Below are 431247 nucleotides of genomic sequence, written 5' to 3'. Positions count from 1 at the left end.
GTCCCCGTGCCTCAGCTTCAGCCCTGCACTTCCCTTCCTCCTCTATCATCCAGCAGTCCAGCCCGTACTTCACCCACCCCACCATACGCTACCACCACCACCAGGACCCGCTCAAGGAGTTTGTGCAGTTTGTGTGCACCGATGGCACAGGACAGCCCAGCGCACAGGTAAGTGCTGTGTGGGCTCCGTAAAGAGAGGTGACGGGATGGGAAAGTAGAAGAGAGGACGGTTTGAAGAGAGTCTGTTTTTTGTAGAATTTCATTTTAGAAAAATGAAAGAAAGCGAAAAGTCAGCTTTACCACCAGAATGACTCCTCCATCATGTCATGTCTTCTTTGTTGTATATACAGATGTAAAGAAGTCTAGAGACTAGACTAGAGCCGTTTTATAATGTGAAGCAATTACCCCGGGAAAAAGAACATGGTGTTCAGAGGAGGCCGCCAGATGTGCTAAAAAAACACACAGTAGGAGATAAATAAGGAAAGAATGAGCCAAACCACATTACCCTTCCTCTACAGTCTGACATGCAATTTATTGTTATTTGCTATAAATGGAGGAAGATTAAGTGATTTAAAAACAAGTAATCAAAAAGGTTTTTTGTATGTGTGTGTTTATATATAGATATATAGATATATATATATAAAGACTTCATGTGAGGATTTTTGTATCTGTTGATGAAAAAGTCTGAACTTGATGCTTCTTTATGACCTGCAGAGGCAAAGCAGAGCGTAACAAACTTCATTTGCAAACCGGTAGATGTCAGACAGGTCAACTTCTAAAAAAAAAAAGCTTTTGTTTACATTGTCCAAGGCAAAGACTCACAGTGAAAGCAGGACCATATTTATCTTTCACACGTAAAGGGCAAGATCAGTAAAGATCAGACTGTTTTGTTGTCAGGGGGGCGCAAAAAAAATCGTCACGACCCAAAAAGTTCCTCCCAGGGGCTTTAAGGTAACACACTGTAACAGCGAGTCACAAAGAATAATAACTTTTAAAAAAAACCACATCACGTCTCAAACGAAGCTGCTGTGCATAGTGAACCGTTTTGGATGGAGGCGGACACTGCAGGAGTCTACTGGGGCAATTAATGAAGGGCAGAGATGAACCTTTTTCTCTGAGGTATCGTTCGGCTATATTTCTGAAACTTCCGTGAAGGAAGCTGCTCCCATGACAACCCCGACAACTTTCCCCTCCCTCGCTCAACCTGAAAGCTTCAAACACTTAAGTGTGGGCACAATATGTAGCTGACTGTCAACTGGCTGTGTAGGGATATCTCAGCGGGATTTTAACACACGAGTGTGGGTAGCACTGTAAACCTCTACTGGAAACTTGGCCTTGTGAGCACCTTTGAAACCACGTATTTAGTCCCTTTTCATGTCCTTTTAACCTTTTTTTTTTTCTCCTCATTTCTTAACACAGAACACAGCTGCATTTGTGAAAATCTTCAGTCGCTTTGAACATACTGTACACTGACACACACATGCACACACACACACACACACACACACACACACCGTTTTCTCATGTCGGATGTTTTCCTTCTTTTTTTAAATATTTCATCACACTATGAAAACATTTCTTATGCACAACCCCATTTGTCTTCCTCCCTAGTGTGTTGTCCATTTTCATCACTTTTACAACGTTTTATTTCCCTCATTTTCTGATTTATTTCATTTAGTTTTTTGTTGTGTGTTGCTGCTCTCTCTTGGTCTCGTGTGTGCTGTCTTTTGTGTCTGAGCTTGTCTGAATGTACTTCAGACTTGTTGTTTTGATACTGTTGGCATCTGTCTATATTTAAGTGTCTGACCCCTACATGCGACTGTGAGTGTGTGTGTGTGTGTGTGTGTGTGTGTGAGAAACCCTGTGCACTGTATATTCTTGGGGTGTGTCCTGCTCACCCTGTCTGTATGGTCCGTCTGCAGCCTAATGGAGGTGGCCAGAGCAAAATGCCGGGCTCCTTCCTGCTGCCCCCCGCCACCCCCCAGTGGCACGCCCTGTGCCCCTCCCCATGCCCGACTCTAAAATCATCAGCACGCCCACTGACGGCGGACTCAGCTCACCCGCATCTCCGTGTAAGTCACCCCCACTCCCACTCCCCTCCACAAAACCCAATCACGGCCCCGGTCTCCCAAAAGACTTTAACAGAGGCTAATCCGAACAAAACTTCACTTCCAATAGTTTGGTTAGCGTTTAGACGGCAGCTAGTCTGTTTTCTCTTCAACGCAAACCTAATCAGGTTTGCTAGCTAGACGAGAAGTAGCCGTCGTAGAAGCCCCACTTTTTATATGCAGTGCACTTTTGTTACATCGCAAGATAAAGAAGCACAGGTCCGGGGCTTCTATCATGGCTGCTGCTGTTGTTTTCCTTAGTTAATAGATTTTCTACCTTTAGTTAACACTCAGCAGCCCCAGGAGATTCACCCCTGTTATTCATCACCATATGGACTGTACTGTACTGTACATTACCAGTAAGATCCAATTCTGTCAAGGCATAAGCCACGCCTTTGCCAAACCAGAGATCTCCCTTCATTTTCCTCCGAGTCTCCTGCTCTGAACTTCAACCTTCTTCTCTCTCTTTTTAAGTCTTTGCAAACCTCCTCGGCCTCTTCGCTGCACCTTTTTCTCTTTCCTCTCTTTTTCTTTCTCTCTGGTGTTCAGTGTCCTGCAAGCACCACAAGGGGCAGTGTAGTCTCTCTCCCTCCCTTTTGAAGTGTTCTGTAGTTGGGTGGGGGGGAGAGCAGAGCAGAGCAGGGCCCTGTGCACGTTGCCTCTGTAGCAAGCAAGCCTTTGATCATCGCAGACTTTGCATGTCTGTCTGCAGCGGCGGCGATACAATCTCCCCCTTCTCTCATTTCTTTTTTGCCTTATTCTTTTCTTTACTGATATATTCACATATCCTCTTTTTCTTTGTTTCTTTTTTCCCCCTTTATTTTCTTCTTTGTTCTTTTTAAAGGGAACAAAATTAGGGCAGTTGGCGTGGACTCCAAAAAAACATCATGCCCCACTTTACCCACCCAATCCCCTCGTCACTTTCACACAAATCTCACAACAATTAAAAATTGAGAACAACAAAAAACATGAAAATCACAGTACATCAGGAAAAACCCAATCTCTCTAAACATGAATGATAGAAAATCTAATCAGAAATGTCTAATTAGTGCTATCTGGGGGAGCAGGAGAGAGGAGTGCGGTGAGTGAGGCTTAGTCCAACCCAGACAGGTGCAGTGTGAGAGTCGGGCCACGGGAGAGGCACAACCAGAGGGGGCACCGGACGGAGCAACGGGGGCACTTTCTCCTCCTTTTTATTTTGACTTTTTCTCCTCTTCCTGTCCTTTCAACCCTTCCTCCCCTTCCCCCTTCCAACGCTCTCAGATTAACGTGTCACTTTATGATTATTTATTTATATGAACATCTATATAAATAAATAAATATACTATTTTCCGTCTCTTTTCTCATTCCAGTGACTGTTATCACTGTATTTTTTTTTTTACCTCCTCTAATTTTGTCTCTGATTTTTAAGATATCTTAATTACAGTCATAAACACACGCACACACACACACACACATACACACACACACACACCCATGCATATGGTACACTCTCACTCTCACTCATGCATCAGTTTCCAGCCCTGTCACTTTCACCCCCACACATTCCCATGATCCTCCCAACCTCAGTCAAATCATGCACAGCAAAAAAAAAAGTATTCCTCAGCCGCCATGTTGGAGTCCAGTGAGCACAACTGCCCTAAATTTGATCCTGTGACATTGCAGACTGATGTCACATTGTGTGAGAGATGCTCCTTTTAACCTGTTGAGCATAGATGGAGCATTTGTTACCACTGTGGATTTAAATACTTCCTTCATTGGTCACCACTGTTATAAAGCCCTCGGAGATTCCACAGTGGTTTTCTATGATTACGATGGCTTAAAACTGATGCCAGGGGCTGCTGAGGAGAGTCTGTGACTAACAGTGCAGCCATATTTCGGGAGAAGTGGCTTCTGAGTGTAAGCGCTTATCCTCACAAGACTCTACATCCCCCTTGTTAACCACAGATTTAGGAGTCAAGTGAAGGAAAACAACAATGAGCTGCCCACAAAAACAGGAAACAATGAATCAATGTGGCTGTTAGGGCATCAGTATCCCTGACCCTTACTTTCTTCAACCAGTTACCCATTTGACAGTGATTTGTAGTTTTAGCCTTAGCAGCTTAGTTTTTATTTTAAACCTTAGAGATAATGCTAATAAGAGCATTAGACTCTAGTATGAGCTGGGTGTGTATGTGTGTGTGTAAAAGCATGTACACACTTGTCTCTCTCTGTTTGTAGCATACTCCACGCCAGGCTCCACAGCTCCCAACCGGTTTGTCGGCATCGGAACACGGGACAACTTTCTGAATATCCCCCAGCAGACTCAGGTACCCCGCCAACCTCCCTCATTTACTTCACATCCAGCCATCCACCTCTCCCTCCTCCCCTCCCCCCCCCTCCTCCTCCTCCTCCTCTGTTTTTATGTCATCTTCTTCCTTGTCCCCCATCAACCCGCTGTAAGTATGACAGAGCTCTGTTACAACAGGCATCTTCAGGCTTAACGGGACGAGCATGTCATTCAGAGTGAAGGCCGTGATACAGAGGCAGTACTTAGACAATGGACTCAGTGCATTGCGTGATTCAACCCATGGTTCCAGTGTTGATCCACACTTTGAATATTTGGACACTCTGTAGGTTGAAGTGACATCCGTACTCATTCATAACAGTTTTCTGTATAATTTAGCTGAATCTGTCCTTTCTTTTGGCAAAACAATCCGGACTCTTTAAAAGCTTTGAAACGCATCGCACAGTCTTCATCAGTGAATCTGAATTATTGTTTGATGGAGATGAACCAGGCAACACGAATGCTTGACAGCAAATTTAAACAGAAGGCGGTTACAAGAGCGTGTCCATTTAAACCGGCTGAACTCCATCCTTAAAAGAACACCGTGTGACATGGTGAAATAACCCTGGATAAACCGAGCCAGTGGACTTTGTGTTGGGATTGTTTTGATAAATGATTACTGGTTCGAGTCTAAACTTTGAGCCCTAATACGTTGTTAATCGAGTTAAATCCAGTTTCAAAGCGTCTTATATTGAAAATCCTTTGTGAAAATGTTGAGCTCTTGTGAATTGAAATTGTTCTTTTCCACTCCTCTAATGCGGCCATCTTTGAAATCCTTTATAAGAAATAAAATAAAGGACCAGATGGAGTAAATATGTCATCAATTGTTTGCAACTTGCCCACCTACACTGACAAGAAGTGTTGCCCATGTATCAAGGCCTTGTGTTTCGGTATTGGTTTACAGTGTCTGTACCGCAGTAGTTTCCCCACAGTGAATGTTAGCAGTGCCAGTTAGTTTCAGCTCCAGCAGTGTTGATTTATCTCTGCTCAGACCCACAGTGTGCATTAGTGCAGCGTGTGAGGCCAGTAGTGAACTACATTGTGGTTTCAGCTTTGGCTGCGCTCCGCCACTGGGCTTCAGTGTCTTGGGCCTCCTCCATCACCAACACAACTTTTCTCATTAGGGGCTAACCGCACCTGCCTGCAGCCAACTCCGCTCTCCTGTCCTCCCCACACATGGAAACAATTTGCATTCCTCCTCAGCACTGCTCTGCTCGGCTGCCTTGCTCCCCCCCCCCCCCCCCCCCCCCCCCCTTCCCCAACCTTCCCTCCCCTAATGCATCAGCAGCCTGCCCTCCCTCTCTTTTCTCTCTCCTTGCCCATCCTGCTCCCTCTAGTATTTTCGAGCTCCCCACCTGCACCACTCGTCCACAGATGTAGCCCTGGCACTGAGGGATATGCACACGCAGGCACATACACTTTAACTGCCAAAACTCTCACCCCTAGTTTTCTCTTCTATAAAACCAGAGTTTTTACAACGGTTTAAAAAAAACAACAACAAAAAAAACCTTTGTACTGCTTTTGCTTATGAGGCATTATAAAACAATGTCCTCTTTGAACTTTCTGCTGGGTTTATGGAACACACAGCACAACCTCGGCACTGGTTTCAACCATTCCCAGTTAGCTGAGCCTAGTAGGTCAGTAACAGCCCAAGCCAGAGTGAGTAACCGAGGTCTCTGCCTGTCCTGCTGTTCTCTGGCATATGGAGAGGTTCAGACGATGGCCTTGCCAGCCCGCCTCCCCGCCTGCTAGCCAACTAGCCAAGACAGAGGAGAGTCTTCCCGCTGTTCTCAGGACTCGGCCTGAGAAAAGCTGGTCTGAGGAGCTCTCTGGTGGTGGGACTCCAGCTTTGCAGGAAAAGAGAGAGAGAGAGAGAGAGAAGGCTATAGCGGGACGAGTATGAAAAAGTAGGAGGGACGGGGAGAAAACGGAGGGAAAAAAGAGAGAGAGGGAGTTAGTCGAAGCTCACTGCACTCCACAGTCACGTCCCGGCTGTCTGGTTGCCCGCAGCAACCAGACATGATGTCATAGGCAGTTGAACTTGGACTTGAAGGGGGGTTAGAGAGAGGGGGTCACTTTCCACTGCCAAGGATTACTCTGGGAGAACCAGAGAGAGAGAGAGAGGAGAGGAGAAGCCAAGGGGAGGAGGAGTTATCCTCAAACGCTGAGGGATCATGGGTAGGAAGGCGGGAGGCAGAGTTTGTTGAAGCTCGATGGAGGTTGAGGAGGGTTAAAACTCTCTCTTGGCTTGCGAGAATGGGGAACAACACAGAGTTAGCTGTTATAGGTGGGGTGATTCGCAGTTCTTCCGGGCCAAGGCCTGAGGAATGTCAAAGGCAGCCAGAACAGCCCAGCTTGTGCCAAAGCCTCCACTCTGCCCTCTTATCAAACCCAGAAACTGGATCCCCAGAGTAGCTGCCCTCAATAGCTTTACAGTGTAGCCTGAGACCACTCGGGCCCACAGAGCAGAGACGCATTAGGAGGATCGCTTTACCTGTAAACTGGCAGCACATGACAGAGCGGTTATACTCTCGTGTTTGCTCACTGGAAAGCTTAGCTTATGCTGTTTACAACTCCAAAAGTACACCATGCTTTTGACTTGAAACACCAGTCAGCTTTTTTTTTAAACACAGCAAGTAGTGAAGTTGAGGTAGTGACTTGTTCACGCTCCTCGGGACAGTAAAGTTCAGCAAGTGCTACGAGTTAGGGATAGAAGGAGGAGGGGGCCACCTAGTGGAGGAAGGATTAACTTCATAAGTAGTTCCCATCACCACCCAGAAAACAAAGTGACTTTTAAAACCTTAACGCCTCATTAGTGCTCGCGTAGGCCTTTGGTGTTGAGCAGCTCTGTTTTAAGTGATGTTCTCTGAGGTCCGGCGGTATGATGAAAGTATTCAGTTATTTGCAAGAAAAAGGAAAAAGGATTTGCTTTTTCTTGTCTGATAAATCACTTTGGGACCGCACAGAGATATCTTATAATCCTTCGAAAGGGTCCTGACCGATAGGTTGGAAACTGCTGATTTACCCGCTGTGTAAGATTCTGTTCTGTGTTTATACTTTATATTGTTTATACTCTGTTATGTGCCCCTTGTCTTCCATCCCTGTATTCATACTAATCCTTTGTGTGTGTGTGTGTGTGTGTGTGTGTGTGTGTGTGTGTGTGTGTGTGTGTGTGTGTGTGTGCGCCTGTTGGTAGCTCATGTTTTTTCCCCTCACGTTTTGAGATTTTTGATGTACAAAGTGCTCCTGAGAAGGACGAGAATGAAGATTTAATTCAAACACTGTTTAAATCTGCAGATTTTAATTATTATTATTTTTATTTAAAAACAACAACATTTTCTTCTTCTTCTTCCACAGTCCTGGTTCCTCTGACAAGGCCTCTCTGAATCAAGAGCTAAAAATGTGTGATGGAAATTGGAAAATGTAAAAAAAAACAAAAAACACACCAACGTTGATCAAGAACAGACTGCTGACACTAAAAGATCTTTCTCTCTCGCCAACACTATTCAAAGTTGTACTACAGAAACCCCCCACCCCAACCCCAAACCACCCCAAGAGGACTCCCAATCCAACCAGATTCTAACAGGAACGTCGGTCCCCCTTTATGCAGGAGGCTTCAATGAGACTAAGTGGACAGATTCAGAATGGAAGGAGAAGGAGGAGGAGGAACTGTCTCAAACACCACGAAATGTCAGAATGGAAACACAATATGGAAAACTGACAAATGACCAATTATACATTTGTTCTTTTTTTAATGATTTTTTTTTTTTTCATTTTGTCTCCACAATGAAACTCCATGCATTGGCTCAGAGATCCAAACAAAAAAAAGAAAGTAGTGGTAAGACGGTGAAGGCGGATGTGCAAGTTGAAAGATAGTCACCCAAATAGCACACCTTCATATCTGTGTGTTTATCTGCTCACCTCCCCTCCGGGTGCATATTCCCACCTGACCCCCCACCCCACCACCACACCAGGGTCCAGACGCTAACCACAGCCTCGTACCTGTGTGTCGCCACGCTCTGCCGCTTCACTCACTCAGCCCTGATCCTTCTTTTTTTTTTTTTTTTTTCTCCTTTCTTTTCATTTCTGATTGGCCAATCCTGGTGACACCATCAGATGGTGGTCACACATATGCACTAAGTGGCTGGTCTTTGTTTACCTGTCAAAGAATCAGGGCGTCCTGCTGTGGGAGAAGTGATAGCCATGAGGCGAGTGTAAGCGAGTGAACACACGACAGACAGTCATAACACTAACTCCACATGTGCTCTTTCGTCCCCTCACCTATGCACTATTAATTTTGAATAAGGGATGAACAGTGTTGCACACCGATGGTCAGATGAGCGAGCAGAGAAGTGAGTGGAGGCTGGCTGCCACTGCAGGGATGGGGCTGTGCTAACATTCAAGTCTGACTCACACACAAACACACATGCTTGCATGCAGCCTGTACATACAGACTTCATCTTTCAGAATAGTCTGTAATACAACCAGCACATAATATCATCCTGTTATTAACAGTAGACGCAGGGTTTAATTTACAGTAATGCACACACACCATCTGCTTCAAATATTAGCTTTTCAGTTTGTTTGTAGGTGTTTTTGACATTTCTTCTTTTTTGTGCTGGATTTGGTTTTGGTTTAGTGTCACTTGGATTGTTTTAACCTTCTCTCGCATGTCATAACACTTTTTGCTTCAGTTTTTCAGTCGTCTGTTAAGTATCAGGCTTAAAACAGAGTTCACCCAAAGAGTAACAGCCGTTTCTCAAATCTCTCACTCATGGACAGCACAGTAACAACAGCTTATCACATGCAACCCTTGCATTGCTTTACCCTGTGTCCCTTCGTCCCCTCACAGGAAAACCCAGAGGACGACAAACACACGTATACACGCGCACAAACGCACATTAGAAAATGCACACTTGTACCACCTGACACTCAATGATAAAGGGAAGCCTTTACATTTGGTTCTCCAAACTGCCTTTGTTAATGGTTTTTCATTCACTTAAGATTCTTTTTTTTTTTTAAATTGAGATTTTTTTTTCTATGTAAATGTTAACATTTAAAATTGATATTGTTTTTTCATCATGACACAATCCAACAAAAGCCGACCTCACAAAATAACTGGACTGCCTAGCTGTTGGTTCTGTTTTGCAGGGATAGTAAACAGGTCTGAGGCCCTGTTCTCAGCCTCTCTAGTAACATTAGCTCTATGTACTAAAACCATATATCAAGTTTATAACAATATATGAAAGTGCCTCTGTATTCCCTTCATGCAATTAGTAATAAATGACTTCAGGTTCTCTTCCCACATATAAGCTAAAGCTACAGCAAATGGTAGCGTTGGTGCATGTGGAAACCATTGGCCTAGGACAGATCTTTATAGAGGACTGCAAACCTTTTTTTGTAAAGACAGAGAGAGAGATCTTATACATATATATTTATGATATATGCTCCTTTTTAACTTTTACTACATGAGCTGGTTGGCAGTCTAGTTATTTTCTGAACTCTCACCTCCCTTTTCACCCCCTCCACAACCCGTTTCAGTAACATCCCCTTACTGTTCCCAGTAAGGATCAAAACGACACACACACCATCGCCGTCTGCAGCACCGCATTAAGATACCTAGATAAACATGTCAAAAAAATCGACAGTAGGTTTGAAGAAAAAAAGTGTTTGTTTTTTGATGGAAAGTATTATTATTAAAAATATGTGTCGATTGAGCCACGTGCAATGCATTGGGTAGATCATTGTGTTTGTCTGTTAGAGATTTTTAAGAAAGCTACGAGAAAAGAGAAAAAAAAAGTATTTGTTTCAAGTCTGTAAGCTCCAGGACTCTAAACCAGAGAGCCATGAAAAATCCTAGTCTTTGTAAGTTGGGGGTATTTGTTTTTATTTCCTTTGTCTCTTTTTTAATGTTTTATGTGTAATCAGTTGTTTATAAAAATGTGGGAGGGCTGAAGGATAAAAAAAAAAATCTTCACAACTTGAGGGAAAAACGATTCTCTTCTCATCAGATGAAAAGTGGTGCTTTTACACTCTAAAGTACATTCATACCTATTGTAAATGAATGGTAATGAACAAAATTAACAGACCTTTAAGGAAACAGCATTATTCCTCTCTCTATTTGTATTCTTCTTCTATTTGTATTGAGTGGGGGGAGAGGTTCTTATCCTTAAGGTTGTGACACAAAAGGCATTTCGGTTCAACCTTTAGAAGAAAAGAGAAAAAAAAACCCAGAACAAACCTATAAGTTAACCCATGCACTGCCTGAAACTCACCAGCAGAAAACGCAACAACCCTCCCAGTTGAACTCATACTGTATGTGTCATAAGTTCCTCCCTGTTCTGCGAGAGATGCTTCACATGCAGAACTCTTTTCTTCACATCGTCCCCCTGATATGTTTCCAATCAAATTCAGCAGGTTGTGTTGAGACCCACACGCAATGGAAAGAGTATCAGGTTTACACCTTGTGTCTCCTGCACGTACAACAGAAAAAAAGGGGGAATATTTGCTAAAAAAATAAAAATAAAAAATTCAGCAGAAATCTGAAGTCTGAACCTTAAATGAAACAGGCAGCAAGGTGAGCCTCTCCCCTGTTCCACCCCCTCCTCTGTAAATGACTCTTATAGTGCTTGTGCTGTAGTGTATAGTTTCCCAGCAGTTAAAGGTTGTCCCTTAAAAGTGCCTTTTGTTCACAGACTCCATTTTGTAAACCAGATCGCCCCCCTTTTTTTCCAAAACTGCTCGAGGCAGCAGGTTGTCCCCGAGTGCTGCACGGAGGCAAAAAAAAAAAAAAAAAAAAAAAACAGTCGTCATTTCAGCGCTGGGGGACAACTTTTTTCCCTCTGCCTTCGAAATGAAACCTTTCCATTGTACCTCCCCTTTATCCTCTCTTCCTTTTCAAAGCTCTATATATATATACATACATATATATATAGTACAAAAGGAAACTGGTGTGAATTAGTTCTTTACTTTTTATCTATAAATGATGATGAAAAAAAAACATTTTGAAAAGGCAAAAAAACTTGTTCTCGTTCAGCTCTTGCTTTTTTCTTCCCCTCTGTCTCCACTGTCAGTTTTCTCTTAGACACTGGAGTAGTCTGTAACTGTGTGTCCGTCACTCTCTGTCTCTCTCTCTCTCTCTCCCTCTCTCTCTCTCTCCTGCCCTCTCCGCTGTTGGGAGGGCGATAAAAAAAATTGCCGAAAAAACTTTTTGTCTGAGCAGAATGCAGTTAGCTCACATGTTATTCTTGTCTGTATGCTTCACATTGTATTACCATACCCATCTTCTTCAGCTTTTTCCATTGAACAGCTAATGTAAGTGAACAAATTACGCTGACGGGCTTTTGGGGGTGTCTTTTGGGTGGGTTTGGAAGGGACGACAGGGGTTTGGAAGAGGTTTACTGAGAAGATTCAACGGGGTCCTGAGGGCTGGATGGACTGCTTTGAGATGTTGGAAAGGTGCTGCTTTAATTAGCATAAGAGTTTGCTCTTTTGTTTCAGCTATTTATTTTTGGCTTTGTTTTATTCCCCTCTTTTGTTTCTTTTGAATTAGGATTTCTTTTTGCTATCAGGGTATGCTGTTGTTGAGTCGCTCTTTGAGGGCACTTTAGACTGTACATGAAAGCTTCAAGCACCTTATAACCGGACTTGTCCTGCACGAGGCTGGAAGAGGGTTTTTTTTTTTTTTTTTTGCATTTCCAGGACATATCCCACAATCTTTTAGAATGAAGTATTATTGTTCATTGTGGGTTTCACACAGTGAAAACCCTCAGCAGTATTAGCCATTTACAACACACCAACCAGTTAGATTAAAGCCAGCATGAACCTGATCTCTCTCACGTGAGGATTCAGGAGAGTCCCTCCATGTTACTCCTCTGGCCACCTCATGCTGGACCGCTCCGCGTTCTTGTTCTGTTGTTTATTTTGTTCTTTATCTTCTTAAACGTGTATGGTTATCGATGTAATAGGCAGCACCCTAGGCCCCCTGACTCCCAGCTCTTGTACGCCCTCAGTGCAGCACCACTTCTTTGTCAGAACACCCCCAGAGCTCTAGGTGAAATGCATGTGTTAATTACAGTTTCTTTTCCATAAGAAGAAAAACACAGTTTGAGAAGAGCAGAACCTGATTGAATAAAAAGGATGTTCTTGACTGTACCATCTCGCTGTGCCTTGTCTTTCTTTGTATGAGCCGGTGACTACCTGAACAATGCACTGTAATAATCTAAACTTAGAAAGAAACCTATTTATTAAAGCAACAGTGTCCATACATTTTAATAACTGCAAAGTGTTCAGTATGAACCTGAGTTCAATCATGTGTAGCCTATAGCTGAGGAGGATGTTGCTTTTGTTCCCCTGACTTTTAATCACTTTAAATATGCTCAGTACTTCAGCTCATGGCCAAAAACAAATTATCTTTGCGACTAACATTACATTCCTAGCATCGTCAGCTTCACCTCATATTTACTGATTAGGAAACGTGTGCATGCTAACATGCTAAGCTAAGGTTGTGTACATGAACATTTGCAACTTCTTTACATACGCATACAATTATTTTCATATTGAACATTTTAGCACACTTTAGCATAATGCAGACTCTTCCCTCCATGCTACGTACTGTAAAGGGATTCTTAAACACAGTCTTATAAAGTTCATAAAGCAGTAAACCACAAACAGTTTGAAGCAGGTTTGTGTTTAATTAGAGGAACACTTTGTAATGTGGAGGGGTGAAAAAAACATCAGCAACGCATTTTACATTCAATTGAAGGCAAATTGAAATGTGACAATGACTTAAACATCCCTGCCCTAGTTTGTAAGATTCAGTCTGTTAAAGGAGTCTATAGGCTACTCGAGATTTAGAATGAAACTATACAAGAGTTTTTATACAAGTGTTTCCTGAGGTGACGTTGATCACAAGTTTAACCCTTGATTGTCTTGCAGTTAACTCAATAGATTACACCGTTGGGTGTGAGGAAGCCAGAGCACGAGGTAAACTCCTGCTGTGCGTCTCATACACTTTACCGTCTCGTGGCGTAGCACGACATACCCTGACTGAACAACAACAGTGATGCAGCAATATCACTCAGCCGTAACCATGAGCAACCGCAAAGGCAAAGTGCATCACACAACTTCAACCTTTCACTTTATTTGTGCCTGAAGGGCGATTGATTTCGCAGGACAGAAAAATACATTTAAAGAGCTAACATGGTCAAATGTAAGAGCGCTGAATGCAGCAGCATTCGATAAACAACAGGGAGCTTTGACTGTGGAGCTGAGCAGCCTTCTTAAAAATAAAGTGCTGAGTCAACATGAACAAGAGTGACTGTTCATATCAAACAGTCACTCTTGCTAATGTATGTAAGTGTTTTACAATACTGAATTTCCCTCTGGATCAATAAAGTATCTATCTATCTATCTATCTATCTATCTATCTATCTATCTATCTATCTATCTATCTATCTATCTATCTATCTATCTATCTATCTATCTATCTATCTATCTATCTATCTACAATCAACAGCAGTATCATGCAGTCACTCACCCCAATATTCACACAGATAGATAGATAGATAGATAGATAGATAGATAGATAGATAGATAGATAGATAGATAGATAGATAGATAGATAGATAGATAGATAGATAGACAGATAGATAGATAGATAGATAGATAGATAGATTAGGCACCAAAATAACAGTATTTGGTTAAGAATGTCTCAAAGGCACAATATGGTGAGTTTAGGCTAAAATAGGCTCTTTCTCACCAGAAAACAACAAATAAGCAAGATACCTGAATATATAATATAATGTGGCTGCATTTCTTTTAGTTCAATGGATCCACTCCAGCTTAGTCCATCTGAACATCTTCCTGTTCTGCTGTCTGAAGAAATAACGAACATTAACAGTCAGTCTCAGAATTCACGCTGCATGAAAAATGAAATGAAGATAAGATACTCCTTTATTCATCTCATGATCAGGATATGTCCTTTGATTCCTACATTAAACAAATTTCAAGGACAGCTTATTTTCACCTTCGTAATATCTCTAAGATCAGGCAGATCCTGTCACAAAATGATGCTGAAAAATTAGTTCATGCATTTGTTACCTCCAGGTTGGATTACTGTAATTCTATTTTAGCAGGGTGCTATGGTAAATCTCTAAAGACCCTCCAACTCGTCCAAAACGCTTCAGCTCGTGTTCTTACTAGAACGAGGAAAAGGGACCACATTACTCCTGTATTGGCTTCTCTCCATTGGCTCCCTATAAAATCTAGAATAGAATTTAAAATCCTTCTGCTCACCTACAAAGCTCTAAACGGTCAGGCACCATCCTATCTTAAAGAGTTAATTGTACCGTACTATCCGACAAGAACATTACGTTCCCAGAATGCAGGCCTGCTTGTGGTGCCTATAGTCTCTAAAAGTACTATGGGAGGTAGAGCCTTTAGTTATCAGGCACCGCTCCTTTGGAATCGTCTACCAGTCGGGGTCCGGGAGGCAGACACACTAGGTACTTTTAAGAATAGACTTAAAACTTTTCTTTTTGATAAATCTTATAGTTAGGGCTGGCTTAGGACCAGCTCATAGTTATGCTGCTATAGGCTTAGACTACCGGGGGAACTGGCACCAGGATCTCTTATCTCTCTCTCCCTCTTTCTCTCCCAGCTTTCATATCTTATAGTAATAAGATATGTCTTTGTATTCTAACCTCTCCTTTTGAGCTCTCTTAGGTTCCTTGAGCTCTCTTAGGTTCCTTGGGACTGTTGGTGAGGATGGCCTGCCCAAACAACCCCCCCCCCCTCCCCCTGAGGATGGCCTGCCCAGACCCCCCCCCCCCCCCCCCCCAACCTATCCCATCCTATTCTTCTTTCTGCATCTTGTCCCATCTCCCCCATCCCATTTTCAAGCCCAGCACAGTTTAGCAGATGGCTGTTCCGTCATGAGCCCGGGTCTGCTGAAGATTTCTGCCTGTTAAAAGGAAGTTTTTTCTTGCCACGCTATGACGGATTCAGCTGGGCTCTTGTAATATAGCCATAAGTAAGGTCCTTTACCTGCTTTTTGTAAACATAACAATGAGCATGGTCTTGTTACCTGCTCTTTTGTTAATGTTAACAGACAAACAGTAAGGTCCTTTACCTGCTTTTGTAAAGTGTCTTGAGATAACGCCTGTTATGAATTGACGCTATATAAATAAAGATTGATTGATTGATTGATCTCACAGCAGAGGAATTTACAGTGTTACAGCAGCAAAGCAGGATAGCCAACTGAAGATAAAGCACAAACTAATGTAAACATGTACATCAAAGTAGTTAAAAGCATCATGTACCTGTGGGTTGTTATGTGTCAGTGGTGCAGGCTCAGTTTCCTGCACAGGATTGTTCTCTTCACAATCAGACTTGTTGTCTTCTTCTCCTTGTGAAGATGTAAACTGGGGTCCATCCATCTCTGAGTGTGGTGGTGTAGGTGATGCACCCTGTGAGTTTGGAGATTTCACAGTAAGATGCTTTGGGGACTCACTCGACAACATGACTTGAGATTGTGGAGGAGACACTTACCTCAGGTGGGGCATCTAAGGGGGGACTTGTTTCTTGGACTGGATGGCTTAAGGGAGGATTGTACGGAAGAGCAGCAGGTGAAGGGCTCGGTGTGGGTTCACGAGGCTGGGGCACTTGAAGTGGAGGAACTGTGGACAATTAAAAACAAAAGGTGATGTTATGCTTTGTTCAACTACTCAGACAGTACATCGTCTAAATAGCCATATTGGTGATGTATTCCATCGAGAGAGGTTTCAAATAATTTTCCCTCTTCTTCAGCAGGCTACATGAGGGCAGCAAAAAGCTGTATAAATGGTGGAACTGTTGTATCGGGTTGCATGAGAGAACACAGGTGCCGATAATGTTATGGCTGGTTGAAGCTTGAAAAGTTTCATTTTAAAAAATGTGTCAACGTCTTTTTAGTAAAAGGTTCAGACTTCAGAGCTATTAAACACAACTTGGACTGATGTGTTGCATTGAAGTGTCACTAGACTTCTGAATGTAAAATACAGACTTTTTTTGTACATATACAGTACGTCATTGCAGCAGCAGACCCTTGTTCCCTAAGGGTGAGGTTAAAGCACCTTTTTTTTTTATGTAAACACAATGTAAATACAGACAACATCACAGACAGCTGACTCATGTGTGTCACTCTCAGTAGAAGACAATCAGAGAGATATTTACAGAGGAGATACTGGATTTCTGCTATATTTAGGCTATGAGTAAAATGTTACACATTCTTCCTTTAAAGCGAGCGACTTTATACAGATTTTATCACAATTGTATCTTTACTGAAGATGAGCATGCATGTCCTTGCCTTTTCTGTTTTCCATTTGACAATCCTAAACAATCTTTAAATGAATGAAAAAATAAAATAAAATTGCGCAGGGCAGGGATGGAGCACTAAAGGAAGCAGAGCTGTAAATGACGACGGATGACTCCAAATGTTCTGCATCTGCAACAATGTTGCTACATCCGGTCATCCTTCCGGCGAAATAAAGCACCAACAACACATCAATATATATTCTTTTTTCTGCTAAGAGACTACCGTTTTACATTTTATAAACAACTCAAGCCTCTCACTGCTTCTGACTTTTGATTTGTATGTGTATATAAACACCATTTTACTTATTTTTCTGTATAACCGAGCTGGTGTTTCATTCGGAGTGCTTCTTCTGTGTTAATGGTAAAACATAAGGAAGTCTTTAAATAAATAAAAAAACAATCGAGCTTATTAAAAACCGGTACCATGTCAGAAAAGATTTATTACGGAAACCAATAACAATTTATTATTTATTTTTATAAGCAGTGTAATGAAATTAAATGTTTACAAATAAAAAAAATTGAATTTTAATGGTTATTTAGGATTTTCTTTTTTATTGAACATTTTTTTTAGAGAAATGCTTTATTTTGAAGGAGCTAGTGGCGAAAGACCGAGGGCCAACATTCTGGTGACGCATTTCCGGCTCGAATTTTTTTTGTAAACACAAGAAGCCCAGTTTAACCGGACACAAACAGGCAGGTTTTAACGGTCGTGTTTCGTGTTATGACCTGTTTGACCTGCAGCTGTGCCTCGGTCGTTTATCCGTCCAGCGATAGACGACACTGCTGCTTTAACAAAAACATGTTTTTAATTGTGTTTTTTATTACATATGTAAACTCTTGACAAACTCAGCTGAAAACTCGTTCAGGTTCACACTCGCCAGTTTATTAGCTTCACTTTAGCTGAGTGTGCGTTCATCCTCCTCCTCACTAAAGTCGAGCCTCTCATGGTGGTCTCTGATAAATGGGGAACTGCCTGTTTTCACAAGGGCCGGATGACCTGTCGCTGCTGAACGAGTCTGAGGGGGGCAGTCTACCCGGGGAGACCCCTGATCCAGACCAGGTGAGCTACAGGGGCTCAGCTAAATGCACCCTGAGGACTCAAGAGTCCCCTTTTTTTTTTTTTTTTTTTTAACATTCTTTTAATCCAGATCCTTCAGTCAGTGAGTGTTTTACACATTGTTAACACTTAAATGAATTCAAATTTTCATCAGTTCTGTAAAAATGTAATCGTTCTTAATTGCAACATACAGTATTTATTACAGCTGTATAGGAAATCTAACACTGGCACATAAGCTTTGGTAGACTAGTTAGTCACTCTGTGCTGTACGTGCAAAAACATAGAATAAACTGTTATCATCCTGTAGACGTCAAATAAACTAATCTTCAATTATTATAATAGGTTATTTTGATACACTATATCAAAACTCTCCACAGCTCTCTTTGTTAAATGCTTTACAGAGAATCGTCATTAATCCACCATAAGCAAAGCTCTTTGCAACATTTTGCAAATACCAGTAGGAAGGATAAACTCTCCTTTTAAACAGGCAGGACCAGACTCAGGTTAAAAAGCCTCTGGGACTGTGCTGGACCTGCAGAACGAACACAACGACTACCCAATCCTAAAAGCATGTGCATTTACATCATCCATAACTACGCGTCTTATGAACATTATCCGATTTCATAACTCTGTCTGATGTGGTCAAAACAAGTTCTAATCAAACCAAAGTGAAATCAGGTATTTGATGGGCACACCTGTAATCCTCTGCCTCACGTTTCCTCCATCTTGTTTCAGGAGCGCACCCTGTCCGCTCCAGTGTACCATCCAAACCCAGGTCAGAGTCGTCTGGCTTGCCAGCTTACGGAGGAGGAACAGATTCGTATTGCTCAGCGTATCGGTCTTATCCAGCACCTCCCGAGAGGTGTCTACAACCTGAGCTCCGACCCATCAGACAAGAAAGTCAAAGAGTGAGTCAAAAACTCATCCAACTTATTTTCTTTATCTTTATTAGGAATGGGCATGTTGTTTATGTCAGTGGTTTTCAACTTGTGGTTTGGGACCCAGAAGTGGGTCTCTGAGCTATTTTCAGTGGGTCGTGAATGTGTACCTGGAAAAACACAAAATATATATTGTTAAGTGTGCAATAAATTATAATCAACAAATCTGTAAAAGAAAGAAATCTGTGAAGCGCTTTTTGAGCATGTTTTTTTTTGTTTCTTGCTTCTGCCACATTTTTTTTACTGACTATCATCCAAACTGCACAATTTTTTAATAAATGAATCTGACTTGGGTCGAGGTATCACGGAGGAGTTGGTGGTGGGTCACGAGACTCGACGAGTGGAGAACTGCTGATTTAGAGGGCTGCAGGTCTGAGGGCGGTGTCACACTGGGGACCCGTATCCAAGTATGCTTGATCCTAAAGGATCGTGAATTGGACCAGTGCTCGAGTCTTCTTGGAGAGGTGGTCTCGGGCACAATTCATGATTCCCCGAGTATGGTTTGAGTTTTCACCATGAAGTGGAACGCTATATTACATAATTCTAAACGGCTCCTGACGCTTCAAAATCCCTCGTTTACACTGTTTCTGCACGCTTCATGTGGAAGAAGGAAGAGGGTCGCTGTTGGCGTCTCAAACATAACAGAAATTCACATTTCTTAGTCCGCTAGTTGTTGTTGCCATGGTTGCTTCTTAATTTCTCTGCTTCTGGTTCCAACGACATAAAGCTTTTTGGAATAAATGAACAGTGTGCCCAAAAAGAAAAGGACAACAGTGAGTTATAAAACCATCTCGTACTAAAAAATAAAGGAACGCTGATTCTCTCCCCTCAAGGTGTGTGATCTGCATGATGGACTTTGAGTATGATGATCCCATACGGTTCCTGCCCTGCCTTCACATTTACCACGTGGATTGCATCGACCCCTGGCTGATGCGCTCTTTCACCTGCCCTTCCTGTATGGAGCCAGTGGACGCTGCCCTGCTGTCCTCTTATGAAACCAGCTAAGCAGCCTCATGATAGCAGCTCCTGCCTACAAGTAAACTGTCCTCGCTGATCAAACTGGTGGCCAAGGCGAGTGGCAGTGTGCTGACGTAGGAGGGTCTTCAGGAGGCAGTAAGATGTTGAAAGCGGCGCCCTATAGGGTTAGGTGTGATTTGCACCTATTTCTGCTTTGTGAACTCTCGGCCTTCAACTCTAGGATGACGTGCCAAATCAAGATAGAAGGATATTGAAAGCTATATATGTAGCAAAATATTACTGCAAAGCGATGTCACGTTTCTATGACAGAATGTCTGTTTAGATTTTTTTTTTAAATACTCATCCCATCAGAGTCATCAATGGAATTTACTCTCCCCCTTCAGACGTAATGTGCAATATGTTAATTCAATGGAGATCATGCAGAATTTAATTTTTTTGCATCCTTGTCAGAAAGTTGGTCTGACCATGAAGAAAAGGTAACTCATGAACCGAAGGCCTTAACCGTCTAAAACAAGTGACTCTTTACTGATGTGATACAACAAGCGAGAGTGAATGAAGCTGGTTCTTTAAACAAAGATTTGCTCTGTCGTTCATGAGGATCACTTGTCTACAGAATCTTGAGATAGAGTGGTGTTATTTAATTCAGTGGAGATATTTGAAGTTCAATCAATGTGATGAAGTGTGTTCCTTTTGAAGCTGCTTTTATTGAGCTGGATCTGTTTTTGTCTTTTGTTTTGTTTTTTTTGCCTTTTCACAAAATGTGGATGCTGTTTGAGGTTTTTAAAAGCAGAGCGTCCTTTAACTATTGTTTATTGTCAGTTACATTTACAAAGACAAGCTATGCTGTGCAATCCCTCTGTATAAGCACCTTGGGATAAACTCCTCTGGCTCTCAGTAGCTCGGGGTTTTTATAGATGAATGTGAATTATAATATTTGTATGTGTGTGATTTTTTTGTTTTCCTTTTTTGGGGGTTGGGGAAACTTCTTGGAGATGTTAGACGGTTACGGCATGTTGAATGAATCAGTCACTTGTAACCCTTGTTGTTGTGCTGGCGTCTTACAGCGAAAGCTCCAAACACAACGCTTTTATTTGATGTTTGATGCTAATGGAAGCGTCGGCAGCAGAAAGCCTCGTATCTTGAATGTGTTTCAGCTTTTCTAACATTTGTAGAAGAAGACGAGACTCGGGCTGCGGTGCCTTTCTAAGGATGGACTTCATCAGTTCCTGTGAAGGACAATCATTTCTGATGTTTTTCTTTCAGTGGTCCTCTCGAGGGAGACAGATACCGGCACTGTATTGATATATGTCACTATTCAAATTAGGCCAATCCAGATGAGGCCAGATGTGTCTCTCTGGCTGCTGTTAACCATCACGTTCATTAAAAAAAACTGTTCTACGAAAATTCATGAAACCACAATAAAAGTAGAAACACATATTTACACAAGTTCTCCTGTCTTTCTCTTTGGTTGTTCTGTCTTAATCATAATCCATCTTACATTTTATAAATAAAGGCTATTGTGAAGGGATTCCAGGTAACGACATGAACAAAGTGTGTTTATTTGAACCGCTGAACCTCAAAGTCGTTTCCTTTAATCGACATGTAAATATAGTGAATGAAGACGCTTCAAACGCTTCACACTTCCAAAGGGAAAAAAAGAAAGAAAACGACTGTATAGTCATCAACATCAGATTTGATCATATTTGTCTCATATGCTGAGGCATAGCTTGTCAACAGGAGAGGCAGTCAACTGCTTGGGGCCCCAGACCAGAAGGGGCCCCCAAAGCAGTAGCTGAATATGTGCACGTTTTGCTAAGACAGTCAGTATAGGAAAGCTCCCTAAGGTGGCCCCATCTGACCGCACTCACTCTCATTGTTCTACTGAATGCTGGTTGGAGTGCCCACCAATGTGTTTCTGCTGAGGGCCCCAACAGATTCAAGAATCACCACTGCTAATCCGTCATGTGATGAATACAATCATGTAGTCTGGGTTTGTCTTATGAAGGAGGGTCAAAAATGATGATCTAGAAAATGTGTTTTCAATTTTGTGCAAGTGTGTGTGTGTGTGTGTGTGTGTGTGTGTGTTGGTGGGGGGGGTCAAACCAGGAAACATGAGTCGACCACAGGCCAGATGGACAGCTGGGACAAGGTTTATGTGCCAAAACATCAGCGCAAATGTCATCCAGCTGGACACTGAGCATCAGCTGTGTCCTGCCACTTCACGAGTAAACAGCCTGCATGACACCGATACTTCACAAAAGAACCATTTCAAAATCAAGATTTTCATAAAAAGATGATTTATTTACAGCACACACACAACAGCAATACTCCAAACGCACACTAGATAACAGGAAGACAAAGTTGAACAATCTTTACAAAGCTTCAATTCATACACAATATCAAGAGGTTCTCAGCACAATTAGAAAAATAGACGCAGTAATATCTTATTTACAGACTGGAAATCTTCCTAGATTTGAACCAGGTCTGGGTTTTCAGTAGTTTTACAGTACTAAAGCAAATAGTTTGTCAAACCTAACAGAAACGGGTCCATTTATAGCATTTCTACTTATTGTTTCTAAAATGCATAGATGCCCATAGTGACTGTGGCCAGAGCCACAAAAAGTCCCAGGAGCATGGTGAGCAGTGGGCTGGTTTTGATCAAAGTGTTTGAGATCTGCAGTGTGTTCACCGCTGTGGATTTAGTTTGATATTTCTGCTGAGTGTTTTCTGAGACATTCACCATCTTCTGTAAATCATCGAAGACCTGTGAACCAACAAGGAGAACATCAGTCAAAGAATGTCAGACGAAATGTCCGTCTCACACGTGTATCTGTATCTGTGTGTCTGTCTGTGTACGCTTCATCTCTCTGTACCTGAATGTTAAGCTCAAAAGCTCGGACGGCCTCCTCCAGCACACCGTTTCTCTCCTCCTTCGTCAGCCCCACACTGTTCATCCTGCTGCGGTACAGCTGTTTGAAGAGGTTCGGACTGGACACGCCAGGGAAGGCAAAGAAGGACAGACCGTCACTGGTCTTCAGCCCCAGAGACTTCTGGGCGATCCGACCAAGGACCTGCCCTCCAGAGAGGTCGCCAAGGTATCGGGTGTAAGCATGGGCAATCAGAAATTCTGGGTTTTCTCTTCCAAGCTGCAGAAAAGAAGAAGAGAGAGTGTTATTCCAGTCCCAAACCGCAGAGAGAAGTGTGTGTGTTATAAATGTTTGACACATATAAACATACCTGTCTGATTCTGTGGCAGTATCTTTTAGTGGCTGCGGGGACCACAACTTTCTCTCTCCAGTTTTGGCCATAGAAAAACTCCAGGTCTTTGGCAAGGGTCTTCAGTCTGGCCAGCTCGGTGGGGAAGTAAATGGGTGCAACCCCAGGGTGGTTTGAGTTCCTGTCCAGTTCTTCCTCCAAGGCCTGGTAGACCTCGTACAGCGAGCACAAGAGGAGCTGAAGAGGAGACGAGGCGGTTAGGATGCACACAACAGCTGCAGCCAATATCCAAACAATACTACTGTTGGAGAGATAGAAAACGGCATGTCTTTGTTACCTTGAACTGTGGCAGGGTGACCTTTCCTCTCTGAAAGCTTAGCATCAGCTCTGTGTTTTCTGCCCTTTCATGACTGTCCTTTGTCACCTGTTTGATTTGTTCGGACAGATCACTGCAAAAAAACAAAAAAAAAACAAAAAAACCCCATCATCATAAAGATCTTCACAACTAAAACAGGGGCGTTTAAACCATGAAGAACAATCAATGGACATAAAAGAACAGTAGGCATCATGTAAATACCATGTCATATTCTGAACCTATGGATGTTTATCTTTTGTAGGCCACTGAAAAAACTGTACGTTAGCACATACTGTACCAGAAACCTTCTTTTGGATGCTGATACAGATACTTATACATATATAAAAAAGATACTTATCTTTACAACTCTATTTACAACTTTGTAAGTGAAGCATTTTCAATGAAATTTGAGCAGAATCATGGAAACGTTTAGGACAACTGAAAGGACATAATGAGCTGAAGTCGAAGACCTTCTTCACCAACTGAGCTTAACAAGTGTCCCGATGTGTGAGCATCTATGGCGTTGAAATGTGAGCGCATTTGAAAGAAAGATTTGGAAATACAATAAATCACAGCTTCTGATTCTCACCTGTCGCTCATCTGCACTGGTGATATCTTCTTGTCTGTCTCCATCGTAGCACTAAAAAAACATTTAGAAAAATACGTTTTCTTAGGAAAAGAAATCCATCTTTAAAAACATGACCACAAACAGACTTAAAGTATTTAGGAATAATGTAACAAAGTGGTGTTATCATTTAAAATGTAAATAAACATAATACAGTTTTACTTACCAGTAAGGAAAAGGATCTTGCAGGCTTGTTAGTTTGGTTTTTATCCGCAGTGATTCCCTGTTCAGCTCTGGATGTGCAGTGCAGTGTATCTGTGTACCAGCAGTCCTCTGCTCCTTTTATACAGGCCTCCACTGTCTCCTCCCCTCCAGCTGCATGGAGACAGGAACCTAACATGACCTCAGATAAACATGATACGGCAACTTCACGTGGGCCTGAGAGTTAACATGATTCAGCAGCTTTGAGAGAAGTTTGACTGAAGTGGGGAGGAGGCAATGGGACTTCCTGGAAGTTTTAGTCACGTCCTGGGAAAGCAGAAGGAGGAGGGCCGATCGCTAAACGTGACAAGGCAGCTTTGAAATTCCAGAGTAGAGCCAGACGAGAGGGGGAGTCATGACTGCAGAGTTTATGAAGCCTGAGAGGGGGGAAGTGTTTGAACAGTGAGTGACTAATGGTTCAGAAAAACAACCACATGATTGTGAAAAGACAATACACCAGCATATTTGAGTTCATCAGACACATAAACAAGTTTGACCAAGTGGCTGGACTGATAAGTCTGCAAACATTTACATGAGAAGTCAAGGTTGCAGCAACAAGAGGAAATGAGGTAAAATCAGAGCACATAAAGCTAAATTACACACTGTGACAGTAAAATAAAGCTTTGTCAGATCAGGCGATGAGTTTAGTCTGATCGTTTAGAATTCATTACCAGAGAACTGAACCTGGAAAGGAGATCTGAAAAGAAGAAGTGTCAAGATCTGATCACCAGGACTGAGTTCACTCAGAGACTTTTCATTTCCCCCTGAGCTGCCAGTAGATTTTCTTGGACAATATATTAACCTTGTAGCTGTTTTCCACATGCACTCCTAAAAATGTCTTGAACATTTTGGGACAATCTGCTCTTGAGATCTCTCTGACTTGCACTTGTATCGCTCACAGCTGGAAGAGCAACAGAAATCCAAGTCTGCAGACAAAGCGACAGTGTTGGACACTATAATGACAGTTTTTGGCCTTTTTGTTAATGCGAATGTCAAGGGCAGTATTCACAGTATTAATGAATGGCAAAGCACATTATGTTGACTGGTGAAACGGCAGGGGCTGCGCGGGACTCCTTAGGCAAGACAAAAGTATGACATGGAAGAGGAGGACAAAGCACCAGTCTGCTATACAACGCTATCATTAGAATATTTGCCTTAATATTAATGCTAAGTGCAGTTTGTCAGAATCCCAATATCAATGGCAAATGGAAACCATAATGCAGTGCCTGTGATATAAACAGGTTACCTAATGACGTGCACAGAGATCGTACTGTTTGCATGCATACAATCTACAGTATGGTCGTGCAGGGTATTAACATCCCCACCTCTTTCAGTCGCTCGAGGTGAATTCTTCGATTATGTCCTGTTGTGCTCAATTGGACTTTTTGCAGAAAAAATACTGGGAAGCTGGCAGAAAAACTCAGGATAAAGTTGGAGTGAATAATGTGGCTGAATGAAGATCATCACCTGAAACCCCCAGGCCCTGAAACACTTGAGGAGTTTTCCAGGAGTTTTGAGCAAGTGTAAAAATAGGGAATGTTGCACCACGGACATTTATACTGTCGCACACAATGCAACAGGAAGTAAACACATGTTCGATATGTGAGCCGGTACCGGCATTTAGAGTTGCTCATGACTTGTTCAGTTATTGTCATTTGGCTGCTTTTCATATTAAAGTGTGCAAACAAATGGAACATTGTTCTTATTTATAACTGAACAAGTCATGAGCAACTCTAAATGCCGGTACCGGCTCACATATCGAACATGTGTTTACTTTCTGTTGCATCATGTGCGACAGTATAAATGTCTGTGGTGCAACATTCCCTAAAAAACACTACAAGTAACCTTTCACCAGATCTAAGATGAGTGACACTGTATGTTGTTGAGCAGAAAAGACAGTCAGTAACACCTATCCTGCCTATGTCCGCATAGTAAAAATGTCTCAGGAGAGAACAGTACCAAGTCCAGTAATTATGATCCAATCCTGAACGTCTGTAATTCTTCAATCGACTTCGACTTGTTCTTAGTCAGTGAAACACCTCCATCAGACTCAAATGCAAAGTAGCAAGGGTCAAACTCTTCCTTAGCCGAGTAGATCTTGCTCGACAACAGGAACTCTGATCACTCAAGTGGGCTTTGTGTGTGCCATGTGTTACTCAAAGACAAAGCAGCCTCAAATGGTTCTGCTGGTAAATACTTCAAATATTTCTTTAACATCTTAAGCACTCACTTTGACCCTCACAAAAACAGAAGTTACAGTTATCATTAGGCTAAAGCTTTACATTGCGAGGTGCGAAAACACAATCATCTTAAACTTAAAAATCTTCTGTCCCCTCTGATCAACACGTTTAGGTCAATTAGGTCTAGTTTTTCCGTATTTCACAAGAACAACTTACTCCTTTAGATCCTCCAAGGTCTTTATCTGGGAAGACGCATGCCGGCAGTTAAAACGTGTCGCCAGAAATGCAAGAAAATTCAGTGTAGGACTGTTTCTCTTTTTCTGAGAAATGTGAACTGTCGCTGATATGCCACTAGTACTTCTTCGTATGCTCTGAGCACAGCAGCTTTACCCAACTGATAGCTACCCTACCGCTATCACCAACGCTTAAGACTGGGAAAGCCTCCTGTGCCTTTCCACTGCGCTCACAGAACTATAGGGTTCATTCGACATCAGACCGAATTCTTGCGTCTAAAAAACACAAAGAAAATGTTGTGGTTCCTTTCATTAAACCTCTGCAAGACTGACTTTTCATCCTTAGGTGGATCAGCCTGGAGCTTTTCTTTACTTATGAACTCCAACTTGTGCTTTCCAAACTGGTGTTTAAGCTGAACATGAGCTGGTTCAACCTCCTGCAGACTAGCCTTGTCTTAACTTCTCTTACCACAGAGCATTCACTTGTTCTGTTGTCTTTGTAGCAACAGACACATGGATTAAATGAAGAATTATTTGGCCTCTAACATTAGAAAATAAATATACCAGCTCAAAAGCCCTGTGCTGATTGGCTGTCTTCACTGACTTTTTTAACAACTCATTGGAGACATGCTACATGCCAGCCTGCTTCAAGTCCTCCACCATCATCCCTGTCCCCCAAAAAACTTCAGACCTTCCACCCTGACCTCTGTGGTGAGGAAGTCTTTTGACGCCTTGTGATCTCCCACCTCAAAGACATCCCAGACCCTCCCCTGGACCACCTGCAGTTCCCCTACAGAGCCAACAGGTCTGTAGACAATGCTGTCAACCTGGCCCTCCATTTAATCTCTAAGCATAGACCTATGCCAGGATCTTGTTTGTGGATCCTCCGGTTTAAACTCAATTTGATGCCAGATCAGCAGGACAACCTCTCTTAGCTGAATGTGCTTGACTCCACCTGCAGGTGGATCACAGACTTCCTGTCTGACAGGAGACAGCACGTGAAGCTGGGGAAACATGTCGGACAGCAAGACCATCAGCACTGGCTCCCCTCAAGCCTGACATTTGAACCCTAACCCCTATCACCATTGATGACTACTCTGTGAAGTCTTTCAGCTTCCTGGGGGACCATCCTCACCAAGGACCTCTAGTGGGAGCTGATCATCAGGAATAGGAAAGGATAGCAGAGGATCCTTTGGCAGCTGAAAAAATACATCCCGTCAAAGACCATGATAGTTCCATCACTGTCTGGTACGCTGCAGCAACAGCAAAGGACAAAGGCAGGCTGCTGTATGTCATCTTCTCTGCAGAGAAGCTAAATAGCTGCAATCTTCTCGACCTGTACACCTCCTACAGCAGAGTGACTCAAGCAGTGCTAAACGTGAGTAAGCAGCTTTTCCATGCAGATTCTCATCCAGCCACACAGTCAGAGAACCTTATGTGAAGGCAAAGTTTAACACTTGCAAACATTAACACCCGCTGAAATTAAAACTTTCTGTCTACACTGCACACTGTGAGGACATTTATTGTGGAAGATACATTCACTGTTAACAATGCACATGTTCCTCCAGGACTGCACAGCTCCTGCACCTTTGGTACATTTTTTATTTTTGTATATTCTGTGGAATAATTTTAAACTGCTTATTATATTTGATCTTATTCTACTTCAGTTGTCAGCATGTGCACTTCTCTCTCATATAGCTTCTTACTATTTTTGCATTAGTCCTTTGCTAAGTTAAGTTCTGTGTATGAGTAAATTGACTTGGCAGTAAAAACTGAACCTGACTTCTTGTACCACTGTTTCACCACTGTGAATTAAATGAAAGGTCTTGTGTGTTGAACAGTAATCTGCTGAGACAGCTACAGCATGACATAACACACAATAGTTTCTCGGTCATCCATTAATTAAGTTGACTCTCACTCCTCCAGTCTAACATGACTCAGCAGTGTGACTCCAGCAGCGCTAAACGTGAGTAAGCAGCTTTTCCTTGACACTGTTCGTGTCCGTGGCCAGAAATGACTCAATACGTTTAGCCGAGCTTGTACTACATGTTCTGAGCTTTATCTAAATTGTTGCTTGTTCTTCGGTCCATCGACACACCGAGCGGTTCTTTGAGGAAACTGAGCGAGCGCTTTATCCTCAGTACCGTCAACCTTCTCAGTTACCGGGAAATGTCGGCTCCACACTTTGTGACATTGTACACACTTTGCACGATGGCGAAATAACCTACAGTACATTTATCGGTCAGAGCTAACTTGTTAATCCTGTCCTCAGTGCCCTGCCCTTTATCTGTCTGTTTTTGACTTAAACAGGAAGAACAATGGGGAAGCCTCATGCTGTATTTGATCAAAGTCAACTATTCAATATTAACTTAACTTTGTGTTTGTTTTTAACGACGAAGCCTGACTGCACTGTAAATATGTATTACAGTTCTGTGTTTGCAAAACCCTCACACCTGTGTCAGCAATAGCTCATTCTACCATAGGCCATTAGCTAGACATATCTTTGGATTTGCAGTATTCCCTCCCCTTTTGTCTGATAAAAATACTAGCAAAACATTAAATTAGAGCCAGATATGACTCATCCCTAATTAATTCTGGAGTAGGCAGATCACTCCCCGGTAATTTAGTAATTCTCCTTTCCATTAACAACTTTGTGTTACACTTTTTCACCTTGCATCATCTGAATCTCCGTGTCTAGAATAATACTGAGGCAGGAACTGAGAGGACGCAGCCAGAGGGAGAAGAAAAGGTCCTACAAAGACTTGATCATGGACGTGGAGGAGCTGGAGGAACCAGAAGATGTTACGGCATGTAGAACCAAGACACTTCACATGGTGGGCTCTGGGTCTACACTGGTAGTTGAGCAGGTGCATGGAGAGTAAAAGGCTTTAAGGGAGAGCTGAAAAAGCTCCTGCAACACTTTTATTTGCAAAGGGACCATTTACTATATTAAACATTAATGTTGCCATTTGATGTATTGCACCAGAGCCAGTTTACATCTGCAGTCCCTCGGGAGCTCATTTACTTTACTAAGACTGGTCATCCTGACCCTGATGAAGGCCACAAGCTGAAACGAGTCGGTCTAACAAAGTTCATCAAGTTGATGTCCATACCACAAGTCTCGCTGGAGCTTTCTGACTCCTTCCTGTGCTGGTTGTTTTTAAGAAGCTCTGTCATCTGCAACTAGGTTTATTGGTCATCATCTGAGGTGTGAGATAAAGTCTGTGTAATGTTAACTCTGACATGGTATATTGCTATCGACTGTATATTGTGCTGTGTTATTATATGGACTTTAAACTGTTCAGGTTTGTCACTCTCTGTGTCAGCTTTTTCCAGTTTATGAAAGTATGTGTGTCAAATGAACATGTTCAGGCTTTGCAGTTTAGTACACACTGTTCAAAACCCAGTTTGCAGTGCATGTATACAGTCAATTATTAACTTAAAAACAACACTTAAACTAGGGCTGGACGATAAGGCCTAAAAATAAAACCTCAGATTTTCTCACACCAAGCTGGATTTATGACTGTAATCAATTCTATTTCTACTTCTTATTTAAAAATAGGACATGTTGCTGTTAATGTGAAGTATGTTAGCCCAAGAAGAGCTGTGGCGGAAGTTCATTTTTAAAAGTTGTCCTAAACCACAAATATGATGAACTGACTAAATATATTTAATGCTCAGTCCTAACTGAACTGAAGAATCACTCGCACCATTGTTGCTTTTTGGGTATTAATTCTTCGTTGTGGTTTCTTATTATTGACATCTTTACAGGAACCCAAAAGCTTGCTGATTGAGAAAAGGCAACACTTCGGTAAGTTGTTTTTAACGTTTATGTACAGTATGTGATATACTCTGGATCTGTGTTTTTTCACTTGTATTGTTTATTTAGAAGAAATGACATATTTCAGGTGGAGATGAGGTTCAACTTCGTAGAGCGGAGTCCTCCGGCCTCCTACCTTCCTCCCCTGTCTGTGTGTCACAAGACGGTTGGGGATTAAGAAGTGTAGAGGTGAGAGAACAGATGGTAACACATGATTGATGTTATGAAAGTTGTTTGAATTGTTTCAGCGTTTGATTAAGACCCTGCCCTTTCCAGGATATGCAAGACAATTTGTTGTACTCGTGTTGCACAGCAGAGGGCAGCATTGACCAGGTAACTATACAATGGTTTTTTTTATCTTGTGTATTTATCTTATGTTTATTGATAATTCACCATCCATGTTTGTGATGTTCAACCTCTCTCTATCCCAGAAAATTCAAAGCTCCTTTGAGTTCTGGGTATGCCCAGATAACCAGCACAATGTGGCAGACTGTCATCTTACCACTACCAGCCTTCCTGCAACTCCAGTAACTCACATGCCCTCCCCAGTCGTACCTCTACTGGGATCTATAGTAAAGCCCATGATACCAAGCCCAATGATTGACACCTGCTGTCCCATAACATCCATGTGCAGTCCCACTGGTTCAGCCTGGGACTCTCTCAGATCCACAAGCTGGAGTCCTGGAAGCACTGACCATGATCCTGTCAGTGCTGCAGCTCACCTGCATCTGCTGGGGGAATCCTTGTCCCTTATTGGACAACATCTTCAGGAGACAACTGTGAGTAGACTCAGTGTAGGAGAAATTAAGTGAAAAAATACGGATCTGGCTACGTTCTTTGGCTGTGTTTACATCTGTTGACTTGTAGCCTTAAGGGCGCCCCCTTGTGACACCAAGGGAGCACGCTCATGTCTTCACATTTGTGCATCAGGAGGAAATTGAGACAGAAATAGATTCATTTAAAAAGAAAATATTTGAAATGTTCAAAGGTTTTTTGGGGGGGTCCAAATGACCATAAATTAAAAAGTAAGTGTTTACGTTTTCATTACATGTTGTGTATAAGAGAAAATAACATAATCCTTTATTCATCTCACAGCCGCAAAGCAGGATAGCAGAAGAAAATCACACAGTGCAAAAATTAAAATAGATAAAAATACAAGAGTGTAGAAAAAAACATGCATCAGAAACAATAAAGAGCTGGTAAAATATGCATCCAAGTATCTAGTAATGAAGGAAGTAAATCTTCATTACTATAAAGCTTTTTGTCCCACCACAATGTAAAGAATGAACAACACTACCTGGACAATGTGAACACGAACATGAGGCTCTCCTTTGATTGATGCGCACCCTCTGTCCAAAGACTAAACAGGATCAATGTCAGGTCCTGTTCAGGCTCAGGGGTACAAATCTATGCACGATTTTGATGCACCACAAGGTGATAATTGCAATTTGTCGTGCGTCTGCAGAAAAGCGTGAGTATGTCGTGTAGCTTGTCCCTGCTCCTGGACTCTCTGCTGTGTGCCCTGGTTCCTCTGATCTCCCTCACCTCACAAATACCCGAGCTGAGGATCTGCACGCAGCACACACTGGTGAGAGACGCAGCAACATCCTTTACATGAGTGATTCAATTGTTCCAACAGAAAGTTGTGTGTTACCAACTGTTTTATTCCTCTTCTAAGGCCTCCACTCTGGAAAATATTAACTATTTGATGCCCGGGCTGTGAGTGATGACAATGGACACACAAACAGGTTTCAGCTCTTTTTGATCAAATGAAAGATACCAAATGTTAGTTCACATTTAAAGAGGAAGTACGAGATCTCTGTAGTTCTTTATACACGTTTAATTGCACATGAGAGATCATTTAATTTGGATCACAAAGAGTGAAGTTAACTTCAGTTGGTCAGGGCACGTTGTTCAAGTGAGTGTTCAGTTTAAAAGAAGAGGAGGCCCTGCCTGACGGGACATCAAAAGGACTCAAGTCTCTGATCTTGTATTTGTACTCTGATATCAAATAGGAGGTGAAAGACCTGCGTAGGCTTTAAATAATGTCGCCGTGTGTTTGACAGCATAAAGCCTACAGTCACAGAAGACACTTCTTAATGTCTGTGAATACTTGTTGTTTAAATGCATGTGTGCAAGTTTGATGACATCGGCAGAAACCAGGATTCATGTATGAGTTTGTGACGTTTTGCTCTCCGTTAATAAGATATAAGTTTACGTAACCCATGCACTTGTCCCACTTATTGTATACTTAGGAAATGACCTACCAACTGACCACAGGTTAGCACTTAAGTCATGAATCAGTCTTGTTATGTCGAGATAATTACATAATGTACGGTCTATTCTGTGTCTGTAATTGCTCTACAGTCACTGGCTCTAAAGGATCGAAGCTTGATGCTTCAAGGGTTTCATAAACAATGTAAGCTAAATCTCAAATATGGTTATCTATAAGTCTGACAACACAACCAGACTACTGCTTCTCTTTCTTACACTGTGAACTTGTCATGGCTGTCTGTAACATGCGATCTGGCCTGATTAAGGACGACTACAGCAGTGAAAATGCTTACACATATATTAGGTGACTTATCAAACCCTGACAGACGGCTCATTGGAGCGTTGTCCATGAGTTTTGACACTTCAAGGGTGTGGCGGATTAAACTTCGTGTCGAATGATTCACATGTGCCCCAGGTCACGCCTCCTCCACCCCACAGAGGAATGCTAAGCAGCAACCTGCAGACAACAAAACTCGTTGTGCATGCAAAAACCCATCCGAGAGTGTGTTCGTATGTGCATGTCCTTAAAAAGTGGGAGTGGTGAGACCAGGTAGCTCAGTGAGGGAGACTCCGATCCTGTCTGTCCTGCGTAGGCAGCTTTTAACGCTGTCAACTGGGTGTCGACATGTCATGAAGTTGTCTGGGTGAGAGACCGAATTTAGTCCCAGCTGAACAAAGGGAGCACACAGAGGCGACGATTAGAGGACCTCTAACATTTGAGTAAGTATAAGTACGTTTTAAATCTTCTATATATATATCTAATCATATCGATGGTGTTTACGGTACTAAGTATCAGAATATTCACGTATGATTGAAACTGCTAGTCATATGTAATTATTAAGTGTACTGGACATATTTCTAATGTTGTTTGGAAGTCCACCTCAGTGTTTATTACCGGCCACGTCTCGCTCTCAGCAAAACATTACTGAGTCAAAAAGACAAAACAACAGGTGACTGTCAGCTTATTTCATACTTGACTTAAATACTTAAGTTGTGTAATTATACGTTTGAGTTTCACTTTATTGCAGGTTTCCTGAAGTAATGCTCTGTTGTGTGTTAGCATTAAGTGCATTGTGTTCATATGTGTGCCTTTTGAGGTGGATGTGTTTCGTGCACGCCAGTCCAAATATAAAAGTCGAGGTAGAATGTCGTTGGGCAGGACTGACGAGGTGTGGCGTATCGGGAACAATGTGAAAAAGCGGATGAAGTGAGAAAACAAGGAGATAAAAGAAAACGTTACAGCCTGCAGGTGCAGCTGTCGTCACTTCTTGTTGGTTTATGAAGTGAAATGCTAGAATAAAACAAGGGGATTCATGGAAACTAAACAGGATCATTGTTATCAAACGGTTGTACTCAAACCACCACACTGTTTGCTTTCAGTTTGTTGATGTAACTTCCTACTCAACCGAACCTTTAATATTTGATATTCACTTCCATCCCTCTGTTCCCGTCTTTGCAGCTATGAGTGAAAACTTGAGAGGGAGCGTCTACGGCTCCTCGACCCCGGAGTTGAGATTACTTCTTGTGGGAAACATCGGATGTGGAAAGACGTCATCAGCAGACACCATCCTGGGCCAGCTGTCTCCCATCTCTCCCACTGCCTCCAGGACCTGCCAGCTGAGGCAGGGCGCGTCCGAGGGCCGGAGTGTGACCCTGGTGGAGGCGCCGAGATGGTACTGGTCGGGAGGCAAGATGGAGGACAGTGTCAGGGAGGAGACGGAGCGAGGGATGACACTGGTGGCACCTGGTGCACATGCTATTTTGCTTCTGGTGCCTGTTAGCCAGTTCACCGAGGTTGGTTTCAGCGTCAGTCGTCATGGACATCTTATTGGGTTAAAAAAATGATGAGAATGTACTTCCTGTGTGTTACTTTATACATTAAATTTTTGTATAGCACACTAAAGCAATATTGGTTCTAATCTTTATAATTATAGCTTAGGAATTAAAGTAGCAATATTTCTCCCCTTCTCCTTTCCCAGATGGAGGGTCGTGTGCCTGCGGAGCTGCAGGAGTCGTTTGGGAAGGAGGCGATGGATCACACCCTGGTCCTGCTGACCTGTGGGGACTACCTGATGGGAAGGTCAGCAGAGGTACGACAGTTTAATCATCTGCCTCTGATACGTTTCATTTATTCTTAATTACTCATTTTAAACTCCTTGTGATCACTTTGGTGCCGTGCACTTTATGGAGAAGCTTTTGAAAATGGAAAAACCGTCTTTGGTCAGCGTCACAGTCTTATCATTTTGATTTATTTTTTTGTCCTGCCTGTTCTTTGCACTGCATGGCCGGTAACTGACCTGACTGACTTTGCCAGTCAACAATCTTATTTAAATCATAATCTTTAACAGGCGGTCTTATTTTTGTGTACAACTTTTGAAATATGAAACTTAACGTATTCGATTTTTCCTACTTTATACTGTGTCCAAAAAGCTGCTGTTTGTAGAACAGGGAAATGGCAAAGCATTATAAAGCTCCTTTTTTTTGTGTGCTCAGGAATACTTGCAGAAAGAACACCCAGGCCTGAGGCAGATCATCGAGAGCTGCGGGGGGAGGTACCATGTGATCAATAATCGCCAGCTACAGGACAGACAGCAGGTCTCTGAGCTGCTGGAGAAGGTGAGAAATTCATGCATTGAAGTGCTCACCGTTATATTGAAATCCTTGAAGTGGTAAAGAATTTTTAAAAAAAAAGCTTGAGCTCTTTGTTTTGTTTGAGGAGTTTGCTCGGCATGCATGTTGATGTTTCTCCCTGCAACGCCCTGTTTCACAATCATATAATTACACACAGAAGTAATGTGGGTCAGTTTGAATCTGACTGATCGTAACTTTTAATTGTCAGGATGGAAATGCATTCCACCACTACGATTGACTGAGGGGATTATAAATGCCAGCATGGTTTGTATTCTAATTAAGTTTTCTGTGTCTCCTTTTATGAAACAGGTAGAAAATATGGTGCAGAGAAATGGAGTGTATCGCATGAAATCCGTCGAGGAGAGAGAGCTGGAGAAACGGGTGAACGACAGAAAGAGAGAACTCATGGAGAGCTACAGAGCTCAGAAGGAGAAGAGACAGATCGACACGCTAACCAGTTTATCACACAGAGACACACAGAGGTCTTTGGACAGAGCAGAGGAGAACAGCACCTTTTTGGAAAACAGGAGAAGAGAAGAGAGGGAGGAGATAGATGCAAGAGTGAATGTGAGGCAAGTGTCCAATGGGCTTCGTTCAGCTCCGACACCAGAGCCACAGTCGGACTCAGAGCCACAGTATGAGAGGGTGCTGAAGAGGACGCCCAGCTTCAAACTCAATTCAGGTATTTTATTTCACCCTCACAGTATTCTACAGCACAACACTGTCTTGTTAAAGCAATCAAACAAGTGTAAGCAGAAGGTGAACTGTGTTGTATTTGCCATCTGTCTCCTGTAGAGGGAGCCATACTCTCACAATTATCCGAAGGTGACACATCTCCAAAAGTTGTCACTACTTGTAAGTCATATTCTTTAACTGTCTTTTTATTTGATGCTTTAAACTGCCTCACTTCCTCTGTGTACATACTTTAAACTTTGATTTCTCCTGATTGTTTCCAGTGCACTACAGAATCAACAGCTCTGAAGAGAGGTCACCTGAGGTGTCTCCCACCTCCGCCCCTGATTCTCCTGTCTTCACCTCTACTCCCTCCTCGCCAACCTTCACCTCCTCCTCCTCCTCCTCCTCCTCATCGTCTCCTGAGTTACGTCTGGTACTGCTCGGGCGATCTGGAGCAGGCAAGAGTGCAGCTGGAAACAACATACTCGGGCGGGAAGAGTTTGAGTCCCGCCCGGAAAGCTTCACAGCGATCACTCAGGAGTGTGAGAAAAAGAGAGCCGTTGTTGAAGGAAGACGGGTGAGTTAGGAAAATGCTTTTTTTTAAAAATTGCATTTACAAACATCTGCACATTTCAAATTCTTGACATGCTCTTCTTACATAATGCTATAAAAAAATACGATGTGGCAGATGCCCCGCTGATCAGCCTGTTAAATTGCCGCATGTGTCTCCTCTCTCACCTGCAGTTGGCCGTGGTGGACACCCCGGATTGGTTCAATTCCGAGCGAACTCCGAAGGAGGTGCGAGCACAGATCTCGTCCTGCGTTACTTTGTCCAGTCCCGGTCCTCACGCCTTCCTCATGTGCGTTCCTTTAGACCAGCCTGCAAAGACTGAGCTGCAGGCTCTCACTACCCTTGAGTCTGTGTTTGGCCCTGAGGCAGTCGAGAGACACACTGTGGTCCTCTTCACTTATGCAGATCGACTAAGGGAGAGCGGGAAGCTGGGACATGACAGTGTTGAAGAATACATTGCCAGTCAGCGAAAGGATCTGTTAAAGCTGGTGGAGAAATGCGGGGACAGATTTCATGTGATGGAATCTAAAGGAGGTTGGAGGGTGAGCAAGAATGTGGCGGAGCTGCTGGAGAAGGTGGAGCAGACGGTGAAGGAAGCCGGGGGACAGTGTTACTCTTGTCCTGCTTTTCAGGAGGCAGAGAACAAAGTGTGGAAGAGACAAGTGGAGATAGCAAGGGAGAGGAGGGGGTCGAGACATGAGGAAGAAACGGGAGAAAATGTTGGCCAGCTCAGCTCTGAGGGGCGGGTACTTTATTCCTATATGCAGCCTGTGGCCGAGGCAGAAGAGGAAGTGAGAGAGGATGAGATTGAGGAAACTAGGGATGAGGCGGAGAGGAGTGTAAGCACCATGAACATTGAGAGCCTTCCTCCTGTTGAGCTTTCCAACATATCGCCATCACTTTTCGGTTCCATTATGGAGAAACTTAGGTCCAGGGCAGAGACTTTACCCAAGCTGCTGTCAGACAGCTCTGTGTGGGTTGGTGAAGGAGCGAAGAAGGTGAAAGGCAGTCCAGTGTGGGGGACAGTGGGCAGCAAAGCACAAAACGCCAAAAAGATGGTAGTTGATAGTTCTGTGTGGGGAAAGGTCGGAGCTAGTGCTGGACATGTGTCAAAGCTAGTGGGAGATAGAGTTCCCAAGGTCGTGGTGGATAGTTCTGCATGGGTGGGATCCGGAGCAAAATCAGCAGCAGCCAGCCCAGTGTGGGGAAAAGTTGGTTCTGGGACCAAATCAGGGGCCAAACTAGTGGCTGACAGCTCCATGCGTCTCGGAGCGGGGATCGGAGCCGGCGCAAAGAATTTGGCAAAGAGTCCCATGTGGGGAAAAGTAGGATCTGGAGCCAAAAGTGGTGCTAAACTGATGGCTAGCGGCTCGGTGAAAGTCGGCTCTGGCATCAGTGCCGGTGCAAAGAAGGTGGCACAGAGTCCAGTGTGGGGGAAGGTTGGGTCTGGGGCCAAAGCAGGGGTCAAAATGGTGGCTGACAGCTCAGCGTGGGAGAAGATCGGGAACACTGCTAAACAGGTGCCCAAGGTAGTCATAGCGGGTGCTTTGCTCGGTCTGGTTCTCGGTGTGCTTTTAGGAGGGGTGATTGGCGGAGCTATCGGAGCAGCAGCAGGATCTGCGGCAACCGAGGTTGGCAGACGAAAATTCAGTCAAAAAGATGCACTTGAGAATGCGGATGGAGCAGCGACAAATTTGGAGAGAACGGTTAACAACAGCGTGGACTCGCTGGTCAGACAAGGAGAAAAAGTGCTAAAAACTGAATAAACTCCTGACTGTGCATAAAACATGTAAACAAATGCAAACATATTTTATCTTGTTTTGAATTTAATCATCAGAATGTATAATTCCAATGAGGATCTTGAAAACACAAATGCTTTTTAAAGGGTTAATTTGCCTCAGGATTATTTCCAACTTCAAATATCTGCATAAATCGACTTCCAGCAGAACGACAAAAGTAACCAGCAGCATATTTTATGCTTTTCTGAAATATTCTCAGCAAAATGCTAAAACTCTGTCAGACAATAGTTGTTGATAATTTTGTAAACTGTTTAACTTCACGGGATCTTTTCCTGATCAACACCAAGTTTGTTTAGAGATAAGCAAACGATAAAGTTGTATAAATGGATTTAACTGTCATCTATTGTCAGTGTTTCATTAAAAGAAAAAATCCTAAGAAGCACCGTGTCATTGTTTGTCTTCACAAATCTTTGAACTGTGCCAAACGAAGAAGAAGTCTCAACATGACGCCAATATAGTAAAGGTTTTAAGGTAGAGTAGAATTTCTGAAATTGCTGTGCACCAAGTCCACTGACATGGCAACAAAATGAATCCAACACCTGTGAATCTGCAGGAATGTCAGAGTAACAAAAAAAACTATGTTTAACTTAGTACCCTGACAGCATACTTCAATCTGTTGACTAAAAAAAGATACCTCTTCATACTTTATTCATACGTTGCATATCCAGCAGGAGAAATGCTATTCATTTAGTTTTGGCTGATGTGAGAACAAAGCAGGATATTCACCTCGAGCCAATAGGAGCGAGGCAGCGTTTTTTATACTGTGACTGCTGCACGCTGCATCGAACCTATATGTGACCACTACGATCTCTGTGCACGTAATTAAACAACTGCATCATATTTTCTGTTCCTCAGTGTTGTTCACCGCTCTTCTGTTGAGATTGTGATTCTGTGGATCTATAAATAACATTAATATAAAGTCTGACAGGGATAGCCTCCTGCTGTAAGGAGGATATGTGAAATCACCTTTAGTTCAGTGACCACAGCCACGTATTCTGACTGTTTCAAAGGTTGACAGGTGCTGCTCTCTCCGGTGCTCACTGCGTAAAATCCCTTATATTGGAAAATGTTTTGCCTAATTGTAGTTTGAACTAAATTTAAAGTTCTAAACTACAGCTGCTGTTTTACCTGAGTGCATGTGGCTGTGACTCTGAGGGGGCACTGCGGAGGGGGAGACGCAGGGACATTATCTTTGAGTCCCAGGCTGACCAGCTTCCCCCTGCATGGCCTCCTGTATCACAAGAAGGAGACGAGCTTTACACCCCAGATATCTCAAGGAGGTCTCACTTTCCTGACCTGGATGATGCACGCTTACAGGATGTGTTCTCTGTGTCATTCGTGACATTTTAGGGTTTATTTTTTAACAAAAATGTAAGGTTTTGTGCAACATCATGAAGGGTCATTGCTGGGAAACCTTTACAAAGCTGTTTTCAAACATGCACTCCTGACATATCTAGAACATTTCAGGAGAACTTCCCGAGTTGCTTATTCACACGTTTCCCTCACAGTCTGAAATGTTCCCTGCTGGATTGAGGATCAAGACGTATAAGAAAGACACTCTGAAAATCCAACATGGCAGACGAAGCGAAAACAGTCGAGCACAATTATGAGGAGTTTTTAAATGAAAACAGCAAAAGCTAAAGTTAGTGTTAGAGCAACAAGAATGAATGTTAATAAAATATTTGTATGTTTCATGACAATGTGGATTCAATGTCAAAGGTTATTGCATTAAAAACTGGGAAACGATGACATTGCTTGGATTGTAACAATGTTGGTTGCTTATTGAAATGAATGTCGCTGAAGTCAAAGCTCCTTTTTGTTTATTTAGCTGTTTGACTGTTGGATGCTTTACCTCTTGGTACCTTTAACATTTATACTCTAATCTAATCCATCTACTGTACTTCTCTTGTCCATTTGAGGACCTTTGATTCTGCTAATCCCAACAAACTGACAGGATAGTTTGACAATGCAGCATGAATCAAGCATTGCTCTTTACAGTGGTTAGTTGCCACATAAATCTCTTTAGGTCAAGTCAAGGAAATATCAAAAAGGCTGGGTAGCGTATTTGACCTGGTTTGTCTGAAGAAGGTCGAGGACTGAAGCGTTGTCAGTGTTAGTTTGCGAGTTAGACGGTGTCCTCCTTCGCACCTGTCTCACGTTATAGAGGCGCAACAGTGTCTAACAAGCTGACGTAACGTCCTGATGTCAGGTAGCCATCCTGCTGCTCTTGCTCTGCACTGAACAGCAGAACCAAGTTAATGGTGGAACAATTCGTCCAAAGCGCTCAGGAGGTGATTGAACCCAGATAAAAGGAGCTTGACGAGTGTTGATATTTGACATTTGTCGTGAGGCAGCTTGTGTAAGAGCAGGATCCTGAACTCACCTCCATGGAATGTAGTCTTTTTAATTGCACTTCTGTTTTCCTGCTTTGACATGTCTGCTGATATAATTTGTTTTCTGCTTTCTCCTGTGACGCATCCGACTTTGACACCAGCAAGAATATCTCATCTACAAATAATTTAATATTTATTAACCCTTTCAACACAATAAATCACCTGAGTTGATGCAAATAACAGGCAAAACAGTTTGAGAATAGTTCAGTGCTCAGTGCTGTTATCGTGTCAGTGGTTTGATAGTGAGGCAGAGAAGGGACAGAAAAGTCTGGCACAGTTGTGAAAGCTCTTCTTCCTGTGGTGTGGTCCTGTACCCGGGTGCACCAAGGGTTCCCAGAGCGTCCTCGTGCCTGAACTCTTTTTCTGTCCCCCCCCACCGTTCCCTTTCATTGGTGCAGCAGACGCCACCCCACACATACACCTTCACCCCTCCCCTCTTTTTTTAGCCGTCAATGAGAAAGCTCTAACCGTACACGTTTCCTGGACACCCAATAGAGCCTCGCACACAGCCAGAGGTGCAACAGCAGCACCAGTGCACAGCTGCAACATACCCCCAACATCTCACTCATATACCCCCCCCCTCCCCCCTCCCATACTGAACCCCATCTCTAACCGCTTCCCACATCCGCCCTGACCTTCCTCACAACCGCACATCTACAACTGTTACTGTTACATAAATCTTATGTTGTTGGTTTTTTTTTACCACATCCACTCGCATAGACACATATGGTATGGACCGACACAAGAAGCCCAGTTTGGTTTGCTTGTGGTTTACACACACGCCTTTTTTAATGTCGCTCTCTACGGTGGCCCTGAGAGCTCAATCTGATGTTTCAAAACCTAATACCAAAAAGCTGCAACAACAAACTGTTTCTAGGAGACACTAAAGACACTTCTGGCACGCATGTCATTACCATAGTTTGTGACTAATAAAGTGGTTGATCCAGCACCAGCAAGTTTTTGAAAATGAGTAGAATTGTAAATATTTAGTTGGAAAAAGAAAATCCTTTGTGTTCAAGCTGGTCAGATTGAACACAAATTGTGCCAGTATTTTGTCTATTTGTTCAAAAATGTTTTGAAGTTGCCTTCTGTTAAGCTCTCAGGACCTTCAAAACATTTGGGAAGACATTATTCTTATTTTTAACTCATAAATGTAGCAGTCTTTGTTACTTCTTTAAAAATACAGAGTACTGGCACCTTTACCGGAAAATATTAATGCTAACAAATATGCATGACAAATAAAATCTAGTCATGTGATTTATGTTATTCCAATATGCATAATGACTACTTCAGATACTTATAAACGCTCGTACTTTTGAAAAACACAAGATGTTATTCTAAACTTTGGTGCTGAGATCAGTTTCTTCCGCCGCCGAAAACAGATCCGATCAAAACTCCTTAGAAAACCTGCTGCTCAGTAAAACCATGAAGTCAAAGTATTTTCTTTTTGTTCCAGGGCTAAAGATGTCACAGTAAAGGCAGCCAACAGTTTGCTTTATGTTACATCACCATTTATTAATGCTTTCTTACGCCTTCTTGGCCCAAAGTTCAGTATTACCCTTCGTTCTGGTTTGAAACATATAAAACAAACTAACTCTGGCTTTGGTTCAAACATTATGACGTGCAGTGAGAAGTCCCTTTTCTTGGTCTTTGAGCAGTTCACATTTGAAGTGTTTTACCAGCTTCCCTATCTCCATCAACAATTCAATGTTCTTCTGCACAGAACAATATGAGGGGTCATGAATGTTCCTTAAACATTTGACAAACTTGGCAAAACATTTGGAATATGTTGAGAAATCATGCTGACACAGAGCAGCGTGTGGAGAGCAAGAAGAGGATGTCAAATAAGGAACAGCAAACTTAAACACACTTTATTTCTGTCTGTTACGTGTGTCACAATGTCAGGGCGGGACCACCGGCGCTGCTTCTCTGACCATCAGAACGGCAGGAACAGAAAAACGTTCAAGCTTGCATAAATGTAAATGCATTAACATCATTTCTCCGCAGGTGAAATAGTTTGTGTCACTGTTCGTCTCTTCGCTCAGGTGAAGCAGGCTTTTCATTATTATGTGTATTTGAAAGCTGCATTATGAGACTAAAGAAATCTTTTTACGAGTCTGCAGACAGAGGGGCGGTTACAAAACACATCTTCTTACATAAATCCAGCCTGAAAAAATCTTCTTCGATTTTTAGGAACTGATTTTGTTTTCTTTATAATGGATCCTTATGATCATTCCTAGACTTAAATTACTTTTTTTCCTGAAACACAACAAAGTCTGCAAAAACCAGAAAGCACAAATATTGCCAAAATGCCCTCACTCAATTATTCACACGAAAAGGGATTTATTGGTGAAACCCTGTGTGGCTGAAAACAGAATCACCGGCTCATCCGTCAGTGACTGTAGCCGACAGTGTGACCTGAAAACTCCCAGCTACAGTACACCTCTCTGTCCGCTGTCTTACGGTGTCACCGCTCATCATTTGTCGACGCCACCATCCTTATCTGACCCTTAACTTTTCCCAGAATGCCGTTGGTCACCAAAGAGGTCTTTACCCTACAGTTTTCCTCACTGTCTGTGTCACCATAGCAACTGGATGTAGCTGGGGAGTTAGCCAGAGCGATGACTGAGTCTGTCGAGTCTCTGTCTCTGTGCACGGTCGCCAAGGCGGGGTGGTCGGAGGATGGCGGCTGAGGAGGAGTGTGGCTCTGAAAGAGAGGGTTCTGTTTGCTCCTGTCTGACCCTGCCGTCGTGCTTTCATCCTCCTCCTCCTCCTCCTCCTCCTCGGCTGAGTCCTTGCTCTTGTCCTCGGCCTGATCGTTGAGCAGAGTGACCAAGAAGTTGATGTACTTGACAGCTAGACGTAGGATTTCGTTCTTGCTGAGCTTTTTGTCGTGCGGGTGTGTAGGAATGAGTTTTCTCAGCTCGGAGAAAGCTCCGTTCACGTTCTGCTGCCGCCATCGCTCACGGCTGTTGGTGAAGACGCGGCGAGCAAGTTTCTGAGGGGGGCCTGGAAGAGACACATTAACAGATTAAGACTCACGGTGGAAGTGTCAGAGTGTATGTGAGGAGGCATCAGTATACATTTCAGTCTGTTTTATAAACAGTTCAAAACTGACGGCAGAACCTTTTTAAAAAAATTATACTTGTCTTGCCGTATTAGCATACAACGTTGGCGATGTTGGCGCTTAAGTTTGTACTGGTTCATGCACTGAAAGGTAATACTGCTACTGGTAATGAAACAGTAGTGCATCAATGTAAAGTCCCACTTTCTGCACCTGTTTCATATTTTATAAAAACTTTTAAGTTTCTGAAATTATTAGAAAGGTTTTTAAAAAAGCCTGCAAATCCAAGTGAGATGTAGCTGGACAGACAAGAAAACAGAAAAAATAAAAAGAGTCTGGATGGTAGCTGCCATGCATTAGCTTTTACTGTCTGAAGATCCATTTATACGACCTACATGTATCTAGGCCACGTTTTTCAGCCTTTATGTCTCCTTTAAGAACTACAGGGGGTCGGGTTAGGGCTCAAACCCACAGACAGTCTAAAGGTGTTTGAAAGTGGAGACACAGACGAGCTCATTGTTGCTGTCGTTTTTCAATAGAAATAAAAAAGGCAGGACAGTTCTTGTGTCCTTTACATATTAACACCTATTCCATAAACTGTAGGCACCAACTTCAATCTTTGCTGACATTAACTTTGACTGGATGGATATCTGATTCTGTATTCGTTCACGCAGAAACTCACATTCACTGATTTCCATCTCAAAGTGTGACGAGGGTCTCCTTTTGATCCTGCTGCTGCTGATGACCCCATAGTTTCCTGCTGGGTGACCCAGGTAAGAACTGTAGATAAAAAAATGTGTGAATATGTGAGATTTCTGCAGCAGCACTCACAACCAACAAGGGTCTGAATCCCCGATTAACTTAACACGTTAGGTTCAGTCCAGCGTCTTTCCCCTTGAACAGAGTACGAATCTTTAAGAGTGAATGGAGAAGTAAAGAGGACGATGGAGGCCTCTAACTGAGCTGTGATTGTGTTGGTGGCTGTAACTGAGTGTGCATGCAGAGTTTGAGCCTGGTCTCATTAAGTCCTCTTACACACTCGTTCTGCGTCAGGGAGGCGAACGAGATCAATGCTTCCTGCTACAAACAGAGCAAAGGGAAGCAAGGACAGAATGTTGTTCCCAAACCTCCATGACAGATGGTCAAACATAGACGTATTCCCTGTGAAAAAAGTCTTACTTTAACCCATGCTTGTTTATTACAGAAAGAAGCAGTGTAGACTTGTTGAAGTAGAGAACAGATGCACAGTGGGAGAGCTTTGAATATTCTGTCAATCAAGGCCGTTCTTCTTGCAGTTAAGAGGTGCTAATCCCGTCTTTCAAGCTTTCATCAGTTTGGGGACTAAATTAAGCCGCTCTGAAATCGGGCTGCATCGTTTCAGAAGTCATATCATCACATTGTTTGATGCTTAACACACCCATAAAACATCTCATGATGCAACTCTTACTCATAAACAAATATCCTTATGAGGAAATGTATGGTGAAAATGGTGAGGTGGCTTTCTAACAGCACACATCCTGCTGTCAGTTTTCTCATACTTGTGCAGTGTAGCCACAATTAATCACACAGGGAAGTCGTGAAATCCCACCAGTTGAGGTTTCCTATGAAACACAGACTCGCCATTTTTTCGCAACGAAGTGGCAGCATCATATGCCAGGAGAGGGTTTTGTGGTATTTTATTGTTAAGAGACCCACATCTGTTTGCAAGACGGGATAATGTCGGGCTAGTGTGGCGTTTATTGGTCATTCATTTTTTCAACGATTCCGTCTTGTAAATATTCATCCAGTTTTTTTAACTGGTCAAGAAGCAGATTGAACAAACATAATCATTCATACGAGGGTCTGATTTGAAGTTCAGTGTGACATGAGATATTTATATATATATATATATATATTTATATATATATATATATATATATAACAGCATATGCATCATGACCAAAAAATAATAAAAAACACATTTTTGGCCAGTGTTTATTATTGCTTGTGTAGTAGCAACTTACTTAATTTAAAATACCTGCGACCAAAGTTAGACCTGTCTGTAACTTTTACTCATCAAGACCAATTATTTTACAGAGAAAGACAAAAGAATCTTCCTTCTGCATAAACTAAGCACCTTTAAAGGCCTTTTAAAAAGATCTAACTTTAATCCCAGAAGAGGAACATCATTACATCACATTATACAACTTGCAACAAGAACACACACACACACACACACACACACACACACACACACACACACACACACACACAGGTCATTCCCAGACTTTGATGCGACCTGGAGTGTGTCCAAGAAAAAAAGATTCCCAAATGATTGTCCATCATGTTTGAATAAAAAGACAATGATCACATGCAAACTCACATTCAAACAAACAAAGAGCAAATGTTCAAGCACGCACGCACAAACAGGATCTTCAGACATGGACTAAAAAGAGATATCATAGTGAGAAGCTGCATGTAAAATAACAGCCCAAGCAGTTTGGGGTTCAGTGGTCATCTTGGCAGCGTCAGGGAAGTGAACTGACAACTCTCCAACAAACTGTCCTATATTCCAAACTCTGCTTCATACCAGGTCTTGGACCAGCAAAATTTCAGCTCACAAGCCAAGTCCTAACAAACGGACCCACTGCTATCCCCATTTTTCTGTATGTCCAGCACATGTTGAAAAATGGACAATAAAGATGACTTTGACTGAGGTAGAGGTCTCTGCATTCCATTAAATCAACACTTGGGCCTTCATGTCAAAAGTTTACAGATGGTTTCATCATTAAGGACACATTAACGTTAGCCTGCTAGCTCATACTGCACTTTGTTTAATGAAACACACCCCTTCAATATTCCACAATTACAATCGGGTACCCTCCTCTGATGAGCCTCCAATGTTTCTGTTTATTATTGTTGTGAAGTTGTTATTATGTAAATGTTTTGTTTTAGGTTTCTAAAAATGTGTTTAATGGTATTTTGTTCGTATTGTGCATGCAGAAGAAGACAATGATTGTTTTTTTTGTATTCTGTTATTTTTCGTGAGGTCAAAGATTTATTCAAATGTAGCACTCTAAGGACACTTTGTTCAATCCACACTCATGAAGTTAGTATTTTTGTACCGAATAAGTCCAATCTGACCTGGTGAAGAAGGAGTGTGCGGACAGGTACTGCTGAGGCATCAGGGGCCCCGGGGAAAGAGCTGAAGGGACTCCAGTGCCCACAGATGATCCAGAGGCTCCCGGGCTGGTCACAGGCACGTAGGTCAGCTGACTGCGGCGAATGTCCCCATGGGGCCCGTGCAGCAGGTTGGGGATTGGGTGGAGGGCGGTCAAAGGGGTATTTGGAAGCGGGTGAGGAGGCTTGCTGTGACCCAGGCTGATGACTGGAATATGTGGAGGAAGAGAAGAGGATGAAGAGAGGGAGGTGGTGGACGTTGGAGGAGGAAGAGGGCACAGGGAGGTCTTGGCTGGTGCAGGGAGGAGGGGAGGCGGGGACGAAAGAGTGGGAGACCTGTTGGCAGAAGCAGCAGGTGTTGTGGCGTTCCTTGGCTCTACTCGCTTCTCCTCCACCTCCTCCAGCTCCATCACGACAGACTCCGGTGCAGCAGGAGGCTCGGTGCTGCGGCTGTTTCTTGTGGCAGCAGAAACTTCAGCGTGTCCGTTGCGTGTCTCGTTGGCGAGGCCGGGGCTGCTAATCTCCTCTGGGGATGCTGAAGTCTTGTTGTGAAGGACTGGACTGCTCTGCTCCACGGAGGCACAGGATGGGGAGGAGATGCAGGAAGGTGAGGGGGAGCGAGGAAGGGTGGGGGGTGAAGCAGGTGGGCAGCTGGGGTTCAGCTTCTCCATCATGATGATAGTGCTTCTCCCGTTCCTCTCCGTGTTGAGTATTTTGTGTTGTAATGTTTGAGTTCGATTAAATCACCAAGTCCAACAGGACAGAGGGAGCCAACAGATCAAATGTTTCTTTTCTGTTTGTTGTCGTGTGGCCTCTCGGTGCAGTACGCAGCTGTGGGGGTTGTTGCAGTCTGATCTGGAGAGGATTTTTCTTACTGTACATCCTGAGCGGCAGACTCAAAGTTCTGAACGAGTCTCCAGTGGCTGCTCTGATTGAGACTCGATCTGTTTGTGTGTATTTGGAGGATGTGAGTCAAAATCCTTTCAAGCATTCGTAACGTGTCAGCGCTGAAGATTAGATTCATATCAAAGAGTCTGTTGAACAAAGAAGAAGAACAAATGAACTTTTGTTTATGTGTTAAAGACAACAAAGTTAGAGTTGTCAAGTTTTCATGTAACCTAACACAAATAGTTTCTAATGGAAGAATCCTATTACCATGACTAAACCAATCTCATCGTTCTTCACTTTACATGTTTAATAAGATACTCCCAGTGCTTCTGATGCCTGATTTTAAAGACCTTTAAGGCAGCAGGGGTTCTAAAGGCCTTTAAAATAATGATATATAAATGTTCAGTCTCCTCTCTGGTTGTCTGATTTGCCATGGAGACAGTATCAGTATTAAATTCAGCATGTTTTTAAAACAATCCAGAAAAACTCCTTCAACAAATTTTTACTAAAAAATCTAAATGTCTGAACACAAAACAAGTTTTAAATTGACTGGAATAAAGATGATGAGATGAACTCAATTAGTGTTCAGTAACAATTCTTGTCAACGTTACTTTTCATCCATTACTTAACTTGTATTTTTTTTTTTTTGTCAACAAAGTGTTTTATTTTAATTCCTGGTGATATAAGGATGCAAACCAGAGACCATCTGACTGTTAGTCAGCGGCAGGATTCACCACTCTATGTTTAGCACTTGTATATTTAAATTTCGGTGAAATTTATAATAAAGTCAAAATGACTCATAATCTCAAAATGTTTGAAGTTTGGAAAACTTTTAAGATGCCATAAATAGAAAACATTGAGATGACTTTTTTTAACTATCACATTAGATTGTTAGGATTGATTTTTACTGTTGACCCTGAAGCTGCATTTTATAATCTGGATAAGATTTGAAAGAAGTGATCCAGCTCTGAAGTGACGTTGACATGTTGGACATGGAGCTGCTCCTCCAGAGGGGGACGTTGGTTTTACTTTGCAGGGCTGACGACTTGTGATTTCTCATGTTTTGCAATCGCATCAAGTGTTCCTGTTTTGTTTGTTTCTGGTGATCATGACTTTATTTTGGACAGTTTCCTCTTTCACAGTAAAGTGGAGAGGACAGTCATGGGCATTGTGTTAAAGCTTTTTCTGACGTAGTCTTATATTAACTTTCACCTAAAGACACTCAGCTAAAACACGGTTTTAAATAAGTATTTAAAATGTTTCCTGGTAAATGACTGAGCACTGCAGGGTCTTTTTTTAAAAATCAGCTGAACCTTTGAGAGACATTTTGCAGTGACAGTTGAGAAAAGGAGGCATAATGACTGCACACACACAGTTTGTGTTGTTGTGAAGGTGATGCAGCATTAAGCTCTTCCTTTTTCTGTTGCAGCAGTAACATGCACACTTCTTCAGAATGAGCTATCTTAATGTTTGAAAATAAATATATTTGAAAGCTCTGATTAAAAACTTTGTTAATATTCAATTCAAACATTGATAATTGAAACATCAGCTTTGTAGGCCAGGTATGCTCACACACATAGTCTAACGTGAAATATCAGCAATAAACACAACATAAAGAAAGACTAATATGGACAAAAGTAAATAAGACAGCAGTTTTATTTTTTATTTCAGTGATTATTATCTTTGATTATTTCAGTCGCGTCTGATAAGTGAATTGTAGATTCAGTGATGTTTTATTTTAATGCCCTATATTTTGTGCATTCGGAAATTAAAATAGACAGAAGCTCTAGGGAGGGATTTGCAAATCAGCATCTGCTACATACACTATGAAACTTGCACTGGATGGCTGTTTCAGTTTCTCTCATATACTATAAATAAAACCCTTATCATTGAATACAGTTTGCAAAAATGTCAGTTAAAGCAATAAATGCTCCCACATACAACTACCTGATATAAAACGATGGCATTTCTACCTCTTTTTTTTTACAGCTAAATATAATTTAAACCTCTTTTAAACTAAATCTTTTCTCCAAATGAACATGACGTTTAGGACTGGATCACATTTCTATTCAGATAAAAAAAAAAGTGTAATTCAGTAACAATTGTTTTTAAATGAATGTATTTTAAACTCTGCAGACAAACAAAAAAAGGAATAAAACATCTACTCACTGACTGTCTGTGATGCAGACATCCATCAGAGTTCAAGTGGTCTGTGAACGCAACACATGTTGTATGTCTTCAGTGTTTGACTCCTGCTCCTCTCGCTCCTCCTCAGGTCGATCACGCCTCTGCAGCCTGTCAGCGTCACTCCGCCAGTCTTTCAATTTCTCACTTCAGAACTGGAGACGAACAGTCTGACAAGGCTGCTCACACTCACGTCACACTCTAAGAATAAATATTCCAAGTTCATTTATTAGATTCTTTTGTGAAGTTGCTCCTGTATGTGAACAAAGCGTGGAGATGGATGGTGAGGGTCTCTGCTGTCCCCCACGTCCTTATGTCATGATCACTTCTCTCTCTCTCTCTCTCTCTCTCTCTCTCTCTCTCTCTCTCTCTCTCTCTCTCTCGCTCATCGACTATCCTGTCAGTCTGTCCTTCCTTCTTTCACTTCTTACGCCAAGAAGACACAATGCTCCAGCCGGCTGCCAGTCTGAGGACTCCTCTGGTACTGGCAAATGTTAGGTGGGAGAGAGAGGAGGGGGGCGAGAGAGAAAGAGAGAGAGAGAGGGAACCATGTTGCAAGGAGAGTTTTCCGCTCCCTGCTGGACAAGAGGATGTGCTCGTACAATATGGCTGCTGCTGATAAGAGCCTCAAAGCTGCCTGTGGCCTGCAGATAAGGAACCTCCACCATCACCACCCCTCCTCCCCCCCTCTACCACCAATACCTACACACACACACACACACACACACACACACACACACACACACTCTCACCATTTTCATTACATGCACAAGTTTACGTCTACGTGCATTTGTGCACACGCACACACACACACACACACACACACACACACACACACACACACACACACACACACACACAGGTCTCCCAGACTTTGATGCGACCTGGAGTGTGTCCAAGAAAGAAAAATCCCCAAATGATTGTCCATCATGTTTGAATAAAAAGACAATGATCACATGCAAACTCACATTCAAACAAACAAAGAGCAAATGTTCAAACACATGTCAAAATATGTCATGTGCAATAACTTTAGATGTGCAAAGAAAATGTTTTCATGTGACTTATAGTGTTCATGTAACACTTCAAACCTGAATACAAATATTTATTTAGACTTTTTTTACTTTATAAAACCATGTCCACATAACCAACTATTGGTTATGTAGGTTCATTCTCTGATAGGCCCACTGCCCAACGGAACAGAGATTGCTTAATATGTAAATTATGTCATCTGAAACTACTGGATTGGTAGTGTTGTGGAACCAACGATTGGTTTTGTGGGCATGACGTGAACGTTATTGTTTTAGGAGATGCACAAAGTGAAATAACATGATAGACCTTCACTTCTACTCAGTCTTGTGTATTTAGACTTTTCTTCTAGAAAATATTTGAAATCCTGAAGGAAAAATGGATTATAAAAACATACAGTACTTATTCTCTTTTGATACTAAATAATTAAGTTTTTTGTTCTGAAAAAATGAGTTTAATCTCTTTATTTCTCCCTCTATTTATATTTATATCAGAAGTTTACCTCTCGTCTTCTTCTCTGAATCAATATCAATCAATATAAAGCTTTATTGCAGACACAGGTCTATATCATACATATAGCTACACATACAGCATGTTGTGTACGATATGTTATGTGGCACTAATGCAAGAAAAATATCAACAAAGCTTTTTAACTTTTTCAGTGTTTACCACTTTACATAATGAAGCCTTTTATGTATATACCAAATGATAATGTGTGTGTGTGTGTGTGTGTGTGTGTGTGTGTGTGTGTCTGTGTGTAAATGCTAAATCACTTGTATCATTGGTTGTACATCATGTGCAGTACACTGTCTAGGTTTTGATTGATTTTGTCTTTTGATTGCTATTTGGTTTGTCTGCTCTGTTTTACAATATTTCACTTTTATGAATATAAGAAAACAAAAACTGCTTCATAATCTCTGGCTCAGTTCAAGCCAAGTACTGCTGTTAGTTTTCTACTATATCACATATATGCGCATGGAGGACTCATTATTCCTGGGATAGAGTATGGTGGTTTATGACATTAGAGCACACCTGCGTCACTTATGACCGACATACGAGTCATTATGTGGGTAACCTTCCTCTCTGACTGCTCCCTTACTTCCTTCCTATATCTATCTCTCTCTTAGTCCCTTCTTCCCCAAGCCTCCCTCTTTCTCTCTCCGCCTCTCTCTTCTCCTCGACCTCGGGGTCAACACCTCTTTTGCCCTCGCTCGCTCGTTTCCTTCTTAGACAGACTGAAACACAAACATTAAAAAGGTTTTACAGTAACGTGACCTTCGGGGTCCTGGGAAAGAAAACACTTTACTGAGCGACAAATCTGTCGTCAATTTCATCATCATTGTTACCTTTTTCATTGTAGCCATGGATACCGTCGTCATCATCTGATGGGACAAGTGCACTGGGATGTGAATATGCTGAAACAACAATGAGAGTGCAGACAGTGTCACGTAGTGGTGTCTCACGCTGCTTTGCGTTGTGCAGCTGTGGTTCAGGTTGGTTGCTCTTTGTGAGTGAGAATAACGTGCAGTGGCAGCGCTGTGCCTGCAGATGCTGCTTGAATTTGCCTGAAACATATAAAAAGCCACACAAGGGACACAGACAAGCCTTCAGGGATTCACTTTGTCTCTGCTTTATTAGCTCCTGTGGAAAGTTGTGCTATTTCAAGTTGTGGGTTTTCACTCTGTGTAGGGTGTCAGACATTCACTGAATGGTGTATTCAAAAGTTGATCCAGTTGCCTTTGAAACAAGCTTCCACTGATATATTAGCTCCGATTTATTCGTTAGTGTGCCTCTGTTCCTGTCAATGAAATAGTTTTAGACCTGTTCAGAGGTAGTTCATACTAAACCAGTGGTTCTCAACTCGTCTCGTGACCCACCACTGATTCCTCCGTGATATTGGGACCCAACTTTAGGATATTTTTCGACCAATCAGATTTATTGACTGAAATATTTGGCAGTTTGTCCCTTAGTGGATAAAAAAAAGTGACAAAAGCAAGAAACTGAACAAAACAAACATGTTCAAAAAAATACCTCACAGACTTTTCTGTTTCAAATATTTTCTCTTTAACTGCTGGAATATGTTTCAAGAGATGCCAGTAGAGTCGAGGATATGAACACAGCAAAGCTTCCAAACTGTAGCTGAAAGGTTTGTAAATGCAGATTTATTTGTAAGCCTTTGAGTTGCTTTAACTTCATGGTCATGGTTGCATAGTAGTTTGCCAAATATTAGTCAGACGAAACTCTAACCAATCAAGGTGCTTTCCCCATTTGACTGTGAAAACCACGAGTCAAAAGTCAAAGGTTTCTGCGTAGCTCCGTTTAAAGAGGAAAGAGGCAGAAGAAGAACAAATCGTTGACTCTCTCTAAGGTCCCGTGTGAACAGTCAAACTGTAAATGGCGAATAATAATAGAAACAAACGATAACAGACGGCTTCCGCTTTTCCCTTAAGTGAGGAAGAAATCAAGAGACGATTGTTTTAATCTGAGAGCCGTTCTGTCACACCCTCCTCCTGCTATCTCAAAATACCCATGTGTTTGCATTAATAGCTGTGTGTGTGTGTGTGTGTGTGTGTAACAATCAGGGTCAGTCTATCTGAAACATACCACTATCAGAATGTAGATATACGTAAGAGAAGGCTGTAATGTTCTCTCTCTTTGTGTGTGTGTGTGTGTGTGTGTGCGTGCGTGCGTGTGTGTGTGTGTGTGTGTGTGTGTCTGTGTGTAAAGTAAAAGAGAGAGTTTGTGTGTCCGTCAGTGTGCACCTGCATCAGTCCTCTCACAGCTTCAGTAATCATGTGTGGGTGGTGAGAGCACAGAGGGAACCTTGTGGCCTATTTGTGACCTTGAGAAAATACAAGTTGTAAAATTAAAGACCAGAAACGAACATTAATGTGACATTATCAGATATTAAAGATGGTTGCAGTTCAGTCCTCTGTTTTAAATCTCCAATTAAGCTTAAAATGTAATTGAAAGTCAGTTAAGCACATAATGGTTGTAAATGTATGACGTTAGTTAGCCCTTCTTACTGTTTTAGGTGACCGCAGACAGACGTTGCAATTGTCAACAAAATCATTTAAAAAGTGGAAACAACAATGTTCATATCCTGTTGATCTTGGCGCCCTATGTGGACAACGTAGTATCTCTAATCTTGTTCATGACGTGGTGCTGCTCGTACTGTCTCACCCTCCTCTCTTCACTGTCAAATGTTTCTGCAGCGTGCTGACAATCATCTGATCATTTTGAAATTGTTGATTTTATAAATGAAGGTCTTGTCTCCTTTCATTGATCATAAAGAGGCATCACTTTGAATTTCAGACTCGTTTCTGAAGCCACAATGAAAACCAAGAGACCCTCCGGGGCTCTTCAGCAGCGAAGGGGCCAACCTTCCTTCTTCTGTGCTCGAGAGTTTGGGACGCTCCTCACACACCAACAGGGAATCATTGCTGTATCTGTATCTTTGTTCACACTTAAAGATGGATGAGAATTTAAAAATATATATATGGTAATAAGTTTTTAGTTTGTAAATCATTTTTGCTCTCCAGAATATGGCAGAAATATTTTACACATAAGCCACGTAGAAAAGAATAATGCAGTTTTTGTCGAATTATTCAAAAATGTTTCTCATACAAACAGAATACAGTGTGATCTCTGAGTCATACAGTAACAGTCTTGTGAACACTGAGGTTATTCACACACACACACACACACACACACACGCATATCCCCATGAAAACACACACACACTCCCCAAAGTGGGCTCCATGGCCAAATTTCCTCCGTGTCATGTAAACACTATTGTGTGCCGGGCGATAGGGATCACTGGAACCTAATTGTTTGAGGCAATAATCTCAATGCAACGCACAGAGAAAGTGACAAACAATGCTGCGAGCACTGGCCGGGACAGACGCTCTCTCTCTCTCTCTCCTCCTCTCGGTCTCTCTTTCGACAGATGTCGACTGTTTATTTTTCCTGATTGTCCTGGATCCCTGCCATCTAACTACAGAACACAACAAGTGTTTTACTTAATGTCGGAGATGTCGGGCAGGGAGTTGTGTTTACGCTGCAAACCTGTAAAGTAATCCGACCCAGTTGGATTATTTTAAGATCCACGTCATCAGCACACATCAGGTGTTTGATTTAGCGAGCTGTGCTCAAAAAACATGAAAAACCTCACTGAAACAAAGTGAACGCATTCTGATGTGTCAACATTTTGAACCAGAGGCTTGAAGAATAAAACATCTGATTCTTAAACTATAAATATTATTCAGGAACAACCTGTGTCAATGTACAAACGTTTAAAAAGGTAAGCCAGATTTTCTTTGTCTGACTCTTTATGGGCAATTAATATCCATTTTATTCATTTGCATTTATGCAGCACATTTCATCACAGGTTAAGTCATTCTTTTGAGGTCAAAAACATCGGAATATAACAATAAGTGTTTCCAAAATCATGAATAAGATACAGAAATCAATAAAATAAAGTAATACACACCACATATAGAGATCGTCAAACACCAAAAGCATGAAAGACAATCATATAAAAACCTAGACAAACATACATTAACCAGCCAAGTTACTGTAATAATCAGTTGATAATAATTATAATTAATGTCTCTGTATCAGAAATACGGCCTCGTCTTCTGGAGTTTAGACATCTTCAAACACGTGACCTCGGACCGTTTGTTGGGTTTGTTATGCTAGCTGCAGCTAACAGCCTGAAGGCGCTAAAGCCTCAAGAAATGTGGAGATGATACCGAGGTCCGATATTGATAAATGCTTTTTTACTTTCAGTCTTGTAGTTTCGTTAGCTAGTGCTGATTTGAGAGACTTCACTTAAGGCAGATTTTTCACACTTTTTCACATCTTATAAACACCTGTAAACACGCTTTGAAGTGTAAGATCGACTGAGTTCTCTCGTTCTCAGGTGTATCCCTTTCATCTGCAGAAGATCAAACATGGCTCTTTTAGCTCCACCTTCTTACTTCCGCTCAGCTTCAAAGCTCCAACGAAATTATCTTGAGCAACGAGATTTGAAAAAAGACCTTGTAAATAGCAAGGTGCCTTTTTTTTTTTTTTTTTAAAGAAACGTTTTTCTGTATAAAGTTCATGGTGATCCTGATTACTGTAACGACACCTCATACAGTGTCAGCCACATGTCCATGGTCACACATTGCTCCGTTCCCAGGATGCACCTGGTCAGGGGCGAACGGCGGACGTTGGGGACAGCTGTTTCCCGTGCACACTTCCTGGTTTGGCGAGCAGAGCAGTAGGGTGGGGGGGAGTAGAGAGTTTTAATAGAGACCGAGGGGTTGGTTAAGTAAAAGGAGTGGATTTAAAACATTTTCCAAACAGGAAGCCACAGGTGTTAAATTACCAAAGCAAAAAAAAAAAAAAAAAAGTGAAGAAATAAGAAATCAAGAAGTGCACTGAGTGGAAGAGAGTGATGGAAGAGATGACAACGAACAGAAGGAAAAGGAGAGAATGATTAAGGAAAGCAGGGGAGGAGAAAGGAGGGGAGGAGAAAGGGATTCTTTATTGTCTCTGGTCTCAGAATAGACTCACTCAGATGAGAGGGAAACAGCAGCCGCTGGGTTCGTCAGGGAAAGGGTTCAATCAATAGTTTCCTTGATTGCACTCCCACTGTAGATTTCACGTCGACAGCTGAACATGAGCCAGCAGACAAACACACAAACATGTTTTCATGAATAGTTTAAGTCACAAATGTGAGGTTTAAAGCCCTAAATATAATCTATTCTTTTCTTCACATCCATTTGTCTACATTTGTCTGACAATTTCAGCAGTACTGGGAAAAAATGAGAAGTGAGCCAAAAGTGAATAGTCTCGTAAGCCTCACTGGAGAATACTCGCCTGAAACATTAACAACCAACGCAATCATGCCGTGCAGAATTCCACGAGCACTTGGTGACTCTTCAGACAGAACCAACCTCATTCACTTCAACCTTTTGCCAACACATTTCTAAATATTTACACAAAAGATGCAACCTCAGGTGTTGAAAAATAAAGACAATGTTGAAGTGCTAAAAACTGCTTGTCACTGGCGCCAATAGACCTGAGCGTCACATACACACCACACATAAAAATGTCTGTTTTGACAGCAGAAATAAAAATGGTAGCAGCCTGGCTTTTAGCTATATTGTCCTCAGAGGCTCACACTGTACAGGGGAGCTTTATGAAAATAGCTCAGGTGTGTCAGGAGGTCCCCTTCAGCTCCAGCCTTTTCCCCTGTCGTGAGGTTGAGTGAAAGTTTGGCTTCCAAAACAGAACTTAAGAAACCAATGGGTGACATCACCAAGCCAGAATCCATTATTATTTACAGTCTATGGATGAGCTCCAATAACAGGCTGTGTGTGCCAAAGCAAGTCAGCTCAAGTTCTTTTTCTTGTCATTTTAAAAGTATGCAGAGTAAAAACTGAGAGGAAATTGTGCTCCTCCAGATCCTGTGATGCTACTGTACACAAGACAACAAAGAATTAAACATCAAGAATTAAGAGGTAGGAATATGATGTTAAATACAATGACAGGAAGGTGGCTATAAAACAAATATTTAAACTAGTAACAACAATTCAAATTGACGTGTAGGTAACATGCCAAGGTTTAAGTGACAGAGGAAGCACCAATCATCATCAACTTCTAAAGTGCAGCCAGTATTTACAGTATACATAGTATATATTAATGATACATTACACGTACAAGTCAGCCTCTGTGTGTTATGGAGGCTGGCGGCTTTGAGGAAGAAGCTATTACACAATCTGGTAGTGAGTGCCCGGATAATTCTTTACTTTTCTCCAGACGGCATGAGAATAAAACGTGTGTGTGAGCAACAGTCCTGTTGTCTCTGCTGAGGCAGTGAAAGGGTTAAAAGTCCTTGATGGCTATCAGAGAGGTTCCTGTGTGTGTGACAGTTTCATTGATGACTTTTTCTCATTGTGATTATGTGGATGGATGAGTGTATTAGCAACTATATCTAAGCACAATTTTAACCAATGTGTTTGTGTGTTGATTCATTTACATCTATCTTTGTGAGGACCAGTGATTTTTAACAGAGTCCATGCTTTATAGATTCAGACTTAGTGTTAGAATTAGGTTTGTGTTAGGTTTGTTCATTTCATTATAATAGCACAATTTCAATGTGGGATAAGAGATTTGGAGTTTTTTCAGTCAGGGTTTTAAGAAGTGTGTGTATACTTTTATTTCCACCTTTTTGGGGACCATTATCAATATGTAAATGACATTATGAGGACACTTAAGCATCATGAAGACTTTTTGACCACCTTCCGCTTCTTAAAGGGACTGTTTTGTTCTTTTTTTCTAAAGGTTTTTTATTATTTTATTTGGGGCTTTTTATGCCTTTATCTGACAGATAGGACAGTGGACAGAGTCAGAAATGGGGGCGAGAGAGAGGGAAAAGTGGCATGCGGGAAAGGAGCCTCAGCTTAGACCCAAACCCCCATCCCACTCAGAAAACTAGCCCCCCTTTAAAGGTTAAGACCTGGTGTTAATGTTTACAATTAGGTTTAGGTAAGGGTTTTAAATTTACTTGTGATAAGGAATATAAAAATGTTCAGCAGCAAAAGAAGGCATTTTGCCAATCCGGGTCCTCACAAGAATAGGAAGACAAACACAAAAGTGTGTCTCTGTGTCTGAGTGCCCTGAGGTCACGATGACACTGCATGGAACAACAGCGTATTGTGTCTTCCTCTCTCATATTTCTCATCATCAGCACTGCTGTGCTCCAAATTCCACCGGTGTGTTAACAGTGTGGCGGACGGACTCGGTCCCCATCCTGCAATAATAGGAAAAACTGCCGTACTTTTCCATTTTCTCACCTACTTTTCAGTGCTAATTCATAATATCTGGGTTTCTGTTTGGAGAGGCCTCACTTGTTTTTGTTTTGGTTAAAGCTGCAAAAACGTTGTTCTTTTATCTCAAATGTTTTTGGTGTATGTTTGTTTCATGTTGTCCAGATGGGTGTAACGCATATGTTACATCACAACCACCTCTTCGGATTTTTCTGCATATTATGAAAAACCCTGACCAGACATGTCACTAGGAGTCATAATATTCAATGTATCCTGTTTTTCTTCCCATTGCCAGTAAAAACAACAACAACAACATTTGTTTAAATTCTTAGTAAGATACAGTTTTTGAAACATTGGTGTATAAAGACAAATATAGTTGGCCCTTTCAGAATGAGTACATGTTGACGCGTTCAGTATGTCATACACAGTGTGTTGTTGTGGCTGCCTCACCACTAGATGGAGACAAAGGCTAAGAGTTTTAAGGTGAAGACACTAAGACTTGTGCAACGTCCAGGCCTCTTGCGTTATAATTTGAAATAATGCTTTTCTCCTCTTTTCTATCTCAAAGTCTGGCATGAGAGTCCTAAAGTTTATGTCTGTTTATTTTTCACAATTGAATCCAGAAGCCGCCTCCCCTTACATCCAAAATAAATTCTAACAATGCTTTGTAATTAAGTCAAATCTTGTATTTTTCTAAAGGTTGCCGCCTATGTTTATAAAGTTAACACTGTGACAATGACATTTTCTCATTTTATGTCTGGAGGAAACAATGACTCATTTTTCTCAGCAAATGTTTACCTCCCTTAGAGAAATAACAAGGAACTGCTGTTTACTTTTCTTGTGGTCTTAATTTGAGATTTTTTAGATTCAACAAAAACAAAATAATTGCTCCTGTGATTTTTGCAAAATTGATGAACGGATAAAACGTTACTTGAAACATGATCTGTTTTTATAACAAATGCACATCATTAGCTTTGTGTTTATCTTATACACGCTGACATGTTAGTTTCCATTTTTTTAAACCTTTTGTTTTGAATTGTTCAGTTTTATTGTAAGTATACATTTCTCCTTTTGTCCACGTAACACTTGGTAATGCAAACTCAAAACCACACCAACGCACACACACACACTCACACTCACACACACACACACACACACACACACACACACACACACTCACACTTGTTCTTTGCTGGTGGGCCGCCGCTGCTCACTCAGTATGTGGGTGGTCGGGACCAGGTGGAGGAGAGAGAGATTAACACCAGGCCTGCCTCAAGGAGAGAGAGAGAGAGAGAGAGAGAGAGAGAGAGAGAGAGAGAGAGAGAGAGAGAGAGAGAGAGAGAGAGAGAGAGAGAGAAACTAGAAGATGGAAGAGAGATATACATCTGTCCACCAGATGTGCTGTCCAGCAGTTGAAGGAGGGTTTTGAAATACAATGAAGAAAATGAAAAGGATTTTGGTCACAGAGCTCAGTGACAACTGAGCTCTGTGACTGAAATAACACCCAGCCTCCCTCTCCTTTTTCCTCTATTACTCACTCGACTTTTTTTGTGTCTGTGTGTTTGCTCTGGTTGTCTGTCATTTGGTTACACATGCACACACACACACACACACACACACACACACACACAGACACACACACACACTCCTTATTCCGTTCCCACAGGAACCTCTGCAGGCTGCTATTACACGGAAAGCGTGATGACCACCTGTCTAAACATGTCCAGTTACTGTGTGTTTTAGGTGTTGATGTGAGGTAAGAGACAGGTGGACAAAGAAACGAAAAAATGTTATTCACATTTTAGTGTTACACTTGTTTAAAATAAAGTTTGCCACTTTTAGTGTACTAAAGTTTTTAACCTGCAGATGCTACAAATCTGCAAAACATCCGCAAAACATTTTATTCTAAATATAATATAACCAAGTGTCAATAGTATGCTACCATGCATTTTACTGCTCATGATTGCTGCAACATGTTTTTGTGCTGAGTCGTGACAATTGAAATCCCTTTCAGCACCAATAAAAACTCCAATAAAGTAACAATACACAAAAGTGTGCCAGAATAGGGGGTTTTTTCCGATCAAAAATAGTTTCCTAGATCAATAAAGAAAGGTCTTAATTGAGGAAATGTTGTATTTCATATTTTAAATGTCATCGTAAGAGTTCTTCTTTTAGACTAACATCAGAATATCTTAAACCACAGCCCTGAAAAAGGCCCTGAATGCATTTAGTCGACGTTGGAGGAGCTGCTGTCTCGAATAACGGGCAGGAATTATCAACGACACTGACGCCCTCAGATATTTAAAGTAAATGTACAACAGGCAGCTGTACTGCCTCAACACACATGGACTTATTGTCTTAGCATCAAATGTATACACACAACACACACACACACACACACACACACACACACACAAACACACAGATCATGAGTTAAAGACCATTCAATGAGCCACAATTCAAATAAAGGCATAAATAGAGCTTATTTATCTTTATTGTCTCCCATTTGGAAACAATTGTATTTTGGAATTGTGAGGTAACACAGTTGGCTCACCAACCCGCCACCAAAATACAGTCCACATACAGAATCGATACAGAGCTCAAAGTGTTGAACAATGAAGCTTGGGGGTGAGGTCACATGTACGGAGGCCGTAGTCCTCCAGGCAGGCAGCTCGGGTTCCTACCTGAGGCTTGTCCCTCCTGATTTCCTACTCTGGCTACTGTGCTATCCTGCCCTCATGTGTTTAAATTGTATAAAGCTTAAACACATTCATAATAAGGGACAAACATTTACTTTAGAATCTTTTTCTTTCAGTCCCATCTGATTCCATGTAGCTTGTCTGTGCACCTTGTGTAAGTGTGTGTGTGTGTGTGTGTGTGTGTGTGTGTGTGTGTGTGTGTGTGTGTGTGTGTGTCTGTGTGTGTGTGTGAGAGAGAGTAAGTGCAACATGTGTATGTGTATGTGTGTGGTTCACAGCTGTTTACAAAGCTAACAGTGGGTGAGCCTTGTTCAACAAGCCCCACCTCTGCAGTTCAGGCATCCAGCGCCTATAAAGTCTGGATAAAAGCTGAGGCCAAATTAATAAAGCTTAACAGGATAAAGATGTGGCTTGTTATACAGCATGCCATTAAATGATTAAAAAAAAACTATCTCTAGTTACAAGTTACTGGATGTAGAGTTTCATCTAAGTCACGCTGTTGGATGTTTACATTTCATCCTTTCCGTACCTGATCCTTTATGGTTCTCTGTGCGGCTGAGTCGACCTCAAACCTCGCTCTTATAATGAGATATTTAGTTTAACCAGTCGACTGTGAAGGCAGAAACACACATGGAGAACTATAAACGAAGGCCTCTATCCACATTCACGCCAGTTAAGCTCTGACGGCGAGGTGTGTTATACCTGGAACTGTTAAAAGTTATTTACGTTGATGCCCTGGTTATTGGGTGCTATCAGGTTTTATCCCTCTTGGCACTTTTCAAGTTGTTTTTCTTTGTGAGCAAACAGTGAAAAGAGTCTCTCTTACACAACTTATAGAGCAGTAAATGTTGAGAAATAAAGTCCCTGAATTCCTTTAAAAACTCTCTGATTTCTCGTTTAATTACTTGAATTCTAAATATAGGAAAGCTTGTGAATATAAAAGTGTGTGTGGGCCGGTGTGAGTGTGGCTGAAACATGGAGAGAAAAAGGTCCCACAGGGATCTTTTTTTGATAACATTACACACAAAAGGCAGTATTTCTCTCCGAAAAAGCCTCATTTTCACTTTTAATCTACAGTAGCTTTACGCTCTTGTGTGGCTTCATCCCTTTAAGAAAACTAAGCCAATCATAGGTTTCTGAGCGGGTTTAAGAAAGTCAGTGTCATCCCTGAAAAATCAAAACATTAACATTTGCTAACAAATCTGGATGAGGCTGACAAAGAGTAGAGAAGTCAAACTGCTGAAATAACTGTGACATTGGGTATGTCTGGGATCACAGGATGAACAGTGGAGCTGCAATCGTGAAGAGATTCTGATGCACACAGAGCTTGACAGACTTGACTTGACAGCCCCGCTGTAGATATGGATGTATGTCTAAATCAAAGCATGTGAAATGAAGCTGTCTATCATCTTTTGGCGTGTGCTGAAGCTGACTCACACACAATAACAAGCCACCCACCAAAAACAGAGAAGCTCGTAGTTCAATGATCGGAAATCTGCTGCAGATCTGGCAACCATATGCTGGGAGGTATTCAGCCTTCATGTCTTTCAACTCTTCTTTATAAACGAGTCTGCTGTTGTTTTAGAAGTGAATCCTTGCAGTGTGTGCTGTGTGACGAGAGGGCTCTGCTTCTCGAGGCCGTCTGCTGTGTGAGTGAACTTTAGTCAGATCAAGAAGAGGCGTTGCTTCTTTCACTTCTTTCTGTTACAGGTTGTCAATACTTGGAAGATGCGTTGCAGACGCTTTCCATATTGTTGCTCACTGTTCAGTCATTAATCCTATTCTGGCTTTTCGATGGATCAAAGATTCCTTTGAAGATACAGAAATTAGTGACTTTATAATCCATGCTGTTATTTTGTTACAGAAGGATGACACGAGCAACAGTCAGCTGGGTAGGTGTGTAGTGGTGAGGCTAATTTGAAAAAAAAAAAAAAAAAAAACTCGGACATGATATGAACTGTCTGGACCTTGGTCATTTTTTTAGACAACAAAAATTGTTAACATCAATCTATAAAGCACTAGATGGCTTTTACTTTGAAAATACTTCTACAAAAATGCTTCAAAGTCACGGCCCTCCCTGCGCTGCTTCTGTGTTTCTCGCTGTGCTTCATAGTTTAGACAGCTGCCTTAAAAACACACACCGTGATCTGCAGATCATTCTTTTCTAAGTAAAATGTATATGTGAGCTGTCTGCGGGTAGTTTAGTTTGGGTTACATTTAAAGTCATGAATTTATGTAACCTTGGTTACAGACTTAGTTCCCAGTGCTGCTTTGTCTAACAAAACTTTCGATCACTCTGGTAACAGCCAAAGGGTTGAGTGTAACGCGGCTTTATTTAAAAAATGACCCCCCATACAGTGTGTGCTGCCTTCAAGTGAAAACACTGAACATAGTCTACATTCATAAAAATAATCTGTTCCATGTGAGCTGGGCTGACTGAACAACATCACGGCCTGGTTGTGACGGTGAGGTAATGAAGATCTGATTTGCTCGAGCAGCAGGAGCCGTTAACAGCTTGCAACACCAGCATGACGCACACGGGCAAAATGAACGGAGAGAGCCAAGGCAGCGAGCGGAGAAGACAAAAGTTCACAGGCTCAGATATACAGGGTGGTGCGTGGAGAGTCCGCTGGGCTGGGCAGCTTAGAAAACTGCTAAAACATCCAACTTTTCCTGTTGGTGGTTAGATGAGCATTCTTCTAACAGTAAAAAAAAAAGCTGCTTTTGATGCTGACTTCATCTCTGTCTACTTCTCTGCCCCTGTTCCTTTTACCTTTACTTCTACATAGGCACTAACTGGACCCTAATTCATCTCTGGCAGGCTCTGAAAACATGGCAATAGTGCAGAAATCTGCTTGTTCCAATAAAACACCAGAACTCTTTGCAGCTGTTTGTTTTCGCTGACTCATGTCTAACACTTTTGTGTGCTAAGAACCCGTTTGAAACAATCAGTCAGAGTTTAATGGCAGTGGTTGATGTGAACAAATTTGGAATGAAGCTAAAATAAAGATCCAGAAATACTCATGAGTTATCAAGCCAGAGCTCATTAACGATTCCTCCGACTCTTTCATCTCTGGCTTGGGTCTGCAGCACCTGTCAGCTTCACCTTTTTACGAGCACTGGAGGCAGGAGTGGATACAGAGCAGCATGGGGGCATAGTTGAGGGAGGGAAAGTATGGAAAAGGGAGGAGGAGAGGAAAGAGGGATATTTGTGATATTTATGGGCTGCAGGGCGGCACACAGTGCAGCTCACAGTAGAGCGTTGTAGGGAGCACATTTTACAACAGACCTCACTTTCCCTCTCATCCAGTAGAGCAGGGCGAGGATGTTTAGCTTCAAGTAATCAACCATCAAATTGAATTGTTAGTCTACAACATCATCACAGTCTGACGACTGCTTTGGATGCTCTAATTGAAGTCAATACGACAAAACAGAAATACAGTGTGAGGAAGCAAGGTAACTAGAAAAGTCAAAAAGCTGGCATGTGCCGAGTTGACACACACACACACACACACACACACACACACACACACACACACACACTGGAAGATATTCACTCTTCTTATAGATTTCAAGGGAGCCTTCCCCTCATCAGAGTACGACATGATGGGCTTCTTTACAATCTCTGGTACTCGTATCAATCATAATAATGTGCTATGTTGAAATAGGAGAGAAACAAACCTAATAAACAGTTTTTCACAGGAATACGTAAATTCTTCATTTTGCAGAGAGAAGCCTGTTCAGCCTGGTTCAAAGTCCTCCCCTGCCTCTCCCTTCTAGATAATGAGGGGAAATCTGTTTATGTGCTGATGACCTCTCCCTTCAGCGCAATAATAAAAAACAGCTATCAATCAAATAAATCAATCATTCAATTATATCAGCTCAATAATAAACAAGCGCTATCAATCATTCATTTATTTGTGCCAGTTCAAAACAAATGTCACTGACAAAAGAGCAGATCTAGACAAAATCCAACATTAACCCACCTTTAGGAGAGCAGGTAACTTTGCCTTCCCCTACTGTACTTTACAACTACAAACGCACAAAGAGAGCAACGTAACTGTTGGCTCAATTTATCCATGACCTCCTCACAACAACAACAACAGTGTTATATAAATAATAATCATAAAGAAATTATAACCCAGTAAAAAGGGGGACACCTGAAAGTAGGAGCCAAAGTACATGATAGCGTTATCCGGCCCTCTGAAACGATTTTAGATGGCTGAATATGTCAACGTTTACCAGTGACGGAAAACAGAGATGGATCGTAACTGGCTTCATCCTCAATGAGCACAAACAGGAAACTAAAAAAAACAAAAACAAACATACAACATGTTGTCACTTTGTCACAGGTGAGGTCTGCTACAACATTCACTGAAACAAGGACTGATCTCATAAATTTAAGACAGCTGAGCAGACAAGGTTTATCTAATCAGTGTGTACTGTATATCAACATGTCACCACCCCAGAGATAGTTGACGACAGACACACACGACACAAATAGACACACACGACACAAACAAACAGTTTCATGTTAACTAATAAAAATGTCTCTTTTGCAGTATCACCAATGTGCCTGTTTTTGTAAGTTTGTTTTGATGATGTGTTCTGTGTGGGACAGCATTCAATGAACCCTTCTTAAATAAAATCAAAACGCTTTTTAATGTTTCTCTCCATAAATGGACATCCTCCAATAGTTCTCGTACGAGGTCGATCCAGTCACTCATAATGCTATGTACAAAGCAATTTTAAGCTGTAACTAAGGTCATAACCCGTTTTTCTGAATATTCAGTAAACTTCCAAATAAATTTCCAAATGTCATCAATGACCCATTTCTGCTTGGCATTCTAAGAACTTGCCATCAGCACTTTCACTTCTCACTTGTTGTATGCAGGTCACAATAGGATGAAATAATATCCTCTATCCAAATCAATGTTTACAATTATTTTAATCCTTTTGCCAAATTTTTGAAATATCAAACATCAAAAAACATCAAAGATCTATGAATTGACCTTTCAATCATCCAGTGTTGTTATATCTCATACAAACAAAGCCCATTTCTTGTTGATGCAGAATATGTCTGTCTGATGATCCGGGAAAACAAGCTATGATGTTGAAATCATGGAGTGATTGTGATGTTAATGTTCAAACCATGTTTTTTCTTCAACTGTTGTAAATAAAAGAATCCACTCAAATAGTATTTTGTCCACCTTGTATTGATCATGTCAAAGTTCTTTTATCAGTGTTGAGTCTGTGACTCCTCCCTCAATCACTCCCTGCACTAAATAACCTAATATAATCCCCCAGTTGACACTGTCAGATGATCGAGGAGTAGAAAGCTGCACAGTTTCTTTGGCATTGCCGTCACTGAATGTGCAGACATGGGCAACAAACCTTCAAGTCATTACGAAGCAGTAGGGGATGAGACCACTGTCTTTACATCTGGGGACTTTGTGTACAGGATCCCTGCTCTTTTCTACGACAGAGACAGAAATAGCCTGATGGCCTTTGCAGAGAAGCGGAAGACTTCAAATGACGCCAGCGCAGTAGCTCTGGTCATGAAAACAGGAACATTGATCAAGGATGAAACAACCCATGGAGTGACAGTTAAGGTAATTAAATATACATGTCAGCTAAAGCTTTATCAGTAGATGACCTGCAGAGATATCACAGTCTTATTCTTGCTGCTTGCTTATGTTGTATTCGATTTTGACTGATATCTGTTTCAGTGGTCAGAGCTCCAACTGGTGAAGGAGGCCCATATTAAAGGACACCGTCCCATGAACCCCTGTCCTCTGTACGACAAAACCAGCAAAACACTTTTCCTCTTCTTCATCTGTGTCAAAAACCCATTCTCAGAGTGCTGGCAGATAACGTTCAACTCCAACCAAGCTCGACTCTGCTACATAACAACCAAAGACGCTGGACAAAGTTGGAGTGGAGTGACTGATCTGACGGACAAACTGGATGAAATCAAAAGCTGGGCCACATTTGCTGTTGGACCTGGTCACGGTATTCAAACAGAGAGCGGTAGATTGATTGTCCCAGTTTATGGGTATGCGTCCTGCTCCCCCTCATGCTGCTGTTTTATAAAATTTTATTGTTGTACCCCCTATGCGCTTTATCTGCACAGTGATGATCAGGGCAAAACATGGCAATTTAGTAGCAGGATTCAAAAGGTATCACTTGAGTGTGAGATGGCAGAGGTGTCTGATGACACAGGCCTCAAGTCCATTTACTGCAATGCCCGCAGTAAGGGAGGCCACCGAGTGGAAGCTCTTGATAAGAATAATGGGGCGGGCTTTGTCACCCTTCCACCTACTGACAAGCTTGTGGAGACAGGTGGAGGCTGTCAGGGGAGTGTGGTGTCATTTCCTGCTCAAAGTGAAGGAGCTCATGCAGATAGAGATCAAAGCCAGAACCCAAACAAGTGGCTTCTCTTCAGCCACCCGAGCAGTAAGTCCACACGCACTGATTTAGCGGTGTATTTGAATAAATCTCCACAGGATCCCAAAGCATGGAGTAAACCCTGGATCATTAACAAGGGACCCAGTGCTTACTCAGACCTGGCTTACATTGATGACGGCTGGTTTGCTTGTCTGATGGAGCGAGGGGAGAAGAGCGAGATTGAACAGATAGCCTGCAAGCTTTTCAGCTACCAGGAAGTCGAGCAGGGCATTGGAGAGTGACAGATTATTGCTTTTTCATGGAGCACCATGACACATTTCTTAATGGCAAAAGAAATGATGTCACAAGTGTGTAATTAAATTTAACAACTGTAATTGATTTGAAACAGTTTAGACATTTAAAATCTGAAATGAAAATGATGCTGCACACAGTTTGTATTGTAAGAAATCTTTATGAAAGAAACAAATCAGATAATAAGATGTTATATCTTTCTGAAAAACTTGAATCCATGTGTACACCTGCGTTCATGCATGATCTACTTTTATGATTTGTTCTTGTGTTTGACATTGCCTCTGTGTTAGAACGTGTTTGTTCACATAACTTTTCTGTATAATGGAAAGTATACTTACAGAACAGCAGAAGGAAAACCCACACCTTGTTTTCAACAATCATACAAAAGTGACTTTGAATAAATTGTGAAAAAAAAGACATTTAGTTGTTGTTGTTTTTTGTCAAAAAGGAAGTGTTACTTAAATATGTAAAATAACAGGATTATGGGTTCTATGGTCAGGAAAAGTGGGTATTCCAGTGGAGAAGTCACATAATGGTGGAAAATAAACTCGATGTGATAAATGATTAATGCTTTTAAACAGTCCTTGAGTCCATTGATATTGGAAGTGACCCAGAGTTGAAAATAAAACTTTTTATGATTGTGATCCAGCTTTGAAGTGGACATTTATTAACCTCACAAACAAAGAGAAGGAAATTAAGATCAATGCCCTTCATACCTTTATCAGTCAGCCACTTCTACAGAACCTGTGACGTTCAGATTGTAATAAAATCCCCTCCCTCCTTCACAAACTCAGTCTTATAAAAACCCCAGACAACAATCTGTGATCATTGTTGAGATACACTCTGCAGCTCCTTCTTTCTTTTTCATTCATCATTTGCACCAACCATGGAAGGTGGTGCTTTAAGGGACTTACCACCTCAGGAGCAAACCGCCTTTGAATGAGATTCCCAGTTGACACTGTCAGATGATCGAGGAGTGGAAAGCTGCACAGTTTCTTTGGCATTGCCGTCAATGAATGTGCAGACATGGGCAACAAACCTTCAAGTCATTACGAAGCAGTAGGGGATGAGACCACTGTCTTTATATCTGGGGACTTTGTGTACAGGATCCCTGCTCTTTTCTACGACAAGGACAAAAATATCCTGATGGCCTTTGCAGAGAAGCGGACAAGTTTAAAAGATACCAGCGCAGTAGCTCTGGTCATGAAAACAGGAACAGTGATCAAGGACGAACCAACCCATGGAGTGACAGTTAAGGTAATTAAATATACATGTCAGCTAAAGCTTTATCAGTAGATGACCTGCAGAGATATCACAGTCTTATTCTTGCTGCTTGCTTATGTTGTATTCGATTTTGACTGATATCTGTTTTAGTGGTCAGAGCTCCAACTGGTGAAGGAGGCCCATATTAAAGGACACCGTCCCATGAACCCCTGTCCTCTGTACGACAAAACCAGCAAAACACTTTTCCTCTTCTTCATCTGTGTTGAAGGCATCTTCTCAGAGTGGACGCAGAAAGCATTCAACTGCAACAAAACTCGACTCTGCTACATAACAACCAAAGACGCTGGACAAAGTTGGAGTGGAGTGACTGATCTGACGGACAAAATTAGAGGCTGGGCTACATTTGCTGTTGGTCCAGGTCATGGTATTCAAACACAGAGTGGTAAATTGATAGTCCCACTTTATGCGTACTGTATCCCATGGCGCCCTCCAAAGGGGCTCGCCCTGTACAGCGATGATCACGGTAAGAACTGGAAGTTTAGTGAAATGCTGCAGAATGAGTCGCTTGAATGTGAAATGGCGGAGTATTTGGATGAAGAAGGAAACAGCATCATCTACTGTAATGCACGGAGTAAGTGCAGACATCGAGAGGAAGCTGTCAGTCGTGATGGGGGGTTGACTTTTAAACCAAGCAATGGGATGAAGCTTGTGGAGACAGGTGGAGGCTGTCAGGGGAGCGTGGTGTCCTTTCCTGCTCAAAGTGGGGACAGCCAGGGTCAGAGTGCAAACAAGTGGCTTCTCTTCAGCCACCCGAGCAGTACGTCCACACGCACTGATTTAGCGGTGTATTTGAATAAATCTCCACAGGATCCCAAAGCATGGAGTAAACCCTGGATCATTAACAAGGGACCCAGTGCTTACTCAGACCTGGCTTACATTGATGACGGCTGGTTTGCTTGTCTGATGGAGCGAGGGGAGAAGAGCGAGATTGAACAGATAGCCTGCAAGCTTTTCAGCTACCAGGAAGTCGAGCAGGGCATTGGAGAGTGACAGATTATTGCTTTTTCATGGAGCACCATGACACATTTCTTAATGGCAAAAACATAATGTCACAAGTGTGTAACTAAATTTAACAACTGTAATTGATTTGAAACAGTTTAGACATTTAAAATCTGAAATTAAAATGATGCTGCACACAGTTTGTATCGTACAAAGGTACATCTACAGTAATATGGATATTGGAAGTGACCCAGAGTTGAAAATAAAACTTTTTATGATTGTGATCCAGCTTTGAAGTGGACATTTATTAACCTCACAAACACAGAGAAGGAAATGTAAGATCAATGCCCTTCATACCTTTATCAGTCAGCCACTTCTACAGAACCTGTGATGTTCAGATTGTAATAAAATCCCCTCCCTCCTTCACAAACTCAGTCTTATAAAAACCCCAGACAACAATCTGTGATCATTGTTGAGATACACTCTGCAGCTCCTTCTTTCTTTTTCATTCATCATTTACACCAACCATGGAAGGTGGTGCTTTAAGGGATTTACCACCTCAGGAGCAAACCGTCTTTGAATGAGATTTCCAGTTGACACTGTCAGATGATCGAGGAGTAGAAAGCTGCACAGTTTCTTTGGCATTGCCGTCACTGAATGTGCAGACATGGGCAACAAACCTTCAAGTCATTACGAACCAGTAGGGGATGAGACCACTGTCTTTACATCTGGGGACGATAAGTACAGGATCCCTGCTCTTTTCTACGACAAGGACAAAAATATCCTGATGGCCTTTGCAGAGAAGCGGACAAGTTTTTGTGATACCAGCGCAGTAGCTCTGGTCATGAAAACAGGAACAGTGATCAAGGACGAACCAACCCATGGAGTGACAGTTAAGGTAATTAAATATACATGTCAGCTAAAGCTTTATCAGTAGATGACCTGCAGAGATATCACAGTCTTATTCTTGCTGCTTGCTTATGTTGTATTCGATTTTGACTGATATCTGTTTTAGTGGTCAGAGCTCCAACTGGTGAAGGAGGCCCATATTAAAGGACACCGTCCCATGAACCCCTGTCCTCTGTACGACAAAACCAGCAAAACACTTTTCCTCTTCTTCATCTGTGTTGAAGGCATCTTCTCAGAGTGGACGCAGAAAGCATTCAACTGCAACAAAACTCGACTCTGCTACATAACAACCAAAGACGCTGGACAAAGTTGGAGTGGAGTGACTGATCTGACGGACAAAATTAGAGGCTGGGCTGCATTTGCTGTTGGTCCAGGTCATGGTATTCAAACACAGAGTGGTAAATTGATAGTCCCACTTTATGCGTACTGTATCCCATGGCGCCCTCCAAAGGGGCTCGCCCTGTACAGCGATGATCACGGTAAGAACTGGAAGTTTAGTGAAATGCTGCAGAATGAGTCGCTTGAATGTGAAATGGCGGAGTATTTGGATGAAGAAGGAAACAGCATCATCTACTGTAATGCACGGAGTAAGTGCAGACATCGAGAGGAAGCTGTCAGTCGTGATGGGGGGTTGACTTTTAAGCCAAGCAATGGGATGAAGCTTGTGGAGACAGGTGGAGGCTGTCAGGGGAGCGTGGTGTCCTTTCCTGCTCAAAGTGGGGACAGCCAGGGTCAGAGTGCAAACAAGTGGCTTCTCTTCAGCCACCCGAGCAGTAAGTCCACACGCACTGATTTAGCGGTGTATTTGAATAAATCTCCACAGGATCCCAAAGCATGGAGTAAACCCTGGATCATTAACAAGGGACCCAGTGCTTATTCAGACCTGGCTTACATTGATGACGGCTGGTTTGCTTGTCTGATGGAGCGAGGGGAGAAGAGCGAGATTGAACAGATAGCCTGCAAGCTTTTCAGCTACCAGGAAGTCGAGCAGGGCATTGGAGAGTGACAGATTATTGCTTTTTCATGGAGCACCATGACACATTTCTTAATGGCAAAAACATAATGTCACAAGTGTGTAATTAAATTTAACAACTGTAATTGATTTGAAACAGTTTAGACATTTAAAATCTGAAATTAAAATGATGCTGCACACAGTTTGTATCGTAAGAAATCTTTATGAAAGACACAAATCAGATGATAAGATGTTATATCTTTCTGGAAAACATAAATCCAACATGTTCGTGCATGATCTACTTTTATGATTTGTTCTTGTGTTTGACATTGCCTCTGTGTTAGAACGTGTTTGTTCACACAACTTTTCTGTATAATGGAAAGTATACTTACAGAACAGCAGAAGGAAAACCCACACCTTGTTTTCAACAATCATACAAAAGTGACTTTGAATAAATTGTGAAAAAAAAAGTCATTAGTTGTTGTTTTTTTCTCTAAGTGAAAGTGTTACTTAAATCTGTAAAATAACAGGATTATGGGTTCTATGGTCAGGAAAAGTGCTGTTTCAGTGTAGAAGTTGGATAATGGTGGAAAAGAAAAATGATAAATGATTAATGCTTTCATATAGTTAATGGTTAATTTCTTACCAAGTAAATCTATAATAACGATATTGGAACTGACCCAGATTTCTTTAGTATCCACAAAAAGCGAAATGTAAGCTCAACGCCCTTTTTTGAGTTTCAGTCAGCCACTTCTACAGAACCTGTGACGTTCAGATTGTAATAAAATCCCCTCCCTCCTTCACAAACTCAGTCTTATAAAAACCCCAGAGAATAATCTGTGGTCATTGTTGAGATACACTCTGCAGCTCCTTCTTTCTTTTTCATTCATCATTTACACCAACCATGGAAGGTGGTGCTTTAAGGGACTTACCACCTCAGGAGCAAACCGTCTTTGAAAAAGAGTCTTGGGTTTACAGGATCCCAGCTCTTTTCTACGAGAGAGAAAGTAAAACTCTTCTAGTCTTTGCAGAGCAGAGGAGGACTTTAGACGACAGCAGCACCGTAAATCTCGTCATGGCAACGGGGAAAGTGAAGATGGAGGGCACCGCCAAGCCGAAAGCAACTGAGGTATCAATCTAAGGTGTTTGTTTTCTGGCAACAAATCGTGTTCATGTCTATTTGTATTGTTTAATTCACTCATCTCTTGTCTAGTGGTCAGAGCTGAAACCAGTGAAGGAGGCCCATATTAAAGGACACCGTCCCATGAACCCCTGCCCGCTCTATGACAAAACCAGCAAAACACTTTTCCTCTTCTTCATCTGTGTTGAAGGCACCGTCTCAGAACAATGGCAGATACGACATTACACTAACAAAGCTCGTCTCTGCTACATCACAAGCAAGAATCTTGGACAAAGTTGGAGTGGAGTGACTGATCTGACGGACAAACTGGACGACATCAAGAACTGGGCCACATTTGCGGTTGGTCCAGGTCACGGTCTTCAAACAGAGAGCGATACATTGATTGTCCCACTTTATGCATATGTTTCTGAATGTAGCTCATGCTGTCTATGCTGTCTATGCTGTTGCAAATGTTGTAAAGTCAATCCACATGGGCTCGCCCTGTACAGTGATGATCACGGTGAGAACTGGCAATTTAGCAGCAGGATTGAAAAGGTATCACTTGAGTGTGAGATGGCAGAGGTGTCTGATGACACAGGCCTCAAGTTCATTTACTGCAATGCCCGCAGTAAGGGAGGCAACCGAGTGGAAGCTCTTGATAAGAATAATGGGGCGGGTTTTGTCACCCCTCTGCCTACTGACAAGCTTGTGGAGACAGATGGAGGCTGTCAGGGGAGCGTGGTGTCCTTTCCTGCTCAAAGTGGGGACAGCCAGGGTCAGAGTGCAAACAAGTGGCTTCTCTTCAGCCACCCGAGCAGTAAGTCCAAACGCTCTGATTTAGCGGTGTATTTGAATAAATCTCCACAGGATCCCAAAGCATGGAGTAAACCCTGGATCATTAACAAGGGACCCAGTGCTTACTCAGACCTGGCTTACATTGATGACGGCTGGTTTGCTTGTCTGATGGAGCGAGGGGAGAAGATAGCCTGCAAGCTTTTCAGCTACCAGGAAGTCGAGCAGGGCATTGGAGAGTGACAGATTATTGCTTTTTCATGGAGCACCATGACACATTTCTTTATGGCAAAAAAAATGATGTCACAAGTGTGTAATTAAATTTAACAACTGTAATTGATTTGAAACAGTTTAGACATTTAAAAACTGAAATTAAAATGATGCTGCACACAGTTTGTATCGTAAGAAATCTTTATGAAAGAAACAAATCAGATGATAAGATGTTATATCTTTCTGAAAAACATAAATCCAACATGTTCGTGCATGATCTACTTTTCTGATTTGTTCTTGTGTTTGACATTGCCTCTGTGTTAGAACGTGTTTGTTCACATAACTTTTTGTATAATGGAAAGTATACTTACAGAACAGCAGAAGGAAAACCCACACCTTGTTTTCAACAATCATACAAAAGTGACTTTGAATAAATTGTGAAAAAAAAGACATTTAGTTGTTGTTTTTTGTCAAAAAGGAAGTGTTGCTTAAATATGTAAAATAACAGGATTATGGGTTCTATGGTCAGGAAAAGTGGGTATTCCAGTGGAGAAGTCACATAATGGTGGAAAATAAACTCGATGTGATAAATGATTAATGCTTTCAAACAGTCCTTGAGTCCATTGATATTGGAAGTGACCCAGAGATGAAAATAAAACTTTTTATGATTGTGATCCAGCTTTGAAGTGGACATTTATTAACCTCACAAACAAAGAGAAGGAAATTAAGATCAATGCCCTTCATACCTTTATCAGTCAGCCACTTCTACAGACTGTAATAACATCCCCTCCCTCCTTCACAAACTCAGTCTTATAAAAACCCCAGACAACAATCTGTGATCATTGTTGAGATACACTCTGCAGCTCCTTCTTTCTTTTTCATTCATCATTTGCACCAACCATGGAAGGTGGTGCTTTAAGGGACTTACCACCTCAGGAGCAAACCGTCTTTGAATGAGATTCCCAGTTGACACTGTCAGATGATCGAGGAGTAGAAAGCTGCACAGTTTCTTTGGCATTGCCGTCAATGAATGTGCAGACATGGGCAACAAACCTTCAAGTCATTACGAAGCAGTAGGGGATGAGACCACTGTCTTTATATCTGGGGACTTTGTGTACAGGATCCCTGCTCTTTTCTACGACAAGGACAAAAATATCCTGATGGCCTTTGCAGAGAAGCGGACAAGTTTAAAAGATACCAGCGGGGTAGCTCTGGTCATGAAAACAGGAACAGTGATCAAGGATGAAACAACCCATGGAGTGACAGTTAAGGTAATTAAATATACATGTCAGCTAAAGCTTTATCAGTAGATGACCTGCAGAGATATCACAGTCTTATTCTTGCTGCTTGCTTATGTTGTATTCGATTTTGACTGATATCTGTTTTAGTGGTCAGAGCTCCAACTGGTGAAGGAGGCCCATATTAAAGGACACCGTCCCATGAACCCCTGTCCTCTGTACGACAAAACCAGCAAAACACTTTTCCTCTTCTTCATCTGTGTTGAAGGCATCTTCTCAGAGTGGACGCAGAAAGCATTCAACTGCAACAAAACTCGACTCTGCTACATAACAACCAAAGACGCTGGACAAAGTTGGAGTGGAGTGACTGATCTGACGGACAAAATTAGAGGCTGGGCTGCATTTGCTGTTGGTCCAGGTCATGGTATTCAAACACAGAGTGGTAAATTGATAGTCCCACTTTATGCGTACTGTATCCCATGGCGCCCTCCAAAGGGGCTCGCCCTGTACAGCGATGATCACGGTAAGAACTGGAAGTTTAGTGAAATGCTGCAGAATGAGTCGCTTGAATGTGAAATGGCGGAGTATTTGGATGAAGAAGGAAACAGCATCATCTACTGTAATGCACGGAGTAAGTGCAGACATCGAGAGGAAGCTGTCAGTCGTGATGGGGGGTTGACTTTTAAGCCAAGCAATGGGATGAAGCTTGTGGAGACAGGTGGAGGCTGTCAGGGGAGCGTGGTGTCCTTTCCTGCTCAAAGTGGGGACAGCCAGGGTCAGAGTGCAAACAAGTGGCTTCTCTTCAGCCACCCGAGCAGTACGTCCACACGCACTGATTTAGCGGTGTATTTGAATAAATCTCCACAGGATCCCAAAGCATGGAGTAAACCCTGGATCATTAACAAGGGACCCAGTGCTTATTCAGACCTGGCTTACATTGATGACGGCTGGTTTGCTTGTCTGATGGAGCGAGGGGAGAAGAGCGAGATTGAACAGATAGCCTGCAAGCTTTTCAGCTACCAGGAAGTCGAGCAGGGCATTGGAGAGTGACAGATTATTGCTTTTTCATGGAGCACCATGACACATTTCTTAATGGCAAAAACATAATGTCACAAGTGTGTAATTAAATTTAACAACTGTAATTGATTTGAAACAGTTTAGACATTTAAAATCTGAAATTAAAATGATGCTGCACACAGTTTGTATCGTAAGAAATCTTTATGAAAGACACAAATCAGATGATAAGATGTTATATCTTTCTGGAAAACATAAATCCAACATGTTCGTGCATGATCTACTTTTATGATTTGTTCTTGTGTTTGACATTGCCTCTGTGTTAGAACGTGTTTGTTCACACAACTTTTCTGTATAATGGAAAGTATACTTACAGAACAGCAGAAGGAAAGCCCACACCTTGTTTTCAACAATCATACAAAAGTGACTTTGAATAAATTGTGAAAAAAAAAGTCATTAGTTGTTGTTTTTTTCTCTAAGTGAAAGTGTTACTTAAATCTGTAAAATAACAGGATTATGGGTTCTATGGTCAGGAAAAGTGCTGTTTCAGTGTAGAAGTTGGATAATGGTGGAAAAGAAAAATGATAAATGATTAATGCTTTCATATAGTTAATGGTTAATTTCTTACCAAGTAAATCTATAATAACGATATTGGAACTGACCCAGATTTCTTTAGTATCCACAAAAAGGGAAATGTAAGCTCAACGCCCTTTTTTGAGTTTCAGTCAGCCACTTCTACAGAACCTGTGACGTTCAGACTGTAATAAAATCCCCTCCCTCCTTCACAAACTCAGTCTTATAAAAACCCCAGAGAATAATCTGTGGTCATTGTTGAGATACACTCTGCAGCTCCTTCTTTCTTTTTCATTCATCATTTACACCAACCATGGAAGGTGGTGCTTTAAGGGACTTACCACCTCAGGAGCAAACCGTCTTTGAAAAAGAGTCTTGGGTTTACAGGATCCCAGCTCTTTTCTACGAGAGAGAAAGTAAAACTCTTCTAGTCTTTGCAGAGCAGAGGAGGACTTTAGACGACAGCAGCACCGTAAATCTCGTCATGGCAATGGGGAAAGTGAAGATGGAGGGCACCGCCAAGCCGAAAGCAACTGAGGTATCAATCTAAGGTGTTTGTTTTCTGGCAACAAATCGTGTTCATGTCTATTTGTATTGTTTAATTCACTCATCTCTTGTCTAGTGGTCAGAGCTGAAACCAGTGAAGGAGGCCCATATTAAAGGACACCGTCCCATGAACCCCTGCCCGCTCTATGACAAAACAAGCAAAATACTTTTCCTCTTCTTCATCTGTGTTGAAGGCACCGTCTCAGAACAATGGCAGATACGACATTACACTAACAAAGCTCGTCTCTGCTACATCACAAGCAAGAATCTTGGACAAAGTTGGAGTGGAGTGACTGATCTGACGGACAAACTGGACGACATCAAGAACTGGGCCACATTTGCGGTTGGTCCAGGTCACGGTCTTCAAACAGAGAGCGATACATTGATTGTCCCACTTTATGCATATGTTTCTGAATGTAGCTCATGCTGTCTATGCTGTCTATGCTGTTGCAAATGTTGTAAAGTCAATCCACATGGGCTCGCCCTGTACAGTGATGATCACGGTGAGAACTGGCAATTTAGCAGCAGGATTGAAAAGGTATCACTTGAGTGTGAGATGGCAGAGGTGTCTGATGACACAGGCCTCAAGTTCATTTACTGCAATGCCCGCAGTAAGGGAGGCAACCGAGTGGAAGCTCTTGATAAGAATAATGGGGCGGGTTTTGTCACCCCTCTGTCTACTGACAAGCTTGTGGAGACAGGTGGAGGCTGTCAGGGGAGCGTGGTGTCCTTTCCTGCTCAAAGTGGGGACAGCCAGGGTCAGAGTGCAAACAAGTGGCTTCTCTTCAGCCACCCGAGCAGTAAGTCCAAACGCTCTGATTTAGCGGTGTATTTGAATAAATCTCCACAGGATCCCAAAGCATGGAGTAAACCCTGGATCATTAACAAGGGACCCAGTGCTTACTCAGACCTGGCTTACATTGATGACGGCTGGTTTGCTTGTCTGATGGAGCGAGGGGAGAAGAGTGAGATTGAACAGATAGCCTGCAAGCTTTTCAGCTACCAGGAAGTCGAGCAGGGCATTGGAGAGTGACAGATTATTATTAAAACCTTAAAAACATCCAAGGAAACCAGCTCCCGAAGATTTAAAGTATCTTTCAATCTATTCCAAGAAGATGGAGCAGCACCTTCTATCTATCTATCTATCTATCTATCTATCTATCTATCTATCTATCTATCTATCTATCTATCTATCTATCTATCTATCTATCTATCTATCTATCTATCTATCTATCGATCCATCCATCCATCTCACTGCTCATAACAATGATTAAAGTCTTTGCCTGCTAAATTGCCGCTGCACAAAAAAGATTGATTAAAATGAACTGATTGACTGCTTTAATCTGAATGCATGTTATACTTATTTTACAAGGGTATTTTGTTAGTTAAACTTGAATCTGTTCTGCCAGTAAATCTTTTTTTTGTGTAAACCCTCAAGTCGAAGATTATCTGCTCGTCTGACCAAGATGCATTAAAGTTTTGATGATATGATTTACATTTCTGATGTGTTATTCAAACGATGCTGTGTCTACTCAGTACAATAATTTTTTTTAAGTCCTTAATGGTCAACTTAAGGTCACCTGTAAATATGCTGAATGGTCACTTTCAAATCCTCAAAGTTACAAAAGTTAGATGGGCTGTGGTTTAATCGTCCAATGAACAAAAAAAAAGATGAACCAGCAACTCTCTAAACCTCTGAGAAATCCAGCCCACTAAACCCTTGACCTGTCTAATAAAATCTCTCAACTGTGTCGAACCTTCTATTTATGACCACAGAAAATAGAGCGATGCGTTTAAGATTTTTGTACAGACACTAAAATGTGTTGAAGTAATGTGCTTTGTCCTCCTTGTACCCTCAAATAAACAAGTTATCCTGAATCTGACTCTGTAATCAACCAAATCTCAACGTTGTGCTCTCAGAGAGGACCAGTGGAGTGAGAGCAGAGCTTTCATTTTCACTGCGTCCAAACATCTGATGAACGATGCACTGCAGGTGAAGCATGAATGAATCTGAAGCCATTCTGACAACGTAGGGTAACATCAACACTCTTACTGAACCTACTCCACACTACACTGTCATGTGGCCAGACATCTGACTGTAGAAGGGCCACAATATACTATAATGAAATATTGGTATTAAGCAGACATCTCCCACATCTTAGTAACATTATGCACAGTGGCAAACGAGACAAAATAACAAAACAACATGTGACCTGTTTGAAGATCATTTGGTGTCTTTGTTGAATCAACAGCCTCCACATCAACTCCAATATGATTGACGTTCATTATATAGAGTCCTTCCCATGAGTCATTTGTATCCCTGAGTTCTGTCTTTGATTGGTGTTGTCAGCAGACAGATATACATCATGCAGTTAGAGGCTGAAAGAAGCCAAAGAATGAAAAAACTATCTGAGTTTAAGGACGGGCTCTGCTGATGTCATAGTTTGATTTTCAAGAATGAAAAAAACAATTGGACAAATAAAATGTAGGCACAACGTGTACAGGATTATGAATCAATCTTTAAGCAATTTAGACTTGTATTAAGTAAATTCATAACAACAGTCCTCTCTAGATTAGAGTCACGATGTTAGCATTCTGTATAAAGAATTTAGCTCATAGCACCACTATCCGGACAATATTGGCATATTTCTGCAGTTCTCTCAATTTCTGCCTTTGCTGTATTTTTCTTATTAACTCTGATTAAATTCAAACTCTTTTTCATCAAACACACATCCTCACGTCCTGAAAGAGAGCTGGGGACTTATGAAGAATTGCTTATGGTGGTTGTTTGGATATAAACTTTATGGTGGAAATAAACTGGAATATTACCTTCTCCATATGTCGGACAATTGTTCTCTGCCTCAAGGAATTTTTGTTTCCAAATGCTGCACTCGCTTTGTTTGCCTTTTTCAATGAGAGCTTGATTATACCAGTAAAAGAAGAACAAATAGACTCAAAGGTAAATGAACGCTCTTCATGAGTCTAAATGAGGTCATTAAAATGTGCTGACCTCATTTAGATCATGTAACGACATTTACTTGGGCCTTTTTTAACCATCACTTGTTTTGTCTTCAACGATTGGAAATTGATCTCAGTGAGTTATAGGGTCTGATGGGGCCGATGGCAAAAATGGGGCCCCTCAAACCAGCATTATGTCATTAATAATCTGACACCTACACATAAAAATTGCAAAATGTGAATTTAGTTTTTTAATTTTCAAAATTAACGTGAGTATTAGTTTGAAAATATTAACATTAGATAGAGTTGATATGGTTATAATAAAATTATTAAGAACATTCAAAGCATGTGAGTCTTTGCAGCACAATGAGAGGGAGGACAGTCAGATGGGGCCTCCTCAGAACGAACTTTTAACATTTTGAGCCATTACTGTGGTTTTTTAATTTGCCAGCCCTCAGGGGCCCCCTACTGGCCTATAGGGCCCCAAGCAGTTCCCTGCCTTGTCTGCTGACAAGCAGCACTTCTGATTAATCTCCATGCCATTGTACTACTTCTCCAAGCTCATATAAACGATGAGCTCATGCAAGTCTTAAACTTAGATGTTTTTCTATGTACACACTCGAGCATCATTTTCTGTTACAAAGGTCACACTGCTGCATGACTCCAGGCTCCAGCTTGCCTACTGGACCACACCACATCAAGACCTCAGATTTGTTTGTGAAAAAAGGATTTTGTTACTGCATTAAAGTGCAATGTGTTCCCTGAGGGGTTGTTATTTATCCAGCTGTTACAGACAGAAGACAACTCTCCATGAGCTGCATCACACCAGCAGATTCATCCTGGGAGACATTTCCTCCACATGTGGGTTCTCCTCAAATAAGTTTCCTTTGTTCTGAGCAAGCCTTCAATGTCAAATTAACTGTAAAGTTGTTTTCAAACATGCATCCTTAAAAATGTTGAGAACGTTTCAGGACCGCCTGCCCCTATTAACCCGCTGTCAGCCCCTCGTACTCGCTCGCTCTTGAATATTTCCTGCTAACCCCCTTATAGCTCTCACCAGCTTTATGTCGACATTTTATTAGGGAGTAAAGGAAGTCTGACTGAAGTCAAGGTGAAAAAAATCTGTGGTAAAAAATTCACAGATGAGGTTCACCCGAAAAATTTGGAGACATTTTCTTAAATTTTGTGTTTACAAACGTCTGACTCAAAAAAAAAAAAAAAAACCCTAATCTTTAACATTGTTTAAAAATCTCACTAGTTTTTAATTTAAATTGAAACTATTAGACTGAAAAACATAAAGCACTAATACATATTGGATATTAACCTAAAGTTTAGTCTCTCCAATGGGTTTTAAGTGTGTTGGACAGGACAACACTCCACTATCGAACTGTTTTTCATTTTTTCATTTCATTTTCATTTATTTATTTAGTGTACAATATACATTAACCTCAAAAAGGAGAGATGCATTGTACCAGGTTGTAGCACTTGTGCTAATTTCCAATCAGCAATTTACCTTAATGCCAGTGTCTATATTTCTATTGTTTAAGTGCTTACACACTTATCATTCACACTCTCAAAAACACAGATTCAAAAAAGTAACATAAACAAATGAACTGCATAGATTTTTCGTTCATCCATTCACTCATCGTGGATTCAAATTGCAAAAATCCTACATGCTCAGCTTTTTTCATTTGTGAAGATTTAACTCTGTTAGTTATAAAATGTTGAAAATAAACTTCAATGCAACACACAGAAAAAGGTAAATTGGTGTAAATTGGGTATGTTTCAGCATTTTACCTCTCATCTTATGAGTCATGTTTTTTTTTTTTAAATTAATGCATTTTCTAAACCGAAGCCTGACATCTGACTAAAGCCATCATCGAGCTTTATATTTGAACTTGAAATACGTGAAACCATTGATGAAGCCTGAAAAAAACCCAAACATGATGTGGGCCTGTTTTAATGAAGCATGCAGGATCCTCTGTCAAACATTATGTAGAGGAAATCACACACACACACACACACACACACACACACACACACACACACACACACACACACACACACACACACACACACACACACACACACACACAAATCAATTACCAGAGGACACATGAGGCACGCCCTGAATCTGAATTTACTTGTTGACGTCAGCGATGACAAAAGTGAAATAATGTAGATAAGTATTTTTTTTATTTTTATAAATATATTTTTGTTTTTTAAGTAAATCAGCAGCATGTTTGCATCTATGATCTACCTTTAGAGTTATTATCGCGTCGCTATAACACTTTTTGATCGTTTCAGGCCTTAACACAAATTACATTTTTACATAATTTTTACAACTATAGGCTACTTGGTTATTGTTGATTAAATGTATCAGTTTTGAGAATTTATATTAAGAACATTAAATATATGTAATTGTAGTGCGCACAAGGGTTTGAATGAGTGGCTCAGTTCGCTGAAGTCTCGTCTTAATATTCGTTGAAACAAAAACAGTGTGGAAAATAGACTAAAACATAAAATGACAATGTTATGTTAAGCTATAATCTTGGCTACTTATACTGTTCATGTATATGCCTATTAATTAATTCTAATAACACTGACAGAGACTCTGTAAAATCCATCCCTTTCATTTTTATTTCAAACATACACTTACTTAATCTTACAGTAGACTATGTACATTATAGATTATCAAAAAAAGAAGAAAAGAAATGGATCCTTTAAACACAAATTAATTTTTAGGCCCGTTTGGAGCTCAGGCCATCGTTATTTTTATTTTATTTTTTTCATTTTAATATTTCATTATTTTTTAGGCCTTCACGTTTATTTTCCAGCTGAGCTGAGAAAACAGGACAGGCGAGAATTATTACATTGAATACGATGACATTTTTATGACCCCAACAGGGAATCTGAACAAATGAGAAACGGGGTAGTTGGGCATTAATCCACGCAGTGTCACAGGAGGCATGAACGAGGAGTTTGGAGCTAAAGATGGCGCAGCGGCGCAGCGTCCCGACCGCATCTGTTCAAATGTCCCACATGATGGGAAGTCTTTGGAGAGGAGCGAGGAGAGCGCGGGGATTATGCTGCTCACAGGTGGGATGCTGGGCGCGGTGTGGAGGCTCAAACGACCACTTATACCCAGGTCCTGGTAAAAATCAGCACCCTGGAGACAAGAATGAATCATGTGAGCTGAAGGAAACGCAGGCATCACGCTGCGCTCCTGCGCCGCGGAGTCCTTTGACGCTCCCAAATAAAAGTGCTGCCTCTTGAAGCGCTTCCTCCGCCGGAGAAAACTCCCGTTTTCAAACATATCCGCCGACATGGGGTCCAGAGTCCAATAATTCCCTTTGCCAGGGTTCCCAGGCTCGCGGGGCATTTTGACAAAGCAGTCATTCAAAGACAAGTTGTGGCGGATGGAGTTTTGCCACGCGGGGAACTTTTCCCGATAATACGCAAAGCGCTGGCTGATAAAATCACAGATCTCACTCAGGGTGAGTCTCCTCTTCGGGCTCTGGAGGATGGCCATGGTGATGAGAGCGATGTACGAGTACGGAGGTTTCACCGAGGCGGTTCTGCTGCCGGGCCCGTCCAGTAACCGGACAGCAACGTCTCCACCCTCCCGGTCTGAAGAAACACTGGATGAAGTGCGCTGCTCCAAGTCTGCATTGTTCTTCCTAAACTCGGAGAAATCTCGGTTCTTCTTTTTCTCCGCATCGAAGTCCGTCTGTCCCTCAACGTCAACGTCCATGAGCTCTCGTACCAGGGTCATAGTTCAGGGTCCGATCCCCCAGCAGGCGGTAATCTCGCCCGTCAGGGACACTACAGGCGCAGACTCCCTTCTCGTCTTTCATTCACAAAAAAGACCTGCGCATCTGAACGCATCCGTGACTCTTCAGTCTTCCAGCCTAAACTTTCTCCACCTCCTCCTCCTCCTGGAACAGTCTGTCTCCATCAAAACAGAAACCTGAAGAACTGAGCTCCAAATGAAAGGCTCCATTGTTTCATAGCAGATATTCAAATGGTTCCATGATTTAGCTCAGGATTGTTGTTGTTGTTGTTGTTATTTGCATGTTTTTATCAATATGGTATGCAAACGGAGATGCTTTTACTACAGATCGTTTACAAACCCAGGGTTTTCTTTTGTTTGTTTTGAACTTGATTTATGTTTCTATTCAAAATGCGTTATTGCATTCTCTTCATGAAATACATCTGGAGTCTATTCAGCATTTTTCATCTAAGACGTTATTTATGACTGTTCAAAAAAAGTATCCAGATTCTGTATGTTGGTATAAAAAGCAACACAAGTGTTTAAATTTACCTCGTCCTCAATTCAAAATGTACCGATAAGATCTAATAAGTCTGATCTTTTTTTTTTTTTTTTTATGTGGAGTCACTTTAAACTTCTAATACTACAAGTTGTAGGTGTTAAAAACAGGATCAAAAAGGAGAAGGTTAACTTAGTCGAGTAAATAAATCTTGATCTAAGAAGTGAGTTAAAAGTTAGATTTTTACTCGTTTGATGTGGTGGAAAATAAGTATAAAGCAGCAAATCATTAAAAAATAAAAAAACAATCAATCAAAGGAACAAGTGCCACTAAAATGTATTAAAGTAAAGTAACTCTTTCAACCCAGAACTATTTAAATGTTTAAATGACCAACACAGGCGAAGGCTTTTTTCTAGATTGAAAAATGACTGATTTAAAATTGAAGTAAGCTCTTCCACTTTATTGAGCTGGTTTCTATCTTTAATGTTCTTGGCTCAGTCAGCGCTCATTTCCTTCGCCGCTCCTCATTGCCAGATGGTTTGCAAAATGGCGAGAGAGGTAAGTCTCTCTCTCTCTCTCTCTCGCTGCCTGTTTCAAATAAGAGGAAGACGTAATCCGTTCTGAAATAATAGCTGCACTGTATCAATACGTGGGAGGCCACCCAGTTGGCGCACGGGCCTGTACTGCAGGGTGGGCTGAGGAAACTGTGGGAAGTCTCATTAATGAACCATTCGTGTCCTCTACCTCTCTGAACAGTTTAATGTGATTCGTCTATGGCTCCGAAACTATTACATTATTTTATAGGAATTGCATTTAAAGTCGTGGCTCTATATGAAGTGGAGGCCTTATTTACGCACATTAAAAAACAACTAGGAACCAAACTGGATGATTTATACAGAATTTAATACAAACCCATGAAAAACTCACGTAAATTATGTATTTTCTTCTCACGAAAAAACAGCCATGCTTGAGAGATTAGTGAACCATTTCAACCAACAAAAAAACAACAACAAAGACAAATAAACAATAAATAACTTCGTTAAACTTTTGAAACTTAATGTTTATCTACTGAATTCAGCAGACAGTCACGCTGTCGAGGTCAAGAGAAATCAATTGTTCCACGCAGCAGTGAACGCAGCGCCATGCTCAGGGTCGATTTTTGGTCCTGGATGAAAATGATTTGGCACTGCAGAGCATTATAAACAAGCAACAGTGAAGATATCTGATGAATAATGAATAAACTGTCCCCAGAGTGCTGTGGATCTGTCCAGTATGCCATACCTTCGGGAAGGACTTTCAGCTCTGCTTCTAATACGTATCACACACCAGCGGAGCTACACACAGCCGGGCCAGGTGGCACTGACAGGATCAGTGCAGTAAAGATGGAAGTATAAATCCTCCACCCCTATTTTTATGTGTTTTCAAGAGTTCTTTTTTGACATGTTTGTTTTTCCCCTGATGTATGAGAGCAGCGACGTGCCAAAGGGAAAGCTGCTGCTCTGAAACACTGTCTGCAGCCCAAAGAGGATTTGAACACTTCTTGTAGGCAGATGTGAAAAGCTGCTTCTGCTACAGCTCCACAGCTGTTTTCACAAATTTAGTCATGAACATTTCTAGATCATTTCAGAAATCGTTTGTTCACACACGCACCTCTGCAGGAGACTGTCCTTGTCAGATGGGATTGGGGCGGTGTGTCTCAGGACGCAGAACTTAAGATAAAAAGAAGTGGATGACGCTGCAGAGTCGGCTACATGACGCTGTAATGAAAAGTCCTGAATTTATATCATTACTTAACATGGAGCATACAAAGGGAAACCTAATGAGGCAGTGTCATTACATGCACACAGATTATCTGGTCTTGTGCATACAGTCTGCGGTTGCTATGCAGATATCTCACCACACCCTCTCACTCACTTGCGGAGAATTAGTCTAAATATTTCGGGCTGCGTTCTCACATAAGCTCGCCTGACTTCACGGGAAAACTTACTAAAGGAGCTGGCCCAGAGAATTCTTTAAAATGTGGCTGTTTGGCATTTACACAAGCAGCTCACCCTGAAAAACTTCAGGAGGTTTTAAGGGAACGTTGTGCACGTGTGACTGAGGCTCATGTTTGTTGTTGCAGAGGACTCCCAGTGAGTGTCGTCTTGTGTCTGTGTGTTTGTGTGTTTGTGTGGAGAGCTGACATAAAAACCTCTGCTCCTTGCATGTTCCCTAGGCAGCGTGTTTCCGCTGAGCTGAGGTCAGCTTCACAAAGTTTCCACACTTGGGGCAGCAGGAGTTCGAGTTGCTCTCCTTCCTGGGGATATGCCAGCAGTTGACACAGCGCACTCTGTACTTCTTATACCTGTAGACGTCCAGAAAGGAAAATTAAGTCTTGATTCTCCTCCTTTTGTTTTGAAGATTCAGGTGCATATTTAAAAATGACATTTAGGATCTCAGATTTAAGATCACGGTGATATTAATTCAGTGTGGCATCATTATTGGTGATATCTCTGCAGGCTAAGATCTAAATACTGTAAATATACTGTGTGTATATATATGTAAATAAAATACATAATTTTAACTAATAACTTATTTTAACTTTGGTAGACGTAACATTTAATGATATCTACCAACAAATGACAACTCATCACGTTGTCGTTCTAACCTGAGATTTGTTTTAACAAAAGACTGTAAATATATTTCCACAGAAAACGTCTGGTTTTGAATGTCTGAGATAAAAGTTAAAGGTTTAGTGATCAGCTCTTTTATGCAGCTTCATGTTTTTGTTTTTAAAATCTAAATCGACATTCAGCAGTGATGGTGTCAGCTACCTTATTCCACAAGCATTACAGAGCGGGGTCCCGTCCTCTGCGTCCCTCCACATGGGGGTCTTCCTGGTGCAGCATGAGGCACACACTTTACTCTCTGGTACAACACAAACATGTCAGTATTAAAAGACAAGGAACTGGGATGCAACTAAAAAAGATTTGGGGAAAAGAGTAAACAACTTTTCAGTAATAAAATGAATAAAATAGTGAGACCTTCAATAGTCATGTACTTATGTTTATTTCTTGTGTCATTACCTGATTTAAAAGCCTTATAAAATGTCAATAAATCACTAACTTTAAGAACAGCAAGAGAAATGAGAGTAGAAAGATACAATAATTTCTTAAATATACACTTTTAGATAAAGCTCTGGAAAGCTTTAGAGACAACACCAAACATATATTTAGATGTGGTTCTTTAATTGTTTGTGAACATTTTCATTTCACGGTATAAAACATTTCTCTCGACTTCCAAATAAAATATGATGATTGAGGTATTTTGTTTTATAGTCTTTCTTTATATTTTTAAACAACAGAATCCTTTAGTTTATGACGACAGAAGAGTTGAGAAATAAGATGGAATAAGAGGAAGACTTCCTGCATCTTTGCATGTTCTCCATCAATCTGTCACATGGCTGCTGGGTGCAGCCTGGTTTGATCGACGTCTTCCTCCTCATCTCTTAAAGTAGATCGAGGCAGACCTGTGTTGAACTCAAACAGACGCTGCGAGAGAACGGCTTCCAAAACATGTCGAGGTGCTGATAAAAGAAACATTTTTTTCCAGAGCTGTGTGTCTACGTTTCTTGTGTTGAATGAATCAGTAAATCATGAACAGAAAAAGGCTGGATATCTGGGGTAGCGTCCCATGTTAAAGTTTGAGCTGTCAGGTCTCTAAATGTTCAGAGACAAAAAAACATTCTCATCTTTCTTTCAGACTCAATACACATTTTGTGAATGTTTGCTCATCCAAAAAATACACGAGGAGTCAAATCTCTGCTGTACAGCTGACAGAACAAATATCACACGCTGTCATTTAACATCTGTCTGAAAGACCCGTTATCCTCCCAGGGTGTAAATGCAACAGTTTCCCTAAATTCTAAAATCAATGTGTTGATATGGTGCTGCCCTCTAGTGGAGACAAAAGGCATTTTACGCATATGCTTCACACAACACTATTTTTGAGCATGTTTTTGACTCCCTAGGATTATTGCAGAAATGTATTTGATTTCTAAGAAGTTTCCAAAACTTTAATGGTTGTGTTTTTGCTGAATGCGTTAATTCTTGTTGTTGTCTGAAATGAAAGACAGGAAATAGTGTCTGTTGTAGGCAAGCGTCTTTTTATATCTCTCTGAAACCTATGTTGTTGTTGATTTTACTCAGGGCGTTTTGCAGTTTATGAAGTTGAGTTTTAGTTTATGAGGTAACCTCTGAGTATCTGTTTGAATTCACTTCAATGAATAACTCCAACTTTGACTTGCCCCCCGGGGACAAGTAAAGTTTTTTGAATTGAATTGATCTGAATGTTACTCACTGGGAGAACTGGTTGTTGGGTCGTTCTCCTCGTCTGAGCTGCTGGTTTTCAGGGATTTCGAGGCTGTCCGGGTCCTCAGCCGGGGTTTTCTTACACTCTTGCAGAGCTCCTTGCTGTGGTGGGTACACAAAGAAGCAGAAACCAAAAGCATGCTGTGAATTTGGCTTTATTGAACTTGAAAGGTTAATCTCCTTCTTTTAAAAATCTAAAGCAAATACCTGTACTTTGAAGTAATGAGGAGCCGACACTGTTTTTTATTGTCGTCTAGCTCCGTGTCCATCCTGAACGTCACGCCCTGGAAGTCTGGGTCTTGGAGATCAGCACTCCGGCTGGGATGACGCTGTTTTCTGGGAGTCTTAGTTCTCCACTGCTGCGTAGATGGAAGAGAAATGTTCTTCTCTTGCACTGGCCCTGATTCCAGTTCAGATGTAGCAGCATGTGCAGGGTTAATATCTCCATTATAGTTTAAGGAGTTAAATTGTGCAACTGGAGGGGATTTTTCCTCCACAGGACCATCAAGACATTCTGGTTCGGTTGCTATAATTTTATCATTTTGGTTTGAGAGTGAGTGAAAATGTTCTGCAGTAACTGATGCTGGTCGTGATGAAGAGCTCAGCGCGGTGTCAGTCTTGAGTTGTGGAGTAAAAATAAAGTTTGCATTGTGATCCAGGGAAGGAGTTGCCTTTGACAGAGCTGTACTTGTCTCTTCTTTTGAGTTAAAAGGCAGCAAGACAGAAACATTTCCAGGGTCCCGTTCAGAAGAGAGACAATCCTTACACTTCTGGTTCCACATCAATTGTCTTACACTGAACTTGTCCCACTTTGCGTCTCTGCATCGTGGTTGAGAAGACGCTGTTGCATGTCCCTCCACCTGCTCTGTCCTGAAAGTGTCTGTTTTTTCAGCAGTCTGTGACTGAGCACAGCAGCTCATCTGGGAGTCGTTCACACAGTCCTGTGGTTTACATCTATCAGCTCCTCCGCTGCACACTCCTGTCACATCTTTCCCCGGACTGACACCTGCTTGGATTCTACGACTCTCAAAGAGACATGTATTGTGATCCGTTTCGTCAGCTATTGAAGTTGATGCATTGTCTAAAGAATCGCCCACTTTTACAACAGATGACACAGACCTTAGGTCTGACTCGACCACATCATGGGGATTCAGAAGCCTCTCACACTGTAGGTTGATCAGACTCAGGACTTTCCAGGGGCTGTTGCTTTCAGGTCGTGGCTCATCCAAAACCTTAACCCTGCTGCTGCTAAGGCCTTCCTCTTTTACTTTTTGTACCTGATTGAAAGGTGACAAGCAGGTCAAACTGTGCTGGCAGGAACTATTGGAGGTGCTAAACGACCGTGCATCCTCTTCTTCTCTTCTAGCAATGACATTACCTAGTCTAGTAGTGTTGTTTAGCCTTGTGGAAGTTGAATGTGTGTCCATGAAACCGTTGTGGACCGGGGAACCTAGTTTGGAAACCTCTTGGAAAAGGTAGAGGAGTGCTGAGTGGGAGGGGTCATGATCCACTGTGCTTTGTTTCCCCTGGATGAAGGCAGCTTGTGTCGTTGGCCCTGTGCTCATGTTGAGAAAGAATCTACATCAAAGATAAACAAGAGCAGCATTTAGGCACATGTTTCTTACCTGGGGGTCATGGCACCCTCAACAGGTGCACTACCAGGGTATACAGAATCATAAAGCGTAAATACTGCTACATTAAATTATGTTCAGTTTAAGACATCTCTCTTAACTAGTATGATATTTGGTAAAGAAAGGCAAATGCATATTTTTCAATTTAAAAATTGTCCAATTTGAAAAAACTATTCAATTGCAACTTTTACAGCTAAAAGAAATGCAGCCTGTGACGGGTCCTAAAGGTTAGGCTACTTGTGAAATACTAAATAACTAGAACACATAAACTTGGGGTATCATTATGTTTAACAAATGTGTGTACGAATTGTGGACAACAAGGTAATTTTAATTAATTAAAAACATGACCTAAAGAAAAGTTGTCATTAGGCCCCAGTTTAAAATCCCGCAGAAGCCATGATAAATCATTGTTTTGATATTTTAAAGCCACGTTATGGTTGTAGTTTCATTTTCTTTGATAGCTGTTATGACACATCAACACGTACAGGTGAATCATTAATGTGCACCATGTTTAACTTACCAGGAGAAATGTAACAAAGAGTCGAAACCTGAATGGACTTCAAATGTGTTCTGGAACACAAATGTTGCAGTTTCGTTCGAGAACGTGCAACTTTTTTTGGCGGTTTTCTTGAGTTTGAGGGTCGCGAGCGCATCAAGTATGAAAGTGTTAAAGCTGTAGTTTATAGGAATAAGAACATCCTTAAAGTGTATTTTTCTTACATTTATCCTGTCATATCGTACGATTTGATTTCACTGAAGGTTAAATGTTTTTAGGTGAGACAAAATACAGAAAGATATGTTTCTATATTAACTTCATTTATTTATTCATTGTTTGGATCTGTGCACATAATCCACATACCACATATAGCATCCATGTATGTAAATCTGACAGAATTAGCTCAATTTAATCTTTAGCCTCATAGCAGCGATGGAAAGCCGTGTTTAAGAAACCTGTTTGACTCCATGTGTGATCTCGGCCTGGACACTGAAGCAGAGTTTGTTACCATGATGTGTAGGTCTACTTGATCGCCATATTAACGATCTTTTTATCACTGATCTTGTATTTCGATCTTTTAAATGGGATTACAACTCATCCTGTGGCTGCAGTATAGCATCAACTTTACCATGAATTATCTTTTTTTTTTAATGTTTGACCTGTCATGGCCCCCCAAAGCTACCAAGTGGACCTGCACATCTGGGTCTGCAAAGATCAGTTCTTAATATGCTTCACATAAATATGAAATCCATCATGTGGAGCTCAAACACACAGTTAACTTAACCACGCTGTGCACTACAGCTGATGCTCACCTTAGATCTCCAGATCGATCATCAACAACATGGCTAAGTGTGCCAACCTCAATGGGAACTCAAATGTGACCGGGTCGAGCTGGCTGTCACGCCCCCCGCATGTTCCCGGTGCGCCGGTGTTCTTGGTTTGCTAGATTGGGGGATGAAAGTCATGACCAGATCAAAGTTCCGGCTTCATTCAGGAGGTTTTTGAAATACGTTTTTTGGTGGAGAAACATAACTCCTACGTCTCCAAATGGAGAACTTTTTTTAATCTCAAATAAAACTATCTTAGACACGTTTTTAGTTTTGACAGAACAATATAATGGAGGCATATTGCATTGCCCTTCAATAAAACGTTTGCAGAGAAAAAAAAAAGGAATAGTTAAAAAACGAAGTAACTTTTAAAATTGATTTTATTGCACAACTTTAAATAACTTTTCCATTTCTATGACATAATACACAATTGACATAAATGTGTGCGTAACTTGGACGAGTACAGTAGACATAAGTACAGAGTAGGTGTTGGTAAAGTCATCACATGGTAACATTAAGCCCACCAGCTTCATAATGAACTCCTCTCCACATGATCCGGGTTAAAGCACACCTGAAGCAAATCAACTCATCATGCCCAAATCACTCCTATCAGATATTTAACAGATATCACCTGAACATGTTTTGAAATGTTTATGTCATTCTAAAATATGATTCTTTAGCTTCTAGTGTATTGTTTTTCAAATGCACTTCATTATAATATAGGGCTGCTTCTTCTGTGTCTGGCTTCACTTCATGGCTTTTAGAGAACTTTAGTCCGCTGGTACATATACAGTAGATCAGCCATCACAACAACTACAAGAGAAATCGGTACAAAAGTAAATTATATGCCTCCTGTATCTGGCAAGTGAATCAGGGTGACAATAATGGACCGTCAGAGATGGATTAAGAACACCAGTCTGTGATAATTGTGCGTATATGAGCTTTAAGAAGGAATGTTCCGATGAACGGGAAAAACAAGATCAGCTTTGTTGTCCTGCGACTTCTCACACAAACGGCACGTCTTTAAAATTGTCTGGAATTTTAACAAGAGCAGCTTGTGACTTTGAATATTGTCAGTGCTGGCCGGAGACCTCTCCACAGAAATAAACACACCGTCAGTTATGCCACCAGGCGTTTCTCTGGAAGTAACCCAGACTCGTGTAGTGTCTGGCTCTGCAGGCAGGACCCGTCATTTGTTAACTGTGGAATTTGTCAGTTTGCTCGGCGTCTTGGAAGTTGCTACGGACTCCGCTATCCTCGCCGTGCATCTCTTCATCGTCGCCCCTTTACTCAACCAGCAAGCATGGTGTCAAGCTCACTGTCCTCCCCCTCTCTGTTTTTTGGCCTCTTCTCAGTGAGGTTTGGGAACATGCCCATCCACGTAGAAGTTCCTGGTGACTTTAGGCATGGTGAGCTCCATGCCCTCCAGCTCTCGCGTGAGAACGATCTGACAACCCAGCCGGGAGTTCTCCTGAAGCATGGGTGCCATGTCCAGCATGTCATCCTCCCTAGAGCACCGACATTTCCATCAACAATTACAGTGGCCTCCAGGCAGCTTTATCACATTAACATTGAGGTTCAAACATTGTGGTTATGGAAAACATCACAGTAGCAGACGTACCTCTCGTCAGGTTCTGGCAGTTTGTCAAAATGGGCGTCGCTCACATACACCTGACATGTTGAGCAGGCCAGTGATGCCTCACAGGCTCCTAAATAAAATCAAACAGCAGATGAACAAAAAGACCATTTCCTTTAAACAATGCCTCCATTAAATCATCGCGACACCTCCTTAATGCTCACCTTCCAGACCAATGTCATGCTTGTGAGCCAGATACAGGACGTTATCTCCCACTTTGGCCTTCACTGGAATCCTCTTGCCAGACCGATCTATATACACGACATTCACCCTAAACAGCAGTCAATCGAGAGTCATTCAGCTTTGTTAACAACCAAAGATTAGAATTTATCTGTCATGGTTTAAAACAGTACAGTAATATTGTGTTCTGTGTTAAGGAAATGCTTGATGTGGGATGAAAGTAACCTGCTGCTAGCATTTAAAAAACCTCAGAATTTATTTTTTGACCGCTTTCTTGGCCACACATCATTAATACCACTGCTGCATTCAGGTGCTGCTCGGGTGGTCCAAGCTTCCGAGTTGGGAAGTCGTTCTTCCAACTTCATTGTGTTCACATGATTTCAGTTCGGTTGAAAGTTATATTTGGGCAAAAAGTTCATGTGCAATACATGAATCAATAAAAACAAACTATGTTAACATTATTAAAACACATTTGATGATGTCAAGTTGGGAAGTTTAATTCTTTACCAAGTTCCAAATTAGAAACTCGTTTTTCCGACACCACTTGAACGCACCATACTTCTTGACAGATTGAAAGGCATATTAAAGCATTCGCCCTTTTCCAGTGCATGCTGGATAATCTATCCAATTGAGTATTGCACATTATGAATGCTGTTGTCTCTGTGACGGAGGAGCACATGAAGGGTATACCACGACGGAGCTTTCTTCAAGCAAGCTGGCTCTACAAAGCTGGAAGATGCAGTTAGACGTATCAAATATCACAACGCTGGTTATGAACTTTCTGCAGAGCGCCGGCTGTGTGCGCGCTCACATTAAAGGGGCGGGCGGGGGGGGGGGGGATTTAGCATTGTTTCTAATGATGATGACCACACGCAGAATACATCTCTTTAACAAAATGCTGCTGCTAGGCTGTTGACTAAATCATCTGGACGGTCTCATGTTACACCTATCCTTATGTCTGTACACTAGCTCTGTTTCTGTTTTGTTATTGTGATTCGACGTGTGCATAGTCAAGCTCCGGCTCATGTCAGCAGGTCCCTGAGGTCATCTGACCCGGGTCTGCTGGTTGTTCCTCACACAAACAGAAAAGGGAGACGGCCTTTGAGGTTTTGACACCTATATATTACTATATTTAGGAACCTTGTTCCCCCAGAACTTAGAGCCTTGGCCTCTGTGGAGACTTTGAAAACGCAGCTAGAGACCCACCTGTTCAATGAATTTTGATTTGATTTTATGTAACTTGTGTTACCTGTGTTCAATCCTTTAATGTGAAGCCCTTTGAGACGTCTGTCTTTGAAAGGTGCTGTACAAATAAACTTTACTAACAATAAGATAAGACCTGATGTAAGCAGTTTAATAAAGAACTGTAATTAGGTCGAATCGCCTTCAACACCATTCAACTGCAACAGAACCGGATTACCTTCTAATCTTGCTTCGTGGTACGCCCTACTGTGAAACGAATAGAACTTTTAATTCGTAAACACAGTATGCACAATATGTAGGGTGCTCATCTAGACTAGTAACATTTGTTTGTATTAACTTCAGCAATGACACAGCCCATGTTCAGCATGAGTGTTTGTGCAAAGAAAAGGGCAATGTCAGCATGACTGGGCATAAATTTAAACCATCTTTCCCTTAAGTTTAAACTTGGACAGTGTATCTCGATTGAAGAGCCAGATGTAGTTTGTGTAAGAGCTTCTAATAAGTAAATGTGTTACATGTGAATAAACCAATGAGGACACTAAAAACTCACACATCCTCCGGGTCTTCTGCGTTGGAGTTCCCATCCTGACTGTGGTGAAGACCTTAAAGAAAATGCAACAAACGTCAGCTCCTCCAGTCTCGTTATGCAAGTCTTTTAAAAGTTGCTCAAAGTTTCTCAGGACCATTGGAACCAGGAATGTCTTTGGACTGACTGTTACACAAGTGTTATTGAGTCAACTTCAGACTCTAATATGTCCTCTGACTTATTGCATGCCAAGCAAAGCTGGCATCAACAAAACTTAAACACGAGTAAAATAAAACGTGCACGTGCATCCACTTAATCTGAAGTATTGTAAACAAATATTTTACAGGAGCATTTTTACACAGCGACAGAGGCTAAAAGTGTTAGCAGGCTGCACTCCTCACCTATACTCGTCTGTAAGTGTCGATTTATTGTCTTGAAGTTGTCAAAGGAACCCCGTCTTTGAAAGTTAGCCACGCTGCCCACGCAGCCTCTTAACCTGTAGATAGGACAGGTGCTACAGTCCGGTATGACTCGAGAAAGTCTCAAAGTCAGCCCCATGCTCGACCGGACCGCAGCGGAGGCAGCCATCGTTCTGTTGTCGTCACGTGGACAAAACTGGCTAATAGCAAAATACAGTCAGTAGGATGACGTCACTGCTGTGATGCGTCGCTCTGACAGCAGAGGGCGCTGCTGACTTATAATACCGCTCAAACACGTAACATCATAGATATATAAAAACACATCTAGATAGATAGATAGATAGATAGATAGATAGATAGATAGATAGATAGATAGATAGATACTTTATTGATCCCGAGGGAAATTCAAGTTCAATCTATGCTTAACATGACTGCATATTTGCTCGAGTAAATATTCATAACGTCCCTTTTAGTGAAAGTTGACGTAAAACATCGAAAGTAAACTCCGTTAAAAGCCCCTTTTTAAAATGTGTTTTTACTGAAGTTCACAAGTTCTGGCCACAAATGTAGTTTAAGAAATAAAAGTCAAGTATTCATTCTGCAGACGTAAAAACTGTCAGTATTATTAATGTTTTAACATTGAAATTATACTTTAATTTCATAGCTTGTGGAAGGTGAGCTTATTGATCGACTTTTCTTACAAGTATCCCAGTTCTGGATGTACTATCTTGATTTTTCCAGTAACTAATATTTAAAAAAACGTCACCTAAAATAATAAAACTGAAACATTCAAATATGTGATCTTAATAAATGAAGTCACATCCCACCATTAGGTTTTTTGTTTTTCATTTTAAACCCAAACCTTTTTTTTTTTTTTTTATGTCTGTGCTGGAAATAATAAACCTTACCACAAATTATTTTAAATTCATTTATTGGCTAATTTTCCACCTTTCTGTTTCCTGTAGTCCATTTATTAGGAAATCACCTATAGGTATAACATACATCAAATTCCCAGTCCATAACTTGTGCATAAATAATAAATATTAAAAACTCTTTCAAGAATGTACACAAATAACTTGAAGCTTGACTAAATTATTGTCACACTTTGGGAAAACTTACTAAATCAATTCGATTTGACCCTTACGTCTCTGGCTGGGACATCAAGGTGTGCACACAGTATAAAGCTCATATTTCCACTAAGCCTCTTGTTTTATACTCTTCTCTTACATCTGTAAATACATGTTCTGCCGTTTTCTTTGCGTGCTGTAGAGGAGCACTAATCATGGAGAAAGATATCTGATGCAAGCTGAAAGGGAGAAAAGTGAGAGCAGCGGTGTGTGAGGAAGGAGAAGTGATGTCATGACTGGAGGCAAGTGAGTGCTCAGGTGCTCTATTCTGTCGTGACATCTGCTTTGAGAGACATGTAGTTATCCTTACAGAAAAACCCCTGATATATTAAACATATAATCCCTTTACAGAGTCATAAAACTGCAACATGAGTAGCATTGTGTTGATAATGAAATGTGATTTATAGTCTGTAGTGACTGATGAGGTCGTCTATGTTTTCAGAGTCTTTCTTATCTTTTCCTCAGTGACTCATAATGATCTGTTCTTTGGGGGACGCCCGCTCATAAAGTGGGTTTAAAGATATCCACCTGGCTCCGTCAGAGCTTCACGTCATACGAACATCTCTAAAATAAGAAAAGTGGCTCTACTTTTCTATAGTGTGTGCTGGGAGTCCACTTCACTGGTATATAGATCATTACACTTTATATACTCCATATAGTCCACATAATGAAACACAATTACACACTCATGTATGGACACTCTCACACACACCTGCACAGGGTGAGTGTCCAGGGACAGTTTACCTGCAGCTCTGTGAAGTCTACGTCATAAATCAGTGGGTCCTGGAGTGCAGGTCCTGCAGGTGCGTGTGTGCAGGTGTGTGTACGCAGAGGTGTGGTGGGTGGAGGTTGTTGCGCTTGACTTGACTATTAAGTGGCCCCTAGCTGTTCCTTTCCCCCTCACTTCTTGCTGACTATGCAGTGCAACAACTTACAGACACACGCACACACATGGTCAACAAACGCTATACGTACCAGCACCGCTTAAGCCACCCATTTGAATCCCCCAAAGGTTACCGTGTATGTACACATTTTATGTTCTCAAGGACATAAAGCATAAAAAATTGTCCCAGCATTCATTTGGTCGCCATACATCCATTCCAAACAGAGCTCTTCCTCTTGTTTTTTCTTTAAAATGTTAAAACAAGAATGTATCACGAAATAAAATAGTTGTCATTTCTTTGAGATTTTAGACCTTTTTGTTCGCGCTTCCACACCTGTAAAATAACAGACGTATAACGCCCACCAGGATTTTACACATTTGATGCAAAAGTGCAGATGTCATGATTTTACTTTTCAGCTCAACCTTTGCAAAAGACAGGAAACTGTGAACTTTGCTGAAGTTCATAGAGCAGCAATCCTTTAAAAAGAGTAAACATGTATTACAATAACTTGTAGATTATTAAGGACAGTTTATATTGAGTTGTCGGCTATTTCCCATAACAGATAAGGAACCCAAAATGTTTCAATTTCTTTAGGAGCCCTGAGTGTTTTGAAAAAAGTTACCATTAGAAACGTGGAAAACAGGAAAATTTAGATGTTCCTTTAAGAATAATTTTTCATCTTGTTCTATATGATATTTATTCATTGACCACAAATCCAAAGTAAAAATAACAAGACATGTTTCCGACTAAGATTAACTGTCCGAACCAACACATTTCTTTATGTTTGTTGTACTGCAAAAGCAGAAATACATCAACGAGCCCCTGTTGCATTTTCTTTATTTTCCATGGAAAATATACACAAGAAGAAACACATTCAGGACACAAATCGGCATGTAGCTTGCTGAGTGCTTCATACTAAGGTATCAGTGTCAGATAGAATTGGGCAATATAGCATACTGGTGTTGAGTTTATGTTGCTTGTTTAGACTTTAAGTAAAATAAAGCTCAAAACAAATCTCTGATTCAAGCTCTCTCAAAACTAAGCTCTCTTGGGTTTTTTTGAAAAGCTGGGAAAATCAGTGCAAACATCATCTTTGTCATGCTTACTCATTGTCTAAATGTAGCTCCCCCATGTTATAGTTTCTTAGTCTTTACTGTAACTACATCATCGGTCAGCTTTTTCTGTTGATTTCCCTTGAATCACATCTGTCCTTCTGGGAAAAGTCGTCTCAGAGTGAAGCAGATGTTGGACGACTGCTGTGAAGGGACTGAGGAGTTCATGCAGCAACACTTCCTTCAGATTGTCATCAACAGATGCAGCCAAGCGCTCACATTTGCAAACATTAACCTCACATTTTGTTGAGGTTGTATCTTATCTTCATCTTACTGTTAGAAACTAGTGTTTGTGCATGTTCTTCTGTGCATGTGCATACCTGCAGTCGTGCATTTGAGCAGCATTGTGCAAGCCGCCTCATGACTCCCTCCCCTCAGATGACTCACACAGACTTCAGAGAGAAACTAATTAGAAACAGGTTAAAGAAAAAAAAAAAAAGGTGCCCCTATAACCTTTCATGCTCTACCAGTGTGGGAATGCATGTTTCTAAGTCAGACACAAGGGAAACTTGCCATCAGTGTGAGTAAACACAGCCGCCTGGGAGCTGGCAATGCTTCAGCGTCTTAGTCAAACTCTTGTGATGTTTATGCGTCTGGGACACTTTCTCTCTCATGTGTCATACATCAAATGTAGGATCGTTGAAGGAGTCACCCGGGGATTGAGTTGGTGTTTGGTTGTTTGTAATTAATGACCTTTTTCACTCACAACACTAAAACATGTACTGTGGCCAGCAGTTATAGTATTTATTTTAGGCTAAAGTCTGGTTGTGGTTTCGTGGTCTCAGTGTTTCTGAGTGACGACGGTCCAGCCTGCGCTGTCCGCTAACTGGTGACCTTTGACCACAGATAGAGAAAGGCTGCAGGAGGAGGTCAAAGGATCAGGGGGGCATCAGGGGGCAACGAATTATGTCAATACATGCAAACACATCTAGAAATCACGGCTCTTTTCTAATGATGTCTTATTTGTTTTCTTAATAAATATAATGCACTTCAACTTATACACAAGGTCCTGATTTGAAAAGAGATATATACGCTGGTGAAGTGTACCGCTTAGTCTTTCTCTGAAGAGATAAAACATACAGGAGAACAAACGTTCATTTAGTTCTTATTATCCTTCCTGTTCTGCAGCTTCTAAAGGTCGTTATTTTAAAATTATAATGTGTGATTATTCATTAGTTAAACTCAATCAAGAAAGACATTGGTACAGAATGGAGACAATTTTGGGGTTGTTTTGCAAATAGAATAAGAAGGGAGGAAAAAAGACTGTTGTTTCTTACTGTAAATATCTCCTTAAAACAAGTTTAGAAATCTCTCATCAACCTAATATCACCACAGTCCCTTCTTTCTTACAGAAGATTTAAACTCACCTAAAAATGTTTATTATTTGGTTGCTCAAACAGAAAACCGATTTCACAAAACTGATTTGTTGCTCTGTCGCATACTTTTAAAAACAAGACAGTCTTTGTTGGTTTTGCATAAAATAATCATCTGTTTTTGTATTAAAGTTAATAAAGTAACGTCTCACCCCTTGAACAGTGGTTTATGGAGGTGTTGGTAGTTTTTATTTTTTTTATTTACCAATATTTGATGACTAACATCCATGTGGTTAGAAAGTGTAACAGGAAGTGGCTACAGAGACAAAATTTAGGGCTACTTTTTCCTTTTGTTGTTTTTTTTTCCTTTTTCATTTGGAAGTTCTCTAACATCACAAACCCTAATAATTAAAAAATACGACTCACCAGGACAGCGTTTTATGCCAAATCCCCGTCTTTCTCTGTAAAAGCTCCACAGTGACACATGAGTCTGTCAGTGAACCACTGGTCTCCAGGGAAACGTCAGAACTTGGAGCATTACCCTGTTGGAGTACACTGTTGTCATGGCAACAGAGTGATTGATAGTCTCCATGGGGAAGGACAGAGCTGCTGCAGCCCCCCCCCCCCCCCCCCCCCCCCCCCTCTGTTGTGCTGACAGCAGGTAAAAGATCACTTTTACTGGGATGAAGAGGGCGAGTGTGTTCGCTCACAGCTGCACAAAACGAAAAGTCAGAAAGGACACTGCATTTTTTTTTTTTAATCAATCCAAAGAAAATGTGCAAATGTTTTTGTCTGCATGTCCAGATGTTAATGAGGGCTGGATTTCCTACTCTTTGTGTGTGTGTGTGTGTGTGTGTGTGTGTGTGTGTGTGTGTGTGTGTGTGTGTGTGTGTGTGTGTGTTGTTACTGAATTACTGCTGAAAAAGCGACAGTAATTGACCCTCCATGATCTAGACGTGGCCTCAGTAAAACATTTAGTCCATAACACTGTAAAATGTGTCTCTGGGGACGGAGAGGTGTTAACTCCATGACAAACTGGACACTGTTTCTCTCCACAGGATCCCAGTACCACTTTTCATTGCGGCTGTAAATTGTCTGTATTTCAGCAGTGTATTTCCAAATGAATGACGGCTCCATAGAAAAGTTCTTTGTGTGGTCACAGTGGATTGGCTTTACATGCAGGGGTCATTTCATTTACTTTAAAATAATTAACATGCTGCAGATGTACAAACTCTGCCGTATACTCAGTTTTTTTTTCTTAATGGAGGATCACACTTTCTGTTCATGTTGAATTCATGAACTTAAAACAAACACAGTTGTTTGTCCTATTTGTTAAACTGAACATTTGGTGCTTCAATAATATGAATTGCTTTTTTATCAAGTTTCTATTTTAAAACACAGGTCCCGGTCTTGAATAGTTTCTCTTTTTCGTCAGATAAAAATGTCTGCCCCAAGCTACAAAAACATTTCTGAAAAGACTCGTACTCCAAAAATGTCAGAAGTAAACCAGCGTTCACCCTTTAAAGTGTTATTCTTCCTTGATAGAAAAGACGATGCAGTTCGCAAGCCTACAAAACAAACCTCTAAGAGCACCAACACGCATCAATCATGTTATTATGCTCCTCACTCTCTGATAATACTATCACATTTTTCAGCTGCATCTGAAGTATCCATTTAACTTCCAAGAAAAGCACAAATCAGACACATTGGTCTCAGCTATTCTTTCTGCTTTTCCTGGCTAACTGTTCTCACGTCTCTCATTTCCAACCACACGTTCTCCCTTTCCACTCCTGTATCTTACATCAACCCTCATCCCTCATACGCTTTGTCACCAAAACAACTTTTTTTTTGTTAAGAATCAGACAGACATGTCTGTAGAATAGCTAGTCTAAACATTGTTATCAGTTATCAAAGGACCCAACATCCCAGCACAGGAAACCGACTTTGAGTGTGTGGCTCTTCTGTTCTTTTATTGTTGCATGACTTGACAGCTGCGTGACAGTGCTTGCGTTAAAGGGTACATAGTTATAGCATACCAATGTGTACCTTTGTGACAGATGTTTTGAAGTCACTAATTTGGAGTCTTCTTCGAAGGAAACAGTCATCAGAGGAACATTCATAATCCACAGGGGCAGCAATAGCTTAGTCCATTGTGGGCTGCTGAGTTGCCAGTACAAGACCCAGTATTGCAATTGGTCTGGTCCCTGGGATGTAGGTTGATTCCCAGAGTACTGCTAGGGTGCCCTTGCAAGGCAGGTGCTGGTGCGTCAGTCCCTGTGCAGCTCCCTCACTATGAATATCAAATGTGTCACTTTGAATCTTTGCTGGGGAAATGATAACAGGCTGTTTCTGCAGCCTGCGTTTAAATGTTCATGCCTGGCATCTACCCCAAAGGCGGGGGTTATGACAATAAGAGATAATCAATCTTATAACCGTCTTGTTTGCTTTAAAAATAGAAAAGCATTTTTTTTTGCCTGTTTAATTAACATCTAATATATACACAACCAAGCTTTAATGATGGCTGCACAATCATCCAGCAAGAAGGGACATTTCTCCTGCTAAAGTGTCATTTAAAAAAAAAAAAAAAAAAAGGAACACTCTCGAAAAAGAGTTTTTTTCCTGGTTAAATAATAATAAAAAAGACATTTTGTGCATCTCCATTTTATTGGGGAGAACACATTAGTTGCATCTACCCTGTGGCTGAGGGGACAAACTAATCAGATGTTTCTCTGATGGTCTCATTGAGTTTTGTGAAGAGGCCTCAGTATTAATGTCAGTCTGCTTCATTACCAGCTAAAAACCACTCAAAGGAGCTTAAATGTCATCTGGGGGAGAAAATAAATTCATAAAAATAAAAGAAAGAAAGAAGGGCTTGGGTGATTTTACAACAAAGTTTACAGGTCTGCAGGTAGCGCAGCATTAAAGTCTTCAACACTCAACTGGCAACTGAAAGACATTAAATACACATCCTGAGGACCTGCTTTGCAGTGGTTTGGAGAATCTCAACAGATGTGAAACTATTTGCAGCTCTGCATACAAACAGCTCTGGCTTAAGTTGTTTTGCAGTCTTGAAATGAATCTGGGCCGACAGAGCACAAACGAGCTGCGGTGGATTTTGTCCACCACGTTTTTCGATTGAATCTGGTTTTCTCTCTCATGTTGATGTTTGTACTGAAAGCTTAGTTACGGTTTAAGACATGTGAGAAGATTATCTTTAAGAGAGATGTGGTGGTTTAAGATTTAAGCAACGCTGAAGCAAACTTCAACAAAGCCTTCTTTCTTTTAACATCTCAAGTTTTTGTTTTTTTGCAGCAGGCTGGAGGAGGATTATGACAGGAAGGATTTATGAGAAAAAGGATCGCAAAGCATGCAAAGGAGAAAGAGAGAAGACTATACTGGGTCAAACTAAACTAAGGAAAAGTCATCAAGTTCAAATTGGCTTCAAAATCTCATTAGATTCTGCTTTTAGACGAGACGGGCCTACATACAGGCACACATCTGGGTTCCTTAACGCTGAACCTGTTTCAGTGATAGAAATTCTTCAAGCAGAACTCTTGCTTTATCTCTGAGTAAAGGCCATATTGCACCCCTTCCTAAGCGTGTCCACACACACACATTCACACTTCTACAAAAGGACAGGGAGGTGATGATAAAAGTCTGGCAACTGGCGGTTGAACGGTCTGGTGTATCTGCACTGGGCAGCAGTTCCTGTCACTGCACAATGTGAGTTATTACTCTGGGGTTTCCTGAAGACAAGGTCACAGAAGCACTCAATGTATAAATACACTGTACGTACACAAAACCAGGAGGGGATTTGACTCATGTGTTTTTAATCTCCTCTTTATCTCAATATAGTGAATTCAAACAGACATACTGTAAATAAAGCTGTCGCGAGGGATCCCATCAAAACCAGACAGCAGACACTTCAGGAGGTGACGTGGTGTGAACAGGTGTGGCAGACGCTACTGTACAACAGATCCACAATGCAGGTAGTCATACGCATTCCAAGACATGAACACACAGAGCCGCGCGGATCGCATCTAAACAGACACTCATACCCAGACAGACGGGGAAATGAGCATACAGTACACATCACACACACAAACACATGTGGGGTCCTATAATTATCCTCGTATCTTTACCTCATGCTTTCTCTCAAGTCTAGAAGGTAACACCTGGTCACATTACTTCATAAAGACTAAAATAAATCTGCACAAATGAGCAAACAAGCAGTCAGACTCTTAGTCAAGCCATGTCAGTTTATTTTTAGATTTTGTTAAGAAAAATTAAATAAGATTATCAATTTTAAAACTAAACGCTAAAAATGTTATAAAATTTAAGAAATTAGAAAAACAGAGAAATAAAGGAGGCGTGTCCTCGCAGGAAATTAAGCCACAAAGAGTGTCTGCCAAATCTGTGGTTGCTCAGTCATTTCACCAAAACCCATTAAGAGTAATCTTGTCTTTTTTTAAGTAACTGCATAGATGGGGGTCTATGCTGTAAAAGGGGAGGGAGTACACAACACATTCCTCTGATGGAAGATATACAACTGTGGCGAGTTCAATAGTGTCCGACCAAAATGTGGAAAATCCCTGCATGGAAATTCATTACAAATTATTCAGTCATTCCTCGAGGCGTTTCCTCACACAAAGAATTAATGTTTCTTAATAGAGTTAGCGATTGGTTCATGAAATGTAATAAAGAGTTATTAGAAACATCTTCACTATTTTTCATTTTATTATACTACATTTGTTTTTAATTTTTTTATAAAAGAAAAATGTTTTTTTTTTCTTTAGCCTAGAGCACAAGTTATCTATTCATGCCACATCATTCCCATATTTCTTATTTTGGTTGGCACATTTTAATTTGTCCTGCTTAAAAAACACAACATGGGTTGCAGTAATAGGTTAACAGGTTAATAGGTTAACAGGTTGTAGTAACCTGACATGTGTTTTAGTGCATGTTACATCTGTGAAGCAACTGCAAAGACTAGCTTACTGTTTCAGCTATATACTGTGCTACATAATGTTGTTGGGTTTAGGAAACTACACACTTTAGCTGGCTAGCTAACAGTAGCATTGCTTGCTAGATGGGTAAAGTGCGTAGTTTGTAGAGCTTCCCTCGTATATGTACTTGGCAATAAATCTGATTCTGAGCTTAGCTTTATACAGTATCTCCAGCTTCAAAGGCATGCCAGTTCTTTTAATGTTATTGATGCGCTAACTTAAATTCTTGACTTTGAATTGTTCAGTTAAATAGGTTCATAGGCTACTGGCCAATAATGGACTGTTAGTTGCAGGCTTTAGATGTTTGTAAGCTAAAGTTACTGGCGGAGAGTTTAAAGGACAGACGTTCGGTCCAGCAGCGTGGCGTCTTGGATCATATTTCTTTCTTGTTGGCACTCTGCCACCTTAAACTCTCCTTCTGGATCTTTCCTGTGTTGCAAATACCAAATGTCAGAGGCCTACATGGCGGTAGGCTGTCAATCAAAGTCATGTTGCCCCTTATGTAGAGACGCAAGCAGATGATTTTTTTTTTTTGTACAGCTCTTTTCTGCTGATGTAGCTTCTTCCCCTCACAGAAAGATGAAGAGTTGATATGTTTAGTGTCTACTCAAGTGTTCATCTTAGCCATCTGTTTGCAGTATGAAGGCACGCTTGATGACAAACCACAATACCAGACATGCAAGCAGAAGCAACAGGCAGATAAAAAAAAAAGTGTGCTTTCACCAAGTTTTGCTCTGTGCACTCAAACAACAGCTATAATAAAACGTTCATGTGTTTATAAATGGGCTTTTTCTGTAATTCTTAATAATGATTCATAAGAAACCACAGTGGAGGAGGATATGCCAGTTACTAAGACTTCACTCCTTCATGATTTTGACTCCCACCATGCCAATAATGGCTCTTGTTTTCTTCCCAACTCCCATTTCCAACATGTGTTTCATGTTGCTATGTTGAAAGGCGTTTGCTGGAAAACCCCTTGTAAGGACTCGCCATAAACAAGCTAGGTTCAAACACTTGCATCTTTTTCAATCTTCTCTCTCAGTCTTTTTTTTTCTCCCTTAGTTAATGAATGAAGTGTGGCTCATTGCCCATCTCTCTCAGACCCATCTTTAGGTCTGTTAAAAACAGATACCATCTACGAGTCCCGGAGCATCATCCTTCACTGTTATCAACAAAGGCCTCTTCAGACCTCCTTCATCGACATCTACAGGGGTCTTTCTGTCCTCCCACACCCCCACACTGGCCATAAAATGGGTGAGTATGTGTCACCTCCACCCTCTTTGTCCTTATCTATCCCTGCAGGTTTCAATTGACTATCTGCTGATCTATCTCATCTTAAAGTCAAACACGCAGAGACTTTAAAACAGGAAGGCATTTTCAGGGCCCATTAATGCTTTCATGATATTCAGTTGGAGGGTGAATGGAAATGGAGGATTTACTATATTGTGTTATTGTTCTGGCAAGTGCCTGTGTGAATGTTTTCGGGGGTGTTCAGTTCAGCGGGTTCTGTCTGTGTGAGGTAAATCACTCCGTTCCCGGGTATACAGAGCACAGCAGGCCGCACCCACAAACCACACTCTCCTCTGGCTGGCTTACAGTCTTACCAGGGTGCAGGGCCAGTTGGAGTCCATACATCTTGCCTTCTTATGTTTTCTCTAGAACTCATTGTTTCTCCCTGACATGTGCTTTGGCAAGGCCCTCCCTGTAAAAAAAAAAAAAAAAAAGAGTGAAGTCCCAATCCCCCCCAAAAAAGGGAGGAAAGGAAGGCAAAATGAGGAAGAGCGGAGCATTAATAAAGTGAAAAATTGAAAGAGAGAAAGAAAAAAGGGGGCCTCTATGACGCCTCACACCCGCCAACTCCAAACCCACAAAGAATGAGATTGGAGGAAAGAGTCATGAAGACAGGGAGAGGAGGCGAGTGAGGAAAGAGGGGCTTACGAAAATGACTGTGGATGAACGCAATCTTTAATAAAGAGAGAGCCTTTGGTTTCTGCTGTGGCTTGTAATGGCTCCAGTTGTCTCGAATGAAGACTGAACAACACAGTTTGTTTATCCAGAGAAGTGAGTCTTGCAAGCTTCACAGCTTGTATCATCATCATCAGTGATGACAGTGTGTGTTCTTAATGGACATTTATTGCTCTGCTTTTCTCTTTGCAAGAATCTGTTGTCAACCGCACAGAGTCAGAGCAATTCAAACTTGTCTTTTATATCTTCTTGAAATGTACTAAACCTGAAAAATGCAACAACACAGTTGTGTAAGAGGGTAGGTGCCTAGCATAGTGTAAATAAATATCGATAAGGTCTTGTTATCGTTTCCCATTGGTTTGTGAAGGGGGCACTTATAGCCCGTCAGTGGCATTCATCATATTGGAAATGTTGTATCCACTGAACTTTTTTTTTTTTTTTTTTAATAATTCCATTCAGAAGATTTATAACAGAGAGTCAGAGTTGTTATTTGACTAATGTTAGACTCAGAGTCTGGAAACTTAACCTACCTGTAACCACAGCCTCAGGAACTCAGGAACTGGAAGAATTTTGGAAATGCCTCTCTCCCTCCCTCTCCCTCTCCCTCTCTCTCTCTCTCTCTCTCTCTCTCTCTCTCTCTCTCTCTCTCCTCCCTCCCTCCATCTCTCTCTCTCTCCCTCCCTTCTTCTCTCACTCTCTCTCTCTCCCTCCCTCCTTCTCTCTCTCGTTCTCTCCCTCCCTCCTTCTCCCTCTCTCTTTGTCTAATTTTTCACATATGCTAAAAACTAAATTCCATGTCATTGAAGCTGCACTAAGCAGAATTGGATTACTTAAAGTGGTGCACGTGTAAACAGAGGCCCTTGTTTAATGTCACTACAGTCAAAGGTCATTAATGACCAGTGTCACTACCCACACACACTTTGTCTTCAGAATGTGCTCACTCTGTAGGAGTGCAAAGAAACTTTGGAGGAGTTGATATTGAGAACGAGGCTTTTCCTGGCTCTAAATCAGAAGCTGTCTGCGCTCAGCACAGCACTGCTGGATTTAAGCTTTTTCAGAGTCTCTTTTGGCGCTGAAGGTGTCTGGTTGTGTCGATTTTTTGCTTCTTGCATGTTAGTTGATGGTGTTTTATTATGTTTACACAGTAGTTTATTCAAACCAATGCATTATGTCTAAAGCCTGGCCCACACAAGATTTAAAAATCTTAACAGATGTTGAAAATGTGACAGACCCCACACATGATGACAAATACAGTAACGATAGATTTAATGGTTTTAGTCTGATACAGTGTGGAAAGCCACCCACACACGTTTAGGTGAACTTCAAGACTCCCGATTCTCAAAAGTGGAAGTCGCAAATTTAAATTAAACACTGTGGATGATAGGCGGGAATATAAAGATTTATAAAGATATAATATACAGATAAAAAAAAAGAACTATGTATGAAGTCCTGGAGATAACGTGAACATATACTCAACATGCTCATCCAGAAAAACAGCTGCAATGTGACAAAAATGTATTTCTCTATATGGCAATGTTTCGAACACACTATAATAAATGTAAATAAATAAATATTGGAGCCTGGCAGTATAGGAGCTGTCTTTCTCTTTGTTTTCAGTGTGCTTGTAGGTCTCCCAGTCAACTTGCTAACCATCGTTTGGCTATGGTTTTGTTACACATGACAATCTTTACTTTGTTTAATCAGAAGGTGTCAAAAATTGGCTTGACTTTCTTGTAGTGTATAACCAGATTATTGGTTTTGCAGCATTTTGTGATAAAGAAAATATGATCATTACGCTCTGGTCTTTATTTTTTGAAATAATATTTTACCTGAAACACTGCCTTACACTACTTGTAGTCAGTCACCAAATTGACCGTGTTGCACAGTGGGTGTGCAGATGTTCACCACATTTGCATCGTTAAGCACAGAAGTCATCCAAATGAATCCATCATTAAAAAAAGTCCCCAGACACCAATTCCTCCAATTACCCACTACTCAAGCTAAGATGTGGGACAGCCTTCCTCTTGATTGGAAATCTGCTTAAAGTTTAAGTTTTGTAGTTAATTTGACTGCTTTAGGAGCAGTTAGCTGTAGAGATCATAGCCACATAAACCAAAACCACAAAAGAACCCAACCAGCGTTAATGAAGCACAGATGAGGAGATGGGCTCATTAAACACACGCAGTATTACCCTACAGTAATGCTTGAACAACCAAAACATTTACAGTACACTGCAGAGAGTGTCACAGTGTTAGTTTGGACTCTTAAAAGTTACCTTTGTGTCTGTGAAAGATTTAACATTTAAAACTTTTTGAAGTTTGTTTTCCCCTGACATTGCAAGACTAGCTTTACTTATTTGCTACTATTTACATTTATAGTGTGGCATTCAAATTGAGCAAATGATGAAATACATCTTCCACCACTGCTTCTTCTTTTTGCCTTGTCTGTAAAATATTAGGGCTCGCCTCAAGTAAATTCAAATCATGCCTATCTGGAAGACAACATGCTGTCATGTGTTTCTGCAGAAATTAGATTTGTATGCAGAGATGGTTTGTAGTCAGAAAACACAGGCTATAAATGAGGTGGTCCCTGTTTCTTAATCAGAACGTAATCTTCGTCAGTGCTGCTGTCCTCCCTCCCAGTTACCCGTTTTATTTCATCCCCCAGCCTCTTATCATGACGAGCTGTCATCGGCCCTGAGGTAACCAGCATGAGTGAGGTCATCAGAACATCTGAGACAGCAAAAACAGTCCATGCAGGTGATTCCCAACACAGAAAGAAGATAGATGTACAAAACAGAAAACCTCTAAACGCTCAGGTTCTCCGGCCTCGAATTGATCACCATTTCCTTCATAAATCACAAGAAAAGTTTCTGAAGATTGTAAACCACCAAAAGTTTGTATCCTGAAAAACTTGTGCAGTTGGGAACCGAGGTGTAACTGTCACATCCCCGGGTTAAGTGTTCTGTTCATTTCTGTTTCCCTCATGTATCATGGCCTGTTTTGTGTTTTACTTTGTTACTTACCCTGTGTCTCGTTTCAGGTCTGTTGGCTGCATGCACTTCCCCCAGTGTTTCCCGGTCTGCTGATTACCTGATGTGTCTCACCTGTGTCTTGTTAACTCCACCTCCTGTTCAGTATTTAACGTCTGCCTTCCCCTCACTCGGTGCCAGTTCGTCTTGTCTCTTCGTCACAGCATTTCCATTCTTCTGTTTGGCCTTCTGATCTGACCCAATGTGTTTTTGACCTCAAATTTCTGCCTGCTGTTTTTGTACTTCTGCCTGGACTGATTGACTACCGTGTACCAAACCCTGCCTGCAAATAAACGGCTTGTAAAACTGCCTGAGTCTCATCTGGTCGTGATAGTAACAAAGTATATGACGGAACAAAGACGTGGGACATGTCCTTCAAAAGAAAATAGCAACTTTTTATCCGGACATACATCTTGAACCCTCTGAACGCAGCTCCCACATTTCGGTCCTGACCCACCAGCAGAAAAAAACAGTGCTCTACAGTATCATATGAAGTAAAAAAAAAAAAAGATAAAAGACCGTCATACTAAATTACAAATACAAATTAGTTCAACTAAATCAAGTAATATATTTGTTTCTTAAATCTATTTTTCCTGGAGTGGATGCCAAAAAAGCCTTTAAGTAATAAATTAAAGGGATAGCATTGTCGGTACAGAAGGACTTCCCTTTGGGACTAGGTTTCTATCCACACCACAGCTCTGTATTCTTCCACACAGCAGCGTACAGCTGTAAAGGTCAGCAGAAGATCAGAAAACACATTATTACAGAAGCAACAAATTACTGCTCAGTGTAGACAAGAGGAAACTTTATTGTACCAGAGACACAAAAGAACTTCTTCCTGACACTGAATGTTGCCATTACATGAAGGTGAGGAGTTGCAGAAATGGGTATAATATGTATGGATATTACATATGATACTAATCCACACAGTTAAATGTGGAAGATTCATTGGGTTTAAAGTGATCAACAAGTGGGAAAGGGAAATCTGGACTCATGAGAGAGACTTTTTGGAGCTTGAATCTACTTCCAAAGGAGAGTGCTGACAATGATAATGGTCTCTTGAAAACACAGCTGTCTGATTTGGACAAAGTGTACAGGCAGTAGCATCTGCAACGGTGGTGAATGTGCTGCTAATCATGGCTATCTCTCTGTGAAAAAATCTAAATAATTGACAATTTTCACATTTGGGGACTCGTGTTTTTCTTTTTTAGATGTATTTTTTTCCTTTGATTGGATGGTGTAAAGTGTCAGAGAGCTAAGAGAGAGAGAGAGTTGGGAATGACAAGCAGGAAAGGAGCCACAGGTTGGATTCGAACCAGGAACTATAGCCTGTGTACACTAACTGTTAGGCTACTGGCGCCCAGACTTTATTGAGACAAGCAAACACACCAGACAAACATAAAGTCACAATAAGTGGGAAAACACCATAGATTCTGTCTTTGTTGATCGGCTATGTTTGTGAACTTCCCACATATATTAATATCTTTCCTCCATAAACGTGACCTAATCCCAACCACAGTGTGCTTAGATTCCCAGAACACCATAGAACAACAGAACGACTGAGGTGCTATTATTTTTAAAGCTCAGAGGACACGATTACTCAGAAGGCAAAGAAAGACTGATTAGAAGCAGCCTTACACACTCAGAGGTGTTAAAAAAAGGGCTTCTTTTAGGGTGTTTGTAATCACCGGGGACAATTCTCATCCTTCTCTTGTGATAGAAAACACATCTCCTCATCTCCACTGTTGTATCCTGGGAGAGTTTTTTCACTGCCGCAGAGAACATCTGGAGCCAGTCACTCCACCGCTGGCTGCTGAGAGCGATGCTAATGGAACATGTGAATGTGTTACAGGAGATCTGCCTCAAACAGCTGCTATTGGCTCAATTACATATTTGGCTGGAGAGCAGCAACGTGCTAACTCTTCACGCATTCTCCTTGAATTGTGTAAATTGACGTTAATACGGCCCTTAAGAGCCGGGGCAGAGGGCCACAGAGGACTACAAGGGTTCACGTTTAAAAAAGAAAAAAATGTTAGATTCAGATGAGGGCTTGAACAGGAGTGGGTGGGGCACTAAAGAGGGAATGAGGTACATTTAAAGAATGAAAACAAGCACTCAGGAATTACCATTAAGAGCCTGAGGTCAAAGGTGAGAGATACTGTTGCTGAACTTTGTTTCCTGTGAAACCTCTGCTTTTGAGAGACCATGATTCTACCTGTCTGTCAGGCCTGGGGCAGTGTTACAACCATACACACACACACGCACGCACTCACTCAAAAAGAAAATAAAGGCATGCCATAACACGTGAAAATATACATCCTTGAAAATGGGTCAATGCTATCCCAGAAAACACCACGGCCACCTTTAAATTTCCTGTAGAGATGTGAAAGGTCAGGCACACGGAAGTGTTTATCAACCAGTGAAGCGCCATCAGGCAAATCACATGAGCAATTAAGGAGCGGTGTGTCGAGAACTAAAATAAACCAGTGGCCCCGATTGGAAAAATATACAAACATGGCCTGGAGATGTAATCGGCTTTGTTCCCCTAATCGCTCCCCCATGTCCTGCAGGAATGTATGCTTAGAAAGAGAAATGGCTCAAAGTGAAATGGAGCATTGCCCTGTAAATGACTAATGTGTGATTTGAATGTGGCAGTGTCACAACAATCACTTAAGGAAGTGTTAAACGGAGACAGAGATGTGATGACAGTAGCTAGTTGCTACAGTGCTCATTTTTTCTGGGTAGCATAGATGCCCTAAACAGAGATGTCCAGAATGAGCATAAAATTGTCAGCTGTCCTGGAGGAAACAGAATTTGGGCGAATGCCTGGAGAGAGATGTCCATCTGTCCTCTGTTTCCATTAGTCTCATCCATTTATTACCAACCAGTACACGAAGCACCAATCATGGGAAAGTGAGAACCATCATCTTTTCCCCTCTTATTTGAAATGACCATGACTGAGCAATCAGACTCAGACCATGTGTACTTTCATGTGTTTCTGACTGCATGAATAGAGGCTGAAGAGATTTGAAACATTTTCCAGTTTCCTCTCCCTGCTGACGGAATCATTTCCCGTCTGAATTCCTTTTATCTCTGCAAAAGACATTGACAACATAATAGAAAACGATTCTGGAGTACAATGTTGCATGTTATTGAGCCATGCATGGACAAATGACAAAAGGATAGCTTTAAACAAACTGCTTTGTATGATGCCACGTCACAAAGGATGTTTCATGTAAAATAGTTTGATTGTTTCAAAGGGCCATGCTCTTTTCGAAAAAGCCTGCTGAGGCATAGAGAGAAGTGAGATGCCATAATCCTCCTCTCTCAAAGGATCTATTTTAATTCATAAAAAGTGACGTGATTTAAAGGCAATATATTTTACTCCTCAGCAGGTACAGAAAAGAAATAAAGTATCGTCACAGTTCAGTTCAATTTGTAGACTTAAAGCCATCAAAGTCTGTGAGCTGGGTCAGAGGCTGAGTCTGGCAAAGCCATAAAACTGGTGGCACACACATGCACAGACATGCACACACGTCAAACAAGAGTTCACGCTTATACCCCTCAGAGATGTCTTTGTCGGAGCAGGAAGTCTGCTGTCTGCTCTCGTCATCGTCAGACAGCTCAAAAGAATAGATTGACTCCACAGCAGGACCTCTTTTGGGTTCTTCGAGGAGGGGCAGTGGAGCTCACTAATGTGCGGTGCATCCAGAATGTGTCAAGCAGGGACCCAAAACTGGTTAAAAAAAACTATTTAGAACCCACATCGTTTAAAATCCTTTATATTGTATCTTAAGGCTGAGTTTTTTTTTATGGTTTTCATTGGTATTTTCTTTCTTATAAATGTGGTTTGTGTCTGTTTCTATTGTTTTATTGTAAATACATTGTGGAGGCAGCTTTGTGTGCAACACTTTGAGTCCAAGACAAATTTTCCCCAGAGGAAAATAAAGTGTACCATGCTGTCTCGAAGTCGCTCTTCTAGACCAGACCCTTCAGTCCACCAAATGTTAAAGACTCCTCCCCCGGCGATGGGGAGCAGAGAACACAGCAAACTGTGTAAACTCGACCTCCATCCTGTCATGAACCGGCGTAGACGTGGAAGATTCAGGTAACATGAGCTGGACCAACTTCTACCATCTGGAAACACAAGAGTTCAGCAGGCTCCTTAGCTGAGGAGAGCTGAGGCAAAGGCACAAAGTTACAGTCGACAACCATCATCATGGACATTATGGCCATTGGATGGTTGCAGACCAATAACAAAGCCCAGGGACTTGTGGGACCAGCGATGATGGGAGTACAAGCAGATACTGCAGGAAACTCGAAGGAACCCAATGTGCTTGTTAGTGACAGGCTAAGTGTTTTAATATACTCAAGTGTTTACAATACTGTGACCTGATGGCCTCTTCTCGCTACATGAGGATATGATTAATATGATGACAGGTGTTCCTAGAAAAGACATCCCAGATAGTCACTAACTACAGGAGTCGAGGGCCCATCCATCCATCTGTGTCTGGTAGCAAGTCACACATCAGCAGCAATATGGATAACAGCAAAAGGATGAACAAAAAGAATCAACTTTTCCTTCGATTAAACTGCATTAAAAAGGTGGCATTTGTAACAAGTCTGAATTATTGCTTTGTAAGGTCTGCATAAAAAAGGAAAAAACTTTTCAATACGTTTGTAATAGTTTAGACCGTCCATCCTTGATGAAACCTGAGGAGAATCTTGATCATTTGTGTCACGTCATTTTAAAAGTTTGGCGTTAATTCATGCTGTATTGTTGCTTTGTACGATGTACAAACGCTTCATTTAATTTTAACCTGAAAAAACCGTTAAAGAAAGTTAAACCCTGCAGACCCTGTCATTTCTGCACACTTGCCAACTTTCGTGTGCATTTGTGATGCTTGTCAGATCTGCTTTTTGGGAAGCTTGGATTGTGGGGGAGAAGCAGAATTCAAGGAGAAAAGGTTAAGAGACAGAGGGAGTGAGGCCTGAGCAAGAACAGAAATGCCGATTCGTGGACAACACAGGAAAGAAAGACCCCCTGAGTAGTCGGCTCCAGAGTTCACACATGAAAGCTGAGCATTAAAACACTTCTGTCCTCCTCTTCTAAAGCTGGCAGTCAGAACATGTAAACACAGAGAACCAATTGATTTACAGTCATGTACTTTGGTCTCAGTTTAAGTGACTGTACTGTGTCTGTTGAGAGGTAATTAAACACAAGGTTAAAAGAGCCTCTGCAGCTGATGCAGTTTGTTGGATTCCTTTACAAATCACCGCACTGTTTCAAGAGCTTTTATGTCTTCCTGTCTGCTGATGTGCAGCAATTCACCTCTGAGCTCTATATGCAGCGAGAGGCAGGAGAGAGGCAGGTCACAGAGGAACGATGGTTTATGTTATAGAAGAAGAAGAGACACTGGATGACAGTGGGAGGATTTTTTTTCCTCACTAGTCTAAACAAGTTTGAAAGATGATTGCATTTGCTCTTTAGGCACTGACATATTCCTGGCTCAACTGAGAGAGGAACTCAGCTCTTCTCAGTATTTGCATTAAGTTTGTTTTATGTGTGATGTGGGAGAGAAGCAATGTGCAACTGGCGAATGTTTGAGTCTGCATTTTGGTGTTTTCCGTTTTATCTCCGTCCAGCTTTCTTCACTTTCTTTGATTCCTGTCGTTTCCTCCAGCGTTCATTTCAAACAGCTCTTGGCTTCGTTCCGTTCTCATGGGGTAAAGGGAAAAGTCCCAGAAGACAAATCCCAGGGGAAATGTCAGAGGCATATCAGGAAGCTTGTGAAATCCATCGCCACTCATTTCTTGTTGAGCTTCTCTGCCTCTATTAGTCTCTTACTCCTGACATTTAACATGGAGGACCCTGCAAACAGAAGCCGAGCACAGCGCCTACATTGTTAATGAACAGTAAAATGGTTTACAGCAGCTAGCAAAGACACTAGCTGCCCTCTCAGCAAACCTCCTGCAGGTTATTACCGGGCCCATAGGGTCTCATTTGGGAGCAGTGAGCTGCCCAGTCACTCGTATAACCGTGCTTCCGTAAACAACACGGCCTATCAGTCACTGGGAAGACTAAAATACCCTCCCTCCTGAAAAGCACCCAAACAAAACACAAACAAAACTTGTAGCTGACCTGTTGATCTCTGAAGTCCCACAGTGCTGATTGCTACTGACACACAAGTATGTCCAGCCAAAACAGAAAAAAACACATTATTCCCAGTCTTTTAAATTCCACTGAACTAGTCTCAAAGTGACATAAAGATGTTTTTTTTTCTATTCACACAAACAGACAAGATTAACTCGCTGAGGTGTCAATGCAATAAAGAAAACTGAACAATTTAACCATTGTTTTATTCACACTCAAATTAATTGGCTTTAGCAATTTTGAAAACTTTGTTAACTTGAATAAAATTGATAAATTCTATTGCTAATAGTTGAATAAATCAACGTAACAGAAATGCACCAGTAGCAACAAAAGTAATCTCACAAACTGAACCTGCACAGCTTACTGTAATATCATTTACCAAAAGTCAATATTCCTCCACTAATCACTTAGCAACAATGGCAATAAAATAAATCTTTTATTATTCTTAAACCTTCAGGAGAAGCAGACTCCTCGGTAGAGAGACATCAGAACGGTTCTTGCTTTCATCAGACATTTCAAAAAAGGTTCATCGAGGATATTTTGAGGAAATGTGATTCCCAAGATCCAGTGCTCGTGTTGCAGTCCCTCTGCTGAGTTGACTTGACAACTTTGATGGCAACTGTACAGAGCTGGAAAACAGGCACTGTAAAGTGGATTTGTCTGGACGTAAACTGCAGTGTAACCGGACCCCTTAAGCGATGCAGGGTCCCAGTCAAATGAAAACTGTTTAGCGGTCAAGAGTCATTGGGACGCAGTCGAAAACATGAGAAAGTGACAGATTTTTAACAGAGGGACGTTTGAATGGAAACTTTTTGACTCTGGAGATTTCTGCTGTCCCCTCTGTCTGTCGTCTGGTTCTATTTCTGATCTCTAAAAGTATGAGGGCAAAGGGAGGGGGGGTCCCCTTAAAGTAAAAACATGGAAGAATTTACTTGACTCCCCAGTGCACGTGTGAGTTTGTGTATGTGTGCGTGCCTGTGCATGTAAGTGCGATGGCCAATGTGATTATGTTCCTGCTGCAATCGCTCAAGGTGAAAGGGGAAAAACCCTGGACCTCACTTTTAGAACAACTTTTCAAATAAAATTAAAATTCTCTTCGACTGTCTCTCACTTTCCATCATGGGGCAAATGAACTGCAGAGGCCAGCTGGTTTGTATCCCCATACAGTCTGCTGATGTACTCATGATACCCCATTTACTACTCTAAACCTGCTTAAAACTTGCAACAATACACATTGAAACAGGACCCAGCTGCTGGTGTGCTCGTGACCTGACGTCTAATTGCTTGCAATGGAACAAGCAGCTTGGAAATGTGGTTTCTGGAGGAGGGGAGGTGGTGGTGGTGTTGGCGGGGTAGGGTTAAGGGCTAGAGAGGCGGGTGACTGACACAAAGACACGAAGACTCGAAAACCAAGGAAGACATTAAGTTTCTGCATTTGAATTCTCTGAACCACACGTAATTGGTTGCAGAGCTTGAATGACATCACAGTGCTGACTTTTCCTAATGAGATTTTGCTGAAAGATCCTGAGTGTTGTTCAAAACTAAAACGGCATTTGAAAGATCATAGACGGGACTTTGCACAATGAACAATACAGAAGTGTATCGCAAGAGTCTAAACTATGATTACATTTTTAAGCGAGAACTTTTCCCGTCACTGCTTATCTTAATCTGTTGTCAGCTCAGTCATCTTCTGTAATACAGACGTGTAAGATGTCACAGATATTTCAGGCACAGAACGACGATAAAACATCACGTAGTAAAACCGAACGAGTCTACTTCAATGGGAGAGCAGCCAAAATGATTAATGGATGACAACAGATATCAGATGGCAGATTGCCAGATACATTAACATCTCAGCTCAGATCCAAGACACATGTTTAGTTTGTCACTAAATCCCTGTTCTTTACTCCTGGCGGTGCGAAGAAATGCTTTGAAAGTACTTTTATGTGAGCTTGTTGTACGTAACACGTCGAGGATGGGGGTATCAGGACTGAACAGAGAATGAACTCTGCTACGAGCATATTGCAGCTTTCTGTCCATCTTTTTTACTGAAGTAGTCGTGTTTTTTACAACAACACAAAACTTCTGAAAAATTCCAGAAATATTTGGGGTGAGCTGAATGTGTGAACGAAAACAGACAAATTTTTACTCCTCAACTTTATGCAGTCTTTTTCCTATATCACCACCCCTCGTGAAATGTTCCCTTGAAGAGTCCTTTTTATGTCATGTCCTGCCTCTTTAGACGTAAAGTATCCCACTGTGAGGTGCATTTATGAACAGGCATCTTCGGAGTATTTCCGGAGCTGGCTGTACTGACGTTTTATACACATTTTCAGGAGTGCTTGTGTGAAAAAGGCTTACATCGTATGCAATTTTCTTATCTTAGCATAACACTGTCCACTTGAGGCTGGCTCCAAAAACAAACTTGGTGTGAATGACTTTGGTTATTTGTACACGCTGTACGGGCATGAAGCTTCTTTATAATTAACACATCTGTCTGACACTCAACAAGCCCAAAAGTAATCAGTACCCCCAATTGGGCCACGCCACTCAAAAAGGTCTGGGGGCGTCATAATATTAGCTTGTCAGCGCTAAATTGTTACAACTCAACAGATAGACATCACGTACCAACATCAGTGTACGGCCATGTTCATCAGCAGGGCCAAATTAAACAGATACTGATGTTCAACCAATGATGATACATCAATACATGCCTGATCTTTATGTAGTGTTTGAGCTGGTTGAAGTGTCATTATTTGTCTTTCAGCTTACCAACAGATGATAACAGCTTAAACAGGAAGCTATGAGGTAAAGTAAAACTCCACTAGCTTATACTGTATCTCTGCTCCTGATAACAACTGATAATGGCAATTTAATGGGCTGATAACAACCAGATCTGCTGCACAGCTGTGAGAGTGGGATAAATCTTTCAATAAAACTCTTTCCAGGAGGGATAATTATTTATTATACTAAAGTGCTGAACTCTTTCATTGTGTGCATGTCATGTGTTTATACTGGCAGCAGCTAACTTTGAATCACTAATAAAAAGATCAACAAAGCTTCCATTCTGTCTCTTGTTTTACTTTGAAAGGATTGGGGGAGCTAATTGTTCATAAAACAGTGGAATGCTACAAACAATAAACAGTAAGAAAGGTAAAAAAAATTTAATTGTGGAAACTTTATTTGAGATCATTTCCAGTCACGTCACGCTAAGCGAACCGTTGATTAATTGAACTGGTTCTTTTCCCTTTTTCCTTTAATAAAACACCTTCTGAATAGAAACATACAAGAGTCACTGAGGGAAAAGTGAATGAAGGTCAAACATGAGAAATGAAAAGAACGACTGGAAAGAAAAGTTAAGGTCAAAAAGGAAACGTTTTTAAAAAAAAATGTGCTACAGGTCTAAACTTGCCTTGTGCTCCTTTTTCTCACTCTCACCTTATCAGTGTCTGGCTGCACGATTTTACGAATGATTTCAGCACAGAGGAAGAGGCCAAACCTGGGAGATCTGGCATTCATTTACATTCTTACTGGTTTTGGGCTTCTCATGCTCCCCGTTTTTTTTTTTGTTAGAACAGAGAGCAAGATGGAATTTCAAGAGCCCAAAAAATACAGAGCAGGAATCGTTGAAGCAACAAAATCCCCGAGTGAGCATCCCACAGGGATCTGTATGGCTGCCGTGCGGTTGTAGTGTCTTTGTCCGCCCATCTCCTCTGATTACCATCATGTCTCTCGAGGGGGGCCGCGAGGGCAGAACTCGTGTGTGTTCATGTGTGTTTCAGAAAATATGTCTGGTAGATAAAACCACTGCAGTTAAGCTATAATGTGGGGTAACATGTTAGAACTTAAATATGAATGTATAAACCTAATTACACTCCATTTGGAAAAGTTGCGGGTAAAATTATGAACTAGTGACTGGTTAAAGGCAGGGTTGCTAATTTTCGAGAACTAGCATGATTTTGAAAGAAGCATCCTCTCCGTTCTCCGTATTCACTCACCCCCTCCCCTCTAAAGCCACGCCCCTCACTTACATACACGAGCGCCATTGGTCTAAAATCGATTTCAGCTCATGCTTTGAGTGTGGGCTAATGCATGCATGGGGTAGAGAGGCTTGGTTGGTTTTAAAACGCATACCGAGGGCGAACATTGGTCAAAGTTTTTACGCGTTTCCAACTGCTACAGATGACAGCTTTTTTTAATATATTTCTTAGAGCTCAAGAGTTCAGTGAGATTCATGAGTCAGGACCTCAAGAGATTTTAAACAAAATCCTAAAACGTGTATCTGGAGAAAATGACCTCTCCTGCCTTTAGAGTAAAATGTTAAAGTAAGGTGCCATGGCTTAGTGGTTGTGCTGCGTGCCCTGTATATGGAGGCTCTCGTCATTCTCACAGCAGCCTTGGGTTCAATTCCAATCTTCGCCTTTTGCTGTATGTCGTCCCCCATTTTCTCCTCCCAACATTTCCTGTCCCTCTTCAACCTTACTAAAGTTAACTAAGACGTGTGTATACATGTGTGAAAGTATGTGCATATGCAAACCCTAACTGACAAACACTCAGGCGCATGTGAAAAAACGCCCTGCGGGACCCAGGCTCGGTTGGCGTTGTGTGTTAATTCTGGCATGGCAGGAATGAACACATCATCCTGTAACAGCCCTTTGGAGCCGAGAGCGGTGTCAATATCACGCTCTAAACCAGGAGACTTCACAAATCTGGATCTCATTAGGCCTGTAGTGTGCCAGTGCTGGAGCGAGCACATCCACACTGCAACAAAGCTCCAGCACCGAGGCACAACCGCGCCAAGAGAAACAGCCCGTTCACCAAAAGAGTGCTCGCTGACCTGAATGATCCTTACAGTAGGAGATGAAGAGCTCCACTTGGAATCACAGACGGGTTCTGATATCTGCACACAAAGGCATGTAACTTGAAAAAAACCTGTTTACATGCACGAACACCCACAAAGGTCGCTGTGTGTGTGTGTCTGTGTCGGAGGTGCTATCTGCAGTTATCAGTGTAATTGGAGCAATAAGGGGTCATTTCCTACGAGAATGGAGCTAAATTGTGATGACTCATTGCTCATTGAGGTTGCTGCATCTCCCAACAACCTCAACTGCTGTCAGAAGAAGACCAGATCGCCTTCCCCCGCAACCCCTCCTCACTCCCTTTTCTCCAGAATTTTCCTCTGAACTTGTTCCTCGTCTCATCCCGCCCTTCACGAAGCCACTGTGCCCTGCGAGCACTTCAAAAGAAACCTCATTAATCGCCCCCGAGTGGACCCCAAACCACAGCAAGAAGTCGGCCGAAAAAATCCAAACAAACATTACGCTGATGAGTGGGTTTGTCTGTCTTAGGTCATGCAACGCAGCCCGGAGAGCCGGTCGAGTGATCGGATACTGGAAAGTAAACAACTCCCTTCACTGAGGTTTGAAGTAAAACGGAGAGCGGAGGATAAAGGTTGAGATACGAGGAATAATCTGCTGCGGCTGTTTGACAGAAAATAAGGACTAAAAGATATGCAGTTGCAAGCGGCTAGGAATGTTTTCTTATCGTCACTGAGCTGGTCTGGCTGGTCGGATTTTGGGGGACTTATCAGTGGTGTAGGCCGCGAGAACTGAGTGGTGATAGATTGCAGTTTAGGCAGGGTAGTGATAGCCTTACAGACACAGCAGCCTGGAGAGTTTAGGTGATGAGGAAGAGCGTTAGAGAGAACTTGGCCGGCTTTGAGTTGGTGTTTTAGAACCAAATATGCCGCTCTCATATCTTTCCTACGAACAATAAAAACAGTATGAATTCATTCGAAGTAAAAGTTGAAGGCATGAAATAACGTCAGGGATATTTTAAAGTTTGCACAGAGGAAGTCCAGGTCAAGTCAGGTTCTAATGTACGTCAAAGGTCAACTTCAAACACTGGAAGTGAACTGTGCTGTATGAGTTAGCTTGTTTCCTGTATGAAACCCAGGAGATCAGTTTTTACTGATACTAGTAAGTCTGGAAGAGCATGTTAGCTGGAAATCCATCGTCAATCAATGGCAGCTTCATGGCCCTTCTTGGAACTTGTTTGCTTTTCCTCACCTCTTTGTGTTTTCGGATCCAGAACCCCCACAAAGGGATCTATGTGTCTTTTTTTAAATTTTTCACCCAAAAAGTCTCCAAAACTGCCTGAAAACTATCCTCTCCTATATACTGCACCTAACGCTTTATATTCTATTGAACACCCCTTCAATAATTACCATTAAGCACTCAGTGCACCTGTGAAGTTATGCAGGGACTTAATGTCTCTCCACACATGATGATAAATATGCAGTGAAATATGGACTGAGATAACAATCAGCTTTAACAGCTCTGTCCGCGAATTAAATCCATGATTACTCCCCCTGTTAGAATCATATATATAAATATAAATAGCTCCTGTTGTTCACATAACTGAACCATCGAGCTTTAGATTTATACCGCGGAGGAGCTGCTGAGCTGAAAAATGTTCCACTCAACGCTGTGTGTGTGTGGATAAAAAGACAAGGAACAGGAGAGATTGACGATCCAGGTAGAGTGTCTCCAGCAGAACAGTACGGAGAGTGTAGCGTAAAGAGACAACATGGGACGAACAAATCAGGGAGAGAGTGATAACCAGTGACAGGAAAACAAACAGAGACAAGCCAGAGTAAAGCACAAATGATCAAGACGAGGAGATGAAAGAGGACCATGTTTCCTTCCTGTGCACAGTCCTGTGTGTCTGGTAGACTACTCATCCTCAGTGTGAGCAGCCTGTATCTCTCTCGGGCTTTGATGTGCCTTCACCCAGACAGGATATTACACTTTAATGATCTCCTGATAGGACTCCCCTCCTGCTCACAGCAGAGGAGAGGGCAGGGAGGGTGGCTGATGTGTTGTTTAGACACACTGACAGGAAGAGAGGAAGAGATAGTTCACCGGTCAACTTCAAGTCCTTTAGCACCCATCAAACAAACACACACACACACACACACACACACACACACACACACACACACACACAAGCCTGCATAACAAGCTGTTTGACAGGAGGCTAAAGACCAGCCTCAATTCTATTTCTTTAAGAGCAGACTTTAGCCAAAGGAGCGCTAATAGAACAGTTTATTCAAGCTTCCAAGTAAGAGAGCAAAGTCGACTTTTGTGACGGGAGAAGTTCTTGTTTTTATTCCAGCCGACAGCTGATCTCATTTCAAATGTTGTCGAGGTAAAAAGCCCCCGAGCACATGAATGTGTTTGCTCAGGGTGTCGTGAGTGTTGGATCCGTTGATTCTCTGATGAGTGTGAGCACGTCAGCAGAAACACTTAACTGACACTATCAACATGAAAGCAGGCACTTCACCCTGTCAGACATGAACACAAACTCTGGATGAAGCCCACGTGAGACGGACAGAGTCTGAGGAAAAGATAGAGGAGGTGACAGGGAAAGTGAGGAGGAGAGAAAGACAGAGAGAGAGAGAGAGAGAGAGAGAGAGAGAGAGAGAGAGAGACGGGTGTGCTTGTGTATTATCAGAACGGAGACACACATAAACACAAAGCACACTTTAACTAAACCAGTAAAATCCCAAAACAAACAGGTTAATTTGACAGACAGATCTGTTTAAATAGTCCGATACAGTACTGGTATGTATCAGAGGAGCTGCCGGATGAAGAGCAGGATTTCAAACTGTCAGCACACTTTAGGCCAGGAAAGGTACGCGACTAATGGAGGCATAAAAAAAACACTGGGGTCGTTACTATACCAGAATTTGATATGATACGAGAAATGACGCCGATACTACAATAAATTGTGGCAACAAAAGTACAAGTTCCAGGGACTAAACTTTGAGTAATTCCATGTTTTTATGCTCAAATCAAGCGTGTAAAATCATGCATACTGCTGAAATTGCACAAAGACATTGGCCCTATTCTATAGGAAGACGTAGCTAAAGGATTTGTGCAACTTGCCGAAGACATTGCTGTATCTCTTCCACTCCTGGTAACGTTTGGATTCAAATGTGAGTGAAGATCTAAAGTATTGGATTTGTTCAAATGTTTTAAAACGTAGCATTGAGAAAAAGTATCAAAGTTCGTGCTGACAGAGTCTGAACACTTTTGCAAAAGGGATCAGGGAAAAATGAGTTTTGTGTCCTAGTATGTCCAACAGCATTGAAGCACAATCTTCAAAATGAAAAATGCACGTGCATCATAGTAAGCACTGTCTTTGAAACATACAAAGAAAAGGATTTGAGGTATTTTCTCCTCATATCTGCCTCGCTTTGTTTTGTCCTGATAAAGTCTCTGCAGCCTGCAGGGGAGCTTTGCAGGTGAGCTGCTGGAGCGTGTCAAAGCCTGCTGCGCTCTGGGAACTGGGTTATTACATTACAAACAGAAAACCAGATACACTGTGAGATTCTCTGCACTTCTCTGGCAACATAAGAAAGGCATAAAAGAAAGAAGGTGATAGTGGGATAGTGGGAATAAAAAAATAAAAAATCTGAATTCTTAAGAATCGAGCAACACAAAAGCTTAGTGTTCTCGCTTCAGTTGGAGTTTGGGGAAATCTCACTGGACCGTGTCTTTTCAAAACTGGTTCTTCCAGCAAAACGTTTTAGTCCCTTTTTTTTAACCTTTCAGCAGGCTTGAAAATGATCTTTGTTCAGAAAAACAGAAACTTTAGCAGCAATGTATAATTCTATGTGCACTTTGTGTTGGTCACAACCTGTTTGCAGTTTTAAAAATGTCTTCTGATGCTGAAAGCAACTTCTGTGATCTTTCAGAAACAGAATCAGGTTTTCTGAGAGAGAGAGAGAGAGAGAGAGAGAGAGAGAGAGAGAGAGAGAGAGGGAGTGGGTGAGTGGGAGAGTTGTAGGTTGAGACCATGCCCCCTTTCAGCTGCTGCTTGTTTCAGTCTGACTTCACTCCCTCGGCTGTGTCACTTTGACTGTGAGTCACTGAGCGCTCATGTTTGGATTCCCCTCACTGAGAAGCAGATGAAGAGCGGGATAAGGGCAACGCAACAACAATTTCCAAGGTACGTTTCTGAGTTATTTCCTGTGTGTGATGCAAATTTGAGATAGATAATGTCATTATCATGAAGGGATTTGTTTCTACAGAACAGAAAAAGGAACCTAATCAATACTTTCAAAATTCTCAGATGCGTGTGATTATATTGAATCTTTGCTGAGATGATAAATCTATGAACTACTTTATGACTTACTCCTTAAGGGGGAGAAACTGCTGAAGCTGCTGTTTTTAAAACAAAATACAGGACACAGGGCTGGAAGATTAAATGTAAAAAAAAAAAAAAAGTCATAAAATTCTATTCTTGTATTTTTGGTTTTTAAAGAAGTCATAAAGTACAGAATACATCCTGCCATTCTCCTGAACAGCAATGTGTACTCTTGTTATTATAACACATCACTTTGATCATATTTCATGATAAATAGTTGACACTGAAACACAGCTGGTCATTTATCATCTTCATTCTGATGTATCCAGGGCAAAGTAACTACTATCAGCTGACCAACTTGGACAAACTATGTTTATTCCTTTTTTAGATATTCTTGGCAAAAGGTTGAATGTTTTAAAGTCTTTTGAACGTTTGGTAAATGTTAACATATGACTCAAGAGGCGAGGAAAACGATCCCTCACACGACAGAGACTCAGAGGAATGCGACCCTAATCACCCCGTCGATTTTCTTTTCTCAACATCAGTTTAAGCTCAAACACTTGAACCACAGGCTTCAGTGGGTTTCTGCTAAACCTTGACCATGCTGTGTGAGTTTTTTCACATGAGTGGGTCACAAAAACACCTGGACTGCACTTTCATAAAACAGCTGCATGTGTGCCAAAATGAAGTGCAGGTGTTGTGATTGTTCTTGTCTAACAAGCTCCTAATGAGTGACGCGCGCTGTAAACACCACTGTGCAGACTGAACGTTCGTTTGACGTTAATGTGATCTCTCTGGGTTTCATGTGTATCGTATTCTATAAACAGCAATAATAACTTGCATCAACATCATGAGGTCATAACTGGGGTTTGAGCTGAATGTCATCATATTTTAAAGCTAAATGTCACAGGAATGTTTGCATTAAACTCAGTGATAAACTTTACTGTATGTCAGGCAAAGAGCTTTTTAGTTACAGTGTTTACACCACCAGTCTACTCTCTGCTGATGTTTTAATGTAAATCATGAATTTTGCATTTTTTGATGGGGTGTAATACCAAAACTATATTTGACATACGCTTTTAAAATGAGCATGTGGTCCCTTACTTAATTTACATTGAGAATGATTTCTCTTAAGATCTTTTACAGTTTCGGCTTCTTGTGATTTTGCATCCTTTCTGTCCATCATTGTTCATGCTTTCTTATGTCTTTCTGCAGCTGCATCTGGAGCCTCTAAACCAGGAAAAGCAGAGCTCAACATCACCACCTTCTGGTCAAAAAGACAAAAAGAGCACCTGAGTCTGTTGGATTACACAGTTTCAACTCTGTGTGATTTCTCTATTTGCCAAAGCTTTTTTTTGTACCCCTTTTTTTCTTCTTCTTGGAATTCTTCACAGCGCCCTCTGCCAAAGGCATGTCAGCAAAAATGACTTTATAGCTGCTGACTGCAGGCAGAATAGAGGAAGAGCAACATAAAGCATGGAGACTTCAACTTCTGCTCACGCACGGACTCCCTCCTTGTCGCCCATCTTCCCTACTTCCCCCTCTCCCTCCTCTCATGGCTACCTGCAGTTCTTCTGGGAGTACCAGGACAACTCTGTCCTTGTGGAGCATTACAACTACACAGGCAAGCTGCAGAAAGACCGCTACCAAGAGGGGCTCAAACCTGAGGGCATCGCCTTCCTGGTGGTGTGTCTCCTCATCGTCCTGGAGAACGCCGTGGTTCTCATAGCAATCTGGAGGAACAAAAAGTTCCACCTGCCCATGTACTACCTGCTGGGAAACCTGACTCTGTCTGACCTGCTGGCCGGGATTACATACATGGCCAACATCATCATGTCAGGACCTAATACTCTGAAACTGACTCCATTGCTATGGTTCCTCAGGGAGGGAGGGGTCTTCATCACTCTGGCTGCCTCTATAATAAGTCTGCTGGCAATTGCAATTGAACGGCATGTTACTATGGTGACCATGAGGCCATACCATGGGGCAAAGCGTGGGCGAATGTGGGCACTGATTGGTGCGAGTTGGGCGGTGTCAGGATTTCTTGGTGTTCTCCCAATTTTGGGGTGGAACTGCATGCACAAGCTGGACCAGTGTTCAACCGTCCTCCCTCTCTACTCCAAGAGCTACATCCTGTTCTGCGTTTCGGTCTTCATCGCAGTGCTACTCGCCATTGTGATCCTTTACGCCAGAGTGTTTCGCATCGTCCGCACCAACACACAGCGCCAGCGGCTCGGCCTGTCCAGCAGCATGAGAAAAGGCTTGGCGAGGAAGTCGCAGAAATACTTCGCCCTCCTCAAGACCGTCACCATCGTGTTGGGCGTCTTCATCACCTGTTGGCTGCCGCTCTTCTTCCTCCTCCTCTTGGATTTTTTCTGCTCCACCCACGGTTGTTACCTTCTCTTCAAGGCAGATTACTTTCTCGGAGTAGCCATGGTCAACTCTCTCCTCAACCCCATCATTTATACTCTGACCAGCAAGGACATGAGGAGAGCCATCCTCAGACTGCTCTGTCGGCCATGTTTGATGACCAGCGATGGACAGGTGAAGAAAATTGGGATGCCTTTCCTGGAGTGCAGTTTTAGCAAAACCGAGGTGGCGTCACAGAAATTAGAGGGGGGCCCAGAGACGACCATTTCTTCAGGGAACAATGTCACGACCCCATCTCCTATTAAGGCCCTTTACCCCAAACTCTTCAAGTCACAAGGACTTTGACTGACTGAGTCAATAAGTGCACAAATGGGTTTCCCACTGATCAGAGGACATGTAGCAGCAGGCTGTTTGGTGATCTCAAAGGTGTAGTGGAGCCAGAAACGGAGGTCTCACCTGGAGAGGTCAGGAGTGGTGCAGCTAGCAACAAAACCGTGTGAAAGTTTTTCTTTTTGACATGGCCACAAAACTAAAGGATGCCACTCAAATGTGAACAAGCGACTGACTTTTCAAAGACTTGGGTGATGACTCTTTTAAGTAATTTGCACTGAAATATCCCAATATATACAGCAGCATCCTGGAACTTTTTTGTTTTTTTATCGTGGCCATGTATTGTGTTTTAAGTCATGGAAGAAACTTCTGTAAAGTCAAAAGAGACTCTGAACACTTGTGTCCACTTAAAGATGAAAATGTGTGGTTGCCTTTGCCTTGATTGCAGTTTCATGTGGAAGTACCTTAAACGCAGCACAAACACATTTAAAGTGTAATCAGTTGTTCTTCACACACCTGGATTTCGCTGGTTCGAAGGTCCCCTGTGTGCTGGATTTGTTTGAATTAAATAGTGCAGAGCAGCCCTGCACATATATGAATGTGTGACGCATGCACATACAGGCACATGAAAGGGAAGAACTGTTCTCAAAAACAGCGCTCAGGCAAGAATGCTGTGGTATAGATGTGGGAGGCAGAGCGAAGGCTTGATGCCCCTGCTGTTTAGAAATGACTGATGGTTAGGCCATCCGATGCAGAGTGAAAAAAAATGTCAGTGCACGGGTGTGGTTTCTTTTTTTAAATACATATCGGGCTGGCATCTGCAAGATAAATGCCACAGCAGCAAAACAACAAGTCATAATATATTTAATAAACCAACGCTTGTGACTTAAACGACTTTCCTTTTATTGTTGAAAAGGCTGGCGGTTAAAATTCAAATCATCTGCAATTACATCACAATCGCAAGTATAGGCCCAACACATTAAGTCTTCATAGTTTAATATTTCAACGCCACAGGTCGAACATTTTACCATTCATCATTTTCCAGCTGACATGAGGACGTGAATGTGCTCCATCAGGCTCACTCGATATTTCACCTTTTCATAGCAGTCTTTTAACTGTTTAATAATTCTGTGTATTTTTTTCTATCTTTTTGTATTTCCGAAGGATTTTTTTTATATCATCTGTATTATAAATTATAGCTTTTTGTATCGATGGAATTGTAAAATAAAATGTTTAATTTCTTTTCATAAAAGAAATAAATGATTCCTAAATGATACACAGTCGTTTTCTCGGTTTATTTTCATCGTCTGCATTTTCTTATAGTGGTTTTACAGAAGCGTGTCTGGGTGTGTTTCTTCTTGCCGAGGTTGTACAAGAAATACTACAGCTTTGGAAGAAGCACCACAGGAAGTCAGCCCCCTTGTTTCACATCTGGTAATGCCATTGGCCTAGATACAGTCGTCTTCTACAAGCCCTGCATGCAGGACGTTTCCAGCACCACACAATGAACCTTTTGTTGAAACATGAACTCTTTCTTTCTCTCCTATTCTGTCAAACCTGCGGGTAAGATGGACCCTCGTCTCGCTCGGACCTGCTTGCCACACCCGTCATCACGGCTAAAGAAATATACATACACATCTGGCTTCAATGCTGAGCTGTAACCTCTGCAGAGAACTTGAACTTAACAGGCTGTTAATTCAACAAAAGAGTGCATATTTTCCTACTTCCTTTAGGACTGAAAAACACATTGCAGTGCCACTAGCTGGCACAGGACTAATGTGTGACTTTAATCAGATATTTTATACGCCAATATTGTTATTCAGTATTGTTCATATAAATGCTTACAGTAGATGATATGAAACCTCAGTTTCTGGAGAATTTTCAAGAAGTGAAAAAAAAAATCACTTGCTTGAATTTGGCAGGACTAGCAAAATATTTCTATTTAAGTGAATAGGGAAACTTTTTACACCTCTGAGAGGAAGTTGATGCACAAAGCAGCAACACATTTGTTAGCTTCCTGGAAAGTGAAGTATAATAGATATAGGAAGTGTGCCACACGATATAGTTGTTTCAGTTTTACTTTTACCCTCAGTGACCCAAAGACACAACATATCCACAGTAATGGTACAGAGATACCTTTGATATGATTTGTATGGAAGCAGGTGTTTCTCCAGATGTTGGTTGCATCCAACTCTACTCCAGCACTCAAAGGTCATAAGATCAGGGAAATGTCCTTGACCCTGACTTCCTTCCTGCTGCTGTTTTTTTTTCTTCTTCTTTTTTTTTTACAACAAAGTACATGTATAGAGGTTGTAAGTCATCTGTCATGCCATGCCCAGCAAGGACAGTCAGGCTTGTAACACAGATGTTAACGTGGCTCCGTACTACAGCACAACAAAGGTAGCGTTCTGAGCAGTGGGATGTACATCATAATGATAAATCATAAGTGATTCTATCAGGCAGTCTGGAGCTGGCGGAGAATGAAGCTTTTAGGAGTGTTCATTTTGTTGCCCCGAGGCCAACCTCGCCCAATTCTTCTGCCTGGAACTGCACACATGGGCAGAGTCACTGCTCATGTCACAGTATAAGTGGTGGGTGATGATTCAACGCTTGTCATATCTGATTTTTCATGGCTGTTTGTGCTTCATCAGACATCTCGTTGATCCCGAGGGAGCCAAGATGTCATTTTTGTAGAGTTAATATTTGAATCAGATGTGAAATTTGGATTTGAATTAAAGGAAGTGGAGGGCCGGTGGGCAGGCAGCCCAGGCGGCTGGTGTTCAAATCCAACTTGTGGCTCTTTTCCTACGTCGTTCCTTACTCTCTCTGTGCCTGATTCAATCCTGACTCTGTCCATTCTCCTATCTCTACAATAAATACCAAAAAATGCCAAAAATTAATCTTTTAAATTTGTTGTTCTCTACGACTCAAACTATGGCAAATGCTTTTTTTTAAGATAGTGAGTAAAAGAGAGGGGGAAGCATTTGTGCCGCCGGTGTAACAGTCCAATAGTTTGCTTCAGGCGCCCTCTTGTGGACATTTACTATTATAACGTGACTGTGACCTAAAATGCGATTTTTTTTTGTCTCCCCCCAAAAAACCCCTTGCGTCAACACCTTCCGAGAGAAATCGTTTTTTCTCTCGAGCTGCGACAGAAGGCTGACTGTAGCCTGCTTAATGTAATGTAGAAGATTTTCACAATTAAAGGCATTTTTTTCAGGAGGGGCGGGAGGAGAGATTTGACAAGCAAGACCTGCAAGGCAAACCAAACTGGAGCCTTTTTTTGCAGGATTTGGAGTGACATGTTTCTTAAGCCCTGTGTCATTCTAAACACAATTTAGCTCTTCATCTATTTTATATTTTTTTGTACCCTATGTTTTCTCCTTTGCGGTCCTATTTTGTATTTAAGCTCTTTTGCAAAATGTGTTGTCTGAACATCTCCATGTCTTTATGTATGTTTTCTCTGCAGAACCTGCTCCAATGTAGTTGCCCTTAGAGAGATTAAGAAAGTCACTTTAATTAAATTAAATGATTGTATATATTAGTTAGGCTACTATAACTGTGTGTGTCTTGAGTGTTTACTTTAAAACACATTTTCCATAGCATTTACGTAGCTCACTCCAGAGGCTTGTCTTGCAACTTCAGCTCATAAAAAAAGTAAAGTGGACACATTTGACATTATTATTATTATTATTATTATGATTATTATGATTATGATTATTATTATTATTATTATTATTATTATTATTATTATTATTATTATTATAGCACGTTTGTAGTCTCTTCATCCTTTGGATCAGATTTGATTGACGTTAGCGCTTCAGTTTTTGGCACCACGCCAACAATCGCTTGCTTTCCTCCACTCTGAAGACCCACTCTTTCACAATAAAAGCCTGCTCCGGGAACACGTCTTTCACCGCCGTTCAGAGTCAACGGCGACGGGCTCGTGTCTGTGGCGCGTGGACTCTTATTGTGAAAGCGAATAGAGGCCGGCACAATGCTTAGTCACGGTGAGTTACAGCTTTGCCCCCCCCTCCTCCTTCCTATGTGGCGCACAGCTCGGCAACACCGAGATGGACGAATTGAACTAGACTACGTGAGTGTGTTTTATTGCAGATGTACTCTCTGATTTAATCATAAGGAATAACTATGATGTGAGCAGATTAAAACAAAAAACCGGAGCATGGTAGCTGTAGGAGTGTGTTTATGTCGCGCTTTGTTCGCGTTTGTGTCCTCGGTTCTGCTCGCAGTGGTTACGCTGCTGTCTATTATTAGGAGACTATGTTGCTGTCAGCTCTGTTTCCGAAACGTTTTAACTTGTTGTTTTTCTGTTAGTCTCCTGATACATATATAACACAGCCTTTAACATCTGCTTCACTAGTGTTACCCTCATGTTGTGAGCGTGCATGCATGTGTGTGCACGCGCTGTAGATAATTGTTGATCAAAACAAGAGGAGAAATGATGAACATTTAAGTGATCGGAGCCGAAGTGGAAACAATGTGCTTTGTGTGTGTGTGTGTGTGTGTGTGTGTGTGTGTGTGTGTGTGTGTGACAGAAAGCTGTTAATGTTGAGGAGATGGCGCGGAAATCTAATTCCATCTGGGTTTATGTAAGGGACTGGCTTCACTTCTGGGTCATGTTTTGGTACAGCCAGTTCCAGTGTTTGCTCGGTGAAGAGTTCAGGATGACTCACTGAGAGAGAGATCCAGGGCCAGAACGCACCGATGGAGCAAGTTCAACTCCACTATTTGTTTTGTTGCTCACATTTTCACTCGGCATTGTTGAAAGTTTGAATCCCTGCGGAATGCCAGCCAGCTACTGCAGTACTGAAATGTGGTTGTCAAGCGGATGAGGTGCAGGGTCCATCAGGGGGGGTCTTGGAAGATCCTGCAGAGGAGTTCTTAAATCCTATAATCCTCACTGGGCCAGAGGATGCATGTTTGCTTCATCATAGAGGTATCACCATTCAGGAGGTACCACTGCATGCCTTTACTCCTTATGATCATTCACTTTAGAGTTTTACAAAGGATTATTAGCAGATTCTTTTTTCTCTGCTGTAAAATACAGGATGCTAAAATCTCTAATGTGCAAGGATGCAATTTATTTCAACAAAAGGAAACTGGCTTAAAAGTAAAAATCCCTTCATTAACATCTCCTTAATTGTGAGAATTTGTCATTTTGAAGTCAGTTTAAGATCCCGAGAAAGACATCCGAAGAGGTTCATGTATAGACTTCCCAACATTTCAGTATTGTTCGATTTAATAGAGAAAACAATCTTTAGATGTCTCGACAGGTAAACGTTGCTCTCAGTCACGGATGCAGTTGATTGGTCGATGTAATCTTATGAAATCCGTTTTAGAGTCAGATGGGATCCTCGACATGCAGCTACATTTCCTAGAGAAGAACATCTCGATTTTTAATTGTTGGTGTGGAGGAAACATAAAGCACAAACTCTCAGCATGCCAACGTTTGACCTATCAGATGCAGCCCTGGATATACAGACCAGCTATCCGTCAGCTACCCTCAGAAGATGGTATCAAGTTTGGCTTCTACAAGTGTATGTAGCGTGAAGGCTTTGAGAGGAGAGAAGAACCAGGATAATGTGATTGACCGATGTGGTGTAATTAGCAAATGTGCAAACTGAAATGATTTGGTATTATGGTGAAGATACTTGTTACAGACTGTAATCCTGCAACAGCGCCGTGATGAGCTTCTGCCTTCCTAACGCCGTTACGTACTTCCACTCTGCAGTCCGAGCAGCATCATGTTGGCGTCCCGGTGTTTGAATTCACTGAAAGGGATCGTGAGAGTCGTACGACGCGAGCTCCACATACACGCACACTCAGGCATGCGCGCACACACAGGGCTGCTCTCCTCAGCAGCTCTGATGTCACTCATCAGAGGTGCCATGACTTTGCCCTCATCATTTCACAATCGAGCTGCCTGTATGTTACTCGAGCTGTTTTTACTCACACGCTCACCAAAATGTCCAGAAAATTTCACTAAACTCTTCCTGAGTGTGTCTCAGAGTCGTAGTGTGGAGTAAGTTGTAGTTTTCCTCTTCAGTTTGCCCCGCTCTTAATCCCAATTTGCAACTTCCTATCATCCATGACAAAGACAAACAGGCCATCACTGTATCAGGAAATGAATAAAACAATCAACTTTCTGTTGTCCAGATTATTTTCAGTGCTTTGACAGCGTCTGCTAAAAGTCTTGTTTGCTCTTCTTTGCATTCAAACGGGGGGGAACTCCTTCTGAAGTGTCTCTGAGTGACTCCGCCGCGCCTGTCATACCTGAAGCTGTTCCTGCAGTCAGTTTGAAACACGACTGACCCGAGCTGTGCGGCAGCTGCAGGGGACGAGTGTGCGCTGCCTCTCCCGATTGAGCAACATGTTCTCCTGTGAAACTATTTTACCCAGAATCCTGGAGAGAAAAGCGCAGCAGTAAACCAGACGTGACTGCGTGTTTCATATTACAGCGGGATTAACTGCTGGCTGACGGCCTTGGTGAGGAGCTGTGGCTGGTCACCTCTGACGTGTCGATAAAATAACACTCAGACATAATAAAGACTTGGTTAGCTTTAATTCGCTGATTTAAAACTGAGGTCAACACTTCCAACATGTGGAGCAGGGAGGTCATGTAATCTGGCATGTGTGCCGCGTCCTCTTATCTCGCCTTCCAGGTAATCATTTGTGCGTGCACGCAGCCTTTGGGTGTCGAGTTATGTAAGTCTGTTAAGTGTTGCTGAGTAACTCTTCCACCCTGAAGAACCACAGATGGACAACTAGCTCCTACTGACTGCTCTCAGTACTGCAGCTCGCTCACAAAGCAGCACTTCATGTGTAAACAAAGAAATCACCATAACCAGACAGACTCATTATAATACATATTTTTCATATATATATATATATATATATATATATATATATATATATATATATCGTCATTTAAAACAACACAGAGAGTACTCCTTATCATATCTCTCTAGATAGCCGTTTCCTGCTGGGTTTGTCAGCGGCTGCAGGGGAACTCCTCATGTCCGAGTTTTATCTCCCTGTGTTTTATTTAAATAGCGTGTGTACAAGACGTTCCCTCTGCCCCGGCCTTCGTCTTGGGCCTGGAGGTCACATGACCCGTCGTCGGCCAAGTTCCAGTGATACCATCATCCTTCAAAACATGCCAAACGTCCCCCAGTGCTCCTCGCGAAAGAGTGTTTGATATTTGGGATGCCGCTTGTTTTCAAAGTCATACAACCGTTTTTATTTCAATGATCGATGCCGTCGCAAAAATTCCCAACAAGGAATAATTCCGATTTGCCTGTTTTGTTCTTTCTTTCTTTTTTTAAACACTTATTAAAGCAAAACATTTCTTATATTGGGATCCTCTAACTTGTATTGTTGTTGCCGTGGTAACTAAATTCTCTATTTCCCCTCGTCTCTTTCTTTTCACTGTGCACTTAAACTGTTCTTTTGGCGTGTCGGACACCTGTGACTCAAAGTCGCACAGTCATTGTGAAAGTTGGAAAGCCTTGACCTGATGACCTGCAGCAGGAAGCGTGCGCTCGGGGCGTGGAGGGCGTGATGATGATGGCGGGGTGAACACGGCGTACCGTTGGGCTGATAAGCTTTTATTGCGCAGGTTTAAAGAAGTGGACGTGAGACAGAGCGTTTGGTCAGCGGCGGCAGGATTTGTGACGTGTGCGTCACGACTTGTTTTTAGTGGAGTCGTCACAAACACCAGATTTTAAACTTTGACACTCAAACTGTTCAAACAATATTGACACCTGTTGCATAACCAAGCTAACAGGAAGTCCTTGGCACACAATCTTGGGTCATTTCTTTGTTCTGATTTACCCCAAAATTTGTCGCAATCTCCTGCAAACTTAATTACACAAATAGGTTGAAATGTTGCCAAAATATTTGTGCAATCCAGACGGCGCCAACTCCTCTTCTCTCAGTATTTATAAGAGACTGAAACTTAGCTTTTGCACCTTTTATGAGAGTTCACATGAACTTGTAAAAACGTCTCTCTCTCTCTCTCTCTCTCTCTCTCTCTCTCCCTCTCTCTCTCTCTCTCTCTCTCTCTCTCTCTCTCTCTCTCTCTGTTGTTGCAGCTTTGGGTCAAAACATGACTGAAGATCTGCATTTGGTTTAAAAGGCTTTGATGTACTTTATCAGTGAATCATTAAACAAGTATAGATGTGTGTGTGTGTTATGGAATAGTATTGTGGAATGAAGAAATTCAACAACTTTAGTTTTAATGTTTGTTCTCTCTCTCTCTCTCTCTCTCTCTCTCTCTCTCTCTCTCTCTCTCTCTCTCTCTCCCCAGTTGTCAGCTGACCTGAGAGCTTCCTGGTAAACACAGCGGTGCAAACAAATTCCTTAACTGGGCAACCTTGAGGAAGGCGTCTCAGAGGGAAGCAACACCCCTCGCCCCCCCCCCCTCTCCATTCCTCAGAGCTCCGTGTTACACTCATGACACTTGTGGCACTTGACCCTGTTTTGTTTTGTTTTTTAATTTTTCCTTCCTTTTAGATGCGACCATCTTTTTTCTTTTTCACTGCCTCACCAATCCAATCCAAACTCTGCTGCTCTCAGCAGAAGTGCAGCTTTTCCTGAAAGCATCACGGATGAATCTGGCAAGTTTTTAGGCTTATCGTCAAACGTGTTTTGACTCTGTGGATATCTGATGGATTGCTTCATTTAAAACCTTTTTTTTTCCCCATTTGAAAAACAAAAAAAACAAATTCCACAAAGATCCCGAGACAAGAGACCGTTTTCTTCGTCTGAAAAGCACACTTCTGTTGACGGCACTAACATCGTAAAAAAACGCTGCTTGAAGTGTTGTTCTTGTAAAATTGTTAAACCCCGCTTTTTTTTCCTGAAACCTTTCCTATGTTAAGCCTTTGACAACTCCAGACTTTGGAAATCAGGCGTTTTGATTATGTTGGAAGTGAAAAATGACAACGTGGAACCAGCCAAGACTGCCTGCTCGAGTCGACTTTCTCTAGCGATGCCGTAATGAGCAACATGGCTGGACAAAAGCACTGAACAGAGCGAGGAAATCCTCACGTCCACGTAGAGGTGAACTCAAACCACGCACGCAAAAAAAAAAACCCATTCTCTTACTTTCACCCGTGCCTGCGTCTGGTGCAAGGATGCCCCGTACCGCCGCCCGCTGTTCTTGAGGAGGAGAGTGAGAAAGGAGGAGAACGGGAAGGAAATGACAGAGTGCCTAACAGAATGCAAAGCGCTGGTGACTCCGTCCACGCGCAACGGCCACCGTGTCTTCAGCTACACGTTAGAGAGTCACACGGCGGCCGCGTTCGCCATCATGAACGAGCTGCGCCTGGAGCGTCAGCTGTGCGACGTCACGCTGCGTGTGCGCTACAAAGACTTGGAGGCGGTCGACTTCGTGGCTCACAAGGTGGTGCTGGCGTCCTCGTCCCCCGTCTTCAGGGCCATGTTCACCAACGGCCTGAAGGAGTGCGGCATGGAGCTGGTGTCCATCGAGGGGATCCATCCCAGGGTGAGTCACACGTCGTCTTGAAGATGTTTGAATGTTTTTCTAACACAGGAGACACCATGATCACGATCACAGGGTTTTAAATATACCACGACACATTTCTCCTCACAGCTTGGTTTGAATCCTCACAGTGGTTCGGTGTCGTATGTTTTTTCGGCTTGTTGAACAAACACAGCGTTTCCCACAAATAGATGATACCTGGGCAGGCCGCCCAAGTATGTTTCCAACCTGTTTTTTTGTTGAATTTGTCATTTATTCATAAAACTGCTGCGTGCAAAAGAGAGTGAAGGAGAGCTGCAGGGTGTGACCTCACGGCTCTGTGCAACATCTCAGCAGAGAGAGAGAGAGAGAGAGCGAGCGAGCGATGAGGTCATCTGTCTGTACATCCGTCTTGTAAATGCACCGCTGTTGTTTTGAGCTTTGTGCAGTGACATGCGCACATTACCAGGTCAAAAAAAAAAAGAAAATGTAAAAAATAAATGAATTAACTTTTGAACGGTTTTGCAATTTCACTAGATAGATAGATAGAGAGATAGATAGATAGATAGATAGATAGATAGATAGATAGAGAGATAGATACATACTTTATTGATCCCGAGGGAAATTCAAGCAAAACACTAAACGTTTAGAAGCCGCACCTCTAATCCCGCCTTCTATCTTGTGATTGGTTGTCCTGTTTCAGTTGGACCATACAATTTTAAAAATGTTATAGTGTTCTTTTGTGACTTTTTCTACCTCAGTAAAATGACATCAGAAATATACCAAAACAGGTTATTTGTGAGAAATAGAGTTGATTTGAATATCAAGTTCCACACATCATATACTGTATGGTATGGTGAAGATTCATGTTGTACACACTTGGGTTGAACCTAATTGATCATTTGCTGTATATAAATATGGACGTCGTGTCTCCATCTCCTGCTGTTGTACAAAACTGAAGTTCAAACGCCGAGCTCGGGTCAACGACCTCGGACGCTGCCGATGTGACTCAGAAGGAATCGGGCTGCTGGAGCTGCAGAATGGACACGCCGCCCCTTCCACAAATCAAAGTGCAGATTTAGTGTGCTGACAAAACGGTCAGCAGCGTCCACAGCAGAGAAGGATCACAGGCACTCTCCGTTACAGAAGGTTCAATGACCTCCGTGCTACCGTCCGTTACGTTACCTCTCTGTAAACCACGATGACAGAAACCATCATTGAGAACAACTTATTGTGTTTAACAATAAAGCGTCTGTCTGTTAATATGGAGGGGGCGGGGCTTATGAGCCAGTCATCGGGGGGAGCTCTAAATCTTTTGGTTTAGTTTCTCTCCTTTATCTGCGCTGTCCGTTCTTTATCAGTCTTTATCAGTATCTGAGTGAAACGTGGCTGTGGATGCTGATATCAGTGTTTTTATGATGGACAATAAAATCTCCTCTGTGGTTTTTATTTGAACTGTCACCATTGGAATAGTGATGTAATGCTTCGGGATAACCGTTACAGTTACAAGCTATATTCTGATGTCATCCCGAGGACAGTAGATAACTTATTAATAAATATATTATAGAATTCAATAAGAATAAATGTCATCAGTAAATAGAGAAATAACTAAATTGTAGCTGTGGATTTTCTCTTGTGTTACCCAAACGGACAGCAGTGAAGATCGGAGCTTCTGATTACAGTTATTATGTAATAAACTGAAGAAACAACAGGGAAGAGATTATTATGTTACACCTACAGGCTGCTAATAAATGCCCCATGCTGCTTAATAAATGTGTCACAGTCATCGTGTTGAATAAACACTGCGTGGCTCTTATTAAACACCTCGTTCCATCAGACGTGTTTAAACAACGTTTGGCTTCTGATAAGAACATGGACGGGTTTATGAAATGTAGGCAGGTCTCATTTAAAGCCCAGGGAACAGGGACATACTACTGTAGCCTTCTATTGGGAGGGGGGGGGGCCTTTCTGCTCTGGTCACGACTGCTCAGTGAAACCACTTTTGACATGGACTCGGGAAATGTTATGTAACAACGTTCTCTGCTGCCGTCCCATATGTTCGGCTCTTTGGCTGACAAACTTCCACGAGCAGCCGGACAACAGACAGCTCTGCTATGTGCTCAGGATGCACGCTTTTTTTTTTCTTTTTCTTTTTTTTTTTCCACTGTGAAAAAAAAAGTAATGTTTTCACCATACAAATGAAACGTGAGCATTGAAACGTGAGCCTCTGGTTAACATATGTCATATTAAAGGGACACTTACGTTCATCACCGCGTGACACTCTGGAGACAGATGATGCTTGTTGATGTAATCCATGTAGCGCCCTCTGCTGGAAAGAGAACTGCTAGCGTGATTCAAAGAAAGTCAATCAAAGAGGTTTTTGACTGGTGAATAAATCGGGTAATATCGGCGCTTTAATGCAGTAAAAGTAGCCGATGCTAGTAGTCACTTGATCTGTTAATATCGGACGATGTTATCAACCAGCCGATTAATCGGTCGGGCTCTAATGATCAGGCTGTTATGAAAGATTTTTATAACAATAGTTACAATTATGGACGACTCGTCCTCTCTTTTCTCTTCCATAACTTTTTCTACTGTGTTCTTTCCTCTTCGTAACCCCCCTCTCCCCTCGCTCACTCAGGTCATGGACCGACTGATCGAGTTCGCCTACACGGCCAGCATTTCAGTGGGAGAGAAGTGTGTGATCCACGTGATGAACGGCGCCGTCATGTACCAGATAGACAGCGTTGTCAAGGCCTGCTGTGATTTTCTCGTCACGCAGCTCGACCCCAGCAACGCCATCGGCATCGCCAACTTCGCCGAGCAGATCAGTTGCACAGAGCTGCACCAGAAGGCCCGCGAGTACATCTACATGAACTTCAGCCAGGTGAGGATTACGCTAATCGATCTTGTTTTGGTTTGGTCTTTTTTTTTTTTTTTTTTTTTAACGCTTTGATGTGAAACGGCAGAGAAACTCGTGTGAGGTATCGAAGACAGAGTGTGGTCAGTGTTTTGCAAATTGTATAATCAGTTTTAAAAATATTCACACGCAGGAGACGGAGCTGCTCTAAGTGCTGTGATATGGTTACTGAGAAGTTATTGAGTTATCTCTGAATATTAACACAACTATTTAGTGGCTGTTCTAGCTGTGAGACATGACACAGAGACACCTAAAAAAAAGACATGAATTCATTTCAAGATGGTGAATGAGTTTTAATCGTGACTAACTCCTTCATGCTATTTTGTCCCTGCTGCGTCTTTGAACGTCTCATTGCGCGGTTAGCTCGTCCAAAGTAATAACCACCTGATGACATCACGCGTTTCACTTTGTTACCGCTCTTTTCCATTTAGTCAGCACGTTTCTTTTTTCTGTTTTTAAGTTAATGTCGTAACCTTCCATCTACTAGAAGGCCCTTACTTCATTTCAAAATAAAAGCAGGGTAGAGTTCAAACCTTAAGTAAAGTATTATACGCTTTTTACAGTGTAATTCAAAATAAAAGCATGCTAAATGCTAAATAATGGACTTTTTAAGCATCTAAAATGTGTTTAATCCTAATAAGCTGTTTAAATTTTGTGATTCCTTGAGATTAAGATTGTTTGACAGTTATTCAGTTTTCTCATATAAACTCCTGAAAATGTCATGAAGACGTCCGAGGGCCGCCCCTGAATCTTTTTCACAGTATGAACTTTTCTCTGTCTGGACGGGAGAGAGGGAGACCGACTCTATAATGAGAGTGCTCAGCTTTCAGTCAGTGTTACATGTAATAATAATAATCATGATAATACATTTTTTATTTGTAGAGCATTTAACATTTGTAAAGCTAAAGGTGCTGCAGTGTTTCAAAGAATAATCAGAGACATTCACAATATGAACGAGTGAGAGGAAGAGAACATACGAGCGAGCAGGAAACCGTCTGAGTCTGCATTCTGCACGTTTCTGCTCGCCATCACCTCCACCCACACGGGTGGATTCTTCTGAATATTTCCTGCTGCGTTCTCACGTGCAGCTCGCCAACATGACAGAGACGTTTTTTTAGCGGTCTGGCGGGAAAAAAAGTCAGGTTGTGAAGTTTGTCTGTTTGCGTTCACACGTGCAGCTCAGCCCAAATATTTCTTTGTGAAAACAGCACAACAGTGATTTAGAATCGTGTTTACGATTCATAATTCAAGATTTTATTTATGTATCTGCATTGATCACAACGTTATAAAAAGAATGAGCAGGAAGTCGTGGTGCAGAGCGTGTTTCATGCTGTGAGTAGACACTGTTTCACTCGTTCCTTTGTGGTTCCTGCTGGTTGACTTTTTTTTTTTCCGCTTCGGGCTTTCTTACGACATGCTTCAGTGATGAACGCCGCTCATGAGTCATGATAAGAGTTTACATGTGGTCTGAGCTTTCCTCACTGAAAACGAGTTTTAGCTGCACTAAAAGAAATGAACTAATGTTAAATGATCATCATCCCTGCTGAGTGTGTAGTGGCTATTTGTTTGGGGGGGAAAAATCCTACTTAACTTATATCAAACCAAATCAAATATCCACAGAAATTTTTTGACCTTTTTTTTTTGGAGAACCAGAGAAAGACGGGGAGACGGCCAGACCCGCGTCCGACCCCGAGCTCTCCTCCCTGGGCCTCCCTCTCGCCCTCTCCCCCTCTTCACTCCTGGAAGAGTACCGTAGATTGAAATTTTTTGACTTTTTTTTGGAGAACCAGAGGGGGAGATAATTCAGATTACATAATTTACATAAGCAAAACTACATTTCTGTTGGGCATGGTGGATCAGATCTGATGGAGTATTTCTTCAAAAGAAAGAAAGCTAACAAAAGAAGAGAATCATGGATCCTGCTGCTTTTCTTACGCTGGTAAAAAAAAACAAAAAAAAACATCCTAGGCCCACCCAGGTGCATGCTGGTCCTCTAACTGCTCTTACATATAAACCCACAGGTGCCCACAGTGTTACTAATCATGCAAAACTAATTTAACGAAGCAAAGAACTAACAACAGGGAACATTTTATACCAAATTCTAAATAAAGAAAATGTGTTGAATAATTAAATAAACAACAACAAACAAATATTAGAAAACTAAATACCAAACTCACTTCTGATAAATCAGTCGCTCCTACAAGCTGATTAGGTGGAAAACAAACTTTGACACCTCAGGGAGTCACAGATGTGTCACCCATCAGCTGCTCAGTCATTTCTAAACGTAGTCACGAGCCATCGGTTCATTTGGAGTCTGTAGACGTTTTGTAGTTTTCGACTCGAAGATGAACGTGCCTCCGTGAAGTGAGTTGAAATGAGACGAGACAGCAGAGGCACAAAGTCAGATGTGTCTCCTCGGTGTTCTCAGTATTTCATATTCACCGTGACTCATTTCATTTACTCCACCCTGCAGTGTGAAACGTCCTTCAGCTACTTTTTAACGACAGTATTGTTAATGTTTGATTAAAATCACCTCACAGCTGTTGTCTTGGCACTGACGTGATGATGATTCACTGATTGATCAAAAGTAAGAAGAAAAACGGTCTGTGTGCTGCTGTTTTTGTGTGAGGAGGTTCTGTTTTATTTTGAGCTTCTGTGACTGTAAACTGGATGTAATGAGACCCAGTTTTCACACCTACAACCTTCTCTGTGGGTCTGACAGATAGGACAGACTTTATTTGTCAAGATTAGATTAGACGGGTTGCAAATTAGCTGCAGCTAGAAACCTACATGCATGTCATCTACTTTGTATTTTAGATATTAAGTCATTACAAGTTTATTACATGTGAAAAAATCTAATCTAAACTGTGTTAATAGTAAAAAGAAATTCTGCTTCCAGCTCACTCCAAACATAAAATGTGTAACACAAAAGTGCATCAAATGTGAGTGAAAACAAAAACCTAACATGTCGCACAAAGTATAAGATAATCCTTTATTCACCTCACTAACAGAGACATTTACAGTGTGAATGGGTTTTAAGAAATCTAGATTATGGACAAGTTCTTCATGTTAAATGGACTTGAGCTTTTCTCGTCGTCTGACTACTCAAAGTGCTTTCAAAGCTGCAGGTCACATCTCCACATTCACACCTTTTAATACACTGAAGGCAGCCGGCGGTAATGTGTTCATACCAACGCCGGGTTTTCTAAGTCGCACTCTCTGCGACTCTCTATTTTAATTTGGGGCTTTTTTTAGGACAGTGGACAGATTAGGAAACCAGGAGAGAGTAGAAATGACATGTGTGAAAGAAGCCACAGGTCGGACTTGAACCCTCCATGTGTTTTTACTCATCGATACAGCGTTAGGCACATGGATTTTAAAACGGTGTTTCCTCCGTGCTCCTCTCTGTAGGTGGCGACTCAGGAGGAGTTCTTCAACCTGTCGCACTGCCAGCTGGTCACTCTGATCAGCCGCGACGAGCTCAACGTACGCTGTGAGTCGGAGGTCTTCCAGGCATGCGTGGCCTGGGTGCGCTATGACCCGGAGAACCGGCGACCGTACGTCCAGGCCTTACTTCAGGCTGTCCGCTGCCATTCCCTCACACCCAACTTCCTGCAGGCCCAGCTCCAGTCCCTGGACTGGGACCCCGAGTGTAAAGACTACCTGGCCCAGATCTTCCAGGACCTCACCCTCCACAAACCCACCAAAGTCATTTCCTGCCGAACGCCCAAGGTGCCACAGCTCATCTACACGGCGGGCGGTTATTTCCGCCAGTCTCTCAGCTACCTGGAGGCGTACAATCCCTGCACAGGAGCCTGGCTGAGGCTGGCTGACCTGCAGGTTCCCCGCAGCGGCCTGGCAGCCAGTGTGATCAGCGGGCTTTTCTACGCCGTCGGAGGGAGAAACAACGCGCCTGATGGCAACATGGACTCAAACTCGCTGGACTGCTACAACCCCATGAACAACTGCTGGCTGCCATGTGCACCCATGAGCGTTCCCAGGAACCGAATCGGAGTGGGTGTCATTGACGGCATGATTTACGCTGTTGGCGGCTCACATGGATGCATCCATCACAACAGTGTTGAAAGGTGAGCAGGGGGAGGTTTGAATGAAGGACTCTTAATCTTAAACTATTTCCTTGAAGCCAATCCATTGAACCTGATTTACTCAGCAACAGGAAGTCCTTCTCTGAATGTGGTGCAGGTTTGTTTTGATTGAAGTCATTTTAAGTCTGAATGAATTGAGATTTATTTGTCTGTCAATACGTCTTTTGTTTCTGGGCTTTGGGAGAGAGTGTGCTCGGTGATAAATAAGCAGCGGGATATGTGACTAAAGTCCAGCTCAGAATATTTATATACAGACTTATGTTCTGGTCTGTTTACTTCATTTAGTCAATGAATCACCCGAGAACAGGAATCAGGTAACTTCCTGGAAACTAAAAGGTTTTGTTCCACTTCCTCGTATTTATTTTTGGTACACAGAAAAGCTTCAACACTGAAGATTTGATTGTTTGTGTTGAATCAGTAAATCAAGCAATCATTGTTTTCTGTTCTCTGTGGCTCTGGTTTCACAACCTTTCTTACTCAACAAGTGGACAATCTTGTATTAGTTTTTACAGGTCAGAGAGTACGCAAACATGAAGTACATTTAAATAAATTTAAGAAGGATGACATTCAGCCAATCAACAAGTCCCACCACATGTGTTTCTGTAGCCGTGAAGGCACGAGTCACACCTTCCAGACGAGGGGTCCTGACACGACCTTTAACCCATGACAGGTCATCTGAACTACAACACATTATGTAAATGATCAGGATTGACCCCAACTCTGACTTTGGTCCTCTGATGACGCAGACAGAAGCTCAGACAAAAGGGCAAATATTAACCAGGCACTGTGAAAAAGGGAACACACCTAATCAGTGTGAAGTAATGACTCAGAGATGTGACTGATCGGTGTAGAACTGTCACACGCCGCAGATTTTAGAAAGGTGACCCAAATAGAAAGAATTCACTTCCCCGTAACAGGATCTGTGATGTGCTGGTTCATCCCAGCAAACAAAGACATGTTAGTGGACGAGATGCTAGACAAGAGTTCTGTTAAAGACCACGACTTCTTCTAACTTTGTTATCTGAACATCAAGGGATGAATATGATGATAGTGGGGATTTTACTTCTTCTCATTAAAACCTTAAATTTAGATTTTAGAGAAGTGGTGAAAAAGATCCTAAACATATAAAATAATTAATCTTTTATTGTTCGTGTCTCTGCAGGTATGATCCAGAAAAGGACCAGTGGCAGTTGGTCGCCCCTATGTTGACACGCCGTATCGGTGTGGGCGTGGCCGTCATCAACCGGCTGCTTTACGCTGTCGGGGGTTTCGACGGCGCCAACCGGCTCAGCTCCTGTGAGTGTTACAACCCGGAGAAGGATGAATGGAAGACCATGGCCCCCATGAACACTGTGCGCTCTGGAGCAGGTAAGAAAGAGTGGAAGGTCTTTTTTTTTTTTTTTTTTTTCCTTCCTCACAAAAATCTTGTTCAATTGGAATTTTCGGAACATTTAGCGTTTCAATCTGTGAGTCCAGAAAGATGGGATCAAAGAGATGCACCGACTGTGAAACGCAAGTGTTTTAAAAAAACAGCTTAACTGATTCTGCTTCTCATGTTTTCGTCATCGCTTTTTGTCATTCTTGGTGTCAGTATTTCAAAATGATCTGTGAGATTAGCCGTATTTAAATAGTTATTCATATTGTTATTCTTTTGAAATGTCACCGGAACAAGTTTTACAAACTGCATGCAGCTGATCTTTCCCTGAGACGGAGTGAGACTGCCACACATTTAATTTCACATTCAACCAAATGTGTTGCATGAATTAAACAGGTTCCACACAGCAGGTAAATATTGACTACTGCCATCAGTGCCACGTTGTTAGCTGATTGGCTGTGAATCGGGCCGACTGCGGCTCATGCTGATGTTCAGTGCATCCTTTAAGACGAGACAAAGTTTTACAGCTGCCTTAACTGGCCCTTTAATTAAAACTATTGAGATTAATACAGGATTTAAATGGTTAAGATGCACGCTCGATAACGAGAACGTTAATGTCAAGAATCTGGTCACAAGTTGTGTCCTGAGGAACGCCGCAAAGTCATTCAATAACTCAGTTAATCGATCTGAACAGACCCTCATTTCTCAAGCAAAAGGTGTTAATAGTTCACAAAGGATGTTAAGTTCAATACAAATGATGTTTGGACGGTTTCAAATGTCAATGATTGATAACCAAAGCACTTTGTTGCCATAACAACGGCTTAACAAAGCTTTAAATATGGTTTACACTTCATCTTTAATTATTCTGTTGAGTATCATCTGGAGCAGTGGTTCGATATTCTTCAATCAAACAGATTGATTAAATGAAACCTCAGACGGTACACAGTGTGAGACTTCTCATCACATCTTCACGACCCGCTAAAAACAGCTCAAAGACCGACTTTAGGGTCCTGACCCACCAGAGAACCACTTATCTGGAGCGTAACACGACTGCTTACTGCACAAACACTCCTTCACTCACTCAGTGCTTGTTTACGTGTTTGCAGGATTTTCTGCCGTGCGCTCACAGTGAAGTAGACTAAGACTTGAGTAAACGTATGTTTGATCTCGTGTAGGTGTGTGCTCACTGGGAAACCACATCTTTGTGATGGGCGGATACGACGGGACCAACCAGCTGAACACAGTGGAGCGCTATGACGTGGAGACGGATACGTGGAGCTCTGCTGCCTCCATGAGGCACAGACGCAGTGCTCTGGGAGTCACTGCATTACATGGACGCATCTATGTGCTGGGTGAGTGGCAGGGACGCGACAGCAGCAAGCTAAAGGGATGCGTTGTTGTTGTTCGTACCTACAATGAGACACATATTCTATTTAATTCTTTAGTGCAGTACAGACTTATAAATCTGAGTGAGAAAATCTTCTCTAAGAGTTTTTGTTCAGTGAAATTATGGAGGTAAAGATTCGCTCTTCATTCATGAAAGCTTGTATCCAACATTGATCCTTGTATAGCAGATCACTCTAAATCAGGGGTTCTCAGAAAATGTTAGAGCATGGACCCCTTTCAGGTGAGAGATTTTTCCAAGGACCCCCTCGTTATTGGAACATTGATAAGCTTATATTAATACTATGCAATGATCTATTGGTACTAAACTAAAGTAGGCGGGAATATTGGACAAAATAGCAGATTTTATTGTTGTCAGAGGTCCCAGTTTGTAGATAGACTTTTTCAATGTCACGGCACACATTTACAATTGTTCTGTAAATTATTCCACAGACCCCCAAGCTACAGTTTACAGACCCACTTTAAGAATCACTGCTCTAAATCATGCAGTGGTTCAACAGAAACGCACAACTGAACAACTGTCGATCCTCTCCAGCTGTAGGAGGAGTGGCTAAGTTTACAGCTACAGACTACAGCGTGCTGTACAGTCGCCTGACTCCAGTAATGTTGTTGCACACAACCACCAGCTTCTATTATGAAAGCTACAAACACAATGAGAGGGACCAGAGAAAAGACGAAGCTGTTCACTGAACTTATACACAATTATTGTGTCTTTCCTGTGGGACACTTTGTGCACCCTGTGACTGCTCAGATTCATTGGCTGTGAATTGATCTTAACACAGTGATGATAGATTTCCCCATTGTTCCACAGATTACATGCAAGTTGAACCTTTGGGGATCATCACAGATTAACTCGTGATCAGTACAGCGCTACCATCGAGGATGACCGTTGTTTTGCTATCTTTGTTTATAATCCTTCATGAGAGTCAAAAGGCTCCGGTGCTAAATGTGTGTCATCCTCTTTTATCAAACACAAATATATTAATTGGACACAATGATGTGCTTGCAGGAGGTTATGATGGCACCACTTTCCTGGACAGTGTGGAGTGCTACGACCCAGAGAACGACACCTGGTCCGAGGTCACTCACATGACTTCGGGGCGAAGCGGCGTGGGCGTAGCCGTCACCATGGAGCCGTGCCAGAAAGAACCGCCATCGTGTCCGAGTGCTGAAAGGGAAAACGAAGCCGCCTCACCGGCTTATCAGTCCTTAAACTCCACCTTCAACTCTCACCACAGTCAGCGGCACAGCGGCTCCTTCGGCAACGGCTCATGAGGCTCATCATACACACACACACACACACGAGCACTCAGAACTCCACTCTGTCCTTCGAAATTTAAATTAAAGAGCCTCACGACATGATTAGAGACAGAGGTGACCGCTCATGATGCCTCAGTGATTCTAGGGTTCACATTTAAAGCGAATGAGAAAACACTTGATTTGAAAGACGCTGTGATGATTTTCACAAAAAAAATTGAAAAGAAATTTAAAAGGTGCACATTAGCCTTTTTAAATCTCATGTGACACCAGAATCTAAAGTCCAGTTTTCAAGGCATGACTCAGTTCATTTGTATCTAGTGAGTATGTTTGGTCAAAATTGAAAAGACCTCAGTCTGTGAGATTGAAGTCCACAGTTGGAGCATCACCTCCCAGGTTAAAGCCAGGGGAGGAAAGGGCTGCAGACTAAAGAAAAAAAGGGGCCATTTACTGGCTCTAAGAGTCATCAAGGGCTCTTTACACTCGCAGAACAAAACCATGAAAAAGTCGAATCTGAGTGGAGGAAAAATGGATCTACTACGGTTGTCAGCATAGGCCGTAGATTTCAAAGTGCCATTACAATGCCTGTGAGCATTACCGTCAGCAGTATATTGACCTGAGGGGCTCTGGAAGAGCAGCACAAGCAGCCAGTGTGGGGCCAAGAGACTTGGAAAACCAGACAGCCATGAGTTGAAGCTTCAAGATGATATTGGGCCTCATGCAAGAACATTCAGTGAAAACATTCTTTATAAACGTCAGACTGATCAAACTCCACAGATGTGTTTTTGAAGTTCGGGTTCCACCTGTGCACGAGCAGGTTGCATTATTTTGAAATTCAGAGACACAGTTATCCCCATAAAACAGGTCACTTTCTAATTCCAACAAGTTGCTTCAACAGCTTTGTTGACTTTTTGCTCTTGGCAGTATTTTGATTCAATCCTACGTCAAGTTAAGATCAAATCTATTCACACTGTATGACCTGTTCTTGCATGAGGCTCAAAGTGTTGGTTCAGGAGAATCAGGAGCTTAAAGTAACTGCGTAGTAACAAATGTGTTCTTTACTAATATTCACTGGTAGGTTCATGAGATGTTTTGATTTTTGGTAAAGGTGTTGGCCAGGTATTGAGTGTTGGCTCTTAAGCAGCGAACAGGAAGTCTGGTCTTGTGTGATGGCTGTGTTGGGGCGCCAAGTGAACGACAAACCGGTCTCGACCATGTTTAGAGGAAAGCAAATACTGTAGCATTTAAATAACCTCACTGAAAGTGTTTGACAAAAAAACACTCATTACTCACACAACCTGCAGCCCCCTACCTACAGCTGACTGTTTTTGGTTACTCTCCTCCACCAGACCTCAGAAACAGAAGTGACCATGTTTGTGCATTAGTGTTCAGATAGATTGTATGCTAATGACAACAAGCTCGCTTAAAGAAGAGTATTTGAAACAGCAATTTAAGCTACAATGGTTTTTAAGTGATGTTTTTGTACATTGATATTCTAAGAAGTCTTGTACAGAATTTCAGAGCTCACTTTTTTATTTATTTTTTTGGATCCGTTTGGTTTTTCTCTTCTCCCTGAACTGACATCAGCTTTGTATTGGATTGGACTCTGGTGTTGTGTTTTTGATTAGCATGCATTGTGACTAAGTAGGAATGCTTGTTAATGCTCATTTTGGATGTTTGTAAAAAAAAAAAACAACAAAAAAAACCTAAACAAAGTGTTTCACTTTGAAAGGGACTGGCCTTTTTTTTGTCCATGGGTAGTTGGAATGAAATTTAGAATATTTAAGATCTGCTTTGTACATTTCTTTTCCCAGCAAAAACTCCCTGTACAATAATACATAAAGTAAAATATATGTTTATTTTGCTGTTGGAGTCATTTAATGTTTTGTTTCGATCTGATCTGTGGAGTTTTTTCAAATAATAATTACAGCCTATAACCCCATGGATATGTTTTCTTCAGTAAAGCCTCGCTGTGATCCAGAAACTTCTGCCACTAGATGGAGCTGTAGCTCCTTCATACCATACTGAACAAAACCTCAACCACTTTTACTGTAGTGTGGATTATCATAATGTAATTATTTTTTTCCTTCAGTAAGAACAAATCTCAGATGACCGTGTTATTTATTGAATAATAATAATTATTATGACTGGTCAATTAATGTAATAATTGACTGTAATAATACCAGTCGTCAGTCTTCCTATTCCTTCATTTTCCTTGATAAACTGGGCAACTGGATGAGAGACCATTATTATGAATCAAAGAAGAAAGCTTTCCTAATGGATCAACATTCAATCTTTTCTTTCAGTAAGAAAAAAAAAAATATTTCAGGTGGGTACGTTACTATTTTAAAATGAATGTCATAAATCATTGTCTCTTGTGTATTTAGATGGCAACTTGCACATGACCTTACAGTAAATATAGGACCGTCCACTCATTAGATAAGCACTGAGATTTGAGATAAACAGGTGCTGACAGGAATGTCGATGTGACACTGCGATACACTACATGCACAATCTCTTATCTTTGAATCGGAGTCTTTGTCTTGTCTTTTAAGATAAGTCTCTACTTAGCCTGTGAAAATTCAGTGTTTGCAGCAGCAAATAGCGAGACAGAAGATCCGATAAAGTTCGATAAAAAATAAATTATAAATAAAATAATTAGAGCTCTTAAAAAATGGAAAGTGTAATTAGAAAGTTTACCAAATTAAAGTAAACTTAAGATTGATGTAACATCGAAAAAACATCAAGAGCAGTCTCTATTAATACAGTATAAATGTTATATTTAGTATGTAAATATCTGTATAAACTAAGCTTAAATAACATAAACGGTCCATTGTATTCACTCAAACTTTCTAAAAACACAGATTTTTTTTTAACTCTTTAATGAAAAAAATTAAATCAATCACCTAACATCCTTCCAGAGTTTGGGTAGTGAATGCTTGGATGTACTAAAGCAGGCCCTGGCAGCCTAAAGTGGATGATGTGTCAGGTAAGCGCTCATGTGAGCTTGACTGACTCAAACATGATGGGTTTATTTTCAAAAATCTTGTCCGGATGTCTCGTGCTGTTTCCTGTCACCTTGACACCGGTGTGCTCGTGAGCAGCGATGAGAAAAGGCTCGTGAGTCCCTGCGCGCGGCCACCACTGGATCCTGTGCGGACGCAGGTAAGAAACACTCAACTTGTTAAAGCTGAATACACAGATTTATTATCATACAGTTCAGTGCATGCTGATACTTTAGTGAAAAAACCGAAACTTGTTTTAAAGATATAAAAAGTTGTTTTGAACATTGAGACGCTACAGGTTTGACACGCCTTTTCAGGAGGTGTTTATGTCTCATTTCTCAAATACAAGGTAAAGTGTTTTAAAAGACGATGACATTAAAAAAAAAGCTATCTACCTTGACTTGCATTATTATTATGATGTATTTTTAAGCATTAGGCTTACTTGTTTTTTTTTTGTTTCTTAACATTTTACAATTAACTTGACCAAGTCGGCCAGTTGATTTGGATAGTTGTGCTATTTAAGGAGGTGTTGCATAATTTCATCAAATAGCCCAGGGTACCTGATACTAGGGAGCTAAAATGTCTATAAATTTGAACTCTTTCCTGAATGAGTCATCTTCTATTGTCACCCGTTGTTGTCAAACTAGTCTATCCACTTTGGATCCACCTCCAGTCCAGGACTTGATTGTTCATTTAGTCAAGGCCAGAAACTCCTCTGACAAGTCAGCGTTCACATGTTGTAAGCAGATACTCCTCTGTATTTCCAGTGAGGACATCAATTGCATTTTTGTGTAATTTAACTGAAACCTTTGACATCCTGGTTTCACTTCTGTCTTTCAGCAGCGTGGAGCAATAGCCAGGATGATCCCAGTAGGCGAATTGAGAAATTTCGGCATAGAGCAGAACGCAAAGTATCGGGTCCTGAAGCCTTGGTGGGATGTTTTCTCCGAGTACCTGTGCGTTGCAATGCTCATGATTGGAGTCTTCGGGTGCACTTTGCAGGTGAGGCAGCTACAAACCAGCCAATCTTTTATCATAACATTTACTATTCAGTAATAACCTGAGCTGTCTGAGGGTGATTAAAAGTTGAACTGTATGTATCTATTGTGGTTCCCTCTCGGACTAACAGCACATAGCTCATTAGCAGACCTCTGCTCTGCAACATCCCGCTCACCCTAACTGAACTAACCTGCTTCTCCAGACCCACTGAGTGTGGAGTCAGAGCATTGACTTTCTGCTTTATGTGTCTCTCACCACATGAGTTTAATTACTGAGTTACATTGAAATACCACAAAAACAAAGCAAAGGAATTAATATGTAATCTGTTATACAGAATATATAAACTCTGTTACACATTCACTTTTTTTTACTAACACGTCAGAGTGTCGAGACTGTGAAAAACGTTTCTGTGTTGATTTGGTGAAGAGCAAAATCAGAATTGTGTCATAAAACTTGCAGAACAAATGTGAAGTTCATGGATGTTTTTATTTCCTTTGTAAACAAATCCCATTAAAAGACCAAAACCAGCAATGAAAACATAGTTTAAAAGGTACCTTCCTGCTTACCAGAGAAACACATTTTCATTAATGCTGAGAAATGTTCTCTATAAATGTCTGTTTAATATGAGTTAATATATTTTGCTATAGTGTGATTGAATGGAAAGTAACCAAAGACAGTGAACATATGAGCCACCATTTAAAAAAAACTTTTTATCATTTAGGGTTTTTTAAGTTGGTGATTTCCCCCTTTTTTAATGAAAATGCATTCCTTAGTCTGTCATTAACGAATCTATAAAAGACAGCACATTGTAATGCTAAAATAAAAAAATTACTTAAATTGACTAGAATTGTTTTAAGTTACCTCGGTAACAAATTTAAAATTGAAAATACACTGAGTAACCTCAGTTTTATTTAAGGTTACCCACATAAAATACATACAAGGGCTGATACAATTGAAGTATCGTGTCCTGGTTTTTGACAATATCTAAACATACATTTGAAAATACATTATTTCTATTTTTCCTCCTTCATTTCAATAGCTCACACAAGACAAGATCGCCTGCCTGCCCAGCCACTTCACCAGCCCAACACCTGACGCCATTGACTGCAGCCACATCCGGACCTACAGGGAGAATGAGACGTCGCAGCACGCGCTGGTCAAACCTTCGAAACCCATTATGACGGAGGTGTTTGGGCGCAAGAACAACCTGGACATCCACCAATACGTGTTTGTCAACCACCACTGCTACGAAAGGTTCGTCCACTGGTTCGCTAAGTTCTTCCCGTACCTCGTTGTGATCCACACTTTGATCTTCATGGTTGCAAGTAGCTTCTGGTTCAAGTTCCCCGGGACTTCTTCGAAAATTGAGCTCTTCGTTACCATTCTGGGAAAGTGCTTTGATTCACCCTGGACCACGAGGGCTCTGAGCGAGGTTTCCGAGGAAAGAGGAGAGGAGAAACTGGTTAGCTGGAGGAGGAACACCATGTCAAAAGATGCCACGGAACGACGACCAGAGGAAGAGGAAACTAGAGTGCTTCTTCGCTCCTCGTCGGTTAAGTCTAATCCCGACAAGAAAACACCGGAGCCTCAATCGGCTCCCTCACTCTTAGATAAAAAGGAAGGCGAGCAGGCCAAAGCTCTCTTTGAAAAAGTGAAGAAGTTCAGGACTCATGTAGAGGAAGCAGACATCTTGCGTGTCATGTACATGCTTCAGACATCACTGAAAGTCTTCAAGTTCCTTTTAATCATAATCTACACCTCAGTGCTCGTGCCGAACATTGAAATAGTGGTCCGGTGTTATGTTCCCCCTGACCTGACTGGTTTCGATATCTACTGCTGTAACCACAACAAAGCCCATCTTTTCTCCAAGCTCGCCTACTGCTACATCTGCTTTGTGGGAGTGTATGGAATCCTCTGCATCTACACCCTCTATTGGCTGTTTCATCGACCACTGAATGAGTACTCCTTTGACCAGGTCAGACTGGAGACGGGCATTAATGACATACCAGATGTAAAGAATGACTTTGCGTTCCTCTTGCACCTCGTGGACCAATATGACGCTCTTTACTCCAAAAGGTTTGCTGTATTTCTTTCCGAGGTCAGCGAAAGTCATCTACATCAGCTCAACCTCAACTATGAGTGGACTGCCAAAAAGCTACGTAACCGTCTAGCCAAGAACGCCAGTAACCGGTTAGAGCTTCACTTGCTAATGTTGCCAGGACTTCCTGACACAGTCTTTGAGATTCCCGAAATGGAGTCGCTCAAACTGGAGCAAGTAAAAAATGTCACCATCCCAGCGAGTGTGGCAAAGCTTGAACAACTGAAGGAGTTATCACTGATCTACTGCCCTACGAAGCTCCAGCTGCCTGCCCTTAACCACCTCAAGGAACATTTAAAGGTCCTGCGTCTAGCTTTTGAAAATCTAGAAGAGGTGCCTATGTGGATGTACACCCTGCATAGCCTGGAAGAGTTAGATCTAAATGGACCTTTAACAAATGAGTTGTCCAAAAGCGCCTCTCTGGACTCCCTTCGAGAGCTTAGAGCCCTTAGAATCCTCACCCTCCACTCCAACCTCGCCAAGATCCCAACCAGCATTGTGGATGTTGCATTGCAGCTGCAACGATTAAGCATCTACAATGATGGTGTGAAGCTCCAGGCTTTCAGCACCCTGAAGAAGCTGAACAACATAGTGTTTTTGGAGTTAGTGGGCTGCGGGTTGGAGCGCATCCCAAGTGCTGTCTTCAGCCTGACCAACCTGCAGGAGTTGGATCTGAAGGAAAACAAACTTACCACTGTGGAGGAGATCCTGAGCTTACAGCACTGTGCGCGTCTAGTGACTCTCCGACTATGGCACAACAAAATCACCTACATCCCCGACCACATCGGTAAGCTTCACTCCCTGGAGACTCTGGATGTTAGCTGGAACAAGCTAAGAAAGCTTCCCTCTCGGATGTTTCATTGCACTACACTCAGGCACCTGGACGTCTCCCACAACCAGCTCACCTCTCTTCCTCCAGAGATCGGCATCCTTCAGGGTCTCCAGTTCTTCTCTGCTGCTTTCAACTCATTAGAGACCCTGCCAGAAGAGCTGTTCTCCTGCAAAAGGCTAAAGACACTGGCCCTCGAAAACAACTGCCTGGCCAACCTTAGCTCCAGAGTGTCCAACCTGGCTCAGCTTGTCCGACTGGAGATTAAAGGGAACCGTCTGGAGTCGCTTCCTAATGAGATCAGTGACTGTGCCCTGCTGACTGTCAGTGGACTGATAGTGGATGATGGCCTTCTGGATCTGCTGCCTTCAGCTGTACGAAGCAGGCTGATTAATAGCTGAGTTTGCAGAGCTCAAAGTGACTCATCTTTTTCTCAGCATGGAGGTGGATGGTGGTTTTATTACAATGAGAGATAATAGTATTTTCAGAGAAGTAAACTATTCCACTGGCTGGAGGTATACTGTATATATGTAAAACAGGTCAGAAAGTGGAAACCTTAACTGACTCAACAAAAAGACAACAAAACTGAAAATGTATTGACAAAATCAGTTCTGAAATATGTGTTACAATCCAATATGGGTTTTTTTTTTTTTTAAATGTTTTTTATGCATTCTCTTAAAAATACTTTTTTAAATAAATGTTCTTACACTTACAGATGATGCAGTAAAAATGTAAAAACACGCATCCTGATTGGATATTTTTTTTAGGATTAGAATTACGTTGAACATTAGAATCATGCAGTGTAAACGAGAAAAGTGTGGAATTGTTTGGTGCCACCGTTTCATGGTTTGTTGATTCATTTGTGACTTCTTAAAAGATAATTCCTAACGGCCCTGCATCCTGTTGGACTGGTTTATAGAGCAAGCAGGAGTGTTTCACACAGCGTGGAGGCTCATGTTGCTCCCTTGCAGACAATCAACAAGTGGAGGGAGAGGACGCTTTTCAGTCACAGAATAAAAGCCATTCATCTCTTTGTTTATCAGTCAAAGTGAAAGCAGATGGTAATCAAACTTGAAATCAGCTAAAAAGTCAAGCTAGCATCTTATTCAACTAGAAACAATATCATTTATAGAGAGAAGGGAGATGAAAGATGCCATTTGGATGAGTCAAACATTGAGTGTGTAGATATTTGAGGCAGTGTCTGCATCGTTGTCTTGACATACATTCTGTCCGCACAGTAATGAAGTGTTGGCTAATTCACTTTTGCACCGATGGTTGATTTATTTTAACCTCAGTTATTTAAAGTATTAATAATACAAGAAGGGGACAACAGGATGTGAGATCCAAAGAGCTGAAACAACTATAGTTTGAGTGGTAAGACATAAAATAATCTATTAAGTGATGGTGTTTTGAGCACTCTTTTTTTCCCTCGTACAGATAGATTTATGGTGCCTTGTAAACAGAATTAAGATAGAAGTTAAACAAATTTGAGCTGTTCACGTTACATTTTAGTAATGGTACACTGCAAAATATTTACATTTTAATCAAAAGTCCCTTTTTTTCCCATAACAGCAAAAACAAGTTGTTTCTCTCCCCTCTTCTTCTCCCCTGATGATCTCTCTGTATAACTATGGCAAACTTTAACGCTGCAGGTAGAGTCCACCTTTCTACTTGAACTACAGCGCTGTCATGTCCTGGCTTGCATTGCTGCTGGTTATTGGCATTCCTCAGTATCTGTACTGGAGGCAGCAGTCGCTCAGTCCGTAGGGACTTGGGTTGGAAACCAGAGGATCGCACGGACCAAATCGGGAAATTGGTTTTGTAGCTGGAGAGGTGCCAGTCCACTTACTGAGCACTGCCGAGGTGCCCTTGAGCACTCACTTAACCCCAAAACTGGTCTGGAGCTGCTCGCTGTGGGCAGCCCCCTCACTCTGAGACCTCTCCATTAATGCATGTCACTAGGATCCTGCTGGTGCATGAGTGTGTATTTCGGCCCATGTGTGTGTTCATGTCCATTAAACACTGTAAACAGTGTAATTTTCCCTTGCAGGATTAATAACGTATAAATTATTATTATGTGGAGCATATACTAATCGTACACCTCGAGCCTGTCAGATACCATGTCTTATACTTTTATCAACTAACATGATTATCAACAAAGACTATTTATGATCATTTTATGAAAAGACAAAGAAGCTGCTGCACAGAAGTATCGTACGCCTCTTGTCAGAATGCTTTGAGATGGCAGCCGAGCTAATCAGCAGCTGTAACCAAAACAGTTCTGAAAGCATCTTTGTAACTGAGGTTTGGCTGAAAATAACATGTTGGACCTCGAAGGGTTGTTTGAAGTTGTACATTCTGATGTCTACAGTCGGCTACTGTATATTTGAGTATGACATACTGACACTTTAGTGTGCCTGTTGTCTGAGTACTACTATGAGTAGCATTACTTTGTTTTGGAAAATACGTTTTGGAAACAGCTCAAAGAACAGAATTTGGTGTCGAGTTTTTAATGTCAAAGTTCAAACAACATCGAGTGTGATTTTATTGTTTGATTACCAAGTTTGCAACTTGGCATGGCATTTTACAGCCGTTTTTACAAACGCATCCCTTAAAATTTTTGAGAACATTTCAGGCCGATAGATCTGGTTTACTTTTGTCCCTCACAGCTAGAAACACTGTCGGAGGGAGGGAGGGAATTTTATTAGGCGTTCACACAGTTCCTCCCTGCTCATCCTAGTGCATATAGGCCTCACTCACACACCTGAACATACTATTTACCCTTCTCTCAGTGTTGTCCATGGTATCTAAGATACTGCCTTATCCCCGTTTGTGATGGTGTCATCGCCCATTTTCTTTCTCTCTTCAACTACAGACAGAAGTGTAGACGCTGTTTACGAGGGAATAAGCTGATAGGCCGAGCCTACTTGTTTTTCTTGTTCACTCCCACTCCTTTTTCCTTGAAACTTGTCACTGTGACCGCAATCCCACCCTGCAGAACAAACGAACAACACCTCTGTTTATAGAAGTATCATATAGGCACATCCAGCTACACACCCACTGTGAAGACACTTAGCACTTCCTAGTGGCCGGACGCACAACTGCATCCGCTGCATTTGTTAGTAGCCTACCGTGAAAACAACTCAGTTCGTGTGATACAGCTGAGAGGGAGTAAAATCTTTTGTACAAGTATTTGTAGACGTGTGTCTTCATTGCACAAGATAAAGGAGGACAGACTACTAAACTGTAGGAGTCTTTCTTGGTGGCTGACTTGCAGGGACCATATGGGTGGGGATGTAAAAATGACTCAGTTTTCTCCTGACTAACAAAGGCTAAGAAACTTCTTGGGGGAGGTATTTAACCTTGAGCTGCTCCTGTTGAGGCGTCCACTGCACACAAGTCAAACATTGTGGTTTGACGTTGCAGGTGTCTGTGTTTGGGATTCGTGTATGTAAATCTGAAACAGGATGCTGACAACAACATTCAACTGCAGACTGAAACGGCTATACTATATTAGTTAAAAAAAAATTTAAAAAAAGTTGCAGTACAACACTTTGACAAGTATTGAGTTGTGTAAATATACAGTATAGTAAATGTACATTTTCCAGGGTAATACATTTTTTATATCACTGTCCCAACTTGTTTGTAATGTGTTGTCCCATGGGCCTATCATTTCTGTAAAAACAATTTCTCAGTTTCAACATTTGACATGATTTCTTGGTGCTATTTTTAAATAAACATCAACAACCCTTTGTTAAATGTTTAATATTTGACAGGATTTCCTGGTTGTGTTTAATTGAAAACAGCGATCACAGAATCATCACATTGCTTTGTAACAGTTTCTGTCAAACAAAGTAACCAGTCGCTCAAACTGGCAAACATGCTTTGTCAGAAGCATCAGGAAGTGAGTGAGAGTTTAGGTCATGTTTTCAGCTGTGGTTGTATTAATGCAGAAGCATGTAAACAACAGGCAGACAAGGTCAGTGAGTGAGATCATGAGGCTGTGCACAGCGATCCCGCCTCTGTCTCAGTTTGAACTCTATCTCCTTTCTCGTCTGCTGGAGTTGGCCCGTAGCACACAAGCAAACAAGATATCCATTGTACTGTAAGAGCCGTGAGCACAAACACCAGCAAACTGTGCCACTGTTACCTGCAAGCCTGAACAAAACAGGGCCCTCATTCATGTTGATCTGTGTGCCCTCTTCTCGGGGACATTCACAGCACAGAGCCTTCCAGTGTGGTGTTATTATAAATGCCCTTCATGAGTCACCTTGGGGAAGTTCTGAATCTTGAGGATGCCTGCAGCAGAACAAAGTACAGAAAGAGCTTCTTTTTATTCTTCCTTTTTAATACATCAGATCGGTTTTAATGACGAGGAAAATGCTTTTAGTGTGGTTTAAGAAAGGCCATGCTTTCAAACCAGATAATCAGAAAGTGATTTTATTTCTTCTCTGTTTGTTTGTTGACTCCTCACTGCTGAAGAAGTTGTTGTAGAAACATGACATTTGTAAACACAAGTTAAACAAAGTGTCCCAACCTTTCTACTTCCCGTTCCCTCGACATGAAACAATGTGTCGTCTGCATATTAGTCCACGAGGCACTTTTGTGTTTAGATTCATCAGTGGTCATTAATATTTGAATCATTTGTATTAATGAGAGAAACGTGTCCAGTGTTTCATGAGAATGACATAAAGATTGAAAGATAAGTCAGAAATGAGAAAATAAGATCTAAATTCGGTTTCAAAGTTTTCTCCAACCTGCCTGGAATTATTTTTTACTGTGGAATAAAAAATCACAAAACGTTTAATTTGACTTTACACTTGCCCAATGATTTATCTTTCAACTTTTCGAATTAAAATCAATGGCTTTAAAAAATGCTGTCTGATATCACATGTAAATGCAAGTGTAAACTAGAGAACGCAAGTTAATTTTTCTTAAATTTATTTTAAATGCTTTTTATTCCTTTATTACAGAGACAGCACAGTTTATAGTCGGAAATCAGAGAGTGGGATACGACACGGGGCAAAGGAGCCACAGGTCGGATTCAAACCCAGGCTGCCCGCTTTGAGGTGTCGATTCTGTAAATAAGGTGCGCAAACTAACCGCCAGGCTACAGGCGCCAAGGAGAATACAACTTGATTGGTCACTGGCTTTCAGAGACCGAGAAGTCAGTTCACAGACATTACAGCAGCTCCATATGTTCTACCTGAAATAAATAAAAACTACAACTCCCAAAAATGTCCAAGTTCAACACTTTATTTTGTGTTTTCTTCTTCAAATAATAAAGTGAATAATGTCACTTTAGATTTTATTTATATAAATAACATTTCAACAAATCACAATAAATGTGGCTATTTACAAGGTCACAACAATCTTCAGTCCTATTTCAACAATAAATAAGTCAAAGTCTAAGTACATCTAGTTAAGAGAAACACAACTATGAAAAGCAATCAGGGGGCACCATATCAAGTATTGTAAAACTTTAAAAAACACATACAATGTATCAACTGTTACAATTCTTACACAATAGAAATAATGCAATAATTAGAAAACACCGGGGGAACTATCTAAAAATGTGCACTCCCAATTTAAAGGGACAACAGAGATTATATATATATATATATATAAACATAAGGTGCCAGAATCGCACTGTGCAAAAGAGGAGGCTACTGTATGTAGCCACCAATCCACTGAAAATAAGCTGCCAAGACAATATGTCCTGTCTCACATATTAATGCTGAGCCACTACCAACAACAAAAAAGAATCCTTTACACAGCAATGAATTCAAGTCACCAGGTTTGAAGCAACAAACAAAGTCAGGCGAGGGCTGAGCCACGAGGCAGCCAGACTAACTATGAATGTGAGCGAAGAGCAAGTCAATCATGTCAGGCACACGTGAAGCTCGGGCCACATCTATGGCTGTTTGACCGCTGATATTGGCGTGCTTCAGGTCCGACCGTGGCGCCAAGAACTCCACAACATCACGGTGACCCTCCCGGATGGCGATGTGTATGGGCAAGGCTCCACTCTGGTCCGAGATGTTTACAGAGGCACCGTAATCCACCAGAACCTGCAGAGTGTCCACAAAGCCTGTGCGGGCTGCGTCGTGGACGGGCGCTATCCCGTGTTTGTCCTGGATGTTCGGGTCTGCTCCTTTTTCCAGCAGCAGGCTGGCGATCTTGGAGTTCCCCATCATCATCACCTGAAGGAAATATACGAGAAGAAGAAAGTACAAGCTGTGTAAAAAATGTTACAAAATATGCATCAAAAATAGTTTAAAAAAAAAAGAGGTTGTTACAGTTATTATAGTATGAACACTATCATGCACACAGTGGATATGAGGATGGACGTGTTGCACAAGTGGTCCCATAAATAATTACTGAAATGCTAAATTAATAAATAAATAATTTATAAATCAGGTGGCGACCACGTCTTCTGGCATTGTTATTATATTGACATTTTTAGACGCTTTTTTTAGAGACTGTGACTCCCCTGTCTTTACAGAAGGGCCAAAATACTGAATATTACACAATATACAATTAATGAAAGAAAATATTAGAGTGCACAATTACTGTTTATTAAAAATGGTCTCAAAGGAAAATCAAAGGAAACTGGATTTGGTTCCTTTTTTTTTTCATTAAAACATTTTAAAACAGACATGTTTCTGTACCACTGTCATGTTTCCAGACATCCTTACATGAACATCAACACACAGAGGAACGACTTTGATTCTCTAAAGCGTCAGTTTAATGTGTCCTACAGTGAATCATGAAGTCCTCACCTGCAGCGCAGTCCTGCCAAACTCATTGAGAGTATCAGGATGCACCCTGCTCTCCTCCAGGATCCTCTGCACCTCACTGCTGTTTCCTTTAGCTGCCGCAGCCGTCAGAGCTCTGCCGGCGTCCATCTGACTCAGGACCATGATAGTCTCTCTCTGTGTGTTCAGCCTGGTCAGGAGGAGATGTACAACAACAGTGACACTTAAACACAACCGCTGGTCCTCTCGTGCTGGTAACGACTCTGTAATAAACATTAATGAAGCCATAAACACAGGAAGGCTGATACAGCTAACTACTACTGCTGCATCCGGCTAACGTAAGATTTAAGTTCCCCAAAGACGCCATGATATCCGCCGTCTAGCGTCATGTTTGAACAGAAACTACACGTTTAAAACACTTTGTTTTTTTTCCTGACAGACAGGCATCTCACGTCAACCGTATCTTACAGTTAGCTTTCAAGCTAGCTGCTATCACTAAAAAAATACACTGTGTTGTAAAGTAGCTTTTACCTTTGTTTGCTTCCTTTAGATCCGTAACGTCTCCGCGAGGTTGTTTGCTCGCTGTTTACCAGAGACCAGTAAATTTCAAATAAAATCCAAACAATGACGGTTTATAAACATTAGTAAATACATTTGCGCGCTGAGATCTGCACAGCAGCTTCTCCGATCTACAATTTACAAACATTGGAGGACGGCGTGAGCTGACCAATCACAGCCCGCCTGCGGGGTGGTTTTTCTTCCATATAAGGAAAAGGAGGCGGCGTTATTCCTCGGTTACTACGCTATCACTGTGGCAACAGTAGCAGCCGACCAATCAGAGCACGCAGCGAAGAAAGCGGGCGATTCGTATACGTTGAAGTCTTCAAAAAGCAGTTCATTCAACATTTCTGACCTTTGGATGTAGTTCTCTCCAGAGACAAGTGAGGAGTGAAAAAAGGCGGGTGTAAGTTTTTTTATTTTGAGCGGAATTTCGCGACCGTGATTACACAATGCATGACAAGAGAACATCTGCCCATATATGGCGTTACAAACTCTTGAGAAAAAGAAAGCAGGTGGCTTCTAATACAGAGGATACAGTGACAAACAGTTTCTAAATCAATCATTTCAATTGAGCAAATACATAATTTGCAGTGGTCCCACTATAGAAACGTTAAAATTAAATTGCACACATGTTTCATAAAGTAAAATCATTGACATTAAATAGAGCAGGTGAAATATTAAGACATTCTTTCAGTCAAGGTAAAGCGATCATCGATGGCCCTCCTGCAGTCCTGGTAGTTAGGAATATAAAGCAATCCCATAGGCTTTATACATTGGTCCTCAGTTGGTAATCTATTTACATATAAAGAAAACAAATATAAGAGGAAAGGAAAAAATAAACTTCAGGGGTTTACTATATCCATGTACATTCAGAACAGCATGTCTCATTACATTGAAGGTTAATGCCGAGTTAATAATTTACCTCCACTCTGTGTAATGTACCGGACCCAGGGTAAAGCCTGGTAACCACTTTTTTCAATAATCTTCATATATCGCACCTGGTAAAAGTGAATGAGTGAGTAAGAGAAACAGCATGTTGAGGCATGAAACCAAATTGTGCATCGTCAATTAAATTAAAGTCTAGCTGGCCAGTCTGAGCACACAACATGACCCGACTTGGCTATCAAATGTGCACGCCCTATGCAAAACATTAGGGGACGGTTAAGCTATAAAAGTGCAGTATTATGACAACAAGATACAACATGTACAGATACTTTCAAAGTAGCTATTACTGGCTGTATTTCTGGGTTGTTTGACATTATAGCAGAACATAACATAACCTCATTTACTTGAACACACACACTCACAAAACGTACCTGTATTCCTGAGACTGTGAAGTATGGGATTTCAAATTTGACTGTGATGGGAGGTTTGCCCTCCAGCTCATTGTTCTCCACACTGGGAAGACCAAAATGAGCTCTCATAAGAAACTCTTTACCTCCCTGGACAGACAGATATTTTGATAGACAAGAGTTAGCACAGAGCTAAATGTACAACATATGCAATACAATACAGCAGTTCCACCGTAAATTCTACTTTTATAAAAAACGCTGCATTATCAGGTTTGTGGACATGATCAGAGAGGTAATAATTGTCCTATATATTTATTATTGAAGTCATGGTGGGTGGTGATGTGCTGGAGTGCATTCAATATATATATGTTCCTGATATTTCACCAACTCCATTAACATAAACGAGGGGAGCAAAATATAAGGAACACTATTGAATTGAATGCACTCTAGTACACCACTATGACCTCGATAAGAAAAATACAAAGTCAAATTTTCAGCTTTCTGACCACGTGAACAAAAACTGAAAATGTAGACACTTTGTGAAATTTAATGAATTGCATTAAACTTCATCATTGGTCATAATGCTGTTGTGTATTTCTTACAGGAAAAGACTTGATGGACCACACCACCAGGTTCTTCTCAGGAACATATTTGGCGTTGCCTGTGCTGGTTTTGAACTTTGGTGAGTCGGCATCACTTGGGACAGGGACCCTCACTTCCACATTATTTGCCACAGACTGTTTTTTAAATTGTCCTTTGGCCTAGAAAAAAAAGAAAAAGAAAGTCGGTGTTATAAGACATCTTATGAAAGCTTTCAAAAGGTTTCACTGTTGCTCAAAGGGTCCCAGAGCAGAAACATGTCCTGCAGTTTGTAGTGTCACTGTGATTCATGAGCTCCATCTCATGTGCTTTCATGCTTTTACACTTATTTTTGGCTTATAATCTCACATCTCCTGTCATATAAAATATCAATAACAAGACATTCCTTTTCTGCATAAAAAAACGATTTACCTTCACCATGATTTCCACTCTGCTGTGAGAGAATTTCTCTATGACTGATTCGATCCATATCAACGGCTTCACCTGTAGAAGACGGAAAACATTTCAATCAGTCATTATTGAATGGATCGGGGAGTCAGCAACAAATTCATCTTGATTGATTATTTCTGCAAATACAAATAAACGTGTCATGAACAAACAATGAATATGGTCAAACACGTTTTTAACTCAATAAATCATGTGTATTATAAATTACATTGTATTGAAATCATTCCTAGTGTTTGTACTCATCATGCAATAAAGTGGTCTCTGTCACATGTTCATACTAACATGTGTATTGATGCGGTAGGACATGAGCTCAGACTCTCCGTCAGGAGGAATGAAGGAGATCGTTCGATCGCTGTCAAAGCGAGAGAGACGGACACACTGGTGGAACTTAACATCCTCCATCACCACTGTCTTTCCTTTGTCACCTAAACATAGTGCAACACAATCCATAGTACTCATTTAAATATAACCAAAGCAGAAAGATAAGCTCCACGCACATACAGTAAGACAACTGGAGGAACAGATGGGTGGTGAGAGATAGAGTCTGCATAGAAACGTACGTCCAGTAAGAGCAAAAAGCACTCGATCGTTGAGGCCGAGCCGCAGCTCAGGCATCCCGGAGAGCATGGTCTTCAGCTTGATGCTGCCCACAATGTCACTGCTCATCACGCTGCCATTAGCATTCACCTGAACACAACACAGTAGAGAATTCAATTCTATAATTACTATCTGATCATGTCATTGTAATATAACAGATATTGTCATCAAAGCCTTAATACATCTAATTCTAATCTGACACTTCTGCACAAAGACCTATTAACAGAGGCTCATTCTCTTCGACTATAAAACAGGTACATCACTCATACTAATGAGACTAAACAAACCTATATGCTTACACTTACAGCTCCTGTGACAGGTGTTCAGCTTGTGTTGATTTTGACAGTCAAATGAGAATCTTTGAGGTGGAAAATGTTCAAGAGTGTTCGTTCAGCGTGCAGCAGCACTTTGTCAAAGGCTTACCCTGCAGCAGTGTTTTATAGGGGTTAAAATAACCATAAAGTAATAATCGTTTTTTTTTTATGATCGTCTTGTTTGCTATTTGTTATTATACAGAGGCATCACTGTTAAATTCAGTCTGTTTTATAGTAATTTCTGCATACTGGAGATTATTCATGCAGTCTTTGTGAGATTCTGAATTAGTTATCATTATAACTTTAACTCTGTTACAAGTAAATAAAGTAATATACAGTTAATGAAACTTAAAAATGATTAACTGAGGGACTGAAAGGAACAATCTAATAATTTCTTAATCTAATTAAAAAATACAAACAGCACTTTGTGACTTTACTGCTCGAGTTCTTAAAAGATATTTTAGAGTAGCTCTGACAATTGTGCGTTAATTATATGAAACATCAGCCCTGAATCTTATCTTACCAGCACATTGATGGACTCGATGACATCTATGAAGACCTCGTTCTTCTTGTATCTGATCCCCTCTGACCTCCAGGAGACGGCGTTGGTGACAGTGGTTGGCACCTTGGACTTTGCCACCTCGAGCTTGGCCCCTTCCTGAGTGATGTATCTGCAAGAAATGAGACAAGAGACGGCCCACAGTGATTACACTCAACATTTCTACACTCTGCATGGCCATATGTCTTTAGAGCCTCACTCTTGTAGGATCTTGCTGTCTGTAGTCTGAGGAAAGCCGAAGTCCATCAGCTCATCAAGCAGCTCATACACGACCACAAAGTTATCCTGAATGCTCTCCTCCTCCAGCTCTTTGAAGTACTCTGTGAACACCTGACAGGGGAAGAGACACTTTCTTTATTTTCACTTTCTTCGGCTGAAATCCTCTTCTGGTTCTTATTATACAGTGGAGTTAATCAATGGAAATGTCATAACAGTATGTACGACAAACATTTAAGTCATTAGTTACACATGCACGTGTGTGTGACTCACCTCCACTATTTTGTACAGAAAGGAGTAGACGAGAGAGGCGTTGGAGTTTTTGTTTGTAGTGGCCACCACTGTGCAGGCGTCAAGTCAAGGAGTATTTTACAGCCGTATATATAATCGATAATCTGGGAGGTGATGAATGAAATAAAACACAGTTTCATGTCTCTCAGCGAGTAACACATGCCTGCCACATGTCGGGTAAGGATACAGTACAGGTTGCTGTGTTTGATCCACATGAAGTGGACACTGCCGTGGGACAGCACGGGGCAGAGGAGGCCTTCTTCTTCATGTATCATCAACAGAGGCATGAAGTGGTCGATCTCTGCCATGTCCACATCGCCTTTGTAGTTACGACAAATCAACACCTGATTGAAGAGAATCACAGCCCGTGTTTAAAAGACAACTGTATGTTAAAGTTGGTAACGGGTATGTTTCACCTACTAGCAGTATGCCAAAGAGACAAGAATCATCTCACCTGACAGCTACATCACTGTAAGGGCCTCATTCATACTAACTAAAAAAAAATAAAACTACATAGAAATGATCCATCTTGGTGCATTGGTCGTTTGTAGTTCATTGATTAAATGTATTTAAGTGCTGTATCTGCATCCACATTTAAGTGTTTAAGAGTGACGGTCCTTGCCAGTTGCAAACCCTTTACACTTGAACATCAGTTGGCTGTTCCATTATTATTTGGTATGTATTTCTGTATTGATTGGACATTTGTATTAGTCCACAATGGCCGTGTTGACAGGGATTAGCCTATCAACTAATAAAGTGGAACACTGTACATGATGCATCTGTCCTGTCACATCGATTTAATGCTGACAGGCTAGAAAGACAAAGTCTGCATACCAGAAGCAGCTCCAATTAAAATTTAATGGGAATTATCACCACATCTTACCTCACATGTCTTTGGATGTTTTTTGTCCAGCACCCACTTTTTGGATGTGCGTGCTGTTTGTTATTTTTACTGATTAGTTTTTTCCAACTGATGTTTCAGAGAAGAGTTTTTTATACAGCATAGAGGTCACCTGTCTCTAAAATAGACCAGCAACAGGCTGTTTGTAGGATTTGTTCCAATGACATTTCAAGGGGAGGGACTTCTAACAACAAATTAAAGACACCCACTCATTGCAGGTCAAACCAGACATGATTAATTATGAAGAAGTAATGAAAAAATAATAATAATTTGCAGTTGGCTAACTTGTTAACTGTTTAAAAATAATCATTGGACAATTGGTGCAGCTCTAACTTTATTTGTTGTCTTTAAACAGGAAAAGACAAACACAAAGCAGCTCCAACCTGCTCAAGATGCAAAAACCTGAGCCCAAAAACAGCAGCAAGAGAGCAGCAGCCAGCTGAAGATCAGTCCTGACAAAACATCGCGAGTGATTCTGTTCCCACTTCATTCATGTCACCTAAAACACCGTGTCAGGTTACAAGGTGCATGGTAGGAGAGGAAAGAGGGCTGGAGCCATGACGTGTACAAAAAAGGGGCGGAGACACAGAGCCATGAATGGAGGCTACAGCCAGGTAAATAGGTGCTGCAGCACTACTGGTCTTTTTCAATTAATATAATATGATTATTTTCTAGTGCTTTATTTCAGAGTACGCACAATAACTTGAAACAGAAATACAAATTGAGACATGCAAATGTAGCAAAGATGCATAGGCCTATAGTCTAATCACAATATGACACAAATAGGCTACAACAAAATACTGAATAGGATAACAAATCGATTTAATAAAAAAGAAAATAAAAATAAAAAAAGCGAAAAAACTAAATGATATATTAACAAATGTCTGGGGTTGAATTAAGTTAAATATGTACAAACGACGTAATAAATAAATACAGGCCAACTCTTAAAGTAAATCAATGACACGTAAGTTCTTAGAAATTCTTAGAAATGTACATCTGTGTAAAAAAAAAAAAAAAAAAAGTTCCCTCAAATGATTTAAGGCTGAAGAAGCTGTCACTGACTGACATGTATCCCGGAAGTAAAAAGAAAGTCCCAATGAGTGAGTGTGTATCAAGCTGTTCATTAACTTTTAACCACTCAAACGCTATTAATGATTAAATAGGTACGACTGAAGTTAAAAACCTAAACAATGACAAACAAGCCTTTATGTAGCATGTTATCACTTGTGTCCCTTGAAATAAATAAATGTAAATGAGTGTGTGCATTTATCTGCAGCATTAATCTTACCTTCCCCTTCAGGTCCAACACAAACACAGCGGAGGCAGACATCGTGTTTTAACTCACGAGAAGCTCAACATGCGAGTCAACAAGTCTCACAAACTCAGCTCAAAGTCCGGTCCAAGTCTTCAGCTGCCTTATTTTCCTCTCTCCATCCAAACTGGACACATTAATCAGCCCGAGGTGATCATGGATTCCACCGTGTCTGTTTCCTGGAGGGGCCGTGACGTCATGGCAGGTAGGTAAAATATTCACCGTCTCACCTGGGCTCAAAGTGGAGGAGAAGACTGTGTGTGATGCTCAGTGTGTCCGCTAGAGGGCGCCACGTGCACACAAATCAGAGCAAGGACATAAACATCACGTTATTATGTTTGACTGATGTCTTTCTTTGTTCTAGAGTATTTATAAAGCCCTGTCAGTCACACTAGAAATGTCTTAGAGCTCAACAGGGAGGGTACAAATGATTCATCATATAATAGTCCTTGTCTAATTTTAGATGTAAATACGTCAAGCAATGAACTTTCTCTCCCTGCCTTTGTTCAATTTAAAAACACACTTTTGTACACAGAAAGGCCAAAAAGCAAAGTTCCTTATCACTTCTTTAACTCATCTTATTTAAATCTGTACCAAGATAAAATGATTTTTTTCCCTTTTCTGTATTTTAAGATGTATGCATGTTTAAAGATGTATCGAAATATAAACCCTGTAGAAAATGTAAGGTTGAAAACTTGTTTCTCATCACCCACACACTTGAATAGAGACACAAAAACCCCCTTGAAAGGCAGTAATGTCCATTAAAAAAATCTGTTTTCTTTAGGGGAAGTACAATGTCAACTTTCTCTATAATTCACACAGCTATTCTAGGCTATACTGAAGGGGTAATTTTGTTTTCAACCACATGCAGTGTGATTTAGTGCAGGATTTTAAAATTGAAACACTGATGGTTTCATACGTTTGGCTCTTTTCAATGAGAGTTGTGTATTTGTCTGCAGAGCTGGTTACCTGCCTCTGCAGCTGCATGTCACTTTTGTAGCTTTACAAAAGTAATAATGTCAGCAGTGTTTAGTACGCCTCCCTCTGTCATTTTCTCTCTTGACACAAATAAAATGTCATCGCAATCTCTAAAGTCAGCCCTGTTTAATAATGAAAAGAAAAGATATGCCGTAACTAAATTAAATCTATGTTCAAGACAAAAACAGATCATCACAAGACTCCTCCTCACTGCAGTGCTTTTATAAAGCAGCTCGATCCTACATGAAATATGTCAACTGTTTGTTTGTTTTTGTGAATCCTGTCCGAGACCTCGATGAAATCGAGACTGAGACTAATCTGCACAGTTGCAAACGTCTGAGCGACACAACAGTGTGTGGCCTTGACTTATGCCATCATCGTCTCAGTATCTGAAGAAAAGGTTTGTACAAAGAACACACAAAGAAAAGATTATGTTGCAACAAAGTTGACTACTTTACAAAGATGGGACCACCACTAATGTATGATACAACTTCATATCAATCTGTAGGCTATACTAGAGACTTTTAATATGTTACATTTTCTAAATGAGCAAAGGACAGGAAGAATCATCCCAAACAGAGAAACATTTATATATTCAAGACTTCAATCAACGGGCCTGAAAGCAATATGGTCTGCAGCAATGGTTGATGGGAAAATGGGTTAGTGATCAACGTTCCACCCCTGTGACACGAGACAGCCAAAGCTGCTCCATCCAAATGCTGTATGGTGACATTAAAATATTTAGATTGATCAAGAAAAAACTCTTTTATAGTACTTGTTTCCCTCTCACATGACATAAAATAGAATACTATACTACGATAGGTGAGAAGGTGTGGTTTGGTTTTATCACATATATTTTCCTTCATTTCATCTCCTGAATGACGGCTGAGCCGTCACGCTGTGGGTTAATAAGTTATAAAAACTCTGGAAGCATGCAACTCTCACGTTCCTCTCCGTCTCTTTTCTTCTTGCGTCACAGATTCAATTAGTTACAAAGATGATCTGTTAAATTGTGTACAATGTTTTCTCTCTGTGACAGCGTGTGGCCTTGAGGTCTGGCCTCAAGGCTAAAGAAACATTTGTCGATCACATGCTTAGGGAGCTTCTTAAGCCATAAACTTCGCTCTACAAGATTTCAATGTATTACCCCCCCCCCCCCACCCCCTTGGCCTCTGTGTGGTATTATGCCCCAGATCTCAGCCTCGCTTTGTACTTCCTGTACTCCTGTCGCACCCTTTTTTTTATCAGCCGTGTGACAGAGAGCAACAAGCTTCTGACAAGAGTGTGTGTGTGTGTGTGTGTGTGTGTGTGTGTGTGTGTGTGTGTGTGTGTGTGTGTGTGTGTGTGTGTGTGTGTGTGTGTGTGTGTGTGTGTGTGTGTGTGTGTGTGTGTGTGTGTGTGTGTGTGTGTGTGTGTGTGTGCGCGCACACGTGTGTGTGTGTGTGTGTGTGTGTGAGAGAGGGCCAGATGTAGATCAGACTTTTTTTCAATAACACTCCTTTTGTCCATATTGGTTCGGCTCTTCTTATCTGGACTCTGTTTATTTAATGATACATCATAGCTATAAATGAGAGAATCCTTTAACATGCCCACCTCTACCCAGGATATGAGTTATTGTGAGCATATCATAAAACATTGTTGGCGTCATGTGTTGTGAAAAAGACTCTTCATTTGTGTGAACATTTCCACAATACCGGACATTTGTCCCACTTTTCAGTTACTTTGCATTAGTCCTGTCAGATTTAGTGTCTATAAATATTTAGGTTTAAAAAGTCGACCTCACAGCCAAACGTAATCTGAAACATCAGGAGGAGTATTTTTTTCTTCTGAATGTAAACATCATCTTTGTTCCCTTCAAGTCTCCCTCTCTGGTCCATGTGATCTGGATTATACAGGAGCCCCCTATACTGTAGTGGCTGGGATCCAACACGAACATATGGGAACACTTCAGCAGTCAGACCAAATGAAAACAAAACTGACTTCTCTTTTCCTCACTGACGCGGCTCGACTTTGCATCGTATTTGACCTACTTTATAAATTAACAGACGGATGCTTCCCTTTTAACTGTAAACACATAGATTACATTGTTATCTTCAACATTCAACCCTTTAGACATGAGCAATAATCAGCGATCGATTAGGAGAACTGAAACATTGGTAATGACATGTAAGCATAAAACTCAGACTAACAAGTAGCAAAAAATAATAATAATTCACACAAGCCAACTAAAATTTTAGGGAGTGATTGTAGAAGGTATTTACTATTTTTCAAACTATGGACAAACATATCAGCCTTTTGATTGAATCCCTAAACAGCAGTGATAAATAGTTCCAACAGGATGACCATAGGGAGAAAGAAGTACAGCCTGAGGGTGCAGTGAACTAGCTCTTGCATACACAAAGCAGAACGTCGCCAGATCAGGCAAAACCCTCTTTGAAGTGTAACAACACGTAGCACCCAACTACATTTCACAGAAGTCGCTAATCTTAAAGTCAGCCAGTCAACACTCCAGTTTGAAAGTTTCACGGTAGGATACAGGATTTATAATGTTAAAATGGGGTTAACATTTGTGCGTTCTGTCAAAACTGTACAGTATATCCGCCACTTTTTGATTTTTTTTGTGTGCAGTTTCTGTCTGGCTGTCGTGCTCTGGTTGCAATTTTTTGTGGATTTGATATAAGTCTTGATGGTAAATGCTAAATATTTTCAGTGATCATAAACAAAACCACACACACATGAACTGAGTACGTCTTGAGCAAATTGCGCGTTCTCTTCTGCCACCGCTGTGCCAGGTGAGCCTCAGTCACCTGGAACAAGAGATTCCCCCCTGCCACGAATGGCATGCACCTCGTGTTTTAAAACGGTATTATTCAGGTCATCACTCAGGTATGTGATGACAAAGATTCTGAAGTTAAACGTTTGCAGGTCAGCCCACGAGATGGTCACATAATGAGAAAGAATTTGCATGCTTCTGTTTTAATCATGATTAACCTGCCCCAACTCCTGATTTAAGCAGGACTTTCTTGTAGACCAGCAAAGAGTTAGTGCCGCTATGGAACTGTTATTTTCAGGTCGAGTGACAGTCGGCAACCGACACAACGTAAAGTCAGGGTTAAAGTTTTGGGTGGAATTTCCCAAATCTATCAGTGTAATCAGTAAAACCGTAAATGTGAAGGTGTCATGAGAACGAAAGCTTTAAAGCGTATTGTGTGTCATCCTCAGGGTTTGAGCAGCAACATGTAGGCTCAGAGATACTTGTGAAACTTCTTGTGAATGTTTCACCATTGCGGCTTTGGGAGCTAGTCTTGTAACTTATACAGGAAACCCAACAGAGTTACTCATGACTTTCACCTCCTTTCACTGATACCTCAAAGCCAGCTTCAGTTTTCTGTTTATTGCAATAAAGAGCATCATTCAGTACAGTGTAAAGTATCAGTTGCATCCTCCTGCTGACTCCTGCAGCTATGGATGCTGTGTTTGGCCTGCAGGTTGTCACGTCGACGCCAAACAGCATAGTGTTGCTATCAGTTGGCGGTTTGTTTGGTAACCTGACAGGGGAATATCTTTCACCCTCCCCCTTCACCCCCCGCTGTCAATTTTTTGAAGACACTCCCCTTTGCTTAGTGGTGTGACATTAAACTCCACCCATTTCTTAACAGCTGGCCAATAGGAGGACAATGTCCGTATGTAAATAATGAGGCGAGGAGAGGCTATGGATGACAGGAAGCATAGCAGAGGACAAGTGTCACCTGTCACTTAACCTCAGGTGTATCTCTGCTGATTGCCTCATGGGTGTAGCATTCAATGATACTCAGGCTCGTTAGCTTAACTTTCAATGGCAAACAATCAAAGACAATGCTGCGAGTGATGCACTTAGATGCAACGACTCCCAGTATTGGTTGAAGAATGATTATGTTAATAATGTCTAAAAGAGCAAACATAAAAATGATGTGCAATTCATGACCTGCTTTGTCCTTGGTCAGATGTGATGCTGTTGGGTGTGGAGTCTTGTACTCAGGAATGTGGATCTCCGATCCTGACAGACAACATTCCAGTTTCCCAGTGAAAATACATTGAGGGCAGTGCAGCGTGTTCCTGCAGGGCCCGCCGCAGACGTCAAAGCGAGCCTTCACACACATCCACACAAAAATGATCTTATAGATTTTTCTAAGGCTAGCATTTAAAAGTGATGATTTTTAAAACCCACTGTGTGTCGTTAAAGATTTGTGCTTTAGAAAAAGTTCAAAAGTTAACTGTCTTGGTCTGATCCTAACAAGTTCATTGCAGTAATCTCTGATGATAGCTTCCATTTTGAAACCCTAGACAGTTAAAGACATGAACGTGGGCTCAATGATTATGTAGGAAGAGTTTTGAAGCCAACCACAAATGTCGAAATTACAACATCCACCTGACTGTCAATCCATCGAGAAACAGGCAAAGAGCTGGAGCTGAGGCCAGTCATCTGTCACTTAACTCTTAGACAACAAATCCAAAACAGATGAGTAGTAAAAACATTTCATCCCCTTTAAAGTTTACTGATAAAGAAAGTAGCTTTTTAAACAGGTTGTAAACATGTAAAAATAGCATTTTAACATAGAACCTTACAGGGGAAACATTTTGCTTTTGCAACCAGCCTCTAGTAGACATTCAAGCCGACATGAATATTTTATATCCCCTGTTTTACTAATATCAAACAACCCCTGTTTGTAATGATTGTTTGTAATTTTATTCTTCATTTTGAGCGATATTAAGTGACCTTTTTTTTTCTCCTGTAAACTGCAATTTGATCAATCTCTTCCTAGTTTTTGTTCAAGCTTCCTGATGCTTCCTTTGAGTCCTCCCCCCTCTGCACTGTGCTTCACTGTGGCAGACAGAGCACAGCCAGGGCTTTTATTGTACAGAGACGAGCGCTATTACCATGAATTATGGAGGAGGTTTATTAAATTAGTGAGCGGATGTTTGCTGGTCGTTCGCTTTTATAGGCGTGTCAGGTTTAACGTTCATTCTCATATCGTTTGATACTTCTCTCTGCACTGAATTTGTTTGATTTTATAATATGATAGAGTTGATTTTAATCGTATATTATGAAAATGGAGGCGTAAAGGGAAATTATTATGACATACTTTACAATACAGTACAGCTTCTTCTTCGGCTGTGTCTTGTAACGAATGCAGGAGGGCAGACGTTCATAAAGTTTAATTTGATTTGATTAAAAGCCTCGAGACTGTATGACAGGAGTCACATGTCAAATGTTCTGGCTTTGTAACAGGAACACCAGATTCCTCATCATGGGAAAACAGATCCGCTCTTACATCAAGCACTCATCCAGCCTGCCTGCATTTTGGTGTTGTTGAGATGGATGCCATGGCAGCGTTTCCTGGCAACATGAACAGGTGTCATGGACATTCATTTTGCCAACAGTAATGAGCTTAGTCATTGGATGGCTCTGTGAAACAGTTTGTGCTTAAGCCCTGATGAAACATAATCATTCAAGGTTTCACTTCTCTACTCTGACTGTACGGCTTTGTCACAGTCCAACTTGAAATAAAAAGAGAAAAAGGTAAAGATTCTTTCTTTTATTAAAAAAAACGAACAATAAAACCAAAAACAAAACAAGGCAATGAGCATTGACAAGCAAGCTGCTGTGCATCAATCTTTGTCGTTACATACATTTTGCTTTGAAACACCGTAATATGTGCCGTAATGTCACAGTGGAAACATGAAGTCAAACTAACAATAAATAATATGACTGATTACTGAAACAAGAGTGTAAGGTACAAATTAAACTTGTAAAAAGTCAACCACTATCCTGCAGTACTTAAATAAAAACTGAGCAGGCGTCCAAAAGATTTGATTGAATATGAGATAAATAACGTGTAGATTGGACAGAAGGACCAAAAGTAATTCACCGTGAACATTTTTTATAAGTTTACCAAGAAGACAATAGTGACAAATTATCTGTCAAATATTTCCATAATAAATAAAAGAATCTTTTACATATTTACAATAATTCAAACGTCACTTTACAAATGTAAAAAGGCAACACAAGACTGAACAAAAGAGTGTTTTACAAAGTATTTACAGGAACTATTTACAGTGTTTTATAAGTCATCATCTACAACCACATATCTTCACTTCACTTTCTTTGTTAAAAAAAAAATAAAAAAATTCTTCATTTCGGTTGACTTCAGAAAACTCAGCAGCGTTTTTTTCACGTATAATGTAAACCATCGGTGGCTCTCTACACTCTTAACATGTTACGTGTTTAAAGGTAAAAGCACTGATTTAAATTGAGACGGACAATGACAGACAATAGTAAAGACATGCCATTGATAATGGGAGCCAACAAAACGTGCAACTCTGTACCATGAAGACAAAGAAAATCACAATTACACAGGCGTGTGCAACAATGGAATAATTACTGAGAAGCTGATTCGAAGTGTGTTGGGTCAATAAGGCATTTTGTCTGACAGACTTCACCACATTGTTAGAGTTTGGTCTGAAGGCACACCGGAGTCTAAAGACATAAAGACAGGCATTTCAAGTTTAACTCGCACAATGTTTGACTTGTGTTAAATGTATATAAGTCATGAACATACTGAGACTGTGTGTTGGTTGTTCAATTCTCAAACATCTGATTTTTCTGTTAAGTATCAGGATGTTTAGATTTTCTAGATAGTTTCAAAAAGAGTCATAGCTCCAGGATTAGGGACATCGTCTTCAGAGACTATGCATTGGTTCTTCATTTAAAACCAGCTCAGAGCAAAACCGAAAAGCTTCCAGCAGTAACTTTGTCAAGTTTGTTTTCTTTTCTTTTTGTGTGTGTGTGCAGTTCTTTCTTCAGAGGTGGACGGCACAGTGCTGAGGTCAGAAACATAAGCCACAAGATGAGGTCACCAAGCGGAGGGGACGAGCTGTGAAGCAGCAGTAGCAGCAGTAGAAGAAGAAGAAGTAATGGCCTTTTGTTGCTTCAAGTTATGGAAAGAAAAATCCCTTCGAAACAAATCTAGGGTCTTCTTTTTCTTTGAGTTATGCCACATCCATGTCATCCATGCTCAGCATTTGCCTCTGCAAGAAAAACAACAACAACAAAAAAACATTAAATAAGCATCGATTGTGAAATCATTTCACTGAAATAACATACCTGTCCATATAATTTAAGATGCTGTATTTAACTATAAGCAAAAAGACTTGGTGTCTAATTGGACATACCTGAGGATAGACATATCCCTCCGAGCTGTTCCGGCATATGTGGAGCTCGTCCTCTGTGGTTTTCTGGTACACCGGATTGTCAAAGTGAATAGTGTTGGTGTTCTTCAGACGCCAGTGTCTTAAAAGCAGCACTGCTCCAAAGACCAGCAGGGCCAGCACCGCTGCAAAACAAAGATGAGCTCAAGGTCATTGATTTAAGAATCACTGAGAATGTTTTTAGATTAAATATCCCTTTTTGGGTTGCATGTGTTCACAAGTGATGCCATGAACTCCTGAATGTCAAACTTACCGATTGGCAAAACAATGTAGAGAGCAACAGGGTGGGATGAAGGAGCTTCTTCGGGCAAGGCCACAACTTTCTTACCTGTGAGAGAAGAGGAAACATTTTATTTCTTTATATGATTCCTAATTTTGAATGAATATCTAAATCTTAGTCTTTAAAATGATTATAAGCTACGCTACAGTATGTAGACAGTTAGCTTTGACCTGCAAGTGGTGGAAAGTCTGAGACGTCGCCAAGCCAAGAAATGACTCAACTTATAACCTCTGTGGAACCTCAACTTTGAATTCTAAATAATTGAGAATATATTTTATGTGCTTTTGAGGTGCTGGAAGACAGAGCTTGTTGCATTTGTGCAGATAGTATTTCATCAAACGCAGATTTTAAAGAGCAGTTAACAGAAATTAATTTCCATACCTTGAGGAGCTTTGGCCGGTTGCTGTGTGCTCTGTGTATTTTGGCTGGATGGGGCACTCTCAGGTGTTTTGTCAGCTCTTGTGGTACTTGTGGTAGCTGATGTAGTCGGGAGAGACTGAATGGGCTTTGTTGGATCTTTGGGTGGCAGCGTTGCAGCAGGAGGGGCAACTGAGGCTGCAGAGATGGAAAATATAAACATCACTGCATGTTCTGAGGTTGGGTATATATTTACAGTGTGTGCTGTAGTTCCATGTACAGGGGACACTCACATGCCACAGCCACACATTTCTTCATGTCAGGTCCCATGGTCATGCTGTCAGGACAGGCGCAGGTGAATTTGGGAGAGCGCTGGTTAATCACCGGGGCAGGGAGGCAGAGAAACTCACAACCTCCATTAATACTGTTTCTCTCTCTGCACCAGTTTTTACCTGCAAGAGAGAAAGGTATACAAGAGCATTAGAAATCACTATATGGCCTTGAAAAATGAAAAAGAGCTCTAAGAATAAGGAGTGTTTGTGTACCCATTGGCTGCTTGAGGTTATGGTACAGCACGATGTCCTCTGGCTGGAGCAGGTCCATGGCCAGCTTGGTGATGTCATTTCCTGTCAGGCGGTTGGCACTATAAACAGCACTGTTGCTCATGTCCGTCCAAAACACTTTCTCCTGTTTAAAAGAGAAATGCCACCTGATTAACTACAGTCTCCTATTCCATTAAATTGCAAAAGTTTCCGAAAACACCAGTGGATTAATTATAAAGACTGATTAGGACTTAGCCCAACGGATCCAAATTTATGGAAAATAAAGTGCAGACTCAGCTCTTAAAACTTCTAAACCATTTCAGCTGGATAATTCGTTCAAGGCATGAACTAGAATTGGCTGGTCTGAGTGGGATCATATTTGTAACTATGTGAATGGACAAAGTTCAATGCAACTATCCATTAAATGGCAAGTTTGATGACAAACACTTTTAACCCTATATTATTTATTTTATTATTTATTTTGTATACATTGACTTCCTCACTAACCTCGAACACAGTCAGAGAGAGGGGATGGGTGAGCGTTTCCTCGCTGTAAATGAGGGTGTGTCGAGTCCCTCCATTGACATCAACACTGGACAAGGTGTGCAGCTTGGAGTCCACCCAGTACAGACGCTGGTTGACCATATCTGTCGAGGGGAGAAAAAAAAACATAGAGATTTAGTTATTTGGCCGACTTAAAAAAAATGAGCGTGACCATAACAAAGTTTGAATGGAAGTTTTTGCTTTCCATCATATTATTGATGACTGTTTACCAAGAGTGATGCCGTTGGGCCACACTATGTTGTCGTCGACCAAGGTGACGCGATCTGCTCCATTCAATCCACTCTTCTCTATCCTGGCCTGCTCACCCCAGTCTGTCCAATACATAAAGCTAAAGACAACAGAAAATCAGGAAACTATGAGCAAAAGACTTCTATTAAAAAAGAGAAGTTAATTTTGATATATTTAAATATCTCAAAACTGGTTTGAAACTCTGCTCACTTTTTTACGGGGTCGACTGTGATGGCTCTTGGCTTGTCCAGGTTTTCTGTGATCAAGGTCTTCCTCTTGTTGCCGTCTGTCGTTGCCACAGAGATAGTCCTTAAAATGCTGTCAGTCCAGTAAATGTTGCCATGGATCCAATCCACCGCAATGCCTTCTGGCGATTCAATCTCACTGCCAATTACTACAGTGTGGTAAGAGGAATTACCGGCAACGTCTAAATTGGTGCTGTTGAGAGGCAGAAAAGGATTTGAGGATTTGATGTTAGACATAAGTAAGTTGCTTTATCTGGAATCCATTTTACATTGTAGTTTTATTGTACGTGGCTCGACTGGGAACTTGGCAAATGTGCTTGAGTCATTGATAGATGCTTTCTGCTGCAGTTTGAGTTAAATGGAAATATCTTGTGAAAACCCATCCAAAGAAAAAGAGATCCAGAAAGTTTTAGGGTCTCTCTCTAACCTGTAGATTTTCTTCAGGGACAGGTCAGACCAGAAGACTATCTTGTTCGGCATGTCCATGTCCAGAGCCACCGCATTCTTCAACTGGGGGATCAGACGGACATACTCGGTTCGGTCCACCGTCATCTTCCTCACCTCGTGTCTATTGGTGAAGATGAGTGTGGGCACAGTGCCTGGATGACGAAGGAAAACATAAAAAGAAAACATTTTTATACAGTCACACAAATCTTTTGGGTATGTCATTGGTCAGTTTTCAGTTTTTCTTTTTAAATTATACCTGATTCCGCCTTGCACGTCTTGCTTAAAGGGTCAATCTTGTAGCCCACCTCACAATCACACTTGTAGGAGCCAGGGAGGTTGATGCAAATCTGACTGCAAGTATCTGGCTGAGCACATTCATCAATGTCTGCAGGTGGAGGACAAGAGTGGGTTTAAAAGCCAGCAGAACATTTCTCACAAAGTCAAGGATTGTTAAAAATATGTAACGATGCCCCAGAGTTGATCTCAGCCTACCCTTTGAAAAGTGACACAATTGACATTTTTTTAGACTTGCTCCTCTCACCTTCACAGGTTTTTTGGTCCGTCTTCAGGCTGTATCCAGGATTGCACGAGCAGTTGAAACCAACCTTCAGATCGTCACAGATTTGGGAGCAGCCGCCTTTTTGGATCAAACACTCGTTGTTGCCTATGGAGACGAAGATAAACAGACCCTTCAGAACACATCCACAGCTCCATATATTTTCCTCGTGGTCGCTCAAATCGACAATGAACTCACTCTTTCAAACCACTAACTATCTGGGCCAGGCTTAGCTAACTGCCCTTGTCATATTTTCCTGGCTGGGATGTGGTTCTGAGTAGACATGGAGCTAAGTGTATACCCAAACTCTGACACTCTTCTTTGTCGGATTTTTTTGCCAGCTTATTGGCTGGTGAAATAACACTTAACTTACCACACTCTTTGACAGGTTCATCAGACCAGTCCATGCAGTCTCTGTGTGTGTCGCACACCTTCTCCATGCTGATACACTCCCCACTTTTACACTTGAAGTGGGTGGGGCCTTCACATACATTATCTGCAGAAAAGAACAGTATTAAATTGTGACCCAGTGGTTTAAAACTGGTTCAATAAGACTTTTTACATTAGCATTAGACTCAGAAAGAAAACATGCATTTTCATCATGGATGGAGTATCGGTAATGTAATCCTTTGGTTTTGAAGAACATAATCTATCTTTACATTGGGACTGCAACCCCAACTTAAACTTCAATCACTCAGTAACATCCAAAGAGGTAGAGCTGAGGGGGGCTTTAGCCTCCTGACAAACAGCTGCAACACGCTCACCTGTCAGTCAAATCAACTACGACCCTAATTAAGCACAACTGTTAGTCTTTAAAAATATCACAATGAAAGCGTTTCTATTTTTAAAATCACCCTTCTCATACAGTTTCAGTGTATAAAGAAATGAGCTCTGAAAACCAAACCATTTTCAAAGCACAGTGTGAACATAATTCTGCTGTAAAAAAGGGGATTTTAACGTGAGATTCTCTGGTATTTGCAAAAAGCCTCAAGTGGACAGTCTAGGAACTGCACTCCTATGTGCTTTTGTATTGGCTTCATTTTTCAACAGTGGAGGTTTTTGCTTGATTTAAAACTGTTAAATTGTGAAAAGAATGCATTTCTTTGTGTTACCTATGTGGCAACCAGTCTCATCACTGAGGTCGATGCAGTCGTGCTGTCTGTCGCACTGCAGGCTGCCATGGATACATGTGCCATCATTACACTGGAACTGATCTGGAGCACAAGTGGGTTTACCTAAAATGAAAAGACAAATTGATTACAATGTGAAGAGAGGAGAAAAATGTTAGTGGGGATAAGATGACATATAGGGAGGAGAAATATTTCCTGCAAATGTTTTACAGTGTGCTCTACCATCTATCTTTTGTGAAGAGATGATTTATCTCTGTAAAATCTCTTTTTTCAGAAGAGGAAATAAATTAAATAAAACAAACTGGGAATTATAAAGATTCCAAGAATGGCAACTCACTGCAGTTGACCTCATCCGATCGATCCACACAGTCCATGCCTCCATCACACCTCCAGCTGCTGTGGATGCAAGCCCCACTCGCACACTGAAACTCATGGACACCGCAGGTGGCTGCCGTCTTCACAGGCGACCGTCCCTCACAGTTCTCTGGCCACTCGTCAGACCCATCAGCACAGTCCTCGTCTCCATCACACCGCCACAGGGACGGCACACAAACAGAGTTGTGACACTGGAAGGAGCGAGAGCTGCAGGTGGGTTTAGGGCAGGAAGCCTCATCTGAGTCATCTGAACAGTCCTTGTCACCGTCGCAAACAAAGCTGGGGGAAATGCACTGGCCATTGGCACATTGAAATTCGCCAGCTTTGCATTGTTTGGCCGCTGTGAAGAGACAGAAGTAAAATAGAGGAGTTAATTAGATTATCTAGTTAGCTTAATGGATCTAATGTCAATTTAAACAACATTAAAATAATGTATTGTTAAAACACCATGACAGATGCTACCTTGACATTAGGATTGTTCATCGTTTGTTTCTTTGTTGTCTTGGACTTTTTTCAATCAATAACCTGAGTTCGATTTTTTTGGTGTGTTTTCATGTTTGAGATGTTCAGGTATGATGTGTAGGAATTCCTTCAAAAACTTACTGCAGTTTGTCTCGTCGGCCTCGTTCTTACAGTCGGCCTTGCCGTCACAGTGCCAGCCGCCTGGTATGCACTGATTCAGAGGAGCTCCACAGTTGAACTCTGACTGCAGACATGTTTTATTTGCTGAGGACGGAAACAGAAAGTGTGAAAGAAGTTTATTAACCATGAACAGATATGACTTGTGATTACAGTCAGAGTACAATGTCAAACTGAAAAATCATTAACTAAAGTAAACCACTGTTTTAAATTAATTCTTTAGCAGTAACGTTTGAGACTACTGATGATGATTTAAACAGGTAAAACATTCGAGCACTAAAAAAGCTCATTTTCAGATTTCGTTCTTATTTTAGTTGTACTCCAGATTCATCAAAAATATGGTAATTTAATCATAATGAAAAAGATGAATTCTGATAGTAACAGATGACTATTTTCCTTTATTCTTAAAGCACCTGTGAGGTTATTTTTGAATTGTCAGATCAACAGCCACATGTGGATGACGTGCTTCCTTTTATCTCTTTGCTGATTCTTACATGTGTTCGTAGCGTTTTCACTAAAAATGTCATCTTGTTAATTTTAACAGTCAAACATGGAAAAAAACAAAAAAACAATTTTAGCATCTTTCTTTTAGTCATCTGACACCTACCCGACGACAGCCCCTTTAACCCTTAAATATAACTGTATAGATCTTATCACTGAAGATCCTGTTTGCTTTTGTAGGTCATAAAGAGGTGTCAATATTAAATTCAGTCAGTTTCATAACCAGCAAAAAAAACAACCTTCACAGCAGCTTTAAGCTAAACTACAGCTCTTACAAACTATATGTGTTGTTGCTGTTATTGTTGACTGGTAGAGAAAATAATTCACTGTTGCAATCAGATGGATTGGGGTTGTACTTGAATGTGATCAAATAGCTCACCACAGGTTGCAGGCAGCTCGTCGGTTCCATCACCACAATCATCAGTGTCATCACAAATCCACCTGGTGGTAATGCACCTCCCGTTTCCACACTTAAACTGCGTGGAGCTGCATGTGAAGACTGCGTCTGTGAATGGTGAAATAAGAACAGAGTTCAGCATGACACAAGGACAGAATAGTGCTTGATCTCATTGGACACTTTTAAGAGGGTGTTAAATGACATGGGGGCAGAAACATCTTGACAAATGTTTGCTGTTTAAATGTGCTATTTGTTAATATCTTATGATTATGTCTTTTTATTCTATTATTGGTTGTTTGTCAGAAACACTGTTAATATTTCTGCGTCCTGTGCCGAGACAGTGAGCTGTTTTTTCTTCTCGGTAAAATAGATTGTTAGATAGATGTTACTTTTAATAATCTGAATTTACGGCTCAGTTTACCCCTTGTTGCTCATGAGTGTAAAAACGTGAGCTCGTGTCAACACAAACGCTGATATCATTGTGAGGTTAATATTTAACTGAAAATTACACAAAGGGTAAAGTGACGACTGAAGGACACTACTGTTCTGATAAGTGACAGCATAAAAGTCACACCTCTTCCCCACCAAATGAAGATAACAACACTGTGTGGCTTCCTGATTTCCTCGTGTTATAACAAGATAATGAGAATAATGTTTGAGTATTTGGACAGAGAAGGCCCGACCTGTAATTCATCACAAAATAAATAGTTTACTCTGTCTTACTTCACCATGGCAAACACATGTTGTCATACCTACAAAACCACATATACGTCAATAAAGCCTTCGCTTCTTGTCACTGATTAAATGAATTTATTATAGTAAGAAAGATGAAATTACCTTTTAATCAATATGTGGATGAAAATATGTAAAAAGAAGGAAAGCACAGAAGTAAAAAGGTTTGTTAGATTTTAGCTGATTGTAGGTGATTTTGTTCCACTTCTTTAAATGTTTTAGTCCGTACTTTAAATCTGCATTTTAGATTTCCCTTAAAGCTCCTGTGAGGAACTTGAAGTTTAGGTTGATTTAAGTGCCCACCTGTCGACAAAAAGTGACTCTAATCTCTTTGCGGATTTTGTGCTGTAGTGTGTGTAGATGTTGTCTTGATCTCATCCTGCCTTCTTGCATTTTTTAAATAGTAATATTTATCACACATCAAGACTGCTTGTCATGCAAAAATATAAAGAAAAAAATGCTGTTTCTTCAGTGTATCATGATGGTCATGTTTGCTTTTGTTGATCATATGAAGCCATCAATGTTCATTTCTGTTTCCCCCACCCCACTAAAACTCCTCACAGGAGCTTTAAGGTGCAAACTCAGGTGTAGTAAGCATTAATGTTAGCAGTATGCAAGGAACGCAGGTTTGACCTACACACAGAGACACCTCTCATTCCCGTGACACATTTCAGAGACGAAACAGGACTCACGCTCATCTTTCAGTCATGAAAGTGCCAACAGCTTTACTGCTTGACCCTCCTATATTTTAGGCTCCGAGGTCAGAACCCTCAGACGATCACACTTCAGTGAACGCCGCCTGTCACCATCACACACGTGTTAGACCAACGCAGGCCTATTCACAGTCAAGTGTGTAGTATGTGTATGCGTGCATGTGTGTGAGTCCTCATGCATCACCTCTGCCATTCCTGTCCCTCCTGTGACCTGCAGGCCGGTAACATGACAGACTATCCCTTTAAGACAATAGCAAGGGAGGAGTTGAACAATCACACCACCAGCAGCTGATTGGCCCCAGAGAGGCATTCCTCATAACAGTATCACTACAGAGACCAACAGACCAAGGCGGCGACTCGAACACTAGGAAGTCTGTCAACGTGAGTGTGTCTTGTATGGGAAATGCCGGCTTAAAAAAACACAGAACAGGTCTGACTCATTATGAAATTAGGAGACAATGCTTTCTCAAGACTCGGCTCGCATCCAAAAAGTCACCTCCCTGCGACTCTGAAAATGTGCCAACAAGAAACAGAAGTGAGAGAGCTGTCTTCTTCATTCTTGGGAACTTTCAGGGTGTCATTTATTAAACTTTGGCTGATCTTGCCCTTCCTGTGCACCCCTCGTATGCTTTCAGGGAAACAAAAATGGCATACACAACCACTAACACAAAGTGGAGGCCAGGCATGCAGCCAGCATGGATTCCAGGAACAGAGTTTCCAAAGCTGACTCCAGCTGTTCCTTAAAACGTGTGGTCATAGATTTACAGTAAGATTCACTGTCGCTCCCGCTCCTTCTTTCCCTTCTAAGGAGCAGCTCAATCCTTCCATATGAGGAAGAAAAGGGAGCCAAAGTAGGTCAAAAGCAAGCACTTCCTGACCTCCCGACTTCCAGTGTTTTCATTTTCCACTGCTAATCTTCCCTGCAGCCTCACCATGTGGGTCACAAGCTTCCCAAGAATACCCTCAGCAAGAGGAGGTCCCATCTCATTCTTTACATTAAGTCTCCTCTTTGGTGGAAAGTTCAGGTTTAGTCTGGAGAGTAGGCGACATTTGTAATTTACTGTTCTTCACCTGAGCTTTATATGTTAAGTGTTCTTGATTCAACTCAGTAATTTGAACAACTTCCCATATACAGAGGGAAGTCCAAGCTTTATTAGCCCTGGGTTAAACTATGACTCTCGTGCCTTTAATATAAGTCATCTTCATTCTATCCACATATTTCCTGTCACTCGTTCGATCCAATAAAGGCCAAAAAAAACAATTAGCCTATCCTGTTCTTTCAAGCTCTGTCAGGCATCTTGAAACAAAGTTTGAAACCTGCTTTTTTCTGCGTCTGCCTTATGAGAGGAAACAACTCGACAGCTACAGCTCGACCACAAACCTCAGGTGCAAAGCCGTGTTTGAACGCTATCTCCAGGGCCTCTGATGCTTGTGTAGTTACACTGACTTGTGCAGGTGCTATTTATAACCACTGTGCAAACCTTACAACCAGGAAACTGGCGGGCCATAACACAAACATGGAGAGTATAGACGAACATACACTACACTCCAATCAGCCTTCAAACAATTTCATCCTGAACAAACGTGTTCGACAGCAGAAAATGTGAAATGAATGGCGTCTGTCATCGCTCCGCAGAGCAAGACAACAATCCTCCTTTGTGACGACATGTGACTATGACTGTGCATTCCTGTCTTTTTATGGCGTATAAATGCAGTACACACACATACCAAAAACCTTCAGAAAGAGGTGCATTCATTGACTCAAACGTCCACCCAGCAGTTAATGAATAACCAGGATACATGTGCATCAGGAAGACAAGCAGTCGGCTTTCAATCTTTGTGTGCATTGGTTAAGAAGACTTCACTGGTGTTATACATTAATACTGCTGTGGAAACATGGCCAAATCTTTGATTCCCACATGCCAAAAATCTCTCTGACCTTCTTAGAGTACAATTTAGAGCCTTGACAGCTCGTCCATGAAATGAGGTCAGCATCTGCAGACAAATCAAACTGCTGTACATTTCTGCTGCAGCTTTCTCTTGCTGGTGATATTATACCTCTGCAGTGTCATACTGGCTACACAGTCAGACTTCATTGAAAGCTACAGTATGTAATGTGAGGGGCCCCAGACCAATTACAGCAGGCTGCAGAAGTATTTCTAAATGATAGATAGAAGAAACTCCACAGTGATGCCCCTGTGAGTCACTGCAGTAAAAGTGTAATCTCATATATAAAGTCGGTAAGACATTGGTGGCTTTCCCCCTCCTGCTCCTCTTTATTCAGAGTCCTTCGATGCCTCATTTCAGGAGTATTTTAAACACAGAATGAATGCATTAAACTAACCAAGGCCAGACCTCTAAACAAAGACAATTTCCCCCATAACACACAGAAGAAGATGTGATGACTGGAAGTGAGAGCATTACACAGGGAGAAAAAAGTGTCAACCTTGAAAAGCAGCAGAGTAAAGATTATACAAGGGATTACCGGAACAATTGCATACAGGCACTGAAGCCTTATTCTTAACACATTGTTGGCATTAAAGGGCATTAAGGTCAATGTTCACCAATCCTGTTGGCTGTATTTCATTAAACAGTACAATTAAAAAGTATGTAAGCTTTAAAAAAAAAAACACAGATCTTCAGTCACATTTTAACCCACAGCTGCTGTAAGAGAAAGAGAAAGCAGCCTTGGTTCATTCAAATTTGAAGGTTGGCAAATACTGACGTTCATCTTGTCCCTTTGGCGTATCGAAAAGTTGCAAAACTTTTATTTATGTCCCTGACAAACAGACAGGAAGCAAAGAAGTTGATAGCAGGAAGAGAACGCCCTTCAAATAGACTTTGGCTATCAATCAATAGTTTTGATTAATTTGATTAAATATTTGGACATAATATCAGCTGAGTATTCAGACAGTGCATTTCAATTAAGACGATTATATTCCACGAGCATGCACTTCTAAATTGTGGTTGAATGTAAACAGAGTAGTGCACACCTTACACTACTACCTCACACTGCACAAGCCAACAATACAAGGTCATAAAATATGCTTGTGTTTATATGATCTGTTCTCCTTTACTTAATCCAATAGAGCATGCTGTGATTACTGTCAACTCTAACACGTGATTAAAATGACTTTATAACAGTAGTGTAGGCCATAGGGACGTTTTAAAACAGAAATATCCTCTGTGATGACGTGCTACACACTGCATGTGTGTGGTATAACAAGTAAAAGTTCATGACAAGGAAGTCACTTCCCGTATCCCATTAGCTGCAGGGAGGGATGATGATAATAAAAGACGGATGGAGTAGTAACCGCACCCTTCCTCGTTGATAACCGTCTGTTTCCCCTTAGTCCCGCCTCCTGAAAACTAAAACCTGCAGCACTGACGAACCTGATTGGCCACTCGCTTACACTACGAAAGAACCAATAAGAGCGCGGTCCGTATTCCATTCATTTATTCCATTATTGTAAACCCCACTACGTAGTCATCGATATTGCTTCATAATCGACTGGTTGCTATATTGTTATTTGATATGAATATTAAAGTGGAGGAAAACAAACTCAATGTTTAAGATCAGATGCTTAATGACTGTCCTGGTTTCACGCCGGTCGTGCTCACTGCAAGACCACATGAAAAGATTTTGAACTGCGACTTTTATACAACCAGAAATGTAACTTCAATTTAAGGTTGAGACGGAAACGATGTTTTTTGTTTTTTTGTTTTTTTGTTTTTTTTGCAATGCGCTTGATATTCTAGCCACAGCCGCATTAAGTCAGTCTCTCAAACTTCAACATTCAGGAGTATTCTTGTAAGACTCTCTCCGGGAAATCGTTCGTTTCTTACCTGCTTGAGATGCAAAATGAATCAGCATCAGTAGACAGGACCATGCGGACAGTCCGATGAGTCCTCTCCTCCACATCCCAAACATGTCCTGAGCTCTGTATTTCTCCGTCAGCTAAAGAAAAGTCACACCGATAAAGAGTCTGTGCGTAAAAGGTCTCTGTGTCAGGTGGAGAGAGGGCACTGAAGCTGTGCGTAAAAGGCGAGGGCCAGCAAAATATTATGAGGTCTGAGTCTCATCTGACGAGTTTGTATGAAGCTGACAGGAGGGAGGTGCCAGAGCAGTGGTGTGATGTTTGAAACTCGACGTGAACATCGTCGGGGGGCGGAGCCACAGGGTTGCTACATCACCGAGAGAGTTTGTCGTCCTTCCATCATCTCTCCATCCCCCATCTCCTCCTTTCAAAGTGTTTCTGCTTTCCTGTGTGCGTGTGTGTGTGTGTGTGTGTGTGTGTGTGTGGAAAGCAGTAAAGCTAAAAGACAGAACCACCAAACAAGGCAGTTCACATCTTATCATACTTTATTGATGTCTATATGAGGAACCAGCTTCACTATTGATACAGTATACAAACTGTAATTTAACCTGCCTGTTCTCGTCTTCACAGTTTCACATTTGACGGCAACGAAAAGAAAAAAAAGATGAAACTAAACATGTGCATGTGCTCACCCAGTCCTCTGCCACATTTGTGGGTGGAATTCACTGCAACTTTATTTTCCCACAATTGCGATACTAAAACATATTCAACATTTTCTGTCTCACGCTCTTGTGTAATGTTGAAATCTACATTTGTTTATACAATGAAAAGACAAAGTAAAAAGAATAATGTGATCATCCTAGTTTTGATCTTTTATCCTGGTGGCAGAAAGACAACTACAGTATATCCAATGAATTCTTTTATCAGAAAATGACGTCATTATGATTTTTATTACCATTAGAACAGCTATGAGTGCTTCTAGTTCATAAAGAAGAGAACAGATACAAGAACAGTTTACTAAGTCTATGAGTGATTCTCAGGGACTTTAGGTTTATTAATGTAAATATTATTTATCTTTTTACATCTTTTTTACCTCTTTTTACCTTGTTTTATTTTATTTACCTTTTTCTTATCTACATTGCACCGTGGGGAGGGGGGAAACGTAATTTCGATTTCACTGTATGTCTGACATATTTTGGAATTGACAAATAAAGAACCTTGAACCTTGAACCTTGAACCCTTGACTCATTTTAACATGAAATCTTTTTTAAAGCTCCTGTGGGGAGTTTCTGTTGGTTTAGATTCCCTGTTAACCGTGCTGAAACTCTGAACTCTTTGCTGATCATGTCCTGTACAGGTGTGCTCACAGCTACGTTGCTCGCTGTGAATTTTCACTGCAGAAAATGTAAAAAAAAAAAGGCTGTTTGACACGCTACCCGGCGTCAGTGGTTGTAGGCATTAAAAAGAACTATTTAATAAATGTCAATCTCGTCGCTGTGTCTCGCTTGCTTTTGTAGATCCTATAGAGGTATCAGGATACATTTCAGTCTCATTCAACACCAGACAAAAACTCCTCACAGGAGCTTTAAGTCGCCTATAATTCCTATAAGATTATTGAATAGTATCCTTCAGGTAAATGGGTACAACATCAACAGACTGTTTTGATTAGTATAAAGCTCAATGAGAAGCTAATACGAGGTCCCTATGAATAACAGTTCAGTAACATTTTTGAGCGCTCTCAACTTCATTTTTGTGATTGTGTTGAAACTAAAATGGATTTTAATAGATTTGAAGCTGAACATTGAACAAGCCATGGATCTTTTAACAGTGAGTAGAGTTAAAAGTAAGCGATGAAAATGTGGAAAAATAAGTTTGAGTGCAGATATTGAGAGTGAGAGTCAAACTCCTTAGAAAACAGGACTTTACAACACAGTTGATGAAACGACATATTAAGAAAAAGGTCCCAGTGTTCTCCACAAAACTAACGTCGGCAAAGTAGATTTTGGCATCTAAGCTAAACTGGAGTATTCAAAAGTTAGAGTAAAATAGTAGGTCAATGTCTGTTCACAGCCACTGCATCTGTTCCTCCCCAAAAGCAAACAGCACATTTGCAAGGCAAATGATCCTCATAAGAAATCATGCAAAATGTGTCTTAGTGAAATGTAAACCTGCACTGGGATATTAGTAGTAAGGCAGATGCTCTTTTGTCTGAAATGTTAATATTTCCTCAGGTAATAAGGACTCTGCATCGCTTTTATTTAACTCCTACAGTTTATACGTCAAGGCTGAACCTCAAGAAATTGAATACGTTTCCTAACCATCCCCAGCAATCGTCAGAGTGATTTATTTCCATGAAAGGAAATAACTACGAGGTGAATCAGACAGAAAGTTGTTTCCATGAGGTGACCGTGTGTGTGTGTGTGTGTGTGTGTGTGTGTGTGTGTGAGTGTGTGTGGGAGGGGGGCCTGCCGTACTCCTGGTAAGAAGCAGGGATTGAGCTGTGGGAGGTATTCCTGGAATGTCGAAATAGCGGCTGGATTACATATTCTGCTACACCCACTTATCAGTACACGCTGTTTACACCCACCCACAGAGAGGCACCCTGAAAGTGCACGTGTGTACACGTGTGTGTGTGTGGTAGAGTTAAAGAAGGCATTGTCTTCAAAGACTTTGAAAGAGAACTATAGCAAATCTGTCAGATGTCAATCATTCATATGCTCTATAAAAGCACATATATTACAGTGCAGTTTCTTTTTCCAACTCATCTGTTGTGACGGTATTTGGAGTTGTGCATACAAATAGCATGATTACGGGTGCGGCTGATTTGACTGACAGAGGTCATTGTAGCTGTTTGCTAAGAGGCGTAAGGCCCACCTACACTCCAACTCTTTGTCTTGTACTGATCCAAAGTAAGGAAGAGATAGCTTTTCCAATATATTGACCGGCATCATCTGGCTTCAAAATGCTTCTTCAGAAACCAAGGGCTGATGTCCCTCAGACTACGTCCATGTTTTATACAGTCTATGGTATTACTCTTAAAATGTATCATAGGTCAGAGCCTCCGAGATGTCCCAGTAAACCTTGACAGGTTGACAGTGAACCAGTAAAAACTACACCAGGACCCTGAAACTGAAGCCGCTAAATGGAATTCAGCCAGTATAGATTTTGTGCTTTTCTGACTATAACTTGTGAAGCTGTGTATGAGAGTTGAGCTATTTATTTCCAATCTTATTTCATCAGATTTGACTTTTGCTAAATGTGACAATCGTCCCTGCCCGGACTGCTTGTGGTCCCCCCCCCCCCCCCCTTGCATTTGGAGGCTTGGCAGAGTCCAGGTCCCAACTGGTCTGGCTCACCTGGGCTGTTGAGCTGGCAAAGCAGGACAGGTCAGTGTCTCCCCCCCCCCCCCCCCCATGATCCTCTGGTTGGGTCACTTTGTTAGGGCCTTTCTTGAAACATTTGGCACCTTCATATGCAGTTCACTCACCCGCGTTCTCACATAATAACTGATTGTTCACATTGCTGTTGTTTTTGTAAATAACTTTCTAATGTAAATTGTATCACACTGATTGTTTCCATCTCAGATATCCTTAACTTGAAGGAGCTCAACAGTGTCTGTTGTACAAAAAACACTGACATGGAACAGCACGATCGCTCGATATGACGTATGAATTCATGTTCATCTTGAACAGTGAATGTATGTACAGTATGGAGTAAACTTCCACAGCAGCTTATCATTTCAAAGTTTTATCGTGCACACAATATCAACACTTGGAGAGAATATTCTGGACACTGATATGATACTGACTGCGTTTGTGTACACTAGGTCATGTCCAGTGTTTCAGGGACAACATACAAGATACTGTTAATCTAAACACACACACACACACACACACACACACACACACACACACACACACAGGGTTACCTCATGGAAACAGCTTTCTGTCTGATTCACCTCGTAGTTATTCCCTTTCATGGAAATAAATCACTCTGACGATTGTTTGGGATGGTTAGGAAACATATTCTTATGAGACTGACAGATGGACAGTTCATCACTTCAGCACAGCAGAAACAGAAACAACACATACTATCTGAGAGGTTGTATTTGCAGTTTTCATTTAGTTTTTTTGGTCTTAAAATAAAAATAAGGTCAAAAACTAAACACGCCTTTCTAAAAACAATGTTTCTGCAGTCGTCTTTAAATACAATGTAAAGCCCAAAAAACTTGTGTGCAGATTTATTTCTGAGACACAAACAAAATATAACTAAGGCCGTCTTTGTGAATAAGAATTTGTTCACAAAGACCTGCCTGGTTAAATAAAGGTTCAAAAAAATCTGTTTATGAACTGTAGAAGATATGGATCCATAATGGATGCTGGATGTCTTTTAACAATCAGGTTTAGTAAACTCCCCTTCAACAGATGTGAGTGGTTGAGGTGCTGTGTAACTGAAGACACCCGGAGGTTCCCAGAAATCAGGAAACAGTCTCTCCCTCCCCCTCTCTCCTACATATGGAGCAAACACGTTTGGTTTCATTAAAACCGAAAGTAAAGACGGTCGCGATGTGACTGTATTTGCTGAATGAATATTAAAATATGTAACGCAGTGTTAAAAGGCTGCATCAATCAAGTTATCATTTGTTGCAGCAAGAAAGGCAGAGGATCATCAGGCAAAGAGGAGGAAAGGTGAGAACTGTAATACGCTAAGAGAATGAGAAACAGTGAAGGAGCCGACAGAAAAAACATAAAAAATAGAGATGTAAATGTAGCTTAGGCTGGAAAACTAAAGGATATGCAATGAATCAGAATATTTCAAGGCCATGTTCAGTCACAGTATGAATTATCCATCAATAATATTATTTGGGTGGATTAAGTAATAATGTAACTAAACATGGCATTACAGTTAAAGTAATCATGACTCAGTAGTATACTTGGACTTTTGATTATAAAAAATTCAACAGAGGATGAGACAGATCAGGACCCAGTTACATACAAAGGCCAGAGTCATTCTCTCTCTCTCTCTCTCCACAACCTATACCAAACACTTAATATACAGGTACAGAGCTAAATTCTAAATAAATATATGTTTGCATGTTATTAGGTAGATCATTTATACTTGGTCATTTTATAAGTAGCTCCCCTGCTCTACACAGACCCCACTGTCCCAGTTCTGTTTTCAGCCCAACACACTCCAGGTTTCTTATAGTGAGCAAACACTGTACATACATTCAACATCTTTCACTGCCAACCAGCATGTAACGTAAACACACGTGTGGGTTTACTTCCTCTGAAAGACTTTCTGTATTTATTTTTTTTTTTATGTGACCTTACTGAGAAGTGTGACGAGCTGGGTGTTGGTTGTTTATGTTGTGTTACGATGGAGGCTGGTGGAGGTGGGATAAGGTCAAGTTGGACCCAAGTGATATTTCAGACGCATCATCTGGCTACAGTCATTTTCACGTTTTGTATCTTAAAATGTTTTAGTTTTCAGGTTTAATTAGTTATTATTAGAGGCTTTTAATAAAGCTTTTTATTCCTCATGGGGCGACATGAGACCTGTATGAGACCTCCTCTTAGTGGTCAAACAGAGGAACTACACCTGGTCGCTTCAACAGTAGAGGTGTAAGCTATTACAGAGTTTACACATGTAAAAACTCAAAATATGAAAAACAGATTTCATGAAATGACCAGCTTAAAATCTTATTCAGTAACATCCCGAAACAAGAACATTCAGAAGATATCTGAAGATATAAAATACATTACAAGGGATCAAGGGAAGTACCTTTTATTGTCAAAGTAGATCTATGAATCATTTTATTTTAAAGGATGCTGGAAAAAATTAAAACTATCTGATGATGGTTTCTAAAAGCTTAAGGGGACATTTTTAAGCAACCTCTTGTTCCTCCTAAGTCTTTGATGAAATATATTTAACTTACTGAAAGGGTCACATCGTTGTATTTTAGAAGCAGAAGCTACACACACCACACATCAGTTGTTACTAGTATATTAGTCAAGACCACACTCACAGAGACCAGAGTGCCCCAAGACCGAGACAAGTCCAAGACATTTAGGAATCAAGACTAAGTCAAGACCAAGTCCAAGACAGGTTGAGACAAAACCAAGACCATAGGTTTCACAGAAAGATCCTCATCTTGTGTTCAACGGACGTGTCACTCACTTAGACTGTAACACCGGGAAGGTCGCCGCCGTAACCGGGGACAAAACTCGAATTACAAATGAATTGAAGTTATTCAAGTCCAGAGCCTGAGACTGAGTAAAAATGCCTTTTCATTCCCTTCAAAAAGTGGTCTTTAGTGTTTAGTTGTTAGAAAAAGTTGACTTTTGAAATCCTGTCAACCAGTTATTTGATTTCATCACCACACCACACCGACATCGTTCACTTTCACTGTTATTTATTGTTGTTTTGACGTTCCAGCGACAGTTACACAACACAACACGGACACATCCTGATATCTCAGCAGGGAAAATGTTGAAGCTTTGGTTGTTTTCTACCAGAATCCAAAAAAGTGCAGTAAACTGAACGCGCGAGCTGTACACACGTGCATTGACATTATATTCTTACAAAAAAAAACAACAACAACCTCTATACAGTATATCCAACACCATATGGCCATGAGGCGTTCACAAGCAGAGAGGAGCCACGGTCCCTCCGGTCCTTTGTCTTAAAATCAAAGAACAGAAAAAGTGCCAAAGTAGGTCAAATAATCCTAAAATCACCACGCAACAAGTGAAGGAGAAGCAGTTCAAGTTACAGTACTCATCGATGATTTATGACCTCATTATAATTCAGTAAGTCTACAATCAACAGGTATCGCTGCTTGTACTGGAAGTGTGTAAGGGAAGCAGCAACGGCAGCACGGTGGAGTCGGTTGTTTTTATGTTGAAAGATATTTACAGTGTTGGAGAGCAACCTCGACTCAACTCCATTAAACCTCAGTCAAACTAATGTGGAGAGTGGCTGCAGAGATTCTGAGAAGTCCGGAGACGTCTTCGCCCACAGCAGGCGGAGAGGTCCAACTCAAACAAAGAGCCACAGTCGCATTTATGTAATGTACACACACACACACACACACACACACACACACGCACGGTAATCACAGCAGCTCTGAAGAACACTTTGCTGCAGGGAGGAGCAGAGGGGAGCCAACGGTTTCGTTTACATGTTTTCGAGGAGGGATAAAAGGTAAGATGAGGTGAAAACAGAGGTCGGTTTTAAAACATTTTATATTTACATTTAATGTTGTTGACTGAACTCTACTCGTTCCTGCAAGTTCTCACTCCTCAGGTTAGACGAGGACCGTTTTTGATGACAATTTGTCCATAAAATGGAAACGTTTAGTGCTAATTGATTGGACTTGTGCAGCTCTTCTGACCACTCACATGTCACATTCACACACTGATGTGCTCGTCTGTCCATCATCACGTGCACTGACACGCCACCGATGAGCGCCGAGGGACGTGAACATCGCACTTCAACCTAACAGTCTGAGTAGAGCCGTAACGTGTGTTTAGTGTGTAATTTGATCCTCTTCTTAAAGAATTCTTCAGACTGAGCCTCAGCTAACAAACATTCACACTTAAATGCAGCGATGCACACACTCTTGAGTGTGAAATAAAATCAAGTTATTCCATGTTCCTGTATGGCAAAACCCCTATACTCTGTTTTTCCAGCCCTGTGAACACCTGACTGAGGGTGGATGGAGTTGATGGTGGAGTGTTTTTCTTCTGCTGTAGATTGTGGTGCTTCATGCTCCTTTATCTCCCACCAAACAGCAACGTTCAGGACTCTTCATCTGTGGCACTGGGGGAGCGCTCCTGGACAAAAGAAAACAAATTTTTTTAATCTGCAGTTTGACCAAAATACACCTGATAACACTTTGGTACCTGGTTGACGGCGCTGTGGTAAATGATTCAGTTTTATTTAGACAATAAAACGTGTTTGAGCAGGCAGGTAGAAGGACTGCTCAATGAATCGTAGCGTATAAGAGAGAAAAAAGAAACGAAACGAGACTTTCCATCTCCAGCCTTTGTTTTCTAACATGTTAGTCACTTTTGGCGAGACCTTCTCCCCTGCAGCGTCGTAACTCCTCCCACAGGTCGAGTGGAAGTTGTGTAATTACATTGAGAATTAAGTAGCTGAGTCAAGCTGCTTTAAAGCGTTAACAGTCTTGGTGAATTGTCCTGAGTCGTTTAGAACACCAAGTGGTCGCTATGACAACAGACAAAACTTAATCATTCTTCCTGCCAGCTTCCTGGTAAAATATCTGTGTGGAGTCAGGACGGACCTATGTGTCAGCAGGAAGTACACCAGATTATATTTCCTTAAATATGTGGTGGATGTGCGGATGCTACATAAAAAGCCAAAAACAGTCGTCTTGATGGCAGGCTGTCGCTATGCCAACCCTCTTGGATTACTGCAGCCTCTCTTTTTTACTTAACGGCTCGGCTCCTCCTCCTCCGCCTTCCTTTCTGACAGAAAACTTCCAACTGTGAGGGACAGGTGTGAATGAGACCCTTTCAGGGATTGATGTTTGTGAAGAGCTACAGAGTGATGCACCTCTTCCTGCTCGTCCTCCGAGTCATCGTCACTAACAACAGGCTTGGCTCTGGTGCGTCCCATTCGTCTGCTGCGTCCCTTCCCACGATCCCCACCTTTGTCCTTCCTTCCCAGACGGATCTTCACTTTCACTGAGCGAGCTGGACACAAACACACACACACACACACACACACACACACACACACACACACACACACACACATGAACACACACTTCGCCTTTATGGTATCATAAAAACTGTAGTATTTTAATTTGAGTGTAACCAAACCATGTTTCTGAGGGACAACTGTCTCACAAGTAAGGTTGTCATGACATCCAGAGTTTTATGCTTACATGTGATCGTAGTAAAAAAATCGAATGATACTGATACTTGTCTCGATTCTATGGCAACAAAAATACATTGGCTTGTTTTTAATGGCCAAAGATGACAATCAACCTTCTTCACACTGTCTCAACTAATTGAGTCAGAAATATAAAGTAAGAGGAAGTGAGACACGTTTTACCTTGTAGTACTTTCAGATGTCATTTTAAAAACAGACACTGATATTAACACATGATCGTCTCCTGCCTTCATCCGGACATGCTCACATTCAGACTCTGATCCTTCATCCAGGTCCTCCTCCTCTTCCTCGCTGTCCTCTCCCTCGCTCTCCTCCTCCTTCTCGATCTTTTGCCTCAAACTGGTGAACACTGACTGCAGGACGATGGAGTCTTCATATATCTGCTCACAGGAGAGAGAGACACAGTAGAGAACCACTGTGCACATCAAATGTGGTGTGCGCACAGGAAAACGCTGACACACAAAGAGAGACAACAACAAACAGTTGTTGTCTGAAAAACTCAGACAAGTTTCCTGCCAGGTGTGATGGAGTTGGCAGATCGGCTTATCATGAACAAGATGCATCATGTCTCCAGTGATGAAAACCTTGTGTTCACTGTGTTCATGAAGTCATGCGCGACATTCGACATGCACTGAGTCAGACTAAAATACTGTACTCTATTATTCTTTAAATAAGCACACTTAGAAGTTTGACATTTAGCTCACCACAAAACAAGCACCACCACCATCATCCACTGCACGTCTGTTAGCTCTTTTAAAGACAGAGGCGGTCATTTCCTTCAGATACACTTTAGAAGATTTTGGCTGAATTTGTTCTTAGGTCCTGATAGAAATTAATAACTCAAGTGCTCTGAAAAAGGAACAAAGAAAATCTGTCACCTGTAGCAGTTACACGCCTGTAAAAGCTTCGACCGATGTCTGCCCATCTGGTGAACCAATCAGATCCCTGCTCCTTCTCTACCCTCTATGTGCACAAGCCCACAGTCAAAGTGCGTCACCGAGGACTAAGTTTCAAATGTTTGTTGTCGGCTCTTGTGAGAAATAAAACAGTCACCTTTTTTTAAACGTATTATGATAGAGTTAAGAGTTTATTTACCTCTGAATGAGATGAAGTCGTTTCTACACAATGCAAACAACGAGCTGAGGTCGGCTTTTGGAGAAACGGCGCTCGTGCATGTGAGTGAGGGGAGTGGCTTAATGTATTCTGTGTCCGGGGTCTGCAGATGGAAATGAGAAGCGTCTTTTCTGTATGAGATGAATGTTATTGGAGAACATGGTCCCTGACAACTAAACTAATACACTAAACTAGAGGGAGCATGGAGGGGAGGGGCTGGGTGTAGATGGAGCACTGAGGGAATGCTGCTAGTTTTTGAATATTACCAACCCTGCCTCTCTGCTCTGTTTATCAGAGAATAAGTTTCTTACTTTTATATTCTGTTGATTTTTTTTTTTACTCTGATTAGATTGTCTTGAGAAAGATTTTTAATCTAAATTAGTCGTTTCTTTTTTTCCTTGTTAAATAAAGAAAAAAAAAAGGGAATAAAAATCAGCTTTTTCTGCGTCACCACCATCATCTCGAGGATAGATGATGGGATCTGTGCTCCACACTCAGTCTCACCAGTGACCCCTCCAGGTTGAAGGTCTGAGCGTTTTGGAAGAGCAGCATGACGTCTCTCTCCAGGTCGCCCAGACTGCGGTAGCGATGACCTCGAATCCTCTCCTAAAGTGAAGACACATCACGTTTCAGACTAAGTCACATGTCCTGCGTCTCTCTCTCTCTCACACTGCACCGGGCTGTCCTCCGCTGCTGCCGCAGTGACCGGCTCACCTTGATCTTCCTGAAGTCCACCGGCTTGCGGATCAACTCGTAGTACTCAGGCAGCTCTTTTCGAGACGGCAGCTGGATGAACACCTCGCTGAGCTGACGCCCGCTGGTGCTGCAGGAAATGACATCACCAGAATGAGACATCAGATTCAGTCGTCTGAAAGCTTCCTATCAAAAACCGAATTCATCATAGGGGATTGAGGGTGTCAACAATTCTGATACTACGACACTTTTCCTCAGCATCCAAAGTACTGAAGACATCCTGTCGTGACAAAGAGAACCACAGCTTTATCAGATGTTGATCTGCGCCTGTTCACATCGGCAGCAAGCACCAACTCCATGTTTCTGTTTATTTCACACAGTAGACAAAAGACAGCATTTAAAACCATAAATATAGCATAAACAATGTTAATTAGGCATATGTCCAGTGGAAAATAAACACTTTCTATATTGAATAGCAGCATGAAGAAATGTCTTCAAGCTTCTAATAAATAACTACTATAGAAGAATAGATGATTGGTCTGTAGATGTCTATGTCTGTTTCTATCCAGAAAACCAAATTGTTGGACACATGTCACAGCGGACGTCTGAGTTAGTGAGACTCCTGTCCTTTCTGAGAAGTTTGGTCGGATCAAAAGTTTGCAGACAGTTTTGTGTTACTTCAGAAAACGTGTGAAGAAGTTGTGAAGAGTGCTCGAACCTGACCTCTCGTTTGACCTTTAGCTGAGCGGGAAGGCACAGTAAGATGCTCGACATCAGAAACATATGCTGGGAGTGATTCATTGAACATACTGGAAACAAGTGCAACAACTGCATGTGATGGAGTGTTGAAATGTGGCCACAGATTGACCTCCTGATCTGATCTGATGCTACCTGTCTTTATACTTGATGACGGCGTCCACGATCTTCCTCATCTTCTTTGTGAGGGCGGGCGGGTTGGGAGAAAGTTTCTCAGCAGGCGGTCGTCCTCTTTTTCTCAGCCTTTTTCCATCGTCATCTTTGTCTCCCCGCCCTCGTCCCCCGAGGGAAGAGGAGGGACCAGGAAGGTCCAGGTCGCGGTCCCGCTTCCTCTTACGGGTCGTCTTTTTATGACGCACCTCTTCCTCCACCTCATCCAGCGTGCCCTCCTCTATCGCCTGCAGTGACGCAGATGAATGTGACACCAACAACAATCACAGAGAAACCCTTCAACCTGTCAACACTTAGAAGTTTCTCACCTTGAGCCACTGCTTCTCCGTCAGAGAATCGCTGTAGTCCACTTCTTTTCGCTGCCTGGATCCTCGTCCAAACATTTTCTCCTCCTCCTCCTCGCAGGTTAAACGTTCCACCTCAGCGTCGTCCTTCATGATCCAGGTGGGCAGCTCATCCTCCTCCATCAGTCGAGGTTTTCGCCGAGGGTTTCTGGCGTCCTCGCGACGCCGGTCCAGGTCCATTCGCTAAGGGAAGAGGGAGGAGAAAAAAAATGGGGGGGAAGTGGCCAATACATTGAGAGAGGTTGTTGCTTAAGTTCGAGAAGTTAGTGAGGAAATCACTGACCATGAACTGGTCAAACTCCTCCTCACTCCTTGCAATCATCTGGTTGACCGTCTCGTCATCGGGCACCTCGTCCTCTTCCTGAATACAGCAGACATTGGCAATCAGAGCATAAGACAGCACACTCTTGAAAGTTGTGTGTAGCAGGTGCACGCACACACATTAATGCGGAGACAGACTTCCTGACCCCAGACCTCGTCTTGCTCCTCGTGCTCCAGGATGGCTTGCAAGAAGGCCCTGCGCTCGTGGCTGGAGGATTTTTGGTCAAACATGCCGGCCTGGATGACCTTCTGGTCCACATTCAGTTTGTACTTAGCGGCGGCCAAGATCTTCTCCTCGACACTGTTGACGGTGCACAGACGCAGCACGCGCACCTCGTTCTGTTGACCGATACGGTGGGCTCGATCCTGAGCCTGAAGGTCCTGGAGCGGAGAAGCCAAAAGAGAACTAGTCTACACTGCAGGTTTCATGGGAGTCTGAGAGGAAAGCCGGGGTTGGTTCCTCGTTGTAAACAGATGACCAATAACATATGACAGTGTTTGTGAAGGACTTTACCCACAGAGGAATCTGTCCAACAAGTTGCAAATAAAAACACCAAATTCCATGAAATAAATAACTCCCAACGAGACTTAAGAACAGACAGGGAGGCTTGTTCTTTTATTCACCAAGAAGAAACTCCGGCTTTGAAAAAAAGGAGTGAAAAGGCCACAAGCTGCTGCACTAACATAGTTATTTCATGTTCAATCCTCATGTTTCAGCTGTGCTTTGTGCCACCTCTGCTTTTCTTTGTCAAACTAAAACCCATCGACTCCTGCTCGTTTTCTCCTGAACTCTTGATCATGAATTTGAGCTTTCTGGGTGTCTGTGTGAATTGTTGTTAGTACATCAGTAAGTGTCTGCCAAACATGTGTAGCATCTTTAATAAAGGAAAATAAACCTGATGAGGGTTCCAGTCAGAGTCAAAAATGACCACAGTGTCTGCAGACTGCAGGTTGAGTCCCAGGCCACCAGCTCTTGTGCTCAGGAGGAAGATGAAGTATTCAGACTCTGGGTCATTAAAGGTCTTCAGTAACATTCCTCTGTCCTCAGCCTTCGTAGTGCCTGACATGTGAGGGATGGAAGGAAAACAAATAAATAAACAGTGAATATGAAGGAAACGTGCGTATGAACTCTTGAATGAGAAAACTCTCCGACCATCCAGACGCAGATACTTGAAGCTGCGATAGGCAAAGTAATCCTCCATGATGGTCATGAGTGTGGTCATCTGACAGAACAGCAGCACTTTGTGGTTCGTGACTCTCAGCTTCGGCAGGATTCGATCCAACACCTCAAACTTCCCCGATGCCCGATACAGGTCGGGGCTGACAGAAAGGCAGGAGGATCGATTACAGGGGTTGATGTGTGTGTGTGTGTGTGTGTGTGTGTGTGATGTAAGGTGAAGCACTCACCCTTGGACTATCCCACCAGAGAATCCTAAATGTTCAGAGAAAGATTCCTGCAAGAACAGACAAAAGTGCTGCCTCACACTTTCTATTCAGTTTGTTTGGAGGAATTTCAAGTTTCTTTAAGTTTCATCAAAATGTCAACTTCCATAATTAGTTAAGGGAGTAACTCTTCAGCCTAATGACTGACTAACTTTAAGGACTCCTCTATAATACCTCTATCTGTTGGAACATGTAAGGGTGGTTGCAGATCTTCCTCAGCTGCATGATGGTGTTCATCAGCGTCTTGGTGCCTCCTTTACCCTGAAACGCACAGAAGAGGAGGAGGGGGAGTTTTCTTTCATCGCATTATTCCCTCATGCCCAAACGCTTAGAAGTGTTAATACTGGTACCTTCTTGTCCTTCTCTGATCCATCGGTGAGCAGGACTCCTTTGGCCTGCATGTGCCTGTACAGCACCCTCTGAAGAGACGACATGTCGCACTTGATCACATATTCCACCTGAAGGAGAGAAGAGACAGACAGAAGGAGTCAAAGCAGGAGATATACAAAGAACACTCTTTCAGATCAATCTATTTATAATCTATCATTTATTTTAAATAGACAGCATTAACTTTATCTGCAATACAAGTATTGCAAACATATTTTTGGGGATTTTGTAGATTATCTAGATTAAGATGAAGTAAGCGTTGTTTTGTGGTTTTATTGTGAAATTGATGTTCAGTGGAATCTATCAGCAGATGACAGTGAGGACGAACTTAAATGACAGTTATTTGTTGAGCAATGGCTCCCATGACAGCACAGATGTGTGTGTGTGTGTGTGTGTGTGTGTGTGTGTGTGTGCAGAGCCAGCTCATCCTAACCTCTACACAAGAACCTTCAGGCGTCAGAGTAGCATGCAGTCCAACCTCGCTGTTCAGACTGAGGTGGCAATGCAAAAGATCTGACTAGTATTTGATTTAAGACGATTAGATATCATGTGACTTGTGTTGTTCAAAATGTCATTAAAACTCTGACCTGAGTCCCATATGAGCGAAAAAACCACAGTCTGAAATCGTTAGCATTTGTGAAAAGGGTTTGTGTGTGTGTGTGTGTGTGTGTGTGTGTGCGTGTGTGTGTGTGTGTGTGTGTGTGTGTAGGAATAAGCCATGCCTTCTCTGGAAGCTGTGCCTCCACTTCCTTCTTCAGTCTTCGCAGCAGGAAGGGGCGGAGCACTTTATGGAGACGACGGATAATCAAAATAGTCTCCTCTTCATTTAGGTCAACCTGGAGAGGAGAAAAGTGGTTTATTGTCTCTAATTCAAGAAAGAAAGAGAAATACTACAACTGTGACCTCCTCTCGACCTTCTCTCCCGTCATGGCAAACGGAGCGTTGAACCACTGCTCGAAGGTGCTGCAGCTCTTGAAGATGGTGGGCAGGAGGAAGTTGAGCAGCGCCCAGAGCTCGGGCAGTTTGTTCTGCAGCGGCGTCCCTGTCAGCAGGACTCTCCGTGGGGCCAGGTAGTGCGTGTTCAGGACCTGGGTCAGCTTACAGTGGTGGTTCTTCATGCGGTGACCCTCGTCCACGATCATGTACTTCCAGCGGATCTGAAGAAGAGAGGAAGGAGTGAATGCACGTGCCAACAAAGAAAAAAAAAAAAACCCAATAAGAGTGGATGTCTTGACCAGTTTGTCTTCATGAAACATGCTGGCTCAGTCCCAAGCCGAAGCCTCGAACCAGCAAATGGAGAAACACTTGTTTTAAACAATACCCACCTTTGTGCACAGTCAGGAAGCCTTTAAGACTATTTGAGTGTATAGCAGCATGACGAGTGACGGCCACAGAAGACAGTGGGTGACGTGGGGGTGTCAGTGTGAGGCAGCAACTAGGAGAGAGGACTGAGATGCAGCACAGCGGGAGGAGGCGGTCAGATTGGCCAGCTCAAAAACGGTCAGAGGAATTTTGGGGGGAAGTGGGAGCTGATTAAAAAACAATGCAGTGAAAACTTCGAAAATACAAAAAAATTTTTTTACAAAATGGAAATGTATAGAGAGACACAAGTGACTTTAAAGCACACACACACACACACACATGAGGCGTGACTGTGTGTGTCCCTCTGCTTGTGTTTAGTTTGGACATCTCATCTCACCTTGGCCAGCACTTGTTTATCCTTGATGATGTACTCGTAAGTGGTGAGCAGAACGTTAAACTTTCCGCTGCGCAGTTGGGGGACGAAGGCTCTTCTGGCTGCAGGAGAACCCTGAAAGTAAAATATTTACATAAAAAATATAACAAAAAAAAAAAATCTTTAAAAAAAAGTAAGCGTGCTTTAATAGTGCTAATATTTAACATGCTCAGGATTGGGATGCTATGGTTGCCATGGTTGCAGCTCACCTTGTAGGACACTTTGACGACTGTGGGCGCCCACTTGTCGAACTCGTACACCCAGTTAGAAAGAGTTCTGTCATATGGAGAAAGCGCAGCTGTAATATTTACTCTAGGTGCTTTCTGAAATGTCCTCCGGGTAGAGAACTTTTAAACGTGAATATCTGAGTCAAAAGCAGTTTTCACACATGCACAAAAATTCCTGAAATTTTCAAGGTGAGTGGATGTGTAGGAGAAGTGTTCAGGAAAAATCTGACAATTGACTGTGATCAAAGGGGGGGAAGTGATGTTTGTATTCCAGCTATGATCCTCAAGAACACAATAAAGCTTCTCGAAACTCTTTTCTGCTCGACAGTATGTTCATTTCCACTGAAAAAAAAAAAGTGTGCTTTAATATCTTTTTATACGTCAAAATAACATAGCATTGATACAAAGGAAATGTCATTGTGCTGTTACTGTCTGGAAGTGCTGCAGCGTCTTTTCGAAGCCATGACGTTCCTCAGCACGTTCACAGTGTGAGGGACATTCATGAATAAGCAGCTTTGGGAGATTTCAGGGATGAGCTGTTTTTGATTTTTTCTTCAGGTTTTGCATGTGTCACATTAGCTCGTGTGGATAAGCTTACGAGAGCGGTACGATGATGAGGTAGGGTCCATTGAGACGTTTGAGCTCCATGAGGTACGTGATGAGGGCGATCGTCTGGATGGTTTTTCCCAAACCCATCTCATCGGCCAGGATCCCATTCAGATTATTATTGTAGAGGGAAACCAGCCACTCCAGACCTTTAATCTGAGCGTACAGACAGGGAGACAGCCAGCTCAATGACAACACTCTCAACAGAACGCAGAATCCAGGGTTACTGACCGGACTGGATTTGTTCACCTGATACTGCTTGAGTTGTCCATTTACTAACAAACTGGACTGTTTCTCCACCTTCTCTGTGACAGCGTGAGCCACCGCGTAATAAGACTGCAGGCCTCGAGCAAACGCTGCACCCATGTATTCATCATCCACATCCTGTTTAGCATTTCTACAGAAGCAAGAAAAAAAAAACATATTAATGTAAAAAAAACAGCAGGAAGAGTTTGGTACTCCATCCCTGTACTCACTCGATAATATGTTGGACGTCCACCTCTGACACGTCCTCACAGTCAGGGTCCGTTATCTTCTTCTTGTCATCCACCAGAGCAGTGGACGGCTGAGGCTCCTCCTCTTCCTCCTGTAACTCAGCTGGTCAGTGATTGGATCGGTCAATATGAAACTCAAAACACGTCTATCAAACAAACCCACCTCCTCCTCTTCCTCCTCCTCACTGTCTTCACTGTCCGAGCGTGGAGCCACCTCGTAACTGGACGGCATAAATAGAAAAGACATTTACAAACGGACCCGCTGTCTGAACGTTTCAGCTACAAACACAGCACATTGAAAACTGATACAAAAAAAGACTTTCATCTGATGTACGTCACAGAAAATGAAGCTGAGCTGTGCTTTGGAGTTAAACTGAGGGCGCACGCACACGAGGCAACCTGTTCAGTGCCTCAGCACGTTTTACCACCCAAAGTCCAGTTTGTCTGACGAGTGGGAGCGCTCAAGCACGGTACACTTCCCTGGCCCTTCGAAAAGCTGTGCCTCAGGACGGTACGGTTCATGCACGAGCACGAGCACGAGCTCGAGCACGCGGGGACACAATGTTGACAGCCTTCAGGAGGGTGATAAGCATGTCTCATACGTCACGCATGTGTTGTTTTACGATGCTATGCACGAGAGGTAACTGTGCTCAGGCCTCAGACTGTCCTGGAGCAGTGTGAGTGCGCCCTTCACTTCAGCAAGGTAACATCATCAAACATAGATCTTAACAATAACAGGAAAAAGGTTTACTTTAGCATTTTTGCATCTGCCATTTTCTACGTTAAAATAATCATATTCTTCTCTTCTTATTTCAGAATCATTTTTCCTTCGTGAGCCACAACTGTCAAAACTCATTCTTACCAAAACCAGCCCAACAGACTCACCCATTGGGTGGCCAAAAAACCCAAGTCATCCTCACCCTGGGTTCATCTCCAGCCATGTGTCCAGCTGTCCAGCTTTAGGAGCATCTACTCCTGTCAGGATGTTCCCACTGTCCACATGGATGACCTTCACTGGCAGGTCGCTCATCTGACTCGTCTCATCCAGAGGCTGCAGGAGAGGAAGACCGTTATCGAGACCTCAGCTCATCTGCCTCATCAACGTTTAGTATAGTAAATGGGACTAACATGGTGCAGACTTACTTTCTTTCTTTCTACTTACTTTCTCTTTTTTTCTTTCTCTCTCTTTCTTTCTACTTACTTACTTACTTACTTTCTTTCTTTCTTACTTACTTACTTTCTCTTTTTTTCTTTCTCTCTCTTTCTTTCTACTTACTTACTTACTTTCTCTCTTTCTTTCTTTCTTTTTTTCTTTCTCTCTCTTTCTTTCTACTTACTTACTTTCTTTCTCTCTTTCTTTCTTTCTTTCTTTCTTTCTTTCTTTCTTTCTTTCTACTTACTTACTTTCTCTTTCTTTCTTACTTTCTCTCTTTCTTTTTTTCTCTCTAGAAATTAGATCTGTTTATGTGGTTTTGTGCTGGAAGAATAAAAGCTGAAGATGTTGCCTAGTTACAGTGAAAAGCAAATCACAAACTAAAGAACAATGTGCAGATTGTCATTTTTCTAATTTTATAAAAAGAACAACATCAACCCTGAGAGTGTGTGGAGAATAATATATGTGTTACTTATAAGAATGTGTCAAGAGAGCACTGAAAGCATGAACACACAAATAACATATTCACTGTGAACCCAACATGTTTAAATATATCTTCTGAACAAGGTGACAAGCTGCTTACACTTCCTCTTCTGTACTGGAATAGATTCTCTCTCTTCTGTTTATTTATTATTTATTTATTTATTTTCTCAAGAGTTGCTTCATTCGTGTCGTTAACTTCTTTCCAAACAGACATGATTTCTACGTAGAATTTTGAATTAATAGAGAAAAATAAAACTACAACCAAGAAGTAGAAAAGAAAGCAGCAATTTCTCTTTTCTGTTTAAAGTCTACAACATGTTTCTGTTTCCTGCTTCTCTTCAGCTGTCGTGACTGCTCACCTCTCCGTCTGGACCCAACGCAGGAGTCTGATTTTCTGCATTCTCCAGCTGCAACGAAAGAAGAAGTTGACTGATCCCAACAGAGATCATGAACGAGAGTCATTTATTAACAGGAACGAAGATCCAAGTGCTGAAGCTCTTAGAATGAGTGACCGAAAATCTGTTTTCTCCTTCGTAACACAATGTTGATCCCTCTTTTGTCTTTCCATACCTTCTTCTTTCTCTTCTTCTTCTTCTTTTTCTCCTTGAGCGCCTGTGCAGCTTTGTGAGCTCTGACCAGCTCGGTGAGGTTGGCGACGTACTCGTCAGTTTGCTGCAGCAGGTAGGCCAGACGCTTGTCCTTCTTCTGGTCGATCAGTTTACGATAGCCCTCCTCATCCTCCGCCTGGGAGGACACACACACACACACACACACACACACAAAGTGTTGTTTAAGGCTGTTAATAATGTGTGCAGTGTGTGGCTGTGCTCTGCTGCTGGGATGTTCTTGTTACCATGAGCCTCCTCATCCTCTCCTTCTCTATACGCTCATTCTCCTTCTTCTGCTCGCGCTCAGTGTTGGCGTGGTACGTGGCCACAGCTTTGGTCAGTTTCTGCATTTTGCCCGTGATGGAGCGGTGATACTCTTTGAAGTCTTTGGCGTGCTGAAGGATGCTGTTGAGGTACTCCTAAGAGAGAGGAGCGAGTCTGTGTGAAGGACAGAGTAGGAAAAAAACCACACACACACATTTCTTCTTCTCAGGGAACATCACAGTTGTCTTCTACCTGATGTTTCTGTCTGCGTTTGCGCTCCTGCTCAATCTTCTGCTGTTTCTCCAGCTTCTCGGTGATGCGGGCCTCTCGCAGAGACTGCCGCTTGCTTCGCTTGTAGGCCTTGGCATCAAGTGCCGTCTCCAAGGCTGTGTCCCGACGCATACACACCACCACTTCTTGACGCAGCTGTTGACGGCCACAGCAGAGAAAAACACACTTTTACACCACCACTTAAAAAACCTTGCATCGGATGTTATGATCAGACTTGATGCTGACAGGATAACGAGAAGCTTGATGTTGTCATGACGACCTGTCTCTGGAAGTTAAGCAGTCGCAGGGCTTTGAGCTCTATGGTTGCTTTGGTACGTAAATCACCAGCCAGTGAGCCGGGCAGGTTCTCCAGCTCTGCAATGCGATGAGTGATACGAGCCTGTAACCTGATGGAGCAAAGGCAGCGCTGCATAAATGTATGTGGCACGTGAGTCCACCACACATTTCCATACAGAGATAATAAAGTGCATCATATCGTGTTAAGCTTCATAAGGTTTGATTGATTAAAAACTGTGCATCATCAAAGAGTCCCACCTGTACTCCCTCTCCTGCAGGATCTCCACTGGGTCGAGGCCGCACGGCTTCTGGATGGGGGTAATGCGGTTCTGCTTGGCGTGGTAAGGCATCATGGGAGTAGGCTGGGCCTGTTGTCCGGGAGACTGGGTCTGCGGAGGCATGACTGGGGAGGCAGCAGGGGGGACCGATGGAGGGGCAGGAGAGGGCCGGCCAGTGGGCTGAGGGGGAATGAGCTTTTGGGGTGCGTTAGAGGGGGCTGCTGCGTTCACCATGGGGCCTGAGAGGACGGAAGGAAATAATATACTGTTACATGTGGCATTAAAATACACTGGTTGTTTTAACAGCGTGTATATTGGCTAGTCTGAGCAGGTAGTTAACATTCATTAAGTGTCTAAATAAGTTATAACAGAGAGGTATACTGAACACAACACCAGGGCTCTGATGTCTGAGAAGTCCAACTGACGTACGCGTCTTTGAGTTTTTCTACTAATTTGATTTGTCTGCTATAAAAATATAATTTCTGCAGAGAAAAGGGTCCATAACCACTGATTAAAGATGGCCAGGTAGAATAGCAGTTTTGTCGTGTCCCAGTCCTCCATGCAGGTGGCTGAACTGAGGCTCCTTTCTCACTCTCTCTCTCTCTCCCAGATTGCCTACTCTACCCACGCTCTGATCATTTAAAGGCATAAGAAGTGGATTCTGAATGGTGAGCCCCTCCTAAAGGGTGACACTGTGTTAAAGCAGTACCACAAACCTTCAGGCCAGGACTTGGGAGGTCCATTTGGGTTCAGTCCCTGCATCCCAGTTGGAGTACCAGATGGGCCGGGAGGAGGCATGTTGGGACCCATCATCCCTGGAGATAAAACATATATGTGCAGTTACACTTTAGTCTGACAGCAACATTTATGACACAGTCCTTTAACTCGGTCTACCCTCAGGACCCTCAGCTCCTTAACGAGAAACTGGGAGCCAAACTCCTGATATTTCTCAACCAATCAGATGTACGTGATGAAAAGTTGTGTGGTTTGGAGCTCAGACGGCACAAAACATTTGAAAAGCGCCTCATCGAGTCTTTGACACAATCTTTTTGCGAGGCACATATTCACTACCCACTGGAAACTGCTCCCCGACCCACCAGCTGAGAACCACTGATCTATGCTACAAAGACTTAAAGATGGATACAGATCAGATGTCAGTGATCCATCAGACTGTAGGTTACTGCTTGTTGATGAAGATGTTGTCCATGAATGCTAACCATGAGCTCGACCGTAGGCTGAGCCCATTGGTCCAGGTCCAGGTCCTGCTGGTCCACCAACCGACCCGCCTCCAGCTCCTAGGCCCAGGCTGGGCATCGGCTGCTGCTGCATCCCAGGCATCGGCCTTTTCCCCTGGACAGCCATCTGGAGGTGGTCCGGCAGGGGCTGACCTCGGGCCAGCATCTTATAAGCCATGATCTGGGCTCTGAGTTGGTGAAGCTGGTTCTGGTTAAAGGGAGTGGGGCCACCAGGACCTCCAGGGCCTGTAGGACCCACAGGTTCAAGCCCAGATCCAAGGCTGGGGACACTTGAGCCAAGACTGGGTCCAGGACTGGGGCCTGGACCAGAGCCTCCTGGGGGGCCGGGCCGGTTATTAGGACCCAGAGTGTGTTGATCTCCACTGGGGCCGTCTAATGGGGCCGAGGCAGAGCCAGGACCACCAGAGGAGGAGGAAGAGGAGGATGAAGGCATGAGAGGTCCAGAGGGAGGACCATTTGAAGGGACGGGGCTGGAGTGGTCAGAGCCACCGAGAGGAGAGTGGTAACCTGGAGGAAGCAGACAGAAAGACAGAGTCTGGATTTTTGATTTATCATCCATCTGTGAGATGTGAAACAATAAAAATACAAATGTTTGGATTTGGAGGAAGTTAGTCAGTCAACTTCCTCCAATCTTAAATGAGTTATGAAGATAAGTATGAATAACTTTATTAGACAGATGCATTTCTCAAGTGTTGCGGGAGCTTTTTGACTTCTTCAATGTTTTCACTCTTCATGTCCCTTTGTAGTTTGTGAAGTTGCGCCAGATAATCCTGCTCTGCTTCATATGAAATGAGAAGTAACAAGCTTCAGGAGCGGCTGGCCAGCCCTTTCCTGTCTTTAAACTTAGCTAACTAATTGAAGGCTGTTGCGTCATATATACCGTAAAGATTTGCCTTAACAAATCCTCAAACACAAGCTTGAAGCCTCTCCAAATAAACGAGTAATTCCTTAATTCAAATCCCACATATCTGTTACATCACAGTACTCTGATCCACAATGCCAAACCTGTCTGACTGACTGGGACCATGTATTTCATGTCTCTCTCTTCGTCACAGCCAGCTGCATGCAGAGGTTAAAGAAACACGTTTTAAGTTTCATAATGATTAATAACAGAGTAGCTCACATGTTGCAACAACAGGGACACTCCCCATGAACCCGTCAGGTCCAAACGATCACACCGCAACAGATGTGTCACACTCAAAAAAGACTGGCCTTGCACAATCCTTGAAAGCATGAGATTGCCTCAGATATGTCCCTGTGACACGCCTACCTTGGGAGTGTTGGTCTAGTGGACTTGGTGGGGGGCCCATACCACTGTGCCCGCCCTGTCTCATGGACAGTCCCTTCATCTGACTGAAGCGGCTCTCCTCACTCAGGCTCTTCTCGTGCATGCTCTCCATGGGCTGGGAAGGAAATCCAACAGAGGTTAAATATGTTCCTCTGAGGGAAACTGACGAGCTAGTAACAGCTTCAAATAAAAGAGAAAAATCAGTTATGGTGAAAAACACTGAACAAAACAGAGTGTCGTATAAAATGTTGTAAAACAATTAAAGTAACAGACCACTGTTAAACAGTGAGTCTGGATTGTTTTAAGGTGTCTACCTGTAAAAAGGCTTGTTTTTAAAGTGCTTGCTCATTGGTGGATCAATGATGGGTCTCTGTAAATAATACTGGAAAAACATATCCAGACCTGCTCTTTCAGTAAATGAGCATGAGATAATTTGTGTTGTCATTTGGCACTCTACCAATAAACATGGACTGATGTGAGAGATGTGTAATAATTCTGATGTAGGCGAAAGGAAGCCCGGGACTATTGTGGAGCCACATTGGAAACGTTACTCTGCTCACCTCGACACAGACTTCATACAGAAATAAAGATGAGAAACGGTGGAAGTTCATTCATTTCATGTCAGGTGAGCTTTTATTAGCACGGTGAACATACATTTAGATTTCCAAAGCTGGGATGAAAATAAAACAGAAAATGCACTATTTTCACAAACTAGACATGTAAACCCTGACACAGTCTGGTTTAATAAATTACTGTTAAATTAACATTTTTCAAGCTGCACAGCAAAGTCTATGGAAAATCATCTTTCTATATTTAGGTGGCGTTTAAATTCATCTGCGTAACTGATCCTAAAACATGTTGCATGTACATTTAAAAGAAACGGATGACCCTGAAGAAATGCATAAATAAAAAATATTGATGGTGTTTCACAAAGACACAAGCAGGTTTTGTTGTTTGCACGTTCTTACTTTGTGCAGTGGGTGCATGCTCTCCTGGCCATAACCAGAGGGTCCAGGCTGAGAGTGTCCAGAGGAAGGAGGACCAGGGCCAGGGCTAGGGCCCATCATACCGTGAGAGGAGCCCGGGGAGGGCCCAGGGCTGGGGCCAAGCATGGTCCCAGGGGAGGGACCAGGACCAGGGGAAGTACCTGGGCGAGGGGTGCCTCCCATGGGGGGATCTGGCGTGGACATTGCCCTGGATCTCCCACTCCTGGCTGAACACCAGGGACCTGATGGAGAGTAGAGAAACGACAGAGTGTGGGAGGATGTGGAAGAGGAGGAAATGTCAGAAATTTGGCAATGCAATGTGCAAAGACGAATTAGTAATAACAAAACACACTGAGTAGTTGGATTAGACAATATTTAATGGTTAAAAATGTTACAGCGTGTACCTGCACATTTGGCTCCAACTTTGCTTTTCTTATCATTTATGTCTGCCCATAATCTTTGCAGGGCAGGACTACATTTTGTCTAACGCCCCAAGATAAGGAGTCCTCCTGCAGCGCCAGATCCCCCGTTAGGTGCATATGCTTTAACAGCTGCTGCTCTACCACTGCACTTGCACGGAGCGATACAGTCAATTATGTACATGAGCCAATGCCTCTGAGAATCTCCTCTGTCAGACCACGAAAGGGTGTCTCGTTAAACATAAAAAAGGGGGAATGGCGGACTGTGCTTGTGAGACTGACCTACCCGCATCATCAGGACAGGCGCCTTCTGCGTGGATTTCTGCGCTCCCGAGTCTTTATTAGAGGGAGAGGAAAGAAAACACAGCAGTCGTCGCAATTAGTCTACTCACCCTCTTTTTGAAATCTGCCTTCAAGCGTTGATTTGTTTCACCGACGTGGCTCGAGCGCCCCCTCCACCGCTTCTATGACCGAATGTCTAGTCACGGCCGAGCAGCAGCGCGCATGCGCGAGCGGCGACATCAGCGCTCGAGTCTCACAGTGCGCAAAGTCTGATTTGTACAATTATTCTTTATGTATTATACTTTTAACAGGAATATAACAATTCTTATCATAACCCTCAAGATATAAATGTACAGAGTCAGCAAGTTTTCATCATTTATAATTAGTTTCATAATAATTATAACTTTTAAATTCTTCTAACTTGTGAACCTTTTTTCTCTCCAAATGAATGTATGGTTAATTTAAAATGTATACCAATTTTACACCAAAACGAATAAGGGGATAGAGACGAATATTGGCAGTCATACTTATTTAAACACAAAGTAGTTCTGGATCTGATTAAATTAAAGAACCGTTTTCATTTTTTATGGAGGCATATTTAAAGATTTCTCATATTTTCAACACAGACTTCAATGCATTTTTACCTAAAGTGAGATTGAAGCCCTTTTGAAGAATTCCAGGAAGTTACATTTCTTAACATCAGTAACTTTTAAACAGACTGAAGTTTGACAAATAAATCCACAGCATGCAGTCTGTTACTGTATTGAGCATCCAATCGATGCCTTTGGATCACTCCCTAACTTCTGCACTTCTTTTCTGACCAATAGGAAGCATTGGAGTACCACGAGCAGCCTTTCAGTCCAAGCAGCGAGAAATGCTCACAACCATACACGGGACCACAGTGAATGAAGAATGAAGAATAGTCTCCATGAAATGACCTGCAAAATAAACTGCTGTTGACAAATGTTACCGACATGCATTCATCTGACACTTTGAGACCCAACATTAAAGGTATAAAAGAAAAGAGAGATGCATATCTATAAAGAGTGAGAACACTGTTAAATGTGATTCCAGTGTTGTGAAGTTTAATCAGGACAATAAACAGCAGTGCAACTCTCAGTAGTAGCTTCTTTGTAAAAAAAAAAAGAAAAAAGAAAAGACATTGCAACAGAGGCTTGAAGATGTAGGCCAAAACCCGATTTAGCTGCAGCTGATCTTGACAACTGAAGGAAAAACCTGAACCTTAGAACCAAGTCTGTTCTAATCCATCCACATGACTTTATTAGTTTGCTCCATGAGAAAATCCACATTTTCTAAACATACATACACATCCATCTCTGACTGAAGGGGTAATTTCTGTTCACCATAAACATTCAGCTCAGGTAGCCCTTTATGAGAACTGTAACAGCAGTTTTCTGTGAGTGTTCCTATACTCTTAATGATCAATAAAGGAGAGCCTAAGCATGTGGGAGATTAACGCTCCAGTCAGCTGTATGAAATCTGAGTCAGACTGCAACAGAAGAATGACTTCACGTCATCGAGATTAAACGTGGAAGGATTTGAAACCTGTGTGAAGCATGACAGCCTTTTTGAACACCGTAAAAATACTCAATAAGGACAAAACAAAATTAACCACATCACATCATTTTGCTCAGACACAAACACACTTTCTTCAACCTGATAAATACACAAAGAATGAAAAATAAACAGGAGATTTACAGCAGGAGTTTGGTCTACAATACTAGACAATCAGACACCCCCCCCCCCCATCTCTCGTCTGACCAGTGAGCTAATTAAATATCTTAAATTCTCTACTTCATACCGTCAGTGTGTCCAGTTTCCACCGGGACAAAAATCAAACGCGCTTTATTTAACAGAGTCCTCGACTTTGAGGCTTTTCTGGAGTCTGATCAAGTGAATTAAAAGTTCTCCTACCATCCATTTGTAAATAATGCCTTAGCCCAGTAAAATAGTGCTCAAACCAGAACCTCCTAATGCCTGTTAGCTTATTATACCTGCCTAAAACAAAGGTGATAACAGAAGCCACACAGTTTTCATTTCCGTTGAAGGCGAAGCCTCGCAGCTGCACAAGCAACAGAATCCAGTCCTTCCCTTTAAAAGGAAACAAGTCTTTTTGTGCCCCCTACAGGTGAGAGCTGAGAAAGCGTCCTCCTTACAGGAAGACAAACTCGTCACTGTTTCTTCTGTTGTTACTCCTGTTGCCCTGTTTGCCCCCCGGGGGCAGAATGTGGGCTGAGGGTCCACTGGGATTGCTGCTGTGACCCTCAAGTCCATAATCCTGACCCTTGCCCTCCACGAAGGTAAAGATGGGGTACTTCTCCTTGGATGAAGACAGGGCCTGATGAGGGGAAGAAGACGTAAACCCTGGTTAGGAGGTTATGGTCCTGGAACTCTTTATGTATGATATATATACATACATAAATAAAACAAGTTCATTATTCAATCAAAATCATCCAGTCTTTCTACATCTGAGAGCCAAATTAAACCAGAGCCCTAACCAATCATTACTTTCATTATCAGCTGTTCATTACTTTCACTGTAAGTCAACACCTTTAAATACCTGGTTGTATTTTCAATTCATAGTCTAAAGTTATTTCGTTCATAACACATGAAAGTAACAAAAGAATCAACTCACGGATGTCACAGTTCACTTCATCTTTTAGTTTGTGTTTAAAAAAAAGTCATCCCTTGTAAATAGACTTGAGTTTGTCAAGTGCTTTTCAAAGTGATTTTAAAGGGGACATATTATGAAAAATCCACTTTTACATTGTTTTTGAACATATATTTGGGTAACCTTAGTGTCTATTGATCCACAAAGTTTGAAATAAATCCATTCAGTCCTTTGTTTGTGGTCTGCTTACCACGCAGAGAAAAATGCTTCGTTTCAAAGTTTGTGACATCACAAGTGGAAACCTTCTCCTACCCTGGTATCTCCACCCATGGACTCCACCTCCAGCCTAGAGTAAAATATTTATTTTCTTCACTTTTTTCCTCAAGGTCTGCCATTTTTATTCTCTCTATAGAGGAGTGATGTCTACCTGGAAAACTCAGTTTGATTGCATTTAAAGAGACATGCACACCAAAACAGAGTGTTCAGAGAGAGCTGGTTTCTACAGGGTCACAAAACACCTCAGCTGCTTGATTCATGTTATATGGATCAGGTTTCATTTAGATTGTTTGGAGAGGTGAAAAAGGGCTATAATTTATCCTCTTTAAACCGCAGGTCACACCTTACAGAGGCTGCTGTAAAGAGTCCGTCAGTAGATTAACTAATATCATTCATACACATTCACAGACCCCCGACAAAGCAGCGGGAGAAACTTGGGGTTAAATGTCTTGCCCAAGGACACATCCACATGTGGCTGCAGAAGCTGGGGATCGAACCCTCGACCTTTCAGATGAGAGACGACGGCCCCTTGTTATGCACAGAGGTTTTTTTAGTGACATTGTGTATTTGTGTGCTGTGTGGGGGATAGAGAGAGAGAGAGTATCCAAACATCCTGTATTGACCGATCTCCTCTGAGTTCAACCTCACTGAACTTTGATAAGTAGAATCACAAGGTGCTGTAAAGTTCAGCCAGTTTTAGAGAGGGTTTGACCTCTCGTTCAGAAAATATAGTTAGTTTATGCTCTTACTTCAGAGCTACACAGAATATTATGTCTATATTATAATATGATACTCTTACCTCACTGCAGTGAGTTAAAGGAACACAGGAGCTTTCACTCTTTGGTCAGAGTCGATACTGTACATTGCGCATTTCTTGATTGAATATGGAAGTCACTCAGACTGGGATAATTAAAGGTCACATACTATCCTCGGTCTTCTGAAATGTTATGATGTCTTCATAAATCAATGGCTTTCTATTTGAAAGAGTCAGAGGGGTGTGAAACACTCACCACACTGACAGCAGAACACAGGGACTCAAAGTCCTTCTGGTTCTTGGCATAAAAGCCGATGGTGCAGCTGGGGTCCATGCGGTTGAAGGGCATCTTTTTAGGAGAGCTACAGTGGAAGGACTAGACGGGGACACAAGAAGATAGAGATCACACGCTTAGGATCAATAAAATGTTCATGACAGGACATGTCGTCTTAAAGCCTCTTCACAGTTACAAAAACATTGAAAATCATGTGTGAGTGCAACGGGAGAGAAATGAATCCATCAGGCTTGAGTGAGAGCCAGAAGGAGCGTAGAACCAACCTCCAGTGAGAAGTTGACTTGAGAGACATCGACAACAGGCTGGCAGTAATGAGGGTCCAGATAGAGCAGCTGCTCGTCTGTCAGACACACGGGAAGAGTCAGGAGAGAGCAGCACATATAGAACAGCACATATAGAACAGTATATATAGAACAGCACATATAGAACAGTATATATAGAACAGCACATATAGAACAGTATATATAGAACAGCACATATAGAACAGAATATATAGAACAGCACATATAGAACAGTATATATAGAACAGCACATATACAGTAGAACAGTATAGTGTTTCAATGTGCCAGAGAGATGACCAGCTCATCATACATTTAATGTTTATAAATTTTATTTTTTTTCTTCAGAATTATACTATTGTTTTTGTTTGTAATAATTTATTTTTGTTTTTAATTTCATTTTTTTATTTTCAATATTTTATTATGTTACATGTTCAGAATAAATGAACAAAACAAAAACAATAGTCTGCAGTCTTGTGACCTGTTTGGCGGATTGTAAAAGGCCTCATATGCCTGATTTAGGGACATTTGAGTCTTTTACTTGCAATCATTGAGCCACTTTTATGAGGACTAAAAGCTCCATATGAACTCTGCTTCAGGCTGCAGTTTTAACACAACTATACCGAGCCCAGAGCATCACATTCCTGATCACGTTTACCTACATAAAGTTTTATTTTTGATTTCTGTATCACGCCACATGCTCCTTCTTTTGATAATATTTATATTTTTTACCTTGGAATCCCATGAAGTAGAGTGAATGCTTCGGCTTGCCTCCGATGATTCCAATGCAACACTCCAGCTTGAGGATGTTCTGGAGGTGACAGCGAAAAGTTTTCAGCACGAGCTCAGAGATTTGAGACACAATGAGAGTTTGGCTCGACTAGTTCAGAAAACATCCGTTATTATCAGACCTTCACACATTCAATGTAGGACGGATTGAGGGCCTCCCCTCCCAGCCGTACAGGCACGAGTATGATGACAGACTTCCAGGCCTGGCTGGACGAATCAGGAGGGGTCTGGGTCAGTGACAGGTCGCAGAGTCGCACCACATCCTCTTTGTACACTGCAGAAACAAGAGGGGGAAAATACTTTGAAATGCATGCTGTGGAGACTTCTCCAGGACAGATATCAGCTTCAAAATATATAAATAATAATTACTTTATTGATAGAACACCTTTAAACAGATGTTTACAAAGTGCTTTGAGAGACAAAGTCAGCAAAGTCAGACTTAATAGGATACACAACGATAAGCACCAGTAATACAATAAGACCGGTTAAGAAAGACAGTTAAGACCATGACACAAGTTTAGTAAAGAAGAAGACGACGATGATGTGTGGTGTGTACTCTCACCTGTGCAATCCTGAGCCACATAAACTGCCAGGTTGTGGACTGCAGATGTTTTTGCTACCGCTTTTCTAAAAAAGAGATTTATTCAGAATTTCAGCCATGTGGTAACCATGTTAATCATTGAAGAAAACAACATCGTGTAATGCCCTCACCGCAGGATGTGAGCCACTATAGAGGGTCCGTACCAGTCACCAGCTTTCTTCCCTGAACTTTTACCGATCTCCACCAGCTGGTGAACCCCAAACGGTGCTGGGGGCTGATCCCCGAACAAGGTGAGCATTCTGTGGTGGATGGGCTCCGCCTGCCTGTCCTTCACACACTCAGGTCTTTTCTTCTGGCTGCAGTTGGGCACTTGATCACTTGGTAGGGTCTTCTCAGGGGTGTTGGATCCTCGCGGGGAGCCAAAGGAGGGGATGGGAACCCCTCCAGCCCGGGCTGGAGAGCGAGGTCTGAGCACCTCAAAGTCCACATCGGTTAGATGTTGAGCATCCGGCCAAGCCCAATCTTTACACAAAACACAAAGAGGGTTTCAGAAGAGGAAAGCTTCTTGAACTTCTTTAATTTTTAGAAATAAAAAAAAACCCAAAGCAGACATTTTTTGATTCAGCAGAAGAATGAAGCTAAGAAGCATACAAAGACAGTCTGAGATTAAAGGGTTCCAACATTACACTGAATAAGTAGAAAGTGTTGAATTAAAAAAAAAATAACATGAAGAGATGAAAAGAAGAAAATACTTGTGAATCAGAATAAATAATAAAAAACTTTCCGGAGAATACGGAGGGTTAAAGAAGATTAAACAAACCTCTGGGCATCAAATGGACCAGGAGCCCCTGTGCCAGCAGCATCTGCCCGCTGCGCAGCATACAGCCCCAGCCACAGTCTGTGGTCCAGGACGAGCCCTCCAGCTGAGGGAACTCCCTCCTGTAGGTGAGCCAGATCCTGGATACAAACGCCAAACGGAACCGCTCCACCTCGTCTGAGAGGAGGAGAAAGGGTGGAAGGAGAGACAGGAAGTGTCAGTGAGCCAACACCAAAGAGGAAAAAGGTGGTTTGTGGTCTTCCGCTGATGTAAAGCCAACAAGCTTTCACTTTAAAAAAGGTTAAAGCCACTGTGGTCAAACAAAAGAGAAATCATTGAAACATCTGGAGTTTGCATTTCTCATTGATTTGACTTCCTCATACGTTTCGATTCCAGGTTCAGCTCCACGTGTGAATGCACACATGTGAGAACACAAAATGAGTTGGTTCATTTTCGAGGTGAAGTCAGGGTGAGCTGATGTTCGAGCGCAGAAACAATTCACCAAAGATGAGCGAGCTGGTGGTTATTATGTTTCTATCCTGCAGCTTGCACAAATCCTCGACAGTCCAGAATGTGTCAGTGCAGGTCGTGAAGGTTCCTCATCATGTTTGCCAGGATGTTCTTTTTCGCTCTTTTGTTGATGTTGCGATGTGGAACTCCACAATGCATTGATATAAAAGGTTAAAATTATAGCTCTCTGAGACCCCCCCCCCCACACCCACACACACACACACACACACACACACACACCTTCTGACACTATATGTGAACAAGCTAGTGAGGAAGATTCCAGTGACAGTCTGTTTTTACTGAACAATTTCAGGAGTGCACATGTGACAGAAAGACATGAGTGACATGGTCATCTATAATATACATATATAAAATAATAAAGATGGTTAAGCTGAAGGTTGAAACGTTTGTATTTAGAGCTCACCTTCACTGTTGAGCAGATAGGAGTGTCCCAGCACAGTGACAGGTGAGATTTTGTTGAAGGAGGTTTTAGACTTGACAGTCCAACCTACGGGACGAGGAGCAGAGACGTGTAAGATAATGAAACACTGAGACGTGCCCACGCACTCCTCTTTCAGACCACACACGCACCATATTTGACGTTGTTCCACGCTGACATCAGTTTGGCTTTCAGTTTGTCCATCTCATCAGGTTCTCCGCTCGCCTCTCTGCTCGGATCCTGAGTCTGCAGCAGCCGGAGCCCGAAGCTGCCCTGCCGCTCCAGGGGCGGCTGCTGCTGCTGCTGCTGCTGCCGCCGGCTCTCTGCCAGCTCATCCTGCATCACTCCCCCCACGTACTGAGCTGCACTTGGGGAGATGGAGTTCATGTCTCTAAGTCCTCAAGCCTGGACTCTGCTGATCCTCACTGCGACACAGAACTAGGAGAAGAAGAATAAAAGGCAAGTGAATCAGGGGACGAGGTAAATATCTGACACAAGTTTACATTACTCAACCGAATATTTGATCAAAAGGAAGTTTGTCATCTTACAGAGTTTGAACTTTGTCTTTTTCTGCATCTTTACGTCATAAGTGTAACAGTTCTACTTCTCCCTTTAGCTTCACACCCTGAATGGACTGGTAAGTGGACTGGAGCTTGTAGCGCTGTGTCAGTCTTCTGACAACTCAAAGCACTTTTAGCTGGGGATCGAACCCCAGACCTTTCAGCTGAGAGACGATTATCTGAACCATCAGTCAGTCCTTTAGGAGGGACGTTACCTCTTAATCCTGTTAAATGTTGTACACGAGTTACTCCTCATCTGAATGAAGGCTTTGTTAGAGGCCAGTTTGAGCTCTTCATAGTCAAAGCCAAAGTGACTTTAATGACTGTGGGTGAGTGGCTGCTTTACTTAACTGGGGTGGTTACAGAACAATGTTACAGATTAACTTTTTCAGATCCTGGTTTCTTGGCTGTGTGGCTTTAGGAGACGTGACTTAAAGTGCTGATGTCAAAGCTCACATCAACAGTCGAACGTCACGCTCAACCACATGCTGATTGAGACTAACACGGTCCACAGAAGAGCTTATCAAAGAATCACACAGACGATCAAAACCAAGTCTATCTCTTCTGTGTGAGGAACCCTGTAATTATGAGCGTCAAGGAGGATTTGTCACCTTGGAATTACTGTAACAGTTTGGACATGTTTGTTTCTGTCTTTTGTCCTCATTTCGTTGGTCTAACAGTGACACTTGAAGCTGCTCTCTTACAATATTTGAGTTCTATACACCCGATGGTAAGATGCTACAGTATATCAAAGTGTCAGCATAATCAATGCTGTGTATATATATTATTTAAACAGATCACCTCTCGATCTGGGACTATGTGTTTTCAGATTTTAAACTATTTTCTGAGTTCAAAGAGATCAAACTATTTTGCAATTTAACTAAGGAATTTCCTGCAAATGTTCCTGGTCACTTGCCATGCTAATTAAAAGCGTCTGAAAAAAAGCTTCTTATGAGACCTATAAGTAAGGATTACTTGTCAAACTAAAATTTTCAAGGCTGTGAATAAAGTTTCAGTTCATTAAAAAAAAATCACATGATTTAAAAAAAATCAGGTGCACACTTCCTTAAAATAAAAACAATAAATAAACTCTGAGAGCAACCTTGACTCATGCAGAAAACACAAAAGGAAAGTACTGACACAGACTTCCTCAGGCTCAGCTGAAACTGAGCACTGACATCAGTAGTTTCTGTAGGGAACAGAAACACTGAGTGGAGTCACTCATTACAAACATGGGAACATTTCTGAGAAAGAAAAAAAAAAAAAACATCATGTGATCGGCATTTGACAACCAGCATGTCGGCCTTTCTCATTACTGTGAAAGTCATCTGATTCTGGCTGTCATCATTCATCATTGTAGATAAAGAAGTTCAACCACTAATGCAATTCATCAGTCACGACACTTAAAAGATATCTGATGGGTTTTTTTTAAATGGGAGATTTGTGATTTGGCTTTAAGGCACACACACTCACAGTGCTTCCCATGTAGTAATCAAAGCGTAATAATAATAATAATGATAATGATAATATTAATAAAAGCACTCAGTGTATGCTTTCTTCAAACACAACATCAAGTGTCTCCCCCTCCCTTCACCCGTTTAAAGCTGAGCTAAACTTTCCAGCTAATAACCAAACATGCACAAACAAACTCATTTCACTTGTCCGTACTGTACCTTGTATCCGGTTGAATCATTTCAGCGTGTTTTAAAGCAGTCTGCCCGAAAACATTCAGTGTGTCTGCGTGCTAAGGCTAGCTAACGTTAGCATTGTTATAAAGCTAACCCAATGTTAGCTTCCTTGCTTTCAAATACTTTCAAATACAAATCTATCAGTGCGATAAGAGTCCCTCGACTCAACTAAAAAAAAAACGGGGTTATTTTTCCATACACGCGGTTCCGGAGATAATCCAGTACATAGCTGGTTGTTAAACGCCCCTGTGTCCAGACAGACGCCGCTTTAGCATCTCCCCTTTGACAGCAGAGGACAGTTACTTCCTGTTGTCCTTTCTCAACTCACCGCATTGGTCGAAATGTTAAGGGCGAGAACGCTGATTGGATAATACTCCTGACTGCTCCACTGTAATACCGGTTATCAGCGGTGCGCTGTCTACTCCAGAGTTATGTAATCGGTTACCAAGGCTACACATTGTAAGTGTAAAATAAATAAATAAATACTTTTTCCGGAGTGTGACAGACAGCTGCAATTCATTGACGAATTGCAGAATTGTTTTGAAAGTCAAATAAATAGATGACCCCCCCCCCCCCCCCCCCTTAACCACACAAAGGATGTTTTATTCCATTAATGTAAACATACATGTGTAGTAGTGTGTTCAAAAAGGGTAAACGACTATATACAATAAAGATGGATGCAGTGTTAAAATGACAGATTATGAGAATAAAGGAGTGAGAGGCTTTGGAACAAATCTCAGAATTTAATTCCACATACTGCACTTCGGGTGTCTGCATTTGAATTACATCAATCACAAACAAAAATGCCCCATGGTACAAATAAAATACACTTTTAGTGAACAGAGAAGTGTGGAATGTTTTTATACTTGGATTAAGTGTTCGTTTGTATAATCAGTTTTTTTTATATAGTACATTTTCTTTTTTTTTTTTTCAAAGTAACTTACAAAGAATACCAGCAAATAAAAAGAAAATCCTTATTAAATAAAGTGCATATATACTACTCTCTCTGTCAACCACAAAAAGAGAAAAGAAAGATTAAACATTAAACACAGGTATAGACACCATAGATTGAGAAAAGGCCTGAAAGTGGGCACGATAGCTGTAGAAGATAACATTACAGTCAGTTTAATGTCTCAGGAGCCGACCTGATTACTGGTTTCTTACATAAAGATACAAAAGAACTCCTTCCTAGCAGTACACTATTTAAGACAGGATATTAAAAATGTTCCTCCCTATTCCAGAAGATATACAGTAGTTAACAGTCAGGTGAAGACCACAACATCAGAGGAGGCGTTAACTCACATTTCAAGTGTTCATTTCATAAATACTGCAAATATTGTGTCAGGAAACATAAATGCATATTATGGCTAATATTTGTTTCGATGTTCCTTGCTCCATTAAATAAACTCCAACATGTCTTGAACGTTTCATAGTAACACGTTTAACAGTGAGTGTTTCGAACCACTGGAGGGCAGTATAGTACACAGCAGAAAATTAAACGGCAGTTGTTTGAAAGGACAACCTGGGACTTAAAAATCATTGCAACACCCTCAAACAGTTTAAGATTTGAGGATTGTACTCAGAATACTTGTTAAAAAAGAGAACTAAATCAAATTGCATTAAATATGCATACACAAGTGTCCTTTATGTGAACGATCACTTGTGTGAAGATTTTTACAGCCAATTCAGCAAAAAAACAACAACAACTTTCTGCTAGTATTTAGTCATCTCCAGCAAACTGTGACTACTTACAGCACAACTGTGCAATAAGAATGTAGAAAAATAATATTTTGAAAGTTGTTGTGCAGACCGGGCCAATTTTAAGACATCAATTTCGAAGTAGCTGTTAGTCTGCAGTGTTTCTGAATGTATGCCTTGGCGTGAAGTTGCTGTTGTCAGTGAAATCAGAGTACATTATTAGAGCTAAACGGATGGAGGTCATTTAAATGTAATTGCCGTCAGACGAGACGCATTTTACAAATCATCAAAGATGGATCCAATTGTTTCCTGCACACGTCTTGAAATCCACTCATGTTTCATGTGAACATTTAACCTTTTACAGCACTTGTGCTGACATCCTCGATTCAAATATTTGTATCCGTTTGTCACAAAGCAAAATGAGAGCATTGCATTTGTCAAACTTGCTTGTAGGACCTAACTGCACAATCGTTGTGATGACTCTGTTTTAGACTTGTCACGGTCTAATTATTCCTAACCACTTCAGCTATAGAGCCCTTTAACATCATACATTTGCTACATCCACGACTGCCTGCTTCGACTCCAAACAACACATAGACTCATTGTAAATGTGCTTATCATTATTTTATATGCACTATTTCCACATAAGTACCCCAACATTGCGTCTGTGTGGTTTGTTAATAAAGAGCTTGTATTAACCCCAGCAGCCGTGCCTGGCTCCTGGTTGCTCATTTACTTCCAGTTTGGTTTCTGTCATGACCCTCGCTGTGTCGACTGTGTGGAGTGGAATTACTCCAAACACCCTCACACACTTTTAAACTCACTAACTCACTCACAAACATACTCACGTCCCAATCCTGACCACATGGGTTTGGATTTAAATGCATGAAAATCAACTGCTGACATGGCTGCAAGTTGTGAAAATGTGTTTGTGCATGTGTAAGTGTGTGTGTGTGTGTGTAGGCTACAGTTGGAGGCAGAGGGAGAAAAGGACTGCGGTAGCCCTCCTGCAAAGGGGAGATAAGCACTGAGTCTGAGCTCTGTCAGCCCTGTAGCCTTTAAGAACCACCAGAAATAGACCCACGGTAGGTTCACACACACGCACACAAACAGAATCCCTGCAACAGGCAGAGCTGGACAGTGTTTGACGTGACATCCACTGTTTTGTCCGACTGTGCACATTAGCTCAGTAAACTGCTGCATGAAGAAATGAGCTGCTGCTTGTTTTGTTTTTTTTACCCGCTGTCTCCAATAAAATCACTCATTTATGTTGTTAGATGCTATTTTTTTTTCATTTTGACTGCGCCTCAGTCCATCAGTCTCATCGTCCTGTTTAATTGAACAGTTAAAGACAACAGGGCTGGTTGAAGGACAGTAGAGTGACTGGATTTGGTATTCACAGTATTCAGCATGTTTTGATCGGTAAAGCACTTTTTGACCTTCTTGTACCTATAATACATGTACAGTACTTAACCATATGACATGCATTCACATATACCCACACACATATACATCTGATAAAGTGTTCCACAATACATTAAGAGTCTTCTTATTAAATACTTTCTATAGAAAATCAACAGATAATGCACCTTTACAGTAGATCATTTTACTATTGGTTTTAAGTTAGAATCAGTCAATGATTGAAATCAATAAATAACATTTTATATACACTATCACTGGAATGTACATTGTTTTTAAGTGCTTGACTTCTGTTGCATTGTTCTTCAAAAAAGGCATCTTTTTTTCTTTTTCTTATTTTTTTACTGAAGTTGGATTTGGGGGTTATATTTTGGGTGGGCCGCTACCTGTTGTAGCCTTCTCAAGTGGCATGCCAGCAGGACTTTGTGTCACCACAGCAGTCCCAACAACCGATCGACCCGCTGCGGGAGTGTCAGACCTTCCCGCTGCGCCTCCCTGCTTCTCCTCCGCCGCTTTACTCTGCTGCTCTTTGCTCTTGGCGCCCTCCTGGGAGCCCAGCTTGATGGGCCCGAGGACGTTTTTGGCCACAGTGGTCAGCTGGCTGACGAAGCTTGTCTTGTCGCCAGGGGAGACGGGCCGCGACTTACAGAGGGAGGGTCCGCAGAGTGAAGGGGTGACAGAAGTCGGGGAAGGAGAGGGTGAGGGCGAATGCTCCTCCACCACCTCAAGGCGACATTTGTCCTCCCAGTCAAGGGTGCCCCGGTAGCAGTTGACCGGTCCGAGCCCCTGCCTCACCTTGCCCAGCGAGAGCGGTTGTCCGTGTGGGGGGACGACAGGGGCAAGAATGCGAGTAGGGAGTTTTGGGCTTTTTGGGCTAATGTCCTGAGTCCTCAAGTCGCTGCTCTCCGCTCCTGCTTTTCTCAAGCTATCCCCCATACCTGATGGTTTAAAGGTTTTGTTCATACTCTGAGGACTTGCTGTCACTGGAGCGTTCATGCTGATGGATTTATCCAGACTCTTACTGTAAGCAGCACCAGGTAAACCGGGCCTCAGGTTCTTGTTGTTTCCTTCCTGCTTCAGCTCAGTTCTCCCCCCATGCTGCTCCTGGGATGTTTTACTGTTAGATAACACACTTTTGGCTGCCCTGAAGTCTTGCTGTCTTGAAGTAAAGTCTGCTGGACTCTTTTCAGGCTCCCTCTGACCAGCTATGCTTCCTGTTGTTTTGGTAGCGGTGCTCGGAGTCGTAGCCTTAGTGGTTTCCATACTTCCTCTGGAGCTTGGTCCAGCCTGTGAACTCGAGTGCGGCTCGGTTGTGTGAGGTTTTCTTGTTAAGGATGATGGGGACACTGTAGCTCCAACCCGACCCAGTCTCTCCAGAACTGACCCGTTATCATAGTCCCTCTCTTTCTCCCTCTCTCTTCCTCTTTCCCTCTCTTCCCTCTCCCTCCCGGCCAGCAGTGTCTCCCTGCTGAGCGGGGACTCTTGTCTTCCTAGTCTCCTCACAGGCTTCAGGACTCCAGTCTCAGGCGTGGAAGAGGATGCAGACGAGGGCAGGGGTGGAGGATAAGGCAAGTTCTCTCCGTCTGTCTCCAGCAGGCTCTGGAGGCCGAGCTCGCAGAGGAATGCATCCTTACGGTACTCAGAGTGCTGCACTTCCAGGCTGTGCTTCCTCAGCGGACCCCCCAGCCCGCCGGTAGAGCTCGACTGGGTCAGTGGCGAACCAAGCTTCTCTGCTGACTGCACCCGTTTGAGGAGAGGTGATCGGGGGGGCTCGGCGCTCTTAGGTCTGGGTCTGACTACGGGTGGCGAGGAGTGGAGCTTGACAGGGAAGGACTGGGTGGTGTTGGAGCTCCCCACAGTGTGGCCTGGTAAGGGTGGCGGAGAAGACTGGGTAGGCGAGGGTGTGTGGGCGAGCGGGGAGAGAGGGATGTTACCAGCAGACTTACAGCGGGCGGAGCGGTACTGGCGGTGGAGCTTAGGGGAAAGGCCGTGCAGGGAGCTGGGCCTCATGTGCTGAGAGGGAGCGGGGGAGTTGGGAGTGCTGGAGGCTGGAGAGCTGCTCTGAGAGGAACCTGAAGAAAAAACAGAAAAGATCAATTAAGATATAGTAAGTCCCTGAGGAACAGACACACTTTAGATTTCAAGTTAGGAGATTTTAGCCTTTGAGGGGCCTTAAACTGCGTTTAATTTGGATAACTTCTGTTTTTCTTTTTGCTACTCAGAGACATTTATCCATGTGAACTCATGTACTGTACGGTATTGTTGTCCTACCCAGGTACGAGGGCTCAGGGGTGGAGCGGTAGCCCTGAGTCGGGGAGCGGGCAGACAAGCTGTGAGTTGGCGAGCCAGGAAGGCTCTCGCTGGAGGACAGAGAGCGATTCAGTGAAGACAGACTGCGGCTGGTGTGCAGCAAGTTGGACTGCTTTGTGATCTTACGGAACAAGGAGTTACGCTTCTTACTGCAGGACAGAAAGAGGAACGTCATAGATTAGCTTTTTTTAAATAAATGAATCTGTCAATACACTTTAAATAGACCATAAAAACAGTGTACCATTTTTGAATTTTATTTGAAGTTTAGTTCAGTTATAATGGTGGACTACACTCCTCTTGGCTGGAATATGCAGCTACGATTAAATCAATTCCCCACATACAGTAAAAGGGTCATTTTGACTCAGTGCTGTGCAGCAGTCTACATTCTTTAATATAAACTTTTACATCATTAAAGCAGATGAGTATTTCCTCCTGCTGTACCTCTCCTGGGTGTCCTTGCCCATAGTCCTCTTGTTTCGTCGGGCCATCTTACACTTGTAGCTGGCTTTGCGTGCAGGACCCACTTTGATGGAGGTGTTCTCAAAAGGAGTGGTCGTCACCGTCACCTTGTTTCCACTCTGCAAAGACCAAAGACAGGTGACGATTTGTGATCGCTGAAACACTCGTTGAATGCATTATTATAAAACTAGTTTACATTTAAAATGATCAAAAACACAATCCGCAAATTACATTAAACTTTGAAGCACTTTGTAAGGCACAGAAATAGCCTGATCTTAAAATGTACGACTTATAAATAAACTACTGAGGGACTTCTCCCTGACGAAAATAGAAGAAAAAGACAGAAATAAGATCTTTACAAAGCAGCATTCTACCTTTAAGATGAGCTCCACCACTTCAGTGTGGACCAGGCCGTGGACAGGCTCTCCGTTTACGTGGGTGATGAGGTCACCGGCGCACAGACCAGCTTCCTGGGCGGGGCCTCCGTCCTCCACATGCTGCAAATCCACACAAAAACATTCCAGTTCAGAAAAAAGGGGGACAATGACAACACCCGACATGAGTGACAACAATCAGTCCTGACATGAGCCCAAGCATTAGAGAGCTTCTCACATAGATACTTTATTGATCCTGAGGAAAAACAATCAGATAAGAGAAAACATTACTGATACTGTGTGGAATTTGCACGAATCCAAAGTGCATCAACTTATTAAATGCTTTAAAGGCTCTACCATCCAGATGTAGACCAGGACTGTGGAGGGGATCTGAAAGACCAGAGGGGTAGAGGGAGGCTGGCCGTGCTAGTGCTGCTAATGTTCACCAATTTCACGTTGTTGATCCGACGTGTTAAACAAATGGGGCTCAGTTTTGTCTGTTTTCTGAACTTTAGGCTAGTTGACTTGTCAGAATTTAAGTCTGTGTTTTATTTACAGGGTAATTAGTCACGAGGAAAATCCTTTTTCTTTTCAGCTTTAGATTTGGCAGGAATCCTCTTATGCTGAACCTTGCTTAACGGTAACAACACTTACAAACACTTTGACTTATTCTTCTTTTCCAGAGGTTTTAACAACACATGAACATGACAAGTTTCTTACCCAAACTATGTGATGCACGCTGTAGATATCACTGTCCCCAATGTAGACCCTGATGGCCCTGAGAGTGAAGCCGTACTTCTTTCCAGAGCGATGGATGGTAATGGGAGAGCGCAGGACGCTGACTGCCGGGAAGAAGTCTCTGCTGGGTGAGGAGTCCCGGGACGACGGGTTGGAAGAGAAGGAGTGCGGGGACATGGGACTTGCGAGGGGGGAGAAGCCGCCATGCTGTTCCACTGGAGGCAGACAAAGAGGAAGAGGGGACAAAATGAGTCGTCTCCGTTTGGAAACAATAACTTTGGATCAGTTTGGATCTGTTGTTTCCTTCTTACCTGATGGTATGATGACAGACAAGGCCGTGGCAGACGCTGACTTGATGACCTTGTTTCCAGCCCTTGAGTTGCGTTTCTCTCCCTCACCAGACAGATGCTGATGTCTCGCCCTGCGGAGGACCAGGTCGTTTGTGGCCCGAGGCCCAAGAGGGTCGTACAGAGGAGTCATCACGTCACGACCAGCCGCTGCAGGACTGGGAGATAATGTAGCGATGGCCGTGGTAACTCCAGGTGTCTCTCCGTGTCGGGGGGATTTGTCTGCGAGGATGTAGAGTCAGGTGGAAATTATAGATTAGAAAATAGCAACGTTAAGCATTTCCCAGCTGCCCACTGACTCAGCAGAAGCCATGTAATGAGGTACTAAGGCTGCTATTTCACCTCCTCCTCTCCAATTCACCTGCTCCGTCGCTTTGTTTTTGTCTTTATCACTTCCTACTGATTTTTTATTTTTTTTGCCTTATTTCTTCTCCTTCCTTGGAACATTCAGCTACATCAAAGACCTCCCCGTGCTAACACACCTGCTCCGTTGATCTCCTTCAGACTGTTTCTCTGCTCCAGGAGGCTCGGCGATGGGACGCTGGTTCCATCCAGCGAGGTTCCTCTGACCTTGATGGGCACCTGGCGGGACAGGAAGTCCGGCTCTCCGTCCAGGGGTGAGGCGAAACGATGCGTCTCCATCAGTGCTGAGAAGCGTCTGCGGGCTCCGAGAGGTGGGCTGGCGTCCCCCTCCATGTAGAGGGACTCTGAACAGGACAGACGTTTCCTACACAGAAGTGGAAACAACGATTTAGACCAAAGTGTCTCCAGTGCAAGAATTCATAAACAAGTCTGGTGTTATACTAGTGTCTCAATGAGGCTGTACTTACTTTAACATGATGGCACTTGTTTGACATTAGTTTATCTTGCATGCTGCAAACTTCTGCACAAGCTTAATGTATGAGGGTTAAACATTGTACAGCTCAGGGAATGTCTTCAACTTTTAACTACTTTCCAAAGTTTGCAGAGGAGGAATCTGTGCCAGGTTTGGACTCAAAGTGAGTGTGAAGTCTTGCATGAAGTTATTTTTATGCAAAAAGTGTCAAAAAAAAATGGTGTCAGTGAGATAGAAAGCTGCTATTCAAACACACTAGGGGTATATGACAGGTGCTGCACGATTCTGACAAAGAGAACGTACACACAGGGAGCTCGAAACCTGAACAGCCTCAATATTTTCTTATGCAAGTTTGCAGAGCATTCATCTCACCGACTTAAATAACTACTGCTAACTTCATGATCTACTTCACTCACATCTCGGGGGATCCCGTCCTCCAGCTCTTGTCTCTCATGCTGAAGCTGCCCAGGCTCTCTCTCTTGGTCACCTTGTCCTCCCTCGGGCCCTTGTGCTCCCGGCGGGACACTGAGGTCGTAGCTTTTTGCTCCAGCTGAGAAAGATGCTCCATGCTGCTGTAGACCTGCAGGGGAACAGTCGGATCAATAATCACTGAGTGAGTGAGCGTTTAGGAACCACTCCGAGGAAATGCAGCTGTAACAGCGATCTCACGGTGTTAATAGTTCAAACTGACTGTATTTATATTTTCTGTGTTCCAGGCTTCAATACATTAGTGACCGTCATTTAATTAGTTCTGTGTATCTTATATTATTTGAAATGTTCTTTGTGATCTACATGAGAATAATTATGAAGCAAAATAGCATGTATTTACAATAAATGAATCAAATAAATTAACACTGCAGTAACAAGGAGCTTTGAAACAAAGACTGATCGTGATTTAGAGATTTATTAGATGTCGAGAAAGAGGGGAGGCCAAGACAGACTTGGAGAAGATGAGTGCAGAGCGAAGCGAAGAAAAACCAGACAAACATGACAAGAAAACTGCTGTCATGGGTTGCTGCTCTATGCTGCACGTACGAGTCTGAATGAACAACAACAAAGTGGAACAGAGAGCTCAATACTGACATTGTATAAGAGATGTCTTAACGTGGAAGATACACACCAAGCGGTGAGATCACATGTGGCTCCTGTTCTCTAAATAGACCAGGGTTAACTCAGACCCTCAATATGAGCTGTACTGAATGTCATCCCAGAGGAGGGAGAGGCGGGCTTCACCCTGGACTGCTCGTCAGTCAGTCGGAGGGCTGACATATCGAGACAGACAGCCAGCCACACAATCACACCTACGGGCAATTCAGAGTCAATAATCAACCTATGGAGCATGTCTTTGGTCTGTGGGAGGAAGTCAGGGTACCCGGAGAGAAGCCACGCATGCACAGGGACAACATGCAGACGCCACACAGAGAAGCTCCAGCTATTATTATTATTATTGTTGTTATTATTATTATTATGTGCTCTCTCTCTTTGGCTCGAGGCAGCTTTAATAATATGGATGAAGGTCTGTTGTGGTTTAAAGTGTTATTACTCTTAATACTTCTGGTCAAAAAGCATTATAACAACCTTACTGTTACTGTAACTGTAGGCTCCTCATTAAGTGTGTGTGTGTGTGTGTGTGTGTGTGTGTGTGTGTGTGTGTGTGTGTGTGTGTGTTCAGCACTCTCTGTACACCTGCACAGCTTGAGACACTGAACAGCCCTCAACTGTAGTTTCAAATGCGTCTCAAATTATATTAAAATGAGGCACTCCATGAGGCACTTGAGATCGTCTCGAGAGCTCCTTCATGACTTCACAACCCAGACACAAGAGGGTGGACCAGGAGAAATACAGAGGGGAGGCAGATGGAGAGACAAAGCATGAGAGAGAGAGAGAGTGAGAAAGAGAGAGAGAGAGAGTCACATGAGGGAAAAAAACAAGTGTGAGCTGAGAAAAATCACACCCGAGAGGAATAGTGTGACAGGAAAAAACAGAGAGACCGAGAGAGAGAGAGAGAGAGAGAGAGAGAGAGAGAAGGAAACACAGATCAGAAACAAACAGATTTGTGGAAAGAGTGAATGTGGGGGGAAAAGGAGAAGAGATTGTCTGGGTAGGGCAAAACAGAACATAGAGAAACACAGGGAATAAAAGAGCACGGCGAGGCCTCCACATTAAGGATACATGAGCCCCTGATTGTCTTAAAATAGAAAGTGAAGACAAAGGGAATAAGGGGGAATGGTGTAAAAGTAAGAGCAACGCAGTTATACTCTCTGAACCACCGACATGTGCAGCCTCCTTTTACTGCTGCTGCATGAACTGCATGACCTTATCTCCCCATCTAAGACTTGTCATTCTACCTTATCGGATCGTGTCATGAAAAGTGCCAAGTGTGTCCCTGTGAAACAAAAATAACAGACTGGCACAGGGAGAGAGAGAGAGAGAGAGAGAGAGAGAGAGAGAGAGAGAGAGAGAGAGAGAGACAAAGTCAGACCTTGCTGAAGCGAGGAGAGCAGGAAGAGAACTGTCTGATCTCTACAGGCTCGTCGTCATTGGTGTCATCCTCGTCGTACGTATTGATGTGGTGATAACGATCCGAGCGCGCTGAAGGGAGCGAGAGAAATATATGAGCTGTCACCTTAACATAAAGTCTGCATTTCTCACAGGAACGCTGTCAGAGAATTATTGTACAACCCCATAAAGCTAATATTGATGTGACTGCTTCACTTAACAGGCCCATGAATCCAGAGGAACGTACTGTCGAAGTAGCTGGTGTCCTCCTCTGACTCCAGGTGAGGGACGAACTCGGCTTTCTGTCTCAGCAAACTGTTCCAGTCCAGCTCGGTGAAGAACGAGTGCTGCTTCACCTCGAACGCTCCACCTGGAAACAAAAACAAACAATCCTTAATCACCATTTTTAAAAAAGAGCATGGACGGGCAGCAGCTGATTGAGTCAATGTTTCAACATTTACATTTCACTATATGATGACCGGCATGTGTGTGGTCCGTCTCTGAAGTGGGAGCCACAGAAAGTGATCGATCTTAGTCTTAAATTTCAGCTCATCAGCCGGACTTCCTGTCCCGCTTCTGGTGTGAGTGCTTTGAATCTCTAAGCAGATCTCTGAAATCAAGGAAATGAGAAAGTGAGTACCTGTGCCCAGCCTCCCGAGCGGGTTGGTCTGCAGCAGGGCAGAGATGAGGTCCAGAGAATCTGCAGGCAGGGCGTCGTCCCCTTCTGGCCAGACTATATCATCTAGAAGAGACAAGCAAAGAAGAAGAAGAATTACTCTCTTGATCCCTGAAGGGGAAATTCTGTTTTTACACCCACACAGGCTGATATATACAGTACACATGCACAAACAGGATCATATGGACACGCTCTAATGGAGAGATGTCAGAGTGAGGGAGCGGCCCCTGGCCGGCACTCCTGAGCTGGTTGGGGGGAGGGGGGGGGCTAAGCTGTTCCTGCAAGAATTACATGCAATGTTTATGTGTGGAAATATGGACATGTGGGGACGGTTTAACTGACTTTCATTCAATGGACAACGTTTGCAGTGTAAATGAGTTAATCCAGGAGCAGCAGCTCAGTGGCGTATGGTCTTTGCTGATGATCCTTTGTGGTTGTCCTCAAATGACTACATTAACTCTGAACTGTTAAAGAGCTGAATTAAAAACACAGCCGACAGCTTTTTATGTTGATTGTTAAAAATGTGTTTTATGACGTTAAAAACTTTAGTAATGGTTTTTTTTTTCTTACCTGTGATGACCTGTCCAAACAGCTCCTCAGGAGTGTCTCCAAAGAAAGGCACACAGCCCACCAGGAACTCGTACAGGATGATGCCCATGGCCCACCAGTCCACAGGCTTTCCATAACCCTGCCGGAGAATCACCTCTGGAGCGATGTACTCTGGAGTACCACACACCTGAGTCACAAAAAAGATCAACGTTTATTTTTCCACTTACCACCAGCGGCACCAGTCCATGCAGATCATTCATGAGAGATTTATTCTGTTGTGAATTCACGTTTAGGGAGCTGTGAAAGTTGTGGAAGTTTTTCTTCATCCTCGTGTATACTTGGAGTCGGTGTGTGTGCTTGGCCATGATGATGTTGGGAAGTGTGAGCACGGTGCGCACATGGTCAGAGGTAGGTCACTGTTTTATCACTACGCTGATACATGAAAGTGTGTCAGTTCAGTCATAAATTAGTTTGGTCCTAAAGATGAAGGCTAATGCTAACGCTAAAATGATAAGTTATCATCCTCGCTGGAAGGGAAGCTCCGTCGTCCCTTGTTCATGATGCACTGCTCTTTTGTTGTAGACACACAGCTCATAGATTTCCATGAGTTTTTTTGAGGTAGATAACAGTTCTATTAAAGTGTAAAGTTTTGCTTTTTTTTTTTACATACAATTTTTTTTACTTACAATATTTTTTTTCTCTTAATTATGGCATGAAAAGCTGAAATGTCGGTAACACACAGTTTGTTTGTAAATATTTGTTTTGTATCGTTCCCACAGTTGCATTTATTAAACAATATTGTTGTTTGTATTGTTTTTGATGAGTTTAATTAAGTCAACTTCAGTAGTAATTATATTCCAGCAGGGCCAGAAGGTAGATGCTTGTCGCAGACCCACAACACAAACAACTCATAGATTTGTGTACGTCTGTCCGTTGCCATGGTGACGGAGAGTAAAGAAGCTGAACCATAACACTCTTTCCTGATTCTTCTTTCACTGGCAGAACAAAACACAGATGTACACCGGTTTCATTGACAGCATGTTGATTTTTAGGCAAGCTGAGATTGTGCTCAATGTTTGTTTTAAAATGAAAGAAGACGAGTCAACTATGACGGACTGAACAGAGTTGGTTCTAAAAGACGTGAAATAAAGTCAACACATGTGGCGGAGTCTGATTCCACGTTCACACTTTACGTTTGAAGTCACTGATGAACAGCTGAACGTTTCATTCTACCAGTTTCACTCTCACACACACACACACACACACACACACACACACACACACACACGTCATATGTCAACACATGTTTGTGTTCGTCCCTCATGCTGTCTCATGACAGAGGCCTCATCACTGAGTGGATTAGAAACACTCCCCTAATGAAAGGCAAACCTGCAGACAGAGTTCATTATGAGCAGACAGACAAACAGCCATGACTGATTAGAACTCTGACCATAAACAATGACTATAATTGCAAAATGGGATTGGGAAGGAGATGGAGAGCATTAATGATTCACAAATTCAGACTACACAGGAAGCGTTGTAATTCGGCGTCTATACTCGGAGATGATTGATTTTGCCGGTTGACTTGGCAGGTTGACACGCCCGGCTGGAGGCTGTGAATGTCAGTCGCCTGCTCATCCACCAAACCATACCATAACAACACTGCTGCTGATTAACTGTATCAGCCTGTAGTCGTTTTTATAACATAAACAGGTACTGCACCTGCTTATCCAGAAACTCTCGGGCGTCTTTCTCGATGTGTCCCTCGTACAGGTTGGTGGTGAGGCTCATTAGACCCATCTTTGACAGGCCGAAGTCTGTCAGCTTGATGTGTCCCATGGAGGTGATCAGCAGACTGTTGGAGGACAGAAAAGAGGCGTTCAACACTTTGACTTTTGTGCTGGCGTATTTACAACAGTTTGTTTGTTCGTCATAGTAACGGGTTGTGATTGGTGGGCGATCACATGAGGGAAAGAGTTACATAATACATCAAGACGAGAGTCGAGATGGACACTATTCATTTTCAGACGGCTTTTTTTCGCTAAAGCGCTGCACCTAAACTCGACCGCCATCACGTCTTCTCACACTCATTTTACTTCTGCAACGGTGTAATAATGGTGTCCCAGTCTGTGAGGTTTTTTCAGTGTTGGGCACGGCACCATGATACTGTAACTCCACACAGTCAGACATGCACACGCACACACACACACAGCGCTGCACTGCACTCCCCGCTGGCTCAGTCGAAACCATCTCCACTGAAACGATCTCGCCTCTATAACACTTCTGCTAACTCTGAAGACACTACAAAGGGGGATCTCTACATCCCCTTATTACGCCTTTTAGATGGAAGGTGAAACGTCACAGTGGTGTAAATATCACAGCTTTAAACAGCTGTCTGTATCGCGCTAAGGCTCCTAGTTCTCATCCCTGAATTATTTGGCTTTAGTTTCGTTACTCTGCTAGAATGAGACTGTCCTCAGACTTAGTGCTGATTAAATCCTACAGACCTACAAACAAATCATTTAACCAGTTCTACGTGAGCTGGTCACATGACTTGGGTCTTTTAAAATCGAGTGAGGTGAAATGAAAAGCTGTCCAGAGGTCTCATGAATCAAAACTGGACTTTCTGTTTGGACAACCTGCTTGTTATAAGCACACAATTCAAAAGCCAGGATCTGTGATGGTATAGGGGTATGTTAGAGGACAGAGGACGGTTTACCTGCACCTTAATGAAGACACTGTGAATGCTGAGACATACGAATTTAAGGCTTGTCGAGCAACATCAGCTGCCAAGTAGAAAACTTCCTTTTCAGGGAAGACCAAGCTTATTTCAGCAAGACAATACCAAACCACAGTCTGCTCGTATTACAACAGCCTGGATCTGTGCTAATCATGCTAACGGCTCATTGGAGGAACAATTAAGACGATGTTATTTACAGCTGTTTACAGCTGCCTTTAACTAAACTATTTCAATAAAGGTTTTAATCTTTCACTCTGTACTGTAAATTTTATTTCATTTTATATTTTTCTTCTATTAATTATTTTTAAATTATTATTTTTTAGAAAATATTATGTTTGAATAATTTCTGTGATTTTTAACTTTTCTTTTCTTTCCTCTGTCATGATGCTTTTTGAATTGCCTTGTTGTTGAAATGTGCTATGTAAATAAACTTGCCTTGCTTTATTTATTTATTATTCCTGTAGTCTTGTCTTGTCACCTGTTTCACATCTTCAAGGTGTTTAACCCCGTCCAGTTTCCTTCGAATTCACTGATTGTGTTTGTTTGAAGAAAATGGATGAGAGCAGCTTAAACACTCACTTGTCTGGTTTGAGATCTCTGTGGACGATGCCGTAGTTGTGCAGGTACTCCAGGGCTAAAACAGTCTCAGCAAAGTACATCCGTGCCAGCTCAAGAGGTAGAGCCCCGATGTTCTTCAACAAAGTGGCACAGTCGCCGCCTGGGAACACGGAAACAGCACAAGTTACTCAGACGAAGGGGGTAGATTATCTGTATCAAAGATACACACTTGAAGTTCAAAGTTTCCTTGAACCCCCCCTCAAATGGACATATGTGTAAGGGGAAAAACATTGGATTTTATCGCTCATTCAGGACGCTGCAATCAGAAAAAGGTCCCACAGCAGACAAAGTGAAATAATATAGTTTGATCTCAAAGGTGAGGAGGGAAATGCGGTGAACAAAATTGTCATTTTGCCCGAGCTGCAATTACTGCATCTGTGGTCTGCATTGTTGTGTTAGCAGGCTAATGTTAGCACACTTTGGTTAACTCATAGCTTCATATTGCACATAAACTGACAATGACTGTATTTGTATGTGCAGTATTTGTGTGTACAATGTTGCACCTTCTTCCTTTAACTGACTGGTTTAATTGTGCTTTTAAGAATTTCTATAAAACTTTTATTGACATGTTTCTGAAATCGATCACATTCATCATTCTCTTTGAAAGCCAGCTTGAGTCTCAGCTCTGTCCTCTGATGATCCCGTCAGAATAAGAGAGAGAGACGAGCCGGGCTGGAGCTGCACCTACTAACCTTTTCTGACTTTCATGGTCAAGAATCAATTTGATAAGGACATAAGAATCTATCTGCCCCCTGTGGAAATGTGAGTGACTTCTACTGAAGTACAAAACTTGAACTTAAAGGTCACAATCCCTGAAATCAAATCTGTTTTTTAAAAGGTCACCCTGACGCAAAAGGTGTCACAATTTGGTGAAGATCATTTCCTAGAAGCTTAATAAGTGCTTTGTCACTGAATAAGATCCAGAGAGAAGAGGCTAGAAGTGTTTTCGTTTCATCACAAACCAAATAGAAACCTGATCTGACGCCTGGCAGAGAAGAGAAGGGCAAGCAGAACAGGAAGAGATGAAGTCACCCGTTCAAAGATCTTTTTAATTTGAGAACATCCTCAGTTTCATAAAAGTCTGCCAGCAAACAAAGAGCCAAAAGAAAACAGACTCTGACCCTCTTACCCTCAACATATTCCATGACCATGCACAGATGTCTCCGCGATTCAAAGGAGCAGAACATGGAGACCACAAACGGGTTCTCTGCGAAGGTGAGGATGTCCCTCTCGACGAAAGCCTGCTGGATCTGATTCCTCAGGATCAGATTCTGCTTGTTGATCTTCTTCATGGCAAAACGCTGACGTGTCTCCCTGTGGCGTACCAGGTACACCGCGCTGGAGAGAATACGAGAACACCAGACAGAAGAGCTGAGAGTGAAAAACTGAAGAGACAGCCAGGATGAGGAGCGGATGGGATGATTAAAAACCTCTCTTAATTGTTCTATATGTAAAGCTCCAATATATTATCTCTTTTACAGACACATTTCATGGAGTAATTCTGCATATTTCACCTGATCCACATGAGCCAGGTTTAGCAAACTAAAAATTTAAAGCGGCATTATTATTAATTTGTTTGTTTTCTAACCATGTCGACCCATGTGCCGTACAAGAGAAAGCAAAAAGGTACCACTCCTCCACTAGGGGGCGCAAACATCTAACAAACCAGTTTCCACACAGGAGCTTTAATATGCAGCTGTATGCGCACTAATTTTTAAAGGATATTTGAAAAATAATTATGACTAAATTCATCCTTTTTACTTTTTCACTGTTACACCTATAGGCTCAATAATTAATAATAATAACAATAAAAATAGTTCAGCGTGTTGTAAATGTTTTAATCGACTCATTATCAAGTATTATTCTATCAACAGGCTAACCTTAAGAACTTAAATACACAATAGACAGAAAATCTGCTAAAAGGTTTTCATATTTTCGCGGTTTTATGACTAATTCTGTGTTTTACTTGCTATTGTTTTCTGCTGATTAGTGATCAGTTTCTTTCATTCGTGTCTCTGCAGCAGTAAAAGCCTAAACATGATAAAGGAAGTGTTAATCTACGACTTCCACTACCCTGCTACATCTTTTATTGACTTTCTTTTTATCAATTCTTTATGTGTCGCTGTTTGTGAATATTTAATGAAAAGCACTTATGAAGCGCCTTTCTAGGCTTCAGACCACTCAAAGCACTTCACGCTGCACACCATTCACTCCCTTCTCACACACAAACTGATCCATTGATTGCTCTTTAGGTTTCTTATTCTTCCACACGTGGAGTCGAACATTCACAAACCATCGCCACAAGACAGAAGACAGAAGACTGGGGAGTGAGGTGGGGTTCAATGTCTCGCCCAAGGACACTTTAACATGCGGACAGAAGAGCCGGGGATCAAGCTGCTAATCCTCTGATTGGTGGACGATCTGATCTCTCAATGATCAAAAGCAGCTTCACGGCGCAAAGTATACATTTTTATTGTTTTCTTTGAATACCTGGCTACTCTAAATCATTGAAAACAGTGGATCAAGGTGAGGGCAAGGTTTTGTTTTGTTTGAAACTCTCTGGATTATCTTAACTGGATTTGATTTGTTGTATACTGTATGAGGGATCACTGAAGTTTCAGTCCATTGCTTACCCATAAGCCCCGTTACTGATCAGTTTGATGTTCTGAAAATCTTCCTCGCTCGGTGGCTTCATGGCTCTCGTTTTTCCCTGCAGGCAAATTTAACATTTTAAAAACTACAAAAGAAGTCATGGTCGCATTGATGAGTTATACACGTCTGTATGTTTTCTTCTGCGATGTGTCTTTGTTTATTCGTTCCTCACCTCTGCTGAGTCATCAGTCTCAGGCGTATGTGGACCCTCGCTGTCGTAGCTGTCGAGGCTCACGATTTCTGTTGAGAAACACTTTCATTAACAAAGAGAACCTCGAGTCCAAATGCAAAGAGACGTTGTTCAACCTGTAATGGCAGACCTCCCACGCTGCTACGAAAAGCTATTCAACTTTTTCTCAGCTGAAGGGCTGAAGAGCGTCAGATCACAAGAAAACAAAATGGAATTAAAATAGCTTCTTCCCATTAATTTTTTTGTCTCCTGCAGAGCTCCCTCCCTCTCACTTTGTACCAGCAGCTAACACTCACACTCTTGTGACAGCTGCTTGAAGACACTGATTATACAACAGTTTTGTTAAAGCAGGGGATTTAAATGAATGGTTATTATCTTCACAAAGCATCTTGACAGCGCCAACTGATTTTAACTTGGTGCTACATAAACGCTGACAGTTGTATATTATATTCTGCTGCTTCCTGTTTGATGATGAAAACCACTGATCTTGTCTCTATAAGGAACCGAGAAACATGAGGAAGTGTGAATGCACCTACAGCAGGGACATCATGGGCAAACCCAGCGATATGTTGTTAGGAGTCATTTTGAATCATTTGATCCATCAGCTAATGAGCAGCTCATGATGGATTGGACTGGGAGCAGATGAGCAGATGTGAATTAGAGCTGGAAGTTTGGGGGCAGTCTTTGAGCAATGATGATTCATTTAAGGCAGTGACAGCGCTGCACCCACCAGCTAATGATGCCACCACTTTATTTTTTACAGTCTATGCTTTAAACTCTATATCTCCTATTTCCTACTATGGAGATATTCCAGCAAAGCAGCTCTATACCTTAAAGTAAGACACTTTTTCCCCACATTTTGACACACTGGCACCATTAAAAGTGGGCCCAATTAGCCATGTTGCTGTGTAATGTTTCCATTTAGAGCAGACAGCTACAAGGCTTAGCTCGATGCAGTTTTGATTAGCTTAGCTTAGCTTAGCTCAGGCTAGGGAAATACCAAATGTACTGTGGCTGTGTGTTTTAACAAAATGCTAGGATCTTGAAAGCTAACAGATGATTGTTTATTTATTGATCCAACAAAAAAGAAGCGACTAATAAAATGCAGCTACCATGCTAGCCCTCAGCTCTCAGTTTTTATACTAAGCTAATCACCTCCTGCTCCAGCAAGGCTCTCGAGTGGTATCAATGGTCTGACCTGATTCTCTGGACGCTAACTTTATTATTATGAGCTATCCCTTACAGTCTGTTTGTTTGTTTTGTTTGCTACGTTTTAGCTCTGTCTGTTTGAAACACCACACAAGTGGTTATTCTTTAGTTCAGATTTATTATTTAAGTTTTCTTTGTTGACAGGGAACCCCGACTATGTTGAACAGAAAGCCTTCCAGCACGTCTCGTACCCTCCAGTGGGTCTCTGGTCAGCCCCAGCTGGCTGATGATGTATCTGGGGATGTCTTCCTTCATCAGCTGTCCTTCCTTTGCGTGGTCCTCCGCCGCCTCCAGCAGATGATAAAACTCCTCAGGGTTGAACTCCTGCCATCGAAGGCAGAAACAAAAAAAATGAAGCATCACAGAAAGCTTTTAAATAAATACAGCTTAAACTGCTGGGACTAAAAAAAGAACCGATTCAACCTTCAGCAGGTCTGAGGTAGAGCACGTCTGCTCGAGGCGTCACGGGTTAATAAATCCTTCAAACTGAAGCTTCTTGGTGGGCGACTCTTGTTTTGCTTCTCTTTATCTGTTCAGGTTTTTTGGATCCAGCACCGGCTGAGAGATGTGTGTGTCTTGTTGGACTTTTCATTAAAACGATTTAGAAACATACTTGTGCTAATTAAAAACATACAGGCTTTTAAATGGTCATTATGAAGTGCTTCTTAGTACCTTACTCTACATAATCACAGTCTATAGCATATAGCGCAGTCAATAAGAATTTCACATCAGTGCCTCCTTATTGCTGCTTCTTGAGAGTAAGTTAGGAAGTTGTTGAGCATTATGCTCTTAATATGATTTGCTTAGAATGACCCTTAAAAGGTAGAAATAAACTCCTATTTGCATGCTGCACGTCTCATCAGCATGCAGACAGAGCCGTGTCCTTGGCTTGTTGATGGGGACAATAAATGAGACACTTCACCTCCGCCACAAACGATATGTTTATGTACAGTATGTTAGGTGTTTATGTTTTATTCCTTTCAGCCACAATACTGATATCAGAATGTTTTAATCAAAAGTGCTTCACTGTGACACAAATAGAAAGATCGAGGTGATTCCAATTGCATCCGACTTCTTCTCACATTATTTGAATTTAACTTCAACCTTCTGCAAATGTATGAGCGAGCACAGCTGTGGGGATGTCAGACAAACACAATCAGTGTTAAAACACCTCCAAACTTTAAATTGCTTTCTTGGATATTTTTTTTTCTTTTTCTTTTTTTTCACTGAAGCAGCTTTTTGTGTTGTCTTCTGGGATTCTCTTTCATTCCTGTTGCTGGAATAACATTTTGATTAGAAGCTGAGCCCGGGGCAGCCAGGATCATTTCCTTTCTCTCCTGCTCTCTCTCATATCTTCTCCCCTCAATCCAGAGAGAAAAAAGAAAAAGAGCGAGCACGGGCATGGGGAATTAACCTGCGTCTCTGAGAGCTTGCTCTGCTCCAGGATAATATTCCTGCAGCTAACAGCAGACTGACTGTGTGACATTTTCACCAAATCAGACCGCACCAACGACTTGAATGCTAAACGAACTCTTTCACCGTGGACAACATTTGATCCGTGCGCGTCTTCTCCTGTCTTACCCGAGGGCCAGGAAGATCTTAAGTCCCCACCACATCCTGCCTGACCCTATCGACCTTTTCTGACGGTTGTCTTGGCAACGGAAAGATGAGCCGGGAGGGTAGGAGGCGTGACCAAGACAATGACGAACATGTGAGGCCATCAATCAGTGAGTTGATATCAAGGAATAGCTAATCCAGTGAGTACAGAGAGCTTGTTACAAGATTCAAATAAGGTTTTTCTCCGAAACAAAAAGTACCTTTGGTTAGAGGCTCAAACAACAACTAAGAACATTCACAGCCATTAGACAAACACCAAATCATACCTGAATTTCCACAAATTAATTAAAGCACATTTTAAGTCGTATTACTAAGTAATCTGAAGTGAGTTATTTATTGTACGTAAATCAAGGACACGGCTCTGTCTCTATACTGATTGAGCTGCTGAAGAGAGGTCGAAATTGAAATAAAAAGTAAGTTGAAATAAAAAACCCTGCAGACAAAAATGTGCAGAGACGAGCGTGCTAGATTCACGCAAGAATATCTCAAATATTGAAGGTGAATTAGATGAGGAGCATTAGATTAGATTAGATTAGATTACAGGAGCAGTCATTTGTTAGCGTGAGATTACAGAGTAAATATCCAACACGAGGACAAGAAAGGATGCCACTCTAGTACTGCTACAACATTTTACATTTCAAAGTTACCTCATTGACTGACAATCTGTTTAGATTCATCGCTTTCATCCCTCCCTGTGACATGTTGAATTGATATGTCCCTGTTTTGACATTTTCTGAAGTTTTGTCCACTTATACTGCATTAAGGTTTGTTGGCTGAAAAGGCACTCAGACAATAAACATGTCCTTTATAATAAAGTCAGGGACTTGTTCAAAAAGGGAACAATAAATGGTCAAAGCTATAGGAAAAGTGTGATTTGTAGTCCAGAAATGCAGGATCCTGTATCTCACACGCTCAGTGGCTCGTTACATCCTCTCTGACTTCTAAACAAGCAGCAGAGAGCTGAATTTAAAATCTGACCCAGGTTTATTAAATGCAAAGTCAAAGTAATAAAAAACTAAACTCCATATATCTTTCAGCAAAGCTTACAGCACTGACATACATAGAAAAATCTGTTTCATCACTTCAGACTGAATGCACAGCAGACAGTCTGCCCCAGTTCTGCTCTTCCTTTCATGCCTTTTCAGTGGGAAGGAGTCAACCCTCCATCTCCATGTGGGAGGACAGGAGTGTTTACCAGCAGTTGAAATAAAAATAAATAATAATCTTTGCATGTATGAATGATCTTGTCACTTGGTAAACTGAATTTGCATTTGATAAACCTGCATCTATATTTAAATTAAAAAAAAACAAAAAAAACCAGACTGTGGAACTCACCAAACACTCGAGGAGCCTGGCTGGACGAGATATAATGATGAAGAGTTTTTTGACCAGCTCGATGACGAAGGTGACCTCTGAACTCTCCGAGCGCTCATAAGCCTGATGGAGAGGAAGAGACAGATGCATAAAAAGACACATAAGGGTTGAGGCAAACACACATCATTTTATATTCCTCTTCACGACTCACATCATTCAGCAGCTTCTCCAGGTTGTCCTGTAGTTCACAGAAGTAGACGCTGGTGATGAGGCCCTCCTGTGATTTGGTCAGGCAGTCCCTGGACAGCTCAGCTACCTGGTGGTGGATGAAGCTGAGGACCCCGTCGGCCAGAGGCAGCACGCTCTCCGGGGAGTAGTTGTGGATGAACTCTGCCAGCCTCTCTTCCATCTGAGCTGTGGCCTAAACATGAAGATGAGTCGCTGGTTAATGTTTACAAACTATCCAATAGGGTGGTTAAAGAGTCCAAAACTTTGAGGAATGCTTTTACCTTAATATCAATTATATGTGTAGGGTTTTTTTTTAATAAATGCAAAAGAAGTTAGGAAATCAGAAATCATAATGCAGCCGCTGCTTTACGTGTCCTAGGATCGCTCCGGTCATGCGCTCGTCGCCTGACATAAATATCATCACCCCCTCCTCGGTGGAGAATTTGCCTGAGTACGACCTGTTTCATTCACACAGTTGGCTCACCCTAACTTTAAGCGGCTTGCAAGAAAAAATGTTTTTATGAACTAGAGTAGAAGAATGTGTCTGTTTGCATTCACACATGCAGCCCACTCTGAAAAAAGGGGGACATTTTCAGGAGGTGTGAAAAGCTTGAACTAAAACCTGATTCATTTTACCTCGACTTATCTCTACCCCTTTATTCCTCCCATAAAAATTGTTATATTCCTCTTTGTATAACAACAGACAACTATTCGGGGGCAAAATGCAATGTGGCACAAGCTAGCAGCTAACAATGCTAGCTGATGTTGAAGAACAGCTGGTTTTAGGAGGTTTTGACAGAAACACCTTTCTGCTGCACACAAGAAAAAACGTCTTGGTCTGGTAAGTCTGGAGGACAATAATGGTTAGTTTGTGGACAAGACAGCTGAACAATGACCTAAAGCTAAACCATGTCAAGCTGTGCACCCTGTTTTCTGTACAATGAGACATGACAAGTGACCCGTTTCACATTGTTATTTCATTTGTTGTTATTGTTAATAAAGACCTGTTTAAAGTGCTTTAAGTGCCACACTGGACCCCCGATATGTAACATGTAAGAAGTGGTCGATTAGAAGATGAGTAAGAACAAAAGGTCGTGTGAATAATGCTGACAACATTTGCTACCGCTGGAGTCACCTGCGTGTGCAAGACGTAATTCATAAAGCAGGTGAAATGATAAGCTTACATAAAGTAGCTATTCCAGGTATGTAACTGCTGATTATTCTTGCTAGAATGACAGTGAAGTGAAAGTAATGTTCAGCCTTCGTGTACAATCAGCAGAAGCGTGAGGTAAAGTGTGGTCGCTCTGCTTCACACACACATTACTGTAAAAGACGCTGCTGGTCGAGTTGTGTGTGTTTGTAAGTGCAGGCGACCATCCTCCATCGTGACATACATTTCCTGACCTCCGCTGCCTGTCTCATAGAAACAGTTGTCTCTCTCCAACACTTAGTCATGCAGCCATGCGTCAGGATATAACCCGAGCAGACAGGTTGAAGAGGTTCACGTACAGTTGGTTCAGTCTGGAGTGTGATGTTTGATTGGACTGATTTTGTCGACTCTAACGTCTCGGATGAGGCCGACCTCCAGGAGTTGTTTTGACGTGCTGCATTATAAATAGCTTAAAGCCCTCTGACTGAGAGCTCTCTTTATGTTGAAGGTCACAAGAGAGTGTTAAGCCTCCGTTTAAAGTAACAAGGTCAGAGAAGCAGAGAGACAAAAGCTGAGTACAACAGAGGGCTGCATGAGGGAATCTCAGAGTAGACTTAAAACAAAGAGCCGAAGATTCACCCTGTGTTACATAAATGTAGTATACATACTGCACATATATTATATACTGTATATACAGGGCCGTGTCCGGGAGCTTATGCAGTAGCAGCCTGAAGGATTATCAAGGATTTATCCTTTCTAACTTCAACAATCATATCTACCTCATAACAAATGACAATGGAAACATCTGCATTTATTTTAGCTTGTGTTCAAAACTCACAATTTATAGTACTTCAAAAATACATAATTCTGCCCACTGTCTTGCTTACAAAAATACAATGGCGATTTTTTGGTTACGCAAAGTGGACAGTTAGTTAATATGGCACGTAAGACAGTGTGCAATACTTTCCTAGGCACCTGTCTCATGAAACAGATGTGCAAAGTATTTATTTTGAATTTAAAATACAAAAAAAAAAAGAAACTCAAAGTGGGCTTTTGCCCCCCCAAAAAACAAAAAAAACCCAGAACAGGCTTTAACACAAATCCCGCCTCTGAAAAGGCAAACAGCCAACCATAGTTAAGGATTTTTTTGGTGGCATCTGGGGTGGCCAATCTGATCAGGTCCAATGTCACCCCTTTGGACACGCCCCTGTATATATATGTAAAGGAATACTGTATATAATCACAAGCACAGCAGATTCTCACATCCTTGAGATTTAAATTGTTTGGTATAATTTAAAAGCAATGATCTCCGGGGCGGCCTGTCCTGAAACTCTCTAGAAACGTTGAGGAGCGCATGTAAGAAAACAGCTAGACTTTCAGTCCTTGTGGAAAAATACACTGCATGCATACTACCAGCCGTGTTTGGCTCCAGGCATTAGACATTTTCCAGATCACAGCACAGCAGTGTTTGCATCTCTCTGATCTTAACCTTGCTTGTATACTAAATAAATACTCTCCTTGCATTAGATTCCTTTAGCGTTATATGCCTGGAGTGCTTCTCTCTATAACATCCTCACAAACATGAGGAGATACTCCCCTTGTAGCTTAACAGATTTCACTTTAGATTAAGAGTGCAGAAAGCTGCAAACTACAAACCCAAGACCTTCTGAAAGGCTTCAATAGCAAAGAAAATTTCAAGGATGATGATGGGGAAGATAGTTCTGATTTGTCCTTTAGGGATACATCCCTTTGTGTTTGAAATCCAGCTGAAACTCGCTCCATGTTCAACTAAAGCAACCTGAAGGAAATCATGCAGTCACAGTTTTAGGATGTTTCTCAATTAAAGAGTCTTTGTACTCCACAGGTCCTGATGAGCCGAAGAACTTTGGAGTATTGTCGTTTTAAATATCTGGCATGTGATACGTGCCGAGAAGAGTGTTTGGAGCGTCGTGTGATTCAGGGAGGCTTTGGGGGTGGCCTCTGATTGCGTGAACTGTTTGTGTGCGTAATTCAGGTGTGTCAGGATGCACAGTGTGTCAGGAGCAGAAGTTGTGTACTTGTTTGTGTAAGGCTGACCTTGGGGAATCGCTCCTTGTAGACATGGTTCATCATCACTATTTCATTGTCATAGCAGGAAGGAGAGCGCCCCGGGCTGCAGGGAGACAAACACAGAGAGCAGGAGTCTGATATACGGCACACACTGAGAATATCAAAGCAGGCACGACTGAGCAGGAAAAAAAAAAAACACAGCGGGTGAGATAGAAACAATTCTGTATTTTTGATTTAAATGGAAAAAATATTCAAATGCTTCCTGACTAGTCCATCCTGATAGTACATGACGTTAATCATCCAATCAGAAATTCTGTACACACTGCTTAGTTTCTCTAATGGATCCCGTGTCCTCCTGCACGTCATGCACCCTCTTTAACTACAAGCATCAGACGAGTCTGCACGGAGTGATACACGGAGAGTGTGAACACATTGACAGATGTGAGGGAAAAGGTAACGCTGGCAGAAGAGAAGCGACAAAACAAAGTGTTATTTCTCTTGCAGAAACTCTACCGGCTCTGACACGCACGAGAAAAAGACATTTCATAAGAAAATATCTTGTGGGTGAGCACACTGACGCTGAACAGAAGATGTGGACACTGATAATGAGGCACGTCAAGGCATGCAATAAAGGTACACTGAAGCCACAAGATGGGATTTTATCTAGGACTGCTGAGAAGATGAATATGAAAACTGAATACTGATTTGGGGGGGGGGGGGGCAGCTGTAATAGGTGTGGTTGGCGTAGAGAGACTTCTCTTAATAGAGAAACTGCTGCACTCAGGAGAGGTTTAAAGCCCTGCAGGACACACTGGTAATGACAATGCACAGGTGGAGGGTTCATTTGTTCAGGTACTTGTCCGAGGCTTTGAAAAACAGGTGCTTTTTATGTGTACTGCAATGTAAAATGAAGGTTAATACCCATAGCAAAGAATCAGAACTTGTTCAGTTACATGTGATGCACAACATATAGGAATGGGTATATTAGGCATTAAGCTGTATATGGCTTCAGTACCAACTACAAGGATCGGTTCTTTTTTTTTAGTTTTGGTCACCTGATGGGAAGTTCTGACAAAAATCTAGACGACGTTGTTCTCAGATTTTAAATGTAGCTCCTGCTAAACAGAAATGTTTTATGGAGGTCATAAATATTTAAACTATAATCCTGTATTAACTTGTTTCATGACTTTTACTTTAGATACTGGGAGGAAATGTAGCTTCTATCTTTGTGTACTTTGTTATAAGGTTTCATATTGGAGTAGTATTTTACACTGCATGCTATTGAACCTTTAACCTAACTGAATACTTCCTTAATTAGCATATATAGTATTTAAATATCATCAGCCTATTAACACAAAACACACTTGACATGGCCGCATGCTTAGCATCACCAATAAGCACATAAGCTAGCCTGTTTGCTGACCCATAAAAATTCCTTGATAGCCCTGCCTGCTCACGTTTTTTACGTTGTAACCTGGAAAGGTTAGTTCATGGCTGTGCTGTGTGTGCAGCCAAACTCTGAAACACGACTGAAATTCAGAAAAGTCCTTTTCTCCGCACTGGTTTACAAACATCGCACACTTAGAAATATGTAGTTTCTTCAAAAATAAGTAAAAATCCACCTGAAATCTTACAGCGTCTCCACAGCTTAACTTCCCTGCCACACGTGTGTGTCATTGTTCCTTTTTAATCTAGAAGGGCAGCTTATGAACAACAACAACAAGTTGATGCAATCCTTTGAAGTCATCAAAAAAAGTCACTAATTCTACAAAATACATGATGACAGTCAAACAATGAATCATGAATGTTTCATATTTGTAGAGAAACGTCAAATGAAAAGTCGACTTTCATTGAAATGTTTTTACATTTTTAAGTTTTTGGTTTTTTTCTGCCTGCTAGAAGAAGAAAGCAGCATCGTGTAATTCCTCGCATGGCTTGTGAGAAATGTAACGCTTGTCATTTCAAACGTTGAAATGTTGAGGCGTAGTTCGGAAGGAGGAGTTCTCATACCTGAGGCTTCGAGAGCGAGGGCGGACGTGCGGCGAGCGTCGGCCCCCGTCATCGTCCGTGATGCTCTCGGTGCTGCCGAAGTGCTTGGACAGAAAGTGCAGCTCGTCCATGGTGGGCTGGAAGGGCAGCTGGTGCAGTCGCTCCTGGGATGAGCTGGAGGACTGGAGTGAAGGAAGAAAAAGAAATTAAATTGCAAGAAAGCGTTAATCGATGTGATGGCAAGAAGAGAGGAGAAGAGAGCACAAGGTGTACTATGATGTGCGTGGGAGGAAAGAGCTGAAACAAAGAAGCAACTAACCTAAAAGAACAAGAAAGGAAAAGAGAGAGAAGCAGAAACAGGAAAAATATCCAGAAGGAGTTGGTTTGTAGGAGGGCAAAGAGAATAACATGCATTAAAAAACTAGAGTTAAAAGTCTGCAGGGAACCAAAAAAAGGGACTCCACGCTAAAGTTGACTGCTGCGTCAAGAGTCTGCTGCCCGAGGGGGGTTAATGGCAGCACTATTCCATCTTAAACAAAAGACTTCAGCGCAGGAGGGAGAAACCGGACGGGATCGATGGGGAGTCTTAATGAACACATCTTCTTATGGGACACCAAGGGTTGGCTCTGGCCACACAACTATCTGAACTACAATGAAAAAATCCATAAGAACCTGTATTCACTGATCTACGAGCGAGATGAAAAAAAATACAAAAAAAACAAACAATGAATGAGGTTTTGAATGTGGCATAAGTCCAGTCAATAGAATCAATTAGAGACGTTCCCTGGAGATACAGAGGGCTGTTAGATATCACAGATGGATGTCGTAGATGACAGTGTGTGATGTCTGCGTCTCTCCTTTCATGCACACACCAGGTGAACTTCAATTCACACAATAATGTGCAGAACTCCTTCATATGCATCCTCGTCCCTCCCACTGTCGAGTCATGACAGAGAAACCAAAGAAAGGAAGAAGCTTGGAGGAATCCAGGGGATTTCTTTTCAAAGTAAATGAAAGTTTTTTTCCCTCTTCAGCATCATTTGAAGTCGGGTTCTCAGCTTGTGGCACAGCTGGATCAGCATTAACAGCTCTGGAGTCGGCATTACCACGACTGTTAGTTTATTTCACTGAGACATTCACTAGAATGGATTGTTTCACTTTTAATTTAAGTTTCAAGATGTGGATCAATTATCTCCTTATGAGTGTGTGTGTGTGTGTGTGTGTGTGTGTGTGCGTGTGTGTGCGTGTACTTATTAACTAAAGTCATGAGAACACGCTCACTTGATGATTTGTACGATGTTTTTCTAAAATAAAAAAATAAGGTTTTGAGGATCATTTGAGGATTTTGTCCCTTCAAAAAATGAACATTGATGTTCATTTGACTTTTTGGGGCTTCAATGAAATGAAAGTTGTGAATCACTGCTTTAGAACAAAGTTTCCTTCTGGTACACAGGCGCTCATGATGTAAATACACCAAGAGACAGTTTGTTTATTTTCATAAAGATGACTCTTATTCTGGGTACACCATCAACTATCAGACAGATGAAAGGCTGATCATGAATACAAACAAAAAGCTTTTTAGATGAAAGAATAAAGCTGTTTAAGAGACCTTCAGTTCATAAAATATGGATCTAGGAGAAATAATACATGTGGCTTTATTTATCCTGAGAAAGTGCTTCAGCTGATTTCTTGAAGTAGTGTCATCAGCTAAATGAACATTATAATTGTTTATTATAAAATAACATGTGCACTGATTTCCCTCCTTTACAAAGCCTGCTTTTACCCTTCGTACTTTCTCCTTCATAACTTCCACTTCTAACTGTTTACTACATAAATCAACCGTGTCAAAGTGTTTCATATAAACCTTTTCATAAAGAAAAACCCTCCTCTGCACACGCACACACACACACACACACACACCTCCTTTCATCTGCGCTGTTCAGTATGCAAGGGTCCCGCTGTAACTAATCAAGCGAGTAATGGTCCATGTAAGAACCAGCGAAGCACTGAAACCTGTCATGCGGAGGGATGGAGGGAGGAGGAGGAGGGAGAAACCGTCTTCAACCTCATCAACCAGTAAAAAGAGATCAATGAGTGGCTTGCTGTGTACGTCGCTCTATATGCTGCTGAGAGGAGAGGCAGTCAATGAATGAAATGATGTGTGGAAGAGCAGCAGAGAAGCAGAGGAAGCGACTGTGTTCAACATGGGCCGGAGATGAACGGGGAGTGGATTATGAGTCAACACCTGACTGTCATGCACATTAAGGTTCATTTCTCAAATGGACTTTTTACCCAATGGGCCTTGGCAGCATTCATCTCTTATGCCTTCAATATCCTTTGAAGGCATAACACATATCCTGTTCAGACAACAGTGAACGGTGTTGACGTCACTTCCACCTACACTCGCTGTTGTTTCTCCTGCTTGTCCCTCTCATCCTCCCATGCTACTCTCCATTGATGGAGAAATAGTTACGGTAAATCTGTGCAGCCCGAAGGCAGAAAAACAAATTGGTTGCATTGCATTTGAATTATCCTCGCTCCATTTTTGTCAGAAAGGCCAAGTCATCAGCTGCAGATAAATCAGGTCGATCATATCTTAGCAACTGATTAGTTATTTTTAGCTGTAGTTTGACATGCAATGCATGTTGCTGAAACCCAGCAGTGAAATCCTTTTAAATAGTCGTCTGAGACCCGCAGCTGCCAAGTCAGAGAACACATGGGGCTTGTGTGCGCGTGTGTGTGTGTGTGTGTGTGTGTGTGTGTGTGTGTGTGTGTGTGTGTGTGTGTGTGTGTGTGTGTGTGTGTGTCTGTTTGCGTATGCACAGCGTTTATCTGAAAGCGTGCAGCGTAATCATTTCAAAGCAGAACGTGGAGAAAAAAGTGGAACATGCAACTTTAGAGTGAATTAAAAAGTAGAACAGCACACTGATTTTTATGCATGGAAATATATGCAAATGAATTCTTTTGGTGATATGCATATTCATGCTGAGGATATAAAATCCACCTCATCAATTAACCAATGGATGAGAAATCTTATAAAAAAGTTTTGTGTCTTCATTTCATGACTTGCAGCTCAAAGAAGCAGCAGATTCCAGACGTTAGTGTCATTTACTTTTCTCCTGTTCCTCCTGTTGAAAGTGAAAGAAAATGAAAAAGTGCAGCGTTTGATCCTCACGAGCTTTCACTTGTCGTGCTGTGAAGAGGAGAAACATGAGGGGATTTCTTTGTGGAAGCAGCCTAACCGTCAGAAACTTCACATTTCACTTCAGAGGAACTTTTCAGGAGGCTGCTGCGACACTGTGCTGCTTTCCTGTTTGACAGCCACACGGTTTGAGTTTCAAGGACACACAAAGTCAGCTCTATTCCACACACTGTACAAGAGTGCGCTGTAGGGACATTCGAAGTAAAGGCAGACATGACTGAAAAACATATCACACTTCTGACTGAGGCTTTCAAAATGTCCAATACTAAGAAACTTTATCAACACCACGTTTTTTAAAGCAAAGCACAGAACCTGATCGGTACTGGAACTCCTCCTGACAAATACGTCAATGACTGAAATCATATTGTGGTGAATTATCAAAGGCATTTCTGATTCCTGTTTGGGTCAAGAAACATCGATTGGTTTGATACTGAGTCAAATAACTTCCACGAATAAGTAAGCAGATCCAAATAAACTGTTACATTCAGTCAGTTAGCCACGTTCATTTAGTCACAATGCCACGCAGACTACATCTTTTTATTAAGAGTTGAGAGTGAGGAACGACGTGTGGGAAAGGAGCCACAGGTTGGATTCAAACCCACAGCCACAGCCTCTGTACATGGCATCAGAACTGCTATACTACCAGCGCCTCCTGCCAATTACATTTAAAGTTCAACAGCAGTCACTGATCGGACGATACTTCGATACAAGTTCAACGTAGTTACCCTCACAGATGATCACGATCAGTGTGAGTGATTACGATCGGATCAACCTGAGTGATGACTGTGTTTGATTTCAAAAAGACAATAGGAGAGAGTAAAAGACAAGATTTGAAAAATGTTGAGAAATCAATGTGAAATTAATCGAGAGCTGAGAAGTGTTGAAATGTGTCTTTGTTCTTACTGTTGAACTGGGTGTGTTGGTGCCATATCCTGAGGAAGGCAGAGAAGCCAAGGACCACCGACGACCATCGGCCCTGTGGAAAAGAGAAAAGGTGCAGACATAAGTTACAATCAAAACAAACAACGACTTCCTACAGCTAGAGCTCCAACACCAGCTTCTATTTCAGTCCCTCCACATTTGATGGCAATACTAAAAAAAAAAAATCCTCCACCTTCACTTCCTTTCAATTTATCCTATTACACTTTCCCTCCTTTCTCGTCCCTCAGGCCTTCCCTGAGTCTGACACTTCCTCCGAGAGAGGGATGAGGGACAGGCGTTTGGACAAAGTGCCGCCACCTGCCCTCATCCATCTCAGCCCAGTGAAACCTCTGGGTCACACGGACAGCCGGAGGCAGCAGGTCGGGACGACGACAGGGCGACAGAGTCATGCAGTTTGATTCTGCAGGTTTGCATGTGTGAGTGGGTGTGTTCCCTGAAACGGTGACACCCTGTGTGTGACTGGAAGAGCAAAAAATAATCGCATGAACAACTTCCAATTCACACTGCTCTCTCAGCTTTGTATGTGTGATTTATTGTGTGAATAAAGGAAGGAGAGGAACCTGCGAGAGGAGGCGAAGGAGAAGTGGGCGGGGCCACTTGGTGAGAAGTTGCGCGGGCTGTCCAACGGACTGTTTCCTAAACACACACATGGACACAACACAAGAGAAAAACACACACTGAGGTTTAGCGCTGGTCAGTATGCACTGTTAGCATTCACTACATTATGTCTTTTAACGCGTAACTATGACGACGCAGAACAGAGAGCTCTCATGTCACCAGCTGCAACTTCACTGCATATTTCTGTCTTTAAAAATAGGGTTTCATTTTCTCGTTTCTTCAAGTGAATTCATCTTCCTCTGGATTGTGTACACGTTGAACTTCTAAACCACCAATCTTTGACATACAGTATCCTGCTCCAAACAGATGCTGACCACGGCAATGTTCATGTTAATTGTCCTTCTGACACAAACTGGACTCCTGCTGAGAATTCTTACAATAGAAGTGGGAGGAACGGTTTGCAAACAATTTGCTCCTAATAATAGTGTGCACACCATCCTTCTCTCGTGAAGACACGGCACAAACACATACACATGCTGTGAATGAAACTTCCAAGTTTGTTTTCCATCTTATTTTTTCAAAATATTTTTTTCTTCGAATTCTTTAAATGAACCACCGCAGAAAATCACGTCCCATCTAAATAATGAAAGAACTGGATATAAGACGACCAACACACTGTTTCCTCACTCTGTCAGCACCTGTTTTCTGTCTCACCTTGTTTATGGATTGTGGGGTCGGACTTCGGGGTCGGACGTCATGTTGTCGCTGCTTGATTTCTTTTTCAGTCAAGCACGATCTTGCTTTGTTACAGTAGGTGTTTAGAACAGTTAAATACTGACCTATGTGTCCTGGCAGTGGGGAGTGCGGCCGTGGCAGGGTGGGAGACGTACTGGTCAGGATGAGGCTTTTCCGGTTACTGGTTCTGCAACTGGATCACACAAAGAACAGAGAGAAGGTCGATATCTGTCTTCATTAAACGTAAGTCTTCATCGATATCAGACATGATGGCGGCCCCTCCCACACCGCAGAGTGACCCTGAGCTTAATGAATATCCCGTGTCTCACTTGTCACCCTGACTTAATGTATAGCCTTCAGTACAGTACAGCATGTGCTCTTGTAAATGTGTGTGTGTGTGTGTTTCCTCATGAGTACAGTATGTAGTTGTCTGTGTGTGTGTGTGTGTGTGTGTGTACATGTGACAAGCCATAATGCAAGACTTTATAGACATCCGCCCATCCACAAGGGAGAGAGACGGAGCAACAAAGATTTTTAATTTCCTCCAGGTCGAGCCCCACGACGGCTGCTGCCATGGAATATAAAAAGCGGGAGTGATGAGACGACGGAGGGATGGAGAGACTGTCGGAGAGGAAGAAAGGGCCCAGGGAGGACAGGTACAGAGCATGATTGAGAACAGAAATGATTGAACCATAAAGGCTTCACGCGCCGGAGGTGTCATTGAAAGATCACACACACACACACACACACACACACACATACACACATACACACACACACGGACTTATTGTCTTACATAACAGCTTGTAAAGAGGGCGGGAGGTTTTTTCAGGTGTTATTTTCATGTGTTGGTTTTGGGTTTGTTTGTTTTTTTCTCATGCTCGTGGGCCTTTCCGTGCTTGTCTGCGTGCTTCACTGGGGGAGACTGTCAGAGCAGATTTCACAGAGAAGAACCACATCTGACAAACAGAACAAGTTTGCTCTCTGTTGCGTCAGCGGCGACGCTGCTCTACGTCTGCAACAGGAACTGCTGTAAATCAGAGATGTGCTGATTAAACACTGAAAGAGACACATGTTTAGTGTTTGATGCATTACCCCTGATCTATAGTCTGTGTCCCCTTCCCCTTATCCTCCTTTTCAGAAGCTTCTCCTTCAGCTTTTTGATGAGAGACATCAAACCTGGGGCAGGGTTTTGATTGGTGGCAGGCAGAGCACCTCTGTGGGCGGCAGCTTGTGCTCAACCTTGCAGAACAGAGGAAGATCATATTGAAATATTTAAGAGAAATGCATTAGCTTTGTAGGCAGGGCGGGAAGTGGCTTAGCACGGTCCTTCGCTGCAGCACTCACAAGATGAGAAGAGAGGAGAAAGAAGGGTGAGCGAGGAAAGAGAATCCGAGGCAGGACGTGAAAACAGTCAATTCATCTGATTCTCTCGGTGTGTCGAGCTTCTCGTCTCTTCATTATTACCTCCACGCTCCAAACCTGCCTGCAATCGTCTCTGCTTTCACTCTCTCCTTAACCCTCTCAATCCTTCGTCTCTGCTCTTCCTCAATCACAGGCTGAATCACTCGAGCTTCGCTCCTGCACATATTCTCTGCGTTTGATTCATGATTCATCACATCTTCGGGAGCCAGACTCTGCCCAGTGAAGTCGTCGTATGGCATTGATTCACTCTTTTTTTTTTTTTTTTTTTTTTAAGTGGAGCGTCTCATGCATCAACTCTGACATTACCAGAAAAAGGATTCAACCTGACGTGCCGTCTTTTCTGTTTACATTTACATTACTGTCTTTAGATTACTCATCTGTTTCTTCTTCATTTCTTCCAGTATGTTCTCAATATCCTGCTCCATTCCTACTCTGCTTTCTCCTCTTTTCAAACTACTGACAAATCTCTCACTGATAAATAACTGAAACCCAGGAAGTCAGGGAAAACTAATTCTCCCCTGTAACGCTCCTTTTGAGGGTTTATTGAGTCGACTGAACTATTAAAGACGGCAACAAAATGAAAACCCAACAGGCCAAAGCAATCTAATCTTCCCATGAAGCCAGAAGTCTCTTGCAGCCGCTGTTCTTTATAACATTGTTATCTCAAATGAAGGCTCCAAAAGGGCATCTTGCCCCAAGCACTTCTACTGTAAAAAGAAAAAAAAAAAAGAAGAAAGTTAAAGAGGAGTGCTGCTTTTCAGTCGCTCCTCCAGCAGCCACTCACATATTTATCCCCAGAAAAAAGGTCACGTTAGAGTTCTGCTACATGTATCCCCGCGAGCTCTGACGGACGCGTTTGACAGAAGAAGCAGGGAGGCGTAACAAGACGAAAACCTCCATCTGTGAAAGCTCACACTTTCTATATCCGTGTTTTCTGTTATTTATGGACGATCAGCGGGATGGGAGAAAAGACCACGGAAATAATTCAACACACTGCAGGGTCGACAGTGTAGAGCGCAGAGGGTGAGGGTCGTCTCGTCAGCTAAACATGAACATCCTCACTCTGCAGATGAAATACTTGAAGTTCTGTTTTAAGATGGATGGATGGATGGATGGATGGATGGATGGATGGATGGATGGATGGATGGATGGATGGATGGATGGATGGATGGATGGATGGATGGATGGATGGATGGATGGATGGATGGATGGATGGATGGATGGATGGATGGATGGATGGATGGATAGATACTTTATTGATCCCGAGGGAAATTCAAGAATGAAAGAATTAATTTATTCAAATTTTTCTTCTCATATGGTTCTATGTTGGGTTTTATTTCGGGTCTCTTTTAACAGAAACGACCTCCATCTGACCACAGAGAGCCACAGCTGGTTGGTTTATTTGTTGGATTTAGAAATACAGCAGGGTAGGGTTAGGGTTAAGTTCAGTACAGAAGTCTCCTTCTGCTCTGAAACATTCCCCACTGCTTCTTCTTTCGATCATTAAAAAGGAAGGGACGCCTTCTTCGGGGGCCGTTCATTTGAACTTGTCATGTTTCCCGTCTCCCTCTGAACTCCGGGCCTCATAATGAGCAGGAGTAACAGTGTTCGCAGTCAGGAGAGGTGACAGGATCGGATCCAGGAGGCTGTTACAGAGTTATGACCAACATGCTGTGGATCCTCTTAACTGAGAGAGGAGGGATAACGAAGGTTTAAATGTGCTGAGAGTGTGTGTGTGTGTGTGTGTGTGTGTGTGTGTGTGTGTGTGTGTGTGTGTGTGTGTGTGTGTGTGTGTGTGTGTATGTGTGTGTGTGTGTGTGTGTGTGTGGTAATGTGACTTTAAATCACTCTGTCATGGTTATGGTGGAGCAGCCGGGCTCATCTTGCCTCAGCCTGGATAAGGAGGTCTGTGTGTGTGTGTGTGTGCGTGTGTGTAGCTCAGTTAGCATACTGCATATTAGCATGCTAAAGTCATAAATTCAAAGCTGTCTCTGTGTTGTAGTTTAGTACAGCCAAACAATCCAGCACGACATCATCCACCCACATCCTCCTTCTGACAGATACCATTTGGATTCATGCAGTCATCCACGTTCACATGAATTTTAAATAGAAAACTCTGCTGAAAATGAGCCACTTTCTTTTCAGGATTCAGATTAAACTGGGCCAATCAAATTGTCTCTGATCTTAAGGAATTGACTAAGAAGAAGAAATATGAAGAGAAACCAGATAGAGGGAGCGGAGGACGGCAGGGGTAATGAACGTCGCCATAGCAACACATCTCGAGTCGCGCTCAAAGGAGGCAGCGACGTCTCTGGCTGTTTTTTTCTGCTTAATTCGCCACGGCACACACTGAGAAACAGACGAGTTCTTAAGCGAATAAAATCCTGGAGAATCCGATCGAATCGCCTCTGAAGCGAAATCCAAAACTATGACCTCACCCCTGCAGCCAGACGCCACCCTGTGATTCAGTGTCGGCTGATACGGCTGAGCCGCGGACTGTTTGTGTTGCTGCATGCGAGTGCCATGTTCATAATCCATCATGCAGGCTCATTGTGTGTGTGACAGCGGAGTAACTGCGAGGTGTGGGCCGCTGTCGGTCAAACACAGTGTGATTCATCGGGGTCAGCGGAGCATGCTGATGTGGAGTGGGTCTCTGTCCGTGGACTCTGGAGCTGAGAGCGAGAACACAACTTCTATTATGTGAGAGAAAGAGAAGTGTGTGTGTGTGTGTGTGTGTGTGTGTGTGTGTGTGTGTGTGTGTGTGTGTGTGTGTGTGTGTGTGTGTGTGTTTGTTGTGGTGCCACCATGTGCGGCTGAGTCAGTCGAAGTGCGTAGAGAAAATAAATGTTTACTGTTTACTATGCAGGATCCAGCAGCAGAGCGTTTAATAAGCCTTAAAACAACCTCCAAGCGCAAACTGAATTAAAGCATGCAACTCGACTTTGCACATGTTCTGTTCTAACAAGGTGGTGATGATGAAGACGTTTCTATGGATCACTAAGCATGAACAGTTTATAACTCAGAGCCTCCACTTCTTGAAACTACGAGCGTGACGGCAGAGAGAAGTCTGTATCGGTCCTGGCAGCAACATGAGGAATCATTCTGAACGTTGAAACGTGTGCAGAGAGAACACGGCACTTTCAATGAAAACATCGCAAATTGAGTTCAGCAACAACACGAGACAAATCTTCAGCGTGAGATTTAATTCAACATTACGGTAGAAGCTAAAACTCAAAGTTTCTCTTTGCTGTTTTATATCAAACCATATCTGTGTTTTTCACACGTCCACTCCTCACTGAATCAAAGAACTTTTTTTTCCCACCAAAATTGGAAGCAACCTACCTGAGAGAAGCTCAGATTCACCTGATCGCATTAAAATCAACACGAACGCAGATCCATCCATCTATCTATCTATCACATGCAAAATGTCGCAGTGGAGGACGTGTACAGTGTAGTTTTGCAGGTGTGTGTAGAATAAAATAATCTTTGTTAACAGAAAAAAAACTAAAGTCCAGTGAGTGAACTTAAATTCTGATTTAGCCTCAAAAGCTTTAACATTCATCTTATTTTGAACGAGCTGGACTGGATGAAAATGAAAACCTAAATATTAGTGAACCCAAAGATATCCTGACAGTGACAAACGGCTGCGTGGTGAAAATGTTAAAATACAAACAGACAATGTCAAAGGTAACCACGTGTGAAAGCTCTAACGCCAAAACACAGACACAGACACACGACGCCTCAGCAATCATAAAATCCAACCCCGTCATTGGCTGCAGCGCTCTTGGTCAGTGTGCCGTTGGGGGGGGGGTCAAAGGTTAAATCTGCGGTAATGACTTGTACTGAAGCTTTGACGAGCAATTATCCCCCTGCAGGCCCTCAGCGGGCACAGGGCCATTAGTTTCTCACACACAGCCTCGTGAAGCAAAACACAAACAAACACGCTGCCTGAAACGCTTCCTGACTGTCCACACTCATTACAGCGACAACACTATCACAACTTACACTCCTAAGACACCAGTTATTAAACACTATGTATTTATTGCTTGACTGAACTCTTTTTGGCCAAGCAGCATTCTCTGGTGCTGACAAATGAAGCTGATACAGACGGGGAAAAAACACTGCACTTCCTGCAGACCATGACATTTTTACAGCCTGCTACAAATCACACTTTTGGTCTGAAAAAACGGTTGCACCATAGACTTTAAATATTAATGGATGAAGCCTTATTTTAGTGACATCACCCATCTGTTACTGCAGGGGACTTTGATTGCTGCCACCATGCTGGAAATACTGTCCCAGGCAATCATTCAGTCAAGCTATTGACGGACTAAGAGCTGGAGCTGAGGTCTCTTTACAATCCGTTGTCAACGCTGTGTCGTAGATATCAAACGTCCAATTGTGAAACTTATCCTTCATAAAATCATAAAATCTTAACGGACGAGTTATCAAACCATACAGTGTGTGCTGATCAAGACGAGCGCTTTTTGAACCAGGCTGTAATAAACAACGACTGTGTGTGACTTCCTGTGTTTCTGCAGGCAGCCTCTAGTGGACACTTGGCAAACTGCAGGACTTTGCACTTCTCCATATGTTTCAACAGAGGAGGTTGCCACTATGTTTGTACACACTGACTTCAGTCATGAGTTTTTCATTATGACACATTGGCATAGTAAGAGGCATAGCTGGTCTGACTAACAGGTGAGCACATTGCGGCTCTATGACAGAAAGCGTTTACTCCTTCCTGTTTTAATACGACAAAATGGAGGTTGATATTTCCAGAACGGTGACTGCCATCTCTCCACTTCAGAAAACCACCGAGAGACGTCATTCAAACTTCTTGATGCTTGTCTTTGCGTCGCTGCATCGCAACAATCTGGGAATGAATAAATCATTATCTTATCTTATCTCATTGATGCTCTTGTAGGATTTCGTTGCTCATGTAATAAAGTAATTAATCACATTTCTGTTTGTTTCATAAGCAGCTGAAGACTCGTGAGGGAGGAGTCATACAGGAGCTTCAAATACAAAAACATTTAGCTAGTGTGTAATCATTACTATACTTGTTATTCCGCATCTCATCGTTTTATTATTCTCATTCTTATTCAGGAAGAATTGTGTTATTTCTCTCTTTTTTATTATTTCACAAATCACTTCTTATGTGTGTCTTTTCTTCTGTCGCCAGCTCGGTCCACAAACAAAAGAAGCCTCTGGCAGGTTTTAACTTTAGCAGGATAGGATTCAGGAGAAACAGGCGATTACTGATAAGAACACGACAGCGCTGACCGTTAAACATTTACACAAAACAGCTGCACATTATGCAAAATCAATTAAAGGAACGTGCTCAGACACTGAGGGCCTGATGGCACATGATGAGAGGACGTTTAGCTGTCTGTCGCAGGATGCTATTAACACGGACAACACACGAGTGTGCCTTTCTCTCTGTGCATGTCTGTGTGTTTGATCATCTCTGTTAATGCACATGTGAGATGTGTGCGAGCACTTATGCATGCTTAATTTGTCTAACCAGGTAGATTATTAACTGTGTGTGTGTGTGTGTGTGTGTGTGTGTGTCTGTCAGTCAGAAGTGTCATCTTCTGCCCTAAGTGCTGACTCACAGGGCACAGAGGACACCAGACCTTCCTGGTTGTTACACCATCGATCCATCCAGGCTAACTTCCTGTTAGGTGACATCTCTCTCTCTCTCTCTCTCTCTCTCTCTCTCTCTCTCTCTCTCTCTCTCTCTGTCCCTGTCTCTCTCTCTCTCTCTCTCTTCTGTCTCCCCTTCTCTCTCTTAATCTCTCTAAATCCAATTCACTTGGCTTTAATGGTGTGACATTACATAAAATAACACAATGCACAAACTTATCATATACATTGGTAATAATAATAATAATAAAGGTATTATGATATATAATACCTGTTGATGAATACACACACCACACACAAACTCCTCTAGCTGTACCACCTGCACTCTTCTATACTCTCCTGACACTTCAGCAGTCATGCAGAATGATTGGGATCTGCGTCTCGTTTGGGGGGGGAGTTAATCATTAAAAAAGTTAGCAAAATATTCCTCTCAATGCTTTTGTACTTGGGGCAGCTAGTGAGTGAATGAGTTTCTGTTTCCACAGAGCACACAGTCTCTCTCTCTCTCTCTCTCTCTCTCTCTCTCTCTGTCCCTGTCTCTCTCTCTCTCTCTCTCTTCTGTCTCCCCTTCTCTCTCTCGAAATATTCCTCTCAATGCTTTTGTACTTGGGGCAGCTAGTGAGTGAATGAGTTTCTGTTTCCACAGAGCACACAGTCTCTCTCTCTCTCTCTCTCTCTCTCTCTCTCTCTCTCTCTCTCTCTCTGTCCCTGTCTCTCTCTCTCTCTCTCTCTTCTGTCTCCCCTTCTCTCTCTCGAAATATTCCTCTCAATGCTTTTGTACTTGGGGCAGCTAGTGAGTGAATGAGTTTCTGTTTCCACAGAGCACACAGTCTCTCTCTCTCTCTCTCTCTCTCTCTCTCTCTCTCTCTCTCTCTCTCTCTCTCTCTCTCTCTCTCTCTCTCTCTCTCTCTCTCTCTCTCTCTCTCTCTCTCTCTCTCTCTCTCTCTCTCTCTCTCTCTCTCTCTCTCTCTCTCTCTCTCTCTCTCTCTCTCTCTCTCTCTCTCTCTCTCTCTCTCTCTCTCTCTCTCTCTCTCTCTCTCTCTCTCTCTCTCTCTCTCTCTCTCTCTCTCTCTCTCTCTCTCTCTCTGGACCTTTTCAAGGTGAGTGCTGCATGTTTACAACTGCTGGAAATGAGATGGTAATGGACAGGATGATAACGCTAACCCTAACAATGCTCTTTGGACAAACAGACTGGCCCCCAGTTAGATCGTCCTGTTACACAACATCCGCTGTTTTCAGCACATTCACAAGGATCCAAATGGATCCCTCAAGTCTGGAAAATGTCCAAATCGAACCTCGTCTGCAGATTTATGGAGCATTAGGCCTCCAGATGGAGATTGAGGGGATGAGTGAGTGATGCTGACAGGAAGAAGGTAAACGCAAACAGGTGGTGAAGAAATGAGAAAAAAGGCGGATTTAAAACCTGAAACAGGTACTTAATTGGCTCTTCATGTTCATAAGCATACAGAGAAACTCAAATAGATCCCCATGTAACAGAGACAAAAAAAAAAGGGATGTGACCTAAACAGTGAAATCCAGAGCTTTAAAGTGGCATTACAAAAATAAAGTCAAAGAATGAGGGTAAAAAGTGAACGGCAGAGAAATGAGGTCAGAGAAAAAAAAAGATGAAACACTGACTGAGTCATACCTCAGAAAAATAGCTTCTCTTTTGGCAGTTCATTCTGTGACTAATTCTCAGTGTTAAAATAGGTCTTTGTGCCAGTTCAATAAACAGGAACAGTTTTATTGTCATCCCTGTAGCTTGCAAGTTAGCTCGTGTTGTTTAATAAATAAAACGCTGGCTGGTGACAAAGCAGCTGAACTACACTGAATTATAAACTTGTCGGCTGGCAGACGGTACTCATCGCTTGCTAAACATGCTGACTTCCTGATTTCATATCGTAGTGGACTGATCTCGTGGCTGGATGCTCAACAACCGAGGTGTTACTGAAGCTGTTTCTCTAAATCCACTTAAAGAGAAGCCGTGCTGAAATCGACAGCCCAACAAGTTCAATCACAACCGCGCCGCCTCCTCCACAACTATCAGCCTGGGTGATTTACTCCAAGACCTGGAAGACGTTGTGTGACACCACTAATTCATCAACAGATCAACATTTTGGGGAATACGCTTGTTGCACTTAGGAAACATTTGAGCTAAAAAAAATTTTTTTTAAAAACGTGACCTCCCGTTCATCTAAGACAAAGGTGGCACGTTGAATTGTTTGGTAAACATCAACGGAAAAGTAAAGACACAGCAGGGTTGACGGGTTTTACGGAGGAATTTTGTGACGAGCATCAGGGAGGGCTGAGTTTTTGTTTTAGTGATGACGAAGGTGATAAGATGACTCGTTGATATCGACACGAAGAGACGACGTCAGGCTGATTTTTCAACGATGACGGAACAAGAATAACTATTCGCCTTTTTCGTTGTTTGTGCTAAGCTAAGCTAACTGTCTGCTAGCTTAGGTTTCCTTTGCTTATTTACTTAGTAAACAAAGGTTAAAGCTGTATTAGCTCAAAGCAACAAAGTGTAAAAGCTTAATGTTGACTGAGGTTATCGATTTTTTGATACGATTAGCATGTGTAACACTCTACAATCTGTTATCATGCTGGTATGGCATTGGGACAAAAAAAACAACTATTTCATAAGTCAGGTGCAGAGAAGAGGAAAGGCTCCAACAAACACCGGCACACTGCCTAAATTACACACATGTTGGAAGGGGGCAGGTTTTATCTTAGCATTTTGGTAAATTAAAACTATAAATTACTGAAATTGGCTGCCGAGGACGTCCACATTTGTTGAACATATTTTTGATTTTTACGAGCATTAGGCTGAGGTTCAGCATGCTGGCACTCTGATAACTCCTAACGTTGACATATTACTGAGAAGGAAGAGACTGGACCCTGATTTTAGATCATTTTGTCACTTTTGTGTAAGTCCAGTCGGGACTACACTTAATAAAAAGATACTAAATGCATATTGGATCTGAGGATGATGACAAAAATATGAACAGATGACTCTCCCCTGATCAGAAAACAAACAAATGTGAGCGTTGAACCAGTTACTGTCTGAAAATATGTGAGATCATTCAAAATGTAAAAAACCAAAGCGTCCCTGGTCTGAATCAAACCACAGCCGAGGCACAGCACACAAAGAGAAACCCATCAGTCGACAATAAACATCCAGACACCTATTTTAGTCACGTCACTTCTCTCCAGTCTGACGTGTTGTCAGATGTCCTCTGAAGGTGTGAAAGAGGATCCTCAGGCAGAGTGACGCGGTAGGAAGTTGTGGCTGTGTGAAGACGACCTATCTGGATCTTTCTGCCTGTGTCATTATCTCTGACTCATCTGCTGATTTCCTGTTTGTCTGTGTCCGTTTCTTGTGTTTGTCTTCAGGTGCCTTTCTCCTCCCTCTGCGCACGCTGTACGTGGAGACCCGAGAAGTGCTCTTCATCATGGCCATCATGACATTACACTTTGTTCCAGACATGACCTTATTCACTGCAAATGATCCGTGGCCGTCCCCTCGAAGAATAAAACACTTCCCTCAGGCTGCAGCGCTCATTAGCATGAGTGGAGAGCCTCGCAGCATGGCTAATAGACATTCAAAATGATTGAATCTGATTATGGATAATTCATATGGATTCACAAGCGAGTCGCAGTCTTTATCTCGCCGAAGAAAGCAAGAATAGACACGGCAGTATGTTGTTTAACTCACTGTAATTTCTGGTGTAATACTGTGAGAGTTTAAATTAAGACACTTGGTTTTAACAGGCTTAAACTAATGTTTGAACTGTACATAAACAGCATTGAATTCTATTCTATTTATTCTGTTTTTAAGAGTTCAATACGAGGCCCAATATTACAAAGTACAGACCATCAGAGGATATACTAAAAAAAGAAATCTGCATTAGAAAGAAAGAAGGATTTATTATTGATTATGGGTTAAGAAACAAGGTCAGATTTGTACAACATTGTTTGGATTGTTTTAAAATGGGCATCTCAAAGTTTTGCCAACTGCACAAACAATTACTTTGAATTATCATCCTCCCATCTGGGGTGGATTGGTTCAATCAAATGGGAAATGGACTTGAGCTTGCATCGTGTTTTTTCTAGTCTCCTGACTATTTAAAGCACTTTTACACCTCATGTCACACTGACACATCCACGCCCTTTCACACCGTGATGTAAAGTAGCCATCAGAAGTAAACGCCATTCACAAACTTTCTGGGAATAGATGTCTTTCCCAACAACATATACAGACATGTGGCTGCAGGAGCTGGGGGCCGAACCCACAGCTGCTGATGGGCTGTGCTGCTAAAACCTTTTTACATTTTAATCTGGTACATTTCCTTTAGATAGTGCTTTAAAGCTCGACATGTTCCACTTCAGTCCTTAAATATGAAAAAGATTTACATTCAGACATGAAGGAATATTCCAGGATATGTACCAGCTTAAAGATACAACGTACAGAAGATGTTGTTAGTGAAGACAGAAAGAATAAATAAATCATATTCTTTGTTGTGTTTGAACACATGATGCCAAAACTAGTTATGTTGACTTGGACATGTTGTTTGTTTCTTGAATAAATTCAGTTTATTGTCACATAGAAAAGAACAAGCAACAGGGGAATCTTCAGTCGGTGGATTTTCAGCATGTGCGCTTTCAAAAATGAAAATGAGTCATGTCTCTGCAAACTGCTGCCAGTTACTGTTGAGTCGGACGTTAATCATACCTGATAAATGTCCTCAAGGCTGAGCTCAATGCTCATCGTTTGGAAGTCAAATGCAAAGCAGTATTTTTAATCAAAGGTCATCACTGAAGAGTTTTTTAATACAAGTACTGGAGAGGCTGGCTTCAACAGAACTCTGAGTGAGATGACAAGAAACAGCCTGAGCGAACATGTGAGCCGACACAAAGAAGGAATCGTCGTCATACCCTGAACTCCATTTGCATTTTAAGCTGTTTTCGAGGCGGCTTTGAATAAATTCATTTACCTGACTTTAACCTGGACTTACTGCTGTTTCTAACGAGCTCACAGTCTTCTTCAGTGGATGAAGTTTTGCTCATTAAATCAACTGAATCTGTTTTCTAGTTCCGTCTCTTTTAATGAGCGACCTCAACATGTTATCAAACTGTGAGGATGGTCACACTCTGCCCGGTGTTGTTCTTGAACTCCTTTATTACACTTCTAAATTATTCGATATCCAAAAAAGGAATAAATTCCTCACCCTCGAATCAGTAGCATGACGTGGAAGGACACGGAGGTTGTCACAATGTTCATTAATAAGATACTTTGATTCCAGCTGTTTTAAAACAATTCTCCTTTTTTTTCTTTTTTTTTACATTCGATCGTATCGAAAAGGATCAAAGCAGAACTTCAGTGATATGTTCAACCCAAAGTCTCTCACAGGCAGAGATTAGAGGAGGTGACAGGGTGCTGTGTTTTCACTCCGTCCTGACCCGTGGACTGTCGGCTGTGAGCGCCATACCCCCGCACAATGATTGACCCGCAATGAGTCACCGACACAGCAGCATGATGAGACGGACACAGAGGCCGGACAGCACCATATACTTCAACTGGAGGGTTTTTAAAGGGTCTCCCCACAGATTTTGGGGGACAACTAAAAACACAAACAAAGTTTACAGAAATGTTGCCATGTATTGCATTTTACATAATGTACAAGAGTCAGCTCGCCATTGTGGCAATTACAAACAGTTACAAGGAATTCCTCAACAGTGGATGTCTAAGGCTTTGATGGGTTTTTTACGTGACATCGAGAGAGCTATCGATATCGTTTGATTCTTACTGGCATCGCATCGAAGTTCAGACAACTCTGCAGAGACTTTTCGGCTCATCCCACGACATGAAGAGTTTGACATCAGCTGCACACATCCAAAACCCTCTCAGCCTCCGACCTCCACGCGCGGCCTGAATGACGCAGATTTACATTCATCTGCAACATCAACGGGTTCATTTCAGAGGTCTGAATTGAATTCAGACGCAGTTCATGTTTGCCAGGTTCTGTGTGTGTGTGCGTTATCATGTCACTGCAGTATCAAAGATGAAGCGCAAACAGTCTGCGTGTTTTGGTTAAGGCCAGCCTGAACAGCAGCCAGTAACAGATGGCGCCGTCATGGTACAAACAACAGGAGAAGAGCATGAGAAGGATTTTTTTTTTCCATACTCTCTTTCATGGGACAGCTTCTTTGTTAAAAAAAAAACACACACACACACACACACACTTGCCGAGCGATGCAAACGGAACCAAAAATGTGCATGCTTTATGCTTCTGGTGCTGCAAAAAGGAAGATAAGCCCGTACCTGTTTTTAACCTCTGCTTTTCTGAACACGCAGAAACTATTTATTTATTTTTAACTTGTAATGGGCCTAACACAGCTGACTGCATGCTTCACTCTAACTACTGTTCATTTGTTGATGCCAAAGTAGATAATTGTACCTACTCATGAGCTGTGAGGTGCATCGTCTTATGAAGCTCTGAAGCTTAAAATAACCTCAAACCATCTGTCCCACAGACGACATGAAAAACAGAGCTGATGGGAGGTGTGTATTAAAAGAAAACAAAGCTACACAAATCAAATAACAATGCGTTCTGTGTTTGAGTGGGATGAGACGCCCAGTTTGTTGTCCATGAGTGGGATCATCTGCACATAGCAGCGTACACTGTGTACACTGTGGGAATATGCATGAGTGGGATGACACTGTATGTGCTGTGTGAGAGGGAGATAAACATGCACCCTCATGTTCCTGGCAGGAACCAAAAAACACACTAAGACCCTTCCTTTCTTGTTTGTCATCTGGCTTCAGTCCCTTCACTGCCTCTCCTGCGTCTCCCTTTCCCTTTCATGATCCAAAACGAGACAACAAAGCGACTTCACCTTCGAGTGGAGAGAGGTAGAAGGAAGTGAGGAGCGTACCGTCATGGGCTCGGTTAACCTCTGTGGGCTTTTCTTAAATGTAGGCTGAGACACTACCTCAGGCTGCTGCCTTTCATCCTGCCCTGATCATGTCTTCCTGAAGCTCTGCTGCTCTCTCTCTCTCTCTCTCTCTCTCTCTCTCTCTCTCTCTCTCTCTCTCCGTGTCTCCTGCCTCATCGTCTCATTCTTACTCGCACTCTGTAACTGCCCTCCTTCAGCTCAATCTGTTTGGGAGTGGGCACAAAGCATTATCTCTCTTAATTGCCACAGCAAGCCAAGAAAACACAACATGCAAACAAATGTGCTAATAACGCACGCACAAACACACACACACACACACACACACACACACACGCACAAACACACACACACACACACGCACACACACACGCACGCACGCACTGAACAGCAGAAGGAGGGACTGAGAAGCAGAGAGCAAAGATAATTAAAAAGTAGAAGGAAAGAATCACCAGGGATAAATAATTAGATGATATAAATAGCTGAAAATCAGGGCGAGGAATTATTTGAAAATACACTCCAGTGATGATACAACATTAGAGTTTCAGCAACAACACAAACAAACAAACTTTCTAAGATAACTAACTTTGATTTTTATTTATTACTATTTCTAGAATAATATAGAAACAAAAGTTCTCCTAAAAGTTAAAGGAGAAATCAGTAACTCTGACACCTAGTGTTGAAAATGGGTACTGCAGTGAAACTTTAAGACATTGGAGAGCGCTGTCTCCCCCCGCCCCTTTCTACCCAGAGTCGAGCAGCACGCAGGTTGTCAAGTTGCGGACACTGAAGCTTCAGTGTTTAGCTCTGCATCGGTCTGTAAACCTTTTTTGCGTCGTAACCTCTCTCCGTCACTCAAAAACATCTCCAATATTGATCCTAGTTTTACAGAAACTGTTCTGCATCCGCTTCCATCACTGCAGCACCTGCTGTTTTCCTATTCCTCTGGCAAAGTGAGGGGTGACGAGCAAATCAGCCATGTGGGGGTGCCTTTAAAGAAACAACCCATTCAGACTGCACAGGAACAGAAACTTAGAAAGATGACATGATGCTGCTGTTTCCTTAATGTGTGACGATGTAGTGAGGTCACTTGATGCTTAAATTCAGTGATTATCTTCTACAATGGACCTTTAAATGTGCCAGCTTGTTTAGTATGCCAGTTTAAAACTAAAGCAGTCGGATTTGGTGATCTACATGAAGGTTTAAATGTTCTGTCAGTTTTAAAAGATGGAGAACAATTCGGTGACTTTGTAGGCTGTAGTTTGAGGTATTATTGAACTGTACTGTATTGTACTCTACTTAATTTCAACACTTCAATAACTTTTGAAAACGGTTTGAACTCTTCATGTGTAGAAAGAACAGAACAGTAAGGTCGCACTATAGTCACTTCAGTTTAATTTTGAGGCATGATAGTCAAAGATATGCAACTAACAAGAACTTTTACATTTCCAAAAAAGCAGGCACAAAGAAAGCTAACCAACGTAGCCGAAACAACTGAGAATGACTTTTATCTAAAACATAAAATCATTTTCTGGTTTTAGCCTCTTAAAGCTCCTGTGAGGAACTTACAGTTTATGTTGATTTTGGCGCCCTCTGTGGACAAAATGTTTTTTTTTTGTCCTTTACACATGAAAGTAGTGATTTCTGATACACAAATATCACCTCCTGATTTCTTATAACAGTCGAATGGCTCCCTCGCTGTGAATCCAAACAGAAGGTTGTTTCAGCAGTGGGTTTACCCTGTATCAGCATTCAATGGCATTTTAAACAACAATCTGGAAATAATCAGCCTTTCACTTATGGTTTTAATGGCTTTTGTAAGTCATATAGAGGCATCAGTATTCATTTCAGTACGTTTCATGACCAGCTCAAAACTCCAAACAGAAGCTTTAAATAACACGTTTTCTGAGACATCGTGATCTGCTGATGTTCTGATAGCTCTTTATTTTATCATAAAACACAGAAAATAAGTGTAACATCAGTTCCACCAACAATCACAAAGTATAAACCTCTAGTATGACAATATGCTACACAAACATACAGAGTGCTAAACAGCAGACACATGTGCAAGCCCAAACACACCCTGAAAACAAACATTATAATGCTCACACACACACACACACACACACACACACACACACACACACATATCCTCTCTAATGAAAACATACACACACTGCATGTCGGCTAACAGTCAGAGCAGAGGAGGCTTTAGTCTTGTTCATATACAGGATATCCTGCTGTTCATTCCCTGCACAGTGGGGGCAACAGAGGCGACTCAGACTAATCCTCCTGTGATCAGACGAGATGAAGACAGCTAAATGAAGCACAGCAGGACAGGAGAGGAGAGGAGACGAGACGAGAGGAGATGACAGGAGACGAGAGGAGAGGACAGGAGACGAGAGGAGAGGACAGGAGAGGAAAGGAGAGGAGAGGACAGGAGAGGAGAGGAGAGGAGACGAGACGAGAGGAGACGAGAGGAGATGACAGGAGAGGAAAGGAGAGGAGAGGAGAGGAGAGGAGAGGAGACGAGAGGAGATGACAGGAGACGAGAGGAGAGGACAGGAGAGGAAAGGAGAGGAAAGGAGAGGACAGGAGAGGAGAGGAGAGGACAGGAGAGGAGAGGAGAGGACAGGAGAGGAGAGGAGAGGAGAGGAGAGGAGAGGACAGGAGAGGAGAGGAGAGGACAGGAGAGGAAAGGAGAGGAAAGGAGAGGACAGGAGAGGAGAGGAGAGGACAGGACAGGAGAGGAGAGGACAAGAGAGGAGAGGACAGGAGAGGAGAGGACAGGAGAGGAGAGGAAGAGATGGTGAACAGACCGGTTAAGTTAGAGACAGGTAGAGAAAGGGTAAATAAAAAAAGAAGGAGGTGACGAAGAGGACGGAGGAAGAAGAAGGACCTGAGCCAGCCAGACAGCACTCCAGAACTGCCCACTGTTGGCTCCCCGCTACATAAGCACTCCCTGGACACTGACAATAATGCTTTCACTTCATAATGCTATCTCTGGCTCCCAGGCTGCTGGCCAAGCGCACACATACCTGCCTCTGTGTGTGTGTGTGTGTGTGTGTGTGTGTGTGTGTGTGTGTGTGTGTGTGTAAGAGAGAAAGCGAGTATATAAACGTGTGTGTAACAGAGTGAGATGTCAGCAGCCATAATCTAAGGCAGACTAAATCCTTGGGCACATCCTTGTGCACAACGACAATAATGCTCCACGCAGATATGAATAAATACAAATCCAGCAAGGCTATGGTTTTTATAGCATGCACACATACTTAGAGCAACACACACACACACACACACACACACACAGGTGAATTATCAATCCTTCATGTACTTTAAAAGCCCTACAGGCATGCACTTCAGACGTGAAAATATACTATGCACACAACCACATCACATGACATATACACACATGGAATTAAAACATCAACCACACAGAAACACACACACACACACACACACACACACACACACACACACACACACACACACACACACACACACACACACACACACACACACACACACACACACACACACACACACACACACACACACACACACACACACACACACACACACACACACACACACACACACCATATTGCTGGAGCTAAATGGAGACAGAGAGACAACTGTGAGACAGCATGAGAGCTGGCAGGGAGGAGGGAAACATCATGGAAAAAACATAACCACCTCCTCCGGTGAATCAACGCACACACACTAAAAACAGCGAGGGCACCACACAAAGACTGCACAGAGACAGATTGTTGCCATTTACCTTTTAGTGCGTCGAAACATGTTGCTAGTAGCAAAGGCTGTGTTGGCAGATGAACATGAGAGCAGCTGAGCCTTCAGACATGCACACACCAGAATAAACACACACTTAACAACACACGCGCGCGCGTGCAGTCAAGAGGCAGCGATTACACTCCACGCCGGCATGTCAGCCTCCTCTGGCCAGTTAAACACAGACGCACACTCACCGACGCCTGGCTGCGATACTGTGCACGTGAGCATGCAAGAGAGAGAGATGAGACAGATTTGAAAGATGTTTCAGAGACTAAGAGAACAAGAGAGAGAGAGAGAGAGAGAGAGGGAGAGAGAGAGGAGGGAGAGGAGGGAGGAGGAGCAGAGGGAACAGGCTGTCGAGCATCCCGCTCAGAAGGAGAGAGAGAGAGAGAGGACTGTGAGGCTGCTCTCTCTCAAGGGTATCATGCCAGGCCAGGAAGTGTAGAGCCACATAGCAAGGGGGAGGGGGGTTAGAGAGAGAGAGAGAGAGAGAGAGAGAGAGAGAGAAGAAAGAAAATAAAGGTTAAAAAAAACAGGTACGTGGTGTATGAATGAGAGAGAAAGAAGCAGCGTGTAGGAGAAAGTGAACAAGGACGCAAATCAGAGAGAGAGGGTGAAGGCCAATCAGAGGAGAGCGAGCAGTGGACTGGAGACTAATGTGAATGACAAGACAGAGGAAAGGAGAGACACAGAGGGAGAGAAGGGCACCGAGTGTGTCTGTACATGCCAGTGTGACTTAATCCCTGTTACAGCTTTCTCATGAAAAAAGATAAAATTCATCAAAACCATAAACAGACCTTTCCTATATGAGCACCAATGTTGTCCAAAACAGTGATATTGTACTTTTTTTATAGTCAAAAAATTATGGTCCATTTGCTTGTCCTTTTGAAGACAATAAATAATCACCCATCTCAGGTTACTTTACATACATCTAAAGGCATTGCAGTTTCAAGGGAATATATCAAGGATTTTTTTCTTCCACATATTTGGTGTTCAAGGACAGAAGGACAATGTATGTAGGATTAACTCCAAATAATCCTTGTTTATCATAATGAAGGATCAGGTCTCCCAGGGCAACGGTGTGGCTGATTTATCCGTTTCTCACAGTCTTTGTAATCACAGTGAAGTCCTTTCAAACACATTAAGCAACCCCACTGTTGTACTGGGCCACATTTCCTTCTGATGACCGCAGCCACTGTATTTATTTATTTTTCACAGATTTTTTTGATTTTTTTTACCATCGATGTGAACCAGAGAACTAAATGTGTTTTAATACCCGGCTGAAAACAGTCCCAATATAAATGCACTATTCATTTCCATGTGAGTAGTATTAAAAAAATAAAAGTGCAGATTCCATGAAGTAAAAACATTACTCGGTCATTGTAATTGTTCTGTATTTTTTTAATTATTTACATGTACAGTAGTGATGCACATTCATGCGCAGACAGGAAAATGTGACAGATGGCCTCGTGCACGCTCAGATTTACGTCACCCTCACCACTTAAAAGCACATCAAGGCACACTCGCAAACAGTAGTATTGTTCTGTTTCATATGCCACATGAGCTCTGGCATCCTCTTTTTTCCCTACATATCACAGGAGCTGCTCTGCAATGTCCAGCCAAGAGAGATGTCCTTCCTCAATGCGTGTCTGCATGTGCGCTTGCATGTGTGTGCGCCCTCCTTCCTTCCCTTTGAAACAAATCCACCAAATGTTAAGGCTGACGTTGGGTGACAGTTGCACAGTAGTGCTGAGGGGAGTAATTCAATAATGGATGCCGTCTCTAATGTGGGAGTCTGGATGGATAAAATATACATGGGAGAGAGGAGACAGGGGGAGGAGGAGCTGGCAGGGAGGGGGGAGGGTGGTGATATCACTGAAACACAGTAGGGGGTCACAGACAGGGATGGGCGGCAGCATGATATCATATGAAGGACATGGCGTGTATTTGTGTGAGTAATGTGGGAGTTTATTCTCAGCCAGAAGGATCTTTAGTTTGTAACCTTGTTGTCCCTCACATTTCTTCCCAAGTCGCTGCGCGTAAGACTCTAACTGAACGCAGAGGACGATGCGTGTAGAAACCCAACAGCAGTTTGTGGCCGCATGGACCCTATCGACACCTAACCTTCAATTTATATGTAACAAGCAGGTGGGTGGAGTTAAGGCGGGCCTTGTGACAGCTTCAAAGCAGCCGCCTGTCACTCAACTCAACCACGCCCCTCGTTATGCTAATGTCTGAATAACGCCTTCCATTATACAAACACACCCCGTAGAGTGTTTAACAAGAAAGAAACTTATCAGCTAAAAACAGTAAACATGTTTACTTCTGTCTTTGGGCATCTTAATATTGGTGCTACGCCAGCCTCAAGTGGACACTCCAGGAACTGCTTTTTTTTCTCTTTTTTGCATTCCCACATTGGCTCCATTTTCCAACACTGGGGGTTTGTTCGTTTGTTGGGTGCAGGGAGAGCCGAGTGTGAGCGTGCAGCTCCGGTGTCTCCTTGATATCATGCCGTGACATCTGCCACCCGCCACCCGGTCAGAGGTCAGGTACAAAGCACACTCGTTGACAGCGGTCAGGGACACACATGCACACTGCATGCTAAGATCACACACACACACACACACACACACACACACACACACACACACACACACACACACACACACACACACACACACACACACACACACACACACACACACACACACACACACACACACACACACTTATATTTACACATGGATACAGACACAGATGCATATTAAAAACAGTGAGCAAGTTTCATCAGGCTGTCGCTGGCATTTAGCAACTCTGTCGACTGAAGTGCATGCAGAATATTAAAGAGACACGCGCAGTAACAAGGCTCAGAGTCTGCTCTGAGTTCAACCCACAATCGGTCCAAAGAGATTGTGGAGTCCTTAAATTTCAGGGATATTTCAAGTATTTCAACATTCAAAATGATGACAGTGAAGTGTCCGCATTTTGTCGAAAATGACAACCAACAGCCCAAACTCAAAGACGTTTTCAGACAGCGTTCGGAGCTGAGCTGAGCTGAGACGCTCGTCTTAAATTGTGCCTGATTTGTGAAGTGTTTTCAGCAAAAGAAGCAGCCAGCTCAGGCTCTCCAAATCAAACTTTAAGAGCGGATGTGGAACAATTTCTCTCTGTAAGACAGAGGACAGACGAAGAGAGCAGCAAAAGACACACTGCCCGAACAAGTTGTTCAAGCTAATAAATGTTTGATAGATTCAAACCCGTAGTTACGCCACCATAACACTGAGAAAGGGGGCGCTAATGTTCCTCTCATTCATTAAAGAGAAGAAGAAACAGGCAATGAAGAGCCAATCATCTGGCAGGGTCAGGGATACGGGTGGGCGGGCTTTCAGACGCGTGGAGTAGAATGGAAACACATCCGAAATGAGGGAAAGAGACGGTGAAGAAAACGCTGAGTCATGTGCTCTGTAAACTGTGACGAGTACTTCTATATACAATACAGCTAACACGGGCAACCCGACCAACATTTCCACCCATTTGAAACATCATCACACCTCTCAGTAAGCACCGGGTCAGTGAGTGTCATGAGTGTTTCCAGCTCTGTGAACTGTGACTGTAAATGTTCTTCTCTAATAATACAAAATAATACAATACAATACAATACAAAATGATGAAACCACATTCTCTTTAACTTTCACTCAGGAGCAAAAATCTGCTTTTAATGATCGATATCGACAACATTTTCAGTCATATCGCCGAGCCCGACCTCAGCGTAAAAAGACGAGTTTTTCAGTCACATAAAAGGTACAAAGAGTCCAGTTCCATTTCAGCACCATGGACAGAGACTCGTACAGTTCTTTATCTACTATCATTCTCGGCTCCATGCTTCACGTTTCTTCCCATAATCGTTATAATTGCTCAGTTTGACAGCGTTAAGATGCCTGAAGGTAAGAATTAGGATGTTTAAGTGCGTCCTGTCAAACCTTTCAAAATCGTTTCATTCAAATCTCTTCTAAGTGGCGCAGAAAACGACTCCAGAGGGTTTTTATCATTCGACGCTACATGTGGAGAGTCCGACTAAATGTCTCGGTGTCATCCCGTTGGTGAAGCTGCCTAATAATGTTAATCCCCGCTCCTGATGATGAAATGTGGAGAAATATCTTTTAAACATTTCATTGAAGAGCCCAATCAGAGCGTCCATGGCAGGAAGTGTCACTACCTTTTACTTTCTGCCTGTGATTCTCTTTTTTCCTCTAAAAAGGCATCGCTTTAAAAACAGTTACTGGACATCAGTGAAGTCAACTGAAACATTAAAGATGTATATTAGATAAGTGGGCCAGTAGCTCAGTTTGAGGGACTCGGCTCGGGAACCAGAGGGTCACGTGAATCAAACACTGACTGCTCTGTACATTTGATGGCTTAACTCCACATCATGTAGCGCTCTACCCTTCCCTCTCTAAACCTCCCGTCTCTCCTCAGAAGCCTGAGGGGCACCGAGGTCACAGCACGGCTCTCCTGCTGCTGAACTCTCATTGCACGGCTCACTGGTGCAACAGATTGACGCGCTGAGAGTGAAAGGGCTCCCACAAAGCTGGAACATGCTGCAACCTAAAGACAAGGCGCCCGCAGCAAAAGTACTGCTACTTGACCGTGACTTCCTCTAACAAAGCTGGAGAGACTCCAACTTAGAAAAAAGAAAAAAAAAAAAAGGCCCCTCCTTTCTGGTGTGTTTGTGTTTGTGTTTGTGTGTGTGTGTGTGTGTGTGTGTGTGTGCGTGTGTGTGTGTGTGTGTGTGTTTGTTTAACATGAAACAGTCTGGTTTGAATTGAGCAGAAATACCATGTAGAGAAGGAGTTCAATTCATTCGAAATCGCAGCACCAAATAAAGAAAAACACAGCGAGTAGAGTCTCCTGAAATCCAGAGAGTGGTGTGCAAACAATCACTCAGCATATCTAGAAGGACAGATGTGAACTTACTTGCTACTTTTCCGGGGCAGAGGTAGATCCTTCTGGGGGCAAAAGAAGAGAAAAAGAGGGAAGCTTGATTAGACAACTTGAACACATGAAGCAGTCTGTGACAGCAGGACTCAGCGAGACAGTGGAAAACATCTCGTACAGTAAATGCGTTCTAGTAAAATCTTTCTCAAATGGTGGGTCAGGAGCCCAAAGTGGGTCGCAGAGCAGTTTCCACTGGGTCGCTGTTGTCATGTTGATGTTCTGTTACACGTTTGGCACCGTCGGAGGTCCAAACAGCACAGTTTTACGTTGAAGAAATATGATTGGTTGAAAAATATCAGATACTTTGAGTCCTGGTTTTTCATGGAGGTGTTGGTGGTGGTTCCCGAGACCTGACTAATTAAGAACCACTGATCTCTATTCAACGCCACCATCAAAGGCTTCTTTAAAGTCAAAGTGAGGCACAGATGACAGCCATTAAAAGGAACGTTACAGAGAACAGGAAATGAACAATGATAATCTCTCTGTCAACAACTTATAACAATAACTTATCTTCTTGAATTTTTTTAATAAGGTGTTGTCAGGCTTCTCTAGGAAGCACATTTTTCTCTCAGCCAGGAGAACATTTAAAATGTGACGTATTTATGAAACCCTCCCTGTGTCTGTGTGTACGCGGCTTAAATACATCTCTTTACATGTGCTCGGAGAATGCATGAAGAAATGACAGGAGAAAGTCTTAAAGTGACAGGATCTAAACTTCTGACCCGTTGTTTGATGTTAAAAAAAAAAAAAATTCACCTGTCAGTCACCGTCCCACACTCAGCTGTTACACATATTAAGAATCACAGCGTAGAAATAATCCATGTGTGCGCTGATGCTCTCATTTTGGGTTGTTTTTTTTTTTCCTTTTTGAAGTGGATCGGTGCATCTCCATTTGCAGCCGTCGTTGTTTCTCTCCGTTTACCTTTTGTTGTTCAAACTAGTTTGAAAGCTGATCCCTGCTAAGTGCTCGGAGACGTCAGAGCTACAGGAATCACCAGGTTGAGTGAAGCTAAAGTCAATTATTTAAAAAAAAATGTTGCTGCTATATTTATGAAACTGGGACACAACAACAAGGACTCTGATGTGAATACGATCTACTAGAACCATTCTGTGTGGTGCCGGTTCCCAATCTGTTCCAAATTCAATCTGCTCAGGTGAGATCATGTGTCAGTCAATTTCTATTGTCAGCAACATCCAGCTATCTTTCCACATCCCAGTGGCTCCACTAAAAAGACATTATCACCAGCATCTTTTCACTGTGGAGAGGCTTAATGACACAGGGCCATGACAAAAAGACGAAAGGAATCCAAGCGACACAACACGCAGCGCCTGAAGATGAAACAAAGTCACATGGAGGAAATAAGTAATCTGTTTTTTTCATCCCGTTAGGCGAGAGCAGAACTAAAATATCCACACACTTTCACACACAGTCTATCGCTTTGTCTTTGTATAAGTAAACAAAGAGTGCAGAACACAAACAGAGGCAGGCTGACGTAACGTGACTTGACAGCTGCAGCTCTCGTCTCAAAACAAGCTCACAATCCAAACTCAGCCGATTTATGTTCCAGCACTGCCAGACGCTAATACTCTGACTTAATAAGACACTATGGGAAGACAATGAGTGCTATAAAACTCGTTCTGTGCTGCAGACACATTGTGTGTATAATTATCCCTCTTGGCTTAGCTGACTGGAAACATAGGGATAGAGCTAGCATGGACACAAACTGAGATGTAAATAAAGACCATTTATTTGTATGTTTTTGTTTTAGATAAAGCCTCTATGCTGATAATGTTTATTATTAACCAAACACATCTTTGCAGCTTCTCTGTAAGTAACCTCAGAACCTTTGCTCAATCAAAGACTTAACTTTTTTATATCTATGAACAGATTCAACCTGTCATGTCATTTCCAAATAAATTGCAGAAATCCAATCCTTGTTTTACCTTGTTTGACATACAATGTACAGTATAACTTTGATCCACAGAATCAGGATTACCCTGATCAGAGAGCTGGAGTCAGACGAAAATGTAACAAACAAAACTTTTTTAGCAGGTTGTTTAAGGTGGAATTTTTTTAATATCTTTGCTTGAAAATAGTGTACCCCTTTCAACTCATAATCAGATACATCTTGTTCCTTTAAAAGCTTAATGTGCAACTCTTGAATCCAGCAGATGTCGCCCTTGAGCACCAGCATGAACCTAAAACAACTCGAGCTGCATTGTTGTGCTAGCAGGCTAACGGTAGCGCTTGTAGCTTGATACTGCATGTACATTTACACAAAAGGACCATGATCTAAAAACGCCTAGGTGACATTCAAAGAAGCCGTGAGTTCAGCATGTTATCCCTCTTTTCTCTGCTCCCTCACTTAAACAGCTCTTATACACAGAGGGAGGAGCCGGCCGGTCCATGTAAACACAGTGTAGTCACGGCTCAGAGAAAATCACAGACAGCGGGACTCGAGTGTCACACTGACTGTGGACAGTCGTGACTCAGAGTGATTTTCAGAGGCTATTCTGGATTTCTGCTTATGTGTAAGATGTCGCACACTTCGCCTTTCAAATGTTTCACCAAATAGCATCCAAATCAAACATTTTATATTTAAGTGACTGTGAGGAGCTTTCAGTTTGAGAGGATTTTTAATGCCCCAGTCGACAACATTTTTATTTATTTTTTAACTCTGGTGTCTCCCTTTAAAGCACCGATCCTTTAAAGTCTGGATCTAGATCAGGGCGAGTCAATCTTTCAATCTTTCTTTGAGAAACAGAATAAAAATTGAACGTGAGCTGGATTGTGTGATGGTAGAAAAAATGGATGACCAAATCTCAATCCTTCTGACCTTTATAGAACTGCACAGCTTCATTTCAAACCTCTGACCTGAAGGAAGGAAACGGATAGCAACTAAGTGTATTTCCCAAACTATTCCATTAACATGGAGAATTAAAACACACTTCATGCTGATGGACTGGAAGCCTTTCCCACCCAGTTCAAGGAAACTGATCACTTGATTTTTTTCAATGGGACTGACATCACCCATCATAGTGAGCTCTTTCATGGATAACTAATAAGTTACATCATCAAGAGGAAGTGAGGTTGGCCAGGGTGAGTCAGAAAGCGCCCCGCAGGAGACTCGTATATACGTGAGTGTGTGTGTGTGTGTGTGTGTGTGTGTGTCTGTGTGTGTGTGTGTGTGTGTGTGTGTGTGTGTGTGTGTGTGGGGTAATAGGGGTAGCTAATGGATAAAACCCCAACACCTGCTCCCTCTCACCATCTCAGTCCATCAACAGCTTCTGTTTGTGTTGTTGCCATGTTACCGAATCCAGACGATCTCAGAACTATATCCCCCCGAAATGTTCGATAGCCATGACGACACGTGAACGTTTCAGAAACATCCAGCTTGCTTCGACATAGACATCGAGTTATACAGCATGGGATGGAAATAACAGAAATAAAGTTCTGTTATGTCGCTGAATAACTATGAGGCTGAATTTTTGAATTTCAAAGTATTTCAACGAGTGCCCTGTAAAGGGTTAACTAGAAACGGTCCAGAGACGTTTTACAGGTGGTTGTTTTATCAGGGACGAGAAAGCAACAGGAGGAAGTTAAAAAGAAACAGTTTAAGGAAATGTTACATTCAAATAAAGTCGGCATACATTGTAAAGTTGTGTTAATGTCATGGAAGAATGTCAGCTCACACTTTGAGGGATTCATTTACAATAAGTCAGAGCTTTCTGTATGTCAGCTCTCATATATATATATGGCAGCTCAATGGCAGTCCGACGCTCACTGCACACAAGATGAAGATTTTTCAGTGATAATTAGGGTTGTGGTCTTGTCTCAGTATTTGAGCAAACAAACAAACACACACACACACACACACACACACACACACACACACAACCACACACTCTCAAACACACACAACTTCATACAAGCTTAAAAAAACATCTTTGGAAATGAGTAAAAAAAGTGTGAAATTACCTACCGCTCACAGAAACACACACGAGCAAGAACCCTCACAAATCATTCACACATGAATTATCAGATGATTTCGTTTTGTTTCCAGCAGAGACTCTGTTGTGAGAATGATCTGAATGGATTCTGCATTTAAAGGATGAATCTGTGTTAAAGAAGTGGTTTGAAAGAAATAATAATAATAATAATAATAAATTATCCACAGACATGGTGGAGTAAAAACATGCTCACTATCTCACACTAGCTGTCTGCAAAAAACACTCTGGTTAACACATTTAATCGATTTAACACAAAACATGAAATGCTAATTTAGCACACTCTCGTCAGTGCTGTAGAGTTAGTGAAAAAAAAACTGTTTAAAAAATGATTACAAATTAAGACGGCTTCCTCTGTCCGACTGTAAAAACGGGAATCACATGTTTTTTCCATGTTTTTTTTTAAATTTTTGGTTTATATTTACCCAAGGACAAACAGAAGGCCAACTGGAAAGCAAAGAAAAGAAAAATGTTAATATGCTGCTGCTTTGGGCAGAGTCATGAGGCTTCTGTTCTGTTGCTGCTGCCAAAGCTGACAGCAGATTGTGAGGCAAATGTCACACCGTGCATTCTTCACTTTCATAGTTTTCCTTGAAAGCTTGCACTGGTCACTACTCTGAAGTCTCAAATGATAGAGGGTCCTGCTGAAAAGGCTCAACTCTCATGACCTATATTTCTCTCTGAATGTGTCCTCTTACCAAGACGACTTCTGTCTGTTTTGGATTTCAGGCTGAACTCAAGCTTTGTACTTCAGAGGCGCCCTGCATCACATTGAAGTCCAGTAAAAAAAGAGTTCAAGTACTTGAAGCTATTCCCAAATATACAGTGTTCTGTCCTAGATCAGCTTCTTTGATGTACACTTTGCTCTCGGGGTACAAAACCTCCCCTCTCTGAATAAAACTGACATGAGAAGGACGGTGTGAGGGAGAACAAAGCAGTGGGCATGGCAGTGAGTGACAGGACTTGGCACAGAGAGATGGATCTTCTGCAGTGATCACACTCTTATCCCCTGTGCTTAGCATATTGGAAACGGGCTCACTGCCCAGAACAAAATATTGGACAAATTCTCCTCGAGTGTGTCCGTGGACATGTGTGGACGCGCGTGTGTGTGTGTGTGTGTGTGTGTGTGTTGTAGTCCCTAACTTCTAACATGTCGATCTGGGAAAGACACGTCACGTGACCTGTTTGTCTGCTTGGGGTGACGGGATCGTCCTGACTTGAGATGATAGGACTCGTCACAATGACACACGGTGGCTTAAAGCCAAATAAAATGCGACCATGGATCGATGCAGTTGGTCGAGTTGTATCAAGAGTTTGTGACTTGGATTTGTGTGCTGTTTCCAAATGCAAAAACGTGGCAAGCTGCAGCACAGTCCTCCAATAGTCTCTCATAGATTTGAATGATTTGAATAGCAAAGTAAAGTTTATAACTGAAAGCGAGGAGTGGGTGTGTTTAGAGGGTCTTTACTGCACGTCTCACGCTCTCCTTTCAGGTTTGTCTTGTCCGTGCAATAAAAAGCAAGAATGGGAGGAAAACGGAAGTGTCTGAAAATGAAGGGTTTAAAACTTTATTTTAGCTCTTATGTTCACTGCATGAGAACAGGTTGACAACAATGTAATCTTAATGAGACACAAAATTTCCATACACATACACACACACACACACACATACGCATACACACACATGAACACACTACTCTCCTCGTCTGTCTGTGATGTGAAAGCAGATCCAGGCAGTAAAGGGGTCTAGATGTTGTAATAGCCACTTAAATGGGGTCTACAGTAGCCCACAGCTGCTGTCTGCCTCAGGTCTATGCTGCCCCCCTCCCCCTCTCCCTCCCGCCCCTTCCTTTCAGCCCGTCCTGCTGCTGGTGGTTGGTCTTCCTCCCTGAGGGCGCACAGGGCTGTTAGGCCACCATTAGTCCTGCTAATGGGCCTGACAACTGTGCCACATCCTCAGCATTTAGACCTCCTCCGTCTGAGATATTATGGATATCGACCACTTCAATGGAAAGGGAGAGGCGGGCGGGGGGTGGGAGTCGATTTCATATGTACATATAGGCATGAGTGTGATGCACACGCACACGGACAAACACACTCAAGATTCTTAGTGCAGCCACAGTACAGTCAACTGAATGAACACAGTTGACTGTACATTAATGGCACTCAGCGTCCGACTTAAATCGAAAGTCGGATTCTACTTTCCAGTTAGTGTGTCTTTCCGTGTTTGTGTCTATGTGTGTGTGTTTCAACATTATAAACCTTCATGAGCTCATCTAATGGCCTCCTGCCCCACTCATAAGCCCCAGCTCTCAATGTTTGCTGAAAGAGTTGATATCCATGTCGAAGTTTTAGCTTCTATTAACTCCTGAGAAAATATATCGAAGGACGACAGAGTTTAGACTCAGCCAAAGGTTTCAATGGTACTCACTGAATCTCAGCACACGACTACTCCCGAGCTGGATTTTATTCAAATTCAATTTTACTTTAAGAAAATCTCATGTCCCAAAACCTTTCACTTCTGTGATGCCGACACCGATGTTCAAAATAACAATTTTAGTTTGCTTCATGACTCCTTTTGGTGTAAGACTCCCACAATGCAGACACTTTCTCTCATTTTTCACAATGAAAACAAGTCAGAGTTTGTTCAACAGGTAACTTCATCTGTCCAATAAAAAACCTCTTCACTAAATCAGTAGTTATATGTACTACATGCCAGCAGCACACTGGTTTAGCACAAAAAAAGAAAAACGTAAAAATCGTTTTTTCGTTCATGGCACTTTATTTGCTGACGAACCGATGCATCAGTGCGCGCCTCTTAATAATACAAAACCATCATGATTATAAAAAAAGAAAAACTGCCTGGACAAACTCTTGTATCGCTTCCTCCAGGCTGACTTCATCACACGCAGTTATGAATGACATCTTTCAATTTTGTGTCTGCCAGGCTGACAACAGGAGAGCAGCACCTGTAGGAGTGGATAGTCTACGAAGCCTGGCAGTGTTTCTGGGACGTTCTACCAACAGAACAACATTTGTGCAGGAAATCATCCAATTTCCCTCGTCTGTATTTTTTAAATGATGGGCAATCATCTGGAGCAGAATATGTTGGCACAATGTGCAGAAGAGTACTTTTACTGTAAATTAATTCACAGGGAAGCAGAGAGGGGCTGGCAGACAATGGCCCTGCCTGCCTCAGTTGATTAATTTCACGCAAAGCGCCCACCGCTCGGAGGAAAGCCTCGAAGGAAGCTATAACCACGGCCTTCCTGTGTTTGTTGAGATATGGGTTAAGAGAGGAGCATGCATAATGCAAATGCTATAAAATAATCTCAGTCTATAAGCAGGCCAGACCCAACTACTTGTTTTAAATGTATGGGCATGCTATTATTTAGATTTAAAACAAAACAAGTCTGCCATGTGAACTACATTTACTCCCCTGTGTTCACAAGTTATTATCACACTTTACTGTTAAAGGAGTTTATCTCGACTCAGGGTGCATCGGCTCAAAGACGTGTTTTTGTTGGAACAGCGTCAAAGATTTGTCATGTATTACTAAGTTGTTGTTTCATTATTAAGCTTCTCTCTTGGTTTCCAGCAGTGTTGGTGTATATGTGCTGCTGATATTTGCTGATTCAGTAACATGTACATACTGCCACTTGTTTGTGCCAGGTCACCAAGTCGTGTTGCCTTTTCCATGTAATGACTCCAGGTATTTCTTTAAGGCCTGAACATTTCACATGTTACTATTAAGAGAGCCTTTTCACACTATAGATGATGGGACAGAAGTTTTTTTTTTTTTTTGTTGGTCTTTCAAAGTGCACATTAAATTTATACCAAGTTCAAACTGTGAGCATTTGCCATATTGATGTGCTGTATCCTACATCTGTGTGGACAAAGAACCATCGTATACAGTGATATGTGGCCCGTGCTACAGGAAAAAGGTTGAGTAACTTCTGAAAAAGGGGTCAAAAGAGTTCTCACCTGCAGCCTCCGTCTTCGGATGATGCCAGAATCATCCATGGCGCGTGGCAGGTTCACACTTGTCAGAGGGTCTCGTGGCTTCTGTGGTTTCCAGGTGACGGGGCTCTACTCTCGCGAGCCACAGCGGCTCATTAATTCACCAGCAGTCCCAAAAAAAAAAGTCATTTACGGTCGAAGAAAACAGCGAACACCTGCTACTTTCACTTAGTCGCGTTACAACTAAAAGAACACCATAAAGGACAAAAAGTACAAAAAGAAAAGTGTCACTTTGGTGGTCTTCACACCTGCAGATATCCCCCTGCCCTGCACACTTCTCTGACTGGGATGCTCGTGACGGGACCTGCTGAACAAGCGCGAGGCTGCTCGGTGGGACCAGCATGCACAGCGTGAACTCAAGTCCAGCAGAGACACGCAGAAAACAGACTCAGAACAGCCGAGACTGCCGGATCGATGGCTGCCTGTCACAACCACAGATTTTTTCTCATAAGCCACTTAACGATGTAAACATCTTCACCCCTACACAAATAATCACATCTCGTGATCAAAGATATTTCTTATTCAAACAAATTCAAATTGGCTGATTACAGCAGGAGCAGGCAGCTATAAACAAGCGAGCCAATCTCATCGTATAAAATGCTTCTTCTATCGCAATGGTCCCTTTTCTCGATCCACACTGAACATCGCTGTAGCAATCCTCTACATGTTACAGTATGGTGCACATTCAAACACAGCCTATATGTGCAGGGGTGAAACCAATGCACGCAGGGACTTCATTGCATCCGTATTGCACACATCACTACACAGCTGTGTTGGATTTAAATGACACAAAACACGCTGTCAGGGCTTAAATGCATTTTTTTTTTAAAAGGCAGATGCGAGATCAATAATCATCTGAAGCGAATCTATAGGTTACTTCCCTCACACATACACACACACATACACACACTCTCACTCACAACATACACACACGTCGGTAGTAAAAGCAGCTAGCTAACTTCACGTTTTCGTCCTCTGGTTGGCAGATTTGTCCTTTGTTTTAAACGCTCCCACAGGTAGACGACGTGTTCACTCTCTCCTCCTTTGGTGTAACATCGCTTTTCTTGTGAAAATGGATCTGTGGTTGCTGCACGGGCTTCGCTCCATCCTCAGCTCTTCTTACCACCCACTTCCTACTACCAAATGACGTTTAACCCTTCACACACCACAGCCATTTATTTTCCCTTCTGCATTTATAAGCTATTGAAAGTGGGTTTTTCAGCAGCAGTAGAGTACGAAAACACGTGTTTGTCTATAGGTTCATTAAATTGAACCATGGTGCAATACATGATGTTTAATTGACGAAATGTAAAGCAATCAACAAAATTGATCAATTATTAAAGCTCTTGTGTTTTAAGTTTTAACAGGCTATGAAAGAGACTGAGATAAATCCTGATGCATTTATATGACCTACACAAGCAAACAAGATATACAACATATACAAGATTTATTCTACAGATTGTTTTTTACTGACACCGCTTCTAGCTACCAAACAAAGAGATTGACTTCATATAGAAAAACAGATTTTTTTTTTACATTTTTCATGGCAGATACACAGTGGCTGTTTTTTTATCTGTTAAACAAGAGCAAAAAAACCACCAAAAGCCAGTCCTGCTCTCACACATTAAAACAAACTCCTGAAAAACTCAGATGGAGCTGTATGTGTGAATGTTAACACCTGGATTTTTCACTCTTTTCTTTTTCTTACTTTTTTTCTTCAGAAAGTCCAAGTGAGCTGATGTGAGAAAACAGCAGAAGGTGTTGACATTTATCCTGCAACCAGTTCTCCATGCACGCAATTAAACCGCTTCATTATGAATATTCTTGTTATAGCATCGTAGACTCAGATGTTGCTTCGTTCGCCAATTCCACATCGTGTTTACATCGGTTCTTACTTCTGGAGACAAACCCACCTGGCAGGAAAAACCTCCAGCTGCGAGGTGCATATATGATAACGGCTTAGCTCATACTGTGTATAGTAACACATCAGCAAACAGATTAGAGGAACAGTTTTGTCCACAGGGGGCGCCAAAATCAACAGAGACAAAGATTTCCTCATTGGAGCTTCAAATAAAAAATATGACATTTTCATGACACAAGTTTTAGCCAACTGCAATATAAACTGTGGAATCTCTCCTATTTATAACATCTTTAAGCATTAATGATCTTATATATTCATTATGTAAAAACACCTAAGAATTTTTTTTGTCCATATGGCTAACTGCAATCTGATACAATGACTGAATAGTCATGAATTGAAATTCACAGACCCCTCAAAGTTTGACAAGTCCTGTGTACTTGGCACCCTGGCTGCGGTAGTATGATCCATTTCCTTTGCACAATGTTTGCACAGAAAGTTATTTAGTTACTTCACAGTTAGAGTGCTGGATGGAGATGTGTTTGTGCTGCTTTCTGCATGTGTGCCTGACGTCTGACTGGATTAACCGTGCTCAGAGCCCGCCATCGCGCTCTCCCTGCTATTCCAATAAATAACAGCATCAAGCGTCATGCATTATTCAACAATCACACCTGTCACACATGGGATTCACTGCAACATAACATTTCACAGCTCCTCGCCCTTCAATGCCTCGCATCCCTGAGCCAAATGTTAATGAATGAATGCTGGCAAAGGACCAAATTCCCACCATGGTAATCTTCAAGAGAAAGACTTACAGACAAACTGAATCTGCAGATCTAATTTTAACAGAAGGTGAAGCACTCTGGCCCCAATGAGTCCGCCAACAGATGTAGATGTATAGGGTCAATAAAATGAACGCTGTCCCTGATCAATATGAAAGGAAAGACATCACTAAGCTGAACTAATCACTGACTCAACCGAATCATCAAAGGCCAAAGTCTATCAGCGGGTTCAATGAAGTCTCACTGTTAAACATTCTCACTAAAAAGACAGACATGAGAGGAATGCTGGTCAGAGGTGGCTGGGGGGTCGGATCGATGTGGTGAGAGAAACACAAACACACACGAGGAGGAGCAGCTGGTCCGGCTCCAGCTCCAGGATGAAGGGAGACAAGAGGGAGACTTAGTGGCTTTTAGCATTGTGGCCTTAATGTTCTTCATCTCTCTGAGCAGACAGAGCTGGCAGGCTTTAGTCCCTCCCTTCTCCTGGAAATTTACTGCTGACAGATCCCTCTGGATTAGGCCTCAGCTCCCCACCACCACCACTTCAGGGCTCTCACTCTCCACAGCACATATGTACATGAGGAACTCCCTCACCTAATGGTGGAGCAGCACCATATGTTCAAAGAGGACTAATGTGGTTTAAATGCTGAACTGATTTTTTTTTTCCATTAACAGCAGATTACATTTTTAAATGAATCAATTAATCTCTTTATGGTCAAACACTGTGAATATGAGCCAATCATATTTTCTCAAAGCCTGATGTAAGGTCCACAAATATCCTGTTTGTCACACAGCTTGAATTTCCCTCGGGATCAATAAAGTATCTATCTATCTATCTATCTATCTATCTATCTATCTATCTATCTATCTATCTATCTATCTATCTATCTATCTATCTATCTATCAGGCTGTATAAAACATGGACATAGTCTCAGAGGTGTCACCCATCGGTTTATGAAGAGTCCTTTTGAAGTCGATTCAATGACGGTTGTCTTGTTAGAAATGATTACTCTGCTTTAGAGCAATCTAGTTCCACTGAGTCAGATATTTTAATGAACAATTTTAGGTGTGACTTTGACTCAAGGTTTATAAAGATGTTTCAAATGACTTCAGTGGGGTTTAGTTCATGTGTTAACTTCAATCAGGGACATTGTACAAAAAAAACCTATTAGTCTCAGAAAAGAAGAGATGTACCAGATTTAGCACACTAGCTCATTTCCATCTGTTGAAACTGGGCAGGTGATGTCAAGAGTAAAGTACAAATCAACCAGTCATGTGTGCAAGTTTAGCACTTCCACAAAGGTGAGTAACTCACAAGAAACAGATTATCAACAATGATCCCCCAAAAAAGAACAACAGTTGCAAAGGTATCCTAAAGTTTAGGGTCTAGTTTGAGTAAACCTCTAAAAGAAAATGAATCCTACATGTCCCTAAATGCAACTCAATGGCTTCACTCATTCATGAGGATAAAAATAAAGCCGTATGGCAGAACTGAGATACTGTTACTCCTTGTGTCTGCGTGATTGGACATTTTTTAATTGTTGTTAGTCGTCCCTCCTCTTACACTGTCAATCACTGGGACATGTTTGACAGATTGCATGTGGCTGGTCTTCTCGAAGACAGTCTACGTCTCCCACACGGCCACTGTGACATCTTCTGTCCAATGAGAACCTTTTTTCTAAATCAGCCAGCCCTGACTTGATGATGATGTGTCACAACAGATACACATCAGCTACGGACAGCGGTGCATTCATGTTTGTCGACAGGCCAAACGTCTGCCAACACTCATGTTTAACTGAACATGTAAGAGAGAGGACACCGGCTTTATCTGTCATTACCTTTTATTCCTGTTTTCACTCTGTGGCACCTTTGAGATTTGCAAAGTGCATTAAAAATAAAACATGTTATCTGAAATGATGGATGCCATTATAAACCACCCATTCTTGAAACAATTCAATATTAAATTTTTGATTTAGTATTAAAAAGTGTGTTTTAGTTAAGGAAATGACTCAAATACAGCCCTCGTTTGAAATGTTTAAAACGCCCTGTGCTGTTGTTTACAAAGCTCCTCCCTGCCTAATGTGTGCCAGGGAGAATATTAACAGAAACATGGTTGATATTGTAGATATTAAACATATCGCTATTGACCTTGTTATATAATATCAAGACCGCCCACTATAGAAAGCACTGGAATAAACTGGCAACACGACTACATGTGCTTTGGTGTCAGAAGGTGAAAAACGATGTTTCATAGAGTGACCCAGAAACCAGCATGTCTGCTTTCCTTTGCACAATTAGCCTGTGCTGCTTTTCTTATGAATATTAAATTATGAATGAAGGCCCATGAATTTTACATCTTTTTTTTTTGTTCATTAGATGCTGTGAGATTTGGAGAGGCAGTGGTGTAGAAACCCTAACAAGCATTGTTTTAACATGACAGTGAAAGACTTTTGTCATATTTCATCGTGCAAAAGCTTTTAAAGAATGATGTCATCCCTTTCTCAACGGATGCCCTCGAGGGAGGTCAGACGGGGTCAGCTCTCTGCTGCCAAAAACCTTGGCAGGGCTGAGATTTGGGATATGCTTGCCGCTTGTGTGAATCCCATTTCCCATCCTGGTAAGCCTGTCTCATAAGAGCCACGTCAGCTCACATCTCTTCATAGACTGCAAGGACCTCCCCCTGTATTCACATCTGCTGTGTGTGCGTATATGTGTGTGTGTGTCTGCGCTTGTTCAGGTGAAAAAAAAAAAAAAACAGTCAGCATTCCTCGCTTATTGTTGTAAGTGAAAGTTTTCCCATAGTGATGAATCACTTCAACCACTGCAGGTGCATTTAAGATGAACAAGGAAAACCAAAACATTTAAAACAGTCCAGTCTTACTGCTGGTAACAGATCATAACTTTGACAACCTGATGTTTAATTCATTTAGATTTCTAGATTACAGTTGTTGATTTCATTTGTGATTATTTTGAGTAGATGCTTACAGTGTTTGAATCTGATTTGATCCGATTTTCAATGTTTAGGATGAAACTTTTAATATGTGTGGCAGCCTAAACTGAAACAATCAGTGTTTACACTGATTGATAATTGTTATTTATATTTAATGCAGGTCTCAGTCATAGAGCAGAAATAATCCAAATATAATTCATTAATATTAGAACAGACAGTGTTTGTCTTCATCAATCACTCTGACTCCTCACAATCACACAGCAGTCTTATTCAATGCTTCTGTAATATTCAAAAATACAAATACATGGACAGTAAACGTAAAAAAAAACAATGGTTATCTAGCCTGTGGTAACCATGGACACAAACAAATTTGCAGAGTGCAGGAGAAAGTTTGAGTTGCTTGGGAACAGTCCAGTCCAGTTTCAGTAAAGTTGCAGAGATAGTAAACCATGTGGAGCAACGAACAACAAATCTAATGTTGAAGATTAACTTCTATTTTCAACTTGTTGAACTTTGTATAAAAGCATTATCACGCTCAAAGTAGTGATGTAGTTCTGAATGTTTAAATGACTGAATCACAGCCAGGCTGTTACTCTGTACGTCACTCCCTCTCACGTCTTTAGTTTTGTGATGTACATTTTGAATGTATCTTTTACTGTATTATTGAACTAAAATGTGCTCGTGTTAACACAGACTTTTGATTCCCCTCAGTGTTGTTTAGGCTGCAGATTGTTTGTAAATGTTGCAGACTTTATGTCTAAGAAGATGTTTGAGCCGAAGGGGAAACTGACACAGGGGATATATACACATTTACAAGGTGTAACAATAACACCTTTACATTTCTCCTCACAGTACCTTTAAAAGACTTGTAATTTCAATTTTACGTCCTATAATGTTTAGATATAATGGGTACTTTACTCAGCGAAATGAAGGAGCAGGGAATAAACAACACGGACAAATTAAAATGTAATTCCTTCCAAATGCCCTAAAGGGCCAAAAGCTACAAATGTCTGTTATATTAGCTGGGGTCCCACGCTGCATTTTAAAACCAGCCCTCATAATGACTTCAATAAAGCATAACACAGGATGTTCCCTCACTAAACGACTATATTAAGATATTCAATGCATACCAGCAACCGCTTACCCTTTGACGCAGTAACTTACGCAGTCATTCGACAGAAGCTCGTTGATGTGAGCAGCGTGGGTTTCTGGAGCCTCTGTTATTGCCTCTGTTGCGTTGATTAATCCTACACTGTGTCATCTGTATTAAAGTTGCTAATTAGCATTAATGCTAACATGCGTTGACTTTGAAGCTGTGATGAAAGGAGGTCGTGTGTATTGATTACTTGGACAATCTGTGTGTTTTAATCACAGACTGGGTATTATTGACATTTCTTCGTACTTCTTTAAGTGATCAAACTGAGACGTCAATTTAACAATCACTAAACTCTTTTGTTTGTCTAACTTCATTGTACTGCAGTATTGACGGGTTTCTCTAAGGCAACATTACCTCATCTTTTTATTTTGTTAAACTTTCGATCTATTTGGTCAAGAGCTTCTCATCTTTTGTCCCCCGACTCTCCACTTGAATCCTCTTTGATCCTCAAACAAAACATCTCCCCTTACTGTCACCCTCAGTGACCCTCTTCCATCACCTCTTACTGTCCCGCATATCTGATTTCATAAACCCCTACACCTCCTCTCTCCTCCTGTCAGCTCCCAACTTCTCCTTATTTCTTTGCCTGTGTGTGTGTGTGTGTGCGCGCGTGTGTGTAAAAGTGGGTCACAGACTACAGCTGCGCTGAAAGCAGTGTCTGGGAAGAGGAGCTTCTCTAAATAAAACAGCATATGATCAGCAGTCTTGAGAGCGCCTCATCACACATATATCAACTGGAAAAGATGGAGGGAAGAGGGGATGGAGTTCAGGAAGGAAACATGACGTACATCCATCTTGAAGGGAATAAGTGGGTCTCTGGCCTTGTCGTCTCTTTAAAGATAGAAGGAATCTCCGCTCATAAGTTATATATATTCTATATATTATACATTAAGGCTTTTAACAACGAGCAAATGCTTCTATAACAGTACTCACATGATGGACAGACACGTGGAGTTTTCCAATACTATCTGAGCTGTGGTGTTTATGAAACTAGTAAATCTGTTGTGTGGTTTCTAGTCTGCCACCAGCATTTGGTTTATGTTGATGATTTTGTTGCTATAGCAACACCTGCTGGTTGAGCCACATAGAGATAAACTGAAAGTCACATCCAAGGATCCCTCAGCATCTTATTGGATTGATGTTATCGGCCCAAACATATACTGACAATTATCTTTTCACTAATCCTCACTCCCCTCTTTTCTTTTCTTTTTGCCCTCTGTTTATATTATTGATTATTTCCTGCTCTCTGTTTGGGCTTTAATTAACTTGCTCACACATTAGCCCATTTAAGGCTTGATTATAACCACACCAAGTGACTATAATTGTCTAACTGTTGGATGCTCTTGAACTTTCTCTTCTTTGCATCATGCAGCTTATCGTAACAAGATCAATTACCGTGTGGCGCCTTCCGATCCGGACTCTCCATGGGGTGAAACTTTTTCGAGCATGACGGGTAATCTAACTAATGTGACAGCAGGTCAGTAGGCCTACTGTAGCAAATCAGGTTACCTTGTTGATGTATTAAAGTTACACAAGCGTCATGGATAAAAATGACTGTAACGTTTGAGAAAGTGATCACTTTTCCATTCGGTCGAGCCAACCGACTTTCCATGTGCAGTTCTTGTTACGTTATATACTGAGCTGTTTTGTGCTGAATCAGGGACAACTCATTACCTTTACTGTATTGCATTGTGCTTATATCTCTCTGGACCTTGTGAACATGAATGCCATCGTTAACAACAAATTTAAGCCTACTCATTGCACAGAGTACAAGCATCACATAAAGGCTTCCTTCAATTAAAGATTGTTTGAGTCTCGTGAGGTTTCCTGTTCTAAATCCACTCTGATCCTGTATTTTATCATGCCTATAAAGCCCTCTATTTCACCCTTGCTCAGAACAGGCTGTTTCTGTGTCTGTAGCTTTAAATGCAAATTTGACCCCGCCCCTCTGAAAGGATTACAACGCCTTTCCATTGATTCCGTGGGCTTTCTCACTCCATGCCATGTTGTTAACAATGAGAAGGCAGACTCTCGAGGGCAGAACAAACACCTAGCTGCGAGAGTCTCCCTCAACTAGGGGGAGGGGTTACTGCCCTTTGTGATGTCATGAAGGGAAAATCTCCAAACTGCCTGTTTGAACACACCTTTTCTGAAAAGTGGAGCAGGCAAAAGACCGAGAGGATGGACTTATCTCATAGTTGGGGGTCTGTAGGCGGACTAGAGACACATAGTGTTAGAAAATATTGTTCAGTAACGTGTATGTTGCATAATATGTTATCTTAAAACACGTACGATTTTTTTTGTGCCAAAGAAAATACAAAAGTCATACAAGCACAAACAGGCAGATGCACAGAAAATATATGATGCTTAGTATTAGTGGTTAAAACTGAGTGACACCTTTAGAGTGGAGCTGCACGGCCAGATACTTTTATCTAGATTTACTTAGCATGACATGACATCATCTGAAGCTCATTTCAGTACTGATGAAAAAGGGTGTTAAAGAGACCAATAGCCTCGTGGTTATAGCTATGGCCCCTGAGCAGAAGCCTTGTCAGAGTGACCCTGGGTTACAATCCAAATCTCGGTCCTTTGCTGCATGTCGTCCCCCGCTCTCTTCTCCCAACATTCTCTGTCTCTCCTCAGCTGTCAAATCTAATAAAGTCAAAAAAGCCCAAAAATAGAATAAAAAAAGAAGAAGTTTGAAATCACTGTTACACTCATGTGCAGAGATTATAGATGTTTCTGCAAATATAGAGCAGTTTTTATTTTGAGGTAACAGGGACACCATGTGGAAAGGATCTGCTATTCCAAGCTAAATGAGCATGCACATGTTGAGCAGGTCCAAAGAAAAATACCAGGGCAGGCGAGGGGGCTCGACAAAGATAATTCAATCAGAGGGTCAGGTACAACAAAGGGTCAGTTCACACCGCTGATCCCAGTTAGCAAGCAGCTTAAAACCAGAATACTGCTCCATTTAGACCTGAAGCTTTGACATCTTGACTCAAAGCAGAGACAAACTGAAGGCCATGTATACAATGATTATGAAACTGATGACTTTAGAGTTAATTGCTGAATGATCTTTAAATTTGTACAAGGGGAACCTTCCAGTAAAGATTTACTGACGAGGCCGGCATGAAATGTCAAGCGGAAATTTCTGCAATTTAATGAAGAAATCCTCAAAGGTCACTTACGCAGATGATGACATTTACAAAATGCATTTTGCAGTCTGATACGTTTAATAAGATGCTGCAGATTGCCATTGATTTACTGTTGAGGACATAATGACCTACATGTTTGTATGTTTTTGTTAGTATTTTATTGTTCACAGAAAAGTGAATGGAGAATCAGTCTTGGTTTCTGTAATTGGGTTTCGACTGTCAAAGGACAAAAAAAGGTTTGAATCCAAACAGAGACTCCCTCAGTCGACGGGGACACCGCTCTTCCAAATAGTTGTCGGAGGGCTAAAGGTTGGAGAGGGAGCAGTCCACTTCAAAAAAACACGTCTGAAACATGTTGGAACCTGTGAGAAAGACATGACAGGCTGAAGAAAGAGCTGCCCTGTCCATGTGAACACAGAGCCTGGAGCCAACAGAACATTTGACTTCACTATTTATTTATTTTTAAAGGCTATGTTTCGAAGAATAGAGGCAAAATTCACAGAGAGAAAGAGTGGAGACTGACATGCAGGGAAGGATCCACAAGTCGGATTTGAACCCGGTCCGTCCTCTTGGAGCACCAAAGCCCAAGTGTCAGTGTCCCACTAGGATATCAGCTCCCTGACTTCACCTATTTAGAAAGTCTTCAGTCTGTATTATAATTACATACTGGAGGGACTATTGTATCTGATACTGTTAATAGTCACAATGTTTCATATTATGCCTTGAAATACACCTGGGCTCCACATCAAGGTACAGTCTTTGGCTTTAAATCATTTTCATGGTCATTAAAGTCTCTCAGGTTGGAAAATCAGGAATTCTGGATAAATCCAGAAGAATCTGGAATCATCTTCTTGAACAAATAATCCTCGGAAGGATAAATGGATTCATGATGCACTTCTATCACAAACACTGTTTGTTCAATCTAAAGAGTCAATAAACTGATTTGTGCTCACACGTTACAAAGTAAAGGTCAGACTAGAAGAAGAAAATAGTGTCATTTAAATATATTCCTCTAATAATTATTTTATTTCATACATAGTTGAAGCATGTCGTAGTGAAGGGGGTGACATCAGGCTCATTCATAACAGCTTTCTGTGTCAGTAGTGGAAAAAGTGCAATCCAATTAAAGGGGAGCCATTGGAAAAACTGGGACTACGTGTCCCAACCTGAGGGATTAAAGACGTGCTGACCCCGTGTGAGCGCGGTCACGGTGAGCTGTCCTTAGTGCTGAAATGAGTGGAAAGTTACAGCTCATGGAAGGACAAGGTGCTGCTTCTGAGGATAGAGGAAAACTAGATATGTATTATTATATTATAAGCATCATTTTAAAATATTCTTTTTTTTTTTAAATGTGTACTTGACACATTAATGGTTACAGCTAAAATAATAAAGGATTAAAACTTCAATTTCTGTCAATTTGGCTATCCCGCCCACTTATTTTTGAGAAAAGTATTTTTCTGTTAAAGGTTGCCAACTGAAGTAAAATGACTAAATATAACCCATCACATTGTTTTTAATTTCTGAAAAGAAGAAAGGAATAAAAAAAAAAGTCTCTATTGAGGAAGTTTAACATTTCTGATGTATTAATGTTACACAGTCTTATTTTAATCAGAGAACATGGGACTCAAAGTACAGAGATCTTTAATAAAAACAAAGACAGAGATCATTTTAAAAGAGAGAGAGAGAGAGAGCGAGAGAGAGCGAGAGAGAGAGCTGTTATATCTGAAGTTTTACCGTTTCTCTTAAAAAGATGCAAAGTTATGTTGATGTCTTTCACAGACAGACAGAGAGCAGAGTTGAAGCTCTCTGCACTACATGAACACTTTAGCCACATGTGCAGTTCACAATTCACAATGAGGAAAATGCTAATTAATAAACAGAGTCATAAAGCAGAGATGTGAAGAAACTCTCACCATTTTGTATTTTTGTCTCATAACCAGCTCAAATGTGATGAACCATCATAAAGTCAGTGCTAATTCTTTCAGCTTCAGTCTTTGTTCATATCAACAATGTCATCAAACAGTCAGCTATCTAGCTCTTTCTCCCCTTATTATTTATTGCTGTTTGAATCTAATTTAAACACCAGAAACGTTACAGAACCTTCAGGTGAAGTTTTGTTGTGTAACTGTTTTGCATTGTTTTTTTTGTTTTTTTTTTAATCGGACGAACCTCGACTTGCCCCGATCAGACTTTGATTAATCTTTTTAGTCTGTGTAGTCTTACATCATCTAAAGGGGGCAGATCAGGCTATACACACTGTTATTGTGGCACACTTTAGGAATCAACTGAATCAATGGAATATCAAACTGATAAATCGTAATCTGTTTAACCGGTTGACACCTTGGTCCTTTCTCTAATTCTGACATTTCCCATTATTTAATAGAAATGTTGTTACTCAGAGCAGAGCTTCCTTCTCACCTATAAAGGGTATGAAGGGGAACATTTGCAGCACTCATTCAGGAAGTTTACCTCAACAGGTTATTTACTCTGCATGTGGAAATGACCTCTTACCTTGAGGTGTCATGTCTGGTTATACTTTGTGTAATTTCTATGTAACACACTGGAGTTGTTGATTGTTTGTAAGTTTGTGTCCCAGAAACATCTCCATTGATTCATTATGAAGACGATTTAATCTAATAGAATTAAAGATCACAACCTTAGTCCTCCTTCAACACTGGCTAACTATTTTTAGTCCCATTGACGCAGTAGGAGCAGGGGCTCTTTAGAAGGATTAGGTAAGGAGCGTGGGAAGGATATAAATGGGTGGAAAGGATCAGGACAGGGCTCAGACTGGACACAACACAATAAGACCTGCATCCTGAGGGTTAAGACAGGGCGATCCAGACACCTTCTGCAGAGGCTGCAGCAGAAACCCAGGGCAGACAGTCACAGACACACCAGAGTGTGGATTTAAACTCCAGACGAAGAAACATCCACGACAATGAATTCTGTGGCTGAAACCGTGACCAACGCCGCTGCCTTCGACAGAGACACTCTCACCAGAAGAGCCATGAGGGCAGCACCCAGAGGAGCATCATCGCATTTCGTGGGGAGCTCCATTGTGATCCTGTCCTCGTTTGCTGTCTCCACTCTAGCTATGAACTGTGGGAAGAAAATCCAAGAGTCCAGACACAAACCCAACACGAACTAGAGACGGTGGGAAAATGGAAATGCCCATGATCTTTTTTTTTTTAGTAAGTCTTTGTCGAGATAGGCAAGTCGATGAAGTATTCATTTTTCTAATAATGTAACGGACACCTCGCTTAGTAAGCTGCGTTTGGAGAAAAAAATGTGACGCGTTTCCCAAGTTCAACTTTTGAAGAGGAGGTAACACCTGCAGCGAGTCAAAAGACGAAGATGGGACGCAAGTCAACAACACTGCGTCCATCTCTGAGAGGACGATGATTTAACAACCATCTATGACGGACCTCACATGCTCGGTCTGGGCTTTAAAGAAAGGGGCACAGTATGCAGTAATACCATCAAACTGTCTCTTCTCTTTACTTCAAACTGTGAGAGGGTCGTTTTTACTCTGACCGAGAGGAGGCATGGAGATACTGTGGACGTTTTAGTTCAAAGTTTTTTCTGCTAGTTTTTCTCTTCCACGATGTGTACTGACCTTCATATTTTGAGAGCTGACTGAAATGTTTGTATAAAAGGCTTTAAGGATATTACTCTGTGTAAACTAATACATGACTACAGTGATTTTAACCAGACGTATGAAAAGATGTAATTTACAAGCTTTGTTGAGTAGTTTGTGCTCGTCTGTCAGCATAATTTCATGCTCAGTTTAGGATCCTTAACAGCTGAAATAAACTGAGAAATTCATTTTTTTTTTTAAAAAGAAAAGGACAAAAAGTGTATTTTGTTGTGTGGCCACCAGAGGGCAGCATTGGCATTAAGGATGGCAACACAGACAAAGCCTGTTTTCTTCTTCGTTTAACAAAAGCTCTTAGGAAGCAAATCACGAGGTTTACTACATTTTTTTATGAAAAATAAAAACTGGTGAAAACAGGACAAGTAAGGAAAGATCTTCAGTCTCTGTCAATGCAGATTCAAACATCACATGTGAGTAATGTTTCCTTCAGGTCCATCCTTAAGTGTAATGAAGACTCGACTGCTCTTGAACTTTTTGAACGTGTTACCAGTTCCTGTACATGCAAACGTCCTCTAACATGCCGTCTTCAGAGAGTGTCGAGGTTCTTCAGCCTCCGCTCGGTGAAGAAGCGGTGTGTCTGGGGGGGCGGGTTTTGGGCGTCACCTCCGGCTGATGCACTGAAGTAGGACAACATTGACTTGTTGTTCTTTCGCTGTGCTGCTTTCTCCCCGTCTTCTTCGTCATCATCCCTGAGGACAGATTTTTAAGAAAACCAAACAGTTTCTTTTTGTGTACTGGGATTAGCGCTGCTCTCTAAAAGTCAAAGGATTTTCACAGATATTAAACAGGAACTGTTAAAAGGGAGGAGGGGGGGGGGTGTGTGCTTAAATGAGCTTAAATCCCATTAAAAAACCTTTTTTTCACAACGAGATGGGAAACATTTCAAAGCTCTTAAAAAAAAAACTAAAAAAAAATATTTGTTGATAAATGCCAAACTTTCATTTATGGTACATCAAGTTTTAAAGGAAGAATGTGCCACTTTTTGATCCTTTGATCATTAAACCAAAAGAAACTGCTGTTTGACGACACCTCTGCTGTTCTGAAGCCCCCGCTCTCTGCACACCTCTAAACCTCTACATAATTAATAATTATAATAATTGTCCTTTCCCCGCGCTGCATTTGCCTGTGGCCTACAATGTTCAGTCAGAAGGATCGTGCTAATGCTCTGCTTTGGTTCGCTCCGAGCTTGGCACTGAATGACCGTGACCGAAAGAGACTAATCTGACATCTGAATAAGCATCTTCTTTTCTCTAGTCCTTGACTAAAACACGAGGCCGTCCTGTCTATGGCAACATGATGTGAACACGGCTAGGACAGTGATACAGCCAGCAGGACACAGAGACATTTACTCAGGATAAACTCGACTTCTGTTGCATTGATGTCGCACAGTCTGCCTTCAATGCTGGTTTCAGTTTGTTTCTAACTCAATCAATCTCTGTTTAAGTCTAATCGCTCTTTACCAGTGGACTGCCACACCACTGCTGTCCATCAGGGTTTTAGCTGTGCTCCAACTGAACCGGACAAACTGAGGGTAACCGAACACGGGGTCCAGGTACTTGAGCAGCCATGCTTTCGTCTTCGGATCTAAAAACAAACAAAAAAAAAACAAGACGGAAGAAAACAGTCTCAGTTTATCTTGATGAAAAGATGATGATTAAGATGGTTATGAAAAGGTTTACGAATGTTGGTTATACCGTTGGGATATCCTGATCCGTAGTCTGTATCCACGTCTCCCAGGTCCTCGGGGAAGTGCCAGCCTTTTACGGCACGATCCCTCGCCACCTGAACATTTGAAATATCGACAGGAAACGACTGATATTAATCACAGGTCAATCAGTGGACACTGAGCTCAGTCGAGACATCAGCTCTATAAAGGCTCAGAAGACAAGATCAGTTATCCACTCAGCTTGTATTGACTTAAGAAAACAGTCAGACTAAAGAAATTTAATACACAGAAAAAATGTACTGACTGTCGAGAAAGCCTCTTTTTTTTTTTTTTTTTTACAAAGACAGTACTAGATGATCGCCTGTCCAACACGAGCATGAACGGAGCTGAATTTGTAGTTTAAAAACTATTCTCTATGTTTGCCACTTCATTTCTTTTAAAGCTTTAATCATTTAACGTTTACTGTGCTGAAATGCCCAGAAGCTAAACATAAAATTAACGTCTCCTCTCCAGCCTCCAGGATGAAAGACACAGACCTGTCTCGATTGCACAAATACGTTGGTAACACTTTGGTGCTGAAATGTTGCATCGGTGCAAATTGGACGTTTCAGACGTTTGCAATTTGAGACAAGAAATGAGTCAACATTGGAAGCCGAGCAGCTGTAATTGTGTCGTCTATGGTAATAAAAAAATAAAAAAAATGTGCCAGTGCAAACGCCGAAAAGATGTTATCTTGAGAATTCTTAGTACTCTGTTGCGAGTGCGGTTCATCTCAGATTAGTTACACAAGCTTCAATAGTGAGAACAGGATGTGGATCTGACCGGCTCTAACTTTGTAAACAAACAATAAATTAAAGGATAACTAATCTGTTTAGATGTCATCGTGTCAAAGTAGATCAGCCAGGGGACTTGACGCAACTGTACAGCCTTCTGCTTGTACGGGCGAACACTCTCATAATCAATAAGGTCAGTGACATAAGACAGCGACAGGTCGTCACTAACCTTGGCACAGATGCTGGCTGCACTGACGACAGGGAAGAGCGAGTCAGCCTTTGGCCTCACAGTCACCTCAATACCTGGGAACAGCTTTGACAGTTTCTCTTCATACTTCTCTGCTGGACCGACCGTGTCTACAAAAACCTGCAGAAAAAAACAAACAGAGGAACTCATTCTGTAATCAGAGACAACATTCATTGCATTGTGTGTGTATGCATTGTGGGCCTAGACAATAAACATTTAAGAGCCATACCTCTGTGAGCTGCACTCCGTTGTCCAGCGCATACTGTATTAATCCGATTGCTGTGTCATGTGACAGGGCGTTCAGGTTGTATTTTGTCCTGAAAAAAGTGGACGTTTTACTCAGGATTAAAATATAAAAATCACTGATAATGAACGTGCATTTCATGTGGATGATACTGTATGTGCCGCAAACCTTTGTAGCATGCTGGTAGAGATGGTGTTTGGTGAGAGGATCTGCAGAGCCCAGCCGACAAAATTGTTGGCTCCGTCTATTTTCTCAAACAGATTCTCTCTTTCTTCCTCCGTCAGAGTCTTTGAATCTGATGACGAAGCAGAAAAGTTCAGCCGAATTATTTCAACTCGGAGAGTTTAGATGGACTCGTTCATTTACAATTATGGAAGCCAGCTCTGATGTCACCTGCACAATGCTTGTTATCAGCAGATGGCATCATGGGAAACTCTGAAATCCCCATGTTCTCCTTCTCTTGGAGTGTTATGGTACACAGCAGTGCAGAATGCATCAACCTGAACCTTTTTTTTCCCCCTCCATGCTGCACAGCTCCTCGTATGGGCTCTTGTGATATCACGCCGCAGGTCTTCCACTATCAAGACCCTTCAGATGATCAAAGCACGACTGCTCCTTACCCTATCAAAAAGAGCGTGTCACTCTGCTGTTCATCTCCCAGTTACTGCTCGCAAATTTAAAACCCTGCTGCTCGCTTACAACACAGTAAACAAAAGCATCTCCTCCTCACCTAACCTCTATGATCCCGGTCTACACTTCCTTCGGCCCACTACGCTGTGCCAACGAGAGGCGCCTGATCCAACTTTCACAACAGGGTCCTAAACTGCAGCTAACTCGACTCTTGTCCTCTGTCGCCCCCCGGTGGTGGAACAAACTTTCAAACTCCATTAAATCTGCAGAGTCCCTTTGCACCTTTAAGAAAAAGCTAAAGACCCAGCTCTTGATGAACAGCTACGGCGACGCACTCAATGATATTTATGATGAAGATGGTTCTGTTTGATAAATACGAGGACAAATTTAGGATTGTTTGAATGCTGGTTTAAACTGTGTCGATGTTGAGCTTTGCCTCTGTGCAGCGCCCGTCATCACCTGTGTGACCATCGCACTTACTGCGACACTCCTCCTTCAGATTTTTGTTTAAATATTTTAAATAATGTTGTAAAGAACTTTTTGTATTTTCCAAAAAAGTAGTAAGGCTTTGTTGATCAGAATCAGAAGGTACACAAAAACCTTTAATAAAAAGGAAATCAAATATTTTTGTTCTTTTTTTTAATCTGTTTTTCATTAATTGTTTTTCTCAGGATCAACTCTGTAACGTGGTTAATTTTTCCCGTAAAAGCTTTCTGCATTTCGTTCAGGTTATTAAATGGTTACACAACAGTCTGTTTCATGGAGAGAGAAAAAAACTAGGAAAGGTTCATTTTCATAGAAAACAGAAAATGTGGAAAATAGTCAATGCTGTTTTTACTGAACATTTTCTATTTTAGAAATATTGCAGCCCTCGCCAACATGAATAAGAAAAATAACAAAATATACTGTTTGAATGAGGCCTCAGGGAAACAATCTTTTGATTCTTTGATTAAAGTCGAGGGGCTGCAAAATAATCCCCTCAAGGGAGCGCACTTTGGACCCCCCCCCCCCCCCCCCCCCCCCCCCCCATCACAATAAAATTGTGTAATAAACTGATTTTTTTTTTTTTTTTAAAGCATTTACCTGCCACTTTCAAGTCCTTCAGCTCTCCCTTTTTGGAAACAGGACAGAAACATATTCCATACACCATGGGCCCTGAGTAAACAAAGAAAACATGAAGCACAAAGTCAGAACAGCAATGACACATTACCACTCAAACAGTAACTGACAGGACATGTCAATGAGGAATGACAGCAATAGTAAACATAAGCATGCAGTCTTGCTCCCTCCTTCAGGTTTCATACCCAGCACAGGTCCTCTGCCTGCCTCGTCGATGCCCAGACAGCAGTCCTCAGTCCGGCACACATCAGGGACCTGCGAGACCAGCCTGCAGCTCACCGAGTTGTTCGCGTCAAATGTGCTTAAATCCATGATGGACACTGAGAAGACAACAAACACACACACACACACACATTCATCATGCAAAACTACCCCGACAGCCCCTAAAAGAAAGCCTGTCACATTAAGCACGTGTTAGAATACCCGGATGTGCTCTGTTTCAGCATGGTGCAGTAATATAAACATTTGTAAAAGAAAATAAAAGAAGCTTGGACGTACCTTCTTCTGATGCTGTAGAGGAAATATATGCAACTCCCGTGTTGTGTTTCTGTGTGCAGCAGATTTGGCGCCCTTTGAATGACGTCATGGCGTCTTCTTCGTTGTATATTAATAACATGCTCAATAGCGCCACCAGCTCGTCTGGCGGGAGGACTGCAGATTTACTGCTTTTTCCTGTTCACACTTTAAATCTGTCATTTTATTATTATGATCTGTATATCTGTACACGGAGCAGGCTACTTACACTACTCTTCCGAAAGTACACTTTAACTTCTTTATAAACGTCTGAATGAATATTGGAGTAATATATTCAAGGTTCTCCTCTCAAATGTGGTAGAAATGAAGTTTTGGAAACATGTTAAAAACTAACTTGCCTTATTTGAAACCTTTTGTGACTAGTGGTAAACAAACGACTAACAATTCTTTTTTTTAACAGCTTGAATATTTATTTTCCGCATGGTGTTTTATCATTATTATTATTATTATTATTATTATTATTATTATTATTTTGAGATTAATTAAAGTGTCTATGTGTCAAATAGTCCTACCTGCAAAGCTGAAAAGTGTTTGAAACACGATACAATGAATACATAAAAAAGTGCATTAAACTTCTTGATTCAAAGACAAATAACAAGCCACATGCATTAAGCGATATTCTCTGTAATGTTATTTAGTTGAAACTTGTATAAAGAAAATGCTTTGAAAAGTTGATTTACTCGTTTCCTTACTATTTCCGTTGTGTTTATACCCAAATAGGACTTTTATTGGTTATGATTTTCTTGTGCAACCCCCTCGATCTAAATTTCTCAAAACAAAGTGTAGTTCTGAGTTCTGTAGTTTTGAGAATGAACAGCTAAGTTTAGACTGTTTCGCGATTAGCTTCCCCGTCTTTTCATCTAAAATACTAACATCAGCGCTCACTTTTTATTTCATTATTTGCCTGTACAAAGAACTTGACATTTTGATTTTGGATGCCCTCTGAATGTATTTCACACAGCAACTGAGTGTGTAGGCAGGGAGGGAGCCTCAGGTGGAGAGGAGAGAGAGCAGAGTGGAAGGAAAGCCATGTACAAAAGTCCAAGTGTATGCTGGTTACTGAGCTGAAATTGGCCTTGCCTCTGGCTCTTTACACCCACCCCATCCCTCGCTTTCTGTCCCTATGCCTTGCTGAATGGCTCTCTTTGTCTTTCCCAGTAACACGCAGTCCCCAGCCGATTAAATGTGGGGAATTAGTAGTCAATTTTAGCCTGCCACACACACAAACACACTAAACAGCTTATGGCTGGTGGGGCGCTGATTGTGTTGTTATTACAGTTCACACGTCAGCAGCACCTTTTCAATTTATTTTTTTCACCCCTTAGCTGCTAACTGCTTCTTGTGCTATCTCTCAAACCATCACTGCTGCATGAATAACTCTCTCAGACTTTTTTTTTTTTATAAATAAATTGATTTAATAGATGACAACAATAATATTTCAACATTGCTTTCTTGTATGGAAGCAAAATACTCAAGTGAATGTATAGCAAACACTTTACAAAACTATCCAGAATTATACAAAATGGAAGAAGCAAAAGTGTGACACACAATGCATTATTACTGACATAAAAATAATACGATAAGAGGGTCAGTATAAAATGATAAAGTATGCATCACTTCATAAAGCCGAAGCCTGTGGTAATGACCATTATTCACATTGCAGAGGAGAGGAGGAAGAGGGCAGTTTGGGCACATTATAGGAATAAACAGTAACATGCTTTTGGCCTACATGCAGTGCAGATCGGTGGTACATGTGATTCTAATCCTTAAGTAGGACCCAAAGCTGGCCAATTATCTGGAAAGATTTCGTAGAGACTTAGTACTTATAGATTTTAACTCAGTTATGGATAAATCAGATGTGAATCAGCAAAAGGCACTTAAAAGGCATAAGAGTGGAGGTTCGCTGCTATAAAGTTTGGATATCGTCAGCATTGTTTTATCAGGCATCCAAAGTCGTTTTTCTGCTTGGCTATCGGCACAAAATGAAAAGAATTGAGGTAAATGTCCAAAACTCTGGATAAGATGCATCATATAGAGCTCTCTTTCCCTCTCGTTTTCCTATTTTTTCCCCTTAAATGCTTTTTTCTTCAGTTCAGTGAAGTCAACGTAAAGGACAGAAATACAGAATGTGCTATCTACAAAGAAAAAAAAGGTTGCAATCATCCTTTTCTGGCCACCAATGAAAGAAAAAAAGGGATCAGGGATCATCGAAACATGCTTTTCCCAAAGCAGTGGTGCAGATGTATTAGTGTAATATCAATCAATAAAGTTACACCCTAGGATATCAACAACAACAATAAACTTACTACTCATATAAAATAAAACAAGAACATCAAAAACTTCTGCTTTAGTTTGGTTAATACAATTTGATTATGTCAGTCGAAGCCCATCGTTTCTGGGTCAAATCAGAGTCACTCATCAATGCAACATTTGTTCACTCAGCTACAATCTTGTATACACACTTTCTGTACAACCTGACTTACAAATTCATGATGGCACACGTTTGTTAGGGTTTGTTTAATTTCTGATTGGCTGTTCCACACTTTATGTTCAGTGAGTATGTGGCTGTTTCTTTTCAAACTTCATAAGGCCTCATGGTTGCGTCTTGCAATGTATTGGCTAAAAAAGTAAAAACCTCTACTATAATATCAATATGGCACGGCGCACACACACTCTCTCACACACACACACACACACACACTCACTCACACATACATGCTCACATTTTTGCGCACACACTCACACTCACACACAGATCCACACACACACTTCCCATATTTCCCTCTGCTTGGCTGCTCTCCCTCAGGGTCTTGTGAGTGTGGTGTAAACAGGCTGCTCCCAGTGTGTGGGGCTGTGGGAGGGGGCCACGCTGGAGGGGTCTCCTATGGTGGTGTACAGAGACCTCTGTGTAGGGCCCATGTAGGAGAAGGCTGAGTACAGCCCTGGGGCCTGACTGGAGTGGGCATAGTATGCCCCGGGGGCCTGGTGCTCTCCGTACTCAAACTGAGCCCTGGAGGCCAGCGAGGGGAAAGCGGAGCCGTAATGAGGGAGGCTGAGCGGGGTGTAGGTGACGTGGGTGCCGGAGGACGGGGAGGAAGATGCCTCGACGTAGTGGCTCCCGGACGCGGACTCACTCTTGATCTGGGCCTTGGTGGGGTCCGATGAAGACGGGGAGGCCTGAGGCTGCTGCTGCTGCTGCTTGGTGAGCCAGGCGGAGTGGCCACTCGCAGCAGCCAGAGCATAGGCGTAAGAAGAGGCCGAGGATCCTGCTGCAGAGGCCCCACTGGCGCTCTGTGGGTGGCCGTTTGGAGGGAGGTACTGGTCGAACTCGTTGACGTCAAACGGCTCGATGTTGGACATCACCTCGTGACTGATCTCACCGATGTCCATGGTGCCAAAGTCGATGTGAGGTTTAGCACTTGATGAAGACGGGCCACCGGCGGCCCCGTCAGCTCCCAACCCCAGGGCTCCCCTGGACCCTCCTGATCCTCCAGCCGCCCCTGCTGCCCCCTCCCTCTTGGCATCTGACAGTTTCCCAGACTGGAGTTCTGTCTTGGGGGTGGTTGGGGGCGTTGGTGGGCTGTGACCCTGACCTAGAGGGAATCAGAAAAGAAACAACATTGTAAAGTACACTTGGACCCCAGGTACAACAACGCGTTTTGTCTTATTACGGTGTTTGTAAAATAAACTATATGCATAAAGAAGCCACTTGGCTTATACCTGCAGGATGGTGGTGGTGATGATGGTGGTGGTGCAGGTCACTCAGGGGAGACCCAGCTCCACCATTGTGTTCCAGGTGCAGGGTCTTGTAATGGGACTGGGAGTGGCTGGCCTCCCCCTCTCCCTGGCTGTCTGACTCATTGGTAGACGCTAGTTTGCCATTCTTGCGTCTCCGGGGCTGGTACTTGTACTCCGGATAGTCCTTCTTGTGCTGCTTTCTCAGCCTCTCTGCCTCCTCGATGAATGGCCTCTTGTCGTTCTCGTTCAGCAGCCTAGGGGGAGAAAAACAAGGAGCGACTTTTAGACTTACAAGCCTTCTGAGTAAATGTAAAAGTGTTTTCTCAGAAAACGCTTTAAACACCATGCGTAATGGATAAAAAGCAGGAAAAGGGAATGTCCCAGCGGTTAGACAGGTACAAATCCATGGTTTAAGATACATTTTACAAAAGGCCTAATATAATAAACATATCAACATAAAATATATTTCACTTTTAAGACTCTTTTGTTGGAAATAACAAATGTGAGCTCATATATTGCATTTGAGTTCACAATCACCCCACTTATCCTTAACGAACAGCTTAAACAGGAAATGTGCCACTGTATAGCCACACTGTTCTTTGTCACAACCCTCAAACAAACCTCCACAGTTTGCCCAGGGTCTTGCTGAGCTCCGCGTTGTGCAGGTGGGGGTACTGGTCGGCCAGTTTTCTCCTCGCCGCTTGCGCCCACACCATGAAGGCGTTCATTGGCCTCTTTACGTGGGGCTTGGCTTTATTTCCGTTGTTTACGCGCACAGGCATCGGCACAAGTGTCCAGTCATACCCGTCCAGCACTTGACTGACCGCCTCTCTGATGCCGATAGGGAAGCGATCTTCCTCTTCTTCTGATTTGGCTTCAGATCGGCCGTCGTCCCCGCTGACATCCCCGACGCACAGCCCGGTCAGCTGCTGTGGTGGCCCGGTCAGAGGTGAGCCCTGGCCGGGTGGCACTCCTGGTTGAATGGGTGACAGTGAATGGCCATCGTCTGACCCTCCGGGACTCAGCTCCGCCTCGGACAGGCTGTGCTCCTCGCCGGACATCTTTTTTATTTTATTTTTTTAAATTTTAAGCTAATGTCAAGTGAACCCTCAAATTCAAATTATGTTCAGACAGAACTCCACTTCGGAATTAAATGGATTTAGTTGAATAAGATGTCTGGCTTCTTCAACGATCCCACTTAATGCTGACTCTCCGGCAAAGCCATCGCCTGCTGCTGCGTAAAAGCGGCCAAATACCGTGCGCCGCTGGATGGAAATCCGCTTCAGGAAAGACAGTTACACCTAAAATTCACAAAATGTAAGATAGAAACCATTAAGTAGGCAAACTTTTAAAATTCACAAATGGTTATAAAAGAATCCGGGTTCCTTTCAGAAAAACGCCTCGGTTTAGTTAAAGCTAAACAGGTAAGGAGATTTAGCGGATTAAATGTGACCATAGGCCGAATGGCCTATACCGAATCTCGAGACATACAACCATATTCATATAAATAATTAATAACTATATAGACTATATTCAGGAACAGTCGATTCTGTGGATAGAATATTCTCCTTATATCCAAATTCATGTTTAACTTCTTTCCAAATATAACCTACGACAAATAATCTGGTACAAGAATACCGAAATAAAACATTCCAGTTTAATGTTAGCTACATTTATTATTGAAAAAAATTACATAACTTACCAGTTTAGCTGTCCAGTGGTTCGACATGGGAGTGTGTGTGGCTGACTGTAGAGCCGATGAATGGCTGCTCTGTGTGAACAGCGGAGCTTAAAGAGCGCCTTGTGAGAAGGACTGGTAGAAAAAAAAAAGTGATTGAAAGTGGAAAACATTCCCAAAGAGGCAGAATTCCAGCACACAGCCAGCCCCGCCCACCAGGCACCAGGCCACGACCCGATTGGACCGCTAATTATCCTGCTGCTCTGTGATTGGACGGAAACAATCCACTGTTAATGCCCGTCTATCCGTCAGTGCAACATTTCCAGAGAAGAGATGAGGTGAGATTTTACATCGGAGTGGCTTAAATGACTCTACAGTGCGTTCATTTAGAGGCAGGAGAAGGCCAGCTTTGTGTGACGCGTTGACATCTTATATCAAACAAATAAACAATCAACAGGAGAGGGTTTGCGTCCTGTGGTCACGTCCCTCCTCTGAAAAAAGAAAATCACCTTTGATTTGTGAAGTTCAGCTCTGATTAAACCGGAATTAGTATAGTAGTAGATGCAGATATAAAGTCGAGCTTGTAAATGTTAAAAACGTCTAAGAAAATAATATAGTAAACCATAAAGACTGCGCTTACAGGGCATGGGTAAAAGATCGGCCTGTTTCTCTATTTATCAATGAATTCATAATAAATCTAGAATCCATGTTCCTCTTTATTATAAACATTTGTTCAAATGAAACACAATTTGATACAAAAAAAATCCCAGTTAACATTACAAGCATGGCGATCAATATTTCATTTCACTTAAAAAACAGAACAGAAACCAGAGTGATACCTGAACATATCAGGCAACTTTTGGCAAATAGCAGCCTCCACTGTTTCACCTTGATGACAAATATCACCTATAAACAAACAATAATGTCGGCATCTTTTCGGTTTAAGATGAAAGAAGAAGCTTTAAAACCGAACAAATATCTGTTTGAGAATCAAAAAGTTCTTCCATGTTTTTATGGGATATCTTTCCTGGAAGACCATTGTGGGGGGTGAGCAGAACTTAAATAAGCTACACACACACACACACACACACACACACACACACACACACACACACACACACACACACACACACACACACACACACACACACACACACTCACAAAAGATACCCATCAACTTAAGACTCTACAAACAAAGTCAGTGTCTTTCTTTGTGTAAGTTCTGCGTTTCATGTCAAAATGGTTAAAACATTTTTTTTTACAAAGTTTATTTGTTCCTGGAAACATAACCAGCCTCACTTCAAGTTTCAATCACGCCCACAATTATGTCACACAGGCAAAAATGGCTAATGCGTGACAGGAACCCCTTATAATTGCATGATTTTAAATAACAGAATGTTTTGGTTTCATTGAGGGAAAGTGCGAAACAACGCGAGGTTTGACCCACCCTGATGCGCTCACAACATCCAGTAAATACGCGCTACATCCGTTTGACTTTACAGGACGTATCATCGGATCTTAAAGTAAGTTACGAATCAGAGTTAAATGTTTTAACAGAATTAATTTTGGTTATGTTTAATCCTCTATCCAAGCTGATTAAATAGCACCAATTAAACCTGCAGTTCTGGCACATAAAGCCTGTAAAGAGGTTAAAGAGTGAAAAATAGGCCTCAAGTAACAGATTCCTTTAAACACACACAAGTAATGATTCCTTAAATAAATTACATATGTGATAAAAACAACACTCACTAATTTTTTTTCCACTTGTAAATCTTTTGAAAACAAGATTTTATCCTCGAAGAACTTGCCTTTTACACTATAGTGCTTTTGTTGAGGCTGTTAGAGGAAGGCCTGATGGGAAGAAAGAGAATCGACTTGGGCAGAATCTGATGCACCATGCAGGACACACACACACACACACACACACACACACACACACGCACACCAAAATGAATGCAACAATAACCCCTGTGTGTCCGTTGCCTCTCATGTTGAGCTCGCTCCCTCTCTCTCTCCTCTCTCTTTGCTCTCTTTGTCTCGCGCTCAGGTGAATTGTAGCCATGTGATCAAACGCCCAAGCCTCTATCCATTAACCCTCGTAAATGAAAAAAATGGGGAACAAAAAGCAGTTTTGTTGCTGCAAACATGGAAAAAATTGATAACAGAGAGCGATGTGTGCGTCTTTCTCCCCTTATGTCCGAGCAAAGACACCAGTGGCGCACACATAGAAAACACTCTGCAGCAGACGGGACACACGGATATCTCTCTGTTTAATATAGATAGCCAACTTTTCTATCTGTGTATTCTCTCTGCAGCACCTGGATGTGAGATAAGGGTAGGGGGGATATGAAGAGGGGAGATGGGTGGATGGTGGGGAGGTGGGAGGAGGAGGGGGGGGCACCTCCATGCTGCACCCCAACGACCTTCAACATCAGTGGGATCCTGCATGAGGCCTCCGAGGCTAAAAGTGAGTGTTTATGTCTGTGTTGGATGATATTAAGAGGGGTTGTTGCTGCTGTTTTTTCCTTTTACTTTTCGTTCCACAGTGAAGTGTTGGCGATGTGTGTGCGTGTGTGTGTTTGTGTGTGTGTAGAGCAGAGGGCTGCTGGAGGAAGCTGCGGTTTTACGCACAGTGTTTAGTTAGTGCAGCTGGGGGTGCATGGTCCCCCGGGGAGTTTGTATTTTACAGTATCAGGCGGTTAGCCATAGGAAGGTGTTGTTGACATATAATCAGAGAGCGGCGTTAATGACAGCTTAACAAACTAGAAAAAACAACATTAAAAAAGAACAATAAAAAATGACATTGTATTTTGACGTTTGTTCAATATTAATTTGACCTCTACCAAGTTAAATTGGGCTACTGGATTTGTGTTGCTGCGTTTTAATTAATCATACCGTCTCTATATGGCAACGAATTCATGTTTTACCAAACATCACTTCGTTTGGATGCAATCCTTTCTGTCCTGTCGCCTCACTATAATAATGCCGGAGGCTTAAAAAAAAAAAGAAAAAAAAAAAGAATTCACTTTGAAAACTATTGTTGTGGTTGTTCCTTTAGGGCTAATAGTGATGTTGTTTTGTTGGCCATTATATTGGCTTTGTTTTGAAATTTATTGACAGCCTTTAAAACCAACAAACAAGTTTTTTGAGTATTACGACACGATGAAATCAATATTTAGACTCCGGTTACAATTTATTGGACAAAAACATCATAATCAAAGTCGTAAATTGCGTGTTCTTTTTTTAAAGAATGAAGTCTTTTGTAAAAACGCTGAAGGATTTTTTTTTTTTTTTTTTTTTTTTAACGCGGATCCGTCCTTTAAAACACGTAAATCACGACTGTAACCTTATGAGCTTTAACTAAACGTGTGTATATTATGGAAAACGTATTATGTAGATAGCGATGTTTTTAATCATTTAAATAACCAAACAGGTCTAAAAAGCGCCGTGGCCTTTAGATACGTTTCCCAAAGATATATTCAACCTCTCCTTAATTATAGCTATTTCAATGTTGTTTTTCACATTCAATTATTTCCATGTGAACGAACGAGTTGTGTCCTCAGTGACAGACTTTTGCTTTTCTCTAATTGATAGATAAGTTTTGCATTTGTTTGTCAAAAATAATCAGACTGATTATAAAATAAATAAATACATAAACCTTGTTAGATATTTGAAAACTGCCTATTTGATATGTGAAGTGAAAAACAGTCGAATCTTTGAAGATGTTCATTTGGATAAATGTGTTTTTTTTCTTCTTGATTATATCATCAAAAAATGCCTGTAGGTCATTTGATCTTCAGCTGAGAAATGAAGCTTTGCTGCCTTTAAGATTTACATTTCAAACGATGAATGAAATAATCCACAAGTTTCTCTGAATATTTTTGATGCTCATGTTTGGAATATTGCTAAACTGTAAAACGTAAACTCTCCAGTACTAAAATTAGCCTTAATTAAACAAGAAGCCAAAACTGCTTCTATAGGAACTTGAAATGATTGAAGACTATTTAAAACCTTTAGAGTTCTATCTCCAGAACACTGAGCGTAAAATCTGGATTTGAAATGAGATTTTGACAATTGGACAGGTGTTTTTCTACTTATCAAAGAGTTGTGACTTTGTTAATTAAAGTTGTGGCTTGTAATACAGACACCATGTTACATATCGTATCCTGGTGTTCAGTAACTAAAGTTCATAGTTTCTCCTTCATTTGATGGTTCACAAGAAAAGGAGCAAACTGTGGATCTTTCACCTGTTCCCCCCTAAACCCACACAAGAAAAAACACCTGTTCAGTGCGTTAACCTGATTCTTAGTGTCTCTCTATGTGACTGAATCGAACACTGAGGAAACAAAACTAACCATGCATTTTCAGAAATGTTCTATGTCCTGAGTGAGACATTCACAGGCCTCCGGGGAAAGCTGTATCTTGTTAGAAAATAGAGCTCACATGGTTATCCCCGTCCCTGTGCTAACCTGCCATGTGACTGCAGTAATGGGCCTCTCCATAGCTGTACAGACCGCTGGGTCACAAGAGACGGTTTCCTGCAGCTCCTGCGGGAGAGAGCGGGGAGAGGATGGGAGGACCTGGTCTCATGATCGGCAGTTAGGTCAAAAGAGGGGTCAAAGAGTCAGCCTTCAGGTGTACACTTTAGTCATGGCCCATACTTTATTTTTCTCCACGTGGGATCAGGGTGAAATTGAGTTAGGGAGGTGAAGTTATTTCTGATTTTGTGTCAGATGTTTTTCAGACAGAAAAGTGGAGCGATCACAGAGAGGAAAGAAAACGTTCTCTTGCTTTGGCCTTTAAGCTTGAATAACTCCCAGGGGAAATTCCTGAAATTGGAAGACGAATGGAGAGGAAAAGGCCAGAGTGAGAGAAAAACAGAGAGATGCAGATAATGTGAGAGGGATGCAGATAAGAGAAGCATGCACAGCGGTCAAATATTCACATGCTGGGTCACATTCTGCATTAAAGTCATGTATAATTGGTGGAAAGCATTCATTCCCATGTCAATGGGCACATTGGGCCTGAAATGAATGGCGTCATTTGTTCCCAATGATGACGAACTCCACAAAAGGATCTAAAATTATAATTCAGAAATTTTGTATCAAGCATGTTTTCTTCTTTTGGAGTTCCAGATTTCTTATCTTTTTCTTGCCAAAATGCCCTTTTCAGAATCAAAAAGGCTGTTAAAGATGAATTCTTCGACACTTCTCTCATGCTTCTCATGTCTAGGTTTATGAAAAACACCCTACTTAATTCATGAAGGCCATTTCCTCTCAGGGTCTGAGCGTAAAACAGTTGAGGTCAGAGCTTTTTGCCCGGGGAATTCCAGCTCTGACGCTGGACTATCAATAAAAGTGAACCTCATGTGACTCTAATATTTTGACTCAGACTTTCAGTAATGTTACCACTCATTAAGAAGAAGTTCTCCTCCAGCTGATGCTTGAAAACTAGAGCTGTGATTTACACCCAGCGCTTGAAAAAGGACTCTGTGTCTTTAGGAAAGTTAGCTGTGCCACAGTGTAGATGTAGTTTTTTACAATTCAAACATTTCTAAGGCGTAAGGACTCAATATTCAATATTCAATATTCATTTTAAGTACTTTAAACTCTGCTTGTAAAGGTTTTATCAGAAGCAATGCATAATTGTTTGAGACGACGACAAGTGTTCTGGCTTCCCTTGACTCTTAAACGTCCACTTTTCTTGAGCTCAAATGATAATGCTTTGTTTGCAGCGTTTTAATTAAAAACACATTTACATCAAAAGTGGGTTTTAAGTAGTTGTTCAAAAAGGAACAATTCATTGTCAGAAAACCTCATTGAAATCCACTCATATGATGAAAATATGTGAAGATGGACAAGTTGTGGCTATTTTTTAAGATTTAGCAGAGCAGAAACCTCTGTATCAAATCATCATCGTCTGATGGGAAATCTGATTGACAACCAACACAAACACACCAGAGGGCATGGGACATTAAGTAAAAACATAAATTCACAACAAAAAGGGGAAAACCAAATTGATTCACTCATAACTGAAATTGTTGATGCATTGTACTTCAGTAAATGAATTCACTTTCCTTCCCCCACTCGTCTAGTAGTTCAACAATGCCTGATTCATATCTGGGTTGGAGCACTTGCAAAATTAATTCACAAGGCAGGTTCTCCAATCTGCAGAAATTAATTAATATATAGTGTCAGTCAAGTGAAGTCATAAAATCAAAGGGTCAGGATAAGTTTAATGTAAACCAAAATAAAGGACATCATTCTGATCTAAAGACAGTAAGGAGCTCCACCTCACATAGAGGTCTGTCTGCTACTCTTCCTCTGAAGAAACAAACCTTTAGTTAAGTTGTTCTCCGATGTCAGCTTTTCTCCAAAGTGTCTGACAATTGGACAGTTGTTTTTTTTTTTTTTCTATGTGTGATGAAGATGTTTAAAGTGTTTCTCAATTTGTGATAAATTCCTCCCAACAACGCAGAATGATGTTGTATGCTTGATTATGAAGATTGTAGCCGTTACTTAACAAGTGCAGAAGTCCTTTGTTCAGTGTTTGACATAATCTACGTTAAAGGGATACTTCACCCATTTGCATGAAGCTTTGTATCATTAGAAACATGGTAGTAGTGTTGAATGGTCGTGAATCCAGCCCTCATTTTGCCCTGAGACGAGAAAAATGTGTTTTTCTTTGCTTGAAAGTTTTCTTCATGTGATGCAAAAAGCGTCATATTGCATCACATGAAGAAAACTTCCAGGCAAAGAAAAACGTATTTTTCTCGATGATACACAGCTTCATGATGATAAATGGGTGAAGTATCCCTTTAAGCTCCGACAAAACAGGATCAGATACAATACGTTCAGATAGGACAGGAATAAATAAGATACGACAATATACCATACCATAACATAAGCTACGAGATATATGATAAAACAAGATAAAATAAATTACGATACCATAAGCCACGATAAAAATATAAGACAACATAACATCAGACCCTCTGCACCCCCTTTGGTTAGACTGAACTCTTGATTTCAGGACGCAGGTACAGAATACACAGGATGAGGACTAACAGAGGCATTACACGCTTTGTTCCCCGCAGCATTGAGCTGCTGAATAAGTTCTTATCATACAGGATGAACTCAGCACTCTGAACTTTACTTGACTTGCAGAAATCCCTCATTTGATCATGTGATGCTTTACTGTGTCTTTACAGTTTAATAAGCCTGAACTTTGGAGAAACATTTACAGGGATATATTTTTTTCTTTGTGTCTCATTCTGCCTCTGTTGATGTTTTGTTTTTCACTGTCTTGTAAACCCATACAACACTGGACACTGCTTTTAGTGCATGAAAAAAACCATGAACTATCAACTATGTTTATATTTTCAATTACATTCGAATATTCTGAAAACATGGATCGTTGCAACTTCTAACAAGTAATATTGTCAACTGATGCTAAGAGCTTAAAGTTGTACTTCTATTTTGAATTCCCACACACACAAAGTGTTGAGTTATTCACCCCAAAGGCTGCAGGTGTTTTCTGTGCTCATCTCTGCATTTATCCATCAGGCCAACTCTGTCAGTGTTGATGATGCAGTGACACGCCATGCATGAGGATGAATAAAAAATGATTCTGCTATCTGACCTCTGCCACTCCCTCTTTCTCCCATTTTCACTCGGTAAATCAGTGCAGCTGCACCACCCTTAAATGGGTCCTCGTCTTTTTTCTCGGGGAGTGTATGTAAGCAGCCATGAATCCTCTCTTTGTGCTCTTGGTCTGCACAGTTTCCCCCCTCTATAGTTTCTTGCCTTCTCCGTCTCTTTTATTTGGGGGAGAGGGGGGCTTCGGTTGCGACGGCGGCAGCACTGGTGAGGTGGTGGCAGTGATAGCAATGGTGGTGGAGGCAGAAGGAGGTTGGGAGGGGAGAGGGGGGGGTGGGTAACTTGTTGGACCACATTCCTGTGCAGCTGTGGAGGCTGGTGCAGGCTGGGGAGGGGAGTGGTGGAGGGGAGAGCAGGATCATCATTGCATTGCAGGGGCATCATGAATGGCCTATTGTTGGGAGGTTTGCTGTGTCCGCATCTCTCCTCCAGAGCTCCAGCTCCAAATGGAGGAAGAGAAAACACACAGATAAAGTCAGACATTTAAGAAAGGACTTGTATTTCTGATGAAGACGAGAGATCAGAATCACACGGAGAGAAAACGTAACGCAGGGAACATGTGTGTGAGAAGGCCTGAGAAAAACACAGGCTTGATATTTGTGACTCAGATGCAGGAGGATGTGGAGAGTCAGAGGGTGATGGTGATGAAGATGGGGATGATGGTGACATACACAATGGTGGTATTCATTTTATGACTCTCTGACGGTTTTTTGCCCCTCAGTCATACATGCCAGCACGCTGTTTAGTCATGCATTGGCTGTTAGCTACACTTTAGATTCTTCTCTGCAGCGATATAAAGATAAAATCAGCTGTTGTAAATGTTCCCTCCAAACATGTTTTAGAATATGAGTCAACTAACACCTGATATAATTCAACCAAGTCAAACGGGAACTCCTTTATCTATTCTGATGGGAAATGTGTTGTCATATTTGTCGAACTGTAATAATTGCAGAATCTCATTCTCACAAAGTTTGGACGCAAAAAATGTGAATATTTAAAAAACAAAATTAAAACCACATATCTAATTGAAAAGACAACATATCAAATTATGAAACTGGAAAATGTCATTGTTTAAAATATCTTTCAAAAAAGTTGACAGAGTGGCAAAAAAAGACTTAAAAACGCCCGATTGATCGCCTCACATCTAATAAAGTTAACTAGCAGCAGGTTAGTCACATTTTTAGATATGAAGACATTTTTTGGAAAGATGTTTCTGAGTTTAAACATTTGATATGTTGGCATTATTGTTTTCTTTTTAAAAATGGGGTTTCAGTGTTTGTCAATTCATCATATGCTGTTTTTATTTACATTTTACACAATGTCCCTACTACCTGAGAAATCCGGTGATATATATTTAATAAGAGTTGGTAGTTATTCTTAATGTCTTTAAAGGATTGTTTGTTTCTCTTCATGTGCTTCATTCATTCATTGCAACAATAAAACAGACAGAAAATTAAAACAAAGAAGGTTTTAGGATCGAGCCTTGGTGAACTCCCAGATCTTCAGTCATCGCTCGCCTGAGCAATTAACCAAGAGTGTTAATTTAAAGACCTGTAACAAAACACCTAACCTTCTGTTATTTTAAGTACAAATTAATCTGCTGATCATTTTTTGACTCATTGGACAAACGTGAAGCTGAAACGACAGACTGTTTGTAATTGTCTTTGTTGTTTAATTTCATAGTTCATGAATTTCAACAACTGATAGATAACAGGAGCAGGAATCACCTCCTAACTCACACGCTTGTTATTCTGGATCTCTCTGAGAAGTCTCTGCTACAAAACTATACGATTTATGCTGAACCTATTATTGAAGTGTTTTTATTTTATTACATTAACTTTTGTTGTTGTTTTGTTTTTAGGGGAGCGGGGGTGATTTTTCTCTGTCTTTGTCCACTTTCATTGGTCCTTGTCCTTTTCTATCTCCTGTGCATTCAAATGTTTGTTATTATATTTGCCTTACCCCAAATAAAGATATATTGATACCAAGAAATTGTGTGTCCTGAATATAAAACAACGTCAAAGTTTTACAATAGCATAACATTAACATTTTACAAGAGTCAACAAGTCGAACTGATACAGGTTTTTTGCGAGCGGAAACCGGGCACAGAGAGAAAGTAGCGCAGACGTCCCCATCATGAGTTCTCCTCTGAACATTTAATTAGTCTGTGTGAAGGAAAGAGAAAAGAGGGAGAGAGAGCCCGAGGCTGCAGAGGAAAAGATGTTTACATGAAAGAGTCTGTTGTTGTCAGAGCAGAGAGAGAGAGAGAGAGAGAGAGAGAGAGAGAGAGAGAGAGAGATAAAAGGCAGCAGGACAGAAAGATGGATGGGATATTAAGGAGCAGAGAGAGAAACATTGAGATTTATGACTTTCTTTCAACCACATTCATTTTATATTTTCATCAGTTATTAGTTTTTGGGGCACCAGATAAACATGAGAAACCCAAGTTTACCATGTGCTACCATTGTAAATGCACACGTCACATGTACATCTTGTGAAAGGCAGAGTAATAGAAGAATCAACACAAACATGCAGCTGAGAGGAGCACAGATAGGTGTGCATACTCACAAACCCTCAGATCAGACAGACGTGTGAGCAGATAGACAGACGGACAAGTGGAGTGCATAATCTGAATCAAACCCTGCATAATGCATTCGACTGTGTGGCTGGCTCATGTTGGTCAGATTTAAAACACCCTGAGTTTTCTAACTGGCAAGCTAGACTTGAACTTCATTTGAGATTTGAATTTTGTTCTTCAGGTTTTGAAAACCACCTGGTCTTAGATCGACTGTTTGGTAATTATTTCACACACACACACACACACACACACACACACACACACACAGTGACAGTGGAGGCCTGTTTCAAGACTCAACTAAGGTCAAAATACCAAACTTATCTTTTGTATGGAAAACAAAAACCTCGCTATGACCACGGATGCTGCTCTCAGTTTAAAACTATACTGCAAATAGTCATTTAGGTTAGCTTAGCATAAATATAATAATAGCTTTATTTGTATGGCTCTTTTAAAAAGCAGGGGTTTACAAAGTGTTTTTACATGTGCAGAAGCATGCATAACATGCAACACATAAGAACTCAACAAAGACAAACACAACCACAGAGCAAGGAGAGACCCAAGAAAACCCCAACAATAAAAGAATCCAAACAAAGACTCAACCAACATCAGAACCCAAAACTCAAAAAACTCATGCAACATAAATAAGTCAATGAAATCATCCACAGAGAAGCATCTAAAGCTCCATTTTAAGATGCTTTAACTCATTGTCTAATTAGAGATAAAAAATATAGCCTATATTTAGTGGGCTAAAACAATCACTTGATGTGATCTGAGATATTTAATATATTCATAACCTTAAAACATTTTTTTATTTTGGCTAATCGGTCACTGATGACTGGAGTAGATCCTGAAGCATGTGCTAATTCTAAGATAGACTTTGAATTATAAATTCAGAATAGTTTTGGATTGAAAATCAATTCTGAATCGAATCGTGGCCTGGAGAATGGAAACCGAGTGGTGAGACACCTGAAGATTCCCAGCCCTACTTGCATATTAAGCTGTTTTAGTGAATAATCGGAGAAAAGAAGAAGAACATACTCACTGCTTGTTTGGATGTCATGTGAGTGTCTTTAGATCGAGGTCATTCGGTGTCATTTATGTGCAATATGAATGAGTTAGCCTAATTGTGCTAATATTAGCCTGCTAACACAACAATGCAGGACACAGGTGATTACAGCTCGAGCAAAAGACAATTTTGTCTGAAAGTTGCTCTTAATGGCGCTTCATTATTGTACATTTTAATTGATAAGGAGAGGGGATTGGAGGTGTGTCACTGGAGGAGAGCGGAGGCATCAGAACAGCGAGATGTCACCAAACAGCGGTTTGTTTTGGTTTAACGCTGGTGCTCAAGGGCAACATCTACTGGATCAAAAAGCTGCATATTCTTCCTTTATGAAATAAGTGTTTTCTAATATATCTTTATTATGTCAAATGACAGTGTAATTGTTAGTGTTGTATTTTCTCAACATCATAAAGCTGGACGTTTTTATTTCACAATGTTGCAATGAAATGCAGGACTTCATTTTATAAATCCAAATTTGTCTGAATCAAATCAAAACTTGTTTTTGAAATCGAACCAAAAATGCTGCTGAAGGCAGCCCGTGACAGAGTTGCAGAACTGACCTAAATAAAAAAAGGTCAGACAGACTGAAGAATCAGACAGAAGCATCCAGAAGATGTTTGCCCTGTGGTGCTTCCCAGCCTGCTTCAGTCAGGCTGAGCCGAGCTGTGGTTGAGCAGCTAACAATGCCCCTCTGTCCCCGCTGTGAGCTGCTTCACGGCTCCACAACACACAACAGCTCATTATGCAGCCAGAGATCCCCCGGCCACAGCTCCCAGCGTCTAAATACTGTCCCCTGCCGAGCACACACACTGTCACCAGCACTCTGGTTGCACAGCCCGAGGCCGCAAACAGCCAGTGGGGTCAGAAAGGGCACCCAGATGTACAGGGTGTCACACACATGAAAGCACATGCACACACTCACACACTTAACCTACATGGGGATGAACACACACCACCTTATTAGGCCTGATCCTAGTCGACTATTAGCAGCTTTAACAGAAGTCACAGAGGTCACCCAGCTGCTCTCCCTCACCGGCGCTGATGACAGGGGGGTGTGACGGTGCGGTTAATTAACCAGCATCAGAAACGAGAGCGAGACGAGATGACAGCAGGAGCAGAGAGAGAGATAGCACAGAGGGGAAATTGACGGCTAGAAAGGACGGGAGAAGATCAGTGGATCTGATTAGTGGAGAAGAAGGTGAGTGAGGGCTCATCATCATCAGACCAATAAGTTGTCACCATGCTCAGTCTTGTGAGGACTGTGAAGATGTTTAACGGTAATAAAAAAGCAGCAGGGGGAATTAGAGGATGACATCACCATTATTATCAATCATGTTAATGAGGAACAGTGGTTCAGAGGTCCTTTCTGTGTGAGGGCTTGGCCCTCAGGTGTTCTTGTTTGCTTCAGATCATGGGCTGTATAAAACGTGGACGTAATGTCAGTGACATCACCCATTGGTTTCTGGAGAGGCGAATCTTTGAAACGCTCTCTTCACTTTCAATCAATCTAACAACAAGCAGAGAGGTTTAAGTTTCAAACAACTACAACACGCCATCTGTTGGTAAACTCAAACACACCTTATTATGCAAACTTACCCATGACTCTTATTCTTAGTAATACCAAACAAATTAGTTGTAAAATATATTCATCCCTCGAGCCGTTTATACAAATAAAGAATTGAGCTAATGTGAACTGAAATAAAACTGTTTTTTTTTTTAACAAAGCTGTTAACATGTTTGTTTGTTTTTTTTTATTTGCACAAAACGTGCATTTTAATATGGGTGGTAACAGGGCTTCCTGAACTTTTGCAGCCAAAGTGGACACTCGAGAAACTGCAGTTTTGGGCTTTCTGCATTGGCTTCACATCTTTAATTTCTATGCTATAAATGATTTTATTTCAGTCAAATTTATTTCCAGCCCTTTATCACGTTGCTAAATAAGACATTACAGTGTCAAGATTTGTTACAAGACAGATTTAAAAGCACAAATATCCAAAGTTCTTTGTCTTTTTTAAGGTTTATTTTGGGCCTTTTTGCCTTTACTGTAGTGATCGGTCAGTGGATTAGAGAGTAGGAAATCAGGCAGAAAGAGAAAATGGGGAATGACAGGCTGAAAAGGAGCCACAGGTTGGATTGGAACCAAGGCCGCCCATTTGGAGGACTATAGCTGTATATATTGATCAATCTATCTTATTATGCAAACCAACATTTGTTTCTACACTGAATTAAAATTTCAGTGGACAGCAGCACTGTGAAGTGTACAAAGCGGCTCAATGCAATGTCACCGTTGAACCACATGAGGGCGCTTGTTCAACAGCCAGAAACACTTGGTGCTCTGCACTAGATGTTCGTTCCTGTTATCGCCTATCACTGTGTCAGAGTGATCTACAATAAATGTATGTTTTTGTTTATTTTTATCCATCTTCTCTCTCTGGGACGATTACATTTTTTTTTTTTTTTTTACTTGGGCCATTAACAGGGAAATTATTTATTTTTGGATCTTTCTTTAATGCTTTTATTCAGAGAGGGACAGTGGAGGAAGTCAGAAACCAGGGCAAGAGAAAAATAGCGCGGAATGACGCCACAGGTCAGAGATGAACCTGCACACGGGGCATCAAACTAACAGCGAGGGCAACTGGTGGCTTCCGTGGTGGATTAACCGGTTTAGGAGCTCCTGGGGGGGGGGCATGCTGCATCCAAGTTTTTTAACGGGACAACTCAGCATAGTGTCCAGAGATCACCTTCCAGACATTTTAGATAATCTTCTAATAAACCAACACGTCAAGTTATAAAAACGAGAACTAATGACAACTTTGGACAGATTGTTTATTTCCGTTTTTGTTGCAGGTCAAACTTTTGTGTCACCCCTTTATTCGTGTGCCAGAGATTTAAATGCAGGAATAATAAATACTTATTACTGAAAAAGGACAGAAGTGTTCTATACTATTGAATTATTTCTGTTTGATTGGTCTTTTGCAGATAAAGTTTAACAGGTTTACTTGAATAAATCCATCCCTCTTTAGGCTGCAATAGACTTTGTCTGTTTGTAATGATAATGAGGCTATCACTGGATCAGTCTCTCAACAAGTGTGTGCTGTTTTAATGAGAGATAGCACAAAGACTTACCTTCTTGTTCAGCCCTGAATGTTTTATTTGTATTCAACTGAACAACGTTCACGAAGTGACTGCCTGACAAATGGTTTAGAGGTTTGTTGTAAAATAGAAAGCAGTTCAGCACTTCTTCAGCTGTTTTGGATTAACTTTTACTTTTTTTTTTTTTTTTTTTTTTTAAACATTAATTAGACTTTATTTCTGGTGTTTAATAAATGGGCTGTCTCTGTTTCCTGTTCCTGTGACTCTGTCTGCATGCTCTTCTTTTATAGCTGTTAAATGTCCTGCGGCCGGAAGTGTGTTATTTTGATGTCACACACACAACAGATATAACTCATGCCATACATCGCCTGAAAGCTACGACTGGTAAAATTATGACCATGTAAATCATTTCGAGATACAATCACCACAGCAGCCACAATCTAAGCTTCTGTTAGCCCACTGGCAATGACACACAATGTAGCCTACTGGTTTGATTTAAGATTTACTATGGGCTACTGGTCATTGTAATCCAACAAAAACTGATTCGGCAACGGTCCCCATGATCCAATCCAGGAAAAGAATTGATGAAAACACAAAACATCCATGAAGATGCAATGACTGATTTAAATTTGCCACTCTGTTTCCCACTGTAAATTTTCTTCTTCATAGTTGTTGTTTAATGTTGGTTGGCAAACCAGTTTAGAGGTGCATTGCTGCTACCAACTGGACTGGAATGTGGCACAGGAGATTAAACAGTTTAAAAAAGTAGAATAATTAATTCTGATAGTAGAAGTATTTTACTTACTTCTTTGTCTGCCCTTTTCTCAAATAGTCTTGACAATGAAACGTTTTGAGATCCAAAGGAGGCTTCAAGCCTCTACGTAGACAGGTAGTACCTTTCTTGGATTTCTACATATTTTGTTTATTATAACTAATCCTCCTGACTGGATTTTAAAGGTTGACCGTCATCTTCATCTTTTTTTACCAATAACAGGAGAAACGCTTCCGGCCTCTTAACAATAAGTTAATGTATTTCAACCAAAACGATTAAAACATGTTGTATTTATTCAATTAGAAACTGAACACATTTTTTTAAGTTTGTGTTTTCCAACACTTTGGACAACAAGTGGTGAGATTCAAACCGGCCAATCACAAGCAGTATAGCGTATTATCACTGAATCTTAGCGTTACCACTAGCCTGTTTATTAATATTTTCTCCATTTATTGAAAGGGTTTTATGGAATTCAAGTGTTTTAAGTTTTTTTTTATGAGTTTTATATACATATGTAAGATTTCAAAGTGAAGTACATTCATATATTTCAGTTAATTCATTCATTTAAATTCAAGTTTAAAATACTGTTACATTTCGTGAGTTTAATTATCCTTGCCTTTGATTGGCTAAGGATGGGTCATGTGATGTGTAAGGAGGAAGTGTTTGTGTTGTCAACAAGGACCCACCTATAATTGTGCATAAGTGGATACAAAAATCATACTTAGTGCAGTCTCAGTTGATAAATTAACACAGATAGGTTTGATGATATATTAGAAAAAAGAGATGCAGTGTTAGCTGGATGTGACCTTTTTGTTTGACTTGTGTCATCAGGCTGGGACGTTTCCTGAGAATATCAGTTTCACTAGAACAATGGGAGGAAATCTAATAATGAACCCTCTGAGTTCGACTCCTATAGATTGCATCTTGCACATCAAATACCATGTCCTCAAGACCTTACATGCCATGCATGGCATAAAGACAGGTAAATATTTTTAAATTTTAACTTTCAATATCAAATTTACCTTTACATCCTCAAAGAAATAAACTCAAATTATCTAGACGTTGCCACTCTGTCATTTTTTAAGAGAAAAAATGTAGGCAGGAATAAATCATTTTCCTGATTCTCTTATGTTAGTCATTAAAGTAGATGTGATTAGTGGATATATAGGTTCCTGTGTTTGCACACGCAAGCTTAATATCAATGTTTACAATGATAAAATGGTATTTAACAACTTTATCTAAGTGTAGTTATCATTTCACTCAGCTCATATGTCGAGCCCTATCATGTATTTTGGTTGTTTTGTTTTTGAATAAACTAAAAATAAACTAAAAATATAAAATCAAATTCCCCCTCAGCACAGGGAGAGAAAAAAGTCCTGTCACTGTCCCTGCCTTCAAGGGAGGTCATGACAGACACAAGTGGAGAACCACAGGTGTACTGTAGCATGTTAGGATACAACAAAATAAACATACAGCCATGGTTAACAATGGCGGTATTTCTCTGTACATGCTTTGCCCAGCTAGTAATCCAGACATGCTTAAAAGAGAGAAAACAAAAGCATACATGCTTAGTCAAATGTCCAGGCACATTAGATTATTGTGATCTTGTCCAATAAGAAACAAATGGTAGGAACACCAGGTGGTTAAACCATTGAGAAAACATAATCGGGACTCAAATAAGACCATGACAGCGTTAACATGTTTATTTATTGAGTTCTTTATTTATACAAAACAACAAACTGTTCGTATTCACTGATAAAAGAAGAATAAAGTGCTTGTTCATAATCCGTGTATATACATATATATGTCAGACTATTTTATGTTAAATATTTTTATTTATGGGCCACTAGTAGCTTTGTGGTAAGTGCGTGCACCCCACGTATGGAGGCTTTAGTACTCCAAGTGGGCGACCCCGCCTAAATCTGACTGTTGGCTCCTTCCCCGCATGTCATTCCTCACACTCGCTCTCTCTCTGATTTCTGTCTCTATCCACTATCCTAGCTAAAATAAAGGCATAAAAAGCCTCAAAATAAACCTTTAAGAATATGTTTTTAGTTTATTATTTAATATGAAAAGTAACACAAATCAGGCAAGGAAGACAGATGATTAAATACAGAAATAATTTATTTTTACACAGAAAGAATGAGTTTAAGTTGAGCATTTGGTCATGTTTCCTTTATAATAAATAGACGTATTTTCTCTTAACCGTTACCTGTATATGATGCATAATCATTTTAAAATCAAAACAAAGCATATTTACAAAAACTGAATGAAACTCAAGAACAAAAAGCTTGAATTAACATAGGATCACATTGTCATAGTAAATAACACAATAGAACAAGATACCTCTTTGCAAGATACCTTGTGATTTACGAGAAAAAATGGTCGCCATTTAGAAGATGATGAGCTGTGCGTTGTCAGGTTGCAGATGTTACAAGTGGGTATGCACCATTTTTCAAATCTGAGCAAGGAATGGATATACGAGCTGTAGTCCTGCAGAAACATCCTTCTTTCCCACAAGATTTACAGTTCGAATTGTGTCCTCCATCTTTGGGTTTTACGTTAGCTCAATACTTTGGTTGGATGCACACTGACAAAGAGAGGAAACAAATGGAAGGGCAACCATTACCATTGATTAAACTCCTGACTCTCTGCTGATGTATAAAGGGAGGGTAGGCTGTAGTCTGTCAAGGCTGATCTGATTCTCTGAGTCCAGAACACAAAGCATCTCCACCGTCTGTTCCTTCACAAACGTCTCTTTAAAACCCAAGTGAATGTCCTCTCTCATCTTTACCTCTCTGTCACTTCTTACAATCATACTGCTGGCCTCGTCTTTTATGTCCCCCTCGTCCTCGTCATCCCCACAGCACAGCGCTACCTCATTCTCGTAGCAGAAAGCGCTCGGGGAGTGAGGTCCCAGTAGGTGGCGTGCTGCCCTCGGGGCGAATGGTGATGGAGACTGGGAATAACTTGAACTGGAGGATGATGACTCCCCCCCTCTACCTTTCATCTGGCTCAGTTCCCTGGCACTGCAGTGAGGTGTAGATGGCACTTCGTAGGTCTTATGAAAGCGTGAATAGTCCACATGGTAGCGATCGCCCTTCTCAAAGACCACAGGCTCAAAGCGGTGACCCCACAGGATTTCCTTGGCCAAGTACGAGCTACGGGCCTGAGTGGTCATAGCTGTAGCCTCCACCATCCCCTCCAGGATGACCACAATTTCAAATTCCTCCTTCTGCAGGTCTTTGCGACTCAAGTTATATAGAGGACTGTTCTTGTTGATCTCGTGAACCACTACCAGCGGTGACACCAGAAACAGTCGATCCAGCCCATCGTCATAGCCTACGTCAATGTCTGTTTGCTCCATAGGGAGGTACTCGCCCTCTGCTGTCACATGTGGCTTAATGAGCTGAGCACGAACATGAGCTTCAACAATGTGGCTCTTGCGCATGTTCCCCAGGCGCCACATCAGGCAGAGCTTACCGTCTCGAAGGGCAATGACTGCGTGATGCGAAAACAACAAGGTCTGTGCCCGTTTCTTTGGTCTCACCATCTTTGCCATTATGGTGCCGATCATAAATGAGTCGATAATGCAGCCCACAATGGACTGGACGACCACAGTCGCAACAGCAATGGGGCACTCTTCTGTGACACACCTGAAACCATATCCAATTGTAGTCTGGGTCTCTATGGAAAATAGGAACGCTCCAATGAAACCCTGGATGTGGAGAATACATGGCCGCCATTCGTCTTTTTCTTCATCTGCGCTGCTCCGAGGATCCCCTTCCTTTACAGGAATACGAATGTTAAAGTCACCATGAGCAAGCGCCACTCCCCAGAAGATGATCCCGAACAACAGCCAAGAGAGAAGGAAGGTAGTTGTGAAAATGAGCAGCAAGTAGCGCCAGCGAATGTCCACACAGGTGGTGAAAATGTCAGCCAGGTATCGCCGTTGCTTATCCTCCATGTTGTTGAATACCACATTGCACTGACCGTTCTTTTTCACAAAGCGGCTGCGCAGGCGTCCGACGCTTAGATCCAAGCCCAGACGATACGATGGAGAATTACGGCAACTTTTGTGCATGATGGGCTCATTGGTCACCCTCAAAGACAAAGCCCCTCTTGCCTCATCACTTCCTGGACACTCTTCACCATCTTCCTCATCCCGCATGCAGGCCCCCGACAGTGTCTGCTGAGCCAGAGGACTGTGGCCATTGTGAAGGCCGAGGCTGGAGATCTTAAGGGCATCTTCATCTGTGGAAACGATGCTGTATCTAAAAGAACAGAGGAGATCATTAATCCAAGGGAATCAATGTTTATTAAAAAAAAGCTGCTTACTGAATATAACCACCTCTGTCAAACCCTGTGTCATTGACCTAGAACTTTTAGCATGGATTTAACCAGGATGTTTGGAGAAATAAACAGCATCTGCTCAATATCATTGACTAATAACTAGCTTGTGGCGCTAACATTAGCATTGATACCGATGTTTCCATGGAGATAATTCTACAGATATCACATTGAAAGATCAAAGACAGAGCATTTTAAAACGATGTAACCTGATAACTCATGCGCAACCTCTGTCGTTACTTAATGATGACAAAGGTTACCAAAGGACGCAGTGAGCTTGTTAGTTGAAACATGCTATTGATTATTATAATGTTGGTGGATTGTGAAGATATGATTGGATACTTGATGTGTGGAGAAGGGTTTTGGGGGAATATTTAATTTGATGTGATTCAACTCTTACGGAGCGTTAACAGCTGGAAAATAAAGTGTTTATTCTGCGTTTTTAAATAATTTGCCTTTACGCTTTAGGCTGTTAAAATCGTTAAATGGCACTCAAAGTCAAGGGAGTCTCACTTTCTAATAAGCAAGGGTAAAGTCTCCAAATCGAAACTCCTTCACAAAGGGCTTGTTTTCTCAACAAAAGTCTGTAGGTCTTTGAAACCAAATGGAAAAAAATAATATATCAATCACAAGTTTTTTTATATATATATATTTTATTAAGTCTGCAAATGAAAATGTAAATAATAAAGGAGTTGTCATCCAGATACCCAGCAGCCATCTTCCAGACGGTAAAATGTTAAATAATGTATTTGACAGCTGTATTTTTTTACATGCTGGCAACCCAAATGATTCAAAAAGTGTTCTATTAAGAATAAGAGGATGATTAAAGACTTTAGATATATTTTAATGTAATGGGGATTCAGCTGTTTCCATGTATGGTCAAAAGTTCAAAGGAGCCTGAAAAACTGAAGTGTCCCTTTTTCCTTTCTCCAATAAAGCCGTTTAACCATTGACATAGTTTAATTTTCCTCCTTTTTTCACCTGTTGACTCGCACCGCTCCCATGGCACCGGTGATCATCAGGCTGTGTCTGCGAGGGCAGTAATGTAGGTTGGGGCGGGTAGTTCCAACCATTAAAGTACTGTAGCTGGACAGGGAGGCAGTAGGAGCTCAGGTCTGTTTTGTGTTTGCTAGCAGCGCTGCCTCCGTATGATACATTTTCTACAAGACAGAAAAGTGGATATTTATTCACATGCCATGAATGTTGGTGTAATAAAACAAAAAAACAGCTGGGTCAATCTTAGACCCACAAAATAATCTTCAAGTTGATCAATCTCTGATGCTCCGAGTTCCTTGTTTGGGAATTCAAAGCAGTTTAAAGGGTATCCATTAGCTTCTATGTCACTTTTGTAGAAGAATAACAACCATGTACCTTTAAAAAATATAATATGCCAAAACAAATCTGCAACAAATGAATAAATATATTGACTAACAAGCTAAGGTCTACATTTGCTGCCATGTTTCTGCACTAGATAACATCAAGTCACTCAACATGTCAAGTTGTATCCTATTTTTCCTCTGACAGTCCACTGACTTGAGTGAGCTTTCAAAGGAATTCTCTCAGTCGCTAAATATCTCTTTTCATGATTATATTGACACATTAATGCAAGATTAAGCGATTACAGCCATGCTAGCAGAGTACGCGGGCTGTACTAGCACAATGACATTAAGCGACTCACAACTGTGAGCACATCGACAATGTCAGCATGCTACAGTTAACGTTGACAATGTCAGTGTGCTAACGCTAACGTGGCAGGAAGTGTTTATTGTAGTTAGCATTGTTTACCAGAGCATAGAAAAAGCCCAAAAATAATCCTTGCATGCTAACATTTGTCAATAATTGAAAACCAAGCACAGCTGAGGCTAATAGGAATGTCATTACTGTTTTAGGTTTTTGTTCAATAAGACCACAGGGGACTGTTTGAAAAGATGGAAAATGGGTACAATATGTCCTCTTTGTCCTTTTTCTGGCATCATATAGAGACTATTGAAGATATATGTTATGGCAGCGATAATTAGCAGCACCCGCCCCTAAGAAGGCGTCTGTGTATTATAGTTCACTCTAAAGTGGGGCGGGAACTTCACAGCAGTTTACTCAATAGTTGTTGGTTAACCTCCCTTAAAATTAAAGAAAAAAGTTAATGTTTACAGAATAGAGGAAAAGCCTGGGATAAAAACCGATTTGCCCTTTGTAGACTATGAGTATCCATGAAAAAATCAATAGCCATTATCAGAAAGTTGAAGATATATTAGTGTGGATAATAGCTGTTAACTGACTGACAGGATACTGCGATCTATAGAGCTATGCCGCCTGCCTGGTGAAAAATCCGAAGAATCAAAAAGGTCTCTGCAAATTTTAGCCCTGCTCTAATGCACGGGGCAGACCAGACAGTTTTGTGTAACGCAAGCTCATTGATTGGGGCCTTGCTAGTGGTTAGCCTTAGGGACCTTCAGGCCAACCAGGGGTGGAAAACCAGACAGGCAGTGGAAGGGACAAAGGTCTAAAAAAGAGATGAATCAGTGGTAATCTACTGTTAGAGGAACAATTGATCTGCTGTTTGGCCTGATGACAAGGTTGGAGGGTGCGTGGCTTATTATGTCAGCATGCTGGGGGACAGGAGAACCAAAAAGCACCAGGTTGCATAACCAATAGAAGACAACCACACGCAAGGCAAAATTGCACCAGTGCCAATGTGTTACTGTGTGTGAATCACTGTGGCGGTCAAATTAGTTAACAGGGCTGCTTTAATGAAAAGCTTTTATCAAGTATCTTGGGGAAATTTTAGACTACTGCTTTTTAAAAGCCATTGTTCAATATCGCTGTCATAACAATAACAAACACAAGCACAAACAAACACAGTCGCACACAAACACACACGTACAGATTTGATGGGATTTGATGACATGTAATGTGTGCTACCCTTGTGTGTGTGTGTGTGTGTGTGTGTGTGTGTGTGTGTGCGTGTGTGTGCGTGTGTGTCTGTATGTGTGTGTGTGTGTGTGTGTGTGTGTGTTTCTGTGTGTGTGTGTGTGTGTGTGTGTGTGTGTGTGTGTGTGTGTGTGTGTGTGTGTGTGTGTGATCCTTCCAGACTCTTTTTTCCTGTTACACCAAGGACAGATGTTACGAACTGGCAGCTGATTGGCTGGATGAGGAGCGATTTGGATCGGATAATCCCAAAAGGGCAGATGATTACGTCAGCTCAATGACTTCCACAGCTGGAGGAAAGAGTCCTCTACGTGGAACACAACATTTTTCTCAGTCCTTAAAGACGGCAGCCAATACGCTGAGTTACTCAGGTCAGCACGACGTCAGTGCCAGCAGCACTGTGCGTCTGCGTGCAAGCAGAATCACACGACACACTGTTCATGTGTTCGTTAGTTTACATCAACTGATACTGTTGTTTAAGAGCACTGCATGCTTTCATAAAAAAAACACTTGCTTGTTGTTTGACATGTTGGTATTGTATTTTTTATGTTTGTTTAATGTTGATATCGATTTCAAGCTGATCAATTGATTCACATGGAATTAAAAGACATGGCTTAATAAAGCCTCCTGTTCTTTTACACAGACAGAAAAAAAATCTGTTGAGTCACTCAATATATACCTATTATATTATTGTGTATATGTTCAAAAGAAAGTGTGCTGGGACAAGGTAAGGAGGGTAAAAACAATATTTCTGTGCTTAAATGTATTCTGGTTTAACTGCTACTTTAACTCCATATTTAGAAAATGTGTTTGATCGATTTTTTACATTTTTATTGAAGAATTGCATATTTACCAGTAAAGAGGACAATTACCAACCAAATAAAAATCTAATTAAAATGGCAAACTAAAAAAAGGCAATTTCTCAAGACTGTAATACAAGGAATATTGTGCCTGTTCCATTAAGTTGTAAATTATTGTATGATTTATTCCATTAGAAAGTATGCTGTGTTACTACTGAATACAATTAAAATCATCTTAGTCATCGTAATTTTCATACAAACAAAACTTCAAAATCTATTCATAGCAGCCACTTGAATGCAGCTGGTGAGGACATAACACAAAGCTTTGTTGAGCTGAATAGGTTCATTTTCTGTTTGGGAGGTGTTGAATGAACTCTCTGCTCGTCCACCAGCCTGGTCAAAGTAGGAAAATATCTGATAATGCTGTAGAATAGAAATGTGCTGTTGCCATGAGACATCTTACAGAGTTACATAATTATTTGCAAACAGCAAAAGCTAGCACGCCACATTGTTCCTTCCTGTATTTCTAGCTACAGTCAATGTCCACTTACTATAGTTTAGCTTTCAGACCTGAGGGTCTTTAAGAGTGTCAGGTAGAGGTCAAAACATGCACACTGTTGTTATAGCTTCATAAAAGTCTGACACATGCAGAAATTTGAGATGTATTTTGCAAAAACACCAATTTTAAATCTATCATTTGTTGCACTTTGATGCTCACCAGCATCCACGTTTTGTGCTGTTGTTTGTTTCCTTATCTATGACCAATCAAAGGCTCATTAACCATTTGATTCATGCTATGTTTACATCCAAGTAGCCTGCAGCTAAAGTTAGATTGTTTGTTTAACAATTGCTCATGAATGTATCTGTTTGCCTCCCTCTGTAATCAGTTTATGCCTTGCTGAAGCATTTTTCTTGCTCAGATAACAAAAATCTCTCAAGGGAGAGTGGCAGTAATTAATGGTGATCATAGATACAGTTTTAGCCGTCTCCATAGGAACCTCTCAGCACTTTCTTTGGGGATGATTTGCAGAGTTGTGTATGATGGTTAAAGCATGTGACACAACTTGTGGAGGGAAGCAGTAAAAAAGAGATGAAAAAACATCTTCCATGAATCATGCATCCTTTAAAATGTTTTTAAAAAAAACATCTGTGGATCAACCACAAATAAAGATTCCTCTGGTGACACAGTGTGAGACCCTGAGAGGAGCACTCATGCCCGATGTCACTCTTCTTTAAATACGTCAGAGGAAATATACTGACGTATATTATGGTATAATCCAATACAAAGGAGAAGATGGAAGAAGCCCTTATCAAATAGCAGATTACTTCATCCCTTAATCTCCAAATCCAAACAATACCAAAGGTGGATGGTATTTGCTGTGTGACCTGGCTTAAGTCTTTATGTGTAATCTGAGATCTGATGATAGGAGGAGGGAGGAGGGGATAAGTCAGAAATAAAGAAAAAAAAAACTATCCAGAAAAGATAGGAGAAATATAACAAGAAAATTCACAGAAAATTAAAAATATAGCTCAATAATTTGTGAAGTATGGGTTTTATAAGTATGGGGTCATCACGTTTGAAAGGGTGTCAGAATGGATACAGATTAGGGTGACGAGATTATTACGTCAGGGAATGTTACTACAACGTTTAATGCTATTTACAGAACAGGGGAAGAAGTACACGCCACGGGTGTGACAAAATATAATCTATAATCTCAACGTAAATACATTTCATATTTTACAAATGCAAAAGAGTGTTTGCAAATTTGCGAGGGAGTTGCAAATGGTCATGTTCTGCTTTTAGATACGTTTCTTTTATGTTTTCATCTTTTTTTTCTCTGTAAATGTGTTCTTGAAGGAAACCTTTAAAAAAGAGCTTTTATATCTCTCAGGACAGCTGCTTGTCCACAAGCTGCTCCAGTCCTACAGGTGAACAAACAAGGGATTTTCGTGCATTGTTAGTTGAGTACATTTAATTTGAGAAGCCCTTTTTCCCCACCAACAGACAACTCAACCACATGCATTCACACACACGAACACTAAAAACGACACTGACCTAACCATGCCAAAAAGATGAAACGCAGGATTTGAATATCTTTAAATTTTGCATCTCAACTTTTTTTTCCATTGTCAGCTACTTCTACTACTTTCAAATTTCAGGAGAAAATATTTTTGTTTTAGTTCAATTAATTTTTGATTTTTTGTGTTATATTTTTTCCCTCCATATAAAACATATTTCTTATTATCAAATGGTCCAAGGTTGTTTTTTTTAAACTTAGTGATTCAAATTTTTTTCTCCAAAACCTTTAAATACAAGTTTAATATTAATGGAAAGTAAAACATTTTAACAGATTTCACATGAAATGAATGATGATTAATAGATGATTAATTACTTTTATATATCATTTTTGATGATCATGAACAAAAAACCGATTCACATTTAATAACAATAACGACTGACTGGAGTCCTTGGGAAGCCCAATAATTAAATGGAAAAACAACTAAACAAAGAATTATTTCTTCAAGATAGCATCCTCAGTAATCTGATTTTTTTACAAGAGTTATATTTAATTAGCATGCCAGGAGAATAAAAAAAAAAAGTGTTTGTCTCCTTTTAAATGGCTGAAGCGCTTCCCCCCTGACAGTGTGTGATTGTGAGGCCAGAGCTGTGTGTCACATGTATGATGAAAACTACACAGCTCGAAGTTGAGTTTCCATCTTTGCACATGCATTACTGCTGTAGGAAGTTTTAAATGCCAATCAATGGTTCACACAGCGCGAGCAGAAGTTATGACGGGGCAGTTTGCAAACTAAGCACCAGCTGTGACGTGAGTTGGTTTCATTGAGGCCACAGGAGCTGTCCAGTGCTGAAAATCAATCTGAAGCCTGCAGGAATAATCGACAGCTGGGAGTGGAGAGGGGTGAGGGGGTGGGGTGGGGCATGGAGGGGCAGCTGAAAACTACCCTAACCTTGAAAATGATTTTGGCCTTTAAAATCTTTTCCCCTGTGTGTTTACACTCACGCACATTTACTCAAATTCATTAACGTTTTAACGATTGATTTTTTTTATTTAAGTTGGCAAAACATTGGAAGAAAACCTCTGCAAAACTAAAACTCAACTTTTGGGGCATTTTCTGATTTGAAGTTCAAAAGTAACTTATATATCATCGATACAAAAATCTATATATTGTTTATTAGTTGGGTTTTATATATCCCATATAAGGATAACAGACCCTGTCAAAAAAAATAAAAAGAGAATATGAAGAAGTGATCACTCACCCAGGTGTTACCGCAGACTGAATCACTTGAACACTACCATTGGTTTCATCCTCATAGGACGCTGTTCTCTGTTGGCACCGTCCTCTCTTCTTTTCTTCTTCCTTTTCCATCAATAGAAAAACGCTTTCTCAGTTAATCTGCTCCCAGTTTTCTCTTTCACAAACTTGTACATGTCTCCAGTCTGAGCTCTGTCTTGCTGCTCCATGGTCCCTGTACGGATCGCTGCTGCCTGGTGGTTGCTGCCTGATCCTTGTGTGTGTGTGTGTGTGTGTATGAGAGAGTGTATGTGTGTGTGGGAGGGAGAGAGAGAGAGAGAGAGAGAGAGAAAAGTCGAGAGAGAGAGTGAGAGAGAGAGATCTGATTATGTTCCTATTTATATATGCTATTGTTTTCCCCAGAGTGTTAGGATGTGGATTGTATAATTTAGATGTTAGCCCACTCAGACAGATACTTGCACTGAAATCCCCCCAAAAAAACACAACACAAGAGACTGTAATCCTAATTTAAGTCCAGTTGACACTTGACATTGTATCTTGCGCATTGAGTGTGCTTATATTACTTGTGGTACAGATTGGATTTTTCTCATTCAATATCACTTTAAAAGACAAAAATACTTTTGAATGAAATTTTGCTTTTCAGATTATCTGAAAAGAAACTCCAGGAGAGGGGCAGGAGCATCTTGTTTTCCAGAGTTGCCCAGGGTGAGAGGTGCCAGGTGGGTATAGGGATACTCACGAGGCCCTGGTTGTAAAGCCCAAGTGGACAAATTAAGAAACCTGGAGAAGATTGATTGGGATTAGGAACAGCCTGCAAGATATGAACCTGGTGGTGAATTGCACCCTCCAAGTGTAAAGTAAGACTCTGCCTCAAGTGAAGGTGAAGTTGTCAGTTCAACTCTGGAGTTACGTTCCACATACCCGCCCCAAAGCCCAGTGGATGTAGCCTAAGAGACAGAGTTAAGAACAAAGGCATTGAGATTGGAGTAGGAGTAGTTGAGCCACACTTTGGTAATGAAAGGAGGACGTTTGTGGTTCTGACATCTCTTCAGGATGACTCTTGGGAGCCTCTTTTTGGAAGTTTTCAGGGCACATCCAACTGGAAGGAAATACACCAAACTTGCAGGAAGGATAATATACCCCTTAAGGCCTGGGAATGTTTTTGGATTCAACAACAGGAACTGAAAATGCTGCACAGGGGAGAAGGACATCTCGGCTAAAATGTTTAGCTTGCTGCCAACACAACCTGGCCTGGCCTAAGCTAACTCAATGAGTAGAAGAAAATGGATGGATGGAGAAATCGATGGAAGGATTAAATAAATATTTCCACTAACATCTACTAAAGTGGTGCTTATAAGTGACTAACATATTATACAATTAATTGTTGATTTTTTTTTTGTTCTCTTCCAAATAGCTACTTGGTGAGAATCAAATCATGAATCACTTGTTCACACTTAAGTACTCATGTTCAAAGCAGGTGAGTTTGATTATTTTTTTTATGTCCTTTGAAAGTTATTTGAAAAGGCAATAGTATTTGTTGTGGTGGATGAAATTGTTGTTTTAATTAGACTAAGTAAACTAAGAGAGTACGGTACTCACCCCTCCCTTACCAACATCTGTTAGAGCCGGTATCGGTTTATAGACGCAGACCAGGTGACTTAAAAAAAAGCATTTTTGTGATCTCCATGGACCACCATCTTTCCTGCTAGCTAATGTCAACAATCCTCACTCCGAAGCACTAAACAAGCTAACAGGGAGCACAGACACAGAGACCTGCTAATGAGTGATAACAAATATTAGTGTTACATTAGATCTACAACACTGAATTATTTGACTATCTTATTTGATCATTAAAGTTTCCACTTAACATTGACTATACAACCTTTCTACAGAGCAAGGATGCAAGGATCTAGAGGAGACAGAAGAAAGCAATTGGTATTCAACCTCTTGTACATTGGCAACCTTTAGCCTGGTGAAACAGCAATCAACCAACAACCATAAAAACAGTTATGTTAAACAAAAGCTAAAAAAGCACACTACATTACTAAATGTTTAAGTGCACCGTTCATCTTGTGCTCTAACTTGTCAATTCATGAATAGTTAAATAAAAGTGTCACAAAACAGCTGTGATGCTGTGACGTCTCTCAGCTCATTGTCATCCTTTCTTAGGCCTCATTTCGTGCAGTCCCGAGCCAGGGAAGGTGATTAAGTCTGAGTTATTTGAGTGACATCACATGAGTGTGGTATGTCTGGTTAAACACAGGTTACATAACTGTGATTTGTGTTTACGTTCTTTTGCAATTACTGCATCCTTCATTCGCCAAGAAACTCAAAAGGAGGAATTAACAACATGCGGGTTAACTAAAAGACACAGCAGATTTAGAGATGTAATAGTCCATACAAACAAAAATGAATCAGCGACTTTTTGTGCATTCTTGCTTTATTAATGAACTGCACATTTGTTTCTATTGTACTCTGTTTTCTTTGGTTTGTGGGTCTTTAAAATAATAAAAGATATTTTCAAATGTTCACTTCCTCTGGGTTGTGTGACGCAGTTGTTAAAAACTTTTACATTTTATTGCCAAATTAAAAATAGAGAAAGCTGTTCGTCAGTCTTAACCGAAGAAAATATAGCTGTAGCTCAATAGAAGAATCTGAGGATGTATTCTGGTACCTCTGAGATGAAGTGTAGAAACTAGCTTAAATGTCCAGTGGTTCTAAATGGTGTCGTGGACAGAGGGATTTTCTTTTGGCAGTCTTGTTTTGTGTGCCTATGTGTGCGCGAATATATTCGTGCATCTATGTGCATGTGTGGGTTTGTGTGTGTGTGTGTACGTGTGGGATGCTGAATCAATCTGGTGTGCTGCCTTTGTGTCAAAATAATCTCTCCTGTTTCTGGTAACCAGTCATCCCAGAAATAGACCAAACAGAGAAATGGCCTCCAGAAAATTACAGCCAGAAAGAATGAACACGATCATGACACAATTAATCATCAGATGAAAAACAGGAATGTTGTTTTTAAATTATTGCCTCTCAATTGATTTATCACCTGTGTGCAGACATGATATTTGATAAATAAATACAGTAAGACAGATTTTCTCAAGGAGACAATAAAGTTTAACACATCATACATCATTGTAATTATAAGTTTGGTTTTAGGACCATAGTACTGAAACAGCTTTAGTCAAGGTTACATATGATTTATTTCTTGCAGTAGACAAAAGGGAAAATTATATTTCAGTCCTGACTTCATCACAGTTTAAAAAAGACAGGCACAATAGATAATAAAAGAACAACATTTTGCATTTTAAAGATAATTCATAATGTCAGTGTAAATAATAATACAACTTCCTTATTCTGTGGGTGGCAAACAACTGCCTAAAATATGCATTATTGTGATAATTTGAAGGATTGAAATCAAGTTAGTTTTAGTTGTACAAACTCTAAGGTGTGCGTGCGTGCGTGTGTGTGTGTGTGTATATATATATATATGTATATATATACACACACACACACACACATATATATATATATATGCAACCTGTAACTCACTTTGCACGTAGCGATTATAATTATAACTCTTATTGATCCTGGCCACACTGTTCGCCATATCAATACACATAGGCTTCATGGTTCCTTTTTTCAGACCTCTTTGAGGAGTTATTGCAAATCAGACACAACTCTTTAGTTTCCATGGAAACCTCATTCGTTCCTTCCATCTGTACTTTTCCCAGCACATAAATACACATGCACGCTCTCTATCTCCACATGGTTTATTTTTAAAAGTTCTTTCTTTGTAGTTTCATGAGACAACAGGTGGGTGTTGTTTGGCGTAGGCGGGGATGTTGGGGTACAGTCATGTAGGACTGAGTTTTAAGAGTGGGCACAGGTTAAAGGTGAGGGGATTAAATAAGTGGGCACACAAAGGGAGTGGGTGGGCTGAGAATAACTCCCAGTTGGAGGAACATATTGTCCTCCATGTAACGGGTGTGAAGAAAGTTATGATTGTGCTAAAAAGTAAAAGGCAGCAGTTTGATCATTTACGTACACAAAGTTAGAACTTGCACTAAATGAATATTTATGGGTAGAGCAGTAACATGCAATGTTGACAATGTAATGTAGACAACAAAAACATTTAAAAAAAAAATGTTTCTGAGGGTGTTAAGTGAGATGTGAAGCTAAGAAGGTGAAGGACAGAAAGTCCTCACTGCCAACAACATGCCTATCTATGTGTAAAAATAGCAGTAATCTAGGTGGCAGATATTTATACATTTCAGTGGCATATTTAGCTTAAGGCGCCTCTGTATTTATTTCTCAGTGAGAACTGTCCCTCCATCCATCCTGCACACACACACACACACACACACACACACACACCGACATGGATTCTTTCCCAGCGCATGCCTTCTGTAGGAGATCAATGACACAAATCACCTCCATTATGATAACTCTCCTGTTAGTCATTTGTTTGATGTGATTAGCAGATGATGGGAGCTATTTTCTGTAGTGCCGGTCGTCTCTGCTGCCCTGCTTGATGACTCCCCCTCCAACACCATGAGAGCCAGGTTACTCAGAAGGAGGCGGACACCTCATTACTCACTTTAAGAGCTGATCTAGGTCAACATGTTTTAAGTAAACTAGGCCGACGGAGGACTAGTAGGACTTCAAAAAAGACTTGCTTGTTAAAGAGTCACATCTGGATCTGCTCCTCCATGTAAAGGTCTCTTCCTTGGCCCATGCTACAGGCTTCACCATGTTCCTTGTCAGCTGTTAATATTAAATCTTTATGTTTAATATTCACTTAAAAATATATCTAAATCATTTTGAGTCTCCATCAAAAAGCAAAAAGATGCAACTGAAAGCTAAAGATCCTTAAGACAATAAGCAGCAGGCAGTTTTAAAAGACAGTTAACCCCTTGATGCCTTTTGTCGCAAATTTGCATCAAACTGCTTCCGCTCCAAATGCAGCCAAAATAGCGTCCGTATTCCTCCACAGCCGGTTGATGCACTTTCAATACATACCTTAAGTAGATATTAATAAGGGAAAATTTCTAAATTAGTAAAAGGTGCTGAAATGAATAATCAAATCCAATATATAAATGATAAATAATTAAGTATTACTAATCTTTATAGTCAGTGCATTTTTAAAATGTTCCTTAATAAATTAATTAAAATGAAACAATAACAAAAACTAAGGTGTAAGGTGACCCAGAGATTCCAGCTCAAAAGGTTTTTAGTAGGAAACAGATATAGTTTAGTCTGCTTTAAACTAAGTAAAGTATGCAATAAATGTAATTTCTTAAATTGCTTTTGAGTAACTGACCCTTAACAAACATTAAAACATCTGAGACGATAGAGACAGACTAACTTTGTCGCTGTCAGTAACAGACCATGTGGGCGAATATAAACAATTCTTTTCAATAATACTGCAAATTTAGTTATTTAAAACACAGATGTTATAAAGTCAGATATGTTTCATTCTAAAATTAACATTATGTCCTAGAAGTGCACTATGGTGTGGGGAAGAGAATTTTAATCAGAAGAATACCTTCATAAACTGATTGATTTTATGACTGAGCAAACTAAACAAAAAAATTTCTTTGAAAATATGGATCAAAACATTTAGGTCAGAAAATGTGTAGTAGGTGTATTGTCACTGCGAGCTAAGCTTCATTAGACCTTTTTAAAAAGTCCTGGGATCAGATTGACATGTGTTTGACTTCAGGAAAAAGGAAGGACTCTGTTTAAGTTCTTAGCTCCTGTGTGAACTACTAGAGTCTGGGTGCCTGCATCTGAAGATCTGTAAGATCTGTACAAATAGTGTTGCTAACTTAGCTTACAATAGTTTGTTTAGCTCGTTTTTTGCTAAAGATAAACAGCTTAGTAATCCACAGAGTTAAAGAAGACATGTTTAAATTCAATAATTAACATAAAAAGTGTTATTTTCTTCATGTTTAACCAAAATCAGCAGATACTATCTCAAACATTTTTGTTTGAAAGTTACTTAAATAATTGCCACAAAATCAAGGACGTTTATATTGAAGACATTTTATCAGATGTATTAAGTTAAATTTAAATGACTACAGAATTATATTAGTTTATAAAGTAATATTATTCAAGAAGACTTCACATCACAGGTTATAAAAACAGAAATTTTCGACAAATGGGGGTGAAATAGAAGAAGCGGGTAAAGAGTATCAGAACAGATGAAGCTTTAAAATAAGTCAATGAATGGTGAAGGCCAATGCTTTTTTTTTGGGTAGAGAATTTTTTTTCTAAATCTTTTGTGAACATGCTGCTCCTGTATGCGAAGCACAATTTGACTCAACAGCTAGCTGCAGTGCTTCAATAGTGCGTTCCAGTTGATCTTGGAACTTCCAAGTTGCCGGTCTGATATGTCACCAGAAACATCACAAAGTCCCAATTCTCTGCAAACCTGCAGTAGCCAGTTAAAGTCCAAACAGCTGCTATTTGTGCTTCCACATTAGCAATGTAGTCCTCTTTTATGTAACTAAATTAATCACTGCATTAGTGTTGTGCAAGTTTTATCTGTGGACATAAACAAAGGTACTTTGGTGGCGTCCATCTTGCTTGTCCAACTTGCAACTGGAACGTAGTTTAACCCAGGTAATGTTATTCCCAACTCCGAGGTCCGAGTTCTTAGGAAAATGGAACGCACCATAAATATCACATTTAAATTGAAATTCAAAAAGCGTTATCTCTTGGGGGCAATTCATGAAATAAAGATTTATAAAATGTGTTGATTTGACACTTAAAAAGTTGTTTAAACTGGTTGAGTTCAGAAGGATGCTCTGAGCAGACAAACTGTTCACAATCGATACTTGCCTTGGGTGAGTGGTAGGATCAAGTTTAGGAATGCTGGATCAATGTTTGCCCTCAGTGCTGAGGTGATCGCTGTGGTGATTTAATTGATTCTCTGCGATCGCTCTTTAATGAGAGACTCTATCATGTAGCAACTTGTTGTTTTTAAAAATAAATGTTTAATTATTTATTTTCTCCAGCACAGGACAATGTATGTTACTCTGACGACAATCTCACAAGGTTAAAAGTTGAACATATGGCACATGCCCATGAATCTCTGCAGGGTGGACCAAATACTGCAACCAAAGTTTAAAATGGAGATAAGACATCTGCACAAGTGAAAGCGAGGAACGTATTAAAGTTACATAATACACTTTACCATGATTTTCAAACACTAATGTGTCTCTATTCCATCTGCAAACTTTGTCTGCTCCACTTTTCAGAAAATCTGTGCTCAAACAGGCCATTTGGAGATTTTCTCTTCATGACATCACAAAGGGCAGTAGCCCCTCCCCCAGGTGGGTGAAACTCCCACAGCCAGCTGTTTGTTCTGCCCTCTGAGTCGCTTTCCACAGTAAACAATCAAGCATTGGTTGAGAAAGCCAAAGCGACCTGAGCCATTTCAGAGGGGCGCAGTTTAACACAGCTCATTTGCATTTAAAGCTACAGGGCTGATATAGAGGGGTTTATAGGCATGATCAAATACAGGATCAGAGTGGAGTGATAGCATGAAACTTCATAGACATGTTATGGAGACTTATTGAAACTGGTTCAAAAAGACGATAATATATGAAATTTAAGTATTAGATATCATTGAATATACTGAAATGTTAGAATTACAGTGTCATCATTTTGTCTGACTGCGCCTCCATTGAGTCGGTATTGGTTATATTATGGCTTGATTTACAGTTCAAAGCACCTTCACAGTTAAAAAGAAGAGGATAGCAACAAACGAAAAGAAGAGAATATGAGAGAGTGACAGAGCAAAAAGAGTAGATAAGAGTCAATATTTTTCTTGCTTTGCCACTTACATGTTGGCCAGAGCGCCTTGAAACAGTTGCCAAACGCCAGGCTGACTATTTTCTTGGATGGTTGCAAACCGGTTACACTTTTTCTCAGAAAGTAGGCGTTACGAGCTGTCTCGCACCTAATGGAAAAGCAACAATACAACAGCAGAGTATATCTCTGCAGATTTTATTCATAACAGATTGCGACGTAATGTAAGGCTGTATTGTGAACAGTGTCATTATCTACAGTGGCTATTCTAGAGTCTGTTGGGGCCTATAGGCAAAAATCAACTGGGGGGCCGTCCAACCAGTGTTCATCACAATCATTTCTGTCAGTGTCCCAAATCTTACTTTTTTCCCCCTTTTTCTCTCCTATAGACAGATAATTCCTCTTCGTCTTTGTTTGTTGACTTTAATTTATGAAATGTGGGTTTTTACTGCGATAATGGCAGTGCACTGCGGGTTGGGGGGATTGCAGATTCATCTGTGCTGTATGTCTAACATGGAGCATATTTGACAAATAAAGAACCTTGAACCTTGAACTTGAACCTTGAACCTTGATGCTGATTTTGGCAATGAGAGTGAGTTCTGTCAGGTGGGGCGTCCTTAGGGGGGTTTTCACATTTTGGGCCACTTCTTCAGTTTACATTTGTGAGCCCCCGGGGGGCCCTCTACTAGTCTCGGCCCCAAACAGTTGTCTGCCTTGCCTGTTGACAAACATAGGTTAGACTTGAACCCACCTACTTGGAGGACCACAGCCTCCACACATGGGGTGGAACCCATACCACTAGGTAACTTTATGTTAATAATTAAAATTTTTCTTTATAAAGTATTTACATTCAACACAATGTCCCAACTTCTGAGAAAAGAGGGTTATAGTCAAGGTAATCTGTTTTCCCTTAATTCTGTATTTTATCAAAACTGTAATTATCTAATTTCGCCTTTTCCTGTCAAAGTAATTGGCAATTTTCTTCTGGCCAAGGTAATTATTTTCTGTGACATCACTCTTTGAGCAACCACCTGTGCAGCAAGCCCACCACGGTCCATAAGACATCTGTCAGGAGGAGTCAGCGCTTTGTTCCACTTTCTAAAGATGTTGATATGTGATAGGACACAGTCACCATATGTGTCAATGAGAGAACCAATGGATTTTTGTTTTGTAGATAAGGGTCCATGGCCTCTGTCGCCTGCAGTAACAGACCAAACCATTTTCACCCTGGTGTGAAGAAACCTGCCATTCAATCTCATCTTGGGCGTAAAAACATAAAACAAACGTCTCTACTTTTTTTTTCTGAAGAATTCATAAGGTAAAGTGTTTTGTTGTCATTCAGTGCTTTTCTATGTATGACTTGTCATTGATAGCTTATACTGAAGGATTCTTCTATGTAATGGTTACATTATCCACTGTCATAGTTTATGCTCAGAGGTGTAAAACTACCGCATCAGCAGTGGTGTATGTTTCAGCCGACAGGATATTTGAGTGACTGTTCTCTACAACTTAGTTTTAGACATATTACACATGAAGGGGTGACTCATTAAGCTCTATTTATAGTAAAAAACAAAAAAAACAAATATACTTTAAAAATGTGATTATACATATGCAATAAAATAGACATCAAAAATAATTTATGATAATCTTCTAGAGCCTTTTCCAATCATAGCTAATAAGATTTAAATTGTTTAAATAATAGCTGTTATTCACATTATGCTAATGAACTCTAAATCCACCCATGGGAAATAAAGCCACTCAAGTGTTGATAAAAACAAGTTAATCAGTCTGCTTGTGTGCATAGATACCTGTAAATATCCGGGCAAATACCACAGATGACGGAGTACCTTCGGCGGGATCATCATGGCGCCACCTGTTGATTACTACTGCCGTTGGTTCCAGTCCAACACCTTTGACCCCTCCCGCTGCAGCTCTTGTCTGAGGCCGGATCATATGCACCTCAGCACTGCTGCTGCTGCTTCTGGACAGGACGACGTAAAAGAGTGGGTATGTTCATGGATGGATCATACAGTCTTCTTTAAGAATGAAGCAACAGGCCTATAATGGTCAAATGCCTAAGATCCAAACATCCAATTAGTTTTTGCTGGGATTTAACAGGCAAGACATTCATGCAGCAGGGCGGATAAATTGTCATAGACAGTATAAACATGGATGACCAGCCCCCTCCTGTCGCTGAAAAATGAATGCAAAATCCCCCCAATACAACCACTGATAACACTGCGCTGGCTGTGATGGGCTGCAGTATTGTTCCATAAGGGTTGTTTTCTTTGTTTAGCTCATTTTAAGTAAGAAACATTGTGGTTCATTTACTGAAGACATATTGCAGCGACTTACTATGTTGCAAGCAAGCCTGATTGTTTTAGGACCTCTGCCTGAAGCGCTCTAGAAAAAGACAAAAATATATTCAAACATAAACAGGAATGATTTTAACAGCAATATGGCATCCTGTTTACTCTGGATACTTGAGGGTCATTTATGGATTAGAGTAGACCAGAGACCCTGTCTGAATAGCTGTATAGCCTAGCTTCCATACCTGAATCCAGGCCGGTCTCTATTGACAAGTATAGCTCATAAAATCCCACTTCAAAAATCCCATCCTTTGCATGACAAATCAAATGTTAAAAGACAATATTAACACACGCACAGGACAAAATAAGCAGAGAGATAAGAGCATAGACTGTATAAAAGATAGCTGTATAGTCCCAGTGACATCACCCAATGGTTTCTGAAGCGCAAATTTGAAGTCCAGCAGTGGTTGTCAGTATATCCACACTTTCAGTCAACATAGCAACAGGTAAAGAGCAAGAGTGAAGGCGGGCCTAAAGCCTCCTTGCAAACAGCTGCAGGGCGCCTTCTTGCAGTCATCTTAGCATGCCTTTAAGTTTGTGTAACACTCCAAACGGATGAGCATCGAAAAAAAAAAAAAAAAGTCACGCCTGTACAGTAAGTGCTGATAAGACATTAACTACTAGACCAAAATCATTTTTTTCTACCAGGCTGTAAAAAAGTTATTTTCTGCTGTCAAAATGGAAAATGTAACTAATTTGGGGTAACTTTGGGGGCCTTTGGAGCTAGGAACTGCACTTCTGCATAGCCTTCATTTTCTTTCAATGCAGATGATTGCCACTTACCATTGTGTCGGGAGGGGGTCGCCAAAAACATAGCCAACTGAAATGTCCTCACAGGAGCTTACATTTTTTAATAGGGCTACAAGTTATACATTTTCCTTTAAACTGTTCTAAAATTCCTTATCAAGAAGTTGATCAATTCAGGCCTTAATGCTCACGATCGGTGATGTAATTAAGATATAGGAATACTGGACTAACTAAATAACATATAACCTTTGGAGGTCATAAGTGACAAGGTCAAGTACTTTTTAATGGCTTGCAATCACTCAAGGGACAGGTGTGAGAAAATTCTTCCACAAGCTAAAGACTGAGGTCATGATGTCCATCTATCACAATATCAACCAATGAAACCCCTGTGGCTCTGGGAGAAGGATAACACAACAAGGGGGCATTTGATTCGGTTTCATTAATTAATAAAAAGCTCATTACAAAGACAGGGTTGGTTATCTGATATGCTTGTTGAACATAATGCAAGCGTATCTCTTCAAACAACACTTGCCCCCATAATTTAAATTATACACTGGAATAAAGTCCCAGAAGCTCTTCTTTACATTTATGTTTATTTTCTTTTATACTGTTATTACTGAGATGTTAATGTTATGTCAATTAAAAAAACAAAAAAACACTCCATGCAGTCACAGTTGAAGTTGCTTCAATACATTTCTTTTTACAGTCGTCCGTCAATAAGATAACAACTAAGGGAAGCATCGAGATAAAGATGAGAAAGAAGCTGAATGGGCGGTCTTGGTAATGTAAAAGCACCGGAGCAATGAAATAATGATGAGCGTGAGCAGAGACTAGCTTAAGTTACGTCCTGTGCAGGCTAAAAGTGTTGGCTTAGTGAGAAAGAATGGTGAGAAGGAAGGAGAGACGCTGAAAGCCTTCAGTGAAGACAACGAGCACAGCAGTGACAGTAAGTTGAACATGCCTTCATGTTTGGACCTGGCATTATTAGACATACTGTATATTCATGTTTACAGGTTATGCTTTTGTTGCTATTTGTTGATTGTTCTGTGAAACCTGTAAAAGACATTCATCGTGTTACTGTGCTCATTTTCAGTGTGGGTCATAAGGAGGTCTACATTAGTCTCTTTGACATGACATCAAGTCAAAGAACTGAAACCTTTTAAATGATTACTAAAAGCAAAAAGAGCTAAAAAACATTTAAATAATATTATTCGGATTACAATTTGTTATGACAACTTGTCATTCCTGTCTGTTAAATTCAGATGTAAGTTTAATTTGTCTTTCTTTTATAACAACAAGACATTCGTTTGACTCTTACAGAATGATCACAATGCTGAGTTTCTGTGCTCCACAAACTAGGATGCAGAGGATGATCATCGCTCTCAGTCTGAGCTGACCTCAAATGCCAGCAGTGATGACGTCAGCGGTGGTTGGAACTACGAGTGGAGTTTGGTCCACAGCCTGAGTCCTGAGTGGGAACTTAATATCTGTGACTCTGACATTCAATCCAGGTGACTGTATCCTGTATCCTGAGTTTAGAAACCCATATTTTAGCAAGAACAGTCTGTCTTAAAAGTGCATACCATGAATAAACAAAGTTTCACACAGAGGGACTCTGAAACCAGTGAGGTTTTCCCTGCATAACACGCTGCTTGACACATATGAAGGTAAATGTTTAAAATATAAAAGTAACGGACTTGAGCTTATATGGCGCTTGTCTAGTCCTCTGACTTCTCAAAATGCTTTTATACGGCAGGTCACACCTACACATTCACACATTAATGGCAGATGCTTCTATGTAAAGTAACGGTCAGAACCTATTCACACACATTACAACTCCGCCAATGAATCAGCGAGAGTGTCTTGCCAAAGGACAAGCTGGGGATTGGACTCCCAACCTTCGGGTTAAAAGACAACAGAGCCACTCTACCTAAAACCCAGCCTGGGTTGGCAGGGTTAAAGGCTCTCTCTTTTTTTGTGCATGGATGTCTGTGTATGAATGTATGTATGGAGACCTTGCTGTTGTGATCTTGCAATGTAAAAAGAAGCTATTGTTTGCACGGGAGGCTTTACATCAATGATAACGGTGAACTCTCTTCCTCCAGCTCTCCAAATCACTGCAACTGTCCAGAAAGGAGCAGATCCCTCAGCGCAGGGAGCAACGGTGTGGCCCAGAGAGATATGACCCGGTTGGACCCTTCTCCTCATCGCGTAACTGGCAGCTCCTGGATGGATGAGAGGAGGAGCAGAGACAGGTCCCGCCGGCCGTCAGGTACACTGACAGCAAATTCAAAAAGTAGCTGCTGTCTGAAGCGTATATACGATAATCTTGACCTTGAGATTTGATTTCAGAGTCCAGAGGAGACAGGGAGCAAGAGAGTGGATACTTCTCTCCAGACCGGAGAGGTGATAGTGAGCGGCAGATGGAGGAAGTCAACAAACGACATTATCGTTACTACGAGAGGGGGCGTCCTCTTCCTAGCAACTATATTCCAGAGCCCAAAGCATGCGTCCCCTACCGCAACATTAACCTGGGTGTGCCGTCCCAGAGGAGGAATCCAGAGACGTTCATGCAAGAATCTTGGAGGAGTGAATCCCCTGAGAGATACACGTACCACTCCAACTTTAGACGGGGAACTGACTCAGAGAGGAATTCTCCAACACGTCACAGCTCTGTGAGCCCAGATCGCTATAAGTTAATTGAATCGCCTTCGTTGACCCACCGAAGGAGCTCCCTGTCCAGGAATCAAGCTCGGTCCCACTCCTCATCTCGCATCTCCTCTCAGCTTCAATCACATGTTCCCTCTCGGCATACATCAGGCAGGTCCAGTCCATCCCGCAGGAGGGAGTCCCTGTCCTCTCGGGCCATCTCGCCCTCTAGAGCCACACCTTCTCACAGGCACACAGACTCTTTCCATTTACAGGACGGTGAATATGAAGCACGCAGGGGATCCAGCCGAGACTTAAGGAGTCCATCACAAGCTTCAAACAAACACAGCTTAGACTCTGAAAGACTCTACAGGAACCTTGAGTCTATCTCCCGTCGCGGATCATCCGCCTTCCAGAAAAGCTCATATGAGGGATCTCAAGCATCTCCTAGAACAAGAGCAGCCTTTGACAGAGCGGCAAACACTCCGTCTCAAAACAGCCGGGAAGTATCTCCCCCCAGGAACGGCTACAGCCCTCACAGTCCCACCCCCCAAAGAGGGAGCAAACTGAGCCCTTCTCAAGGCTCCTGGCAGGGGTCGTCACACTCCTTACTCAGCCACCCTCCCTCTCGAGGTTCTTCCACATCAAGACATCAACCACGAGGTGTCGACTCACAGGTGCATGGTGGTTTCCTGTCACCAGTTTCACCTGCAGAAACTGATAAAGGCAAGAGGGGAAATAATTACGTCAGCAGTGACAGAAGCAGGAGCAGCATTAGGAGAGGGATGGATGCCTTACTGATCTCTGAACCCAAGAAGGTGGAAGTGGAAGTGGAGGAGGTAAGTGTGTAAAGTGTTTTTTTTTTTTTGCTCTCCAAGCTATAGCCAACTGGCTGAATGGGTTTTAAAATGTGCTTAATTGTGTGTCTGTGTTATTAATCCAGGCTGAAATATCCTAACAAGTAGACGGATGGCCAGGAAATGTTGTGCATTCATGCTCCCAAGAGGATAAACTTACTGATTCTTAAGTAGCTGCATTCAGTAAATCCGCCTCAATCAGACTTTGTGTTTGGAGCAAATTAAAAAATGCTAGTATGCTTACCCACTAAAATGATGCACTTAACTCTGTAAATCCTGAAAAACATTTACAAGTCAGTAGGAACTTTATAATCTTGTCGTCTTAAACATGCCAGCGCTAACATTTAGCCTTATATAGCATTATTGTTTTCTGCTTTGTCTGAGATAACTCGTCATTCATAAAATCTTTACAATCTAAGGTGGGGATGACCATGGAGGACTACGTTGTCCTGGCTAATATTCCAAAAATCCATCTGGAGTCAGAGGAAGAGCTACCAGGCCTGAGGCAGAGGAACCAGAGTCCCAGCCCGTGCAGGGATCAGAATCTAAGGACTTACAGGTTGGTTTTACAGTCTATAGTACTGTATGCTATCACGGTGTAGCCTCAACACTTGTCCTACGGCCTTGTTTCTATTATGCATTCCTTGTATGTGTGATCTTTAAACTGGCCCTTTGGTAGCAGACTTTGAAGATTTCATTTGATCTGACCTTAGTCATGGTCAAAGAAAAGTGGAGTTCTTTTGATTCCCGTGCAGAGGTATGTGAGAGTTCAGTTTGAACCGTACTACAGTGTAACATGGGCCTACGGTGCCATTGTGTTTGTTAGACCTGTAGTTTAATGTATTCCTAACCCTTTGGATCTGAAGATGTCAAGATGAAACAGACATCTACAATCCAAGGTTTGTGCCAGACGAGAGGGGGAGGGGCAGAGAGCGAGGCCGGGACAGACGAGAGAAATGTCGGGACTCTGAAAACGGACGTTCCTCGAGAAGAGAGTCAGCAGCATCACTTCATGCACAGGTAGGATGCAGTCACTGCAGACACTTTTTTTCACAATTAAAAAAAAACTCTTTTATCAATAGTTTATAATACTGTCAGTTCATTTTTAAAGAGCCTAGACTATCAGAGTGGAAAACACAGATCTTTGAAGTCAATGGAGCGAGCTCCTCCTGAGCAGGCGCAGACACAGGTGAGCATGGTCCTGTGACTTTCTGCATCTTTATAACTCACACGCTTGTTGGGAGAAAAATGAGGTCATTCCAAAGAAGCCCTCGATATTAATCATGACACTTTCATCTAAGGTGTGCATCAACAGCACAGCAGCACCTTGCAGGGGGAAAAAAATCTTGTAGTTAGCACTCCATGTTTTAGGGCAGTGTGTTCATATGATTCATCACCTTTATATTTAGATGGTAGGTAAGTTCAAACAAATGTTTTCTGCAGTTTCGTACCAAAAACTTTTTTATTTCACAACACAGTGAAATGGTTGACAGCTAAATTAAACAAACAGGACCGTATTATTTGAATGCTTTCAATCACGTGGAACAATGTGATCACTTTCACTGACTTTTAGTCGATTTGTGCTCTCAAACTGAGATTTCACTTCACGTCAGTGGTTCTTTTTCTCAATGTGAATCTCTCTCTCTCTCTCTACTCTTTACATTATGCACTGGACGATATGCTGCACGCATGGTAAGTCTTTTTTTTTTTTGCTAACAAGCGTTTAATAGCACATGCTTGCTGTCTTCACCACTTCCCCTTTCACTTCCTATTTCACTCTGTTTGACAATAGGGATCCCACTCTGCAAACGAATACCCTTCAAGCTCTTTTTAGGTTCCCATTTGGCTGTGTATTTCCTATTTTATTATTGCATGTTCCGCAGTTTTTATCTGCTTCAGAATGATTTAGTTATCTGACAGACGCATTGCTTGCTCCTCACAGTTTTCATTTCCTCTAGCTTACTATGATGTGTGAGACAGAAAACACTCCAGAAGGCTTTTCAAACAGCTTCATGTTGCTACTTTAACTGCAGGTGCAGGGGTGGATGTCAAGACTGGACACACATGGCAAGGTAAAAAGACTTTTTTAAAGTTGTTTTTCCGTTTTATGCCAGTTTGGTCATGATTAATGTCTAGTCCATTTCCTGCTGTAACCACAGTCTGACACCCTGACAGACAGTGCAATACAGCAGCAACGATGCTTGGCTCTTAACTGTCTATACTGACGTCCACATACTTTAGTAATCAAGCATCAGTTGACTGTTTTAAAACAAAGACAAATGTAATGTTGTCTCTTATAACTGTGTTTTTCTCAGTGGAGGAAGCACTGGTTTGTTCTGGGTCATACTTCGCTGAGATACTACAGAGACTCGGAGGCTGAGGAGGTAGGACCTGATATTTGACCTCAGCAAGAGCTTTGCCTTCCGAAACAGTTTCATGTTCTCTCCATACAGCCATTTTCATGCAGGCTTTGTCACCATGACATGGCCATTTGATTGTCTGCTTCAGTTCGTTCAGTTCTTCTTGGTGTTTGAGAAACAAACACATATGACTCGTCTAAATTTAAGCTCTGTTTTGTTCGCTGCAGTCGGATGATCTGGACGGAGAGATTGACCTGACGTCATGTGTGAACGTGTCAGACTGTGATGTAGAGAAGAACTACGGCCTCCAAATACAAGTGTGTATTTACTCGACTTGTGTTAAACTCGATGTGTTCTACAGTTAAGACCAGCAGCAGACAGATGGATGGTCAGACACCCACACACGCACCTCCCCTGTTTCCACATTAATGACACGTTTGGCTGCTTCCTGTTTAGCACTGAGTGTGTGTGTGTGTGTGTGTGTGTGTGTGTGTGTGTGTGTGTTTGCGTGTGCATGACTTTGTTCTGTCTTTTGATCTCCTCCAGACAAAGAGAGCTGTGTTCACTCTCTCTGCGATAACGTCCAGAATACGGAGAAACTGGGTGAAGTTACTAAAGCAGGCCATCCAGAACAACACACAGTGAGTCTGAGCTCTTCATACTGGGAGACAGTGGTGCAAAATATTTAAATAGTGTATTGAAATGTTACTCTAAGTAAGTTTATGTTATGAGTAAAAGGCCTACATTTAAAATATTGCATATATCAGAAGCTAAATGTACCAAATATATCAACATTAAAATTAGATTTTAATAAGTTATAACAGATTGTTTTTAATTTTGGTCGGAGCTAATAGCTCAAATAATTTATTTAGTCTTTAAGGGCTTTTTAATTTTTTACATCCCAAACATTGTGGCCTTCTCTTCTATTCACTTCCATTTTGAACAGCCCTTTTATTCGCTTTATTATTATTTCTGCTAAACCAGTTGAACAGGTGTGCCTGTTGAAGGTCACAAGCCAAAACCTAATGTCGGTCTAATTTGTTAATCAAGCTGATTTTGATTTTGAAGTGTTGCTGGAGCTTTTTGACCTCTTCAAGCCTTTCACTCTTCATGCACTTTGTTAGTTGGTGAAGTTGTGCCAGAAAATTCCACCCTGCCAAATCAAATGGCAAACAGATGTTGAAATTATTTGGCTCAAAATGTAAACAACATCCAGGAAAACAACTTTATCATGGGAAGCTAGAGCAATATTGAAAGTGCTTTGACACAGCCTTCATCTCAATCTTTTTACTCATTAAATTTAATGTCTAAAATTAAGAATAAAATATTTCTCCCCTTAAGTAACTTTTTCCTCACATAAATATAGGAAATGTTCTTCTTTAAGCAGCTCTGTTTTTCTTAAAAAAAAGAAAAACAGTGTGTCCTACTTCATGTTCATCATATTGTTCTTGCTTCTTGAATTCAAGAAGAGGCTCTCCATTGACCTGAAGATTCCTGAACACCTCAAAGAAATGCAGACAATGTGATTGGGTGGTCTGTCTGTAACAAACCACCTCTATCATCTTTCTTCTGATGTGTAACACTACCCCCCTGTCTCTCCCTTATTCTGACCTCAGCCAATCAGAAACCTGCAGCGAGAAAGAGAACCCCCTCTCCCGGACACGGTCGCCATGCCAACCCCCTGCTCGGTTCACCTGTGAGGACTCCAGCAATGAGCCTACCACCTCCACAACTGCAAACCCACATCAGGCCGACCGACATCAAAACAACCACCACGGCCGCCGGACAGCAGACGGAGACGCAGACGCAGATTTATCTCCAACCAGTCAAAGAGAGGAGGGGGAGGGCTGGGACCGCGAACAAGCGAAGCGATTGGAAGAGAGGAACAAGTGGTTTGAGGAGGGGGTCCCCTTCAGTGAGATGGGTAGCAGGTGGGACTCCATGGAGCTGAAAAGGGGGAGTGTACCTGTGCCTGTTATTGAGACCCTGGACTCAGAGGTCAGCAGGAAATGGATGGAATTTGAGACGCTGTCATTTGGGGATTTGAGCGCACAGTCTCTCATTGGAGCTCAGGACTATCAGTCAAGCTCCCTGCAGGAATCACAGCCTCTCAATTACTCCCAGACCAATCAATCGAGCTCAGAGGAGGCCAAACAGCCTGTCGCTGTATCAGATAGTGATTTATTAAGCTCATCTGTAAATGGCGAGCAAAACTTTCAAACAACTACAGCTGAAGCCCTTGAAAAGGAGGTAAGAAAAATCATACTCGCTGCCTACAGGCGTTGAAAATAATAAGCAGAAAGTGTTGTAAGACAAGAAATGTGTGTATGGTACATCGTAATCTTCTCCTTCTTTTCTCACATATAAACTCTCTGCAAACGTAACCCCAGGCCCTCTCTCTTCGAAAGCAAGTGGAGAGCATAAAGAAGGAGCAAGCAGCCAAGGGGATAGAGGGAAAAAGGCAGTGTGGCCCTGGGGCCCCCTGCAGGGCCAGAATTGAAGCTATGGAAATAGCCCATCGGAAAGCACTCCAGGAGTTACATGAGAAATATGCAAAGGAGATTTGGGAGCTGGAGGAGCAGAGAGACCGGATGTTGCAGGATGAGAGACAGGCGGCTTCTAAAGGTTAGGCCCCCGAGTCTGCTGCAAGTTCAGCTCAGTTTGCAAATTCTTCTAGCAAATTGGTAGTTTATGCTACGATTTTGGTGAATTGTGTTGTTTTTAAAGCTATGGAGGAATTGAGAGCGTCTCACAGAGCAGAGATGGAGAGAGAGATGGAGAAAGCAAGCAGGCTGGCTGAAGGAGCTGCACATGTGGAAACTTCCTCCAAAGGCCACATGTAAGATTGTTAACTCCACTTTGCCATCATACTGAGAAACTCAGCCAGATACGCTGCACACTGCAGGCTCAAGATGTTCTGTACTCCGACATGAGCCCTACCATGAAGCTGCATTATAACTCAGTTTATAACTCGTGTCTCTGTGTGTCAGGCCCCAGGCGGACCACTTGCACAGTGAGTTAGATGTGCTGTCAGAGAAATACTCTCAGAAGTGCCTGCAGCTGAGCCGCACGGAGCAGAGCAGCAAAGGCCGAGAGACTGAACTCTGTCACAAGGAGAGAGAGCTGGAGCAGCTCAAAAGAGAAAACAAGGTAAATTCACAGGACTAATTTCTGTTAATAAATGGTGTGGGTCAACAAATTCTTTTTTTTGTTTTCTTTTTTAGAAAATTGGGGACACAATAATAAGCAGCCTTATATAGAAGCATTCTAGTTAAAGCACTGCATTTCTTTGTATACCTTTATTACGCTATTTTATCTTGTGCAGGAACTAAAGGCCAAGCTGGCTGAAGAGATCAGCCGCATGCGTTATTTCATCACAGGCCAGAGGTCGGACACTTTATCTCTTGGCAACAGTGAGCGCCCTGCATCAGAAGTGGAGGTATCCATCGCAATAAGTTCATTTCATTCTGATTAAATAGATCCTACTATTATAGATCTCAACTCATACGAAGACGGTGCTTACTAAACTATCTGACCTCCGACTGATATCAACATAATCTTGAAATTTGCAATTGAATTATTAAATTGGACTTGAAAGACACACGTTGACATTGCTGCCTTCATAGGGAGCAACACAGTACCGTTTGTCTCAGCTGCTGTGGGAGTTTGAGTCCACTTTAATAAAATTAATTGATGAAGAACATGTTATCATTTTGTCTCCAAGTGATGGCCCCCTGTTGTTAAAGTGTTTCTATATTTTCCTGTGGCCTCATTTGTGTCAAGCTTCAGTGGTCACACTTGTCCAAGTAAAGCACACACTGCCACCTACAGCCTGAATCATGGCAAATCTTTTATTACACATATCTAGCACTTATAACCTGTGCAGCAGTGACAGGTTTTATGGGTAGCGCTCCTGAAAGACAGAAAAATTAGCGAGAGAGCACACTAAAAAATCTCCTTTAAAAGTAAAAATCTCCCCTTCAAAGAATTAAAGACAAAAATTGGCATTTTCTGCCTTTATTGGAGAGACAGACCAGCGAATAGAATCCGAAATCAAAGGGAGAGGGAAAACAAGCAGGAAAGGAGCCAAAAGTTGGATTTTAACCTGGGCCCACTTTAAGGACTACAGTCTCCATATACTGGGGCACGTGCACTAATCAATGCGCAATGAGAGTGTTTTGGTTAATCTTAAAATGTTATGCTTTATAATCAAAAATGCTGTGCAGCATGGAGCTCAGATTTGACAGAAATGTGTTCAAGTATAAAGTGCAGAGCTGTCATGGACAGTACGAGTATAGAGGCCTCTCCAGTTCTGCTATGACATGCACTGTGACTTTACATTGATGTTTTCAGATGTATTTTCAGTGAAAAGTTTCACATTTTGTCTTTCAGTTAATCCTAAGAGCAAAAGATAACGAGGTGCAATATCTAAAAAAAGAAATCAGCTGTCTACAGAATGAGGTTCAGTCTCTTACCAAGGTGAGTTTAATGATTGAACTATCATAAAGAAAAAAAAAACTTTAACTTTAACTAAAAGTTCCCGTCTACTTTGTCCTCCGTATCTTTTCCTAGGAGAAAGACGCAGCTTTCGAGCGGTATAAGGAGGCCTATGTACAGCTGAGTGAGTTGAAGGGTCGCAGCCAGTTAGAGACGGGCTCGCTCAATGAACACTTGAAACTGGCAAACTCTGCACTTCAGGAGGGAGCCAGAAACAACTGACAAACAAGGACATCTATTAATCAACGTACCTTAAAGAGCACAGACAGCAAGCACACATCGATAACAAAGCATCATCACAGTGAGAGAATAATATATTAACTGCTGTCATGATTGAAAATGAATAAGAATAGCAGTTTAAGAATTATGGAGACTTCTGTGTTCCTGGAAACCATCATGCAAAGACTGTTATGATTAAATAACACGTGATTCTCTGTGCGTAATCGACTCTGTTTATTAAGTTGACATAAACATGCAAACAAGAGTGAAGGCATTACACATCATTTTGAAAGCCTCACATGATATGATGTTTGAAAAATAAATTTAGTGTAAACATGAACAGCAAAGGAGAGAGGAAGATGCTCAGTTTGGATATTTCTGGAAGTCAAAGCGCCCCATCTTCCCCGTCTTCCTTTTGCTTGCTGGTATGCTTCAGTCCATATTGCAAAGCACCCTGTGAACACAAATAAACCAAAAACATTATTTAGCTTTCTACTGTTACCTGTTGCCAACGTATCAGACATGCCCACAGCCTTTCACATGAATCCGACACCTCTTTCACATTGATAAGATATGTACGTAAAAAGGTCCACTCAGCAGTGTTTACTGAGTAAATAAGGTGGGGCTAATGGCCATTTTACCTTCAGCATTTACTATGTCGTAAGCTCAGTCATCATCATCGTCGTCCTCAGGGACAAAAATGTCATGCTCCTCCAGGAGAGCCGCGAAGTTCTTGCTGATCAGAGTTCCCACATACAGGAAAGGCACCACCACCACTGTCATGCGGATCAGACCAAAGGGTATCTGAAGAAAATAAAGAGGGATAGTTTATTCAAAAACGTTTATTCAGATGAAAGGTGCGGACTAAAAACACATTTAACCCCCCCTGGTCAAGGTTTGCGATTATGGGCAGCTGTTTCACCAGAAGCTAAATACAAAAATCTAATCTCTCAAGTTAATATAGCAGAGCAAAAAAAAAGAAGCTTTGCACACAGGGGTTCATGTTTTCTTGCCTAAAATGGCAGATCCAGCTGCAACACAGCTGGATCTGGAGGACACTGAGACAAAATATGTCTGCAGGAGACATGACGAATAAGATGTCCCACAGTTTGTTCTGTTTCCATACACGAGAGCTTTAATCTTTCTACTGAAACATCTTTGAATAAAAGGTTAATCTATCTGAAATAATTGGGGATGTCTGGAAATGAAATAAAACATGACTCCCATTTGTGTGTTAAAATAAACGTAAAAGGCATTTATAATCTAATATACCATTAGATATTAAATTGCACCTCATTGAATCATGGATCAAACAGAATTACAACAGGACAGAAAAAAAACTGAGATGCAATGCAGGCTTATTTTTGCACTAGTTTCCTATCCAACTATGAGCTTGAGTTTGACTTTGTAACTTCTGTTTAGTTCAGGAGGCTCTATATTAAATCATGTGAATAAAGTTAAGTCATGGGATAAAAAGGATGATCTCTTTAGTCACAAATTAACGCGTCCCACACATTACATATATGCCAGGGCCCACAAGTTTCAGATGCTAGAGGGGTCTTAGAATGTGCCGGAAAAAATGGGCATGACACTGACACTGTGTATGATTACAGTCTCATCAGAGAGATAAGTGTTACAGGCTAAATTGAAACATAACCCTTGACCTTTCTCGTCATGTTGTCATGGGTATAAGTGTGATACAATACACTTTATTGTTCCCTTTGGGTAATTTGCCTTGGCCTAAAAGTGCTGCACACGTTCAGATGCTTGCACAGTAATATTAATAAACAATGAGCTAAACAACAATCCACAACACAATGAACAATGAACTACATAGCCTACCAGTAATGGCAAATACAAGCATTACTCATATTGCAAAACATCTGCATAAAACGCCATAAAATCAGTGAAAAGATCACACCATGAGGCTGACGAAAACCATTTATAAATGTGATTAAATCGAGGCGGGGAGTTTAAAATGGTGCATTTGGAGGCTTCGTCTGCTCGATGTTAAAGCGTTTATACTCAGAGTGGAGGATGTAAGAGGAGACTCCCTATATTGACTATAGGGTGAGGTTTTCAGTCCTCCTCATATAACCTTCATGACAGTATGCACCAGACGAGGAACATTTATTATGTCTGAGATCGAATTATTTTGCGCCAATCAAAACAATTTAATCAGAAAAAAATATATTCTTACTTAACATAATTTCTATATCTTAAAAAATTCCTTTCTTAATCAATATTTTTGTAAAGGCTCGGTGTGAGACACTTCCTGACAGTAGCAGTGCTTTCTGTAAACACGCGTTCATTGGTTGACTTTAGGAGCCCAGCGCGTGATCTGTCATTTCACTGGCAGCTTTAAGTGTCAATCAACCTGAATGTCCCGCCCACTCTCGTCGGTCATATTTTCTTATCGGTAACGAGGCACAAGAAACTTACTTTATCCGGTTTCGGTAAGATTGCCCCTGATGGTGTTGACACTGCGGTCCGGCTCTGCGTCGTCTTCGATATGTTTGATGTTTTAAGGCCAGTGTTACGACTCACTATCCCCATGTTTTTGGTGGAAAGTCGCAGAGGGAGCCGCAGTAAACTGGTCGCCATGTTTCCAGTTTGTGTGTGTGCAGGGTGTGTGTGACGTTTTTATGGGCGGAAACCAGCGACCTGCTGTGGCAGGAACTGGTATGCTCAGGACGAGTCTTTATGTTTGCACAACTCAAAGTTCTGACTTCTTAAACTCACATCCAATAAAAGAATGTATGGTAAAGAAAGGTCAAACTAAAATTTAAATCAGAATGTAATTCAATAAAAGGACTTTATTGACATGGGATACATGAACGTTTCACATCCGTCGCTATCGGCGGGCCATAAGGGGCCGGCCCGCATAAATGCTTGTGCCCCCCCCCATATCATAGACGCAAATTATGTTGCATCGTTATCAGTAAACCATTAAAAATATAAAGAAACAATAGTGTGATTGTGTTTAATGGGAATTTACACTGCAACAGCCTAACACGGACAGACTAAAAAGAAAGTTAAGCTATGTGTATCTAGCCTACGTCACTGTAGCCACTCAACGTTACCGCAGATTTTTAAAAGCTGGATGAGTTTTCGCCAATTTACTCACTTAATTACGCCATGGATATCCGTATAAATCCAGGCAATGCCGACTGTTCTCACAGCACACATCTTTGCCCTAATCTTTTACTGTCATGTGTGAAAACTCATTTTTGCATGCTCCAAAGCATCTTCTCAGAGCATCGGTGCAGTATGCTGCTCGGCAGACATGGCACCTTGCACTTGACAACTTCGACTATTATTTTGTTTTTTGTTTGTGTGCTGCGCGAATACAGTATAGGATTATTAAAATATGGCTGATAACAATTGTGGCCCCCCCATGCATTTCATATGCCCCACTAAGTTCTGGTGACGGGCCTGGAATGTTTACATTGCAAAAAGCTGAAATAAAACTAAAACACATAATTAAGTCAAATAAAAGAATAAAAAATTGACAAATTCACGTTAAAAATACAACTTTGCTCTTGAAGATTCTACTACAGATAACAAAAAACGTTTAAAAAAAACATAAAAATTTAATTTTTGTACGGTTGTATCATAGATACTAAGTGCATATACAGTATACATTGAGTAACAATATTGAAAACAGTTTAAACTTTGTTTAATCATTTATGTAAATATTGTAAAAGATAACTACCTCATGTTTACTTCACCATCCTTATGCACTACTCACCACTGCACTATTATCTTATTTAGCCTTGGACATAATAGTCTTTTTTTTTTAGTCAATCGTTATTGTTTAATGTTTGCATTGTACAGAGACAGCAGAGTCCATCGAAGTTAACTCTGTGTGTGTTAAAAAAAATCAATGGTCAATAAATCTGATTCTGATAGTTATTTACAGTCAGTGACTAATAAATGTAACTTGAATTTGTGGAAAATCAAAGAAATGTTGGGGGAATAATTCCAAAGTATTCAAGGATATTTATACCCACACAGTCATATTCAAACATGTATTATTTATGTAAGGAAAATTTATTATTACAATTTTTTTTTTAAAGAAAGAGAAAAAAAGATCGTCCTTTCAGCAGAGTAGAGCACGCGACGCAGCGTTGACGTCAGTAATCCATCCAGCGCGCGTGCGCAAACTGCAGCAGACGAGTCGACTCGGAGGCACGTCGGGAGCGCGCTCTCTGAGGTCATGCGCACGGAAGGGAAGTGGAAAAGACGGAAGAAAGGACGCTGAACACACTTGCGAACTTAAATACAGTTAAATGCGACGTTACAGAAGAAGTGGTTTACTTTATTCCGGTACAGATTTAAATCGATTAAAACGCCCCGTCTGCATTCAGTCACCGTCCTCTCAACGACACGACCAGGGGAGGCAGTTTTAAAACCACCGACCCGAAGTCCTCCTCCACCGTTATAAATATATATATATATAAATTCACATTAAGCTAACCGTGTAAAGTGTCGCAAAAGACCGTGAACTGAATTAAGCTTTAACCCCGCTCGCTGGCTCGGCGGGACCTGAGTCCTGTCCCCCCCTCCCCCTTGTGGGAAAAGTTCTCGCTGGTGCTGCAGGTCGTGGTGGTGGACTAACCAGGCAGGCCTGCTGCTGAGGAGGCTGCATGTGTGAGGAGGACTGGCGAGCCTAAACACTCAGAAAACATGTCGGCCCAGGCACAGATGAGAGCCATGCTGGACCAGCTCATGGGGACGGGGAGAGACGGTGAGACTTGTCCGATCGCAACCTGGACCTACCTGGAGTTTGTGTTGTTGCTAGCATTATTAGCCTGCGAGCTAACCAACCCGCCGCCACACAGCATGCTTCCCCTACCGAGCTAGCTCCTCTGACTGTAGCCAGCCCGAGTTAGCTACCTGTTGTATTTTGACTTTACATGCTCTGCTTACATTTTACACACAATCACATCTTGGCCTCCCAAATGGGCTCAGAGTCAGGGTGGTACTGTCGCATTGGTTTAGTCTCTTTCCGGCAGATTTGATCTTGTAATCAAACTTTATGCAGACAGCTACTTAGTGAGGTTTCCAGATGTGTGACTCATTCATCGCAGTGTCGCAAGTCATCCACGTGCAGTGCAACTTATATTTCATGTATGATTTTGACTTCCCAAGAACCTGAAAACAAGATGATGGAAATGAAAAGATCAGTCTGCAGCATGTTGCTTTTTCATTTGTGGTAAAAGTTTGAAAGTGTTTGGATGGTAAATTTTGCCTCCCCAAAGGTAGAACACTAGTACTACTTAAAAAAACATAGTAATTTCTTTTGATTCATATTAATATTATGTATGCATGTTTTACATTTTTTTTATTAATGTGTTTAAGTATAATAAATGTATGTAATCAGAGAATAATCATGTTTCATTATCCTGATCTCAATCAACAAATTAATGAAAATAATTGTGCTTGTTATCGAGCGGTCCTGACCGTAAGGTGAAATGTCAGCCTGATTTTCTGTGTCTCTTTTATCAGGAGACATCATGAGGCAGAGAATCAAGTTTACAGACGAGCGAGTATGTAAAAGTCATCTTCTGGACTCCTGCCCACATGACATTCTGTCCGGCACGGTGAGTACCATGCTTATAAACACCTACATGTAGAGAGAGCATCATTATTATGTATCACACACTTCCTGCGCCCAGAAAGTGTGTCAGTGGATTTAGATCTGCTCCAGAACAATTAACAGAAAATGATCAAAGTTTCTATTTTTGTTCTGTGGGCAGAAATATGACTGAAATGTTTGACAATCCCCGGCAAGAAAATGTTTTAAGGAAAGGTACTTGTAAACTTTGCAGCAATTTGCCACAAATAGTACAACTTGTCAGCTGGTGTTTATGTAATGAACTCTGCATGTTGTCTGTAAACAATTGAATGTTCTTGTGAAGTTTAAAAATGAGGAATTTGATGTGAACACCCTAATGATTCAGCTGGTAGTCAGCACGTCATGCTCAGTATGTCTTCTTTCTTTCAATTTCCAAGAGTAAAACACCAACACACAGAACACACTCTTGTTCTGGTCTCTCAGTACTTTGTGACATCACTGTCAGTCTTAAAGACAAGGTCCTGCATCACGTTGAACTAAAGGATGTTTCATCCACAGTGCCTGTTAGGACATTCATGAGGTCTACAACTTTTAACACTTGGGAATTGTTGGTTTGACAAATCTCAGGAGCAAACATGCAGCGTGTTGATGTGTTTGTGATTCCTGCAGAGAATGGACCTCGGAGAGTGTTCGAAAGTTCATGACTTGGCCCTCAGAGCTGACTATGAGATTGCATCAAAAGAGCAGGAGTTCTTCTTCGAACTTGACGTGAGTCACACACACACACACACACACACACGCACACAAGGCACTACTGTTTTGCTTCTGTTCCATCTGCACGTTGGTATGAAAGGTACAAGGGGTCAAAATTGTCCATCAATATAACTTGAATGTGTCATTGAGTATAAAGGCAGCATAACAGCCCAGTTTGTTGTAACTACAATTTTTAGAGTTGATATAGATAAATACATCATGTGAATATGTGTTCCTCTTTTGTTCATTGCACTTTAAAAAATGTACCAGCTGGCTGCTCTCTGAACAATTCACAGAAAACTTCAGGGGTTTTTGTGCGCGCCTCTTTTAGAGTCAAAAAGACCTCTGCAGAAAACGGCTCCTGGCATATAAATAAATGTTGGCAAAGAACAGTGACGTGTCTTTTAGAGATTAGTTCATTTAACTTGACTGTTTGCCATGCTGCCTGGGCTTCTGCGTTTTAATGATGCGGCTAAAAAGTCCCAGAGTCATGTCTTCTTGACTGATGAGTCAAATTGAGCCCTCGACTGTAAGTTTATATTCAGCAAGATCATACTATAAATACACATTGCTAAAGAGTTACACGTTACACACATAAGTGTAGATTTCTATAAAACGTCTTCTTACCTGTTGACAGCTTAATCTCCCGTTTAGCTCAGAGTGATCTTAACGAAGGAACAAAATCACGTAAATGTTTCACTCAAGCTGAACTTTAAGAATCCTTTGCTCTCCTGTCACCCACACAGTCCAGTTGTGGGTGTCCTAACCTGATCATTTTAATAGTTTATGTCCCTGCTTTAGTTAGTGCCAGTAACCTACAGTCAGTTGTAACAAGTGTTACAAATAGCCTACCTGTATCTGCTCGACCCTGAGGGGTTTAACATTATACAGAGTAAAGATGCTGTATTTATGACAGAGTTGGAGACAGTAAATGATTTAGACTGTATAAAAGTGTCAGTGAGAGGAAGTTTGGAACTTAAAGGAAAACTCCAGCACACTGTCTAACCAGCAAACATACATTTATTGGTAGTGTTTCAGTACGCGACCTTTATCAGGCATTAGGCGAGACGACAACCTTCCAGGAAAAAAAAGTGTGACGCTTGTCATCCCCTCCAATCTTCACCTGATCACCTGAATGTAACAGAAGAGGGAAAGACGCAGATAAAACCCAAAGAGTGTTAAACTAGAGGCTTCAGGACATTCATCCGCTGAACAGTTTCTAGAGCAGCTGACAACAAAGTTTCCTCCTCTCTCCTTCATGGACATCCTTCACATCATCATCATCTCTCGCCTGATGGTTTCTGCATCCACAGCTGTCTGTCTGCCCACATCCACAGTCACAGATCTGGCACTGCCTTTATGTTCAGTTAATTCGCAGTGTGTGTTTGGAAACAGAAAGCCTCTCATGGATTTGTGTTTCTCACAGGCTGCCGAACACCTTCAGTCTTTCATCGCCGACTGCGACCGCAGGACCGAGCTAGCCAAGAAGAGACTCGCCGAGACGCAGGATGAGATTAGCGCTGAGGTTGCTGCGAAGGTGACTGACTTTCTGTTTAACATTTCCATCAGGTTGTTATAGACGCCTTGCTCTTGTCTTTTACAGGGAATGATTAATGTCCTGAGAAAGTGTTTTTTTTTCTTCCATTGAACTTGTCACAAATCTGTGAAAATTATTGGTGTTTCACCTTTTTACAACTAAGAGCTCATTTTTTTCTCCATTTCTCTTCCTATGAAAAGGCTGAACGTGTACACGAGCTCAACGAAGAGATCGGGAAGCTTCTGGCCCGGGCGGAGCAGCTCGGAGGAGAGGGGAATGTGGACGAGGCCCAGGAAGTGCTGGAAATGGTGGAGAAGACTCGGGCCTTAAAGAAGGAAGCAGAGGTCAGTCACTGACCGACACAATAGACATCAGAGTTACTCTTTGTAAACATTTATGGTTCAATAATAACATCACCAGCAAACTTCATCTGGTATTTATTGTCTTATTGAGCGATGTAATTGTAACTAAAAGCAGATAAAATATCTCTCACAGCACTTTCCAATATTTCTTTTTCCCACTCGTTTGTCTGGACTGAATTTGCTCTCGCTCTGTCGTCTCAACATTTGTTTTTGTCTCTCAGGATGTGTACAGAAACTCAATGCCGGCTTCCAGCTTTCAACAACAAAAATTACGGGTATGTGAGGTCTGCTCCGCCTACTTGGGTCTCCACGACAACGATCGGCGTCTAGCTGACCACTTTGGGGGCAAACTGCACATCGGCTTCATTGAAATCCGAGAGAAGCTCGAAAAGCTAAGAGTAAGTGTTGCTCTGGAAACGTGATTATCAATCAGTCAAATAGATGTAGTCTTATGTGTTGCTTTGATGCTGTTTGAACATAAACGGCTTGTATTTCATCAACGCTAAGTTATCGTTTGTTCAAATCTAGAAAGCAGTGGTAGAAAAACAAGAGAGACTGCGAACCAAGAGACGGGAGGAACGCGAAAAGGACGAAAGAGAGCAACAGTGGGAGGCCGAGCGGGACCGAGAGAGGGAGCGGGAGAGAGAGCAGTGGGAGCGAGACCGAGAACGGGAGAGGGAGCGAAGGAGGTAAGAAACAGTTTGGTGTTCTCTGTTCTAAAAGGCTTGGCGTTATTTAGAAACTTAAAACGAACGTTTTCTGTTTGTCTCGTAGATCAAGATCTCGAAGTGGAGAGCGATACAGGTATGTCTGCTTGGACACTTCACCAGATGAATGTGTTGTGTTGTCAAAATAAATTCTCCATCAATTCATTCTTCAGGGATGGAGGCAGTTCGTCCTCCCATCATTCAAGGCGGCACCGCTCCTCTCGCTCCAGAGAAGAAGGTGGAGAACGTGAACGTGAGAGAGAGCGGGACAGGAAACATCGACACAAGGACAGGCACCGCTCGCGCTCCCACTCTCACAGACGCAAAAGGAAGAGGTGTGACCTTTCTCTTCCACAACAACATGCTTCTTCTGAGACAACACTTAAAATGTTCTGCTTAACTAACTAAACTCAGTCATTCATCTTTTGTGTTGATAAACCTCTTTTAGTTGGTGGTTGTGTTTTCTATGCTCTATTCTTTGTTGTCTCGCAATCGGAGGGTCGAGGGTTTGATACCCAGCTCCTGCGAGGAACATGTCTGGGACTTGTCACTTCATTAATGGAGTTGCCTATACGACGTCATTAGACAAATGAAGTAAATGAGCTGATCGGTTGTATGCAGTGTAAACTCATCGTTATAACTAGTTCTTAGTAATATGTTGAACATGAAGAGCTGACATGTCAACACGGGTAACATGGGACCACCTCGAAATCTTATTGGCCACTCCAAAATCCTTTTTTTAAAAACACTTTATTATCACTTCATTTGTTTTGAGTCCTTGAAGAACTTCGCTTAGAAGATGTTTGTTTCCATTATCTTTTATCGGAAGGTTTTGTCGTTCGACAAAATAGTCAAAAACAGACCGATGATCAGTGACTTCATTCAGTCAGTTTGCCACTTTCACTATTTCCAGAAAAGCAACTTTAGGATTGACTGCATCTTTCTGAGTCTAACGTTTATCATTGGTCTTTGTAAACTATTTGTCTGTAGATTCTTACAATGATTTGGACAAAAAGACTTCTGAAGACTTCACCATCGTCTTCGATGTTTTGTCAGGGATTTTTATTAATGTGAAAATAACCAAGTTATGATTCACATAACAAACAGATTAATCTGCAATGAAAATAAATGTAATTTACTTTAAGATTCACTGATCAAGCTTTACAACATTAAACTAAACCAGCAGTAAAAGAAAAACAACATTTCTGAGTTTTCTGAGAATACAGACACTTGGACTTCTTCCTCTTCTTTGTTCTGATACTGAATAGTTTGGCCTCTATAAATCTGGTCAAACAGGTTCTAGTTTAACCTGTTTCAAAAGACAACAAGCCATCCAGACCATGTGTTAAACATGTCCTTCAAATGTTCCACCAAGGGATTTTATATAATCTTTTTTTTTTTTTTAAGGTCCTCAAGAGAAAGAACTTCTCACACCCGAGAGAGGGAGCGCTCGCAGTCCCAGGAGAGAAGTGGAGAGGCGGCGCCGGCAGCAGCAGCAGCAGTAGAGGGCGCAGTAGAGAGCTCACGTAACAACAGGGCAGAGTGTGGAGACTGGGAGGACAGGGAGCGATCCCCTTCTGTGAACACAGCCAGGGGGAGAGAGAGAGAGCGAGAGAGATCCTTTTCTTACGAGCGGGACCGTCGCTCCAGCTCCGAGGAGCGAGAGTCCGGAGAGATATGAACTGGACACCTCCAAAGTCCTTTAATTTGGATTTATTGTTGAGTAAAAAGGAGCATGGAAAGATGAGTGTGTGCGAGAGTGTTTTGGCTTTGTATGCGTGTTCATGTTGAAAGCAGGACATGTACATTAGCAGGTATGAAATTCAGAAAATAAACTTGGGAATGAGGGAACAACTTCAGCGGTGGCGGTCAAAGAAACATGCAAACAAACTTTTATAAGACTCTGCATTGTTGTACTAGTGTGACCTGGAAGCATGATAGTCATTTTTTATGTCATTTTGTCAATCTTATGTACAGTTTCTTTGACAGCGGTGAGGGATGAGTGAGAGCAGTCCAACTTAAAAATCGTCTTTATTTTTCTCACATTAAGTGCTTTTATTTTATTTTTTACCAGTAGTCGGTTCTTTGGTTTTATAACTGTTTGTTCTGTTCCTTTAGGAATCTTACCAGTTTCTGCATCTCTGGATCCATTCTCTCGGGTTGGGCTCGTTAATAAGTGGCATTTCCCTCGCAGTCCAGTTTGAAATGATCCGTTTATGACTGAAGGCTGTTCAGATGTTCGTGTTTTATCGGCTGCCTTTAAGCCATACCAATCTCATTGATGCACATCCCTGAGCTTGTCCGTCATTTCAGATTCAGTGACACACTGGTACTTTGAAAATAAACTCACTTTCCCCGCCTTGAAGAAGTCAACCAAAAGTTTCAGAGATGTGTATATGCATATAGGTGAAGTGGATCGTTACATCCTCACTTTTAAAGGTCTGGGTGTCTGTGTCCCGTTTGCTGTGATACAACCTGGTAGCACTGGGGGAAATCTTTTTTTTTTTTTTTTTTTGCTGTGCCATCATTAAGTGAATAAAAATGTCTGCTTCCCTACAAATTCAGTGTGTTTATCCAGATTTGTCTTTAAATCTCAGTTTGTAAATGTTCATGGTTAGGATATTAAGATGGACTTGGTTCAGGGAGTAGAGTGGCTCAGTTTGATCCCAGGCTCCCACAATCATTTGTTAAAGTGTACTTGGTTAAGATACTGACCTTAAATTGATCAAGCATGTCTGTGTTAATATCTATAAGAGTGGATCCTGGTGAGCAGTTTTAAGGGCACTTGTTTATTAGCTGGTGGACCGCTTTGATTTCCAACATGACTGTGCATAAATACCCCATAAACATGAAATGCATGTTACAATGACAGTTTCAGTATAACACAGGTTACACCAAAACTATGCAGACCTAAAACCTTTAAAAATATATGAATTTTAAAGTTTACTTTTATCATTTAAAAATGCAGTTTTTTTAAAGCTATGTGGAAAGTTGGGTTTTATTTGTTGGCCATTTATCCTTGCTGAAATTAAAAAGGGTACATTTCATGTTGAATCATTTCTCAGGATGCCCAAAGTGCACATAATGCAGCAGGTACTGAATCCTCACCTGCTGAAGTGACTTGTTTTTTGCTGATTGTTTCGACTTTAAAGAGGAAAACCAGGTGCAAACAAAGACGTGATAAATTACGAGTACATCATTTCTCTTCAAATACACACAGTATGCACCCTAAATAAAAAATAAAAAACGTAAGCAGTAAATTGTAAAACTCCAAGCACCCGGTAGGTGGCGAAAAACAATAAGGGAAAACGTCAACGAACGGAAAGCGGCCAACGGGCCTACGCAGTGAACGTAGTGACGTCAGACGCACGTTTGGAAAAGAAGCGCGAGCCCAAATGTAGTACAAAACAACAAGCGACTCCTCTCCGGTTTCTGTTGACAAACGCAACTAAGATTGTTTAAAGTGTTTGTGTCAGGATGTCATTGTTGAAGCCCTTCAGTAAACTTCCTGAATTGAACTCAGCGAACATCTTGGTGAGTTAATTTGTTATTTTGTTGGACTTTATTTACAGCGACGTTACTGGAAACATGCAGCTACTCATCAACACTTCATTATCTCAACAAAGCAACATCAGTGTGTTCTTATTATACAGCATCTCAGATATATGAAAGATATGAGCCACACTTGATAAAGCAGGCCCACATCTTAAAACCAAACACATAATGTCGAGGATCCTAAATACAGAACATGTGTACAGCTCAGTGCCTGAAGAGGCGTTCAGGATCCCTCCGATATGTCACAATACAAATCTGCAAAGAAGAGAAGAAGACACCCCTGCTTTAAAAAGTAATCAACTAATCCCAGGGTCTCTGCACCCCTTTGATAAAATGCACCCTAAGGTGTTTGCACATACGTCTATGATAAGTGAGTTAGTAACAGGGAAAAACTAAAACACTACTACTTAAGTTTGATGGATTTTAACAGGTAGGCAATAAACAATTTTTTGATTTATTCAAAGTTGAGCAGATGTAGATTGAACACATTTAAACGCTTCAGTGGACAACAAACATAGGCACAGTTAAAAGTAGGGATACTCACTTCCCCTCATAAAGTCAAGTCCAAAATTAAACTTTTTTGTTTGGAAGTAGGAGTCCTGTTTTTTTTTATTATTATTTTTGTTTGTAGTGCCCAAGTGTCATATTGCAAAGTCTTGTTCTGTGCTGACTTGGAGCTTGGTGTTTTCTCCAGCTGGTCGAGTTCGAGGAGCAGTTTCAGCAGAGATTAGCCGACGCTCTGGTGGAGGAGTCAGCTGTCACTGTGAATGTGTGAGTACTGCACCTTCCTCTTAAACTGCTGGAGAAAGCAAACGGCAGGAAACACCTCCTATTGTTCTGGTATTGCAACTACACTATGAATGTGTTTGTGTTTTCTATAGCTCACTAATGCAGCTTTTCTTTACAAATGTTATTAAGAAATCAGTTTGGTGGCTTTTTTGTCACAGCCTTTGGGGGAAATGAAAAGTCAGCTTTAGATTGGTCAGTCACATAAACATGACGTGAAGTGGAAATTACAATCTGGAAACTCTCGGTTTGTGAAAGTGTCCGTATCTGACCTGGCTCTCTATAATATGGCTGCATGATAAATGTATTTGCTCATGTTTGCCTCAAACAACCCTCCTGAGTCGTCTGATGCCCTGAACACACTGAAGTGGAAAACATGGTCATTTTTGTCCATCTGTCCGATTCAATCAAAAAAACAAAACTTAAAGCCTGACCTCAACAGTTTGTCACATATCAGTGACCACAGTCAGCCTGATGAAGTGTTTTTAATGCTCCAACCAGGAGACTAGCTAAGAGTCTGCCTCTGCCCAAGGAGAATGAGGAGAGCCGTCCGAGGATAAACCTGGTGGTGTTTATCGTCAACATGACCTCAGAGCTCAGGTAACTTTCATTCATCTGTTTTCATTTCCTTACCACCTGTGCACACACAAAAAATACATACTTTAATCCTAAGGTCGATTCTAACGGTTTGTAGTCCTTCCTGCCACACATGTACGGTACGTGTAAAACCCAGCTTACCTGTATTTACTCACAGGTGTAAAACTCATCACATGTTTTCATTAATTAGGCCAACCTAAAGCTTCTTAATAACTCAGACAAGGACATTTAAAATCCACTCAGACTGTAAGCTGAGTTTCTCTTCTGTGGTTGGGTCTGTATTTTGTGTAATTCATCTGTATTTGTCACATGCACTCTACAGATGTCGACATGTTAGGTTATCATAGTTGTTTCTATGACATGCATTTGTTTTCTCTTTTCTGTTCTCATAGTTTGCAGTCGACAGAAGCTTCTCTGAAACATTTGGACTCTGGGTTTTTCCTTGGAAAAGTTTGCTTCATGGTCACGAATGGTATGACGCTGATTTTTCCTTCTTTTCGATTTGCCTTTTCCCTCTTCAGCTGCCTAAGTTACAAGAAGGATACAATCCTGCAGACCTGACTGTTCTAAGATGGATGATTGATTATTGATTGTGAAACGAGGGACATAGAGCTCAGTGTTTCTGGTCTGACTGGATGCTGTCTTCTCCATTTGTCTCTTGCAGCTCGTAATGCTTCAGTTCCCGCAGAGCGGCTAGACTCGGTCAGGAAACTGGCGGCGTCGCTCCGCTGCCCCTTGCTGTTTGCAGAGGATCAGGTCTGTGTCAACTCTTCTCAAAGACGTGTTCATGATGTTCCAGAGGCGTGTTTTTGCACTTTATGTTTTTCTTCTTGGGTTCGTCTTGAGGGTGAGTCTCTAAGGACCGTCTTGTGTCCCCTTCTTGCTCTCCAGACACCTGCAGGTGTGACCAATGCTACAGAGAGGCTGCTGACCATACTGAAGGTGACGGCAGGTGTCGTTCCCATGGCGACTGCTCTCTATCTGTCCAACCTGACTCGCTGCACTGTGCCTCCAGACATCGACCAGCTGTCCTTTGATTAATTCATGTTGCAGTTTTCCCAGACTTTTTAATTTGTATATTTATTGTTAGTAAGCTGGCTCTCCAGCCTGATAACGCATCAGGTATTCCCTCTATTGTTTCTATGCATTTATGCATTTTGCCTTTTACTTGCAGCAGTCTTCTCCCTAAAATTATTTTAATGACTTTTTTTATTTGCGTGGAATACGTCAATGAAAATCTAAATATCATAAAAGTGATTTTGAGAAAATCGTTATGAATTTGTGCTCAACAAAAACGATCGATTGACATTCCACACGTTTTACCATATTGTCATTTTTACTTGGCAGAATATCTGTGGAAATAAAGACAATAATAACAGAGTGATATTCGACCTGATTAACCTGCTTTTTCTCTGTTAAGTAGCAGTGGAAAAGAAATGAGCTGAACTTACTGTATGAACCAAATCTAGAGCAACGTATGAAACGATCAGTTGATAGAGACCCCTCTTGCATGTGTTGCCAGCCCCCGCACTGTCTCCATGGGGAGTCATACCCCCCCCCCCCCCCTCACACCACCACCACCACTGTGGAGTCTGACAACTGTAGAGCGTGACTCGAGATATCATACTTTGTGTCACGTCTGCAAGCATGCGAATACCCACACACGCTCAAACACTATTATTAGTTCATTATGGCAAATATCCAGCTTTCAAGTTAACCAGGCGCTTCTATGACTTCTATGACAACAAAAGAGTCAGACTATAAAAAGATTCTCATGGCCAGTCAACACATGTCAATAAAAATAAACGTGCTGTGGTTACATGGTGCAGAAGGACCACTTGACCCGTGTTTTAAAGGCTATTAAGCCTGGCCTTGTGTGCTTTTACACAACTGTGTTGTGATTTCTTCATTTCCATTATATTTATTTCACCCCAGAGGCCACAGTGAGTCAGAGAGATATAGGTCAGAGCACAGATATCTGCATTGCAGCTCCTGTAGTCAATGACAACTCCAGTTCCTGGTCTCCTGCTTAAAACTGACTGTTACATCTTCTCGACTCGCTAAGTGTTCAAGATGTGAAGCAAACTTTTCAGGTCGTGCTCATCAGCGAGTTTAAGTGGGCTGTGTGACAAAAGGATGTGGGACTGAATTAAGCTGACATTTAAACAGTGTACCAAATCACAAAGGAGGATGACTGATAACAGAGAGAAAAAGAAGGGGAGGAAGTTTGAATGAGTGATAAGCTCCCTAATATGGCCGTTGTGACTCTGCCAAAAGGCTCTGCACCGTCACATCCACATTACATCAGGTGTCAACACTTCAAAGATAACGCTGCACACGAGGGGTATGAGTTCAGTCTGGGTCTTTTGGGGTCATCAGCGTTGCCTCCCAACACGTGTTTCTCCAAGAATTTATTTTGCATTGTAATGACTAACCAGTCTTTAAAACAAGTTTAACTCCAGCTCCTTCAGCATAGAGTTCACATGACCTTACATTAGTAATAAACCCATCATGTGTGTGTCCATTCTAGTGTTTTTCTCTTCAGTTTTAACTTAAGGCTGCGATAGCACTAAGAAAAATTCAGTGGAGGGGATGGACGGTAGGAGCGAGCATGGAGGGGGACTGGTGCTAGCTGCTGGAGCTAATTGGACAAAACACTGGTGAAGAGAAATACCCATCTGACAACCCCAGTGATGTCCTGGTTCTTGCTCTACATACAGTAGTTGGGTTTTGGGGGCCAATAGGGGCCATGTGGTATTAAAAGTAATGAAGGTGGTATCTGGTGTCTAAACAAAGGATTTTTCTGTTGCAGGTTGCGATGCCGTTTGGATGACAGCGGCCAGAAAAGCCTGTTGTAGACGATTTAAATGATCAGTGGGACATAAAGATATCATTGTGTTGAAGGGTTTCTCTACAGAGCCATATGTTGAATTTATAAACCTGACAAAAAGACAAAGAGCAGGTTACAGATTATTTATTGGTAGTGATAAGGGTTTACAGTCATGAAACATACCCGAGTCAGTCATCTTTATCTAAAGTTTATTATGCTTTTTTTATAACAGCTTTTTCAGAAGCTTCAAAAGCTGAGTTTGAATCTTCAGCCAGTGAAGCCAAGTTCTTTGTAATTGGCCTCCATGTCAGCGATGACGACAGCCATCACGTTCCTCAAGGCCGTCTGCCCGGCAGCGTCGAGTCCCACCTTCTCCCCCATGACTTTACAGATGACCTCTGTAATCAGCTGGTCAGAAAACAAAGGCCAAGATAATGAAACGTATATAAAACCTTTGTAAAACCAGTTGGGACACAGGAAATGTGATGAAACAGAAGAAACTTTTCAACAAAAAGAACCAGCAGCAACTTTCAGGGTTTGGCTTCACAAGTGAGTAAATCCTCAAAGACGACCACATTAAAATGCCTAAAACAAAAACATGTTTACAGACCGGTACAAGATACAGTTTTGGTCAATTAATAGTTTCTCATTCATTTCAACGCAACAGGAGTTTATCTTTACGACGGAGTATGAGGGTCACGTGAAAAAATAAAAGATTAATCTCGTAAATTTACAAGAACAAAGTCGTAGATTTACGAGTTCGAGACGAGCCTGTGTAAAAATGAAAAAAGCGAAAAGTTAGTTTAGCAGCCTGTACTCAAATGACAAACATGGAGCATCATGTAAAAACAAAAAACAGTTCAAGAAAAATGTCACTTCACCTTTCAGAACTTGTCTGTAATGTGATGAATGAAGATCTCTGTACATAACCTCCACACTTAAACAAATGCAGATAACAGACACAAATATGTTGTGTTGGAGCTCTATTTATGCAGATATGAAACTACACATGCTTTTGGCACATCATCATTGTCTTAATACGGACCCTGAAAAGATAAGCTACTGCAACAAACTGGACTCAGACTCATTAATTTACGATTTTATTCTCATAAATTTACGATTTTATTCTTTACATTTTAGATTATTTTTTTTCTTAAACGTAGCCCTAATCCTCCTTAGTACATCTCAGACACTTTAATTACTTTCAAGCTGAACTTTAATCGTAATAAAGGGAACAGCTGCTCGACGCTAGTTGCAAGCTCAGTTTATATTGTCACTGATCATTTGAGGTGTCCACCTTTCAGTCCAAATTTCTTCACATTTGGCTCTAAAAAAACAAGGTGGGCAAAACCCAACACTTTCAACAGTTATATCACAAACCAATTGGTGACATCACAGTGACTACTTTTATTACTCAGTGAATGGGATGGGTCACAGTACCATTAACAGCTAAATATCCTTTGTGGTCATCTCCCTCACCTTGAAGTTATTAATGGGGATCTTGTGCTTGTTGGCGTGGCTGTTGGCCATGGGCTTTAGGATGGCAGCATGGTCGCCTTTGGCTCTCAGCAGCTCCCCGAGTTTTTTCAGCACAGTAGCGCCATGGGCAGAAATGGCTGCATTCCCGGCCATTTCACTTTGGGCGATGCCAGCAAACTTGGGGAACAGCTTCTGGCTGTCTGGGTGTTCTGTGAATAAACTGTAGATTACACAACAAATGATTACTATTGGATAAAATCAGGTAAACCCAATCCTGCTTTTTTATCAGAATACACGCTCTTTGTGTTTTTTTAAAACTTTTGGGTGGGATACAGATAATTTAGCAAAAATTCAGGATCATTCCTGATCCAAGCAGAGGGGGGATTTCAGACTGGGAAACAGGAATTGTATTAAATTACCAAAGCTGGATAATTTTTATCCCGATAAAATATTTTAAAAAAACGGGGCCCCGAAAAGTAGAAATCTTGCTAACGTTGTTTGACAACAGATGAGAAGCTTTTTAAAATCCAATTATACACTGATTACTCAGAGATCATATCATAAATGATTTGTTTTCAGAGGCCACATAAAATAAGAAATAAACAACAGAGGTCACAAATCTTATTTCTCGTGTTGTTGACAACTTTTAAATATCATCCAAATATCTCCATAAAAAAAAAAGTTGAGTTTCAACTAAAGATCAGTCATCAGTTTTGTGACTTCAGAAATGATTTCCCACGCAGCCATGTTGAGGACCTGACTAACAGGGAATCGTATCTTTCCTGAGTGACTGACCGTGTCAGTACCAAGCCCCCATGGGTAGTGTAGTCAGCCTCCACTGGACCCCAGAACTTCAGAACCGTGTCAAAGTCGGCCATGATCTGACGAGGGGAAAAAATAGATCATCAAAAAAGAAGCCAAAAAATGATTTGAGGAATTAAAACAGATTCTGTTTCAGACAGTAAAGGAAATCTGAAGATGAATGTTGACGAGACAGAGGCAGATATATGACCTCTGCGTCTGTAATGTGATCTCAGGGAAATGCAGCTGGATTCAACGTTTTAAGGGCTGCCTATTGGTTATAGATATCAGTATTATTTTCTCTTGAACAAACTTTAAACTTGATGACCCTGGCACTAACAACTGAAGTAAAAAAAATTTCAACTTGAGTTTTCTGTGCATCCTAAATTCATGCTGAAGGAACACAGGAGAGTTACATGTGTCTTATTATTTTGTATTCTGTCTGCTTTCATGATTCCTAATTGGACTTTTCTATCTGTTGTTCTATTTAAGAGGCTTTACTCTAATTGAACACATTGAATCAGTTATTATTCACAAAAAAACTTAAAAAAAAGACTGAGCACCTACCTGCAAAGTAGTCAAATGTCCTGCGTATTAACACCAAGGTCTTCTCTCCTCCCTCCAAAGTTGATCTTTTATACTCCTATGTCCTGTGATTAAAGCAATGCCAGCCCTCCCGTCCATCTCGCCTCAGGACTCTTCAAATGTCAACAACACCTCTCGTGTAATCTGGAAAAAATTGTCTGATGTGGTTACGTGACACTTGTGTATTATCTTTGGATTTCCTGTTTTAGCTCACTGTACCTTTTGTATGGCCCGTTCAATATTGTCTGAATCACAAATATTACATTAAAAACATTTGTTGGAAAAACTGCAAAATTCTTTCATTTATTTTTTTAAAATACTGATCAATAGTTTGTCTCAAAGAAGCCTTATTTTGTGATGGCTTACACTACTCGTATAACTGCATGGTTCTGCTTAATATGTGAAATCCTAGGATTTCATTTGGGGGTGACAGTCGCTCACTCTGTAGCGGCTTGGGTTGGGAACAGGAGGGTCGCTGCACGGACCAAAATATAGAAGTTGTCCTGGTCCCTATGGAGGTGCCAAGTCACTTCCCGAGTGTTGACGAAGTGACCTTGAGAAATAAAAGGCACTGAACTCTAAACACCTCTGGCACGTTTCCTGTGTAGCAGCTCCACTCTGGTATCTCTCTGCATGTCCACAGGTAGAACAGAATAGAATGCCTTTATTATCATTATACAAATTGTACAACGAGATTACTTGGCTTCACCTTAAAGTGCACACAGCTAAAAACAAAAAACAACAACAACAACAAGAGCATGGGTCAAAAAAAGAAAGAAAAAAAGAGTGACCCTAGTTAACGGAAGGTGGGATGTGTCCACAGGTCCCGTTTGGGTGAATTTCTGAGAAGCATGTCTCTCAATAACGCTGCAACCCAAAAGTTCCTTTAGCGATTAATAAAGTGTGTTAAGAAAAAAAATAAAAATACTGCAGACATTTACAGTGCACTTACTTTGCAAGATCTTCTGTATGAATGTAAAACACTTTTCTATTAAAGATGGAATTTATTTGTACTTTATAAATTCATGAACATCAAACCTTGTGAACGGGTATCGGGACCATCATTAAATCAGACTGGATTTACAGCAAGTCACTTTTTTTATTTCAAACATCACAATTTCGCCCATATCATGGTGAAGTTGATTTGTTTAGTTTTAAGATTAGATTTTAAAAAAGCTTGCTTACTTTGTCAAACAAACTAAGCAAGCTTTCTTAAGAATTTAGTTGATTTTCACAACAGAGCCACTGACAATGATTTCAGCAGCCTAAAGACAATGATGGAAACTTTACTTCAATACTACTAAACTTGACTTTTGCTTATTTGTAACTCAATGCTTTTAAAGTTCAGTCTAATTCTTAAGATCCTGGCTCTTTAAAACTCTGTAGGTTTATTGTTATGATACAGCGTTTTCAGTTGTCTTCTGCCTAACCTCAGGTAGTGAACTTTGGTCGAGTTAGGCGTAGAAATATGTCTATGGAGTTAGGTCCCAGTCCGTCATAATGTAAAAGGTAAGCCCCTCCCCTTCTTCACGCTTATTGGTTAAAACTGTAGCCGCACGTGTTCTTTTATCCAATAACAGTCAGAGTCCTTGTCACGTTGTTTTTCGATACCCGGAAGTAGGCTGTTTGCGTGAGAAGAACTCTAAAGACATTTACGTTCAATTACTTGACGTAATTCTGGTCTCTTTTTACAAATATGTTCTAACCTTTGAGGATTGCTATAACGCGGATTGTTCGTCACAGGTGTTCTCCAAGATGATGCAAGCTCTGAAAGGTGTGAGGTATCTGCAAACCCGGGCGGTGTCTCAGGCAGGTTCGCAAACTTTCTCATCTGTCTGAAACTTTTGTGCAACTGTGAGTTTAACATTCACAGCATGTAGTTTAACATGACAGCATGCACCAATAATAAGATGCAGACTCGACTACAAACAGTCCAGCACTGATATTCATCATAATTAAACATAACATAAATACAACACACACAGCTTTATTATTATTATTTGTTATTTATTGATTCCTTCTGATGAGACTGACGAATACATCTGTAATAACATCTGCTTATAAATGATTTATTCATGTCCAGGACCTGAGACCTATCAGCTCTTTGCCATTTAAAAAAACACACACAACCTTTTCAACTTTGACAGTTTTATGAATGTTAGTAATCTTCATCTTTTTTTTTGTAAATAATCAAAAAAATGTGTCACCATAGTTTTTGGGGCAGTCACACCAGCCTCCATCAGCACTGATTGTCTTGTCCCTGTGTACGAGATGAAAGATGAAACAATGCTTCTGGATCATCCAATGTGTCTGTGATGTCCATGCCAAATAATGTCTGTAATAATAAAAATAATATTTTTGTAAAAAGCATTCATGCGGTATACTAATTAATTTTAATAAGCAAAGCAGATATACTGAATTGAATGCAGATGCAGGTGTCTTCACTAGTTCTTTTCTGTTTGTGTATTTCTGACAGATATAGAGGTCCATTTTTTTAAAATCTCATATTAATGTAAAACACATGTCTATGAAAGATGGCATTTTTTCCTCCCAATATGTTATACATTTATAGACAAAAACCTGAGCTGGAGAACTTGCACCAAGGAGGTGTCCACCGGGAGGTGTCAGGCGAATGAATTTAGAATCAGCCTTTCTTGATTATTCATAACCCAGAGTCTGTTACATGTTCAGTTTCAGAGTTCTCCGTCCCGGTCCCGTGGGGGGAGATCAGAGGTCGAGTGTGGGGTCCTGATCAGGGTCGTCCTGTGCTGTGCCTGCATGGCTGGGCAGATAACTGTGGTTCATTCAACACCCTCATACCTCTTCTACCTAAAGGTAATGTTTTTGGTTGAATGGACGAACTCTCAGGACCTCAGTTACATTTGTTTCAGGCGTATATAAAGCCATATAATGTTTTCTCTTAAGCCACATTTCTCCCCAAACAAAACAAGCTAACTTACTAAATCTTTAACTTGTTTACGTTTTCTTTAACTGATGTGGAGAAATAGTTCATTTCAGTGTGTCCGGCTATAGCTTTACGTTTGTCTCAGTAGTTCTTTAATAAGTGTTAAACATTGATGTTTCACCATGAGAAACTCTCTGGTAGTTCAGGCTTCAGGGTGAACCTGTCAGAAATTAACTCAAGCCATTTAATGAGTATATTCCACAAACAATATTTTACAAGTCTGAAAACAGGCTCTCTGGTTTGACCCTTTATGCTGGTTACCTAGGCCGCCCAGGGAGACACTTTCTGGGGTCCATCACATGAGGATGTCCCACAGAGGTTCGCAAAAACATGGTCCATACTCATTTTAAGCAACAATGACCCTTTTTATTTGACTCCGAAATACTCGGCATTGACCTCTTAAAGTAATGAAAAACACATTCAACTTCCATAGCCTACATTTGTAGCAGCCCCAGGGGAGCTAATGTTACTCAGGGGAGCTAATGCGCTAACACAACTGATGTCCTGGGATTGGCCCATGCACTGCACCTTTTAGAGGGCCAGCTATTTCTGCAGACGGACCTGCTGATCACTACTTGGAAACCACTGTGAAAAAGTGCTGCTGTTTCTGTTTGATAAAGGTAAGGTGGTAAAACTCGCTGCCTCTCTGTGTCCCTCCTCTCAGAGTACAGATATGTGGCCATGGACCTGGCAGGTCACGGTCAGTCATCACATCGTCCTCCTGGAGTTTTCTACGCCTTTCCTTCCTACGTGATGGATGTGCGCAGAGTCGTCGATGGTGTGTTTTGTTTTTTTCAGCCCCGGTCTGGTGCATCTGTAGCGCAGTTAAATCACAGTAGTGATGTTGTCTTTGTCGTTTTTATTCTTTGATGTGACACTGTCGCTGGTTAATGATCTGTGAAATGAACTCCCACAGCTCTGCAGTGGAGCAGGTTCTCCATCATTGGCCACAGCATGGGTGAGCGCAGCTTCACAGCACACTGACAGCAATTCAGATGTTGTTGTTTTTAATGAATTTGCTTTTTTTATGAAGAGATATTTATACGGACATTTCATTTCTGTATTTAATTTCAGGTGGTAATATTGCTGGAATGGTAAGTGATTAAGTCCTGACAGGCTGTTTCGCCTTGTTCAGACATCTTCACTGTGGAGACTGTTTCACTATTACTGTGTTTTTGACTTGACATTGTTCTCCACAGTTCAGTGCACTGTATCCTGAGATGGTGGATTCTGTCGTGCTGCTGGACTCCTATGGATTCCTCCCATCCAGTCAGGTAATTAAACAGTTTTAGAGCCCAGATAAAAGTCCCATCAGGACTGGCTTGGTGTCTGGTTATAGCAGCTCTCGTTGTAATGAACAACTGCGTTAGTAGCCTCCACTTAGTTTAAATTCACAGGCCCTGAATTTGACTTCAGAGCTGTTCAACTTTTTTTTGGTGTATTTTATTTCTATGTTTTATTTTACTTCCATTTAAACAGATGCACTGAGTCCCTCTTAAGATAACTTGTGTAACAAAAACACATATACAGACAGACCATCACATGGGGACAGGCAGACAGGACTTTCAATACTCTGACAAAGTAGAACACAACAAGAACTGCAAAAGTTCTTAGTCCGTTCGTAGTCCGACTTTAAAAGACTGCACAGACTCTCTCTCTCTTCATCTTTTGTAAAACTTAAATGTGTCGCAATGATTTCAAGTCTGACACCGTTTTTATCTTTTGAGTGCCTGTTCCACAATATCTCACATCGAGATGCGCTGTGCATAAATCACTTGTCACAGTTGCTTTGAAATCCTTCCCCTCATCATTTATTTATGTCTGTTTCCTTGCAGAAAGAAATTCCTGAAGTGATTAGGCAGGGGATGGACGAGTTGCTTCAGTATGACAAAAAGACAGAGGAGGAGAAAAGGAGGGTTTACACGTATGAAAAGGCAGCAGAGAGGTGTTGCACCTTTTTATTTAATGTCTTTTTTAAAAAAAGATGTCTTATCATCCACTTATAACATTTGTTGGTCATGCTGCTGTAAAATAAAAGTCTTTTTATTGTTGCTTTCAGGCTGTTGGCTGCAAACCCGAGTTTGTCTGAACAGTCCGTGCACGTCCTCTTGGAGCGAGGTCTCGTTCAAGTGGAAGGAGGTGCATGTTTGTAATGAGCCCTCCTCACAGCAAACACAAACAGAATCACTTTTCTCCATGTGTAACTGTACTTCTGTCTTGCAGGAGTGATGTTCTCTCGGGACTTTCGTATTAATCTGGTTGGCTCATGACTTTGCCTTTCTATATCTCCATTGTAATCGACGTTTGGATGAAGAGAATAACGTTTCTGTGTAATATTTTTTTGTTGTCAGAAAAACATTGCACGCATCAGCCTGGAGCAGTGTGTGGAGATGCACTCAAAGATACAAGCCTCTGTTCTAGTTATTCTGTAAGACTTTCTTCCTCCTCGCATGTGCTGAAGTCGATGCTGCAGCAGTAAAATGTACGTTTAGCAATTTACCCCATCGTCTTTTTCTTGTCTTTTCAGAGCGGAAGACGGCTTTGACAAAATGTACCTTCGAGAAAAACAAAAGCCAGTCATTGCATCACTTCTGCAGGCCTATGGGGACAAAAATGTGAGTGCACTTTTACAGTCTGTCGGTGTAAAGGAGGTGCGCTTGCATCTCTGTTTATTTTTAGCCGTTAAGCCGCTGTGTGTAATTGTGCCTAGTAGAAAGACAGACAGCTGCATATATGCTAAGTAGCAGCGTAGTATGAGCTCAGTGTCTCGGAGGCAGCAGAAATTTCTGAGCTGAGAACTTCAGCACTGACCTACATACTGGATCGTGGTCAAATGTGGCTGATGAGGAATAAAAAACAGAAAGTGGTCAAATTGTAAGACTCTAATTATGGCCTCTTTCCAAGTCAGAGGGTGAGAGAAAATCAATTGGTCGTCAGACTTTTATTGGATAAGACAGCTGGAGAGACACAGGAATTATTAGGGATGACATGCAGCAAAGGGTCGTCATAAATAAAAGACCTCTTTTATCGGATTCACTTATTTCACTTAAGCCTTTCTCATTCATAGTTCTCAGATCTCCCCCGTGGGGTTTTACTCTCCTGGAGTCCATGTAAGAGTTGGATTCAAAACGTTCCTCTCCTTGTTCTGTTCCCAAGTGGCCCTAAACAGTTTTTGAGTTTTTTTAATGCATCCTATATTTTCATAATTGTTCACACATGCCTGATGATGTGTGTGTTTCTTGTCTTTCAGCACACCGTGGTGAGGGTACCAGGCGATCATCATGTCCATCTGAATAATCCTGAAGCTGTAGCTCCACTTGTTTCTGACTTCCTGCAGACGAGAGTGTTGTCCCAGTCAGACAGTGAACCTGATGAACAACCGTCTAAGCTATAAAAACATACACGCACAAGAAGAGGCCTTTTTTATCTTGTACTGTTAACTCGACATGATGCCTAATCCTCAACCAGCACAGTGTCGAGGCATCAGCTCATGCTACTTGTGTTGACTCCTAAGTTATTAGTAATTTAAAAGATTTTAAGTGCATTGTAGCTTCTGTTCATACAGATGTTTTACAGATAGTCTGAAGTGGAAGGATGTTATGACACATGCAGAAACATCTTGGTTCAGTTTGTATCTTATTGTTTACTGATCGAGTGAAAAGGTTGAAATATCAACCACACATTATTAATACGCGACTCAGCTCACTTTTGTGGTAGATAAAACCTAATGAAGTGTCTTCCAGGGCGCCGTCTTAGGGGACAAAGTGTCCTACACTTTGTCTAACGTTTGCATTGACTACTGACTTAACATAGTTGTCACCATTTTACCAAATAGATCAACAGCTATGATATAAAACTATGAAAACTGGAGGGACTGCATTCATGTTAGTGCCATCGACTTTTCAGTTTGTACGATAAGACGTTAGAGGTGTTGGTTCAAACTAAGGAGGATGTCAGTAAGGCATTTAGCCCTCTTAGTATTTAGTTATCCTTCACTGTAATGTAAAACATTCAATGTAAATGTACTTGGCAATAAACAACAAAAAACAAATAAATAATTCATACATTTCTGAATCGGTCAACAAAAACTGATTATGTAAAAATGAAACGAATGTGCTTTGTGTAGACCTATTTTATACACTAGTATCTCATAAAGTGACCACTGACTGTGTAAATATTGCATGTGCATTTTGTTTAGCGTGATATAAAAGTGCCAGGCATATAAGAGCTAACGACAACGAGCAGCTCAGTTGTTTGAAAAGAATCTCAGTTTCACAAGATGGTCGGTTTAAGATCTTCATCTTTTCGACTTTGTTTTCCGACATCAGTTCAGGATGCTGAACTCTGCTCTCGGCTTGTTTCCTTCCTGCTGCCCCTCAGGTGTTTGCAGGCTGGAGCTGAGCTATCACCTTGTACCTGCTGTCTTTGAAGAGTGTTTGTGATGCACTGCACTGCATGACTGAGATGTCTGCTGCCTCTTCTTAATATTTTATTAGTTGCACACTGCCTCCTAAGTCGATGTTTCATCTCAAAAGTTTGCAATAAACTGAATAAAGATGGACTGTATCTTTGAAGTAGTAGTGAAGAAGAACGAGTCCTTCCCCATCCTCAGCGAGCATCTCTCACACCCTCCTCTCCACTGAGAGTTTCTTTTTTTATTAGACTTTACAAGAACTTAAGATGCTGAAGATTTCTATCCTTATTCCAATACAAAAAACAACCCTGTTAAAAACTTGAAGGCACATTGTGGCTGCATCATGTTCTTTAAGAGATAAATCAACAATTACTGCTTCCCTGAGTCTTTTTAAACAGGTATACTGTTAAACTATCTTTTTACGTCTTGCTCTCAGACTCCAGAGAAGCATCCCTTACATTTGTTCACGTCATTACTGTGATGAGAAGTAAACCACATTTCTAAAACACCAAAAGAAAGAAGTATTACATTACACCCCATACCACCCCTTTAATAAAGTGAGCCTTTTTACTGAGGGCCTTATCAGAAGTCACTTGCATTTGGAGGACGACCATAAAAGGACACTCGAGGAAAATTATATTTATTTGTTTTGTTAGACTAATGCATTTGCCTCTTGTTTGTCTTCGGATGTTTCCGCATTGGGTAGTTTTAAATGCATCTAGTAGCCTATTAGTGTCGGAGACGCTGCCTGAAAGACCGCACTGAGGGAGAAATGATGAGCACGATCAGAGTCCAAGCTGCTTCCGGCAACAGCTGCTGGAGAGACCGGGGGAGTCTCACGGACTGTGTGGACTTATGCTGGTTCTTGGTTTAAAGTTGTGTAAGTTTGCGAGCTCCTCGTCAAGAGTTGTTCACCGTGCAACATCAACAACTATGGCCAAAGAAGGTAAAAAGACACGCAGAGCTGCAACGTATTGCCTGAAGCAACTTCGTGCGCGTGACTTTTATATGCAACCATACGATAAGTAATAAAAGCCCTCACTTAATACAGAAAGAGTCCTGAATGTAGCCTAGTTTCACTCATCAGTTACTTTGAATATTCTCATGTTTTCAGTTCTGGCTACAGAGTGTCAGGTTTTCTGGACTTTGAGCTGAAGAATGATAAACGCTGTGCTGTGTTGCAGTCTCAGAGCTCCACGTCCTGGTCCCGTGGGGGGAGATCAGAGGTCAAGTGTGGGGTCCTGATCATGGTTATCCTGTGCTGTGTCTGCACGGCTGGGCTGACAACTGTGGATCATTCAGCACCCTGATTCCTCTTCTCCCTAAAGGTAAACTACCACTGGTTCATTAGTTAGAAGACATATCATCTTTATGGATGATGACTTTAACTTTGAACAGTCACACTTTCTAAATAAAAACAGTTTTAGAACTTGACAGAAAGGCGATATAATAATAAAGTGTTTGCACAATTCACTTAATCAAAGTACATCAGAGAGTGAGAACAACACAAGCAACGATCTAGAAAGCAGGAAACAACATCAATGAACAACATCAGCGTTCATCACCATAATGTCTGCCAAAGTCCCAATGCTTACTCCTCGCCCCCCCTTAAGGAGGCTTCCTATTGTCATTGCAAAATGTGCATGTATGTGAGCCCTCAGGGGTCCCCCCCCCCCCCCATTGGTCTGGGGCCCCAAGCAATTGCCCTGCCAGTCCCGTTGATGAGCAGCGCCTTTGATCAAGTTAAAACGAACAGTTTCAAGTCTTATTGGACACAAAGGTGCCAACAGTGCACAGAGGCTGAGCACGACATGGACGGCTGTTCTAGAGAGCTCTAATCAGCACATCATCATTATTAAACCAAACAATCACCACCATGTTCATCATCATCATCGTCAATATCATTAGGTGCAAACTTTATTGTCACTGTACAAGTAAAACTAAATACTGTTGGAGCAAGCCTGTAGATTTCTAACATCAGTAAATATATACGAATACTAAACTCAAATATTCAGAAAATATACCAAATACTAACTTACTATAGTGCAGAGAGTCAGGGGGTCTCTATTGAAGCTGAAACGAGAAGAACTGAACTTTCCACGGTTTCTTTCCAGGAAACTTCCTCTACACGTGTAAATATTGATTATGAGGAGATATTTGAAAAAGAAATGAACCTGCACTGAGTGTTGAGGTTATCTTCCTTACAGAGTGCAGATATGTGGCCGTGGATCTCGCAGGTCACGGCCTGTCCTCCCATCTTCCCCCCGGAGTTTTCTACTCTCCTGCTGCGTATGCGTTGGACGTGAGCAGAGTTGTTGCCGGTGTGTGAGTCGGTAATGTCGTTGAATGATTGTTTTACTGATGGTTTGGGTTTACTTGTTCTAGTTATGCCTGTAACTAAACCACAAGAAGTGAACCTGCCTGTTTGATGATCTGTGAAATTAACTCCCACAGCTCTGCAGCTGAAGAAATTCTCCATCATAGCTCACAGTATGGGTGAGTGCAGCTTCATGGATGAATTTAATCTCTTCTGTATATGTTGCTCCTGTTAAAAGTGTGAATCCTCTTTTTATTCACAGGTGGGGACATTGCAGGAATGGTAAGTCTAAGTGTCTCATCAGGTTTTTATTTGTTGGAATATAACAGAAGTTATTTTCTCTCATGGTTCATCATGTGGTCCAAATGTGTTTCCCACAGTTCACTGCTTTGTATCCTGAGATGGTCGATGCTCTTGTTCTGCTCGACACTTATGGATTTGTACCCACAGATTCAGTAAGGCGCTGTTCTGGACAGCTGTTATGACTTGTCAAGTTTACTTCTATAGCACATTTCAAAACAGCTTCAGGTGACTAAAGTGCTTTACAGTCGATGCATAAGAAACCAAACCAAAGAAAAAGAACAATAAAAAATGACATTTAGATAACAAGCGGAAAGCATTAGTGCCCTTCTCTTTGTTCCTCTTTGAGATGTGTCGGCTGCTGTTCAAGTCCCTCTCTCTGTCTTTCCCTGCAGACACAACTATCAGAAGTGATGAGGCAGGGCATGGATGCAATGCTTCAGTTTGAGAATAAAAAAGAAGAGAAGACAAAAGTGTACACGTATGAAAAGGCAGCCGAACGGTATGCCACTCCCGTCGTCAGGGATGTGTAACGGACTCTCAGATTTCTCTCCATTTTGTTTCCTAAATCAGCTGCTCAGAGTTTTATGTTTGTTCTCTGTTTAGGCTAACGGCTGCAAACCAATCTCTGTCTGAACAGTCTGTCCACATCCTTTTAGAGCGAGGTCTGACTGAAGTCCAAGGAGGTTGGTCTTTGTCTCCTCTCCTCCTCTCTGTGGGGAATCATGTCACTTTGCATTCTGTCACCTTCTGACGTGTTTCTCTTTATCAGGGTTCATATTCTCCAGAGACCTGAGAGTTAATTTTGTAAGTAACTTTTTAACCTCCACAGCCTTTTTTTTTAATGCTCTAGCTGCAGAACCATTCAGCTTTTCTTTTTTTTAACATGTTCTTTTATTCAATCTTTTCAGAAACACATAATGCGCATGAGTTTGGATCAAAGTCTGGTGATGCTGTCGAAGATCCGAGCTTCTCTTCTGCTCATTTTGTAAGTCGTCCAGCAGGACACTGGAATGTATGTTTAGACAAAGTGTGAGCGCTTCTCGTCGAGACATCTGTACTGACAGAATCACAGCGAACTAACAATGTGAAAAACATTGATTCAATGAATAAATGATTTTTTGTTAGCTTGTGTGAGGAATGTTCAGTTTGTGAGGCCGGCTGGGTTTATGGAAACCTCTTTGATTAAAGACGCTGTAAGGGAGGCGATGCAGACCAAAATATAGAAGTTGTTCTGGTTCATAGATAGATGCCAGGTCACTTCCTGAGTACTGCCTATGTGCCCTTGAACAAGGCATAGAACCCCCCCCAACTGCTGTAGCGTGCTTCCTGTGTAGCGGCCCCACCCTGATGCATGTCCACAGGTCCTGTTTGTGCATGTGTGTGTGTTTCAGGGTCTGTGTGGGAAACATGTCTCTCAATAACAGAATGTAAACCAGAATTTCACCTCACGGATTAATAAAGTTTGTTGAAAAAAAAAAAATACAACAATACAAATCTTCATAAAACCAACCAGCTGAACTCTGTTATCCTGTCACCTACTTGCACTGAGCCAAACAACAATCAACAGCATCAATAGACATAGTTTAAAAAAGATTTTATTTTCTTTAGTTTTTCTTCTGTGGTTTCTTTTATCTCTGCTTCACAAGCTCTTCTTCTGACCCGTTGACCTTTGACCTTACATCCAGGTGTAAAGCACTGCTTGAACTGCAACTTGTGTTTTTAGTTCACATCACAAAAACGTTCTCTCAAATCATGCAGTTTGTGCCGCTGCCCGTCATGTGTATTTCTTTTTTGAAATTCTTCAATACTTTTCATCAAGTTTGATCAACCGTTCATCTCATCATCTTTCCGTACGTTAATTTGAGTATATAAAAATGTGTGTTTTTTTTCCCAGGGCGGGAGGTGGTTCTGACAGAATGCTCTCTGAACCGACTCAGGATCAGTTTACTTCGACACTTCTCCAGAGTTTTCAGGATGGAAACGTGAGTCATGAAAATGTGAATCAGTATTTGTGTTCTGATCATGTGACCACTCAGAAGTTTTTCACATTCACACCTCTCTCTGTACGTGTTTGTTTCAGCAGTCGTTGAAGTCGTTGCGCCCTTTGTGTCTGACTTCTTACAAACTAAAGCGCTCTCACTGTCCAGCTTCCCCGTGCACAAGTTATGAGTGTATGAATCCCTCTCAGTAAAGTCTGCAGCACGACTCGACATCACCTCTTTAAAGAGGAAAACCAGGTGCAAACAAAGACGTGATAAATTACGAGTACATAATTTTTCACGCTGTTTGCGTGAGAAGAACTCGAAAGACGGGTCTTTTTCAAACCGTCCACTACACCCTAGCCCTACCCACTACACCTCCGTTTGCGCGTCCACGCGGAGGGCCCGCCATATTAAGTCCGTCTCAAACCACTTAGCGGGGAGTGGTAGTGGGCCATAAAACCCTCCTCCAGCGAGTCTGCACCGATGCCCACTTGATGATCACGTGTAACGCCTATTGCGTCCGGTCGTCACGGAAGGAGTGACCTGTACAAAAGTAAGTTCTGTGTGTGTTTGAACAAACCAAAACACTGCTCCAACCAAGATGGACATTTAATATCGTCATACAGACGTTAACAACTTCACCTGTTTATTGTTTTAAAGGTTAAAATAAAAACCTCCTCTTCCTTTCTTCCTTCTGTTCACCTGTTTATTTGATTGTATATTTAAAGGGACTGTTGCAAAAACTAAAGAATATTAAATCATGTTGCAGACAACTTCTCACTGTTATTTATTTATCATTTTTGTACTTTTGATTTCTTTGTAAAACTTAATTTCGGCTACAACAAAAAAATAAACATTGATCAGCTGTGATGTTCATCTATAGTCTCCTTGTCTGTGCTTTCATTGAAGACAACCTGTTCTTTGATATTATAATAAATTAACTAAACATTAAATTAAAAATTACAATAAATAATGTGGGCTCCATCTGATCGTTTTGCTATAAGTCTACGCTAATATAAATTTACTAGAGGGAAATAATCTACATAAAGACTTTTACAGAGTGTATTACGTACATTAATAAGCTGTTCCCCCAGGATGCCGCTGAGTAACCAGGTAACACACACTTCCTGTTTCCACCTGAGAGAGTGAGGGTTGTCCCAAAGCCTGTGGCTGTATTTCTACCCTACACCTGGATGGAGGGGACTTCATTCAGCTGCGAGTGTGACTTCTGACAGAGGGGGAGTGTGTCGGGGTTGGTTTGAAAAAGGCCCGACTTGTCTCTCGTGTATTATCTTTGGATTTTCCTGTTTTAGCACGTTCAAATACTTAATACTTAATTTAAACGTAATTCTGGTCTCTTTTTACACATATTTTCTAACCTTTGAGGATTGCAATAACGCGGATTGTTCGTCACAGGTGTTCTCCAAGATGATGCAAGCTCTGAAAGGTGTGAGGTATCTGCAAACCCGGGCGGTGTCTCAGGCAGGTTCGCAAATTTTCTCATCTGTCTGAAACTTTTGTGCAACTGTGTTTAACATTTACAGCATGTAGTTTAACATGACAGCATGTGGTTTAACATGACAGCATGTGGTTTAACATGACAGCATGTGGTTTAACATGACAGCATACACCAATAATAAGATGCAGACTCGACTACAAACAGTCCAGCACTGTAATTCATCATAATTAAACATAACATAAATACAACACACACAGCTTTATTAGTGACCGAAGCACTGACCAGTGCGAAGGACCCTATTCTTTTTCGAATGATTATTTTTCTTCTCCTTTTTTTTTTTTCTTTTACATGCATGACAATTTTTTTGTACATTCATAATGTCAGGACCTACAAAAAAATCCTCTTACACCCATAGTCAATACTAAACACGAAGTCTGCCATATTTTTTTGGAGTGGGTCAAATCCACGTTTCACAGGTTAGCTATTTGAACCAACTCCAAGAAAAGCGTTTGTCCGATTGACAAAAAGTCAGTGTCTGTGTGATCTTGACATGTTGAAGATCTCTCGTTGTGCTCCGCACATTATTTCGTTAAAGGGCGTGGCCATGGCGTGATGTCTCGGCGCACCCCATTTTCTTAATCATTGATGACTGTATGGCCTGCTGCTTGGCCACGTGATGCGGTTTCACGCCCGCGGTCGAGACAAGCGCCGACATGCGCGGGGTGCTTCGGTCCCGTCATCACCGCTTGCGGTTTTAATTATTATTATTAGTTATTTATTGATTCCTTCTGATGTGACTGACGAAAACATCTGTAATAACATCTGCTTATAAATGATTTATTCATGTCCAGGACCTGAGACCTGTCAGCTCTTTGCCATTTAAAAAAACACACACAACCTTTTCAACTTTGACAGTTTTATGAATGTTAGTAATCTTCATTTTCTTTTTATAAATAATCAAAAAAATGTGTCACCACTGTTTTTGGGGCAGTCACACCAGCCTCCATCAGCACCGATTGTCTTGTCCCTGTGTACGAGATGAAACAATGCTTCTGGATCATCCAATGTGTCTGTGATGTCCATGCCAAATAATGTCTGTAATAATAAAAATAATATTTTTGTAAAAAGCATTCATGCGGTATACTAATTAATTTTAATAAGCAAAGCAGATATACTGAATTGAATGCAGATGCAGGTGTCTTCACTACCGTAAATTCCGGACTATAAGCCGCTACTTTTTTCTCACACTTCGAGCACTGCGGCTTCTACTCCGGTGCGGCTAATGCATGGATTTTTTATGGGGGACAATGAGCTTCTGCCGCAAAAACATTTGACTTCGTCACGTCGGATCTTAATATCAGTCATTTTGCGCTTCATGCACGCACCATCATCATGGAAAACACACAGAGAAATACATATGATGCAGCTTTCAAGTTAAAGGCGATCGACCTGGCTGTCAAAGAAGCTAACAGAGCTGCTGCACGTTAAGATGACACTGACAGCGACAACAGAGACTGAGGAAGTGAGTAATGAAGTCATTCTGAGGCAGTGAATGGATGGACTTTTTCTTGTGAAATATATTACGGTCATCTTTTTCATCAGCCGTGTTACAGACACCGTCGGCTAGGCTTCGTATTGTAACGGTTTAAAGTCAGTAGTTGACAATGTGTTCATAATTCCGATTATGTGGAGAGTCAGTGAATGCACCAGCGGGAACGCGTTGAGTGGCTGTATGAGAGAACGCTGGGGGAGAGAGTTGGATTGTTACGGCAAGTTATGTGTTGCTCTCTGCTGTAAACGGCGTGGTCACGGCCGACAGTGATCGGGTTATTAAAAGTTATTATTTGAACGCTCTCGTCGTCCTTTAACGTCCGTACGGACGCTACAGTATTTGCGGATGTTACCGGTAGCCTACGTCTGTGTAAATAGCTCTTGTTATAGCGTGGACACCTGCGGCTTATAATCAAGTGCGGCTTATATATGTACAAATACATTTATTTACTTATTTTTAGCCGGTGCGGCTTATATCCAGGTGCGCTCAATAGTACGGAATTTACGGTAGTTCTTTTCTGTTTGTGTATTTCTGACAGATATAGAGGTCCATTTTTTTAAAATCTCATATTAATGTAAAACACATGTCTATGAAAGATGGCATTTTTTCCTCCCAATATGTTATACATTTATAGACAAAAACCTGAGCTGGAGAACTTGCACCAAGGAGGTGTCCACCGGGAGGTGTCAGGCGAATGAATTTAGAATCAGCCTTTCTTGATTATTCATAACCCAGAGTTTGTTACATGTTCAGTTTCAGAGTTCTCCGTCCCGGTCCCGTGGGGGGAGATCAAAGGTCAAGTGTGGGGTCCTGATCAGGGTCGTCCTGTGCTGTGCCTGCATGGCTGGGCAGATAACTGTGGTTCATTCAACACCCTGATTCCTCTTCTACCTAAAGGTAATGTTTTTGGTTGAATGGACGAACTCTCAGGACCTCAGTTAGATTTGTTTCAGGCGTATATAAAGCCATATATCATGGGATCCACTTTCACTGTTACGCCGACGACACACAGGTCTACATCTCCTCCAAACCCACTGCCGCCACCCCTCCCACCTCCCTCATCACCTGCATGGAAGACATTCGGAACTGGATGAGCAGGAACTTCCTAAAACTCAACGGCAACAAAACCGAGGCCCTGCTCATCGGTTCCAAACCCACCCTCGCCAACTCACAACACACCCCAGTACCACCCATCATCATCAACGGTTTCCCTGTACCCTTCTCCCCCCAAGTCAAAAGCCTCGGCGTCATTCTGGACAGCACCCTCTCATTTGCTCCCCACATTAGAAACATCACCCGGACTGCCCTCTTCCACCTCCGTAACATTTCTAGACTCCGCCCATCACTGTCCCAGTCCAGCACCAAAATCCTAGTTCACTCATTTGTCACTTCCCGCATCGACTATTGCAATGCCCTCCTCACTGGACTCCCCGCCAAACTCATCAACAGACTGCAACTCATCCAGAACTCTGCCGCCCAGATCATCACCCCCATTCTCATTGAACTTCACTGGCTCCCTGTACAATATCGCATCGACTACAAAAACCTCCTCCTCACCTACAAAGCTCTTCACCACCTAGCCCCCACTTACCTCTGCGACCTCCTCCATCACTACAGCCCCTCACGCACGCTCCGCTCAACCTCTGCTGGACTGCTAGTCATCCCCACACCACGCCTCAGTACCATGGGTGCCCGAGCCTTCAGCTGCTCGGCACCCAGACTTTGGAACTCCCTCCCCCCCACATACGACAGTCAGAGTCCATCTCCACCTTTAAATCCCAACTCAAAACCCACCTGTTTAAACTGGCATACTCACTGTAACTGTTCACTCCACACTACACCTGTCTTTTGTTTGTTTTTATGTTTGGTTTTAACCTAATGTATTGCTTTTATCCACTGTAAGGCGACCTTGGGTGGCTTGAAAGGCGCCATTAAATAAAATGTATTATTATTATTATTATTATTATATAATGTTTTCTCTTAAGCCACATTTCTCCCCAAACAAAACAAGCTAACTTACTAAATCTTTAACTTGTTTACGTTTTCTTTAACTGATGTGGAGAAATAGTTCATTTCAGTGTGTCCGGCTATAGCTTTACGTTTGTCCCAGTAGTTCTTTAATAAGTGTTAAACATTGATGTTTCACCATGAGAAACTCTCTGGTAGTTCAGGCTTCAGGGTGAACCTGTCAGAAATTAACTCAAGCCATTTAATGAGTATATTCCACAAAAGATATTTTACAAGTCTGAAAACAGGCTCTCTGGTTTGACCCTTTATGCTGGTTACCTAGGCCGCCCAGGGAGACACTTTCTGGGGTCCATCACATGAGGAGGTCCCACAGAGGTTCGCAAAAACATGGTCCATACTCATTTTAAGCAACAATGACCCTTTTTATTTGACTCCTAAATACTCGGCATTGACCTCTTGAAGTAATGAAAAACACATTCAACTTCCATAGCCTACATTTGTAGCTCGTTTCACAATGTAAGATAGATAGATAGATAGATAGATACTTTATTGATCCCGAGGGAAATTCAAGGCATCCAGTAGCAGTATACAGACAGGCAGGACACAAGACATTAGTTACAATACACACCCGCTGTCCCCCCTCCCCTCTGTATACAAAATCCCCCAAACAAGATATAGCAGCCCCTATGTGACTAAGAATAAACATAGTTATATGTTAACCTGTGCAGTTAGCATTAGCAGTTAGACTTAAAACTAATATAGCATAATGTACATAACCTGTGAGGAGAGAAAAACGTGTTGGTTAAAAGAGACCTGTAAACAGTTAAGGGACCTTAGAAACAAAGTGCTGACCTTTAGAAACTAGTTACATGTGCATGTACAGAGGTGTTTGAGCTTATGCCAGAGGTGTGAGTACAGTCGTTAAACAGTCAATGCAGGAATGTAAATTGGCTCACCAACTTAAAGGAGCAGTGATTAGCCTTAAGTGTCCTAGACAATATGGTGAAACCAGGAGTGGTTAGGGTGATTATCGTTAAGTACCCAACTATTGAGGAGCAGCTTAGCATTAAGTGTTGAAGACAATAGAGTGAAACTTGACCTAATTAGGGTGATCATGTCAACCCTTACAGATGTAGCATAACACAACAGTAGGATGAAACCAGACATGATTACGGTGATTATCTTTAAAGTGACCAGTGCTCAGTAAAGTGACTATCAATATGCATTACAGTGTCCAACTGGGGGCTGACTCTGAGCTCAGCAGTGCAGATGAGGAGTGAGAAAAAAGTGAAAAAAGAGTCCAGGGATCACCGTGCACTTCTTCCCTGCCGTGACAGTGAAGTGTTGTACAGTCTTATTGCCAGGGGGACGAAAGAGTTCTTGAGTCTGTCCGTGGAGCACGACTGTGACAGCAGTCTTTCGCTGAACATGCTCCTCTGCCCGGTGAAGGTGCTGTGCAGAGGGTGGTGTGTGTTGTCCATGATGGAGAGCATTTTGTCCAGAGACCTCCTCTCTACCACTGTCACCAGTGAGTCCAGCTCTGTACCCACCACAGAGCCGGCCCCAGGGGAGCTACTGTTACCCGGGGGAGCTAATGTTACCCGGGGGAGCTAATGCGCTAACACAACTGATGTCCTGGGATTGGCCCATGCACTGAACCTTTTAGAGGGCCAGCTATTTCTGCAGACGGACCTGCTGATCACTACTTGGAAACCACTGTGAAAAAGTGCTGCTGTTTCTGTTTGATAAAGGTAAGGTGGTAAAACTCGCTGCCTCTCTGTGTCCCTCCTCTCAGAGTACAGATATGTGGCCATGGACCTGGCAGGTCACGGTCAGTCATCACATCGTCCTCCTGGAGTTTTCTACGCCTTTCCTTCCTACGTGATGGATGTGCGCAGAGTCGTCGATGGTGTGTTTTGTTTTTTTCAGCCCCGGTCTGGTGCATCTGTAGCGCAGTTAAATCACAGTAGTGATGTTGTCTTTGTCGTTTTTATTCTTTGATGTGAGACTGTCGCTGGTTAATGATCTGTGAAATGAACTCCCACAGCTCTGCAGTGGAGCAGGTTCTCCATCATTGGCCACAGCATGGGTGAGCGCAGCTTCACAGCACACTGACAGCAATTCAGATTTTGTTGTTTTTAATGAGTTTGCTTTTTTTATGAAGAGATATTTATACGGACATTTCATTTCTGTATTTAATTTCAGGTGGTAATATTGCTGGAATGGTAAGTGATTAAGTCCTGACAGGCTGTTTCGCCTTGTTCAGACATCTTCACTGTGGAGACTGTTTCACTATTACTGTGTTTTTGACTTGACATTGTTCTCCACAGTTCAGCGCACTGTATCCTGAGATGGTGGATTCTGTCGTGCTGCTGGACTCCTATGGATTCCTCCCATCCAGTCAGGTAATTAAACAGTTTTAGAGCCCAGATAAAAGTCCCATCAGGACTGGCTTGGTGTCTGGTTATAGCAGCTCTCGTTGTAATGAACAACTGCGTTAGTAGCCTCCACTTAGTTTAAATTCACAGGCCCTGAATTTGACTTCAGAGCTGTTCAACTTTTTTTTTGGTGTATTTTATTTCTATGTTTTATTTTACTTCCATTTAAACAGATGCACTGAGTCCCTCTTAAGATAACTTGTGTAACAAATACACATATACAGACAGACCACCACATGGGGACAGGCAGACAGGACTTTCAATACTCTGACAAAGTAGAACACAACAAGAACTGCAAAAGTTCTTAGTCCGTTCGTAGTCCGACTTTAAAAGACTGCACAGACTCTCTCTCTTCATCTTTTGTAAAACTTAAACGTGTCGCAATGATTTCAAGTCTGACACCATTTTTATCTTTTGAGTGCCTGTTCCACAATATCTCACATCGAGATGCGCTGTGCATAAATCACTTGTCACAGTTGCTTTGAAATCCTTCCCCTCATCATTTATTTATGTCTGTTTCCTTGCAGAAAGAAATTCCTGAAGTGATTAGGCAGGGGATGGACGAGTTGCTTCAGTATGACAAAAAGACAGAGGAGGAGAAAAGGAGGGTTTACACGTATGAAAAGGCAGCAGAGAGGTGTTGCACCTTTTTATTTAATGTCTTTTTTTAAAAAAGATGTCTTATCATCCACTTATAACATTTGTTGGTCATGCTGCTGTAAAATAAAAGCCTTTTTATTGTTGCTTTCAGGCTGTTGGCTGCAAACCCGAGTTTGTCTGAACAGTCCGTGCACGTCCTCTTGGAGCGAGGTCTCGTTCAAGTGGAAGGAGGTGCATGTTTGTAATGAGCCCTCCTCACAGCAAACACAAACAGAATCACTTTTCTCCATGTGTAACTGTACTTCTGTCTTGCAGGAGTGATGTTCTCTCGGGACTTTCGTATTAATCTGGTTGGCTCATGACTTTACCTTTCTATATCTCCATTGTAATCAACGTTTGAATGAAGAGAATAACGTTTCTGTGTAATATTTTTTTTTTGTCAGAAAAACATAGCACGCATCAGCCTGGAGCAGTGCAGTGTGGAGATGCACTCAAAGATACAAGCCTCTGTTCTAGTTATTCTGTAAGACTTTCTTCCTCCTCGCATGTGCTGAAGTCGATGCTGCAGCAGTAAAATGTACGTTTAGCAATTTACCCCATCGTCTTTTTCTTGTCTTTTCAGAGCGGAAGACGGCTTTGACAAAATATACCTTCAAGAAAAACAAAAGACAGTCACTCCATCACTTCTGCAGGCCTATGGGGACAAAAATGTGAGTGCACTTTTACAGTCTGTCGGTGTAAAGGAGGTGCGCTTGCATCTCTGTTTATTTTTAGCCGTTAAGCCGCTGTGTGTAATTGTGCCTAGTAGAAAGACAGACAGCTGCATATATGCTAAGTAGCAGCGTAGTATGAGCTCAGTGTCTCGGAGGCAGCAGAAATTTCTGAGCTGAGAACTTCAGCACTGACCTACATACTGGATCGTGGTCAAATGTGGCTGATGACGGAAAAAAAACAGAAAGTGGTCAAATTGTAAGACTCTAATTATGGCCTCTTTCCAAGTCAGAGGGTGAGAGAAAATCAATTGGTCGTCAGACCTTTTTTTTTTTTTTTTTGCTTTTATTGGATAAGACAGCTGGAGAGACACAGGAATTATTAGGGATGACATGCAGGGTCGCCTCTTATCGGATTCACTTATTTCACTTAAGCCTTTCTCATTCATAGTTCTCAAATAGATAGATAGATAGATAGATAGATACTTTATTGATCCCGAGGGAAATTCAAGGCATCCAGTAGCAGTATACAGACAGGCAGGACACAAGACATTAGTTACAATACACACCCGCTGTCCCCTCCCCTCTGTATACAAAATCCCCCAAACAAGATTTAGCAGCCCCTATGTGACTAAGAGTAAACATACTTACAGGTTAAACCTGTGCAGTTAGCATTAGCATTAGACTTAAAACTTATATAGCATAATGTACATAACCTGTGAGGAGAGAAACACATGTGCTGATTAAAAGAGACCTGTAAAACAGTTAAAGAGCCTTAGAAACAAAGTGCTGACCTTCTAGAAACTAGTTACATGTGCATGTACAGAGGTGTGCCTGAGGTGTGAGTACAGTCGTTAAACAGTCAATGCAGGAATGCAAATTGGGCCATTAAAGTGCTCAGCAACATAAAGGAGCAGTGATTAGCATTAAGTGTCCAAAACAGTAAGGTGAAACCAGGAGGGATTAGGGTGATTGCCATTAAAGTACCCAACTATTGAGGAGCAAATGAGCAGATCTCCCCCGTGGGGTTTTACTCTCCTGGAGTCCATGTAAGAGTTGGATTCAAAACGTTCCTCTCCTTGTTCTGTTCCCTAAGTGGCCCTAAACAGTTTTTGAGTTTTTTTAATGCATCCTATATTTTCATAATTGTTCACACATGCCTGATGATGTGTGTGTTTCTTGTCTTTCAGCACACCGTGGTGAGGGTACCAGGCGATCATCATGTCCATCTGAATAATCCTGAAGCTGTAGCTCCACTTGTTTCTGACTTCCTGCAGACGAGTGTTGTCCCAGTCAGACAGTGAACCTGATGAACAACCGTCTAAGCTATAAAAACATACACGCACAAGAAGAGGCCTTTTTTATACTGTACTTCACTGGCTGCCAGTGTCCTTTAGGTTGAGGTTTAAAATTCTGTTTCTGGCTTTCAGAGTCTTGCATGGTCAGGCTCCCTCTTACCTTAGTGAGCTGATCCAGCCATACGCTCCTGTGCGAGCGCTGAGGTCTATGGATCACAATCTGTTGAAGGTCCCTCGAGCTCATTTTCGCACTAGAGGTGACGGGTCTTTCCAGGTTGTTGCTCCGAGGCTCTGGAATGAACTTCCGCCATCTTTGCACTCAATTGATTCAGTTGACTCTTTCAAAAGTGAACTGAAGACGTTTTTATTTGTCCAGGCTTTTAATGAGCCTCTTTTAGGGCTGCTTTGATCTTTGTACTGTCTGTATGTTGGAGCCAAACTATGTGTTGCACATTTTCTTTGTTTATATATGCAGTCCCTTTACTGGGCACTAGGGGGTGTTTTTTTTTTATGAGGGCTCCAGGTGAGGTGGAGAGGTGTGTGAATGAGAGCAAAAAGTGTTTCCACCGTGTCAGCCTGAGAAGAGAAGGAGAAAGTGGATTTGTGGGTTTATTGACGTAGTGGTTTGTCTTTTTTGTTTTGTTTGTTTTGATCATTTTTACAAGTTGAACAATAAATGGATGAATATATCCAAAAGTATATCAACAGCCTTCTTATGTTTTTTAAGAGCTGAGCACGCGTTTGAAAACAGCGTCCACATTCAACACCAAAGTGGCCTTTCTTAACATAATAGGATTTGTTAAAATTGGTCACTACAGATGCACTGCACTGCATGACTGAGATGTCTGCTGCCTCTTCTTAATATTTTATTAGTTGCACACCGCCTCCTAAGTCGATGTTTCATCTCAAAAGTTTGTGAGAAGTAAAGGAGTGCACCCGAGAGAGAGCAGATGAATAAACTGAATAAAGATGGACTGTATCTTTGAAGTAGTAGTGAAGAAGAACGAGTCCTTCCCCATCCTCAGCGAGCATCTCTCACACCCTCCTCTCCACTGAGAGTTTCTTTTTTTATTCGACTTTACAAGAACTTAAGATGCTGAAGATTTCTATCCTTATTCCAATACAAAAAAAAAACAACCCTGTTAAAAACTTGAAGGCACATTGTGGCTGCATCATGTTCTTTAAGAGATAAATCAACAATTACTGCTTCCCTGAGTCTTTTTAAACAGGTATACTGTTAAACTATCTTTTTACGTCTTGCTCTCAGACTCCAGAGAAGCATCCCTTACATTTGTTCACGTCATTACTGTGATGAGAAGTAAACCACATTTCTAAAACACCAAAAGAAAGAAGTATTACATTACACCCCATACCACCCCTTTAATAAAGTGAGCCTTTTTACTGAGGGCCTTATCAGAAGTCACTTGCATTTGGAGGACGACCATAAAAGGACACTCGAGGAAAATTATATTTATTTGTTTTGTTAGACTAATGCATTTGCCTCTTGTTTGTCTTCGGATGTTTCCGCATTGGGTAGTTTTAAATGCATCTAGTAGCCTGTTTGTGTCGGAGACGCTGCCTGAAAGACCGCACTGAGGGAGAAATGATGAGCACGATCAGAGTCCAAGCTGCTTCCGGCAACAGCTGCTGGAGAGACCGGGGGAGTCTCACGGACTGTGTGGACTTATGCTGGTTCTTGGTTTAAAGTTGTGTAAGTTTGCGAGCTCCTCGACAAGAGTTGTTCACCGTGCAACATCAACAACTATGGCCAAAGAAGGTAAAAAGACACGCAGAGCTGCAACGTATTGCCTGAAGCAACTTCGTGCGCGTGACTTTTATATGCAACCATACGATAAGTAATAAAAGCCCTCACTTAATACAGAAAGAGTCCTGAATGTAGCCTAGTTTCACTCATCAGTTACTTTGAATATTCTCATGTTTTCAGTTCTGGCTACAGAGTGTCAGGTTTTCTGGACTTTGAGCTGAAGAATGTTAAATGCTGTGTTGCAGTCTCAGAGCTCCACGTCCCGGTCCCGTGGGGGGAGATCAGAGGTCAAGTGTGGGGTCCTGATCATGGTTATCCTGTGCTGTGTCTGCACGGCTGGGCTGACAACTGTGGATCATTCAGCACCCTGATTCCTCTTCTCCCTAAAGGTAAACTACCACTGGTTCATTAGTTAGAAGACATATCATCTTTATGGATGATGACTTTAACTTTGAACAGTCACACTTTCTAAATAAAAACAGTTTTAGAACTTGACAGAAAGACGATATGATAATAAAGTGTTTGCACAATTCACTTAATCAAAGTACATCAGAGAGTGAGAACAACACAAGCAACGATCTAGAAAGCAGGAAACAACATCACTAAGTGCACTACAGTGTGGTGGGGCCCTCAGCGTTCATCACCATAATGTCCCAATGTCCCTGATGCAAGTCCCAACGCTTACTCCTCGCCCCCCCTTAAGGAGGCTTCCTATTGTCATTGCAAAATGTGCATGTATGTGAGCCCTCAGGGGTCCCCCCCCCCCATTGGTCTGGGGCCCCAAGCAATTGCCCTGCCAGTCCCGTTGATGAGCAGCGCCTTTGATCAAGTTAAAACGAACAGTTTCAAGTCTTATTGGACACAAAGGTGCCAACAGTGCACAGAGGCTGAGCACAACATGGACGGCTGTTCTTGAGAGCTCTAATCAGCACATCATCATTATTAAACCAAACAATCACCACCATGTTCATCATCATCATCGTCAATATCATTAGGTGCAAACTTTATTGTCACTGTACAAGTAAAACTAAATACTGTTGGAGCAAGCCTGTAGATTTCTAACATCAGTAAATATATACGAATACTAAACTCAAATATTCAGAAAATATACCAAATACTAACTTACTATAGTGCAGAGAGTCAGGGGGTCTCTATTGAAGCTGAAACGAGAAGAACTGAACTTTCCACGGTTTCTTTCCAGGAAACTTCCTCTACACGTGTAAATATTGATTATGAGGAGATATTTGAAAAAGAAATGAACCTGCACTGAGTGTTGAGGTTATCTTCCTTACAGAGTGCAGATATGTGGCCGTGGATCTCGCAGGTCACGGCCTGTCCTCCCATCTTCCCCCCGGAGTTTTCTACTCTCCTGCTGCGTATGCGTTGGACGTGAGCAGAGTTGTTGCCGGTGTGTGAGTCGGTAATGTCGTTGAAGGATTGTTTTACTGATGGTTTGGGTTTACTTGTTCTAGTTATGCCTGTAACTAAACCACAAGAAGTGAACCTGCCTGTTTGATGATCTGTGAAATTAACTCCCACAGCTCTGCAGCTGAAGAAATTCTCCATCATAGCTCACAGTATGGGTGAGTGCAGCTTCATGGATGAATTTAATCTCTTCTGTATATGTTGCTCCTGTTAAAAGTGTGAATCCTCTTTTTATTCACAGGTGGGGACATTGCAGGAATGGTAAGTCTAAGTGTCTCATCAGGTTTTTATTTGTTGGAATATAACAGAAGTTATTTTCTCTCATGGTTCATCATGTGGTCCAAATGTGTTTCCCACAGTTCACTGCTTTGTATCCTGAGATGGTCGATGCTCTTGTTCTGCTCGACACTTATGGATTTGTACCCACAGATTCAGTAAGGCGCTGTTCTGGACAGCTGTTATGACTTGTCAAGTTTACTTCTATAGCACATTTCAAAACAGCTTCAGGTGACTAAAGTGCTTTACAGTCGATGCATAAGAAACCAAACCAAAGAAAAAGAACAATAAAAAATGACATTTAGATAACAAGCGGAAAGCATTAGTGCCCTTCTCTTTGTTCCTCTTTGAGATGTGTCGGCTGCTGTTCAAGTCCCTCTCTCTGTCTTTCCCTGCAGACACAACTATCAGAAGTGATGAGGCAGGGCATGGATGCAATGCTTCAGTTTGAGAATAAAAAAGAAGAGAAGACAAAAGTGTACACGTATGAAAAGGCAGCCGAACGGTATGCCACTCCCGTCGTCAGGGATGTGTAACGGACTCTCAGATTTCTCTCCATTTTGTCTCCTAAATCAGCTGCTCAGAGTTCTATGTTTGTTCTCTGTTTAGGCTAACGGCTGCAAACCAATCTCTGTCTGAACAGTCTGTCCACATCCTTTTAGAGCGAGGTCTGACTGAAGTCCAAGGAGGTTGGTCTTTGTCTCCTCTCCTCCTCTCTGTGGGGAATCATGTCACTTTGCATTCTGTCACCTTCTGACGTGTTTCTCTTAATCAGGGTTCATATTCTCCAGAGACCTGAGAGTTAATTTTGTAAGTAACTTTTTAACCTCCACAGCCTTTTTTTTAATGCTCTAGCTGCAGAACCATTCAGCTTTTATTTTTTTTTAACATGTTCTTTTATTCAATCTTTTCAGAAACACATAATGCGCATGAGTTTGGATCAAAGTCTGGTGATGCTGTCGAAGATCCGAGCTTCTCTTCTGCTCATTTTGTAAGTCGTCCAGCAGGACACTGGAATGTATGTTTAGACAAAGTGTGAGCGCTTCTCGTCGAGACATCTGTACTGACAGAATCACAGCGAACTAACAATGTGAAAAACATTGATTCAATGAATAAATGATTTTTTGTTAGCTTGTGTGAGGAATGTTCAGTTTGTGAGGCCGGCTGGGTTTATGGAAACCTCTTTGATTAAAGACGCTGTAAGGGAGGCGATGCAGACCAAAATATAGAAGTTGTTCTGGTTCATAGATAGATGCCAGGTCACTTCCTGAGTACTGCCTATGTGCCCTTGAACAAGGCATAGAACCCCCCCCAACTGTTGTAGCGTGCTTCCTGTGTAGCGGCCCCACCCTGATGCATGTCCACAGGTCCTGTTTGTGCATGTGTGTGTGTTTCAGGGTCTGTGTGGGAAACATGTCTCTCAATAACAGAATGTAAACCAGAATTTCACCTCACGGATTAATAAAGTTTGTTGAAAAAAAAAAAATACAACAATACAAATCTTCATAAAACCAACCAGCTGAACTCTGTTATCCTGTCACCTACTTGCACTGAGCCAAACAACAATCAACAGCAACAATAGACATAGTTTAAAAAAGATTTTATTTTCTTTAGTTTTTCTTCTGTGGTTTCTTTTATCTCTGCTTCACAAGCTCTTCTTCTGACCCGTTGACCTTTGACCTTACATCCAGGTGTAAAGCACTGCTTGAACTGCAACTTGTGTTTTTAGTTCACATCACAAAAACGTTCTCTCAAATCATGCAGTTTGTGCCGCTGCCCGTCATGTGTATTTCTTTTTTGAAATTCTTCAATACTTTTCATCAAGTTTGATCAACTGTTCATCTCATCATCTTTCCGTACGTTAATTTGAGTATATAAAAATGTGTGTTTTTTTTCCCAGGGCGGGAGGTGGTTCTGACAGAATGCTCTCTGAACCGACTCAGGATCAGTTTACTTCGACACTTCTCCAGAGTTTTCAGGATGGAAACGTGAGTCATGAAAATGTGAATCAGTATTTGTGTTCTGATCATGTGACCACTCAGAAGTTTTTCACATTCACACCTCTCTCTGTACGTGTTTGTTTCAGCACTCGGTGGTGACGGTACCAGGCCATCACCACGTTCATCTGGACAGACCTGAAGTCGTTGCTCCCTTTGTGTCTGACTTCTTACAAACTAAAGCGCTCTCACTGTCCAGCTTCCCCGTGCACAAGTTATGAGTGTATGAATCCCTCTCAGTAAAGTCTGCAGCACGACTCGACATCACCTCTTTAAGTCCATGGAGATCATCTCAGTGTAGTTCTTGTCTGTGTGCAGCATACACAACACAAAGACACAAAGACTATACATTTAGACATAACAGCCTGGCTCGATCAGAACAGAAGCAATGGATCCATCCAGCAGGTCAAAGGTCACCCTGTCATTGTACAGAAACCTCTTCAGTGTCAAAACCTGAGTTTCTGTTTTGTTTGTTTTTTCAGAAGTTTTAGGGGCGGGACTTCTTCTTGACATTGCAAAGTTTTCCACAGAGCGATCTCTACATGTGGCGCTAACGTTAGAGAACAACTGTTATGTTATTCGACCACAGTGATCCATTGATTATTTTAAAAAGATTATAAAGCTTGGTGGGATGTGACTGCTCAACACGCCATCCAAATAGAAGTCCTGTCTTAAAATACGTAAAATAATAAGAAGGAAAAACAACTTTTTTGGGGGGCTGAATTTGGACCCAGACAAACAGCTTAAACTCAACCCAGTTATAATCGACTATTTCTTGGCGGATTGAATGATGATGGACTGACCAGATTTATCCCAGAAAACCGATTGTCTAAATGACTCTTGGTGTTTGGTGGGTAACTTGCTGCTGCTTGTTTCCTTTGAAGGTATTCTGAAGAAGTGTGCTTAATTGTAATTTTCTCCTCGAACAGTGAGCAACAAAGAGTCCTGCCCTGAGCGTTCATCCTCAAGTTAACTTAAGGACACACGAGTGAGGTGTGACATCTGATCTGTTAAACCCTTAAGCGCCATAAAATCCTGTTAATGATCAGCCTACATATCAGACTGTGTGTTAATCGTTCAAAGGCAGTGTGCTAATACTTCTTTTTACACAGTCTTCTGTTCTCAGCAGTGTTTTCAGAAGGTAAAATGTTCAGTGTATGTTCATCTGGGTCAAAGTTTTGATAAGAGCCAACTCACTCAAACCAGAGCCTTAATTTTATTTTATTTTTTTGCACTTTTTGAACGAGCAACACAGCCAGAATAGCTGATGTGAGTCTCACTCCGAAAAGGCAAACAGCCAAACATACTGTAATTTAAAATGTATTGGGGGGGGGGGGGCAATGCCACCCCAAGCCACTCCTCTAGACCCGCTCTTGTTTCTGAGGTATAGGATTGATTAACACACAAACACTGTCTGCTGTTATGTAAATAAACTGGATTCACTGGATCCCATGATGCTGCGCTCTATCTGAACGGCCTCCTGTCCAATCAGATCACGTCATCAGAACTAAGTCTTGTATAAATATGAAAGAATGTAGCATGAAATCATGCAAATGATTTCTACCTGAGAAAAATAAAGATCTGCAACATAAAACTAAACAAAGTAAATGTGTGATATCTTCAAATTAAAAACTTTAAAACATACTGCAGACTAAGTCCTTATAAGTCTCCTACACTTTCAGTAAACGGCACCTTGGGAACACAGGAGGGATTTCTTTGTTATTCTTTCGTCCAGTCTGATCACATCACAGGCTGTAAACTGTACTGCTCTGCTCTGTACATTAACCTGCATTGTGATGGGAGTGTTTGATGGTTTGCCAGAACTACAGCCTTTTTTCACAGGCGTTATATCCAATGAAATCTTTAACTGCAGTCACTCTTTAAGTTGCGTGTCAGGTGAGGTGAGGTCTGACAAGAAGACCTAATGATTTACTCCAAGGTTTGTTCAGATTAAATTCACTGTACAGCTTGCATTTACTGGATCTCAACAGGCAGGTTGTGTGTCTCTATAACACAAACGCATGCCGGCCAAACTACGAGAAAAAAACATTTATGGCTGGAGTTGAGTGATCCTTGTTTTAACAGGGTTTTTTCTGAGGTTCTGTGTATCATTGTTTTTAGTTTCAGATATCTCTCAGGAGGGCGATCAGAGGTCAAGTGAGGGTTTATCCTGTGCTGTTCCTGGCTTGACAACTGTGGTTGGTTCAACACCCTCGTTCCTCTTCTCCCAAAAGTTTACAAATGTCAGAGCAGAAGAAAGTCCATCAGCTCTCCACTGAGCAGTATTTGGATGTGTGGCTGATTAGAGATGTTTGCAGCTTGCCCCCCTTTTTATCAAAGCTGTGTTCTTAACGGGACTTTTCCTGGATAAATAAAAAAATGCAATATTTACAAAGTTATTGTAAGCTTGTTTTATATTGCTCACCATTAGAGACGTCTCTGAAATATACTCAAACTAAACATGCAATAGCAATGCAGCGTTTGCAGTGAGTATGCTATTAATGCAAACTTAGGGAATGCTGTACTGAAACGGATCCAAAATTCCCGCAGAAGAACCCTTAGGTGACCGTTTCCATTGCCGCCCCCTCTCTCTGGTACTCTCTCTACAAACCCATTTGTCACTGTACAGACCTGACACAATTCAAATCCCTGATCTAAACCCAGCTTGCTGATCTTGCTTTTTGTGACTTTGTCTAAGTTTATTTCTTTCCTTCAACTTCTTTAGTCTGAACGTAACACTGTACAGTGCACAATGTGACACTGGACTAGGCAGGACACAGCTTGTCCTTCAGAGCTGTGGTGCTTCTCCGTGACAACTTAAATAGAGCTATTTTTAAAATAACTGTTTTTTTCCAACAGATCTCAATTGGACCAAATTCTCCATCATAGGTCACAGTATGAGTGAGTTGACAGAAACTCACTCATTGAAACTGAGACATGGCTGGTGTAAATGTATTATCAGAGCGAAGACTAAAATGATGCAATATCTCTAATGGACCTTATTTTGACAGCCCACATGTGGTAGCATCCTCTCCTATTTACTTCCCTGTCGTGAAGCTGGGTACAGTGTTGTTGCACGTCTTCTTGATCCTATGAGTTTAATTCATTCAACCTTGAAGGCCAATGACTTTTGACCAATGACACAACTGTAACCTTACAAACTGTAGAGATGCCACATGATGTCCAGTGGACTCGATGTGATTCAGGGTTCAAGTGTTGCATTTTTTAATTGGTTCAGTCAAACGCACCAAAACTTGTCAAATGCTTCTTGTTGGGGTTGTAGCTCCGGTGAGTCTCTACTGTCATCCAGCCTATAAGTTTGTATATGCAACAAAGTGAAGAAGGCAGAGGAAAGAAGCTCTAAATCAGCTCCTGCCATTTGCTTTGACTGAATAAATAATGCATATAAAACTGAAAAGTTTCCAAACTTCTGCATTTTCTTTTCTTCTTCTTTTCTTTTTTTTTTACCTCAGCACTCCGTGGTTACAGTTCCAGGCGATCATCACGTCCACCTGAATTTATCCTGAAGTCGTCGCACCGTTTATTTTTGACTTTTTGCAGACTAATGTGATCCCTCAGCAGCTGTCTGCAGTGTGAAACACACACACACACACACACACACACACACACACACACAAACAGCATGAATTAACACTTTTTCATCAAATTGTCCTCCTCCCTCTCAATGCATTAATGCAAACTGATAAACTACTATTTGAAGAAATCTGAAACAATCATCAACAGTGTTCATGTTGTGTGTGTGTGTGTGTGTGTGTGTGTGTGTGTGTGTGTGTGTTTTCTTTGTTCAGCCATGGTTCCAAATGTCCTCTTTCTTAATATCAGAGTATTTCTGTATTTGAGGCAGTTCTGTTTGACTCGGCTGCTTTTTATGAGTCTAATGCTAAAAATGGCAATCATTAAAGAAGATTACCCTCTGACAACTTTTCAGTATGTAGGCCATCCTATTTGGATGTTTGCCTTTTTTTTTTTTTTTTTTACTCTAAGAACCAGAAAAACACAAAGTTGTTGTTTTTTTCCACCAACCTTTAACTGATGGGACTGACTTCATAAAAGTCTGACACTGCCATCACTCACCGCAGATATGAGGTTTGCTACTTACACAAAAATACCCTCTCATTCTCTCCCATTCTCTCTCTCAATGTCACATAAATGTTGTGACGGCCTCGGTGTTAAATGGAGTAGAATTGATTTTACGCAGCGAGCAGAGACAGCGAGCATCCAGAGACATCTGAAGGGCTTGCCCCCCTCCTACTCCTCCAAAAAGAAAAAAGATTATAGTTATATAAGTTTCCCTCCCTCCCACTGCCACCATCCTCTCAGCCAGCAGCAGGGATGTTACCATAGTAACCCCCCACCCCTCGGTTTGAAACGTCAGAGCAAGGAGCTGGAGGATGAAGCCGCATGCAGCTTCTGTCTCTCGCGCCTGTCAGAGAGCACCTGTGATTTTGGACGTCTCGCATTCAACAGTCGGAGGCAGGGCGCTGTAGGAAATCTGATGATTGATTCGAGTCTTGGCTGCTGCGCATCACGAACCTTCAAACACAGAAAGAATAACTGATTTTGCAGCACTGAAAGGTAGGCAGGATGCATGTATTTTCTGCTTGAATCCAGTTTTAGAGTGCAACACCTGTGAGTGTTTATAGATTTCTGATGCATGTGAAAGAAGAAGTGGCTGAAAACCTGCCTGCAGCATGGATGTGTAATGTCTTGATTTCTGTGCCTCGTTTATATACTGTATTTGTGCGAGCAGAAACACTGAGGAAATATTGGGACATCGTGGTGCTGCAGTTTGTCATTGCATGATTTTTTTTTTTTAAGCTGAAGGGAGGGTTTAAATGGGTTTAAATGAAAGAGTGTCTCTGCTCATCCACCTTTTCTAAACATCTCTCCTCTCTCATCACATTCATTTCCTCCTCCCTCTCTTCTGTCCTTCTCCACCCCTTTCCCTCTGACAGCAGTGATGTCTTGGCTGTTCCTGGACTGGTTCGTCCCCCTCTACCTGCTGGTGTCGGTGCTGGTGCTGGCAGGATTCGGAGCATGCCTGTACTTCTTGGAGCCTGGGCTGCAGGAAGCCCACAAGTGGAGCAACAAAACAGTCCGGCATCATCCGCTGGTGGCCAGCGTGAACTGCAGAGATGACGATAGCAATGCTCTAATATGATCAAGAGGGCAAGGTGGAGCGGGGCGCGCCATCTGGGCAGGGGTGCTGCCAGGACACCAGAGGGGAGAGGACGGTAGCCAACACCTTAAAGATGGAGACAGGAAATGGAAGAGGGAGATGGAGGAGAGATGATCTGATAAATGGAGCTCGTCTCATCATAACTTTTCTCTGATCTCTATCACACTTTCATCTGTAGGGATCAGGGGAAAGTCAAGCAAAAGGGTGTAGAAGAATGTCTACAAAGAAGCCAAATGTGCAGGGAGGAGGAGACAACTCACGCAGAAGATGTAGGACATGTTGCCCTTTAGAAAGTGTCGAAACATGATGTAAATTTCACCACCATCTTATTCTTGTGCCAACTTTGACATACGTTTTTGTAAATCGACAATCACTTTACATGTATCATGAAGTTTACTCATAGTGTGCATTTCTTTAGTGCAGTGGCTGACATCAGTGCAATGTGTTTGTTGTCATCGGGGAGTATTTTTAATCCTCCTTCTGGTGATGTCGGCTCGACGGCTGCAGAGAAGCATGTCGATTGTTTGTGCCAATGTGTGCCAAAAAAAACAAAAAAACAACACTTTAATAATGACTTTATAAAAAATGAAAAAACATTTACTGAATAAAGTGATTCTTTCAAGGTGTCAAGGTTAAACTAGATGGATCCAGAAAACAGAACATAGTATTTGATAATGCTTACAGTGTATATAATTTTTGTTTTCATGGTTTTTACTTGACAGCATGGTGAGGAAACTGGGTGCGTGGCGACCCTCTTTTGATGATCATATGCTTCTTTCGTTCATACAAATAAAACTGTTTACCCCCAAGTCCTTGGATTTACTCTCTCTCTCTCTGTTATTAGGACGCCATTAGTCTCTAATTCAAATAATGTGTGTAGTTTATCTGCAACCGTAGAAAGTAACCGAGCATATAACTCGTTTTCCCTGCACAAGAACAACGTTAGGGACTTGGACTTTGCAAGTGGATTTCTATTTTCATCTTTTCTTCTCTATTTTCAGAGATCAGTATAATCATTAACTGTAGTAACATCCTCTGCCAGCAGAAACCCTTAAAGTGCCCTTGAGAGATTTTATTTTTGGGCTTTTTGTGCCTTGATTGTAGAGGGACAGAGGCTCGTTCGCCAAGCTCCAGATAGGCAAATTAGATAAAAGTCATGTTCTGTGTTTCCTGCTGCAGAATGAAGAGGAGTCATACAGTTTGATCTTGTGAGCTGACCCACAGGTTAGCAAACACTGGACTAAATTATTTACCTGCATATATAGTTTAAATTCATCATTTCACCTGCATCAAACAAAGTAAAATATGCTTACAAAATGTTGCATCAGTAATTTAATCACATGTAAACAAACACACACACACTAATAACACACATGTTCATTTATATGAGTTCTTCTACTGTTATCAGAGGACTTTTCAGACAGAGTCCCCATGAGCCAAACAACATGAGAGAGCAGAGTGGGAGTGAAACAGAGCAGCCTCAGTGTGGAGGAATGGAGAGAATGACTTCTTTTCCCACCACTTCCTACTGCTGTGCTGTCTGCACTCTCTTATTTACTCACTCTCTGTGCCAACAACAGAGACAGAGCTCCACACAGCAGGTCAGTGTCTGATTGAATCCACTTCATATGTCCAAAATGCAGCAACTAATGTGTTTCAATTGTTGGGTTTGAATTATGGAATGATGCTGTCATAAATTTAAAAACCTGTAACTCACTTTTGGTTTTCAAGAAAAGCTCCTTGAAGTTTTTTTTTTTTTTTTTTTGGACGATTTTGAATGATTAATCTGTTGTTGTTTTTATTTATTCTTCTGGAAGCTGGGAGCTTAATTTGATAAGAACACCAGAGAGGCTTTAAAGCATGTGCTTCTAAAACTGTTCAGTCATTACTTATATTTTTGACTTTGTTTTGACCGTCCTTATTGTTTGAAATCATTGTATTATGGTGGCTGAATGAAAAAAAATACTCATATCTTATTCTTTATCAGTCAATCATCTTTCATTGTAAGGATTTCTTTTGATGTGTCTCTTTTCAGTCTTTTGTTTATAGTATATTCAACACTTTTCTGAGGTTTTCAAACGGGGGATTATAAAAACACAGGACTATGTTTTTGAGGTTTTCATAAGTAAGGTTTCAGCTGCAGTCCTTCCTTTAAGCTGAGTACGTTTACATGCGAATACTTCTTTCTCCACTGTCCGTCAGACTGATCAACGTTTCTGAGATTAATGAGAATTTATTTTCACTATGTATCTGAACACCTTTTATTTAACTCCCAAACTCTGATGCGTCTTCTTCTTTTCTTCTCCTTCCTCACCTTTTATGTGAATCAGAATGAGTGTTTTCAAGCATCTGGCACCTTTGGCCACTAAAGTATCTGCATCCTCAGAACAAGTGAAGGAGCAGCCATCGTTGTGTTTGTCCCCTCCTCTCTCCCTCTCCTCACCTGTCATCAGAAAGAAACCCATTCAGATCCCACCATTTGACAGAAAGGGACTTGTCTTTGAAAGACACATCGCCCAACCAATACAATCAGAAAGGTATATTTTCTGTTTGCTTCTGTTATAGTTCAGTTTTATCTAATAAAGTAACTACATTACAGAATTTCTCTTTTCTTTCAGGTCATTTGTCCCAATTTGCTCCTCTAAGACATCCAGTCCATCCTCCAGGAGCAAATCATGTCATAATTCACAGAGAAACTACGCAGAAAAAGCGTCAACTCTCCCAAGAACCAAACCTACAATTGTTCACCCTCCAACTCTCTCTGCAAAGCCCTGCATCCCCATTTCTCATGCTTCAAAGCCAAATTCCTCTCCCACTCTGAAGCCAAAGCCAAGAGATTCTCTTCATCCCCACGACTCACAGCTGTGCGATCCTTCTCCATTTCTGCACCAGCCTCCGCCCAAGCCAAGTGTATCTCCGACTCTGATTGTCCCGACACCCAGACTGAGTCCTTCTCCAACATCCCTGTGCGCAGGAAGTAGTTCAGACAGCCGAGGAGGCAAACAGCCTTCTCCCGTTGCCCAAGAAAGACGAGCAAGATCAATCCCAATATCTAATCCTAAAGCCGAGCTGGAGTCCAGCAAACAGAGGTCTTTAAAAGAGGCAAAGCACAATGTTCTTGACCAAGCAGCTTTACTGGAATTTACTCATCCTGTGTGTCGAAGAGCATCTTCCATGATGGCCAGGGACTCACAAAAACCGACATTCATGTGTCAGAATTCCTACTTACTGCAAGGAAACGCATGTTTGAATAAAAAAGAACAAAATGTAAAAGATAAACTAAAGCTTTCATATAGGACTACAGACATCACTCCAAACCTCACACCCAAATCAGACATCAAACAGCAGGAGCTTCTGCAAACTGGAGTGACGTGTCCACAAACATCTCTTTCAGAATACAAGGTTGCTAATGTTGTTCAGAGGGAATCACAGCCAGCGTTTGAAGGTTGGGATTCTCTGGCAGGCCTCAACAGTCAAAAAAAACCTGCAGACGTTCCTCTCATTCGCACCTCACAAGTTACCTCCAATGAGCAATCAAGTGAGCGAAGACGTTCAGAAAGACAAGGGACTCCCCAAATGTCATTCTCCACAGAGCCTCACTTGAATCAGACAGCTGTCTCACCCATTACTGAGATCCAGAGAAGACAATTTGGCAGACAGAAGGAAATGAAAGTGGATACAGCGTTTTTATCTATGTCTAGTCAAAGGCGACCTCAAGAGGAAAACAGCACTCAGAGAATGAAAGGGAATTCACGTAACCTTTCCCCACAAACTGTAACTCAAAAGTCACCTCAGAAACTGAGATTCTGGTCAAGTCAAAGCTCACAGATTGATGTGAAGAGTGAAGTAACCCAGTCCGGCTTTGAGTCAAAGGATTACCAGTCAAAAGCAATCGATCAGAAAACGGAGGCTCCTCAGGTTGTGCACAGTTTAAATCGACTTAAGACGTGTCCGCTGGCTCTTCGGTCTCAGGAGGCCTCCAGAGCTGCTTCTGTTGAGTACAACACATCAAAACACGTTTTTTCACAAAAACATCAGTTTGATCACAAACAGCGGATGAGTTTCAGCGACACAGGACTGAATCAAACAGATATTTTTGCACCGTCATACCATCATAGGGTGCCTGAGAATCTACCAGAATGTCCCTCAGAGACACGTGATGTAAGCCTGTCACCCTCTGTAGCACAATGCCCGTTCAACACAAACAGTTTTGGCGTCAGTTCAGAGGGGATGTTTGACTACAAACAGTGCCAGAGACCAAACGAAAAAAAAGCAACAGCTTCTCCTCCACTACAGCGACCGAATAACCCTCCAGCACGCAGAGCATTTATCACGGAGGAAGCAGAAGACCCTTATTACGTCACCATGTATTACCCAGGTTCGGTTTATGTCGGTGAGTACAGAGATATCCCAACCACTTAGAAGTCTTTCTCTTTACAAATCTCCCAAAGCACACATCCTGAGACTTCTTTCATGTGTTTTTTGTTAATCTGTTTGGGTGAAATAGTTTTCCGTTTAAGGGGGCGGGATCTCAAAGGAGGGTATAGTCAAAGAGGACAGCAGAGGGATTTAAGGGACTACTTCTTATCAGCAGAGTAACAGACCCGCTGAAGAGACACATGACAGCGCTGGTTAGCAGACTATCTAGAAGTGAGTCCACAGAGACAAACAAACAACAACATGCAGGAAGACAGTGGGAGGAAGGATGAAAGCAGAGAAAAGCTGAAGATAAAGTGTGAGTAACACAGCTGGGGGTCTACTTCCTGTGAAACGGGAAATTTGAGAATTATTTTACTAAACTAGAGAGCAACACCTGCTTGTACTGGTTAATTAATGTTGGGTAAAGTGAAGTTACAAGATACAAAGTAGAAACAAAAACACACCACACATTTTATATAGGGTGTTGACATTTTACTAAAGGAATCTCAGCTGTATCATACTGCTGTAACACCTTTGCCGTATGATGAATACTAAATGCTGATGACTGCTGTGTAGTCATTTTATAAAACAAACACAGCTATATAGGTCCACTTAGCAGCTTTTCCTGGTGTTACCATCTGTAACACGCAGTCCTCATCAGCTGAGTCATTATGGAAATGTTGATATACAGTATGAGCACACAGTTAATATCTTGTTGTCATAGTAACTGTTGTTCTCATCTTAGGGGCCCTAGGTAAGGTTTCTATTCGGTCCTTAACCATCAGATGCTAAGTGGTCTTGTAGTAGTTTTATTGAATAGATATTACATGTGTTAATATCAGTTGAATTGTGAGCACCATATCTTCATCAATGTCAGAAAAAAGGTTGAAGCCCAGTGCTGCTCTTCAAGAACAGTGGACAGAAGTCAAATCGCTAATAAATGGATGTGAAGACTGGTTACAATGCTAGATGGCTTTTTACACAGTAACGCAAAAGTTGAAATAAACTATTAACATAATAAAAAGTGACATCCAATGAGTAAAATCATGTGGCTTTATTTGTTTAAAAGTGACATATTGGAAAAATACACTTTAACTATGTTTTTGAACATTTATTTGGGTAACCTGAGTGTCTACAGACCCACGACATGTGAAATAAATCCATCCAGTCCTTGCACAAGTCTTATAACAAAGAGAAAAATGCTTCATTTCAAATGTTCTCAGTTTGTGAAATTACCTTTGTGCAGGTCTGCCATTTTTATGCTCTCTAAAGACGAGTGGTGTCTACCTGGAAAACTCAGCTCAGGGGGTTCTCATTTAAAGAGACATGCACACCAAAACAGAGCGTTCAGAGAGAGCTGGTTTCTACAGGATCACAAACCTCCTCTGCTGCTTGATTCATGTTATATTTTGACCAAAGCACAGCACAGAGGTTTCATTTAGACCACAGAGAACTGCTGTTTGAAAAGGCATATGTCCCCTTTAAAGCACTTCTGCAGTAAACTCTACTGATTAAACGTTTGCATCAAGAACATTCAGAAATTTAAATAAAAAATGATCCATTTTGTCAAGTTAAGAAGAATCTCAGGGCCTCTTTCACCACTGTAATTACATCGTGTATATTTAAAAAAAAAAAAAAAAAAAAAAAAGTTTCAATAAATATAATCAATTCATAGACTGTAAATATATAACTGTACACAAATATATTGGATGATTAGTCACTGACAGAAAACAGTCCCTTCGAGGTAGTTCTACTGAGCATGCGCGCTGCATCTCCCCACTCCTTCTCCTCTTGTCGCCTTGGCAACGGTGAAGGGGGGCTCACGGCCAGAGGGAAGGAGAGGAGAGGTACCCGGACTAATCACATGACCCGCTACTCATCTTATTATCTCTGTGTTTTGGATATATACTTGGGTTCTTCTTGGACTCGGGGTGATTCTCGACCCGTCGACAACAACTAGCCGGTGTTCTCCTTTGATTTTGCGGTTTTCGGTTGAACAGGACTCCTCGGTGAGTGTGACACACACCGCCCGTCTGATGGAGAGCTAGCAGCTAACACGGTGTTAGCCGTTAACGTCGTTTCTTTTTCATCCAGCATGACTGGGGGAAGAGACAATGGGGCTCGACGTGCTAGGATGGGGCCAACCCCCCCTGGTGTTTTTATCCAAACAGACTATGTTTTTTCCGTCTGAATATTGAAGAGAAGTGTGTGTTCAGGCTGAACCTTAATGTGCGTGAATGTGCGTGACCGCTCGTTACAGAAAAGGGGGTTTTGTTTTTGCGCGTGAAGAAAACAGGTCGTAGCGTTTCTGCCATGAGAGCATCACCACCTCGTGTTTGTTCCTGCAGAAAAACAAAGATTGTAATGAATGCTAAAAGAAACCCTGTGCTCATGTAGGAGTGTGTGTGTGTGTGTGTGTGTGTGTGTGTGTGTGAAGAAGGAGCAGGCTCCATGACTGCTGAGTGTGTTGAATCAAAGTGACAGTCCCTTTTCTCAGTGACCTGTATGATCTGTGTGTCTGAGACTTAAAGCATAGCGGCAGGCTGCTTCATGTGCACTCCCCTGCAGGGATGAGGTTTTTCTACATCTTGGCCCAACCTCACGTCTCTTTCTCTTACCATCTGCTTTCACTGTTTGCTTCTCTCAAAGTGCCAGTTTCACAGGAAGCAGATGCTCCAGTCTACCTTTGCTTGAGATGTGAAACCGTTCAGCTGGAAATGTAAAAGATCATGACATTTTGTTCAAATGTGTGCAAAAGGGCATTTTTCAAACTTCAGTTAAAGAACTATATTGTTTAGATCCAGAAATCAGTTACCTTGACAACAAATCATTTAAATCTACATTTTAAAATTTACCATTTTCAAATATTCTTAATAAGGTCAGTGCATGTGCATCAACATGACAAAGATTAACTGTGGCATTTTTTTTCTTCCACTAACCATTTCCTCATGTCGCTGTCTTTAATGCGTAGTGTTACCTTCATGCATGTGCATTCAAAATGTTTTCATGAATCCAACCCTTGACGCCTTCTGTAACGAGCACACAAGTAAAATGGTCCAGTGTCCGCAGATGGCTCTGCTGGCCTCATTTCTAGTCATTTGGCAGCACGTTCTGTTAATTAAAAATGTTATTTTTATCCCCTTTTTTTTCTCTCTTTCTTTAGACATGTCAGACATAGTTCCCCCTGAAGTGAGACCAAAACCAGCCGTCCCTGCCAAGCCCCCGAATGTGGGGGCTCCTTCGCCCTCCAACCCCTTCCCACCCCAGGGCCCGGGAGTTGGAGGAGGTGTTTCTGCGCTTCCTCCAAGCAATATTCCTGTGCCCATTGGGGCTCAAGGTCTGAGGGATGTTAGCAGTCACGGTGTGGGTCACGGCGTGGGTCATGGTGTGGGTCATGGGACAGGCCATAGTGGAGCTCACACTGCAGCACACAACGGAGGTCACGCTCACGGCGGCTCCCACAGCACAAGCGGTGGATCTACACTGCTCGGTTACGTCGGCATTGACACGATCATTGAGCAGATGAGGAAGAAGACCATGAAGACTGGCTTCGACTTTAATATCATGGTTGTTGGTAAGTCAATTAGGAAAATATCAGTATGCTCTTTATTTTTAACCAGACATGTTTCTCTCATATCTGAACAATCTGTCCTGCATCTTTATGAGTCATTTCCTTACTTCTTACCTCTTTTGCATTTTTTATTACATTTCTCCGTTTCCTCTCGTTCAGGTCACAGTGGTCTCGGGAAGTCAACTCTAGTGAACACTCTCTTCAAGTACCAGGTGAGCAGGAAGAGTGCAGGATGGGCCCGCGATGAGAAGATCCCCAAAACTGTGGAAATCAAAGCCGTGTCTCATCGTGAGTACAGGGACAGAGCTGCTCTTCTTTCTTGGCACACTTTTAAAGCAGCTTTCAAGAAGTCCTTCATAGCCTGGTCAATTTATATGTGTACAGCTGGTGTAATTTCTGTTTGAATGTAGCATCATGAGTGAAGTAGGAGAGTGGTTGAGTTTGATTCTCTTTTGATGTAGAAGGAGCAAGAGAAAACAGGCTTTTATAGTTTGAATCACAAGAAGTGGGGTAACCTCTGTTGTTGGGCAGATTGAAGAGTTTAATGCTAAACATAGTCTGGATAGTGTTTGTATGTTAGTGGGAAGAAAAGCAGAAGTTATCATGTAGTAAAGGAAGTTCATGCAGCTGTAATGATAGATAGATAGATAGATAGATAGATAGATACTTTATTGATCCCGAGGGAAATTCAAGGCATCCAGTAGCAGTATACAGACAGGCAGGACACAAGACATTAGTTACAAGACACACCCGCTGTCCCCTCCCCTCTGTATACAATAATCCCCCAAACAAGATTTAGCAGCCCCTATGTGACTAAGAGTAAACATAATTACAGGTTAAACCTGTGCAGTTAGCATTAGCATTGCAGGGATGCAGACTGGGCCATTAAAGTGCTCAGCAACATAAAGGAGCAGTGATTAGCATTAAGTGTCCAAAACAATAAGGTGAGACCAGGAGTGATTAGGGTGATTGCCGTTAAAGTACCCAACTATTGAGGAGCAGATTAGCATTAAGTGTCAAAGACAATAGAGTGAAACTTGACCTAGTTAGGGTGATCATGTCAACCATTACAGATGTAGCATAACACAACAGTAGGATGAAACCAGACATGATTAGGGTGACTATCAATATGCATTAAAGTGTCCAACTGGGGGCTGACTCTGAGGTCAGCAGTGCAGATGAGGAGTGAGAAAAAAAAGTGAAAAATGAGTCCAGGGTTCACCGTGTGCTTCTTCCCTGCCGTGACAGTGAAGTGTTGCACAGTCTGAAGTGTTGTAATGTAATGTTCATCTCTGAAGAGCAGAAACCAGCAGGGTCAAGCTGTGACTTGAACTACAGAACGACCCTTTTGATAACTTCATGCTCTTTTTTTAAAAAAATTTTTTATGTGAGAGGCTTTGTAAAGAGTGACTCTCTGCTCTCTCTCCACCAAATTCTGCGACACAAATAACACAACAAAAAGCAACACACACCACAGCATACCTTTTCACCACGGTGTTTTCAGGAAACATTTCTAATGATGAGCAGAGCTTCCCCCGCGTTCATGACGATGTCGCGTTTGTGATGCGTAAAGTCAAGCCACATTATAATGACTCCTGTCCTACATGCACACAGCGCTCTTGTGTATTTATCTCAGACATATAATGAGTTTGGACCATAAATAGCGGATGACATCTTTCTGCGGTTATGTCTAGCTTGTCTCTGTGCGTTGAGGGTCAGTAACGAGCTCCACTCATTGGCTGATAGGGATTGTCTTCGGCTCCACTGATTCCCTCTGAGACAGTCTGAACTGACTTGACGAACATTGTTGAATCCTGGGAGAAAAAGTTCCTATCTGTGTGGATGTTACAGTTAAAGAGAGACATCTTTTTGTAGTCTTTTCACACATTTGTTTACCCTCGTGGTGTTTAGGTGCAGGAGGACTTCTGCACAGTTAGCAGACAGTTGCCATCCTCGCAGAGTGCACACATAGACGTCCATCACATCTATATTTGTCTATCTATGACATTTTCATTATAGAAGATGATGACACACAGGCTTCAGTGCACCGAGCCTCGAACATCCCGGGCTCGTCTGTACAGAGATGAGAGGATTTAGGCTTTCTTAGTTTTCTAGCACATTATAAGCTGGACAGTTGCATAATGGTAAAATAATAATAATTTGTTGCGTAAAGGATTTGGTACTTTACTTCCAGACTGTCTCCAAACTGAGAGCTGTATTTCTATGGTAACAGCAAATTTCCCCAGCTGATATTTATCATGAAGATTTAAACACGGCTCATTTTGTGGTCAAGCACAATGCACAAACTTTCAGTGACTTTTAAAGATCGTACTGAAGAGGCTAGAATAGAGAGAAAGTGACTCCTGTTTAAGTCAGTCTGTATATGGTGTCGCCATTGGAAGTATCTGACCTCTGGATCCCTCTCCTAATGTGAGTCTGTGTTTGGAGGATTTTACAGCAGCAGCAGCCGCACAGAACTCAGTGTTGGTTGCTTCGGTTTACATCATGATGATGATGGGAACACATTGCCTGCAGTTGACAGTGACCTGACATTGTGACGCTCTTGAGAGAGAGAGAGAGAGAGAGAGAGAGAGAGAGAGAGAGAGAGATGTGGCCTCACATGGAGATGGACAAAAAGCCTTCCCTGTTGAATGCTGTTTTTTTCTTCTCATTATTCCAGACATTTGTTCAATATGTTGCAAACTCAGTTATGAAATACACATTAGCTAAGATCAGTTGGGTCATATTAAAAACATATGATCATGATGCAATGCTACAGCTCTGATTTGAATTGACTTTCTTCTCATGTGTTTTCCTTTGACAGTCCTTGAGGAAGGTGGTGTGAAGATGAAGCTGACAATTGTGGACACTCCGGGGTTTGGAGATCAAATCAATAACGACAACTGGTGTGTTTACCTACTCCACAAGTGTACAAGCTTTATAACTCACACGTCACCTGACAAGACTGCACTTTCACTGACGTAATGTTCAAGGCAGAGAGGAGAATGATTAGGGAGGTTGACTGATAGGAAGATTAAGGAAGTGAAGGGATGAAGGTGAGGGAAGGAGGGATGAAGGTTAGGGTGGAGGGAAGAAGGGATGATGGTTAGAGTGGAGTGAAGAAGGGATGAAGGTTAGGGTGGAGGGAAGGAGGGATGAAGGTTAGGGTGGAGTGAAGAAGGGATGAAGGTTAGGGTGGAGGGAAGGAGGGATGAAGGTTAGGGTGGAGGGAAGGAGGGATGAAGGTTAGGGTGGAGGGAAGGAGGGATGAAGGTTAGGGTGGAGGGAAGGAGGGATGAAGGTTAGGGTGGAGTGAAGAAGGGATGAAGGTTAGGGTGGAGGGAAGAAGGGATGATGGTTAGAGTGGAGTGAAGAAGGGATGAAGGTTAGGGTGGAGGGAAGGAGGGATGAAGGTTAGGGTGGAGTGAAGAAGGGATGAAGGTTAGGGTGGAGGGAAGGAGGGATGAAGGTTAGGGTGGAGGGAAGGAGGGATGAAGGTTAGGGTGGAGGGAAGGAGGGATGAAGGTTAGGGTGGAGGGAAGGAGGGATGAAGGTTAGAGTGGAGTGAAGAAGGGATGAAGGTTAGGGTGGAGTGAAGAAGGGATGAAGGTTAAGGTGGAGGGATGGAGGTTAGGGTGGAGGGAAGGAGGGATGAAGGTTAGAGTGGAGTGAAGAAGGGATGAAGGTTAAGGTGGAGGGATGGAGGTTAGGGTGGAGGGAAGAAGGGATGAAGGTTAGGGTGGAGGGAAGGAGGGATGAAGGTTAGGGTGGAGGGAAGAAGGGATGAAGGTTAGGGTGGAGGGAAGGAGGGATGAAGGTTAGAGTGGAGTGAAGAAGGGATGAAGGTTAAGGTGGAGGGATGGAGGTTAGGGTGGAGGGAAGAAGGGATGAAGGTTAGGGTGGAGGGAAGGAGGGATGAAGGTTAGGGTGGAGGGAAGGAGGGATGAAGGTTAGGGTGGAGGGAAGAAGGGATGAAGGTTAGGGTGGAGGGAAGAAGGGATGAAGGTTAGGGTGGAGGGAAGAAGGGATGAAGGTTAGGGTGGAGGGAAGGAGGGATGAAGGTTAGGGTGGAGGGAAGGAGGGATGAAGGTTAGGGTGGAGGGATGAAGGTTAGAGGTAACTGATTCGTGCTTAAATACGTATGAAATGGTTCTGTAGGTTATATTTGAGGAGTTTATGTTCCTGAACCAAGTTTTCAAAAAACACATTTTAGTTTAAAATGGTCACAATAAATTCTCCTGCTCAAGTAAAGATGACTTTTTTTGCACGAGTAATCGTTTTCTCTGAAGCTGATATTTTGTTCTGTGTGGACAGCTGGGAGCCCATTTCTAAGTACATCAATGAGCAGTACGAGAAGTTCCTGAAGGAGGAGGTGAACATCACCAGGAAAAAGCGCATCCCTGACACCAGGGTGCACTGCTGCCTCTATTTCATCTCCCCAACTGGACACGCGTGAGTGAAACTCTAAGCTGGATAATAGTAAAGACAAGAACAGGTTATATTTGAGTCATGAGCAGCGTATATATATCCCTCTCATGTTTAGATTTACAAATCCTTACGCTAAGGCCCCGTGTCTACCTAGCGTGGCTGTGACCTCGGGGTGGCGCTGCATGTCCGTCCTGTCTCTATGACAACAGTCTGTTGACAACAGCTGCTGTATGGCAGACACGGCTCCTTCACTTTTCACTGCATGATATATTTGAGATCGTCTTTGTACCCCAGCAGACACGGAGCGAAGAGACTGTGGGCACAAGATACGACTCTGTGGGAGGTTAAAATACAAGGAAGAGCAGACAATTTGAAAAGAGTGACGTCAACAGCGCCTTTCTGAAAAGATGAAAGATGAAAGATTTTCAACCTGAGCACTCTGAGCGGCCGCACAGAAACAGCAGAGCGCTTGTAAAAAAAACCCACTCTGGGTGCTGTGAATTTCATCCAGGTGGCTGCTTTCTGCTCCAAACGCTCTCCTCATCGAAAACAACTGAATAGAAACAAGACGCTGGCGCTGAGGTGGACACAGAGTGCTACTTTATATTTCAGACAACACACACCTCTCTTTCTCTCCCCTCTGAACACTTCACAATTAGCTACTTCCAACAACTGTGAAATTGTTCTTTAATTGGAAAATGGATACAGCCTTTTATGTATTATAGTGTATCACATCTTCGTTAGCCGAGGTAATTGAGACCGACGGGAGGTTTTTTTTGTGCTGACAAACTAGAAGTGGGACACAGCTTTTGTCAGACGATAAGCACACTGTTCAATAGTGTTCACACTGTCCGTCTTATGTAATGCCTACAAGACCAGGAAAAGGTAATATGATAATGAAACTGAATAAAATCTCTTCTTTTGCATCTTTTCACTGTGACTTAAAAGTCCCTGCTCTTAAATCCAGCTGCTTACCCACTTTTTAATCTGTGCCCTGTCCTCTGTGTGTCCTCTGTTTGTCCGTCCCTCTCAGTCTCCGACAGCTGGATGTCGAGTTCATGAAGCGCCTGAGTCACTCAGTCAACATTATTCCTATCATTTCAAAGGCAGACACTATGACCATCGAGGAGAGACAGGAGTTTAAACAGCGGGTAGGTTTCAACATGATCCCACTAAAGCCAGCCTGATAAACTGGCCGGGTCTGTACATCACTTTGAGTGCTTCCTGTCAGCATGAGGAGTTAGTTGCGTGAAAGCTGAGACGCGTTACAAAAGTGTGTGTTTACTCCTGGCTTCGTGCTGTAGGTAAGGAAGGAGCTGGAGATGGGAGGGATCGATTTTTACCCACAGAAAGAGTTCGATGACGACGCGGAGGACACGAGCGACAACGACAAGATCCGAGTACGTGCTTCTGTTCTCTCTTTAAACACTTTGTGTCCAATCATATACCTCCTCTTCTAGAAACACAGCTCTACCCATGTTGACCCAATCTCTATCACATTCACGCCCCGCTTCCGACAAACAGAGGGCCAGGGCACCGGGGCGTTTGGTGTATTTGTTTCATCTGGTCACATTTGTGCAGCTCTCCTCTGTACACTGATCCACACATGTTGAAATGCCTCTGTCCACAGGAGGCCATGCCCTTTGCTGTGGTGGGCAGCGACAAAGAGTATCAGGTGAATGGCAAACGAGTTCTTGGGAGGAAGACAGCGTGGGGAATTATAGAAGGTGCGTGATATAGTTGTTGGCTTTACATTCACCTTCACTGAGAGATGATTTTGATCGTCTCTGGTGCGTGAGACTTCACTAAATCAGAATATTTGATGTTTTCTTGTTTGCAGTTGAAAATCCAAACCATTGTGAGTTTGCTCAGCTGAGGGATTTCCTAATCAGGTAACTTTTCTACTTAGTAGACTTTAAAATGGACATGATTTCAGGAGTAATTAAACGTTCAATCAAGTGAAAGTTACAGGTCTGCCGCTGATGGTTGCTTTCTTTACGGAGCAACCTGATGAGTCTTTGTTTTATGTTTATAATATTTGTTTCTTAAAATGAGAAAACATAGTTTAATCACAGAAACCTTTTGCCCATTTTTAAACATTTAAATAAAAAAAACATCTGTTTATTATAACAGGATTCTTTAAAACAGTCATTATCCACGTTATAGACGCCAGAACCAGGAAGGTTTTTTTGTCTGTTGAGAAAAAAAAACGTGTGGAGGCTGCTTTAACCTTTTAACCTATTGATGAGTATATTCTTTGTTCTATATTGAGCTGCATGTTAGCGCTCCATCAAACCAACATAAACTAAATGCATGTAGCAGTCAGGATAACACTGATGCGTCTCAGTTTCAGATAGATACATGCAGCATATTTCTCGTAACATGTCCTCTCTGTGTTTGGGAATCTTCTCTTTAGATCTCACCTTCAGGATCTGAAGGAGGTCACTCATAATATTCATTATGAGACATACCGCGCCAAGAGACTCAACGAGAACGGTGGTCTGCACCCCATATCCTCCAGTGACACCCAAGAAAGCAACCTGTAGTCAGTCAGTGAGGCGACTCGTTCAGACAGAGGGGGGATATAAAGCAGTGCAATGAAGCTGACTGATGAGTCTGCAGAGTATTTTACTTATAGTCACCACAGCATCGCTGCATGCTTGGAAAACTTCTGTAAAAATTGGTGTAATTGAATCATTTTGTTTCTGAACTCCACTCTTCGCCTTCCCCACTTCCCTCCCCGTATCATACCTCAAACACAAATCAAACCCCTCACGCGTCATATCAAAAACATTCCATTTCATTATTTTCATATTTAGATATTGATGAAATGAAAAGACACTCCCACCCAGAGACTTAGTGCCATTAAAAAACAAACACTTTATCTACTGCCAATGCCTTTTTATTTATCACCCCACAGGTAGTACAAACTTAGGAAGTGCCATGTTATGAAACTCATGTCTGATGTCAGACTCATGAGAGAATTTTCTCCAGATATCAAAATGATCATTCCTGTGTTGTAATGAAAATGTAGTCAGGTGATTCAATACAAACATCTTTCTTTCTTGTTTAATTCAGCACAGCCATTTTTCATTGGAAGAAAAGCATCCCTCTGGCTTTACTTTAATGAAAGCTAAACAATTATTGCAATCTGTGCTGCTATCTAACACTCCCACCCTCACCAAAGAAAAAAAAGACATTTCTCCAATGTGCCCTCACCCTGTTTTGTTTTGTTTTTTTGTAAAAATGAAACGGCACAGATCGGAATACAAAAAAAGGAAAGAGACAAAGCTGCACAGTCAGAGTCGTATACATTTCCGTTCTGTGAGCAGCAGTGTGTGCATGTAGTTAATTGGTCCACAGAATGCATGAGAGTGCATACGGCCAAGTCTATGATTCACTGCAGCAGTGCACGCAAAGTGAACATTTTGGAAGGATTCAGCTCAGCAGACTTCAGTTCACTGCAGTGAGTACAGCGGACAGACATGTTCTTATGCACGTTGAAATAGCTCACTTTGCTTTTGTGATAATATAGGTAGACAATTACATGACATTTCAGCTGTTATATAAAGCATTTGAGTTTAATGGACTTTGTATGCATTATCATGGATAACATACAACCAACTCTTTTAAATTAACCTGTATCAGCAGCATGGCCAAAACTGTCACATAGAAAATCAAACTTTATTAACAAGATTTTTAACTGAGTGATTTTTAGTATCAATCTTTGAAGACCACTTTTCCTTTTCCGCTGTATCAACTGTCTATGATAATGAGAATATTTTCTGATCCAAAAGACATTGGAACCTTGGTCTGTTTACTTTTGAGAAGACTGACATTTGTTATTTTAGTAAAACATGGGACATTTAAATGGAAAAAAAACAAACAGCAAACAGTTGTTGTACTATTTTAAGATGCCATTATCCTCTTTGCCACCAGGTGGCAGCAATGTGCTGTGTAAAAGCAAAGTCTCAATAGAAGGAGAAATGGCATATTTCCTGCAGCTTCATGTCCTCGGTTAATCAGCTGAGATTTTAAGCAACACTCTTAAGAAGTTTACAAATATAGTCCTCAACTGTAGTCAGTGATAACTAATATATACCTACATATCAGTCATCGAGTCATACTTTTACAAAGGTATGCACTCAAGTGTTGGTGTAATTATTGTTTCGTAGTTGTACATGTTTACCAAGTATTCTTCAGGAAAAATAACATGCACACTGTTCTGCCGGGTACTGTCTGCAGAAGGGGGCCGAATTTGCCAAAACTAATAAATTCAATATCAAGTTAAATTTGTGTAATTTTGTGTAATCAGCATTTTACACATTCATAAACATTGTGTGGTTTTGATATGGAGAGATGTCTGTAACAAACTGACTATAGTTGTCTGTGATCTTAGTGCAGCCGGATGTTTTAATCACAGCAGTTTATCTGTGCATGCTTCTGTCCATTTAGCGTTTGCTCGCAGGCAATCAGGTCACACATTACTGCAACTGTTTGAATGTGAGATGTGTACATTTACTTTCTTTCTCATGAGGTAAGCACTGCTGTCTTTATTCCTGTAACACATCTGGCAGCGAACTACCAACTTATCAAACACAATGGGATATACTTTTTTGTGCTACACTGGGTTGTTTATACATTGTCATGTTATTGTAATTTATTCTTTATTTAATAAAAGCACATTCCCATGTTCTTTTGACAGTTTTTTGCCTTTTTATATATGTTTGGGGGATTTAAAGTAGGTTTAAAACCAAAACTCTTTAGAACAGTCAAATAGAAATGCTATGAAAAAGGACCTGAGAATATATTTTTCTTTATTTATCCAATATTTAAGCAAATAAGACCCATTGAGACTAATATATCTTTGCAGGGTTATACAATAAAATATACATATATAGCAAACCTGAAAACTAACAAATATACAGTATGTACTTTTAAAACTATATTTATTTTAAAGAATTTGATTTTTGATCCCACTTTATTTTTGGACAGGACAGTGGATAGAGCTAGAATTCAGGGAGAGAGTGGGAAATGACGTGGGAAAGTAGCCACAGGTCGGATTCTGACCTGGGCTGCCCACTTGGGGTCCTGGGGCCTCCATGTACTGTAGAGGGCATACACATTAACCACTAGACTACCGGCGCCCCAAATACTGTATAGGTACTTTTAAATCATTGCCCCTTCCTATATCTGCAAACGTGAAAACAATTGAAAGCAGTTCAACCTCGAGCTCTTTAAAACATTCATTCCTCTTTTTTATGTAAATAATCAACTAAAGCTGTGTTTTACAAATAGATTATAAAGGTTGGACCAGACAGATCTAAAGCTGTTGACCTTGTGTAGCCATGAAAATGGTCTCTGTCCTTGCCATGTCTTGCAGTGACAGATTATGATTTGGCGCCACCCAGTGCACCTTGGAGAAAAGAAGAATTTATACACACTTAAAATGTTTCAGAAAAAAACTTGTTAGAATGACACGTTTTTTTCTGAAACATTCTATCCATTTATATGCCAATTAAACAGATAAACGGAAAACTGATTTTTGCTGTCTTAATGAATTTTAAAAATTAGTTTTTTGTTTCCTTTAATTAATTTGATCAAATTATTTTTATATTTTGTATTGATTACTTAAATCAGCTGTAAGCATCATTTGCTCATTATTTCTAAGACGACGATAAACAAAAACTAAATCTCACAAAAAAAAAAAATCAAAAAAATCAGCAAAAGTATTTTAAGTTAAAGACTGTGCCAAGATCACTACACCACTTAGGGGGATTTGGAAGGCAGTTTAGAGCAATGCCCGACACACACAGAGCAAACAGTGAGCCTAAATCCTTAGGAAGACATTGCAGAGTTGTTTGTTTTAAAGGATCCATTTGGATGGATGGAAGGCAAGATCAACAGGTGAATCTGTGTCATCAGGAAGTTAAGACAGTGCAGGCTGACCATACAACAGGAATTATTAAAGTCAGGGACAGAGTTTAGGGAGTAAAATTGTCCAGGTGGGCGGCCAATTGGCAGGTCAGAGGTAGAGCAGGAACTTTCAGGTGGCTGAGCCTAAGGTCGGCAACGAACCTTGAACAGTTCAGGAAAACTGTCAGGAGGCTGACCCAATAGGGAGAGCTGGGAAGGCAGCCGGGAGGTCGATCATACAA

At 41.6% G+C, this 431247-nt stretch overlaps 34 protein-coding genes and 3 long non-coding RNA genes across 45 annotated transcripts in view; 20 read left to right on the top strand and 17 right to left on the bottom strand.

The window, feature by feature from the left end:
- Nucleotides 1-12587, top strand: part of LOC306817601 (nuclear factor 1 X-type-like) — a 121621-nt gene extending 109034 nt beyond the window's left edge. The window contains exons 8-10 of the mRNA XM_079334621.1: nucleotides 1-167; nucleotides 4328-4416; nucleotides 7791-12587. The exon at nucleotides 1-167 is cut by the window's left edge and continues 3 nt beyond it. Coding sequence (XP_079190747.1) covers nucleotides 1-167; nucleotides 4328-4396 — 236 coding nt within the window. The 3' untranslated portion in view covers nucleotides 4397-4416; nucleotides 7791-12587. The remainder of the gene's footprint in view (nucleotides 168-4327; nucleotides 4417-7790) is intronic.
- Nucleotides 12588-14211: 1624 nt separating this feature from the next.
- LOC306817694 lies at nucleotides 14212-16886 on the bottom strand. Its single transcript, XR_013778055.1, has 4 exons — nucleotides 16780-16886; nucleotides 15984-16096; nucleotides 15755-15901; nucleotides 14212-14309 (listed from the first exon to the last, which is right to left on the bottom strand). It is a non-coding gene; the product is annotated as an uncharacterized lncRNA (long non-coding RNA).
- Nucleotides 16887-17411: 525 nt separating this feature from the next.
- Nucleotides 17412-21168, top strand: rnf11a (ring finger protein 11a). Its single transcript, XM_079337058.1, has 3 exons — nucleotides 17412-17847; nucleotides 18580-18752; nucleotides 19616-21168. The coding sequence occupies exons 1-3, from the start codon at nucleotides 17749-17751 to the stop codon at nucleotides 19785-19787; spliced, it is 444 nt and encodes a 147-aa protein (XP_079193184.1). The 5' UTR covers nucleotides 17412-17748; the 3' UTR covers nucleotides 19788-21168.
- Nucleotides 21169-22040: 872 nt separating this feature from the next.
- hmox1b (heme oxygenase 1b) lies at nucleotides 22041-24425 on the bottom strand. The gene is made up of 6 exons (XM_079338314.1): nucleotides 24123-24425; nucleotides 23921-23971; nucleotides 23314-23425; nucleotides 22998-23213; nucleotides 22634-22906; nucleotides 22041-22524 (listed from the first exon to the last, which is right to left on the bottom strand). Exons 2-6 carry the CDS (start codon nucleotides 23962-23964, stop codon nucleotides 22336-22338), a joined length of 834 nt encoding a protein of 277 aa, XP_079194440.1. The 5' UTR covers nucleotides 23965-23971; nucleotides 24123-24425; the 3' UTR covers nucleotides 22041-22335.
- Nucleotides 24426-28288: 3863 nt separating this feature from the next.
- On the top strand, nucleotides 28289-38679 carry LOC306819818 (uncharacterized protein). Of its 2 annotated transcripts, none has more exons than XM_079337387.1 (14): nucleotides 28289-28536; nucleotides 29269-29377; nucleotides 30342-30381; nucleotides 30479-30579; nucleotides 30667-30723; nucleotides 30822-31169; nucleotides 31856-31978; nucleotides 32069-34458; nucleotides 34644-34754; nucleotides 35158-35280; nucleotides 35605-35977; nucleotides 36091-36150; nucleotides 36252-36547; nucleotides 36715-38679. In XM_079337387.1, the coding sequence occupies exons 8-14, from the start codon at nucleotides 34126-34128 to the stop codon at nucleotides 38305-38307; spliced, it is 2889 nt and encodes a 962-aa protein (XP_079193513.1). In that variant the 5' UTR covers nucleotides 28289-28536; nucleotides 29269-29377; nucleotides 30342-30381; nucleotides 30479-30579; nucleotides 30667-30723; nucleotides 30822-31169; nucleotides 31856-31978; nucleotides 32069-34125; the 3' UTR covers nucleotides 38308-38679. The 2 variants fall into 2 exon arrangements, with proteins under 2 accessions (XP_079193513.1, XP_079193514.1); XM_079337388.1 differs by having other exon boundaries at nucleotides 29269-29404.
- A 3543-nt stretch (nucleotides 38680-42222) lies between these two features.
- Nucleotides 42223-50437, bottom strand: lyl1 (LYL1 basic helix-loop-helix family member). The gene is made up of 4 exons (XM_079334590.1): nucleotides 50014-50437; nucleotides 46921-47990; nucleotides 44480-44577; nucleotides 42223-43742 (listed from the first exon to the last, which is right to left on the bottom strand). Exons 2-4 carry the CDS (start codon nucleotides 47628-47630, stop codon nucleotides 43201-43203), a joined length of 1350 nt encoding a protein of 449 aa, XP_079190716.1. The 5' UTR covers nucleotides 47631-47990; nucleotides 50014-50437; the 3' UTR covers nucleotides 42223-43200.
- Nucleotides 50438-66913: 16476 nt separating this feature from the next.
- LOC306817591 (sialidase-3-like) lies at nucleotides 66914-68840 on the top strand. The gene is made up of 2 exons (XM_079334602.1): nucleotides 66914-67185; nucleotides 67303-68840. The coding sequence occupies exons 1-2, from the start codon at nucleotides 66955-66957 to the stop codon at nucleotides 68260-68262; spliced, it is 1191 nt and encodes a 396-aa protein (XP_079190728.1). The 5' UTR covers nucleotides 66914-66954; the 3' UTR covers nucleotides 68263-68840.
- Nucleotides 68841-69298: 458 nt separating this feature from the next.
- LOC306819944 (sialidase-3-like) lies at nucleotides 69299-70700 on the top strand (the record flags this gene model as incomplete). The annotated part of the gene is made up of 2 exons (XM_079337570.1): nucleotides 69299-69529; nucleotides 69647-70700. 2 exons carry the CDS (start codon nucleotides 69299-69301, stop codon nucleotides 70544-70546), a joined length of 1131 nt encoding a protein of 376 aa, XP_079193696.1. The 3' UTR covers nucleotides 70547-70700.
- A 278-nt stretch (nucleotides 70701-70978) lies between these two features.
- LOC306817626 (sialidase-3-like) lies at nucleotides 70979-72826 on the top strand. The gene is made up of 2 exons (XM_079334669.1): nucleotides 70979-71393; nucleotides 71511-72826. Exons 1-2 carry the CDS (start codon nucleotides 71163-71165, stop codon nucleotides 72408-72410), a joined length of 1131 nt encoding a protein of 376 aa, XP_079190795.1. The 5' UTR covers nucleotides 70979-71162; the 3' UTR covers nucleotides 72411-72826.
- Nucleotides 72827-73215: 389 nt separating this feature from the next.
- On the top strand, nucleotides 73216-74511 carry LOC306819943 (sialidase-3-like; the record flags this gene model as incomplete). Its single annotated transcript, XM_079337569.1, has 2 exons — nucleotides 73216-73485; nucleotides 73570-74511. Exons 1-2 carry the CDS (start codon nucleotides 73261-73263, stop codon nucleotides 74509-74511), a joined length of 1167 nt encoding a protein of 388 aa, XP_079193695.1. The 5' UTR covers nucleotides 73216-73260.
- Nucleotides 74512-75427: 916 nt separating this feature from the next.
- LOC306819941 (uncharacterized protein) lies at nucleotides 75428-79340 on the top strand. Its single transcript, XM_079337567.1, has 4 exons — nucleotides 75428-75749; nucleotides 75867-76752; nucleotides 77567-77841; nucleotides 77926-79340. The coding sequence occupies exons 1-4, from the start codon at nucleotides 75519-75521 to the stop codon at nucleotides 78880-78882; spliced, it is 2349 nt and encodes a 782-aa protein (XP_079193693.1). The 5' UTR covers nucleotides 75428-75518; the 3' UTR covers nucleotides 78883-79340.
- A 4285-nt stretch (nucleotides 79341-83625) lies between these two features.
- LOC306817641 (forkhead box protein D3-A-like) lies at nucleotides 83626-84711 on the bottom strand. Its single transcript, XM_079334694.1, has one exon. The coding sequence runs from the start codon at nucleotides 84580-84582 to the stop codon at nucleotides 83677-83679; it is 906 nt and encodes a 301-aa protein (XP_079190820.1). The 5' UTR covers nucleotides 84583-84711; the 3' UTR covers nucleotides 83626-83676.
- A 1633-nt stretch (nucleotides 84712-86344) lies between these two features.
- Nucleotides 86345-92502, bottom strand: zglp1 (zinc finger GATA like protein 1). Of its 2 annotated transcripts, XM_079334549.1 has the most exons (6): nucleotides 92367-92502; nucleotides 90806-91005; nucleotides 89635-90704; nucleotides 89417-89529; nucleotides 87892-87985; nucleotides 86345-87422 (listed from the first exon to the last, which is right to left on the bottom strand). In XM_079334549.1, exons 3-6 carry the CDS (start codon nucleotides 90345-90347, stop codon nucleotides 87290-87292), a joined length of 1053 nt encoding a protein of 350 aa, XP_079190675.1. In that variant the 5' UTR covers nucleotides 90348-90704; nucleotides 90806-91005; nucleotides 92367-92502; the 3' UTR covers nucleotides 86345-87289. The 2 variants fall into 2 exon arrangements, with proteins under 2 accessions (XP_079190675.1, XP_079190674.1); XM_079334548.1 differs by having other exon boundaries at nucleotides 89635-91005.
- A 241-nt stretch (nucleotides 92503-92743) lies between these two features.
- fdx2 (ferredoxin 2) lies at nucleotides 92744-96538 on the bottom strand. Its single transcript, XM_079334757.1, has 5 exons — nucleotides 96328-96538; nucleotides 95951-96002; nucleotides 94182-94288; nucleotides 94003-94090; nucleotides 92744-93889 (listed from the first exon to the last, which is right to left on the bottom strand). The coding sequence occupies exons 1-5, from the start codon at nucleotides 96512-96514 to the stop codon at nucleotides 93733-93735; spliced, it is 591 nt and encodes a 196-aa protein (XP_079190883.1). The 5' UTR covers nucleotides 96515-96538; the 3' UTR covers nucleotides 92744-93732.
- A 29297-nt stretch (nucleotides 96539-125835) lies between these two features.
- Nucleotides 125836-152586, top strand: s1pr5b (sphingosine-1-phosphate receptor 5b). Of its 2 annotated transcripts, XR_013778079.1 has the most exons (3): nucleotides 125836-125952; nucleotides 127306-129558; nucleotides 152576-152586. XR_013778079.1 is itself a non-coding variant. In XM_079335013.1 (2 exons), exon 2 carries the CDS (start codon nucleotides 127567-127569, stop codon nucleotides 128803-128805), a length of 1239 nt encoding a protein of 412 aa, XP_079191139.1. In that variant the 5' UTR covers nucleotides 125836-125952; nucleotides 127306-127566; the 3' UTR covers nucleotides 128806-130066. The 2 variants fall into 2 exon arrangements, 1 of the variants encoding a protein (XP_079191139.1); XM_079335013.1 differs by lacking the exon at nucleotides 152576-152586 and having other exon boundaries at nucleotides 127306-130066.
- keap1b (kelch-like ECH-associated protein 1b) lies at nucleotides 132798-151222 on the top strand. Its single transcript, XM_079335239.1, has 8 exons — nucleotides 132798-132886; nucleotides 137120-137429; nucleotides 137694-138319; nucleotides 140937-141182; nucleotides 144627-145303; nucleotides 146484-146689; nucleotides 147872-148048; nucleotides 149110-151222. Exons 3-8 carry the CDS (start codon nucleotides 138014-138016, stop codon nucleotides 149373-149375), a joined length of 1878 nt encoding a protein of 625 aa, XP_079191365.1. The 5' UTR covers nucleotides 132798-132886; nucleotides 137120-137429; nucleotides 137694-138013; the 3' UTR covers nucleotides 149376-151222.
- Nucleotides 152456-160037, top strand: LOC306817799 (volume-regulated anion channel subunit LRRC8C). The gene is made up of 3 exons (XM_079334994.1): nucleotides 152456-152522; nucleotides 153203-153364; nucleotides 154401-160037. Exons 2-3 carry the CDS (start codon nucleotides 153224-153226, stop codon nucleotides 156687-156689), a joined length of 2430 nt encoding a protein of 809 aa, XP_079191120.1. The 5' UTR covers nucleotides 152456-152522; nucleotides 153203-153223; the 3' UTR covers nucleotides 156690-160037.
- A 1491-nt stretch (nucleotides 160038-161528) lies between these two features.
- cdkn2d (cyclin-dependent kinase inhibitor 2D (p19, inhibits CDK4)) lies at nucleotides 161529-163211 on the bottom strand (the record flags this gene model as incomplete). Its single annotated transcript, XM_079335030.1, has 2 exons — nucleotides 161529-162491; nucleotides 163071-163211. The coding sequence occupies 2 exons, from the start codon at nucleotides 163209-163211 to the stop codon at nucleotides 162138-162140; spliced, it is 495 nt and encodes a 164-aa protein (XP_079191156.1). The 3' UTR covers nucleotides 161529-162137.
- Nucleotides 163135-163662, top strand: LOC306817839. The gene is made up of 2 exons (XR_013778080.1): nucleotides 163135-163227; nucleotides 163571-163662. It is a non-coding gene; the product is annotated as an uncharacterized lncRNA (long non-coding RNA).
- A 342-nt stretch (nucleotides 163663-164004) lies between these two features.
- Nucleotides 164005-170338, bottom strand: ap1m2 (adaptor related protein complex 1 subunit mu 2). The gene is made up of 12 exons (XM_079335001.1): nucleotides 170113-170338; nucleotides 168111-168267; nucleotides 167906-167973; nucleotides 167616-167746; nucleotides 167381-167528; nucleotides 166507-166633; nucleotides 166229-166371; nucleotides 165911-165982; nucleotides 165502-165660; nucleotides 164924-165049; nucleotides 164530-164605; nucleotides 164005-164399 (listed from the first exon to the last, which is right to left on the bottom strand). Exons 1-12 carry the CDS (start codon nucleotides 170152-170154, stop codon nucleotides 164374-164376), a joined length of 1275 nt encoding a protein of 424 aa, XP_079191127.1. The 5' UTR covers nucleotides 170155-170338; the 3' UTR covers nucleotides 164005-164373.
- Nucleotides 170339-176675: 6337 nt separating this feature from the next.
- On the bottom strand, nucleotides 176676-190170 carry ldlrb (low density lipoprotein receptor b). The gene is made up of 18 exons (XM_079333716.1): nucleotides 189915-190170; nucleotides 184606-184731; nucleotides 183690-183812; nucleotides 183049-183426; nucleotides 182694-182816; nucleotides 181955-182077; nucleotides 181567-181689; nucleotides 181282-181410; nucleotides 181006-181177; nucleotides 180544-180771; nucleotides 180315-180433; nucleotides 180049-180188; nucleotides 179545-179686; nucleotides 179293-179451; nucleotides 179024-179197; nucleotides 178616-178690; nucleotides 178327-178487; nucleotides 176676-178182 (listed from the first exon to the last, which is right to left on the bottom strand). Exons 1-18 carry the CDS (start codon nucleotides 189997-189999, stop codon nucleotides 178144-178146), a joined length of 2619 nt encoding a protein of 872 aa, XP_079189842.1. The 5' UTR covers nucleotides 190000-190170; the 3' UTR covers nucleotides 176676-178143.
- A 6111-nt stretch (nucleotides 190171-196281) lies between these two features.
- On the bottom strand, nucleotides 196282-214883 carry smarca4b (SWI/SNF related BAF chromatin remodeling complex subunit ATPase 4b). 2 transcript variants are annotated; one of them, XM_079337026.1, is made up of 34 exons: nucleotides 214687-214883; nucleotides 213964-214223; nucleotides 212978-213110; nucleotides 211669-212214; nucleotides 211168-211266; nucleotides 210432-210690; nucleotides 210157-210283; nucleotides 209859-210032; nucleotides 209588-209761; nucleotides 209305-209478; nucleotides 209094-209141; nucleotides 208019-208149; nucleotides 207262-207319; nucleotides 207081-207190; nucleotides 206854-207001; nucleotides 206597-206760; nucleotides 205981-206047; nucleotides 205736-205846; nucleotides 204951-205193; nucleotides 204759-204872; nucleotides 204000-204107; nucleotides 203824-203910; nucleotides 203614-203660; nucleotides 203360-203526; nucleotides 203103-203266; nucleotides 202327-202587; nucleotides 202169-202246; nucleotides 201850-202068; nucleotides 201506-201768; nucleotides 200636-200744; nucleotides 200426-200527; nucleotides 199056-199188; nucleotides 198467-198606; nucleotides 196282-197724 (listed from the first exon to the last, which is right to left on the bottom strand). In XM_079337026.1, the coding sequence occupies exons 2-34, from the start codon at nucleotides 214183-214185 to the stop codon at nucleotides 197689-197691; spliced, it is 5016 nt and encodes a 1671-aa protein (XP_079193152.1). In that variant the 5' UTR covers nucleotides 214186-214223; nucleotides 214687-214883; the 3' UTR covers nucleotides 196282-197688. The 2 variants fall into 2 exon arrangements, with proteins under 2 accessions (XP_079193152.1, XP_079193153.1); XM_079337027.1 differs by having other exon boundaries at nucleotides 202360-202587.
- Nucleotides 214884-215745: 862 nt separating this feature from the next.
- Nucleotides 215746-224674, bottom strand: atg4da (autophagy related 4D, cysteine peptidase a). 2 transcript variants are annotated; one of them, XM_079334566.1, is made up of 11 exons: nucleotides 224590-224674; nucleotides 222166-222451; nucleotides 221999-222082; nucleotides 221068-221241; nucleotides 220418-220769; nucleotides 220269-220333; nucleotides 219829-219980; nucleotides 219650-219728; nucleotides 218903-218979; nucleotides 218601-218720; nucleotides 215746-217041 (listed from the first exon to the last, which is right to left on the bottom strand). In XM_079334566.1, the coding sequence occupies exons 2-11, from the start codon at nucleotides 222398-222400 to the stop codon at nucleotides 216856-216858; spliced, it is 1524 nt and encodes a 507-aa protein (XP_079190692.1). In that variant the 5' UTR covers nucleotides 222401-222451; nucleotides 224590-224674; the 3' UTR covers nucleotides 215746-216855. The 2 variants fall into 2 exon arrangements, with proteins under 2 accessions (XP_079190692.1, XP_079190691.1); XM_079334565.1 differs by lacking the exon at nucleotides 224590-224674 and adding an exon at nucleotides 224247-224579.
- A 316-nt stretch (nucleotides 224675-224990) lies between these two features.
- Nucleotides 224991-288590, bottom strand: mast1a (microtubule associated serine/threonine kinase 1a). 3 transcript variants are annotated; one of them, XM_079334516.1, is made up of 27 exons: nucleotides 288172-288590; nucleotides 280159-280190; nucleotides 257463-257551; nucleotides 256626-256701; nucleotides 256027-256099; nucleotides 251943-252103; nucleotides 249960-250035; nucleotides 246717-246926; nucleotides 246527-246628; nucleotides 243766-243898; nucleotides 242348-242415; nucleotides 242157-242233; nucleotides 240653-240861; nucleotides 239485-239623; nucleotides 237888-238020; nucleotides 236187-236352; nucleotides 235581-235682; nucleotides 235188-235310; nucleotides 234924-235033; nucleotides 232858-233021; nucleotides 232089-232333; nucleotides 231571-231828; nucleotides 231242-231474; nucleotides 230522-230644; nucleotides 230130-230266; nucleotides 229650-229837; nucleotides 224991-229450 (listed from the first exon to the last, which is right to left on the bottom strand). In XM_079334516.1, exons 1-27 carry the CDS (start codon nucleotides 288208-288210, stop codon nucleotides 227742-227744), a joined length of 5175 nt encoding a protein of 1724 aa, XP_079190642.1. In that variant the 5' UTR covers nucleotides 288211-288590; the 3' UTR covers nucleotides 224991-227741. The 3 variants fall into 3 exon arrangements, with proteins under 3 accessions (XP_079190642.1, XP_079190643.1, XP_079190644.1); XM_079334517.1 differs by having other exon boundaries at nucleotides 280159-280187; XM_079334518.1 differs by lacking the exons at nucleotides 280159-280190; nucleotides 288172-288590 and adding an exon at nucleotides 275174-275879.
- A 10005-nt stretch (nucleotides 288591-298595) lies between these two features.
- LOC306842054 lies at nucleotides 298596-299517 on the top strand. The gene is made up of 2 exons (XR_013781663.1): nucleotides 298596-298701; nucleotides 299151-299517. It is a non-coding gene; the product is annotated as an uncharacterized lncRNA (long non-coding RNA).
- A 2558-nt stretch (nucleotides 299518-302075) lies between these two features.
- On the bottom strand, nucleotides 302076-307056 carry rnaseh2a (ribonuclease H2, subunit A). Its single transcript, XM_079333856.1, has 9 exons — nucleotides 306947-307056; nucleotides 306634-306768; nucleotides 306413-306484; nucleotides 304868-304994; nucleotides 304685-304772; nucleotides 304438-304575; nucleotides 303464-303551; nucleotides 303230-303353; nucleotides 302076-302458 (listed from the first exon to the last, which is right to left on the bottom strand). The coding sequence occupies exons 1-9, from the start codon at nucleotides 307032-307034 to the stop codon at nucleotides 302296-302298; spliced, it is 1023 nt and encodes a 340-aa protein (XP_079189982.1). The 5' UTR covers nucleotides 307035-307056; the 3' UTR covers nucleotides 302076-302295.
- An 834-nt stretch (nucleotides 307057-307890) lies between these two features.
- On the bottom strand, nucleotides 307891-312562 carry LOC306819822 (transcription factor Sox-10-like). The gene is made up of 4 exons (XM_079337393.1): nucleotides 312423-312562; nucleotides 311342-312021; nucleotides 310703-310974; nucleotides 307891-310575 (listed from the first exon to the last, which is right to left on the bottom strand). The coding sequence occupies exons 2-4, from the start codon at nucleotides 311779-311781 to the stop codon at nucleotides 309785-309787; spliced, it is 1503 nt and encodes a 500-aa protein (XP_079193519.1). The 5' UTR covers nucleotides 311782-312021; nucleotides 312423-312562; the 3' UTR covers nucleotides 307891-309784.
- A 16741-nt stretch (nucleotides 312563-329303) lies between these two features.
- LOC306819825 (ATP-sensitive inward rectifier potassium channel 12-like) lies at nucleotides 329304-339172 on the bottom strand. Its single transcript, XM_079337396.1, has 3 exons — nucleotides 338918-339172; nucleotides 332894-333072; nucleotides 329304-331836 (listed from the first exon to the last, which is right to left on the bottom strand). The coding sequence occupies exons 2-3, from the start codon at nucleotides 332983-332985 to the stop codon at nucleotides 330198-330200; spliced, it is 1731 nt and encodes a 576-aa protein (XP_079193522.1). The 5' UTR covers nucleotides 332986-333072; nucleotides 338918-339172; the 3' UTR covers nucleotides 329304-330197.
- Nucleotides 339173-355323: 16151 nt separating this feature from the next.
- Nucleotides 355324-360644, top strand: LOC306819775 (myosin phosphatase Rho-interacting protein-like). The gene is made up of 11 exons (XM_079337326.1): nucleotides 355324-355425; nucleotides 355669-355737; nucleotides 355941-356030; nucleotides 356260-356354; nucleotides 357330-357963; nucleotides 358104-358338; nucleotides 358441-358552; nucleotides 358704-358863; nucleotides 359039-359152; nucleotides 360106-360192; nucleotides 360286-360644. Exons 1-11 carry the CDS (start codon nucleotides 355399-355401, stop codon nucleotides 360430-360432), a joined length of 1770 nt encoding a protein of 589 aa, XP_079193452.1. The 5' UTR covers nucleotides 355324-355398; the 3' UTR covers nucleotides 360433-360644.
- Nucleotides 360645-360649: 5 nt separating this feature from the next.
- smdt1b (single-pass membrane protein with aspartate-rich tail 1b) lies at nucleotides 360650-363080 on the bottom strand. Its single transcript, XM_079338098.1, has 3 exons — nucleotides 362872-363080; nucleotides 361071-361233; nucleotides 360650-360883 (listed from the first exon to the last, which is right to left on the bottom strand). The coding sequence occupies exons 1-2, from the start codon at nucleotides 363031-363033 to the stop codon at nucleotides 361096-361098; spliced, it is 300 nt and encodes a 99-aa protein (XP_079194224.1). The 5' UTR covers nucleotides 363034-363080; the 3' UTR covers nucleotides 360650-360883; nucleotides 361071-361095.
- A 1492-nt stretch (nucleotides 363081-364572) lies between these two features.
- LOC306820173 (putative RNA-binding protein Luc7-like 1) lies at nucleotides 364573-371929 on the top strand. The gene is made up of 10 exons (XM_079337935.1): nucleotides 364573-365179; nucleotides 365941-366035; nucleotides 366680-366778; nucleotides 368190-368300; nucleotides 368501-368644; nucleotides 368884-369060; nucleotides 369191-369351; nucleotides 369437-369466; nucleotides 369543-369704; nucleotides 370777-371929. Exons 1-10 carry the CDS (start codon nucleotides 365119-365121, stop codon nucleotides 371048-371050), a joined length of 1314 nt encoding a protein of 437 aa, XP_079194061.1. The 5' UTR covers nucleotides 364573-365118; the 3' UTR covers nucleotides 371051-371929.
- Nucleotides 371930-372681: 752 nt separating this feature from the next.
- On the top strand, nucleotides 372682-375687 carry pane1 (proliferation associated nuclear element). The gene is made up of 6 exons (XM_079338095.1): nucleotides 372682-372903; nucleotides 373619-373695; nucleotides 374212-374310; nucleotides 374700-374779; nucleotides 374972-375063; nucleotides 375199-375687. Exons 1-6 carry the CDS (start codon nucleotides 372847-372849, stop codon nucleotides 375346-375348), a joined length of 555 nt encoding a protein of 184 aa, XP_079194221.1. The 5' UTR covers nucleotides 372682-372846; the 3' UTR covers nucleotides 375349-375687.
- A 1555-nt stretch (nucleotides 375688-377242) lies between these two features.
- mb (myoglobin) lies at nucleotides 377243-379648 on the bottom strand. Its single transcript, XM_079338096.1, has 3 exons — nucleotides 379412-379648; nucleotides 378617-378836; nucleotides 377243-377545 (listed from the first exon to the last, which is right to left on the bottom strand). Exons 1-3 carry the CDS (start codon nucleotides 379492-379494, stop codon nucleotides 377405-377407), a joined length of 444 nt encoding a protein of 147 aa, XP_079194222.1. The 5' UTR covers nucleotides 379495-379648; the 3' UTR covers nucleotides 377243-377404.
- Nucleotides 379649-381587: 1939 nt separating this feature from the next.
- Nucleotides 381588-387041, top strand: serhl (serine hydrolase like). Its single transcript, XM_079337254.1, has 13 exons — nucleotides 381588-381664; nucleotides 381746-381815; nucleotides 382694-382837; nucleotides 383632-383745; nucleotides 383884-383925; nucleotides 384042-384061; nucleotides 384167-384241; nucleotides 384803-384912; nucleotides 385027-385106; nucleotides 385191-385225; nucleotides 385319-385395; nucleotides 385495-385582; nucleotides 386218-387041. The coding sequence occupies exons 2-13, from the start codon at nucleotides 381758-381760 to the stop codon at nucleotides 386359-386361; spliced, it is 987 nt and encodes a 328-aa protein (XP_079193380.1). The 5' UTR covers nucleotides 381588-381664; nucleotides 381746-381757; the 3' UTR covers nucleotides 386362-387041.
- Nucleotides 387042-388191: 1150 nt separating this feature from the next.
- LOC306819730 (serine hydrolase-like protein) lies at nucleotides 388192-402597 on the top strand. Its single transcript, XM_079337252.1, has 23 exons — nucleotides 388192-388327; nucleotides 388566-388709; nucleotides 389589-389702; nucleotides 389836-389877; nucleotides 389961-389980; nucleotides 390079-390153; nucleotides 390394-390500; nucleotides 390605-390684; nucleotides 390771-390805; nucleotides 390910-390986; nucleotides 391896-391983; nucleotides 393400-393469; nucleotides 395748-395891; nucleotides 398758-398871; nucleotides 399010-399051; nucleotides 399168-399187; nucleotides 399293-399367; nucleotides 399928-400037; nucleotides 400152-400231; nucleotides 400316-400350; nucleotides 400444-400523; nucleotides 400623-400710; nucleotides 401901-402597. Exons 1-23 carry the CDS (start codon nucleotides 388237-388239, stop codon nucleotides 402012-402014), a joined length of 1845 nt encoding a protein of 614 aa, XP_079193378.1. The 5' UTR covers nucleotides 388192-388236; the 3' UTR covers nucleotides 402015-402597.
- Nucleotides 402598-403597: 1000 nt separating this feature from the next.
- LOC306819731 (serine hydrolase-like protein) lies at nucleotides 403598-409115 on the top strand. Its single transcript, XM_079337253.1, has 12 exons — nucleotides 403598-403785; nucleotides 404019-404162; nucleotides 405068-405181; nucleotides 405315-405356; nucleotides 405440-405459; nucleotides 405558-405632; nucleotides 405873-405979; nucleotides 406084-406163; nucleotides 406250-406284; nucleotides 406389-406465; nucleotides 407375-407462; nucleotides 407561-409115. The coding sequence occupies exons 1-12, from the start codon at nucleotides 403695-403697 to the stop codon at nucleotides 407690-407692; spliced, it is 1005 nt and encodes a 334-aa protein (XP_079193379.1). The 5' UTR covers nucleotides 403598-403694; the 3' UTR covers nucleotides 407693-409115.
- Nucleotides 409116-418860: 9745 nt separating this feature from the next.
- On the top strand, nucleotides 418861-429784 carry septin3 (septin 3). Of its 2 annotated transcripts, none has more exons than XM_079335179.1 (10): nucleotides 418861-418937; nucleotides 420254-420664; nucleotides 420821-420949; nucleotides 423486-423567; nucleotides 424976-425113; nucleotides 426123-426240; nucleotides 426394-426489; nucleotides 426720-426816; nucleotides 426930-426981; nucleotides 427506-429784. In XM_079335179.1, the coding sequence occupies exons 2-10, from the start codon at nucleotides 420256-420258 to the stop codon at nucleotides 427633-427635; spliced, it is 1251 nt and encodes a 416-aa protein (XP_079191305.1). In that variant the 5' UTR covers nucleotides 418861-418937; nucleotides 420254-420255; the 3' UTR covers nucleotides 427636-429784. The 2 variants fall into 2 exon arrangements, with proteins under 2 accessions (XP_079191305.1, XP_079191306.1); XM_079335180.1 differs by having other exon boundaries at nucleotides 418877-419099.
- Nucleotides 429785-431247: the final 1463 nt, after the last annotated feature.

The sequence above is a fragment of the Symphodus melops genome (assembly GCF_947650265.1).
Source record: "Symphodus melops genome assembly, chromosome: 2".
Taxonomy (NCBI): domain Eukaryota; kingdom Metazoa; phylum Chordata; class Actinopteri; order Labriformes; family Labridae; genus Symphodus; species Symphodus melops.
This window is presented reverse-complemented; position numbering and strand designations above follow the sequence as displayed.

Bases quoted from the DNA above. Each gene is read 5' to 3' on its own strand.
- rnf11a (XM_079337058.1), top strand. From the start codon at position 17,749: ATGGGGAACTGCCTGTTTTCACAAGGGCCGGATGACCTGTCGCTGCTG. The intron at 17,848-18,579 runs GTGAGCTACAGG...ATCTTGTTTCAG, and splicing joins AGACCCCTGATCCAGACCAG to GAGCGCACCCTGTCCGCTCC. The intron at 18,753-19,615 runs GTGAGTCAAAAA...TCTCCCCTCAAG, and splicing joins TCAGACAAGAAAGTCAAAGA to GTGTGTGATCTGCATGATGG.
- hmox1b (XM_079338314.1), bottom strand. From the start codon at position 23,964: ATGGAGACAGACAAGAAGATATCACCAGTGCAGATGAGCGACAG. The intron at 23,426-23,920 runs GTGAGAATCAGA...GTTTTTTTGCAG, and splicing joins CCAGTGCAGATGAGCGACAG to TGATCTGTCCGAACAAATCA. The intron at 22,907-22,997 runs GTATGTTTATAT...TCTTTTCTGCAG, and splicing joins ACTGCCACAGAATCAGACAG to CTTGGAAGAGAAAACCCAGA.
- LOC306819818 (XM_079337387.1), top strand. From the start codon at position 34,126: ATGAGTGAAAACTTGAGAGGGAGCGTCTACGGCTCCTCGACCCCGGAG. The intron at 35,978-36,090 runs GTATTTTATTTC...TGTCTCCTGTAG, and splicing joins CAGCTTCAAACTCAATTCAG to AGGGAGCCATACTCTCACAA. The intron at 36,548-36,714 runs GTGAGTTAGGAA...TCTCACCTGCAG, and splicing joins CCGTTGTTGAAGGAAGACGG to TTGGCCGTGGTGGACACCCC.
- lyl1 (XM_079334590.1), bottom strand. From the start codon at position 47,630: ATGATGGAGAAGCTGAACCCCAGCTGCCCACCTGCTTCACCCCCCACC. The intron at 44,578-46,920 runs GTCAGATTGGAC...TTTTATCTACAG, and splicing joins GCACACTCCTTCTTCACCAG to TTCTTACCTGGGTCACCCAG. The intron at 43,743-44,479 runs GTGAGTTTCTGC...TGTCTCTTCCAG, and splicing joins TGAGATGGAAATCAGTGAAT to GCCCCCCTCAGAAACTTGCT.
- LOC306817591 (XM_079334602.1), top strand. From the start codon at position 66,955: ATGGGCAACAAACCTTCAAGTCATTACGAAGCAGTAGGGGATGAGACC. The intron at 67,186-67,302 runs GTAATTAAATAT...TATCTGTTTCAG, and splicing joins CCCATGGAGTGACAGTTAAG to TGGTCAGAGCTCCAACTGGT.
- LOC306817626 (XM_079334669.1), top strand. From the start codon at position 71,163: ATGGGCAACAAACCTTCAAGTCATTACGAACCAGTAGGGGATGAGACC. The intron at 71,394-71,510 runs GTAATTAAATAT...TATCTGTTTTAG, and splicing joins CCCATGGAGTGACAGTTAAG to TGGTCAGAGCTCCAACTGGT.
- LOC306819941 (XM_079337567.1), top strand. From the start codon at position 75,519: ATGGGCAACAAACCTTCAAGTCATTACGAAGCAGTAGGGGATGAGACC. The intron at 75,750-75,866 runs GTAATTAAATAT...TATCTGTTTTAG, and splicing joins CCCATGGAGTGACAGTTAAG to TGGTCAGAGCTCCAACTGGT. The intron at 77,842-77,925 runs GTATCAATCTAA...TCTCTTGTCTAG, and splicing joins CCAAGCCGAAAGCAACTGAG to TGGTCAGAGCTGAAACCAGT.
- LOC306817641 (XM_079334694.1), bottom strand. From the start codon at position 84,582: ATGACCCTGGTACGAGAGCTCATGGACGTTGACGTTGAGGGACAGACG.
- zglp1 (XM_079334548.1), bottom strand. From the start codon at position 90,992: ATGAGCACAGGGCCAACGACACAAGCTGCCTTCATCCAGGGGAAACAA. The intron at 87,986-89,416 runs GTGAGTAACATT...GTGTTGTACCAG, and splicing joins CCCAACAACCAGTTCTCCCA to AGAGTAAAGTGTGTGCCTCA. The intron at 87,423-87,891 runs GTAGCTGACACC...GGACGTCTACAG, and splicing joins TGTAATGCTTGTGGAATAAG to GTATAAGAAGTACAGAGTGC.
- fdx2 (XM_079334757.1), bottom strand. From the start codon at position 96,514: ATGGCTGCCTCCGCTGCGGTCCGGTCGAGCATGGGGCTGACTTTGAGA. The intron at 94,289-95,950 runs GTGAGTTTTTAG...ACTGCTGTTTAG, and splicing joins GCAGAAGACCCGGAGGATGT to GGTGAATGTCGTGTATATAG. The intron at 93,890-94,002 runs GTACGTCTGCTA...TCGGTGCTCTAG, and splicing joins CTGCCAGAACCTGACGAGAG to GGAGGATGACATGCTGGACA.
- s1pr5b (XM_079335013.1), top strand. From the start codon at position 127,567: ATGGAGACTTCAACTTCTGCTCACGCACGGACTCCCTCCTTGTCGCCC.
- keap1b (XM_079335239.1), top strand. From the start codon at position 138,014: ATGACAGAGTGCCTAACAGAATGCAAAGCGCTGGTGACTCCGTCCACG. The intron at 138,320-140,936 runs GTGAGTCACACG...TCGCTCACTCAG, and splicing joins TCGAGGGGATCCATCCCAGG to GTCATGGACCGACTGATCGA. The intron at 146,690-147,871 runs GTAAGAAAGAGT...GATCTCGTGTAG, and splicing joins CACTGTGCGCTCTGGAGCAG to GTGTGTGCTCACTGGGAAAC.
- LOC306817799 (XM_079334994.1), top strand. From the start codon at position 153,224: ATGATCCCAGTAGGCGAATTGAGAAATTTCGGCATAGAGCAGAACGCA. The intron at 153,365-154,400 runs GTGAGGCAGCTA...TCATTTCAATAG, and splicing joins TCTTCGGGTGCACTTTGCAG to CTCACACAAGACAAGATCGC.
- ap1m2 (XM_079335001.1), bottom strand. From the start codon at position 170,154: ATGTCTGCCTCCGCTGTGTTTGTGTTGGACCTGAAGGGGAAG. The intron at 167,974-168,110 runs GTATCCTTACCC...ACGCCTGCACAG, and splicing joins CAAACACAGCAACCTGTACT to TGGTGGCCACTACAAACAAA. The intron at 167,529-167,615 runs GTGAGGCTCTAA...CATTTCTTGCAG, and splicing joins GACAGCAAGATCCTACAAGA to ATACATCACTCAGGAAGGGG.
- ldlrb (XM_079333716.1), bottom strand. From the start codon at position 189,999: ATGTTTGGGATGTGGAGGAGAGGACTCATCGGACTGTCCGCATGGTCC. The intron at 180,189-180,314 runs GTAAACAGTCAT...TCCCCTCGACAG, and splicing joins GCCCAACGGCATCACTCTTG to ATATGGTCAACCAGCGTCTG. The intron at 178,488-178,615 runs GTAAGTTTGACA...TTTGTTTTGCAG, and splicing joins CTACATTGTTTTGCCAATCG to CGGTGCTGGCCCTGCTGGTC.
- smarca4b (XM_079337026.1), bottom strand. From the start codon at position 214,185: ATGTCCACGCCAGATCCCCCCATGGGAGGCACCCCTCGCCCAGGTACT. The intron at 209,142-209,304 runs GTATGGAAAGAC...CTTTCGTTGCAG, and splicing joins AGAAGAAGAGAAAGAAGAAG to CTGGAGAATGCAGAAAATCA. The intron at 202,069-202,168 runs GTCAGTGATTTC...CTCTTCCCTTAG, and splicing joins AGGAGTTTGACCAGTTCATG to CGAATGGACCTGGACCGGCG.
- atg4da (XM_079334566.1), bottom strand. From the start codon at position 222,400: ATGAACTCCATCTCCCCAAGTGCAGCTCAGTACGTGGGGGGAGTGATG. The intron at 219,729-219,828 runs GTCTGATAATAA...TGTCACCTCCAG, and splicing joins CCTACATTGAATGTGTGAAG to AACATCCTCAAGCTGGAGTG. The intron at 217,042-218,600 runs GTGAGTGTTTCA...TCCCCTCATCAG, and splicing joins TGTGTTCTGCTGTCAGTGTG to GCCCTGTCTTCATCCAAGGA.
- mast1a (XM_079334516.1), bottom strand. From the start codon at position 288,210: ATGGATGATTCTGGCATCATCCGAAGACGGAGGCTGCAG. The intron at 239,624-240,652 runs GTAAGAGGGTCA...CCGTGTTCCCAG, and splicing joins GGTCATGGAATATGTTGAGG to GCGGCGACTGTGCCACTTTG. The intron at 235,311-235,580 runs GTACTCACTTTC...TTTTGTTTCCAG, and splicing joins GCTCGGGAGGCTGGGCACAG to GTGGAGCGTTCGAGGTGAAG.
- rnaseh2a (XM_079333856.1), bottom strand. From the start codon at position 307,034: ATGACGTCATTCAAAGGGCGCCAAATCTGCTGCACACAGAAACACAAC. The intron at 306,769-306,946 runs GTACGTCCAAGC...TTGTCTTCTCAG, and splicing joins CTCTACAGCATCAGAAGAAG to TGTCCATCATGGATTTAAGC. The intron at 302,459-303,229 runs GTAAAGAGCGAT...ATCTGTCCTCAG, and splicing joins AGTGGTGTGGCAGTCCACTG to GGATGATGACGAAGAAGACG.
- LOC306819822 (XM_079337393.1), bottom strand. From the start codon at position 311,781: ATGTCCGGCGAGGAGCACAGCCTGTCCGAGGCGGAGCTGAGTCCCGGA. The intron at 310,975-311,341 runs GTTTGTTTGAGG...TTCTCCCCCTAG, and splicing joins ACCCTGGGCAAACTGTGGAG to GCTGCTGAACGAGAACGACA. The intron at 310,576-310,702 runs GTATAAGCCAAG...GATTCCCTCTAG, and splicing joins TCACCACCACCATCCTGCAG to GTCAGGGTCACAGCCCACCA.
- LOC306819825 (XM_079337396.1), bottom strand. From the start codon at position 332,985: ATGGTTGGAACTACCCGCCCCAACCTACATTACTGCCCTCGCAGACAC. The intron at 331,837-332,893 runs GTGAAAAAAGGA...CTGTTCTTTTAG, and splicing joins GGAGCGGTGCGAGTCAACAG to ATACAGCATCGTTTCCACAG.
- LOC306819775 (XM_079337326.1), top strand. From the start codon at position 355,399: ATGTCAAGACTGGACACACATGGCAAG. The intron at 355,738-355,940 runs GTAGGACCTGAT...TGTTCGCTGCAG, and splicing joins GAGACTCGGAGGCTGAGGAG to TCGGATGATCTGGACGGAGA. The intron at 358,553-358,703 runs GTAAGATTGTTA...TCTGTGTGTCAG, and splicing joins ACTTCCTCCAAAGGCCACAT to GCCCCAGGCGGACCACTTGC.
- smdt1b (XM_079338098.1), bottom strand. From the start codon at position 363,033: ATGGCGACCAGTTTACTGCGGCTCCCTCTGCGACTTTCCACCAAAAAC. The intron at 361,234-362,871 runs GTAAGTTTCTTG...TATTTTCTTCAG, and splicing joins TCTTACCGAAACCGGATAAA to ATACCCTTTGGTCTGATCCG.
- LOC306820173 (XM_079337935.1), top strand. From the start codon at position 365,119: ATGTCGGCCCAGGCACAGATGAGAGCCATGCTGGACCAGCTCATGGGG. The intron at 369,352-369,436 runs GTAAGAAACAGT...TTTGTCTCGTAG, and splicing joins CGGGAGAGGGAGCGAAGGAG to ATCAAGATCTCGAAGTGGAG. The intron at 369,467-369,542 runs GTATGTCTGCTT...TTCATTCTTCAG, and splicing joins CGAAGTGGAGAGCGATACAG to GGATGGAGGCAGTTCGTCCT.
- pane1 (XM_079338095.1), top strand. From the start codon at position 372,847: ATGTCATTGTTGAAGCCCTTCAGTAAACTTCCTGAATTGAACTCAGCG. The intron at 374,311-374,699 runs GTAACTTTCATT...CTGTTCTCATAG, and splicing joins AACATGACCTCAGAGCTCAG to TTTGCAGTCGACAGAAGCTT. The intron at 374,780-374,971 runs GTATGACGCTGA...TGTCTCTTGCAG, and splicing joins TTGCTTCATGGTCACGAATG to CTCGTAATGCTTCAGTTCCC.
- mb (XM_079338096.1), bottom strand. From the start codon at position 379,494: ATGGCCGACTTTGACACGGTTCTGAAGTTCTGGGGTCCAGTGGAGGCT. The intron at 378,837-379,411 runs GTCAGTCACTCA...TGTAATCTACAG, and splicing joins GGGGGCTTGGTACTGACACG to TTTATTCACAGAACACCCAG. The intron at 377,546-378,616 runs GTGAGGGAGATG...TTTTCTGACCAG, and splicing joins TCCCCATTAATAACTTCAAG to CTGATTACAGAGGTCATCTG.
- serhl (XM_079337254.1), top strand. From the start codon at position 381,758: ATGATGCAAGCTCTGAAAGGTGTGAGGTATCTGCAAACCCGGGCGGTG. The intron at 384,242-384,802 runs GTAATTAAACAG...GTTTCCTTGCAG, and splicing joins GATTCCTCCCATCCAGTCAG to AAAGAAATTCCTGAAGTGAT. The intron at 384,913-385,026 runs GTGTTGCACCTT...TGTTGCTTTCAG, and splicing joins TATGAAAAGGCAGCAGAGAG to GCTGTTGGCTGCAAACCCGA.
- LOC306819730 (XM_079337252.1), top strand. From the start codon at position 388,237: ATGCTGGTTCTTGGTTTAAAGTTGTGTAAGTTTGCGAGCTCCTCGTCA. The intron at 390,501-390,604 runs GTATGCCACTCC...TTCTCTGTTTAG, and splicing joins TATGAAAAGGCAGCCGAACG to GCTAACGGCTGCAAACCAAT. The intron at 390,685-390,770 runs GTTGGTCTTTGT...TCTCTTTATCAG, and splicing joins TCTGACTGAAGTCCAAGGAG to GGTTCATATTCTCCAGAGAC.
- LOC306819731 (XM_079337253.1), top strand. From the start codon at position 403,695: ATGCTGGTTCTTGGTTTAAAGTTGTGTAAGTTTGCGAGCTCCTCGACA. The intron at 405,182-405,314 runs GTGTGTGAGTCG...TAACTCCCACAG, and splicing joins CGTGAGCAGAGTTGTTGCCG to CTCTGCAGCTGAAGAAATTC. The intron at 405,460-405,557 runs GTAAGTCTAAGT...TGTTTCCCACAG, and splicing joins GTGGGGACATTGCAGGAATG to TTCACTGCTTTGTATCCTGA.
- septin3 (XM_079335179.1), top strand. From the start codon at position 420,256: ATGTCAGACATAGTTCCCCCTGAAGTGAGACCAAAACCAGCCGTCCCT. The intron at 426,241-426,393 runs GTAGGTTTCAAC...TTCGTGCTGTAG, and splicing joins GACAGGAGTTTAAACAGCGG to GTAAGGAAGGAGCTGGAGAT. The intron at 426,982-427,505 runs GTAACTTTTCTA...TCTTCTCTTTAG, and splicing joins CTGAGGGATTTCCTAATCAG to ATCTCACCTTCAGGATCTGA.